We start from the raw sequence: 558,554 nt of genomic DNA on the forward strand, positions 1-558,554 counted from the left end.
GCTACGGATCTGTACGCATTATTGTTATATATTTGTCCTGTGTAACTGCTCCTTATGGGTCTAGTTTGCATTGATATGCTGTACTTGCTAAACTGTCTCTTTAAGTATATCATCATTAGAAACACTTGTGCCTTACTTGATATATCCTATGCAATTGAGTTGCAAGTATCAGCAGCTACACTACTAGTGAGCACTGATCTGTTATCATTTATTGGTTGTATGCTTTGTATTGTATTTTCAGCTGATGAAGACTATCACAAAACAGTAGTATCATTCCGGAAACACTGTCCTTGAGACTTTTGGGACGTCTTCTGTCGAGACTTTTGAAAAACTATTCAGAAAACTTTACATTTTTAGACTTTTGAGACGTCTTCTGTTAATAACCATTGTGAGGCTAACCCTTGAAGCCTATCTTGAACACATGACGACGTTCTGCACTACTAGTCTGTTACATTGTATATATGAACTCTAATAGATTTATTTCTACTTTTTGAATGATATCATTATTCTATCATATATGCTCCAACAGTTATTAGCCTACGTGTTGTGCCTATATTTCTGTGATTGGTTCTTATTGCAACACAGAGGTTTGTTTTTGGCGTATAAGTAAAATATACGCATGCATTCTTCATATTTGTCTGTAGCGTGTATTTCATCTCATGGGCTATTAAAATATTGTATTTACTATATTCCTTTGTGGGACATGGGTGGCGCTGTGGGTTAAACCACAGAGCCTAGGACTTGCCAATCAGAAGGTCGGCAGTTTGAATCCCTCTGACGGGGTTAGCTCCCGTCACTCAGTCCCTGCTCCTGCCAACCTAGCAGTACGAAAGCACATCAAAGTGCAAGTAGATAAATAGGTACCGCTCTGGCGGGAAGGTAAACGGCGTTTCCATGCGCTGCTCTGGTTTGCCAGAAGCGGCTTAGTCATGCTGGCCACTTGACCCAGAAGCTGTACACCGGCTCCCTTGGCCAATAAAGCGAGATGAGCGCCACAACCCCAGAGTCGGCCATGACTGGACCTAATGGTCAGGGGTCCCTTTACCTTTACGATGTTCCTTTAACTTGTAATTGAGTGTTTTGCCATAACTCTGCTTCTTTGAAGAAGAGCTTTGCTGAATCAGGCCAGTTGCCATCTAGTTCACTGTTCTCACAGTGGCCAACCAGAAACGTGTCGGAAACCCATAAGCAAGACTCAAGCACGAAAGCACTCTCCCCTCCAGCTATTTCCAGCAGCTGGAGCTGTTAGAAAGCAGTATTGATGCAATGTTCCTCAGGAATGCAGAAAAGCCACCCAGTTTGGACCCGGATTTTTCCATTCTCTCTGGCTTTTGCTAATCTTTATGGGGTTTACATTCCATCCATCATATTTATAACCAGGCATTGGGACAGGGGATTTAGAGCTGGGGTCCTGGACATCATTCATGCAAAGGCTCTGCTTATCTCAACTGATGGAACTGCTCATCTGCCGGATCCAAATAACTTTCTTATCTCTGCTCTTCCGCATGCATTCAAGGTGCAAATCCTGATTTTAGGCCTTTTGCGGTGGGGCAGGGAATCTGTGGAACAGCTGACTTGAAATTTTGCACATTGTCACGCTTGGTCACTCTATATACAAAATCTCCAAAACAGGAAGGATGGATCAAACATTTATGGCAGGACTAATCAGAGAAGGCTAAAAGATATGCTATATTCCTTTCAACCTGAACAGAAGGGTTTGCTTTGGGTTTTTTGTTAGTTATTCCCATTTCTCCAACTTTCAGAGTAACCTCCTTCACATCAGCATGATCGCAGCGCATTGCCCAACAATGCACAAAATACAATAGTACATAAAATGCAACATTTATTAAAAACAACCCAATTAATAAAAATAAGCAATAGCAGAGCAGCAGCTTGAGAATAATTTTTAAAAAGGTTGCTAATTTACTCCAAATATCTGGGAGAATGGGATTGTTTTTACTTGCTGGCAGAAACCCTACAGATCTATGACCTATTTGTCATGATTTCATCACACAAAGCAGATTCAGAGTTTAGACTATGTTCAACCTTAACTGAGCATTTGATTTGCATTTATCCTACAATCATCCTGGTGTGCTTGCAGGGTGTTTACATATCTTGCTATTAGTCATTTGTTCACCCACACTTTTCGATGCATTCCCCTGTCACTTTCCAAAAGGCAAAGTCTGTCCTTGTTGCTCTTGAAGACAGATTTGCACTAGGGCAGGGCGGAGGGTGGGGTGGGACTTTGGCCTGGCACACAGACGCCATTTTGGCCTGCCAGGCTGTATTTCCTAAACCACCCACACTTGGTGTCATATGTAGGAATTTGAGGGTCCCTGCAGAGATAGCACAGTTGATGGAGGATGAGTTGAAGTCTGCCTGGCTGACTGCATATCCGAGTCCCTCATGGGCAGATGAACTGCACAGTAGATCCCTGCTGAAAGCAGCCTGGCAAGAGTTAGCAAACCCCCTTGAACTGCAATTCCCAAGAGCCTGACAGCTGCCTGGCTCCAGGTACTAAACCATTTATGAGCAACCTTTTGTCCCTTATTCTTTCTTCTTACGGTTCTTGGTTCCATCTGCACAGTGCATTTAAAGCAGTATCATGCCACTTTATTTATTTATTTTTAATCATTTTTATTTGATTTTACAAATATAAATTTATAACAATCCAAATGCCAAATCCATATACTGTATAGAGATTTCTCTGAATCTCGCAACTTCTCCCCACCTCCTCTGTGGGTCCTATTGTCAACATTTACAACTACATATTATTCCATAATCTATATTTTGTATCCATCCATATTATCCATAGTATTTGTTACATTACAAGTGAGATTAAAATCCTGCTAATGTTTTCATCTGCTTGCCGTGGTCTTTTAAATAAATTATAAATTTCCCCCATTCTTTTTAAAAGTTTTTGTCCTCTTGGTTTCTGAGTTTCCAGTGAGCTTTGCCATTTCAGCATAGTCCATCAGCTTAGCTTGCCATTCCTCTCTGGTAGGGACTCTTTCTTCTTTCCATCTCTGGGCTAGTAACATCCAAGCAGCTGTAGTCACACACATAAAAAGTCTTTTCTGCTCCTTTAGAATATCAGTACCTATAATTCCTAATAGAAAAGCTTCTGTTGTTTTAACAAAAGTTATTTTAAACTTTTTTTTTATTTCATTATATATCATCTCCCAGAAAGCTTTCATTACCTTGCACGACCACCACATATGATAAGAGGTACCTTCTTTTTCTTTACATTTCCAACAGATGTTTGTACTTGTTCTATACATTTTTGCTAACTTAGTAAAGGTAAAGGGACCCCTGACCATTAGGTCCAGTCGTGGCCGACTCTGGGGTTGCAGCGCTCATCTCGCTTTATTGGCCGAGGGAGCCAGCGTACAGCTTCCGGGTCATGTGGCGAGCATGACTAAACCACTTCTGGCAAACCAGAGCAGTGCACAGAAACGCCGTTTACCTTCCCGCAGGAGCGGTACCTATTTATCTACTTGCACTTTGACATGCTTTCGAACTGCTAGGTTGGCAGGAGCAGGGACCGAGCAATGGGAGCTCACCCCGTTGCGGGGATTCATTTTTTTTTTTTTAATAAATTTTTATTAGGGGTTTTTACAAAATAAAGTACAAAAATAAACAACCTTTCTTTTATCTCAACAGAGTTTCATGACTTCTTTGGACTTCCTCGCATCTCCCGCTGCCATTTTCATCGTCATAAATTTTTCCCAGCAATTTATCATCTAATTTGCAAATTTTATAACCACTTATTTAAATATAATCCTCTGTAAATTAATTTCCCTTAATCTCACTTCACATCCCATTTCGATCCGATTTTGTGGTGGCCAATTATTTATGATCAAACATCCTACTTAACTTTCCACCAAATCACAATATTTTTGTAAATAAATCTTAAATTTCCTCCAATCTTCTTCAACCCTCTCTTCTCCCAGGTCTCGAATTCTGCCAGTCATCTCAGCCAGTTGCATATAGTCCATCAGCTGCATCTGCCATTCTTCCAGAGTGGGTAGATCTTGAGTTTTCCACTTCTTGGCGATAAGTATCCTTGCTGCTGCTGTTGCGTACAAAAAGAATGTTCGGTCCTTCTTTGGCACCATCTGGCCGACAATGCCCAGGAGGAAGGCCTCTGGTTTCTTAAGGAAGGTATACTTAAATACCTTTTTCAGCTCATTATATATCATTTCCCAGAAGACCTTCACCCTGGGACAAGTCCACCAGAGGTGAAAGAATGTTCCTTCATTTTCCTTACATTTCCAACATTTGTTGTCTGGCACATGGCATATTTTGGCTAGTTTAACTGGGGTCATGTACCACCTATATATCATTTTCATTACATTTTCCTTCAGAGCATTACATGCCGTGAAGTTCATCCCCGTGGTCCACAACCTTTCCCAATCCTCAAACATAATATTATGCCCAATATCCTGTGCCCACTTTATCATGGCCGACTTAACCATTTCATCTTGTGTATTCCATTTCAACAGCAAGTTATACATTCTTGAAAGTACTTTAGTCTTAGGTTCTAACAATTCTGTTTCCAACTTCGATTTCTCCACCTGGAATCCTAACTTTTTATCCTTTTTAAAAATTTCTTGAATCTGAGCGTAATGTAACCAGTCTCGCACTTTGTCTTTCATTTTTTCCAAACTCTGCAATTTCCAATTGTTACCCTCTTTCTCTATTATTTCCCAATATTTCGGCCATTTGGCCTCCATATTGGGTCTTTTTCGGGCCTTAGCCTCCAGAGGTGATAGCCATCTTGGAGTTTTATTTTCCAATAGGTCTTTGTATTTTGTCCAGACATTAAACACTGCTTTCCTGACAATATGGTTCTTAAAGGCCTTATTGATCTTAACTTTGTCATACCATAAGTATGCATGCCAGCCAAATGCGTTGTTAAAACCTTCTAAATCTAACACATCAGTGTCCTCTAGAAGTAGCCAGTCTTTTAGCCAGCAGAAAGCTGCGGCTTCGTAGTACAACCTTAAGTCTGGCAGGGCAAAGCCCCCTCTTTCTTTCGCATCCGTTAATATCTTAAACTTAATTCTGGGCTTTTTGCCCTGCCAGACAAATTTAGAAATATCTCTCTGCCACTTCCTGAAGCACTCCGTCTTATCCACAATTTGCAATGTTTGAAATAAAAACAACATCTTAGGCAATACATTCATCTTAATAGCAGCAATTCGGCCTAACAAAGAAAGCTTCAATTTTGACCAACTGTCCAAGTCTCTCTTAATTTCAGACCAACATTTTTCATAATTATCCTTAAATAGACTCAGATTTTTTGCTGTTATGTTTACCCCTAGGTACTTTACTTTTTTAACCACAGCTAGTTCTGTTTCTCTCTGAAACCGTTCTGACTCTGCATCTGTCAAGTTTTTTCCCAACACCTTAGTTTTCTGTTTGTTTAGTTTAAAGCCCGCTACCCGACCAAAGTCCTGAATCAATTGTAACACTCTTTTTGTACTAGATTCTGGCTCTTGCAATGTCAAAACAAGGTCATCTGCAAAAGCTTTAAGTTTATATTGTTTCACTCCGATCTGAATCCCTTGCACCAACCGGTCCCCTCTAATCAAGTTCAAGAGCACCTCCAGGACAGAAATAAACAGCAAGGGGGAAATCGGGCAGCCTTGTCGTGTCCCTTTTTCAATCTTAAACTCTTCTGTAACCACATTGTTAACTATCAGTTTTGCCTTTTGTTCTGAATAAATCGCGTCAATCCCATTTTCAAAACCCCGCCCCACTCCCATTTCTTTTAAATTCCCCTTCATAAATTTCCAAGAAATATTATCGAAGGCCTTCTCCGCGTCTATAAAAATTAGAACTGCTTTAGTGTTAATATTTGTTTGCAAAAGTTCCAAAATGTCAATAATGTTCCTTGTATTAGCAAATAAATGTCTTCCTGGGAGAAAGCCTGCCTGGTCTTTATGAATTATCTCATTTAAAACTCTTTTGAGTCTTCCTGCCAAAACGTCAGCAAATATTTTGTAATCCACATTTAAAAGGGAAATGGGGCGGTAGTTCTTAAGTTGTGTCTTTTCAGTTTCTGATTTTGGTATCAATGTGATGAAAGCTTCCTTCCACGATTCAGGCGCCTTCTTTCCCTCCATAATTTCATTGCTGACCTCCATCAATGGTTGAATCAAATAGTCACTTAATGTCTTATAGTACTTGGAGGTCAAGCCATCTGGCCCTGGAGACTTGCCCAACTTCATATTCTGAATGGCCTGTTCTATCTCTAATCGTGTTATTTTACTATTCAGGAGTGATCTATTTTCTTGTGATAGTTTTTTAGGTCCATTTTTCTCCAAAAATTTTGCAATCTCTTCCTCCTTTTGTGGCCCTTGAGTGTACAATTTCTTAAAATATTTCTGGAAACATTTTCTAATTTCCACCGGGTTCTGAATATTCCTTCCTTCTATTTCCAAATTTGTTACTATGTTCAACTTTTGTCTCTTCTTCAACTGCCATGCCAGCAGTTTCCCACATTTATTAGCCGATTCAAATGTTTTTTGTTTCATTGATTTAATCTTCCATTCTATTTCCTGATTTATCAGTTTGGAATATTGTGCCTGGTGAAGTTTAATTTCTCTCAAAATCGGCTGTGACTTCGGGTTTACTCTTAGTTTCTTCTCTAACTCTTTAATTTTCCCCAAAATCTTGTCCTTTTTCTCATTTTGTAGTCTTTTCTTTATAGCGTTCTGTTGTATCAAGAACCCTCTCATCACAGCTTTGCTTGCGTCCCAGATTGTTCTTTTTTCCACAGCAGTGTTCAAATTTATCTCAAAATAGTCCTTTATTGTTTTTTTGGCCTTCTTGATAATCTCCTGATCTCTAAACAAGTTGTCATTCATCTTCCATCTAAAGGAGCCGGTTGGTAATAATGTCATGTCCATTTTCAACGCGTTATGATCGGAGCAGGTCTTTGGGCAGATTTCCACTTTCTTCACCTTAGGAGCCAGACCTCTAGAAATCCATATTTGGTCAATTCTTGTCCAAGTCAGTTGGGCTTCAGAGAAAAATGTTCCTTCTTTCCCTAAGGGGTTCTTTGTCCTCCATATATCAATCCAGTCCATGTTGTCTGTCATTTCAAAAAAGGTCTTTGGTAGTCTGCCTTCTTTAGTAACCTTTTGGCTTTGTGACCTATCCATGTTTGTAGAAACGATCCCATTCATATCTCCCATCATAATGATGTTATCATAGTCCAGATAATCCAGCATAATCTCATGCAACTTCTTGTAGAATTCTGATTTCCCTTCATTTGGAGCGTAGATTCCTAATATCAAAATTTTCTCTCCTTGGTGCTGTATTTCAATTGCCAAAATTCTTCCATGTTCATCTTTAAATAGAAATTTTGGTGAGAGGCTCTCCTTTGCATATATCACCACTCCTCTCTTCTTAACTAAGTCCGAAGATATAAATTCTTGGCCTAACCTTTTATTTACCAATATTTTTCTGTGGAGCCTAGTCACATGTGTTTCTTGTAAACAAGTAATGTCTAGTTGCTCCTTTTTTAATATGTGAAAGATTTTCTTCCTTTTTTCCGGGCTGTTACAGCCATTTATATTCCAACTTAAAAGTTGCAGAGACATCCTGGATAGATCTGTTTAGTTTCCTTGGGATGGTATTTTGTTCTGTAAGTCTTCAGGGTTCTGAGGTACAGGCACCTGTGGTGGTTCAGGCCCTGAGGGTAGTTCAAGTCCTTTATGAAGGTCCTCTCCGTAGGCAGTCAAAAACTTATCCCTATCTTCCAAAGTTCTAATTTTAATCTTCTTCCCTCTAAAGGTAAAAGATAGTCCTTGGGGAAAGTCCCACCTAAAGATGATTGAGTTGCTTCTCAGCAGTTTTACTAAGTCCAAATATTCAGATCTAAGATCCAACAGCTGTTTAGGAATGTCCTTAAAAATCTCAATTCTTTTGTCCGAAATATTCAAAGAGCTTCCGTAGTGCAGGCCCAAAATCTTGTCCCTTTCCTCCTTTGATCTCAACGTAATCAAACAGTCTCTGGGCCTTTCTCTCTTTGTGAGTCTTCCAAGTCTGAAGGCTGACACAATTTTAAAATCTTCCTCCTCTAGACCCCAGAACTTGGAGAATTCTTTGGTCAGAAACTCAGCTAGATTACCTTCTTCCACTTCTGGTATCGATCTTATCCTTAAATTAATCTCCCTGTTCCGAAGTTCCAACATGGAGAGATAGGTCTGGTGTTCCCCAACCTGCTTACTGAGCGGCCTTACTTCTTTTTCCAACTCTCCCACTCTTTGGCTGGTCTCTTCGGCCAGTTTCTGATTTTCACCTGCAGCCTCCTTCAGTTGTCCGATTGCTTGTGCATTCTGTGCAACTTGCCCAGATAATTTGTTTAAAGTTTCTGTATTAAGGTCAATTTTCGCAGTTTGTTGGTCAACTTTCCTCTCCAAAGACTCCAATTTCTCAAGAATTCTCTCTAGTACAGAACCAGATCCTCCTGAGGCCATCTCTTCTAGTTGTAAATCCTCAGTTTCTTCCTCCCCTGCCTGTGACAGGGAGGTGACTTTTTCCTCCGAGGGCAAAGTGGGCACAGATGATCTGCGTGCTTGTGAGGCTGCAGTTACGGTTGTCAGAGTTGTTTGTCTGGTTCTTAATCCCTTTCTTTTTGCGCCACTCATTCCAAAGTTATCTAGCAGTCAAGGTCAAGCTGAGTTATTCCCATGGGAAAGCTACGGCCCAGATGGTAGCAGTCAAACAAAGGGCCGGGAAATAGAAAGTAAAACAATGTTTTTGTTGTAAATCCTCAATCCTCTAGGGGGAGCATAAAATGTCCTAGGAAGAAGAGTCCATTCCACATACGAAATCTGAACCAATACTTAGGGATCTTCACAAAAGTAGTTTTAGCAGAGTTGGTTTTAGGTTTGCCACAATATTTCAAGTTGTGCTTACTGGAGTTCCAAAATGCAAAAACGTAACCATTCTGAACTCCCTCAGACTGTCTCAAAGTTTAAATAGAATGTATCCAAATTTGCAGTCTGACAGTTCTACTGCTCAGGCAGTTCTGACACCTGGGCTTCTTAAACAGAGTTGTAATCCACAAAGAAAGGAGTATATAAGTCCTAATAAAAGTCCAAAAATCAATTGCTTACAGTCTTTAAAGGGAAAAGTAATTTCTGCGGGTGCTCAATCTGAGCTGTCAAAAGTTCTCTCTATGCCTCCACTCCTCCTGCTCTTTGCTTTAAAAATCAATGGCTGCGGAGGACGGACTTCCTTTTCCTCGTCTCTCCGCTTTCAGCTTATTTTCAATATTTTTAGTCCCGAAATTTAGTAAAGTCCTCAATTACTCACGGGTTGTTACGTTTTGGAATCTTGTGATGAAGGAAGAAAGGTCGGCGCTCACCGGCAACGGCAACGCGGCTTCGCTCCGCTGAATGCGCATAGACCCACAGCGCCGCTACCCCCTCTGCGATCCGGAGCCCCTTACGGGGTTCCCTCAACGTTTCGGGGGTAGCTCCTGGCGCCCGCCGGGTCCCGAGACCGCAGGCTTCCGCTGCCTGCGGTTTTCCAGAATGGGTCTCCGCTTCGCCGTAGCGGACGACCCTTTTCCAGCGTAGCTTCCCTCTCCCGGTTAGGAAAGGGCAGCCATTACCGTTCGCGCCGCCTCCGGAAACCCCGTTGCGGGGATTCAAACCACCAATCTTCTGTTCAGCAAATCCTAGGCTCTGTGGTTTAAGCCACAGCGCCAATTACCACCGGTACATCATTTTCGTATAATTCTCTTTCAGCGTAGAACATGCCGTGAATTTCAGACCTGTTTTCCATAACCTTTCCCCATCCTTCATCTGCATATTACGTCCCAGATCCTTTGCCCAGTGTACCAGATTTAACCTGTTCATCTTTTGTATGCCATTGCAAGAGCAAACTGTACAAGCATCACACCACTTTAAACAGTCATGGCTTTCCCCCAAAGGATCTTGGGAAAGGTCGTTTGTTAAGGGTGGTGAGAGTTTTTAGGAGACCCAGACAATATCCAGAGTGGTGTCACAGTCAGTCCCTCTTCCTAGGGAACTTTAGGGTGAATGTAGACGTGAGTCCATTCTGTGAGTCTAAGCCTTATCAAGGAAGAAATGTCACATTACTCAGGAAAGCAGTGTTGCAAGCACGTTTCGTTTCAGAAGGCAAAGGCTGTTTCCACTGAGGAGCAGAATTCATTGCTTCTTCCACATACCACCAATGCTGCACAAACCGTAATCTTGTTATCAGCAGACCACCCAAGACCCTTCTGTTCCCATTTGAGCATCCCCCAATAATGTAAACAGTACATCCTAAATCCTATTAAAGACATTGATTTAAAAGGCATAGGGAAATTTCAGAAATGTGTGTTAGGTCCTGTCCTATCTCCTCTTGCATGTTTTATTTATTGAGGGCTGGGAACAGTTTTAACAAATTCCTTAGCGTGGTGGAAAAACACAATAGGATTCTGTCGCCTTTAAGAACATCCCTGAAAAAGCATAAGCTAACTTCCGAGTACAGAATATATTTAGGGATGTCAGTACATTCCGTTAAGGAATACAGTCAGGCAAAATGGATGAGACAGTAAATGAAGATTGATATACACAAAGTTTCTAGAAAAAGTGAGCCCACGATGGCTTCTGTGAAAGCTGCTGTTGGGAGAGATCGCCCATCGGCTCTGTGGGTGGCTGCCCTCCACAGTGAGCCCCAAGGGCTGCAATTTCAAGAATTTCTCTGGATAGCAAAGGCTTTCCATATTCCAGCTCACATGTTCTAGACTGGCATTGTCCACCTAAGCTGGAAGCAAATGTCTGTTCTGAAATGTAGCTTAGAGAAAAAAAGATTGAGAACCACTGCACTAATGGGTCCTAACCGACTATTTGAAGACCAGTGTCTAGTCCAACCCCCTACTATGCAGGAATCAAAGCTTTAAAAATCCCAGACAGATGGACATCCAACCTCTGTTTAAAAACCTCAAATGAAGGAGAGTGGTCCTAGACATTGTCCATTCGGCTCTTGAATGGCTCTTACCATCAACAAATTCTTCCTGATGTTTAGTCACAATCTCCTTTCTTATAATTTGAATCCATTTGTTTGGGCCTTACCTTCTGGAGCAGCAGAAAACAAGCTCTCTCCATCTTCCATGCATCAGTCCTTCAGGTATCTGTCATTCCACCTCACAGTTTGCTGTTCTCGGTAGCTTTGAGAATACTGTCCAACCATCTCATCCTCTGTCATCCATTTCTCCTTGTGCCCTCAATCTGATGTTGGGAAAGATGGAGGGCATAAGGAGAAGGGGACGACAGAGGACGAGATGGTTGGATGATGTTCTTGAAGCTACCAGCATGACTTTGACCAAACTGCGGGAGGCAGTGGAAGACAGGAGTGCCTGGTGTGCTCTGGTCCATGGGGTCACGAAGAGTTGGACATGACTAAACAACTAAACAACAAGCTAAACAACAACAAGCTCCTAAACAACCTCCAAACATACCCAACTCCTTCAATGGTTCCAATTAAGGCTTGGTTTCCAGACCCTTGATCTTCTTGGTCACTCTCCTCTGCAAACGTTCCAGCTTGTCAATATCCTTCTTAAACTGTGGTGCCCTGAACTGGACACAGTATTCCAGGTGGGGTCGACCAAGGCACAATAGAACAGTACTACTATTACTTCCCTTGATCTGGATATTATACTTAGGTTGATGCAGCCTAGGATTGCATTAGCATTTTCTGCTGCTGCATCACACTACTGGCTCATGTGAAACTTGTGGTTTACTATGACCCTAAGATCCTTTCTACTGTCAAGCCAGGTGTGCCCCATCCTAAACCAGGTGCCTCCCATCCATTCTCATTTAATGTATGAGAATGGTGTACTGTAGAATACATGTGTTTACATAATAAGTAATTTATAGAACATGTTCAGATTTTCTTGTATGAATTGCAAGGGCAGACAGAGAGAATTAGGCTCTCTTGCCTTTATAGCAGACACTCAACCATTATACTGACGGCTACCAATGACTCTTGAAGCAAAGTATATTAATTAACAAATTTTCTCTCTTTTGTTTTAGTTAAACCCTTTAAGGTGGATCACTAACTAAAAGGTGGATGTTTGAAATGTACAATTATTTTTATTACTTCCATTAGCTTAATGATTTTTAAAATTGTTATTTCTATACAGGCATACATTACGTATCTATAACTTTTATTATATAATAAAAAATACCATATATTGTAGGTCCTGTAGTCCAGAGAAAATATTATTAAAACTACCCCCAAATTATCTTCACCCGAGAAGGGGGATGACAGTAAGATACTAAACTCTCGAAAGGCCATTCACTGTCTTTCAGCCTAAACTACCTCACAAGGTTGTTGTGAAAATAAAAGGGAGAGGCAGAGAATCATGTATCCTTTCAGGAAAGGTGGGATTTGATTGTAACAGTAAATAATATATTAGAGCTAGCAGTGATGTAGTAGTGGAAGCAACTGTAGCAGCAGTAGTAATAAGATTCTAAATTTGGTTTCTTAAATAAAATTTAAAAAATCAAAGCTACCTAACTTAAGCTTTCGTAAGAAATCCTTTATTATTATCCACTGTGTAAGCAGAAGGAAGACCTCTTCCAATTCCCTTCCCGTTGGGAGACATTTATAGATAGCCTTGCAAATGAAGCATCACATTCCTCTGCTGAAGGAATGAGAGGGAAATGAATGGTTGGAGGCGATGATTGCCCACATCTTGTCAGGAAGCTCATCAGGCATTCCTCAGATGGGAAGCGTAACTGGAGAGGGAGGAGAAGGATGTCTCCAAAATACCCTTCCCCTTAGATTGACTTTCGGATAAGGAGAGTGGGCCAACATGACAAGTCTCTTTGATTTAAGAGTCTGCCTCTCAGGCATCTCTGCTATGGGATAGCTGCACACTATTTTATTCCTGCCGGGGTCGTGTTGGGTAATGAGGGTAGACCCTCTGGCTGCAAGTACAGAACTGTAAAGCAGTGAAGTGGATGGGCAAGGCTTTTAATAGGATGTGGGGTCTGGATGTGGGTGGGGAGAAACGGCTGGATTTCATCATAGCAAGAAAAATATTTCTGTAGTATGCTGTGGGGGCAACCAGGATAGATGTGAAGGAATCCAAGAGGGGGGGGACACAACCAAAGACACACACCCCAGGGATGGTCTAGCTGGGCCTTCACCCACCCCTGAGAGATCTACCATCAACCCCTCTGTGGGAAGGATTCCAGGGGAGAGAGGTATAGGAGAAGACCAACTTGGTTTCTGCTCCATATGATTTCCACCCCCCACACTACATGCCCCAAAGGGGCAATCTTCTATTATTAGCTTATAGCTGGAATGAAGCTTGCTATACAAAGATAAGAGCTATATTGGTGGCTCTCCTCTGCCTTTAACCCTCACACACCACGGCAAGCAGCTCCTGGGGCAGAAGGGCAGGAACCCCAAAAGGGAATGCAACTGATGTGCTGGAAAAAGTCCCCTGCAAGAGTTTTATGGTGTGCCCCTCCCTGGTATCAGTGCAGATTATGGAGGCTGGTCCTTAAATATTTTTAATGATAAAACAAGCAGACAAATAAATCACTATGTTATAAACAAAAATCTGCCCTTTCCCCTTATGGGGTATCCAAGAGCCCATATAGAGTCCTTACATAGGTTCCCTATTGGTAGGAGAAAATAATAGAGGTCAACCAGAGAATATTGAGAAGCAAAGCAGCTCGTAAGCCTGATCTTTATTGAACTGTTGCAACAGGGTGCTCCCCTCACACTCAGGAGAAAGGAGGAGGACCCAGAACAAAGGTGTGCCCGCCCTTATATAGACATTTTAAATTCCCCATCTTGGAGCTCAAGACCACCTCTCCAAACATCATACATACCTCACAGGAGGGGTGTAACCCAAGACCACCCCCCAGATACATCATACCTATGTCACAGAAAAGGCGGTCTACAGCAGAAATCTGAGTGTGTTGTTTATCTCATCTGACAGGTTTACCTGTTAATGCTCACTTGATTGGATACCCTGGGGAGCCTGGCCAGTCTTTTGTAATGTTAAATACTTAGTTCCTAACCCAGGTCACAGGCTCACCCTATTCAAACACAGACAGACATACTCTTAAGACAGGATCTGTAAAGGAAAAGACAATGGGGAGGCTTTCCCATTTTCCTTTGACCTTGCAGAGATAACATTTGGTCTGTTGGGAATCAAAAATGGTTTCAGGTTGGTCTTCCTGTGCTGATCTATGTACGTTCTTGGTTGGTACATTTATGAACATTTAATATATATCTAAGACCTTAAAATTCTTATCACAACTGCTAAGATGCACCAACAATTGTGAGGCCTGGGGAGGCTATATTGATGCACCCCCCAGCAGTTGCCGGTGGCTACGGACTACTTATGACATCATAAAAGTACACGGCATCTGAGTGGATGAAAAGGTGGGCCTTTTCCTCTTCCCCAACAGAACACAGCAGGCAGCAGCTGAGACAGTCAGCATTGCTCAGTCTTCTTCCACCTGGAGAAGGTGAATTGGCGGATGGATGGAGGTGATCACCTGGCTGTGGGATGCTATGGAGTAATAACAAGGCAAGTTCACTTGCTGAGTGGGGGACCTTGGCTTGAAGGCAGCTGATATCCATGATAGATAGCAAGCCAGCTGATGTCTAGTGATGGACATAGTGGAAGCTGGTAGGTGCTGGTGGTCAGTGGTGGAGTTTGGAAGCCAGTAGATGTTGTAAGGCGGAAGCAGGCTGATGTTTGTGGATGCAAGCTGGTTGACATTCAGCTTCGGAAGCTGGCAGATATTTGTGGGTAGTAATAATGCATCACGACTGAGATGCCCCCAAAAATGTCATGACCTAGGGAGTGTTAGTTTTTGCATTTTGGTGAAAGGAAAACAATCGCAATTTCCTAGGGCTGCCAGACACTCAGCAGGGCCAACCTGAAGTCTCCAGGTTTGCCTGCTAGCTTCATTGTATATTAACCATTTTGGCTTGCCTGAAAATCTGGATTGCATTTTACACTTGAGAGGGCAAACGTGGAGCGCATAACGCTTTCACTGACATGCAGGCCCACAGCTCTCTCCACCTGTTGCTATAACTGGCGTGGTTAACAAAGCAAAGAAAATGCAGCCAGATGCATTTTTGCAGATGACTGTTATTTGCATTCATCTCCCTGGCTGGTGCGACGACAACCCACTCCTCCCACCCCCCACTGCCCAGCGCTCTACTAATGCGACTGGGAAATTCAGAACTGCCAACATTTGCCCGAATCGCTGGGAAACTCCAAGATAAAAGTGGCAGCAAATCTGCAAAGCCGGCAAGATTTGTCTTCATTTGGAAGTCCCAGCGATGGACATTTCTTGATCTACTTGGCTTACTGTACAGTTGGCTTCCCTGGTTTCTGCCTTGCTAGTCCTACAGAATACCAGCTTCCACCGCTAAGAATACATTCCAACCAGGCAAAAGCACTAGAGAAGGATGCACACCAAGCCCTATGAAAGGCGTGGAGTGATGTGGCCTGGAGACAGTGGCATGCTGCTGCTGTTGGGCATTCTTTATGCCCTTCCTCCCTGCAGACCTGAGGTTCCCCATTCCTGTACCCGCTGCAAATAACAGAAAAGTCATGGGAGCCTTGCTTCATCATCTCAAAACGGGCAGAAATTCCTTCCCCATCCACCAGCCCATTGTATTAAATTAAGTTACAGTGGTACCTCGGGTTACATATGCTTCAGGTTACATGCGCTTCCGGTTACAGATTCCGCTAACCCAGAAATAGTGCTTCAGGTTAAGAACTTTGCTTCAGGATGAGAACAGAAATCAAGCTCCGGCGGCGCAGCAGCAGCAGGAGGCCCCATTAGCTAAAGTGGTGCTTCAGGTTAAGAACAGTTTCAGATTAAGTATGGACCTCCGAAACGAATTAAGTACTTAACCTGAGGTACCACTGTACAATGATTTCAATGTGCTAAGCTCTTGCACCACCCATCTCCAAAAGTTCTAGGCAAGTTGCAACATTCTGGGATGGCAATGTGGGAAGGATGAACTGTCTCAGACTTAATGCTCTGCATTATCGTGTTGTTGATACTCACTTTGCATTCTGGCAAATTACCGTGGAATTTGTTTCCCTTCTCTCCCCCTTATTCAATGGTTACTAATTCCAGTTTACCAAAAACTCAGGGATCTGAAATTCTCCTGTGTGGTCTTTGTAAGCGCCAGTGTTGGTATCATCCTATCCCTCCCAGCACAATTAATTGATGTGGAATTATTATTCAAGCATTTACTATGCTGCTGAGCCTATCATGATAAATGAATTTGTGCAGTGTGACAGCAAGTCGTCATAATGAGTTAATGATGTATATTAATGTTGGGGGCATACATGCAAACCCTGCCTGACTCAGTCACATGAGAGAAACTTAAAGGTAAGGGTAGAGGGACCCCTGACCATTAAGTCCAGTTGCAGACTACTCTGGGGTTGTGGCGCTCATCTCGCTTTACTGTCCAAGGCAGCCAATGTTTGTCCGCAGACAGCTTCTGAGTCATGTGGCCAGCATGACTAAGCCACTTCTAGAGAACCAGAGCAGTGCACGGAAACACCGTTTAACTTCCCACCAGAGCAGTACCTATTTATCTACTTGCACTTTTATGTGCTTTTGAACTGCTAGGTTGGCAGGAGCAGGGACCGAGCAACGGGAGCTCACCCCGTTGCGGGGATTCGAACTGCCGACCTTCTGATTGGCAAAAATTGGCTCTGTGGTCTCAGGCTTATCAGCTTCTATTTAAGCAACAACAACAGCCACCCCAAAAAATGCAGTTCCAGCTGAGGTCAATGGACCAAGGTTTTTCTCTTAAGTAGGACTAACACTGGATATAGCCGAACATATATAGATGAACATTTATTGAGGTATGCAAATTCTTGGCTTGACGCATGTAGCTTTGTGCCACTTTATTGCTTTGTAAACAGCCCTCCCATTAATCTATAATTTGGTTTAGCCAAGCGTTGAGCAGGACTCCCCAGTCTGTTTCAGGAAAACCATAGCTGAAATGTAAATGGCCATGATGCATTGCAGTTAGCTGCGATGTCCTGTTGTTTGCTGCTCGTTTGATTTATAAAATACATACGCTACAAACTGAGTGGGAAAAGGTCTTCATTTCGAACATTTTTTTAAACATTCCATTGAGCTCCCCACACCCTTTCTTCAGAAACAGCTGGTGGGCTTCAGAAATTCAATTGTTCATATTTCATCTGGGAAAACACATGCAGGGGAAAGAGAGACACACAGGTGGAGAAGCAGCAGAGTGTAACCCAAAGCCTTTTCATTTACAAAACACCACTTTCTCTTCATTCATGGCCATGCTGGGTTTATAAAAGCAAACCATGCTCCGTGATTGTTAAAGGCGGCAGGGGAACAATTGCAACTGCTCAAAAAAACCCCAACAACAACCTTCATTTTTCAGTTTTGGGTTAGGGGAAAACTTACAACAAAAAATCCCTCTAAACCCCCAGCAACTGTGAGTCTTAATGGTAGTTTCCACGAAGCTGCCTATATATTTGCTTGTTAGTTTATTGGCATATTTATTGTACCCTACCTTTCTTCTTCCAACAAACAATAAGAGAAGTATTGGTGGCACTGTGGGTTAAACCACAGAGCCTAGGACTTGCCGATCAGAAGGTAGGCGGTTCGAATCCCCGTGACGGGGTGAGCTCCCGTTGCTCGGTCCCTGCTCCTGCCAACCTAGCAGTTCAAAAGCACATCAAAGTGCAAGTAGGTAAATAGGTACCGCTCCAGTGGGAAGGTAAACAGCATTTCTGTATGCTCTGGTTTCCGTCACGGTGTTCCATTGCGCCAGAAGTGGTTTAGTCCTGCTGGCCACATGACCCGTAAAAAAAAGGTAAACATTTGCCGTAAAAAAAAGGTAAAACGCTACGGACATATGAGCAGTGTTTCACTATTATAGCAGCATAAAACAATTAAAAATTAAGCGAGAAAAAAGACAAGGCAGTAATAATAATAATAATAATAATAATAATAATAATAATAATAATAATAATAATTTATTTATACCCCGCCCATCTGGCTGGGTTTCCCCAACCACTCTGGGCGGCTTCCAACAAAACACTAAAATACTATACCCTATAAAATACAATAACCTATAACATTATGAACGTAAAAAGTATGATGTCATGTGTCCATCTACATTATGAAAAACATTCCTTAAACTTTCCTTAACGTTAAAACCATGCGTGTAGATCTGCCCGTGTTTTGTTGCAGTTGGGGCAGATGAAGGCGCCTTGTTGTGATGCTGCAGATGTACCATGGTGTTTTTTCTTTCTGTGCTCCTCCTGGCGGTCATCCCTTCTCTGATCTCCGCTATGGTTGCCCGACCCGACTGATTGTCTCCATGTTTTCCTGGGATTCCTGCACAGTGCAGTTAATGCTGCCAGCCTCCGTGTCATGTTTGCAGACATCTTTTATCACCAGCATCAATCTCCTGGTTGGCAAGAGCTGTGTGGCGTAAATGGTGACAATTATTTAGTTAAGAATTAGAAAAACAGCTGTTTGCACTGGGTTCAAAGAAAACAAAGCAGAACGTGTTTGGCTCAGCAATGGAACCGGCTTTGAGGCTGCCTCGAGACAGGCATGTGCCCATGCTTAGAGTGCAGTGTAAACTTAAAAGGGAAAGAATATATATTTGGGCCCTCGCCAGGTAGACAGACAGCATGAATGAAAGAAACACCTGTTCTGGCTTTGTGCAGAGTTTGAAATCATTTGATTACAGGGAAAGGTACAGGCTGACCTTAAAGTTAATTGAATTTTCTGGTGAGGAGTTCTAGGGGGTTTCCTCCATTTGGACTGGGTTACGTACATGTATATTCTGGGCAAAACACTTATGGATGGAAGGGAGGTGATAACAATGAGACAGGCTTTCAGTCAAAGGGTTAAGGATTGTTGAATAATTCAAATACGAATAAGAGTTGGCTTCTTCTTATTTTCTTCTAATCTGTCTATGCAGCCAAGAGACTGACGGCTTCATAGCCACATTAAATTGAGATATCTTTCAAGGTTACCTTGTAAAAAATTACAAAAGCTTGCTTGATTATATTACAAAAAAGAAAAGAAGAAAAGATTGCATTTCAATCCACTAGGGGAAAGATTGGAGTTGTATCCAGTGTTAGTGCTACTCAGAAGACAGTCCATTGAAATTGATGTATGTAACTTGGGCACATTTGTTTCAATAGGTCTACTCTTAAGTACAATCCTTGGGTGCTAAGCGAGTCACTGCAGTTCCATAGAAATTGGAAAGCAAAGTAAAAACCTTACACCTTTGCTGGTGTTGGAGCACGGACACTTGAGTTCAAAATTCTTCCCAGCCATTAAACTCACTGGGTAACCGGGAGTCTCTATCTCTCAGCCTAACCTACCTCACAGGGTTGCTGTAAGAATAAAATAGCCTAACTCTAAGCAAACTTCTCTAAGCATATTCTGTCAGCCAAAGATTTGAGCTTTAATGTTCATCCCCCCCTCCTCGCCTGTGTGTGCCTGCGCCCACCCCAAATCTGCTCTGGAAGATTGGGGGGAACCCCCAGAATAGATTTAAGGGGTGCACAGGGAGAGAAGTGGGGAGTTCTGTTGTGCAAGCTTGTGCTGAATGAATGAGTTACTTTGTGCTACTTTGGATACAACCTGGGATACAGAGCTCTTGCAGCACCTTTCTGATAATTTTTAATGAAGCATACAATGGAGAGAATCTCCATGCTCGTGTGGATTTGTTAGATGTGCCTTGATGGTTCACACTCTTATCGTGTTCATGGTTTGCAATTAACATTTGGGGATTTATTTTTATTTTTGAAAATGCTAATATATCCTTTCATGACCCGTGATTGAGTGCACTGAAATAGCAAAACTGCACTACAGTGGTACTTTGGGTTACAGATGCTTCAGGTTACAGACACTTCAGGTTACAGACTCCGCTAACCTGGAAGTAGTACCTCGGGTTAAGATCTTTGCTTCAGGATGAGAACAGAAATCGTGCAGCAGCGGCGTGGTGGCAGCGGGAGGCCCCATTAGCTAAAGTAGTACCTCAGGTTAAGAACAGTTTCAGGTTAAGAACGGACCTCTGGAATGAATTAAGTTCTTAACCCGAAGTACCACTGTATTTGCAATAGACTTAGGCTGTTGTCAGGGGTTCAGAAGGAGAGACACAGGAGGGGGAGCAAATGGAGAGTGAGGAGGAGGAGTACGAGGGGGGCGCAGGCAGTGACAGTGGCCAGAGTTATTCCACAAGCCTCTCTAGCGAATCGGAGGACTCACAGAAGGGAGCGCCGGTGGCCAGAGCGAAGGGGGGTCCAGGGGGGAAGCCCCAGGAGGAAGGGGCCAGCGGGGAGTCCCTGAGCAGCAGCTGGAGATCAGGACCAGCGTCTCCACCAGAGCGCAGTGGGGAGGGGGACTCCCAGGAGTCGGGACCAGTGTCCTCACCACCAGAGGGAGGAGAGGAGTCAGGTTTGGCAACACCCACATCAGGAAGCGGGGAAACGGTCAGAAGGAAAGTCACCGGCTGGGCGCGCGCGCCAAGTTCAAATGTACAGGAGCGCGGCACAGCGGGGAGCCCGGGAAGGGAGCCAGGTCCTAAAGCCCGCCGGAGGGAGGGGCAAGACTCAGGAGGCTCAGCGTCAGAGGAGTCCAGGAAGGAGGGAACCCCAGAGGGCAGAAGGACCCAGCGCAGGAAAGAGCAGCGCAAGAGGTGGAGCCGGGCTAGAATCTTAAACTGGTGTGGGTGGAGCAGTGAGTCAGAGGGGACTTAGCCGGTCTAGCGTCAAGACGTGGGTCTGCGCGCCCAGAGCTTGGAAATGGAAACTAAACTTTAATAAAGACTTTTGTATATAACATCCACTGGGCGTTGGTCCTCTGTGAGCTGGGACCTAGCGGCTGTCCTGACAGTAAGTCCCCTCTCACTTGTCCACCAATTCTACAACCTCGTGGAGTGTGGGAAAGCAGCGAGGGGTGAAGATTGGTGCTTCGCGAGCTCACGAAAACCAGGGAAATGACTACCGAAGAGAAGATAGCGAGTCTGCAAAACGCAGTGACGCAGCTGACTGCAGAAATTGCGGCGTCCAGAAAAAAGGAGCAGGAAGCAGCTGTTACCTGCCAGGATCTGCGAACCAGGTTAGAAGTGCTAACTACACAGAGGCTACCGGCCGCCAGACCAGAAGGGATTGGGCTGGGGAACAGAGGAGGGAGCCTTGTGTCTCACTTCAATGGGGACCTGCAGGAGTATCCTAACTTCAGAGCAGATGTACTATATGCACTGCAGCTACTTGACAAGGACTTTAAAAATGAGGAAGAAAGAGTGGGATTTATTGTTTCGCATTTACGGGGAGAGGCGAAAACGTGGCTGCGCAATCTCTGGAGAGATAAGGATCCAGCCCTACAAGATGCGGGTGCCTTCCTTAAAGTGATGGATGCGTGTTTTTTGTCTGAGATTGATGTGGATATCGCTAGGAAACAGATTCACGGACTAAGACAAGGTAGAGCCACTGTAAGGCAATATCACTCCCGTTTTTTTGCATTGGTGAACGCACTGGGGTGGGAGAGAGATTCGCCTGCCGTCAGAGATCTGTTCTGGGAGGGGCTAAACGGAGCTGTGAAAGACGAAATTGCAAGGGGGGAGAGACCCCAAACCACCAAGGACATTGTGGAGAGGGCACTCACCATTGGGGTTAGGCTGGAAGGACGCTCTTGGGACAAAGAGGAGGGGCATTGGGGCCGCACGCCAACGAAAGCACCACCCCCCTTTCCCAAGGAAGCGGCGCGTGCTCGATCCATGCCTCCGCTGGGAGGAGGAGAGGAGCCGATGGAGATAGGTGGTGCTAAGGCTCAGTCCACAGCCGGAGCCCTAACGCCGGGAGCAGTCAAAATGAAGCCTCCTAGAGGGACCAGGAAGTGCTACATATGCGACAGTGCTCAGCACATGGCGAAAGAGTGTCCCCAGCGGTTTCACAAGCACACTGCAGCTGCAGCGACAGTAACAGAAGCAGTTCAGCAGAGTGAATCACAGCAGGAAAACTCCACTGTCTGGCTGGAAATGGAGTCACTGGGGGCCAGCCAGACAAGTCAGTGAAGCAATCCCCAGTAAGGTTACAGCCCACAGACCCCCTCCCACCCAAACCAGTAGTGCAGCTCACCGCATCCCTTCAACTTCCCAATGGGCTCACTGTAGAGATCCCCATTACGATTGACTCTGGGAGCAATGCAGATTTTATAGGCATGGACTTCATCCAGCAACATGGCATAGCCCTTCTGCCAGCGACGGTACCTCTGAACGTCATCACGGTGGACGGCAGGGAGCTACTGGGAGGGCAAGTGCTGCAGCAGACGCCGCCAATGGTGATGTGCATTGGTAATCACCGCGAAGTCATCAGCTTCAACGTCACCCGCCTGTCCGACACGCCCATTGTGTTGGGCATGAGTTGGCTGGACAGGCACAGCCCGGCATTGGCATGGTACCAGCGTCAACTGACCTTCTGCTCCTCCTACTGCGCAGAACACTGCATCCTCGTTAACCAAGAAGATGAGGGGCACGAAGACGGACCACAGCTGCACTTAGGCATGTTGCGAGCGGTACCCAACAAGTACAAAGAGTTTTTGGAGGTCTTCTGCGAGAAGGAAGCGGACAAGCTGCCTCCCCACAGACCCTACGACTGCAAGATTGACCTCCTGCCGGGGGCGACGCTCCCGACGGGGAAGCTGTATTCCATGTCTGAGGATGAATTGCAGGAGCTCAGGGAGTTCATAGATCACAACTTGAAGCGGGGATTCATCCGAGAGTCCAAGGCGGTGGGGGGCAGCCCTGTATTCTTTGTAAAGAAGCGGGACACGCCCCAAAAGAGGCTTGTAGTTGATTACCGCGTCTTAAATGCGAAAACTAAGCCCTCAGCCTTCCCTATGCCCAAGATCGATGACCTGCTGGCGACGGTGAGGAAGGGTCGCATCTTTACCAAGTTGGATCTGCGCGGAGCGTACAATCTCATTCGCGTGAGGGAAGGTGACGAGTGGGAAACGGCCATGTTTACGCCGTTGGGCACCTATGAATATAGAGTTATGCCTTTTGGATTACAAAATGGCTCCCACTGTTTTCAAGCATTCATGCATCATGTCTTGGCGGGTCTTCTCTACAAGAAGTGCGTCTGCTTCCTGGACGACATCCTCATCTTCTCGGAGTCGCCGGAGGCTCACGAGAGAGATGTCAGGGAAGTCCTGCAGCGGCTGCGGGAGCACCGGCTTTACGCCAAGCTGGAGAAGTGCCAGTTCGACAAGACGGAGGTGGACTTCCTGGGCTACAAACTGTCCGACAAGGGACTCGCCATGGACAGTACCAAGGTACGGGCAGTGCTGGACTGGAAGAGCCCACGCAATCGAAAGAAAGTCCAGAGGTTTGTCGGCTTTGCCAACTTTTATCGCAAGTTCATCAAGGGTTTCGCCATGCAGACAGCGGCCATCACTGACACCCTCAGTTCCAAGAAGAAGAAGTTCATCTGGATGGAGCAGGCAGAGCAGTCCTTTCAGAAGCTCAAGCACCTCTTCGCGTCCGAGGAACACCTGCTACACGTGAACCCCAGCAGGCCCATGAGAGTGGAGACGGACGCGTCAGACAGGGCCGTGGGGGCCGTCCTGTTGCAGCAAACCCACCAGGGGGACTGGAGGCCGTGCGCTTTCTACTCCAGGAAACTCAGCAAGTCGGAGCAGAACTACACCATCTGGGACAGGGAGTTACTGGCCATACATGCAGCCTTCAAGGCATGGCGGCATTTCCTCGTCGGGGCCAAACACACGGTGCAGGTCCGTACAGACCATAAGAACTTGGAGTACTGGCGCACGGCGAGGTTCCTGAACCAGAGACACATCCGCTGGGCGGAGTTCTTTGCAGATTTCGACTTCAGAATAGAATACATCCCTGGAAACAACAACATCATGGCGGACGCGCTGTCCAGGAAACCGCAGTATCTCGAAGAAGAGGCGGCGGCGGCGGCCAAGCATATTTTCGCACCCAAGGCGTGGGCATGCGCGTCAGCCACGGTGGACCTGGACGCGGTGCATCGCGCGCTGCAGACGGACTCCTTCGCGCGAGCCAAGATGGAGGAGCTGCGTAGCGGAATGGCGAGGGACGACGACTTCCAAATACGCGACGGCCTGCTCATCCGCAAAGGAGCCCTCTACGTGCCGGGAGACAACCTCCGCGCGAGGGTCCTGCAACAGCTGCACGACGCGCCCAGCGCGGGACACTTCGGCAAGGAGAAGACGGTGGACCTAGTGGCCAGAGACTTTTGGTGGCCCAAGATGAGGGGGGATGTCGCGGAATACGTCAGGAGGTGCGACACCTGCCAAAGGGCCAAACCAGTACACCAGCCGCCGGCGGGCCTCTTGGAACCGCTACAGACACCGTTCAAGCCGTGGGAGAGGGTGGCCCTGGACTTTGTCACGGATCTGCCCAGCTCGAGAGGCAAGACGGCAGTACTCGTGGTAGTAGACTTGTTCACCAAGATGGCCCACTTCATTCCTTGCGCGAAGGTGGCCACAGCCGAGCAGACCGCCAAGCTGTTTATAGACCACGTGTTCAAGGTGCACGGCCTACCACGGTCCATCCTGTCCGACAGGGGGCGCCAGTTCATATCCAACTTCTGGCAAAAGCTGATGGGTTTCCTGAACGTCAAGGTCAGCCTGGCGTCGGCACGACACCCGCAGACTAACGGACAGGCGGAGAGAGTCAACGCCATCATGCAGCAGTACCTGAGATGCTACGCGAACCAGCAGCCCTCGACCTGGGTGGACTACCTACCGCTAGCCGAGTTCGCCTACAACAACACGAAACACGTGTCCATGGGGGTGACACCGTTTTTCGCCAACAATGGGCGGCATCCCAGAACCTTCCCGGGTTTGGAGAAAGTGAGGGTGGGGGAGCCGTAGGGAGCAGAGGCAGTGGCAGCGGAGTTGCAGGAGATCCACGAGCAGCTCAGGAGGCAGTTAGAGATGGCGAAACAGGCTTACAAAGTGCAGGCAGACCGACACAGGAGGGTTGGGGAAGATATCCGGGTAGGAGACTGGGTCTGGTTAGCAGCCCAGGCAGTTCCGGCCAGATCGTTGGCCAAGAAGAAGCTCGGGCACAAGCAGTTAGGGCCTTACCAAGTAGAGGCGCAGATCAACCCAGTGGCCTTCCGTTTAACACTCCCGGAGGGGTCCAGAATGCACCCGGTCTTTCATAGATCAGTGCTCACACCCTACAAAGAGCCCCACAGGTTTCAGGCACCAGGGACAGCGCCAGACCCGCTCAGGGAAGCGCCCAAAAAGGGGGGGTCGCCGAGGAGGGGGCCACTCAACGAAGCCACTGAGATTTTAGACTCAAGGTGGGGGGAGGATGGGATTGAATATCTTCTCGCCACAGAGGACACCCCGGCCAGCGCCAACAGGTGGGTGCCGGATTACGCATTGGAGGAGCAGTTGCTCAAGGAAGAATTCCATACACTTTTCCCGCACAAGCCTATGCCGGCGGGCTTTTTCGATGATTGTCTGTTCACACCCACACTCTCGGCCAGCACTTTCCGGGGTTTCTCGTCAGCGGAGGACTCGGCTCCGGGAGGCAGCTCCCCAGAGGGATCGCTCTCAGGTTTTGGCACGGGGGGATCTTATTGGTGGGAGGACCACCCGAAGTGGGATGGCGCAGAGACGTGCCGGAGGGACCCTGCGAAGTGGCGGCACCTCAGGCGACAGAGGGAGAAGGGGTTGTGAGTGATTTGGGGGCGGCCTCAGATTTCGAACACACTGCCCAGGAGATGGAAGCGGAGGGAATCGCAGTCGACGAGCCCATGGAGGACTTTCCGGACTTCTCACGATGGCTGCACGCCTCGGGGACGAACTGTATCCTGAACTCACCCCGACAACTTTAGAGCACCCGGAACCCGCACCTGAAGAGGGGGAGGGGGGAAGGGAGGGCTTCGAGGGGGGGATGGATGTCAGGGGTTCAGAAGGAGAGACACAGGAGGGGGAGCAAATGGAGAGTGAGGAGGAGGAGTACGAGGGGGGCACAGGCAGTGACAGTGGCCAGAGTTATTCCACAAGCCTCTCTAGCGAATCGGAGGACTCACAGAAGGGAGCGCCGGTGGCCAGAGCGAAGGGGGGTCCAGGGGGGAAGCCCCAGGAGGAAGGGGCCAGCGGGGAGTCCCTGAGCAGCAGCTGGAGATCAGGACCAGCGTCTCCACCAGAGCGCAGTGGGGAGGGGGAGTCCCAGGAGTCGGGACCAGTGTCCTCACCACCAGAGGGAGGAGAGGAGTCAGGTTTGGCAACACCCACATCAGGAAGCGGGGAAACGGTCAGAAGGAAAGTCACCGGCTGGGCGCGCGCGCCAAGTTCAAATGTACAGGAGCGCGGCACAGCGGGGAGCCCGGGAAGGGAGCCAGGTCCTAAAGCCCGCCGGAGGGAGGGGCAAGACTCAGGAGGCTCAGCGTCAGAGGAGTCCAGGAAGGAGGGAACCCCAGAGGGCAGAAGGACCCAGCGCAGGAAAGAGCAGCGCAAGAGGTGGAGCCGGGCTAGAATCTTAAACTGGTGTGGGTGGAGCAGTGAGTCAGAGGGGACTTAGCCGGTCTAGCGTCAAGACGTGGGTCTGCGCGCCCAGAGCTTGGAAATGGAAACTAAACTTTAATAAAGACTTTTGTATATAACATCCACTGGGCGTTGGTCCTCTGTGAGCTGGGACCTAGCGGCAGTCCTGACAGCTGTGTACACTGGCAGGGGGCTGGACTGTGAACCTCAGGTTTCCTACCAACCCTACAATTCTATGAAACACATTTAAGGCACCTCCCCTCAAAGAATTCAGTCATAATCTGCATTTTAATAATTGCGTGTGCATCTGTCCATAGGGCAACAAGTGTGTAAAACCCAGAGATCTCCTATCAAAAAACAGAATAAAGCTCTTTTTGCCTTGGAATGGAGGCGATTGATTTCAGTCAGAAATCACAAGGTGGCAACTGGCAACAATTAGGCTTAATCCTGATACCATGTTGTAAGAGGATGGTGCCCTTTGTCTTCAGGGAGAAGAAGAATGCATTTTTAAAAGTAAATAAACAGGCTTGAATTAGTATGCAAACAAAATTAGCAACATCTCCCTTGAGCTCAGTGAAACTGACATATTTTTCTGCTACACAGGAAGCAAAAAGAAAGACAAAATTAGTCTACTTAATAAAAAACATCTTTCCCAATTAGTCAGTAAGTCCCTAGTTTCGGTATTTGAATAGTTATGATTGATGAAAGCCAGGCAAATTGCCTTTGCTATAATTTCACAGTTTCTTTGTCTGTTTATTGCATTTATACTTCTTCTTTCCTCCAAGGAGCTGAAGTGGCCGCCGGGACCACATAACACCAGTCCTGAGAGATCTGCATTAGCTCCCAGTACATTTCCGAGCACAATTCAAAGTGTTGGTGCTGACCTTTAAAGCCCTAAATGGCCTCGGTCCTGTATACCTGAAGGAGCATCTCCACCCCCATCGTTCAACCCAGACACTGAGATCCAGCACCAAGGGCCTTCTGGTGGTTCCCTCATGGTGAGAAGTGAGGTTACAGGGAACCAGGCATAGGGCCTTCTCAGTAGTGGCACCCACCCTGTGGAATGCCCTCCCACCAGATATCAAAGAAATAACAACTATCTTACTTTTAGAAGACATCTGAAGTCAGCCCTGTTTAGGGAAGCTTTTAATATTTGATGAACTATTGTATTTTAATATTTTGCTGGAAGCTGCAAAATAATATATTGCTATTAGTAGTAGTAGTAGTAGTAACTCATGACCCTACCTTTAATGTCTACAAGTATTTACAATTAAATGAACACCGTATTGGCATGACAGCAACCTGGTTATCTATTTCTATAGCCTATTTACTTGCGCAAGCCTTACAGAAAAAGGACTCTGTGATGTTTGATCTGCCTGTTAATAGCTGTTTTTGATATTTTAATAGCTCATTACAAAAACTGAATTTTGGAGAGAGATAATTAATGATGTGTCACTAGGCTACTACTAAAGGGAGGCTAGGATTAAAGCAATCAAAGTGGCTCTTTTTTCCTCCGGTCCTTTGGGAGTTATTAACTAATCCATTTCCTGCTTTTAATTTTATGTTTTGACTTAATTGTTTTTTCTTAAGTAACAAGCTATTTAATGAAATTTAAGGGTGTCTGGACTGATTTTTACATTGCAATCACTGCACACTGCTTCACATGCTACTGCAAGGTCTCAGCAAGTAGTGGGTGTTGATGCCTCTGGGATAGATTTAATTTCCCTTAGTTATACTTTACACTTCACCATTTGAAGAGGTGCTTTCGTTGGTCTGTGTTTTGTTTAAAAAAAAATGCCATGCATATCACTTAAAATGCTAATGCTCCCAAAATTCAGAATATGTTAGCCAAGTTGGCCTTCCCAAATGAAACTTGTAGCGAGAAATGTAAGCAGTGAAGTCAGAGAGAAATGAAATTTAATAAATACGAACTTTGATCATTAATGTGGATTCCCCCCCCCCTGATTAACCCACTTGTAAGTTTTTCTAAATAAAACAAAATAACTGCAGTGACCATTCACAAGCAGTATTGATGATAACACACTGATAGATTGATATATGCCAGTTTAGGATATCATTTCATGAATCTGGTGAAGTGGGCTTGGATGTTTATGCAATAATAAATGCTGATCTTGAAGATGTCACAAGATTCTGTTGTTTTTGCTCACACAGCTACTTCTCTGGGAATATGTCCACGGGAAGACTCAACATTTTGTCTCAGCTTTTGACGTATTTTAGAACTCTTGCCTTTTATCACATGGATTGGCTTTCGGCTGAACAGGCCACATTTTGTAAGTTCAAAAGGGGACTAGTTCAGAACGCAGCGATCGTGTTTTAAGATTCCCAAGGTCGGAAAGCCCTCCAAAGTGGAAGGAGTTAAAACGAGCTTTTGAAAGCGCTCTAGGAAGTCACTCCTAACTGAATGGGCTTGGCTGTTGTGCTCGAATGCTTCCTTGCCATGTGGAACTGGGGGCTGAGCTACCTTCAGCCACATTAGAAACTTCACATACAAGTCATGACGTCATGTCAATAGAATCTCAAGCGGCCTGGTGCCAACGGAGGAACAGCTGGCGGCTGCAACAGTTTCAGGGTAAGAGTTGGCGTCCCCATCAGGATGGCAGAGATATTTTTCAAGCTGCCAGCCAGCCATTCTAAGCAGCCTATCCGGATGAAATCGCCAGTGTTTCTTACGCTTTGCAGATGAAGAAACGTGCACTGGTTTCTTCTTGTTGCTGTTAGTTGTTGTTGTTATTAATAATTACCCAGCCTTCTTCCTGCAGGTCCAAATTCAAAATGCAACATTAGAAAGAATTCGAAGCAACTTACAATCTCAAAAGTAGGGTGGGTCGTAGAAATATACATCCCAAGCATCCACAGCCAGAGTAAAACTGTATAATGATGTTACCAGGTGCATCTCTGTGGGGAGGGAGTTTCACAAACAAGGGGCTGCCACACAGAAGGCCCTCTCCTGGGCTCCGACCCCTTCCCCCAGTTTCTGAGGGTGGTAGAACTATCAAGAGGGCCTCCTCTGCTGATTTTAATACCTGGGGCAAGGTCTGTAGGGAAGGAGGCTATCTTTCAGATATTTGGCACCCAAGTTATTTAGAGCTTTAAGTACAAATGTTAGCACCTTGAATTGGGCCTGGAAATTAACTTGCACCAGTGCAGATGTTTTAAAACAGAGGTTATGTGAGAGGAATCTGGGCACTGCTTTTCAGACTAATTGAACGTTCTGAGTCGTCTTCAAGGACAGACCCACATAGAGTGCATTGCAGTAATCCAATCTGGAAGTTGCCAGAGCCTGGAGTACAGTGGACAGGTCATTTCTGTCTGAAAGCAGCCATAGCTGGAAAACCAACAGTAGCTGCAAATAGGCACTCCTAGCTACAGAGGCCAACTGAGTCTCCAGTGACAGGGCTGAATCCAGGAGCATCCTCTGTCTGGAATAGATTGTCTGCCCACCTCCTGGCCATTCTTTGGAATGTGGCTGTTCAAGTGACTTACAATGAATTCACAGAAAGAAACAATCCAATACAACAGAAAAAGGGCAGCAGGCAGTTGAAAATTCAGCCTGAAAGCAGTGCTGGCTACTGCTGATTGGGAATGGTAGATCGGAAGACTGGAAGACCAACAGCAGGTGGCGCCAGAGCCTGTAAGAGGCCACCCACTGATTGGCTATAAGCAAGAAGACAGGCAAGTGGGGATTGGCTGAAGGCAGAATGAGGTTGGCGGGTCATTAATCCATTTGCCCTAATGGACCAGCTTCTACTACCTAAAACCTATATAGGTAAAGGTCCAGTCCATTAGGTCCAGTCATGGCCGACTCTGGGGTTGCGGCGCTCATCTCACTTTATTGGCCGAGGGAGCTGGCGTACAGCTTCCGGGTTATGTGGCCTGCATGACTAAGCTGCTTCTGGCGAACCAGAGCAGCGCACGGAAACACCGTTTACCTTCCCGCCAGAGCGGTACCTATTTATCTACTTGCACTTTGACGTGCTTTCGAGCTGCTAGGTTGGCAGGAGCTGGGACCAAGCAACGGGAGCTCACCCCGTCACAGGGATTCAAACCGCTGACCTTCTGATCGGCAAGTCCTAGGCTCTGTGGTTTAACCCACAGCACCACATGATGTTAAAACACTCTAATATTTTTGCTTGGTGAAAACCAGTACGTACAGTATTTGGTTGCTATACTCCAAGCATATTGAAGCTTCTTTGATTTTTAGGTTGCTTTGGGTCACCCTGGGCAGGATAAAGAGACTAGCAAATTTAATAATAATAATAATAATAATAATAGTAAAATAATATCAAAGAATTGGTTTTGAATCTATGAAAACCCTAAATGTTTTAGAACTAGAATGCAAGCAACCCTGCATTTTGTACGGGGGTTGCGTTCTGGGACATCATGTGCGTCAGCAGAGCATACATAAGCCTGTCCCTTTCTGCCCATGCCCCCCCCCAATTCTGGGTCCAAAAATGGCCCATGTGTGCATGGCTGCCAGTGCTTTGAATGAGTGGTAAATGGAGGTTGCTTGTACCTCCAATGACTACTTGTTCTCACATGAACCTGCTCACCAGTTAAGAGTGGCCTCATACCATCTGAAGTGAGGCAGGTGCTGATCAGAGACAGGACCTTCTCTGTTGTGGCACCCCTGCCTTTCATTTGCCCAGTTCTTTTGGTCTTGTTTTTGATATGATGTATATAGGTTTTGGGGGTGCTGGTGGCGCTGTGGGTTAAACCACGGAGCCTATGACTTGCCAACCAGAAGGTCGGCGGTTCGAATCCCCACAACGGGATGAGCTCCCATTGCTCGAAAGCAAGTCAAAGTGCAAGTAGATAAATAGGTACCGCTCCAGCGGGAAGGTAAACGGTGTTTCTGTACGCTGCTCTGGTTCGCCAGAAGCGTCTTAGTCATGCTGGCCACGTGACCCGGAAGCTGTACGCCGGCTCTCTCAGCCAATAATGCAAGATGAGTGCCGCAACCCCAGAGTCGGCCATGACTGGACCTAATGGTCAGGGGTCCCTTTACCTTTACCTTTAATTGCTCCCATGGGAAATCAGGGAGCTGCTTTATACTGAGCCAGACCATTGCTCCTTCTAGCTCAATACTGTTAACACTTAGTAGCAGCAGCCCTCCAGAATTTCAGACAGGGAACATTGCCAGCCCTACCTGTAGATGTCTGGGATTGAACCTGGTGCCTTCTGCAGGCAACGCAGATGTTCTGCCACTGACACACCATCAGTCCACTTGGATTTAAATTTAGTACCTTTACTTCAGATGGCAGATTGGGAAAGGTTATGGAAAACAGATTGGAAATTTACAGCATGTTGTACACTGAAAGAAACTTATATGAAAATGATACCAGTGGTATTTGACTCCTAGTAAGTTGGCAAAATTGTATAGGACAAGTACAAATATCTGCTGGAAATGTAAAGAAAAAGAAGGTACCCTTTATCATATGCGGTTGACTTGTAAGGTAATAAGAGCTTTCTGGGAGAGGATATATAATGAAATTGGGGAAATGTTTAAAATAACTTTTAAATTAGCAATTACAGGTACCAATATTCCAAAGGAGCAGAAAAGACTTTTTATTTATGGAAAAACAGCCACCCAGATGTTACCACCCCAGAAATGGAAAGAAGACAAGGTCCCTACCAGAGAGGAATGACCAACCAAGTTGATGGACTGTGCTGAAATGGCAAAACTGACTGGAAAACTCAGAAACCAAGAGGACAAGAACTTTATAAAAGAATGGGAAAAATGCATTAGTTATTTAGGAGACCACTGTAAGCAGATAGAAACACTGGCAGGATTTCAATGGTGTTTCTTTACTCATACAGTGGTCCGTTCTTAACCTGAAACTGTTCTTAACCTGAAGCACCACTTTAGCTAATGAGGCCTCCTGCTGCCGCTGCGCTGCCGGAGCACGATTTCTGTTCTCATCCTGAAGCAAAGTTCTTAACCCGAAGCACTATTTCTGGGTTAGCGGAGTCTGTAACCTGAAGCGTATGTAACCTGAAGCGTATGTAACCTGAGGTACCACTGTACATTGAATAAGTTATAGGGAGTAACTTTCTATTATGCAATGAGCCAGGCACAGGTCTGAAACATTGTCCCCAAGCCGTAACATTCTCCTTCCTCCCATAGGAGTAAGTAAAAGGTAAATTCAGGACACCGCTGGGAATGGGCAAAGAATGCTGTTGCAGGATCATCTGGGGGCAGGACCCCCCCCCCAAATAATATAGCCATGTATCATGGCTAAATAGAACCTCCATATTCAGGGATGGTATACTACTGAATTCCAGTTGTTTCCTACTACTTGGTCATCCTTCAGGGGCAGGCAACATGTGGCTCTCTAGTTCTTGTTGGGACTGCAATGGCCACCATCCCAGAATGTTGTTGTTGTTTAGTCATTTAGTCGTGTCCGACTCTTCGTGACCCCGTGGACCAGAGCATGCCAGGCCCTCCTGCCTTCCACTGCCTCTCGCAGTTTGGTCAAACTCATGCTGGTAGCTTCGAGAACACTGTCCAACCATCTTGTCCTCTGTCGTCCCCTTCTCCTTGTGCCCTCCATCTTTCCCAACATCAGGGTCTTTTCCAGGGAGTCTTCTCTTCTCATGAGGTGGCCTCAGTAGCATGTTGGAAGCCTTCTGACCTGAGGGGCTCATCTTCCAGCGTCATAACTTTTATATGCCTGTTGTCTTTGTCCATGGAGTTTTCTTGGCAGGGATACTGGAGTGGCTTGCCGGTTCCTCCTCCAGGTGGATCACGTTTGGTCAATACTCTCTACTATGACCTGTCCATCTTGGGTGCCCTACTCGGCATAGTTCATAGCTTCTCTGAGTTATTCAAGCCCCTTCGCCACGGCAAGGCAGTGATCCATGAAGGGGCCATCCCAGAATAGAATGGGATTATTGGCAACAGATACACAGGTGCAGTGTGAATTCCTTTGCACGGTTTACCCAAAGGTCTCACTGAACTCAAGGGGGCCTTACTCCCAAGCTCTAAGTAAGTGTGCATAAAGAGGACTGTGACCTTATTTGGAAGTAAATTCCTTGGAACAAAATGGGACTTGTTTCCAGCTAACCACAGATAGGGTCGAGTCCTAAGAGTATATATATGTTTTTTAAAATGGGCTTTTGCTTATTTTGGCCACAGAACTTTTGCTATTTTTTAATGCTCTCTTCTGCTCTCTTCTTTAGCAACAACACAATCGGACTTGCACAGTAGCATGCCAGGATACTTAGGCAGTGTTCAATCCCTTCGCGAGTTTACTCAGGAGTAAGCCCATCGAGTTCAGGAGGGCTCGCTCTCGTCGCTTTGTAAAGGGCAGTGGGATCCTACGCGCATCGTTTAAAAAAAGAAAAACTAAAGTTAAGATTTACTCCCAAGTAATCGCGCCTGCAGAGGATCGCACCCTCGCACCCGATCCTATGCGGGGGAGGGGGGCTCTACGCCCCGCTGACTTCAGTGCGGCTTTCTCCCGCGTAAATGCAGATATAGGATCTCAAGGGAACTTTGCGTATTTTCACAGCCGCTTGAGAAAGTGCCTTGGGGCGTGGGGGGAGCGCTTTTTAAAAAGAAATCATTCATCATCCTGCAGGCTTTTGCAGGATGCGGCCGCCCCCCCAAACCTCGGGGGCCTTTTATTGTTCGCTTCCCACGTTGCTCTGGGCCGGCGCGCGAACGGGTTAACCCCGGAGGGGGGCCGCGAGGGCGGCCACAACAATGGGCAGAATCAGAGCATGAATAATCCCCGCGCGGCGGCCACTCCTCCTCCTCCTCCTCCGCTCCCCCCGTCGATCCCACCCACCCCAACCCGCCTCGGATCCCGCTATATCCCCTCCTCCTGGGGCGAAACGGTGCGCCTCTCTCTCCAAGTCGCCAAGTTGGTGAGGCTCCAGCTGCAGGTTGATGCGTCGATTGCGCAGCCTCGTTGCTACTTGCTTGGAAACCGCCGCAGTCGGGAAACTTTCCCCTTTGCGTCCTGCCGCTGCAGCCGCCGCCGCTGTCTCTTTTTCTCCTCGGCTTTGGGGACCTTTAGCCCTTTGATTGATCCTCAGCCATGGCTCTCCGGGGGAGACACTAGTTGCGCCTTCCCATTCCCCCCCCCCGATCCCAATTCCCTCCGGGATTTCTCCTTTCTTTTTTTTTTTTTTTTTTTTGCTTTATTGCCAAACGCGAAAAAATGGCGAGGGCGCCAGGGAAGATCCGCTGCGCGCCGCCAGTGGTGCCGCCGCCGCTGGTGCTGCTGCTGCTGCTGGCCCCGACCGTGCCCTCTGGCTCGGAAGGGCAGCGGGTCTCCTTCCACGCGGACGTGAACGGCCACAGCCTGCACCCACCTTACTTCAACCTGGCCGAGGGGACCAAGATCTCGGCCACCGCGACCTGCGGCGAGGAAGACTCCGGCGCCAAGACCCCCAGAGCCGTGGAGGATTTGTATTGCAAACTCGTGGGCGGGCCGGTAGCGGGAGGGGACCCCAACCAGACCATCCAGGTACAGTATTTTCATCGGAGGCTGCCTGATTTCTAGTTTCCATACGGCCGCATCTTGCATTGTTATTACTGTGGCTGCAATTTGTTTTAAGTGTTTTGTAATGATGAGCTTTATTGTAACCCGCCCCGAGACCTGCTGGCGACCTGTTTATAACACGAAACACGCGCGAATCTTTGCGTCGTGGAGAGCGCGCAACTTGAGGATTCAATCCTGTGCCGTCTTTCCTGCGAGTAAGCCCCGTGGACCACGATGGGACTTTTCTCTCAGGTGGGCTGTTACAGGATGAAGGAAGAGGGTGGGGGAAAATATATATCCTGGCTTTGCAATTATTTATCAGAGCGCATAACTTTGGGCTGGCTCCTCCGCCAGTGTGGGCTCGAAATCTCCCCTCCTCCTTCCTCTTTTGTTATCTCCCAAGTTGACTTGAGGTTGGTGGATTGATTCTCAGTTAATGGGGCAGGCACACAAAAGGTCGGGGGAGGAAGTGTCTCTCGCAAGTGTGTGTTTGTGGCTGTTTGCACACTCACAGAGCACATGTTTGCTCTGCGCTTCATAATGTGGACTTCTGAAAGGAGCATTGAATTTAGCAGACCTTTTTAGTGACTCTGGACTGAATGGCTGTGCCACCTTCCAGTTTTAAGGAGGGATGCAATTACTCTTCTTTTCGCCCCCACCTCCATTGACTGTGTACAGACAAACCATCTGCCAAGAGGTAACTTCTCAGCTGCTTGTTAAGCTTGGTGTGTGAGCTCCTGTGCCAAGTGGAAGTCGTAAAGCACTTAAATAGCTGATCAGAATTCTAGTGTTGTGAGAGGGGCAGTAAGATTCTGTCCACGTTTGGCAGGACAAAACACACACACACACACACACACACACACACACACGGTTAACAAGTGGTTACTGCTGGATAAATTGTGGCCCATTCATTTTACAGTTAGATCCAACGTGCTCAAACTTACAACAAAACTCTGATTTATGTGCTTTATTTGTATGCTTGGACGCAATGGGTGCTCGCTGCTTCCCTTTCTATAAAAAAGCAACTTCTGTTTTCTCAAGTTGAGGGTGCCCATTTGCCAAAAAATAATAATATTGCGATCCGGTCAAAGTTAAACATTGGCTTAAAGTAAAAAAATAACAATAAAGACTTGTTGATTATAGTGGGGGAAAGTTTAAGCACTTTCTTTCAAAAATGTTGACTTTTAGACAATCCTGGCTTCAGGGTTGGGTGTTTTTTGGGGGAGCAGTTCTTGGTCAAGATGCCACCCCCAGACTCTTTGCTTTCCCTGCCCCTTTGGGCACAGTCCCTGCAACTTTCCAGGAGAGGGCAAAGTGAGAGGAAGCTGCTGGTCTTTCTTCTTGCTCACATGCTTAGAGGGGCCAGGTGATCAGGAAGCATCCAAGAGGAGGAGGGGCAGCAGGGCTGGGGGTCCCTCTTGGATTTGGCAGTGGGCCCCATTTTGGGGGCATGGGACTGAGCAGTTGCCCAGCAATGCCAACCTCTGACTGAGACTGTCCCGGAACACAAATGTGATTGGCCGCTGAAATGCATTTCTTTTTTGTCAGGCATACAAAAGAATTCCAGTGGGTTTTTTAGAACATAATAGCAGAAAACCTGTGTTGGATAAAACACATTGGCCTATTTCATGCTACTAGTTAATAGTTGTGTGTGTGTGTGTGTATTGCTCGGAGCACCTAATGTTCATTTCCTTACAACAACCCTGTAAGGTTGGCCCAGTGTTGTTATTATCTGTGGGGACTGAGGCATAGCAGCCTGCCTTAAGGTTACCGCCAGTTGAGCTCATGGCTAGAGACCCAGCTATGAATATTCCTCTTCATTTCATAACTATGGTGTTATGGGGCTTCCACATCTACAGCTCAATATCTGTGAAGCAAACCTGCTTTTCAGAGCGGTGCAGTTGGTCTGCCCTTTTCTAAGCACCTTTTCTTTTTCCTTCCTTGCTCAGAATTCGGAGTTCTGTGTTTTCACTGGATCACCTATAAAAAAAGATACATAGAGGAGAGAATTAAGGTAGCTCAGCTGGCAAGAGCGTGAGACTCTTAATCTGAGGGTTGTGGTGGGTTCAAGCTCCACTTTGGGCAAAAGATTTCTTCATTGCAGGGGGCTGAACTAGGTGATCCGAGCGGTCCCTTACAATTCTATGACTGGCTTTTTTTTGGAGTTGCTTCTTTGTGCTGAAAACGTTTGACTGTTAAGAGGAATCTTTGCATTTTCTCAAAACAGGAGCTTCTCCAGTAAGTATAAGCAAGTCCTCTAGAGTAGTGTTTCCCAACCTTGTGCCTCCAGCTGTTTTTGAACTACAACTCCCATCATCCCTGACTAGCAAGACCAGTGGCAAGGGATGATGGGAATTGTAGTCCAAAACAGCTGGAGGCACAAGGTTGGGAAACACTGCTCTAGAGTTTTACCTTGGCTTGCCTAGGTATCTCCACTCATAGTTTATTGACTTATAAAAGAACAGTACAGGCAGTTGGAAGGCACTGACATTTTTGCTAGTATAGCACAAATGCAGCATCTGAAAGATGGGGAACCTTTTTCTTCCCACTAGGGCAGCATTTCCTACATGCTAGTGTTGGGCGTAGAGGTGGATTTTGGTGTGAGCAGTTCCACCAAACTGGGCGCCAAGCCTTGAGGCTGTTGCAGGTCATCGCGCCTAGGAGGCAGTGAATTGAGCCAGTACGGAAGGTGAGAGGCAGGAGTGCTGAATTTTAGTCTTGCACAAGGTGCGACTGAGACTTGAGAAAGACCAGAGACTGCCCCGGAGGGTAGGTCAGAAAACAAAAAGTGTGCAGGGCAATGAATATGAGTCTTAGTATAGTAGGTTTTCTAGCCATGGGGAAAATAAAATCGAAGGTTTCTAAACACAACACCCACTCCCCCATTGAGCAAGCACGAGGAATCGCCACAAGTTCAAGGACACATTCTGGTCATACAAAAGCACTCGAAGAGGTGATAGTAGAGCTAGAGGGGAGTGTGGCTTGGGGAGGCCTGAGGCCTGGATGGCTGTGTTTGGTCCCTGGGATGGAGGTTCCCCAACCCTGCTGTAAACATTGAGCCCAAACGTAGGGAAAGTTAGGTAAAGGTAAAGGTACCCCTGACCAAAACAAAAAAAAATCCTTCCAGTAGCACCTTAAAGACCAACTAAGTCAGTTCTTGGTATGAGCTTTCGTGTGCATGCACACTTCTTCAGATACACATCTGAAGTATGAGCACATCTGTATCTGAAGAAGTGTGCATGCACACGAAAGCTCATACCAAGAACTGACTTAGTTGGTCTTTAAGGTGCTACTGGAAGGAATTTTTTTTGTTTTGACTATGGCAGACCAACACGGCTACCTATCTGTAACTGGTACCCCTGACCGTTAGGTCCAGTCACAGACGACTCTGGGGTTGCGGTGCTCATCTCACTTTACTGGCTGAGGGAGCAGACGTTTGTCTGCAGACAACTTCTGGGTCCTGTGGCCAGCATGACTAAGCCGCTTCTGGTGAACCAGAGCAGCGCACGGAAACGCTGTTTACTTTCCCGCCGGAGCGGTCCCTATTTATCTACTTTCACTTGTCGTGCTTTCGAAATGCTAGGTGGGCAGGAGCTGGGATCGAACAACGGAGCTCACCCCGTTGCGCAGATTTGAACCGCTGACCTTCTGATCAGCGACCCTAGGCTCTGTGGTTTAGACCACATCCCATTGGCAACGTTAGTTCTGCTTAAATCCCCTGGAAAGTAAGTTGCGGCTAATTTATTCCACGTTAATTTCATTCAGACTCTATGGTTTATTGTGAGAGGAATTTAGCTAGCCTTAGGAGATTGGAAGCTTTCCCCCAGTTTCAGTTAACAATAATTTAAACACGACATCTAAACTTTAAACTATGGTTAATTTTAATTTTGTTGCCAGCTTCATAAACCATAGCTTGAAGTTGGGTTGTTTTGGACAAACCATAGTTAAAATTAACCACAGTTTGTTGGACAACCCAGCAAGTTATGGCTAATCAAAAACAGAATCAAACCTTTTGAGCTTTGTGGATGCATTGAAAGAAGAGGGTGTGGGGGAGGCTGGGCTCATTGCTTTCACAATAACATGGTTTATTGTGACATCTGAACACACCCAGTCGTTAATTCTCTTTGCATTAGGGCCCATATAACATCCCATACATGTTTGCCCTAACAATGGACATTTAAGGGAAATCATAATCTTAGAAGTAGCTGTTAGTAACTTGGGACAAAAAAGTTATTCTGTATGACAGCTTCATAAACTCTTGAGACAGCATTAAATTCGAGTTGCCAAATCTGGATGTATGGCAACCCTAATTAAACAAAAAAAATGTAATGTTAACCCATAGTTTAGCTTTCCAAGAACAAGCCTAGAGTCTTGGACTGGTGCCTCTGGCATGGCCTGGCCACAATGAAAATCCAAAAACTTTTGTTTATGGTTTAACTTTCCTGGACAAACCAGGATAAATCTTAGTTCATGAAGTTGGCTTATTTTCATTAACCACAGTTTAGGTTTTCGATGTAATGGTAAACTGTGGTTAGTTTAAAAATAAGCTGAAGCTTCTGAACTCCTCAGTGGATGAGAAGAGGGGAATACACAATCCGGAGACTTGCTGTGGCTTATATTTACAATCCTAAACTTTGTTAAATGTGAACTGGGCTTTTAAATAAACCCTAAAATACAGAGGCACCACCTTTCGCTCTGCTTTGATAGCACAAACTTTGTAGGGTTGCTTCTCTTTGTTGGTGTGGACCGCCAGGAATATTCAGGGATCAGTCCGTTACAAATGTTTCTATGCATATTTACTTGAAGGTTTGGGTCTGGTATTCTTCTGAACCATTTCAAAACAGATGTGCAAGTGTACACTACTTTGGGGATAGACAGTAAATATTTTTTTTGGGAGCTGAAGGTGGTGTGATACAGGCATTGTGGTGTGTAGCAAATCAACAAGAGCTGAGAACAGAGAAAGGTTAAGTCTACACACCAGGCACAACAATGCTTCTGTTCTGTAATACCATGTGCAATACAGTATTTTGAAAAAAGTGCCTCTGTTACCCAACCCTAAATGGAGAGTGTTGAATGTTGAGAATATAGGTGTGAATAAGTCCGCAAATTGTTTGAAGGAATGTGGGTGGGAAAGAAGGGTGTGTTAAGGATAAACAATTATTACAGGCTTATGTCAAAGTAAATGTCTGCTTAAACTGGGACCTGACTGAGAGGCCACATGCACCCAAGGCCAAGAATTTCCTAGGAATGTGGATGGCAAAAGTGTACCGCTGTTCAAAGTGACTTGCGCTTTGCGAAGTGCTTAACAACTGTGGACATCTGGGATGGAGGGGAGACCAGTTGCAAGAGAGGATTTGCTAAAGGTTGGGGCGGGGCGGGGCGGGGGGAGCAAGTGAGCTTTTACTTCCCTGTGTCCCAGGCCTGTTGTAAATCCTGCAAGGGCAACCATAGGAGTTGGAAAGCAAGTGGAATTTGAAACCTTCCCTAGTGTGCAAAGAAAGTCTTAAGACAAACCTTAGCAGCAGGGACCATTGTGGCTCGTGCTGGGTCAGGAAGAAGTTGAGATCCCAGTTCACCTGGCGCCCTTCCTCTGTGTAAGATTAAGAAGGATTAAATTCATACATTCGCAGTTGAAGACACTTGACTCACATAAGTGAAAAATTAGCATGGCAGAAACCATTTTGGCTTATGTTTCTGTTTTATGGTTGAATTTGGATATAGGTTTATGTATTCTGAAAGGTCAAAGCTTTAGCTGCTTGCAATCTCCAGCTAACAATCAACCCACTCATGTTTTGGCTTGCAAGTTTGTGTAGAACAGCGGTGGCCAACTCCCAAGTGACTGCGATCTACTCACAGAGTGATCTGGGGGTTCAGGTCAAAGTCGTTGAGCTTTTTTTAGGAATGAAAGCCCTGTTTCTGTTGGGGGTGCAGGTGTTGAGCTTTTTTTTAGGCGAGCCAAAGCTGTTGAGCTTCTATGGGGGGAGCCAGTGATCTACCAGTGATCTACCGGTAGATCATCATCTACCTGTTGGATGTGCCTGGTGTAGAACATGTAAAGAACAGGGTAAACCCACGGTAAACAAGAAAATTTTTAATCAGAAAAGGAAGCAGGCAGTTACCATATTGGTGAGGAGGAGGGTATGCATGCATGAGGGGGTACCTGGATGCCAGGGTACCTGAAATGTTGATGCTAATGCCTTATTCAGTTGACCTTGTTTGTTGGTAACTGGCACAGTGCAGCCCAAATTGTGTGCCTGGGGAGGGCACCTGACCAAACACAGAATGGGTTGTTTGACGTGGCACATGCCCCAAGCGACATAAGTGCACCATTGTGGTTTCCAAAGTGACAATCCCCCTTTGAGTCTGGATTTTCAAAAGGGCTTCTCTCCTTGTTGTCTTGTTTTAGCTGAAATGAGAATCTGGGCTTAGGTGAAATGTAGGCACTGATAAAAGTTCAGCTTTATTGAAAATGTTCTATTTTGGGGTGAACCAGCCATCCTTGAAAATGGGGCTTTCTATTTGGTCACCGCAATTTATCCATTTGGTAACTTATTCATTCAATAAGCTGCTTGGGGGGGGGGGGCTTATTGCTTCCCAAGAACAAGGGCAGCCAATTTGATTCTTTGATTTCAGTCCATGCTGAAGATACCTAATAGTAACCACCACCCTTGAATGCTAAAAGAGCGATAGCTAAGAGAGACTTGTTACATGTTAAAGACTAGGTGTTTGACAGGCAATGCTTGTTTAACCGTGAGGCTATCATGCCAGATTCTCTATAACCAGCTATGTAATACCTGCACATAAGAGGCTTATGTCAAGCTCCGAAATTCTCATGACAACTCTTTATGCCTCTTTCACCAGGGCTGATTTGTGCCCTTCCAATTGCAGCCTTGCACCATTCATACGTCCTTTCTTGGATATACTACCAGCAACTTCCAATTAAACAAGCTTTGGCTATTCATAATGCTGAGTTGGATTGTAGTTGCTGCTCCCCTTCGTGTTCTTCTGTATGGCTTTGATACTGCTGCCCCTTTGATGTAAGCCGTACTTCCTAGACTGATTTTTCTCTGGCCAATCTGAGTGCTTTGGTAAAATCCTTTTGTGGCTGGTTCCTTCCCCTAACAGTGGGCAGCACTGAAGGGGGGAAAAGGGAAGGCATAGGAAAGGAGGTATTAAGTTGAAAGGTCACCGTTCTTAGTTCATTATCTTTAGGGACTAAATCAACGATGAATATGGAGAAAAAGAGGGGGATGTGTGTTCAATTTCCGTTGGCTGACGAAACCATAATGAACTCATGAGTTGGTTTGTAGAGTTCTCCAAGTTGCACCACTTAAACTTGCCCTCACCCTTTGACCTTCACTGCCTTGTATATTATTCCCCAGTGGGACACACCCACAGGCTGGAAAACTATGGAGAAAAACCATGGAAAAGCTAATCTTTATATAAGATGGGCCATTAGAATAGTTGCTTCCATGTTGTTGTTTAGTTATTTAGTCGTGTCCGACTCTTTGTGACCCCATGGACCAGAGCACGCCAGGCGCTCCTGTCTTCCACTGCCTCCTGCAGCTTGGTCAAACTCATGTTCATAGCTTCGAGAACACTGTCCAGCCATCTCGTCCTCTGTCGTCCCCTTCTCCTTGTGCCCTCCATCTTTCCCAACATCAGGGTCTTTTCCAGGGAGTCTTCTTTTCTCATGAGGTGGCCAAAGTATTGGAGCCTCAGCTTCACGATCTGTCCTAATGAGCACTCAGGGCTGATTTCCTTAAGAATGGATAGGTTTGATCTTCTTGCAGTCCATGGAGGAGACTCTCAAGAGTCTCCTCCAGCACCATAATTCAAAAGCATCAATACTTCGGTGATCAGCCTTCTTTATGGTCCAGCTCTCACTTCCATACATCACTACTGGGAAAACCATAGCTTTAACTATACGGACCTTTGTTGGCAAGGTGATGTCTCTGCTTTTTAAGATGCTGTCTAGGTTTGTCATTGCTTTTCTCCCAAGAAGCAGGCATATCTCCCAAGAAGTTGCTTCCATAGGTGTATCAAAATAGCCACATGAGGATAGAGTTTCACATCATAAGTGTTCTTTCTTTCTCACCTTCAGTTTGCCAGAGAATGGTTAAAGCACAAAGTTCTTACACAGATCATTTTAACTACAGTAGACAATGACACTTCAATTTATTTATTATTTTTACATCCCACATTTTCCTCCAAGAAGTAGTGTGCATGATTCTCTACAACCTCATTTTATTGTTGCATCATTAGCTTGAGAGAGAGAATGAATGGATGAAGATGTAAATCAGGGACTCCCAGGTCAACACACTTGACCATGATACCTCATGGGTTCTTTATAGCCATTTATCTTTTTTATAAAAGTATTTATATACCACCCGTTCACAAAACAGCAACATAAAAATGTTTAAAAGCAGTGCAGAGCAAGCATCAAAATGAATGGCTACCTCGCATAGGCCTGTCAACTTGTAGCATCCTTCTATTGTCCATGTCACATCATTGTTGTAAATAAATATATAAGGTCAGGGAAGGGGGAGCTATTTCAGTGGTCCCAGCAAGCTGAAGGCCCCAGCTCCAATCCCCAGCATGTCTACTATAGGGTGGGAAGATACAACTGTGTGAAATCATGCAGAGGCAATACTGAACGACGTAAATCAATGGGTTGACTCAGTAAAAGACAATGCCCTGTTTTTCCTAAGATTGAGGTAACCCCCCCCCCCAACAACAGCTTATTATTGGGTTGTTGTTTTTAACCGCTACGGTATTTAGTAACAAAACCCTAAACACTTCAATATTAGTAGTAGTAGTAACAACAACGGATCTTTTTATTCTTGTACTTCCAGTATAATTATTCATGTGTTAATCTCAATGTGGGCAATTCTTATGAATTCAGCGTAGCAGTAAGTGCAGAAATCCAAATTGAAAGCCATTTTTTTTAAAAATTGAGAGGTTGCATTGCATCATGCCCTCAGGGGTTTATCATATTTTCTGCTCTTCTCTTTACTACTACCTTTTTTCTCCATTTCCTATAGTAGTGGTTGGAATGTCAGTACAGTAACTGGGAGGTTTGTGTGTGCATGGGGTTGTTTCATTGGCTGTCTACTATGAGAGACCCATGAGAGACTAGTGTCTCTTACTGAAGAGAAAACTTAGGGCACATAGTGAGCGCTTTTAAGACCCGTTGATTTCAGTGGGAGGGTTAAACTGAGCAGGTTTTGGACAAAAACCAGAAGCAGTTTGCATGCATTCCCTTTGATTCCCCAAATTCCCTTTGAGCCATGTATGAGTCATGGTGCCATGAGTTCTGTGCCTCTAATGGAGGGACACTATGTAGCTGATAATGGAAGTTTTAATGGCAGAGAGAGCTTGATCTTTCTCTCTGTATGATATTATACCTTGGGCTGTACTTTTCCATCCTTAAACAGTTGGCCTTTGTATTTTTATTTTTTTATATACTGTTGGTGAGGCATTCTGCTCCCTTGTAGGCTAATCCTGCTATAATGGTTGAACCAGCAGCAATTGGCGCAGTTGGTACACAGCTTATGAGTATTTGAAATCCTGGTTTGCCATTGTGGCAGTAAGCTGATCACTCCTAAAAGCTCTGTGCGGACTGGAGAAAGCAGATATCTGAAAGGCCATTCTGATTCAAGCACATTGTGTTGAAAAAAAAATGCAGTAGTAGCAGCACTATGTGCAGTACAGTGTACAGTGGCCAACGTGGTTGCATGTTGTTTTAAATGGTTTTAATGTTCTATTTTGAACTGGGACTTCAGGGTGAAGGGCATTTTATAAATAAAAATAATAGATAATAATAGTGCAGCACATTACAGTTGCCAGAATAACCTTTAAGTGGTCCACTAAGGCCCTCAGCAATTTGCAAGTGGGCCTAATCCATCAACTGATATACATAATGGACCTGTGTGGACAGTAGCTTTTGGATTGACACAATGCAAGAATGCTAGAAATTTGTCCCATCAGTTTCCCGGTTCTAACGTACTTCCTCACAGGTTTCTATTACACCCTGCAAAGACATCAACAATCCCTTTGCTTTAAATGGGAAATTTAAAATGAGAGAAAAGATTAGATTTGAGAGGAAGCTCTTCCATTCAAACCCACTCCATTATCTCAGTTTGCTCTGATTGCCGAGGTATTAAATTCCACAACCCTTTTTGTAACTTCCTTGTCTGCTGCTGCAAAACCTTTCTAGGTCTCCCATCTCTTTTCCTGAGAAAAGCCTATTGTTGCAATTTAACCTATCGTTGCAATTTGCTTGGATCTACAAGGTTGATGGGATTTGTTTTCTCAGGACTTTCATAAACACGATGCGCAGCTTTATCTTGCTTGTGAGAAACCAAACACCACCTCACGCTCCCACCTACATTTTCCTTAATGGGAGAAATGATGTTGTTTATTTAATACGTTTGATCTTGGTGGACTAGAATGGCTACTGATCTTGGGACAAATCTCAACAACAACAGCAAAAGTTTTTGAGGTATTTTTTAATGAAAATTGCCAAAATCTACACTACCAACATGGGCTGTCATATGTCTGGATTTTCCCAAACATTTCAGTCATTTTCACCCGGACGTTGCTTAAGGAGGCTGAATACCGACTTGGTTTGGGAAAATTCCGGACGAATGGCAACCCTATTGCTGCAGCAAATCGATTGTCCCCTTTTCCCCATTAAGTGTAGGCTTCATTTCCTTCACAGAAGAGCCAAAGGCCTGAAAGAAGTTGACAGTTCGGCCTGGTGTCATGCTGCCGTTACCATAGCAACCAATGGCAGGCCTACGTGGGGGCACTGATCCAGTCTACTGCTAGAGCAGAAGGCCATTAATCCCGCTAGCAAATTACGCCCCTGCTGAGATCCTACTTTTGACCTAATGCTTCACTTTTCCGAAAACATTTAAAACAAATAAACAAAAGAACTCTCTAGGTTCGATACAAATGTCACGTTTATTTTTAGACCAAATGTGCTTGGCTTGGCATTACTAGCAACATATTTATTTCAGCCCATCCTAACTCTAAGGCTCAGGGCAGGTTGCTTCATTTAAAAAACTCTCTCCAACCACACAACATGTTTTCTTCCATTTTTCCCCCCACACGAGGAATACTGGGCTCCCAGGCGTGTTGCTCAGATTTACCCAGTCAGTCCATAGTTGTGCCGGACTGTTAACTTAGATATTCCATGTAACTCATGTTATTACTCTACTACAGTTCATCTCTTTTTATTTTATAGTAGCAGCAGCCTCATACCTGATGTTGCTCAGAATTTCTATTAAAAAACCCCACCAAAAAATCAGTGCAGTTTTGAAATCGGTGGATAAAATCTGCGCAACTTTGAAAGGTTCAGCCCACTATTTTGATTCAAAATGGCGTCCAACTATATCTAAACAGATGCTTCTTGATTTCAGGAAACATCATGCAGAATTGTGTTACTGTTATTTTAAGAGGTGTCCAAAGAGCAAGCAAACAACTTCCTAAAATGCATAGCAGATATGACTGGTTCGGTTTATCTTTCGTTTTTCTCCAGACAGCAGGGATATCGTCACAGAACATTGTTGGAATGTATGCATTCAGCATTTCTAGAGACAGACTATGGGGAGGGTGGAAAAAGCTGTTCCTGAAGCCAAAGAGAATCGTAGAAGCCTTGTGGCCTTTGTCTGGGTATAGGAGGAACTGTGAGAAGAGATATTGGAAAGAGTCCTGGTATCTTGTGACCAGAACTCAGAGTGGACCACAGTCATTCCTTAAGGAATAATCTACCTGGCTGTGCTGCTAGAGTAGGTTGCAAAGCGACACAACACTGGTGTGTGAAGTGGGATCAGAGCTTATGAGACAGTGTAAGAGAAGAGTTTTTACTTATCAATCGGTAATTGCCAGATACCAAGATGACACTTAAGATGGCTTAAGGTTAAGACCAGCATTTTGACTTTGGCCCTGTAGCAAACTGTTAACTAGCTAAGATAACTAACTGGACTGATGTACAACTGATGGATTTGTTTTCCCAGGACTTTCATAAATATGATGCACAGTTTTTATCTTGCTTGTGAGAACCAAACACCACTTCGGACAGAATAACCTCTCCATTCTCTCTCTTTTCACTGTGGCTTAGCACTACCTGAATGAGATGCATAAATGAGCTTGCACATTCTCTCCATACCAGGGAGGAGAACTTCAGCAGCTTTTACTTTCAGTTTTTGTCACATTTTTCACTTTCTCTACTGTGCGCATATATATAGTGTGTGTACTGCGATAAAGGCCAGGAGAAGAGTAAGATGTATTTGTTCCATTGAGGATAAGGTCTAGGGGGGAAGTGTGCAATCTCATGGCCTGCTTTCAATATACGGTAGTTATGGTTGAGAGCTTCCCTATTGCCCCTGGGCTGCTTGGAGCACTGAATATGGTCCATGTTTATGATCATGGGTGTGGAATGAGGGTGTGGATCCATAATCTTCCTGAATAAATATGGAAACCTTTTCTCTGTTTTGTTTTGTTTTTTAACCACAGGGTCAGTACTGTGACATCTGCTCATCGGCCAACAGCAACAAAGCCCATCCCATCACCAATGCTATCGATGGCACCGAGCGCTGGTGGCAAAGCCCTCCTCTTTCACGAAGGCTGGAATTCAACGAGGTCAACGTCACCTTGGATCTTGGACAGGTAACTGCAGGAAAAGGGCCTGAGGTTTATACGGCATCCTCCTTGATCAAGAGACCCTTTTTACTTTGCAGAGATATCGATAGACAAGAGAGTACTTATTTGTTCATTTTTTTGAGTTACACAACAGGACACATTGGAAATCCTGCAACTTTCCTTAGCTAACTACAGTCACTGTGTTGTTTGGTGGCCCCCAATGTCTTGTCCAGAAGACAACGGAATCATACAGAGCTGTAGCACTACATATAGTGTAGCCAGTGTGGTGCAGTGGTTAAGAGCGGTAGTCTTGTAATCTGGGGAACCAGGTTCGAGTCTCCGCTCCTCCACATGCAGCTGCTGGGTGACCTTGGGCTAGTCACACTTCTCTGACGTCTCTCAGCCCCACTCACCTCACAGAGTGTTTGTTGTGGGGGAGGAAGGGAAAGGAGAATGTTAGCCGCTTTGAGACTCCTGAAGGGGAGTGAAAGGCGGGATATCAAATCCAAACTCTTCTTCTTCTTCTATATATAAATAACAAGGTTACCTTGTTTGCAAAATACTTCAGATGTATGTGCAGTACATATATTGAACAGAATCTTACTACTTCAGGCTGCATGAGGGGCTGAGCTGCATATTTTACTGCTCTCCAATGTGAGGCATCTCTGCACCTAGACCAACAGCATTCCTGCGAGAAAGCTGTGCTTGAACCCTTCTCCTTGTAACAGGGAGTGACACAGAGCAGGCAAAGCTTTCATCTTGATTCTAGGGATAAGCCAGCCATAAGGGAAATTTCCATAATGGCCATCATACATATATTCCATATATTTAATTGGATGTATTTAATGGGTTTGAGACCTTGCGATTGAAGGGAAGCCACAAAGTCAATACTGGCCTGTTCTTTGTTAGTGAGATCGTGTGGACATTTGAGCTTTCGAGATCTTTTTCCGCAGGCGGGATGAAGCATCTGAAAGGTGACACGCCACTTAAATACAAAAGAAAGCAAATAACTGCACTTTGAGAAGTCACTTCAGGGATTTTAAAGCAAATTGCTGATATCCTGTTGTTGAATGTTAGCTCAAACCTTTGGGGATCAGAGTTCATACTGGCCTGTCAAGACCAAGTGTAATGATTTGAATGTGAAAAGTATCTGGTGTCCAATAACCTTTCCTTCCTTTTGATAACCTGGTTTCTGGGTCACTGTTCATATCTTAAGAAACAGTGGTTCTCTCGGCCCTTTTGTGTGATATAGGCTGCTGGAACATTGTTTTATATTTTGAAGAAAAGTTTGATTTATGTTTGAAGTATTATATATATTTAAATGGGGACCCCTCCCATATTATCAAGAGAATACCCTTAAGAATAATACAGTGGTACCTCGGGATACAAACACTTCAGGTTACAGACTCCGCTAACCGGGAAGTAGTACTTTACTGTTAAGAACAGTAAACGGGAAGTTAAGAACTTTACTGCAGGATGAGAACAGAAATTGGCAGAGGGAGGCCCCATTAGCTAAAGTCGTACCTCAGGTTAAGAACAGTTTCAGGTTAAGAACAGACCTCCGGAACGAATTAAGTTCTTAACCAGAGGTACCACTCTGTATCAGCATGTATCAACAAACTGAACTGGATTAATCAGAGAGTATACACCGTATAACGATGCTCCTGGTTCTTTGTTAAACTTTTCCCAGACAAGTGGAGCATTCCAAGAAGCACAGTGTTTGACACCAGCATGCAAGGGATAACACAAATTCTGCAAAATAACTCTGCGTGTGTACAACGATTGCCATATAATTTTTGTGCGTAGGAAACCCTGACTGGTTGTGAGCCTTTGGTTTTAATGGATCTGCCAATCTTATCTGCAGAAATCTCCACAAAGGAATAGTTAGACACTGTTTTCTCTTTGCAAGTGCAGGGACTCGGTAAGAAAGGTAATTTCCAGGTGCCTTTTGCAGTTCTATGACCTAGGGCCATGGGCTTTGCCTGTTTGTGGACTAGTTCTCGTTTCAAAGCAGGCAGCTTCAGTTTGAAACACTCTAGTTAAATATTTAAACAAAGCTCCAATACACGGAGGAAGGAGGGCAGCTGTCTAGAATGAATGCCTGGGGATGGAGGCAGTTGAATATCTCCTTGGAGAAAGCTTTTTCCATCGCTGAAAGCTCTGACAGTAACCTATATGCCAGCCTTTCATTTCAATTGCACACAAAATGTGACAGGCAAAGCGTCTGGGGGAGAACTGGCTTACCAGTTGCTTGCTGAATAGAATAGGCGGAGGAAGCAGTCTGTGTTGTAAACAATTCCCTCCTTGGAATTCAGTGAGTCAAGTATTCAGTTCTGGAGTGTGATTTTGATGATGTAGCATTTAAAGGACCATAGTGTCGCAGCAGGCAGACTGGAGGTTTACTGTTCCACCCTACTGGCTTCTGAAACATTTGAGTTCAGTTTTCTAGAAAACACTAAATTGCAAAGGCAGACACGACATTTGCTTTCTAACAGCCTGATCTGTTTACTTGTGGCTTCAGAAATTCCACCTGTGTGTTGTTTTTCTCATGCGAAGTTGATATATCAGAATTCTACTAATTTTTGTGGTGGTGTAATTCAAACTAGGTTTCAATGCCACTTTCCTGCCTGTAAGTTCTATGTACTGCGAGGAAAGTTTGCCCCTCTCCAAAGGTTGCAGGTGTATGGATCACTACGATCTTCAGGAACAATTCAGTTACTTGTTTTATTCCTATCTGCAAACTGTTAACTAGGATAACTGGACTGATAACCGAATCGTCTCACATCAGATGAAAATGCTGCTATTGCATCCTGCACCGCTAGAAATAGGAAAATCAAGACCTGGAGGATGCAATGCATTTCTAGTAACAGTAGTTGAGTAAATTATGGGAGACGGCTTCTTAGCTTGATTGGTGACATCAACAGCTGCAAAATACCGTATTTTTTGCTCTATAAGACACACCAGACCACAAGACGCACCTAGTTTTTGCAGGAAGAAAACAAGAAAAAAAATATTCTGAATCTCAGAAGCCAGAACAGCAAGAGGGATCGCTGCCCAGTGAAAGCAGCAATCCCTCTTGCTGTTCTGGCTTCTGGGATAGCTGTGCAGCCTGCATTCGCTCCATAAGACACACACACACATTTCCCCTTACTTTTTAGGAGGGAAAAAGTGAGTCTTAAAGAGCAAAAAATACGGTAGTTGCTGTTGGGATTTGCAGCTGTGCTATCACCACCTATACTTGTGGCAGTGGCTAAGATTTTCAAGGAAGGAGCCTGGCGTCCGCGTCCCAGAATGCCTTGAATGATGGGGATATAGCCAGGCAAAACAAAGTTGCGTATCCTTGCATTTTGCAGTTTCTTTTCTATTTTGCTGCAATTGATAAGGTTGTTACTGATGATGGCGATTCCTTTCTGTATCCGTTTTCAGTGTACAAAGTGCATGGCAACTCTTGCCTCGTTTACCCTCACGACAACCCTGTGAATGAGGCTGCTATTATTCCCCTTTAACAAGCTGTTCTTTTGTTTGTGCCCTTTCCTGTTGCCTGCCCATCTGTCCTGAGTAGCAGGGCCACAAATAAAGAAGCAAGGAGGAACACTGGAATCCCCAGCCAGTGAATGACAACCTGAAAAAGAGAAAAGGGAGGGGGGAAATAAAAATAAAAACTGAAGTGGCGGGCCACCCAGCCTGAGTAATTTATATAATAGACTCACATCATGTAGTGAATGGCCTGTGATGGCTTTAAGTTTACAGTTCTCTGGTAGGGGAGGTCAAGGAGGTTCTGCCAAATAATGGGAAGGGCTATTCATTTGATTATCTATTTGGAGGTATCTGTTTTTGGGTGGGGGTGGGACTGTAACTGTTTCAGCTCAGCTGCAGACATTTGTGTATCATCAGCAAGAATGGTTGATGCTAACCTGTGATCATCGGAGACAAGCTGTAGCCTGGCATATTGATGTCCCCTGACTACTGGTTATAAAGTGAGCCAATTGGTTAGGAAACTCTCAGCGGATTGTACAAAAAGAGAACAATATTTCGTCTTTGTAATCAGTAGTAAGCATTTAACTTTGGGTGTTGGTTGAATTGGTAGCTCTTAGAGCTTGTAAATGTTACAAATGTTTGGTTGGATTCCTGGTCAGTTGTTCTACAAATGCAGGATATTCTGGTGGTGGCTACAGAATTTGGACCCTTGAAAATCTTTCATTATTGATCATTACTAATCTTATGCTAAACAAGGTGATAGTTAGGCCTATAGTTCAGAATTTCCTCACCCTTTAGGGACATATCCCCAATATGATGGTGTGTAGGTACCTCTTAAATCATGGGTAGGCAAACTAAAGCCCGGGGGCCGGATCCAGCCCAATCACCTTCTAAATCCGGCCCACGGGCGGTCCGGGAATCAGTGTGTTTTTACATGTGTAGAATGTGTCCTTTAATTAAAATGCAACTCTGGGATATTTGTGGGGCCGGCCTGGTGTTTTTACATGAGTAGAATGTGTGCTTTTATTTAAAAAGCATCTCTGGGTTATTTGTGGGGCATAGGAATTTGTTCATTTTTTCCCCTTCAAAATATAGTCCGGCCCCCCACAGGTTCCGAGGGACAGTGGCCCCCTGCTGAAAAAGTTTGCTGACCCCTGCCTTAAATCAACATTAACTTAAGACTACTCTAGTGGTTATTCTCTCCCCCCCCCCCCCGGGTTTCTGTCAATGCTTGGTTATAGGTGAGGTGGGGATTCTTGCATACAATGGTTGTCCTGATTTCAAAACGAACAGATACAATAGGTATCAGGGAGTTGTGATGTAGCAGTTGTCTATATTAGCAAAGAGACTAAAGTGCTTTAAGGAATATTGAGGAGCTGGCTTCTTTCCAGATCCCTGACATCTGCTCCCATGAAGGTGATTTCAGGCCAGGACACCACAGGAAAGTGTATATGATGTTAGTATTTTGTGGATAGCTGCGTGAAGAGAAATGCTTAAGGGTCTTGGAAAGCAACAAAAAGAGAACATTCATGCCAGGACATGCTTGCAGCTAAGTGTTGTTGATTGTAGAGGCTGTTGCAATCCTCCTTAAAAGGAGGTATAGGTTGGGAGTTATACTGGCAGTGGCGTAGCATGGGTTGTCAGCACCTGGGGCAAGGCAAGTAATTTGCACCCCCTAACCCGTGGATTTTAGCACTCGAGTCTCTTCCACTAGATTAGCGCCCTCCCAGATGTTGCGCCCAGTGCGGCCGGCCCCCCCTGCACCCCCCACGCTACGCCACTGTATACTGGGGAGACATGTGACAGTCCTTGCATGTGAAGATTGGGAGCCTATTTGGGCCACAGACTACACCACTTGGTGTGTGTTCACAGCCAGAGGATGATAATGTTCTGAAGTACCAAATCCTCTTCTATTGTGACACACAAGGAAAAGTTTAGCCCAGAGCGATTTAGTGTTTTTCACATGCGCAAAGTGCGATTTAGTGTATCTATGCATGCACGAGCGCGAGCACCAAAACCCGGAAGTAACCCGTTCTGGTCCTTCCGGGTTCGGCACTGTGCACAACCTGAAATAGTGTCACCTGAAGCGTCTGTAACCCGAGGTACCACTATATATGTGTGCTACCATTCTGCAGGTAAATCTGCAGATTGTGGTATTGGGCGTACGACTTTGTAAGATCTCAGTTTGCAGTTTAAACACAAAGTAGGTTTCTAGCTCTTGTGGCTTTGAAGATATGCACAAAAGTGCATTGGACAATGCCTGCTAAAATGGCACAACTCGGAGGGGTGGCACTTTGTACCCTGCATAGATAGATTTTTTTTCCTCCCCACCCCCAAGCCGAAATAATTTGTGAAAAGCAGTAAAAAATGAAAGTCATGCAAAATAAGCAGAACTATGCAACATATGATTTTCATAATCATATGCAGAATTTAGCTTTTATTGGCAAGAATTTTTAATTTTTAAAGCATGGAGTTAACATAGTCCTGTATGCTGTCTGCTTGCACCTTCAAATCCTATATTTGTCTGAGAAGAGAAAGGTACGCAAAAGGGAGCTGCAGCAGTTACGCCTTCAGCACATGCAGCACTAGTTGTGTTTAGAGGAGATAAAAGTGGTGCTTGTTGGCAGCTTTCAGAAAAAGAAGAAAGAACTAGTTTTCTTCCTCCAGGGTCAGTTTAATGTCGTTTCCCTTAGTGATTGTAATAAAATGGTGTTCTCTATAGAAAAGAATCATTTGTCTTCTTCCCTATGAAGCGTCTTTGGTTTTCTGAAAGCCACCACAGTTGAAATCTTTCAGGAAAAGCTCATCCATGGAGGCCATTGTGGTCTAACCTGTTAACTTTCCCCCCTTGCTTTTAAGAACAATTGCCAGTCTGTACACTTTATGCTGCTTCCTTTCTGCCTTTCTATCCAAAGGAAAGTTTACTCGCAGGGTGAAAAAACAGTTTCTGGAAAGACGTGGCACTTGGGGTTCTTTTATATCAATATTGTCTTTCTTATTTATTCTTTTGGAATTAAAGAACAACCTATCCATTTAGTACTAAAATAATACCACCCCCAAAATTAATAAATCCAATGCAGGCCATTGGAGATCCAGGGCCGAGAGCCTTCTGGCAGTTCCCTCACTGTGAAAAGCAAAGCTACAGGGAACCAGGCAGAGGGCCTTCTCAGTGGTGGCCCCTGTGGTGGGACATCCCATCAGATGTCAAGGCAATAAGAAACTATCTTACTTATAAAAGACATCTGAAGGCAGCCCTGTTTAGGGAAGCTTTTAATGTTTAATGCTGCTTTCTAATATTCGGTTGGGAGCTGCCCAGAGTGGCTGGGGGAGCCAGCGTGGTGTAGTGGTTAAGAGTGGTGGACTCGTAATCTGGTGAACTGGGTTCGCTTCCCCGCTCCTCCACATGCAGCTGCTGGGTGACCCTGGGCCAGTCACACTTCTTTGAAGTCTTTCAGCCCCACTCACCTCACAGAGTGTTTGTTGTGGGGGAGGAAGGGAAAGGAGAATGTTAGCCGCTTTGAGACTCCTTCGGGTAGTGATAAAGCGGGATATCAAATCCAAACTCTTCTTCTTCTTCTTCTTCAGCTGATGGGCAGGATATAAATAATAAATTATTATTATTTCAGTCTTTTTTGATCAAGGTTTTTAAAAAATATAATATATTTTGCTTTGTTCAGTTATTGAAGGATGAATAGACTCCAGACTGCACCTGGGAGTTGCTAAGCATGGTTTTTCCCCCCTCACCCCACCCTCTCCCCCAGGCCAGCCACTTCTGTTACGCACACTTGGAATCTTCAAAGATTAGGGGCAAAGCACCCTGAGGTGAACTGTGGCCAGAGCAAGGTCAGACATGTCAGTGAAGCTGGGAATTTCAGGGGGCTAGGTCTGTAATTGTTAGGAAGATGTGAGCGATGTGCCGTTTTCTTGCGAGCTGTGTGATAACTGGCTGCTCTTGGCCTGTTTGAAAATGTCTGCAAGTGGAGGAATGACTACAGCTGAGCACGTCAAAGCAGACATTTCCTTTTTAAAAAAAATATTTAAGTTTTCAAGATTATACATAATAACAAAAAAGGGGGGAAAAGAACAATACAAAAATACAAAAAATTAAAAACAATTTAAAAAACAAAAACAGAAAGACAGAAAAAACGTGTATAACTTCCATTTGCATTTTTTCTTTTACCTTACTTTCTAGACCTCCTCATGCCACCCTTTCTTATATTCCATTTCAAAATTATTTATTCAGCAAGTCCTCACTGTTAGATCTTTTGCTTAATTCAAATCCTTATTTTCTATTTCTTAAGCATTACAGCTGAAAACCACTTAGCTACCATCCAGCATCCCTCTAACATTCCTTAATTTTGCAATGTTTCTGTAAATAGTCTTTAAACTTCCTCCAGTCTTCTTCCACCGACTCTTTTCCCTGGTCTCGGATTCTGCCAGTCATTTCTGCCAATCCCATGTAGTCGATCATCTTCATCTGCAGACATTTCCTCTGCTGGACATTGTTACTGCTGAATCAAGGATCTCTGGACTTTCAAAGTTGGAGGAAGAATTCTACAGTAGTTGGTAGGGTTGGGCCAACAACACATTTGGGCGCATTCTACCACTTGCCTTTGGTAATCAGAACCATGCTTCCCCATCTTAGAGAAAGGATGTGAAACAGTTTGTAAAAGAAGAGAAGGGGGAACATGTTCCTGTTGCCAAGGCGACCTCTGCTCCTTTGCAATGGGATGGACATCCCATTCCAAGTAATGCAATTCAGAGGAGTGACATCAGTTGTGCATCTGAATGCAGCTGATGTTCCTTTCACCCAGTGTTCCTTTCGGTGGAATTCCCATCTTGATGTGTATCAGGGCGAGAGGTTGAATTTACCACTCTGGGCAGCGACAGGCTGGGAAACATAGTTTGCAGACGAGAAGGAAAAAAAATGTGCTAGAGAGTGGAAGGTTGGGGGTCTTCCCCCCCAAGCATTTTCAGGTCTCCTGATTGGCAGCTTTCACAGAAAAAGTCGAGCCTCAGGAAAATTTGGGAGAGTACTACCAGAGATGGTGCATTTTATTGTATATACAGTATTGATGATGTTCTAGGAGAGATAAATTTTTAAAAGTGCATTCTTCCCTGTGATCTGGCTTTCTGCATTGCCTGCCTTTTGAAAAACCATGTGAAGGCAGATCCGTGCTGAGTGGCGAACCCAACAACCATCTTAGGTGAGAAGAATGTTTGAACTGCAGTCATCAGTATGTCTGGATTGTCTTGCCAAAATGGGACCATGTAGTCATCTATCACTGCTTCCAGCGTAAGCTGCAAAATCAAACTTGACAAAGAGTTTTGTCAAGCATGTGTCCCTCTGTTTCAGAAGCATGCCTCAGGTAGTAGGAAGTTATTCTATATGGTGAATTTTCATAGTAAATCTGAATGTTTGTTGGCATGATTCTGATTGTTTGAGCAGCCACCTGTACAACTTTAAAAGAAAAGGCTGGCTGATCTCAGATCCAAATGTCTGCCCTTTTCTGCAACATATATGCATATAGCAGCTTGTATGCCTGGTCAAGGCAAATGAAATCTCTGACTTTTTGCTTTAAGCGATATTCACCTCTGAGTCACAGTCTGGGAGTGTTGTAAGACATAGAAGTCAGCACAAGAACTGGCTGAATGCAGCTGAACAGTCCCATTTATGGTGACCCTATAGGTCAGTGGTTTTCTTGAATGATGGGGTTTCTGGAATGATGGTCAGGGGTGCCATGGGCAACACTGGCCTCTGTCCCTCTTTCCTTCCTTCCCTCCTCTGATTCCCTCTTGTGTCTGATTCACAAAGGCATGCACAGCTGTTTATTGAAGCAGCCCTGGCTATTAGCTCTGCAGGCGAATGGTGCCTCTGGGACTCACCTCTCTTTCTGGTGGGGTGGGCAGCTCAGAGACCAGGGAGGGCAGCTGTGGCTGCCTGGAGGGCTTCCAAGGAGAGGGGAGAGGAGGCTGAGGGAACACTCCACAAGGGTGGGTGTTTGAAAAAGGGTGAGAGGCTGCCAGCTTTGCAGGCAAGGGGTGACATAACTAGGCTCCTGAGCCCTACAAGGGTGCCACAGAAAGAATGTAGTTGGTGAAGGGAGCCATGGACTCAGAATTGTTGAAAACTTCTGCCCTAGGTGTTTGCTGTTTTCTGCCTTCTTGGGAATCCCGAAACCAGACTTCACAGGCCACAGCATATGGCTGTACCACTCAGGGCAAGGATGAAGACTCTGGCCCTCAATGTGTTTCTAGAGTTCAGTTCCCATCCTTACCCATTGGCCCTGCTGAGATTTGGAGCCCAGCCATATTGGGCAGGTTTGTTGGCTGAAGCAGAGGTTCCTCACCCTTGACTTTGGGCTTGTGCTTTGTCAGTCGCCGGACAAAACTGACAGTCCAGGGAGTATTCAGAATTCTGAATGTACAAATTGTGATGGTTATTGGGAAGGAGGCAGTCTCTTGTTCCAATGAATGAAGGGCCCAAGCTGATCATTTAAATACATTCAGAAACGTGCATGTTCTGTAATACATTGAACATACAGAACTGAGGATTCCTGGGCACATACTGTGGTTTGTTTTTGGCAGGGAGCTCACACAGAACTGCCAAAGCGGTCAGTCTGTGCCAGGTGATTCAGGTTCAGATAAATATGTAACAATATTGAGTTTTCCTAGAAAGGGGAAAGAGGCTTGCCCTTTCAAAGTCTTCACACATTGTCTCCAATTGCAAACACAGACTCAAGACTGCAAACATAGATCTGGTCTCCAGCTTCATCATTGCCTTGCTGTTATTGCTGCAAAACTGTTTGCTGCTTAATCTCCCTTCAGTCCCTCACAAAGGCTGCACCCACCCAGGCTCAGTGCGAACTCTGGTCCTGGCCTGAATCCAGCTTGCCTTTTCAGGCCTTTGTGTAACTGTATGTGCTGCCAGTGAACCTGGGTTTCAAATTCTTCCTGAAAACACACCACAAACCTTTGTTTGCCTCCGTCTCCAGCCCAATTTCTGTGTAGCAGTCAGAGGCAGCAGCAAAATGATGATTTGTAACTCATGTGCTTTTGATATCTTGGGGTGAATCTAGTTTTGAGCAAATCTGGTTGTTGCTTAAGTTTCATTATCATTTCACTGTTGCTAGATCAGGGAGAGGGCCTCTCCTGTGGTTATTCTGCAGCTAATTAAGTACCTTCAGGGTTTGTATTCTGCCTTTCCATTTTAGCAACTAAGTACCCCAGGTGTCGTAACATCAAGAGTGGAAAAACTAGCCATGGCAATATTTGTTGCTATTGCTTTGTCGTATAGTCGTGTCTGACTCTTCGTGACCCCATGGACCAGAGCACGCCAGGCACTCCTGTCTTCCACTGCCTCCCGCAGTTTGGTCAAACTCATGCTGGTAGCTTCGAGAACACTGTCCAACCATCTCGTCCTCTGTCATCCCCTTCTCCTTGTGCCCTCCATCTTTCCCAACATCAGGGTCTTTTCCAGGGAGTCTTCTCTTCTCATGAGGTGGCCAAAGTATTGGAACCTCAGCTTCAGGATCTGTCCTTCCAGTGAGGACTCAGGGCTGATTTCCTTAAGAATGGCTAGGTTTGATCTTCTTGCAGTCCATGGGACTCTCAAGAGTCTATCTTAGTGAGGGACTTCTTGCAGTCCATGGGACTCTCAAATATAGCCATCTTTAACCAGTGGTGGAAGGCATGATTTGGCTGCACTGATATCATTGCCTCTGGTGACCCTGATTCCTTGATGCCAGCAAACTTAATAGAAGCCACGGACAACGAGGCAACATCTGTGTATATAATTTTGCCCATTACTGTACTCCCCTTCTGATTATGACAAAAATGACTAAAAGTTGGGCGCTAGCAATGATGTGTATAGAAGGTAATGGTCCATTAGCAAGATTCTCTCAATTTGGAGGTCACTGAAAATAGTTTTACCAAAAGCGTTAATTCCCCCTCCGAATCACTTACGGACTCCCTGTTAAAGACCGTGTTCATGGAAGACAATCTTACTCGGCTATGAGTGATCACCAAAGAAATCATTTTAAACCTAGCTTGGTTGGATTTTTGATTCCTTTGCTGACAGTTTTTTAATTGCAAATTTGTGATGGGGTCATGTGTGTTGGCATGCCTGAACCAATGTTGGGTGTTTAACAGGAGGCCAGCTGTTTTATAGGGGTATCATGGGTAAGTTTGAGATTTGATAGTTACACACACACACACACACACACACACACGGGGTAGGGATGGAGAAAGACAGGATTGGTGCATGAAAACTGTTTTTGCCAGGGAATTGTACCAGCTGTGCCTTAAGCTGCTAGTCTAATTGAGAGGATGATACTTGCTGTGAGTGGACTCATATCACATTGCCTAGAAGGACAGTGAGGGTTGCAAGCAAGGCAGCCTGGGGACGGGGTGGGATTGATTTTATCTCACTTTCAATCTCCCATTCTTTCCTAGAGCCTCCTTTCTTCCAAGTTATTTCAGATGTTTGAAGTTCTTCACAAATACTTCCAGTGGCACATATGCACTGAGCAGCCTCTCCTGCTTTGCGCGCGTGTGTGTGTGCGCGCACACACACACAGAGAGAGAGAGAGAGAGAGAGAGAGAGAGTTCCTTGGAGCTAATTAGTTCACAAAGAGCCACTTCCATTATTTGTTCAGCAAGCAGCTTTTGAAATTCCAATCACCACCTAGTTTATCAGATCAGAGGCTGATAAGGAAATGCAGTCAGCCATTGCTTCCCCCCACCACATCCCCTCGCTATTAAATGACACATTTCCCTCCCAGCGCTTTTTCAGAAGCCGCACCTTTCCTTCAGGCCCTGCCTTTGTTCTTCCTGAAGGAATCTCCTTATCTGGGTTCAGGCCAAGGGTTGGGGATGACAAAAGCAGGAGCCCTTCTGCTAGATTTTGAGCTGGTGTTTGGTGTCTTGGAATGCTTTCCACAAGATGGGAGAAACCTGCACACGCAGAACGTCTCCGCGCGCTACATCACAGTTCTTCAACGTGGGGGGTCCCAAATGTTGTTGGACTACAACTCCCATCATCCGCAGCTGCTTCAGCCAGTGGTCAGGAATCCTGGGAGTTTTAGTCCCAACATAATCTTGGGACCCAAGGTTGAAGAAGGCTGTGCTTAGACGTATTGCATGGGATATGATGTGTTATGGCCACTAGGCAAGGGATTGTTTTTTGTTGCCCCCAAAAGCAGCATATAGCTGCATTAAACAAATACAATAACAATTATGCAGCAGCTGCAGCTTAGAATAAGATGGACAGGACTAAAATATATATTACAAGCATTCTCCTGAGAGAGATCTTCCAGTGCTCTCCATTCCCATTGTTGTCCCCTAATTTGAGGGTATTAAAAATAATTTTATTTTCTTACTTTTATATCCTGCCTTCTGCTATGGAATATATAGCAACATATAGGCAGTTGCTTATCCAGGCACTAGCTAAACTTAAACCTCCTTAGCTTAAGCATGGCGGTGACCTCACGTGCCTTCAGACTGTACTCTGGGTAGACAACCTATAACCTGTCTGCTAGTTGCAACCCGCCCAACCCAATTTGGTAGTCTGATAAAGAATTTGTGCTTCCAATTTGGGTAGCTGGGGGTCATGTCTTAGCCTGTGTGATGCTGAGCATTAGTCTGCTCATCATTGTCAAACCCCATAGGTTTATGTTGTGATAATCACATTTTGCCAAATTTTGCTGTTAAAAGTTGCAGTCTCTCCCTCTGCAGCTCTCTTAAGAAGAAAACGGAGTGATTGCACATCTGGACCCATATCCCATGCACACCAGCTGCTTGTGCATGAGGGTCAGGCAGCCAGTTTTTCATTTGATTTGAATTTATGAGCATACATGAGTGGTAATTTTGGTTGATGAAAGCCTGCCCCTTTATACCTCTCGGTAGGCAGTTGTCAGATGTAAATAACGTGAACTTACCATATTTTTTGCTTTATAAGACTCACTTTTTCCCTCCTAAAAAGTAAGGGGAAATGTGTGTGCTTCTTATGGAGCGAATTCAGGCTGCGCAGCTATCCCAGAAGCCAGAACAGCAAGAGGGATTGCTGCTTTCACTGCGCAGCAATCCTTCTTGCTGTTCTGGCTTCTGAGATTCACAATATTTTTTTTCTTGTTTTCCTCCTCCAAAAACTAGGTGCGTCTTGTGGTCTGGTGAGTCTTATAGAGTGAAAAATAAGGTAAATATATGCTTTGGCTGCAATCCTGCTCCCTCAGACTCTGTACATGCTCAGAGAGCAGCAGTTCCTAACAGGAGCCATGCACAGTCCACCCCTCTCTCCATGCACCACCATGCAAGGGAACACAACTTGCCATACCAGCTTGTTTCATTGCAACCAGACAATATATTTAAAGCCAAAGCATTTCTGTGTCTTCCATGCACGGGATCAACCAGTATCATGTCCACTACCAGACCCTACATCCCTGCACCTGTTTCTTGTTATAGAGTATCCTTGTTATAAGAATTTTAAGGTCTTAGATATATAATAAATGTTCATAAATGTACCAACCAAGCACAAACATAGATATATGGACCACATGTCTGGAGCAGCACAGGAAGACCATCCTGAAACCATTTTGACTCCCCAACTGACCAAATGTTTTCTCTGTAAGGAGGGAGGGCAGGAATTGAGTAATCACCATTTCAAAGGAATGGGCAGACTACCAAGAAAGGCAATCAGATAAAGCATTATCAGATAACCTGGCAGACAGGAAAAACCAACAACATTCAAATTTCTGTTGTAGACCACCTTTTCTGTGATGTAGGTATGATGTTTGTGGGGGGTGGTCTTGGGTTACACCCCTCCTGTGATGTATGCATGATGTATGGAGGGGTGGTCTTGAGCACCAGGGCAGGGAATTAAAAATGTCTATATAAGGACAGGTACACCTTTGTTCTGGGTCCTCCTCCTTTCCTGTGTGTGAGGGAAGCACCCTGTTGCAACTGATCAATAAAGATCAGGCTTACTAGCTGCTTTGCTTCTCAATATTCTCTGGTAGGCCTCTGTTATTTTCTCTGACAGATGGAGATCCTACAAAGGACTCTATAAGGGCTCTTGTGTTCCCAATAAGGGAATAAGGGCAGATTTTTGTTTATTCCATCCTGCCAGCCTGGAACTGGGGCAAGAGCGATTTACTGAACATCCTATGTAAATTGCATAAGGGTTTCTCGAAGCACACCCTCTAGTATACTCTTGAAGTACATTGCGAAGCCCCAGTGGAGTGCTCTGCTATGGTGCATGGTGGGACTGGTGGTGTTTGGTTTTGCTTGACTATCTGGAACCACTCCATACAGCCTGTTCTCTGTATGTGCACACAAGCACGATGAGAGCACGATTGTGCCCATAGAGTAGTTTCTCCTGCGTGGGCCTCCCTGAATGGGCAAGAGCCACTTGTATGTGTTCGTTTTGGAGATTGGAATGTGTTCTGTGCTCATGCAGTGCTATTTGTTTTAATGTAGGTGATGCAGGACAAGTTGGGCCACAGGCTTTGTGTCCTTGGAAACTCAAGAGGCTCTGCATGAAACTCCAGTTGTAAGAGAATAGTGCGTGGGGCTGGTTCACCTTATACAATCTGGCCAAAATTGCTGGAGCAAAGAATTTTGTAAGCGTTGCAAGTGAAGCATGTGAAGTAAACGTATGTTAACTTGTTTAAACATTCCAGGTGCGGGGTCTGATGTTTCTGGTAGTAGAATTTGGGATATTTTCAGTTCAGAAGCACAGGTGTTCTTTAAATTCCCCAGTCTGGGGGTGAAGCATAGATAGCTCATTTACTGTTTCGTTTGTTACTAGATTCGCCAGTTTGGAGCATAAAGCCTTTTGCATAGCGCAGTTGTACTCTGTGCCTTTGACTGATGGGTAAGTAGCCTTGGATGGTATTACGTTTACTCAGTTTCTGAAGGCATTTGATCTTTCTTTTGTCAAACCTTTCAACAAACCAATTAAAACCCAACTAGGGACCACCCAGTGCCTGAATTTAGAGCCATCACTTCAAAGAGGCGGGGGGGGGGCAGTGCTATAACCCTAGGTAACATATTGATTTCATGTGCTGTGACAGAAAGGTGGTTCTGAAGCTGATTTCTGCCTTGTTTAGCTCTCAGCTTAGCAGAATATGAGTATTTCCCTCTTGACAGCAGAGGCACCGTAACTTCTCTGAATAGATCTGTTTGCTCAAGGCTGTGAATGTGACATATGCCCCATGACAGTAAACTGAGTATTTGGGAGAGAAGGGCTAGGATTTGGATGTCATACGTAAGCAAAGCTGCTGTTGAAAAAGTCCAGGGAAAAATATTTCCCGCCCCCCCCCATTCTTCCTGCTCTGACAGGCGAGCTGGAAGGAGGGAGGGTTGCTGTTAGTTTCATATAATTTACCTGGTTACCAGGTGACTTCCCCACCCCCATTGTTGGAAAGGCGATCTACACAAGAATCCACACAAGAGTTGGAGAAATCGTTATTTAGAATGTGTTTTTTTCTTTTGCAAAGTGATCCAAAGCTGCAAAGAACATAAACAAAACCAGCCAATATCGCAGTGCCAAATAGCAATCCGATGGACAACAATATTGGTGCTAAAGAGAACAATGTATAAAAGCGGTACTGGCGATAATGGACCTGTTATTTCACTTGTATAGTACTTGAAGTGTTGCTTATGACAGAGAATGTGATCGATAAATTCTGAAGTGTGTCTATATATATTTAGTAGAGCGTTTCATTTGGATATGTATTCAGCTCCTTCCTGTTTAGCTTACTGGATAAATTTTAGCTTGCCTCTCAACTCTCCATGTGTAAAAATGAAATATCATCTACCTTGCAGGTTTGTGCCGGCTGATATATGGAGTGAGAAGCACTTGGGTGTGTGATGGAGGTGTTACCTTTTCTCAGTCATTCTGAGAAAAGGATGATAGAACTTCCTGTCTTGTGCAGTTCCACCTTTAATCTTGGAAAGAGTTGCATGTGTACAAGGGACGAGTGGGATGCTGGGTGATCCAAGGAGAGGCGCTGAAGGCAGGGCATGGTTATGGCAAGTGTGGTGCAAGGAGTTGGCAGGTCTTTGCTTTGAGAACTTTATTAGCAAAGGAGTTCGAAAGCATGTCAAAGTGCAAGTAGATAAATAGGTACCACTCTGGTGGGAAGGTAAACGGCGTTTTCGTGTGCTGCTTTGGTTCGCCAGAAGCGGCTTAGTCATGCAAGCCACATGACCCAGAAGCTCCCTCGGCCAATAAAGCGAGATGAGCGCCGCAACCCCAGAGTCGGTCATGACCGGACCTAATGGTCAAGGGTCCCTTTACCTTTAGAATAATGGCTAGTGATATTTATAAAGCCTGTTTTATAAATCAGCATGGTCCAACGCAATGTAATTTAAGTAATTTTAGTGATTTCACTGCAGCGGACAGCGAGATGAATACTGAAGTTTTAGGCACAATGTGAACTGTAGGGGAACCGTGCTACATGTGACTGATACAGGGTGGAATGGAAAAAGATGCTGTCTTGCATTCCTACCAAAGGGTAGTAGTATTCTAAGGACTGTACCAGGCTGTGCTTCTGATGCCAAGCGTATCCAGTGCAAATTCCTAGGCCAACTACTTAGATGTTATGAACCCCACCTTGCTGAGAACTTGTTCATAGTCCTTTAAGTGTGAAGTGGCCTCTGGCATGCTTTAATGATAGAGTTAAAACTCTGGAATGCCTGGCAGTTGGCTTCGCCAGGGTAGGTCAGGAGGTGAGCTTTGCTTTGCAGCGCTGGTGGTCGCAGGTTTCTCTGCTGTGGACCGAGGCCAGCTGCTCATGGCGTGCTGCGTGTTTTAATCCACAAAGCACACACTGTATATGCATAGCGTGGTTTTGAATGGCTGTCCATTTTTCTTGTCTAGAAAGGTAATAAATCCTTCTGGGGAGGAGACCGGGGCAGGATGTTGGGCATTTAGGATCAAACGGGCCCTTTTTGAACGTTGCTGTGGGACGCAGGTGGCGCTGTGGGTTAAAGCCTCAGCGCCTAGGACTTGCCGATCGAAAGGTCGGCGGTTCGAATCCCTGCGGCGGGGTGCGCTCCCGCTGCTCGGTCCCAGCGCCTGCCAACCTAGCAGTTCGAAAGCACCTCCGGGTGCAAGTAGATAAATAGGGACTGCTTACCAGCGGGAAGGTAAACGGCGTTTCCGTGTGCGGCTTTGGCTCGCCAGAGCAGCGATGTCACACTGGCCACGTGACCCGGAAGTGTCTCCGGACAGCGCTGGCCCCTGGCCTCTTAAGTGAGATGGGCGCACAACCCCAGAGTCTGTCAAGACTGGCCTGTATGGGCAGGGGTACCTTTACCTTACCTCTTACTTGGCTACAGTGAAGGGCAACCAAAGTTGAATTACAGTGGTACCTCGGGTTACATACACTTCAGGTTACACATTCCACTAAGCCAGAAATAGTGCTTCAGGTTAAGAACTTTGCTTCAGGATAAGAACAGAAATTGGGCTCCGGCGGCGCGGTGGCAGCAGGAGGCCCCATTAGCTAAAGTGGTGCTTCAGGTTAAGAACAGTTTCAGGTTAAGAACGGACCTCCGGACGGAATTAAGTACTTAACCCAAGGTACCACTGTATTGCTAGAAGTGATTGTTCTTTTTTAAAAAAAATACAAAAGCCCTGCCTACCTTTCCTCCTGCAATACATGTTAAAAGTTTGAGGTGACCTGTCCCCCCCATTTTCTGTCCTGGGTGATAGACGTTTTCCAGTGCACATGTTGCAATGCATCTGTGTGCTGCTCAGCACAGTCTGTGCCTGTGGGCAGGATGTGAGCGGAATAACTGTTCTATATAAGATTACTGAGCGGACAAGGGGAGACAGCTGCACTGAACGGCAGCCTCTGAGATTAGAGTGCCTCTGAATAGAAACTTCTTCCCTGGTTTAAAAAGCTCGACGGGACGTTTGACCTGAAAGTGTGCGCATTCTGCCTAAGCGTTTTGGGAGATTTGCTGGACAGAGCTGGAAGTATCCTTCCAGGGGGTTAATTACACTGAAATGTGAATTTCGATCCATCAGGCCTCCGCTCAGGCTGGGGGCAAACAGAGGGGAGGCGTCCCAAAGCTGTGGCTTCTACTGGAGCTCATTTAATGCTTCTGTTTCTAATGTCAGTGAGAAGAATTAAAATAGCAGGGCATGGAGCAAGAAGGGAAGAGGAGCACAAGAAGCTTCCTTATACTAGGTCTACCCATCTTTCTAGGCCAGCCTACTTTGACTGGCAGCAGCTCAACAGGGACTCAAGACAGAGGTCTTTCTTTTCACCTCCCACCTCTCAACCAGAGATGCCAGGGATTGAACATGGAACCTTCTGTTCGCAAAACATGTGCTCTGCTGCTTGAGTTATGGTCCTCCTTGTGTGTTCCTATTGGAAAAAGGTTGAGTGACTTTGACCTTCTGATTGTAGCAGATGCAGCACATCCTGGCCATGCGGTGGAGACACAGCAAGGAGATGTGTGGGGTTACGTTTAGGCTGTCAGGCTGGTAGTGGAGTGGGAGAGACCCTGTGTTCATAGCTCCACCTATCCCTGAAGCTCAGTGGGTGACTTTGGGCTAGTAAGAATCTGCCTTAGTCTAGGCCTACCTTTCCCGATTCAATCAAATCAATCATTCTCCTTACAGTGGTACCTCGGGTTACATACGCTTCAGGTTACAGACTCTGCTAACCCAGAAATAATACCTCGGGTTAAGAACTTTGCTTCAGGATGAGAACAGAAATCGTGCTCTGGCGGCGTGGCAGCAATAGGAGGCCCCATTAGCTAAAGTGGTGCTTCAGGTTAAGAACAGTTTCAGATTAAGAACGGACCTCCGGAACGAATTAAATACTTAACCCAAGGTACCACTGTATTGGCATGCAGAGGAAACAAAAGTCAAAGCATAATATGGGTGTCTGTTCATAAAAGGAGATACAGTGGTACCTCGGGTTAAGAACTTAATTCGTTCTGGAGGACCACTGTACTTTAGGATAAAACTAATACAGGAGGCCAGTGTGGTGTAGTGGTTAAGAGCGGTTGTCTTGTAATCTGGGGAACCGGGTTCGCGTCTCCACTCCTCCACTTGCAGCTGCTGGGTGACTTTGGCTAGTCACACTTCTCTGAAGTCTCTCAGCCTCACTCACCTCACAGAGTGTTTGTTGTGGGGAGGAAGGGAAAGGAGAATGTTAGCCACTTTGAGACTCCTTAGGGTAGTGATAAAGCGGGATATCAAATCCAAACTCCTCCTCCTCCTCCTCTTCTTCTACAGACATAGTAAGGTTAAAAAAGTGCCTTTCAAGTCTTATAGTGATGTAGTTTCATGACATCTCAGAAGTTTTGCTACTTTCTCCATAATTCCTAGGACTGTTCAGTACAAAGGAAACCCTGGAGAAGTCAGGACAATCGAACCTTTCTTTCATCATGGAGTTTAGATATTTATTGCAATTTTTTGCATAAAATGGGCAGTAAAATAAAACACATGCAATGGTTCCAACCTCTTTTATACCTTGCAAGGTTGTTGCAGGGATAAATGGGGAGACCATGTATCCTGCCCTGAACTCTTTGGAGCAAGAGTGGAATTTAATTGACGATAGATGAGGTTTTCACCAAGGTTTAGGGCTCCCGGTTAAATTCACATAACAACTGTCAGCCACCTCTCCTGCAGAGCCTGCTCTCCCAGGTCTCACGCTCAGACATTTCCTGTTGTTAGTTAAAACAACATAGGGCCTTTAAAAGCAAACTCTCACTAATTCTACCACTGACGAATACAAAGCTGTCACTGAATTTAAGAAGAGATTTTGTGTTTAAAGCGGAAATGTTCCTGGTACTTTAAGATGACGGGGATTTCTAGTGTTTATAAACTTTGTGAGATTCATTCTGAGCGCCCGCAAATGAGTTTTGGCTGTCCTGCACATCCCTTGATGAAATGAGAGCTGCAGGGTCTTCCTACAGGAAGGTTAAAAGCCGTCTTAAAATGTCAGACAGTAGGAAGTTTTGGGTTGACAAGCTTTCCATATTGGACCTGATATTCTAAAATGCAGGCACACCCATTCTCATGCTTGTATGGATGTAATAGTAACAGAACGTCTTAATTTAACAGAGCTGGGTGACACATATAGTGGTACCTTGGTTTTTGAACAGAATTCGTTCCAGGAGTTTGTTCGACTCCTGAAACCATTTGAAACCAAAGTGTGGCTTCTCATTGGCTGCAGGAGCATCCTGCGGCCAATCGGAAGCCGCGCTGGATGTTTGGCTTCCAAAAATCGTTTGAAAACCAGAACACTCACTTCCGGGGTTCGATCGTTCAGGAGCCGATTTGTTTAGGAGCCAAGGCATTCGGCTTCCAAGGTACGACTGTAGGCACTTTATACTTCTGGCAGGCAGAACATAGATTGGGATCTAGTAGCAGGAAATTACTGAGTGATTTGTAGTAGATTGATAAGGGTTCTTGTCTTCCGGTCATGTAGCAATAGCTGGACTTACGTTAATACTGCTTATCCCTTCTCGCCACCTGGAAAATATCAGCATTAATGGAGTACTTTGTCACCAAGCCTTTTTGCAGCTGTGCTGACCAGTTTTAGAGTTTTGTGTTGAAGTCTCTGGTCTGCAGGGACTCTGAGCAGTGGCGGAGGAAGGGGGCGGGGGGGCGGCCTCCCCGGGTGCCATCTCGGGGGGGGGGGGTTGACAAGGTGTCACCCCATGGGGGGCTCGCCCTGCCACCCCCGAGCTGCCACCATTGCACCACCACAGCCGCAAGGTGTTTCGCCATACATAGTGGTGCTGCGCATGCGCTGTACGTAGTGGCACTGCGCATGTGCCACTGGGCGGTTTGCCTTGCCCTGCTGCAGCCACGAGCGGAGGATCCCACTGCTGTCGGTCCAGTGCACAGTTTGCCCTGCCCCTCGACACTCCACACTAGGTGATGGAGAGCCTTCCTTTGCCCCTGACTCTTAGGTAGGTTCGTAGTTGTGCATGCAGATCACCCCTAGTGTGTGGCTCAATGGGTGCAGGAGGCAGCTGCCTTTACGCCCTGAGTCAGTATTTTGATCTGGGTCTCTTCCCAGCCACTGTTTTGCACTGGGTGGACAATCAAGGTCTTCTGTGAAAAACAAACACACACAAAAGTAGAGCCTGTGAAATCTTCCCACTTCAATGCTGCAGTGGCGAAGCGGTTCACATTTGCAACAACCCAGCAAGGCCCACCTAGTGAGTTCAACACTTGAGGCAAAATTTGAGCTAGGGACTTCTCAGCCTAAAACTCAAACAAAGTAATTAGAGAGACGTATTGCAATTTTCCAGAGCGTGTTTTTGCCAGGGAATTGTGTTTCGTGGGGCTGGGATAGGTGATTTTCATCCTGCAGGTGTAGGACTGGGGGCACCTGAAAGAATACGAATTCCTTATGAGACTTTTTATGATATGCAAGTGATAGTTGAAGGAGCTGTGCCTGGATGTGTATAACAAATGATTTTGGCTCGGTAGTAAATCCTTTAGCATCTTGGGGCCAGTTTACTTGCAAGATCACCTTGTGCTATATAGGTCCACTGGACTTCTTCAAACTGTGAAATTGGCATCGTTAGAGGTGCCACATAATAGTCATTCCTCATTTGGAAGAAAGCAATATTTTAGTGCGGAAGCACCCATTCTTTAGAACTCTCTGCCTATTGACACCAGGCAGGCGCCATCACTGGGCTCTTTTTAAAAAAAAAAAATAATAATTTTTATTCATTTTTTCAAACATTTTTGTACAATCTACTCATACTTTATCACACAGTCATCAATTTTTGACTTCCCTCAATTTCTCTGCCAATCTTTCATTAAAGTTTCTATTGTTAACGCATTTCTAAACTTACTATTGCCTTTAGCCATTCCTCTACCTTTCACTTACTTCTTTTTTACAATATTTATTAATTTTTCACAGAGACTCTTCAAAACCAACAAGCGTTGTCTGTATATCACATATGCCTTTCAGATACTCTGTAAATCTCCCCCAGTCCTCAATAAACTTTTGGTCTTTCTGATAACGAATCTTCCCAGTCAGTTTATCCAATTCTGCATATTCAGTCAGTTTCATTCTCCATTCTTCCACTGTTGGAATTTCTTCCTGCTTCCATCTTTGCGCCATCACTGGACTCTTTTCAGCATCAGCTTTAAAACATTTTTGTTGAGGCAAGAGTATCTAGACATGTGGAATGTTGACATATGTTTTAATCTGTTTTTGACTTTAATTTTCTTTTTTAATTTCATTGGGATTTTTTTTGGGGGGGGGTTAAAACCTCTTTGGGACACAGGTGGCGCTGTGGGTTAAACCACAGAGCCTAGGACTTGCCAATCAGAAGGTCGGTGGTTCGAATCCCCGCACCGAGGTGAGCTCCCATTGCTCAGTCCCAGCTCCTACCAACCTACGAGTTCGAAAGCACGTCAAAGTGCAAGTAGATCAATAGGTACCGCTCCAGCGGGAAGGTAAACGGCATTTCCATGTGCTGCTCTGGTTCGCCAGAAGTGGCTTAGTCATGCTGGCCACATGACCCGGAAGCTATACGCCGGCTCCCTCAGCCAATAATGTGAGATGAGCGCTGCAACCCCAGAGTCGGTCACGACTGGACCTAATGGTCAGGGGTCCCTTTACCTTTAAAACCTCTTTGAGGAGCAATTGTTTTACAATCAAGCAGTATACAAATCAACTAGATAAGCAAATTGACTGTGATTGGCTTTAGCTTTCCATAGAGTGGATTTGATTTAAATCAAATTGATTTAAATCAAAATTAAATCACTAGTCAGTAAGACTTGATTGAAACGTTTTTGTTTTTTTACAGGAAGACTCACTCTTGCGGGTATAATCTTAACGTTTACAACCAGATGAAGGTTTCATTTTTGGAATATTAAATTTTCAGAGTAGTTTTTACAGTTCTATCAAAAGATACTGATTTGGTTATACTATTAGAAATGCATAGACAGATAATTATGAAATTATTGTGAGGTTTAATAAGTTAACTGTTTATATTTGGAAAACCCTTCTGTACTTTATTGGAAGGAGGAAGATAATCATTTCCTTAATAACAATTTAAACAATTTATTTAACTAAAGCAATAGCATTCTAGCATATGTATCCATGTTTGTTATCTGATGTGGTTAAACATTATAGCATATCTGTGTATCTGAAAAAGTGTGCATGCACACGAAAGCTCATACCAAGAACTGACTTAGTTGGTCTTTAAGGTGCTACTGGAAGGAATTTTTTTTTGTTTTGATTATAGCATATGTGTAAGTTTTAGCACTGATGAAAAACTGAAAACAAATCCTTATTTCCTGACGAATAGCCTTTGGACTATAATGTAACTTAAATAGAAATCTATGTTTAGAAAGATTTTTCCTCCAAAAGCATTTTATTTTAAAAATTTGATGTAAATAAAAAAATCTGATTTTATTTTTATTTTTTAAAATCATTGACTTTTACCCACCCTGGCTTTTCTGGACTTTAGCTTTTCCCAGAGCAACCTATGAGCTGAGATGGTTTTAGGTAGGACACCTTCCTCCGATGGTCAGGAATGGGAAGGGTGTGCTCTGGCCTGGGAGCTCGCACTCCGTCGTCGGAAATTAAACTTCCTATTCCCTATTCAGTATGAAAGATGGGATGAGAGCCAAAGCTGCAAGTCTAAAGAACCTTTTGAACTCCGGGAGGGTTTCAGTCACAAAGCTCGGAGTGGCTTGGTGTGCCCAGTGCTCTGCAAGATCGAACAAATGAACAGTTAAAGAGCCTGTTGTTCACCTTTCCCCCACCCTTCCCAATTCACTCGCTCACCACTTTTAAAGAATGGCAAAAGTACTACTCGCTCTTGGAAGCAATTGGGACGGATTTGGGGCCTGGGTACAAAAGCTGCCATGAGAATCAAATTACAGGAATTGGTAGAGACGGCTCAGTTGACTAGCAAACTCAGAGGAATCTCAAAGCAAAAATCTGTGCAGAAAAATGGGATTATAGAAGCTATCTTCAAAAATACAATAATACTGTAGTTTTGACTCCGTGCTACCATTTGAGTGATAAAGGAACTAAAAGGAGGTGGACAACAATTAAGGACTTATTATGTTTTGAGAATGTATTGGGAAATTTATATAGAAAGGCTTATGGTTTTGTGTACATTTGACTGTAAGATAAAATATATGCAAAGGGACTTGACAGGAAGTCCAAGTTGAATAAAAGATTTTGTAAGATAAAAGGGGGAAAATATTTACTTTCATTATTATCATTTTGGGTGTGGGTGTGTGGGTGTCTGCACATATGTGTGTTTTTATTTTTTAATTATATTTAGTGGTAGTATGGTTGTATTGTTTTTTGTAACATAAAATCATTCAATGAAAATTATTTAAAAACAAAAACAAAAGCTGCCATGAGAATAAACGCAGAGTATGGTATGAAGGGTCTTGCCATAGTTCTCACAGAGGACACGTTCGCGGTGTGAAGAAACTGGAGTGAGAGAACTTTTTATGGAAAGTATAGTCATACCTCAGGACACGGGTGGCGCTGTGGGTTAAACCACAGAGCCTAGGACTTGCTGATCGAATCCCCGTTACGGGGCGAGCTCCCGTTGCTCGGTCCCTGCTCCTGCCAACCTAGCAATTTGAAAGCACGTCAAAGTGCAAGTAGATAAATAGGTACCGCTCCAGCGGAAAGGTAAACGGTGTCTCCGTGCGCTGCTCTGGTTTGCCAGAAGCGGCTTAGTCATGCTGGCCACATGACCCGGAAGCTGTACACTGGCTCCCAATAAAGCGAGATGAGCACTGCAACCCCAGAGTCGGCCACAACTGGACCTAATGGTCAGGGATCCCTTTACCTTACCTTTACAGTCATACCTCTTGTTACGTTTGCTTCATGATACATTTTTTCAGGTTACGTCCGGCAGTGGCCCGGAAGTACCGGAAAGGGTTACTTCTGGGTTTTGGCACTCTCTTGAGTCTTGGAGCAGGGCGGCAGCATTGGGTTGCTCTAATGCAGGGGTCAGCAAACTTTTTCAGTAGGGGGCTGGTCCATGCTTTTGAATTAAGGTGCTGGAGGAGACTCTTGAGAGTCCCATGGACCGCAAGAAGATCAAACCTATCCATTCTGAAGGAGGCAGTGGAAGACAGGAGTGCCTGGAGTGCTCTGGTCCATGACTAAATGACTAAACAACAACAATGCAGGGATCAACAAACTTTTTCAGCAGGGGGCTGGTCCACTGCCAGACTATATTTTGAAAAGAAAAAAAAAGAAATGAACGAATTCCTATGTCCCACAAATAACCCAGAGATGCATTTTAAATAAAAGGACACATTCTACTCATGTAACAACACACTGATTCCTGGACCACCTGCGGGCCAGATTTAGAAGGCGATTGGGCCGGATCTGACCCCCGGGCCTTAGGTTGCCTACCCATTCTCTAATGATTACTCTCTATCTTCCATGGCCTCCTCATGAGGAGCTATCTGCAGAATAACCTTCACGTAAGAGCTCCCAGCCCGTACCCGAACCTATGAGTCACAAAGAAGGTAGTTCAGCTGAACTAAGTGTCAATAACCCGTGTGCGAGAGGGAGGCTGTGTGCTTTTTACCATTTCTGTTGCTGGAGCTTGTGCAAGGACAGAGGGGAGAGGTCATTCACCATCCTACAAAGCCTGGAATGAACAGGGAAGATTCCTGGATGTCTCTGCTGAGGGAGAGGTAGGGCAGATATGAACAAAGGCCTTGCTGCTTAAGTCGTTGTCAGAGACCATAATAAAGTGTTCTGTCTGTGGGAGCTGTAGGTTTTATTAAATCAAAACAGCCTTTTCTTTTCCTCCTCAAACTGAGGGGCAGAACTAGACCGAGAAAATGCCGTTGAAGTGATCTTATTGGGTCTTGCTTGCTAACTTCAACAAAGCGTAATTGGAATTTTCTGCCTTATCTCCTTTCCCTGCCCCGAACGGACTTTCCCAGATGTTTGAACAATTTTACACTGCAGAGTTTTCTTTGACCAAGTTTTCAGCATCCAGCTGTTGATTATAAAAATACGGTTTTCATTACGCCCATGGGAGATGCATTTTGTCTTTCAGATCAGGTTTTCATAAATACCCCGAGTTCTTTTATTTCTTTTGCCTTGTAAATTAAATGTAGAGAAGTGTGTCTTTACCATTTTTTATCTCTGTGATGAGAGAAGGATGCTTTATGGGTTGGGGAGTCCCTAGCGGACAGAGCATTCCTGCCAAACATTTTGCAAGCCCTAACTAGAGCTGTGTATGTAGTACATGAGTTTGGGTCTTCTGCACCTGTGTGCAAGCGCAGAATCTGGTACTGGGTGCAGAATACAGCACCTGAAGCAGCTCTTCTTTCTTGTTTAAAAAGGCAGTGATTTAGAACTGGGAATACAGTGGTACCTCGGTTTACAAACTCAATTCATTCCGGAAGTACGTTCTTAAACCAAAGCTGTTCTTAAACCAAGGTGCACTTTCCGTAATGAGGCCTCCTGCCACCAGTGCCCTTCTACCTTTCGGCTTCCGTTGTTAGACCGAAATAAAGTTTGCAAACCAGGACCCTGCTTCCATTTTGCGGAGTTCATAAACTGAATCGTTCGGAAACAGGGCAGTTCTTAAACCGAGGTACCTCTGTATATTATGCAAAATGTGCATTTGAGAGCAGATCCTCAATGTTTCCAGTAAGAGTGGAGAGTTGGAGGAACAGAACCTGATGTGTGCATGTACGCACATGTGTGTTTGTATGTGTGTGAGAGAGGCATTATGCTTTGTATGCAGATAATATTTTCTGAAGACTTCCTTCTTCATGGCCTTTGTGTAATGGCCTCTGAGGCTTCTTTAGCAAAGGAAAAGGGGGCCGTTTCTACAGTTTCCAGACAGATAATCTAATCAGCCAGTCACATGTCGCTGGGGAAACAAACAGCTGCCATCTGCAGAACATTCAACAATGGAGGGCTGGGCAAGGGGGCGGGGCCAGAAAGGGAGCCAACAATCGACCACGCATTCACTCCATAAGATGCACAGACATTTCCCTTCTTTAGGAGGAAAAAAGTGCGTCTTAAGGAGCAAAAAATACGGTAGCCACCGTTGTTATTAGCAGTTGATAGTGTTTGTTTAAGTCTTCTTTGAAACTGCCCAAGTTGGTGGCCATCACTAGTGAATTCCGTAGTTTAACTATGGGCTGCATGAAGAAGTATACTTACTTTTGTTTATCCCGATTCTTTCACCATTTAGTGTTATTGGATAACCTGGGGGTTTTATATTATGAAGGATATAGTGAGTCAGTATTAACAGGAATAAATAGCATTGTTGGTCAAGACCTCCCCATGGAGCCTATTGTAACAATATCTGGATAACGCCAAAGCATCGTTCAATAGGAAAATCAAGAAATGGTATCCTGTTTATGAACAGCAACAAAACCAGAAAACTGGAAAAACCCTTTCCCACCATCAATAAATTCCTGGCTCTCTAGAGTTTGGGAAATAACCTTTACAGCTGCAAACCTAATACCAGTAAGTGTGAAAGAAGGTAGGCAAATAGAAGAGAACTTCATTGAAAAGTAGAGTTAGTTTATACTGTACTGGAGTACTACTGCGCTCGGACTCCATGCAAATGCAGTGTTGTGATGTGGCACTACATATCCTCCAATGGGGGCTGCGTGACGACAACCTTGCGTGGTTATGTATATAGGAGTATTTATTTAAGTCATTTATATACATGTTTTTAGGTAGATTTTACAGCGGTTTACACAAGATAACTACAACATTAAGCACTGACAAGATGGCTTTGCAAAAACAGTTACTGTTGTGGGGAGACAGTTGCATTTTCAGATTTCTGTTGCCTGTTTCATTTGCCAGATTTTTTTGTTTTAAAGGAAGCTCAGCTGAGAGTATGAGATCTTTATAGGCTGTAATAGGCTTACTATAATCTCTTGTTTTTGTGAATAATTTTATCCTGAGCAGTGTGGAAACGGGATTTGCCTTGCAAAGTCTCCCTAGATGATCTTTTCAGCAGTTGGAGTCCTGAAAAATTAAGCCCAGCAGCCGTGGAAGTTAGTTTGCATGTTACCGTAAAGGAGGCAAAGTGGATGTATAGCCCACAGTGCATTCTGATAATCCTAATCCTCAGATTGATTTTTTTTGGGATATGCCTAATTGGCTACTGATTTTCATTCACATTGAGGCTGGGCTAAAGCCCCATCCTCATCCTTTCTCTTTCTTGAGCATTTTTCTTCCTTTAATGCAGAAATAGATATAGAGGACAGTAGCCCTTTAAAGGAAATTTTAAAACTTCTAATGTGGCCTATTATTTTGGTCCCAGGGAAAATTTATATCCATAACAGACCTCAGAATTTTCTTTAGTGAGTTGTCTTTGGCTGGGTGCCATAAGAAATGATTTATTCTTGGTCTCTGCAAACAGGCTTTTTAAAACTGACATTAAGAATCTTCAGAGAAGCAGTCCAGGTCTACATAAGAATATCCTTACAGGAGAGACTTTGAAACCAAGTTGTTAATACTTCTTCTCCCCATTCTCCTGAGTTTCCTAAAAGTGTACACAATACGTTCTGCAGTGTAATCTGTGGTGTGTCGTTCTTGTGCTCCTGTCATAGTAGAGGTCTCTGGAGATGCACTCATAGCTTGGGACTGAATCACTGGCTGTAACTCATCATTTATGAATTCCGTACATCTGGTGGCTAAGCTCTAAAACAGGCATAGGCAAGCTCGGCCCTCCAGATGTTTTTGGCTTACAACTCCCATCACCCCTAGCTAACAGGACCAGTGGTCAGGGATGATGGGAGTTGTAGTCCCAAAACATCTGGAGGGCTGAGTTTGCCTATGCCTGCTTTAAAACCTCAGAAAAAGTGGGATTCATTAGTCTCTCCATAGTTTCTACCCAAATGCGATTTTGGTTTCAAACACAGTGTAAGGAGTCTCTATGGGAGTATATTGTATTTAAAAATGGGGTATCAGAGTTTTTAGGGGGCTAACCAGGTTGGGATAGCTGGGATAGCCGGCTTGTTGGGTTTTGAATGTTTTATGTAGATTTTTCAATTTCGTTGTTCTGTATGGGACAATGACAAAAAAGATTATCGTATCGTATCGTTTTGTTTCCATGGAATAGGATATTAATAAGGGGTGCATGAGGTGATGGAAATGTTGGGTTAGCTTTAGGATCTCAGTTCACACGTCTGGTGCTTGTCTTTCTGTGGCCCAGTTCAGAAATGTGAAAGTGGGCTCAATCCCCTCCATCCTCAATGTCAAAAATGTATTTGAACGTAAGAGCCTGCTGGATTAGGCCAGTGGCCCATCTGGTGGTCCAGCATCCTGTCCCAACAGGGGTGAAACAGATTCCTGTGGGACAACAGCAAGCAGGACCCAAGCACAATAGCACTCTCCCCTTTTGTGGTTTCCAGCAACTTGTATTCAGAAGCATTTTGCTGCTTCCATCCATGGAGGCAGTACATAGCCATCATGACTAGGAGCCATCCATAGCCCTCTCCTCCATGAATTTGTCTAATCTTCTATTAAAGGTAAAGGGACCCCTGACCATTAGGTCCAGTTGTGACCGACTCTGGGATTGTGGCGCTCATCTCGCTTTATTGGCCGAGGGAGCCAGCGTACAGCTTCTGGGTCACGTGGCCAGCATGACTAAGCTGCTTCTGGCAAACCAGAGCAGCACACAGAAACGCCGTTTACCTTCCCGCTGTACCTATTTATCTACTTGCACTTTGATGTGCTTTCGAACTGCTAGGTTGGCAGGAGCAGGGACCGAGCAACAGGAGATCACCCTGTCACGGGGATTTGAACCGCCGACCTTCTGATCGGCAAGTCCTAGGCTCTGTGGTTTAACCCACAGCACCACCCGTGTCCCGTAATCCTCTATTAGAGCCATCCAGTTGAAATTGAAATTGAACTGTGCTCTGAGAGAACTCATCTTTAAAGCTAGATTTTTCTCCCTCCTCGAGTTAAGAAGAGCTGAGCCCCACTTTTCTGCCATGGGTTCAATGGACCAGAGAGGATATGGGCCTTGAGCATTTGTGCCAGTGTGGTGTAGTGGTTAGAGCTTCAGACTAGGGAGACACGGAGTCAAATTCCTATTTGAACTTCGGCTAGTTATGATCTCTCATCCAAACCATGGTGGGGTCAACCAGGCAGTCAAACAAAGCACAGCTTGTTTCTCCAAAGTTTGTTTCGTGTTTCAAGCTGCTCTTGCCTTTGAAGTTTGGTGAGCAAATGGGTTGGGGTGGCGAAAGAAACCAGGGTTAAAGAAAGGTGCAGAGTTGACATGAAATATCAAGCTGTAGTTTAAACAAACCAAGGTTTGCAGGCCATCAGCAAACTATGGTTTCGGATTGTAATTTGTTGGCAGTAAGCAAACCATAGTTAAGCCACTGGGCAGGGTTCGAACATAACACTAAGCCATTGTTGAATAAATCTCAAGAAAGTAACATTTTCTTCTGGCTGCCTTGAACTACTTCTCTCTAAGGAATTGTCCCTTTGATGTTCTGGGTTGGGGAAGCTGCTATGATATTTCTTTCCAGCTGTTAAGGAGGAAGGGGCTTCAAATTGTTCTGAAGCATTTTCTTCCACTTTCCCCTTGCTTACCTGCCTTAACTTTTCCCATGAGCAACGAAGAGCAAGCTCAGTCTAAATCCTATTCCATCTCCGCCCAAGCAAATTTGGAAATGACTTCTGTAGTGATTGAGACAGGAAGGCTCTGGAGATAAGGGAATGTAACAGGAGTTATTGTCAAGTTGTGGGAGCAACACGGGTTGCGCTAGACCATGTTTTCTGAAGTGTACAAGCTGCCAGCTTTCAGAGTTCAAGGAGAGTCCAGCTGTTCCCTGATAACGCTGACTTCCTCTTTAAGTCTCTATTCTTGAGTTTCTTTTTACCGGCTGGACATGGTGCTTGTGCTGTACAACACTGGGGTTGCATTGCAAGCCAGCAGTGTGATGCTCTTATGCACAAAAAGGGCAACTGCTGTTTTGGAAGGCATTGTTTACAAAGCACAAGTTATACTGTATTCTGCTCTATCCAAAAGGGTGCCATTGAGAGGGAGAACATCAGTGAAAGAACACGGGGCATTGGACCTAAATCATTGGGCACTTTTCCTTTGGGGAAGGAGTGTGTTCTTGTTGTTGTTTAGTCGTTTAGTCATGTCCGACTCTTCGTGACCCCATGGACCAGAGCACACCAGGCACTCCTGTCTTCCACTGCCTCCCGCACTTTGGTCAAACTCATGTTTGTAGCTTCAAGAACACTGTGCAACCATCTCGTCCTCTGTCGTCCCCTTCTCCTTGTGCCCTCCATCTTTCCCAACATCAGGGTCTTTTCCAGGGAGTCTTCTCTTCTCGTGAGGTGGCCAAAGTATTGGAGCCTCAGCTTCACGATCTGTCCTTCCAGTGAGCACTCAGGGCTGATTTCCTTAAGAGTGGATACGTTTGATCTTCTTGCAGTCCATGGGACTCTCAAGAGTCTCCTCCAGCACCATAATTCAAAAGCATCAATTCTTCGGTGATCAGCCTTCTTTATGGTCCAGCTCTCGCTGAAGGAGTGTAGCTCAGTAGTAAAGTCATCTGCCTTGAATGCAGAAGTTCCCAGGTTTAATCCCCAGAAGCTCCAGGTGGGGATGGAGAGACTACCTGTCTGGAATCCTGGAAAACCTCTGCAAGTTAGTGTAGACATTTTTGAGCTAGGTTGGCCAGTGAGACTGACTCGGTAAAAGACAATTTCCTACGAATACAGGATAGAGCAAATACAAAATGTGGCTTAAAACAAAGGTAACCTGCTTGAACCATGAGAGTTCTTGTCTCTCCCCACCGCCCCGCAAAAATTGGTGCACTTAAGTGAATCTCTCTGCATCATTTAACCACTAAACCCTATCCGTTAGTCACAAGGTCTCTTTCTTAAGCCTCCTTTGCATCTGCATTCCCATTCTGCTAATCTGTCTTGTGATGTCTAACATTCAGTTCTTCAAAGGGGAAAGGAGCCATCCGTCTTCTGCTGTGCACTTCAGTTTAGCTTCACCTTAATTTGTTAGGACATGCTTCACATCCGGAAAGAGGAATCTTAACCTGGGGAATTTGTTTTTAGGTCCCCACTCTAGTGACCGCCTGCAACCCTTTGACTACGTAATATATATTGAGCAGCCTGAAATGGAGTTGATTCTGCCTAGTGCATATTTCAAAATAATATCTGGTTTAGCTAATATAGTGACAGTTCTTTTCGTCCACCTACTGCTTGCACTCTTCCCTGAACACTTCAGAACTCTATACAAATATTAAGCTGTTGTTATTAAAACCCGATGGAAACCAGAGGGCCAGATCTACTGCTCTGGCAACTCTTTCACCCTATTTTGATACCATGGCAGAATCAAAAGGCCTCTAGGATGCTGAATCATTATATGTCTCTAGAAAAAAAAATACAGCTTGCATTCTGCTCTGGTCAGACCTCACCTGGAGTACTGTGTCCAGTTCTGGGCACCACAGTTCAAGAAGGACACTGACAAACTGGAACGTGTCCAGAGGAGGGCAACCAAAATGGTCAAAGGCCTGGAAACGATGCCTTATGAGGAACGGCTAAGGGAGCTGGGCATGTTTAGCCTGGAGAAGAGGAGGTTAAGGGGTGATATGATAGCCATGTTCAAATATATAAAAGGATGTCACATAGAGGAGGGAGAAAGGTTGTTTTCCGCTGCTCCAGAGAAGCGGACACAGAGCAATGGATCCAAACTACAAGAAAGAAGATTCCACCTAAACATTAGGAAGAACTTCCTGACAGTAAGAGCTGTTCGACACTGGAATTTGCTGCCAAGGAGTGTGGTGGAGTCTCCTCCTTTGGAGGTCTTTAAGCAGAGGCTTGACAACCATATGTCAGGAGTGCTCTGATGGTGTTTCCTGCTTGGCAGGGGGTTGGACTCGATGGCCCTTGTGGTCTCTTCCAACTCTATGATTCTATGATTCTATCATAGACTGTGAAATGCAAAGGGAGCAAGAAGGGTCAGGTGAGGTCTTGAAAAGTTTCCTATCAACCTACACTAGGGCATAAGGTTGTAATTTGTGCAGGTTTCCTAGGCAAACACGGGTGTTTGATTTGGCGCTAACATGTTTATTGTGGTTTGATCTCAAAACCACAGGCTTTTTTGTCTCTAAGCAGAACCAGGCCAAGTGGTGGAAATGTAAGGTGTGCAACAAAATTCCAAGCCAAGAACATTTTTGGGGGGTGATTTTTAAAAATCCACGTGTTTCAGCTATAGACAACTGCCTACTTGGGGGCAAGGACTGAATTCCCTGTTTAGGGAAGTTTTTAATATTTAATGCTCTATTGTTTTTAACACTCGATTGGAAGCTGCCCAGAGTGGCTGGGGAAACTCAGCCAGATGGGCGGAGTATAAATAATAAATTATTATTAAATTATCATTATTTGCTAAATAGATGACCATTTCTGAAGCATTTGCTATCTAGGCCAGGAATCAAAGAGCTATTTTAGGTTTACCTACATGGTCCCTGTGGGATTTTTAAAATAGGTTTTTTTATACCAAAAAATTAGGTTTAAAATTGGGGCTTTTCTTATATATGGGTGGTGCTGAGGGGTGTTTTCTTAATTTGGAGTCCCCCAAAATAGGGGGCGTCTTATACATGGGGGCATCTTAAAGGTAAAGGTAAAGGTACCCCTGCCCGTACGGGCCAGTCTTGACAGACTCTGGGGTTGTGCGCCCATCTCACTCAAGAGGCCAGGGGCCAGCGCTGTCCGGAGACACTTCCGGGTCACGTGGCCAGCGTGACATCGCTGCTCTGGCGAGCCAGAGCCGCACACGGAAACGCCGTTTACCTTCCCGCTGGTAAGCGGTCCCTATTTATCTACTTGTACCCGGGGGTGCTTTCGAACTGCTAGGTTGGCAGGCGCTGGGACCGAGCAGCGGGAGCGCACCCCGCCGCAGGGATTCGAACCGCCGGCCTTTCGATCGGCAAGTCCTAGGCGCTGAGGCTTTAACCCACAGCGCCACCTGCGTCCCGGGGGGCATCTTACACATGGAAAAATACGGTACTGTTTCGTTGAACATCAGATTTCCATATATTTTCTTTTACTTTTTGTATATTTTTCTATTTATACCCTACCTTTTGTCCAAGGAGCTCAAAGTGATGTATGTGGTTTTCCCTGCCCTCATTTTATCCTCACAACCACTTTCTGTGGTAGTTTTACACTGAGAGATAGCGACTGGCTCATGGCCGCCCAGTAAGCTTCTTGATTGCATGAGGTTTTGCTCCCGGATCTTCCAGGCCCCAGTCCAACACAATGAATCATGGTATCACACTGGTGGTCAGCATTTTTCTTCTTCTTTTTAAAGATTGCATTGAAGGTAAGAAAAAGGGTAGAGCTTCATTCATTTGTTGCAAGCAGGAAGATAGGGTGGCTGCTGTTTGAGAAATTGTGATTCCAGCCTTCTAACTGGAACCAGCATGGAATAGTTTATTTATTTCAAACACTTATCTGCTGCTGTCTTCCGATATTTTCCAGCCTCGGAAAATATTTTCGAGGCAAGTTAAGGACAGGAAAATAAATACAAAAAACGATAAAAACAACCATTGAAGCAGCCTCCTCTACAGTATTAGTATTTTCTCTTCAACAGCAGTAAAATGATCTAAACATTTAAAGCCTTGGAGAACAATAAAGTCTTGACCTAACATATAAAAGATGCCAGAATTGGCACCTGTTGAATCGAAAAGGCAGGGGAGCCCCAGAGCCAAGGTGCAATCACTGTAAACATTCAATATTTGGTAGCTACCCATCTCACCTTCAAAGCCAGGGCACCCAGAATCAGTCCTTTTAGTAGCCAGGCAAGTTCATATGGGAATAGCTGACCTTTCAAATATCCAGTGGCTAGATTATTTAGGGCTTTAAAAAATCTACCACTTTGAATTCTGCCTCAAAACCAATCTGGCAGCCAACTCCTGACAAGATACGTTGAGTCTTGCAGCTGTATCCTGGAGCAGTTGACATTTACAGTTTTTATAGGCACTCCAAATACATCACGTTACTTGTTTGGTTCTTTGGATCTTGGCCAGAATTATTACTGCTACCAGTTCCTTTGGGAGTAGAAGGGCTGCCTCTTTGACTCATAGTTTTTGCAGGAATCGGGGGTTACCTGTGACACTTTCCAGAGAGTGTCTACCTTCTCAAATCCCCATATAAGCTCCACGACCTAGCTTCTCATTTTGACCATTTCTGAACAGGAACATGTTTAGGAGGCAAGTGATGATGATTATGTTATTTGTACTACACCCATCTGTCTGGGTTGCCCCAGCTGCTCTGGGGCACATGGGCCAAGACATCTCTTTGGGGAGGTTACTAGTCTAATAAATTAATGGCTTTAAATACTTCACCAACCTAATATCCTCCAGTGTTTTCAATTGCAGCTCCCCTTAGCTCCAGCCAGCCTGATCCTTTTGCTGTTGTGCAGGTGTGAGCTAAGCTGTGGTTTTGGCTTAGCGTGTCATGCAAACCCAACCTCGTAGTTTGTTCTTGGGTTTATGGTCCGTCTAGAGCAGGCATGGCCAAACTTGACCCTCTGGGTGTTTTTGGGACTACAACTCCCATCATCCCTAGCTAACAGGAACAGTGGTCAGGGGTGATGGGAAATGTAGTCCCAAAACATCTGGAGGGCTAAGTTTGGCCATGCCTGGTCTAGAGGAAGACAAAACAATGGTTTCAGCTTTTTTTTAAAAAAAAAAAAAAATCTGGAGCAGGATAAATCTTTATTTCATAAATTTATATACCCTCTTTCATCTGAAGATCACAGGGGGGGTTTACAACATAAAAAATGAAAAATAAAACATAAGATATATATTGCAATAGTAAAAACAACAACAACCCAATCAACCCATTAGGTTCAGGCGGCAAACTACGCCCAACCATGGTTTTAGCTTGCAATGACTGGACAATGAGAAAACGGGCCACTGTTTTCTCTCTGGGAGCCTGCAAGCAATGCCAATCTCCCACTACCCACATTTTCATTTCATTGTGAGGGTTCAGCATGTCTTACCTTGCTACCTGGTAAGGTAAGCTGAATTATGAGCTGACTCATAATTCTCTGTTTGGTGTCTGCAGCGCTGTGGTCAGTTATAAAAGTCCCCATTGTGATGTAAAGTGATGTAAAGTATTCTGAATCTATGTTGATCCTGACGACAGGCCTTTCCTTACTGAAGCCCAGAGCTTACTCAGTGTACAATCCAGCCCATTCCCTGCATGCAGCATTGCTACTTAGAGCACTGCCCATCTTTTCAGGTGGTTACGAATGAGTAGCTGCAGTGCATTGATAAGTTTATTTTGGTATCCTGCTTCCCTGCATCTCTCCCCCATCCCCTGACAGTGTTGGGTGCATGTGTCAAACCATGCTGGTGAATGGCATGCACAAGTTTGAAACCGCTGATGGGACATTTCCACTTGGATTTCTGTTGGGACTCTCCATCTCTCTGCTCCTTAGGGTACAAACTGTGGGTGTGAGGCACATATGGTTGCTAGCCTATGCCTTTTGGGCTGGTTCTGGAGTCAGGAATCAAGGCCACGGACTGCGCCTGCCAAAAGCATAGATATGGAATTGGACATGTCAAAATGTTAACTCTTTTTCTGACGAGTTTCATTCTTTCCCAAGCACATTCCAAAGATGACCAGAAATGATACTGCCAGTGACGGAATCCTCTGCTGGAAAGTATTCTGGGGTATGTTAACTGCAAACAGACCTTGATTCCTTGGAGAATTTTCTTTCTTCCTTTTTTTTTTAAAGGGGGTCAAAATAGCATGACATCTCTCATTTGAAAGGTCAGAGTTTGAAATTCCTCATGTAGTTGCAGCACGGTTATCACAGTGAGTCGTTATCTTTCGCATTTAAAAAAATGTTCCATGGAAGAAGGGTCAGTAGCAGCTGCCGTTCTAGACCTGGACCGATGTTTGTAACAGGCGCAAAATACTACTACTACTACTAATAATAATAATAATAATTAATTTATACCCCGCCCATCTGGCTGGGTTTCCCCAGCCACTCTGGGTGGTTTCCAACAGAACACTAAAATACAATAACCTATTAAACATTAGAAGACTAGGAAACATAGATAGGGGGACCTGACACAGAGAACCCATGACTGGTGGAAAATGCACAGGGATTCTTCTGACAGGGCTTGTTAGCTGAATCCTACACATTGTTTTTAAGACATCAAAAAAGAAGCGTCACATAACCAGATCAAACTAACAGCTGGGTTTCACACCTCTAAACCAAAGCGCAGGTGGATGGGAGCAAAAACTGTCTCAACCCTTGCTTTTCAAGTTGGCACCCTGCACCTGCCATCTGTTCTTGCAGGTGTCTATCCAGCCAGAAATGAGCTAATGATCTCTGCCAATATGCTGCAGCAAGTGGCCCATTAAGCATGCTTTATTGCTAAGAGAGTTCTCTGGACTGAGAAACAGGACTGCAGGCAGGGCTGGGTTATTCTGAAGAGAGATTTACATCATGAGTGAGTACAGGGTACTACAGATATTAAAAGCACAAGAGACAGTGGAGGAAAAAGCACTAACGCTCCTGTTTATGAAGTGCTGCCTATCCTGCCCAGGAGAGCAACTCTTCAAGTTACATGCTTGTGCCAACAAGTGCGATCCTGGCAACCATGAATGCAGTCAGTAACCATTTTTGTGTGTTTGTGGGAGTGGGGCAAAGGACTCTTAACTTGTCTACAGAAGTTGTTTCTGGCTCTATGAGATTCATGCACTGCACTTGGCCATAAAAGCACATTCCTGGAGAGGGCAGATCACACAAGGAGAAAATATATTATGCAAATTGGCTGTGTAAGTGTATGCATCTCTGAACAGAGAGATCGGGTTTGAGTTTCAAACCCAGAAAGGTTAGGCATGCCATTTCAAACTTATGGAAGGTAAGGCTTTCAATGGCTACTTTTCACAATGGCTCTGTTACCTCCAGTATGAAGAGGAGAGTGCCACTTCCCTCGCATTCTGCAGGTGGACTTGGTTGCCCACCTGTGAGAACAGGTAAAGGTAAAGGGATTCCTGACCATTAGGTCCAGTTGTGACCGACTCTGGGGTTGCGGCACTCATCTCGCTTTATTGGCCGAGGGAGCCGGCGTACAGCTTCCGGGTCATGTGGCCAGTATGACTAAGCCGCTTCTGGCGAACCAGAGCAGTGCACGGAAACGCCGTTTACCTTCCCGCCGGAGCGGTACCTATTTATCTACTTGCACTTTGACGTGCTTTCAAACTGCTAGGTTGGCAGGAGCCGGGACCGAGCAACGGGAGCTCACCCCATCGCGGGGATTCGAACCGCCGACCTTCTGATCGGCAAGTCCTAGGCTCTGTGGTTTAACCCACAGTGCCACCCGCATCCCTTGAAAGATTATAAAGCTCGATTAAAAGATTTAAAGATTATAAAGCATGATTAAATAGTTTCATTTGTTTATTGAACTAATAGTACCCTCCTCGCCCCCTTTAAAGAAAAAGCTTTAAAGAAAAAAGCTTAGATGGGGGCTTCCATCTAGGCTCAGATCGGGTTCATACTTCCTTAGCATCACCAGGTGCCCATCTCCAGGTGTTCTCTGGCTTGTAGTGAGGAGCCAGTTGGTACAGCATGAAACACTTAATCTCGGCATCGTGTATTCAAGCCCCACGTTGGGCGAAATATTTTCCTTTCGCTCCCAGCTCTACAGTCCTATGATTCTAGTTTAGAGAGTTGCAGTGGCGTAACTTCACTCATCAAATGTTTAGGTCCTCGGGGCATAATGAATATATGTAACAAAATAGTCACACGGTGGGTTTCATTGTCCTGTCACTGCACTGGCAAAGAACGGAAGGGTCTTTGACATTGCTTCAGGGCCCTTCATCTGAAAGTGGCAGTCTGAATGGACAACTGCAGAGGCTCCTTTATGTGCTACACTTCTCTCTGTCCGGTGGTCAGCTGATTGAATAACTTGAACGTCAAACACTTCGCTAAGTAACCTAGGAGACACGGCTTCCTAATTTCATGGAAAGACTTCATGCTGGTCCTGGCTCTACCAACTGAGAACTCATGGCACCAATCTGCCCCTGCTGAGCTGCATGCTTAAAAATCTAGTATTTTCTCCTGGTGGAATCAATTCTTCACCAAATGCCAGTAACTGATTTCACCCCCAGTAGAATCAGCAGTCCAAGCGGGTTCTGTCCAAGTGGGGGGTGATGTAGGCCAGCAACAACGTAATTCCCCACCCGCACCACCTGAAATTGCACTAGTGAAAAAGGCTTAGGGTAGCCAGAAGTATATTTTTGTGTGAGTGGACTATGACCTCCATTCTGTTCTGGTACTCAAAACAAAATCCTGGGCTCAGAATTCTCCTTTGCACCAGACTCTTTTTGATGGACCAGAGTTCTAATAAAAGAGGGAAGTGGATTCTCAAGCCTGAAACCTTTACGCTGGTGTAGTCTCCCCCCCCCCAAAAAAAGGACTGTTCAAAATTGAGACTTAAGTATATTGTTGTACTGATTACCAAATGCAAAATTCACCTGAATGACATATTTAAGGTCGTTCACACATTTAAGTAAGGACTTGCTTGCAAAGTGTTTTTGTTTGTTTGTTTGTCAAGATCATTAGCATTATTACTATTTGTTGCCTGAATCCTTTTACCTTCAGTTAGGCTTTAACATCATGTCTTGTTGCTGCAGCAGTAATACATAGTGCAGAGAGGATCCCTTGTGGAAGTAAAAAAGGGAGAGGCTTGATTTGTATTCCTTTCCAGCTGGATTCCTCCATAATTAACCTACTGTAGAAAGATAAGAGCAAGTTCACCTTCTCAGGAATGTAGGTCTGGAGATATATACATGTTGTGTGGGTGTGTGATGAGGCTGGTGGGAATGAGGCACCTAGGAGGGTATTGTGTGTGTGCTCTCACACACGAAGATGGCTTTTGCAACAAAACTTAGTATTCAAAATGGATCTTTATGTGCTTTTCAAAAGTTAAATTATGCAGGGACCATAAATCTTACTGAACAGGGAAGAAAGTTAAAATGTTTTAATTCTTATAAACTGGCCTTTGGTGAACTGCCTCACAGTCTGGGTTTTTTGGGGGGGAGGGGGTGTTATATATGTTTAAGGGAAACGTTGCGTTAGCCGTACCCATGCTGCATTCTCAAAATACAATGTTTACTGGGGAAACTGTTGGGGCTTATATTCTATCTGTTAACTGATGAACAAGTGAAGTAAAAGGAAAACTATCATAAGCGAGACAGAAGTGGAGAAATTTGGAGACTCGGAGATGAGCTACCACAACCTTCTCCAACCAGGTGCCCCCCAAAAGTTTTGGATTGCAACTCTCATCATCTCCAGACACCACACACCTGGAGGCCTGTGATCTCTCAGCACAGTCATGAAAAAGAAACAGGAACTCTTAAAATATGTGGATTAATAAGATTTCCACGTAAATATGTGCTCAAGGGTGTTTATATTTTTCTGGAAGAGCGCATAGTCAAGAAATGGATATAGGAGTAACAGTGCTACTGCCGAACAAAAGAAATGACAAAGTCCTTGATTGATGGACACCTGTGTAAGTGTTTTACTGTTTGAAAGGAAGTATAAATCACCAGTTTCAATATATATAAACAGATACAAATAGACTCCATCCTTCGTATAGAACTAAATAAGTGCATGGACTGGTCTTTTCCCAGGGAACTGTTATTATTATTATTTCATGTTGACGGGCAGGCTATAAATATTATAATATTAAAAATAAATAGAGTGAGCTATCGTTGTAATACATGCAAATACACAAGAACTTGCTGGATCAGGCCAATGGACCAACTGGTCCAGCATTCTGTTCTCACAGTGGCCAGTCAGATGCCCGTGGGAAACTCACAAGCAGGATTTGAGCACAAGAGCTCTCTCCCTGCCTGCAGTTTCCAGCAATGATACTCAGAAGCGTCCTGCCTGTGACTGTAAGTATATGAAGCCAAATAAATATTATAAAGGGATGCAGGTGGCGCTGTGGGTTACACCACAGAGCCTAGGGCTTGCCATCAAAAGGTCGGCAGTTTGAATCCCCGCAACGGGGTGAGCTCCCGTTGCTCAGTCCCTGCTCCTGCCAACCTAGCAGTTCGAAAGCACGTCAAAGTGCAAGTAGATAAATAGGTACCGCTCCAGCGGGAAGGTAAACGGCGTTTCTGTGCACTGCTCTGGTTCGCCAGAAGCGGCATAGTCATGCTGGCCACTTGACCCGGAAGCTGCACGCCGGCTCCCTCGGCCAGTAAAGCGAGATGAGCGCCACAACCCCAGATTCGTCCGTGACTGGACCTAATGGTCCTTTACCCTTTACTAAATATTATAAAGAGCCATTTCCATGAGTCAGCTCAAAGCCAAATGACTGTGGCGGTTTGGGACGGATCATTTTACCTGTGTTTTCATCCCACTGGACAATTCCCACCACTCTGCCGAACAAATATTTTCTCCTCCATTATGCTGTGGTTGGCACAGCCAGAAGCGCAGAATGCAGACTGTATGACGTAGCTTACCCCCTGCTGCCATATATATGCTTTCTTCTCTTTGCCATATATAGCAGTTTATAGCAGTTTATTCAAGTCTCCTCCTTAACTGGCTTTGACATTTTATAATAATAGCAGTAATAGTAAATATTGCAATTATTACTGTAAAAACAGCACCTATGAACTATGGTATGCCCAATAACAACTCTGTAATTAGGGTAACATTATTATCACCATGTTGCAGCCATGCCAATTAATTCTGCATGGGCAATCAGCTATCCTCCGTTTCTTTCCGTTGAGAAAATGTTTGCTTGAGTCTCCAGAGATATTGAGGAAAATATGAGCTAAATAAAGTTTCTATGTGTGTGTGTGTTTGGAGGGGGAGCAAAATGCAGGCGTACTTCTTGCTATATTAGAGGTTGGCCAGAAAAGCAGAAATAGGCTAAATTTGGCATGCAAGAGTCTGCATTTCTTGCCAGTTCCCTCTTATTTTTAGTCTTTGGAACCCTGTGAATTTTCTCAACATAAGCTCACTTGATAACAAGCATCCTGGCTTTATATCCCCATCCTCTGCCCTGTGAGTTCTGCAGGATGTGAAGGAAATAGAGATTTCATTCCATGTAAAAACAGTGCTCCGTCTCCATTCTTCACTTTATACCATGGGATACAGCCAAGTGCAGATAATAAAAGATTTGTATAATATCTACGAAAGCATATATATATATATATATATATATATATATCCATCTGTACAGTTGAGGACAGAGCAGGACAAGGAACGTGGGTGCGTGAGGGGCGGTAAGGAAGAGGAAACAGGTATGGTCCTTACCGAATTATAGCATTAGTTCATATAACCCAGTATTTTCTACCCTGATTGACAGCAAGTCTGAAACAGGGGTCTTTCCCATTACAGTGGTACCACGGGTTACATACGCTTCAGGTTACAAACTCCACTAACCCAGAAATAGTGCTTCAGGTTAAGAACTTTGCTTCAGGATGAGAACAGAAATCATGCTCCAGCGGCGCAGTGGCAGCAGGAGGCCCCATTAGCTAAAGTGGTGCTTCAGGTTAAGAACAGTTTCAGGTTAAGAACGGACCTCGGGAACGAATTAAGTACTTAACCTGAGGTACCACTGTACTAGCTTCCCAGTCCTTTTAGATGCCAGGGAGCAAACCTAGGAACTTCTCCATGCAAAACATGCACACCCCATGAAGTTGTGGTCCTTGACTGAACAGGGGGAAATGGCCACCAGCCAAAAAAATAACCCCACAGAAACATCAGTTTGGAAAGTGGTTTAGTTCCTCAGAATCTGCATAGGGAAGGCCCCATAGCTCAGTGGTAGAAGATCTGCTTTGCATGCAGAAGGTCTCAGGTTTTGATCCTCAACATCTCCAGCTGGGGCTTGGAGAGACTCCTTGTCTGAAATCTTGGTAGTGGATGGTACTGAGCTAGATGGTCTGGCTCAGTACGAATTGGAAGAATAAAGTATGAAATGACTACTTGATCCCGTTGTCATGTTGTACAGTCAGCCAGAAACAGGAATAATTAGTGCATCATGTGCTAAATCTTGACCAAGAAATAATTTCCACTGGGGAGTAGAAATGTGAAGGCAAGAAAAAGTTTTGGGAATCCTCTCCACCACCACCCTCCTCCCCAATTTAGCATCTTCTCCCATCGGAAAAATTGGAAATCTGGGGGGTGGGGAGAGAACCTTCATATGAGCTGTGTTCTTCTCTACTAGAAAAATAATTGCAATGCTTTTGAGTCAAGGTTTCAAAAACAATGTTTTACCTGCACTTTGCTATTTCAAATGGTTGTTGTTTTTTTAAAAAACTAACCCTGCAAAATTATGTACAGTATCGGGTGATTACAATTCCTGTACACTATAGGCATGTGTGTTCAGTCATTCAAAAATTTATTATAATATAAAGCACAGTGCAAAGTATACAAAATCACGGCCTCGGTGAAACTGATTGTTAAGTTGTTGATCATGGCAAGGAAGGCAACACTCAGATACATTGTTAGCTGCTTGATAATGCATGCATTGATCCCCTTGAGAAAAATACTCAGAAGGGTCTTTAAAGATTGACCAGGAAACCATCTGACAGGGGGATATATTATGTGTTCGCTTAACATATGTGCAAGTCAAATCCTACCTGCCTTTCCCAAGCTAGCGTCATCCCACCAGCCCCAGATAACATGGCCAATCTTCAGGGATTCTGGAAATTGTAGTCCAACAATATCTGGAGGGCACCAGGTTGGGGGAGGCAAGAGACAAACATTTTATACTTCTAAATTGAATAATGTCATTACCGAGGAGGCAGGTTTAGTCGTTGTTTGAGGACTATCCCTGCCTCCAGGTCTGGTCCTGACCGAAAGGATACAGTAATCAGCAAGGGAAACCCACATGACCTGAAAGTGTTGCTGTGCAATGCCAGGTCAATGATTAATAAAACCACTGCCATCCACGACCTGATTGTGGATGGAGGATTTGATCTGGCATGTGTGACAGAGACCTGGTTGGATGAAGCAGATGGGCCTGTCCTTGCCGCTGCTTGCCCACCAGGTTTCTCTTACGCACAGCAACCCAGGTCATGTGGGCGGGGAGGGGGGGTTGCAGTGATTTTTAGGAAGTCATTAGTCTGCACCAGGCGTCCTATTGGGAAGACCCAGTTTTCTGAGTGCATGTTCTGGAAGTTGGGCAATAGGGGCAGTACAGGATTCCTTTTGGTGTACCGACCTCCCCGCTGCACCAAGGATTCCCTGCCCGAGCTGCTTCAGGTCGTGGCGGATATGCTCCTGGAGACACCTAGCTTGGTTGTCCTGGGGGATTTTAACATCCATGCCGACACGACCTTACAAGGGGCCGCTCGGGACTTCGTGGAAAGCATGGCCTCCATGGGGCTGTCCCTGAATAAGACTGGCCCAACTCATAGCCACGGACATGCCTTAGACTTGGTGTTTACCTCTACGGATGTTGGTGATCTGACATTAACTAAAAGCGAAACAAAAGAAGTGCCATGGTCAGATCACTTCCTGGTGCAACTGGACTTCTCCGCAACCCTTCCCCTTCGCAGGGAGGTGGGACCGATTCGGATGGTCCGCCCCCGCCACTTAATGGATCCAATTGGCTTCCAGAGAGTGGTAGGGGATGCTTTATTCCAAGTTGATGGCCTTTCAGCTGATTCCCTGGTGGCCCGCTGGAATGCGGAGTTAACCAGGGCTATTGACTGTCTGGCTCCGAAGCGTCCTCTCCGATTGCATGGAGCCCGGACAGCCCCGTGGTTTTCCCCGGAGCTGAGGGTGATGAAACAATCGTTGAGACGGCTAGAGCGCCGGTGGCGGAAAACTCATTCTGAATCAGACCGGACACGGGTTAGAGCTCAACGTCGAGCCTACCAAGTGGCAATGGCGACGGCGAAGAGGGCCTTCTTCGCCGCCTCCATTGCATCTGCAGAAAACAGCAGCAGGAGACTTTTTCAGGTGGTTCGCAATCTATCAGAACCACCTGTACCACCGGGGCCTGGTAGGGACCCCAAGATCTCCTGCAATGCTTTTGCAAAGTTTTTTGCAGATAAAATCGCTCAGATTCAGAAGGAGGTAGACTCCACTGTGGGAGCAGGGCCAGGGCGGGAGAGTGCTAGAGTTCTGTCTGGTCCTGTTACATGGGATCAATTCCAATCTGTTACCTCCGAGGATGTGGACAGGCTGCTTGGACGAGTGAAACCTACCACCTGTCTCCTTGATCCTTGCCCATCCTGGCTGATAAAAGCGAGCCGGGAAGGGCTGGGCGATGGACTCTGCGGGGTGGTGAATGCTTCCCTCTGTGAGGGAGCCTTCCCAGACCCGCTGAAAGAGGCGGTCATTAAACCGCTTCTTAAAAAAACATCTTTAGACCCGGCCAATTTGGCCAACTATCGCCCAGTCTCAAATCTGCCATTCTTGGGCAAGGTGATTGAGCGGGTGGTTGCTGAACAACTCCAAGCACGCCTGGAGGAAACGGACCATTTGGATCCCTTCCAATCGGGATTCAGGCCTCACCATGGGACTGAAACTGCCTTGGTTGCGCTGGTTGATGATCTCCGGCGGGCTAGGGACAAAGGTGAGAGCTGTTTCCTAGTTCTGCTGGATCTCTCAGCGGCCTTTGACACCATCGACCATAACATCCTTCTGGACCGTCTAGAGGGGCTGGGAGCTGGGGGCACTGTCATGCAGTGGTTCCGCTCCTTCCTCCTGGGCCGTGTCCAGAAAGTGGTGGTGGGGGGTGAGTGTTCAGACCCCTGGGCTCTCACTTGTGGGGTGCCTCAGGGTTCTGTCCTCTCCCCCATGCTTTTTAATATCTATATGAAGCCGCTGGGAGAGATCATCAGGGGGTTTGGACTGGGTGTTCATCAGTATGCAGATGACACCCAGCTCTACCTCTCCTTTAAATCAGAACCAGTGAAGGCGGTGAAGGTCCTGTGTGAGTGCCTGGAGGCGGTTGGAGGTTGGATGGCGGCTAACAGATTGAGGTTGAATCCTGACAAGACAGAAGTACTGTTTTTGGGGGACAGGAGGCGGGCAGGTGTGGAGGATTCCCTGGTCCTGAATGGGGTAACTGTGCCCCTGAAGGACCAGGTGCGCAGCCTGGGAGTCATTTTGGACTCACAGCTGTCCATGGAGGCGCAGATTAACTCTGTGTCCAGGGCAGCTGTCTACCAGCTCCACCTGGTACGCAGGCTAAGACCCTACCTCCCCGCGGACTGTCTCGCCAGAGTGGTGCATGCTCTAGTTATCTCACGCTTGGACTACTGCAACGCGCTCTACGTGGGGCTACCTTTGAAGGTGACCCGGAAACTGCAATTAATCCAGAATGCGGCAGCGAGACTGGTGACTGGGAGTGGCCGCCGGGACCACATAACACCGGTTCTGAGAGATCTGCATTGGCTCCCAGTACGTTTCCGAGCACGATTCAAAGTGTTGGTGCTGACCTTTAAAGCCCTAAACGGCCTCGGTCCTGTATACCTGAAGGAGCGTCTCCACCCCATCGTTCAGCCCGGACTCTGAGATCCAGCGCCGAGGGCCTTCTGGCGGTTCCCTCATTGCGAGAAGTGAGGCTACAGGGAACCAGACAGAGGGCCTTCTCGGTAGCGGCGCCCGCCCTGTGGAACGCCCTCCCATCAGATGTCAAAGAGATAAAGAATTACCTGACGTTCAGAAGACATCTTAAGGCAGCCCTGTTCAGGGAAGTTTTTAATATGTAATGCTGTACGGTTTTTAACACTGATTGGGAGCCGCCCAGAGTGGCTGGGGAAAACTCAGCCAGATGGGCGGGGTATAAATAATAAATTATTATTATTATTATTATTATTATTATTATTATTATAAAATATTGGAAAATATAGTCCTTTCTTATGACACAAAAAGAATTGTGTATAAATTAGCTGCCACACAAATTTCTACTAGTTTGTGTGTCAGCTAATTCACACAAAATTCACTTTGTGTCCTAAGGGAACTAAATTAAATTTAGAACTGATAGAAGTATAGGTTTTGCATATATTTCTCCTGAAATTTCCACTGATTCCAATCAACACTGGCTATCTTCTGATGGTGACTGTTTGCTGATGGAAGGAATCTGTCAGCAGAATGGAGAAGGGGGGCACATTTTGCCAATTCCTCCCTTCCCCCGCGACTCTCCCAGATCTGCTCCAGTGGGTCTCCAGTTCAAACTATGGATTGCCAAAAATGACCTTTCTGATGATGATGACTCCCCACTCTTAGATACCATCCCATGTGTCCCACCGCATGGTGTCCAAATACAACCAGGGTGGATTATTTTATATTTCACTACATGTTTATGGAAGTATTATCACAACCCTGTATAACATTTGCCCACACTTAGTTGTTTTAATGGTTATGTTACCAGAAAATTGCAGCGAGCATTCTGCTTATGTTCTGGGCTGTTAATGCAGTGCTAATCAGAATTGCCAGGCAGAACTTTAATCTCTGCTTGGAAATCCATTTTATTACTCTTACTAATACTCTGATTCTTACGAACTAAAGCATAGTTGGTTGAAGCATGTTAAGGGGTGTCTAATCTGTATGAAAAGATCTTGAGAAAGTGCCTTTGTCATTGGACACAGACTTGCCATGTAATTGTCACCCGAAAGAGACCACCCTGTACAAAGTCTCAGATGTTAAGAGTGCCAAGTTGCGCGTCGTTTTCCTCTCGGCCAGTGGATTTTGTGGGAAACTGAAAAAGGAGTAGCGAATCCCATCATGCCAGAAGCCATACAAAGCTCTGGCAGGGATGTTAAGTTATTCCCCAAAGAGTGAAGCAATTCCAGGCAAGAATTTACAAAGCAAGAGAATGCATAACTTAGTGGGCTGGTATTTAGCCATGATTCCGTTGCCAAAAGAACAGTTGTAAACCAGTGAGAACTGAGTCCTCAAGGAAAGCAGCTGACTATAGAATCTGGCCTGGGCGGTTCAGCTTAATGAGTGGGTAGATGAGACTAATTAGGACTCTTGGCATCTGTTTGCATTCATGACATGATGGGCTTTGCAGTAGTCCTGTGGGTAAAAGCAAGGATGAAGTGTTGCTTCTGTGATGTTCTGAAAAAATCAAGCAGCGATTGGAAGCCTCAAATTTGCTTTTCCTCTTGGTGGTTGACCCATTGTAGGAATGTTAAAGCTTTGAAGGGGGGGCATGGGTTCCTCTCTCTCTCTATAGCAGGTGGTCCAACCTCTCAGACCAAGTGGGCTGTAAGCGTAGTTCGACAGGGAACCCACAGGCTGCCACGCTGCCTTGTTGCCTGTGCAAGCCCTAAATTTGATGCCCCCACCCAGCCCTTGCTCTGTCTTTCCAAAGCCAGGTAGGCAAGGCACACGACTCTAGGAAAGGAGGTGCAATACTCTGGCAGGGTCCTAGAGATGCCCTACTTCCAGGCCATCTTAAGCATATCCGACGCCGTGGTGCAAAGATCCCTCTGGCGGCTCCCCGGCAACTCCAAAACAAGGGAGGGGGCAGTGGAAAATGTCCTCTGCCTCCCCCACTGCCCTGATCCCTGGTGTGGTGATCAAGCAGGGAAACGTGCTGGCGGACATGCTGTCCGGTGTCAGGACGCCCAAGAAGGCAGCCTGGGAAGGCTATGCACCGCCTTTCACCAGGAAGCAGGAGGAGGACAACGACTGGGAGCAGGGCTGTCTTTAGCAGATGCAGAGGCTTGGGAAAGAAGCTGCACACCTGCCAGCCATATAGTTGGCGGGGCGCAGCTGGTGGGTGTACAGGGAAAGGGGAGGCTGCCGGCAAAGCCATGCAGCTCCCCCACTCACTAGGGCGCCCCTGAGAGGCCGGCGCCCTGGCGCAATGAACCACTAAGACCAATGGGAAAGACAGCTCTGCCTACTTCCCTTCCAAAGCTGGGGAAACACTAACTAATGCGCTCTTTGTGGGGCTACCTTTGAAGGTGACTCGGAAACTACAACTAATCCAGAATGCGGCAGCTAGACTGGTGACTGGGGGCGGCCGCCGAGACCACATAACACCAGTCTTGAAAGACCTACATTGGCTCCCAGTACGTTTCCGAGCACAATTCAAAGTGCTGGTGTTGACCTTAAAAGCCCTAAACGGCTTTGGCCCAGTATACCTGAAGGAGCAACTCCACCCCCATCATTCTGCCCGGACGCTGAGGTCCAGCGCCGAGGGCCTTCTGGCGGTTCCCTCATTGCGAGAATCAAAACTACAGGGAACCAGGCAGAGGGCCTTCTTGGTAGTGGCGCCCGCCCCGTGGAATGCCCTCCCATCAGATGTCAAAGCGATAAAAAACTACCTGACATTCAGAAGATATCTTAAGGCAGCCCTGTTCAGGGAAGTTTTTAATCTGTGATATTTTAGTGTATTTTTTGTTTCTATGGAAGCCGCCCAGAGTGGCTGGGGAAACCCAGCCAGAAGGGCGGGGTACAAATAATAAATTATTATTATTATTATTATAACTAGGCTTTGAGAAGGAGATGCGTGGACTCACGTGTCCTTCTCAAAACACAGCTCCTTGCTTATACGCAGGGTGGATTTGCTTTAAATCAAATTGATTTAAACCACGATTTAAATCACTAGTCAGTAAGACTTGATTTAAAAAACTAGTCAGTAAGACTAGATTTAAATCTTTTTCTTTTTTTTTTTACAGAAAAACTCATTCTTGCTGGTATAATCTTAATATTTACAACCAGATGAAGGTTTCATTTTTGGAATAACATAGAGTAGTTTTTACAGTTAGATCAAAAATTACTGATTTGGTTATTCTATTAGAAATACATAGATAATTATGAGATTATGGTGAGGTTTAATAAGTTAACTGTTTATATTTGGACAACTCTTCTGCTGTACTTTATCGGAAGGAGAAAAATAATCATTTCCTGAATAACAATTCAAACAATTTATTTAACTAAAAAAATAACATTATAGCATATGTTTGTTAACTGATGTGGTTAAATGGTTTGGGTTTTTTTAAAGAAAAACTTAGACTGAGTTTTAGCACACATGAAAAACTTAAAACAAATCTTATTTCCTGATGACTATCCTGTAACTTAAATAGAAAACTATATTCCTCCTTCAAAATCATTTTATTATAAAAATCCAATTTAAATAAAAAACTGATTTAAATAAAAAAATCCAATTTATATTTTAAAAACGATTTTTTTTTTTTTAAAAAAAATGTTTTTAATGATTTTTATCCACCCTGTTTACATGGCTTTTGGAAGGCAATTCAAGAGCTTGGGGGGGCATCAAATTTTGCCTTTGGGCAGTGTGTTGGACTACCCTGTTCTAGAGGATACCAGTTTTTGTATGGGTTACTCTGGGCTGGGGAATGACCATCAGAACTAGGATAATAGCTGTTGTATGAAATTCTGTGTACAGTTTCCTTTGGGAACAAATATCAAATTCGCAGCCAGCTAACATGTTCTGTCAATTCAATGAGTTTTACTTGAGCTCCCCAAATTGATTTTGGGTTTCTCCAACCCTCCAGAACTGATTTGGGGAGGCCTAGGGTCCATGCCGGGACTAGACCATTGTGCAAGCAGAAATCTTTGTGCTGGCTGAAAGACCTCAGTTGGATACTGTTCCACTCAGAGTAGACCGATTAGCTAAGTTAGTGAGGTGCATTAATTTTAAATGGTCTACTCTTAAGTAGGACTAGCATTAGCTACAACTCTATGAGGGCAGTTCTAACTATGGGAAGTCAGTGTAGTTTACGCCAGATCTCATTCAGGAATGAAGTTGAAAAACAAGCATTTAAAATACAGCTTGACACGCATCGCCCTTTTTGCTCGTGCAAATTCCACCAGGTGTCCATGTCATGGAGTTAGGATCCAGAATAAGTCCTCTTCTGCCCTGTCCAGCTCCTGCTCACATGGCCAGAAGCTCCTTTTTGGAGGCTTCCATTGGTGTTGGCTGCGGTTGAGCTGAGTTAGGATGGGGGTTATACCCCAACATATTATTTATTATTATTATTATTAAAGATTTTCTTGATTTACAAAAGTGTGTGCAATGTCTCTCTCTTGTATTCCCCCCCCCCCATGTAACATTTTTACAAATCAGTTTCATTTGTTGAGACATTAGGAAGAAAAGGGGGAAAGGGGGGGAGAGTTGGGGGTGAGGTCGGGTGGCAAAGTTTCTATTTTACTTACTATATGTAGGGTTTGGTGTCAGCGTTGCTTGTGCAGGTTCTTTGTTGTTCCTTGTGTTCCTTTGGTTGGGGTTGGGGTTGGCCTAGGGTGTGGTTATTCATTTGTAGTTGGCTGTGGTGGTCTTTGTTTTCATGTGTGAGTGGGGTGGGTGGGTGTTTTGGATCAGGGTAGCCATATTGATTTTTATGCTATTGGTGGAATTTTACCGTTGTCTTGCTGGGCTGTGTATGTGATAAAGGGGAGCCATACCGGGGCGAAGGCGTCTTCTTCTGTTTGTCCCCATGTCAGTTTCAGTTTATTGGTCAATATTTCTAGTAGGGCTGTTTCCCATACTATTTGGTACCATTGGTCCATGCTTACTCCTGACAGGTCTCTCCAGTGTCTGTCTGTGATGCTTCCAGCTGCTGAGAGTAGGTGGGTTATGAGTTCTTTGTGGTGTAAGTGGGCTTTATTGTCTTGGAAGATGTTTAGTAAGGCCAGTGCTGGGGTGATTTCTAATACTTGCTTGGTTATTTTACTTATTTCACGTATGGTTGTTGTCCAGAATAGTTGGGTTTTGGGGCACTCCCACCACATGTGGAGGTGCACCCTTTCCAGCATTTTGGTGAGGTTCCTGGGTGTATTAGAGCTAATTTTCTTGGTGTTAGGTACCACCTGTAGGTGAGTTTCAGAGTGAGTTCTTTTCATTGATATGGATTTAAAGGGGGGTTTATACCATTGAGACCCCAACGTATTTCTGACAGAGCCAGAGTGGGGATATCTGCCAGTTCCTAAGTTGCTCATCCTGTAAGATACTGGTCTTGATTGTCCTCTATAACTGGGACTTTCTTCTGTTTGGGGTTCAAGGTCCATAGGCTCGAATGACACTTCAAAGCATTTTCTTCCCACTGTGTGTGTCCTGCACAATTTAGTTAACTGTGTTGGATTTGAAAACGCACGCCGTTGTAAGCATTATATTTCCTCTGTGTGTTGATCTTGCAGCGTTCTCACCAGTAAAAGAAGCTTCCCTCCCAACCCGCCTTTTAAATATCAGTTTTTGACAGCATGATAAAGTGAAGATTTTTGGAGAGAGCCAGTGCCAGCTTGTGAAGGGAACTTCTGTTGCTGAGTTTGTTTTTTCCTAGTGCTGACATTTTAAAGCTGTACATTTATTTCAGTCTTGGCAAGGACGTGGTTGCATAAATCAGCATTCGAACTAATTGGGAGCAGCTCAAGCGGAATGCTAAGAAGGCCTTATCAGAAGCTACTTGTTGCCCTTGCCTATGGAACTGGCTGGGTGTTTTATAGAGTGCATTCTTTCCTCTCCATCTGTCTGGACTGGCAAATGCAAAATTAACTGCACCAGGGAGTAGCTTATTTCAAGAGCAGGAGGTAACCCTACTACAAATTGATAAGCTGATATACAAGTCTCCAGAAGCAGAGGAAGTGGTTTCTAGAATTCTTCAAGGTTCTAGATGAGATTACTGAAACTTTTTGATTATTTTATGCCTGGCTTGTTGTAGTTCATGATTAAGCCCTCTGCCTTTATCCCCTTAGCATGCAAATCTAGCTGTGTATGAAATTGCTCTCGCCTTTGTGGTCCACAGTGTTTTGAGTAACTCTGCTGTGTTTTTTCAGGTTTGATTTGTGACTTTTTTTTGCAGGCGGTACTGTTAAGACACTACCTTGTAAGCTTGTTAAACTTTTCAGGGCTCTTGAATAGAAACGCTCTATTTTTTCCTGTTGATTGCTGATTAATAGCTTTCCTAAATTGACCAAGCATCAGTTCCCTTGGGGGAGTGGGGCGGCATTAATTAATTATTTGTTCTTTGGTTGTTGTTCTTTTTGGAAAAATATAAGAGAAAAACAAGAGTTAATTAGCAATTAAGGGCTCGCTCTTTTTCCCTCTGCAGGAAGTGAAACTGGAACTAGGGCAGTCTTAGAATGAGCATTCAGGGGCAAATCAATCTATTACTAATTCACCAGCCCATATCTACAGGAAACAAACAGAGGTTGAACCTGCAACCAAAGGCTTTCAAGTAGCATTAAAGAGGAACTTTGCTGAATGGAAATTACTCATGAGTAGACATTATAGAAGGCTCTTTGCCATGAGTTCCAGCGTTTCTGGATAACACAGCAGTATATTAAGTACTTGTGGAATCTCTATTTCAATTCTTCCCCCCTGCAATTTTATGTAATGAAAATTGCAAATGAATCTTGCAAAATGTCTGAGAAAAACCACAAAGGAGGATAAGGCAGTGATACTCACAATCTGGTTTTGATTCATGATTAACATTGAAATAAAAGCTTGGCAAAAGTGTCTTCATCGTATATTCAAAGTGCTGCTCTGTGCATCTGTAACATAATGAAGATTTTGTGCACTGCTTTTTAACTCAGGCTGAAATTCACCTCTGTTTCTTCTTTCTCTCACAGCTCTTCCATGTGGCCTACGTCCTGATCAAGTTTGCAAATTCCCCTCGCCCAGACCTGTGGGTGCTTGAACGGTCAACGGATTTTGGACTTACGTATGAACCTTGGCAGTACTTTGCCTGTGAGTATGAGAGAAAAGTGGAAGGGATGTGGCAGTGGAGCCACGTTCACCAGGGGAGGAGAGCCTCCAGTCTTGGCCTGCCAGGGATACAGGTTGGCTTGCAAGGCCATTTCCCCCAACGGCACCCACCTTGCCTATCTGCTGATGTCTCTTATGATGTCATCTGATGGACAGCAGAGGGTGGGCTAAGTTCTATGTTGGCAGAGTGTGCCAGTTCCCAGGAGGGAACAAGGGTGTGCAGCCAAACTGAGCAGGATTTAACCCCTGCTCATGAGCTATTGAGGGACATGGGTGGCGCTGTGGGTTAAACCACTGAGCCTAGGGTTTGCCAATCAGAAGGTCCATGGTTCGAATCCCCGTGACAGGGTTGTTCAGTCCCTGCTCCTGCCAACCTAGCAGTTCGAAAGCACATCAAAGTGCAAGTAGATCAATAGGTACCGCTCCGGCAGGAAGGTAAACGGTGTTTCCGTGTGCTGCTCTGGTTTGCCAGAAGCGGCTTAGTCATGCTGGCCACATGACCCGGAAGCTGTACGCTGGCTCCCTCGGCCAATAAAGCGAGATGAGTGCCCAGAGTCGGCCACGACTGGACCTAATGGTCAGGGGTCCCTTTACCTTTTACATGAGCTATTGGGCTCAGTTTGACAAGATTCCACAAAACCTCTTCCTGATTCCCTTTGCATTGGAATCCCTTGCTATAACAAAGGCTTTCCCCCTATGTTTCAGTAGGGTTTTTGATGGAGTTTTCATTGAATGCCCTGTTTAAACGGAAGGGAAAACCTATGCTCCTGCCATCATTGTGACACCAGGTGATAGACGGGTGGGCATCCCCACCTACCTGTCACATTTGACTGACGAGGCTGATCCTAGTAAGGACCTGGCCTGTGGAGCAAAAAAAAGTTTCCCTCCTTTGACCTACTCCAGTGGCCCTGGAGCAAAAAACAGCCAGCATTTCAGGACTTAGGTAAAGCCCTGTATTATTTCTCCCCTTTGCTTACTTATTTGTCATAGTGGTATATAGAATCTGCAAGTTTAACTGAATACATACCAGTTGATGGAGAACTACAACAGAAGAAGCTAGTGCTTCTAGTCCTTTCTTGTAGACTTACCAGAGGCTTCTGGTTGGCTACTATAGGCAGGAGGTCTGGATGAACCTTTAGTCTGAGCAATCAGGGCTCTTCTTATGTCTATATCCCAACCAGAATGCCCTTGCATCATACAAAATACCTTACTGTACAGTCAGCCAGATTTTCCACATTAACGATCTAGCATCTTGAAAAGGTACATAGATGAAAGAATTTTGGCAGGTGTAATTTTCCAGATCAACACAGCAGAACTGTGACGTGACAAGTTGCTTTAAGTTCCTTCCTTAACTGTTGTGCAGTTAAGGTCCCTAAAATAGCTGCTTCTGACTTGGGGTACACAGGTTTCAGTGTGTGATAGGCTTTCCTGGAAGAGATTCCTCACCGACCCTCTCAAAGTAGATTTTGGTTGGGTCAGGAGGCATGGTTATCAACCCAAACTACCCTCTTGTACAGTGAACTGTTGGTTGTTTCATTTCCTTAAGATAATGTGAGTGGTAGTCAGTTGATGGAAGGGTGCAGGCTGGATCAGACCTGCAAAGCCTCTTTCTGAGCAGCCATAGGGCCAGGATTCACAAAGGCATTGGTCGGATTGCTGACATTTTTCTTGGATGACTCTTGTGTTTGTAACAACTGTATGACAAACAAAAATGCAGCAGATGGAGTATTTTGTGGCCTGCAGAAACAGGAACAGTGGAGGGAAAGTTACTTGTTGAATTTCTTGCATTATGCAGCTGTTAAAAGCAGAGGCAGCTAGCCAGAAAAAAAATAGAGGAAATATAAAGTCCTATAAGTACCATCTGGATCTGTTCTGGCAGTTCAAGAGGTAAGGAGGTCTTGCAGCAATTAGTAGGTGAACATGTTGATCAAACAGCTGTTAAATCCTCATCTACAGGGACCGGTTGAAAATATGGCAAGCATATTTGAAACTTGTTCTTGACTTGTGTTCTTCTGCTCCAGGACACACTCTACACTTAGCATGCCGTATGTTTTTGGAAATGTATTGTGATGGGATAGTTGGGTGCCTAGTGAAGAATGCGTTTTTCATCACTGCTGACTACTCAGAAAATGTGTAATGATTGAAAAGATGAATTATGTTTTGAGTCTCAAGTGTGTTTTTTTATTTTACTTTATTTTTAACGAGGAGACTTAGAATGACTGAGGTCGATAATATCTGCAATATTGCATCCTTTCTGGAATGAGGGAAAGGAATGTTCCCCTGGAGTTAACAACAAGGGGGTTTGTTTGTTTGTTTGTTTGTTTGTTTGTTTGTTTGTTTGTTTGAATATACTGCTTGATGGTTAAAAAGACCCTAAACCTCAAGAAGAATAAGTGAATAAATTTATTGCAGGTAAAACAGTTGAAAGCTGCAATATGAAATGTTCAAAAAATTAAAATGAGAAATAAACTAAAATAATATTAAAACACACATCAACGTTCTAGATATTGGGGAGGCTTGTCCAAATAACAGGTTTCTAAGCAGGTGCTGGAAAGAATACAGTGAAGGTATCTCTCTACCTGATGTCAACAGGCAGGGAATTCCAAAGTGTAGGTGTTGCCATACTAAAATAATGATTTATTATCAATGTGTTCTGGTTTGTGGAGTCGCCAGGAAAAGGGGCGGGCTAATGGTGCAAATGCAAGTGTAGAAATACAAGCCAAAATATTCCAGGTCCTGCACCTATACAGTGGTACCTCGGGTTACATACGCTTCAGGTTACATATGCTTCAGGTTACAGACTCCGCTAAGCAAGAAATAGTGCTTCAGGTTAAGAACTTTGCTTCAGGATGAGAACAGAAATCGTGCCCTGGCGGCGCGGGGGCAGCAGGAGGCCCCATTAACTAAAGTGGTGCTTCAGGTTAAGAACAGTTTCAGGTTAAGAACGGACCTCCAGAGTGAATTAAGTATTTAACCCGAAGTACCATTGTATTGTGTGGGGACGCAGGTGGCGCTGTGGGTTAAAGCCTCAGCGCCTAGGACTTGCCGATCGAAAGGTCGGCGGTTCGAATCCCTGCGGCGGGGTGCGCTCCCGCTGCTCGGTCCCAGCGCCTGCCAACCTAGCAGTTTGAAAGCACCTCCGGGTGCAAGTAGATAAATAGGGACCGCTTACCAGCGGGAAGGTAAACGGCGTTTCCATGTGCGGCTCTGGCTCGCCAGAGCAGCAATGTCACGCTGGCCAGGTGACCCGGAAGTGTCTCCGGACAGCGCTGGCCCCTGGCCTCTTAAGTGAGATGGGCGCACAACCCCAGAGTCTGGCAAGACTGGCCCGTACGGGCAGGGGTACCTTTACCTTTACCTTTACCATTGTATTGTATTCTAATAACAGAAAGAGGGGTCCCGATATGTATAGTGAAGAGCTCACGAGGAAATGGTTTTTCATTGCTCACTTGTTTTATCTGTGTTGTTATATCCTGGATGTAAAGAGTTTTATATATTTGCTTAAGGAAGTTACTTTATAGGTTTGGTCCTGACATGATAAGCACCCAGACATACGCCTTGTCTTTCCTAAATCTCTGCAGTTAAAGATTAGAGCAACTTGCAAGGAGGTTTCTGTGTATCTTTCTGTGGTCTCCCAATGTGATGTTGTCTTCTTCCTGCCTTTTACTTTCCTCATCCATCATTCCTAGCATTTATTGGAAAGCTAACATTTCAGCCAGAAACTCTGTGAAAGCTTGGGGGCATATCCTGACAGGAACAACCCACCAGTTTTTTTCTGAAAGCAGTCACAGTTAGGAAGTACCATTGTGCCATATACAGAAAGAGTCATCTTCAATCATTGATCATCTGGGGGAGTAAGCAGGATCCTCAGACTTCAGCTAGCCTCTTGGTCATGAGCCCAAATTTGTGGTTGCCACAACTCTGCCCTCCCACCAAATCAGGGGAGGGTCAAGAACTTCTCTCTGACCTTCAGAGGTGCGTGGAAAACCTCCAAAGAGCAGCACGAGGGGAGAGAAAATTCCCAGCTCCCGTTCTCAGGGCCAAGCTTGGGAAGATGGAGGGAATTCATATCTTTAGTTGCATATTGCTTTGGAGGTTCTCAAAAATGCAGTGTGAGATGCCTCCAAGCCTCTCATTCTTGTCCCAGAGGTAATTCTCAGCAAGGCAAGTGTTATGAAGAACTTTGCAGGTCCTTGTGGATTTGGTGGTCTCTGTGATTCTGTTAGTCTCTCTTTATCTCTACTGCCTTCTTACAAGTGATATGGATAAGCAGCAGCAGCAGCAGTAGTAGTACAGTGGTACCTCAGGTTAAGTACACTGTACACTGCCACGCCGCTAGAGCACGATTTCTGTTCTCATCCTGAAGCAAAGTTCTTAACCCGAGGTAATATTTCTGGGTTAGCGGAGTCTGTAACCTGAAGCGTATGTAACCTGAAGCGTATGTAACCTGAAGCATATGAAACCCAAGGTACCACTGTAATAGTAATACAGTCATACCTTGAGTTGAATGTGCTTTGGGTTGAGCACATTCGAGTTGTGCTCCGTGGCAACCCGGAAGTAACAGAGCACGTTACTTCCAGGTTTCGCTGCTCGCTCATGCGCAGATGCTCAAAATGACGTGACGCGCATGTGCGGAAGCGGCAAAATGTCACCTGCGCACATGCAGACGCGCCATCACATCTTGCCTTCCATTCGGGATGTGAATGGGGCTCCGGAACGGATCCCATTCTCATCCCAAGGTACCACTGTAATAGTGTAAGTTCTTAACATTCTTACATCTTGTCACAAGACTTCACGTCTGCTGCCTGCAGTTATGATTAATACTAATGTTCCCCCATCATTGTATCTGAATGTCACAAATATATTAAAGTTTGTAGTTCAGAATGTTTTTTTAAGTCTAATGTGCTACTGAATATCTCACACATTTTCAGAGTAAGCTGGAGTAGTTAGCTCCCTCCCTCTCTGAACCCATAAGTATCTTTCACAAACACCTTTTTGCTTTTGTCTTTTGGTCACAAGTTTTGCATGCTGCTTGGGTGTATGCTTTGAATGGCAAGATGGTTCAACGCCTTGTCTTTGTTTTCACTCAGAAGCAGATTTTTCACTTAGCACAGTATCTCTCTTATTTGCACAAAATGGCCCTGTGTGGAGACGCACCCATCTTTGACCTCTGTGGCGCTAAGCCCAGCTGTGTCACTTCTTGGCAGACATTTTTATCTAATTAGTTGGCAGTGCCAAGACCAATTTGGCAGGAGCATAGCTATATCAATTTATTATAGGACATGGGAAGAAGAGGTGAATGTTTTTCTGAAGTCTCGTTTCCTCATTGTTTGTGGTCCCAAGTTGGCTTTGGAAGAGGAGGCTGTTTCTGTTTCCTGCAGCCTAGACAATTGGTATTGCCGACCAGACATTTAGGGCTGTCTGTTGTTCCTCCGGTAGTTCCCTGGGAAAGGGAAATTAAGGAAATTGGACAAGAGAATTTATTTCTAAGTTTGATGTTGCCTGCTGGTTTCCAGAGCAGAATCTGAGACATGCTTTACCAAGGAGCGCCAGCTTGTTCTGCAAATATATCATTATGAAATTTGCAGAGAGCAGCCAAGCTACTCTGAGCCTGTCAGGCCCCAGGTCCTCCAGGGAGCCAAAACAGTAATTGGTAGAAGATGTGAGTTGATCTTTACTGTGATCTTTTAAACAGAAAAACCTGGTGAAGGAGTGCCTGGAAAGACTATACGGTGAATTATCCCCTTGGGTGTGATTCCATCCCTAATTTCTATGACAGTGTGTATCTGTGAGCTCATTAGGTTTCCTTTGTGGATAGGAGAACAAGAAGCATGTTTATCTTAAAATGAGTTTCCCTCTCCCAAATAGTAGTGGAATATTTTTATTTAATGACTCACATTTTATTCATTTATTCATTTTCTTCCTGTTTCAAAAAACCTTCTGCAGAAAGATGCCCAAGGGCTATCAGTGGTAGCTAAGGTGGTCCTTCCTCTTCTGTTCACTGTCTCTTAAATCTAGTTTCTTCTTTATGGTCTCTGTGTAGGTGCACTCATTGCATTCTGCACATGTGCAGAGTATAATTAGCCTTCTAGAGCTTAAGTCAGTGCATTTTTGGTAGGAGGTACACTCCCAATTGTCTAACACAGGCTTCCTCAACCTCGGCCCTCCAGATGTTTTGAGACTACAATTCCCATCATCCCTGACCACTGGTCCTGCTAGCTAGGGATCATGGGAGCTGTAGGCCAAAAAAATCTGGAGGGCCAAGTCTGAGGAAGCCTGGTCTAACATAATAGAGGTGCTTCTATACTTATGGAATATTTCCTGTAGCAAAGGGACAAACCCAAATCAAAGGTTACCAAAAGTTTTGGATTATGCTCCTAGGGTGTACAAAGTCTCCATTCAGTTGCAAACCAGTATTGGGTGTCATAGCCAGCAGTTAGCTTGCAAATGAATTTCACATGAGAAAGTCAATCATTTTAAATTGGCATTTTTTTGCTTAGCAATTTAAATCATGATGGTTCACATATTGTGGTGATCCAAAAGGTTTGTTGTGTGTTTGGAAAGAAGAGCCACCCGTCACAACAAAACTCCTCCTCCTCCTCCCTTCTTCTTCTTCTTCTTCTTCTTCTTCTTCTTCTTCTTCTTCGAATCATAGAGTTGGAAGAGACCACAAGGGCCATCGAGTCCAACCCCCTGCCAAGCAGGAAACACCATCAGAGCACTCCTGACATATGGTTGTCAAGCCTCTGCTTAAAGACCTCCAAAGAAGGAGACTCCACCACACTCCTTGGCAGCAAATTCCACTGTTGAACAGCTCTTACTGTCAGAGAGTTCTTCCTAATGTTTAGGTGGAATCTTCTTTCTTGTAGTTTGGATCCATTGCTCCATTTCCGCTTCTCTGGAGCAGCAGAAAACAACCTTTCTCCCTCCTCTATGTGACATCCCTTTATGTATTTGAACATGGTTATCATATCACTCCTTAACCTCCTCTTCTCCAGGCTAAACATGCCCAACTCCCTTAGCCGTTCCGCATCGTTTCCAGGCCTTTGACCATTTTGGTTGCCCTCCTCTGGACACGTTCCAGTTTGTCAGTGTCCTTCTTGAACTGTGGTGCCCAGAACTGGACACAGTACTCCAGGTGAGGTCTGACCAGAGCAGAATACAGTGGCACTATTACTTCCCTTGATCTATATGCTATACTCCTATTGATGCAGCCCAGAATTGCATTGGCTTTTTTAGCTGCCGCGTCACACTGTTGGCTCATGTCAAGTTTGTGGTCAACCAAGACTCCTAGATCCTTTTCACATGTACTGCTCTCAAGCCAGGTGTCACCCATCTTGTATTTGTGCCTCTTATTTTTTTTTTGCCCAAGTGCAATACTTTACATTTCTCCCTGTTAAAATTCATCTTGTTTGTTTTGGCCCAGTTCTCTAATCTTCTTCTTCTTCTTCTTCTTCTTCTTTTTCTTCTTCTTCTTCTTCTTCTTCTTCTTGGATATGGTTCTACAGACCCCATCAGCCCATGACTTTCCTTGCGCAATTGATAGGTGAACACACATTATTGCCCGAGTGCTCCCCAGTATCTTTCAGTCTCCAGAAACCAGAAGCTTATCTGCCCACCCACCACTCTCCCATTCCGTTTGCTAGCTGTTTCTGCCACAACAGAAGAGTCAAAGGCATTTGTCCTTCCTGCATCCCACCCTCTGCACATTTATTTTCCTCTGCTACCAATTCTTCCCAGGGTGGTCTCCTTTGAAACCGACCACCAAACCTCCCTCTTAGCATGATAGAAGTTTGTATTTCAAAGGGGAACCAGACTTTTATAGAAAGTAACAGAGCCTGACCTTGCATGCGGCAAGCCCCCATTCCACCTGTCGGTCATGGAACAGTGCCATGTGGCCTCTGGGTGCCAGGTGTATCTGGATACTTAACCAGCATGACTCGCAAGGAGGAGGAAAAAGAATTTGGCATGGTGGGGAGCCAGTGAGAGTTGGCAGCTGGTTCTCTTGTTGCCTCTTCGGCCGCTGCATTCTCCAGACATTAGTGCCTCTCAAATGCACAGCAACTGAAGTTTCAAAACACTGCTCCAGAAGCATGAGGTACACCTCCTGGGCTTTAGCAAAAGTTGTGGCGCTAACTAGATGTGATGTTAATTGTGTATAGTCAAATAATGTGCACTTAAATATATAAGGGTGATTTTCTTCAGGAATGTTTGTGTGTATGTAAGGGTGTATGTAAACCACCCACACCATGACCCTAATCCTTCTCCCTCTCATTTGCTATTTCAGTTTTTCATGTGCCCGCACACAATAACCCTCAGGCCTAGTTGGAACCTCAGTTGCGGGTTTTGAGGAAATGCCAGTGGTCACAACATCTCTCTTCAGCCAATTCAGGATATTTTGTTGTGTGAAGTTATGCCAGCTACTTACTGTATTTTTCGCTCCATAAGACACACTTTTTTCCTCCTAAAAAGTAAGAGGAAATGTCTGTGCGTCTTATGGAGTGAATGCCGGTCCCTGGAGCTGAATTGCCCAGGGGGCACAGAGCAGATTGTGCTTTTTTTTGTAGAAAGAGGGAAGGGGGTATTGAAACGAAGCCGCTGAGCAGCTGATCAGCAAGCAATCGGGAGGGAGATAAGGGACGCTAGCGATAAAGGAGGCTGCCTGGGAGGGGGTGGTAAAAGCACATGGATCCTCAGGATTTTTGCATTGGGTCACCCCAAATTCACCATCAGATCACATAGCATGTCTATGGCTATAGCCTGCACCAAAAAAAATCACACACCTCATTGTTTCGTGGGGCAGCAATGGCACAAAAAACGTGGTTACAAAGCACAGATCCACATGGATTCTCAGGATTTTTGCATTGGGCTACCCCAAACTCTCCGTCAAATCACATATCATGTCTGTGGCCGCAGCATGAACCACAAAAATCATACATCCACTGTTTTGTTCAGAATATTTTTTTTTCTTGTTTTCCTCCTCTAAAAACTAGGTGTGTCTTATGGAGCGAAAAATACGGTATATTAGGCCCTCTAAATCCATGTAGCCTACGCTGAAATGCCGTCTTTCATGGTGATCATTTTACTTATTTTTGGTTCTTACTTATTTGATACCTAGCTCTCTTACCAGTTCATGAACGCTCTGGAGCTGTTTGCCCAGCAATGCCTATTCATTCATTCATTCATTCATTCATTCATTCATTCATTCCCCACCCATCTGGCTGGACTTCCCCAGCCACTCTGAGCAGCTATCTTCCATTAGAGAAGCACTGTGCTGTCAGTTCCAAGATTTGGAAGTGGGTGGGGAGTTTGAGGGGCACTGTAGCATGTCTTCCTTAGCGTAGCCAGTTAGCTTAGCCATTCTTGGCATGAATCAAAAGCTCAGTTCCTTCTGCAGCTGTTTCTGGACGGGCCTTGAGGGAGTGGGTTGGGACCTGTGCCTGGGATAGTAAGATTTCCAGCTCCAAATCTGCATGGGACTTGCATTCTTGTAAAAGCTGCAGGGATAAGGGAGACAGGTCCATGTTCCTTTGCACCAGCATTGCAGGTTTTCAGACGCATTTCAGAGTGCCAACTAATGGTGCTCTCTCAGGTGGTCTCTCATTGCATCGCAACCCTTCCCCAAAGTAGCCACCGTTGCACTTTGTAGGATATTCCTTAAACAAAGCTCACTGTCTGAGCTTGATTGAGCTTGATTATGGAGGGGAAGTGCGTGGAACAGGTCTCGGTGTTTCAATTTCTGGGAATGGAGTTGAGAGACGACCTAACCTGGGGAGAAAACAGCAAAGACCTGGTGAAGAGAGCACAGGAGAGGTTATATTTTCTGAGAATCCTCCGGGAAAACAATCTCTCAAAGGACCTGTTGATGGCATTTTACCATTGCACTGTGGAGAGCGTATTCACTTATGGTCTGTGTGTGTGGTTTGGGAGCTGCACGGCCAGGGAAAAAACAATGCTGTCCAGGGTTGTAAAGACTGCAGAGAGAATAATTGGGTGCACTCTTCCCACCTTAGATCAAATCTATGCTGTCAGGTGCCATAAGAAAGCTGCAGAGATTGCGCAGGATAGTACTAACCCCAGAAATGATCTCTTTCAGCTTCTGCCTTCTGGAAGAAGGAAAAGGGTTATAAAGGCCAGGACTAGCCGCCTGAGAAACAGCCTCTACGCAAATGCAATTCTGGTTCTAAACGCAGCAAAAGGGGTCTCTATAGTATAGTGTATTTTAAAATGGGGTTTCAGAGTTTTTAGGGGTTTTTGAATGTTTTATGTAGTTTTTCAATTTCATTGTTCTGCATGGGACTATGACAATAAAGATATCATCTATTGTATATCACTGTGAATCCCTAGTGCTCCATGTCTGTTTTCTGCGTTTGTCCTATCTTATGCTGGAGAGCTGGTGTCGTTTCCTATCAAAGAAATCAGGGAGTTATTTTTTATACTTGCCTCTGCCACAAACTCACTAGGTAGCCTTAGGCAAGCCACTCTTCCTCAGCATCAGGAATTATAGAATCGTAGAATTGTAGAGTTGGAAGGGTCCCTGAGAGTCCTCTAGTCCAAACCCCTGCAATGCAGGAAACTCAGCTAAAGCATCCATGACAGATGGCCATCTAACCTCTGCTTTAAAAACCCCCAAGGAAGGTTTTCAAATATACTAATATTGGAAGATAATATTGATCTGCTTTACAGGGATGACATGAGGATTACACTCAAGTAGAGGAAGCGCTTTGAATATTTGGAAGTTCTAATACAATTGCAGAATATTATTAATATTTCATTTTACACAACTAAAATGTTCACCTCTTGACTTCTCTGCTCAATAGCTTCCAAGAGAGATTGTATAGAGAAATTTGGCCTGAGGACTCTGGAACGGATAACCAAAGACGATGACGCCATCTGCACCACTGAATACTCCCGAATTGTCCCTTTGGAGAACGGCGAGGTAAACTCTTTAATTTTTTGTCTGGCTGTGCATCAAAGCAGTGATGTGGGTTCTATTTTTCCCCTGTGCTTAATTTTTCTGCAAAAAAAAAAAAAACAACCTGCTTTGTAAGTTCAATAGTAACTATGAATGAATTTGACAAGCATAGCAGTTTGAAACTTTTTAGCATTCTATAATAAATACGAGTAAAATTAGCATGCTTAATTTGATCTATGGCACCAGAAACTATGCAAACTGACAATTTTCAGATGCAAATTAGCCTAATTTTTGTAGGATTTCTTCCCCCCCCCCAAAAAAAACCCCACATCACCCAGTTCAAGTCCTGCATTTAAAATGATCAGTGCTGAATTAACATAAGATATGAAGGATACCCCAGGTTTTCATATGTTGATGCTTCTGAGAGCATGAGCCTGAATATTATTACTGGGTAACCTCAGACAAACCTATCTATACTATTGGAATTATAGAGTGGGAATAAAATGACTTGCCTTACAGGGTTGTTGTGATATCAAAGAGATGTCAAAGAGAAAAACAACTACCAGACTTTTAGAAGACATCTGAAGGCAGCCCTGTTTAGGGAAGCTTTTAATGTTTGGCACACTATTGTATTTTAATATTTTGTTGGAAGCCACACAGAGTGGCTGGGGAAACCCAGCCAGATGGGCGGGGTATAAATAATAAATTTATTATTATTATTATTATTATTATTATTATTATTATTATTATTATTAATGGGCAGTGGGGAGGAAAGGCACTTCAAATGAAGAACTGTATAGAGCCTTACAAGCCACTGGAAGTTTTGTCCAGCCTTTGGTTTCTAAATCTCCTTCAAGCATTAGCTGTGCCTTTCCAACCCATATTCTGCGGCCATGAGACATAGAAATTATTTTAAGAAAAAAAATATTGGATTCTTGGGATCCCAAACTCTGTACCGTCTGCCCAATTCCATTCTTGCCCAGAAGAGTCATGGAAATGGAAGATAGGCTCTGCAGCGATATTCCTTTCTCTTGGGAGATAAGCAAGCTGTCGCCCTCTCCAGTGAACTTTACCTTTCTGAATGTTTCTTGAGTTATCCAAAGCTGATAATAGGCCATGGGATATTGCGCCTGGGAAACTCTGGCACATCCTGTTGCTAAATTCTGCTGTAATCTTGAGTCATGCTGGCGGAACTCCTCCAGCTGTGCTGATGCTGTGTTCCAGGACACAAACTTTGCTGCAATTGGTAAAGGGTTGCGGTGGGGTGTAAAGAGTTCATTCAACCACAGACATGCTTGTCCTCAAAGCATTCTGTTTAAGCAGGAGGAGGGGGCCGATTTATTGCGGGGGGGGGGGAGGGACACAAGGTCTGGGAACGCAAGGAAGTGCAGAATTACTTTGGTTAATTTTTACCAAAGGGATTAATTCCATTTTTTAAGGGCATGTTTGCATTTTTCAGCACTGGGTGAAATAATAAAGAGAGATTTGATTAGCAGCTGCTCAGATTGGAATGGAGTGCAGCTCAGTTGAAACAGATTCATCCATGTGTGGGATTTTGTTCGTTGCAGCTAAGGTCTCTGTTGCCTTGTGCCTAAAGACGCCTTATTCATTCCCCACATAACCTCTGAGATACCTTGCATTTGTGAAAATGGCAGAATGTTTAAATGAAGAAATCCAGAATTGTATGTGATATTGGCTTGACATGTTAAGTTTGCCATATCGAATGCTGAAGTGGATTACAGCTGAGATATTTTTTTCATCGCTTGGCAACATGGTGTATGTTGAATTGAATCCCTTTGGAATGAATTAGTGGGTCTTAAATCCTGACTAAGTTATCACACTGATCTCAATAAGAATGTAAGAACATAAGAACCCTGTGGCATCAGACCAAAAGTCCTATGGACAGCTCACAAGCAGGACCACAGTCCAACAGTGCTCTTACCACTTGTGATTCCCTCTAGCTGCTGTTCAGAGGCATACCACCTCCAACAATTGAGATAATCACATAGCCATCATGGTTAGTAGCCATTGACAGCGAATGTGAACCTTCAGCTAACTTAGCTTGGATCAACCTGGTTATACCAACCCCACTTACTTTTTAATGGCAAGCTATAACTGACTGGTCAGTTTACTCTTCTGTAGTTTGTATGTTCCTATTTTGTGTGCAGGAGTCAAGTTGATAATTGCTTACATTATTGAAAGACAATTTACAGAGAACCAGTGATATCTTTTGATACGAATGTTAGATCTAGACCTGGAAAGCTTTTGACATTTCAGTTGAGCCACGAGCATGGCTTTCCATGAGTCATAATCTTTTGTCCTCAATTCCTTATCTGTAAAATGGGAGCAGTTGTGACTTACCTCAGAGATTTGCTGCATGGAAGAATAAGATAAGAACTTATTGGGCTGGATTCAGTTAACAGGTCCCACTAGCAGAAACCCACTTACAGACTTCTGCTAGTGCAATGGGGCTTCCTCCCTCTTCCCCCACCCCCTAAATTAACTCGGGGAGGGATAGGGAGAATCCCTAGAACAGTGTGGTGTGGGAGGAGAGATTGTTCTGTTGTACAAGCAGAAATGCTTATACTGATACAGCATTTTTAACTGTGCGATGCTGAATTCCTCCCATTGTTACTTGCTCTGATCATAGTAGTATAGTGTACAGTGGTACCTTGGGTTACTGATGCTTCAGGTTACAGACTCCACTACAGACTCCAGAATAGTACCTTGGGTTAAGAACTTTGCTTCAGGATGAGAACAGAAATCATTCTCCGGTGGAGCGGCAGTAGCAGGAGGCCCCATTAGCTAAAGTGGTGCTTCAGGTTAAGAACAGTTTCAGGTTAAGAACGGACCTCCAGAACGAATTAAGTTCTTAACCCAAGGTACCACTGTAATTTAAATGAGTAGATGAGAATTGTATTGATCCACTGCTATGGTGAAGCATATTTCCGGACTGAGAAACACACACATTTTCTATCACCTAAAATATTCCTCTCTTTCTCACTCTGCTTCTACAGATTGTGGTCTCTTTGGTGAACGGGCGTCCGGGAGCCATGAACTTCTCTTATTCTCCTCTGCTAAGGAATTTCACCAAAGCCACCAACATTCGATTACGCTTCCTGCGGACTAACACCCTACTTGGGCATCTGATGGGAAAGGCCTTACGAGACCCAACCGTGACCAGGAGGGTAAGATGCTTCTAAGCTCCTCTTTGCTTATCAGTCAAATCTGCGTGGGAGCAGTAGCTTTTGGAAACATTAAAGAGATGAGTAAATGGTACAGAGTACTATGGTATCCTTTCAAGGGAAAAGGTTCTACACATTTATTCATCTTCCAAATGACTACTGTGAATAACAGGGTTGTATCCAACTAAGTTTTAGCCAGAGTAGACCTACTGAAATTAATGGACCTTCATTAGCCATATTCATTATTTTCAGTGGGTCTTCTCTGAGTAGTTCCTGTTCAGGACAAGCAGAAAACAGTTAATCAATGTTGTTACTAGATTAGATTCACTAATGTTTAATAGTGATGATGATGATGATGATGATGATGAAAAATATATCTCAAGATTAAAGGTAAAATTAGGGCATCAGTAGACTAAGTGGTCTACAGGACTTGTTCCTGTGTGACCTGGATTTAAATTGCACTTTGCATGTTACCAGTTTCCCAGACGGAAGTGAGGGCGTGTTGTAATAAATGGCAATACTATGTGCATGTAAATGGCTGCAGTATATACAACAGGATTTATATATTGCATTTGGGCTTGATTTTCTCTGCTTGCAATAAAGTGCACGTGGGGTAAGGAGATATCAACACAGGAAAAATTGTCAGGGTCGGCTGATTAAAAATAGCACGTAAAATTCATCAAAAAGATTTTAAAGTTCTGTCATGGACTGGATATCCCTTTGGAATATATGCTCAGTAGCACATTCATATATGAGTTTAAGCCTATCCTGAACCTATTAGGACCAAAATTATTTAATATATTATAAAAAGAAATTTAATAAAAAAATTAAACTAAAAAAAGTTCCTTGATCAATTAAAAAGTTCCTAACCCGTTATACATATGTGTGATACTTTGTTAGGTAACATTCCCACCCACAAACCCAATTATGCATGACCAACAACTCAACCCTTCCTATAGAGAGACATTTTGGACTTTGAGATCATTGTTGCAGTCTATCAAACAGCACAGTTGTGGAGAGAGTTATATGCAGATGTCTAGAGTAATAAATCTGCAATCTGCTTGGGGGTTGTGGGGAGAACGTTGGTTGCCAACAAACAAACAAAGCCACCCACCCGACAACACTCGAGGCACCAGCTGATTGCTACACACAACTTCCTTGGCAAAGTCCAGCATGGGGGATATCCCAGTCTGCTTGTTTGTTAGCTCTGCAATAACCAGCAGGTGTTACTTACTGTAGCCTGCACTGAAGAGGCTTTAAGTATGCAGTTGGTGCTTCCAGATGAAGGAAGAAATCCCCCAAAGTATTATTTAAAGAAATAAAACTTATTGGTTCACCTTGGTAGGGGTGGGTGTTGTCGTGCTTCTCCCACACAAAATGAGAGAAATTAACTAGGTCATTAAATATCTCCTCAGAGGCTCTGCAGATTTCAAAGCCCTGTATGCTTTTATGCAGGAATCCAGTATTTATTGATATTGTTCAGACTGATGGTGGTCTGCTCTTAGAACAGAGACAATAAAGAGCGAACTTTGCAAATTGTTTAGCCTTGCCTGGCGTAATGTCCTGGGCCATTAGTTTTACCAAGCCAGGGGGATGGAACTTCAGCCCTAGAGGCTGAATGCCCTGAATGCTTTCTGTCTGGCCCTTGGAGCCTTCATTAGGCCATATACCACATTGGACCTGCTAGTGCCTCTATCTTGTCTGTTGCTCAGTACACAGCCCATGACGTTTCTGTGATGTCACCCTAAAGCTGCATTGTGATAAGCAGAGTTATGAATACTGTTGCCATGACACTGTAAGCCTCTGATCCTCTCTCACACCCTGTATAATAGCCAGTGTGGGCAATTACCAGGCAGGGCAGATGTGCTAATATTACTCTGCTCTTCCTGTAAGGAATACTTTTTTGACTGATGGATCCATCATTCAATAATAATTTCGTAAAGGATGCGTCAGATGGAATCCTATCACTGACAAAGTTTGAGTTATTTATCTTGAAGTAGTTGGGTGTTTGTGTCATGAGGTTATTCCTTTGTATGGGAGAGAATATATGGCCGGTGTCTGCAAAGTGACAAGGACAAACCATTCTGCGATCTTTTAGTATTACTACAGCATCAAAGATATCAGCATTGGAGGACGGTGTGTATGCCATGGTCACGCTGACGTCTGTGATGCCAAAGACCCTACGGATCCTTATAGGTAAGACTTCTGTTGGAAAACACCATGCCTAGATAGACTGATATGTAAAGAATTGAACTAAGAAGGATAGTTGGTGAAAGGGAAACAAGGTTCATCATGCAATGGAGGGACTGAAAGATGAATTTTGCTGTAAGTCAGCACAGTCAGTTGTGCCGAAAGACAAGGTGTAATGTGATAGATAGATAGATAGATAGATAGATAGATAGATAGATAGATAGATTAGCTGCATTCTAAAGCAAGATTCTCCCCATGTTAATTTGCACTTTACTCCATCACCACAACTGCCTCCTATATTGCCAACTTCACCTAGATTATGTTGTCATACTGAGAGTTTAACCAAATACAGCGGCTCATGCAACATTCAAATATGAGTCAAACCAAATCACTTGAACCAGAGTCATGTGCTACCCAGAACGACGGTCAGTTAGCTTTTTGTTGCAAACCCAGAACTGTTTATTGAGCTGATATAAGAAAAAATGTTTTCTTAGTCCTTCAACAGAACTTAAAAGTCTCTGACAAGTAGAAGGAAAGAATACAGTAGTACCTTGGTTTAAAAACAGCCCTGTTTACAAGCGATTTGGTTTACGAACTCTTAAACTGTTCTTAAACTAAGGAGCGCTCTCCCTAATGAGGCCTTCCACCGCCGGTGCCCTTCCACCATTCAGATTCCGTTCTTAGACCGAGGTAAAGTTTGCAAACCAGGACACTACTTCTGGTTTTGCAGTGTCCTGGTTTGTGAACTTTACCTCGGTCTAAGAACGGAACCTGAACGGTGGAAGGGCACCGGCGGCGGGAGGCCTCATTAGGGAGAGCGCTCCTCAGTTTAAGAACGGTTTTGGTTTAAGAACGGACCTCCAGAACGGATTTAGTTCATAAACCGAGGTACCACTGTATAACATTCAGAACAGAATTTGCAGTGATTCAGTTCAGTATATAAACCAGCCTCAGATTGATCCAATTCTGAAGCATACAGGGTTGATTCTACAATGTGTAAAACAAGGATTTCATGAGAAGATGTGAGTTGGGCGATCACACTGGCTGTCCAGAGCAAATAGGAAAACATAATAGGAGCTTTTCTGGGTCAGTCCAAAGTCCCACCTAGTCCAGCATCCTTTTTCTCACAAACAGCAGCACTGTGCTCTCTTGCAGTTTCCAGCAACTGGTATTCAGAGGCATACTGCCCTCCAAATGCAGGAAGCACATAGCCATCAAAGCCAGTAGCCTTCAAATTTGTGACTGTTTACTATTAATGTAACAATTTGCCAGGATAGGCACCTTGAAGAACACTGCTAAATATGTTTACTTGCTGCAGACTGGCGCTATAAATTTCCTGTCTGCTTTATCTGTGGCTTATTTGGAAGTTCCACACCTCCACAACTTCCCATGTGATCACGAGCAATAAATATTTCTTTGTGAACATCTACTATTTCACAATTTGCATTGCACTTTGCATTATATATGTAGTGCAATATATACCAGTTACGCCTTTCTTCCTTTCTTCTCTTTGATTGATCTAGTTCTACCATCTGCATTAGATTTCTTCCTTAGTGATATAGATGATACACCATCAACCTGCTTTTATGTTTGGCTTTTAAGCATTTCATCTACCTTCTTCTTTGTTTGGTTTTCTAAGAAATTCAGCCTTAGGCTTCAATCCTAAATTGATTTACATCTGAGTAGATCTGCGTAGGATAGCATTGTTTATATCTAGAATTCAGTGTTGCAAAGGTGGCCTTGTTCTCTGCTGTATTGTTCCTTGGGCAGGGGGGAGTTTAAAATACGTTTCCCAAGAGCAATGGGGGGGGGGGGGAGTTTTCATTGGCCATTTTTAGCTCTCGTAATACCTACTCACAGAAAAGCTTCAAAGCACATGATTAGCGGGAATCAGAGCCAAAACTTTGTTCTTGAGGACACAGGAGCACAAACTTGGTTCCAGTCCCTGGCCCCCATCATGTCTGGATTTTTAGACACTCACATATGAATGATAAGAGACGGCTCATATCCCTATCACCTAAATTTGTCGGGAGATAATGAGAATGGAAAATGTTGCCTTATTCCTTGCATTTGGAAAACGAGTAGGGGCTGAAATGAGACTTTGCCTGTGTAGTTGCCTCCTTTTATGTTTTGCTCTTTCTCACTCTGCCTCCCTGTCCCACCCTACAAACAACAACAGATTTGCTCCCCTTTCTGCTTCCCATCAGCACAGTTGCCTGATGTCTCCTACCTTGTTTCTTTAACATCATGGTCCCAGATTGTGATCAAGAGCACGACTTAATTCTGGAGAGGAGAACAGTTGCCTTGAAAGCCTGAGAAGTTTAGTCATAGGTAGTGCAGACTCATTTATTTGGTTTATAGCAGACTAAACATAATTAAGAATAGGAGAGACTGAACTATCCGTTTGTTGGTAAAGAATTCTTTCTAGGTCAGAGTTTTCATAAATAACTGCCACCATACTTTATAGGGTCCAATATTTCCACCATGAGCCTGTCAAAATTAGGATAAGCGTTTGAGCCTCCAAGTACCGTAATATTGGGCACTGTGCCTGGCTATTCAGTCAAGTGGACTCTTTCTATTCATTAGGAATGACCGGGAAATGCATTGGTATTTTGTCAATCTGGCAGACTTAAGCTAAAACACTATGATGAAATATACAGACAAATATTAAGAATGCACTTCTGTATTCTACCTATAGGTCAGATGACATTTAGAAATAAGTGCTAGCTATTTAGATGAATCAGCCAGAAAGGTTTCGAAATAAAGTCCTCTTCAGGAGTCAAACCTTTGTCATCCATGGGCTTCAGTATTAAAAATTCATTAACTCGAGTAGATATAAAACTTGTACAAATGGAAGAGATTTAAACACCCTTTGGTTTCTAATTCCAGTGGAAACATCCAAATAAAGATGCTAATGCTTTTCAGACATTTTTAAAAATGTCTTGCAATGTGTATAGATCATGATTGTATAACTTAATTGGACGTTTTACCATAACTCTTTTTGAAAGCACGCTAAGGCAGGAATTCCTAGCCTCTCCAGAAGGTTTAGCCCAACGGCACAGAACCTCCACCCTCTGTCTTGTTGATATGACCATACAGGCAAAGTGTTGGGTCAGGTGACTGTTCCAAAAAGGAGCTGTTAACTATGAAGTTTTTGGTCAGCTGTTTTGCAGGGTGCATTTTGGCAAGCTGCCCCCCCCTACTCTCAGACTTTGCCATGTGCTCATGATAATGAAAGGAATTTCCTTTTATTGATAAGAAGTGTCTGGCTTTGTAAGTAAGGCCTATTGTCAGTAATAGCCCATAGTAGGAATCCATGTGTAGCATTCCAGGTCCGAAAACAGCCCGTGTGTGCATGGTTGCATGTTCTATGAATGCACACAAAATGGCTCAATTACTAGATTTTAGTACTTTTCTGGAGTTCAGTAGCACCCTGAATTCTGTCGCCTGAGGCACGCTCCCCCAGTCTGCCTAATGGTAGGGCCAGTCCTGACCAGAACTCAATTTCAGTCTAGAAACTCAAGAATTTTAGGACGTTTCTGCCTAACTATTGAGTCAATAAACTTCATTGTTTAAAGCCATAGGCCACCACAATACAAGCGCAGCAAACAAACGTTTTGACACATTCAGCAAATCTGTATATAAAAAAGAAACAGAACAATAATACTAACACTCCCCCAGTGTAAATCATGCATTGCCCTTCTACAGTAAGCTGTCTAGATATTCAAAATAACTATTGTCTAACTATTGTTTCGCAAAATTTCCATGGCCTTGTTATTTTAAGAGTTCAGGATAAGTTACCCAGTGATTTTTTTCAGGGTCTTCACGGTCTAGGCACTGAAAAGGCCCCCTCTATTGAGCAAGGCTCAAAGGATTGCATGTTCCTTCCCACAAACAGTGGCTTTATTTTTCTCCCAGCCATCTTCTAACATTACGACTCTAGTAGTCTCCAGCCAATATTGAATCAGTAAAAAAGAAAATAAAAAGAAAATAAAGAGAGTTCTTGTCTGAGTTTGGCACCTCTCCCTAAACTGAAAGAATAAATAAAAAAAAGTATTGATTTGATTCCCCCTTGTGCTCTAGCAATGCTTGGATGTGTCTCTTAGCAATATTGTATAACGAAGCAGCTGCACCACCCAAAAAGATTTCTTGACAGTGAGAGACCACACTTTACCTGCAGTCTGAAAGGCATTTTGGGGGGGAAACTCCAGGGATTCCCTGCTGAACTTGGCAGAGGTTCCACTAATGACTTCAGCGAAACTTGGATGCTACTGTCTATGCATTCCCTGCCCCCAATGGGTGTGTCTGATCGCAATGTGAAAATGGACATTCTTTTGTGCTGTATTCACGTAGATGCGGCAGGGGTAATAATCAGTGCTGTGGGTGGACAAATGAAGGCATGGAATTGGGACAGAGAGAAAGAGCGCCATCACCCAGCACGAAGATGGACTCAGCCAGTTTTGATTTCTCTGCATCCCAGTCCCCTTCCAACGCTGCCTACCTCATCTGACGATGGGGAGGCCACTGCTGACTCCAAGCAACCTTCCTGTAGGGCAGCATATCTCTTTTGGTGCCATTTCCTGCTTCTTATGGGTAGCCTTTCTGTTAGGGAAGTTAGAGAAATTTTGGTAGGGGCTGTGTGTTTACTTCTTGAAAGAGATGTGTGGCTTATGCATACAGCTGTACAGTGGTACCTCAGTTTAAGCCCTGTTTACGAACTATTCGGTATACAGTGGTACCTCGGGTTACATACGCTTCAGGTTACGTACGTTTCAGGTTATAGGCTCCGCTAACCCAGAAATAGTACCTCGGGTTAAGAACTTTGCTTCAGGATGAGAACAGAAATCGTGCGGCGGCAGTGGGAGGCCCCGCTAGCTAAAGTGGTGCTTCAGGTTAAGAACAGTTTCAGGTTAAGAACGGACCTCCGGAACAAATTGAGTACGTAACCAGAGGTACCACTATACTTTTGTGAATTGTTATTAAGGAAATGATTGCTTTTCTCCTTCCAATAAAGTACAGCAGAAAGGTTGTCCAAATATAAGCAATTTACTTATTAAACCTCACCATAATTTCATAAATATCTGTTTTTGTATTTATAATAGTATAACCAAATCAGTAATTCTTGATATAACTGTAAGAACTACTCTGAAAAAATTATTATTAAAAAAATGAAACCTTCATCTGGTTGTAAATATTAAGATTATACCAGCAAGAATGAGTCTTTCTATAAAAAATAATAATATTCAAATCAAGTCTTACTGACTAGTGATTTAAATCGTGATATAAATCGTGATTTACATCTATTTGATTTAAATCAAATCCACCCTGAGCCATAGGTAGCAAATACTGGTAGTTATATGGGCCCGTTTTAGTGATTACTTTGCCAGCAGATTTGTTTAGCTTATTTGCATGATTTCCTTTGGCAAAAAGTGCAGAGAAAATAAAACACAAAAATTTGCAGAATATATTCAAAATAAAAATGCGGATTCAAAATGACAGTAACATTATAAACTCATGGATACTGGAAACATTGGGGAAAAGAAAAAAATCATTTGTCAGAATTTGAGCAAGGATGATGTTTGCAGCACAAAAGCAAATTGCCTTTAAACTGGGTGTGTGTGCTGTGCTGGCCCTTCAGCCTTTTAAAGCATTTTCATTGCTTCACAGAATGTTCCTGAGTCACATTTCACGTCAATGAGAAGGGCAATGGTTACAGTAAAGAAGTGCATTCCTGGTTTAGCCCACCAAAGTGTATATATTCAATCAATGAAATATGTAAACTCTGAAGTAAGCACATTGATGTGTAATTCATTACACAGAGCACTTGACATATGAGGTGCTATGGAGTTTCAGTAACAGACAGGCATGCTGGACGTCTTTGCTTATCTCCACCAGCAATGTAAACTATTTCTGGGTTTCTAGACTTCTAGGCATGTTCTCTGTGCTAAAGACACCAGTCCTTGGATTGAAAGGTAGGAAAGGTATCAGGACTGGCTATAGGTACCTCAGTAAAAGTATTTGGACTGGTTTGCTGCTGTTGTTGTTTAGTCGTGTCCGACTCTTCGTGACCCCATGGACCAGAGGATTTCCTGGCTATTGCTTACAGGGTTGCAAACTATCTGATGTTGACTGCCCAAACAAGCTAATTTTCTTTGCACAAATGCTGTGAATTGTCAACATGGCAAGGTGGGATGGGGTTGCTCATGTTGCAGTAAGAGTGAGGTTTGTTATTAAAGGCATTCGTAGCTTTTTATCGGAGTGAATGTAGAGTTATAGCTTTGGTTCAGCAGCGAATGAATCTGCATCATGCAATGCAGTTCCCAAAGGCCCTTTCCAAATCTTCAGAGCAGAGTTTTGCAGAGTGCAATGCCCTCCATGCATCATTCTTTTCCTTCTTTCTGAATAGGGAACTTCCAGCTCTTCTTGTTCCATTGCTAATGATGTGAGGCTATTAGCATGACCTTTGCATCCTGCCTGGGAGATTTAGAAGCTTCTGGTTTGTTGCTGCTAGAAACAGAAAGTTATACCTTGGCCAGATTCATGTAATCTTAATTTCTCTCTCTCATGAAGCTCAAGAGTGTTTCTTTTGTCCCTCTTCTTTCCTCTTAAGGCTCACCATTCCCTTTCATAAACATTTATTTATGGGCCAGTTCATATTTATGGGAAATTTATAAATTGAGCTGGGCTCCTGTTTGAGGAGCCCGCTCACTCTGGCTATCTATTTTTCTCAATGAGCTCTCACACAGAACTTGACTCAGAGAATGTGCCGACTTCAGCTGTTCCTTTATTCTTCTTTATGTGGTTCCTGTTTGTAATAGGTAAGCACGTTTCTGCAGATCCTTATTAACGTGTATGAGTTTGCGAAAGTTCTGCAGGTTTTACCAGTACTGTTGTGTGCAGCTATTGTCTGAATTTTGGCCAGTGAAGAAGGTGCAAGGGATTCAGCTAATGCAACATGTCAATGGAAAACTGCTCATACAATAGGGCCTTTCAGAATTTGTGTTTCAGTCTCAGAAGTGATAATCCTTATCCCACTTTCCTCCCACCACCAAACTGCTGAATCGTAAAACACACACTCACCCACAATGGCTGCTTTTGGATATTATCCTAAACCCGGGATATTCATCATGGTGCCCTTCAGATGTTGTGAGCAATAACTCCCACCATCACCTACTACTGACCTTGCAGGTTTTAGCTGTATCCTCTGGTCTGCAGTGAGACAAGGCATGGTGCCAGGCAGTGCTCAGGCTGGATGCAAGGAGAGGTTGAGCAAAGCAAGGCAAGACGTGAGGCAAGGCTCATCCTGTCCTATATGACTGCAGGGCTCTCGTGTTGCTGCAGCAACAAACTTCAGCTCAGCTCAGCCCTCTACAGTGGCAGCATGCCAGAACCTTGCACTCCACAGTGCCATTTTACCCACCAAACAAAAATGCTGTCTGTTGTGTCAGACTGATGGGCAATACAGTTTTGTCCCGGCTTTTATCCATGCAATTACTCATTTCCCCCTCCAGGCTTGCCTCTCCCTTCTATGGCACACGCACGCACTGTTCTCTTGTTCAAAACAAACGGCTTAAAAATACATGCACTTTATTAAAACCATCACAAATAGACAGGGAGGTATACAGCCTGCTTTAGATGCACGCCCATGTCTTTCCATCGAAAGCACAAATCACAGTTGTTAGCGCACGTTGCACTGCAAGGGGCTTTTTCAGTTAAATAGGCCAACTTCAGTGGCCTTCCACTGTGATGGGAGCAGCAGGGGCCTCTGATCTTACTGGGCCATCTGCAATGGGTCACCAAGTCTGAGAATGGCAGTGCCATGTCCTTGGGGTGGAGGTGCACAGGCTCATCTGGTGGAAGTGCTTCTGTGGCTGGCCCTGTGTGCCCTTCTACTTGTTCGGAGCTCTCAACTTCATCCCATGAAGAAGGCAAAATGATTCTAGGGCTGTGACAGGTTGATTGGAATGGAGGGCACCATGTCTGCTATCCCTGTGCTAACCATAATTTGGCACAACTAGAATATGTCTAGGTGAGCCTTGGACTCACATCTACAAAGCTTGTGTTTCCAGTTTTCATCTGTTGTTGTTTAGTCATGTCCGACTCTTCCTGACCCCATGGACCAGAGCACGCCAGGCACTCCTGTCTTCCACTGCCTCCCGCAGTTTGGTCAAACTCATGCTAGTAGCTTCGAGAACACTGTCCAACCATCTCGTCCTCTGTCGTCCCCTTCTCCTTCTGCCCTCTATCTTTCCCAACATCAGGGTCTTTTCCAGGGAGTCTTCTCTTCTTATGAGGCCAAAGTATTGGAGCCTCAGCTTCACAATCTGTCCTTCCAGTGAGCACTCAGGGCTGATTTCCTTCAGAATGGATAGGTTTGATCTTCTTGCAGTCCATGGGACTCTCAAGAGTCTCATCCAGCACCAGAATTCAAAAGCATCAATTATTTGGCAATTAGCCTTCTTTATGGTCCAGCTCTCACTTCCATACATCACTACTGGGAAAACCATAGCTTTAACTATATGGACCTTTGTTGGCAAGGTGATGTCTCTGTTTTTTAAGATGCTGCCTAGGTTTGTCATCATTTTTCTCCCAAGAACCTGGCATCTGTCACCATCTGCAGTAATCACGGATCCCAGTTTTCATTAGCCACAGTTTATTGTGTCATCTGAACAAGAAACCCCTGTTATTGTTTAGTATGGTGTGCTTCAAAATGTCTTGTGAGTTTAGACAACACGACGAGACTTGATAAATCAGAAATCGGAAGCTAAAGTTTCTCCTCATAGTTGCACCAGAGGAGGAGGGTGTAGCATGAGAGTCTAACAATAACAACAGTTTTATTACTTGCACCCCACCCATCTGACTGGGTTGCCCCAGCCACTCCGAAGCTTAATTAGGCTTGTTCTTGTCACTGTAAACTGTGGTTTAGTGTGATGTCTGAGCATGGCCAATCAGAATACCAATGATTCAGTATTCTGATAACCAGAGAGAAATATACAGGATACAGAATCTTTACTAATTACTGTAGCATTTATTTAGTCATGGTGGAAACTTAAAAGCTGATGCAGATTACCTTCCTCCACGGTTGGTGCGAGTGCCACGAAGTTGATGTTGGATGGTTATCAATTTAATAGTCTCATTTGCACCAGGATTAGTTTCCTCTATCTACTTGTGTGCTATCACCAATTGTGCTTCAGGGGGGTGAGGGAACAGATTTAGGGGGCATGTGAAAGGAGGGGAGAGCATTCTGTTGTGAAATCCCTTGGGCTGATGGAACTGTAGCCTTGTTGAGGACAACCCATTGTCAGCTGCTACATATGGTGGTTGGAGGACCATCTTCTGCTCTTACCCCTACTGTCTGACTATCGGCTCTGCATGCAAACCCAGGGACTCAATGGAAATACATGGGTGTGTACCTGAAACAGGCTGTCTACCACAGCTCCCTGTCTATTTCTTACAGCTTTTATAAAATGCATCTATTTTTAATGAGTTTTGAATGAGCGAACTGTACGGGCGTGTGCCATAGGAGGGTGAGGCATGCCTGGAGGGGGAAATGAGTAATTGCACAGATAAAAGCTGGAGCAGAACTGTATTATCCATCAGCCTGACACAACAGAGCACATTTTTGTTGGGTGGGTATAATGGCACAGTGGAGTGCAAGTTTATGGCATGATGTCACCTTACCTAATAAATCGGCACCATAGCCCAGTCAGGACAAGATTCTAAGTCTTGCCTGGCGCCTCTAGAGCTGCCTGTTTAGTCAGAGCAAACCTCAGCTAACAAAATCACAGGGAAGGCGTAATCCGCCAGGAATTTCTCCTGCAGATTTCCCATTGAAATGAATTTGTGCAGCAGTGTACTGCTCCAACCACTGCTCCCACCCACCCTCTGGGCAGCTGCCACTCATTTGTCCTTGTCCAGAGGATATTCTTGGTATTAACGGTCAAACCCTGTTAAACTGAAGTGCAGTGATACAATAGGGCTGTTGTTGTTATTTTTTAAATAAGTGAAGTGGAAGTTTTTGAGAAGAGGCAGTAAGAGAGGAACAAAGTTTTCTAGAGATAGTCCCAATACCATTCATTAGTAGCACACAAATGACTGTATAAAAGTGCTCTTAAAAATTTTACTGGCGAAAAATGAATTACACAGAGATCCTAGTAATACTTGTATTTCATTTATGGCATGCCTCCTCATACTTGTCAGATAGGAGCTCAATGCATTTTGCTTTTTGTGGCAGAGTATTTGGATCCTGCCCCTTCCCACTCCTTGGCAGTGTGCACCACATCAGAACTTACTGGTGCATTGTGAGACGCATTAAATAAATAGCCTCACAACATCCACTGGGAGCTCTGTTCTGTAGTAATGCTTGTAGACATAGGATACAGCATTTTCTGACATGCAGTATTGTGTGGAGAAGCTGTGAACACTGTTCAAAATATTTAATTTCTGTGATGCCACTTGCGAAGTAAAGATGTAAGGCCAACGGTTCATTCTTATATTAAAAAATCGACATGTTCGGGGCCTTTCACTATCCTACTCCAAGAGTAATAAGCATGCTCTGTCTTCACTTGCCAGGCTACAGTGTGACTGTCAGCACAACACCTGTGGAGCGTCGTGTGATCGATGCTGCCCAGGCTTCAACCAGATGCCATGGAAACCAGCCACAACCGACAGCGCCAATGAATGTGAATGTAAGTTTTATCTTCCTATATACATAAAAATGTAAGACTGTCATCAGGCAGCCTCCATGGGAGGATTTGTATTTCCTCATCACAATGCTGGATTTGCATGAAGTCAGGGTGGCCTAGAGGAGCGGAAGAGAAGGCAGCTTGCACAACACCAGTGGGTGATTTAGAAGTTTTGAGTAAAGAAGGGATGGAGAGAGCTGAGAGGAAAATGGTGGTTTTAAACAGCAGAGATTGGAGTAAATAACCTTCATTCAGTGGAATATGTGAAGGGGAAAGGTTGAGTACAGCAAGAAGGAAGAGACACTAAAATGAAGAAGTTGCTTGTTTTAAACTTCCATTTTCCTCTCTCTCTCTGCCACTGCTTTACTCAAACTTCTGCTGTTGTTTAACTACAACAGGAAGGAAGGAATGCTGAAAGGAAAAAAAAGTCTGCTTTAAACTGTTCACTCATTTGAGAGCGATAAAGGATGTGGAGCCCTCAAATATTCCATAGTACTTTCCCACAATCATGTATTCCACTCCTAGTATCATGTGTTGTCTTCAACATGAAGCTCCAGATTCAATGTAGTATTTTGGATCAGATATGTATTAACAAGGAGACAGTTAATGCAGTATCCAACAACTGTACTTGACCTCTAACTGAACAAGCTAACTGGCAAGCTTGCACTTGAGATTCAGTTCATCTTCAAGATGCAGTAACAAATAACAGCATGGGATGTGCTGTCAAAGTGGGCTGCGGAATAGGAGAGAGGTGGCGGCGTGGAAATGGAAGGTTGGTCTGTGTGCAAGGGAGAGTTAAGAAGAGTGAGGAAGGGGGGGAAGGGGGGAGCAAAGGGTGTTGCAGAAAAGGAGGGAGTAGAAGGCATAGGAGGGGGGTTGAAGATGGAAGCAGGGCCATGAAAGGGTCTGAAGAACAGGATAGTGGCTTCATAGTTGGGTGGAAAGTGAAATAGGGGGCTCCGTAGCTGCTGTGTGCGGGAGAAAGACGATACAGGAGGTTACCACAGGGGTGGTTTGTGTGCAAGGTGGGGGATTGCACAAAAAGGGGGAGCAGCATGGAAATGGAGTGAAGGTGAAAACAGGTGCAAAGCAGGACTGAAGAACAGGAGAGTGGATTCAGAAATGGGTTTGGTCAGGTGCAAAACAAGCTCAGTAGTTGCATGGGGTAGGAAGGGGAAGCTCCAGTGTGTAGGAAGGGCGGTGTGGGTCGCCCCGGGTGTCATCACTGAGGGGGGTGACGAAATGGCAAAAATATGTGTTTTTGGAAAAATAACTCCTGCACGCCCTTTCCTACGCCGCTGCAGGAGCACTCTCCCCTCAAGTGATTTCCAGAAACCAGAAGCATTGTTACCTCCAACTAGCCTTTATGGCTAGTAGCCTTCGACATCCCTCTCCTCCATGAATCTGCCTAATCCAGAGGTGTAGCTAGGTGAAGCAGGGGGCACTGGGTGTCACACCGCGGGGCCTGCAGCGTGCCTGAGCCACGTGTCTCTCCTGAGGCGGGCGGACTGCCTGCAAGCTCCACGCTGCTGTTTCAAGCAGTGTGGGGCTTGCGTCTGCCCACCGTCTCAGCTACCCTACAGAAGAAAAGTTTGGATTTGATATCCCGCTTTATCACTACCCTAAGGAGTCTCAAAGTGGCTAACCATCTCCTTTCCCTTCCTCCCCCACACCAAACACTCTGTGAGGTGAGAGACTTCAGAGACACGAGACTAGCCCAAGGTCACCCAGCAGCTGCATGTGGAGGAGCGGGGAATCAAACCCGGTTCACCAGATTACAAGTCCACTGCTCTTAACCACTACACCACACTGGCTCTCAGCTGAGGGGGAGGCTGCAGAGAGACTCCACACAGATACACCTCTGGGAACCTCTAAGGGGAATGGAATGAGGGGATTTAGCAAGTGACGTAAGCACAGGACCAGCCCCTAGTAGAATTTTATATATATATATATAAACCTGAACTGGTTCATTCAGCTGCTTAATGTCACAGGCAGTTGCAGAACCAGAAATGAACGCACTTGATTTACCTGACGGTTGGTGTTGGCCTGCGTTTCACTTACATGCAGGGTTCAAAGAGAACAGAAATCTGACACTCTCATGCTTCGTTGGCTTTTGTTGGAGTGCAGTGGGGAGGATTTTGAAAACGAGTTTAAACTTAACCTCTTGTTCACTAGCCTAGCAGTGTGCGCGCTTCGCCCGGCAGATGCACCTGATTCATTCTGTAATGGAGTATTAAATTAAAACAGTCACAACGCAGAGTACTAACCACTATACGATCATGGCCAAAAGAAGAAGAAGCAGAGAGTGGGAAGAAGAAGAGGAAGTTTTCACAATGGAACAAAAGTAAACAATGGGGTCCCCAAAGCACCTGTATTGGACCCTGAGCTGCTATTAAAGTTATTCATTATACATTATCTGGATCTTGGGAAGCAGTGAGGTAGCTGGGTTGATACAAAACTGTTCCAATGCTAGGAACTTCTGCAATCTGGTTGAATGGGCAGAAAGCATCATTCAAAACCCAGCAGTTAATTCTGCTACTGCAAAAGGAAGAATATGTAAATCAGAGGCTGCGTCAGTTGTAACTCTCCTTTTCTTGTCATCGCAGCCTGCAATTGCAACGGCCATGCCTATGATTGCTATTATGACCCAGAGGTGGATCTTCACAAGGCCAGCACAAATCGTGATGGTCAGCTTTCAGGTGGAGGTGTATGCATTGACTGCCAGGTAAGTCTTGGCTGGAAGTGCTGCAGAACAAAGGGCGTTTGTGTCTCTTGGGTTGCTGTTGGAATTGCCAGTGGAACTACTGCACTGGCCGTGAGAAAGCTGAGACCTGTTAAGAGGAAATGTGAGCTCTTAACGTTATCAGATTATATCCTAGAGGAAAATAACTGGAAAGGATCTGAAAAGAATATAATACAGCTTCTTACGTAGGCAGGATCCTTTAGGGATGGCCCATTGATCCTGACATGCAATGCAGATTATAGCATATCTCAAGTATCAAGAGCTTCTTCACTCCTTATGTAATTAGTGAGTGAACTCTCGCCTCCCAAGGACCCTGTAATGTGCAAGGCCCATATTAACATTAACATATCGGGACGCGGGTGGCGCTGTGGGTAAAACCTCAGTGCCTAGGGCTTGCCGATCGCATGGTCGGCAGTTCGAATCCCCGCGGCGGGGTGAGCTCCCGTCTTTCGGTCCCAGCTCCTGCCCACCTAGCAGTTCGAAAGCATCCTTAAGTGCAAGTAGATAAATAGGTACCGCTTTATAGCGGGAAGGTAAACGGTGTTTCCGTGTGCTGCGCTGGTGCTGGCTCGCCAGAGCAGCTTTGTCACGCTGGCCATGTGACCTGGAAGTGTCTCTGGACAGTGCTGGCCCCCGGCCTCTTAAGTGAGATGGGCGCACAACCCTAGAGTCGGACACAACTGGCCCGTACGGGCAGGGGTACCTTTACCTTTACCTTTACCTTTGAATTGGGTGACTGTCCATATGAACTGCAATCACAACCTGAGGCCCATCTTCACCCACCTCTTCCATGAGAGATCTGGAGGGTGGCAACATGAGAATGGGCCTTTTCTGTGGTGGCCCCCCATTTGTGCAATGCTTTCCCTTGGGAGGCTCACTTGGCTCCTTCATTACATATCTTTAGGCGCTAATCTTCTCTGCATCATTCCAATTTTTAGTATATGTGTAAAGGTAAAGGTAAAGGTACCCCTGCCCGTACGGGCCAGTCTTGACAGACTCTGGGGTTGTGCGCCCATCTCACTTAAGAGGCCAGGGGCCAGCGCTGTCCGGAGACACTTCCGGGTCACGTGGCCAGCGTGACAAAGCTGCATCTGGCGAGCCAGAGCTGCACACGGAAACGCCGTTTACCTTCCCGCTGGTAAGCGGTCCCTATTTATCTACTTGCACCCGGAGGTGCTTTCGAACTGCTAGGTTGGCAGGCGCTGGGACCGAGCAGCGGGAGCGCACCCCGCCGCAGGGATTCGAACCGCCGACCTTTCAATCGGCAAGTCCTAGGCACTGAGGCTTTAACCCACAGCGCCACCTGCGTCCCATAGTATATGTGTAGCTGAAGGCAAAAACATTTGTCTTCAGTCAGGCCTTGGGCTGCTTAACGTTCTGTGATCTTTTAAATGTGTTTGTGGGAGAGGAGTTATTAGTTCATTTTTGCTTTATTATGTGTTTTTGTGTTCTCGTTTTGCGTTTTTATGTTGTGAACCACCCTGTGATCTTTGGACGAAGGGTGGCACACAAATTTAATTCATCATCATCACTGAAAATCCTGGTCTTAATGTTTTTCAGCATCACACAGCGGGGGTCAACTGTGAGAGGTGCAGCCCAGGATACTATAAATCCCCAGACCATCAAATAGATTCACCATACATTTGCTATCGTGAGTACGCTGTCTCATGTACATCATAGATACAGTCCAGTATCCAAAAGTGACATGTACAGTGTTGTGTGCATGAGTACCTTTGCCTATCCCCCCAAATGTTGGGGGCTCTGCAGAGCAGAACCCCATAAAGTGCTGTTGTGAGAGAAAAAATGCTGTTGAGGGAGGGAAAAACTGACTTTCTGCTATGTCTTATGTGCTCTGAAGCAGTTCTCTAAATCTCCATGTCTTAAGCTTCAATCACACAGTGCCAAGGTAACAAGCTCTTCTTATGTTCTTACCTTGCCCATAGTTTCTGGATTGTATTCTTAATTGCTGGGGTTGATTATTTCATGCCAAATAGTGGTGGTGATGGGATTAGGATTTTTCAGAAGCTGTATTGAGACACATCTGCTGATATTGTGGTGTGACCAGAGTATGTTTTAGGCAATGCAGGAGAACGGGCAAGAAATCTTTGTGCTTTAGGAAGAATCAGGATATCATACACCAGATGGGCGAGGTATAAATAATAAATTCTTCTTCCTCCTCTTCTTCTTCACCTTAGCCCATAGTAGATATGGGTCACCCTGTCAAAGAGCAGCCCCGTTGTGGCCTGCATGGACCAATGTGTACTCTCTGCCTCTGGTTTGAAGTGGCAGAGGGGGTTCATTGTAATTTCTTCCCTTCTAGGTTGCAATTGCGACTCAGACTTCACAGATGGCACCTGTGAGGACCTCACTGGCCGCTGTTACTGCAAGCCGAATTACACAGGGGAGCATTGCGACTCATGTGCAGATGGCTACGTGGAGTTCCCGCACTGTTATCGTACGTATTGCTCTCACAGCCCATGAGGCCTTTCAGAATAAGCTAAGCGCTGTGAGTTTCCAGATGCCAACATTCTGGTCATTGCCATGTTTGTGATGGAGCCTGTTTCAGGCTCTCTTTTTTGGATTACTACACAGCAGCCTTGGCCTCTGGCTTCCAAAAATCCACTTCTTACAGTGTCTTGCTAAACCTATTCATGGGATTGGTGGTGGTGTGTGTGACTTAGAGAGCTATAGAGCGCATAATTTAATATTTTGGAACCTAGAAGGGCTTATTTACAGAGGACTGGATTTATTTTAGACTAATGCATAGTGATGAATTTGTTACTTTTCTTGAGCATGGAACTAACATTTCCATTGTCTTTCCCTTCATTTAGCTGAACCAGTTTACTCATACAATGACACTGGAGAGCAGGTCCTCCCAGCTGGGCAGATAATAAGTAAGCTCGTCTTCTTGTCCCCCCATCCCTACTTTTAAGAAATTACTATGCCTCCTTTTACTATGGTTCGTCCCTTAAGATCATTGCAGCAGTAACTTGTTGGCAAATGGGAGTCCTGGTGTACCATGCACACATTTAACTTAATCCATTTTTCTTCCCTCTTGCCACTTTCCAGACTGTGACTGCAATGTTGCCGGGACAAGAGGAAATGCCTGCCGGAAAGATGCTCAAACGGGGTTGTGTTTGTGCAAACCCAACTTCCAAGGGACTCAGTGTGACCAGTGTGTGCCTGGGTACTATGGACCAGGTTGCCAACGTGAGTAAACGAAGCCAGTGGGTTCTGCTGAACTCATAGGCAGCCCTCCTGGTTTTGAGAGTTGAGAGAGTAGGCTTGCTTTTGTCGTTGTGGTGCTGTGGTTGCAACAGAGCTTTCAGTTTGCAGAGCTTTTCATAAGCCAGTGGTGGCCAAACTCCGCCCTCCAGCTGTTTTGAGACTACAACTCCCATCATCCTGAGCTAACAGGATCAGGGATGATGGGAATTGTAGTCCCCAAACTTCTGGAGGGCTGAGTTTGGCCACCACTTTCATAAGCCAAAGTTACAACCCTTTGTCTCCAAGGAATGTATAGTCTAAAGGAGGGTTGGGCAGGCTTCTGATATCATAGGAGCCAACTCTTGGGGGCTTCAGCCTCCACAATGTAATATTTGAGGGAGCGGGACGACCCTCCCCCCAGTTGATGGACATTCCTATGCAAATGGTGTGTGTGTGCCACATCATGTGATTGATTATGTGGGACGGGGCTTACTTGGGCCCTCGCAATATTTTATTCAGGTTGGCCCTCCTATCTGAGATCTACTTCGTTTTTCACCAGAACCACAGGGTCTACCGATCAGTAAAGGTAAAGGGACCCCTGACCATTTAAGTCCAGTCATGACCGACTGGGGTTGCGGTGCTCATCTTGCTTTATTGGCCGAGGGAGCCGGCGTACAGCTTCCGGGTCATGTGGCCAGCATGACTAAGCCACTTCTGGTGAACCAGAGCAGCGCACAGAAATGCCGTTTACCTTCCCGCCGGAGTGGTACCTATTTATCTACTTGCACTTTGATGTGCTTTCGAACTGCTAGCTTGGCAGGAGCAGGGACCGAGTAACGGGAGCTCACCCCATTGCGGGGATTCGAACCACCGACCTTCTGATCGGCAAGTCCTAGGCTCTGTGGCTTAACCCACAGCGCCACCCGTGTCTGAGATCTACTTTGTTTTTCACTAGAACCCCAGGGTCTACCGATCAGAGCCTTATGCAAAATACATTGTGGGCAATATCCAGCTAAGTCATACTCAGAGCAGGCCCTTTAAAATAAATGGACAAGATACTAAAGGCTTTTTATTTCAATTGGCAACTATAATCCACAATTTAGAATTCGCAGAGCAGGGTACCCCTTAGCCTAGGAATTCATTTTGAGTACCAGAAGTGAAATCTCAAGTTTTGTCCCTTAGAATGTGAAGAAAAACTTGGAATCAGATATGTCTACTAGTAGCTGTTTTATTTCGAAGTGCACCCAAATAACCGTTTGTTTGTGTTTTGCTCCCACAGCATGTCAGTGCTCTGGCCCTGGCTACTATGATGGCACATGTGACAGTGAGACTGGGCAGTGTCTTTGTCGAGCTGGATTTGAAGGCTACACGTGCGATCAGTGTGCCCCTGGCTACTTCAACTACCCACTGTGCCAGCGTGAGTTTTCAGACACATCACCACATTAATCACTGTGGGCTTTGGCAAGTGTATGTTCTGCAAACGCCTGCATCTTTCTCAGTTCTCACGAGTTCCTACTGGTTGCACAGGGGCATTTGAGTATGTGCAGGCAGTGTACAGTGAAGTCTCTCTCATGCTCAGTGGCTGTACTTGCGCCCTTCCTCATCCTTCCACTGGAATCCTGTTTGGGTTTGTTCCTTCCCCCTTCCTCTGCCACTATACCAGTATTAGTCAAAAAGCTGAACATTATTTGAAAAACACAAAACTGGAAGCAGAACAAATTCTGCTAAGCCAAGTAATTATATGAAAATATTTTTCATTGTCTAATGCCAATAGGACGACAAGATCTTCATTTCCTTAGTACAAAATTTGTCTTTATTTTTTAAATGCAATATAGATTCTTGAGTATGAGTTGGTGGATGCAGATCCCGATTTCATTAGACCTGGCATTGTTTTGTCCCTTGTGTGCTCCCAAACACCTATCCTGTTGGTCTGCTTGGCCCATACTTAACCTTTGCAGTGATGCTCAAGTTCTCTATTTGAGACCCCAAAGTTCTGAACCCTGGATATTATTTTCGTTGCAGTTTGTGGCTGCAGTGCTGTTGGGACATTGCCAGAAGGCTGTGATGCCTCTGGAAGGTGCTTCTGCAGGCCTGAATATGTTGGGCCTCACTGTGACCAGTGCAGCGTTGGATATCACTCATACCCTCACTGCCAAGGTATGAAAAGGCTAGCAGGGAAGAGGCAGATTCTGTAATTAATTGACACAAAAGAAAGAAGTCTCTCTTCTTTCAAATCGAGACCCAAGGCAAGGGTGTTATCTGCCGCTGTAGTTGTGAAGAAAATCTCAGAAATGGGTGCAATGCATCTGCTAAAACCCGGGGTATTCCCCCTCCCCCCCATGCGCATTAGATACCTCCAAGTGGAGCTAGTTTCCTCTATTGCTCAAAGGCAGAGAACTGTGACTTCAAAGGACACTTTAGGCTTTCCCTTCCTGTTGACGTCTGAGTTCACTTCCTGCCTTTGTTCGGAGCAGAACACAGCTCTCCCTTGTATTTTCCAACTTAAGATCTGCCCTCTTTTCCTTGTGATCCTTCCTTTTGTCTTTCTGACTCCTGTGCTTTTCAGATTATGTATACCTTGCCATCCTTTCTGATTCAGTAGTATCGGTGTTCTCTTCAGAAACAGGAATGTTACCAAGGAGTATTTGAGGAACTCGTACCTGCACATTGCCTGTAATTTAAAATGGGGGAGAAGGTATCCGGACACATTAAAGCCCCCTAAAAGTATTTATGTGACTTAATGCCAGCTATCACATGGCCCTGCCACCCAATAGGTACAAAGGCTCATAAATGCTAGTCAGCTGTGTGTATGGACATGGCTACTGGAACCTGCTTGCTCTTGAACAGTGTGAGGAACCTTCACCCCTCCAGGTCTTGTTGAATGACAGCTTACATCATCCCAGGTCCTTGATCCTGCTTGCTGGGTCTGCTGGGCATTAAGAGTATAGAATAGACTCATGGAAGGGACCATGAGGGTCATCTAGTCCAAACCCCAGCAAAGCAGGAATCTTTCCCTCAACGTGGAGCTTGAACTCACGACCGTGAGATTAAGAGTCTCATGCTCTTCCAACCAAGCTGTGGTTCAGCAACATCTGGAGGGCCAAGGGTTCCTTCTACAAGGAACGATAGCTTGTCTCGGGAGGGAAAGTTCAGCTGCCTGTTAAGAGACTGTGGCATTTGGTTTGGAATGAAATAATTTTACAAGCAGACAAAATAATCAATTTTTCCAAGCGTGTGAAAAGCATGTTGGTGCCCTCGCTTATTGACTTCTACAACCTCTTTGTGTGCTTTCCTCCCATCCCCCACAGCTTGTTCCTGTGACCCCCGGGGTGCTCTGGACAACGACTGCAGCCCTGTTGGTCAGTGCCATTGCCACTCAAATTATGTAGGCCATACATGCAACCAGTGTGCCCCAGGCTTTTTTGGGTACCCTACCTGTACAGGTGAGTCATGTTGCTATACCAACTCTGCAGTTCTTTGTGTTCACATGGGTCTTTGTGGTGTTCTTTGTGTTCACATGGGCCCGTGTGGTGTAGTGGTTAAGAGCAGTGGAATCGTAATCTGGTGAACTGGGTTCGCGTCCCTGCTCCTCCACATGCAGCTGCTGGGTGACCTTGGGCCAGTCACACGTCTCTGAAGTCTCTCAGCCCCACTCACCTCACAGAGTGTTTGTTGTGGGGGAGGAAGGGAAAGGAGAATGTTAGCCGCTTTGAGACTCCTTCGGGTAGTGATAAAGCGGGATATCAAATCCAAACTCTTCTTCAATCCCTTTTATGATTTGGTTCACGTTGCAGGAGTATGCATGCTTTATTACATGAATTTTTTGTGTTTGCTTCTTTGAAAATGATGTGAAAAAAGGAGTAGAGAGGTTACACAGGTAAACGGCTGGAAAGGTCATAGGATTAGGATGCTATTCTCCATGCATTATTAGCCATCCTCATTCCATTCAAGATGGCATACAATGCAAATATGCACATGTGGTTTCTGGTTAGATTTCATCGCTCGTTATCAAAGAATTGCTGTAGGATGCACTGTCCCTGAGTCACGCAGCTGATAGCTTCTAACACTTTTTATATTCTCTTCCTCTGCTAAATGTGGAAAATGTGATCTCTGGCCAACTGGCTTGGCATTAGCTTCCAGTGCTGATATTGGCAGTGTGTTTTTGAAGAAGCTGGAAGCTTAGATCTCGCTGACCTGGTGGAATAAGGTCATTCATTTATTTTGTTCCTCATTTATTAGCACCTAAAAATGCATGGTGCAATAGAAACAAGTATTGAGAGAGGAACATAGGCACGATGCAGTGCAAAGTCTTAAAGGCCATAAATTGCCTTCATATAATAAAAGAATCAAACAAGTTATTTAGGTGTTAAATGTAAAAAAAAATAAAAATTGCATGACCATTTTAGAGTTTCATTCACTCAAGGCAAGGGGGAGGGAACCTTTCTAATCCCAAGGGCCTCATTCCCTTTTATGCAACCTTCCAAGGGCCACATGCCAATGGTGTGCGAGGCTAGAGGCAAAAGTGAGCAGAATATTAGATGCGAGTTATACCTTTGTCCTACAGGATGTGGGTGGCACTGTGGGTTAAACCACAGAGCCTAGGACTTGCTGATCAGAAGGTCGGTGGTTCAAATTCCTGCGACGGGGTGAGCTCCCATTGCTCGGTCCCTGCTCCTGCCAACCTAGCAGTTTGAAAGCACATCAAAGTGCAAGTAGATAAATAGGTACCGCTCCGGCGGGAAGGTAAACGGCGTTTCCGTGCGCTGCTCTGGTTCGCCAGAAGTGGCTTAGTCATGCCGGCCACATGATCTGGACGCTGTACGCCGGCTCCCTCGGCCAATAAAGCGAGATGAGCGCCACAACCCCAGAGTCAGTTACAACTGGACCTGATGGTCAGGGGTCCCTTTACCTTTACCTTTATACCTTTGTGCGGCAGGATAGTTGCTTCACTTACACACATCCCTCTCTGTCTCTCATACAGGCAAATAAGAAGCATCATTAGAGTTCAAGGACACATTCCAGCCAGGCAGAAACACTCAAGGAGGGTACAAAGCAGGGTTGATGAGGAGTGTGATCTAGGGAGATTACTCAGGGCCAAACGGAGAAGCCTGGAGGGGGCTGCATTTGCCTCCTGGTCCTGAGTTTCCCGTATTTGACTAAGGGTTTGCTTAGAAAGGAGAAGAGTCCAGGCTGCTGTCTTTTGTTAAACAACAGCAACAACCCCAAAACATTTGGTCCAACCTAGAGGACATGAGCTGCTCTTGGGTTGCGTGGTGTATACAACTGGAGTTGCAAAAATGCATAAATGTTGAGTTCATTTATCTATACGCTTTTCCCAAGGGTGTAAAGCAATGCTTTGGAACGAAGAAAGTACTGTGCACAGCAGGTGCTGTTTTTAGATAATGTGCACATGAGTTACAGTACGCACCATGTTAGAATAGACTTTCCCTTGTGCATGATAAAACAGGAGAGTGCCTTTTTCATGATGGTGGAAACAAAGGGAAGAGGCACCTTGGATCGCCATAAAAAAGAGAGAAAATATCCACCAAGAAGGGGGTGGGAGACGTGCATTTAAGGTCTCCCCCCCCCCCCACTTAAGAGCTTCTTAAGCCAAACAGCCCCTGAGCAAAGAAGTCATTATTGACATCCATTTCTGAATTAGGAACTAATCCTTTCCAGAAATGTGTCGGCCACCCGGTGCTTTTTTTTCCTAGAAAAAGAGGTGCCAGTACTCACCATGAAGTTGTTATAGTAAGTGGCACACTTTTTAAGGTGCTGGTTTTGACCTTTAAAGCCCTCTGCGGCCTAGGACCCACGTACCTACGGGACCGTCTTTCTTGGTATGCCCCACGGAGGACCTTAAGGTCCGCAAATGACAACATTTTGGAGGTCCCAGGTGGCAAGCTGGTTAGATTGGTCTCAACTAGGGCCAGGGCCTTTTCAGTACTGGCCCCGACTTGGTGGAATGCTCTCTCACAAGAGACTAGGGCCCTGCGGGACTTGACATCTTTCCGCAGGGCCTGCAAGACAGAGCTGTCCCGCCTGGCCTTTGGTTTGGACTCAGTCTGACCCTTATGTTTCCCTCCCCTTATGGTCTTGATCTATGGGCTACTTTTAAAATGAGGCTGTATTTTAAATTGTATTTTAACCTGTATTTCAAATTGGTTCTCCCCCCCCACTTTCCTATTACATTTTTATTGTAATTTTACTGGTGTTAGCTGCCCTGAGACCAGGGAGGGTGGGGTATAAATAAAATTTATTATTATTAACATTAATATTAACGGCAACAACAAAAAGAGGTGCTGGTACTGCATTCCTTTGAGCACCTTCTGGGGGAGCACTGCAGGCACCTATATAAAAAATGGACAGTTCTTAAGAAAAAACAGTTGTTTTCTCTCCCGTTTTTGTGCCATTTTATGATGGTGCCGCCAACTATGGGTGACAGGGGTCCTTACTTTAAAAGTCTTACTGCGAGTCCTAACACTTTCTGGCCTGTCTTTTTTTGCATTCTCCTCAGCTTGCCACTGTTCCCCAGAAGGCTCTCTCTATGGCACCTGTGATCAGGAGACAGGACAGTGCAGTTGTCGGCAGAGAGTAATGGGGCTGCGCTGTGATACCTGCATTCCTGGGGCTTATGGTTTCCCGCAGTGTGAAGGTAGCTCCGCCTATTCCACTTGCCGTGCAGCTTTCTGTGTCACACAAGCATGAAATCTTGATGTGAATGTAGCTCATCCTCAGTACCCAAAGCTCCAGGCAACATCAGCACTGCTTGATTAAAAACAAAAAAGTAAATAGACGTGAGTAGTGTGGAAACCAAAAATTGCTAAAATTAACAGATTTTAATGCAGAGCTCATCTGCTAACCTCACTTGGCAGATCAATTTGCTTTTCACTTTTTTTGTAATAATTTTTCACTGGTTTCCATCAGTGTACAAACAAAACAGGAAGTTTCCCCCGTGCTTTTCACTTTGTTAAGTGCTGCTTTGGAGTAGTTTTTCCTGAGCTCTGATACTATTTTTTCTTTTGCTCAGTGCCAATCACAACCCAGTAACTGCCCCACCAGATCCACAATACAGTTAAAGTATCATCCAGGAAAACTCTGTTTTGCTTTATCCTATTTTATATTGAATTCATTTATATACTGCTTAACATTTCCAAAAAAAAACACCCCATTTCCTAGGTGGTTTAACACCCTGTTTTAAAAACATCAAACAGAACATTGGAAAATATTAGAATAAAACAAATGAAAATTGAATATAAAATTTAAAGAAAACCCAAATTTAAAGCAGTATAACTAACAGGAAAACAAAAAAATATTCTCTTAAACATAAGGAACACTCAATACAAGTAAACTCTAAAAACAAAAACATGATAGAAAATCCACGTATAAAGTATTAATAGTGACTAAACTGCATCTAATCTTTCCCCACTTAGCTGATTCCATTTGTTATATGAGTGCCGGCTCTTATCTGTGTGTGTGGTTGTTTTTCTCTCTCTGTTTCAGTGGGCTCTTGTAATCCTGCAGGGCTTGCAAATGCAGACCCTTCCCTGCCAGGGGTGAGTGCTTCCTGTTTCTGTTGGATCTTAGTTTTGATTATTATTATTTTTACGCATCATGTTGAATTTTTAAAATTTATTATACACCTCATTGAGCGTCATGAAAACTGGCATCTCTGTATCATCCAAAAGAGTAGATGCTTTGCATGCAGAAGGTTCGAGGTTCAATCTCTGGTGTCTCTGATTGAAAGACCAGGTAGCAGATGATGGTGAAGAAACTTTGGGCCAGATTCCTCTACCCGGTTCTGTAAGCAGAAACCAGTAAAAGGATTCCTTCTAGTGCATCAGGGCTTTGCTGTCACCAGAGCCAAGCACAAGGGGAAGAGATGTGAGCCAGTGTGGTGTAGTGGTTAAGAGCAGTGGACTCGTAATCTGGTGAACCGGGTTCGCTTCCCTGCTCCTCCACATGCAGCTGCTGGATGACCTTGGGCTAGTCACACTTCTCTGAAGTCTCTCAGCCCCACTCACCTCACAGTGTTTGTTGTGGGGGAGGATGGGAAAGGAGAATGTTAGCCACTTTGAAACTCCTTTGGGTAGTGATAAAGCGGGATATCAAATCCAAATTCTTCTTTGTCTTCCTTTGAGCAAGCAGGCAGATCAAGGAAATGATCTCCTTAGCACAATGTTGAATTCCACCCTCTGCCTGAGGCTCTGAATGGTGCCACTGCCAGAGAGTAAACAATACGGGTCTAGATGGACAGAAGGCAGCTTCCTGTTCCTAATCATCATCATGGGTAGGCAAGCTAAGGTCCGGGGGCCAGATCTGGCCCAATCGCCTTCTAAATCCGGCCCATGGACGGTCCGGGAATCAGCCTGTTTTTACATGAGTAGAATGTGTGCTTTTATTTAAAACGCGTCTCTGGGTTATTTGTGGGGCATAGGAATTTGTTCATCCTCCCTCCAAAATATAGTCCGCCCCTGCCCACCCCAGCTGAAAAAGTTTGCTGACCCCTGGTCTTGATTCTTAGTACGCAATTTCAGATTTCTCTCTCTCTCTGCTTCCCCCTTTCCCCTCCTCCTCAGGGGTCCTGCGAATGTCGAGCCTATGTGGAAGGTGAAGCTTGCGATAGGTGCAAACCGCTCTACTGGAACCTGACTCCAGATAACCCATTTGGATGCATGAGTAAGACCCTTCCCATGTCATTCTTCCAGGAGGCCTCTCATCTAAGCCGCTCTGGTGATTTAAGCAGAAGAGGGTTCCCATTTCTCCGTTTTCTGAACACATTGCGGAGGCAAAACTATGGGGGCAGGGGAAGCCTTTTGGCATGGGCCACAGCCAAACAGAATAGCTGAGGTGCTCTGGTATCCTTTACTGCTGAATGGAAACAAGGATCAGCAGAGCAAGTATAGGAAGCCAACAAAACTTTGCTATCTTAAATTAAGGTGGGATAAAAGGTAAAGGTAAAGGGACCCCTGACCATTAGGTCCAGTCGTGACTGACTCTGGGGTTGCGGCGCTCATCTCACTTTATTGGCTGAGGGAGCCGGCATACAGCTTCTGGGTCATGTGGCCAGCATGACTAAGCCACTTCTGGCGAACCAGAGCAGCACATGGAAATGCCGTTTACCTTCCCGCCAGAGAGGTACCTATTTATCTACTTGCACTTTGCCGTGCTTTCGAACTGCTAGGTGGGCAGGAGCAGGGACCGAGCAACGGGAGCTCACCCTGTCACGGGGATTCGAACTGCTGACCTTCTGATTGGCAAGTCCTAGGCTCTGTGATTTAACCCACAGCGCCACCCGCGTCCCTAAGGTGGGATAAGTTGCCCTTATTCGAAACTCTATTCAGGAGTGTGGTTGCTGCTGGCTGAGCTGGTCGGGGCCTGGCAGAGGTCAAACAAGATTCTGCAATCAAGTTTGATTTACTCCACTCTTTTTGCCAGTTTCTCTCTCACTGTTTATCTACCTATCTGTCTGTCTGTCTTTCTGTCTATATATCTTGGGGGAGCCACCAACTGTCCTGGGGTAGATTAGTACACAGCATTAGTTTAGACCATCTCATTCCAAGTTTTTGCTGAATGTCCTCTTTGCCCTTACATAGCAGATCAAGAGTTTACAACCACGACTGTGACTTCTGTTTGGGGCTTTTACTGTCTTACTGACTTCTGCCATTTCTGCCTGCCTGTCTGAGGATTAGCTGGCATCCAGCTATCTTCAAGTTAATTGCTGGATAGACTTGAGGAGTAATCTAACTACCCCTTTCTGTTTCCCCTAGGCTGCCAGTGCGACACCATGGGGACAGTTGCAGGTGTTGCTGAATGCCAGCAAGTAAGTTTCTCACCGTGTGATGAAATCCACTCTGAGGTCCCAGTTAGGACCCAGGTCCTGCCAGGAGAAACACTCACCTTGATGCCTTTTTTACCTTGAAACATATCATCCCAAGTGGAACAAGCCATTATAAATATCATCTTAACTCCTGCTCTACAGAGCAATCCTGCTGCTTCCTGACTCTTTACCAGTGCATTTTGGCAAATGCACACCAGATGACCAGAAGCATTCTGGAGATATTTTACTTTCCGTGCAACAGCATTATTACAACACTGATTTATTTAGAAATTTGTTGCCTGCTTTTCATTATCAAGTAATTCCCAAACAGGGCACAGTCCTAATAAAACACAATCTGATCGTACAACCAATCAGTGAACAATGAAGCCGTCAAAACAGGCAAGAGCACAAAGATATAAACAAAGTGCAGCGTCAGAGATTTAACTAACAGCCTGAGTGAATATGTTGATCCTCACCTCACTTGGCACAAAAAGCGTATAACTTTGTGTCAGCTGTCTCTAAGGTGGGAGTTCTGTGATTGAGGTGCCTCTTGAGTTATACTTGATTTATTCCAATGCAAGGCATGGGCAATAAAACAGGTATTGCTTTTATTTTCTATTGCTTTCATAAGGTTTCAGCAAATAACACAATGTTCTTCTAATATTTCTGTGAGCATTAGGGCTACAGCAGAGGTTTCTGGTTGTTGTTCTTAGGGCAAAACAGAGCAGCTGCTGTTGCAGTTCGCAGCCTTTGTCCCCTTTCTCATTCTTTCACTCCTCATCTTTCTTTGCCCGTACAAGAAAAGCCAGCTAAGGCCAGGGAGGTTAATTTTGGGGAGCTGCAGCAGGCTGGTTTTAACATGTGGCCTGTGTCTCCTAGGGCGACGGACACTGCTTCTGCAAGCCCAATACCTGTGGTCAGTTCTGTTCAACCTGTAAAGAAGGATACTACAACCTGGAGAGCGGAAATTACTTTGGCTGTCAAGGTGTGTTCTTTTTCCCCTGTATCTTTTTCCCCTGCTATCTGTTAGCTGTTGGGTGGGGACAAAAGTCACAGAGCCCATTAGCTGGAACAGTTGTCCTGTCAAGATGGGAAGCAGGGTTCCAATGCGGGGGGGGGGGGGCATATTAAGGGAAAGAACAAATTTACTCCAGACTTGGTCTATGTTAGATTAGGAATAATGACAGAGTGAATTTTTCTCTCTCCATCCTTTTGAAATTTGGACTGGCTATATGCTGCGTTGTCCTTTTTCCCAGGTATTGCTTTGCATTTTGTGGGTTGGCTTGGAAATCGCTTCCCCCTCCTTTCCAATTATTGCCAAATTTGTGCACAGTCAGTCATGCACTTATTTTATATACAGATACATATATACACCTCCAACCCTCATATACACCTTGCTCAGACCTCGTTAAGGTAGTTAAGTAAAGGCGTGGGGGAAGAAGATCTTGACAATTTTTAAGGGGGTTGATTAAACTGGCACCTATTTTATTATATACCGTATTTTTCCGTGTATAAGACTAGGTTTCCCCCCTAAAAAATAATGTCAAAAATTAGGGGGCATCTTATACACGGGGCCATCTCCTCCATTTTCTTAAATCTGAGTCCCCCCAAATAGGGGACGTCTTATACATGGGGGCATCTTATAGACGGAAAAATACGGTACTTTATATTTAGACCAAGAGAATGGAAGTTGAGCCTAGATCAAAGCCGGACACTGTATTGGGTACAGATTGCGCAGCTTCTTGATGTACAACAGAACAAAGCGTGCTAAAATTGGCTGGGTTGTTGTCCTTCATCAGTAATACAAACAGATACATCTATGGCACTGAAAGGACCGGGAGTATCCATTGCTGTCTATTTTTATTAACTATGCAAGGCTGTATCCTTGGATGAGTTAGGATTATGGGGAGTGGTCTGCAAACGGTGATGGGGAGACTGCCTGGTAGGGAAACAGCAGGCATAGCTTCTGAAATAGAACAGGGAGGCAGTGGAAACGGATCCAGGCAGGGCCAGAAGCCAACGCGAAAGCAGATACAATGGAATAAAAATAGTGTGCCATGCCACTGTCACTCCCTCTGGTGCCAGGCTATTTGGGGCCCATTAGCAACTGCAGAATGTAAAGACGTGTGCTTCCTATCTACAGGATGCCACTGTGACATCGGTGGGGCAGCCGGACCGGCGTGTGACGAGAAGACTGGATCCTGTCGCTGCAGACTGAATACGCAAGGCCCCACTTGCACTCAGTAAGAGGCTGGCTGCAGCTGCAATGCAGCAGGGCAAACCTATGGCGTTAGCCGCCTTGCCGTCTTGGATTTCAAACCCAACACTAGGGTTCTGTGTATTGAGTGGGTGGGGTGGAGAATGAGAATGGGTCATTTGGGGGCGCAGACTAAGTGAGATGTGCATAGATGCTGCAGAAAGGTTCCTCGCCTATGTGTGTGGTTCTGCATGTTTTTAAGTGGGGGCACGGGGGAAGCTGACTGAAGGGAAACATGATACAGTGGCACCTTGGGTTAAGAACTTAATTCGTTCTGGAGGTCCGTTCTTAACCTGAAACTGTTCTTAACCTGAAGCACCACTTTAGCTAATGGGGCCTCACCGCTGCTGCGCAATTTCTGTTCTCATCCTGAAGCAAAGTTCTTAACCCGAGGTACTATTTCTGGGTTAGTGGAGTCTGTAACCTGAAGCGTCTGTAACCCGAGGTACCACTGCACAGGTTTATAAAATTATGAAAATAATTCCTCTCCCCTCCTTCTGCCAGCAATCCTGTGAAGTTGATTGGTTGGAGAGGTAGGGAGGGAGAATATTCTGACGGCCATCTAGTCCAATCCTCTGCAATGCAGGAATGTGTCTGTGGCCTGTGTATAAAACATGAAAAGCTGCATGTCATTTATGTAATCATTCTGGGCAGATGATAGGTATTTTCTTGGGGTATGGATGCAAATGTCCTAAGCTAGAGTGACTGACTGCGTTGACTAAATACTAGTTCGAGTTTTTGCTTGCTTAGTTCATCCCAGACATGTTGAAGCTGAGTCTTTCCTACATTGTGGTGCAGATGGAAACCCAGGCTGTTAAGAGTGTGCCTCACTTTTTATCTGCAGACCAGCGATAGACCATTATATCCCTGACCTTCATCACCTGAAATATGAGCTGGAAGATGGGACTACACTGGATGGACGGCCTGTTCGATTTGGCTACAACCCCTCGGAATTTGAGAATTTTAGCTGGAGAGGATATGCACAAATGTCTTCCATCCAGGTAGGCCTTAACTCCCCACCTCTTTCCTTGGGCAGATAGCAAAGGCAGCTTCAAATGTTATGGATTTCATAAGAGCAAAGCACTTCCACATAGAGAAAAGGATAAAAATATATATGCATGCTGAGAAGCTGCAGTCAGCTGCATCTGCTCATCATCTGTACTTCGAACGTTCCTGCAATGAAATAATGCATGATCCATGCGTGAGTTTCAAGATTTTAATATGTGTAAGTGCTTGCACTATTGGAAATATATGGCGTTTCAAGACTAGAGATCTCCTACGCATTTTACCCAAAGGGACTCCTAAAAACAGACAGAGCCCAATGCAAGCGGTCGCTCCATATTTGTGTGCATATGCTTCTACATTGAAAGCCTGTTTGTGCTAATGTGCTCTTTAGGCTTAGGAAGAGAACAGCGGAATGATAGGAAAGGTCCCAAGTCCTGGAACCACTTCATTATGTCAGCCTTAGTTCATTTAGGGGAAGATGGCCAGGCAAGAACTATATAAGGGGACTGCCAGTTAGAAAGACAACACACAAACAGGTCTCCTAAGGGGCTGTTCTCCCTCTTCCTGTTGCAACTCTGCATAACATCTCCCTGCTCCTCAAAGGAAAGGAAAACCCTCTTTGCTTTTTCCTGTGCTGCATGTGGCTTTAGTTGCTCTTTCATCTGTTGAAGAGGGTGGCTTGTTTATTTCCAGGCTTTTGTATGCTTGAATGACAAGAGAATGAGACTGTAACATCTGCTGAGCTTGCTCCCACCTGAGATGTGGTTCCTCTCTGAAATCTGGAGACCTCACAGAGAGAGATTGTTTATGTGTGGTCTATGTGGTTCATTTGAAACTCTCTTATATGACTTTATTCTTTAGGAGAGGTTTCTTAGATTAAAGATTATTTTTGTTTTATTTCTGCCCCTTAGGAAAATGTGCCCAAGGACAGACTTTCATTGTTCTCTTTAGATTTTTGTGTGTGGTGCCTGCTCTCTCATTCCATGTGCCATTGTTACAGTTCCACTCTTAGCCTTTAATAGCCAGAGGCTCACAAAAGTGCTCATTCCACAATTTAGTTACTGTCTGAAAGGTGCAAACGATCCTTTGAAGGTAGTCTTTTGTCTTGCTATAGAAACCCCCAGCATTCTTGGATAGAGGTACATGCCTTGCTTAGCCTTCTTGGAAATGTCAGCTTGAGCTGGAGCACCACAGCTAATCTGCATATTCAGTTTGCACGTGGTTAATCTGATTTGCATGGATTCTTGATGCCAGCCCATTGGTGTGGACAACTCCCAGTCTTTCCACTTGCATTTTCCAATCAGTTAATGTCCCAAACATGGCAGTCTTTATAAATGCCAGGAGATATAAGAGCAAAATTAATTTTAGGCTCATAAGGCCCACACATGTTTGAATGATGCAGTGATGATTTTGAGATTTTTGAAAGTTTGCATGCAGTCTTAGCATCACAGAGAGCTGTGTGTATGTGCACATCTGCCTTCAAGAAAGATACAGGCAGTGCCCCCCCCCCCGAAAAATAGGTGCCGGAACTCACCATGAAGTTGTTACAGTAAGTGCCACACCTTTTAACAAAAAAAAAAAGAGAGGAGCGGGTACTGTGTATTTTTGAGTACCCCCTGAATAATAATAATAAAAAACCCACTGGATATAGGTGTCCTTAATCACCCATTGGCATTCCTATCCACCTCTTTCTCACAATCAGATTGATGTGTAAACTTTTCCCATGTTAGTGTTAGGAATTATTTGCAGGGCCACTTTTGTGATTTTTACTTGCAAAAGGGGAAGCAGCCTTTCTAAGGACATCAGAGCCCTGTTGAATCAGACCAAAGGTCTAGTTCAGCATCACAGACCCTGTGATTTTGCCTAAAGGTAAAGGGACCCCTGACCATTAGGTCCAGTCATGGCTGACTCTGGGGTTGTGGTGCTCATCTTGCTTTATTGGCCAAGGGAGCCAGCATACAGCTTCTGGGTCATGTGGCCAGCATGACTAAACCGCTTCTGGCAAACCAGAGCAGCGCACGGAAATGCCGTTTACCTTCCCGCCAGAGCAGTACCTATTTACTTGCACTTTGACATGCTTTGGAATTGCTAGGTTGGCAGAAGCAGGTACTGACTGAGCAACGGGAGCTCACCCCATTGCGGGGATTCGAACCGCCAACCTTCTGATCGGCAAGCCCTAGGCTCTGTGGTTTAACCCACAGCGCCACCCACTTCTACTCCCCCTTTAATGGCATCTAAGCAGCAGGCCATCACTGTACCTTGTGGCAATGGGTTATGGATTTTGTATGCACTCGGTGTGCTTCTCTTTAGAAGTCGTCATCTTCTCTCGTCTCTCCCTTTTCTCCCTTCGGCTCTTGACTATGGAATGTCTGTTTCTGGCTGGATAGATAGCCTTAGGTGGAATGTGCAGCGAGTGTTTCAGAGGCATCTTTCCAGGCCATCCCATTAAGAGCAGGATGGGGCTGGCATGATTTCCTCACCTGCTTTTGGCATGCTGCTTTAGGGAGCAGGAATACGGGAGTGCTGTGCTTGAGCTGGTGGCTGGTGGCAGGTGACGGTGGAGGTTTATTTAAGGTGTGCTCTGCTTCTCTCCCCTTTCTCTCCCACCAGCCCAAGGTAGTGGTGACCCTCAGTGTGACCTCCCCTGACCTGTTCCGCCTCGTCTTCCGCTACGTCAACCGGGGGCCTGCAAATGTGGAAGGGAGGGTCTCAGGCCTTGAGGAAGGAAAGTTTAATGTTTGTGGCAACTGTAAGTGCATTTTTCACTTCTAGACTAACCCCTTTCGAAAACCAGTTGATAAAGGAGCCGACCTTTGCTTTTTCTTGCAAAGCAGTGTTTTCTTCTCCCTCCCCAAAAGCCACCACCACCACCACCACTCATTTCTTAGATTTTGAATCTCCTCAAGCATTTTGATCTTAGAAACCACAAAGGGTGGGGAACCTAGAGAGGCAAAGAGAGAGAGACAGAGAGAGACAGGCAGGGCAGGGCAGGCAACAGACTTGCAGTCTGCCCTGCAACGATAATGTGCCCGATGTGCTTTTTCGCCTTTTGCAGAACAAAGTCAAATTCACAGTGCGGGTCAGAGAAGCGGAGATCTATCTCTTCCATGTCATCTTGAGATATATTAACTCAGGAAGTGCCACTGTGTACGGCAAAATTACAGCTTATCAGCCACGAAGGAGAGGTAAGACCCCAGATTTCTCTTGTCCCCCCAATTCCATAATTGATCTGTTGTCGCGGTTTCCATTCTTAAGCTGCTCTGTGTTGCCAATCAAACAAAGCATTTTTTGAAGCAACCTATTATATCATATACTGTTCTAGAATTGAGGGGAAAGGCCAATAATTGTTATGCTTTGTAACAATTCCTCACTCAGGTTTTTGCTTAAGTGTGCCTTCAAACCAGTGAACATCCACTTGTTTTGTGCAAATACTTATTGTATATAAAACTATGATAACTGATCATTGTGACCAGGAGAATATGATGGGGTAGGATTTTAGTGCTAAACTGTTAAGTTACAGCTTGAGTCCCATTTTTTGAGCCTGTTGACCAGAGGATGTTAAGAGGGGATTTGTTTCTCTTTGGTGTTAAACAAGGCTAAGTAGCATTTAGATGCCTTTGATCCAGCAGGCTATTATTATTATGTTCTTATTTTTCTTCCAAATCAATCGTCATTCACAGTGAATTGCATTCTGAAGAGGTGAAGTACAGTCATACCTCGGGTTAAAGACGCTTCAGGTTGTGTTTTGTTCGGGTTACGGACGCACCGAAACCTGGAAGTACTGGAAGGGGTTACTTGCAGGATTCGGGGGTCGCGCATGCGCAGAAGCACTAAACTGCACTTTGCGCATGTTCAGAAGTACTGAATCGCAACCTTCCGCGCGGATCACGTTCGGAACCCGAGCATCCACTGTTTAGAGAGAACACTTTAAAACAAATAAAATTGTCTATGGATTGTATTCAATGCTCACAGTAGACCCATCAGAATTAATAGGCATGGCTGACCTAGTTTTATTGATTTCAGTGGGTGTGGTCTGAGTAGTTGGCTGCAATCCTGATAAAACAAACAAACTTAACTAGATCATATCTAGTATGTCTGGAAGATAAGGAAAATATTGTTTGAATCCAGTGCTTTGATTGCAGTAGCAGTCAGGAAGGATTCCACTGGCAGCCTCACAGCTTGTACTGATGGGATGTAGTTTTAGTTCTTTGCTGCTTTAGCCACACTGTGGCATATATATGCAAATGTGGAATGCAAGAAAGCTGGTCAATTTTATGTCTAGCCTGGTGTATCGTACCTCTTCCAGTTCCTAAGCTCAATTTCAAATCCTCATTCATGCTGACAGCAGAATTAACTGCAATTGCTTCCATAGTGCTAGCCTTGAAATATTATGTTTAGGCAATGGAAGGCTTTTCTGAAAGGGGGGCGGGGAGGCAATTTTGTTAATGGAGTTCATTTTTAGCCATATAACTTCTACCTTCAGGGATGCCGATTTTCACTTTTACTGATTCAGAAAGGCAGCAACTCTTATCTCAGTAGGCAGCTGCAGTAGCTGATTTATTAAAAAGGACTTCACAATTGAGTCCGTGGAGCACTGCATTATAGCACTGTTGCTGGCAAAGTCTGCACAGAAGTGGCATTTCCAGGCACTGTTGAGAATGTTTTCACTGAACTTAAAAGGACATTTTTATGTCATTAAAGAGGCGCTTTTTACATGCATTTATAAAACACGTTTATTTCATTAAATAAATGCAGCTAACGTATTTCAATATGAAATTTATGATATTATTTCGGGAAACATGCAAAGTTAACAAATAAAATATACAAATAAGTTGAGGCCCCCCGTCCCCAGCGCTTCAAGAATTGAGTTTGGCCATTCTCTTGAGTGCTCAGGGACAGGATACACAAGTCACCAGTGCTTCCTTTTCCTTCTGCGACATCATCACATTGGAAATTGGAAATTGTGTTGGTTCCTGAAGTGCTGACAACTTGCTCATCTTCTGGACCTGGGTGGGGAAAATGCGAAGTTTACCTTTCGATATGACGCTATCAGAACAGGAAGCATGAGAAAGGTGTGTAACAGCAGTGATTTTGACCAGTAGTGGCTGGTCCAATTTCAGTTCATCTTCAGCCAGCCCACATAACACCTTCTTGCTTACAACCAGCAAAGAGTGATACTGCCTGTCAGCTTTCTATACCTTCGTCTCAGTGTGGCCCTTGCAGAACTCAGCAGGGGAGAAGATGGGATCTGCCTATCGATCGGCTGTAGCTCCAATTACTGTAGGGTCCCCCTGCCCTCTGCCCCAAAGGTACTAATTGCCACTGCTTTCTGATAGCACCCTCAGTCTGGGCTCCTTGCATGCGGTGGTCATTCTGACAAGGTATAAGAACTGGAATGTGAACACCTCTGAGGATCATGTGATACACGTCTGTCACAGATAGCTTCCGTGCCTTGAAATAGCAAAGCGGGAGTTAGCTTTTATGATGGAAAAGGAGAACATGTTATAAGATCTTCAGTGTTTTAGCTCTGCTGTGTTGACATGTTTTGCTGCTGGTTGTTTTATTTAGTGAGTTTTGCAGTTGGTTTCATTGCTTTTGATTTTTAGGGATTTTATTTTTTTTACCTTTTATTGTTATCTGCCCAGGGGAGAATGTTAATTGGGCCATATGCTAATGATTTAAATACAATTTATCCCCATGTTTGCTGGCTGATTTGCTTTCCTTGTGGCCAGGTTGGGCAGTGTGATGGGTGCGCGATACATTCAGATGATGTGGAGGATGAGTGCATGCCCCACCCCCACCCCAAAAAAGGATCCTAACTTGATTAAAAAAATTTTTGCTTCTTGGAAATAAATGGCTTTATTCTTAAGGCTATCTGATATGATAAGGATTGTTTGTGCAAGAGACTTCACCTAAATGCATTGACTTTGCTAACGGGGCCACTTATTTCTGCAAACTTGATCATCCCTTAAATTTCCTTGAATATGTTTTCGTTATTGACTGTTCTTTATTAATGATACTTTAAGGAACAGCGTACAGATTGGTCTCTGGCCTTTATTGTCTGTGCTTTTGCAGCAATCGCTTGTGCTAGTTTTTATTATAGGACTGCAATTATTGAGGAAAGTCAGTATCCCTTTACAGTCATACCTCAGGTTACAGCCGCTTCAGGTTGCGTTTTTTCGGGTTGTGGACTGCTGAAAGCTGGAAGTACTGCAACGGGTTACTCCCGGGTTTCGGCGGCCGGACATGCGCAGAAACGCTAAATCGCACTTTGTGCATGCGCAGAAGCGCCAAATTGCAACCCACGTGTGCGCAGACGCAGGTTGCGAATGCTGCGGGCTGCAAACGTGCATCCTGCATGGATCACGATCGCAACCCGAGCGTCCACTGTACTCTTTCCCTCTCATTTGCAAGATGAATATATACCACATCTCACTGACTGTTAAGGTTGCCCTACTTTGTGTGGGGGAAAGAGAGAGATGAGTGGAGACTGGAACTGGTTCTGAAGGGGTACTATCTCTTGTTCCTGTTGTATGTCTCTCTGCAAATGTTTTGTTTTTTTGTTAGATTTATACATCACAACATTCAATACAGCTGCTCTCAAGGCAGTTAGCAATAAGATGAAATAATACAATAAAAATTTACTTACTTTTGAAACTCCTCGGAACCACTCCAGAAATCTCGCACGGCTTTTAGATGGAAATGAAAGCTGATTTCTTTTTCCCTAATTGCAGATACAGAACAGACAAAGCAGATTGTATTTGTGCCCACAAAAGAGCCGGCTTTTGTCACCGTTCCTCAGAACAGCTTTGGGGAGCCGTTTGTGCTGAGCCCCAATGTGTGGTCTCTGGTCATTGAAGTCGAGGATGTACTACTGGTAAGGGTGACCGCCCTCCCCTCTTCTCCCCTTTTGGTCAGGACCGTGGCGAAAAGAACCAAGTCTTGTATTTCTACCCTTCATTCTAGGATTACATGGTCCTGTTGCCCAGTTCCTACTACGAGGCTCCTATATTGCAGCTCAGAGTCTCAGATCCTTGCACCTACAGCCCAGCTCCTGAACAAGTTGGTCAGAAGTAAGGCTTCCATTTTCATCTTTGCTATAGGATTAGATCGTACTGGAGCCGATATCCTTGGCTCAGATTTCCAGTACTTCATTCTACCAGACACCGTTATACTGAGAGAGAGAAAAAAGCTATTCCTCTTCCTTTCTAGCTGCCTCCTGCATAAGTACGTGCCTGTGGAGCAGTTCCCCTTTGGGTCAGGAGACGATGCTATATGTAAGGTGGACAACAGCTTGCCGAGACCCTGTCCGAAAGTGCGGGTTTTGCCTACGTACCCTGAGATGGTGGAATGCAATGGAAGAGATGTAAGTGGTCCTGCTCACATTGATGCTATTCTAAAGGCAGCCCTGTTTAGGGAAGCTTTTAATGTTTAATAGGTTATTGTATTTTAGTGTGTTGTTGGAAGCCACCCAGAGTGGCTGGGGAAACCCAGCCAGATGGGCGGGGTATAAAAAATAAATTATTATTATTATTATTATTATTATTATTATTATTATTATTATGCACCAGTGAAAGCTTGTAGTGCTGCTCTCTAGCTAATAATAATAATAATAATAATAATAATAATAATAATAATTTTGTTAAAAATAGCAGTGTCCCGTGCACAGCGGAATGATGAGGAGTACGTGCCACATACTCTATATTGCTTTATTTACACTTCAGAGCTGGTAAGTTACAGAAAAACATCTTGCCTCTGCCGGAGCAGAGAAAGCATCCTCTCTCCTCTAAAGCACGGAGAGAACACTGAACTGCAAAGAACAGTGAAAAACAGGAAACCAGTGTACGTCACATCCAGTCTCCTTTCCCGTGAGAAACTCCAACAGCAATTGACTATGGAATGTAAACACCTGTCTTGTGACAAGCACTTTCGCTGCACAGTGAAAGAGAGCAGAAACCAACATCCTCCCCCTTTCTGTGAACATCACTGGGCAGCGTGTTCGTACAATATCAGTACAAACCCAACTTCTGCACATAGGTACAGTGTTGATCCCTTGATACAATCTTGGACAATACATCAGCAGGAATTTCATTACCTGGCATATAGGACACCGTTACGAGTCCCTTCTGAATACGTTCCCTAGCATGTTGCAACTTCAATTGCAAGTGCTTCGTGCTTTGCTTACAACCTTCAGAATTCAGCAAAGCCAAACATGCTTTATTATTTGTACCTCACCCATCTAGCTGGGTTTCCCTAGCCACTCTGGGTGGCTTCCAACAAAGATTAAAAATACATTAATTGTATTAATTAAGAAGCATGGCACTCTTCTCCAGGTAGCATGAATTTCTTTCTCCCCATTGGTCACCTCGCGTTAATCTAAGCACTGTCCCTGATGCCTTTTGCGAAGTACTTTTAACTGGCCAGATCTGTTGATGATACATAATGGCCACATGAAATTTCCATGTTGAGAGGCAGAACGCCACTGAATTATGTGCAGTTGGGGAGCAACAGCAAGGGAGGGCTCTTGGTGTCATCTCCTACTCAGGGGCTTCCTGTTTGGGAATCTTTAGATGCTGGACTTAGATGGACCCAACTGGATGCAATCCAGCAGGACTCGTCTTAGGTTCTTGAGATGTGGGGAGTGTGCATCTGGGAGCCAGCGTGGTGCAGTGGTTAAGAGCGGTAGACTCGTAATCTGGTGAACCAGGATCGTGTCCCCGCTCCTCCACATGCAACTGCTGGGTGACCTGGGGCTAGTCACACTTCTCTGAAGTCTCTCAGCCCCACTCACCTCACAGAGTGTTTGTTGTGGGGGAGGAAGGGAAAGGAGATTGTTACCCGCTTTGAGACTCCTACTTAGGGTAGTGATAAAGCAGGATATCAAATCCAAACTCTTCTTCTTCTCCTCTTAAGTTCAGACTAATAGCCATAGTCCAGACACTCCAGAGGCAATTGTTAAACATCTATAGATGCTGAAGGAGCGTCTCCACCCCCATCGTTTTACCCGGACACTGAGGTCCAGCGCTGAGGACCTTCTGGCGGTTCCCTCACTGCGAGAAGCCAAGTTACAGGGAACCAGGCAGAGGGCCTTCTCGGTAGTGGCACCCACCCTGTGGAACGCCCTCCCATCAGATGTCAAAGAGAACAACAACTATCAGACTTTTAGACGACATCTTAAGGCAGCCCTGTTTAGGGAAGCTTTTAATGTTTGATGCATTACTGTATTTTAAAATTGTGTTGGAAGCTGCCCAGAGTGGCTGGGGAAACCCAACCAGCTGGGCAGGGTATAAATAAAAAATTATTATTATTATTATTATTATTATTATTATTATTATTATTATTATTATGCAGGAGTGCTTTCCCCCTGGCTTCTATCGTGTTCAAAATATTTCAGTTCTGGTTTAATTTCATATATGTGTCTTAATGCACCATAATTCCCCCCAAAACATTTCCTGGAACATGGAAGATGACATGCCAAAAGTTGACTTGTATGAGATTTCATAGTGTGCTTGTTTCGAAGCATAGATTTAGATTTATGTCAGGACCTCTTGAGCCCCAGCATAATGTGCTTTTCTCCTAATATCTGCTTATTCTCTTGTGCAGGTGGAAATACAGCTGTCAATTGCCATACCCCAGCCAGGGAAGTATGCACTCCTGGTTGAATATGCCACTGAGGATACTCCACAAACAATCAATGTCGCGGTCAGCTCACCGCAGCTTGCCGTTCAGCAGGGCACTCTCCTTATATACACCTGCAAGTACAGGTATGCCCTCAAGATGCAAGACAGAGTGCGGTCCTAATGGAGGAACAGACACTCCTCATTATGTTGCATAGTTTGTGACTAGAGCTTTCTTGCTATTTCATTCTACTGTTGTTATTGTGGGGGTTGTCTCAGAATTAGCAGTTAGTCTTCTTGAGCTGTAAGCATCTGTTAAATTTCCTTGGTTATAACTGGGCCAAAACAAAGATCCGTCCCATGCAATTAACTTGCATTATCTCTTTCAAAGCAGCTGATTGAAGGAAGACCAAGAGAGAGAGATCAAGGCTATGTGGATCTTCCGCACACTTCTAAAGTGTCCGCTGGAGAATTTGCAGGGAAATTAAAAGGGATTTAGTAAAGAAGCCACAATAATAGAGAGCAGGACAATGCAGCCTATGGTTATTGCTCAACTAGGGAGGGGAGGCAATGAGTTGATAGTCTGCCTTTCCTGTTACTCAATATAATAAGTACTTCCTGCTTTGCAGAGCCAATGTAGCATATAGTGGTTAGAGTACCAAACTTAAGACTGGAGAGATGAAGGTTCAGATCCCCCCTCTGGGTCAGTCACAGCTTTGGGTCAGTCACAGCCTCTCAGCCTGACCCACAGGGCTATTGTGAGAATAAAAGTGGAATGGGGGAGAGTAACTTATATGAAGCCTCTACCTCCTTCGAGGATATACAGCAGGGGTCAGCAAACATTTTCAGCTGGGGGCCGGTCCACTGTCCCTCAGACCTTGTGGGGGGCCGGACTATATTTTGGGGAAAAAATTAATGAACGAATTCCTATTCCCCACAAATAACCCAGAGATGCATTTTAAATAAAAGCATGTATTCTACTCATGTAAAAACACCAGGCAGGTCCCACAAATAACCCAGAGATCCATTTTAAATAAAAGGACACATTCTACTCATGTAAAACACACACTGATTCCCTGACTGTCCGTGGGCCGGATTTAGAAGGCGATTGGGCCAGATCTGGCCCCTGGACCTTAGGTTGCCTACCCATGATATTATACAGGATACAATAAGCAAGGACTGAATGGTCTGAAGTCAATTTGCGTTCCATGCAATTGTGTGAAAGGCACGGGCTCTTAGTATTGCATATACCAGTGCCAGAAACCTGGACCAAGAGTCCATGTTCTCAGAAGAAGGAGGGGTGAAATTGAAAATAGCATGAGCCTCCTAAGCCTTGGTGCTCTGTTTAAGCAACTAGACAGTATATTTATATAAATGACAGATTTATGGCATTGTCTGGGAACTCCTTCGACTTCAGCCCGTGACCTTAACGATAGGAAATGAAGACCTGGATATCCTTGGGAAACACCCCGATGCTATTACTCAAAGAAAGCAATTCAAAGAGTTACAAGGGAAACCACCAAGGGGGTGGGGAAGAGTACTTGGCAGGATAAGACTATCCTTGAGCTTGACCGCTGCTTTTGTCTTGCAGTTTCCTCTGCCGTGGGATAGTTTTAGATTCGCTAAATCGCTTGGCAGCTTTCGATCTGGCCACCAAAGCTACGATTCAGTTCTCTGCATATCAGGCCCACTTTTTCTTGGTAAGCCTTTGAAGCGAAGCATTGCCAGACTGTGGCAAAATGTCTGCAGCAAACCTGACAATTCGAAGGTGGGAGCAAGTGGAAGAGGAGGAATATTAGTGGCTGTGGGGTGGGGAAAGACTGGAGATGGGAAGCCGGCTTTGGACACTGAAATATACTCGGAGTCGAGTGTGGATTTCATGCTCTTTATTCAGCTCATAGTAGTGAGGATTGGAAGTTCCCCCGAAATGTCTGCTTTATATACATTATTTACACAATGGGCCCCATGTGATTGGCTAGTTCCAGGATTCTCCTGTAGGCCAATCAGGTTGCGGATTCACTTCCACCTGGAGTTGGATTGGGTGGCTCCTGCGGACCAATCAGATGCTGCATTCTGGATCCTGTTGTTCTAGGACCAATCAGATTGCTGCATTCTGGATCCTGTTGTTCTAGGACCAATCAGACTGCTGCATTCTGGATCCTATTCAACTCAGTACATAACAGACACAGTCTGAGCCAAGGAGTAAGAAGGCATGATGCAAGCTCTAAGATTTCTGCGTTTCTGTTCTCAGTTCAGTGACAGGAAAAGGTTTCATTTGCTCTTGAGAAGCAGTCAAGATGAATAATGCTTTTTGCTTTGGCAAACTTGGTGGGTCTATCCCACTCTTTGTCTATGGCCTTAGTCTTCCCATTTCTTCCTTACTAGGAAGGGAATCTATCCTGCCCTTTTATTTCCATATCATAGGTAGCACTAGAGTTATTTCAATTTATTTTCTGGGAAATAATTATGGAGTTTGCATCAGAATTATCTAGATCTAGTTTCTGGAGGAATATGGAAGTTCATCACAATAAAAAGTCACTTCCTTGCCAAAGAAGCTTTTACTAGGAAATGCTGACGCAAACATCACAACATCTGGATGATATGAGCCAGTAACCACTCTGGTAACATATCTTGTGAGGACACAGCGTAGACTGCAACTGTTAGTTCTGTGACTAGACAAAATGTGAAACAGATTTTGTCTCATCACACAGACACCTGCTGCATTCCTCCATAGGTCTCTGCTTTGGCTGTTTTGTTGTGTGAACAGCAAATGTGAGAGTTCTAAATTGTCCTACATAAAATGTTTCTAAAAGTAATATTTGCACTGACCTAGAAGCAAAAGCATGAGTGGTTCTCCTCTCCACCATGCCCAACCTTGTTTTTCCTTTTCTTCTGTCTTTAGCACAAAGTGTACCTCATCCCATACGAACAATTCACATTAGAGTTTGTGGAACCAAATGTTCACTGCATCAGTGTCCATGGAGCATTCTCACCAAACAGGTAAAGGTCTTTAAAAAATGTATAATGCTTAAAACCGAAGCTTCCACTGGTCTCTCACCCAGGCAGTTGACCAGGTCTAGTTTTGACCAGGTGCTACAGTGCACATCAAATGCTTCAAAAACCATTCACTAGATCCTGTTAATGGCTTAAAGAGTTCTCAAATGATTGAAGACAAACGTGCCCCAGAGTCACTGCCATGGCGCCTTGTGTTATGCCAGGTGTGGCAAACGTTTGGCCCTCCAGATGTTGCTGTGCTACAACTCCCATCATCATCCCTGTCCACTGGCCATGCTTGCTAGGGCTGATGGAAATTGTAGTTCAGAAACATCTGGAGGTCCAGAGGTCCCCACACTTGTATGCCATTGTCTTATTTTAATTGGTTATGGGTGGTATTGTATTTTAATTAGTTAATAAGGTCAGCATGTATGGTGCTTTACAAGAATTAACATAAACAAAAGACAAGTGTGAAGGACAGGAGAAGAAGCAAGGGTAACCTTGAATGATTGGACCAGAGCAAGTGCAGTCACATGCTTCATTTCACTTACAGGTAGTATCTTGCAAGACAGTGTAAAGAGTGCTTGAGCACCATTTAACTACTATTGGGGTCAGGTGTGGGTGTCCAGGATTCTCCACAGCTAATTCTCAAATTCCATTAGAGAGTCCACTTGGAAAGATCTGTGGAATTTTGTATGTGTGATATGTGTATGCTTTGGTCTGAACATTGTCATCAGTAGCCCTTGGTATTTGTTGAATCTAGGTATCTCAGTGGGCAGCTGCAGTAGCTAATTTTTGCCAGGGATTGGAGACTATATAATATTGGGAAGGTAGCTAGTACTTGGCACAGGAGAGTAGACACTTGAGGCTATGAAGTAGAAGAGGCACCATGTATTTTCCTAAGGAAGTATGGAGAAAGGTCCATCTAAGTGAGCGTCCTGTTCCCTGTGATAGCTAATCAAATGCCTCTGGGAAGCCTCTGAGCAGAACTTGAACCCAACAACTGATTCCTGGTGACCTACTTCTTCTGAACTTGAATGGTTAATAGTCATTGCTAGACCTACCCTCCATAAATATGCTTAGCCCCTTGTAAATGTATATTCCCACTCAGAACTAGGAGGACACCCTATGACGGGGGATTCCTATCATGTAGATTCTTAAACCTTAGTTCTCTTGTTGTTGCCTAGTGGATAAAAGGTAAAGGGACCCCTGACCATTAGGTCCAGTCGTGACTGACTCTGGGGTTGCGGCGTTCATCTCACTTTATTGGCCGGGGGGGCGGGGAGAGAATTGTCTAGTAGCACCTTATAGACCAGCTAAGTTTGTTCTGGTATAAGCTTTCATGTGCATGGTATCTGAAGAAGTGTGCATGCACACGGAAGCTTATACCAGAACAAACTTAGCTGGTCTATAAAGTGCTAATAGATAAGTTTTAGATTGTATATAGAAGCCAGGGGAAAGATGCTGTCCCCTCTCTAATGAAGTCTTCCTATAATTCTGTACAAGGCATGCTTTGCATTATGGGCATTTGAATTCCCTTCCTTGCTGTGTTCCCATGGGAATATTTGCCTCTTGTTTACTCCAGAGCCCATAAAATTCTTCTTCTTTTCTCCTCCAAAGTAGTTCCTGTGTCCCATCGAGGTATCAGAAGATTTCGCAGTCCATTGTCTTGGAGGAAGGGCAGTTACTACCAGTCGCTCCAGGCTTTCCCCTGATTCATGCCTTTAGTGTCCCCCCAGTGGCTATTCCACCTGCAGCTCCACTTCAGCCTCCTACCTTATTAGACTCCTCTGCAGAGCTCATCCTGCTAAAGGCTCCCCAGGTAAGTGCGATGAAGAGGAAATTAGAAACTAGCATTTGTTGAGATCAGGCCCAATTGCCTTCAGGATCTGGCCTGCGGACCATCCGTGGATCGGCGTGGGGATTCTGTTCGTTCGGGCTGCGCCATTCCCCCCGCCCCCGTGCCATTCCATTCCCACACACACACACCGCAGCGGCACTTCCTCCCTCCCTCCCTCCCTCCCTCCTGGCTTCTGCCTGCCCCGCCTAGAGGAGGAAGGGGGCTGGGCTGAGCTGGCTGAGCTCCATTTTAAGCAGCCCCTCTCTGGATCCAGCCCTTTCGCGCTGATCGTCTTCCCTCCGCTGCTGCCGCCGGCGCCCTGGTGCTCCTGTGGACCAGAGAGCGGAGCGGACAACCTCACTCTGCCTACCCACCAGAAGCAGCGGCGGCAGTGGTGGTGGTGGTGGTGGCGGCAGCCCCAGGGAAGACATTATGAGCTAGAAATTATGGGACGTATCCAGTGCTCCCGTTCCGGAGAATTATCTTCCCCTTCTCCCATGCATGCTGAGCATCCTCAGAATCAACTCTGGATGGTTCGGGGACCCTCCAGAGAATATTTTGGAGGCATGCAGGGAGAGGAGAGGGAATGAAAACGCCATTGCACCAGTGGACCGTGGCTGGTGCTGCTTTAGAGACAACACAAAATCCATAGTGTAAGTGTTGTTGTTTCTTTAATGTGAAAGGAAAGGCTGCCCTAGGACTCCTGTGCAGTGTGTCAGGAAGTCCATATGCGAAGGAGGTGCTGATGTTTGTGGGCATCACCCTCTTCCTCTAATTGAAGTGGGCCACAGCAGGTGGGCAGAGAAGCAGCAGCCAAAGAGAAGAGGGGAGTTTTCAAGCTGGCACTCCCAACTATCAAAGGTTTCCACTTCCAGGGTGTGGTGTGGCATCAAAACAGAGATTACGGTGGTGGGTACAGAAATGTTGGCAGTGCCTCAGATGTAACAGGAGAGTATTTTACAGCATGTGCCCCTGCTGACTTAGCAGTATTTTCTTGTGGAGGTACCTTTATAGGGAAAATAAATACTAGCAGAAATTCTTATATCCCAGTCTTTTCCCTTGGAGGGGCTGGTTCTGACATAAGCGGGGCCGAAGTCGCAGACGCATCCTGAAATTAAAAAATCAGTGCCACAAGGAAACAATAGTGTTTAGGATTCTGCCCCTGTGCTTTCTTGTAGACAACCATTGTGTTGAATGGTCACATCCAAAGTCTGGGGCGTTATGCCTTCATCCTGCACTGTTACCAGCCCAGTCACCCAACTTTTCCTGTGGAAGTGTTGATCAACGGTGGACGTATTTGGCAGGGTAAGTGATCCTCCGGTTTGTGTTGGGGCTTGTAGGGCTGGGGGCAAAACAGTATTAATAGTAAATTAAGGGTGGGGTTCAATCAACGAGTCCCATCAGCGGAAGTCTGTGCAATGGGGCTTTTATTTAGGGAAGTTTTTAATGTTTGATGGTTTATTGTGCTTCTAATTCTGTTGGGAGCCACCCAGAGTGGCTGGGAAGGCCCAGCTAGATGTGTGGGGCATAAATAAATAATAATAATAATTTATTATTCCATCCCCTGCATGCTCCCCCCACAAAAAAACTTGGGGGATGGTCTGGAGAATCCCTAGAACTGTATGTGGGGGGGGGAGTGGGGGTCATTCTGTCTGGCAAGCTGAAATTCTTGCCCTGCTGGGACAATGGGCATAACATAACGTTGACTTTTTCCCTAAGAGTGTTTTGTATATAAGCTAGCCAGTCTCTAGGAGAATGCTTCCTACAGTGTCAGCAGCAAAACCACGTCACCTTAAAAGACTGAACAGAGTTATTGTGGCAGAAGGTTTCATAGACTTAGAGCCAACAGCATAGGAGCTGCCCTTAAATAGATAATAATAATAGTCATTATAGCACCAGTCCTTCCATTTTCTGCTCAGGTTCTGCTAGGACTTCCTTCTGCAACCTCGTACCCTTCCAAGTAGTTTGGACTACAATATCAGCCCCAGCCAGCATAGCTCAGAGATAATAGGAGTTGCAGTCCAAAAGTTCTAGATGGTAATAAGTTGGGAGAGACTATTGTAGAACATTAAGCTTGTGTGAGATGACTGCTGTCGAAGGGGAATACTTCCAAGGTATGAAAGCAGAATCTGATGAACTTAAGGTGACGTGTACTCTCTGGCTTTTTCCAGGACAGGCTAATGCTACTTTCTGCCCACATGGATATGGTTGCCGGAATCTGGTAGTTTCAGAAAACCAAATTGTTTTGGATATTACGGATAATGACTTGAGTGTGGTCATTCGTGTGCCAGAGAATAGGTACCTTTGGCTGGTATGTTCCTATCTTAATTTTGTGTGTATGTATGTGAGTTCTGCAAGAATGACTGCAATAACTAAGGGGGAATTCTAAAATATGTTTTCTCCCACTAATAGAACAGCATTTCTCTGTATGAGGTGAAGGAGGCATCCATTCTGCTAGCCCCTCCACCTTGTAAAAGCAGGAAATATGTGATCTTCTTTTGTGGTTTAACAAGGGTCATCTGACTCATTAGCCTCCCCAGTTTGTTCCCAGTTTGTTTATTTGCTGTTTGATCTTTTAGGATTATATCCTCGTGGTTCCTGAAGACAGTTATGGTTCCAGCTACCTTTCAGAAGAACCACTAGACAAGTCCTATGATTTCATCAGCAACTGTGGAGTCAACAGCTTTTATATCAAGTGAGATACAAAAAATGGGTGCCACTTTGCAAAACCATAATAATAAAGTAATAATAACTTATTTTTACCCTGCCCATCTGGTTGGGTTTCCCCAGCCGCTCTAAAATCTAAACCTTCTACTGAGCTTTGGGTAACTTGACGAATACATCCAGGATTTCATCTTTAACATCAGTTCCCATTGTTGATGTGAAATTTATCACCACCACCACCACCACATCATTTTATTTGTATGTCGCCTTTCCACAGCCAAAACCACTGTCAAGGTGGTTTACAATATGAAAAGGTTCACACAATTACAAAAATAGCAAAGTAGTTGTAAACAATAAACAACACACATCACAAGTGCACAGCCGTAATTGAACAAATTCCACATTGATAATACAATCCGAAATAAAGATACAAAAAATTAACAGCAACAACCCCCCATAAATAATACCTCAGCCCAGTGGTTTTCAACCAGTGGGCCCTGCCACCCTGGGGTGCCTTGAATGATGGTCAGGGGTGCCACAGGCAACACTAGCCTCTGTCCCTCTTTCCTTACCTCCCTCCTCGGATGCCCTCTCGCGTTTCTGTCTCCCAAAGGCTTGCACAGCTGTTGTTGCAGCAGCCCTGGCTATAAGCTCCCCAGGCGAATAGTGCCTCTGGGGTTGGCCAGGGGGTGCTTTCCAGGCCCCTGTGGGGCAGTGTGAGGAAGCACCTCTCTTTGTGGCTGGTCAGGGGCAGCTCAGAAACCAGGGATGGTAACAGCAGCTGCCCAGAGAACTCCCAAGGAGAGAGCAGAGGAGAGGATATTCTTTTCAGCAGCCTCAACTTTTGTAGCTGGAGTCAGTCAGGAATCCATCCTCCTATGCCAGGTGGGAAAAGCCCTGCAAGGCAGCAAGCAGATCTTCCAGGTCTCACACCCAAGGTGGCTTCCCTTAATTTCCGGTTTCACCAGTCATCCTTGGAGTCAGTGCTTGTGTGCATTTTGCATGTATACAATATATCTGCACAGATGCAGAACCTGCTAATTGGTCCATAATCAGCAGCTCGGTGCCCCCAGGCTCAGAGTTCTCACCTTTCTGCTTCTAGCCCCCAGATTTGGAAAGAGAAGCTGCGGAATGGAGCAGGCTACAAATCATAATTCATGAATTAAATGTGTGGACTCTGTACTCCTGTGAGACTCAGCACAGCAACCTCTCCCTCTCTCTGCAGCCCTGCAACATCCTCCAAGTTCTGCCAGGACTCTGCCATATCTATCTCTCTTTTTTACAACAACGGGGCCCAGCCTTGCCGCTGCCACGAGGCAGGAGCCATCCGGAGCCAGTGTGAGCCGTTTGGTGGCCAGTGCGCTTGCAGGTCAAATGTCATCGGGCGAGAGTGTTCCCGCTGTGCTACAGGCTATTGGGGTTTCCCCAGCTGCAGACGTGAGTCTCTTGAGAGATGTTGTGCCATTCAGGGCTGATATGTACAGCATGCCAGGTCTGACTTGCATGTCGTTCAGTTTCGCTTTCCAGACTAACCTACCCAGAAGCTGCTGGGTACCTGTATCAATATTACGTGAATGGAATACTGGGTTATGGGTTTTCCTGCATCCTTATGTTTCAGTGGCAGCCTGGGAACCTGTTTTGAACGCAATGCTTTCCTTCCATAGAACTATTTTGGAGTTATATCCATGGACGACACTACGTCAGAATGAAAAAATGGATGCAAAATTTTCCAGAAGGAGGCATGAGTGGGGAATGGTCAAACTTAGTAACCAGCTCACAAATGCTTCAGGCAAAATACACATGGCTATAGAATTCCAGCAAAGCATATATGTATATTCAAGCATGGAGATTAATTGCAAGCCTATCCCCTGGCAGAGTAACTTTACAACAGAGCCTGCAAATATTCAATTGCCCATTTCATGCATAGTGCTTCTGAGCAGTTTGAGATTGTGGAAAAGGAACTTCGCTCATAATTCCCTGGCCATCCATGGTCAATCTTTGTACATAGAAATAGAAGTCTCTTCCAGATGCCTTCCCTTGTTCAGCAGTGTTCCAAGCTGTTGCTCTCTGGCTGCTACCAGAAGAGACATTTGGCCTCACTTGCCAGAGAGCAGGAGAAGCAAGATGCTTCTTACCATTCACAGCCCCAATGGATCCTGCTAGTCGGCCCTTGGCTGAGATGGTCTTTTATATACAGAATAAATTAGCACAGCAGCTGTTGTTTCCTCAGCTCTGTTTCTACTTTAGATTTAATGGCTGAAAAATACGCACACGTGCTTCTAATTTCCTACAGAGTGCCTGTCGAGAATTTATGAACAAGGCCTGTGTGGGCAAGTGGAATCTTGTGCTACTAAACTTATTTATTGGCATGTAATTGGAAGTGTCTTGCAGATTCAGATAAATTCCAGTATCCACTAGACAAATAGATATTCTGGGCTTAACATGTGGTGTGTGTGTGTGTGTGTGTGTGTGTGTGTTGCGATATGCACCTGCCTGCTTTCACTTGCAGCCTGCAACTGTGGAAGTCGCCTGTGTGACGAACTGACGGGGCAGTGCATCTGTCCACCACGCACCATCAAACCCGAGTGTATCGTCTGCGAGCCCCAGACCTTTGGCTGTCACCCACTGGTTGGCTGTGAGGACTGCAATTGTTCTAGTCCCGGGACCCAAGATCTGGCAGAGCCAGGATGTAACCTAGACAGTGGACAGTGCAGGTGGGTAATTATGGATGCTACTTCCATGCATAATTGGGCACCAGCTGCAGTGGCATCTGAATATCTTTCTGCGCTGCTTCACTTTATAAATAAAACTCGTCTGGACAGTTGATGCTTTTGGCCAACTCTGGTTTTGGCCAGTCCCCAAAGTTGAGCTGCATGAGAATGTGAACTCTGAGCAAGGCCACATTTTGGTGGCCTCTTTCTCCCCCGCAGGGGTTGTCCTGGTCTCTACAGGACTTGTGCTTGGTGGGTGGCTTTGGCTACACTACCTTTGTGGCTTTCTGCCTCCCCAACACAGTGGGGGACATTGCCTGTGGTCCTCTATCTTCCTTGAGTGCTTATGTTTTATGTTGTTTTATATTTTGCTGGAAGCTGCCGAGAGTGGCTCAGGCAACCCATTCAGATGGGCAGCGGATAAATAACAAAGTTGTGGTTGTTGTTGTTTTCTGATATCGCTGAGCCCCATACTAGTCAGACCTCTGAGTGTATTTCAAGCATTTCATTTTGGAAAGGTTGATTGATTTGTCTACTTGATTATCCCTTTGATCTGTCTAAAAAGCCCTGAGTCATCTCTGCATTCAGCACAGTCCTTTGTCTCCCAAAACAGCAGCCACTCGTTGTGTATTGGCTGCAGCATTTATTTCCTCTATTTTCTGAATTCAGGAACACTGTTGTCCTTTTGTGGGGGGGAGCAAAACAAGCCATTGCTTGCTGAAGATTCATTACATTAGCTCAGTTAGCAGAACTTTACTGCCTGGCTGTGCTGGAAGGGCAAATAAAAAGAAAATAAATATTTTAGGATCAAAAACAACAAAACTCATTCTGGATCTTTATGGAGTTTTGTAAATTTCATCTTAAATGTAGCACTAGTATGATGCACAGGGCAGGAGTCAAAGAGAAAAAGTTCCCCTTTCAAGTGTGAAGGCTTTGAATCCATCCTTGTTCTATTCTAGGGTGGGTACTTCTAGCCATCGTAGCTAAATAGAACTTACGCCTTCAGAGAGCGTGTACCAGATGCTGGGGACAAACAGTAAACAGCTTGCCTTCGTATCCTGCTTATGGGCTTCCCAGAAGCATTTGGTTGACCTTTATTCAAAACAAAATGCTGATTTAGACGGAGCCTCAATCTGATCCTGCAAAGCTGTTCTTGTGTTTTCCTGTGTACGCTGCTGTTCGTTTCAAAGTGCAGGAGTCAAGAGATAGGGCTCTTGAGCGCCAGAAGTCTCATTTGTCTTGTCTGTCCCTAGAAGTGTCACAGTCATTGCTATTGTCGCGGCTCTGTTTCTTTAATGAGAATACAGCTGGGTCAGCATGACTCAGCGGCCCGCAGCAGGTTGTATATATAAAGTGAGAAATGTTAGTTTGTGCTGAGGCTGGTGTTTGGGTTGGTTGGTTGGTTGGTTAGTGCTGGTGTGTATTCTTATTCAGTCATGTTTTGCACAAGGACTTTTAAGAATAAAACTCTGCAAGGATATTCTCATGGACTCTTTTTGTGCCGACAAGGGTCCGAGGACCAGGCTGAGGAGACAAAGGGTGGTCAGAACCCTTTCCTTCTTTTTTTTTGCTTTTTACAAACACTGACAGCTATGATATATAATTGAGAGATGCTGCACAGGAGATTTGTAAGCCTTGCAAACAACAGGGCTTCAAATCACTTGAGTCACTTGATCCTTCCCCAATCTCGTGCCCTCCAGATGTTGAGCTCAACCCCCATCATCCTGGCTCTTTTTTGGCCATCCTGGCTGGGGATGATGGGAGGTGGTCCCCCAAACCTTTAAAGGGGGCAGCGAGTTGGAGAAGGCTGAACTGACTCAACTGGTTCAAAGCCGCATATCCGCAGGGCTTATAAAGGCTCAGTTGGTTCATCCTGAGTTAGAAGCTGGAAGGAAAGCAAACGAATATGAAATTTGTCCCTTCCAGATGCAAACCCAACATAGTAGGACGTCAGTGTGATCTCTGCGCTCCAGGCTACTATGGCTACCCAAACTGCAGGAGCTGCAACTGCCACCAAGCAGGGACAAAAGCAAGTGTGTGTGATCCAGTCACTGGGCAGTGCCACTGCAAGGTAAGTCTGATACTCTGGTATTTGCATGCTTCTTGGAAGTGGGCTTTTGGGTAAAAAGCTGCTGAAGGGGCTGGCATCAAAATGCAAGAGGCAACCTATTGGTGCTTTCAGTTCCCAGAATGAGATTCTCAGCAAGGTTAATCATGCCTTGTCTGCCACCACTTAGCTGTTCCCTTACAAACGACGGGGCTTTGCATCAAGTGCAGGGATTGTATCTTACTGGCTTGTGTGAATGAATGGGTGCCAACCAGCGCACCTCCACTGGAACAAGCAGTGCTGGAAAGCAGTGAGTGGGAAGAACAATGCTATTGAGGCACCAAGCTCTGTCACGGAATGTGATTTCGCCTGGAGTCTCCCGGAGGTTTGATTTATATCACAGTGGGATGAAAATTGTATGCCTAAGGAACATCCTTTGTAGAACAAATCTGCAGGGCTACTTTGCAAACAGGCAAACTCACACCCACCTATGCTTGAGGGCGACAGCGGAAAAACACACCTCCGGTTCCCCCCACTCCCCAGCCCCACACACGCCATGGGGCAAACATTACTCACGTACAGTTTAGTTAGGAGTTGGTAGTCAGAAACAAAGTTTGTGGAAAGCCTTCCCAACCAGCCCCATGCAAGCTGGCTGTAGGGTAGGCAAGCCCTTAAAAAGCAAGCAAGAAGCATTACAGGGCTGTATAGAGTGATGGTGACTGATACACAAAACAACGTAGCCCCTCTTTTTGTCGCGGGCATGTCCTAATTCCATCCACATGTCATCGGAAAGTCCAGGATGGTGCTGCAGAGCTGCCCTCCTGGCAGTAGTGTCACTGGGAGGGTCTGGGGCAGCAGGCAAGGTTGGGGCAATGTGGTTGCACCAGCAAAGTCAATCCTGTGCTCCCACTGAGGAGCCTGTGCAGCCCTGACTTTGCCACCACTGCTGTGCTCCTGCACCATCTTGGTAAGCGGCGTTAACTCTCACTTGCAAGGGTGCCAGCGCAGCACTGGGCCAGCCGGTTTTGAAAAGGGTGGCATTTTCTTTTCTATATGGAGATTTTGCAGTCAGGTAAACGACGGCACTGCAGAAGACTGCCACTTTCTCCTGCATGCCTGTGGTGGTGTCTCATCATGAACAGTGATTTTGTGCTCCTCGGATAGAAGAACCCCGGGCTCTTCTTTTTCCTGTTTAACTACATCTTGGCCAGCAGGCCAGTGAACAAATGTGAACATGTCTTTTTTTCCCCCGAACCTTTACAGGAGAATGTGGAAGGTGCAAGGTGTGACCAGTGCCACCTGGGGACGTTCTCTCTGGATGCCAGCAACCCAAAAGGCTGCACCAGGTGCTTCTGTTTTGGGGCGACAGATCGCTGTCACAGCGCTGAGAAGTACCGTGTAGAGGTGAATATGTGGGCTGAGACTTTGGAGGGTGGCACCTGTAGCTGATGCTGAGGGAGGTAGTGGGATGGCACCTCAGCACCAGCAGTGACATGAATGGGCAGAGTTTGATACCAAGTTATAAGAACATATGAAGAACTCTGCTGGGTCAGGTCAAAGTTCTGCCTAGTCCAACATCCTGTTTCCAACAGTAGCCAGTCAAGCTACCTTTCGGAAGCCCAAAAGCAGGACATTAGGGTGACAGCTCTCTCTCTCCCTCTCTCTCTCATTTCCAATACAGTGGTACCTCAGGATGCGAACTAGATCCGTTCCAGAGCCCTGTTCGCATCCTGAACAGAATGTAAGACGTGACAGCACGTCTGCGTGTACGCAAGTCTTGTTTTGCCACTTCCGCGCATGCATGTGATGTCGTTTTGACCGTCTGTGCATGCTCGAGTGGCAAAACCCGGAAGTAATGCACTCCATTACTTCCGGGTCACTGCGGAGCGCAACCTGGAAGATGATAAAAGAATCCTCTTCTAGCTTTTCATTGCCAACCTGTTATGCATTCTGAGAAACATAATGCCATCCTGTTCCAGACAAATTGTTGGTCGCAGCAGTAACATTACTTGACAACATTGCAGAGACCAGCGGCAAGTGCACGATTTAGTCTGATTTTTGTTTAAGTGTTTAAAGTATATGGACAAGCTTGCAGGCCTGCATTTTCTGATGATGTTGTTTAGTCATTTAGTCATGACTGACTCTTCGTGACCCCATGGACCAGAGCACGCCAGGCACTCCTGTCTTCCACTGCCTTCTGCAGTTTCATCAAACTCATGCTGGTCGCTTCGAGAACACTGTCCAACCATCTCATCCTCTGTCGTCCCCTTCTCCTTGTGCCCTCAGTCTTTCCCAACATCAGGGTCTTTTCCAGGGAGTCTTCTCTTCTCATGAGGTGGCCAAAGTACTGGAGCCTCAGCTTCAGGATCTGTCCTTCCAGTGAGCAGTCAGGGCTGATTTCCTTTAGAATGGATCGGTTTGATCTTCTTGCAGTCCATGGGACTCTCAAGAGTCTCCTCCAGCACCATAATTCAAAAGCATCAATTCTTTGGCAATCAGTCTTCTTTATGGTCCAGCTCTCACTTTCATACATCATTACTGGGAAAAGCATTTCAGATACTTTTCTTTACCTTTAGTTTATGGACATGAGTGGGTGGAGTTTGCTCAGCGGAGACCGCCAGGAAGTCCCCACCTTGGTCAGCTTGGAAAATGAGATGGTTCGTGCTGATCTCCGGAATTTCCCAGAGGCCTTCCAGGAGCTTCACTGGCATGCTCCTAACTCCTACCTTGGAGACCAGGTGAGTGACACCAACGCTGGCTGGAGGCGGTCTCTTCTGGTCCTTTTTGAATGTGCTGGGTATTTATTTATTTTTTAATTACGCTAATGTCCAGAAGCCAAATTCTTTTTGTGTGTGTGTACCATATTCCTTACTTATTTATTAAGTTTTTACTTTTCAATTACACAGGTTTTTGTTTTTTTACATACATAAGAAACCACATAACTTCACAATAAAAAAATATGTATATTTTGACTTCTCCCCTTTTTGCAGTTTCTTTTGGTTTTTTTATACTGCATCTCCTAATTTATTCCATTTATTAGTCAGAGGCCAAATTCTGATGTCGAATGCAGATTTTGGGCTCTTGTGTACCATACATTTTAGCTGCTCATTTGTACCATATGTTGACAAATGTTGGGAAACTCCAGTCAAGTTCTAGACACCCCGGAGAGACTAGAAAATGTTAAATATTGAGGAACATAAGGATCCATATTTCAGAGCATTGTTGCATTTCTGTTGACTATCATGGAATTTTATATTTAGGAGTTTTCAACTTGAATGAATGTGAATCTGGAAGACTAATAATATTTTGAAAGGTTTCGTTTTTTAAAAAAAGCCCCCCCCCCCAACAGTTGCCACCCAGTTGTTCAGAACAATGGGTTGCTGTCCTCACTATCCACTAGGAGACAAGCTGTTTATTAGAAGAAAGACTTTAGGCAGTTACATTCAAAGTAAAAAAGAGCCAACACTAGAGCAAAAACAACAACAACAAAACCACCTGTTTTTGAAAGAGAGAAAGAAGGTCACTAGCATCATAACTTTTATATGCCTATTGTCTTTGTCCATGGAGTTTTCTTGGCAGGGATACTGGAGTGACTTGCCAGTTCCTGCTCCAGGTGGATACGTTTAGTCAAAATTCTCCACTATGACCTGTCCATCTTGGGTGGCCCTGCACGGCATAGCTCATAGCTTCTCTGAGTTATTCAAGCCTCTTCACCACAGCAAGGCAGTGTGATCCATGAAGGAGAATTTTGAATATAGCTAGTGAAAATCTACCCAGCTACCTGTCACTCTCTTATGGCACTGAGTTGTATTCCCTTCACCCTCTAATCATTTAACTATGCTTGTATTGCTGCCTTTAAAAAACACGGGGGGTGGGATCAAATGTCAAATTCAAACTAATACATTTTAAGTACTCCAAATAAGCAAATTTGCACAAAGATAATTTTAAGCTCAAATTAACTTTAGCTTGGAGTCTTGAATTTTGGAGTTGGAGGAGGGGTATTTTTTTTTAATCTAATTAATGTAGCACCATTTTGTGATCTGCCTCCAATTGCAGGTTTCCTCCTATGGTGGGTATTTACGCTATGAGCTGCACTCAGACACCCAAAGGGGTGACGTGTTCATACCGATCGAGTCCCGGCCTGATGTTATTCTCAAGGTATGTCTCAAGTTGTTCTTTCTCCTTGGACCAAACGACACTCCATCAGCAAATGCTTCTCTTTGATGATTTATGTCTCTTTGTTTCTTCCTTTCCTAGGGAAACCAAATGAGCATTATGTTTCTTGAGAGCAACTACCCTGTCCCTGGGGACGTCTATGAAGGGCAGCTCCAACTTTTGGAGGTCAGTTCAGATGCAGGAGTTTTGCAGCTGTTGGACTGAGAGGGAGAGTCTCTAATAATAATAATAATAATAATAATAATAATAATAATAATAATAATAATAGAGCTCTGGTAACTGCAGGGTGATGGTGACTCTGTCCAGTGTGTCTTTTGGGGATTCACTGTTGTGTCATTGGCCTTAGAATCTAGAAGTGTTTAAGTGTTTATAACTTGAATAAATTCCACAACTGCAGGAATGGGATGATTGTTTTGGTATGGGCTTGTAAAAAACTATTTTTCACATGCGGTATGTTGGTCTAATGAGAAAGGCGCTCTGTGAACTAATTGCCACGCAGTTACCCATTTCAATTTTGATTGCTCAGATGGATAATAAGCTTGTTGGCCTTCTCTAAGAAAAAAAGCAAAAGTGTTTGCAGATGGCAAAGCACTGCAAAATGTAACTATTCAGACAAAAGGTAATAATTTTTCTATTTTGGGTGTTCAGTTGCATTTTGTGGCTTGGCTGCCTGCTAAGAACATGCCTTGTAACTGATGTTTTTGGTGGGATTTTTTCCCTTCATTCAGTCAGTTAAGGGGGTCATGAGTCCTGCTGATGTTGCCCTGTGACTCTTTCCTCTCCCATAGGATAACTTCAGACACAGCGAGACTCACAATCCTGTCTCCAGGGAAGAGCTGATGATGGTGCTGGCGAAGCTGGAGCAGCTGCAGATTCGGGCTCTCTTCTCCCAGATCTCGTCGTCTGTATCCCTGCATCGGGTGACACTGGAGAGAGCAACAGAGACTGGCGGGGGCCTCCAAGCCAGCAATGTGGAGCTCTGCATGTGCCCAGCCAATTATAGAGGAGACTCTTGCCAGGTAGGCGGAAACGCTCACGCCACTTTTCACGCAGAGCACTCAGAACTCTTGCTCGTAGAGTTAGAGGTTGCCCCCTCCAAATGGCATTCCTTTAGCAGGTAAGCAGATCATGGGCACTTCATAATGCTTCCATTTACCGTATTTTTTGCTCTATAGGACATACTGGACCACAAGACGCACCTAGTTTTAGAGGGGGAGAACAAGAGGAAAAAATTCTCTCCCTCTCTGCACAGCACTCCTTCAGCGAAGCGGCAGGAGAAACGGAGCCCCTTCCATTTCTCCTCCCGCTTCGCTGAAGGGGCGCTGCGCAGAGAGGGAAAGCTGCGCAGTGCCTCTCCAGTGAAGCGAAGCCAGGAGAGCAAGAGGGATCGGTGTGCACTGACCCCTCTCGCTCTCCAGGCTTCAGCGAAAGCAACACGAAGCCTCCGGAGCACAGCGGGAGCTCCTGCTGTGCCCCAGAGGCTTTGTGTTGCTTTCACTGAAGCCATGGAGCCTGCATTCGCTCCATAAGATGCACACACATTTCCCCTTAGTTTTTGGAGGGGGGGAAGTGTGTCTTATAGAGCGAAAAATACAGTATATAGGACAGGGGCTTGCATATAAAAACCTCCAGATTCAGAAACGGTGTGCTACTTAACTTTAGCTTTCAGGCACAGATTGTCAGTTTCCCAGAGGCATCAGGCTGTAGGATGCTGGATGCTGCTCTAGGTGTGCCATTGGTTTGGTTAAGCATGGCCATCTGTCATGGATGTTTTTGTTGAGATTCCTGGATCTCAGGGGGTTGGACTAGATGGCCCTTGGTGTCCCTTCCAACTCTACGATTCTCTGATTCTGCTATGCTCTGCTCTGCTCTGCTATGCTCTGCTATGAATTGTGTGGGAAGAGCCTCCTTGCTCTTACACAGGGAGATCCCATGGGTGCAATTCAAATAAATGTAAAGGGGATGAAAAGGGTCTCCAGACCTATATGCCTGGGCACATGATCGATGTGCGTGGTTCTAGGGAAGTCAGATATAAGGACAGTAGTTGCGGACCCAGGTCCTGAAAGAAGGTGGTTGAAGTTCCGAGGTTGTGTTGGCTAGGCACATTCAGCCTAAGGGAAAACAATCTGTGTTGGATTCTAGGGCTCCCATTCCTGTTGTCTTGGCTTGACACCACATCTTAACACAAGCTCACGCTGCACTATTGCCAACCAACCTGTGCAAATAAGCTGGTTTCCTCCATATAGTATAAGAGCCTTTCCTCTGAATTTGCATCCTCTTGGTGCATTTCAAAATGGGGAACTTGCACAGCATCCATTGTACAATTGCATCCATGTTGGATATGCAGGCAATGAGAGTCCAATCCTCTGTATGTTTACCAGAAAGTAGCCCTTTCTTGCGCTCAAGTGTGCACAGGATTGCAGCCTCAATAGCACTGACAGCCGCTTTCTCTTGCACAGGTAGCAGCATATCGTGCATCTGAGCACATGCAGCGTAGTTTGCATTTCACAGAAAAAATAAATAATTAGCATTACTTATCCTAACAAAGCTTTCTAAAGCATGGGTAGGCAAACTAAGGCCCAGGGGCCGAATCCGGCCCAATCGCCTTCTAAATCTGGCCCATGGACAGTCCAGGAATCAGTGTGTCTTTACATGAGTAGAATGTGTCCTTTTATTTAAAATGCATCTCTGGGTTATTTGTGGGGCGTAGGAATTCATTCATTTCCTCCCCCCAAAAAAATATAGTCTGGCCCCCCACAAGGTCTGAGGGACAGTGAACCAGCCCCCTGCTGAAAAAGTTTGCTGACCCCTGTTCTAAAGCTTTTCAATGGCGCACTAAAGGAAGAGTGTCAAGCACAGTTTGTTAACATCCTGAGAAATACGATGCAACAAGCCAGACAGGGGAAAAAAACTGTTTTGAAAGATTTTAGATAGGCACTGAGCTAAGTAATTCAGAGGAGAATTCTAAGTGACCCTTCAGCATCCTTGATACAAATATTTGATGTATGTTTAACGCACATTATCTCTTTTGCAATTAGGAATGTGCTCCAGGCTATTACAGGGACACCAAAGGCCTCTTCCTGGGGAAATGTGTTCCATGTAATTGCAACGGTCATTCGGACCAGTGCCTTCCGGGATCTGGAATATGCATTGTAAGTGGGGGGGAAAAGAATGCTTGTCAATTTATCTAAAATATTTCTCTTTGGGTAATTTAATATATCTTGGATTTGCTTATGTCGGGGCGAGCATTGTCTCTACTTTTGACCATGCAGTGGTGCTCTTCCTCCACTAGAAAGTAGGCTATTTGAAGACAGGGGGCTGGGTTTTGCCAAAAGAGTTAGTAATATAGAGCGGTAAGAAGGAAAAGGGGATGCAGGTGGTGCTGTAGTTTAAACCACTGTGCCGCTTGGACTTGCCGATTGGTAGGTCGGCGGTTCGAGGCCCCAGGACAGGGTGAGCTCCCGTTGCTCGGTCCCAGCTCCTGCCAACCTATCAGTTTGAAAGCACACAGTGCTAGTAGATAAGTATGTACCGCTCCAGCGGGAAGGTAAACGGCATTTCCGTGCGCTGCTCCGGTTCGCCATAAGCAGGTTAGTCATGCTGGCCACATGACCCGGAAGCTGTACGCTGGCTCCCTCGGCCAATAAAGTGAGATGAGCGCCGCAACCCCAGAGTCGGCCACGACTGGACCTAATGGTCAGGGGTCCCTTTACCTTTAGCCCTCTGTGTTGCCATTCAGTTAACTTTGGTTATAAGTCGTCTCCCCCTGCTCTTCATCAGGGGTGGGGCGCCTTTTTGGCCCAGCAGGGAGAGATAATGGCCAAGCAGTGGGAGGCCTAATGTGCCAAATTTGGCCTGTGGTCCAGGGGCTCCTCACCCCTGCTCTAAATGGTTGACATCTGTCGGTCTGTCAGAAAAACAAGTCTGCCTGATGTGAGACATTCCGTCAGCAGACCATCTATGTAAATTGTAAAGGCACAGCCAGATTTGGTCAAGGAAGCCAGGAGGACAAAAGCTAACTGTGGAATATGTCATTCGAGTTTCATTTCTTCTCTGTGCAGAACTGCCAGCACAACACAGAGGGAGATCACTGCGAAAGCTGCAAAGATGGTTTTGTGGGGAACTCTTCACTTGATGGGCCTCTGCGGTGCATCGGGTGCCCCTGCCCCCTTTCGGTTGGGTCTAACAAGTGAGTCTCTCTTGCAAAACTTTCCACTCTTACATTTTCTGCCTCGTGTTGGCTGTGTTTGAATGCGCTGCTAAACACAGACAAGCCTCGGTTGAGGCCAAGCTAAGTAATGCTCCCCTATCTCTATGCCTCCTCCTGTACAGCTGGGAAGAGAACTGCCAAGATTAGGTTCAGTTGCGCTGGATCTTTGCCTCACATTACTTGGGAACTTGCTCTAAAACAAGCTCTGGTCCATTTCAAAAGAAGACACTATCAGACTTTGAGCTGGGCTTTTAAACTAACCAGAATTTGATTTGCAGCTGCATTCAGGCATGCCATTTCCCTGCCTACCCTCAGCATCTTGAACTGAGGAGTATTGTTTCCTGTGCCTTTTCTGAATCCGTTTTGAATGTGGCTTTATAAGGTTCCTTGTTTCTTGCAGACCCTTGGCCTCATGCGCCCTTTCAGATCTCATTTGTTTTTGTAAAAGCTTTTCGGTGACCAAGTTTTACTACGTCCTGGCTGCATCGCTCTTGGGGAATGTTGACAGCTTTTCTCTCCTTTTCCACCTCAGTTTCGCCATTGGATGTGTCCACAGAGGCTTGGCTACTCAGTGTCTGTGCAAGCCTGGCTATGCGGGAGTCTCATGTGAACGGTAAATAGCAACTTGGGGGTCATGGATCTCTTGGCTCGGGTTGCCTGGAACAATGTAATCCGGATCCTGAGGGTGTCATGGACTGGCTAGGTGCAAAGGAGTGGGGAACCCCCAGGAGAAGAAGGCTCAGAGCCAGGGGATTGGTGGTGGGACAATAACAATGAGTGGTCAGAGGGAGAAGAAGGAGCAGACTGGGAGGAGGAGTTGCATGTCAAGGACCCCCAAGACACCCCCGAATAAAAACACGGTTCACACATCATTTTTGTTTTGGTTTTTGGCATAATTTTGGCCACGACTTTATTGAATTACAGTATGTGAGTGGTTGCTTAGGCATTGGTTAGGCTACAACTTGGAAGTAGGAACAGAACTGACAACTGCACCCCTGCGGAAGTCAGTAAGGGTAAACAATTTTGGGGAGAGAATAAAGCTGGGTGCCAGGCTCTCACCTCTCCCCAAATGCTCCCAGGGCTCTTGCGTGGCCCTAGCCCTTTGCCAGGGATTCGGACAAAAGCATGGCGAGCCCCTGGATTCCTTTAATGGAATACCCTTGCAGCAGCAGCGTTGGAGGGGCAGGCACAGCCAACGACATCCCCTCCACCAACCAAAAATTAACCAGTGCCTAACTGCAACCTTACAAGTTGTGACGATTTGCTATGCAGTAGGCAAAACCCAAATGGCACCAGCCAATCAGCCAAATGGTAACATTCCTACCAAGCCCCTGCCCCAAAAGCAGACGACTCCATGACAGGCATAGGGAGGTCAGCTCGAACAAACCCTAAATAAAGGGAGGGTGGGTGGGTAATCCGATGTGCGCAGCGAAAAGAGGAAGCTCAACGCTGCGCAAAGGGACCTATATAGCACCCCCATCAATCAAATAAAATTGCAACAACCGATTTCCCCCAGCAACAATTGAAGGTGTCCAATCAAATTCGTGGCCATCCAAACTAACCCACCCAGAAACAGGGGATGTCATGGTTGCTCCCACCACAACATGTGCTCTCCAGTAAAGGAGAACCCATTGTGCCTGAATCGGAAAAGGTAACAGAGTTTGGTGAGCTGGAACAGGCTGTGACAGAGATCAATTCAGATTCTGAGGCTGAAGCTGGAGAGGAGATTGACCAAGAGGCAGAGTTGAGACAGGTCGTTGAAGAATCCAGAGAGTTTCCCCCTCCTGCTGCAACCAGCTCCCACCCCCCTCAGTCTCCTAGAACCCACAGAGAAATGAAAAGAGCAGCGATTGGTTGTGCACAGATGCAGTTTGCAACTGCTTGGGACAGACCTTGGAGAGGAGGAGCCTTAGAGCAGGCACCCCCAAACTTAACTCTCCAGCTGTCTTGGGACTACAACTCCCATCATCCCTAGCTAACAGGACCAGTGGTCAGGGATGATGGGAATTGTAGTCCCAAAACAGCTGGAGGGCCAAGTTTGGGGGTGCCTGCCTTAGAAAGTGTTGGGAAGGTGGGGACCTTCAGTCTTTGCAACGGCCTCAATGGAGCAAGACTTACTGGGAAGAGTTGGTAGGATCACTAGGCCTGCACTGTTTTGGCTTCTTGGAATAAAGAATTAACTTCACTGACACCTTGTTTTTTTATTGCTGACCTGCACTTGGCTCCGGCTCCTGACAGAGGGGCACGCAGAGACACAATAGGGATGGGAAGGGGCTACCACTTACCTACCGACCACCAGTTCAGTGCAGTGGCATAGCATGGGTTGTCAGCACCCGGGGCAAGGCAAGTAATTTGTGCCCCCTAACCTGTGGATTTGCGCCCCCTAACCCTAACCCCCAGATGTTGCGCCCGGTGCGGCCGGCCCCCCCTGCACCCCCCACGCTACGCCACTGGTTCAGTGTTTCACTGAGCAGAGGAGCAGCGACCTCAGGCAACCGCAGTGCGAATGCATGGATTGCAGCTCCCTGAGCCCTTCCTTTCTCCTTCCAAAGGTGTGCTCCGGGTTACTATGGAAACCCTCTAGTGATTGGCAGCTCCTGCCAGCCTTGTGACTGCAGTGGGAACGCCGACCCCAACATGCTGTTCAGCGACTGTGACCCGTTGACAGGATTCTGCACAGGGTGCATGTACAACACGGCAGGGCCCCGCTGCGAAGTGTGTGCCCCCGGTTTTTATGGAGATGCCGTGCTGGCAAAGAACTGCACTGGTAGGTGTGCCCCCAGAGCTGGTAACTAGCTGTACTCCTGGGTACCTGTGTGGGTTTCGGAAGCAAGCATTAGGCAGAAGTGCATTCTCACACACAGAACCGTAGAAAATTGGACTGATTTCTAATATCTCATTCCACAGCTGAATTACTTTGAAACAAAATATGCTCCCCCTTCAATTGTCTTTAGCAGATTGTCTTTAGCAGGCTTCCTCTCCAGATGTTTTTGTCCTACAGCTCCCATGATCCCTAGCCAGCAGGACCAGTGGTCAGGGATGATGGGAATTGTAGTCTCGAAACATCTGGAGGGCCGAGGTTGAGGAAGCCTGATCTTTAGCATGCAGTCTTTTTCTACTGTTATACTAGTATACAGTATTAGTACTGTTATACTAGTATACAGTATTAGTATACTGTTATACTAATCTGTTATACTAAGGGACGCGGGTGACGCTGTGGGTTAAACCACAGAGCCTAGGACTTGCCGATCAGAAGGTCGGCGGTTCGAATCCCCACAACGGGGTGAGCTCGGTCGCAGCTCCTGCCAACCTAGCAGTTCGAAAGCACATCAAAGTGCAAGTAGATAAATAGGTACCGCTCTGGCGGGAAGGTAAACGGCGTTTCCGTGTGCTGCTCTGGTTTGCCAGAAGCGGCTTAGTCATGCTGGCCACATGACCTAGAAGCTGCATGCCGGCTCCCTCGGTCAATAAAGCAAGATGAGCGCCTCAACCCCAGAGTCAGTCACGACTGGACCTAATGGTCAGGGGTCCCTTTACCTTTACCTTTTACTAATCTGCAACATAGAAATGCCCCCTAAATTATGTGACTGTCCTTTTTGAAATACATTTTTGCTTGCCTTGAATCTTTCAAGTAAAGGCAAACTATGAATGAAAATAAACGCTTAGTTCATAATTTTATTTCTAAATATTTCTACTGCTGTGTGTTGCCTGTTATAAAATTATTTGGGGTTGTATTTGTTTTTGTTTTTGTTGTTTTTTTTGTATTTTCAATACAAGTAGACTTTATTTTTTTAAAAAAAAAATCCTTTAAAAAATATTTTCTTCTTCTTCCCCTTGTAGAATGCAGCTGTATGCCCTGTGGGACGGAATCATGTGATTCAAGGACTGGCAAGTGTCACTGTAAACCTGGAGTGACCGGGCAGCACTGTGACCGCTGTCAGGTAAAATGAATTGAGTTTTCAGTCTAAGATCAGTTTCATGTCCTATTGGGCAGAAAGTGTCATATCAAAAGTGGAGCAAGCCCTGGCGAAGTGAGCAGGGTTTTGCCTGCCTCTTATGAGCTGGAATCTTAACTCTGCGTCTTTCCCCCCCTTTAGGAAGGGCACTATGGCTTCGAAACATGCTCAGGCTGCCAGAGCTGCAACTGTGATATTGGAGCCGTGAGCGCGGATTGCCATGCCCACAATGGCCAGTGTAATTGCAGTCCCGGTGTTAGTGGTTCCCGTTGTCAGCAGTGCTCTCCTGGCTACTGGGGGCTCAACACAAACGGCTGCTCAAGTGAGTCTGTTTCAGTCACTGTTAAGCATCCACTAATGTTATAAGAATTCCAAAGTCTCAAATATAAAATAAATGTCCATAAATGTACAAGGCAAACACATACATAACTATATAAACCGTCTGGTGAGCCGGGTTCGTTTCCTCACTCCTCCACATGCAGCTGCTGGGTGACCTTGGGCCAGTCACACTTCTCTGAAGTCTCTCAGCCTCACTCACCTCACAGAGTGTTTGTCGTGGGGGAGGAAGGGAAAGGAGATTGGAAGCCGCTTTGAGACTCCTTAAGAGAGTGAAAGGCGGGATATCAAGTCCAAACTCTTCTTCTTCTGTGCCTTTTCAATTCATGTTTATGTGAAGGGTTTGACCCTCATCCAATGGCGATGAGTGGATGTGGTCGTCACCCCACTCTGCATAATATGGGAGAGAAGGATGTGACTTCATGAGTGCATCTTGTTTAAGGTTGCCCTGGCTTCTCCTATTCTCTTTACAGAATGCCAGTGCAAAGGAGGCTCTTGTAACCCCCGGACTGGAGAATGCACCTGCTCCAACGGCCTGACGGGGAAGCAGTGCAGCACCTGTATTAAGAAGCACGAGATCCCTGTGGTGGATGGCCCAGACAGCATGAGATGCGAAGGCTAGTCTTGTTTGCTTTGCTCAGTTCCCTGTCCATGTTCTTTGGCGTTATCAGCTCAGCAAGCCTGCTTCTTTTTGCAAGTGTCTCTGTACTGGATGGCACTGATGCTACAAAATTTCAAAACTTTGCCTTGCAAGGAATTGGGAGGTTATTGGGGAATGCTACATGGATCTTTTGCTTGTGGTGGTGGTGGTTGTCTGGGGGGTTGGGGCTGGGGGGGGGGAGTGGGTGGAGGAAAAGCTGGCATAACTTGGGACCCCAAAAGGCATAGATTCCAACCTGCCTGTCTTAAAGCAAAGACACTCCATATGAGCTCATATGATTCAAACCAAAGCATACCACTACCAGACAACAAAAATGTCAAGATTCACAGTAGTTGGCTAAGTGCAAAGCTATAGGGCATTCGTGCAAGGCATATGACTTGTATGCAGCATGTGGCTGCTTTAGTTTTTCAAAATAGGCTGCCGGGGGCATTAGCCAAATCAAATTAGTTTGAACCCGGGTGTTTGTCAGTTTTCTCCACGTTATTCTAGTGATTCACGGTATTCACATTCTTCTAGCCTGCAGTCAACCCTCAATAGGTTTCTTTTTACTACTAATAAATCACCTAGCAGTAGCCTTACAGCTGTTTTAATTGTTCCTTCATAAATAAAGTGCACAGTCCCTTAGAGATTTAATCACTTGCTAGATTACATAAAAGCAAGTGGCAACTCACAAACGCCTGTAGATGTGCTTTTTGTTTTTATAATACCTTGTGTGTCCATTTCCCATTCATTCTCTCTCTCAAGCAGAGTCCCATTCACTCTCTTGCACTCTATTAATGTACCTCTCTCATATATAAACACACAATTATTGTGATAGTACTGCCGTTCCGTTTCCCACCGACAGCTTCACCTGGTCCCTAGACTGGTGTACTGACGGGATTGTGTTTTTATTGAATATTTGCAAAGTTTATGTAACAGCTCAGCTGCTAAGCCAATGGCTTTTTGCAGCCATCCATGACATCTCTCTTAGTCAAAAGGTGCTGAACCTGTATTTTTCAAAGTTTTCTTCTTTTTCTCCTGGGTTTCCTTAGTTTTCTTGTTTCATTCTGATGTTTAGGATAAGTTAGGGAGAACAGTTTTTGCAAATTTGTGTGTTTAGCATTCTAAGCAGAAAGATTCATTCATCTTTCTTTGGCCCATAGTAAAGGCCCTATCATATCATTCACATGTGGCTTTGATTTGGCAAGCAGATAAATTTATACAAATTTATTAACATCCGATACAGTGCAAACTTGGCACTGTGGTTATTGGCAGCTATATATCAGCTCAAAATCACATCATGATGTTGGGCCGTGTCTTGAACGAAAACCACATGCTGGGGGGGGGGGGCAGCCCACCACAATGTGTTGCTGGGAATTGCATCTTCTAACTATTTTATATCGGTTGACCAAAGTAGATACTTGTCTGACTTTTGGGACCAACTGCTTTATGAAAATCTAAAGTTTTACGAGTGGGTTGTAAAAATGATTGGGCAGATATATGTATGTAGGCTGTCAGTCTGGATGATCTAATAATATGGCCTTTTTTTCTTGGCTGCCCCCCTGTGGCACAGTGGGTCATTGTGTCTGACTGTTAATCAGAAGGTTGGTGGTTCAAGCCCACCCAAGGACAGCTGTGGGTAGGAATCCTGCATCTCAGGGCTAGATGGCTCTTGTGGTCCCTTCCAACTCTACAATTCCGTGATTCTGATTCTATCTGGGACTGCTGAAACATAGGTCTACCCTAGCTAGGCACTCACATCTAGACTAGTCTTACAGTTTCGTTACAGGCATTATCTGAGAGCTGTGCATTTAACTTCCCTCTCCCATCAACAGCTTGCGACAGCTGCGTGCTGCTTTTACTGGAAGACCTTGAGGAGATTGGAAATGCTTTTCCTGCGCTCAGGAATCAGCTGACGAGCCTCAACTCTACCTCCATCGCATGGGCCCGTCTGCATAGCATCAATGGTTCTATGCAAGCCATCACTGTATGTGGAGTGTTACACTACTTATTACTCTTACCTAGTTTTTCTGTAGGGTTTTTGGATTCCAGTTTCAGTCCTCTTTTTCTTTTCCTCCTTACAGAACCATCTCCGTGACTATCAGAGATCCCTAAACAGGGCTAAGCAGCAGACCGATGAGTTGGAAGAGGAGAACACAGACTTTGTTCAGGATCTGAATGCACTTCAACACAAGGTGTGACGTTTTTGTGTTTTTCCCCCCTTTATCTTCCCATGTCTAGTACTACAAAAGTTACATATTATACCAGAAGTCTGCCTGCTGTTCTGTGGAACGCAAGTGAAATGAAATGGTTCCTGTCCAGAGGACCTTGGCTGTGTCCTCACTAGAATTCCTCCTTTCTTTACGTGCCATCACCCTTTGTTGTCCCAGTAGGTCTCTGTCCTGCTTTTCTGCATGCCTTGTTCTTATTTTCTCATTTCACAGCACCAGAAGTGCAGCATTAGTTTAGTAATACTTCCAGGGATTTGAGGAGGACCGTGTCGCTTGCACTCAGAAAACACCACAGTTTGTACAGTTGGCGTGGGTGCCTCTTTTCACTTTGTATCAGATGGACAAGCCGCAGTAAGGGCGATGTTGACAGTGACTGGGCATTCCTTGACAGCTTTTTTTGCCCAGAGACCAATGCAGTTATTTGAAATTTTCTTGAGTAGCCAGTTGTTTTAATTATTTCTCTCTATTGCTTTTAATGGTTTCTATATAAAAGAAGAAGTTTTTATCTTGCTGAACACCAATTTGATGTTTTATGAGAAGGGCGGCCTGTAAATACTTTAAAAACAACAACAACAACAACAACAACAACAACAATAAATAATAATACAGCCTTTAGAAGAGGAGAAGCATATCAAGCAAATAAAGGCTGGTTGCTTTTTGGCCAAAGACCCCAAAAGCTGCAATCCTGCCCCCCACCCCGTGTTGTTGACATTGCCCACTTCCTTGAGTCTTTCTGGACCTCCTCTAAACCAGCCTTTTGTTTTTGTTTCTGCTTTTAGGCAACAATGACCCACAGAAAAGCAAACCTAGTCACAGATGGCACAGAAGAGAACTACCAGCATGCAGAGAACCTTGTTCTAGATATCACTAACATTCGGTACAAACTTGATGGTGAGGCACGGCTGTAGCTTTTAGCATTCCTGATTTGGAAAGACATCACTTGCATTGTGTGTGTGTGTGTGTGTGTGTCTGTCTGTCTGTCTGTCTGTCTGTCTGTCAATACCGTTTGAGATTTGAGTATCCTTTAAAAGGCGGGTTGGGAACTGGTGGCATTCTGCATTGCTGAACTGCAGCTCCCATCATCCACCGCCAACATAGCCAGTGGTCAGAGATGATGGGAAATGTCGATAAGCAACATCTGAAGGATTCCACCCAGAATGTGGTCTAAACCACCCTTTAAATTCATATCAACAAAAAGAAAAGAACTCACTCTGAAACTCACCTACAGGTGGTATCTAACACCAAGAAAACTAGCGCTAATATGCCCAGGAACCTCACCAAAATGCTGGAGAGGGTGCATCTCCATAGGCACATACCTCCACATGTGGTGGGAGTGTCCCAAAATCCAACTATTCTGGACAACAGCCATACGAGGAATATGTAAAATAACTAAGCAAGCATTAGAAATCACCCCAGAATTGGCCCTACTAAACATCTTCCAAGACAACAATACCCATCTACACCACAAAGAACTCATAACCCACCTACTTTCAGCAGCCAGAAACATCATAACCAGACACTGGAGAGACCTGTCAGGAGTAAGCATGGACCAATGGTACCAAATAGTATGGGAAACAGCCCTGCTAGAAAAATTAACCAATAAACTGAAACTGACACGGGGACAAATAGAGGAAGATGCCTTCACCCCCGTATGGCTCCCCTTTATCACATACACAGCACAACAAGATAATGACAAAAATCCACCAACAGCATGCAAATCAATATGGCTAATCTGAAGGATTCCAAGTTCCCCCTGCTTTAAATGGCACCTAGGCATGTCGGAGCCACTTTCCTTATTGCTAGAATTATATTTAAATTATTATTATTTAATCAGCAGGGGTAGCTCAAGTGGTAGAGCATGAGACTCTTAATCTCAAGGTAATGGGTTCAAGCTCCATGTTGGGGAAATGATTCCTGAATTGAGGGGGTTGGACTAGATGACCCTTGTGGTCTCTTCCAACTCTGCAGTTCCTTGATTCTATGATTACCCACCCTTAAACAGCAGGTCTCATGGCAGGTTGCAACAATTTAAAACATAACGTTATCAACAGTCGAAACAAATCTCAAGGAACAGGAATAGGGGAAGTGACCCAGAGGAAAGCGAGCCGATGGTAGGGAAGATAAACCCATATAAAGCATCCTGAAACAAATGGGTCAGAATAATATGAAAGTGCTTTTCATTGGTTGTGTATAAAAGGACCAGGTTTACTCATTGGCTTCATTAAAAATACGAAACGAAACTGTGTGGCTTTTTGTCTAGAAATTGTATGCCAGATGCAAATCTTTGCTGCCACAAATGCCACCACCACCACCACAGAGGAGTTCCGGCAGAAGTTGGCTGAGGTCGATGCAATGCTGAGGCACATGAAGGCCACGGATTTTAGTTTCCAAAGAGCAACGGCCAATGAGGAACACGATGAAGCCCGTAAATGTGAGTATAGTATTAATGGCAAACAAGGAGTGTGTCTGTATATGTGTTTGTGTGTGCTTTGGGAGTGCCAAGGTCTCTTGTGAATTCCTGGTTGTTACTATTATTATTGTTGTTGTTGTTGTTGTTAATAATAATAATAATATTGTTTCAGCATGAATCACTTCCCATGAGGCATCCCAGAGTGATTTGCATTGTAATAAGAGCATGTGTGAAAAAGCAACCTATGTTAAAAACAGTTAAAGTAACTGCATACATATAAGTTTTTATATATGCTGTTGCATATATAAGTTTTATATATGCTGTTGCTTTAACTTTTTAATATAGGTTGCTTTTTCACAGCACATACCTAAAATCAGCTTAAATCTACTACAGCAGGTTTCCTCAACCTCTGCCTTCCAAATGTTTTGAGACTACAATTCCCATCATCCCTGACCACTGGTCCTGCTAGCTAGGGATCATGGGAGTTGTAGGCCAAAAACATCTGGAGGGCCGAGGTTGAGGAAGCCTGTACTACAGGTCCCAGCTGGGATAAAGGTTTTCATTTAGAAGCCTTGTTGTCTTTAGCAGGTGCTGAAAAGACAGTAGAGAATTGATAGGCAATCTGACATTCAGTGGGAGTTCCAAAGAGCAGGTGCTGCCACACTAAAGACCCGATTCTGGCATTGCTTGGAACAGGCTGTTAGTTTCTGTTTGCCACTGTGCAGTGCATTGGAGTCACAAGACTCTGTTTTGCATTCCACACATTCCAGGCTGTTGGCAGTCTCGCGGAAGACAGGACGTTACTGGTTTCCTGTTCCTTTGTTTTCCAGTTGCTCTCTGCTCTCACAGAGAGAGGATGTATTTTTCTTTTCTGTCTGCGTAGCTAGAGAATAAAGCATAGCGATGTAGCCATAAATCTCATCACTTCCGTGTGCTGTTTTGATTCTCTGCTGAATGAGAATGTGCCTGCAGCCTCATCAAAGGCTCAGGTCATTAATCACATCGGAGGGCGATTCAGGAAGATGAGCTTTATCAGCTTGGCGTAGCGGAGATTCTCTCCGACAAGGCCTTCTAATAGGATGGCACCTGAAAGTGTATCTAATTTTAGGTGACGAGATGACCTGTTAAGGTTCATGGTCCCAAATTGTCTGTGGCTTTGCACGCCAATCCCTGCACCCACTCAATTTGGAGCTCTTCAAAATTTATTTTCGTACTTTAAACAGCACCTGCGGTGCCTTCCCTGTGGCCTGTGCAAGACTAGTAGACACTGAACAGTTTTAACTTTTTTGAGCTCTTGTTCTGCCAGTGCTGGACCGTGTGAAAACCGAGCTCTTCAACAAGTTGGAGTCCAACCAAGAACTGCTGAACCAAATCAACGGCCAGTTGGATCAGTACAGTTCAGAACTGATGGACCTGCGAGATGCTCTGAACGAAGCTGTGAATAAAACCCGTCAGACAGAGGACCTCAATAGCCTAAATCGTAATCACCTGGAGGAGACCCAGGTACAAGGAGGGAGCTGGAAGTGCTGAGGGAGCCGCTCTGCCAGAGGGAATTTCAGAGGGACTGCCACATACAAGGGGGTTCTGTATTCTAGCATTGGTGGCAGAAAGAGATGCATTGATAAGCCACTCAATGGGAAACCACTGCAGGGGATACCCTATCCTTTCCCCATACTCAGCCAGTGACAACCAAATGCACCTTTCAGTACTGGACTAAAAATGCTGTACTGCATCCACAGGTTCCATTTTCAGGCTGCAAAAGAGGGCTAGCAGATTTGGGAATTCTTTCAGCAAATGGGGAAAACACATAGTTTTCAAAGAGCAGAGGGCAAATGTTGGCAGTAGCTTTTTGTTTCCTCCCCTCTCAGTCGGTCATAATGCCTTTCTTTGAATCACACCATGACTTAGCAGCAGGGTGGATAAAAATCAATGATTTAAAATAAAATAAAATAAAATAAATCAGATTTTTAAAATTTAAATTGGATTTTTTAAAATTAAATCAGATTTTTAAAATAAAGTGCTTTTGGAGGAAAAATATTTCTAAATATAGTTTTCTGTTTAAGTTACATTATAGTCCAAAGGCTATTCATCAGGAAATGAGGATTTAAGTTTTTCATGTGTGCTAAAACTCAGTTTAAGTTTTTATTTAAAAAAAAAGTTTAACAACATCAGTTAACAAACATGGATACATTTGCTATAGGGTTATTGTTTTAGTTAAATAAATTGTTTAAATTGTTATTCAGGAAATTATTATTTTTTGCCTTCCAATAAAGTACAGCAGAAAAGTTGTCCAAATATAAACAGTTAACCTATTAAACCTCACAATAATCTCATAATTATCTGTCTATGTATTTCTAATAGTATAACCAAATCAGTAATTTTTTATATAACTGTAAAAGTGACTCTGAAAATTTATTAATCAAAAAAATGAAACCTTCATCTGGTTGTAAATATTAAGATTGAGCAAGAATGAGTCTTTCTGTAAAAAATAATAATGATTTAAATCAAGGCTTACTGACTAGTGATTTAAATCGTGATTTAAATTGATTTGATTTAAATCAAATCCACCCTGCTTAGCTGCTCAATGGAACTCTGTCTGCACCAGCAAAGTGTAACTTTGCTTCCTGAGGCCTCTCAGTTGGCTTTCCAAATGCAGGTTGGATTTCTGCCTGCCATGTCTTTTAAAAGTCATGACTCCATGGTGCTAGTTTTTAATGTTTTGAGGTTAGCACTCTGAGGCGACTTGGCCATCTCACAGGTAATTCAGCGAGTGAGAGGGAGACTTGTCAGGACGTGCAAATGCAATTTCCCCCCTCATAGGAGAGAAAAATCTGTTTTAAAAATGTGATTCGAGTGAAGAAATTGTAGGTCAGGTGCAAATTGAGATTCGAATTATCCGGCGTCGTTTTCTTACAACATTCTAAGGACTGTCACAGGCCTGAAATGGCACAGGTGGCACATTAGAGGAAATTAACTGTGTCTGTCGGTCACATGCTCATGGAAGTTTTATGTGACCTCTGTTAATTACGAACAAATAGATGTGCCAGTTTGGTGTGGAAACTCTTGGCTCATGACATTTCCAAGGAAGACTGCATTATGCATCAATTCAGTGTAGGGACTTGAGAGGAAAGGTGTTCTGGGGCTAGGCTGGTTCTGCATCCTGAAACAAGGGGGTGAGAATCATGGAATTGCAGAGCTGGAATTGTACCCCAAGGGCTATCCGGTCCAATACCCTGCAATGCAGGAATCTCAGCTAAAGCATCCATGATAATCTGGGAAGTGTGTGCCATTATAGAACCACTCTATGCCATGTGATGAGAACCTTAGGAAAAGTGTTAAAATGATTCTTGATTTTAAAGTTAAGCTGCAGCAGTCAATGTTATGGGGCTATCTTTATATTACAGCAAAAGAGCAAGGAACTGCAAGAACAGTTTGGCCTTGTCCGGGATACCTTGCGCATGGCTGAAGATTCCCTTGCCCAGGTCTCTGATTTCCTGCAGATAATAGAAAATGCCAAGGAGGTGAGTGGTGCAAAACTCAGGCTTCCCAGCAAGTCTGAAAGGTGTGGGGGGGCAGGAGATTCAAGATGCTGCTGCTTGCTAGGCTGAGAAGAGGATGCAAATATGACAGACAAGATGATTGTGTTGTAGCAGACAGAAGAATAAGAGCAGACATCCTCTAACTCCAATATGGTGTCTGCCCTCTTAAGAACTACAGGACAAACTTTGTTCCTAAAATGATGATTGCCTCTTGAGGCAATCCCAGCCAGCTCCCATTCCCTACTTTTCCCTTTGGGTTGTGACAAGCAGGTTACTCTTGCCTGCACAGTTCAGCAGTAAGTCAAATTTTTCATGTTTGGATATCTTTTATAGGAGTCCTTAAGTTTCCACATAGCTCCAGCAAGCTGGGGTTTTTTGCACCTTAGCCTCCAGCGAGGCATTCCAGTTTGTTTGCTTCCTGTGTATTGTTTTTGAACAGTTTCTAGATACCATTTGGGGAACACCTGGGAAGATAAAATAGTGGTATATCATCAATGCACCCTGTGAAACCCATTTGCACACAGTGGGTTGTTTTTTTTTACTGAAAACAAGCAGAGTGGAGGAGGGCATTCAGATGTTTGATAGTGGGGGGGGGGGAAGGGTCTCCAGTCCTACTGAAATCCATCTCCTGCCAGAGAAAGAAGGAATTGGAGAAGCAGGACTTGCAAGGTTAATGAATGCTGGCCAATGCCCCTTGTTATCCTGTAGGAATCTGAGAAGTTAGCAGCCCAACTGGATGGTGCCAGATACCCCTTGTCAGAGAAGGCAAAGGAGTACTCTCTCGCCAGCACCAAGATCCCAGTCGTTGAGGCAGCTGAAGAGCATGCAAAGCTTCTGGATGAGCTAGCAAGAAACTTGTCCAGGTAAGGGCTCCTCCTTTGTTGCTGGGCCTTGAGCTCTCATTTCCTAGCTCACGTGGACTTCTGTGCTGGGAGTCTCCTTCTAATAACGTTGATTAAGAGTACTTGCTTATACTGCATACCGTATTTTTCTGTGTTTAACAAGCCTCCGTGTATAAGATGACCCCTATTTTGGGGGGACTCCAAATTAAGGAAATGGGGGAGGGGGAGATTGCCCAGAGCTGTTAAGCTTTTTGGGGGGGGGATTGCCAAAAATCACTCACCTGCCTAATAAAAAAAAATTGTCTTATACACAGAAAAATACGGTATTACCTAGATCCGTTGCATAATATGAAAAAGTGGTACTATGCCTGATTACCCATGTGGCAACAGTTGAGCCTTATATGTGTTCATTTTTAAGGTGCTGGTTTTAACCTTCAAAGCCCTATACGGCCTAGGGCCCTCGCACCTACGGGACCGCCTCTCCTGGTATGCCCCACAGAGGAACCTACGGTCTTCAAATAAAAACACCTTGAAGGTCCCAAGCCACAGAGAGGTTAGGCTGGCCTCCACTAGAGCCAGGGCTTTTTCGGCTGCGGCTCCAACCTGGTGGAACGCTCTGTCACAAGAGACAAGGGCCCTGCAGGACTTGACATCTTTCCGCAGGGCCTGCAAGACAGAGCTGTTCCACCTGGCCTTTGGTCAGGGCACAGCCTGACTCCCTCCTTTGGCAATCTTTACAAGACTTTAGTTTATGGTTGCCATTAATTTTGATTTTAATTCATTTTTATAATGTTTCATAATGTTGTACTGTTTTAGTGTTGTTAGCCGCCCTGAGCCCGGCTTCGGCTGGGGAGGGCGGGATATAAATAAAATTTATTATTATTATTATTATTATTATTTTCAAAAGAAGAGGTGTTCTTTCTACCCTTACATCAGGAGTAGGGACAGGATCTGGCCAACGGGCTATTTTGACAGGGGCTGCCCACCTGTTAGTCACTTATTGATTTTCCTCCTCTGTGGGTGCCTGCAGAAGGAACGTTCTTGATTTGCATTAGCAGCAAGACCCAAGCCCAGCAGCGTTTGCTGTAAGTGCCGATTAGCTGATTGGTACATACAGCAAGCCTGCTCTGTGCAAGGATTGGCTGGACTACAAAGTCCCCAGCTGGGAGCTCCCCGTAGCATGGCCAATCCATCCAGGGCTTACTGCCAGTGCCAATCAGCTGATCAGCACTGACAGCAAGCCTTCCTTGCCCAAGGAACAAGCAGGAGCACAATTTAAGGTTGGTTCCATTGTGACCGCATCTCTACCTGCCCCACAACTTGGTAGTTTTTTTTTAATATATAATAATTTTTATTAAAGATTTTACATTACAAAAAATAAAAAAAACAGAAAAATCCAACAAAAATTGTTAAAAACAATCCTTCTTTCCGTCTTCTTAATTTTCATTTACTTGTTTCTCGGACCTCCTCATACCACCCTTTTTTGTATTCCAAATCAAATTATTAATTCAACAATTTCTTTCCCTCTTTTTGTTACCCAAATCTTATTCTTAAATTATTACAATCTTAGATTTTTACTTATATAAACCCATTTTTTCATATTCTTTTAACCCATCACAGCTAGAAACCACTTAGTTTCAATCCAACATTATTCTAAAATTCCTTAATCTTACAATATCTCTGTAAATAGTCTTTAAATTTCTTCCAATCTTCCTCCACTGACTCTTCTCCCTGGTCTCGAATCCTGCCGGTCATTTCCGCCAATTCCATATAGTCCATCACTTTCATCTGCAATTCTTCCAAAGTGGGTAGATCTTGTGTCTTCCAATATTTTGCGATAAGTATTCTTGCTGCTGTTGTGGCATACATAAAGAAAGTTCTATCCTTCTTTAACACCGATTGGTCAACTATGCCCAGGAGAAAGGCCTCTGGTTTCTCGTAACTTGGTAGTTTATATAGGAGGCCCTTAAATCTTTTCATTCTTCACCATGTAATGAGTTATTTTCTATCTGGGTATTTAAAGGAAAAAATCTCAGCAGTCGTAGGGTTCCTCAGCCCTGCTCTAAAGGCGCAGCAGCGCTAAGAGAATGGAAATGATGTTCAGGAAGTTCCATCCTGCCATGTTTGAAGATGCTAACCAGTTCTCTGGCCAGGGCTGTAGAAAGGACTCCAGGCCACAGTACCTTTGAACCGCTCAGCCTTGATGCAGCAGGTGGACTTCAGCTGCAGGGCTAATGGCAGACATCCTCCCATTTACATATTTGTCCTCCGAAAACAGCATCATCCATGGCACAAACCAGGATGGATTCATCCAGCGGGCAGTCAATGCCTCCAACGCCTACGCCAGCATCATTGAGGCAGTGGGGAATGCGGAGCGAGCAGCCAATGAAGCTTATAATGCTGCCGGCGAAGCTTTGATGGTATGAGTCTCTTATTCCCCACCCCCCAGCAGACATGAGAAATCTTGGCTGCAGCTTGCGCACCTGCAAGGACACTGGTGTCAGAGAACACAGGGCACCTTCACTCATCTGCTCTGTGCTTACCTGCTTAACCAAGATTGCGCCAGGCTCCCTCGTGCAGCAGCTGCGACTGGCAAGGAGGGCTGGCTCCTTTTCATGTGATTTGCTCCCTTTCCCCAGATGCCTTGCAGACAGACGGCTGTGTTTGCAGAGCTTGTTGGCAGGCGAAGGGAGAAAGAACCTGGCAACCTGACATCTCTTGCCTGGGGAGGGCTGTTGGCAGCCGGCATGCTCCTGCCTGTTTATGAACTCTTCTGAGCTTTGCGTATACACTTGGCCCTAGCCTGGAAAGCCAGATCATGCAAGGAAATCATGCAGTTGCATTAACCAATAAATACATTGAATTGGACTTGAAATGCTCCATTCAGTTTAGTTAGCAGAACTACCAGCCACTCAGTGACAGGGATTCTGTCCTATTTGCAAACATGTGTAGAGGTTAGAGACTTGTGTGGGATGTGGGTGGCGCTGTGGTCTAAACCACTGAGCCTCTTGCGCTTGCCAGTCAGAAGGTCGGCAGTTCGAATCCCCACGAGAGGGTGAGCTCCCATTGCTCTGCCCCAGCTCCTGCCAACCTAGCAGTTCGAAAGCATGCCAGTGCCAGTAGATAAATAAGTACCGCTGTGGCAGGATGGTGAACTGTTATGTACTGAAGTTCTCACCCTGGGCCAGCAGGGGGATACTGTAGATAGTTTTCACTCAGGTCCACATATGGAAATAAGGGATTGAAAGTGACGTTCAGTGATTGGATAGTTACAGAAAGTGTTAAAAGTTGTGTTGTAGTGGAGCTCTATATAAGCAGGCTGGCTGAACCCTTCAGTTCAGTTCTGTTCTGGCCTGTGAATAAACAAGAGCTGATTGAAGAATCGCTGTGTCGTCTGATATGTTCACCCACAACTTAACTTAAATGACCTTTCCATGTGCTCTGGTTTCCATCATGGTGTTCCGTTGTGCCAGAAGCGGCTTAGTCATGCTGGCCACATGACCTGGAAAGCTGTCTGTGGAAACACGCCATCTCCCTCGGCCTGAAAGTGAGATGAGCGCCTCAACCCCAGAGTTGCCTTTGACTGGGCTTAACCGTCCAGGGGTTCTTTACCTTTACCTCTTAGGGACTCATGGTATAGTGGGGACATAGACCAGGGAGGAAATGGACCAGGGTCCATGAGGGGAAGTCCAATGGAAGTTAGAGGTGAGCCAAGGGTTCCAGATGTTCTGTGGGTTACTTGGCAGGCAAGGTGTGAACAGTTGTCTTCTGTGCTTGCAGAGTGTCATCTTAGATGATCTTGGGGCCATGTCAAAAGAGATGAAGAAAAACAGTACTGCCTTGGGAGAAGCTGTGAAGAGGGAGCAGAGGAGGCTCAGTGGAGGTAAGAGAAAAATCAGCAGACCCTTTACTGACCAATAACAAATTGAAGTTATTGTCCTCTTGTCTGAAACCCTGGACTGCTGTTGCCAATCAGTGTTGCCAGTATTGAGCTAAATGGACTGATAGTCTGAATAGGGAAAAGGCAGCTTCCTATGTTCCTATACTTAAAAGTCCATGACCCAGAGATTCATTTATACCAGGCCTTTTCCGCAGCACAATTGAGTAGAGACGCCTCGTTTCAGCAACCCTGATTTGTAGATCTGTAACCCTGCAACTTTGTTTATTTTCATCCAAGACATCAAGGGAGCACTACAGGTGGCCAAGGACAGATTGGCTGGCATGCAAACAAAGAAGGAGCAACTTCTGAAACAGCTGCAGTTGGTGAAGAGCACTCTGGACACGGTCCAAGGTTTGTCCATGTTTCAGTCCCTTCATAAACGCCCCTGTGAAGTCTCCTCTTAACATTCTGGGCGCTCTAACCCACTGCGGCCTCTTCTGCTGTTAGCACTAATTGTTCTGCACATATTAGCAAATCCATGTCACTTTAGAGCATGCATGTTCCAGTTTCCACCACCCAAAGCCAAACAGTGCTTGATTCAAGGCCCTTTGCTTTATATCCTTACGATACAACACTGAAATTACAAAATTAACCAAATCCCGGCGTCTGTCTGATGATTCCCCACCCCAACCAAACAGTTTAAATGAAACAGAATTTATTATTATCATTAGTGTGGCACAGAAATAGTCTGTGGGCTTCTTCCACGTGACGCTTGCCCACTCATATATTTGCTTTTCTTAAGCTGAAATGAATCTGCACTGGTGCAGATGTTTGTGGCTTATCTTCTGTAATAATTAAGAATTTATTATTTCTACCCCACCCATCTGGCTGGGTTTCCCCAGCCACTCTGGGCGGCTTTCAACAGAACATTAAAAACAGAATAAATTAAAAACTTTCCCTAAATGTTAAAAACTTCATTTTTTTCCTTATTAAAATTGTTTATTGACATATAGAACACATACATTAAACATTAAGAACTTTAGCATTAAAAACTTCCTTTCTCTTGTCTTTGTTTACAACTTACCTTCCTTCCTTTGCAAGATGGCACCTCAGAGGCCATCCAGAGTGCGAAAGACGCTGCTGCGGAGGCCAGTGAAACAGTGGCTAGGATGGAAGGTAGACTGAGTGATATGAAGAAGAATCTTGATGAATGGAAGGAACAATATGGGGACCTTAAAAGCAACGATTTAAATCAAGCTGTTCGAGATGCCAGGAACACAGGTACAAAACAGTCACATTTAAATATATCTGTACTTTTTCGGGGGTGAAGTGGAGACTGGTTTGAAGACGATCAAAATGCTTTGGCTCCATTGAAAAGCAAACTGAACGAATTTCTAACTATTGTTATTTGCTTTTCTGTCCAATGTCCAATGTGACAGGCCAAATAGACTCCTTTCATTTCTTACCTCCTGTACACTTTTTCACATTGTCCGTTCCACTGTTTGTACTTGATTTGTAATTGTGTGTGTCTTGTGCCGTTAATTCTTTTTCTGACAGAGTGCAAAAGTGAAAAAAATATAATAAATTGTTCTCCTTTTTGCCTTCTGGCCTTTTGACACCGGCCATTTAGGTAATTAACCACCTGCTATATTCTTTCTCCCAGTCAGTAAATAATTTCAGCTTCTCTTATGCCCTGCTTTATTATATGTCGGTGACTATTGGGACAGGCAGTCAGATTGTCAGAACACATAATTAATATGAGTCTACAGCCAGGAATGAAATCAGTAATTTTTCTGCAGTTGCCTCTGTGGCAATGACTTGACAGTTCAATGGGGATCTTGTTTAAGAGAGGACCGGAATAAAAATGGCAGTAAGAGAGCTTGCAAAAGGGGTTGCAGTGTTGTACGAGGTTGTGTCCGCTTTTTACAGTCTGGCATGGTTGCTTTTAAGAGCATTGTTCCAGGAGAGCAGCTATCACTGAGCTTAAGACAATTTGGACAGTCAAAATTCCAAAGATATAACTTTCTACTTCAGCTCCTGAATTATAAACGTAAGACAAGCACGTGCAGGTCAGGTTCACAATTCAAATTTAATTCAATTCAAAGTGTTGGTGCTGACCTTTAAAGCCCTAAATGGCCTCGGCCCAGTATACCTGAAGGAGCGTCTCCACCCCCATTGTTCTGCCCGGACACTGAGGTCCAGCTCCGAGGGCCTTCTGGTGGTTCCCTTGTTGCGAGAAGCCAAGTTACAGGGAACCAGGCAGAGGGCCTTCTTGGTAGTGGCGCCCACCCTGTGGAACGCCCTCCCATCAGATGTCAAAGAGATAAACAACTACCTGACATTTAGAAGAAATCTGAAGGCAGCCCTGTTGAGGGAAATTTTTAATGTGTGACATTTTAATGTATTTTTAATCTTTGTTGGAAGCTGCCCAGAGTGGCTGGGGAAACCCAGCCAGATGGTTGGGGTACAAATAATAAATTACTATTACTATTACTATTAAGCTGAGAGCGGTAGCTCAGCAGGAGCTCAGCAAGATTGCAAGCTACAGTCCCTTTTTTGAGGTGAGGCAGCCGCCACTGTCCCAATCCAGCAGGCTGTTCTTATGTTGGTCCTACTTTTCAGGTGTCGATATCCTGCTTCCCAGAAATGTGTCTACTCCTTCTTTGAACTCCCTTTCTACTCTCAGCCGCCAGTCCTGTGCCTGTTCTCTAGCTCATGCTGTCCCATTGGGTTTGTTTTCTTTCCTGCCTTCCAGTCTCAAGCCTTGAGAGCACCCTCCCATTGCTCCTGGGAAAGCTGAGCAGTCTGGAGAACAGAAGGAGCCACAACGCAACTGTTTCAGACAATATCCTGCGGGTGCGCCAGCTGATCTCGCTGGCCCGGAATGCCGTCAGTAAGGTACAGACACAGAGACTCAGAGAGACAGCCGATAAGTCTCTTTGCTTCTACTCCAGGGCTCAAAAGCAGACCTCTACCTTGTAGAGGACGCGGGTGGCGCTGTGGGTTAAACCACAGAGCCTAGGACTTGCCGATCAGAAGGTCGGCGGTTCAAATCCCTGCGACAGGTTGAGCTCCCATTGCTCGGTCCCTGCTCCTGCCAACCTAGCAGTTCGAAAGCATGTCAATGTGCAAGTAGATAAATAGGTACTGCTCCAGCGGGAAGGTAAACAGTGTTTCCATGCACTGCTCTGGTTCGCCAGAAGCAGCTTAGTCATGCTGGCCACATGATCCGGAAGCTGTATGCCGGCTCCCTCGGCCAGTAAAGTGAGATGAGCGCCGCAACCCCAGAGTCGGCCATGACTGGACCTAATGGTCAGGGGTCCCTTTACCTTTGCCTACCTTGTTCCAGAAACCCACAAGAGAAGGTTCCAGCTTGGCTTAGATGTTGCCTTGCGCCCAAGTAGGTTCACTGGCCAGGAATAGGAAGCTTGTGGCTCTCTGGGTTTGGCGGTCTGTGGCTGCCATCAGCCATGTTTTTGGTGGTGTCTGATGGGAGAGTTGGAGCCCAATGTCATCTGGAGGGCCATGGGTTCCCCCATTTGTGTCTTGCATCAGTCCTTGGATATTTTAAAACATTCAACCAGAACAGCTCTTTGCAGGGCCAGTGAAGGATTTGACTTAAAGAATTGGAAGGGACCACGAGGCTCATTTGGTGAATCTCCTTAAGTGCAGGAATCTTTCACCCAATGTGGAACTTGAACCTCAGCTTAAGTGTCTCATGCTCTGCCAACTGATGCTCATGCTCTCCCTTCCCCAAACAGTTTTTATTCCAACCACCAGGAGAAGCTTTGACCCTATCAGGATGGCCAGGCATTCAGTGCAAGAAGTTTATGCAGTGAAGTTTTATAGGATGGAGATAGGGGTTGTAATCAATGAAAATTTTCCTCAATGGTAGACCTTACTTTTGGGCCTGAATGGGCCTTATTGAGTGGTCATGTTCATTAATTTCAATGGGTCTCCTCCGAGTGAAACATAGCTGAATATTTCAAGTGCAACAGATTCTATCTTTCGGATCCCTTCTTCGGAGACAATGTCAGCCTCTGTTGGTTTGATTTCTTGGCTTCTAGATCAAAGTCCCAGTGAAGTTCAATGGAACTTCAGGTGTGCAGATCCGGACTCCCAGCAACCTTCAGGATTTGGCTGCCTACACCTCCCTCAAATTCTACATCCAGAATCCAGAGCCCAAACCGAGGCAGAGGCGTCAAAATGGAGATGACCCGGGGCGCTTTGTGTTGTACCTGGGGCACAGGAATGTAAGTACATTTGCTTCTGTGAGAGAGAATATGAGAAGCATGGCATTGGGGGTGGGGAGAGCAATTGCACAACATCTTTGCATGCTGATGTCACTGCTTGATAGCGGTGTGTCTATGCTGCATGCAGATAAAAAGCCATTTTTTTGGCACAGAGTCACATCGGGTATACGATAACAAGTATGTTGAAATGATTAAGGTGAGCAGCAAGCTGTGCAAACTCTTGAGTTTGTACATCCAAAGCTGGCTTCGCAGTCCGTAACCAGCACCAAGAGAGTTGCCCAAGGGATGGCCTTGGCAAGGAGATGTCAAGCATTCCTGGTGACTTGTGCTTGTATTGTGCATATCTAGGGCACTGGTGACTACATGGGCGTCATCCTGAAAGACCGCAAGGTTCAATGGGTCTACAGACTGGGGGATGAGGAACCAACACATTTATCTGTTGATGAAGAAATTGGAGAGCAATTTGCAGCAGTCAGCATCAACAGGTATGGAAGGGAGAAGGTGGGAGAAATGAATGTGTGTGAGAGAGAAAGAGAGAGCATTCTAATGCAGTCTTTCTTTGTTTAGAATGTGGGACATTGCTTGTTGGGTAAGAAGACTTGGGCCAAACATTTCTGTTTGGGAAATAAAAGAAATTTGCTCTGGCATTTAGGATTCAGAGCTGTTCCACTGGGAGGCCTGGCAAGTGTCCTTTGCGCCTGTTATATTTAGCCTCTGCTCTTTGCATTGTTCATCCTATCTCCTTGCATCCTTCCTTGCAGGATTTTGCAGTATGGGCACATGTCTGTGACGGTGGAGAAGCAAACGTTGCACGAGACAAAAGGTGACAGCGTTGCCAAAGGAGAGCAGGGACTGTTCAACTTCAAGCCCCAGAACGTGGTCTTGTACGTGGGCGGCTACCCCTCCAGCTTCACGGTGAGAGGGGATGGCCAGACTAGTAGTGGAGGGGGACATGGAGTGGGGATGCTCTTTCTGCTGTTATTGTAACACCAGATCACCAACACCAGTAGCAGCCATTTGTGGTTTGGGTCAGGCAAGCCTTTACTGTTGCACATGACGTTTTCAGCAGGGACCGTCATTGAGCAATACTAAGCACATAGCCAGGTGTATATCAAAACATCTGTTTTAAATGTGTGCAACACTCCACAGGGAACACACTGTTGCCGTTTACTCAAATGGGAAAGTTCATGTTTTCCTGATAGAAAGCATGAAATGCCCCTAATTTCCAGCACAAAATGATTAAATGATGCAAAGACTCCCCCCTACAATGTATGGCTCGCTTCCCAGATAAATTCATATTTCAGCTAAAATGGCACGCTAGGCCTTATAAAGACTTTTGAAATTGCCACCCTGTAGATCAAGACCACCCACAGAAACATCATACATACATCACAGAAGGGGTGTAACCTAAGTCCACCCCTCAGGTACATCATACCTACATCACAAAAAAGGCGATCTAAAACAGAAATTTTGAATGTTGTTTATCTCCTGTCTGGCAGGTTACTTGATTGTACCGTATTTTTCGCCCTACAGGACGCACTTTTTCCCCTCCAAAAATGAAGGGGAAATGTGTGTGCGTCCTATGGGGCGAATGCAGGCTTTCGCTGAAGCCTGGAGAGCAAGGGGGGTCGGTGCGCACCGACCCCTCTCACTCTCCAGGCTTCAGGAAGCTATCCGCAAGCCTCGCGTGCCCGGCAAGGCTTGGGGCAGCAGCCTGCAGGAAGAGGAGGCTGGGAGTGCAGAATCGCAAAGGGTTTAGGCATCTTAAATGGGAAGTGAGTCCATGTAGAGATGGAGGCAACCAAGGAGCAACTGGAATACCCAGGATACTGGAGGGGGTTGGTGGGGCTGCTGGTCTAGCCCACCAAATTGAAACAGAAGAGTCCTGGCCATGAACCTAGACGCTTCCTCTCTTACCTACAGCCTCCGGCACCCCTGCGCTACCCTAACTACAAAGGCTGCATAGAGATGGATTCTCTCAATGAAGAAGTCGTCAGCCTGTACAACTTCCAGCGCACCTTCCACTTGGACACTGCCGCCCAGAGGCCATGCACAAGGTGAGCTGAGCCCACAGCAAGCCCACGCTCCTCTTTGCTTTGACAGTGGCTTGCTGGGGCAGTGCGAGGGGAGGAATGAGGTGGGGTTTGCAGAAGACGTTTCAGAGGCCTTAAGCACAGAGAGAGCAGAGGCGGGGATGCTCCGCTCAGACCTCCTGCGCTTTCCACAAAGCCTAAAGATATGTGGCTTCATTTGCTTGAGAGATGCTGGCAGTTTGCTGAACTCAGGCACAAGCTTTGGCTGCACCTTTCAAGTAAACAAGCAAGCTAGTAAAAAGCCTGTAGCAGAATGTATCTACACACCCTCAGCTCCTACGGCCAGAAAACTTACTTTTAAAAATAGGTTTCTGAGATTTTCATGATCCCGCAGAGATCTTAAATTATTTGATTGTTTCATACGGAACCTGTACTTTCTTGAACTGTGCTGCTTACATCATGTCGTGCCCTGGCGTTTTATTTATTCTTACTCAGAGGGGTATTCTGCCTAATCGCAGCTTGCAAGCTCTTGCAAAGAGCTGCCAAGCTCTAGCAATATGCAACTTTTAGCTGATTTCCCTGTCTTTACCTGTCCACAGTATGAGACACCCCTGAAAGCAAAAACTAGTCTTTCCTTTCAAAAACTTGTTTCCCCATTTTTGAGGCTTAGAATTTCTTTTTTTAAAAAAAGAATAAAAGTAGCAGCGTGACTTCTGTGTTTCTAGAGCCCACTTGCATAGATTTGCCATGGACTTGGGGACTTTTTATGTGAAAGAGAAAATAACTTGCAATATCAGGATTTGAAGATTGAAAACAATACAGATTTATGGAAGACAGAATGGTTGGGTTTTAAGGAATGAATATTATATGTAGCTGCAGGAGAGAAAGCTGGAAGTCCTTTTATTTTTATTTCTTTCTGTAGTTTCCCTCTCTTTCCTCTTTTCTCTCCCTTTCTCCATTTCTTGTCTTCTTTCTTTGTTCTTCTTTAGACTAAGTAGCTGTCTTACCTTAAGGTAAAGGGATCCCTGACCATTAGGTCCAGTCGTGACCGACTCTGGGGTTGCGGCGCTCATCTCACTTTATTGGCTGAGGGAGCTGGCGTACAGCTTCCAGGTCATGTGGCCAGCATGACTAAGCCTTTTTAGGCGAACCAGAGCAGCGCACGGAAACACTGTTTACCTTCCCGCCGGACTTGCACTTTGACATGCTTTCGAACTGCGCAGTTGGCGGAGCAGGGACCGAGCAACGAGAGCTCACCCCGTCATGGGGTTTCAAACCTTCTGATCGGCAAGTCCTAGGCTCTGTGGTTTAACCCACAGCGCCACCTGCGTCCCTATTATCTTAGTATATGATAAAAAGGATGTGCATTCTTGTAGATCTATGAATAAGTATAAATAAATATGTTAATTAAAAGAAAAGACTGGGCATTCTTCTTGTCAGCTTTTTTACTTCTCCATTCTTTTAGGTCTAAATCAACAGGGGACCCCTGGCTGACCGACGGCTCCTATTTTGATGGCACCGGTTATGCAGAGATCACATTTGAGGGCCAGAGTGGCTCCTTCAAGCGCTTTGAACAAGAAATGCGGCTGGTGTCACACAATGGGATCCTTTTCTTCCTGAAATTTCAGGCAAGCGTTGCTTTGAATTGTCGACCATACTGTGAGGGTGGGGCTTCCCAGCTGAAAGTCCTGTTTGGGTTGTGAGTGGTGTTAGATGTAAGGGGAGGGGGAAGTGAATATTGGGGGGGGGGGGAATTAATTGCACATGACCTGGCTCAGAGGAAGCATCAGGGAGCAAAATGGGCAACCTCTCTGCACTGGTCACCTCTTGATATCATTGCGCCATAGCCGAGTCCCCAGTTTAGATGGGGGTTTTGTTCTATAGCTTACTTAGTTAATTTACTTGGACCTTCCTGAGGGTGAAACTGCAGCTGAAACCTTAGGACAGAGTTTCCCGCACTTGGTCACCAGTTGTGTTTTTGGACTACAATTCCCACCATCCTTAACCTAGCTAAGGATGATGGGAGTTGTAGTCCAAAAACAGCTGGAGACCCAAGTTTGGGAAACCTTGCCCCAGGGGTACACTGTTCTTGGATCTTGTTCTTCTTTCCTTGCTTTAAAAAATTTTTATTTCCCTCTTCCAACAACTGGAGACCACCTCCTCTTTCCAGGGCAAGAACACTGACCATGTGCCAAGGTGAAGGCAACATTCAGGATCGATAGACTGAAAGGTTCTTCTCGCTTTTCCTCCACAGAGACAGCTGATCTGCTTGGCTGTTCAAGAAGGGAAGCTGGTGCTCTACTATGACTTTGACGGAGGCCTTAAGGTGGCCCAGGCCTCCAAGGAACCTGCTGCACTGGTAGCCAGCAGCAATACAGATAAAGTGGTAAGGTGGAAAGAGACCTCCGTACTTGGATTAGGCATGGGGAGGGTCTCACACGCCCTTTCCCAGAGGGTCCCAGGGCAGGGGGCAGAAAGCCACACCATAAAGCTCCAGCTCCCTCACTGCCTTTGTGGTTTAGGAACTGGGCTTTTTGCATTTTCCATGCAGTCACCTATTTGCGTCATCGTAGAATGATTGTGGGCTATTCCCACCAGCCACCAAGAGCCTGGTCTTCAAAACTATTCTGATTCTTGACCGGGCACTTTGTTGGCTAGAGTTCACTGGAAGACGCCTTTGGGAATATAATGGAGAGGAATGTTCAGTGCTGGCTCATCCTCTTGGCTCAGGAAACTTACTTGAGGACAATGTTTCAACTTCTGTATTGCTTATTAGAACAAAAAAAGGTACCTGAGCAGTTTACTGAAAAAATCTAGAAATGAACGACGTGAAAATTTAAAATATAATTTAATCAGGTCTTTTATATAAAAAAAGAACCACCTGCATCCCATACTTTTAGTTAAAATGCTAAAATAACATGGCTTGGTAGGCTAGATGAAACAAAAGGCTTTTAGCTGGTGACGAAAACAGTAGAGTAAAGGCACCTGCCTGAAATAAACAGGGCAGTGAGTTCCAAAGATGGGTTTAGCCACACCAAAGGATCCACTTCATACAAAAGCAGAAGGAGCTTTGTGTGTCACTTGCAGCAGCCAGTCCTACAGATCTAAGCAGCCAAGTGGGTGCTTAGGGAAGCTTTTAATGTTTGATGCATTACTGTATTTTAATATTTTGTTGGAAGCCGCCCAGAGTGGCTGGGGAAGCCTAGCCAGATGGACGGGGTTTAAATATTATATTATTATTATTATTATTATTATTATTATTATTATTATTATTACCACAGAGGGGAGGCATTCCTTTTGGAAAACTGGCCACAAGCTCTTAAGGGCTTTGTTTACTATCATGTTGAACCTGTCCTGGTCACAAATCGATGGCCAGTGCAGATCTCTGAGTAGGGATGTTACCTGCTTGACATGGGGGTCAGGCTCCCATCAGCCATTGTGCCACAAAAGTCTTGCCTTAGGTAGCCGTGACGCTTGCCTTCCGACTTCTTTGGGGACAAGTGGCCCCTAGTTCCAGCGGACATTATCCATCTTGTTTGGTTTGGTTTTTTTGCCCGATTCCAGATCCAAATATTCCTCCACAAAATGGGTTCCAAGGATCGCGTTTTGGTGCGCCTGGAGCAGTCTACCGTCTTCAATGTGGAGCAGGAGAACAAGTTGCAGAGTGCCACTTCCTACTTCCTGGGTGGTGCGCCCACCTCCATTCTGCCCGAAAGGTAAGGCTTTTGTGTCATTCAGTATATCTGAAGGAGCGTCTCCACCCCCATCGTTCTGCCCGGACACTAAGGTCCAGCTCTGAGGGCCTTCTGGCGGCTCCCTCACTGAGAGAAGCCAAGTTACAGGGAACCAGGCAGAGGGCTTTCTCGGTAGTGGCACCCACCCTGCGGAACGCCCTCCCACCAGATGTCAAAGAAAACAACAACTACCAGACTTTTAGAAGACATCTGAAGGCAGCCCTGTTTAGGGAAGCTTTTAATGTTTAATAGACTATCGTATTTTAATATTCTGTTGGAAGCCACCCAGAGTGGCTGGGGAGGCCCGGCCAGATGGGCAGGGTATACTTAACAAATTATTATTATTATTATTATTATTATTATTATTATTATTATTAAGCACCCGGGGTAGGCTTATGTTTCCTCTCTTCTGTATTTGTCATCGTGTTTCCTTATGAGGACCACACTTTCATGCTCAGCACAAATGTACTGATGCTGAATTGTGGGTGTTTCTTCCCCCGCCCCCCAAAAAAACAACCTGATAGCCCTGATCAGAAATGATGTTTTCGTGTACAGCATTGCAGAGGCCTCTGGGTCAGACCACATTTTACAATCCCTCATAATAATAATAATAATAATAATAATTTTTATTTATACCCCGCCCTCCCCAGCCAAGGCCAGGCTCAGGGCGGCTAACAAGCAATAATAAAAACAAGTTGAATGAATACAACTTAAAAACAAAATTAAAATAGGCTGTTTGGTTTTGCAAAGTGCTTATGGGAGGCAGGGATACGGTTTTACATCAGCTTACAAAAACCCAAAAACCACCTGTTTTGGGGTTCAGCATCATTTTGCAGTTTCTCCAGGTCCGTTATTGCAGCTGTGAGATTTGGGTAAAGAGGAGCTTGGGTTGTGCTTGCCATGTTCACAGTAGACACATTGAAACTGAGGGACAGAACTAAATTGGGTCCATCGATTTCAGTGGGTCTGTTCTAAGTCAGACTTGGTTGCTTGCAATTCTCGGGTTCAGCAGCTTTCTTTATGCATCCTCCGCCTCCTTTAACTCTCTCTGCCATCAGACATTTTGTATGGAATCCCATACAAGCTCGTAGAGAGCCAAAACCGCTTCCCTCCCCACCCCACTTTTTCAGTATGATGTGTTTTTTTCAGCCTGAAGAAAATATTCCCCAAAGGTGGATCCATCCGTGGCTGCATGAAAGGATTGAAGGCTCTTGGAAAATACGTTGACTTAAAACGTATGAACACCACGGGAGTGAGTTACGGCTGTACCTCAGACCTCCTGGTGAGTAGGACGTGTTCGGCCTGTTTGCTGTGCTAGACCAAAAGAATCGCACCATTACTGGCAGAATCTGAGACCAGGGAGAAGAGTCGGTGGAAGAAGATTGGAAGAAATTTAAAGTTTATTTACAGAAACATTGTAAAATTAAGGAATGTTAGAAGGAGGCTGGAATGAAGTTATGTGGCTTTAGCGGAAATATTATAAAGGATTAAGTAAAAATAGATTGTTAATGGATGAAAGGAGGAAAGGTAAAGTTACATTATATTAAGATAAATTATAGGATAAAAATTGGGAAAGTTGGAAAGGATTTGCTGAAATAGCTAACCGAACTAGAATACAAAAAAGGGAGGTGCGAGGAGGTCAAGGAAACAAGTAAATGAAAGATAAGTTATGGGAAGGTTCGTTGTGTTTTTTAATTGTTTCTATTTCTCTGTTTTTCTGGTTTTTATAATTTTTTTCCCTATTCTCTTTTTTTATTGTGATGTGTTGTTAAGCTTTTGTTTAACTTGGAATTATCTCTTTTTCCTTTTGTAACATTTAAAACTTTAATAAATATTATTTTAAAAAAAAAGAATCGCACCATTTTAAGTGGAGGTTCACACCTGCCTGAGATTCAATATTGTTTTTACATATGTGGTTGTTTTTATTGCTTATCATTTTGGGGTGGGAAGCAATTCAGACATGAAAATAAATCAGACATTCAGCCGTGCTCAGCCCTATGTCCCTGGGAAGCTCAAAAGCAGGGCTGAGAATGGAAGAATGCTTCTGTCAGGTACATTGGAAGGGACTTCCCCATATATGTGTCTACTCAGGGGCAAGTCTCATTGCTGCATGGGTTCTATCGGTATTGCAATCACTCTGTCCCCCTTGCAGGTGGCTCGCTCGGTTAAACTTCACGGCCACGGCTTCTTGACGATGTCGCTGCAGGATGTGCCCTCTTTGCAAGATTTCTACACTGGTTTCAGCTTCCGCACCACCCAAAGCCGTGGCTTGATGTTCCACCATGCGACAGAGGTACGCCCTTCCTCTAGGCTGATGTCCCACTATAGCACCCATCAACTCTCCTAAGTGGCTGATGGGCACAAATCGTTCCTAGCACTTCCTCCCTCCCACTGAGAACCAGTGTTAAGAGAACATTTAAGTGTCGTGGAAGATACACGCCCTATTCTTTCCCTTTGTTAGATGCTCCACGATTTGTGTCTTCTTGGCACAACGGGTGACCTCTGAAAGCTTGACTGCCACCTGCATTCCCAAGGGAGGAATGTTTTCTGTTTCCTACTCAGTTGCTCAAAGCTCTGGCTGGATCTTCTTCTGTTGTGAGCAAAGTGTTAATTTGTGTGCCTTTGTGTTCTGTATGCTCTGGAACAGAAAGACACATTGCTGCACCTGGAGACTCATTTCACCCTTGATATGGTGAAATTGCTCTGAGCTTGCTGAAGGTCTGTGACACACGCACAAGTTATTCTCCTCTTTGTCTTTCTAGGAGGGTACCTGCCAAGTTTCCTTGCAGAATGGCAGAGTGTCCGTAAGCGTCCTCTCTACAGAGCTCACCACCAAGAACGCATATGCAGATGACACAAGCCACTATGTCGCTATCTACAGTGACTCCGCAGGGTATACCTTTCAGAGCCACCCTTTTCTTCTGCATGTTGGTTCACTGCACCCCCCCCTTCCCCAGCACAGGGGAGGAGGGACTGGCACAAACGAATCATGTCTCCTTGAAAGAAAATGTGTTTCCATTCCAGAGTCCGGCTTTATGTTGACGATCAGCTTCAGGGAACCCAACCAGGGTCTGATCGCCACAGGAGGCAGAAGCGGCAAGATGAGTTGGCTGTCTTTCAGCTAGGAGGCATGCCGAAAGCCGGCGAAATCAGCAACCTCACAGGGTGCATTGGGAATGTTTTTGTCAGGAGGTGAGTCTTGTGTTCCTCTCATACCCAGGAAGAGTGGTTCCCCAGGAGGAGTGATTAGCAGTCATGGTGTGGGAAGTGGGGCTCCACCGGCTGCACTGACATCTTGCAGTAAAGGGTTGGGCAGGAAGCACGGTGGCAAGGATGGGGACGCATCTGCACCCACGGCCATCAAGGGAGAAAATGTGGGTTTGCATTCTTTCGAGGCTTCTGGATAACCTGAAGGAAACAGCAAACGTGGGAAAGAGGCTAGGGAACAAGGTGAGAGAGGCATGGCCAGGAACTAATTAATCTACCTTCATTAAAGCCCTGTGAAGATTGAAAAGAGCAGTCTGAGTGAAGAAACTGCCTGCGAATGAATAATGTGGTCTCTTGGAAACAATTAAAATTCTCTGATACCTAAGTGGGCTGGGGAGGGTTACGTTGGGCAGAAGCAACAGATTGAGACTGAGGCTACGTAAAGGCAAAAGATTAAGCAACCAGAAGATATGACAATGCAAGTTCCCCACCACAGTTTGACTGGGTAATCATAGGGAGCAAAGGTGACAGCCATGACGGGACAGGGTAGCCAAAGTCCACATCATATTTGGGCTCAAGTGCCAATGAGGTTCTGTTCAAAACCGAGGTGCAGGAAGCTGTTCTTAGAAGAGCAAACAGCTGTTTATTAGGTTACCAGTGGGACAGTGCCAGTTGGAAAGGGGGCTTTTGCCTCCCCAGGGCTACTGAATGACCAAATGCATGTTCTTGTTGGCAGCTGGCAAATAGATGAGGTGCCTAGCTGTGCATCAGCACACCTCTAGAACTCTTTCCCCTCTCAGATCCAGGTAGGTAGCCGTGTTGGTCTGATACAGTCAAAATAAAATAAAAAATTAAAAATGTCCAGTAGCACCTTAGAGATCAACTTAGTTGGTCTCTAAGGTGCTACTGGACAATTAAAAAAATATATTATTTATTCTGCCTCAGACCCTGAGGGATAAGTGTGTCTGCTGTTAATGAGCACAGCAAGTTTATATCAAGCATAAGCCAAGGTTTGCTTCCTCTGTGCACTTATCTAAGATTTCCCTGTTGCGCACCAACCTGTGGAAGAACGCCAAAGGACTCAGGGAGTTCAGCCGCATTGCAGAATTTAATTAACTTCATTAATGGCAAATGCCTGCCCTCTTGTTCACTTTGCAGTGCCACCAGTATCATCCAACCATAGCTGGCTAGTCCAAGGATTTGCCCAGTGTTGCTATCCAGGCATCCTAAAGTGCACCTCTGTGTTACACGACTGACTCTATAATCAATTTTCACTGCAATCATTCCATTTTGAATTCACACATCTTGATGGCTTTGAATTTCAGCTGAAATAAAGCATCACCTTCTTTGAAAGCAGCAATATTGATAGCTGTTTGGACTAAATAGCCATGGCAAGTTGGGTTTCTTGTTGGTTACAATTCTTCAGATCAGGACTGATGCCACGGCTGTACTTGGGTGTTGCCTGCTGATTTCACCATTCATCTGCATTGAAGGTTCCATACTTTAGCTTGCGCCTGCTTAGGAATTGCTGCACTTCATCATGTGGGAATTGGCAGCAGTGCAACACACACACTCAACTCTGATGGGGTAAAACTCCTTACTCCAAGACATGAGCCTTGTTCTCCCTCATGTGGCCTAACTGTGCAAATACACAGATCCTGGATCCTCCACACAGGTTGTGTTGCTGTTGTCAAAAGTAAAATTAAATATAACATTTGGGGTTCAGGAAGAGTCTGGAATTAGAACGAAGATGCAGACTTAAGATGATGCCAGGCAGGAACAGAGCAGGCGCAGTCTACAGTGTCCTTCTTGAAGATCAGCTGCAGGCAGATACAATCTTGCAGGTTAATGAAATAAGTGGGATTTGGTTGTTGTCCATACATGACAAGGACAATTAATCAACGAGGATCTGAGAGTTGCTTTGCTTCCAGGATGGGCTAATATAGTCAGAAAGGCCTCTCTGCCAGCTTCGTGCCATCTGGCTGTGGTCCTGGCTGAACAGCTGCTGAGCTCCTTTCCTTTTCTGCAATAGGAAATCAGACCCACAGATGGTCGTGGACCTGCAGCAGAGCACCAAGAACGTCAACGTGACCATGAACTGCCCCAGGGATCGGCAGCCCCAGCAGATGAGGGCATCGGAGAAGAAGGGCAAGTGGAAACCGAAGGTGATGGAAATAGTTGCAGCTGCCCTTTCCGTTCCCTAAAAGTTGGCTTTATCTACAGATGCAGTAGCCGTTAACTATAGGGACAGGGACAAGAGGTCCAGCCTTCAGCCTGTGCTTCATTTTGTTCTGAAATAGTCAGAAGCACCCAGGGAAATGTTCAGAGCAGCTCTTCCCCACTGCCTGTTAGGCCCATTGCCCAAGCAATGACTCCTGTGTATGGATTTCCCTTATTTTGGTTTCACAAAAGCGCATCCGTTCCACCCACAGAAGAAGTCAATACGAGAATGTGTTGCTTGGGAAGATGGCTTCTTTTCAGCTGCCCTCCCCTCTCTGGCAAGCATGCACTGCATTCACACATGAGAGCCCCTGGACAACCCTCAATCAAGGTTTGGCTCAGGGTGAGGGATTCAAGAGAGCAGCACCAAACTTAGGGAAACACCTACAAACTTAATAGGTTTGTACCTACAAGAATTTCAGAAACAGCTTACAGTACAAGCAGCCCCCAATGCATTAAAAAGTTCATGTGTGGGCATTATTGCACGTGCTAACTCTATCACTGGCATGCGGGTGGCGCTGTGGGTTAAACCACAGAGCCTAGGACTTGCCGATCAGAAGGTCGGCGGTTTGAATCCCCGTGACGGGGTGAGCTCCCGTTGCTTGGTCCCTGCTCCTGCCAACCTAGCAGTTCGAAAGCACATCAAAGTGCAAGTAGATAAATAGGTACCGCTCCAGTGGGGAGGTAAACAGCATTTCGGTGCACTGTTCTGGTTCGCCAGAAGCAGCTTAGTCATGCTGGCCACATGACCAGGAAGCTGTACACCGGCTCCCTCGGCCAATAAAGCGAGATGAGCGCCGCAACCCCAGAGTCGGTCACAACTGAACCTCAGGGGTACCTTTAGCTTTACCTCTACCGCTGCTTGCCTCAAACACCTTATGCCTGTATGCATCCTTTTGAATGCACTAAGTGAGCTATTTTTCTAGAAAAAGAGGTGCCAGAATTCACCTCCCTTCTTCCTTCTTCTCTTATAATGGCAATGGTGCTCACCTGAGAGGTGCCGAAACTGAGTTCCGGCAAGTTCCAGCTGAAAAAAAGCCCTGCATGTAACTTTGTCTCCTCTGCAGTGCCACCCATTTGGGGGCAGGGGCAGTATTGTGAATCGCAGCCATTCATGTCACCTGCTACTTGTAAGATTAGGATTCATTTTCTCCTTGAGTTTTGAAGCCAGGTGAGAGTTTTAAGGAGCAAGCCACATGCCGCATGTTTTCTTTATGGAGAATGATTTCTGAATCATTTCCCCGCAGGTACCAAGCAAGACAATGCTGAGAGATATGAGCTGCCGGTTACCCAAACACCCCCAAGCCTTTAAGAATGCTTTCCAGTTTGGTGCGTCCCCAGGGAGCCGCATGGAATTTGACGATATTCCAGCAACATTCCACCAAAAGTAAGGGGGGGAGCAAGTAGTTTTTCTGTTCCCTTCTTATTTAAGAAGTGCTATCCTACTTTCCAACATAAAAATAGAAAACTGAAAAACCTGAGAAATGTGTCTGGCTTTACGGATCCTGTCATCACAGGGACTCTGGATTAGGGTCCCCTGACTCAAAACCACTTTTGTGTTGGGCTGCAGTGGGTTCTGTGAGGTACTAAAACATGAGAAAACTCCTCTGTGTGGGTGTGGGGATGTGGGTGTGGGTGCATTTCTGGTCATAAGTGATCTTACAACCTGAAAAGCTATTAACACTTTGCAAAGACTGCAGCCAAGATGGTAACAAATCCCCTTTTCTTGTTAAGAAATCATTGGAATGATCTGGAGCTTTTGAAGGCAGGTGTTCTTAACAGTTGCCTCCTTCTCCAGAGTGTCATAAAGAAACTGTATGGATCCCCAGAGGACACTTCCTGAAATGGGAGTTGAGAAGGCGAGGCAGCAGCTGCGCGCAGAATGTGCTCATTAATGGCATCCAACCCTTCTCTTTCTGCAGGTTTCACTTCTCCATGGAGGTCAGACTGAACTCATCCAACGGCCTCCTCTTTTACATGGCCAATGAATCTCTGGGCTCCTTCTTCTCCCTCTTTGTCTCCAGCGGCCGCTTTGTGCTCTTGGCTGATATCAGCGGAAGGAAACTGAGAGTCAGGAGCAAAGAAAAGTACCATGATGGAAGGTGGCACACAGTAAGGAGGGGAGACTGGGATGGGGACACTGCCTTGCCTGGGCCAGGGGCTGCCATTTTGAATGTGTTTCCACATGTATGAAAGTACACCAGATTATCCTTGCTATCCTATCCCACAGTTGCCTATTTTTTCATTGGACTAAGCATCAGTCAAATAATTTGGTAGGGATCATTTCACCATAAAGAGCGTAAAACAAGGAGGCATTATGTATTGCATGAGGGATGCGGGTGGTGCTGTGGTTTAAACCACTGTGCCGATTGGACTTGCTGATCGGAAGGTTGGCGGTTCGAGGCCCCATGACGGGGTGAGCTCCCATTGTTCGGTCCCAGCTCCTGCCAACCTAGCAGTTTGAAAGCATGCAGTGCAAGTAGATAACTATGTGCCGCTCCGGTGGGAAGGTAAATGGTGTTTCCATGCGCAGCTCTAGCATCGCCGGAAGTGGCTTCGTCATGCTGGCCACATGACCCGGAAAAACTGTCTGCGGAAGTGGACAAAAGCCAGCTCCCTCGGCCTGTAAAGCAAGATGAGCACCGCAACCCCATAGTCATTCGCAACTGGACTTAACTGAAGGGGTTCCTTTACCTTTACGTTTATGTATTGTATGCATGCATTGGGTAGACAGTCTGATGGATTCAGCACACCCCTCGGAGTGCATTTACTCCCTTCACGAACATTTGAATAAGGCTTTTAGAAACATGAAATGTAAAAGTTAGTGACTTAAGGGTGGCATTTGATGCCAGTCCTACTCAGAGTAGACCCATTGAAATTAAAGAACACAGCCAATGGATTTCAATAGGGAAACTCTGAGTAAAACAAGACCCTTACTTGTTTAGATTGGTTTCATTCCTAATATACTCGTTCCAGAAAAACCATCCCAATAGAACTTTGTGAATTTCCACAAATTGACATTTCCACAAATATAATGAGTCAAAAATGCACAGTCCTTTGTCTGAGGAAACAATGGTTGCCAATCTCCTGGTGAGAGCCACATCCTCTAATCCTGGCGGACTTGGCTGGGGGCTATGCTGTTAGTTTGAGAATGATGTTGTGCAATTGGGATTGCTGAGGAGTTTAGGGCCACTTGGCAAATGAGATTCTTTCCCTGGTGGAAATCTAAAAATACATGAATGGTGGGGGAAGGGGAGAAACCCACATACTTAGGCTACAACTATGCCAACAGCTGCATTCATAAGAGTGTCAGAACTGGCTGCAGCTGAGTGAAGAGTGCCAACTGCCTGTGGAATGAGCCTTATCTGACTGTAGAATAGAAATCTCAGGAAGCCTTATTTGAGCCAGGTGAAAGAGTAGATGTAAAGCTGGAAGAGGAAATACAGCCAAAGGCCACCTCTGAAAAACTATAGCAATAAAAGCTTAATTACAGGTAGGTAGCCATGTTGGTCTGCCGTAGTTGAAACAAAATAAAAAAAAAATCCTTCCAGTAGCACCTTAGAGACCAACTAAGTTTGTTCTTGGTATGAGCTTTTGTGGTATCTGAAGAAGTGTGCATGCACACGAAAGCTCATACCAATAACAAACTTAGTTGGTCTCTAAGGTGCTACTGGAAGGATTTTTTTTTTATTTTGTTTCAATAAAAGCTTGCTAGTAAATATAAATCAGTGTAGCCCCAGTTGAATGAAGTGCTGAATGGACTCAGACCTTAGACAATCCATATTTATTTTTCCCTGTGCTTGGGCCTTGCAGATGAACCTGGGGGAAACTCGTTGTTTCTTGGCCTCCATTTCCCCTGCGTAAAAAGGGGGATTACAGTAAAAGGTTTATTGTAGGACTGCACATGCTTAGTGCAGATACCCAAGGTGACCTTGCCAAGATTGTATCACGTTAAATCAAAGATGGCCTTTCAGATTTTGTCCCGATTCCAACTCACATCAGCCCCAAACAGCATGGCGAATGGCCAGAGATGAAGGTTGGTTGCAGTCCATCTGCACTTGAGGGGCCACAGGTTTAACCCCCCACCCCAGCATTAAAGTAAACAAGCTCTTGAGTGTCATAGACTGGTAAAAGTGCCAAGAACCAAGCAGCTCTGATGTGCGCCTCTTGCAATTGTCAGGTCTTCTACAGCAGAGACAGAAGCAGAGTCCAGCTCATCATCAATGGATTGAGAGCCCAGGAGAAGTCCCTGCCTGTTGCTGGAGATTTCTGGATCCCTGGTCCTTTCTATGTTGGAGGGGCCCCTGTGGAGAAAGCCAAAGCACATATACCAGTAAGGATCCCAGGAAGCAACCTCATAAAACGCCCAACTGTTTGCCCATTTATTGTCTATCCTGGAAGCAGCTCTCCAGCATCTTGGGGACAGATTGTCTACATGCAAAGCACATACTGTGCCTGTGACCTTGATCCTTTCCCCATTCAACACCTGGAGGATTTGGAGAAAGTACAGTGGTATCTTGAGTTACAAACACTTCAGGTTACATAACACATAACACCGGTCTTGAAAGACCTACATTGGCTCCCAGTACGTTTCTGAGCACAATTCAAAGTGTTGGTGTTGACCTTTAAAGCCCTAAACGGCCTCGGCCCAGTATACCTGAAGGAGCATCTCCACCCCCATCGTTCTGCCCAGACGCTGAGGTCCAGCACCAAGGGCCTTCTGGTGGTTCCCTCATTGTGAGAAGCAAAGCTACAGGGAACCAGGCAGAGGGCCTTCTCAGCAGTGGCGCCCGCCCTGTGGAAAGCCCTCCCATCAGATGTCAAAGAGATAAACAACTACCTGACATTCAGAAGACATCTGAAGGCAGCCCTGCTGAGGGAAAATTTTAATGTGTGACATTTTAATGTATTTTTAATCTTTGTTGGAAACCTCCCAAAGCAGGGAGGTTTTTAATGTGTGACATCTTAGTGTATTTTTTGTCTTTGCGGAAGCTGCCCAGAGTGGCTGGGGAAACCCAGCCAAATGGGCGGGGTACAAATAATAAATTATTATTATTATTATTATTACAAACTCCACTAACCTAGAAGAGTTACCTCGAGTTGAGAACTTTGCCCCAGGATGAGAAGGGAAATCGTGTGCCGGCAGCCCAGCAGCAGCAAGAGGCCCCATTAGCAAAAGCATGCCTCTAGTTAAGAACAGTTTCAGGTTAAGAATGGACCTCCGGAACGAATTAAGTTCATAACTAGAGGTACCACTGTATTTGTAGATAGTATTATGCGTGGTACATACCACTGAGGATGGGTCTGGAGGATATATTCTGAAAACACACCCTCCAAGGACACATTTTACAAAACAAATTCCCTGGGATGTTAGGAGAGAGAGGCATCACGTACACTGGTCCCCTCTGAAAGTGTTGCATGGCAGCCTTGGTGCCGTTGGTCAGGAGGGGCACCTCTGTCTCTGCCACCACTCTATAGATCAGCATCTTTCAGAAAACGAGGGCTGCGTGTCTGGGGGCCCTTGTGAGGACCCAGGGAGCAGTTCGTGCCCTGCCCACACGCTGCCTAAGAGCCAGCTGACACTAGGCAAACTGAAAAATCCCATACAGGTGATGGGGCAGTGGGCCAAGGCATGTACCACCCATAATACAGGTCATAAGGTGTTATGCTCAGTCCTCACTAAAGCAGGAGGGTAGCAAGATTGTGAGAATTCAGACTATTCCCTGAATCACAAAGATGGGTGTAAGTGTAAGTGGGAGGACACATGCCCACTGTCCCTCCCCTCCCCTCCCCTCTTCCAGTTTGTTGTGTCTGCAAACTGGTCCTTTGGTGCCACCGGTAACAGTTATGTAAACATGCAGAGGAGTTCCAGGGTTACATCTTGCACCAGTGACTAAAAGCCGTCAGCATCTACAAGAGGGGCCTTTTTCTGCCCAAGGGCTGAATCTCCTGGTAGCAAACCTTCTAGGGGCTGCATGCCCTTTAAAGGCAAAGCCAGAAGCAAAAGTGGGCAAAGAAGTGGATGTGGCTCTGTATTTTTGTACTGGTGGCATCCTTCCACCCACAAAAGGCAGAACTTCCATCCTCTGTCCAGTAAACCAAGAAGCAATATCACAATTCTGAGACACAATCCAGGCAGGAGAAAACACCCAAGGATGGCCTAGGACGGGGCCAATGAGGAGGTGTAGCCTAGGAAGAGTCCCAAGGGCCAGATATAACAGTCTGGAGGGCCACATTCAGCCCCCAGGTCTGAGGCTCCCCATCTTCTCCAAAACTAAAATATATACAGTGGTACCTCAGGTTACATATGCTTCAGGTTACAGACTCCGCTAACCCAGAAATAGTGCTTCAGTTTAAGAACTTTGCTTCAGGATGAGAACAGAAATTGTGCTCCGGCGACGCAGCGGGAGGCCCCATTAAAGTGGTGCTTCAGGTTAAGAACAGTTTCAGGTTAAGTACGGACCTCCAGAACGAATTAAGTACTTAACCTGAGGTACCACTGTATATACAGTCGTGTTGGGAATACAAAGTCGCTGAGCACTAAGAATGAAAGCCTGCCTTTTGGGCGGCCATTGCCCGGTATGCTGAGTATTCATGTGTTTGGATGCTCTCATTTTCTTCAAAAGATCTTTTTCCTTCTTCAGGATGCTTCCGCTACCAGCTTTAAGGGGTGCATCCGGCACTTGAAACTAGACAGGAAGCCTCTGGTCTCACCGTCCCGCCTCTTTGGTGTGACCCCTTGTTACGAGGGTCCTTTGGAAAGTGGCACCTTTTTCTCTGCTGATGGAGGATACGTGGCTCTAGGTACTGTATGCATCATCTTTCCTGAGCTTTATGGACCCTGCTGGACTCCCCCACATGTTCCTCCTAGTTTTGCCAGTACACCCTCTTCTTTCCTAAGGCATAAAGACCCATGCGGTCTCTGTTGCTCTGACAGCTCTTTCTTTTCATCCCCCAGACAGGTCCGTAGCTATTGGGCTGGACTTTGAGTTGATGCTGGAAATACGCCCCCGGAGTGTGTCTGGCTTGGTATTTCACATTGGCACAAGACAAACGAACTACCTCAGGCTGTATACAGACAAGGAAAAGGTAACGTGATCAGACAGCAAAACAAGCATGTCGTATACACTGGAAGTAATAACTTGTATGGTCTCTAAAGGGAGCCAGAAGAGATTTTAAAAATCACACCTGCTTGGCTGATCCTTTTATACACACAAAGTACAAAAATGTACCGTTAGCCAGAAAACAAAAAGTAAATGTCTTATTGGCCTGGAGTTGGGGTTAGGGCAGACAGACATTGGAGATTTGGTAAAGATAAAGCAACAGGAATTATAAACCTTGAGGAGAAATTGAGACTGCTGGATCAGCCATAGCCTTTTGCAAACAAACATCAGGCTTTCCTATGTCTCACAGCTAGGAACCTTGAAAAGCAGAAGTTGAAATTCTCAGGAAGCTGAAGACCTGCTTCATGAAATCAGAAAGGCAGGGGTCCATATTCTTAATATGCACCTGTTGTTCCATGTGCAGAACTGGAAAATAACGCAGCTGCAACAGCCCGTGATCCTGGTTGTATAGGAACCCAACTTGTTTGTTTCACAGGCTATTTTGCATCTCTCAGTTTTGCATGGGAAAAGCTCTTGCTTATCAAGAACATGTGTATGGCTACAAATGTTATCAAGAGGGAAGCTGGCTGTACATGCAGAATTCCATGAGTTAAATTTGGGGCTGTTGTTTTGCAAACTCATGAATTTGCTTCAGTTCCGTCCCACTAAATGCATTTGCCACCTATAAGGACATGACAACGTCTCGAGTGGAACTGTGCAGTTCATTGATCTGATCCAGTAGATTTCAAGGAACCAGCAGCTCATACATCCCTATGTTCTGGGCTGCACACTTGGGCATGCATTCAGGGCACCTATACAGCCTTGTACTTGCCTCCAGCTGTGCTTCCAGGAGCAGATCAGCAATGACAAAAAACCGCCCTGCTTTTCAAGATTATCACTTGCCAGTCTTCTCACTGGGGAATCTGTGTTCCCAGAGAGAAAGTCACCACTTCAGCTGAACCACGTTTGAAGTATGTTCAGGACTGTCTCCCCCTTCCCATCCTGATGGAAATTCTCTTAATCTTCTCTTTCTGGATTAGGTCACTGTGATTGCAAACACTGGTGCTGGGGAATTTGCCACCTCGGTGACCCAGCCTTCACTCTGCGATGGGCAGTGGCATACGCTAGCAGGTGTGTGATCTTTTCCTGCTGTGCTCTTTTTTGGTGGTGGCGGGGGGGGGGGAGGATTAATTGCTTTGAGAACATCACATCCCAAGCAGCATTCTTCAAAATCCAAGCCGTTCTCTCTCTGTTGTTCTGCTCAAACCAAAGTCAGTACAGTGGTACCTCGCAAGACGAATGCCTCGCAAGACGAAAAACGCGCAAGACGAAAGAGTTTTCCGTTTTTTGAGTCGTTCCGCAAGACGAATTTCCCTATGGGCTTGCTTCGCAAAACGAAATGTCTTGCGAGTTCTTGCGAGTTCGTTTCCTTTTTCTTTAAGCCACTAAGCCGTTAATAGTCGCTAAGCCGCTAAGCCGTTAATAGCTGCTAAGCCGCTAATAGCCGCTAAGCTGCTAATAGCCGTGCTTCGCAAGATGAAAAAACCACAAGACGAAGTGACTCGTGGAACGGATTAATTTCGTCTTGCAAGGCACCACTGTATTCTACAGCTGAGAAGCTGCATCTCACCAAACATGTCCTAGGAATTTGCCTTAACAAGCAACCAGATTATTGGTCCAGCAAACTCAGTATTGTCTGCACTGACTGACAGTGCTCTGCAGGGTTTCAGGCAGGAATATTTCCCGGTTCTGCCTGGAGACATGAGAGATTAAAAGTGGTCTCATCTGCATGCAAAGGATGTGCTTTATCCCGGAGTCAAATCCCTTCATAAAATAGGTGTGGATGTTGACTGGTCGAAGTGTATGAAAGAGAGCTAGAGAGAAGGATGGAAATATCCATGCATGTGCCTCCAACACAACCCATTTCCTTCTTTGATGCTGATTAGACTTCATGTGGATCATTAGCACCAGCTACATCTAGGCAGAATGCAAAGTACAGTGGTACCTCGGCTTACGAACTCAATCCGTTCCGGAAGTCCGTTCTTAAACCGAAACCGTTCTTAAACCAAGATGCGTTTCCCCTAATGAGGTCTCCCGCCGCCAGTGCCCTTCCACCGTTTGGATTCCTTTCTTAGACCGAGGTAAAGTTTGCAAACCGGGACACTACTTCCGGTTTTGCGGAGTTTGTAAACCGAATCGTTCGTAAACAGGGCTGTTCTTAAACCCAGGTACCACTGTACACTTCTGGAACAATCCTTCTGGCTGCTTGCGCAATTGTTACATGCCCATATGCTAGTCCAAATTGACATGCCTCATTCATTTTAAGTTGTGCTAGACACTGAACCAACCCACCATTGTGTGGGAGCAAGGGCTGCTGCATGCATTGTGAGGGAGGTGAGGTTTCTCAGCATGTCTAGCTCTGACTTAGTCCCACCCCTCTCTTTGCAAGTAATCAAAAGCAGCAACGTGATTCAGTTAGATGTGGACACAGAGGGAAATTACACCGTGGGACCCAACCAAGCCCATGCTGCTGCCATCAAAGAGAACTTCTACCTCGGTGGAATGCCAGGTGAGCTCAAGCATGGATATTTGGGCGGATCCTGCTTACAAACTATTGCAGTTAATTTGTTTAATACCCCCATAGCTCGGCTGGTTCTTCTTGCATTTATGCCCCAGGCTTGAGATTGTCCATCTCTGGCCTCGCACAATGGATTTCAAACTCTTCCCAGGGAATCACCACATTTGTTTGCCTGCTGAAGAACATTATGCACCTGTCACAGAATCACTTTGCATTTTGGAGTGTTCCAATGTTCAGCAGCCATGCTTGCATTCCAAAAGATGCTCAGTTTATGCAGTACAAAATTTAAACAAGCTCTTTCTGTGTCATAGGGAAAATCTGTGTCACAAATTCTTCTTATATGTGGCACTAGCAAAACCTTCCGTTCTGCTGTGCTGTGTATGTGCTTCCTCTATTTTATTATTTTGTACTTAGTGGAGTGCACGTCCCTGCTGATTAGACAAGTTAACCAATGGTCCTTAGTCACAATTAGCTTAAAGTGAAACTGAAGCCTAACTGACCTCTGGACTGCCTAGAATTGTGGTAAAAAAAATATATTTTGCTCTTCCTTCTACAGAACTTGGAGACACTGCTCCCCCTTTGGCACCTGTGGCTCATCTCCCCTCCTACATTGGCTGCATGAAGAACTTGGTGATCAACCAGAACCAAATTAACCTAAGAGAAGCTGGGACTGTACAGGGAGCGGTAGGGCTCACAGAGTGCCCACTTATGTAAAAACTATTTGTACGTGTTAAGTCAGTACTGCAGAAAGCCACACGACCCTTCAAGAAGCCAGCAGAGTCCCGCAAGCTTGAGCACACACAGCATTCCTTGCCGCCTGGGGACACAGTCCATGCTCAGCATCAACAGCAGGTGTGTTGAGAGGGCAAGGAGGGCTCATCCGTTTTTATTTGTAATTGATGCTTTCTTGCCTTTACACGTTGTCCACACTAATGTTTTTGAAGAGGGCAAGGGCATATGGTATATTTATAATAGTACTGTTGAAGCATAAGGTTTTCCCTCTCTCCCCCACACCTGGTAAGATTCTAATCAGGATGAATCTGTCAATGTAGTTTGTGAACAACTGCTTCAGCCAGCTGAAAGGCTCAAGGGACAGGATCAAAATTATTTAAGCACATCTAAATATGAAAACTTTATTGCTGCCATCATCCAAATTGTATTTCATCATTTCCAAGCAGCTGGCAGCATGAGAACCATTTGGTCGGGGGCCAGTATTTATTTACTGAAATAATGAAAAACTGTGCAAGATGCAGGTGTTCAAAGCCATTTTGCATTGTGCTTGTCTAGTCTCTACCAACCAGGCACTCGTTGTTTCAGAGAAACAGTATTTCATGTTTTTGGTGCTAAGCTAATGAGTAGAATTAAATCCATTGATTGTGACTTGGGCAGATAACCTTTAATGTACAGTGGTGCCTTGCAAGATGAAATTAATTTGTTCCGCGAGTCTTTTTGTCTTGCAATGTTTTTCATCTTGCGAAGCACGGTCCGTCGCAACTGTGCCTCTTCAAGTGGCTTTAGGAAAAAAGCGAACAAACTCGCAAGACATTTTCATCTTGCGAAGCAAGCCCATAGGGAAATTCATCTTGCGAAGCGACGCAAAAACCGAAAAACCCTTTCGCCTTGCGCGTTTTTCGTTTTGCGAGGCACCACTGTATAAGGAAAGGATGACTCAACTACCGTATTTTTCGCTCCCTAAGACGCACCTCGTTTTTAGAGAAGGAAAACAGGGGGGGGGAGGGAATATTCTGAACGAAACAGCGGATGTATGATTTTTGTGGTTCATGCTGTGGCCACAGACATGCTATGTGATCTGATGGTGAATTTGGGGTGACCCAATGCAAAAATCCTGAGGATCCATGTGCTTTTACCTCCCCCATCCCAGGTAGCCTCCTTTATCGCTAGCCTCCCTTATCTCCCTCCTGATCGCTTGCTGATCAGCTGCTCAGCGGCTTCATTTCAACACCCCCTTCCGTCTTTCTGGGGGGGGGGGAGCACGATCTGCTTTTTGCCCCTGGGCAATTCGGCTCCAGGGACCACGCATTCGCTCCATAAGACGCACAGACATTTCCCCTTACTTTTTAGGAGGAAAAAAGTGTATCTTATGGAGCGAAAAATACGGTAAATGTGCCCATGTTGCTTCTCCAACCATGTGTTGATTGTGCAAGCAATACAGCCCTATTTCCACATGAGGTAGGAAGTTTAATATGCCCCTAGTAAACTGTCTGCTTATTAATTGCCCCGGGGGCAAGAAGGCAGCAGAGGACTAAGCTGCCAGCTGACTCTTGTACCACTGTGCTCAAAATTCAGTTCTTGCATGGGTTTGTCAGTTATTATTTACTCAAGAGTAGACCCATTGAAGTTAAGCCCATGTCCATTAACATCAACAGGTTTACTCTTGAATAGGACTGGTATTGAATACCACCCAGTGTTTCCCAACTCCCCGGCGCATTAACTTCACAATAACACCCTCCCCCTGCCCCCCAAAAAGTATATGGTGCACTTAGAGATTGCCTTATATATATTTGTGTGTATATATATTGTTCATCACATGGGTCAAGATACTGCTTTGAAAAGGACTTTATAACTTATCAGTATATTGGCTGCTTTAATGCTGGGGTACATATTGTAAAATGGGTTTTAACAATTATTGGTTTCACTTTCAACCACTGTAAGTATCTGTTTTTAAGCTGTACTTTTAAGGGATAATCTCTGTAAATCACTGGTACATACTTTTAATTCAAATAAAATTTTATGATCTATAATTCATACAAACAATATGGAGTAGTGCTGAATTTGTTAAGATACTCTGCCTGGGCCTCGAAAGCTGCCAATAAACCCACAATCACTTTATATTAAACTCGTCTTTGCAACTGTTTCAAGCGCTATAGGGGCCTCAGACATTCCTGCAGGTTTTTGTTTTGTAAAGTGAAGTTTAGAGGTCTAAATGCCTACCAAATGCAGAGTTCTCTTTATAGTTCAGGTATGGCACTTCCGAAAAGCTCTCCACCACCAAAATTCCTGTCACTGTATTTTTATGTATCTCACAAAAACAGGCATAGCTGTCAAAATGCAGTGACACTTGGGTAAGTCAGGATGTTAGGCAAAGGGAGGTTTTCCCAGCTTCCTGCCAAGAGTGGCTGAGGCAACGCAGTCAGATGGGCAAGGGAACAAATAGTAAAAGTATTATTATTATTACATCAACATGCAAGGCTATGACAGACAAGCCAGTTAAGAACAGGGAAAGGGGACCCTTGTTCCTATTGAGCTCAAGTCCCTAGAAGAGAGCTTTCCAAACTTTTCATGCTGGTGACATACTTTTTAGACACGCGTCATTTCGTGACACAATTTTACTAGCAAACTGGAGGTTAAACTAACCTCTTTCCAGTCCCAGGGGGAGTGTCACAACAGAGTTTGGAAATCTCTGTCCTAGAAGATAGTTGAAGGCTACACACCATCTAAAAGTGGACTGGGCTCAGACTGCCCCTGCATAAAATTAGGCTGAAGCCCAGAGGATGCAACACTCCTGAGAAATTTGGGGACAGATTGCCTTGGAACTTTCAGAATCGCACATTCTTCTCATGAGAGGTCTTTTTTCGTTCCTACTGCACCATGTCCTTCATAAAAACATGACTTGAGGGTCAGGATTACCTCACACAATGTAGGAGATGGAGAGGAGAATAAGTAGAAACAGGAGACAGCCTTCTAGGAACAAAGGGGACTTCTTACAAAAGAACTGTTAGAACCAAACAATTCCTTAAATAGGTAGGGTTTAAAAGCTCAAAATATTCTGCTGGACACAGATAGGCCCTTGGATGGCTTTACAGCAACTCTTGGATATGGGTTGTAACAACAAACTAAATACAAAAATTACAACTGTTTCTGCCAAGGTGATGCATTTACCTTACAAGAAACCCCAAGCATAGACCTGCAACTGGATTTGATGCAAGACTATAAATTTAATCAGGTGAACCAAACTTGTTTCCAAGGACAACAATAAGAAGCTGCCAAAGTGTACTTTAAGGCCACAAAGACAAACATCTGTTTGAAACTGCAGCAAGTGGGGGAAAAACCCAGTATACCCAGAATGAATTTGGCAGAGAGGTCCTTTACTTGCAGATTCAATACATGAAGTATGCTAGTTATCCTACTTATCTTAAGGTAAATATCTAGGAGTACCCGTAAGACATAGTTAAGAAACCTAATCTAAACTCATGTCTTCTTCCTCATCCTTCTTGTCTTTTGAGTCTCCTTCCTTTTGATCGGATTTGACGTTGTTTTGCATTGCTTTTGCAAACGCCTCGACATCTGAAAACAAGACACATCAAATTAACAACATGGTAGCATGCAATAGGAAAGCAGGCTACTTAATGCATGGCTCCAAGTGAACAGCATATGGCAAAAGGAATACAACTACCCAGGATGAAAAGCCTGGAGTAGGTGGACAAAGAAAACATCTGAACATCTGTGCTGGTCTGTAATGGTCTAACCACTGGAAGGCCTGGAAACGATGCCTTATGAGGAACGGCTAAGGGAGCTGGGCATGTTTAGCCTGGAGAAGAGGAGGTTAAGGGGTGATATGATAGCCATGTTCAAATATATAAAAGGATGTCACATAGAGGAGGGAGAAAGGTTGTTTTCTGCTGCTCCAGAGAAGCGGACACGGAGCAATGGATCCAAACTACAAGAAAGAAGATTCCACCTAAACATTAGGAAGAACTTCCTGACAGTAAGAGCTGTTCGACAGTGGAATTTGCTGCCAAGGAGTGTGGTGGAGTCTCCTTCTTTGGAGGTCTTTAAGCAGAGGCTTGACAACCATATGTCAGGAGTGCTCTGATGGGGTTTCCTGCTTGGCAGGGGGTTGGACTCGATGGCCCTTGTGGTCTCTTCCAACTCTATGATTCTATGACCCCCCGTCCCCATGTTCATTGCAGCTCAGACCTGTCATGTACTCAGCCTGCAAAATGACATTCCAGTCCATATTCATAATTGGACAAAAAGCACTGCATTAGAAGCAGTGTGTCACCATTCCACAGCAATCTTTATACTTTGCTGGCTTACTGAGAGCTGAGCCAGAGCTGTCACCTTTTACCCTGATTCTCTGCCTTCAAGAGGGCTTCAAAATCAAGAAGGGATATGGACTCTGGTAAAACTGCAACACAAAGGACCTCTGACCCAGCAGGAGTTTCAGTGCCTACTGCACAGCCACTGAGCAACACTGGGTTTATTGACAGAAAAGAACTCACCTCCTTTGTTTGCTGCATCTACTGCCTCAGCTGGTAGGCCAAATTGGCTCATTAGAGGTCCCAGCTGCCCAGAAGCCAAGGCAGCGCTGAACATGCTGAGTGCCTGCAAAGAAAAAAAGCTATGTCAAATTCCAAAAAGATTCTATACAGTACAGCAAAGGCTGAGCAGCCTTTTTGTTTCCTGCGGAGGGCAGCATTCCTTCAGGTGCTGCACTCTGGTGGCAGGTACAGCCAAAGATGATAGTATTTTGGATTAACTATTCCAGAATAAAGTATGCTGCTTCAGTTTTCAACATAGCTACTTGGAAGATTAGAATACCCACTCCTCCTATGCAGGTGCACTCAGAAGTAGGCTGCACTGGGCTTGACAAGATTAATTTCAATTATAGTTTTGTGGGGGTTTTTTAAAGCACAAAAAAGTAATAAAGCTACTGTTCTGAAAAGTGGAATTTACTTCCAAATTTAGTATGTCGCCAACCCATACACAGAGTGGCAGCATAACAAATTGTTCTCAGACAGCTAAGGACCATACCACCAAGGGGGAAAAACAAAATACCATCCCTGCCTATTGTTTAGAAGCAGCATAGAATGAGGGAGCAAGCACTCGAAAGCAGGCATCCCCAAACTCGGCCCTCCAGATGTTTTGGGACTACAACTCCCATCATCCCTAGCTAACAGGACCAGTGGTCAGGGATGATGGGAATTGTAGTCCCAAAACATCTGGAGGGCCGAGTTTGGGGGTGCCTGCTCTAAAGCCAGGGATGATGAGGCAAGAATTCTGGCAGCATGAAAGCTCGAAGAGGCATCAAAGGCAGCAATAAAATGACATCCAAGGTACATACAACGCCCAGCTCAGTGATGGCCTTTCTGAGATTTATCACAACAGGCAAACTGAAAAGGATTCAAACAAGAGCTTCCTCCATTCTTGCCTAGCTGGGTTGTCTTTTTTTTGGGGGGGGGGGGACGATTTCTAGCCAACTTCTTCAATCTTCTAATTAAAAGACAGCTTTTCCCACTAAGATTACTGCTATCAGCATTGAATTAATTCAGCAAGTAATTCGAGATAAACATGTGGGGTTACACCAGAGCAGTGCCATTTCAGCCACTCTAAAGGCAGGTTTATAAATAACAAATCACAAGACTGCATTTAGCAGACACAAACTTTATTTTATTGGTTAGAGGGAAATGTGGCACAGTATCCTGAAACAGGAGAAAAGACAACCCAAATGGCTGACAGACACCGTTGGAAAGGCCCGCCAGCAAATTTGACAGGGTACATGAAGTGCAGTGTCTTGGTGTGCGAGAGAAATGCCAACACTTTTGCCCCTATATTGTAAATCCACACACAGGTTGCCTGGGGCACCACTTCCACCTCTGTGGTTTTCCCATCATTCATCCATTTTTAAACTTGTAAAGATCTTAAAAGAGAAGTCAACTGCCTCATAACTAGACCTTCCTCATCACATAGCTCTCCAGATGATGCAGGGATTTGTCTTAAGATTCCTCCTGGTGTGCTTCAACCAATTCCACCCAGTATAAGTCAGTCCTCCTACTTAAACCAAGTAGCTGCCTCCAAGCGTATTTTCCAAGCATACCAAAACTTTTACCTGCTGGAACTGTGGAGAGGTCAGTGTGTTCTGGATCTCCTCTGCTGTCTGCGGCAGAGATTCCCCGGAAGGAAGGTAAGGCAGCAAGCGCTCTTGAACTTCTGTATTTGCCAGAATGGGTGCCATTATTTCCGGGGTCAGGACACTGGACAGGTCAACTGTAAAGAAACAGAGCCAGAATGTCTGTGGCAGAAGTACCAAGAATTAGCAAAGCTGCTGCAGGACAACTCTGCGAGACACAGCACAGGTGTATCACAGGCACCACAAAAGTTAAAGTACAACTGCAAACGGGAACAAGTAAAGGTTTATATGATAAGGTGCAGTCAAGGACACAGGAAACAGTAAAAGCATGGAGATGTGGAAGAAATTATGGAGAAAATATGAAAAAAAAATTAAGAGGAAAATTGTTTTTAAAAGTTATGGTATAATGGCATCTGACTTCTGCAATTATTGCAGCAATAAATAAATCATATTTGAAAATAGGGTGGAGGTGCAAATGGGAGAATGGAACTTTTTATCATTATCTGGTAGGCATGCAGTTACACGCAAAAATACTGGAAGATTATTATTAGAATAACAAAAAAGTTTGGAAGATGAAGTTCCTTTAGATCCAGTACTGATATTGCTCAACTGTAAGTCCCCTATCCTAAAGAAAGACCATAAATAACTTACATCCTATTTGATTACAGCTGCTAATTGACTAAAAACTAGTTACATTACTTACTTCCTGGAAAGAATGCCCTGGTAAAGTTGGGGATTTGGCTATACTGTAATGGCAAAAATAACATCTCATCTAAGAGCAAGAATCACAAGTGAATATGGAAAGTTGTTTTGGGAGGACTAGTTGTCCTGTATACACTATCGTCAACAAAATAATGACCTCCTGTGAAAGCAAATTGAAGGTGGTTTTGGATTTCTGTTTAGAAGAAATACATCAAGTCATATTTTTCTGCAGAAATATGTCAAGTCATATTTTTCTGCAGAATATTATGATATAAATTATTCCCCCTGTAACAGTGTTCTGTTGATTATTGTCAACCAAATGAATAACTAATTTTTTTTGAAAACCTCAACTGATCAAAATTCTGGGACTATTTACAATTAAATCTTAAGTACACATATATAGCATGGTAAACAGATTTTATTTGGGAGCCAGACTGTTTCAAAAACTAAGCATTTCATATTTTGACCCAGACATAGTGTCACACCATTTGCCTATCTTCTTTCTCACACACACAAATTGTAAAGGTAAAAGGGGTAAAGGACCCCTGGACGGTTAAGTCCAGTCAAAGGCGACTCTGGGGTTGTGGCGCTCATCTCGCTTTCAGGCCGAGGGAGCCGACATTTGTCCACAGACAGCTTTCCGGGTCATATGGCCAGCATGACAAAACCACTTCTGGCGCAATGAGACACCGTGACACACGGAAACGCTGTTTATCTTCCTGCCATAGCAGTACCTATTTATCTACTTGCACTGGCCTGCTTTTGAACTGCTAGGTTGGCAGGAGCAGGGACAGAGCAACAGGAGCTCACCCCGCCATGGGGATTCAAACCACCCACCTTCCGATCAGCAAGCCCAAGAGGCTCAATGGTTTAGACTACAGTGCCATCCGTGTCCCTTACACACACTGTAATGCAGGGTTGGGGAAACTCTGGCCCTCCAGCCACTATTGGATTACAACTCCAAACATCTCTGACCACTGGGCCATGCTGCCTGGGGTGATGGGAGTTGGAGTCCAATGACAGCCAGAGGGCCACAGGATGTCCATCCCTGAAGTAAACACAGAGCCAAAACCACTTTATTACATGCCCCTGTACAAAGACAAACAATATGATAAACAGCATGCTGCTAATACTGTTTCAGTAGGGAAAGCAGCTAGGAAGGAACATGGAAGCACAAGGCAGGATACATCTTTGGTGAGACCTCATTTTTTGTCAGGCTACAGAGACTCCCACACCCCCTTTTTACCTTGCTGGCCTCCTGCTCCAGCCGGCACATTCATCGTTGCCAAGATAGTCTGGAGGTCACTCAACTGGATGGGCTGAGTGGGGCTTGTTGCTGTACTGGTCCCATTTCCAGAACTCGGAGCAGGACTGGGACTGGTGGCAGTGGCAGTGGCAGAGGCTGCTGCGGGAGCTGTAGGAGCTGGCGTTACCCGTGTGGAAGAAGTACTGGAAGATGGCGTCACAGCTGCCGACTGGCTGCGAGAGCTAAAAGGCAATTCGTATAGTTAGCCTCTGCAAGTACAGTTTCAAGTCGGGGATGTTTCCCACAGCTAAAGAGCAAGTGAGAGAATTGCCATTCCAGAGTACCAACAGGTCTTCTCCTCCCACAAAAAAGAAGCTCTGAGCTCATTCAACACAACTTAAGCAAGGAGGAGATGGGATGCCTCCTTCCTCAGTTTGAAATCCCAAACTTGTAAAATTGCAGTTTAAAAATGAGCCCTAGAATTACAGTGGTATCTTGGTTCTCGAACAGCTTAGTTGACAAACAAATCAGCTCCTGAATGCCGCAAACCCAGAAGTAAGTGTTCCGGTTTGTGAACATTTTTCGGAAGCCGAACATCCAATGCGGCTTATGCTTGAGTGCAGGAAGCCCCTGTAGCCAACTGGAAGCCATGCCTTGGTTTTCGAACGGTTTAGGGAGTCAAATGGATTCCCAGAATGAATTAGGTTCAAGAACCAAGGTACCACTGTACTACAAAAGCCAAAGACTTATTGTTTATAACCCTACTGACCCTTTCTGATCTCCCATCTTATCCCATTTCCCTTCTCTAGCCAAACCCCAAAATGAGGTTCCACCTTTCCCACACCTAAGAGAGATTTAAATGTTTAAACCTCTTTAAATGTTGGACAGATACCACAGGAGCTGCTTCCCCACAAGTTCGCCACACAGCACTGGCTGTTGGATCTGAAACACTGCAGCGATATGTAATAAAAACAGAAACCTATGAGAGAAATGTCCTCACTAAAATATTGTACAATTTAAACAGAGCCTCAGGCAATCTGTTTCTTTGAAAAGGACAGTTATAAGCCAAGGTCCTCTTACCTGGAAGAAGAGCTGCTAGTTGGGGGGCCCCCACTTCCCAACAGACTAGCCAGACCAGGACCTGTCAGAGCACCGAGCCCACCTTCCATAAAGGAAAAAGACAGCATGTGTGTTAGAGACTTCTTTTAATAAACAGAAAGTTTAAAAATGTTGTACTGCGTAGACTTCTTGTTCCAAATAACCAAAATAACTTTACAGTTTTCCCCATCCAAAAACACAGATGAACAAGCTCATATTGCAAGACCAGATGCTTTTTTACACAAATTCAGCAAGGAGCTGGAGGACTTCTTTGGTCCATTTGAAGGCTCTCACTAATTAATGGTCCACCCAGACTGAAAACATGCCTAATCCTGGGAAGGAATAGGAGACTCCTTTTTGCCATCATGCCAGCCTTTTCTTCACCTTACGTGGTTTTTGTCCACTTTAGAGTATACAAACTTAAGCAAAAGCACACACACAAAGGATTTATCTGTCTAGTTCTATGCCAAGTTTTGTTTGATAGTCCACTTTGATACTTGAAGCATTAATTCTAAGTCTCAATTTGTCATTTCTAAGCCAAACATCCTCAAGAGTATAAACAGTTGCCACAAACCCAGTTTTGTGCTTCTGACATGCTTTGTGTTAATAGCACAAGATGCTGGGAAACCTGTTTTTCTACATTCTCTGAAAATTGCCTCCTGGTGGAATCATTCTATTCTGGACCACTGGATGGCAACAAGCAGTGAGGATGCAAAGTGGCTGCATGACCAGTCGCTGAAGGATTCGTGTATGCCATTAAGCAGCGGGTTTACCATCACACACACAGGGAAATCTTACAAAGCGTGCACTTTTAATGTCCTGACAACACTGTATCCATGTTGCAGGCATTTAATGAAAGAATAGAGGAAAGAATGGATCACCTCATGTTACTTGGTACAACTTTCTGTCCGGTGATTTATTATGAACACTGCAGGGAGCGTTAGTAAGAGATTAACCCAGACAAACACAATTTAAGCATGAATGCACAAAAGAAGCTTACCAAGTCCTCCTAAGCCTGTTGGTCCAATCAGCTGCATGAGCTGGTTATGGCTCATGTTTCCCAGAAGACTTTGCAAGCCACCTTCACCTAAACAGATGAGAGCGTATTATATTCACACATTTTTACAGCTCTCCATCTAAATGACAGGCAATTTAAAATGACAAAAGAGAACCACAGGTAAACCCTGGAGAATATCAAGAATATATCCACATGTCTCATGTTTCCTAAACATCTGTGTTTCCTAAACTTTTCCAAGTTAATATTTGAAATTGTTATGTTTGCCTTATAGTTTTATTTTTAATACTATTTTATTGTTGTACATTAATTAAACATCCAATTAAATCTGGTTTTGCAATTAAAGAATCAAACAAACAAACAAACAAACAAACAAACAAACCCCCTAAAGTATCAGAACTGGTTCTTAATACTAAAGAACACACAGAAAAGGACTCATGGAAAAGGTCTATACCTCCAAGGGCAGATAACTCATGGCCTCCACTTCCACTACCACCCAGAGCTCCAGGCATTGGTGGGTTGTTGAGATACTCATTCACCTTACGGCAGTGCTCCTCATCTTTCTCAGTCTTGGGCTCCTGCCGGGAGAAGAAGAAAAATGCATTTTTGCACTCCATGACAGATGCCTAATCCACAGCTTCAATGTTACACAGCAACAACTAGTATCACTTATGCCTCGTTTCCCCTTCATCTGCTAACAGCCACAAACCTGCATCCAGAAGAAGAGCCGCTTGGATCCAGCTTTGAATTTCAACACATAAACGCGGCCTGTAGTGCACTGAGGCACCCTCTTAAATTCACAGTCATCAGGGAAAATAATCAAGTCCTGGAGTGGAAGAAGATGACAACAAATTATTCTTTATTTTCCACACAAAACTATCCAAGTGCGTTACAATAAGAAAGAGATCACTAACCACTTTCTCAGTCAGGCTGCAGTTGAATGTCTCTCCCATGACAAGCTTACAGGGGTGGCTTTGCAAGCTATGGGGAGTTACATAGATGCACATGTTATGCCTGCCTCTAGGGAACATGCTTATCTTTTTCTTACAAGATGCACAAATTCCAAACTTGAGATACATGTCAGGTGGCCAGGGAAGAAAGAAACCCATTTATTCAAACCAGAGACCTCAATCTAGTACATAAATGTCTTTTAACACTCTCTTACGTACATTGATTTTAAACATGAAGCAGCATTAAATCAATGCATACACCTTTAGGCTGCAGCATTCTACTTACATCCTCCACGTTCCCTGAAGTCCTGTCTTTCCAACAGAAGTGAATGAGGGAATCATCCGTTTGCTGGATATATACAAGACCTTTCCTCTTGTCTGGTGTAACAGTGCTGCCTTTCAAAGACATCTTTCCCGCACGGAACTCTACCAAGTATTTGCTAGATGAGCCCCGGGAGCCTGGCACCAGACTTGGAAATAAAGCACCAGAAGACATCCTGGAAAGAGATAATATTTCATAATAAGCACGTTTTCTCTTTCAAATATACAAGTGTTCTACCAGTGCCCATATCCAGAGTTATGGCCCAGAAGAGCAATGGGTTTCGAGAATTCAGTCTTTTAAAGGTAAATTAAAGAGCACCAATCTGACAGCCTAAATGGGCAGGGCTAAACCAGAACTCCTGTACACCCTGAACAAGCAGGCTCCCTGGGTGTGTTGAATCAATCACAGTATCCTTTCCATTTACAGGCAGGGGTGGACAATGTTTGTATAGGAGCAACAGTTCAAGCATCTCAGCAGTAATGATCATCTTCATTCAAGTCCTGCAGATAATTCTTCCTCTCTCTGTGCTTTGCAAACTGAAAAACAACCTCTTCACACAGATCTCTAGTACCAACCCTCCAACCTTCCTCTGATCTTTGGTAAGCACTTGATAGGGCTTGGGTCAGAATAGCATCAAGGATCAAAAGCCGTCTGGTTACGGGAACAAGCAATGATTGAAGGGAGCTTCCAGAGTCAGAATCTGAAAACAGAAGAGTTAGAAAACCATTACTATAGTGCACCAAATGAAAAAGTACCACCAACTTAAAGAATAGATACACAGAACTAACAGCTAACTATCACTAGATCCCTGAAAATACTAGCAACTTGGAGAGTAAAAGCAAAGCTGAGGACTTGGACCACCTTCAGAACAGCTTAGAGGCTCATTTACATCAGACCTGATGGAAAAACAGGGGCCTATTTTGAGGATGGATCAGCAAACTTCTGCTTGTACTTTTTTAAAGAGTGTAAACTACTTTTGCAAAGCAGAAAGTATAAAAAGCATTTTAAAAAACAACAACTAGAATGCACTTCAGTGAATAGCACTAGCAGTTTAATAGTTAAATCAAAATATATGTGACCTAGGGTCAGTCACTGCCTGTCAGCCTAACCAACTTCACAGGGCTGTTCTGAGGATAAAATGAGGAGGAAGAAAACCTTGCGCTCCTTGGAGGAAAGGTGGGATATAAAATGTAACAATACAGATAAATCAAAAGGCCCACAAACTAAGGAGTACTATTGAAAGTGGATTCTTTAGGGAATTAGCCATCAGCTAGAATTAGCCTGTTGTGCACACATATACCGTATTTTTTGCACCATAACACTCACTTTTTTCCTTCTAGAAAGTAAGGGGAAATGTCTGTGCGTGTTATGGAGCAAATGCCTGCGGGTGGCGGGGGGGATCTGCTGCAGTTGTGAGCAGAGGATCCATGGTTCCCCTTCCTTCCCTCCTCTGTGGTTACAAAGCATGGATCCACATGGATCCTCAGGATTTTTGCATTGGGCTACTCCAAACTCACTGTCAGATCACATGTCTGTGGCCACAGCATGAACCACAAAAATAATATATCCACTATTTCGTTTAGAATATTTTTTTCTTGTTTTCCTCCTCTAAAAACTATGTGCGTGTTATGGTCTGGTGCGTGTTATAGAGCGAAAAATACGGTATGTCATGCCAGGAGATGCCACAGATGTGCAACAGTTACTGAAGCAATACTCACCAATGATAACAGTACTCCTGTGCTCAGAGCGCCAAGAAGTCCTGTAGTCCTCTAGCACCATTCTCCTCTCCAAACCAGGAAAAGCATCGTTGCCTGGCTGTGGCTTTTCTTCAAGTCAGACTTCTGATCATTCTTATAAAGAGCTACTGAGAACTTGAGTCTCTAGGGAGTGAACAGCCGCTAAAGAATTCTGGTGAAATGAATCAGATTGTACCCAAGAGGCAAACCCCTCTTGCATTCAGGTGTTTGCTTCCTGACAAAGCTTCTTCAGCTCTTAACTTACTGCTACGGGATCTCTCAAGTGAAATTGATTTTTTGCTGGCTATTGCTAACTTTTCAAATCCATTCTTGATCAAAAAAGCCAAGAACTCCCAGGTCAGCTTGTGGCCCCAGGCCATACCACAAGGCATTTATGACAGCAGCACTTTGGAGTGTATCAGGTGACCCATGAGCAACAACAAGTGATGCAAGAGAACACAAGCATCATGAAAGAAATTTGAACAGAGTTATAAAGACTCTGTCATCAACATAGCTGGAGAAAAGAGGTAAAACACAATCCTGGACAAAGAAATATAGTCTTCTGGTGCAGGGTGTTACAGTCCATAGCATCTCAAAACCATGAATTGTTTAGCCACTCCATATCCGACACTCACGAAACGAGAGACACAAGGCAACAGCTGCTGGAAAACAAATCAAGCCTGAGAGAAACAAAACTGTGGCTTGATTGCTTGGCAATGAGCCATCTCATGATTTGGTAACCAGTGACCATGGTTACAAACACAGTCACTGTAGGTACCTCTGCTTCCTCAGTGAGGGGAAATAAGTTGCCAACCGCGTCTTGGAGTAGGAAGACCATTTTATTAATTCTACTGACACAAAGCAGACTGAATGCTAGTGCTCTTTAGAGCATTAAGGCACCATGCATTCTGAAATAAACACTATACCAGTAGTTCTCGAACTTTTTTCTCTGGACCATACTTTCAGAATAAAAATTTGCTTGTGCCACACTGATTTTTTAATTGATAAGAAATAATACATTGGAAAACACAACTTGGTGCTCTTGTTCTCATTTTGAAAATATATCTATCCATATTCTGCAAAAAAATTGTTTTGATATTATACTACACTGAAATGTTCAAATGTTTATTAGAGTGTCCTTGATTCTTCCTGCCACACTTGCCATCCTTTCCTGCCACACCCTTTGAGAATTACTGCTCTACCCAAGAACCATAATATTTGTCACAGTGACTAAAGGCACCTGTTATCACTCTAATTTCCTTGCATCACGGCAAATATGTTCACGTTAAAATGATTAGCATAAGAACAATGTAATATTTTCACCAGAGTCATATTTTTGAAGCTCACATGGCTGATTCCTAGCTAAACAGCATGAATAAACTACCAGATTTTGGAATTACCATGTCACCTGTTGGGAAGCTGCCGGGACTATAATCCCTAACATCTCTAACCAAGGGCCAAGGCTGATGAGCGTTCAAGTCTAATAACTAGAGGACAACAGTTTCCCACCACTGAACAAACAATACACCAAATATTTGGAACAAGTCCAAATATTTGTGAATGGCTAAGGAAAAGAACTATTATAGGTCTATCAGTTCATAATACACAGCCTTGCAAACTTCCAAGTTTGGGAAATAGACACAGTGAGAAGCAATTGTTAAATATAAAGAAGTGCATCTGTAAAGTTTGAGAACAGGACCATATTAAAGGATATCAATTGTGGAGCTGTACTGTTTTGAGGATTAGGGTCACAAGGCAAATTTAAGGGATGGCAACCCTTGAATCCTATCATTACTACTAGTTTTCATATTTATATATCTTAAGTTCAAACCCCAGTTTAGCCATTGACGTTGTTCAGCCTGCGTAGGTAGTTATGCTGAAGTTTATCACACCATGGAATGTAAACACTCCATGTAAACAACACAAGTCACTCCCCCCCAACTTTCTAAAAATGGTACACGGGAGAACAAACAGCAAGCAAAGTAATAATAGGTTCCAATTTGCAAAATGAAGTGCTTTGCCAATTAAACACACAACAATGGGGTAGGCAAGTAGTATTACGTACTGTGCATTTTCCTTTGCTGTAAGTTGCTTGCTTGGCAAGCAAGTAAAAAGGTTGACTAATAGTAATACTAATAACAACACCAGAAACCAGTGTCCTTTTCTTCTTGGGAAATGCGTGGGACGGACGACCAAGAAAAAACGGGAGGAAAGCAGGGACAGAGGAGTGACATACCCCAGAAACGGGCAGTGCAAGAATTGCAGAGTGGAAAGGGGCACCCGCACACGGCGAGGGTCATCTAGCCCAACCCCCTGCAATGCGGGAACATCCTGGCACTCTTCTAAGCTGCGGCGTTTGGCTGCTGTTCCCTAATGAACTTAGTAAAATTTATAAACGGTACGCCTTGGAAGCTAGGCCGCGGGGGGGGGGTGTTACGTTAAGCCCCCCTCCTCCTCCTCCCCACGTGCGAATGGGGTCCCTCGTCTGCTCCACCCCTCCCCCTCCCCCCTCCATTTTCCTCAGGGACTTTTTGAAGTTGGGTCAAGAATGAACATTCAGCGACGGGGTGAGTCTCCCCCTACAGCCGCCGCCTCCCCCACCTCCGTCAATTCAAGGGCGCCTCTCTCTCGGCCTCACACGCGAGGACCCCGCTCGCCCCTCCCCCACCCTTGCCTAGTTAGCAACCCCCCCACTCCCTCCCCCCGGTGGTTGCGACCTCCAGGCCTCCTCACACACACCCCCGAAAATTACCTGCCGCCTCAGTTCGCCCCACTGTCACCCGCCCCGTGTTCGCTCTCCCCCTCAGACGCTACCGCACTTCCGGCCGGCTGAGGGAAGCGGGGGGGGAGGGGTAGTCTTTTGCTCGTCATGCCGGAAGCCCGCCCTCTTCCCTTCGCTCCCCCACCCTCCACCGCCATCTCCCATTGGCTGGGAGGCTGGCTCCTCCCCCCGCAGCGTCCGCGCTAGCCGGATGGGACTGCCACTCGGAAGGAACGCCGCTCGCCCACAAGCGCCCCCGCCCACCGCGGCCTCCGCCCCGCCTCCCGGCTATTGTGCTGTGTCATGTCGGCCGGGTGGGGAGAGAGGTTGCGGCCTCTAGCGGCGCGCGGTGGAACTGCATGGGGATTGCGCCGTTTTGCGGGAGCTGAGGAGGAAGAGCTCTGTGGAGCCCGCAAGCTTGCGCAGTGCTGGGTTGGGTTGGGTGCGATAAAGGGGGCGAAAGGCAGCCAGCTGCCTCCACAGCCTCCTCAGGCTATACAAGAGAGGGCAAAATTATAATTATTTTTAAAATTGGCTTTCTCTAGGGTTCGCTTTGGGGCTTTTTATATATGGGCCACTGGTCCCATCACCTCCTGGCAAATAGAAGGGGAAGAAATGGAGGCAGTGAGAGATTTTACTTTCTTGGGCTCCATGATCACTGCAGATGGTGACAGCAGCCACGAAATTTAAAGATGCCTGCTTCTTGGGAGAAAAGCAATGACAAACCTAGACAGCATCTTAAAAAGCAGAGACATCGCCTTGCCAACAAAGGTCCATATAGTAAAAGCTATGGTTTTCCCAGTAGTGATGTATGGACCATAAAGAAGGCTGATCACCGAAGAATTGATGCTTTTGAATTATGGTGCTGGAGGAGACTCGTGAGAGTCCCATAAACTGCAAGAAGATCAAACCTATCCATTCTTAAGGAAATCAGCCCTGAGTGCTCACTGGAAGGACAGATCCTGAAGCTGAGGCTCCAGTACTTTGGCCACCTCATGAGAAGAGAAGACTCCCTGGAAAAGACCCTGATGCTGGGAAAGGTGGAGGGCACAAGGAGAAGGGGACGACAGAGGACGAGATGGTTGGACAGTGTTCTCGAAGCTGCCAGCATGAGTTTCACCAAACTACGGGAGGCAGTGGAAGACAGGAGTGCCTGGTGTGCTCTGGTCCATGGGGTCACGAAGAGTCGGACATGACTAAACAACAACAACAATATATGGGGAGTGATTCGTAAATCGAATATTCATCACTTAAGGGTATAAAATTATGTGTGGCATGCAGAAAGCGGGTAAAGGTTTTCTTCTCACATAACGCTAGAACTCGTGAGCATCCAATGAAGCTGAATACTGGAAGGTTTAGCACAGATGAAAGAAAGTGCTTTGCGGCAGGAGGCAGTGGTGGCCACTGACTTGGGTGGTTTTAAAAGAGGGTTTGATAAATCCATGGAGGATAGGTCTATCAGTGGCTATTAACCATGAAGGCTATTGCTCACACTGAATACCAGTTGATGAAAACCAGAGGAGGCAAAAGAGCTGTTGTGCTCAGGTTCTGCTCTCTGGTTTCCCACAGGGATCTGGCAGGCCACTGTGAGAACGAGATGCTGAAATAGATGGGCCATTGCCCTAGGAACGTCAGAGTAATTTATTTTCCCTCCCTTTTTTGTGCACAAAGTGTGGCATAGGACTGGGCAGTATCTGGTTCTCAACTGCTAAACATTGCAATATACTGATATATCACAATGTCTGAAATAAGGATGGAGCTATGCAGAGGCATTGCCTGGCTTCATGGGTTTTCCCACATTGTGATTTTTGCATCACACACACACACGATTCACAATATACTGCCGGTTCAAAAATTATGAAACCAATATCACGAGATGGATTTGAAACTGGTTTTGGTCAATATATCAATATATAATCCAGCCTGGCTGTAAACCTCTCTGAAAACAAGGTCAGAGGTGTGAGGGCCGGTTGCTGGATAAGGGAGGAGAGTTCAATCTGCAACAAGCTGAGAGATACTCCCTTCAGTTGGCATGTAGGTTGAGAGAAGATATATGTTAATATATTACAGTGGTACCTTGGTTCCCAAACGACTTAGTTGTTGAACAAATCGGCTCTTGGACGCCGCAAACCTGGAAGTAAGTGTTCCGGTTTGCAAATGTTTGCTGAACGTCCGACGCGGGTTCTGCTTGAGTCCAGTAAGCACCTGCAGCCAATTGGAAGCCGCACCTTGGTTTTCGAATGGTTTCGGGAGTCAAACGGATTAAGTTTGAGAACCAAGGTACCACTGTACCTGGAAGCTTCATAGCTCAAGTTTCAACTGCCTCTAACATTATTCTGTGATCCATCCTACAAGCAATTGATCATATAAACTTCAGTGGACAATGCATTCCTCAAGTCAGGAAAATTTATATTCATCCCACTATGGATGTTCTTGAATTGAATTATCGGGGCATTTAGCAAACCCTTTTCTCTTTAGTGGAGGCAGTGTCTTGGTATTGAAATTACAGTCCTTACTAATTTAAACCTGAATACCCTTTTCAGTATCACAGGTGCTCTCACAGTGGCTCAGAAAAGATGATAAGCAACCAAAACATAGTTGAAACCCCATCACTTTAATAATAAGAAAATATATTTTAAAATTCTAAAACAGAGCAGTATTAAAAAAATAAAAATCATAATAACAACCTAACACTTTCAAGTTCATGACGGTGTGCCCTTTGTTGTTTCCTCCACTGCATCACCCTTGTATCCAATGTGTGTACCAACCTTCAAGCCTCCTACCCATGTAGAGGCAATGGGGATGCGATATTTCTTTATCCCTCCTTCAATATGCTTGTGCAGGAGTTGGGCCTCACAAATAAAGGATGCTCCACCATACCAGCTCCAGGAGAGAACTTGACGATTTCTCTCCTCCTCTCATGAAGCTGCAGAATGGGAAGAAGATGCATATGAACCGCTTCTCCCACTGCCACTCAGATGGCAAAAGCACAAGAAGGTCCAGGGAATCTAAAGTTCGCAACTTCATTACAGCAGCAGTTTGTGCAGTGGGAGGTACATGCAGGGATGGCATATATGATTCCAAGTTTTTGTGTTTTTTTAGGTCCTTGGGTCCACCATTGCAAGAGCATTGTAACTACATTTCTCTACAAATGATAAACAATGTAAAGGTATGTGTGAGGGCACAACCCTAGGATCAGTTTAACTGGGTCATGTTGTTTTCATTGAAAGCAGGATCAGGGCCAGCCCTGCCACGCCACAGGATCAAGCAATATGCTTCAGGTGGTACCAGGTGAGGATGCGCATGAAAGACAGGCAGGGATTAAGTGCAGCAACAAAAGTTTTTTTTAAAAAAAATTGGCAATAGTGGGGAGGGGGTGCCATTGGGGGTCTAATTCAAGAAGGAAAGGGTTACTGGGCTGGCATTGAGCAGAGCTTCATCCACTCCAGCTGGGTCAATGCGGCAAAGGTGTTATCAGCTCTTATTTTGAAATAATTATCTGGGAATATTTGTCAAATGAGTCAGAGTCGGGGGAGGAGATGAACCCTGCTAAGAATCAATGACAAAACAAGAGTTGGAAGTAACTTGTCTTCTCCAAAACAACCTTTATTCAGATTTACAGTTTTAACATTTATGTCCACAAACCTGTACAGACTTCTCTAAAAAGGTAAATATGATTTTTTTATATAGTTAATATAGATGGGTATTGACAATTATTAAATATTATAAAAATAAATCCATTTCACTAAAGCCTCTTATTTATTATTATTATTATTATTATTATCCTCTGATGTTTTCATGCAACGTGGATAAGGCAAAAAAATACAGTGGGCACAATCTGCCAGGAGCTGCTCACCAGTACAAACCCCATTGAAGTGACTTGGAGTTGCATTTGCACACACCATGCACAACTGGAGCTGCGAAATGCTCTCTTGCAAGCCCGTTTTGTTTCAAATGAGGTTTGGACGACAGAAATTCCAAGTAGACTGTGCCAGGTATGTAAATAATCCTTAAGAGGGATACAGCAAAATAAGTAAGGCAAAATAGAACAGCAATAGCAGCAGCAGCAGAAAGTGGACTGGGAAACGGGAAATATATATATATATATATAGTTTAATTTTTCCATGCTATAAAAATCATACTAAAAAATCAATTTTTCTGTGTTAGAACCGTTAGCTTTACATAAATTTAAATATTGCTTTATTTTACAATTAACCCGAAAGCACATGTGTATTTTGAGAGGCAACATTACAGTACATTATCAAATTAATTTAAGAATTAAAACACTACATAAACAGGAACAGCTACATTTTATCTGCAACATTAAAATACAGAATACAGTAAACAGGAGAAAGATTAAAGACCACACTAGGCACCTGACTGTTTGCATGATTACATCACAAAGTTTTTATTAAGTTTTTTAGAATCACAAGCTACCTGAATATTACAGTTTGTGATCTGAAGCCTCTTGCAACCTTTGTAGATTTGGGATGGAACCCTTGGAAGCAAAAATTGTATCAAAATTCTGATGAAACATGTTTGTGGCTCACATGTACGTGCTCATTAATTTATGATTACTCACTTCAAAAGAAAATAGATGTGACTGCAAATGCAATTGTGTGGAGATTTTAATCTAATCATGGTTTGTCTCTTAATCTGCGCCATGGATTAGTAAATGTACCATAAGGCAAAATAAATGGTTGCAGCTGTACGTTGTTATGATCCATCCCAAATTGTAAGCAAGGTGCAACAGCTACAAACCCAATTATACTTATATCTCTTGGTGAAAATAAAGTTTTACCAAGCTCAATCTATCAGGAAGGTGCACTTTCCAGAGTTAGTTTCATTTTCAGAGTCAGAAGGTAAAACAAATACTTTCTTAGCAGGATCTCAAATATTTTGTTCCTTTAAAATAAAAAAGTATCTATACCTTTCAGTCAATGTCATCCTGCCAGAGGACTCAAGTTATTCATAGTGTCATGCAAGTCTGGCATCCAGCCAAATCAGTTAAAATAATAATGTAGCCAATTCTACTGTGTGTGGAAATGGATGTGGGAGCGGGTGAAGACTATCAGAGGTTTGTGGACACATTATATTTCTGCAGAATTTATCCCTTGGCAATTGGCTTTATCCAAGATTAATGCTCTACTGCCATCGTGCTATGCCAAAGGTAGTCTAGTGTTACCATTCTTGCTTCTAATTGCATCTAACACAAAGTAAACACAGCTACCTTCGGGCACAGCAAGAGGAAAAGCAACGACCCCAACCGAAGGCCCACAGAGCTATTATGTGCACAGGCAGCCTTGCGCCAGCAGAGCATCCCTGTTTACTTCAGTGTTAACTAACTGACAGGCTTCATACAAGCGTTGGGGATGTGCATGTGGCATTCTCGCCAACACTGAAGCAGCAGCAGCAGCAGCAGCAGCAGCAGCAAGGAAGCCCTTTAGAAAGGCAACCATCTGCACATCGAAGCCTGGGGATACCGACCAGCAGGGCTAATGTGTGCACAAGCCACAATTCAAACCAATACGACGGAAAGTGAGCAGCCAGGAAAATAAGTAACTCCACAAAAAGTATTTGCTTTAAGTTAAAATCTACCTTAACATTTAACATAATTAATTTCAAAAGTGCTTTTTCGCATGGAGGTGTCAAATGGTGAACTTTGTAAGGCAGTGCTTAAGTTATGGAGGTGGTACCAATAACAAGTGCAGGTTAAATGTAAACAAGCTAGGTGACTATCTTTTTTTTCTTTAAAAGACAATTTAATATTACAGTTAAAGCTTTTAAGGGCCTCAAACTTTAGTGTGTATTTTAATCGGAATCTATTCTCGTGCATTATATTTATATAAATTCCTGACCTAGCAATAGGCAGGTTAGAAATTAAAGACAAAAGCGGGAAAATGTGTTTGCAGTTTTATAAACAAACATTTTCAGTGCAATTCATCATTTACAGAGTAGCAATTGCTAAACTAAACCTCCCACTATTTTCTCCAGGATAGGTGGCAGCTCAGACTTCCTCTGATTGCAACCTACCAACTTTTCTTCCCACTATGTGTTAAATGGATCTGTGCAGGAACCACCATTGTGGTCAGGAGTGTACCTGGGAAAGATGGGCAGGAGGTCTAACCTGTGGGCATGACTTACATGTACGTATACCAAATGCAGAATGAAAGTAATGGAAATTATTCCCTTAAAAATCAAAAATCAAATTGAGCATACGAATGGAAATAAAGCATGGATTTTAAACAGTTACATATTTAAAAACTGGAGAACGGCTTTCATCTTGAGATGCAAAAAAATATCCCTTGCCAACTTATTATTAAGCTGGGGCAACTGCATTTCTTCTGCAATTCAAAATTAAAAGTAATCCTTGCAAGCATTAGTGTAGCATGCCACAACTTGTCTATATGCACAAGGTGGGAGTAGCTGTAACTTTTTAAAAATAAAGATATTGGCTTAAAATTCATTTTCCTCTACCATTGGCCAGAAGAGAGGAGAGAGAAATTGAATGTGGGCATCTTCCCTCCCTCCTTCCTGCCAGCTATCTGTTGGGAAAAGGGAGACAAAACAAAAAACTCAATGCTGTCAAGACTGGGACAAATGCGGGGCACAATATGAGCAACGCATTAATTGTTCATGAACAATTAACATAGCATTAGGAAGCAGGTGGTATTCATTCATTGCTAGGGGAAATGGGAAATATACAAACTACAGTGGCACGAGCTGGGTGGTCCAGATGACCTGAGGGAAGGGCTTTCTCCATACGTTTTAAGCCCTGCTGAAATAAAGAACATGAAGCTGCAATACTTGGCAGATTAATGCCCAAGGACAACATCAAGTTTAGTGCTAAAAACAAGGCACACTAGTCAAAGACAGTTCTCTCAGTAGTGTCTTTTATTGCCTTGAATGTTTTCATGGGAACTTCTTTGCTGGAAATATTAATGTAATGTGACTAAAATAATGCTGCAGTCAAATTTTCCTGCTCCATGGGCACTGCAACAAAATAGCTATGCAACCCCAACAGCTGTTTTTTAAATAACCGTCTCTAAAGCTTTACTTCTTTAGATGCACTTCAAATTTCAGGTCTTGGGTTGACATCTGCAAGTATGATGCTTCAAAATATATGTGAAAAGCAGATTGGACACCTTAAATATATAAAGTGGTAAATCTAGAATAGCCAAAATGCTATAGCCCCTCATATTATATCCACATAATTGATCACTAAATTGTCCTTGCAACCCCTCCTGATGTCAGTAATTACAGTGAATTTCACAAGGAACTTCTCTCTAATTTCATAGATTTCACAAATTTAACCATTTGTTTTTGAAAATGTTTTAAAATGGGTGAATTGCCCACCTGATTTTTCTTCAAGCCCACAACTAGTCAGTAATGTTTACCTGACTTCTAGAAATGTATAAATAACCAGAAAAACACTCCCCTGTCCATGACTCAAATAGCTCAGGGATTATATGGCTTTCCCAAAGTTTAAATCTGCAAAAATAAATCCACTCTCAAGAAAGTTCAATGAAAGCTTCCGTTAAAATCATCCAGCTTTAGCCAAAAGGTAGCAAGAAGGAATTGCTTTTCAAGAATCAGTCCTGACACAGTCAGTGCTTCAGAAGAAGCATTAAAAAAAACCACACCAAATCATGACCTTTTTGCAGATGCATTCCAAGTAAATCCAAAGAGAAAGGAGTGTGTGTTTGTAAATATGCCTAAAAATCCTGAATAATGTCAGCCTGCCAAAGCAGGTATGTCTGAACAGAAGCAAAAATGTTGTTTCTTACATGTTACACACAAAGCACCCTGGTCCTATAAATTTTTCCAAAGTGTCATGTGTTTTAAAAGCAAAACATTCTGAAACTTCAAACAAGGAAGTGCCTGCTATGAACACCTACAAACCATGCTCAACATTCAATGCAGAAGTTTGTTTGGGGGGCGGGGAAATCACAGGTACTTCATTTCATTGATAATCACAGTGCCCTAAAATTGAGGCAGAACAGAGTAACAGCTTCCGAAACTGCAAGTTACGCCTAATGCTATATTTGTCAAACTTTTAAAAGTACAGGCGATTCAGAAGACTCCCAATAATTCCAGTTGCTCCGATTCTCATTAGATACCTTTCCAATGGCCACAAGCATATTTCTATCGTACCGATTCACCATTGTTGCTCCAAGTTCAGAATACTTAAAAGGCATCTCTTACTGCTGACACTTAAGAAATTCCTTGGCTATCATCTTTATTTAAGAAGTTACACATTGGAGTCAGTACTGCCTCCCCTCTGGCTACACTGCGTTAGTTCTGGCCAAAAATAAAATGACAAATAAGGGGGAATCAAACAAAAACGTGCAAACCACTTTCCTCTGAAACATGTTAATTTCAGGTTGCAGCTTTAGGGAGACATTTTGGCAATCAAAATTGTGACAATTCCTTCATTGATGACTGATAATTTTCATTAAAATTTAGCTTTAGAAAAAGGATGGTTTCTGGTCATGGCGGTGCCAGAGTCACTGGAGTAAAGTCTGCCGAACCTGGGCAAAGGAGCAACTGCATTCAAGATTTCAGTATATATCTGGACAGTCAAAGAAGTTTCTATCAAAGTACCCTCCTGAGTATAACCAGTCAGGAGTCCCAAGGTATGGATTGGTGCCCTGATAAAACCATCTGTGGAAAAAAGGAGACAGTGGGTTGGGGAAATGTTAGGTGCATCCGTAAAATACATTAATAAAGCCTAACCTCTGTTGCCTAAGCTCTGGTAACCTCCAGGCTAAATGACTGTAATGCATTATACATAAAGCTGCCTTTGAAGATGGTTTAGAAACTGCAACTGTTGCAGAATTCAGCATCCAGATTGCCGACTGGAGCAAGACAGTCCAAGCATATAAAACCAATTCTAGCACGACTACACTCTTAGTCTCCAGGCTCAATTCAAAGTGCTACTTTTGACCTTTAAATGCCTCAAGGGAATTCTGTAACTTTTATGGTTCCGCCTTACTTCATTTTGCCCGCTTTTGTTGCACTATAATGCAGGAGTGCAGATGGTCCAGCATAAATCTGCAGCTAATGCACCATTACTGTGTGAATGATGTGACACAGAACACACCCACACAAATGCTCCAGTCTGGAGGGTCCCACAGCCATACGTTAACCTGTCAGAGAAGCATGGCCTCTGTCACTGGAGTATGATTAGAGTTATTACTTGCCCTTCACAAAAAGGTCCCCGTGTGGGTTACAGCAATATAAAACACAGCATTGAAACAAATCACAACTAGAGTAGGTCCTATCTATCTAGTGTAAAATGCCAGGGTAAAGAGTTATGACCCTTCACTGGCTTTAAGGAGAACTAGCAGGTTCCCATCCAGTTCCCCCTTCAGCAACCCATCTGAGCATTAGGTCAGTTGCCAGCACTATTAACATTAGTATTAATAACACTTATTGAGCACACTGCTGTAGTAGTACCAGAAAAGGCTGCACTGCTTCTCTCTGCTGCTAATTAAGAAGGCACGGGGATTTCTGAGGAGGAAAAAGACTGCACAAACCGATTCTACACTACTTTGATCCTTATACCAACCTCATCTAGTTTCTCTGTTCACACAAACAGCCTCCCTCCTCAGAGTAAGCATGTTACCAACAAACATGCACTTGTGGTAATCTTCATGTGGCCATAACTGCAAACAGCCTAACTGCACAGCCAGTTTCCGTTTCCACCATTCGTTACCTTGTTCTCCATTCGGCTTCATCTTTTGCACGTTCCTTACGAGCAGCTCTCTGCTTCTCTTCTAGTCTCTCTTTCTCTTTGCTAGCCAGATCTAACAGACATTTTAATAGGGACTGATTACTTTATAAAATAAGGAGAAAAAGTACAAAGGAATGGAAGGTAGAGAAACAAAATCCAGATAGTTTTAAGAAAGCTCACAACACAAAGCAATTTTTTCTCATTCTACTCAGACCACCACCTTAAACTTGGTCGCTGAAAGATGCCCAGACTTTTGATTTTAGCAAGTTGCCCAGAAAGGCAAATCCCATAACTGAGGGGTCTGCCAGCAGGAAGCAAAGCACCGCAATCTATTAACAGCTGCACCCTCCCATTCACCAAAGCAGCTCTACTAAAAAGTAACACAGCAGCATGACTGCAAGATTACAAAGGCACAACTGTCAGGTCTGAATCAAAGAGAAAGCACTGCAGCCTGATCACTAGACGAAGCTGGGTGAAAGGTGGCTGGAATTAAGCCAACAGGGAGCTGTTCCGGAGTATCATTTTATAATTTGCAGTTTTATTATAATATGTGATACCTGAAGCTTTAAGTAGTCCATAGGTAGTTACGTGGGTGACTACTTCCCCGCCCCCCAGAGGCCCATTCTGCCATCCACCTGCCTTGGGAACTTACTGAAGGGCAGGCTATAAATTTCTGCATTAACATAAATGAGAGGAAAGAGGCATGCAAAATGGCAGAATATAATGCTTGGAATTTCTAATCTGCATGGGCAGGCCGGCCGGCAGGCCCACTCCTAAAACCTACCCACTCACACATACCAATTTCTCCATTCTCCATGTATCTGATGTCTGGCCTCAATCGACAGTCAGTGGGAGCCAACACTTCTTCCATGCCTTTTTCTAGTTCGTTGAGACTGACGGCAAAATTGGTGAAATTGTACATCTTGAACGAAAACAAAAATGTGTTTATATTGTCAGGGTGCATTGACATTTGCATCCTATAAAGATGTGCTACGGCATTACCCACCAGTGCTATGCAGAGATAAGCAAGCAAGCAAGCCTTCCTCCTAAACAAAGTAACAGTGAGTGCTTGGGTGGAGATCCCCTCAGGGGAAGCACTGAAGGAAGAAGTGCTTTAGCCTTTCATGCAAAGTGATTCTCTCCCCCTCCCCTCATTGGAAACTGCTATTAGCTGCTATGGGGCAAAGAAGACAGCATTGCTTTTAAATTCCATATATACCGTATTTTTTGCTCTATAAGACTCACTTTTTCCCTTCTAAAAAGTAAGGGGAAATGTGTGTGCGTCTTATGGAGCGAGTGCAGGCTGCACAGCTATCCCAGAAACCAGAACAGCAAGAGGGATTGCTGCTTTCGCTGCGCAGCAATCCCTCTTGCTGTTCTGGCTTCTGAGATTCAGAATATTTTTTTCTTGTTTTCCTCCTTCAAAAACTAGGTGCGCCTTGTGGTCTGGTACGTCTTTTAGAGTGAAAAATACGGTACTTCATTCCAAAATGTGCTGTGCTTCCTCAAAGGGCCTACTTTTATCAGAGAGCTAACAGCACAATCCTAACCTAACTCAGAGGTAAGTCTTGTTTCATAAAATGGGGCTTATACTCAGGTAAGTGGAGTTAGGACTGCAGCCTACTATGCTAGGAGAAACTGCTGAGTCATTTGTCCGAGTCCTGTATGAACTGGTTGAACACTGAATTTGCCAAAAAAAGGAACCCGAAAATCAAAAACACCTCCGATAGAATCATAAGCAACGTCTGCCGAAGAACACAGAGATGGCAAGACAATCAGAGATGATGAAACACAGAACAGAAGCAATGTGAGAATGACCTGGAAGAGGTCATCTCTATTTTAAAGGGGGGAGGCAAACTCACATCTCTCATAACAGCAAAAGCAGCACAAAAGGAAGCCCATTAACAACAGTCCTGCCATTGAAAAACACGCAGCAGCCAAATGGAATCCTTTCAGTCCACAAGGACAAAATGTGGATTGATCATCAATATTAGAGATGTCTGCCCTGCTACAGGGAACGAGCACGGGAAACAGTCCCAAAAATGGAGTTTTCTATTGTGTCTTGTACAGAGATGATGCAAGAAGTGACCATCAAAGTGAAATATTAGTTTTGGAGATCAATACTGTTTGGTTGCTGTGGAATACTTTTTGAGCTCGGAAATATTGTCTTTGGAAACCTGCCACAGCATTTTTGCACAACTGAAGAATATGCTTGTGCATTAAGGCATTTTGGAAAAGCTTGTGTCTAATATCCAAATTTAAATCAGCAGAATTTCAGTTATCTATCTCATTCTGCCATAGTACTACCAATCCTCATTATGGCCAAACAGGAAAAAAGTACAGATAGTGAAAAAATAATCTTGAGGCAGGTTGAGCCACATATATTATGTGGGTACATCAATAGGCAGCATGGCAAACTACTTAGCTTGGAATGACCTCAGAGTTTCCTTTCCCCCTATAATTCCCACACTTTTAATGTAATATAAAAGAGTACTGGTAACCATCTCTACCTGGTGTTCCTTAAACCTTCCATGATAGGCAAAATAAAACATCTAACAACAGCACTATTAATAGTAAGAATACAGAGTCCAAAGGTCAAGATAGATTCTCTCTCATTTCGTTGTAGCAAGAGCTCAAGAGTAACAAAAGGTTTGTTTTCTCTCTCTCTCTCTCTCTCTCTCTCTCTCTCTCACACACACACACACACACACACACACACACACACACAAATTCTTACAAGTAGGCATGTGGCTGATTGCTGTGAGAGCTGAATGCTAGACTAGATAGGCCTTTGGTCTGATTGTTGTAGTGTGATTAGTCTACCTTACTTGAACTAGGTCTTTTGAATTATGTCCCTTCTCCCAATATACCAATTAATAAGCAACTTACCTGGGATGAATTTGGTGGTCTAGTGCTTATCCTCCAAAGTAGCTTACTGCCAGGTACAACTTGCACAGTCTCTTGGATCTCTGGCATATCATCTGCTTCATCATTATCAGGATCATCACTCTTGAAACAAAGACATAGTTCAGGGAAAGTAAGAAGTATGTCAAGTTCAAAATGACACAGCATCTCTTCTCCTGCCCCCTTCTTCTTTAAATCCTGATTAAATGTGATATAGAGCAAGGCCAGGGAAGGACAAGACACAGCCTCTCCTTCCCCTACCTGCAGCATATGGTTAATTAGGTTTTGGGTTTTTTGTGTTTTTTTAAGGAAAGATGTAAAATAATCCTAACTGAACATATGCCCTGCCTCTGAATTGATTTGGGGCCAGATTCCCAGGTGTTCCCCAGGTAGGTGGTGATCTGGCGCCCCAAATCAGGACTCCAGGACAAGTTCGGATGGGGGCTGTGAACAACCCTATTCATTGCTCCTTTTATATTCTATTCCAGCCTCTATTCTCTTTTCTTCTGTTTGTGTTCATACAAACAAGCAAATAGTCATTTCCCTCCAAGAACTGTATGTAAGCTGAGGTTGGGCCCCTCTCAAAATAACAGGTAGTAACTCCCAAAACACAAATACATCAAGAAAGGAGATTGGATATTGGTACATTAAAATCTAGCTCTTGATCCCAGGAGATTTACAATCCACAGAGTACAGAAGAAGCGGGAGACAAAATGAAAACCTGAGATTGTTCACAGAGGGGCTCTATTAAAGGGTTTATTATATGCCCAAACAGAAAAAGTCGCAGAACAGCATAGCCTCAATTTACAGCTTTACAGCTAAAAAACCCCAACGCATCAGTAGCATTCTCATTTTTAACAATCTAATGTGAAGACAATAAGATGTGATTAAACTTGGACAGCAGCTTCTCCTAATGCTCATTCCAGGCAGATACTGAAGTCTGTGGGAGTTCACAAAACACTTTAATTTGGAAGATCTGGACCCTTGTCACAAAGATAATCAAGTATAAACTTTACTCAGTCCACCTAATACTGCATCAGTTTGGTTCCTTCCAATGTTTCCTTTTTGAGGAACACCTCATTTAAGTAGAAGAGTTTAAGTTAAGAGTTTAAGTCCTCCTCCTGCCATCACAACATCAACAAACATTACCAGCTTTGGTTTCCTCTGGTCACCACCTCTCCTCTCGTTCTTCTTGTAGTTTTCGTAAGTGGAAGGATCGACACACCACAAACATTCTGTCCATTTGCCATAGATCACTGCAAGTTTCTTCTTACTGTTTATTTTGAAAAATAATAACACTGAACATAACTAAAGCCCAGACTGTATTTAGTTCAGACCAAACTATGAGCAGAACTGCATGTTACTATCAGCAAGGAGCTGCTGCTAAAAATGACACCCTATTGAACTCACTGTTGCTCCTCTCTAACATGGAAGAGGAGTCACTTGCATCTCAATATCATCAAAAAGTGTATTTATCCTTCCCACCATCAGAAGGCAACAAATGGGGGTTGGGGGTTGGAAATGAACAATATGACACCACCAGGACACAGGAAGTGATCAAAACAATTGCAGGGGAAAGAGAGCAATACGAGGGTGTTTTTTTTGTAGAGTTCAACTTGAACTTCCACTCTAAGATTATATCTTCTGGTAAAATAAAATAAGGGAAGGGAATATTGCAGGTTTACTAAGCAACCTTATATTTACATTTTCCACCCAGGATGTCAGTAACATATTCTTCAAACAAATGTTTATTACAGAAGCTTGATTTACATCAGCTTCTGTGGCCAGGTATGTCTGCATACTCCCTCTCAAATTTTCCTCTAGCCGAGCTCAAACTAGAGTAGGGCAACTGAGCTCAATCCCTGAACACGTAAACAAGCACATAGACTTACTTTTTGTCCTGAATGTAGCCCTCTATTCTGTGAAGCTCTTTCCCAAAGAGACCGCATGGTTTAAAGTTAAGGATACATTTATCTCCAGTACTGCAAAAGGAAAACAAAGTGTAGTTAACAGATTAATTCCTTGGTGTTGAATCCTCACAAAGTTCTTGTAAAAGCCTTCTGCCTGACACCAGCACGATTTCGGTAGTCACTGTGTTGGGATCACTACAACCATACATGCAGAGTTTCAACAACAGGTTTAAGATACAATGTGATGCCGTACAAGTAAAAAGGAAAGGGGAAGGATGGAAAGGTATGCATGTACAAGAGGGATTGTGGCTGCTGTCTTATGAAAAATGGCAACAGATCTCCATTGCTCCCCCTGGGCATGAATTTCAACTCCATGACATTTAAGTCATTGTCTGAAGGTTTGGTACAAGAGCTATTAAAAGGGAAATATAAGCAAAGAAGAGTGCACCAAACTTTCAGGCTTCTTTATGAAAGGCAGGAAGCTTATAACTTGGTCTGGGAGCCACATTCTCCTTTGGCCAACTCTCTGGGGGCTGCATCCCAGTGGTGGGTGTGGTCACCCCACTCTCTCTCACACACCTACATACTGGACACACCAACACCACAAACTGCTCCTCGGAAGATCCATGCACATTAGCCAAGGAATGCAAGGTCCTTTCGGCTCATCAAATGGTCCATCTGACAATGGTATAGGGGATGGATCTGCTACCTCATTAGGGCACTGGGCTCCACCCTTCCCAGTGCTAGGTTAATTTTAATTTTTTTACCCACTGCTGCAAAAGTCAGTGGCATCGTGGGGGCCAAAAAATATTTGCTTGAGATGTTGGACCCCACATAAAAATCCATACAGGTGAAATTGTCAAGGAGGTAATGCTCAGAAAAAAAATTCCAGCAGAAGCAGATCACATACACGGACCTCCAAATTAGCAACAAATCTTTCAAACACAGGAACATCTCTACCAAACACATAGGAGATAATAGTGCACACCCATTCAAATCATTATCACTTAACTGCTCCCCAAGTAACCAGAAGAAAACTGGACTTCATTACAATTGTGCCACTTAATGGAGCTTGAAGTATTTTATTTTAATTCATTAATCTATACATACTGTAAGATAGGAGTACAGTGGTACCTCAGGTTAAGAACTTAATTCGTTCTGGAGGTCCGTTCTTAACCTGAAACTGTTCTTAACCTGAAGCACCACTTTAGCTAATGGGGCCTCCTGCTGCTGCTGCGCCGCTGCAGCACGATTTCTGTTCTCACCCTGAAGCAAAGTTCTTAACCTGAAGCACTATTTCTGGGTTAGCGGAGTTTGTAACCTGAAGCGTATGTAACCCGAGGTACCACTGTACTCTGTTCCACTTTCCAGTATTTAAATGACACATAGTGGCAAAAATTGAGTTCCGTGAAGGTAAAGAGATGGGAATACAAATGAAATGAAATAAATAAAGGATACCTGTGATTTATAATTTCTACTGTTCCATACTGTTCTATCCAGAGATGGCCAATAATTACATTATGTACACAGCAAGTAGGATTAGTCCATGTGTAAGCTTCATTATGTCTGTAGGGGAGAGAAGAAAGGCCAATCAGATACCAGGGACGCTAAAAGCAGAGAATCTGAAAAGAGAATCCAAGCGCTCCAGATCATTTTCCAATGAACAGCTCCTGTTTTTGTAGCGGTCTCTGCAATGTTCACCCTCAGTCATTGTAATTGTGCAATGTTCTGAACAGATGGAAGGCGAATAAGCAATTGAATGAAAGAAAAGAGGCTTGTTTGAAGTTCCTTAATAATCTGAATATGTGGGTAGTATCTGCTGAGAGCCCTTGCTAAAAGAAGCTTGAGTTAAATCAGCAGACAGAAATGATTATTTCTGCTAAGGTGTTTATCGCCGGTGTCTTGCACTTCTGCCAAATCTCTCTCTTTTCTAGTACTAAAAGCTCTTGAAGCATGTTAAATGTAATCAACATGCAATTTCACCTCTAAACATGCAGTAATTCAAGATCTCATAATTTTACACCAAGTTACATATTATACACATAACAGCAGTTTAGATACCCATTTAGATGACAGACATCACTACTTGTGAGGACAATCAAGAGCAGGTAGGTGGCAAGGAGAAAGAATTCTTAATTCTTTCCTCCCATACCTTTCCCATTTTGAATATCTCCACCTGCAAGATTTACCCTCCTGGGTTCCGAAATGCACGTTAATTTAAAACTGCGTGATGCATTGAGGGGACAGTATGGAATGAGGAAAGAGTTAACCACCCCCTCATCACTTCCTAGTCCCTTCACTGGAAGCACCTTTTCGTAATCTAAAATGGACTCATGGGCTACTGTTACATGCATTTGATTGTATGTGCAGTGTGGACCTTTGATACTGAGGAATATGCCTCCAAAATGGTGCAACAACTTCATTCTGAGAAACTGGCAAATTGCCTGCCCTGGGCAGGGGTGCTTTTGGTTGCAGCTTTGTCACTGGAGGCCCAGGTAGCCTCCGTGACTAGAAGCAACTTTTATTAGCTATGCCTGGTGCAATAGCTTCAGTAATTCCTGGACTAGGAGAGCCTGAACACACACACACACACAATGTGTGTGTGAAAGATCAATAAATATGGCTGGAATATTGATTTCAGCAACAACATACAGGTAGCATGTGAGGGTTTAAACCTGAGTATTGAATGCTTAAACTGTTAAACGTGCTCTGTATAGAAATACTTGCTGTTTGGCTCTTAAGCTCGTCTATATTTTCTATTTTGACTTTAGCTATTACATAAAGTATCATTTCTAAATTCTGTTTTCCATGTATGTCAAGCATCTCAGTAGTTTATTATCTTTTGTATCCCAGCAGTGCTCAGACTTATCTGTTTGTCCTTTGTATTTTCTTATTGATATTCAACAAAGCAAACCACCAAACTGTTAAATCAATTGATGCCTATTTTGAACCAGTTGTTATCCAAGTCCAGGACAGCGATAACTTTGTGTCATCCATAATACAGCAGAGCTCTTGATCACATATCTCATAACAGTTTAAGAAGCAGAAGAATTCACTTTTTTTGTTTCAGTAAATGCCAACTGCCTAAGGGTTGAGGGGTAGGGAATGAGGCCCAAATGTTGAAGTCATGTGATTGTGTCATCATCTGCAGAAGTCTCAACCAATTCACACACTGCAATTTATGTATATGTGTTTCATCTCCTAGTACACTGCAAAAAACCCCTCAAATTACCTAAGCTCAACTACTCACAGGCCTATGCAAACCAGAGAAAGATCACAATACACTATGCATTTACATGAGACAGTTTGGAGGTCATACATAGGTAACAAGAGAAAATATATATATATATACATACTTTAGGAGTTCCAATGTTATTGTTCCCCGTGGCTCTGCTTCTACACTCTTCCCCCAGAACTTCAGTTTAGGGTAAATTGATCCGTGAAAAATGAAGTCTTGGTTTAAGCCTTCTGAATAAAAAGCACTGACAGGTGGGTGATGACTGACTTGTTCAGAAATAAACCTAAATCCTAAATCCTCCCTACAAAGAAGAAAAGGCAATGATCAGTATAAATGAGACAGAATACCAGTTCTGAATTACTGCTGTACAATCCAACTGCTCTCCCCTACAACAGCTGGAAATAACTCTGCCCCACTACCCATGTTACTTATTAGTAGATAAACCTATTTAAGCACGGTGATGAGGTAGATTTGTTGTTGTTGTTTAGTCGTTTAGTCGTCTCCGACTCTTCATGACCCCATGGACCAGAGAACGCCAGGCACCTCTGTCCTCCACTGCCTCCCGCAGTTTGGTCAAACTCATGCTGGTAACCTCAAAAACACTATCCAACCATCTCGTCCTCTGCCAAGGTAGATACTTGAGTATTAAGTACCAATATCATCACCAGCAAACTATATAATACCATTAATACAACAAAAACATGTCTACATGGGAATTTATGGCATTCTTGGCTTGGCACTTGAATATAAAACAACACAACGTACTATCACATACACACGCAAATATTTTGGGCGGTATTGCACCCTGCCAACCAGAGTTCACTGAGTGGGCCCGGTGTAACATCCTGAAGAGCCAAATGCCCTCTGAACATTGAGGGGGCCAGCCTCCCTCTAAAAAAACATAGGGGGCTCCGAAACTGCCCTTGCCCCTAGGAGCTGGGACATGCAAGGATTTTTGCTTGAGCAATGGGACTTTCTCCCTTATCTCTTACCCCCACCACCAAGGTGTGGAGCACAACAATGGATACAACCCCTTTCATTTGGTTTTCCACACCCTTCATCCATGTTTATCCACACCATCAGCTAAACAATGTAGTGCTAGAGAAGCCTGCGTGTAGTCAACATGGGGAGTGGGATTTCAAAAATCCCCCACTCCAGAGCCCATACAGAAATGCCATAAAAGGACAGTAAAGATTCCAGTAGGAGATTATGGTGTAGTTCATAAACAGCCCCAATAGTCTGGGGCCCTCCTGAGCACCCTCTTTATACCTCAAGAAAATCTTCTTAACATTCATATTTTGCACAATTTCTAAACAATTAGACGGCTGGTCAAACAGCATATCTGATACAGATCAGAGAGTTTTGGCTAACATTTGAAATAGTTTACATTAACAAAGACCAAGCAGACTTTAAGGTAAAGGTAAAGGTACCCCTGCCCGTACGGGCCAGTTGTGTCCGACTCTAGGGTTGTGCGCCCATCTCACTTATGAGGCCGGGGGCCAGCGCTGTCCAGAGACACTTCCGGGTCACATGGCCAGCGTGACGAAGCTGCTCTGGCGAGCCAGCAGCAGCGCAGCACACGGAAACGCCGTTTACCTTCCCGCTATAACGCGGTACCCATTTATCTACTTGCACTTAAAGGTGCTTTCAAACTGCTAGGTGGGCAGGAGCTGGGACCGAAAGACGGGAGCTCACCCCGCCGCGGGGCCGATCATGCGATCGGCAAGCCCTAGGCACTGAGGTTTTACCCACAGCGCCACCTGCGTCCCATAAGCAGACTTTACACTCCAAGAAAAACCCATTTTGTTCAAGCCAGTTGGAATGTGTATATCTCAAAGGAAAAACAAGACTCTGACAAAGTTGGTATTCTCACCTGATTAATTCGTATGTTTCTCCAAGAAGAGGGTTAAAGGGTTTGCCAGTTCTCTCCCACTGAGAGGCTACAGCAGAAACTGCAAAAGCAGCAACAGCCTGCAAAAAGCATAGTGGTAAGGAATCTTAATGTAAAACAAAAAACAATCCCAAATGGGCAATTATGATTTTTATATGCTGTAATAACTTTTCCTTTACTATTCTCAAATGGTGTTTAAATGTTCCCTAAACAAAAAAGACCAATTGCTTCTGGAGATGCAATCTTCTCTCTAAGCCACAGGTGAGGAACCTCTTCCAGCTGGACCTTTTGCTTCCCCAAGTGTCAAGAGTTTGATCCAATTTGACAAGTGGATGGGGCCACCAACTGGTTCATCACCTGGTGTCACCATGAATTAGGTGCATTTAACATCTATATTTGTAAGAGTTTTTAGTGCTGTGAGGATAGTGATGTCTAAATTATGAGTGCTAAAATTGTTGGGGTTTAATAAAACAACAAGATCCTTTACTGGATTTTAATTTCTATACTGTTACCTCTGGGATCTGGTATTCTGCCATTTAGCTCAGTTTGTGACAGATTTACAATAATTTTGAAAAGGTGCTGCTTCTGCAATGGTTGAGTGACCTGAAGATTTTATCATGATACTTACTGCAAATTGCTAAACACTCAAATAAGCAACTTATTGGGACATTCATATAAGCTTGCTTCCTATAAGCCCCCACAACTCTCTACGTAGGCAGGCAGCCAGCCATCTTAAATGCACGATGGAAAAAATTTGAAGGACAAAGCTGCATGATAGCTAACATTACCTGCATTCTTTCTACCGAGTTTGAATGACTGCATGCTTTATTAATGAGGTATGTGTGTTCCATATATTCCGTTATCCGCTGGAGGAAGCTCAAGGGTTCGTTGAAGGCAATGGGCATGGTTATCTTAGACAGCTCCTAAACAGTACAAGAGAAAATGCATACAATATGAATAAGAAACAAGGGCTTGAGCAACAATGATAAAATGCAGAGGCATGGTGTATAATGGAGCATGAGACATCAGCTAAAAATCACTGTCAGCCTCCTACTAAAGCAGCAGATATACAGAGAATGTGGTTAAAACAAAATTTAGAAAGCTTGCACTATCACAATAAGCATTCACGCCCCAGATGTCTTGTCATGTGTGCTAATGGCAAGAAAACACAAAAAGGTAAAAGAAATATTATTGTTAAATATCACCTGCTAGCTAGCCTCTCAATGCTGGGTAACTGTCTACATCAGGCAATTCATGGGACTGATCCACAGTAACAGACCAGTATCTTCAAAATATGGAATTATAATCACAGATACATAAATAATGTAATGTGAAAGCATAGTCTGAGGAAATATTTCAAATGTGTGCTCAACACGGAGCAATACATTAAGGATTTAATTTGTATCAGGACTACCTACCAAATCGTCACAAAAATCATTTAAAGAAAAAGATTGAAACTTAAAAAAAAACACTTTAAAAGGTGGGGAATAAGAGAGAAAAGAGGAAAAATTAGCAATTAGGACCAGAAGAGTCAAAGTGCTGCTATTTCATTTACAAAGCTATCACTGCCTTCATTACCAGAACAAAGAGCAGTAATAATATTATGTATTTTTTGTACTTCAGTATGGATAACAGAACAAGCCAATTTCACTCTTTGCTTTCTGCATTGTACCACAACAGTTCTGGTACTTCTATTTTGCATCTGCAAACTTGACCTTTGCCCTCACTAAGCAATGCAAATTTTATCAAAAGCACCACGTAAACTACATCAGTATGTGACAGTAACTCACCAGTCCAATGCATTTTTTTAAGATACTCCAGATACTGAAATCACTCCTAGTGAACATTGGTGCAGGTAATGATGTTCTGTAGAGGGGTGGTGGGGAGAGAGAATAGCAGGTTAAGACCACTACTGAACTCTTTTTGGTAAAAGCATCCATCTGCAACTGTCACTTCTAAGTCCCAACAATGTAGTCCTTACTCATGCAGAACTCCAATGAATTATCCAGGATTCCAGCACTTTGTCAAAACCACACAACTTTATGATGTTGCAAGAACAATCTTCTCACTGCTTACATGCATTTTTAAATACACTCAGAGGAAAAGACAAAGAAACTGATTCTAAGATTGTGATCTTAGGTATATCTACTTGAAATGAAAGATCCATTCAAAAGAATGAGACTGACGTACAAGTAAAATAAATGCAGGTTCTAGAACTAGTATTAACCATGCAGAAGAAAGCAAGACAAAGTCTTGACAGTGAAATTAGGCTGACAAGGTCACCTGACTGCATTAGACTAGAATATGAGCACTCTATTTGAACTAAAGCTAACAGGCAGCAATCTAACCAAGGCCACTCCAGGCCAGTTCACATGACGTGGCAGCCTTGAGTTCTCACTTGCTTACATATGGCAAGTAACAAGTGCCTGTACACAACCAAGTGAGTCATCCCCATTTTATTTAGTCAAGGAGATTAAGCAAACATACAAAACTTCATTTTGCTGCTTTCCAAAAGATGTGACTCCCCCATCTTCAATTTATCCATAGTGTTCTCAAGTGATGATGTGGGAGACAGCCTTTAAAACCAACAGTTGCTGCTAATTTTGTTATTCCTGCTGTTGTTATAAGCTGCTTTGTTTTCCTCTTTTCAAAAATAATTAGGTCAAAGTTTTAGAGAGAATTATTTTTGTTAAAAACAACCAAACAGAAATGTTTCAGGCTGCAGTACCACCCACAAGTAAGCTAGCTTCTGCTTCCCTTCCCTATCATAATTCTTAGAAGCGTTTCCTTAAGTTGTGTATATACAGTGGTACCTCCGGTTGCACACAGGATGCGTTCTGGAGCTCCGGTCAGATCCTGAGGAATTCACAACTGGAGATGCCTGTTCTGCGCATGCGTGCGGTACAGCAATTTTGCGTGTGACGAAACCCAGAAAAATACTTCCGGGTTTGCCACATTCGCGTCCTGAAGGATACGCAACCAGAGGTGTGCGTATCCAGAGGTACCACTGTAGATGTATTTAAGCCTCTCTTCCCAGGAAGTGGCAAGGTTGCTAAATGGATGTCCAAACAAAATAACCTGCTATGATTTGCATGAACCAGATAGTAATTGCTGTTAGGCCGGCTTTGGAGAATACCTGTGTTTCTTGATTCCATTCTCTTGCACTGGTCCATCGCCATTGTGTCTTCCAGTTCTATTACTTTGGTGGGCATCCACATCGACTTTATGAATTGCTTCTGAAAACTCACCTGAAGAATTATCAGAATCAAAGCCTGTGTAAATAAAGTGCAAAAATTTGTCTTTAACTAGGAACTAGTAAAGGCAAGGATGCTAAAGGCACGATCAATTTGAATAATACAAAGCACATGTATTTCTTCTTCAAAATGCTGGCACCTTATTTTACTAAGCTAGTACCCAACTGATTTGTGTTATAGTCACTAATGCAATTAACCCAAGTGTGGAGTATGTGTGTACATGCATGGCTGGAATAACTAAATTTTATTTTACTCCAATATGAAAGAATGTGCATTTGAAACATTCCAAACTACCTCTTGTGCTTGATTAATCCCCCTCCCTCGTAACTACCTGTACTTCTGCCAATCAGCTACAATGGCCAGCTGGCTTACACACACAAAATATATTTTATTGGGAGGATAGTCATTCTGAGCAGAGAGCAAGCTTGGTATTCTAGAACACAGATGGGCAGTCGTTGGCACAGAGGCTGTATGCAACCCTGCCCTTATTTGATGCAGAACCCAACATCTCCTGAAGCTGTTTCATTCTTCCTCTGTATTCCTCCCTCCATCCTTGTTTGGCCTGGCTTTTTAAAGAACCACTTCCCCCTTTCAATGTAGTTTCAGAAAAAGTTGAAGGGGCAGACTTAGGGAAAAGATGTCCCCTCCGAACATGAGCTGTCTGAGAACAAACTGGTAAACTATATGTATTATACATAACGACTTGCTTTACTAAGAAATAAATAAATCCTCAGTATACACATTTAAGAGTAATCCCATCAACCCAATAGGGCTTAATTATGAGTAGACTTGCACACATGTAAGCAAGGAGAGAAATGTCAAATAGTGCCCCAAGATAACAACATCATCCCTGATGTGGCAGCACTTCATGTCTGCTCCACCACATCACTGTTAAAAGGAAATTCTGGAGTTTGTAGCAATACTGTGGCTGAGATGGACATGCAACTTTCCTGATTTTGCACTGATCATATCAATATGGACTTCCTGGGGAGCCAATGTTCCTTAGAATTAATTCTGGCTCCTAAAAGTTGATATATTTTCCCCAACACTGTCCATGAGTGACTAAAAGTAAAGTAGCCCAAACTAATCCTAATTCCACATATATGCTGATGGGTGCTGAAATGACAGTGATTGCCCAGGAACAAGACCTTCAGTGCATAGGAGACAGCTCAATGAAGATGTTGACCCAGTGCATGGCAGCTGTGAAAACGACAAATGTCACGCTAGGGATCATTGGGTGTGGGGATAAAATAAAGCTGCAAGTACATAATGTCATTATGCAAAGCTATGCTGCAACCACGTTTGAAATATTGTGTACAATCCTGGTCATCTGCCTCAAAAAGGATTTTATAGAAATGGAAAAGGTTCATAAAAAAGGAACCAAAATGATCAAGGAGATGGAGAATTCTCAATGAGGAACAGTTACAACATTTGGGGCATAATTTCAATGAACTGTTCCACAGGGTGGGTGCCACTACCGAGAAGGCCCTCTTCCTGGTTTTCTGCAACTTCACTTCCCTCACTGAGAGAAGTGAAGCTGCAGGGAACCAGGAAAAGGGCATTCCTAGTAGTGGAACCCGCCCTGTGGAACACCCTGCCATCAGATATCAATGAGATAAAGAACTACACAACATTTAGAAGACATCTGAAGGCAGCCCTCTATGGAGAAGTTTTTGAATGTTTGATGTTTTATTATATTTTTATATTTTGCTGGAAGCCACAGAGAGTGGCTGGGGAAACCCAGCAAGATAGGCGGGGTATTATTATTATTATTAACTCTAAAGTGTTTAGGAAAAAGTCAAAAAGGATATTATAAAGGTGTGCAATGTATGTACACAATGTGTACACAATGTATGCACAATGTGAACAAATTAGACAGCAAAAAAACACCATGTCTCTTAAAATACTAGAACTTGGGTAAATCCAAAGAGGCTGAATGTTGAAAGATTTGAAACAGACAAAAAGAGCTAATTCTGCACACAGTATATAGTTAAACTCTAGAATATGCTAGCACAAGAGGTAGTGATGGTCTCCAACCTGGATGGCTTTAATAGAGGATTAGACAAATTCAGGTATGAGAAGGCTACTAATGGCTGCTAGCCACAATGGCTTAGTTCTACTTACACAGTTGGAGACAGAATGCGTCTGAATACCAGTTTCTGAAAAGGCAAGTGGGGAAAGTGCTCTTGCACTCAAATCCTTCTTGCAGGCTTCCCATGGGCATTTGGCTGGGCACTGTGAGAATAGGATGCTGAACTAGACAGGTGTTTGGCTCAATAAAGTAGGGCTTTTATTATGATCTTATGATAAGACAGACTGGATCACATGTTTAAAGGTTAGTATAATCCTCCTTAGCTATCCTTTGAGCCAGGGGTCAGCAAACTTTTTCAGCAGGGGACCGGTCCACTGTCCCTCAGACCTTGTGGGGGGCTGGACTATATGGGGGGGTAAACAAATTCCTATGCCCCACAAATAACCCAGAGGTGCTTTAAAAATAAAAGCACACATTCTAGTCATGTAAAAACACCAAACAGGCCCCACAAATAATCCAGAAATGCATTTTAAATAAAAGGACACATTCTACACATGTAAAAACACACTGATACCCGGAATGTCTGTGGGCCGGATTTAGAAGGCGATTGGGCCAGATCTGGCCCCCAGGCCTTAGTTTGCCTACCCATGAGCTATACATTAGCACTGGGTGTGGAAATAACCAAGGGTGGCATTAAAAGCCAACAATCAAAGTTTAATGCAGTATACTTCCAAGAATATTCCCCAAGCTATTGCCAAAAACAGCACAATTGAATCAAATCAAAAACTCAGAAATGCATTTTCCTTTTCAAATGTCTTTCTTGGCATAGAACATGTAAACAAAACTGAATTGCTTTGAATTTGTTCTTTTCTTAACAAAAATATTCTCCCTACCCAAGAATATTCTGTAAACTGCATAAGGGACAGCATTCTGAAATGAAGTTTCCTATTAATATATTCTACCAATTAACCCTATTCTCTCCCCTTCCCCACTTTGCACTCCCTTCCAAGTTTAGAGAAGACTGAGATACAGGATCTCATCCTTTGTCGACAATGGACATTTGACCCTTCTAGCATTTTACCTGGAGAGAATCTGGCAACAGATATAGGCATTCACTCCTAAACAGACAAATAAGCAGACTCATGTACTCGTGTAATTCTTTCATTCACTCATCTGGCAGAGAAGCATATGTCAAAGTTGTCACTGCAGTGATAGTCAACATAGGCAGTGATCTATTAAGAAGCCAGTCTAGGCTGACTGATATATCTGCAAGCACAGTGGAAGCCTGGAATCCAGGCAGCACAAATGCAGTGTGCACTGCTAAAGTTCCAGTATGACTAGTGTCCTGTGTGCTACCAAAAAGTGAGAAGACATGCATGTGCTTTCCATTAGTATAGAACTAAGGAATGACTTTCCTCACTAGTAGATGTCAGGAAAACATGTTTCAGGATGCAGCTTCTGGGCCAATCTACCACCCCCCTATGATCCACACAAGAAATCCACAAGTGAGCAACCTATACAAGCTTTCAATGATGAATTTGGAAAACTGAACTATAGATATGTGCTAATACAGTTTAATAGGCAAGAAGAGCAGCCACTGGAAAAGTGTGATAGAAGTGTATTATGTAGCACTCTTAAGTGACCAGAAGATACTTTGGTCATACCTTTACCTTGCTAGAATAAAAATGTCATGGCCCTTTACAGCACACTAGTTGAGCATAAAATGATTTGAAGGTTTGATATGCAGGGCATAGTAGATGCTGCAAGTTCCATAGTTAAGAACCACAAGAATAGGAAATATACCTCCCCACTGACTTTATACATCAACTCATAATGTAAGGTGGGTTTGAAACAAAGCCTATAGAGGTTCTAAACACTACCCATGTCAACAGAATTACAAACCTATTCAGCATTGGTAGAGAGATCCAACCACAGAAACCAACACAAAAATTCAGCAGAACACTTCTTGTGAAATCTAGACAATAATAAAGATTAAAATATACCCCGTAATCAACTTTTTCTAAAATGTCCTTTTCAATTTCTTCCATCGTTTTGATTAATGTACTGATCTCTCTATCAAATCCAGGCAAGTAGTAATTCAACTGAACATTAGCTGGTCACGCAGAAAGTATCACACACTCACTGTGTGCTCCTTTCTTCTTGTTGTGTGGGATTGCTGCAGCTTCTAAGGGCCATTCCCTTCCATGATAGAAAAATGAAGTTCACTCTTTAAAGGTGTACAGTCAACTAAAAAAACCACAGCCAACTGTAGATTCTTGATGTGTATGCCTATACAACGTACACATCACAGAACACACAGAGCACATTCATGTCTTGCATTTTTAGGTGTACATTTTAAATGTAAGGTGTAAAGCTCCCTAATGACTTTATTTTAAAAACAACAACCTTGTATTGGTTTGAATAAATGCCACCACCACCCCCCAATAAAAATCTGGCTTCTAAAAACCTTAGTGCAGCCTCTAACTGTGTAGAGAAGCTTTCATTTAAGATATCTCATTTTACAGTTGCGGCCTACGTTCAAGGGTGGCTTATATTCGGCCCAATATGTACTGTATTTATTTGTTACAAAAAACGAGCAGCTGCATCTCAAGGGACAGCAGCTAAAAGCTTGGTAAAGCATGTGTTAACTGTTTCATCAATGCAGCATCACAGTCTTACATAAATATTATGACACTGAAGGTTAACCCATGAGTAAGAATGTTGAGATTTGCTATGTGCACTATCATTTAGGCATTGGAAAAGGTAGCATTAGTCTTCAATAATGAACTCCTATAGCAACTGATGATTTGGGTTAGAAATCTACAGCCACGTATTGTGGGAAAGAGAGAAAACATACTGTAAAAGTTGCCACAAAAATCACATATTGATTTGCCCTCATTTCCCTGTTCTTGTTGTTGTTTTAAAAAGACCACAAACAACCTTACCAGCCTTTGCAAAAAACAGATTTGGGATTCAGATCATACACAGTAATTTGCTCTAAATTATAGGCCAACTCCTATAAAAGCCAGTGGTGATTGGTATCCTGCTGAAAGTCAACAGGAACTCCATTTACTCTGCAATGATTTGATAGGCCCAGGATTTGCTCTTTCAACATCCTACTTTTTTCCTGCTTACTAAGACAATGAGCACAGTAAGTGGAAGCTATGATACTTCAATGAAGAAATGATCCATGCCATTATGTTTGGTGCCAATACAACTACATCACTACCCAAGATTAAAGGTAAAGGTACCCCTGACCATTAGGTCCAGTCATGAACGACTCTGGGGTTGCACGTTCATCTCACTCTATAGGCCGAGGGAACCGGTGTTTGTCCGCAGACAGCTTCCGGGTCATGTGGCCAGCATGACTAAGCCGCTTCTGGTGAACCAGAGCAGCGCACAGAAATGCTGTTTACCTTCCCGCCAGAGCAGTACCTATTTATCTACTTGCACTTGACATGCTTTTGAACTGCTAGGTGGGAAGCTGGGACCGAACAAAGGGAGCTCACCCCGTCGCGGGGATTCGAACTGCCAACCTTCCGATCGGCAAGCCCCAGTCTCTGTGAAATAGACCACAGCGCCACCCGCACCCAAGATTAGGAGCAACCTAATAAAAAAACACATTCAATATCTTCTACTGACCACAGGGCAGAATAATCTGTTAATGAAATCGTAAGGAGCCAAATTTTCCATGTTGCTTAAGTAGGATCAGGTTGGAAGTAAGGACGTAACCTAATGGTAGTTAACACAGTAATTGGGTTGTTTGCCCAGGGTCAATAAATAATATATTGTGTGATGTGCCATGTGTTTTAAAGAAATGGGGCAGGTGGTTGATATTACTAACCTATCCATGTAGTTTGCATTAGCTAGAGCCACAAGGAAAACCAATACAATCAAATGTAGTATCTGACTAGGCTTGGACTGGTTTTCACTTTGTGTGTTGTTACTTGGGTCTAGCCACCTAAAAGGGGCTCCATTTAGAAAAAGAGAGATAACATGTTTCAGACCCCATCAGAAGCACAACCCACTGATTCTACACAATGAATTACTAAGATTATAAAAGAGGTTTTCAAACTGTCCTCTTTCAAGGAATCATTTCACACAGAGTTGATTGGCAAAAACTCCTTGCATTACAATGGATTCTGGGCAGGGTGGCCAGATGAAAAAGAAGACAGGCTGCACCTGCTGAAATTATACCTTCTCAATATCTATTGTCTCCCCACACCCCCAGTCTGGCCACCTAAGTTCTGAGGCATGTTTAAGCATGCAGAATCAGTTCACACTGAATGATGATCAGAGGCCTATTCAACCTCATCACTCTGTGTGTGTAAACTCAAAGTGTATCACAGGCTGTATAGCACTTTGCTGTGATTGGCCATTGTAGGGGAAGATTGTGAGAAATGGGAAAGCTGTCTTTCAGGGATGATTGTCCACTGTTTCTGATGTTCTGTGAGGAACTTGAGTAAGCTTCTGAGAAATCTAGAGTTCCCTAGAATGCAGTTCAAAAAACAAAGATAAAGCATAAAGCAACACGTACTACATGGGTAAAATAAAATTTAAAGGCCTATCTTCCTTTTTTAGTGTGTGTCATATATGCTGGTGGTAGATAATGGAACCAGGGCCCTACGCTTGACAATATCAATATTAAAGTTGGGTCTAACCAACAAAATAATATTGTCTGAATACTGATTTTTTTAAAAAAAATGTTGTTGTTTTTTAAATTTTTCTTGTTACTTCAGAATCTAACTCTGACTGAATATGTGGATCTTAAAAACCTATTTTAGAAAAAGCAAGTTTATGCTATCATAAGCATATACAAACACGGTACAATCACATCATTGTACACCTGGAAATCTATAATCTCTGCACAGGACTAACTGCTCCCATGGCTGCTAAATAGAGAATTTGGGTAATGTGGAGAAAAACACTAACCCAAACAATATCTGGATTTAGCAAGAATGTGACCAGCTCAAAAGATCATATTGACAGAATTTCTGCACACAAACAGTTTAGCTACTGCTTCACATGTTTTAAAGCATCTGTAACATGCATAAGCAATGTGAGGAGGGATCTGCTTTTTCTGCTTCAGTATACTTAAATAGATGCAAAATTAAAAGCAAAGTACAGCACCAGCACACAATACATCTGGAACAAAACACTGCTGGAAAAGCATTGACATATCGGCTTTACTTTTCTTTTTAATGTCTAGTATTGCCCTGAGCCCTCTTAATACAGCAGGATACAAAAGCAGAAAGCCAACATAAGCTAGAGGATGGACTGTTGGACTGAGGATGTGCAGACCTCAGTTCAAATCCTGACTAAAAGCCGTGAACCTCACTTTGCATCAGTCACATACAGTCAACTAAATTACCTCAAACAACTGTTGTGAAGACAGATAGTGTAACTGTTGTGCTCAGTGTTACTGAGACGTCTGGTTTAGTTGGGATTCTGTACATGCCCTGTAGACCCTCCAAGTAATTAAGCGCACGTTAGCCTAGTGCAGGGATGTCCAACACATCAATCGCGATCTACTGGTCGATTCCTGCAAGGTTTTGGTCGATCGCTGGCCCCACCCCCTCTCCCTGTTCTGTAACATTATTGTTACAGAAGGGAAGCTGGAGTTTAGAAACGGAGTGATCGTAAGGTTAGTGGCTGCTGCTGTTCCTCCCTCAGAAGAGCTGCAAAAAAGTCCCTAACCCCCCCCACACACACACACAGTTTGACCTGAACCCCTAAAAAACGGGGGTAGATTTTAATTTTGAAAGTAGATGGCCACCCCTGGCCTAGTGCAAAGTCCTCAGTGGTGTACAATGATCTCCAGATTAAGGCACCCAAATTTAGCCTCTGTGAATACACATCATTTGTGTGCAGAGTGCCCATTCAGTACACCAGTGGAGTGTGTCAGTGGAACGGAAAAACACCAGACAGTTCTTTATGCTGGTCAGTGACCAAAATAAAGTTTGATACAGACAGTTCTAGGTAGGGTCAGTGCCTTTACTGACAGTGTAATGCAAAGGTACAACCTACAAAGGTTATTTATTTTCCTACATTTTTAGTCCGTTCTTTCTGCAAGAAACTCAAGAGAGCATGTCTTGTTACATTCCCTGCTCCCCTTTATTCTCACAGCAATCCTGGGAAATAGTGCAAACTGCACACAGTGACTTTTGTAACTAAACCAAGCAGAATTTGAACCTCAATTTCCCTGGTCCAAGTCCAACACTTTGTCCACCCACCATGTTTTCCCCACCACAACTTCACCAATGCAACATTTTAGATTTTTGTGACCACGCAAAGCTTACTTTTTCCTTTTCTTTCCCCTCTATTTAACTTACAAGGGGAAAAATAACCACATACTGAAACAGAGGTAACAGGTGGTGTGATCCTGTTCTATTATTTCTTGGTGCAACTGCTAAAGGTGATGTCACTCATTAATCCACAGTGCTGAATCAGAGCATTCCCATAAGTGTAATTACCTAATGATAATCAGATCCCAAGGTGTCATAACACCTAATTTGGGAACAATAATAGTAGTGTTCATGGGGAGCTTGGGTGATTAATCTGAAGAGCTACTTTTAGCACATGTGTCAAACACATGAGAGGCACTCTCAAATGTGCTGTACAAAACAATAGCAAGTCTTTAACTGCCGATTCAAACAAGATACAAAGTTAAGAAGAAATGTTAAAAGCTGTGCATGCTTGTGAAGATAGGATCAGACAACCAAGAAAGAGCTGTAAGAATGATCTGTAAGGTTTTACTAGGACTTTAGATCCTGGGCATCATAAAAAAAATTGGTACAATGTTTTCAAATATCCTTTTAATAAAACTTGCAGAAGGGTAGGTGTGTTATTCTGTTGCAACAAACAGAGAGTCTTGTGGCACCTAAAAATCTAACAAATTTAATATGGCAAGGGTCACCAACATGGCATCCACAGCCACCAGTTTGCCCACCAGTACCTCCTATTGTGCTTGAGAAAGGAGTTTAAAAATATTCCCACAAAAATCCACATTGTCCCACCTACACTGAACATGCCTTCTTAAACCATGCTGACATTTAACTTGACCTGAGCATTATATGCCCACCCTTCCACCTATTATTTCATTTTTATTTTACAAAATTTGTACACCACTTGATTACAGTAAAACTTCTAAGTGGTCTACAAAAAATATAAAAATTATAAAAAACCCAATTTAAAACATTTGAAAATAACTAAAATTTAGAGTAAAAAATATTCAAAAATGACTGTATATGTTTCTGGATAGGTTTCCCTAAACAAAAAAGTTTGCCTAACGAAAAACCAGGCACTGAAAAGAGTACAGCAAAGGCACCTGCATGATGACAGGATATTTTATTTTTTTAAAAAAATGATATTTATTAAAGTTTCAAGAATTACAAAAAGAAAAAATGAACATACCACGTTAAACAAAAACCAAGCAACACACCACAATATATAAAAAAGGAAAAAAAGAAAAAGAAAACCCATTAAACAAAATCAAAGTTAGAAAAAAGAAAAAGCATCAAATCTCCTTTCTATTCTTTCATTAGCTTGTTTCCTTGACCTCCTCACACCTCCCTTTTTTGTATTCTAGGTTGATTGTCTATTTCAGCAAATCCTTTCCCTCTTTTAAAATTTTTGTCCTGTAAATTGTCTTAATATAATGTAATTTTACTTTTTCTCCTTTCACCAATTAACAGTCAGTTATTCCCAAATCCTTTATATCATTCCTGCTAAAATCATATAATATTATTCCAACATCCTTCTAACAAATATTAATTTTACAGTGTCTCTGTAAATAGTCTTTAACTTTCTTCCAGTCTTCTTCCACTGACTCTTCTCCCTGATCTCGGATCCTGCCAGTCATTTCCGCCAATTCCATGTAGTCCATCACCTTCATCTGCCATTCTTCCCGGGTGGGTAGATCTTGTGTCTCCCAATACTTTGCAATAAGTATTCTTGCTGCTGTTGTAGCATACATAAAGAAAGTTCTGTCCTTCTTTGACACCAATTGGCCGACCATGCCCAGGAGAAAGGCCTCTGGTTTCTTCAGAAAGGTATATTTAAATACCTTTTTCATTTCATTATAGATCATCTCCCAGAAGGTCTTAATCCTTGGGCACGTCCACCAAAGGTGAAAGAATGTACCTTCAGTCTCTTTACATTTCCAACATTTATTATCGGGCAAATGATAGATTTTTGCAAGCTTGACTGGTGTCATGTACCACCTGTATATCATTTTCATTATATTCTCTCTTAAGGCATTACATGCCGTGAGTTTCATACCTGTGGTCCATAACTGTTCCCAGTCAGCAAACATAATATTATGTCCAACGTCTTGTGCCCATTTAATCATAACAGATTTCACCGTTTCATCCTGAGTATTCCATTTCAACAGCAGGTTATACATTCTTGACAAGTTCTTAATTTTAGGATCTAGCAGTTCTGTTTCCAATTTTGATTTTTCCACCTGGAAGCCAATTTTTTTGTCCAAATTATATGACTCCATTATCTGGTAATAATGAACCCAATCTCGCACTCTATTTTTTAGTTTTTCAAAACTCTGCAATTTTAGTCTGTCTCCCTCTTGTTCCAAAAGATGGCAGGAAATTTCAAAGTGTAGGTGCTACCACACTTTCTTAGAATTGTGGAATGAGTATTATGTGGCAGCTGTAACAGCACCAGCTCTGCAGATGAAAGCAGTCAACTGGGCACATATTAGGTAAGGTGAACCCACAAGTAAACGATTCCTAAGACATTAGGGACTCTACATATCAACAGTTACCACTCTGAACTTGATCTGGTAACAAATCAGCAAGTGATGCAGATCTCAGGAGCAGAGGGGATATATGCTGATAGGGTCTCACTCTTGTCAGTAATTGCACTGCACCATCCTGTATTAATTGTAGTTTCCAGGTCTAGCATAAGGGGAGCTCCACAGAAAGTGCACTGCAGTAATTCAATCTTGAAGTCACCAGGTTCCTGAACTACTGTGGCCATGCCCTCCGGGTCCTGGAAAGGCTGAAGTTGTTGTACTAAGCACAGCTGGTAAAAAGCACTTCTAGCCACTGGTTACTTGGGTCTCCAGTGACATAGCTAGATTTTGAAGCATGCCTGCTCCTTCAGGGATAATGCAAGCCCACCCAAAACAACAAATTGACCAGTTTTTCAGACATAGGAACTACTTGTCCACAGTGCCTCCAGGATTCAAGCCAGGCTTATTTTCCCCTCACCCATCACACCACTGCATCTCAGGTACAGTGGTACCTCGGGTTACAGATGCTTCAGGGTACAGACTCAACTAACCCAGAAATAGTACCTTGGGTTAAGAACTTTGCTTCAGGATAAGAACAGAAATCATGTGGCGGCAGCGCGGCGGCAGCAGGAGGCCCCTTAGCTAAAGTGGTACCTCAGGTTAAGAACAGTTTCAGGTTAAGAATGGACCTCCGAACGAATTAAGTTCTTAACCCAAGGCACAACTGTACTGGTCAAGCGGCCTATCCTGATTCAAATGTTATAGTGAAACAAATCAAGAGTGTCACCAGCATACTGATAGCATCTTGCCCTAAAACACCTAATGACTGCTCTATATAGATATTAATTAACACTGGAGATAAAGTAGTGCTTTGCAGGACCCCATGACATAATTACGGGGGGGGGGGGGTCGTCGTCAGCAAAAAGCACTCTCTTAATGTTACTCTCTGGACCTGGACCAGATTCACTACAGCACAGTGCCCCCAATTCCTATTCTATGGAGCTGGTCCAGGAAGATGTATGGTCATAAAATTTTGTAAACTAGAGTATTATTATTATTATTATTATTATTATTATTATTATACATAACTAAATAAATATACAGCCATTTAATACACTGCCGTCAAAGCCTGGCAACCACCATTGACAGTGCCACCATAATAAACTTTTGTAAACTAGAGTCCACATTATCAGATACAGTGGTGCCTCGCAAGACGGAATTAATTCGTTCCGCGAGTCTCTTCGTCTTGCGGTTTTTTCGTCTTGTGAAGCACCCCTATTAGCGGCTTAGTGGATTAGCGCTATTAGCGGCTTAGCGGCTATTAGCGGCTTAGAAAAAGGGGGGGGGCGGAAAAAACTCGCAAGACTTGTAAGACTCGCAAGCCCATAGGGAAATTCGTCTTGCAAAGCACTTCAAAAGACGGAAAACTCTTTCGTCTAGCGAGTTTTTCGTCTTGCGAGGCATTCGTCTTGCGGGGCACCACTGTATTTATTTAGTTATTGTTATGTATAATGCATACGCATTCCGATTTAAAAGTTGGTAAACATTTCATACCAAAACTCTAGTCCATGGGCATAGCCAAGGGAGGCAGGGGGAAAAACTGCCCCCCAATCAAATAAATAAAAATACTTGACCAATTGTATCACAGGTAACTCAGTTCTGCCCCACCCCCCAAATAAATCCTGGCTACACCCATGCTCTAGTCAGGTGAGCTCAAGATGAATGAGTAAATTGGCAGCAGCTACATAAACTTAGCTAACTGAAAATAATCAGACAAAATGCCAGTTACCAATAACTACCGACTTAGCCAAGATGCAGGATATTGCCCAAATTTCAAAAACAAACTTTGGATATTACAGTTTGTTTTTCATTTTGTTGAAGGATTTAATTCCAAAGCTGACTTATACTGAACTGTAAAAAAGAAAGCTATGTACAACACCATATACTTAAGCACATTTTACCCCTGAATAATTTTTGGCACTATGGCTTACCTTTCACAAATATAAAATCCTCAGCACCCTCAACAAATTACAGGTCCCAGGATTTGAATAGTGTGTGTTTTAAATGTATGGCATGTACACAGAACAGTGAGGAAAGACTGTGAGCATGATGAAAAAGTCAGGCTATTTCATAGCTAGAAACCTTATAGTAGATTTTTAAAAAAAAAGAAACACATACAGACATCACATTAAATAAAAAATCTGAATCCATGGAATATGCAAACTGGAAAATGCTGGTCACTTGCAATTCTCAAAGCACCAGCTGGGCCAACTTAGGAAAGAGCATTGCTACTTATCTTAAGTTGACACTATTGTTACACCTCTTCAGGAATATTTTGGGAGACTAGAGAGAAAAAACAGAGCAGAAACAGTTTTGTTTCTTGAGAGGCTTATCAACCATGACTAAGAGGACATTATTTAACTCCTTAACTTCATAATAATGAACTTGTATTAACTTCATAATACAAAGATACAAGAAAAGTTTAATAGCTTTTAAGAATGGATGAACTTCACCATAAGAAAAAGAGAGAAAAGGTGACTTACTAGCAAATTTGTTTTTAGATGTCTTCTTCCTCTTCCACATCCTGTAAAGTAAACCTAGCTGCTCCTGACTAATCTCCACCTCCGTGAAATCCCAGAGGCAAACTACAGCCTGCGTCAGAATACAAAAGGAATAAGGCCGCCCTTTTTACATGTAACCATTTACATAAGTGTCAGGTCAGTAAGATGGAGGCTGAATCATAGAAAATCAAACCAGGAATCTTTAGAACAGGGCAACTAAGAAGGAAACCATATAGAAGAATCACCACAGTGAAAGGTGAATCCTTCATAGGCTGTTTGTCTCAAGTCACAACACAATGAAGACAAATATTTTTCAACAGATAAAATGTTAAAATCTTCCACACAAGATATGCCTTCTACTAATTATAATGCAATACATTTGGAATGCAAAATATGTAGAAGCCTACAAGTCATCAACAGAAGGCTCTATCCTTGAAAAATGTGGCATAACAGGAAACAAAAAAAAGGTATGGTGCCATTTGGCTATATAGGTTATATACCTGAGTTTCTAACACTGGCTACAGCTATCCCTCACAATAACCAATACCAAAGTTCTATTGATTTTTTTTAATGCTTTATTGAAATTAAAAGGAAACAACAAACAAAAGATTTTTCCAGAAAAAAGAAAAGAAAACGGTAATATTTGTTACATCGTATCACAATAAGTTCTTCCTGCATTTCTAACGACTTTCCATCACCCCATCTTGCATTTACCACTTAATCTATCTAGGGCATTGTTTGTTTTCATTTTCTTTTGTTAATTTTCATCAGTAATATATTCTCTTATAATTATCCATCATACCACAGAAGTCATATTATTACAATAGTCCTTAAGATATTTTTGTACATGTCCCATTTTCTAATAAATGTTTGATCGGTGACCTCTCAGTTTCTCTGTCATTTTTGCCAACTTGGCATATTCTAGCAGTTTACTTTGCCACTTCAGTTTAGTCGGAATTTTCTCTCCTTTCCAATTCATAGCAATTAGATTCATATTGATAGGACCCCTAAGGCTTTCCAGTTCTGCAGGCCAAACACACTCAGTTTAATCAGCTTTTTCATGTTACACAGCTTTTTAGACATAGGACACTGCCTTATACCAAGTCAGAACCTTTGCAAACTACTTCAGTCTTGTCAGTCTGCCTATGCAGCACACTCTCCGGGCTTTCAAATGGAAGTCATTTCCCAGCCCTACCTGGAAATGTCAAGGACTGAACCTAGGACCTTCAGCATTCAAAGCCGATGCTCCACCACTGAGACAAATTATGACCCCAACCCTTAAGTAGTATTGTAACTCTGAAGTCTTTTCCAATTTGAAAGGTCCTTCTTGAAACATGGCACTCAAAAGCTAACTCAAGCATTGTACAGAATTGTATCAACCTGTAATACCACATGCCAACTCATGTGGGGTTGTTATTAACTACAACCCCACAAACATCTGGTCAATTACTAGCTATTTAATCATCGTCTTCCATCTTATATACATGGTTCCTCTACATCCCCGTTCAATGCCATTTTATGGCACTTGGGGAACAATGCCCTATAAAAAAAGTCAGAGTGGCATTTCACTTGAGTTAATAGATCTTAGTCTCATGGACCATCTCATTCATTTTCTCATTCCTATATATATATATATATATATATATATATATATATATATATATGCTTTCGTAGATTTTCACGGGTACAGGAATGCAGGTTTTGGTGTCCTCGGGTGTCTTCCCGTGTAAAAGTTGGGGTGTCTAGGCGACGTTTCGACGAGGTCTCACTCGTCATCTTCAGGCTGGTGCTTTCGGCTTCTTGTTACTGGAACAGAGCGGGATCTCAATGTTTGAGTTCCTATAAATACTGTAAATAAATAGGAACTCAAACATTGAGATCCCGCTCTGTTCCAGTAACAAGAAGCCGAAAGCACCAGCCTGAAGATGACGAGTGAGACCTCGTCGAAACGTCGCCTAGACACCCCAACTTTTACACGGGAAGACACCCGAGGACACCAAAACCTGCATATATATATATATATATATATTGTTGTTGTTGTTGTTGTTTAGTCCTTTAGGACTCTTTGTGACCCCATGGACCAGAGCACGCCAGGCACTCTTGTCTTCCACTGCCTCTCGCAGTTTGGTCAATATATATATAGTAACTGATCAGTTTATATCAGAGTTCTCAAAGCACAGCTAGGGCTTAGCTAAGATTGTGCAGTTGGTACACAGAAAGACATGAACAGAATTGTGTATAAAAGCAAAGGAGAGGTGTCAAATAAATGAATTCAACGTAACAAAATAAATAAATAGAAGCTTACATATCTCTCATGGTTGCCTCATACAACAAACAAACCAGGATCTATAGACACTTGACCTGAAATGTTTAGTGAGTCAACCATCAAAGATTAACTCATCTCCTTAGTAATAGCTCCAACCAGTTAGAAACCAGGTAGAAACTAATCTCCACCTAGAAACTCAAGCACAAAATGTGTTCCATAAGCAACTGGGTGCCTCCCTGCTTGCTTTTATATACAATGCCATTCCCTTATAGGCAATATTAGGAAGAGCTGCCACAACATAAAACTGAGCCTCATGAAAATCAAAATCGCGTATATTTGAAACACAATTGGAAAAGCCTGCAAACACCCTGTTCTGCCCCCTTTTGAGACATTTTTGGGTCACTTCCGAGTTTGGCGCAATGTGTGTTTGTGCAGTTGAGCACATATCAGGCACACCTAAAAGTGTGGAAAGGTTGTATGAAGTGCTGTTTTCAGAGTCAAGGAGAAGGTCTGTTAGGGGAGAATGCAAAAAGTACAGAACCGTGAGAACTGTAAGGTAAAGGTAAAGGGACCCCTGACCATTAGGGTCCAGTCGTGATCGACTCTGGGGTTGCGGCACTCATCTCGCTTTATTGGCTGAGGGAGCCGACGTACCACTTCCAGATCATGTGGCCAGCATGACTAAGCAGCTTCTGGTGAACCAGAGCAGTGCACAGAAACACCGTTTACCTTCCCACCGGAGCGGTACCTATTTATCTACTTGCACTTTGATGTGCTTTCGAACTGCTAAGTTGGCAGGAGCAGGGACCAAGCAACGGCAGCTCACGCCGTCATGGGGATTTGAACTGCCGACCTTCTGATTGGCAAGTCCTAGGCTCTGTGGTTTAACCCACAGCGCCACCCGCGTCCCTGTGAGAACTGTAGTGTTCTCCTAAAAAGCATTATCATGGGAGTCTTTTAGGTTGTGACAGAGACAGTATCAGAAAAAGGTAGCCCACTCTTTAGCCAAAGAGACTTCCAGAACTGTATTTTTTAAAAAAGACATGAAAAGTCCTTGCCAGCAATTAAAAAAACCATGATAAAGAAAGGAAATGGACTGATAAGTAAAGAAAGAAATTAGGTACACAGGTATAAATTCTTAGTTACAAGTTCTGTCAATGACCAGATGAGGTGGAAAGATTCATGGATAATATGCGACAAAAGCTGCTGGTCTCTTAGCCCCACCTATGGAGTAGCCCTGCAGTCCCTCCTCTATGGCTTCTGAGCAGAGCTGGTGATGACCCTGCTGCATGCCTTCTGTTCCTTTGTGGTGGCTTTGTGCAGAAATGATCCTCCGAATTATTTGATTTGTGCAACCTGGCCCTACAGAATTTGACCTACCTCTCATATATACCCACATCTGTTTCTGTTAATCAAAATCAACCAAGGAGACTGTTTATTATCTAATCTATAAATTACGGTAGATTTGATGTCTGTTATTATTTCATGTATTGCAAACTGCTCAGAATGCTCCATTCTGGAGAACTATACAAGTTTAGAATTAATTACACCTTTCCCTCCAAATCTCATAACTGGTTTTAACTTCTCATGGTGGGACAAGGATTTATTTATTTAACTTTCAAGGAGATGAACTAATGCAGCTGGTGGCTAAATGCTGAGGCTACCAATCAATCTCAACTTTACCAGAAACTTACTAGATGACATTAGGTAAACTGGTCCCTCAGATCCCCACTTCCAATCTGTAATTTGATTTTTTAATCATTTTTATTAAAGATTTTCTTGGTCTACAAAAATACGTGCTGTCAGGACTGGTCGTTGTCCTCTTCAGATCACCACACAAACGCTTCTTGTTCTTTTATAAAACTTTTTATTGCGTATTAACAAAACAATCTTATAAACGGTTCTTAAATATTATTCCTCAGAGTCACTTATTTCAGATACCTTCTGAGCTCTGCTTCTCCGTGACCAGCCACTCTCAAAATGTCCAACGGGCCTTCCCTTTGTTTTCCCACTCTTTTTTCTAACCTCCTGGCTAGAGCTGGCCTGTATCTCCCCTCCTCCCATTCTGAGCTAGAACTTAACCCTTGCCTTTCCTGGGAACAGCCGGTCCCTCCCTGTTGTTCCTCCTGTTCTCTTCTATTAGATTCACTGCGCCCTTCCCCCCTTGGGGAATGCTTTCACCCTCTGGGAAACTGGAAACTTCTAACTCTTCCCTGACACGTGCACTGTCTCTTTTAACATAATACTGACCTACCTTGTAACAGTTAAAACAAAGCAAGACACTATATAACATTTTATGGAACTACAACCTATCCTTAAAACTTGAACTTTATTCTAGTGCTCTGTGAAAAGAATTATTGTTAGTGTTGATAGCAATTAAAATTCCACTGGCTCTAGGAATCTAACACCTAATGCAACCTACAATGCTGCCAAGAGTGTAAAATAAGGTTACATGTCATTCGTAGGTTCTTGAAGCAGAGCAAGGTCAGTGGCTCACTTATTTTAGGAGATGAATACAATTAACAGAGCCACCTGCTGGCAATAAGTGCGGTGGAATTTGTTGAAGACTGCCACAATTACGTAAGTTGAAATGGAAGCAAATTTACTGAAAGTCAGAGACAATTCCTTGAAGCTGCTTCTATGGCTGCAATCTACACTCTTTACTGGAGTAAGATTCATTAAGCTCAACAGTACCTACTTCTGAGTAGACATGCCTAGGACTCTGGTGTAACAAACATGCCCAAAAGCAGTTTATTAGCAATCCTTTGGCTTGTAGTAAGTTGACTTTGTATTCATCCAAAATAACCAAACATTTGACATAAAATGGAGTGTAACCACATCAAGAGCAGGCAATCTCCCATCCACCAAAGTGGATCTTTACAAACAATATGTGGACTGGTATGGTTATGTCCCCCTCTGAATTCCCTGAAGCATAATTACTTATATAGACAAGTACAGTAAGAGTTGCTTTTTTACATATATACTTTTATTTACAGAAACAGTCTCACAAAGAAATAGTCAATGAAATATTGGGGGGGGGGGGAGAGAGAGAGAGAGAGAGAGAGAGAGAGAGAGAGAGAGAGAGAAGAGGGAAGAACAAGACAGACCCTGACAGTCATTATGTTTGGCAGGTGACAACAACCACTGCTTCATGGTTTAAAGTCTGTATTCTATAGAGGACAAAAGTATCTGCAACTAGGAGTTTCCCCCAAAACACAAGCAATGTATTTCCAATAATAAAAAAATCTATTTGCCTTTTTTCCAGTAGTAAACATGTATATAATGCAGGTTTGCTCCTAGGTGTAGCCAGGATTCGGGGGGGGGGGGTAGGCTTTATGTTGGGGGGGCAGAACTGAGATATATGTGATGCAAATGGTCAGTTAGTTAAGTATTTCTAGTTATTGCTTGATGGGGGGGCTGACCTCCCTGCCCATGCCCATAAGTTTGCGCTAGTTCTTAGACAGTAAGTTTCTAGTAAATTGCTCAAGTCCATGCCTTTCCCTCCGTTTCCAAACAGTTTTGGAAACCCCAGCTCCCTGTTTTTCCAGTTGTGTCTTCTCCTTCTAAAGCAATACTCTTATCTAAACTTTCTTATCTTCCTTTTATGAGTCACCACCCTCATCAGCTATGAGATGGCCATTATAACTCAGTTTTCCATTTTGGTAGAAAAGAAATGTCAGGAAAATAGCCAAATTGAAAATATTTTATTAGAATGGTTGAATACATTTCTGTTTCTTTCTGTAAATGATAAATGGGGCCTGCAGCACCATCTCCCATCAGCCCTGACTACTGGAAATGCTGGATGAGGCTGATGAAGTCCAATAACAGCTTGAGAGACACAGTTTCCCAACCCTGTGGGAATGTCTACCCTCACCAGAATTCACATTTCAAGGTTCCAACCTACAATGTTCTTCCTCATGAACTGTAAGCTGTAAGAATCTCAACCAATACAATTCACTCTTATGCCTTCATTTTTAGCGTTTCCTCTCCGACTGACTATTGATTCCACTGTGGAAACAACTTGGTTTTTTTCCTGGGAAGAATTGATTTTTGGAGTGAGGGTGGGAGAGGGGATTGAAATACTGTACGTATAAGCAACACTTACTTTGGAAAACCTAAACTTATTTTACTGCCTTAACCATCAAAAGATGCATTTTAACTTACAATAACCTAAGACACAGTATTAGGCTATGTAGCATATTCATGAAATGCACAGAGCAATCCTATGCACATTTACTATTAAGCAAGCTTGGGTATTTAAGATAAAGTCACAAAAGTATAGAGATCTATTATTCAAAACAGACAGGATTCCTTCTCAATCTTTCCTCAAATGTTTAATATATTAAAGTATAATTTCCTTTAAAAAGACTGAAATGCACCAATCTCTACTCACCTGTGACGGCATCATAGAATTCTTCTTCACTATTCATTGTAATGTTTCTTCTGCACCAGCAGGTTACTTTCCTCTAATGCATGTTGCTCTTGGTGAGAGATAACTTTTATATGAAAAATAAAATCCGTCCAGATAATCTGTTTGGAAAGGGGAGAAATATAGTGTTTCAACTTCTATTTACATAGGATAATTCAATGGACCAAGCCCACCAAGTGACTATTAAGCACCCAAAGGCCTATGTTTGGATGCAACAGCATACAACAAAAAGGGAAATATATATATAAAAATAAATAATTGTCCAGTAGCACCTTAGAGACCAACTAAGTTTGTAAGTTTGTTCTTGGTATAAACTTTCATGTGCATGCACACTTCTTTCGTATCTGAATGTGTGCATGCACATGAAAGTTTATACCAAGAACAAACTTAGTTGGTCTCTAAGGTGCTACTGGACAATATATATATATATATATATATATATGCTTTCGTAGATTTTCACGGGTACAGGAATGCAGGTTTTGGTGTCCTCGGGTGTCTTCCCGTGTAAAAGTTGGGGTGTCTAGGCGACGTTTCGACGAGGTCTCACTCGTCATCTTCAGGCTGGTGCTTTCGGCTTCTTGTTACTGGAACAGAGCGGGATCTCAATGTTTGAGTTCCTATAAATACTGTAGACGAAGCCAAGCCAAAGCACAACTAAGTGCAATACAGCCATCTTCTCAGGAAAACTCTTCACAAAGTTCAAGAGGTCAAGACACAAAGACTTTAGCAACTAATCCACACCTAATGACCCACCTAAGTGGTACTCAGGATATCACTCAAGAAATCACTCAAGGTATCTCTCAAGTAATTAAGGAACAAAAGAAGAAAAGGCACACTAGCCTGGGAACTTCCTCTCTGCCCAGAACATTGGAGGCTAGACACCACACCCCCTCTACAGTATTTATAGGAACTCAAACATTGAGATCCCGCTCTGTTCCAGTAACAAGAAGCCGAAAGCACCAGCCTGAAGATGACGAGTGAGACCTCGTCGAAACGTCGCCTAGACACCCCAACTTTTACACGGGAAGACACCCGAGGACACCAAAACCTGCATATATATATATATATATATATATGCTTTCGTAGATTTTCACGGGTACAGGAATGCAGGTTTTGGTGTCCTCGGGTGTCTTCCCGTGTAAAAGTTGGGGTGTCTAGGCGACGTTTCGACGAGGTCTCACTCGTCATCTTCAGGCTGGTGCTTTCGGCTTCTTGTTACTGGAACAGAGCGGGATCTCAATGTTTGAGTTCCTATAAATACTGTAGAGGGGGTGTGGTGTCTAGCCTCCAATGTTCTGGGCAGAGAGGAAGTTCCCAGGCTAGTGTGCCTTTTCTTCTTTTGTTCCTTAATTACTTGAGAGATACCTTGAGTGATTTCTTGAGTGATATCCTGAGTACCACAGCTCGCCCCTATACACGAAGCCAAGCCAAAGCACAACTAAGTGCAATACAGCCATCTTCTCAGGAAAACTCTTCACAAAGTTCAAGAGGTCAAGACACAAAGACTTTAGCAACTAATCCACACCTAATGACCCACCTAAGTGGTACTCAGGATATCACTCAAGAAATCACTCAAGGTATCTCTCAAGTAATTAAGGAACAAAAGAAGAAAAGGCACACTAGCCTGGGAACTTCCTCTCTGCCCAGAACATTGGAGGCTAGACACCACACCCCCTCTACAGTATTTATAGGAACTCAAACATTGAGATCCCGCTCTGTTCCAGTAACAAGAAGCCGAAAGCACCAGCCTGAAGATGACGAGTGAGACCTCGTCGAAACGTCGCCTAGACACCCCAACTTTTACACGGGAAGACACCCGAGGACACCAAAACCTGCATATATATATATATATATATATATATATATATATATATATAACAGAGCGCTCTGTTCCAGTAACAAGAAGCCGAAAGCACCAGCCTGAAGATGACGAGTGAGACCTCGTCAAAACGTCGCCTAGACACCCCAACTTTTACACGGGAAGACACCCGAGGACACCAAAACCTGCATTCCTGTACCCGTGAAAATCTACGAAAGCAAATATATATATATATATATATATATAAACTGCGTCAGACCAACACGACTATCTACCTGAAGCAAAAGGGGAAGGGGAGAAAAACATGTTTCCCTTTTTAAAAAACATGTGGCACACTGTAATGATTCTTTTCATGTACAATGCCATTGAGATATTATTTAAAATATGCATAATCCTCATTCCATATTTAAAGCAGCTTACAATAAAATAATCATAACATTCCCTCAAGACAATTATTTCTATCTAGCATGAATGCTGAGGCTCTTTACACCAATATACCCACATAGATTGGCTATTATAACCCATCAGGTAGTGATCCCTGAAGGTGAAAGGTATCACAGAATCATGGAATCGTAGCATTAGAAGAGACCCTGAGGATCATCTAGTCCAACCCCTGCAGTGCAGGAATCTCAACTAAAGTATCCATGAAAGTCATCCATTGTTTTCTAAATAAGTCAACAACTCTCCAGGCAAACTGGAGTCCCCCTTGTGTTCTCTCCCTTAGGGTTGATTCTGGAATCCCTTCCCCATTCCATAGGCTCCAGTGTCCTGCTGAGCTCCACACCCGTAAATTTCCTGTTCACTAATACAGCCAATGGAGGAGACTCTTGAAAGCCCCATGGACTGCAAGAATATCAAACCTATCCATTCTGAAGGAAATCAGCCCTGAGTGCTCACTGGAAGGACAGATCCTGAAGCTGAGGCCCCAATATTTTGGCCACCCCATGACAAGAGAAGACTCCCTGGAAAAGACCCTGATGTTGGGAAAGATGGAGGGCACAAGGAGAAGAGGACGACAGAGGACGAGATGGTTGGACAGTGTTCTTGAAGCTACAAACATGAGTCTGACCAAACTGTGGGAGGCAGTGGAAGACAGGAGTGCCTGGCGTGCTCTGGTTCATGGGGTCACAAAGAGTTGGACACAACTAAACAACTAAACAACAAGGGACGCAGGTGGCGCTGTGGGTTAAAGCCTCAGCGCCTAGGACTTGCCGATCGAAAGGTCGGCGGTTCGAATCCCTGCGGCGGGGTGCGCTCCCGCTGCTCGGTCCCAGCGCCTGCCAACCTAGCAGTTCGAAAGCACCTCCGGGTGCAAGTAGATAAATAGGGACCGCTTACCAGCGGGAAGGTAAACGGCGTTTCCGTGTGCGGCTCTGGCTTGCCAGAGCAGCGATGTCACGCTGGCCACGTGACCCGGAAGTGTCTCCGGACAGCGCTGGCCCCTGGCCTCTTGAGTGAGATGGGCGCACAACCCCAGAGTCTGTCAAGACTGGCCCGTACGGGCAGGGGTACCTTTACCTTTACCTTTAAACAACTAAACAACAACAACAACAAAAAGACAACCAAAATGAACAAAAAGGTAGATTTCTTCCTCCTCTGATTTTTTACACACACATACGCAACTGAAATTCCCCTACTTCCCTTGAAGCCAAAGGTCACATGGCACAGCAGCAGCATTTATCTCACAACCTCTCAGAAGCCTCATAATTAAACCATTTCATTGTTTGTTCCTTGTGTTATATATTCTTTTGGTAACATTCATTTTCTCAAAAAGTTCCAATTTGTCTCTGCCACCCTCCGAATGACAGCACTCTGGTAACCAGGCTAGACAAAATGTTACACAACCTTGACTCCAATACATTTTGATTAGTGTGCTGGTTTGGACCAGCTCTTCTGAAGCAAGAACATCCTGTGTCACACTAGGAAATGCTTTCCCAGCACAACATTTGAGCCAACTTCTCCCAATGTTAAGAAGGGCTTATTGACCAAACACAGAAAAGTAGCCAGAAGACTTGTTCAGAGATACACGTATCAAGCAAGCATGGTAACAAGCATCTTGAAAATAGTCAGCCACCTGCAGCAGATTTTGCTGTGTTTATTTTTCCATAGAAGATAGCCCCATTCCATGGTGATGACAGATTGTGCTAATTTATTCAGGCTTCGCTGACTTACAAGATCATTCTTACAAGATCATTATATGCCTTTCACAAGGCGAAACTGCTTAATTTTTGGCAGCAAACTGGATGGCTCAGGACATTTTACTATAAAAAGGTTCAATATCTGGAAAAATAAACAGTATACCGTAATTACTACTGCTTTAAGAGAAGTCAATCTGCTGTTTTTCATACTTGCAGGCTAATGTTTTCTTTTCAAAATCAGAGGGGAAAGCCCAAAAATAATGAAAGGCAGCAAACTGACCACTAAAAGCAGCAGGAATAATACTGCTTACTTTTTCATAGATTCCTTTCTCATTGCAGCTACCGCACCTCTAATAATTTGTTAAGCGACACTTACAAGTATTTCTCTTACGACAGCAGCAGATCTTGTAAAGGCTTCAGTGCAAATGATTCTACTGCCTTGAAATCAAGCTATTTATAATATACCTTACACAGTATATCCCCTGTCTTTCTAGAAAGCTTAAAAAGCTGCAAATATTATCTTTAACATGTAAGAAAGAAACAAATTGAATTACAAAGGTACAAAACATAAAAGTCTCGGTTCAGATAACTGTATGCTTCTGTAGCATTTCAATTTTTGTCTGGGAGAGTATAAAATAAAATAAAAAATATAAAAAAGAAAACAAAAGTTCCATAACACTATAATTTTATACTGTACATGCTTGTCTAATAGAAAGGTATATAAATGAATACATATGCATTTCTTTAAAACCTATTATAATATTATTTAAAAACCTACTATATTTTTTATCAATGCCTTCCAAATGTCTTAATATTTATCTATTCACAGTCAACATCTATATGCTATCTGTTCTTATGTTGTAAGAATTATCATATCTTCTATCCATTGATTAAAGGGGGCCATGGATTTATCTTCCCAGTGGATTAATATTAGTCTTTTTAGCTGTAGGGAGGGCATGGAGAATCCATTTACACTACCAGCTGTCAAGTTCCATATCCTAGGTAGATAATTTAAAATAGTATTATCTTCTGACAATATTAGCTTTTTCCTCAAAGTAATATTTATACAATTTACACCAGCAAGAGGTGCACAGCTTACCGAGATGTACTAGCTTACTGATCAAATATTTTATACAGTATTTTATTCCAGTGAACCAAAGGTAGTCTAGAAGTTGTGAGCATGCTTCACAAGTGACATCCACAATTGAATGTGGTGGCGATAAGGAAGAGAGAAAGGGATTAGATCGCTCAAATTCTTGAGATAGCACTGAAGAGGGTGGCCTGAATATTTATGAAATAGTTCACTTTTTCTTGGCAAAATGCACTGTAAATTGCATACAGCGGTGCCCCGCAAGACGAACGCCACGTAAGACAGAAAACCTGCTAGGCGAAAGGGTTTTCCGTTTCGGAGGCGCTTCGCAAAACGAATTTCCCTATGGGCTTGCTTCACAAGACGAAAATGTCTTGCGAGTTCCTGTGGGTTTTTTCCCCTTTCCCCCCCTTTTCCTAAGCCGCTAAGCCGCTTATCAGCTGATCCGCTGATAAGCCGCTTAATAGCTGATTGCTAAAAGCCGCTAAACCGCTAACAGCGCTAATCCGCTAAGCTGTCAATGGGCTTGCTTCGCAAGACGAAAAAAACGCTATACGAAGAGCCTCACGGAACGGATTAATTTCGTCTTGCGAGGCACCACTGTACATCCCAAATAACGATACACACACACACACACACTCACACACACACCACACACACCCCAAATACAGGTAATGGATCAGATCTCTCACAGCAGCACTGAATTAATTCTCATGGAATCTGAAAACCAGTTTCTCTTTCAGTAATAGTTCTGAATGCATGAACAAACAAGATAACAAATCTTCGAGACTTTCAGAGGTGCTCTACTGGTGCTACGCTTCCAGCTTGAGCTCTGAAGGCCATACCTCCTAAGCAAACATGAGAGCAGAAATTTATCAGAAGAGCATTTGAGATCCTCCCCCAAATAGCATACCTGATGATAATTTGCTTATTTCAGTTCCCTAGAAAAGCTACAGAAACAATTTGCAAATTAAGCTGAACATGTAGCTGCTAATTCAGGTCACAATGGGGTAGGTCACCTATACCTTTGGTCTGATATGCTCATTTTCAGGGTGGTATGTCCCACTACAATAGATGCCTGTTTAGGACTGACAGTAGCACCATCTTGCATGTTTACTCTCTAAGTTAGGATTTATATGGCCATGTCACCTCCACACATATTGCCAACTCTTGCATTCATATAGACTGCATAGTCTATATGAAACACGTGAAAGGATCCAACATAAATTCATGACTCGGTCTACCAGGAAAGCACTCCTGATTGATCTATTTTTGAAGGAAACAACGGCTCAATAAACTTGATAGCAAGCATTAATATCTGCAATTGCCTTTCAGAGTTACTGTTGAGATTAAATTTCTTTTCTGAACAAAACAAATGAAAAATGGGAAGAGATACATCAAAAAAACACATTTAACCACCTGAAAGACATCCTGGTGAAAGACAGAAAGGGGGAGGGGGCAGAAAAAGAATCAGCCACCTGCAGACATGAAGACATGATCAGTTTTCTTGTTTATAAACTGTTTTAGCAAAACTAATAGAGCTTATGTAGTAGCCTTTTCTGTCCCACTTGACTAATCCCTGAAGTTTCATAAGTGTAATGAAACAGGTTGTCCAAGATGTTATAAATACCAAGATGCCCTAGAACACTGAGCAATGCCATTTGAAAATAAGATTTCTCAACCTGGCTTCTACAAGTCCATGAAATATTCAAATATAAACTTGCTGAGAGCTTGTGGATTAGAGACCTTACTTAAATAATAGTACTTCACCAAATACTACCTGATAAGACATCTTAGGGAATACACATTATGAGATATATCCAATGTTAGTCCTACACAGAGTAGACTCACTGAAATTAATCAACAGGACAAATTTAGGTCAATTTCAATGGGTTTACTTGGAATTGGACTTAGGAAACAACTTGATGCTCCATGTGGGAATAAGATGAAAAGGTCTGTGCAAAAAATGCCAAAGACAGTCCAAAGGGGTGTAAGACTATCCTGAAAGTTAGTACATAGAAACAAAAAAGATGGGCCTTAAAGTGACAAGCCAAACACTAGCCACCTGAACACCAAACACAGAGTAAAGACAATCCAAATTTCTCTTCTGTGGGTTAAATATCATTAGTAAGTGATGTCACAATGATTTCAGTGGGTCTACTTTAAACATAACCAAGTCTGGATCCTACCCGTATCCTTTACCTAATGTCTCAGAGTGAAGTAAAAATCACTTCAGGGTAGCTAGTTCAACCTTGACATTCTAGCAGATCTGAGTGACTGTGTGGGCTAGTTGACTATCTGTACTTTGTGCCATGCTTTACATTTGTTCTTATGTGAAGATATGTAAAGACCTAGTAATTGAGTTAAGGGTTCATTCCCCAGTGTTCTGTATAAAATAATACTCTGTCATGAGTCTATGGAGGTATCATGGAGGGGGTGGTCAGAACCTGAGGAAGAATGTTAAGGGCTCATGGAATTGGAACTGGATGACCCCAGGAGCAGTTTGGGATAGGGGAGTTGAGATCAGGATCTCTTTTTTAAAAAAATATTTTTTATTAACCGGCCAATCAAATCAAATCAAATCAAATCACATAAATTCTGAATTACAAAGCCGAATTTTAAATTTTGTTGAGGGGACCCATATTTCAAGATCCGAAGGGGGATGAGGATCTCAAGAAGCATCAGAGTCCAAGGTAGGGATCAGCAGTTTAGGGAAAGGAGAACTGGATTCTGGGGAGGACCAATTGGGTTGGCAGTGAAAGTTTCCACCCTTACAATGTCAAACTCTCCTAGTGAGAATGTTGAGGAGCCACCTCCAGTGTTTCCTCCTGCCTATATGGGGCCTTTCTGTACTGAAGAGACAAATGAGAGTAAGTCAGATTACTGACTGGACAAGAAAATGACAGCTCCAGCACTTGCAGGTTCAACTCACTTGAAGAAGTACCTGCTTGCTTGCCCAATCTAGAGATCCTGGCTGCTTGCTACACAAACAGCATGTGCCAAAAGCTGTGCCTGCCCCATCTTTCAAAAAGACGAGACAGTTGGCTTGTCATTTGTTAGATATATGTCTTAACTTGTGCACAGCCATTTATCTATATCTCTTGCGTACCTGCTGTACCTTGTAGCCTATGCCTTGCCAATGAACTGATCTGATCTGGACATTAAAGACTTTCGCAGAAACCGAACTGGGAGAGTTACCGTAATTGTCCAGCAGTGAAAGTCAAGGCGTACCTTATGATTTCTATCTTCCAAATTCTTGCTCTATAAGCTTACACATAAGCCTTGTAGTTATAACTTCTCTCCACACCTTTAAAGTAAACACCAGCCACATATTTATCCTTGCACTACCCAAAGAGTGGCATTTATGTTAGTGTGAAAAATGCATTACTGCCACACCATTCTTCTGCTGAACACTGAGCATGAAAACATGGCCGCAATGAGACAAAACATATTATCTAGCAGTCCACTAATTTTGGCTTAGAACCCAGCCAACATTTTTGTTCATCAGTGACCCTGCCGCTCCTCCATGTTATCCAGCACACAGAAAATACACAAAAATGAAGCAGCAAACTTTTCAGTTCATCCCCACCAAAACCCTCAAAATCAGAAGCAGTAGATGCCTCTTCCACTGTTTCTGATCTTCCTAACTATCTAGTATGAACTAACTGTCTCATCTCACACTCAACATTAGAAGGTAAAACAGTAGAAAAGACTCACATGGCTTCTAATTTTCTCCAAAGCACAGCAGAAAACAAGAGATGAAACCCTGCCCTTTCACAGTTTTAGTTTTTTTAAAAAAAGGTATCCCACCGAACAGCCTATACAGGCTCTTATGCACATTCCTGAGAAACTTGGGAAAGGGAGGGCTAGTTCCTCCCACCTCACTCAAAGTGAAACCAACACCTCCCCTTTTCAGAGTCCTCTTCACACGCACACAATTACCTAAATTGTCTGGTTTACTACAGTTTGTTTTAATAGCATCTCTCGCTTTAGTCTTTAAGGCACCAAATTTATGGCTGGTATTGACAACCATCTTTATGGGCCTCTGATTTTATGTATTAAACATATACAGCTATTAAGGAATAAACTTTTTTTGGGGGGGGGGGTAATAGAAATTGGACCTGTAACAAATGTGGCAGTGTACCCTCACCACCTAGCAGAAGTGCTGTTCAAAGTTCTAGCCTGTCAGCCATGCACTCATCCAGGATACCATATTACTATTATACTATACAGTGGTACCTCGGGTTAAGAACTTAATTTGTTCTGGTGGTCCATTCTTAACCTGAAACTGTTCTTAACCTGAGGTACCACTTTAGCTAATGGGGCGTCCCGCTGCTGCCGCGCCGCCGGAGCAAGATTTCTGTTCTCATCCTGAAGCAAAGTTCTTAACCCGAGGTACTATTTCTGGGTTAGCAGAGTCTGCAACCTGAAGCGTCTGTAACCCAAGGTACCACTGTATTATTAGAGACTCAAGCAGGGCATTCCACTCCCTCAACCCCAGCTTTGTTTTCTTTTCCAACTGACAGTCAACATTCCATTGTTACAGAACTCAATCCTTACTGGGCTGTTTTGGGGAAAGGGATCAACTGTCCCCTTATGTCTCTCCAGAAAACATTTTTGTACTTCTGCATGTCCTGAAGTTCCCCTGAGCATGCCAGTAACTCCCCATTTGTTTCTTAATGATCCCACTGGCATTCACTACTTGGGTTCCCTAGTAGGAATAATCTCTCTCACTATTGCATAATGTCTGCTTGCTCTCATCAGCACACTATATTCTGTTCAAATGGTAAAATTTGAAACTTGTATAAAGATATTGGAACAGAGATAACACAACTAGTGCAGCACCTCAAGAAGCAAACATTTATTGGCCCTAGTGAACACTTTCCAAGACAATAATGCTCACCCACATTCAGTGTTCGAAACTCCCATTGTTCTAGGTGCATTTTGCGACAGGGAATTACATTAGGGAGAGCAGTTCTTGAGCTCTGGGCATAGTTCCGCGCCTAAGATTTCAGATTATAACTGCAGAGTGGAAGGAAAGGAGGACCTTTTTCTGCCTCCCCACTTCCAGCTACTCTCTGAAGACTGGAGAAGAGACCCTCTTAAGAATATTAGGGGAGTGGGCAGGGGAAGGACTAGGCCATGTGAAAAATGAACATAATATTTTAGCTGCAACTAAATTACAGTGGTACCTCTGGTTAAGAACTTAATTTGTTCTGGAGGTCCATTCTTAACCTGAAACTGTTCTTAACCTGAGACACCACTTTAGCTAATGGGGTCTCCCACTGTCGCTGCGCCGCCGGAGCACGATATCTGTTCTCATCCTGAAGCAAAGTTCTTAACCCGAGGTACTATTTCTGGGTCACTGGAGTCCGTAACCTGAAGTATCTGTAACCCAAGGTACCACTGTATATGGCTGCAACAACTGAACATCTAGGCATGCTTTTTTATAACAAAAATACAAAGCTGAAAATGAATGTTTTCTGCTTTATATTATTGTTATAAAAAAAAGGATGCCTAGACGTTCAGTTGTTGTAGCCATAGCCTAGTTTTAAGGTGCCATTTAGCTCCTAGCTTTCATTTCTCAGTTTCTAACACTGCTCACATTATAAAGGGCTTATAACGAACCTACTCTCAGCAGTCAGAAGCATCATAGCCAGACACCAGAGAGAAGTGTCATGAGTGAACATGGACCAGTGGTACCAAATTGTATGGGAAACAGCCTTACTAGAAAAGCTAACCAACAGACTGAAACTAGCACAGAGACAAACAGAAGAGGTATGGCTCCCCTTTATTACATACACAGTCCAACAAGACAACAAGAACCCACTAACAGCATATGAATCAATCTTTCTTTGGCGATCACTCATAGCCAAGTAAGATTGTCGGCCATGAACACTGTCTTAACAGTGAGTCTGTGGGGGAGGGAGATTGTTGGGTTAAGTCAGCCATACTGTTTCATATTTCCAAATAAATCAATATGGCTAACTTGACCCAACAATCTCCTCCCCTTCCCCATGCAAACAAATCTCACTGCAGTCAACTAAAAACAACTAAATGATGCCCTGGGCCCCATCCAATCTCTTACTACTGAGGAAATATAATAAATGAATAGACAGAGAACCTATCAAAGTGAAGCTGACATAAAACCCCCACATATGAACCAAGTATTATCACCCCTCCTTCTGGCCCAACTTTATGCTGTATACAACATTAGCATCTCACTTTAAATGTAAAAAAAGATTCTACAACCCAAAAAAAGAGATGAGGCATATACTATTAAAGAATATCTTTAACAAAATATATATTTTTTTTTTAAAAAAAGGAAAGAAACAAGCATTTCTCTAGTACACTTACTTAGAGGTAAGCCTCAGTAAACTCAAAGGACACATACTTCCAAGAAAAAAGTATTTAAGAACTGAGTGAAAATGATCAATCCCTACATTTGGCCAAAGACTTTCCTCGGTGTTAAGGTGGCATAAAACTGGTCAATGTGAAGTTTCTCTCTTGCATAGGAACCGTTCAGGATCTCTTTACAATACACTTATGTCATTCTTGCTATATCATACAGCATTCTACAAAACTTGGGCAAACTACAGACTGGTACATCCTGATAAATATATCTATATTGCATTCAAGCATTATTACTTCTTCCAAGTACTCATCCCTCTTTCCTATTACACCATATACAAGCATGGTTTATGCCTTCATTTTTATAGGAGGAAAGCACTGTAACTTAATTAACAAGTCAATACTATGAGCCTATCTGCATCTACCAGCTTTGCATTTCTATCTCTTTCACCACACTCCATTGCTAAACTCCTGGAAGAAGACTAACACTGGAATCCTATACATATCTAGTCAGAAGCAAGTCCTACTGAGTTCAGTGGGATTTTCTCCCAGGTAAGCAAATACAGGATTGCAGCCTCACTGAAAGCCCCATAAAGATAAAGGTAAAGGTACCCCTGACCATTAGGTCCAGTCACGGACAACTCTGGAGTTGCGTGCTCATCTCACTCTATAGGCCGAGGGAGCCGAATTTTGTCTGCAGAGTCATGTGACCAGAATGACTAAGCCGCTTCTGGCAAACCAGAGCAGCACACAGAAATGCCATTTACCTTCCCACTGGAGCGGTACCTATTTATCTCCTTGCACTTTGGCGTGCTTTCAAACTGCTAGGAGGGCAGGAGCTGGGACCAAACAACAGGAGCTCACCCCGTCATGGGGAATCAAACTGTCGACCTTCTGATCAGCAAGCCCTAGGCTCTGTGGTTTAGACCACAGCGCCACCCGCACCCCACTGAAAGCCCCCATAGCCCCTCCCATTTTGGGAGCCATATGTGCTTTCCAATTCCTGAAATGGCAGAACTTGCTCTGGAGAACTTTGTGTACTCACTGTAGAGCAGTTTGTGTCACTTCAGGAACTAGAAAATTATTCCACGCTCAAGAAGTTACCGTGACAACATCCACTAAGTTCCTGCTCCCATGTTATGGCTGCTTTTAAGAACTCGGTGCATCTAGCAACACACTAATAAAAAATTAATTATTGTGACAAATGACCGCAACAACTCTTAGTGAAACACACAAAACAAAGCAGATAAAAGTTACTCTCTGGGGAAGCATTTTTCTGTCAGTGGAAACATAAGATGACACCAATAGTTGCAGCTAATTAGAAGAGAATGCAGCATGTCAAGAAGAGTCTCTTTTCAAGACAAAGAGACTGAGTAAATTTGTACTGCACATTGTCCCAGAAAACCTGAAGTTAAAGCTACTTCTTAGCAAAGTTAAGCAATTCTCCCCTTTCACTTCAATGGAACAGAGTTAAGCACATGCTTGACTCTCCTATGAAAATTAATAAAATGTAAGCATTTTAGCTCTGGCTATCTTGTGCTCAAAATGTATAACTTATTTTTATATAAAACATAAAGTCTTGACACCTTAAGTCTTAACCTTCAGATTCCTCAACTATTAAATAAATACATATATTCAAGGATGGCTAGTACCCCAGTTTTAAACATTTATGCAAACTTTTTTTTAAAAGAAATTTCATCAATACACATGAAGCTTTGAGCGCCATCATTAAACAAAAACCTAGTTTCCCTACTCAAAGCAGGTTCAATCTAAATATTGATAAAGTTAAGACTTGTGAACTGATTCAGGCTACAATCCTATGCACCCTTAACTAGAGGTGAACCTCAATAAACTAATGGCCTTTATTTCTCAGGAAATATGTTTAGAGTTTCCCTGCACATAAGTCTCTTTCCTTATGGTTCTACAAAGTCTAAAGTAGTTTCTGTAGCAGTCAGTAATGTCAAAGTAGAGTAGCAAAAGTTGAAGGTCAACAAATAAACCAGAACAAGAAAAATATATTGAAAAGTAGATATGAGTGTTTGGGCCAGGAAGGCAGATTTAATTCCTTTAATGCTATCACCTAAATTGCAGAAAGAAATTAAACAGATTTACAAATGAATGGGCCCAACATGTTAAAATGCTCTGTTAAGTTAGTACTATAATCAAATTCAGACACATTTATTCAGGATTAAAACCTTTTCCTATTTTTTTCTTTACATGCTAATGTAACAAAGATCCACCAGAATGACAGTGCAGCCCAGGGCAGAGTTTGATCAGCCTTTAATAATTACAGGTGAACTTGCATAAAGATAAAAATGTCAACGGACTTACATGCTCACTCTCTCTGCTGCTGCTCCCAGTTGAAATTGAAAGAATAGTCAAATGTCACTGGCACATCCTTAAAGACATTCCTGGGTGTGTTGTGATTCCCTGTTTTGCCAAACGACGCACTAGGTCACTGAAGGACATGTTGGCACACACAGATTTAAAACCTACACTTACACAACGGACCTTAACCAACTCTCCACGATGTTTTTTTAGATGTGGTCACTGCACCTCATGTAAATATGCATTGCAGGTGAAAGAGTTTTCTAATAAAGAAGGCTTTAAGTTTGTTTTGCAATCATTTGCCACATGCGCCACTTCACGCGTAATTTATGTGATTATGTGCAGTTGTGGGTTATCGTATGTAGGACCCGCCATTAGACCCATTAGGATCAGGATATCTGAGCATCGTTCCAGAATCAGAAATGGTGTTGTTGACGTGCCTTTGGCACAACACTTTACTCAAGCGTCCCATTATGATGAGGATCTAACATTTTTTGTCATCTTGGCACATCAGGGACCTATTGATTAGAACAAGCTAAAAAGATTCTTTTGCAGAAAGAAACCAGATTTATTTTTCTACTCAACACTTTAAATCCTTCAGGCTTGAATACACAATTAGATTACAGCTGTTTTTTATGAGTTATTACATGGTTAACATCTTAAAGGAATATTATCAATTTCTTTAAAAAAAATATTTATGGTTTTTAGTTAAAATATGGTCTCTTTAAGAAGCATTTACAGAAATTATAGCCACCTGTGGTTGTAGCCAATATTGCCTCTCTCTATATAAAGAGGCATTAGGTTAATGGTCATGATGACTGAATCCATTATTTTCCATGTCTCTGATATACAAGAATACGGTATGTAAATTTATTGTTTAGTATGCGTGTTATGTTACTTGGTTTTGTGTAAAATTGCATCACATTATGTTCATTTATATAATCCAGAGTATGCACGGCTGACGAAGCCCAGTTGGGTGAAACAAGGAATTATCATGGAATCCTTGTCTTATTTTCTGCATGTGCCATTCTTCCAAGTTTTTCTTCTGATACCTACATACAAATAACGCTAGAATTCTTAAGCATCTTCACATGGAACACTACAAGATTGAAATAAGAATTCCACACCGTGGATATTGCCAATATATAAACTGAATAGATTATATTTCCTGATCTATCTGCTGGACTTCAGTGAGTTATGGACTTCCCCTGCATGTGTAGACAGGCTCAAGTGGATTGAGCAGATGAGACAAACAGTGGGTCCAACAGTCAAGATGGTCGTTTCTGCACATGCTGCAGAGGGAAGTGAGGGGCAGATGGGGCTCAACAACATAGGAAGGTAGCTCTGATCCTAAGTCTCCTCTGCCTTGCGGGATATCTTCAGGAGAAGAAAAGGCTAAGGAATACACCCAACACAAATCTGGAGTGGAGTCCCTAAAACAGTTGGATGGTGCCTTGCATGCCTCTTTCCAGCATCTCCTGCAGCAAAGTTGGTGCCATACATATGGCTCTGCTTTTATCTGAACTACAATCAGCAAGGCTGAGAGGAGTCTTGTCATCTGGGCAGCCCAGAACCTCCATACACACAGCCCAGGCATGTGCTCTGGGGAGGTCACTTTAGTGCAGCTAAAATAGCAGTTCAACTTCACCCAAAAATGTACATTCTACTGCCTTTTCAGACAAATGGATGCCAACAACAACAACCTACACTTACTCCGCCTGTAGCAAGAAGGAAGTGTTGAGCCTCAAGCCCATTCCCAAATTTTCCTCAGGGCAAACCTCCTGAACAAGCAAAGTTCCACATCAATATTTTTGGAAAGCTTGTTTCCTAGGATACTTAAAGAACACTAACAGTTTGAGCAGATCAATACATATATTCATAAGTTTTCTCCTTACAGTTCTGATAAAAAAATATATCAAAATGTAGCTTTTCAACTCCAAATGACAGCTTCTCTTCCTATAAAAATTGATTTATGGAATTAGGTTACCAACTGCATTTATCTAACGCAGCCTTCCCCAACTCTGGCCAGCACAGCCATACAATAACATGGAATATGCACAAGGTACAATTGTAAATCAAATGTTCAATTCTTTCAATTCAGTATATAGGCTATGACAATACCAAAAGCAGCATGGTTAAAGCAAAAGATACAGTTCTAGTTGATAAGTAAACCTTTTTCCTTCTCTGAACTGTTGCCCGTATAACAATAATGTATTCTGCATCCAAAAAGTGCCTTGAGAAACTACACTAAATGAGCAAAAGCCTGTAAACAAGCAAAATGCCTTGTTGTCTATATAAGCAACAGAAAAAAGGATTAAAATCTAAGATGCCAGTTGGAAACAGAGACAAAGGATACAGCTAAATTTCTTGTGAAACATTCTATCATTAATATTTGAAAACATTCTCAACCTTTCATCAAGTACAGTGGTGCCTCGCAAGACGAAATTAATCCGTTCCGTGAGTCTCTTTGTCTTGCGGTTTTTTCGTCTTGCGAAGCACGGCTATTAGCGGCTTAGCGGCTATTAACGGCTTAGTGGCTTTAAGAAAAAGGAAACAAACTCGCAAGAACTCGCAAGGCGTTTCGTCTTGCGAAGCAAGCCCATAGGGAAATTCGTCTTGCGGAACGACTCAAAAAATGGAAAACTCTTTCGTCTTGCGCGTTTTTTGTCTTGCGAGGCATTCGTCTTACGAGGTACCACTGTATAGTTCTGTGATTTCCAGTTTCATGTTTTAAAAAACCAACAACAACAAAAAACCTGAAAGATTATGTTCTGGACTACTGATGCAGACTATTCTGTTTCATCACCACTGCTGTACATACAACTACCTGATATGAAGCAGCAAACAGGAATAACGCAATCCATAAAATTAATCATTCCTCCAGGTTTCAAGCACTGGGAGACACTGTAATGCTTTGTGTAAATTTGTGGGGGCTGGGGAAAGCACCCATTCTCCAAATATGTAATAAGATTTGAATACAGAACTAGTATTAAAATCAATTTCAAATACAAAACAGACCCAGACTGGAATAAAAATATCCACTTAAAAGGCTTATTGAAAAAGGAAAGTTTTCAATAGGCACCAAGACAACAGCTGTCTGATGTGCAGTGGGAGGAAGCTCTAAAAGGCCACCTGCTGTCACAGTAAACAAGATTCCTACTTCATACAGAATGGACCTCTTGATGAGATGGTATCTACAGGGTGCCCTCTCCTGCAGAGGACAATGATCAGCTGGGTATATAAGGGGTGAGACAATCTTTTAGCTATTCTGGTCCCAAGCTACAAAGGACTTTGTACACCAATACCAGAACCTTAAACTTAGCCTACTAGCTAACTGGCAGCAAGTGCAGCATTTTCAGCAGTAGAATAACATTATGGCAGTGACTGATCATTGGGCAGCCTACGTTGATGCATTCTACACGACCTGTAGCATCTGAGCTCACATAGAGTGCATTGTAGTAATCCAACATGAAGCTTACCACAGACTATCAAGCTATCCTGGTCCAGAAACAGTTGCAGCTATCTTTCCTGCCAAAGCTGGAAAAAGGCACTCCTAGCTACTGAAGTCACCTGAACTTCTAGTCAGAGAGATGGATCCAGGAGCAACCCAACTATGAGCACGCTCCTTCAGGGGGAGTACAACCCCATACAAAACAGGAAATTTCTCATTCGCCCTGTAGTCCCCTGAAAAGCTTCTCTACAATTATGGGGTCCTCCAGAATAACATGTGAAGTGGTGCTTGGGTATGCAGGAGTGAGAAGGGGAAATTGGCAAAAAATCATTTCCACTTCCTCTGGTAGGAGGCACCAATTGATCAACTTGCAGTTAACCACTGTACTCAAAATTCAAAACAACTGCCCTGAGACGTTTTATACTCATTTGCCTTTGAACATTTCTAGTAAAAACAGAGGGGGGGAGTGAAGGGAGAATCACACCCTTTTAAAAAGCCACTTCTTCATACCTTTCACTATGCAAACACAACTAAATTATCTACTACTTCATTTAAAGCAGCCTGGACAGGCTAATTGACTTAACAGTATGTTATTTACAAAAAGGAAGAGGAAAGATTTCAGAAGTTTTGCCAAAATTTCTAGCTCTGGAAAACAGATATGTTACCCAGAAAGATTACACTAGTTGGATACAATACTGGATACAACACTTGCCCACAAATTACAACCTGGGCAATCCAACATGACCACCAATCTTTCTTTATGCATTTTTCTACTTTGGGGAAACTTGCTATGAACTCATACCTTTGTAATGCTTTGGTTAGGTTTATTTCACTGTACCTATATAAGGGATTTGCTTTGTTTTAGTTACAGTGCAATAAATTTCCCAAGAGATATATAGGTCAAAGTTTCAGAAGTCTAATGTTTGACATTCTCACATTATGATCAATTTAAGCTATGATTAATTCACAATTAACTCTTAATCATTATAGTTCAGATACCGTATTTTTCGCCCTAGAGGACACACTTTTTCCCCTCCAAAAATGAAGGGGAAATGTGTGTGCGTCCTATGGGGTGAATGCAGGCTTTTGCTGAAGCCTGGAGAGCGAGAGTGGTCGGTGCGCACCGACCCCTCTCGCTCTCCAGGCTTCAGGAAGCTATCCGCAAGCCTTGGGAGCCCGGCGGAAGTTCCCGCTGGGCTCGCAAGGCTTGCGGGTGGCAGCCTGCAGCCCGAAGCACAGGGCGTGCTCCGGAGCGCACCCCGGGCTTCGGGCAGATGTCCGCAAGCCTTGGGAGCCCGGCGGGACTTCCCACTGGGCTCGCAAGGCTTGCGGGCGGTAGCCTGCAGCCCGAAGCACGGGGCACGCTCCGGAGTGCACCCTGGGCTTCGGGCAGATGTCTGCAAGCCTTGGGAGCCCGGCGGGACTGTCGCGAATTCCTCGCGGCGCTTTTAGCAGAAACGCTCAGAGTCCCAGGTTTTTCCCAGTGCAGTCTTTTTGAATGTGAGCTATATACAGGTATTTACAAAAACAGCCCATACAGAGTACCTGCTCCTTAAGGCAAACAAATACTCTCCACCACACCACAGCACAACCACCACACAACCACAGCAACTGTTGAACAGGCTTTCCTTTTAAAACAGGTGATAGCCAATCACATTCCTGCTGAGTCACTCTGACCCAGCACTTCACAGAGTATTGCATCAGCCTGTTGAAGCCTGCAGACTTACTCAGTATCCTGTGAATCCCAACAAGGACTACCCGCCGGGCTCCAAAGGCTTGCTGATAGCAGCCTGTTCTGGGGGCTGGGGTTGGGGGAAGCTCGGGCTTCCCCCGCCCCAGCCCCGTGCCTGGGGGGAAATAATTTTTTTTTCCTTTATTTCCCCTAGGTGCGCCCTATGGGGCGAAAAATATGGTACTTGTCAAGCACTGATATTTAAAAAGAATATTTTCAACAAAAGCACCAAAACATTACCTAATTCATTTGTCAGGTCAATTCAAGCTTGGGTCAGTAGTCTTATCAACTACCTTAAAATGATAAAGACACTAATAATCGTGTAATGCTCTTCTACCAAGTAGGGAATCACCTACGTACATCAGTTGCTGAAATAATAAATTCAACAGATGGTAATTCAAATATATTAAAAGTTTTTTCCTCATCTCACCACGATCCCCAATCAATAATCAAATTCCCTTGGTTTCCCAATTCTGTGAACACTAGTAGTTACTTCCACCTATTTGCAATAATATAAAGTTGATGGGGTAAAATGGCCTCTTGGGTCCCAAAACAGAAGCACATTGGTCAAGTTTACATCATCATTCCAGACTACATAAGTGTCTCTCTCCTTACTCCTGCTGTCTTCCCTTCCCTCCAGGCCTTTGTTCTGGCTTATTTTCCTGCTTTGGTAACTTGACGTTAAGCCAGAATTCCCTGTTTTAAACATATGGAAGGCTCTGGATTGATACAAGCCAGAATCTTCTCACCAAAGCTAGAGAACAACGGAAGGAGGCAAAGGCAGAGAGGCCTAATTCTCATTCTCAACTTTATAAACTAGTAACAGCTGGGTAAGAATACAAGTTCTTGGTTAAATCTGCTATGATAAAATGGGCACAAGATGTTGGACATAATATTATGTTTGCTGACTGGGAACAGTTGTGGAACACCGGTATGAAATTTACGGCATGTAATGCCTTAAGAGAGAATATTATGAAAATGATTTACAGGTGGTACATGACCCCAGTCAAGCTTGCAAAAATTTATCATTTGCCCGATAATAAATGTTGGAAATGTAAAGAAAATGAAGGCACATTCTTTCACCTTTGGTGGACGTGCCTAATGATTAAGGCTTTCTGGGAGACGATATATAATAAATTGAAAAAGGTATTTAAATATACCTTCTTGAAGAAACCAGAGGCCTTTCTTCTGGGCATAGTTGACCAATCGGTGTTAAAGAAGGATAGAACTTTCTTTATGTATGCCACAACAGCAGCAAGAATACTTATCGCAAAATATTGGAAGACACAAGATCTACCCACTCTGGAAGAATGGCAGATGAAGGTGATGGATTACATGGAATTGGCGGAAATGACTGGCAGGATCCGAGATCAGGGAGAAGAGTCAGTGGAAGAAGACTGGAAGAAAGTTAAAGACTATTTACAGAGACACTGTAAAATTAATGAATCTTAGAATAATGTTGGATTGAAATTAAGTGGTTTCTAGCTGTAATGGGTTAAAGAATATGAAAAAAATGGGTTTATATAAGTAAAAATTTAAGATTGTAATAATTTAAGAATAAAGATTTGGGTAGAATGAAGAGGGAAAGAAACTGCTGAGCTAATAAATTGAATTGGAATACAAGAAAGGGAGGTATGAGGAGGTCCGAGAAACAAGTAAATGAAAAATAATGTGATGGAAAGACTGATTGTTTTTAACAATTTTTATTTTGCATTTTTTTTTGTAATGCAAAAATCTTAATAAAAATTTTATATAAAAAAAAAGAATACAAGTTCTTGCCCACTAGATAATACTGCTCAAAAATTAAACAGCCTAGTTAATACAAAGGACATGTGTAATAGGAATCTTACCTGTCAAATTAAATTTCACTGTAACATTGATTATATGATGGACTTGTAGACAGTCATTTGTACTGAAATACTTCACACCTTTGCTCAAGCTGTGAGTACCTAAAAATAAAAAATATTAGTATAATTTTAAAATGGTATTAGAGATGGCATTTCCCCCCACTACAAAGCCAAAGTTATTTGAGGCTGTTTACCTGCTCTTAAGGTGGTAATGGCAATTTCCTAGCCACAGAAGTGGGCCAGGAGACAGTTTCAGTATTTGCCCCTTCCAATGAGCTCTTATTTACAAATAATGTATGTTGCATAGATGAACTGACTGACAGTGCTGAAGGGCAATCAAGAATTACCACTTCCTCATTAGAACTTTGCCTAACTGTAAGCCCACTGGGTACCTGCATGCCCAAATTCTTCCATCCTAATTTCATCTTCCAAGTTTTGGAATTACTACAACATAATAATACCTATGGAAACTTCCTCACTGTGGTTTCTTGACACAGGAAGGCTTAACAGTGCAAGCTTTTAGAATCTGTGTTTCACTCTGCCCAGTGCTTTACACAACAAAGAAAAGCTAAAAATTAAGGAAGTGATTGCATGCAACTATGTCAACCAATATTTTTAACCATATCCATAAGCCCAATGTGCTATATTTAGTGTCTTAATATGATTAATTATTATTTGTCTTTAAAAATGGAGCCAGAGAATAAAGCCAACCCTCTTGTGACATCTCTTCTGCTTCTAAATGAAACCAGGCTATTGTCCTGATATAGTTAGACTAAAGTGATAATGTGAGAGAAGCAGAGTCAATTGAATGGCTATTAAGGATTAGAAATTAAAATTTATGCTGAATGCAGTATTTATATTCTGGTTGCTTACAAAACAGACACAATTGGGCTAACCCCAAATATTTCACTAAACTATCAGCAAGCATATATGCATTAACTTTTCTGCCATTGCTTCAATTCACGTAAGATGTTTTTAAAATAAACGTTATTAAAAAAATTTAAGTAAAGACATAATGCAAACAACATCAAACATACTGAGAGAAAAGGAAAACTATAATGTGGTAATCCAGACATCCAATATAGGAAAGTCAATTTGTTTACCTTTTTTACATAATTTAAGATTCAAATTATGAATGAAAAGGGAAGTCCCCAATATGTTTGTTTGTTGTAAAAAAAAAGAGAGATACACATATATTTAAAACTTACTTTGCAGACAGTGCTAAAGACTCTTCCTAACTTCAATTTTAGAATACCTGGATATCCACCATATCAAATTTATTTCCAGGGTTGGGGTGCTCTCTGATGGCCCTGACTGCTGATGTGGAAAAGGTTCCAGCAACAAGAGGCTTTTTTAATGTAAGTGGAATGGCTCAAGGGCAGAGCGCCATAAATTACAGCCTGATTTGCCAACAACAGGAGGCCCTGAAAAGATGCTAATCTGCCTACACCAAGCAAAGCTTGAGCCTAATTGGCTGCCTTCTAGAGTTGACCCCCAATCATATAACCACCAAGGAAGTACTAGAGAGGGAAACATTCTAGGTCAGAGATGGAGTAACTCTGCACTGAGTGTTTTGCACACAGTGGAAAAGGCAAATGCTATATCAGACAACAACACTAGCTTACATATCTGGCTGATTTTATATCAATTATGAAAGAGCCAGGTTTATTAAACTGTATAATGATAGAAACACCACTACAAATAAGTATTTGTGTCAAAGTCTTTCCTTCAAACAAAGTGTAGGTTCAGTATGTTGGGTTATATTTAACTAAGTTCTACACAGAGTAGACCAGGTAAAATTAAAGAACCTAAGTTAGACATGTTCATTAACTTCCATGGGTCTAACACTTGAGCAGGACTAGCACAGAATACAACCCAATATCTGTTATTTATCATATCAGTACCGTGCCCTTTCCCAAAGGAACTCAGGGCAGTGTTGTCAGGGAACCATGTTTCTCTTTCATTTTAAACATGTCTCTAGCAGCTCGATGCAAAAAGAACTCAATTTTGTCTATGAATGTATGATAGGCTGACTTTTAGATACCCAGGGTAAGAAATCCCTCCAGTAATATAGATTATGAAGGCATAAGACGTAAGAGCCCTGGAATATGCAGGTGCCTTCCTCTCTGCCTAGGTCTTAATGGAATCAAATCATACAGGCACATCCATTTATCAACAATCGATCTAGAGTTCAGACTTAGGAAAATCTCCAGGGCATTTCCAGGGAACTGGAAAACCTACTAGGAAACAGATTAACACCCATTAAACTTAGGAACAATCACTGTTAGAAACTCAGATAGGCTAGGGTGACTGTGGCTGATTATCAGTTAAACACCTGGTTAGTTCAGATTACAACCTTGAGCTACTCCATGTGCCCCAGGAACAACACATCAGGTATTTTTCTAAGTCTAGTATTTGGTCAGGGCTACTTCCCATTCCAGGGACGTGGGTGGTGCTGTTGTTTAAACCACAGAGCCTAGGACTTGCTTATCAGAAGGTCAGCGGTTCAAATCCCCGTGACGGGGTGAGCTCCCATTGTTCGGTCCCAGCTCCTGCCAACCTAGCAGTTTGAAAGCATATCAAAGTGCAAATAGATAAATAAGTACCGCTCCAGCAGGAAGGTAAACGGTGTTTCCGTGCGCTGCTCTGGTTCGCCAGAAGCAGCTTAGTCATGCTGGCCACATGACCCAGAAGCTGTACACCAGCTCCCTCTGCCAATAAAGCGAGATGAGCGCCGCAACCCCAGAGTCGTTTGCGACTGGACCTAACAGTCAGGGGTCCCTTTACCTTTACTTCCCATTCCAAAATGAAACAAGGATTGCATTCAACTTTTATTCAGAGTAGACCCATTAAAATTAGCAGCCATGGCTAACTTAGGTCAACTAACTTCAGTGTGCCTACTCTGAGTAAAAGTTAGTTGGATATGATTGCATACCCCAACCTAACATTAATCCTAACTAACTGGCATCAGCATGAAACGTCACAAAACAAGCCCTTGAAAACAACCTTACAGCGCAGATGTGCTGATGCCCTTGCAAAGATAAGAAAGATAAATTACAGTTGCATACAAGCAGCAACCCTGAAACAAATATCAGGAGGTTTTAGTGTAAGCAGGACCAATGAAAAAAGTGCAAATGAGCCAATGCATGACAATATCAGTAGAAGACACTGAACAGCAATATTAAGGTATATTCACTACTACATTTGGTGGCAAATTACAAGCATGTGGCACATACCAAAAGACACACACCCCACTCCTTTTATACTTTTCATAATCTTGCCTCTCTGCATTATAGGAAGCGCTAAGAGTATAAAACATATATAGGGGTTCAAGATACACACCAGTTCCATCACTGTGATCAACTAACCTTCTGTTGCATTGAAATAACCCTTTTTTCCTAACCTACCGTACTTGAGACAATCTCAAGTAGGTTAGGATTGTGGGTGAAAGGAAAGAAAGAGAATTTTTTAGAAGGCATGTAATCCAGAGAAGTCAGAGAGGCACTTGTAGTAGCATAAATATGTGCACTCCTAAGGACCCAGTACTATAGTTCTAAGGCTTGTAATCTAAGCCATGCTATGATGTGGGGTGGAAAAATAGGCATTTTATAAGTTCATTAGGAAGAATGAATGGATACCAATTATAAATACAATATTAGGTTAGGTTGGCAGTAAGTTGTATTAAATGATTTTCATCTGATTATCCCTACTAAGTATGTGAGAGAATAAATGTATAGCACTGTTTTGTAAATTGGAATGAGAAAAATAAAAATGGGAGGTCAATAGCAATCACTAATCCTCCCCCCCCCCATTTAAATTTAAACAACACAAGGTAAATACATGCTATTGTCTTTTACTTTTTTTAAGTATTTGAATAAGAATGTCTACACAATATAACATTTAACCACATTAAGTATGTTTTAATTTCCCCTTCAAATACTGTATTTTAAGTCAAACACTTGTGTTGTATTGGGACCAAAATAAAAACAGGGAATACTTTCAATGTTGTTTTCTAAATACAAATAAAACAAACATGTTAACATGGGAAAGCAGGTAGTTTTCCAATGTAAACTGGAACTTTCTGATGACAAGAGCTGTTTGACAGAGGAACAGACTACCTTAGAACATGGTGGACTCTCTGTTATTGGTGTTTTTTAAATAGACATTGGATGGCCAGCTATGAGAGATTTTCAGTTACGGTTCCTGCATTTCAAGGGGTTGGAAGAGACTCTACAATTCTATGAATCTATTATTTCCCTAAGAAATTAGTCTAGTTTTCATTTTTCAATTCAAAATTTTCAAGAAAAGACCACTAAAGCCATCTTCTTGAAAAAATGAATACAACCCACCTCTGCCCAAATATGCAGTTCAGTGCTGGAAAAATCATACATATGAATGAAACATGGTGAGTACACTTCCACAGTAGCTCTTCTGCTTAATATATATATGGTTGCACATCCTTAAACTCAGGCTCGGCTAAGTATACAGATCGCCCAAGAGAAGCAGGCAAGTAAAACTAGCCCCATCAATAAGAAATAGGCAGAATGATGGAGATACCAGAAAAAGCCTCTCTGAAGTGAGGTTTATACAGATATAAAACTTGATGAGCTTTTCAAGCAATTTGCCCGCCCGCCCCCAGCACAGATTATGCAGAAATCCTTCCATAAGGATTTAACTGCTCAAGTGTCCTTACTTTTCATTCCTCCTGATTTTAGTTATGCATACCAATTACCTTCTATTCTTTGCATATATGGTCCTTGATGTAATATTTTACTGATTTATTAATTTGGGGTTGAGGAGGAAGAGTACAGAAATTTACAAATAAATAATATTGCATAGATCTGTTATATTACACAGTGACCTTCCCAAAAGATATACCAGGTTCTTCAGTTTCGCCCCTACGCCTCTGAGGCGGGAAGGGTTCACACTGCAGAAGATAAGACGTTCTCAGTTGCAACAATATCCATACATCAGGGGTCAGCAAAGTTTTTGTGACTTGGGCCGGTGCACGGTCCCGCAGACGCCATGGTGGGCCAGAGTGTGTGTGCGCGTGTGTGTGTGCGCAAACACTATTTCCGATGCTCCTTCTGGTGTGGAGGAGGCACACAGTTTCCCATTGGCTGCAGGAGCTTGCTGCAGCCAATGGGAAGCCAGCCAGCATTGCAGAAAGCAGTCCCCGCTCTGCTCCGTGCTGGTTTAGCACAGCGCACGGGAGCCAACTGAGCGGGCGGCAGGTGTCCCCAAGCAGGTGGCGGGGGTTCGTGGGCTGGTTAAACAACCCCCATGGGCCGCTTGTGGCCCATGGGCCTTAGGTTGCCGACCCCCGCCATACATCAGTATCAAGCACTTTGGGAAGTCTGGGATTTGGCAGCAATAACTAAATCTAACACATTATTTGCACAATTGCTGCTTCTCAGCATATGCCAAGCTTCAGATAATACATCAAAGCAAGCTACAGTATACATACATTCTGCATTGCCCAGGAAGCCCATCATAAGAGTATTCATATTGGCTCCACAGACATCCTATATACTTTGGACATATTAACTTTCAACAGAATTCAGAATGCCTAACTGCTGTCTAAAACAACAGAGTTTTGCAATTGAGACTGCACTGCAAAATCCAAGGTGTTGCTTGTCAACATAAAATATCTCACGTCATCTCCGTATCTAACCCTTTCAACTGTACAGAATAGTTTTAACTGTAAACCTCATTCATAGTCACAAACACACTGACTGCATTATTCTTGAAATGAAAGGAATAATAATAATAATAATAATAATAATAATAATAATAATAATGGTTTAAATTTTATGTGGGCTATGGTTTAAATTTTAGTGTTATGCAAATGAGTCTTGGGGTCGCTTGTTCTCCACTTCCCACTTCTCCTGCAGCATAACCAGTGTCAGAAATTCAGATATGTAAGCTAGGTGCCAAATCTCTCCTTAAACAATGGTTATAGTCACCAAAATGGAATGTCCAGTTCCCATTTTGGGGCAAGCCAGCTCTAAACTCTTCTTTTTCAAATGATGGACTGACTGTGATTGATTATCAGTTAAGCATCTGGATACTTCAGATGACAACCTTGAGCTAGTTAAGAACTTTGAGAACTTAAAAAAGAAAAGTCACTTTATCCAGGGACCATCCACGTATACATTGGCCTATTCCTACTTCTTTTTCTTAATGGTGACATGGACCATTCATAGCATAGGAATATTCTTCCACAACTGAAACCAGGGTTTATGTGGTTTATGAAGCTAGCTTGTTTCAATAAATCAAAGTTAGGATTAAGCACATTTAAGTTTGGATGTTATACTACACTGTGGTTAACTGAAAACAGAACCACAAGTTTCCAGCCTCATCCTCATAGCTGCACTAGAGGAGACCAGAACAAGGAGCTGATGAGCCCATGGCTCATTCAGCAGGCCACTGTAAATTAAATGTTATTATGTTCATGACATTGATGTGGCTAGGAGGGCAACTTGCATAGAACCACTCATGTGAAACAACAGCTAATCTAGGATTTGAACCCAGGCTCTAATTCAACACTGTCCAGGGATACCTTATCTTTCACATGGTCATGCAATACACAATAATGGAAGTCTTGCATCTGTTATACAAACACCTGTTGTCCCACAGATGCAATTTTGATGGCTTCTATATGGCTAAGGGAGCAATTCTAATTATGGGAAGCCAACGTAATTCACACAGCCTTAAATTAAGCCAGTGTAAAGTACACCAGATCCATACGTTGTTCAGGAGCAGGGCTACTGCCGGCAGAGCCAATCTAGTCCTGACAGAGGAAAAACAAGCCTTTAAAATACAGTTTTACCTATGCCACACTTTTTGCCAGTTCAAGTTCCATGGGCTGGTAGGTCACATGACTGAGATGAGCCAAGTCAGGAACCAGCACAAGTTCCCTCAGCCCAGTCTCCCACACAACACCCATTTTGCAAAGTTTACGCCAGTGTAAATTATGCCAGTCTCAGCTCAGCCAACTTAGCCAGGGTTGGGGACTTATACCAGCTGAACTAGGTATCTGCTGGCTAAACTAGAGATTCGACACATCCTAACTCACTCAACCCAGCGGATCTAGGGTGGCACCCTAAAGCAGTAGAAATAGGGGTGCATAATAGCCATTAACACAATCTATGGAGTCTATTCACACTTCCCTTTACTGCATAACTACAAAGATTATCATTGCTTGTGTTCATACTTTGCAACAGAGGTGGTCCATATAGTTCCAGTAAAGGTAAAGGACCCCTGACAGTTAAGTCCAGTCGCGAACGACTCTGGGGTTGTGGCACTCATCTCGCTTTACTGGCTGAGGGAGCTGACGTTTGTCCACAGACAGTTTTTCTGGGTCATGTGGCCAGCATGACTAAGCCACTTCTGGCAGAACCAGAGCAGCGCACGGAAACGCTGTTTACCTTCCCGCCAGAGCGGTACCTATTTATCTACTTGCACTTTGACGTGCTTTCGAACTGCTAAGTTGACAGGAGCTGGGACTGAGCAGCAGGAGCTCACCCGTCGCAGGGATTCGTTCCAGTAAGAGGTGTTAAACATTCACCCGACTGGATTTTAGTAGGGTCAACAAATCACAGCAGTTGGTTTTTCTCCCACTTCTAAATTCCAGGGTAAATTATCCCATTTGTAGGATCCACCATAAAAACCCTTCCTTTACATACTCTTTTCTCCATTTAGGAAGATGAGCATCTATTTAGGAAGATGAGTATCTTCCAAGACAAGGAGCATGTGAGATATTAGGGTTTCTACTTTCATACCACATGAAAGCAGCCTGCTGTCTTATCTAAAATGCGGGTCTCTCCTTCATATCTTCAGGGAACAGAAGATCCAGATAATAAAGTTAAAGTCTAATCTCTAAACTAGGGACGAAGCAATTGTTCTATACTTTAAGATGGAACAAAACCAATCTGAAATATCAAGTGCATTTAGGATAATAGCCCTCTCTTTGATTTTCACCACCTTACCTATCCCTAAACGGGTGACTCAAAACCAAGTCTCACCATTTGATATTTTCAAATCTTCACATTTTCAAATATTTAGTTACAAATCACATTGGAGGTGAAGCAGGAGGCATAATTTTCCTATTTCACCATCTCTACAAGAAGTAAACATATCCGTTGCTGCCAATGGGTGTATACTGGTTTAAAATCCTCAATTATGCCAGAGATATAGATGGCAACTACATTGACATGTTCCAAATAGTCTCACAAACTGCAGGAAGAATGGTCAGCTATGCAATAAAGAACAAGATACAGTATCCAAATAGGAGGTCATTTCTGCTCCTATGCAAGATAGTCTCACTAGAGCCAGAGGCAGTCTCCAAGTTAGAAGGGACAAGGGACTTGCCACACCCCAAGGTACAAGGAAGTTAATTATCTTAGTGTATCTCCAGTCTAAAGTGAATTAGTCGAAGGGACAGGGCAGCAGATGTTATAAACAAATCTAGAGGTCTATTATCCCCTACAGTGCTATAGGCTATTCCCCAGGCAAAAGTCTCTCCACCCAGTTCTCTTCAGAGGAAGGAAATGGTTTCTGTTGTCACTGATACATCAAGTTACACCCTGGAGTAGGCCAAGGCAAGTTGTCAGCAACAAACAGAAGGGCAACAAACCTAACCCCAGGAATGACTCCTACCTCCAGGCAAGACTGTCTGACAATTAAACCCTTAATGATTTGGGCTGTTTTTTTAAAGTAGTCTTCACTCATTCAAACCTACTCACCAATAAAATCAGTTTGGTTGATGGGTGCAAAAGATAGGGCTTTCTTGGTGGTGGCCAGGCAATTGTGAAACTCACTTCCTATTGCACTACTACACATTTAGTGCAAACCTTAACACATGCCCAGAAAATTCGTATTCCAGACTGCCTTTAACAGTGTTTATGCTATTGATTCTTGATGCTCCATGCTTCTTCACAATTTTGCCTTCTTATGCTTTTTATACGTTAAATGTATCCTAATACAGTGGTACCTCAGGTTAAGTACTTACCGTATTTTTCGCTCTATAACACGCACCCGACCATAACATGCACGTAGTTTTTAGAGGAGGAAAATCCGTAGGCATGCCACCCGTAGGCATTCCCTCCTTAACACGCACAGACATTTCCCCTTACTTTGTAGGAGGAAAAAAGTGAGTGTTATGGTGCAAAAAATACGGTAATTCATTCCGGAGGTCTGTTCTTAACCTGAAACTGTTCTTAGCGAATGGGGCCTCCTGCTGCTGCCGTGCCGCTGGAGCATGATTTCTGTTCTCATCCTGAAGCAAAGTTCTTAACCTGAGGTACTATTTCTGGGTTAGTGGAGTCTGTAACCTGAAGCATATGTAACCTGAAGCATATGTAACCCGAGGTACCACTGTATATCTCATTATCATTGTTGTACGCCACATTGTGAGGGTTATACACTAAAAGGCAGCCTACATATACTTCCAATAAATGAATGTTGAGGTCTATCCCCACAGCACTGGTAGCAAATTAGGTCCCACAATTACAGACAGGGATGTTCCCTTCCTTGACCTGTAATGAACTACACACTTTTGGCTTTAGTGCCAAAATGATGTGAAATATTTGCTATTCTCCTTTCTCTGCTTTCTTCCTTGCATTGGGAAAGGTGCAATTCTTCCTCTAAGAAAAAATGTCACATCTTAAATGTCCAAATTCAAGAGGTGAAATTTCAGTTTTGATGACAATTAGAATCTGTTCATCACCTCAATCTAGTGAGTATAAACCCATCAAAGAAATATAGCCACATGTTCATTAAGGGGTTCCTCTATCCCCAAAAGGAGGGATGAATAGCAGGGTGCATTCAGGCTTATGATGAGATACCACATCTACAAACTTAAAAGATCCTTTGGGTTCCCTTTGCCTAAGGCAGTGTTCTCAAACCTGAAACCCCAGCAGTTGTTGGACTACAATTCCCATTATCCCTAGCAGCACCAATGGTCAGGGATGATGGGAGTTGTAGTCCAACAACAGCTGAAGATCCAAATCTGAGAAACATTGTCCTAACGTAAATGGAGCAATGCAAACCAAGAACATTGAGGAGGTTTTAAGTCACAGTTGGGGAACATGAGGCCCAGAGGCTGATTGTTATCATGCAGGCCTCTCTATCCAGTTGTCAAAACTCTAACAGGCCACACCACTCCACCAGTCCTACTTCATAACTGCTTCATTGTTTTTGTGTGGTTGGAATCTGTCCTAGAACTCTTTATCATGTTTCTTGATTGCCTGGATAGTGGACAGAGGAGCATGTGTGCATGTGTAGAAACTGACTGTAGAAAGGTAAAATGTAAAATCATCGCTTCACCAACTTTTCCCTCTGGCACTGACAGAGCATATGTGCACCCCCCACCCCAGACTGCCCAGATGAGAATGCAGCCCTCCATCTAAAAAAGATTCCTTATCACTGCCACAAGGCCAAATCATGCACTCAGCACCAGGATTATCAGCTGAGCTGAAAAAATAATTCAAAAACACAACCAGCCTCTCATGATGGCCCCAGGGAGTTGGCACCTATGGCCCATAGCAGTCTTGCGACCAGAACTACTTTATCTGCAGAAATCAGCAGGTGAAATTTTTCAATATGCAGTGATCAGCATCTATGGAGGTACTAATAAACGTCTGCAGATCAAGGTGCTGTTCCGAGCACAGGAGCAGGAACCCCAGCAACGCACACACAAATAAGGAAGTTGGCAACCCAACTCAAAAGCAGAGAAGTGGAAATCTGATGTAGAAATCTTGCTTGGACTTGCGGGAATGCGGGGGGGGGGGTGAAATGTCAATGGATATGTGTCTGTAAAGGGCGAGTTTGAACCCTTCAGCAACACAGGGGTCTTATGAGGGGGCAAAAAAACCCCTCCTCCCTCCAAATAACATCTCAACCTAGGAGTGGCATACAGGAGCATAAGAGACTGCTTTACAGACCACTGGCCCATCTTAGCCCAGCCCAGGAATGCCAGCTAGGCCCCACGACCATGGGTGCCCAGGGCTGTGGGTGCCATGCCAGGATTTTTGTTAGGGTGGGCAGGCAGGCTTTTACCGGGGGTGGGTGGGCATAACCTCAGTTTTTAAAGCATTTTTATTGATTCTTGCTGACATTTGGGGCGGCTGGCCCCTACATGGGGAATTTTGCGTGTGCTCAGGCACCCAGGAAACTAGCACCTATATCCCTGCTCACACGGACTGGCAGCAGCAGCAGCAGCCACCTTACCTGCAGGCGCTGGGCCCCGAACCTGGGTCCTCCTGCATGCAAAGCAGATGCTCTGCCGCTGAGCTGCAGCCCGACAGGGAAGCTGCCTTGCAGCAAGTCAGGCAAGCGCTGGCCCTCGGTAGAGTCCACGAAGAGGCCGGATCTCGTCGTCCCCCACCCCACCCCGAGCCCTACCGGGGACTGAGGCGCTAGGGACCGAGCCCGGGGCACCCCACTGGGTGCGAGGCACCTGCCCGGCCACGGAGCCACGGCCCTCCCTGGAGGAGGGAAGGCGCGGGTCTGGCCCCTCACCGCCCCTCCCTCCCTCTCCGAAACGAGCCTGACGGGTCCGAAAAGGAAAGGGCCTCTTCTTCCCTCAGAGTGGCCCTGTAAGGGGAAAGCCTCGACGCTCTCCTCACAAGTAGCTCTTCTGGCTCCCTCTCCTCAGGCGGGCCGGGAGAAGGTTGTTTTTTGGGGCCCACCCGCCCCGCTGTGGGGCTCCAGCTGTTTCCCTCAGTGCCAGGCGCCCAACCGGGTCGGGAGGTGAGGGACCAGATGGACGGCGGCAGCGGCGGCGACGGTTAAGCGCCCTCGGCGGTTGGTTACCTGGCACCGGCCTCTCGCGGCGCGCGCGCTCGCTCGCTTCCTCACGAGACCCGGTTGACACCAAGGCGGAAGTGGGACCCTCTTTTTCTTCGTCGTCGTCGTCGTCGTCGTTTTCACCCCCTTCTCCCTCGCTATCTCCCTCGCCCTCAACCCCGCCCTCAACCCTCTTTGACAGGCAACCGGGGAGCTTCCAATCGAGCCCCGCCAAAGGGCCGTGACGACGTTAAGCCCGCCCCGCCTCCCTCTCCTCCCGAAAGCCCACCAATAGGCCGCGGTCTATGCTAATGAGAGAGGGAGAGAGCGGCGCTGCAGACACACAGGCATCGTCTCTCCCACGCGCGCGCGCGCGCGCACACACACACACACACACACACACGCCCGCCTCAAGGGCGCGCGCGCATGCAGCACGCTCGCTTGCTGGGGCGAAGGGGGCTTCGGCCAATGGCGTGCTCAGTACGGGGCGTGGCCATGCAAATAAGGGAGGGGGGAAAGGCGAGAGAGGGATGCTTTGCGAAGCATCCTGAGCGCTGCGGAGGGGCTGGTCAGCCTGCGGCGTTGCACATCCCTAATGTGTTGCACAGGGGTCTTTGCACGGCGTGGGGTGGGGTGCTTGGCTTGCATAGCCAGGAAAGGTTCAGAGAAGTCCGTCGAAAGGGTCAAGGGGATGGAGCGACTCGCCTACGAAGGAAATCGGCGTGATGCAACGTTGGCGGGGCGGGGGGGGGGGGGAGGCGGCGCAGCATGGTAGAAGTTTTCGAAATCATGCATAGAGAAAGTGGACTGGGGAAAGTTACTCTCCACCCTCCTCTCTCTCATTTTGTTATTTATTATTTATTTCGACCACTTATATACCGCTCGTAGTTAAGCAAAACTCTTAAGCGGTTTACAACACATCTTAAATAAACAGTAAATACCAAAACAAAAAGGAGATAATTTCTACGTTCTGTAAAGCTTAGCTAAGCAGAACACCCTCGTCAGTATCAAAATAAACATTGCCACATAAAAATCAGCTGCAAAAAAAATAAAAATGCAAGAGCTCATATAACCAAAAGGTGAGGGGTCTTGCCCTCATGTTCTGCTCACTGGTTTCCCACAGGCCCCTGTGAGAACAGGATGCTGGACTAGATCAGCCACTGGCCTGATCCAGCAACCTATTCTTACGTTCTTAGGTTATGTTCACTCCTTTTCCTCCTTCTTTTGCATTGCATTAAAGCCTATTCATCTCTTCCGTTTTAAGGTGGTGCAGCAGCTGTGCATGTGTGTTTGGAAGCAAAGCCCTCTCTTGTTTTATTCTGATTAACTCCCCCAAGTTTGCAAAGGGTTGCAGCCTTAACAGTGCATGGCTGTAATCCTAACTCTGGCTACTCAGTAGTAAGCCCTGTTGATTTCAATGGAACTTACACCCAGGTAAGTTAACCTAGGAAACTAAAAATGAGCTGGACCATTGGTCCATCTAGCCCAGTATTGTCTACACTGACTGGCAGAGTCCCAGCCTTACCTGGAGATGCCAGGGATGGGACCTTTTCCTTGGGCGTGCAAATCAGATTCTATTACCCTTCCCCAAGCAGAGTTAGGGTCACAATCTAAGCCTGTGTATGGATGTTCAAAAGTAAACACCGTTGAGGAGGGCTCACTCCCAGACAAGATTCTAGTGCTAACCCTACTTCCTTGGGAGTATGCTCCGAATTCAATAGGCTTACTTTTGAGGAGACACAATTTGGAATTGCACTGTGCATGCATGCAATTGCAGTCTTAACAGCACAATTGTGTGCATGTCTACTCAGAAGTAGTTCCTTACTCTCAGGTTAAGTGTGCATAGGATTGCAGCCAAACCTTTATCGTATCTTAGAAGTCTAATATTGCAACCCTGAAAACAAAACCAGCAGCAGTAGGGCTTATTTCTGAGTACACATAATCAGGAGGGTGGGTCTCTCTGTAAATGCAGAAAGTACCTCTTCATACAACAGGTAGACTTGCATTGTTTGTTTTCATTACTTACAGAGCTCACAATACGAGTTTGGCCTAGTTGGATGAACAGATATACCTAATCATAGCCTAGCCTTATGCATGTATGCTCAGAGGTGAGCCATACCATTTTCAAAGGCTCTTCCTTGCTATTACTTGATGGTAGGTAGGTATGCCTAGGTTAGCAGTCCCAGGCAACAAGTAACCCCACCCCCACCCCATTGAACACTGTAGAACTTCCTTCTGAGTAAATATTTATAGTGTTGGGTTGCAAACTGTTCTAGATATACGCAGATGTCTAATCTATTACCATATATTTAAGTTTCATATTCTACCACAGTTCTTGATGATACTTATCAAAGCAGATACTAAACAATTCACTCTTTTTAAAAAATTAAATTAAATAAATCTAAAACTATACAGATCCTGCGTACAGTCAAGGCATGCTGACTCACAGCCTGTAGCTGTCATGTGATTATTATTATTATTATTTATTGAATTTACCATATATACTGCCCTATACCCAGAGGTCTCAGGGCGATTCGCAGAACAAAATCAAAATATAAAACCACAAAATATACAATCAAAATAAAAACAACAACCTTATAACCCCCCCAAAAACCCCACATTTTAAAAGGCTGATTAACTTATGAAGAGGTGTTTGTATATATATATAAAACACAACAGCACTTTGCCATAGTCATTGTATGACTCACACTCTCTGCTGGCATAGCTCTTTACATCTCGAGGATTTTGTTGATTCATTACAAGACACCTCACGCCTTCATTATTCAATGTTAAATCCACAAGCATGTGCTGACAGTGCTTGGCTGTCCATTCTATGCCAGGCAATTAACTGTAACGAGATGCACGAGCTTTTGCAACTTAAGAGGAAGATGCATTGACACAAATTTTTAAATCAGAGGTGGGGGACCTTTGTTATCCTGAGGGTCGTGTTCCTTTCCAGGGAAGCTTCCGAGAGCCACATGCCAGTGGTGGGAGGGGCCAGAGGAAAAGTGGGTGGAGCCAGTGCCTGTGTGGTGTAGTGGTTAAGAGCAGTAGACTCGTAATCTGGTGAACCGGGTTCGCTTCCCCACTCCTCCACGTGCAGCTGCTGGGTGACCTTGGGCTAGTCACACTTCTCTGAAGTCTCTCAGCCCCACTCACCTCACAGAGTGACAGAGTGTTTGTTGTGGGGGAGGAAGGGAAAGGAGAATGTTAGCCGCTTTTAGACTCCTTCGGGTAGTAATAAAGCAGGATATCAAATCCAAACTACTACTACTACTACTATTCTTCTTCTTCTTCTTCTTCTTCTTCTTCTTCTTCTTCTTCTTCTTCTTCTTTGTTCAGTAGGCAAATTTCTGCATGCACCCTTCTCTAATCTGCATCCAGGCAACTGAGAGTCATCATCACAATTTTAGGGTGCATTCCAGCCAGGCAAAAACATTCAGGGTGCAAAGCAAACCGAATGAGGGGTGCAACTTGGGAAGAGTTTCGAGGGCAATAATATGAGGGCTGCATTTGGCCCACCCAAATGCTCTAAATTGAAAAATAAATAGTCTAGAACAGCCATTTGGATTCCTAGATGTTGGTCTACAACCCCCAGTGGCCAGGGATGATGGGAGTTGTAGTCCAACAACATATGGAGACCCAAGGTTGAGAGAAGCTGCTCTAGAATAAGTAGTGGGGGGTTGAGACTGAAAGGATGACTGCACAGACGTGGTGGTTCCCTCCTTTCTGCAGCAAATGTGATCAAACATATATGTAAAAGCCTCCCTTCTCCATAGAGCCTAGGTTCAAAGGTAGCAAGTAAGTTGCATTGCAGGCTGAAACTATTACAGCTATCCATTCTAGCAATGGAAGCTGAAATCCACTGAAAGCATGCTCAGGACAGGCATGCCAATGCATATTTTTAAAAGGTGGGGGGAAATGGAAGTTCCAGATTTCTGATGAGGTTTCAACTTAATTCAGTTTTGAAGCCATTTTGTGCCTTTGGTATTTCTAAAGTAGAGAATATCCTATATTCCATGTGCTCAAATCAATTAAAAAAGAAAATAGTTAATTGTCAGGAGGAAAGGCTGCCTTAAGTGGTTGCTTTTCCATACTGTTTCACACAGGTTCTTATATCCTAAATGCAATAGTTTTGCCTTGTTTCTCACAAGACAGGTGATACTGTAGATAGTTTTCACTCAGGTCCACATATGCAAATAAGGGATTGAAAGTGACGTTCAGTGATTGGATAGTTACAGAAAGTTGTTACAGTTGCGTTGTACTGGAGCTCTATATAAGCATGCTGGCTGAATCCTTCAGTTCAGTTCTGTTCTGGCTTGTAAATAAACAAGAGCTGTTTGAAGAATCACTGTGTCCTCTGATATGTTTACCCACAACTTAACAACAGGAGTGTGCATTTTCCTCTATGGTGTTAATTTGCATGGCCTTTGCCATTTGTAATCTCTTCCACTACATGCACGCATAGTTTTTGTGTGCATAAAAACATAAGAAGAGCCTTCTGGATCAGGCCAATGTCCCATCGAGCCCATCATCCCATTCTAACTGTGGCCAGCCAGTTGTCTGAGGCAAGCCTGCAAGTAGGACCCAAACAGAAGAGCCCTCTCTCCACCTGCAGTTTCAACTGCAACCAGTATTCAGAAACTCTGAACCTTGTGGCCCCTACTGAAATCAATGGCTTACTTTCAGGGAATCTTATAAACCGGGTTACTCTTTCCTTGTTGTTTGTTGTTTAGTCGTTTAGTCGTGTCTGACTCTTCGTGACCCCGTGGACCAGAGCACGCCAGGCACTCCTGTCTTCCACTGCCTCCCACAGTTGGGTCAAACTCATGTTCATAGCTTCAAGAACGCTGTCCAACCATCTCGTCCTCTGTTGTCCCCTTCTCCTTGTGCCCCCAATCTTTCCCAACATCAGGGTCTTTTCCAGGGAGTCTTCTCTTCTCATGAGGTGGCCACAGTATTGGAGCCTCAGCTTCAGGATCTGTCCTTCCAGTGAGCACTCAGGGCTGATTTCCTTCAGAATGGAGAGGTTTGATCTTCTTGCAGTCCATGGGATTCTCAAGAGTCTCCTCCAGCACCATAATTCAAAAGCATCAATTCTTCAGCAATCAGCCTTATTTATGGTCCAGCTCTCACTTCCATACATCTACTCTTTCCTAGATTCCCCTTGTTTTTCACAAGAAATATTTCTCAATGATAGGGCTGCATCTAGACACATCAAAGAAGCATTTCAGTTTAAAGCGCTGTCAATTTAAACAGGGGAAACAGGTAGAGAAAAACAGGACCCCACGTCACCATCTCTTAGTGCAATGTTATATCACGCACATAAATCACTTTTTCTTTATCAGGGTAGCTGAGTTCATGGTGTAATACACTTGCAAAATGACTGAATAGTGTGACATTTCCCTTTTTCTAGCTTTTCTTCTGATTCTACACTGCTCTGGCAAGAAGCAGAAGAGCGGGGGGAGGGGACACCATTTTTAATTCATTCACTGTACACACAATAATGCATGTCCCTGCCCAGATGAACTTACAATCTAATCTTAGGGAAGGGAAAAACAGCAGAGGAATAAAAGGGATAGAGAGACAAAGGCCACAAAATACGATTGTAAATTCATTTATACTTACTTTAGCATCATTATCAGTTGGGAAGAGGGAAATCGTCTCTCTCAGCCTCCTCATAAGATCTGCTTCCTTTCATCCAGCTTTAACATTAACATTCAGGATCCGACCTGATCCGTAACTGAACCAGAGTATGCATAATTTAAGCTGCTGCTCATCTGCAAGCCCACATGGTGTAAAGTTGGGTGGATGTGTCAAATTCAGTTCCTCTCTTGTTAAATACCCTAAGTAAAGTTTGTAGAAGAAAACAGCGATTCGTTTGCTTTAGCAATTAATAAAAACTTTTGCCAAAGTCAAATATAAATACACAATTTGCTTCTAAATTCAGAAAATAAGCTAAGGGAATTCAGTTACAGGGCTCTGGTATACTGTTTCAAATAATGCAAGGTTCAGTGAACTTCACTGAAACCCTAAGAGAGTTTAATCTAGTTACTAAATCCAATCTGGATTCAATGCAGATCAAATTTCCTCACTCGTAAACAAATTGGGAAGTTGTTGTGAGCAAGAAAACCACAACTTAATCCATTATCTCAGTCTGAATCCTGAAAGAATAAATTAGCATGTCCCAAGCCAATAGTGTGGGACACGGGTGGCGCTGTGGGTTAAACCACAGAGCCTAGGACTTGCTGATCAGAAGGTCAGCGGTTCGAATCCCCGCGACAGGGTGAGCTCCTGTTGCTCGGTCTCTGCTCCTGCCAACCTAGCAGTTCGAAAGTACATCAAAGTGCAAGTAGATAAATAGGTACCGCTCCGGTGGGAAGGTAAACGGCATTTCCATGCGCTGCTCTGGTTTGCCAGAAGCGGCTTAGTCATGCTGGCCACATGACCCGGAAGCTCCCTCGGCCAATAAAGCGAGATGAGCGCCACAACCCCAGAGTCGGCCACGACTGGACCTAATGGTCAGGGGCCCCTTTACCTTTTTACCCTTAAGCCAATAGTATCATTCCATATTTGGTTGCTATCTCCTAGATTTGGTTTTTAAAACTTGGCCTTAAGCCCCCCCCCCCCAATAGTGGAATTCATCTGCAAAAGTTCTGCAAAATGCAGCAGTATCAAGTCTTTCTTCCTGAATGAACCTACAGAGCAGGATCTGTCAGTTAAGTTAAATGTTCGCCTGAAGGGATAACCAACCGTCATGCCAAAGACATACAGTATTCTGGAAAGGATCTCTACCTATCTGCAGGCGAGCAATTACACCAGGAGATGGTACGCCTGTGGTACTTAATCTTTCTGGGTATAATTGCAACTTTCACACGCACACTGTGCCTTTTAAGACCTGGGGCAAGAGGCGAAGAGCTCCATGTGCCTGTGATCTCATAAAAAAGCGAAGACCAGCTTCCTTGTCTTTAATAGCTGCTTAGTGGGGAGAGACTTGGGAGATGTCTCAAATGTTGCAGATGTGAGAAAAGCAGTTAGCTGGCTAAATTCTTTCCTTTACCCAACAAATGTTAAATGTTCAGGAGCTGCGGCCTGCTTTGCGTCTGGTTATCACCCAAAGAGTGACCCAGTTAGAGCTGCCAACTTTTGGGCTAGACCTTTCTCCTGTGCATTTGAGAGCAGCTCAGTCTGCAGGCGCAAGGTGCTTTCCTCCCAGCTTTCAAAACCTGTTCCACAGATCAAACTGCTCTTAAAGACAAAGGAGCAGACAGACCGGACCAGGGTTTTTTCTTTTCTGTTTATCTGGCAACCCTGGGGCCTGCAAACTTCTTCAAGCAAACGTCAAATCATTTCTCAAAACTCCTAGAATGGAGATCCATGGTCAATTTGCCCTTGTGTGTTGTCAGCAAATAGTTCTCTCGGTTCATACACAGACTTTTTGTTTAAAAGATGCTCTGTCCCACTTTTCTTCTGCTGCGGTAAAAACGAAAAAGGATTGCACAGGGATCTTTCTGAAGTGGGTCGATGCGCATTAAAATGACAAACGTGGTTCGATGTCAAGGTCTGTCAAGTGATGCACATGCGTGGCGGGGCGGGATAATACCAATTTCACAAACATGCTAATGGGATTTGAAAGCTGGTGGTGACTGCCAAAGATCTTGGGGTCATGGTAGATAGTTTGATGAAGATGTCAATCCAGGGTACAGCAGGGACCCCTGACCATTAGGTCCAGTCATGACCTAATGAGGATGAGAGTGAGGCTGAGAGACTTCAAAGAAGTGTGACTAGCCCAAGGTCACCCAGCAGCTGCATGTGGAGGAGTGGGGAAGCGAACCTGGTTCACCAGATTAAGAGTCCACTGCTCTTAACCACTACACCACGCTGGCTCTCGCTGCCTAGGTTGGGCAAAAGATTCCTGCATTGCAGAGGGTCGGACTGCATGACCCTTGTGGTCCCTTCCAATTCTACACTTCTACAAGTCTATGATAAATAATCAAGACAATATCAAAACCAACATCGTGATGAAAAGCAATTGACTTACATTAGACATGAAGGAAACATGATACTGCAATAATTGAAATAACAATTAAAACAGATTGTTGGTTCAACTTCTCCCAAAAGCATCCTTCACCATCCTTCACCATGCACTGAGTGACAGGATCAGGAAGGTGCCTTACACCAACTACAACCATTGGTCCATCTACATTAATATTGCCTGCACTGACTGGCAGCAGCACTTCAAAGTTTCAGGCAGGATACATTCCCCAAACCTAGCTAGAGATACCAGGGATTGAATTTGGGACCTTCTGCATGCCTAGCTCTGACACTAAGCACTACTGTATTTTTCGCTCCATAGGGCACACCGGACCATAGGGCGCACCTAGTTTTTAGGGGGGGGAATAAAGAAAAAAAATTATCCCTCCCCCGGACCAGGAGCGGCGGCAAGATTGCATGCAACCTCGCCGCCACACCCGGAGCTTGCGGGACTGGGGGCTGGGGGCGGGGAAGCCCAAGCTTCTCCCGACCCCAGCCCCCAGAACAGGCAGCTATCCACAAGCCTTCCGAGCGCAGTGGGAACTCCCGCCACGCTCAGAAGGTTTGCGGATGGCTGCCTGAAGCCCGGCGAGTGCAGCGAGAGTTGGCGCAGCGCTCGCCGGGCTGCAGGCTGCTGTCCACAAGCCTTCGGAGCACTCCGAAGGCTTGCGGATAGCTGCCTGAAGCCTGGAGAGGGAGAGGGGTCGGTGCGCACCGACTCCTCTCACTCTCCAGGCTTCAGTGAATGCCTGCATTCGCTCCATAGGACGCACACACATTTCCCCTTCATTTTTGGAGGGGGAAAAGGGTGTCATATAGAGCAAAAAATACGGTATATAAGAGGGCATTCCAGAGCTTGTGGTCAAAGTTTGTGCTTCCCCAGCAGAAATCAGTTTTTGGAGGCACTCACAAGAGCTCAGATGCTGGATGTTGTGTATGGGGGAAAGGCAGTCCTTAAACTATCCAGTAATTTCAGTTTTAAAGGGGAAGAAGAAGCACCTTGAACTGAGCCAAGGTATGAACTGGTCATCGATGCAGATGAAACAGGACTGCAGTTATGTGTTTTGCTCATTTCAGTTAATAGTCTAGAAGCAGCATCCTGAAAGACTTATTGGAGAGTAAGACTCCGAGGTGGCTCTCACCGGTGGAGGCCAAGGCACGTAAGAGACTTAACATGGAGGCCCATTGGCCTAAATATTGGGAAATAATTGAAAAAATTGGAGACAATTGGAGGTTGCTAAGCTTGGAGAAATTGAAAACTAAGGTACGAGACTGGCTGCACTATGCGCAAATTCAAGAGGTATTTAAAATAGATAAAAAGGTTGGATTCCAGGTGGAAAAATCAAAACTAGAGACTGAATTGTTAGAGCCAAAAAGTAAACTACTTTCGAGAATGTATAACTTGCTGCTTAAGTGGAATACACAGGACGAGACAGTCAAATCCGCTATGATAAAATGGGCTCAGGATGTGGGGCATAACATTATGTTTGTAGACTGGGAAAGGTTATGGAACACCGGTTTGAAATTTACGGCATGCACTGCCTTGAAGGAAAATATTATGAAAATGGTATACCGGTGGTACATGACCCCAGTCAAGCTAGCTAAGATATACCATCTGTCTGACAATAAATGTTGGAAATGTGGAGAGGCGGAAGGGACATTCTTTCATCTCTGGTGGACCTGCCCGAAAGTGAAGGCCTTCTGGGAAATGATCCATAATGAACTAAAAAAGGTACTGAGATTTACCTTACCTAAGAAACCAGAGGCCTTCCTCCTGGGTATGGTAGACCAGAGAGTGTTTAAGAAGGACAGAACCTTTTTCATGTATGCTACCACAGCAGCAAGGATCCTGATTGCAAAACACTGGAAGACACAAGATTTACCCACGCTGGAGGAATGGCAATCACAGTTGATGGACTACATGGAATTGGCTGAAATGACTGGCAGAATCCGAGACGTGGGAGAAGAAACAATTGAGGAGGACTGGGAAAAGTTTAAGGACTATTTGAAAAAACACTATAAGCTGTATGAATGTAAAAAAAAAATGCACCTTTCAGGAAACTCTAGCTTCAGCAAATGTAAGTTAATGAAATGAAAATTAAGATACAAGAATTTAGAGGTAAAATAATGAAACAACTTTATTGTGTTTAATACAAAGCATATAAGAATTGGGTTACAGTAAAATTGAAATTAGGGAACATGATAAAATGGAAGATACAATAAGTTTTGAAATAAGTTAACAAATTGCTGATGCTTTATAAGACAGGGAACGTAGGGTTTGGAGGATGTGGGGAAGTCCTTTAGATTGGATGGAAAAAGAACATGGAAATTTGTTATTCTTCTATTCTATTTTCTTATAACTATTCTTTATTCTTTTTTCTGTATTTCTCAAAAGTAATAAAAATATTTTAAAAAAAAAAATAGAAGCAGCATCCTGGCCCAACTGAAGTTTCTGGAAACTTTTCAAGGGCTTTTTGCCCAGGCATCATGTTCTATGCTTAAAATAGGCATCGTCCTCTCCATGCTGAGAGAAATAATTATCAGGCTTCCCCATGGAGCACCGAGGAATTATCAGCATTCACAGAACAGATTGATGATGTGCATTTAAGATATTTTGAACATTATTTTCATTTGTGTCTGAAGTGGAACTCTTAGGCAAAGCCCAGGTATTGTTCTCCCTTCAAGCCATTGTGTATTTATTGAATTCCTGAGACAAGCATATTCTTATCTATTATAGTGATAGAAATTCTTGAACCATCTATATGAATGCTAATGATACAGAAGTTTGAATTAAAGGGTTCCGGTGTTCGTGGGATAGCTTCTCCCTAGGCTGTGAAGTTCAAATTGTGTCTGAAAAGTGAAGAACTGATTTTCCCCGTCACGGAGAAGCAAGCCAGAAAGTTGCTTTCTGGTTTCCCAAGTTACTAACATGGGGCACTATTCAGTGACCATATCCCATCACTGCATGGATTCCTCTTTGCTTCCCCACATCTCCTCCCCATGTGCATGCCCTGTGCCCTCCCCAAATCTGCTCCAGAGGGTTCGGGGAACCCCTAGGAAAAAAATGGGAGTCCATAGGGGGAGAGAAGAGGGGAGAATGTCCTGATGCTCAATGAGAAATCCTTGCAAGAGGCCTAGTAGTTCATTGGATTCCATCCACACAGAGTCTCTTCAGTTTTCAAAATGCTAGCGAGCACTGAGTGCAACACTATAGTAATAGTAATAATAATAATAATAATTGTGGTTGTTTAGTCGTGTCCGACTCTTCGTGACCCCATGGACCAGAGCACACCAGGCACTCCTGTCTTCCACTGCCTCCCACAGTTTGGTCAAACTCATGTTTGTAGCTTCGAGAACACTGTCCAACCATCGCGTCCTCTGTCGTCCCCTTCTTCTTGTGCCCTCCATCTTTCCCAACATCAGGGAAATAATAATAATAATAATAATAATAATAATAATAATAATAATAATTTATTTGTACCCCGCTCAGCCGCTCTAGACTGCTTTCTTATCACAGCACTCCACAAGTTATCTGCTCAGGACCAGACACGAAAATGGGTAAAAGGTAAAGGTAAAGGTACCCCTGACCGTTAGGTCCAGTCGCGGACGACTCTGGGGTTGCGTGCTCATCTTGTTCTATAGGCTGAGGGAGCCGACATTTGTCCACAGTTTTTCTGGGTCGCTTCTGACGAACTAGAGCAGCAGACAGAAACGCCGTTTACCTTCCTGCTGGAGCGGTACCTATTTATCTACTTGCACTTTGGCGTGCTTTCGAACTGCTAGGTGGGCAGGAGCTGGGACTGAACAACGGGAGCTCACCCTGTTGCGGGGATTCGAACCGCCGACCTTCCGATCAGCAAGCCCTAGGCTTATCCTGTGTAACTTTTCACTTGTAACACTAGCTATAAAGAAGGGCTGAGCTCTTGTGCCATTCCCACTTCTGCAGGGCCACCATCCTTCCTTGCCCTGGCTCAGCCAGGGATAGCTGCCACAACTCCCACAACTCTGCTGAGGTCTGTAAAATCTGCCCCTTTACATATCTCCATTGAGCATAGAGGAGCAAACAGAGCCCCCCCCCCCCCAATGGACGGTGCTAGTTAAATCTGCAAAGCAACATCTGTTGCAACATCTGTTTCCCCAATAGCAAGCAGCACCCCCAGCCAAATGCAGACTCCTGTTTCTGAGTCCTTTGCTGGGTACATTCTGTTGCATTCCCATTTAAAAAACCAAAAACAAATTACCTCGCTGAAATTAAAAGTCCGACAACCAACATCACCCCATGAATATAATCCTAAAATTAATTTGTGAGGTAGGGGAGGAAGACACACCATAAGTAGAATCTGAACTCAGGACATCTCTTCTTCCATTAGCTTTATGACAGGGAAGGTAGCCGGTGGGGCTTTAATCCTAGGCGAGTTAAAGACTTCCCCTGCATGCAAAGACAGGCCCTGGCAGATTGAGCAGACAAGACCAATAGTGAGTCCAATGCTTAAGAAGGCAGTTTCTGTGGGATGTGACACATAGATAGCAGTCAACTACAACATTCCTAGAGTGGACATGAAAGGGGATGTTTGCTCCAGTCAGTAGAAAACTTCCTGTTTCCTCCTGAGCTGGGACAAACTTCCTCTGCATGTGAGTAGAGCTGTGTGTGACCTTACCTGCCCAGGTATCAAAAGAGGCAAGGCAAGCACCACTCTCTCTCTCCTCCATCTTGCTTTCGACGAGTGAGCAGCAGTCATTGCCTATCTGCAGTCACTGGGACAAACTCCCATATGGGGTAGTTCCATGCGTATATACTTTGTAACATAAGTCTGCCTTCAGGAATCCATCTGTGAACTGAATGTGTGAGTACACTTCTTTTATAATACTTCTCACAAGACTGTGTCATGTCTATTCTTTTCAAGGGGGAGAAAAGGGGATTACCAGGAATCCTATATTGAGAAGCTTAAACAAGCTTGCAACAAGTTAACCACTGTGTGTTTAAAAGGGGAATGCGAGTAAAGGGACTTGCTAACTCAAGTTAGGAAGGATATTATTAAACAATATATCCTCTCCTGTCTCCCTGAACATTCCCACACTTTCTGCACATCCTGTCGAGGGAAGTGGGGGGCAGATGGGACACATCAACTTGGGAAGGTAGCCCTCTTGGAGAAGGAAAACTCTGATACAGAAGAAGAAGAAGAAGAAGAAGAAGAAGAAGAAGAAGAAGAAGAAGAAGAGTAGTTTGGATTTGATATCCTGCTTTATTACTACCCGAAGGAGTCTCAAAGCGGCTAACATTCTCCTTTCCCTTCCTCCCCCACAACAAACACTCTGTGAGGTGAGTGAGGCTGAGAGACTTCAAAGAAGTATGACCAGCCCAAGGTCACCCAGCAGCTGCATGTGGAGGAGTGGGGAAGCGAATCCGGTTCACCAGATTATGATTCTATCGCTCTTAACCACTACACCATACTGGCTCTCACCTCTGCTGCTTTGCAGGATATCTTCAATAGAAGAAAAGGCTAAGGAGGAAGCCCTACACCAATCCAGAGCAGAGTCCCTAAAGCAATTGGATGACATCTTGCATGCCAGCAACTCCTGCAGCCAAGATGGCAAATGTATTGCTCTGCTTTCCTTTGGACCACACCAGCAATGCCATGAAGGGGGTCTTGTCATCTTGGCAACCCAGGACCTCCCTACACACTGCCCAGGCTTGCACCCCAGGGATGTTGCTTCAGTGCTGCTAATGCAGCAGGTTGACTTCCCCTCCAGAGGTGCAGTCCATTGTCTCTCAAGGCAGAGACCGACAACAATGGCAGGGAAGTTTCTGACACTGACTGACAGAGCTGGTGCAAACAGTCCTGCTTACAAAGTCCAGAAAACAAGGCTGACCCAAGGGGAGACAGGGAAAGGAGACATGAATGACCTGAATAAACCACACAGCACTTAGGTTCTAGATGGGCTGTTTGCTGTGGTGGGCAGGCACACAGTGTATGGCAGAGGTTAGGAACCTGTGGTCCTGCCTTCAGAAGCTGTTTGGTGGGAGCAGGACAAAGCTTAGCGGTGCATGTAGAAGATCTCAGGTTCAATTCTCAGCATCTCCCCTAGAGGACTGCTGCAGGCAGTAGATACAGTACTGAGCTAGGTAGATCAATGGTCTGGCTCGCTATAAGGCAGTTTTATGTATCCCTAACTCCAATCTTCTGATGGGAGCTGGAGTCCAGCAACCATGGGAAGACCACTGGTTCCCCAATCCTGTTGTAGGTAGTCTGAATGAACAGAAATCCTCTAGTGAGCCTGCAGTGATGTCCCTGGGCTTGTCTAGCTAGCAGGTGGGCACATGAGGGAGAGACTCCATCAGGCAAGGCCTCCTTCCACCTGCCTTGCCCCACCCTCTGGCCCTGGGTCTCCTCATAAGGGAGCTGTTCCTGGAGGAAGAACTGTGAGGGGAGAGACTCCATCAGGCAAGGCCTCCTTCCACCTGCCTTGCTCCACTCTCTGCTTCTCAATGTGTACTGTATTGTTTTATGTACTGTGGCTTGCCATTGTTTTATTGATTATAGTTTAGATATTATTGTAACTGTGGAGTGGATTTCTGTTTAACTTTTATATGTTGATATTATTATTTTATACTATTCTAATGATTGTTGAATGTTACTTTTTAATGGAGGTTGCCTATTTTAAAGTTATGCTTTATTATCACATTTTTGTATTGCATTAGATTGTTATAAAATGTACATTTTTTGTTTCTTCAGCTTGTAAACCGCCTTGAGTATTGTAAGATAGAAAGGCGGTATACAAATTAAAAATGATAATGATAATGTTGATGTGTAGAGATGACACTGTTCTGATGAAAACAGAGCAGTCCCCCCCCCCCCCCAATCCAGACTGTAACTGGGCTACAGCTCCTTCAAGAAATGCATAGAAGGGTGATTTTCTGAGTTGCGGCTTCTGGCATCACAGCCTGTGACTTCCAACCCCAAGGGATCAAAACAGGACAGGGATGTCAGATCCTGACCCAGCTCAGACAGGCACTGTGCTGCAGGATTCTAGAAGGTCTGATTGTTTACCCAGTGAGCTACCATAGGGGCTTTGCATCATGCTTGTCGTAAAGATCTGGAGAGAGTTTACCTAAAGCCTACGTGAGAAGCCTGTAAGTGTCCAACACTCCCAAGTCCTTCACAATCTTGTAAAATGCTTTGTATTTGACCTGAGTATTAAGCAACCCAGTTTAATCCTAGCTCCTAACTGCCACCACCCCGCCCCCCGCAATATCCTTCACTGCTTGTGAGGAGCTGCTGTCAAGCATCCAGGAATCCCAGGAGAACACACCACACAAGAGAAATATTGGCCTGTCATCCATGGATTTAGCACTTATGCAACACCCCAGTGAAATAAAAAGATAGTTGTTACTTTTCTGCTCTTCGCTGGAATGTAAAAAGCTGCTTTTTGGAAAATCAAAGCACTGATACACTGAATTCACGGCAAACAAGCACAAGTTTGTAATTAACCTATTTGGACCATAGAAGCAAAGGATTGTGGAAGGGGTTCCCGAGGGTCGTCTAGTCCAACCCCTGCCATTAGGCTTTGCTCTTTGTGTATTTGCCCCTCCCAGAGTCGGCAGAATGTGATGAGTGCCTCTGGCAGCAAACGCTGGGGGGCAGTGTAGCAGGAATAGCCACACGCTTCTGTTGGAGATCAGCGTTCTGTGTGCCCTGTCCAGCACTGCTACCAATGGAGAGCTACCTCACACACCTGTTCCCTGCTGAAGCTTCGGGCGTTTCAAAACACCGTGCAGGGCTCTGTGCAAGCCCTGCATGGTGCTTTGAAGTCCCAGCTTCATGACTTCAAAGCACACTGTCGCATGACGTCACTGTGATCTCAGGTGATTGACAAGTGGGCAGCCCCACCCTCCCTTCAGATTTGGCTAGATGCGATAAGGATTATGACTCGCAGCCCAAAGGTTCCCCCTACCCCTGCTATGTGGGTAACAAAGCCCCATTTCCCCTACCCCTTTCTCCTGCGGTGTGTTCACAATCGCACATGCATTTTACCAGACTGTCACCAGGGAGACCTGTGTCCATTCCCCATATCCAGCTCATGTGCAATGACTGCTCCAGGAATGCAAGTTCTTGTTCCTTGACCAAGGAATGAGAGCTAAAATTTGTTGACCCAAGTGGAGAGGGGAGACAGTTGGATGAGGAGGCACACAGAGGACTCCTATTCCTTGCAATAGCCTGGAGGATGCTGGGAGTCTTCTTCTTTGGCGATCAGTCATAGCCGAGTAAGATTGTCTTCCATAAACACGGTTTTAACAATGAGTCCGTAAGTGACTGTAGAGGCCAATTCTGAATACACACGTCCTTCCACAGTGGGGACATTGGTTTCCAGGTGCAAGTTGATCACGGTGTGGATTTGCCAAGTGTGCCTTCCTCTTAGTACATTTCTCCCTTGTGTCCTGAGTTCGAGTGTCTTCAAAGCCCATGACGCCTTTGGTAAAGGCTGTTCTCCAATTGGAGCGCTCGCAGGCCAGTGTTTCCCAATTGTTGGTGTTTATACTACATTTTTAAAAATTTGCCTTCAGACAGTCTTTAAACCTCTTTTATTGACCACCAGCATTACGCTTTCCATTTTTAAGTTCAGAATAGAGTAGTTGCTTTGGAAGATGATAATCAGGCATCCGCACAACATGACCAGTCCAATGAAGTTGATGTTGAAGAATCATTGCTTTGATACTGGTGATCTTTGCTTCTTCCAGTACACTGCCATTAGTTTGCCTGTCTTTCTAAGTGATGTATAATTTTTTTCGGAGATACCATTGATGGAATCTTTTGTGGAACTGGAGATGGCGTTTATAAGTGGTCCACGTTTCACAAGCATACAGTAAGGTTGGTAGTTCAGTAGCTTTGTAAACAAGCATTTTGGTTTCCCTGCGAATGTCCCAGTCCTCAAACACTCTGCACTTCAATCGGGAGAAAGCCTCACTCACAGAGCTCAGGTGATGCTGGATTTCAGCATCAATGTTGGCGCTTGTGGAAAGATAACTGCCCAGGTAACATTACACCATTGAGTTGGATTTTTGGCGCTGCAGAGGGGTTGTTTTGTGCTTGTTAGTGCAGCACTTTGGTTTTTTGGATGTTGAGCAATAGGCCAAGCTGTTTGTAAGCTTCTGAGAAGATATTTAGGATGGTTTGGAGGTCATCCTGTGAGCGTGCACACACTATGTTGTCATCAGCATACTGAAGCTCTATGACAGACATTATGGTAACTTTACTCTAGGGAGTAGGGAGTTGAAGACAAACCTGTTATGCAGCATGGGATTTCTTTCTGCTTACAGAGGCTGTATCCATGGTGCACGGAATCAAGCACATTAAATAAGCATACTCTTCTTTGGATTTTTAAAATTTTAATATATCTTCATTGATTTGTTTTCTCATAAACTTGCTTACCTAAAAACATCGTCAACTTATTATCATTATTAGCAATAATCCTTGTGCTTTTCTTCCTCCTCCAACTCCTTTAAAGGCCCCTGTCTTATTTTGCAAGTTCTTGTTGACTTTGCCTAGCTCCTCAGCTTGCCTTTTTAATATTTCAAGCTGAGTGCTTTCAGCCCCAAGATGATGGATCATCGTGACTTTCCTACAGCATCCATCCTCGATTCTGTGTCTCCTGTGAAAGCTTTCCTAAAAGATAACATAATACTACCCCCCCCCCACTGCCTTTGGCTTTACTTCACAATTGTATTTTTGCGCGCTCCTCCCAAGGTGTGACTTTTTCTGTTGCTCAGTGGTAGAAAGCAGGTACTTTGCATGCAGAAGGAGCCATTGCTCAGCTGAAAGAAGCTCTGGTTGCAGCTGTGGGGAGGGAAAATTTTGCTGCTTGAGAGGGATGAATCTATCGCTTTTAGTTTCCTTCCATTTCTCCATTTTGCAGGCTTAAGTTCTGTTCTCCATATTTGCACATCAGTCTGTGATTTTCTTTTTCCAAGTGCTCATGAAAATTGATCAGCATTTTGGTGCAAATTTCCCCTAATGTATACAGTTTAATATGCTATTTTGCACAATATACACATGACTGAAAGCGTTTCCCCTCCAGTACAATTAATTTTCCTATGTTATTTTAGCACACACACATATATTTGTGTGTGTGTGTGTGTGTGTGTGTGTGTGTATTTATATGTATACATGCATTTTAATGCACATTTTACCCCAGTAAATGCAATTTTGTGGACGTTACTGGACTGGAGAACCACCTTGCAAAATTCAGAGAAAGGCGAATTTTGAAGGGAAGCTGCAGTTCGGTTTAGGAAGTACAAATGGTGTAAGATTGCCTTGAAATGCAAACTGATGTGATCTGTATCCCCCATCCCTATCTGAGTTGCTATCACTCAGAGCAAATCAACCTCCCCCAACCTGGCAACCTCCAGATGCATTGGACTACAACTCCCATCAGCCACAGCCAGCATGCTGATGAGAATCGTAGTTCCAAAAAGCAAACGGCACCAGGTTGGGGAAGGCTGGAGCAAACAAGGCCGGACTAAATGGACAAATATTTTAACCAGGCTTTTCTTGCTTTCACTCTTGCACAGCACAGCTTCTGGATCCATCAGTGCCCTCGCCACTTCCAGCACCATCAGACATGCTGTCCATCTTGTTTGTTTTCTTTTCAAGTGCCTTGCATGCTTTCCTGCTGAAACATTTGCTCAGTGCTCTTCCTTCCTGCCTGGTTTGCCGATGCTCCAGGGACAGGGAGAGGCTACTCGCTTAACAACCAACGCTCTGCACAGACCAGTTCTGGGGACAGAGGAGTGCGTGGCTTCACGAGTGACACAAGAGGCAGCCAATCGGTGCTGCTCGAGCACAGCTTCTGCTGGGAATCAAAAGAGCAGGATCCTGCCTAGCACAGTCTGTGGGGGAGAAGAAGATGGTTCAGGAAGATAGTGCCCGTAAGTTGCAAGGACCCTTCCAGACTTGAATCACCACTCAGTTGATGCATGTTTCTCACAGCTCACATCAAGCATGTTTTGGCAGCTTCTGTGTGAGAGCTGGACCATAAAGAAGGCTGATCACCGAAGAACTGATGCTTTTGAATTATGGTGCTGGAGGAGACTCTTGAGAGTCCCAGGGACTGCAAGAAGATCAAACCTCGCCATTCTGAAGGAAATCAGCCCTGAGTGCTCACTGGAAAGACAGATCCTGAAGCTGAGGCTCCAGTACTTTGGCCACCTCATGAGAAGAGAAGACTCCCTGGAAAAGGCCCTGATGATGGGAAAGATGGAGGGCACAAGGAGAAGGGGATGACAGAGGACGAGATGGTGGAACAGTGTTCTCGAAGCTACCAGCATGAGTTGGACCAAACTGCGGGAGGCAGTGGAAGACAGGAGTGCCTGGCGTGCTCTGGTCCATGGGGTCACGAAGAGTCGGACACGACTAAACGACTAAACAACAACAAGTGGACCACACCCCACTACCAAGAGCTCCTCCTCTTTACTCTTGCAACCTGCCTGCTGACCCAAATCTCACTCTGGCCCAGGCCATGGTAGTGGGAGAAGGTGGTCCAGTCGGTACGACTGCCTGCTTGCTGATTGGCTCTCTGCCTGGCAAGCAAATGGGTAGCAGCTGCCGGTGACAACTGCAGTAAGGAGGTAAATCTCCAAGAGAGAGGGTGCCATGGAGGGTGTTTTGCCCCACAGCCTGCAGAACTTGGAACCAGCACCACCTAGTCTGATACTCTAACCACTGCCCCACACTGCTTCTTACACGCTGCGCGTGGCCAATATTGTCAAAAGAACTCCATTATGCTAGTCGCTGCCACCACCAATTTTATAAGTCAGCAATTTGCCATTTTCAATAAGCTGTCAAGAGAGTTTCATTGGCAAGGAAAACAGAACAGACACCTTAGAAACAAATAATAGAAAACAACTAGCAGGCAGTCTTTTATCTGTAATCATCCTGAAATACATAGGTGGAAATGAAAGATGAGAGTGAATAAAGCCCATCCTGTGGTGTTCTGGGGGAATATTGATAAAAATAAGATAAGTGGAGAGAACAAATGAAAAATATGCTGTGGGAATGACAGCTTACTTTTCTTTTCAACGAAGGTATAGAAATACCCATATTTAAGGAGGGGAGCCTAGATGTCATTTTTATTGCGCGCTTGTGATGGTTTGCTGTTATGATGCTACTGGAGCAGCTATTCTTGTATTGCAGGAGGGGGTTAAATTAGATCACCCTTGGGGTCCCTTTCAGCGCTACAATTCTATGATCCAGGATCCCACTTTCAATAGGTTTCAGGGCAGACATCCAGCTTTGTTGCTTTGTTCATCGCTTCCTGTTGAAATCCTGCAACTTCTCGCGCCATAAATGCCCTGGGGTGTGTTTGTTGCCTTGCTTCTATTGTGCTATAGTGCAAGAGTGCCCCTCCAGGTGGCAATAATGTGGCAATGCTGGGGAAGCTGTGCAGAACTGCTAATAATGTGGAATGATGTGTGTAGACAGTCCATTATAGATTCACGACTCATGCACTATTAGTGCATCAATGACATGTTGCAGGATGCACCTGCAAAAGGACAACACCAGTCAGGAGACCCTCCCAAAAAACCCACAATACACGAACAATGCTCCAAATGGGGAGGGCTGCCTATGCATTTTTAGAAATGAATGGGGTTTTTTCCTTGCAAAAAATAAGGAAGTGGTTAGAAGGAGATTCCTACCCCCCCACCCAATAGTAAAGTTTCTGCTGATCATAGAAAAACTCTAGGTTATAAACTAGCCACCCTGACCACAAATCATATAGAAGGACTTCATAAAAAATAGAGGTTGATCTGAGGCAACAGAGATATAGAGAAATAACACACCACTTGGGTTTTCTTCACTGCTCCAAGCCATTCAGTTGTACAACTGTACAGCTAAATAAATGTCCACCCACATTAGTGCAATCCTATTGTTATGTACTGAGCTGAATCATAGAACAATAGGATCCAGAATGCAGCAGTCTGATTGGTCCGCAGGAGCCACCCAATCCAGCTCCATGTGGAAGTGAATCAGTGACCTGATTGGCCTGCAGGAGCAGCCAATCAGTCTTCTGAAGGAGGTGAATCCGCAACCTGATTGGCCTACAGGAGCAGCCTGGAATTAGCTAGATGTTTTGGGGAAAGTTTCGTTCACTGCTACAACGAACTGAATAAAGAGCATGAAATTCACACTCACAAGTACTGTGTTCAATATGGCATACTCCTATTTTTTAATAATAATATTTTATTCTTTTTCCCCATATAGAAAGTTACATTTGTTACTCAACCATTATATTCCAATTCAGCAAAACTAGTGACTTCTCGCTCACCCGACATCGATGTTTATAACAGTCAATGCCTCCCAAGTCTCAGCAGTAGACATTGCCATGCAGATAACATCTCGTTTTCCTATGTTGTTGCCACATGACATTCTGCAGATCATAATGTCATCAGCAAGGCCACTTCTGGGGAGTTCAGGGAACTACTAGGTTCTTTATATGGCGAGGCAACCCTTTAGGCAACCTGTGTGGCTCAGGGCTTTATATATTAACAACAACTTGAAGATGGCTCAGCAGCTAACGGGCCACAAGCGCCAGGAAGTCCATTTAGTGTCTAGGCCAGCAAATTATGCACTTCCTACATCTTCCAAATCAACCTCAAGGGCAGCCTCAACAGAGCACATTATGGTAATCCAGTTGCGCAGCTACCAATGCATGAAATGACAGTGGCTAAGCTAGCACTATCCAGAAACATGGATGCACCATGTAGTTAGGAAGAGCTCCCTTCTCCTTGTTGCTTGTTGGCATATGAGCACTGAAGGGGAAGCTTCCACACAGCATCTTATGGAAGATCAAACCTATCCATTCTGAAGGAAATCAGCCCTGAGTGCTCACTGGAAGGACAGATCCTGAAGCTGAGGCTTTGGCCACCTCATGAGAAGAGAAGACTCCCTGGAAAAGACCCTGATGTTGGGAAAGATTGAGGGCACAAGGAGAAGGGGATGACAGAGGACGAGATGGTTGGACAGTGTTCATCTATGGACTACTATTAAAATGGGGCTGCATTTTAAATTATATGTTAACCTGTTTTTTAAATTGTTTTTTTTATTGTAATTTTAATGGTGTTAGCCACCCTGAGCCTGGCTCTGGCCGGGGAGGGCGGGGTATAAATAAATTATTATTATTATTATTATTAAAGCTACTAACATGAGTTTGACCAAACTGCGGGAGGCAGTGGAAGACAAGAGTGCCTGGCGTGCTCTGGTCCATGGGGTCACAAACACTCAGACATGACTAAACGACTAAACAAAAGCAACAACAATAGTCATCGTAGCTGTTGCTAATTTGATTCAGTGCAGCATTCCCTGTTCCCCAAATTGTTGGTCTCTAGGAACCCAAGACTCCAGCTCCTGCCAACCTAGCAGTTCAAAAGCACAAAGTGCAAGTAGATAAATAGGTACCACTCCAGCGGGAAGGTAAACAGCATTTCCGTGTGCTGCTCTGGTTCACCAGAAGTGGCTTAGTCATGCTGGCCACATGACCCGGAAGCTGTCTGCGGACAAACGCCGGCTCCCTTGGCCAATAAAGCGAGATGAGCGCCGCAACCCCAGAGTCGGTCACGACTGGACCTAACGGTCAGGGCTCCCTTTACCTTTAGGAACCCAAGACAGTGCTTTGTGCTTTCGTTCTAACTTTATTATGACAATGCAACATTACTGCCTTTCTCAGTACAATAATTCATTCCCTCAGCACGTTTGGGGTTTGATCATGGATTGATTGGTCTTCCAGTTGTGTTCCTGTTGGTTTGCCTCTGTCCCTCTTTCAGTTGTTATCCCTTGCAGTCTTGCAAAGATGCAAAATATCTCCTAACTTGCTCGAATCTCTGTGATGTTCCTGTATTGAGCTTCCTCTTGTTTTTGCGGGGGGCGGAGGAAGAGAACTGGGAGAAAGAAGAAGCTTGTGTGACGCCCGTGTGTGTGCTCTCATTACTATTCACAGCCCTGTCTCTCAAGTTCAGCCTTATTTTTGTCTGTGCGGCTTACTTTTAGAAATGTGAGGGGAAGCAAGTTATTAGACAGCAGAATGGTTGTCAGGAGGAAAGAAAGGAGTCTAGGAAAGAGCAGGACATCAGAGGCATTAATTAAGCTGTTAGGAGCCAGCCAGGTTAGCTGTCATGAGTGCATCCGGGAAAACGACAGAGGCAGCTCGTTAAGAAAAAAGGGAAAGTTGATGGCTTAGCTCAATAAATGTACAGGACTAGGAGATTCTGGATTTCCTTTAGCAAGGTCTCCACTGGAACGACACAAACTGCTGCAACCACAGCTAGGAGTGCGATTGTGTGCAATTGCAACCTCTACAACACACACAATTACCTTTGCTCACAGTCAAGGGCTGTCTGTTTCTGGTCTGACATTCATTAAACCACAGCACACTTTTCTCCAGAATGTGATAACACATTTGCAAACAGCTATTTGCCTTGTCACCTGTGCTGAGTCATAATTGCCTCCAGGTTGAAGCAAAGGACAACTGATGACCTTCCAGATGTTGACGGAGCCCAGCTCCCAGCAGCACCAGCCAGTACTGCCAGAGGCCAGGGATGGTGGAAATTGTAATCCAACAACATCAGAAAGGCAGCAGATTGCTCATCGCTGTTCCAAATCCACAGAAAGGAGAATAAGGTATGGGTGAACAGTCTGGTGTCAGGTTCAGCCCATGACTGGACCAGAAAATTTTAAAAATAAAAATTGGTTGGCTTATAGTTTATATATACAGAGTTTAAAGGATTGGAAGCAGGAGTTCCTTGGAGCTGTCTCATTCACACACCACTACTGTTGCTTAAAAGGAAAAATAAAACACAGATTTAGAAGTGGGGGAAAGGTTCTAACGGTTACTTAATATTCACAAGGATGGCTTTGGATTCTAAGCTAAATGACTAGAGCTGGTTTCATGGCATCCCTGTGCAAGAGAGAGGGAATTGAGAGAAAGCAAGGAAGGGATGCGGGTGGTACTGTGGGTTAAACCACAGAGCCTAGGACTTGCTGATCAAAAGGTTGGCGGTTCTAAACCATGATGAAAAGGAACATTCATTAAAAAACAACTTGAAAGGAACTGAAGAACACGGGGGTACAGATGCTAAATAATTCAAAATTGATAGTTTCACAGAGAGAGTAGAAATATTATTAGTTATTAGTTTCTAATTAATCCACAAAGTTATTAATCTCAAGAAGAGTTGGACACAACTAAACGACTAAACAACTAAACAACAACAACAACATTAATTTATATACCGCTTAATTCCAAAATAGGCTTCAGGTAAGTGGTCTACGAGGGACACGGGTGGTGCTGTGGGTTAAACCACAGAGCCTAGGACTTGCTGATCAGAAGGTCGTCGGTTCGAATCCCCACAACGGGGTGAGCTCCCGTTTCTCGGTCCTTGCTCCTGCCAACCTAGCAGTTCGAAAGCACGTCAAAGTGCTAGTAGATAAATAGGTACCGCTCTGGCGGGAAGGTAAACGGTGTTTCCGTGCACTGCTCTGGTTCGCCAGAAGCGGCTTAGTCATGCAGGCCACATGACCCGGAAGCTGTACACTGGCTCCCTCGGCCAATAAAGCGAGATGAGCACCGCAACCCCAGAGTCGGCCACAACTGCACCTAATAGTCAGGAGTCCCTTTACCCTTTACCTTTAAGGAAGAAGAAGGGTGGAGCTTGGGAATTCAGAAAGGAAAAACCACGGAGTGTACTTTCCTTTGACTGTCTTTTAGTTTCTACTCTGCTCTCTACTGACTGGAAACATGCAAGGTTGCTTATACCCAACAGAAATCAGAGAAGGTAGGTTCCACCAGACTGTTTGAGGACCAAAACAGTGGAACCAAAAAAGTTTGCATATCCTGAAGGACACAACGAGGCTGCCACCTTGAGATGCTCACATGACCCTGTCATGTGTTCAAAGAATGGGGGAGCAGGGTCCCACACACTGACCATGCCACCTAAAACCGATGGGAATAGAAAATCCTCCCTTCTAAGGTAGCTGATTTTCCTTCTTAATAGTGATCTCAGTAAAGAAATTAGAGCTACCTGCCAATCATAATTTTAGTTGGTGAAAATTCCAGAAAAGGATCCTGATGCAATGTTTAGCAATCCTGTTCCATCCACTAAATTTAGCACTTGTAGACCTTGTAATACAAAATCTTAAACAACCAGCCAATTTTTCATTTGTCAACTTCATAAATTAAAATAAAAAAAAAACAATGTATGGCTTTTGCTCCTTTTTTCTGCTGATGCTCACATCCCTGTGATCCCAAAACCACAATATTCACAGTGATGACACAACACCCTGTGTTTTCTTCATTTGTCCCGATTGACAGCAGGAAACCTGACTGACATTTGTTCTGATTCTGCAATTTATCGGCGGGTTTTCCCAAGGAATCAGCAGGACAAAAGAAAACCTCTAGGAACCTGTGCTTGGAAATCACAAACCAAACTGAAAGGTGAACAAGGCCTTTCTCAGACAGTCGGAAGGAAGAGCGATAAGTAACCCCAGGCAAGGGCGGAGGAAGGGGGGTACGGTGGGGGCAGGCCCCCCTGGGTGTCACCACTGAGGGGCCTGCAGCGCGCCTGAGCCATGCATCTCTCCTGGGGGTGACGTGGTGGCTTGGGCGCCTGCAGGCTCTGCGCTGCCCGAAGCGGTCTGCCCGCCTCCTCCCCCTCAGCTGTCAGGCAGCTGGGTGAGACGAGGCAGGCGGACTCCTTGGACACCACGTGGAGCATCCTGCCCTAGCTTACCCCACCCCCTGCTCCGCCACTGACCCTGGGACTAATTTGTCTCTTAACATTTTATATATATGTGCACAGTTACAGGCAGGTAGCCGTGTTGGTCTGCCATTGTCGAAACAAAATTTGAAAATTCCTTCCAGTAGCACCTTAGAGACCAACTAAGTTTGTTCTTGGTATGAGCTTTCGTGGTATCTGAAGAAGTGTGCATGCACACGAAAGCTCATACCAAGAACAAACTTAGTTGGTCTCTAAGGTGCTACTGGAAGGATTTTTGTTTGTTTGTTTCGAATATGTGCACGGTTAAAGAAACAAAAAATTCCATCCAACATACAAATAAGACGCTTCTTGAGCTTTTAAACAATGGAATGCTTGTCTCCCCTGTTAGACAACTGCAGGTTACATTTTTTAAAAGTTCTACACACACACACAGTTGTGCATTCTGCATTAGCAAAGAACAAGTTTAATGTACATCACAAGCAGGAACTCTGATCTGCCCAGGTCTTCTGATTACAAGGAAGAACCCAATGCCCTTACAACTGTACTCACACGTTAAGGCCTTATCTCACAAATGCGGAACAGTTTTAAAATACAGCAGAGCTGCTGAGAAGTGGTTTGAACACCTCTGGAGACAAACGGATCCTTGGAAATGCCCATCTGGATTCCGTATCTAGAATTCTTAAGATTCCTATGGGGAAAAGTGCCAAACTGATGGAAAATCTACATCTCTGGACAAGACTGGGTTTAGAAGGCTGGAAAGAATAGAATACACGCATCAAATATGTAAATAAGTGTGGGGACACAGTATGCAAAACAACCTGGCAGTGTGGAAATACATCTTTTGTTTTACTCTTATTTGCATAAAAACAAAACTGCAATTTAGTGTAAAGTTGTGGTTTCAGTTACTTTTCAAGCTTCTGTTTTAAGGGGAAAACAATTTAAATATATTTCCATTTACTGCTCCAGCCTCTTTTCTTTTGGAAGCTCTCCTAATTATATTCTTGACAGCAGCCAACTCCAAAAAGGAGAAAAGAAAGCTGGATTTCATTTCCTTGAAAACAAAAACTTAAACCATATTAATTTGAGCCTCTTTCAACCCTCTTTCGTGTAAATTAAACTTAGCTTATGCCACCCATTTGCATTTAGTGCCTCTGAAGTAAATCTTCTGAAAGCAATAAAAAAGATTTCGTATTATTTTAGTGTGGTGGGGCTGATTTGGAAGCCCACATTCAGCAACGCACCTTTCCTCCTTTAGAAATGCTCTGGAAAAACTGGTTTTGCAAGCTAACAGTACAAACTGCATATGGAATGCACTAATAATAAGCTACGATCTGCGATATCACCAATATGCTCCCGGCCCCACTACCCAGAGCAGTTTTTGCACTATTTTTTTTAAAAAGTTTGTAATAAAAATGAAAAAAATTAGATGAAGGCTAAAAATGGAAATAATCTCACCTATGCTACTTCAGAAAGAATGGGTGTCCATTGTGAAGCCTGGACAGGCTAACAACTGATTTAGCAACTGATTTCCTGGTATGTATGTGTGCATAGCAAGTTGCAGGATCCCACAGCAGGTGAAGAACCTGCTGTGACAACTGTATAAATATTACATCTGTCTTTGCCCTCAATATTCCTAGGCATGCTACACTGGAAATGGACATCTAAAGAATTCTGAAGCCTCCGGGTTCGCAGCAGTTGGTGGTTTTAATGTAGTCAGTGGAGGAAGAAGGACAGATTCTGGTTCCTAAAATTCCACAACAACTACAGACAAGCAACGATTAAAAGTATCGATCAGTTATAAAACCATCACGAATAGCAGCAGTGGTTCAACACCTTCTGAAACCTAGAAATTCAATCACCAGATGTCCAAGAGAACAGATGTATTTCTACCTGGTACTGGAATACCACCATTCCATGTGTTCAGGACAAGGGTGACTGTGAGCATTTAATTTCCCAAAGGAAAAGACAAGATGACACCCTACAGTTGACTTACAGGAGCCGACTAGACAGGTGGTTCAATCCTACTTTCAATGGTATAGTGTCCTTTGTGGCCCCTAAAGGTCTTCTGTTTGAAGGGTTGCCTTGTCCAAACCCATTTTAAAGATAGGTAAAGGTAAAGGTACCCCTGCCCGTACGGGCCAGTCGTATCAGACTCTAGGGTTGCGTGCTCATCTTGCTTAAGAGGCTGGGAGCCAGCGCTGTCCGAAGACACTTCCGGGTCACGTGGCCAGCGTGACGTAGCTGCTCCGGCGAGCCAGCACCAGTGCAGCACACGGAAACGCCGTTTACCTTCCCGCTATAAAGCGGTACCTATTTATCTACTTGTACTTGGGGGTGCTTTCGAACTGCTAGGTGGGCAGGAGCTGGGACCGAACGACGGGAGCTCACCCCGCCGCGGGGATTCGAACCGTCAACCATGTGATCGGCAAGTCCTAGGCACTGGGACAGCACCACCCGCGTCCCTATTTTAAAGATAAGCATCAGGCAAAAGACCAGGTGCCTTGAACTGGCTGAGAATCTCAGGTGAGATACCCATGCAGTGGAAGTTGATCCCAGTACCATTCATCACACAGAAGCAGAAAAAGGTTCAGATATTTTACTATTGCAGAAGATAAGGCTCAGTAAAACAGTTCTGGACATAGATATGTACAACTTGTAGGCTTTTGCGGATACAGATATATACAAATACATACAAATATCTCCATTGCTCTAAATAAGTTCAGCAATTCAAGATGTAATACTGGACAAGTAACACCAACTAACAGACAGGCTAACTGCAGACTAACAAACTGACACACTGAACTGACATGCATTAATCACAGATATAGTCGCGGCACTGGGCCATTACCATCGCAACTGACTTGGCTGACCTTGTGCCTGTGATTAGTTCATCCATGGGGTGATTTATGCTCATGAAGGAAATTGACCCCTTCTCATGTCCAAATACTTCAACGGAAGTTGCTCACATGTTGTTAGCTCCTGGACAGCAGATGAGCAGGCCTGTAGATTACCTGGTCACACTCTTGTCTATGGCATTTTTTTTTTTTTGAATTGCAGTACTCTAGTTGGCTGGTATTCAATACTAGGCATACTCAAAGTAGACCCACTGAAGCTGTAGACATGACCAACTTAGGTTAATTAATGTCAATTGGTCTAGACTTAATAAGATTTAGTTGAAGACAGTGCAAAATTCCTGAAGCTAGAGCATGTCCTGCATGTTTGCGTGTCCCAGAGTATAATCTTTTAAGGCAGTTGCTTTAAACATAAACAATATGGAGAAACTCAGAAATGTTGATTATCCAAAAAGGAAGAAAGGAACTAAAGGGAATATACATCTGTTGCATTCAGGATGTTGTTTTTTTATACCTCCTCAAGTAAAACCTCTCTGAACATCTTCTAAGCCTGAATAAAAGAGCTTTGGGAACATGTTCAGAAAAGTTCATTCACGAGAATGCACAATGCATATCCTACTACTCAACTTATTGCTGGGAGGTCTGCTTTAAGGTACAAAGCAGAGGTACACACTTTTTTTCTTTTTGCAGGGAGATGAGAGAGCCACCAAAAGGGCACAATGTGTGAGAGAGAAGGAAAAAGACCAAACTAGCAATAACAACAACTGATGGAGAAATGCCGAAAGGAAGAAAGAAACAGATCACAGAAACGTTTTTATAATTCTAGAAGGAGCAGAATCACTCCAGCCCATTCCAACACAGAACTCTTCCTCAAGAGTCACACAGGAGTTCTTTGAAAATATTCAATTCAGTCTCATTAGTTATTTGGGGAACTTTTTAACTGGGAAAGAAGTGAATCTTAAAATGCACCAGGCATATGCCTTTTTGGATAATATAGGTTTGAGTTGATGTTGTTTCAAAATTCTGTTTCATATTACCTACCTAAGATGAGCCCTGCTGGATCAGACCAAAGGCTTACTGTGCTCCACATCCTGCTTTCCACAATGCCCAACTAGATGCCTACAGAAGCCCAAACAGGGCCTGAGGGCAGTTTTCTCTGCTACCACTTCTGTTCCTCAGCAACTGGGAGGGGCCAGAAGCAGATGTATAGCTTGTTGACCAAGGATTCATAGCCAGAAGGGAAAGGGAGCATGTGCTTAAGCTATGTGCTAACGCAAGAGACCAGTTGTGTAGACTGAGGAACAAGTTCCATGGGCAAGGCTTGATAGGCAGGGATTGGCGCTTTTTGGAGTGTTAGTTGACAGAGTATTCAAAGCATAAACTTCAGCCTGCTAAATCTGCCTTGGAAAAAGAGCTGTGGTGATGCAGAATGTAACTTGACACACGTAAAAGTGCTTTGAGAGTCAGAAGAAGGTCAGGGAATGGAGTGTTTGTGGGATAAATAAGCCTCATATAACCAACATTGTTAACCCTAATGCATGAAGGGGTTAAGACCATAGAGTAAGCAGTCCTGCCAGGCTTAGCTAGGTCCCACGCCCTCATCTTGGGAGGAAGGGCTACCAAACTCTGTTCTCCCACTTTCCACATCTTTCCACCATGTGAACTCTTCCAGTAAGGATGTCTGAGCTAGATTCTCCAAGCCCAGACCGTGTGGCTTAAGCAAGCCATCTTTGTGTTTCTATACAAATAATTTAGAAACTCTTACCATTTTTGAAGGTGAGGTGCACTGCCTGTGTTTTCTTGCTGCTGTGTATGTAAGCACACATGAACCTGACCTTTGAAGAGTTTGTAAGTAAACCATTTTTAACTTTCCAAACATATGGTCTCTTTCTATGCTAAAGGGAAAGTGGACAATTTTGGAAGAGACTTGGAAGGGGGTATTTTAAAGGTCTAACAGTTTATATTTCCATGTTTTGTTGAAGGACATGCTTTATGACCTCCTTATCTGATGAGATCATTGGAGCAATAGAAACGCTTGAAAGAGTCAAAATGTCAGCAGTAACAGAATCGCTTATTTTGTCATGACAAAAATGGTACAGACACGCTAATGCTCATTGTCTGCCCAGCCATAAAAAAGACACACACCCCTTCTGGGCTTGCCAGCCTTTTTACACCCCCAGGCCTATCATCTGATTTCCCAGAAAACATGTGATTTACGGGAAATGGTATAGAATTTAGCTTTCGTTTCTCCATATTTGGACTTCCTTGTTTCACGTATGTCCAGTCCCTCCTTTCCTCCTTTTTGAGCCCCCCTCCCATCTGGGGTTACAATAACCTCCATTCAACCTTGCTCTTTACCTCTACCCACCCAAGCCAGACATTCCTGAGAATGGCCTATTTTCACTGTCACATCTTGCTTAGAAGAAAAAAGCCTTGTTCTTCTGGCTGGTGAAAAACCTCCCCCCTTTGGGATAACACATGAGAGAGAAGAAGAAAATGCCTTAAATTGTTTTTGGGACAATATATATAGAACAATATTTTAATGGCCCTTCATTGTGATTTTAAATCTCTGCTGGGGTGCTCTCATGAAAGAATACTTGCCCAGGGAATTCTTCTTTTATTTTCCCATATTCTTTAACCAAAAAAAATCCAACAAAGTCATCATACCCTGGCTTGAGGAAATACCTTCAGAGGAGGGTCTGGCATGCATACCCATTCTGAGGAGCACAGCATGGAGAAACAGGTGGAGTCAGTGAAGCACAACCCAGACCATTTGGCATTACAGTCCCACAGCTATAGAAGGTCTGGACTTAGAAACTGAGGACTCAGTCACAGTTCCACTTGCACTGTGCTTCCAAACGATTTCCCCTAAGCAACCTCCCAGCTTCATGATTTAAACACCACACAGTTCTTCTTACTACTGTAAAGGCATGCCCTCCAACATGTTGGTTCCCCAAACCAGGGAACTTCCTGCGTGAGTCATGTGACTCGCACCAGAACACAGAGCCCCAAAGATGCATTTTTTCTGTGGCCGTGCTTCTACGGAGCACAACAACGTGTCTTTTGGGGTGCTTCATGAGATTGCTGCCCCGAAATACAGTGGTACCTCTCGATACGAATGGAATCCATTCCAGAACCCTGTTCACATCCTGAGCAGAATGCAACCCGCGTCTGCACGTCTGCGCGGGTCATGATTCACTGCTTCTGCGCATGCACATGATGTCATTTTGAGCATCTGAGCATGTGCGAGCGGTGAAACCTGGAAGTAATCCATTCCGTTACTTCTGGGTTGCTGTGGAACGCAACCTGGAAACGCTCAACCTGAAGCGTATTTAACCCGAGGTATGACTGTAAGTTCTTCTTCAGGGCAAGATCTCAGTACGAAATCATGAGATCACAGCAACCCAAATGGGCACTGTGCCTTCATGGGAAAACACGGCATGTCCAGGTTTCCCCCGGACACTTGTGGGGTATGTAAGGGCAGCCAAGAGTGAGTTTTGACTCCCTCATTTACAAGCACAGCCATTATTTCATGTGCTCACCACAAAAACTGGCCAACTCCCACCAGGGTAATTATATACCAATTCAGTGCTGGGTAAATTATTAAAAGTGATACTCAGCACGACTGTTACTGCAAATGCTGGACTAGTTTATTCCCATTAAGAACGGTGTAATTTTAGGTCTCTAAATTACAGCCTTTGAATGCTGAAAGCTCTTCACTTTCTGCTCCAGCACTTTGACTTTAAAGAGTCAGTAAGTAACCTGCACTCAGGGTGCAAATCAGTGGAGAGGGGGCTCCACACTCCATCTTTTCGGGAAGGGCCTCTTGCATATATCTCAGGCAACAGCATATTTATTTTGTAAGCTGGAGTTTAATTTCACATGGAGACTGGTGAGAGAGGCACTATCTCTACAAGCTAAGACTTAATGTTCCCTCTCCTGAATTGAATGGTGTGGGAGAGGGGAAAAACTCCCATACAACCTCATCATCCTGAATGTTCGGGGATCTCCGTTTTGGGACTCTCTTCCCCCTAGCAGTAAGTCCCAAGACATGGGCTCAAAATATCAAATCACCCTTCAGGTATGAAGTCTATGATGGGAAGGAGAGCTGTGGCTGCCAAAAATTGTTGGACTCTCATAAGTTCCAGCCAGCATGGCCAATGGTCAGGGATGATGGGAGTTTAAGACCATATATTTTAATCACTGTCATACCACAAGCCGGAATTAAAATTGCCAGAAGAAATATCAACAACCTCAGATATGCAGATATGCAGAGGTGGTTTGTACATGTATCGCATCCAGGATATGTCTTTATATCTATTAGTCTGCACTTTTACAAGTTTTCCACATTCACCAAAACACAAACAATACATTTAACATTGACTTCCCTTTCCCCACTTCCGTGTTTCATTCTAGTTATCCTTTGCTGCTGCATATTCTAATTATTCCATATTCTTTATTTTTCAGTATTTTTAAAAAACTGCCCTACCCCCGTTCCTTTTAACAACAGCATGAGATCCAGAAATTAAGGAAAATACAGAAATTATTGGACAGTGTGACAAGGAGAGACTCCAAAAAGAGCCTCTCATCCTCGCTCAACTGCAACACAACAGTCTTGCAGTATTGCCAGTGGGGTCTTACTTTCCAGTAGTTGCTGCCAACACCTTCACACTTCCTCTTGCAGCCCAGATGGGGGGGAGACCTGGGTTACACCAAAGCATTTATTTTTTAAAAGGTTCTGAGTCGGTGCACCCAGCACTCTGCGGTCCAGCCTACACACAGATTGCTTGGGAAGCTTCCAGTTGTTTTATCCTAGTCCAAGATCAAAGCAGCCTGCTCATTGCCCTGGCAACCCTCCCTAAACTTTCAGTAGCGTGAATGCCAAGTGTCAAGGCATATGGGGATTCTAAAACCCTGATGTTGGCAATCACTCACACCTCAGCGGTCAAGTTATGAAACTTTGTACAAAACAAGTAGTAGAGGAAAAGGAGGCAGACGGTCAAAACGGGACACAAAATAAACCAGAGCAATGTGGCTCTAAAACTGGACCAATCCTAGCTTAGGCTTATTCATTTCTGGTTTATGAAGGAGGAGGAGGAGGAGGAGGAGGTTTGGATTTGATATCCTGCTTTATCACTACCCGAAGGAGTCTCAAAGCGGCTAACATTCTCCTTTCTCTTCCTCCCCCACAACAAACACTTTGTGAGGTGAGTGAGGCTGAGAGACTTCAGAGAAGTGTGACTAGCCCAAGGTCACCCAGCAGCTGCATGCGGAGGAGCGGGGACGTGAACCTGGTTCACCAGATTACGAGTCTACCGCTCTTAACCACACTTACATAAGTAAGCAGCAAAGATAACTTCATGGGAAGACTGGTCTGGATTCTTAGAGTAAAAGAATTCCAGAGTTGGAAAGTACCCCGCGGGTCATCTAGCCAGACCATGACAAGTACTTAGTGAAAAAACTTGAAGAAGGGACCAAAAGTTTGCACAGGTGTACAAAGTCACTCTTAATATTTTTGGGCTATATACGGTCCAAACATTAACTAGCGTAAAAGTAAGTGTCTCCTGATTATTGATATGTACAGACTGATTTCACAAAGTTAAATTAAGCTAAGCAGATATATAAGATTGATTGTTTAATTATTAAGATACAAATCTCAATAATAAAGTTACAAAATAGTAACAAGGAAGTCACGCACGGGTGGAGGGAAGACAGAGGGCAAGAAATAAGAAACGGATAAATGTTGGTACATAATGAAATGTGAAAATATGAATTTACCAATATAATGAATATGTATCATTATGTAAAGATTTTATATATGTATTGCAACATTAATGATAAATAAATGGGGGGGGAGAATAAGTATCCCCTTTGCTTTCTGAATTAACAGCTTTTCTGTGCTTTACGTTCAAGTGAATTATTTGATCAACGCATCCTCACCTGCTGTTTGGGCCAAGGCTGAGACTTCTTCCATTGACATCACATGTAGCTAGGGATTTATTTCTGCAGGGATGCCCTCTGCTCCTCTAAGGCTGGTGCCAGATTTGTCTGAGACATGTGGGCATTGCTTCCCTGCTACACATACGCAATGGGTATCCAAGGAAAGAGCTACTACCTCAGGTGTTGCATGGGAAGGAACCTACCGTATTTTTCGCACCATAGGGCACACCGGACCATAGGGCGCACCTAGTTTTGGGAGGCGGAAAACTAGAAAAAATTATTCTGAACCCCAGAAGCCAGAACAGCAAGAGGGATCTGGCTTCTGGGATACTGTGTGGCTGTTCTGGCTTCTGGGATAACTGCGCCAAGTGTGATGGCCTGGGATTCCGATTCAGAGGACGAACCAGAGGAATCCCAGCCTGCACAGGAGTCCCCGCCTCCAGGGCCGGCTGAACTGGGGCAAGGCCTAGATGCTGAGGAGCCTGCACCTGTGGCAGAGCACCAGGAGCTGGCCCCAGGTGAAACCCTTCTGGCCCCAGAGGTGCTTGAGGACTCAGTGGCGTCAGGTGAGCCTCCTCCAGGGCCCAGTAACCCTTCGGCCTCTCCTGATCTGCAGAGGCTTAGGGCAGAGAGGCGAAGGGAACTGGTTGCTCCCAGGAGGAGTGCTCGCCTTAAGGTCAGAGGAGGCGGGGCTCCTGGGGGCTGGGACCGCCCCTGGCCTTAGAAGAGGATAAAAGCCCAGTCAGCCCGGCCCCAGGTTGCGGGAGCAACGTCGTTGTTGGCTTCGGACCTTCCTGTGTTCCTGATCCCTGCTCGGCCTCCTGTTCCTGACCATCCGGTACTCCTGTTCCCTGCCCGGCCTCCTGTTCCTGACCATCCGGTGCTCCTGTTCCCTGCTCGGCCTCCTGTTCCTGATCATCCGGTGTTCCTGTTCCCTGCTCGGCCTCCTGTTCCAGCGTTCCTGTTCCCCACCCGGCTCTCCGCCTCGGACCTCGCCCCTCTTCGTGTGGAATCTGCTTACGCCCACGGTACCTACCCCCGGGTCCAGCACACCAAGCCTCTTCAGGGCAGCAGGATGAAGGCTCCCCCTGCCCAAAGAGGCTGCGCACAGCTAAGGCAGAAGCCAGGGCAGGCACGTCGCCGCGAAGCCAAGGAGCCTACATTCGCTCCATAGGATGCACACACATTTCCCCTTCATTTTGGGAGGGGAAAAAGTGCGTCCTATGGAGTGAAAAATACAGTATCTTCTCTTGTTGCTGTTGGTAACTGCACTTCTCCTTCATTGCCACCAGGTGCTACTTAGCTATGGCTCTTTCCTCCAGTGAGGACTCCCTCTCCCATGTGGCTCAGTACCTGGTGCGGCTTAGTTGCTTCAGTTCCTTCAACTTTCTCTCTGTGTGTTCTGTGTCTCTCCGTCAATAATAATAATTATATATAGGTGGAGGGAGAGTATCAATGCAGGAAAAAACGGAGGAAGAAGTGATTTATTAGGCCCAATGCGTTTCATCAAAGGTCTTCTCTAGGGGCACTGCCAAAGAAAATTGTAGACACAGCAACAGCAACACCACAATGCTTTCTGCAATCACTTATTTTCAAGCAGGAGCCGTAGTTGGAAATAGAGTTGTCATTGTGCCCCTGAAGACCTTTATCAAAATTTGTTGGGCGTAATAAATGACATCTTTGTGCATCTGAGAATTCATTTCTTCTCCCGTTTCCTCCCTTTCATACAGCAAATGTTGCTTCTTGCTACCTCTAAGTCAAGGTTGTGAAGCCTCTGCATTCTGGGCCAGAAATAGTCTGTGGGGCCTAGGCACCTGCCCCATGGCCTTGCCTCCTTGCCTGCCCTCAACCCTATGCGCCCCTACCCCGTGTATCAATTAGGCTTGAAAACAGCCTCCTATTGCACTGCAACTACAAAAAAAACACCTCTCTTCTGATCCTGGGGTTGGGCTCGCCTTCTTCAAGGGGTGAAGCCAGGGTTTCCAAGTTGGAGAGGCCATCTGTCATGGATGCTTTAGTTGATATTCCTGCATTGCAGAGGATTGGACTAGATGTCCCTTGAGGTCCCTTCCAGCTCTGCAATTCTATGATTCTATGAGAAGTCCATTGTGCCAGCGCCTCTCTAGCCTGAACATTTTGTTTTCCCCTCGGAGTACTCTGGTTCAGAAGTCTTGGAGGGACCACAGTCTCCTCTGCTCCAATGGAATCCATGACTGCTAAAGTAGACCAGGCCCCTTTAAATGAAGACTCTCCTCTCACCGAAGGCAGATCCAGCAAATGAGATAGAATCATAGAATTGTAGAGTTGGAAGCTACAGGCCATCTCCTCCAACCCCCTGCAATGCAAAAATCTCAGCAGCAGCAGCAGCTCCCATTTAAAGGCTCAGTCTGGGGATGGCTGCTGCTGAGACAACATCTGAGCTCTGCTTCTGTGGTGTGACAAGCCTGGGTCCTGTATGGAGCTGCCCAGGGAAGCTACATAAGCCAAGTCAAACTTCTGTACTGCTGAGGTCATTGCTCAAAACAGAACAAAGCTGCAAGCTACAAATATTGTGCAAATTCCCCGCCCCCATCATTCAGAAACCAGTTACAGTGGTACCTCAGGTTACATACGCTTCAGGTTACAGACTCCGCTAACCCAGAAATAGTGCTTCAGGTTAAGAACTTTGCTTCAGGATGAGAACAGAAATCGTGTTCTGGCGGCGTGGCAGCAGCGGGAGGCCCCATTAGCTAAAGTGGTGCTTCAGGTTAAGAATGGTTTTAGGTTAAGAACAGACCTCCGGAACGAATTAAGTAGTTAACCCGAGGTACCACTGTATCAGATTACACCCACTAGCCTTTTCTATAACTACTGCTTCAGATGGTGTCAGAAAGCATGCCATGGCCGCACTATCTCCATTCAAACCTTGCACAGCAGCCTGTCCGTTTCTGCCCACCATGCCTCCCAAGGGGCAGTTCTACTATGAAACTCATGAAGCTTCAGCTTCAGGGATCCTAATCCTGGAGTTGGCCCCAGAAGCAACTTTAGTCCACACTTCTTTTTTAAAAAAATGGGTCTAGTAGACCCAATTTGAGTTTGCATGACTCAAAATGATCAAATTTTATTATTATTATTATTTTGGCTGTATATATTTCAACAACTCCAACAGTCTGAGAGTCAGTAGCACAGATGTTGTAAAGGTTGTTGTAGATTACCCCATTGAAGAAGATAACAGACCTTGTTGCAAAGGGGCCCCCATGACAGTTCAAGCCTCAGGGCCCCCAAAATGTAGGTCCCCCCACAGCAGAGGACAGTCGGACTTCCCGCTCTGTATTTCAGTGTTACTCAGGCTTTCGGACCAGATCCACCCATATTCAGTGCTTGAATTAAAGGTGAGCAGGGCAGAGGGAGCCTCCAGCAGTTTTTGTGATGGCCTTCTTAGGTACAGTTTTTAGAAGGATCAGAGGGTGGTTTGGGTAAAACTGGGAGGAGTCCGTGGTGGTACTTGTGTATTTCACTGGTGAACCCTCTATCTTTCCTCTCATGATTCAAGCAGCGTACTGGATTGAATTTCCCAGCAATTCCAGTGGCAACTTCTGCGTATCTCGATGTCGCCAGGCTACAACTGTACAAAGGGCATATTGGAGGGAGAAAGATGAATGAGAACATAAATGCAATTAAATCCAAGGTCCTAATTTCCACCCAGCAGCAAAATCAAACGTAGCTTGAAGAAGATGAAAGGCAAGGCAACGGAAGGTTGACTTATGAGAGCTATGCAAAAAACAACAACCCAAAAAAGCACCAGAACAGAAAAGGCCCAAATGAGAATGGCTGAGTAATTCCACAATGAATAAAATTGCCTTTGTTTCAATATAACTGTCTCCCATAATAGCCCAACTGAAACTAATGATGCAATGTTAGCCCAGCTTACTATCTAGCTAGAGGTAGTTCTAGGGTCTTTGCAAAGAGCCTTTCATGGCCAACAATTGATCTCGCATCTAAAGCCCTTGTTGGAGGGTGGGGGAACCCAGCAGAATATGTTATTAAAGCTTAATCTCCTGTTTAGGAACCTGGTCTTTTCCCATTGTGTGGTCCAGCTTCAAGTTCAAAGGCTGGACAAGTGTACAGAAAGTTCTGCCGTCCTAGCTTGCTTCATAATAATTCTGGACACATTTTTTTGTATAGTCTGATTTGCAAAGCCCATACAATGGTAAGGCTTGTCCTAATCATCAGTGCCATTGTCTGTTATCTGATCAGGGCTGCCTAGACACATGAGCCATCAAGATCTGTCCGCATGTGCATAGGCACCAAAGGAGTTCCATCTTCATTCTCTTTTTGTTGGTTTCTTTCACCGTCTCGCTTTCATCCAGATGTCACAGTTGCAAATTGCACATGCAAAAGGAGGGAAATGCTTTGTCTGTTCCGTAGGAGTGGAGGATATACAATCCATGGGGATTTTCTGGTATCAAGATTTCTCTGGTTTCAGAATGATTGCAACTGCTTGCGTATCGTCCTGGGAATTCAAGGTCAGTTTGTGCCCATGAATAACTTGGTCTTAGGACAATCCGTTTCCCTCAAGGGAATCAATCAGGTCTGTTGACAATCTTTTACATCTTTTGTGGTTGCTGGAGATGAGGTCTTCTGTATCAACACATCTTGGGGGAGTGCAGGGAAACAGAAGAACATGCTGTGCATTATTTTCCACACAATGCAGTGTAATAAAAGGTGAATTCACATAGTCAATATGATCAATATGGAACTGATCCATGCTTATCTTTGTTCGCCATTCATTCCCCCCAAAACAGTGATCTTGTCAGATGGCGAACCAATTTATTTGGGTATTTTAAACCTACCTTTTAGTCCATGAATACAGATACAGCATAGTTAGGTGGATCAAGAAAATCCAATTGCAAAGCAGAAATAATAGCACAACCAGCCACAACAGAAATACATTACTTAAAAAGGTAACGCAGCCATGGGAAAATATAATAGAAAGAAGAATTGTTAACCAGTGGGACCTAATGGGAAAAGTTAGTCCTAAGTTGATTTCAATGGTTCAGCAAATGGGACTCGGGTGGCGCTGGCCGGCTTGCCAGAGCAGCTTCGTCACGCTGGCCACGTGACCTGGAAGTGTCTGCGGACAGCGCTGGCCCCCGGCCTCTTAAGTGAGATGGGCGCACAACCCTAGAGTCGGACACGACTGGCCCGTACGGGCAGGGGTACCTTTACCTTTAAGTTCAGCAAATTTAGTCTATCAGCAGAATTTAGTGCCATAGGCTGCTTCTAGACAACCTGTTTATTGAGAAGTCATGATGATTTGTTTGCACACAGTTTCTGGGGAGGTTAGACGATGCCAGCTATTTGTTCAGGATTCATTTTGATACATTTGCAGGGAGGTTAGATGACGTTGCACCAAGCAGGGCATTTCCCCCCACCTTATCACAAGTCTGATTTTTTTCTGGAAAAGCAGGTTTGTTGTGCAAGAGTTCCAAATCTACTTTAACTGAGCAACCTGACTTTGCTGAATTCCATATGAAAATAGCAGTTATTTGGAAGAGCCCACTGGTAACCCTAATTCTGCACTCAGGGAAGCCTGACTCGGCTGCTTGCATAAACTATGCATATTAAACAAGATTCACATGTTGTTTGCATATCTTTTCATAGTTTATTCTATCTCATTTTTAAAAATGGAATTACAGTGGTACATTGGGTTACATACACTTCAGGTTACAGACTCTGCTAACTCAAGGGTTAGAACTTTGTTAAGGGTTAAGAACTTTGTTTCAGGATGAGAACAGAAATCGTGCGGCAGTGGCGCAGCGGCAGCAGGAGGCCCCATTAGCTAAAGAGGTGCTTCAGGTTAAGAACAGTTTCAGGTTAAGAACAGACCTCCAGAACGAATTACCGTATTTTTCACTCTATAAGACGCACCAGACCACAAGACGCACCTAGTTTTTGGAGGAGGAAAACAAGAAAAAATATAATCTGAATCTCAGAAGCCAGAACAGCAAGAGGGATCGCTGTGCAGTGAAAGCAGCAATCCCTCTTGCTGTTCTGGCTTCTGGGATAGCTGCACAGACTTCATTCGCTCCATAAGACGCACACACATTTCCCCTTAGTTTTTAGGAGGGAAAAAGTGAGTCTTATAGAGCAAAAAATATGGTAAGTTCTTAGCCCGAGGTACCACTGTATGTCAAGCACTGGTATCCTAACATGACTGTGTTCTCCCTCCACTATCAGAGGCAATATGCCAGTTCTTGGGAATCACAGGTGGGCAAAGTGCTATTGCTCTCATATTCAGTTTGGGGGCTTCCCACAAGCCTCTGAGAAAAGGATGCTCGACTAGATGGGTCATTGATCTGATCCAACAGGCTTGTCTGATGTCCATAAATATTCTTGATGCAATCATGTAGGTGTCATGATCATGCATGCGCCATCTGAGATTCCTGCATTGCAGGGGGTTGGACTAGATCACAGAATCATAGAACTGCAGCAGCTAGACTGGTAACTGGGAGTGGCCACCGAAACCATATAACACCAGTCCCAAAAGACCTACATTGGCACCCAGTACATTTCCGAGCACAATTAAAAGTGTTGGTGCTGACCTTTAATGCCCTAAATGGCCTCAGCCCAGTATACCTGAAGGAGCGTCTCCAACCCCATCGTTCAGCCCTGACACTGAGGTCCAGCTTCGAAGGCCTTCTGGCAATACCCTCCCTGTAAGAAGTGAAGCTACAGGGAACCAGGCAGAGGGCCTTCTTGGTAGTGGCGCCCACCCTGTGGAATGCCCTCCCATCAGATGTCAAGGAAATAAACAACTATCTGACTTTTAGAAGACATCTGAAGGCAGCCCTGTTTAGGGAAGTTTTTAATGTTTGGTGTTTTGTTGCTTTTCTGTTGGGAGCTGCTCAGAGTGGCTGGGGAAACCCAGACAGATGGGCGGGGTATAATAAATAAATGATGATGATGATGATGATGATGATGATGGAAGGGACCTAAGGGTGATCCAGCAATGCAGGATGATCCCTGGGGTCCCTTCCAACTCTACAATTCTGTGATTCTGCGTCTACTCAGAAGTCCTAATGCGTTCAGTGAATAAGTATTGTTGTGTGCCACCCCAATCTCCAAGTGGTGCAAGACTCCAGAGGTTCCAGGCACTTACCCAGGGTTTGGTTTCCTTGGAATGGGGGACAGTGGAGACTGTGGTGTCTTTAGGATATATGCAATGTGCTCTACGTGGGGCTACATTTGAAGGTGACCCGGAAACTACAACTAATCCAGAATGCGGCAGCTAGACTGGTAACTGGGAGCAGCCGCCAAGACCACATAACACCGGGCTTGAAAGATCTACATTGGCTCCCAGTACATTTCTGAGCACAATTCAAAGTGTTGGTGCTGACCTTTAATACCCTAAACTGCCTCAGCCCAGTATACCTGAAGGAGGGTCTCCAACCCCATCGTTCAGCCCTGACACTGAGGTCCAGCTTTGAAGGCCTTCTGGCAATACCCTCCCTGTAAGAAGTGAAGCTACAGGGAACCAGGCAGAGGGCCTTCTTGGTAGTGGTGCCCGCCCTGTGGAATGCCCTCCCATCAGATGTCAAGGAAATAAACAACTACTAGACTTTTAGAAGACATCTGAAGGCAGCCCTGTTTAGGGAAGCTATTAATGTTTAACAGACCACTGTATTTTAATATTTTGTTGGAAGCCGCCCAGAGTGGCTGGGGAAACCCAGCCAGATGGGCAGGGTATAAATAATAAATTATTATTATTATTATTATTATTATTATTATTATTATTATTTACACACATATACAATCTGAGCCTACATTGGAGGGGTTCCCCAGAAGGTCTTGTTTCTCCCACAGCCAGAATTCACGTGGCTGTGGGATTCATGCGGAAATCAAGCGTGTCTCTCACTCCCAGGCTTCTTGCCTGCTTCTGGCCCAATTCTTTTCCACACACAACTTTGGTCTTTGTCTTTCCTCACGACCAGCTAGGTGAGGGAGGGGACCTTCCTTGCTTATACTTCCTTTCTTATACTAATGACCCAGACTTAGGAACGTTATGGCCCTTGTCTGGCTAATTCAACAATGGGATCCTCCATTAGATTTTAAACCTTGCTGAGTCCAGGAATTAGATGGGACTCAGGAATCATACAGTCATACCTTCATAGCCGAATGCCTTAGTTGTTGAACAAATCAGCTCCCGAACGTTGCAAACCCAGAAGTGAGTGTTCTGGTTTGCAAACATTTTTTGGAAGCCGAACGTCTAACATGGCTTCCGATTGGCTGCAGGAACCTCCTGCAGCCAATCGGAAGCTGTGCCTTGGTTTTTGAACCATTTTGGGAGTCGAACAGACTACCAGAACAGATTAAATGTGAGAACCAAGGTATGACTGTACATTTATTGTGTTTCTGCTCCCCGCAGAAACACAATAAATCCATTTTAGCTCTCAAGTGAAACGATTGTAGAGCTGTATAATGCCCATGGCCCTATTGTTCTAGCAGCCCTAATGGTAAGAGACAGCCCATTTCCCCCCTTTTAAGCACCAATCAGATACAGCACCTTCATTCAGCTAAAAGTTCAATAAGAAGCTAGACCATTTTCGTTAACCCGGCAGCTGTGCATTCAGCAGCGACAAATCTCGCCTACCTAGAACAGTTACACAATTAGACCTTAGCAGCGCAGATATCTGGTTTAGCCTGGCACATTTCTCCTGTGAGAACGGCTGTGATCTTTGCCATCCATTTCAAAAGCTGGTCCCCAGGAAAGTGGCACGGCCACCTCTGGTTCAAGGACTCTGGCACATTGCCAGCCTTTAATTATCTCTGCTGATCTTTCAGTTGCAGGCAGCAGGCTTCCAGAAATGCTGTCAGGGAACACAAATATGTTCAGTATGACAGCGAGGAAGCAGGTGACATCACAGGCCAGCGAGAAGTTTGATGTTTGGAGATAACATGCCAAGTCCAGAAAGTTAATATTGCTTTTTCCTGCTGATCTGGATTGTGGAATGTTAACTGGAGCAGCGGTGATGAACAGGCACCCAGTAAAGATCCTTGCTAAGGTCCGTATAGTAAAAGCTACGGTTTTCCCAGTAGTGATGTATGGAAGTGAAAGCTGGACTATAAAGAAGGCTGATCGCTGAAGAATTGGTGCTTTTGAATTCTGGTGCTGGAGGAGACTCTTGAGAGTCCCATGGACTGCAAGAAGATCAAACCTCTCCATTCTGAAGCAAATCAGCCGTGAGTGCTCACTGGAAGGACAGATCCTGAAGCTGAGGCTCCAATACTTTGGCCACCCCATGAGAAGAGAAGACTCCCTGGAAAAGACCCTGATGTTGGGAAAGATTGGGGGCACAAGGAGAAGGGGATGACAGAGGACAAGATGGTTGGATAGTGTTCGCAAAGCTACCAGCATGAGTTTGACCAAACAGCAAGAGGCAGTGGAAGACAGAAGTGCCTGGCGTGCTCTGGTCCATAGGGTCATGAAGAGTCGGACACGACTAAACGACTAAACAACAACAAAGATCCTTGCTGGGACATTTAAGATGTAATGCTTGGAGGACCTGGAGTTTAAGTCTTCTTTTCACACACATCATTACAGGCGGGTATCCAAAGCACTTGGTTTGCTAGTGGAAGGATTTACACTTGTGCAATGAAACTTCCTCCCCTCCACTCTGTGGCCTCCCCAAATCTGCTCTGGAAGGTTGGGGGAACCCCTCAAACAGATTCAGGGGGTAATGGGGGTGGGTTCTATTGTGCAAACATGAATCCTTGCATTCACAGAATGCAGTCCTTAGTGTGACATTGGATACAGCACAGAGAGGCCAACTGAGTTAAACTAGACAAGAGGCCAGGCCATCTATTTGATGGGCTGCCAAATCTAAGACCATTTTCAAGATAATGAACCCTAAGTATGGAAAGCAACAGGGCTTAACTCTGCTCCAATTGATGTACATCCTCCCGTTGTCTCAGGAATGAGTTCAGAGAGATTCTCCCCCTTACACTTTCCCATTTTGCTTCCTAACCTGAAAGCCATTGTAGACTCCAAAGAAGGTGAATTTTGAGAGATTCAAGATTCAGGTAGGTAGCCGTGTTGGTCTGACGCAGTCGAAATAAATAAATAAATAAATAAATAAATAAATAAATAAATAAATGTCCAGTAGCGCCTTAGAGACCAACTAAAGTATCTGAAGAAGTGTGCATGCACACAAAAGCTTATACCCAGAACAAACTTAGTTGGTCTCTAAGGTGCTACTGGACAATTTTTTATTTATTTTGAGAGATTCAGTACAGGCAAAAGGAAGAACTTCTTTTTCGTGGAGGACATAGTTAATCAATCGAAATTGCTCCCGCGAGGTATTGGCCACCAACGTGAATGGCTTTAAAATGGGATTAGGAAAATTCATGGAGGAGACAAACCTACCAATGGCTACCAGTCATAATAGCTTCATTGCTTCCAATAGCAGAGGCACTATGCCTTTCAATGTCAATTGCTAGCATGTCCAACCCCAACTAAAGAATCACGGCAAGAAAAATTGATGGACTATGCAGAACTGGCAAGACTGACATACAAGCTACGGGACAAGGATAACTGTGACTTTAAAGATGAATGGGAACCCTTTACAAAGTATTTGAAGACACAACAAAGCGAACTGGACTCCTTGGCTGGTTTTGAATAAACATTCACAAACTTTTTATTGATATTAATCAGCTAAATAGTTTGAGGATCTATACAACTGTGTAACATGCAGAAAACAGCATTTTTAGAGAAATCAAAGACTGGAACTGAGGGAAGCTGGGGAGTGGGGGCGGGTGGGTTTTGTGTGGGAGGGTGCGGGGAGGGAGGGAGGAAAAATGGGTGCGGGGGGAATAAGGATATGTTTCTGGATAATATGTTTTGTTTTAAGTTTGAATAATTTTTTTTTATTTTAAAAAATTGCTAGCACGTCACAAACAGGAGAGTGCTATTGCCCTCAAATCTGCTTCTGGGCTTCCCATGAACAGCCATGCAGGAAAAGAATACTGAACAAGATGATCCTTAGGTCTACAGGGCTCTTATGTTCTTAAATTGCCAGATTATTACACCACAACAGTGCTTCTGCTGCCCTTTCCATTGATGTCCTATTATACAAAATGCTTAACACAATGATTCAGGCCTGGCTATCAAAATCCTGTTTGTGATTGCAGGTTTTTCAACTTATAATGTTAAGTGCCGTTAAGGTTCAATGTTCACTGGATATCCTAAACTACATGTAAGATACAGTGATTAATTCCAGTTGGCTGTGTTCCCTTTTTTCTTTGCCTGCCTGCCTGCGATGACCGACGTCCCCAGTTTCAGACATTGTTATTCTGGAAGCCTCCTTGCATAATTCATTATCAGCAGATGGCATTATAGGTCAAAGGATGAAACAAACACAGTATAGTAGATGGCAGTATGGTTCAAAGAGTGACAGCTTCACAATTTCAATTTGGCAAGACAGCTTCCACTGGAACAAAACAGTAATGTGTTGGATTTGATGCTACAAATCTTCTCTTCTTTGCCTCTGTGCTCTACAATGGTGTAATACACAGTGGAAACTGTTATCTGGCGCAGTTATGCTTGGGCAATGGGAGGAGAATAGAGAAGGCTTATCGTTATATTCACCCACAAGATCTGAAAAGTTTGCCGCTATCCTAGGTGTTCGGAATAATATTATGAGAGCCTTCTGCCGGAGATAAGCAAGCCTAAGAAAAAGCTGCTATGAATGGGAGACAGGAGCTTATGAGATGAAGAGACAGGAAGGAGAGCAATGGCCTGCTCATTCTCTGAAGGTGACAGAATGCCCAGCTCTGCAGGGAAAGGGCGGCAGCTCTGTAGAACATCTGCTTTGCATGCAGAAGGCGCAAGGCTCAATCTTTCGCAGACCCAGGTAGGGCTGGGAACAACCTCTGTCTGAAGTACTGGAGAAATACTCTGAAATACTCTGTCTGAAATACTGGCTGCTGCCAGTCAGTGTGTAGACAATAGAAGAAGAAGAAGAAGAAGAAGAGTTTGGATTTGATATCCCGCCTTTCACTCCCTTTAAGGAGTCTCAAAGCGGCTAACATTCTCCTTTCCCTTCCTCCCCCACAACAAACACTCTGTGAGGTGAGTGGGGCTGAGAGACTTCAGAGAAGTGTGACTGGCCCAAGGTCACCCAGCAGCTGCATGTGGAGGAGCGGAGACGCAAACCTGGTTCCCCAGGTTACGAGACTACCACTCTTAACCACTACACCACACTGGCTCTATACAGAGGGAAGCTTGAGAGGGTGCATAGAAATGAGCCTGGAAAACTTGCATCCATTGCTCTGCCTACTTTTGCCTCTGACCGCACCCATCCCTGGCCTGCGGCCCCTGGGACGTTGCCCAGAAAGGAATGTGGCCCTTGGGCAGAGAGATGTTGCTTACTCCTGAAAATCAATGGCAACAGAAAATCTGTCACACAGACACATGCAGAAAATGAATATTCTGCTCCAAACTCAGGGGAGTTTAAGGGTGCAGCTATACCATGGCTAGGCAAACTAAGGCCCGGGGGCTGGATCCGGCCCAATCGCCTTCTAAATCCGGCCCACGGATGGTCTGGGAATCAGTGTGTTTTTACATGAGTAGAATGTGCCTTTTTATTTAAAATGCATCTCTGCGTTATTTGTGGGGCCTGCCTGGTGTTTTTACAGGACTAGAGTGTGTGCTTTTATTTGAAATGCATCTCTGGGTTATTTGTGGGGCATAGTAATTCATTCAGTATTTTTTCTCAAACTATAGTCTGGCCCCCCCACAAGGTCTGAGGGACAGTGGACCGGCCCCCTGCTGAAAAAGTTTGCTGACCCCTGAGCTAGACAGTCCCTATTCCATAGGCAGCATGGAGTAGTGGTTAGAATGGTGAGCAGTATCCCATAGCTGTGTGAAGCACTGGTTGTAGCCATTTCATTATAATTCCATACCCTCCAACATTTCTCTGATGAAAAAGGAACATCCTATTCCATAATAATAACAACAATAATTTTACTATTTATACCCCGTTCATTTGACTGGGTTGCCCTGCCATGCTGGGCGGCTTCCGACACATATAAAAACACAACAAAACATTAAACATTATAAAATTTCTGTATGCAGGGCTGTCTTCAGATGGCTCAGGGGTCAGATAACTCCATACCCTCCAACATTTCTATCCAATATTTAGTTTTGTCCAAGGTTGCTGAGTTGTTGTTTTTTTTTGCAAAATCTCAAAAAGAAGAGATTTTTGACCTTAATACCCTCAATCATACTAAGGGAAAGTGAGACATTCCAGGAGCAAATCAGAAACAGGACAGCTTCTGTAAATTTGGTGCTGTTCCTGGAAAATAGGGACACTTGGAGGGTCTGTAATTCTTTGGAGCAGCATCTCATTTTGGGTAAAAGGGTTAGTGCAGGAAGGAAAAATCAACACACACGCCAGTCCTCAATGTCAACAGAAGCTTCTCTAGATCCCGGCTATAAAGTTTTATTATCAGATCACCCTACCTTGAGATAAAGGTTGAAGTGCAGGATAAAGGAGAGAAGCAATTTAATGGCAGGTGAAGAAGCACCTGCAGACACAAAGGCTGTTGTAAACTTCCACCCTTTGGCAAAAGAAATAATAATAGCAGCCTAGCAAGTGAATCTGCCATGCAAGTTGCTAAAACATTAACCAGCTGTCCTGCCCATGCATGTTGCTGTTACTCAATTGCAGCACATTAGCAAAAGTGTGTACAGTGGTACCTCGGGTTACGTACGCTTCAGGTTACAGATGCTTCAGGTTACAGACTCCGCTAACCCAGAAATAGTACCTCGGGTTAAGAACTTTGCTTCATTGTGAGAACAGAAATCGTGCTCTTGCGGCGCGGCGGCAGTGGGAGGCCCCATTAGCTAAAGTGGTGCCTCAGGTTAAGAACAGTTTCAGGTTAAGAACGGACCTCTAGAACGAATTAAGTTCTTAACCCGAGGTACCACTGTAAAGCAGACGTTTTCAACCTTTTCAGGTCCACTGCTCCCTTGACCAACTTCATTCCTTCTGCAGCACCTCTGTGGGGCTCAAGAGCCCAGTTGTGTCAACCTTTGTCTGCCTGAGTGTTCCCTCAGCCTCCTCTGTTCTCCCCTCTCCTTGGGAGTCCTCTGGGCAGCTGCAGCTGCCGCCCCTGGACTCTCGGCTGCCCACCCTACCCCAAAGAGAGGTGCCTCGTCCCACGGTCCCACAGGGGCCTGGGAAAAAACCCCTGGCCAGCCCCAGAGGTAACATTCGTCTGCAGAGCTTGTAGCCAGGGCTGTTACAACAAACAGCTGTGCAAGCCTTTGGGAGGCAGAGACGCGAGAGGAGGAAGGGAAGGGAAAAGGGACATAGGCCAGAGCTGCCTGCGGCACCCCAACCATCATTCAAGGCCTCCCAGGGGGCCATGGCACACTGGTTGAAAACCACTGGTGCAAAGAATAAAACACTCTGAGCAGTGCAGAAAGAAATGGAAAACAGCCCCAGACACAACCTTCACGACCCGTAGAGTTGGAAGTACAAAAGCAGGGATCATTCGCCTAGGAACCCCAGGGTTAATTCTGTTTGTAACTAGCCATCCAAGGGGTGGTTTCGGAGGTGTTGCCTAGCAACCAGGCAGCATGGCATGATCCTTGCTGAGATAACTCGAGCTCTGAGTGGCTACATCAGGAGTTATGAAGAAGCCAAGAACAAAGCCTGTAAATGAGACAAAACCCTTCTGTATTATTTTTCCCCATATGGTGTGCTGTTTTTATTCAGTGTCCCGCAGTAAAGTATTATTGGTTTATTTTCTCTCTGGACTCTGTGTTATTTCAGTGACTCTTCTGACAAGTAGCAGAGGCTTTGGGGCAGAAACAACAAAGGAAAGCTCTTTGCCATTCCCTCCTCATGAACTTGCTGGGGGATTTATAATAATAATAATAATTTATTATTTATACCCCGCCCATCTGGCTGAGTTTCCCCAGCCACTCTGGGCGGCTCCCAATCAAGTGTTAAAAACAGTACAGCATTAAATATTAAGAACTTCCCTGAACAGGGCTGCCTTCAGATGTCTTCTAAAGATAGGATAGCTGCTTATTTCCTTCACATCTGAAGGGAGGGTGTTCCACAGGGTGGGCGCCACTACCGAGAAGGTCCTCTGCCTGGTTCCCTGTAACCTCTTCTCGCATTGAGGGAACTGCCAGAAGGCCCTCGGCGCTGGATCTCGGTGTCCGGGCTGAACAATGGGGGTGGAGACGCTCCTTCAGGTATACAGGACCGAGGCCGTTTAGGGCTTTAAAGGTCAGCAACAACACTTTGAATTGTGCTCGGAAACGTACTGGTTTGCCGTTTTCGGTCAAGTGTTTGTATTACTGGGAATTGTGGGGACCAAAGGGGACTCAGCCTCCATACTTTTTGCTACAACCTCTTTAGCTACTATTTTCTTAAAAGTATGGTGGCATAATTTGGTTAAAACTAGGAGCTTGTGGATTTCATGAAGGACTCCCATCCCCACTTCAAGCTCTGCTTTAGTCTGAGCCATAAAATGAAGCTCCTTTATTGCTCTTTAATAACCAGTACTTTTCCACCTTGTTCCGCCACAGGTAGCATAAGGAAAACTCAGGGGTGGGAGAAGATAAATCCTTCCGTCACCCAAGATTCCACAGTAACAACAACAGAAACTTCATTGCCCAAGCTGATGTTCAATGTTTCCCATGGGAATATGCCACACCCATTTAAAATGGCAAAGAAATGAAAATGGAGTCAAGAAGCTTGCTTTCCAATCCTAGTCCCAGGTAGGGATGGTCGAATTGGTCGATTTCAGCTTCTTTCAATTTCTCATTTTTCCCATCTTAAGGCCAGTTCTTCACATTTCAACATCAGTTTGCACATTTATTCATTCTTAAAGTCCTCATGAAAATCCATCAGCATTTAATGCAAATTTCTGCGAATATATACATTTTTGTATGCAGTTTCGCCAAACTAATACATATATGTTGGTGTTGTTGTTGCTGCTGCTGCTGCTGTTGTTGATTAAACTTGCTAGCTGATAGTAATCCCAAGGTCTCCAAGTGTTTTACAATGCAACATCATTACATGCTATTTTCTCTGCTGTATTCACTGAAGGATTCTGAGAACTGTGAATTTCGAAGGACGGCTGTGATTCAGTTCCCTGATTGTTTCAGTAGCTATGAATCATTTTGCTCCATTTCTTCCAACAGCCTATCAAACCGAGGAACTTTCCCTTTTCACTTGCCTAGCGCTGTCCTTGCGCCGCATTGTACACTTGAGCTGACGTTGTCCTTCGGATATTAATTCCAAGCATGCCCCGTCTCATGTGTCCTGTGCGAGAGAGGAAAGGAGAACGAAAGAGACAAGGAGGGTTGAAATTATATCCGCCAGCGCTACTCCCGCCTAATAGGCAATGTTCTGCAGCACTGATTGAAGTGAGACATAAAGGAAATGACAAAATAAGTGTGGCTTGTTTTTGGAGGTCCTGGTCGGAGGTTATTGTTGGTTGTGTCTGTAGCTAAGTGGTTGCACTTCCCCGTTGCTGGGGACTGGAACAGGTAATAATCACAAACGTATTCTTTTCATGTAGACTAATTCAAAGAAATTTGTGATTGTGCTGTGCTGCTGGTGGAGGCACACACCATTGCATGTTCATGCAGGAAGGAGCCTGAAGGAACGTCTCCACCCCCATCGTTCAACCTGGACACTGAGGTCCAGCGCCAAGGGCTTTCTGGCAGTTCCCTCACTGTGGGAAGCCAAGTTACAGGGAACCAGGCGGAGGGACTTCTCGGTAGTGGCACCTGCCCTGTGGAACGCCCTCCCACCAGATGTCAATGAGAAAAACAGCTACCAGACTTTAGAAGACATCTGAAGGCAGCCCTGTTAGGGAAGCTTTTAATGTTTAATAGACTATTGCATTTTAATATTCTGTTGGAAGCCGCCCAGAGTGGCTGGGGAAACCTAGCCAGATGGGCAGGGTATAAATAAATTATTTATTATTATTATTATTATTATTATTATTATTAATCCATGGCACCAGCAGTGGAGCACCCACTTTTCACACAAAAAGTCCCAGGGTCAATCCCAAACATCCCCAGCTGTAAGATCCTCAGGCAGCTGGTGATAGGAAATACATCTGCCTGAGGTCTAAAGAGCCCCGTACCATCTGACTAGTAGAGAATACTGCATTAGATCAGGTGTGGGAAACAGCTGCACAACACCACATCACATGCAAACCCCTAAGTGTCACAGGAAGGGGGGGAAGGGGCTTGTCGCAGCAGGAGGGGGAGACACCCGCGACTCTTCGCCAACTGGACTCATCTCTGCCTCTTGGCCTCTCTCCTCCCACCCTCCTGCTTCAGTTCCTGCCTCTGATTCTGGACTGCTCTCTGTCACAGACTCTTCCAGCTCACTAAACCCTGAGATCATATAACACCAGTCCCGAAAGATCTACATTGGCTCCCAGTACATTTCCGAGCACAATTCAAAGTGTTGGTGCTGACCTTTAATACCCTAAACTGCCTCAGCCCAGTATACCTGAAGGAGCGTCTCCAACCCCATCGTTCAGCCCTGACACTGAGGTCTAGCTTCGAAGGCCTTCTGGCAATACCCTCCCTGTAAGAAGTGAAGCTACAGGGAACCAGGCAGACGGCCTTCTTGGTAGTGGCGCCCACCCTGTGGAATGCCCTCCCATCAGATGTCAAGGAAATAAACAACTATCTGACTTTTAGAAGACATCTGAAGGCAGCCCTGTTTAGGGAAGCTTTTAATGTTTAACAGACCACTGTATTTTAATATTTTGTTGGAAGCAACAAAATATTAAATTCAAAGTGTTGGTGCAGACCTTTAAAGCCCTAAACGGTCTCAGTCCTGTATACCTGAAGGAGCGTCTCCATCCCCATGGTTCCACCCGGACACTGAGGTCCAGCACTGAGGGCCTTCTGGCGGTTCCCTCGCTGCGAGAAGTGAGATTACAGGGAACCACACAGAGGGCCTTCTCGGTAGTGGCGCCTGCCCTGTGGAACGCTCTCCCAGCAGATGTTTGTCCACCGTGGGTCCCTGCCCTGCACTCAGCTCTCACCTGTGGCTCCTAGAAGTTGTCAGCATGCGACAGTGGTCACATGCCAGGATTAGCTTCAACTGGCCGCATAAACCAAGTGAGGGTAGCCAATGGGTCTCAAACCCTCGGTGAGTTTGGGACTTCCCCTGTGTGCAAAGACGGGCTCTGGCAGATGGAGCGAATGAGAACAGTGGTTGGTCCAATGGTCAAGAAGGCGGTTTCTGCCCATGCTACAGAGGAAAGTGAGGGGCTGATAGGGCTCAACAACATGGAAAGTAGCCGACTTGGAGAAGGAAAACTCTTGATCCTAAACTCTTAATCCTAAACCTCTGCTGCCTTGTGGGACATCTTTGGGAGAAGAAAAGGCTATGGAGTAAACCCTGAGTACTGTCCCTAAGACGCTCCGATGGTGTCTTGGATGCCTCCTTCCAGCAACTCCTGCAGCCAAGCTGGTGCCAGACATATTGCTCTGCTTTCCTTTGGATCACATCAGTGAGGCTGAGAGGGGGGGTCTTGTCATCTGGGCATCCCAGCACCTCCGCACACACTGCTAATGTAGTGGTTTGATTTCATCCCTGGAGACGCACTCCATTCAGTGGTGTAGCAAGCCGCTGGGGCACCCGGGACAAGTTGCCCATGTTGGAAATGTGCTGCTGGAACTGTGCCCTTCTTAACGCCCCCCACCTGGAGGGCGGCTGACAGGGAGACAACGGGCAGATGCCAGCCCAGCGCTGCTTTTGCAGGCAGTGCAGGGTAGGTGCCATGGCTCAGGTGCACTGCAGGCCCTCTGAGGCTCGCGGGGCCAACGTGTGCCAGTTGCGACCTTCTCTGATGCCCTCTGGTGGGTGGGAGAGACGCACCACCTCAGTGCGCTGCAAGCCCAGCCCCGGGCTGTGCTGCTTTGGGGAGTGGTGTGCTGGGCTGTGGGGTGCCTAGAGGTGTGTATCTCTTGGACTGCGGCGTGTCATCCCCAAGGTAAGTGCCACCCAGAGCGCCCTGCCCCCCTAGCTATGCTACTGACTCCACTGTCTCTCGAAACAAATGGATGCCAACAGCAAAGATTGCTCGCTGCAAGAGCACCCCCTACTGACAGGCAGAGAAATAAAAGCTTTGATTTGGTTTGTCAAAAAAGAAAAGGGGAATTGAGTTGGGGAAGGGCTGAGAACCATTACATTGATGTTTGTTTGTTTGCTTGCTTGCTTGTTTGCTTGTTTGCTTGCTTGTTTGTTTGTTTGCTTGCTTGCTTGCTTGCTTGCTTGCTTGCTTGCTTGCTTGCTTGCTTGTAGGCATTTGTCAAAATGGGAAAGAATGGTAAGCTCACTTCTGAATAAATCTGCTCTGACTTCTGCTTGAAGTCCTCTTCGCATTGCAAAGTGCCCGCTTATGCCCTGTCGTCTGCGTCCCTTTCATTCCCCTCAATTCTTTCCTTTCTGCTTCCAGGATGTGCATTGTTCTCCTTTGCTCTCAGTCTCGGCCCAGCAGGCCCCAGCAAAACATCAAAGGGGAAATCTAAATGGATGAGGAATCAAAGATCGCAACCCAAAGCAATAGGTAATAGGGGAAACAAAAACAAAAACTTGCATTAGCAAAGGGAAAAAAACCCATAGAGGCTCGATGCAATATAATTATCCATTCCACACACACACACCCTCAATTTGTTAGATAGATGGATCTAAAGCTGAGCTCCATGCTGCCATTAGCCGGGAGTGAAGTGGATTTGAAAGAGACTTCATTAAAGCAGCTGATGAACAAGAAAATCTCCCGAGGTAAAGAGATACAGATGCACAAACAGCATGGCTGACTGCAATGACAGAGCACCATCTCACATGCACACGCATCGGAATAAGACCGGGCTTTCTGAGATGCATTTTTCCTCTTATCCAACCTCTGTTGCAGCACAGACTGGGACCTGAAGGCACAGAACGAGACTCTTTACAAACAGATGTCATATTAAAGGTAAAGGTACTCCTAACCATTAGGTCCAGTCGCGGACAACTCTGGGGTTGCGGCGCTCATCTCACTTTACTGGCCGAGGGAGCCAGCGTACAGCTTCCGGGTCATGTGACCAGCATGACTAAGCCGCTTCTGGTGAACCAGAGTAGCGCATGGAAACACCGTTTACCTTCCCACTTTCGAACTGCTAGGTTAGCAGGAGCAGGGACAGAGCAACGGGAGCTCACCCCGTCGCAGGGATGATGTCATATTAGTCTGTTGCAAATTTATTGTAAGCTGAATAAGCCTTCACAATATAGTACAAACCATATAAACAGTGGTCAGCAAACCTTTTCAGCAGGGGGCCAGTCCACTGTCCCTCAGACCTTGTGGGGGGGCCAGACTATATTTTTTGGGGGGAGGAGAACAAATTCCTATGCCCCACAAATAACCCAGAGATGCATTTTAAATAAAAAGGCACATTCTACATATGTAAAAGCACACTGATACCCAGAACATTTAGAAGGCGATTGGGTTGGATCCGGCCCCTGGGCCCAAGTTTGCCTACCCATACGTATAAAGATGTACATTATGTTAAAGAAAGGCAGATTAGGCCTAAAAACAAAAGAGACGAGGGGAAAGGAGGGGAAAGAAAAAATGTAAGCCTCTTTGGGAAGGGACCTGTTCCCTTGTACTTTGCATTGTGTAAACTGATAGTACTAAGCATGGATGAGTTAATGATGCTTATATTTATTAATTTAAGATTCTTATATCTCACCTTTCCTCCGATTTGGAGCTCAGGTCAATATTCAAAAGAAAGCATCATCTAAAGCACAAAGTAGTAACAGCAACAATTCAGCCACAAATAATGCCAAGAAAAGCGCACCACAAAATAGTTTATCGCTTTATGACAAACACCTGGTCAGCATAAAGATGCCTGCAGCCTTCCTGTAAAAACAGCCTCCTTGGCCTCCTTCACTCCATCTCCCACAGCCTTGATACATTTATAATTATAATTATTATTATTCTGCAGGTTGGATAACCTGGTCACCAACCCAACCTCTGCTGTGTCTCTGTACACAATGTCCTTTCTAAATTTAGCCAGCAAACTAAGTTTAGCCACTAACCCCGGGAGTGGTGACCCTTCGTGAGATCTTCTCTAATGACATATCAAAGGTCTGCAGTCCCAGAGAGTTGAAAGGAGAAGATGGATTCTAAACCAGACTCTCGAGTGATTTAACACTAACAGCTTGTATTTCACCCTTCTGCAGCTCTCAAGTTTCCTGTAAGGACAGAGTTTGCATCTGAGTCAAAATGATAACAATGCCTCAGCATTGCAACACACAGCCCTGGGTGCAGCCTGGCGGGCTGGGTTTGCAAACTGAGCATCAACCGTCATGCAATATATTGAGAGACGTAAAAATAATAGTGGAGAGAGTTGGAGAAAGCCCTGGAGCAGATTTCAAGGGTGTGCAGAGAGAGGAGGGGAGAGGGACGTTACATTCTGCAGCTCAAGATAAATCTCCTTCAATTTTAATTTTATTGATAATTTTATCTTCCTTTTTCTTCTTTAATTGCCAGGCCAGAAGTTTGCCAGGTTTATTTGCAAACTCAAAATTTCTATGTCTCAACCATTTTATCTTCCATTCTATCTCTTCATTTATTATCATGGAGAATTGCGTCTGTAAAATTTTTATACTTTGCTTAATTAGTTCATCATCTGGTTTTTGGAAAAGGATCCTTTCCTTTTTTCTAATTTCCTCCCGGATCTCCATTTTCTTCTTCTCCTTTATTTTCCTTTGGAATGTGTTTTGTTGTATAAAGAAGCCTTTTATGACGGCTTTACCCGCGTCCCAAACCGTCTCTAGATCTACTCCTTGATTTAAATTAAACTTATGTGATGTGATTTAATTTGATGTGATTGGCCAGTTAATAAAAAATTATTTTAAAAAAAGATTTAAATTAAACTTAAAATATTCTTCTAAGATTTGCTTGGCCTTCTGTACAATTTTTTCATCGTTTAGCATATTCTCATTAAGTTGCCACCTTTTAACCTTTTCTTCTTTTCCTTTAAAGTTAACCCAGACTGTGATCTGAAATTGTCCTTGGATGGATAAAGGGTAAAGGTAAAGGACCCATGGATAGTTAAGTCCAGTCGAAGGCGACTATGGGGTGCGGCGCTCATCTCGCTTCAGGCCGAGGGAGCTGGTGTTTGTTTGAAGACAGCCTTCTGGGTCGTGTGGCCAGCATGACTAAATCGCTTCTAGTACAATGGGACACCATGACGAATACCGGAGCACATGGAAATGCCGTTTACATGATGATGATGTATTGAATTTATATACCGCCCTATATCTGGAGGTCTCAGGGCAGTTTACCTTCCCGCAGCAGTGGTACCTATTTATCTACTTGTTCTGTAATGTTTTTGAACTGCTAGGTTGGCAAGAGCTGGGACAGAGCAATGGAAGCTCACCCCATCGCAAGGACTCGATCGGCAAGTCCAAGAGGAGCTGCAAGCCCTTGCTCCTGAGTCTTGCAAGGCAATAATCTTAAATTCTGTGATGGTATTTATTTCCCTTCCCCAGCCTGAGTTTGCCCTGGCCTCATCTCTGTACAGCATCACCTCTGTACAGCATGTCTGCAGTGCGCAGATTGGTGGTTAATCTTCAAGACTGATGACCAGCACGATCCCTAATTTAGTCTTTCTTCCACAGTCGAGGGAAAGGGTTTAGAAAGACATCGATTGTCCTTCTTTTCATTTGTGTAGGTTATGAAGTCAGGCCATACAGCACAGACATCTATATTAACTAATGCTACTACTCCCTTCACTGAGTAGATCTTGTCAATTTTTCATCAATTGCTACTTGCCATAATTCCAGATGATATCAGTGAGCCAGGGTTAACCTGCCAATTTTTCATTGTTTTCTAAAAATATTTTTTAAAAACCAAACACACAAAATATATTTATAGATCTACAGCAGCAGCTTCCTCCTCTTTCTGTAGCAGTGGTTTCATATTAAGGCTTCTATCACATAATGGTTGGCTGTCCAGTCTTAAATCTGAGATAGCAGTCACTGCAGAAGAGCTCATTGTTTCGGATCCGGACTTCAGTTCCGGCCTGAGAGCCCCCAAGATTGCACTCACAAGCATTGCACTTAAAACAACGTAAATGATAGCAAAGACCAAGAGATTCGATGATCATGGCTGCTCCTTTGCCCAGAACATTTCTACAGAATGAGCACGCTCACTTTCCACTGACCAACCTGCTGCGTTGCTGAGTTCCAGACTGGGAAGCAGAAGTTGGTGACTGAAGTCTGGATCTATAAATATATTTTGTGTGTGTGGTTTTAAAAAAAATATTTTTGCCTATCTAGCTCATGTAGAAAATTCATGGTAATCTTTCATTATGAGCTGTCAAGCAGCCAGTATCACAAACCTCTGCCATACCACCCACCCACATCCTGCCCATGACCTTTTAACATAGAATCATAGTTGGAAGGGACCTAAGCACCATCTCATAGTACAATCACTGCAATCCAGGAAAAAGCAGTTGTCCCATATGGGGATCAAACCTGTGACCTTGGCATTATCAGCAACACACTCTAACCAACTGAGCTATCCAGGCTGGCCTGTCCTGGGGCCTCTTTTCCAGCTGAGCAGCTCTCTTGTCAGTGTATCCCACTCGGGCATCAGAGTGTTCTCCTGGAGTATCTTTCACACCAGTGGCACATCTCAGGGTTTGCTGGCATCGTGGGGTTTCCACCTTAAATCCCCTCAGCCAGCAAGTCTCAAGTATAGCATTAGATCCTTAATTATATTCACTCTGATTTACACGAGGGCAAAGTGTTAATCCTCAAATTAGGTTATTTTCTCATTTACTCTGGCAAAAATAAATCCCTCCGCCGATACACATCAAATTAAATTTCTTCAGGGCTGTATGGCAAGAGTAACAGCTCTGAGGATTTGGCCCACAGTTTTGAGTGGCGGCAGGAAATTACTCACAATTAAATTTTGATACGCGGAAGGGAGAGATGAGATACTATAGAAAATCATTTGCTTAATTGGTTCAGGAAGTCTCTTAAATATTTTATAAAGACAGTGATTAGGTTCAAGTTGCCAGGGATTCCTAGGGTAATGGATCTCAGGAGAAGGCAACTGACCTTTACATTATGTTTCCTATATGTTCTTTCCTCTCATTATCAGCTACCGAGTAGATAAAATGGGTGAAGTTTCAACTCTCAGAGTTCTAGTTTTACAAGTTGCTCCAAGTTTTGGATTAACTGTGAAGACATAAGTGCCATTCTTGCTAAGGAAGACTTACCATGTTCTAAAAGGGCCCGTTCAGATGTGTGTTTTTCCTCCTTGCAGTAATGTGAGACTCAAACATACCTATCATCGTTTGGGGGAAAGTACTAGGTAAAAAGCAGAGACATCACCTAGCCAACAAAGGTCCGTATAGTTCAAGCTATGGTTTTCCCAGTAGTGATGTATGGAAGTGAAAGCTGGACCATAAAGAAGGCTGATCACCAAAGAATTGATGCTTTTGAATTATGGTGCTGGAGGAGATTCTTGAGAGTCCCATGGACTGCAAGAAGATCAAACCTCTCCATTCTGAAGGAAATCAGCCCTGAGTGCTCACTGGAAGGACAGATCGTGAAGCTGAGGCTCCAATACTTTGGCCACCTCACGAGAAGAGAAGACTCCCTGGAAAAGACCCTGATGTTGGGAAAGATGGAGGGCACAAGGAGAAGGGGACGACAGAGGACGAGATGGTTGGACAGTGTTCTCGAAGCTACTAACATGAGTTTGACCAAACTGCGGGAGACAGTGGAAGACAGGAGTGCCTGGCGTGCTCTGGTCCATGGGGTCACAAAGAGTCGGACATGACTAAACAACAACTAGGTAAACTTGGAATTTCCACAAGCTCTTCCAGGTGACCTGTTTATTGAGCATTCATCTGGATTTGCTTACACAAAGTTGGGAGGTAATAGGATGGTTTTTGTGCACTGAGCATTCAGGGTGATTTGGCTTCACAGAAGTAATACAACATAGCATCAAGCTGTTGCAATTTCACCCATTCTGTGCATTTCCCCATCACACTCCTTGCCACAAAATATCCTCTCTCTTTGTGGAAGTAGTCTTGTTGAGCAAGAAGACAAGAGGCTGTATTCAATGTAGTGCTAAGTTAAAGTCACTTCGCCATATACTTATGCTGGTGAAATCTGTGCACAAGCAGAATGCTATTGCACAAGAGAGTGCATTAACAGTTTGTGGGCAACATTGTTGCACAATAGATTGTGAACTCAGTTGCATAATAAGTTTCTGCTAATGCAATCGTTGCATTGGATTTCTCTGTTGTACAACATTAAAACTCTTCCATCCACTAGTGTCCTTGCACTAGCAACAGAAAATGTTGGATATAGCCCAAGAGGACCACTTCCACTTTAATTGTGCCACTTCAATTTGCCAGTATGTTATTGAATTCCCACATACAAAATAGCAACAATCTGCAAGTGGGCCAAGTTCACTGTTGCATATGACTGCAACAATTCCATGACTGCGGAATAATTGTTTGGAGTTACCATAATTGTGGGTGGTTGTTGCAATCCTATGTTCTAGTCTATGGAAGTACTTCTTCCCCTTTCATACCATATTTCATCCATATGAATATGGATGTGCCTCAGGCCTGTACCCTCCCATGCACATCTGGAATGACACCAATATATTGTGTGTTCTTGCCAGTCAAACCCATGTTTGAATATAGATGGATCTGTGATGTGGAAGCAATATTGCCTGTCCTATGTCCTCGGTGGATGCAGAACCAGGCTCCTAGGATAATTTCATCCACTCTCGAGCCTGACAAATTACAAGCCACTTGAGTCCTTTTTACTGGAACACTGGAGTTTGAATTTCAAATCAAAAGGGTTTAAAATAATGCCACTAAGATTTGTTTTATGTTATTGCCATATGTGTTTTTTTTAAGAGCAGGTGCACAGTTCAGTAAATCATAGGGACAAATTAGAGCTGGCTTCCCACCCCAGTGATCCCAGTCAAACCAGTTCATGGCAACTTTACAAGTAGCACGCTGTTCCAGAAGATAAGAACTGTTTGGCTGGGTCAGATTGAGGAGGATCCATTGAGTCTAATACTCCCATTTCCAATCACTCCCAGCCAGCTGCCCCTAGCAAGCTTACAAGCTGTCCTTTACAGCCTTGGAGACAGTTCTGCAGGGCTTGAAGGGGGCTCAGCTGGAGCTATTCAGTGCCACTCGGCAATGGATATCAGACCCCCCCCTAAAAAAAACCCATAATGTCAGGGACTTAGTAGGACCTGTGTGTGGCTGCCCCATGTGTTGAACTGCAGGTAGCAGACTTCTCAGTGAAGAACCCTCTTGATCGACTCCACTCCAGGATTTTTCTGGCAGAAAGGTGTATAAAGGACTTTCTGTTTCAGCTAAACCTTAGTGTTCCTGCATTCTTGGTCCTGTTTCATCCTTCTGACCTGCTTATTGGTGCTGATCACTGACTTGTCTCATGGCTCATCTCAGACTGATGTCAAGGTTCTGCCCTGCCATATAGAAGCTCCCCAGGACACAGGAAAGCCAATACAGGCATTGATCAGACAGGTCAGTATAGCTTAGTTGGTTAAAGTGTGGTGCTGATAACACCAAGGTTGCTGGTTTGATCCCTGTGTGGACAGCTGCATAGTCCTGCATTGCAGAGAGTTGGACTAGATGGTATTCAGGGTGCCTTCCAATTCTACAATTCTATGATCCTTATGTAGGTTGCAGCATTCAACAAAGTCCCCTCAAACCTAGGCTCACTCTACCCACTCAGATTGGCAATTGAACTTTCTTGGGGAGGGCAGGAAGGAGTATAAAGAAAGCTTCCTGTTCCAGTTGAGCAACAATGTTGTCCTGGGTTCTAGCACACCGCTGTGTCCTTGCCTTGCCTTTGGGTTGTGCTGTGACTTCTGGCTCTGATTTCCTAGTGTGCAATTCCTGGCTCTTGGTTCCTTGCTCATCTCAAGCATGTGCTTCAGTCCTTTCTGTAGGAATTCAAAGACACAGATACTTGGACCAAAGCCTAGCGTTCCAGCAAGGCTGTGTGTCGTGTCCTGTTTTTATGCCAGGTCCCACGGGGCAAGGTAGGTCAGGAGTTTCAGGACCACAGATAGCTCCAAGCGAGCAACTTGCTCCAAACAAAATCTGAAAGCAAACTGAGCCTTTTGAAGCCTCTGCCCCCAGACCACCTCTCCCAGGCTCTGCCCCCACATGGAGAACTTTGATCCTTAAAGAGCAAACCTTCTGACCTGGAGATGGGTACTTCTCTGACATCCCATGGCCTCGTGTCTGGTTTTCTCCCTGTGCTGCTGGATCAGTAAGGTGTTGCAGGAGGTCCTGGCTTCCTCCAGCTCAGAGGAAGTCACCCATCAGGCTCCTGGCTCTGGCTTCACAGGCTATGGTTCTGTGGGAGAATGTTCTCATAGAATCATAGAATCGGAAGAGACCACAAGGGTCATCGAGTCCAACCCCCTGCCAAGCAGGAAACACCATCAGAGCACTCCTGACATATGGTTGTCAAGCCTCTGCTTAAAGACCTCCAAAGAAGGAGACTCCACCACACTCCTTGGCAGCATATTCCACTGTCGAACAGCTCTTACTGTCAGGAAGTTCTTCCTAATGTTTAGGTGGAATCTTCTTTCTTGTAGTTTGGATCCATTGTTCTGTGAGTTCTTGCCTGTCAGTGTCGAGTTCAATGGTCTTCTGATCTCTAGCTGTAGCCTGAAAGCCCTGCAGCTGCTCCAGCTGCTTAGTTGGTATCCATGCAGCTTCAGGTTCTGACTTGGACTGCTTTCTGGGGAGGACTCTCCCTCCCTCCCTCCCCCTTCCTTCCTTTCTCCAATTCCCCTAGCAGTACTTGCCGTTATGCCCAGTGTAAGTCACAGCACAATCTAAGTCAACATTTCCTTTTTCTTTCACCATGTCTCTCTTCAAAAATGAATGACACTATTCATCTCCTCAGGCCAATCTGGTGCAGAGCTCCCATACTAAAATCCTCCACGTTCCCTCACCAGTGCTTAAGAGCCATCCACACCACTTTCATAGAAAGCTGACAGCCTGCCAGCGCTTCAGAATCTCTTTGTATGAATGAAGAGTGACTCAGTCAAAATGCACTTTCACTGCCTTGTTTGTGTGCTCTTCCCTTTGGGCAATTCTTCTGGGGTCCCTGTGGACCAAAGCCCAAATGTGCTTGTCCAGTGTACCAGCAGTGATGACTGCACTGCCTACTCCTTCTTGGCACCATTCCCACCCACTTCCACCAAAGCCAGGATGGGTTAGAAGCGTTGCCTTCACTCTGACGGCTTCACAGTGATTTCATCAAGCCAGTGCAAAGTGAGGGCTTGGAGTATTACTTATTTATTTATTAAATTTGTATACCTCCCTTCAGGGAAGCTCACAGCATGAATATACAAGATGAAAACACAAAATACATAAGAAAAACAAAACAAAACCCTCGCTCCTTGCAACTTCCCTTCCCACAAACACATTTAAAAGGATATAGGGTGTTAGGGGGTATTGCCCCAACTCGGGTTTAGCTTCATGATGACGCCACATAGTCAAGTCAGAGTGAAGTGAATGCTTGAATGTCATGCTGTGTAGAAGTCCGAAATTAGTTCCAAGAAAGAAATAATGGAATCGAGCAATGGATCATTGCGGTTGTCATCACTGTACTAGGATCACAAATGGGTGTTTTTATAGGGAGTGATGGAATATAAGCAGAGTCTGTGAAACCTATGCATACACACACACCAAAGAGCACCTCCAAACTGTATAATATTTTATTACTGAATATTTGGCTCAGCTCTGCTGTTCCATTTGTTGGGTATCTCCCTAGTTATTCCTCGAAGCACAAGCCCACTTTTCCCAAAGCAGTAATAACCACAAGAGTCAAGAACTGGCATTAACCTTCCTTTGAGGTTTCGTGTGTGTTGTGTGTTTGAAAAGTGGCAGAACAAATTCTGCTCACGCTTTTCATTTTCCCCACTCATCCGCTTTCCCTGAGCAGATTTCTTCAAGGCTGCCTCCAAAATGATGAGCCAAACATCCACAGGCATGCTACACGGCCTGGAAAAGACTTTGCTCCAAACAAGTTCCATCTAAGCCAGGTCAAATTATTGGTCAGGAAGGAATCGTGGGGAGAAGCACTTGGGGGTGGAGTGGCAAGAGGATAACAGCAAGCAGGGATATTGAAATACACAGGGGAGGCATATTTCTCTCATCCCTTTCTGACTTGAGATGTCATAAGAAGAAAAAGCTGTCTTTCTGTCCATCAGTTTATATGTTTCTAGAGGACAATGGAATCATAGAATCATAGAATCATAGAGTTGGAAGAAACCACAAGGGCCATCGAGTCATGTTGATACCTTGAAGAAAAGGAGGTAAGCCATACTGGAGGTACCTGTATCAGAAGAGGGGTTGCAGTCAGTTGGAGGACCCTCCTGAGATCTACTCCAGGTGTGAGGAAGATTTTTTAGCCTGAGGGACACATTCCTTTGTTTGTTATTTATATCCCTCCGAGCTCAAGGTGGGATATATGGTTCTCTTCCTTCCCATTTGTGTGGGATGTGAAACACAAGAGCAGTCAAGTACAACATTCCTAGAGTGAGCATGTTTACACATGGGGAGGAATGTTTGTCCAGCCAGCAGATAAACTTCCTGTTTACTTCTGGGCTGGGACAGACTTTCTCTGCATGTGAGTAGTGGTGGGTGTGGCCTCACCTGTGCAGGTAATGACAAAAGCACAGGGCAGGGCAGCCATCTCTCTCTTTGACTACATTTATCGAAGAAGCAACATCTGCTTAGCAAAGATGTTTCTAGCCAAGAGAGGACAAAGGGACTGTCTCCTTATGAGATAGTTTCCAGGTTTCTAAGCTAAGTCTGCCTTCTGGGATCCGATTGTGAACAGAATGTGAGTAAACTCTTTTTATACTTTTATAGAAGACTGTGTCGTGTCTTATCTTTTATGAGGGAATAAGGGGGAAATACCAGAACAGCTATTATAGAGGCTTTAGCGAACCTGAGCAAATGCATCCGCTGTGAGTTTAAAAGGGGAATGTTACTCTGCTAAATTGTGAACTTGTTTACACAACTTGGAAAGGCTATAATCAAACAATATATCCTCTCCTGCATCCCTGAACATTCCCACAATTTTATCATCACAACAACCCTGCGAAGTAGGTTAGGCTAAGGTACTGAGACTGGCTTAAGGTCACCCAGTGAGTTGCATAGCTGAGCAGGGATATGAACCCTGGCATCCCAGGTCCTAGCCCAACACTCATGTTTATACCAGCCTGGTATAAATACGTTCCGATCAGATAAGTGGGAGAGAGACTGCTAAAGGGCAGCTTTCCTTACCCCTGTGCGACATCAAATTTTAAAAGATGATGCTGTTAAGGTGCTACACTCAGTATGCCAGCAAGTTTGGAAAACTCAGCAGTGGCCAGAAGATTGGAGAAGATCAGTCTACATCCCAATCCCAAAGAAGGGCAGTGCCAAAGAATGCTCCAACTACCGCACAATTGCACTCATTTCACACGCTAGCAAGGTTATGCTTAAAATTCTACAAGGAAGGCTCAAGCAGTATGTGGACCGAGAACTCCCAGAAGTGCAAGCTGGATTTAGAAGAGGCAGAGGAACCAGAGACCAAATTGCAAACATGCGCTGGATTATGGAGAAAGCTAGAGAGTTCCAGAAAGACATCTACTTCTGCTTCATTGACTATGCAAAAGCCTTTGACTGTGTCGACCACGGCAAACTATGGCAAGTTCTTAAAGAAATGGGAGTGCCAGATCACCTCATCTGTCTCCTGAGAAATCTCTATGTGGGACAAGAAGCTACAGTTAGAACTGGATATGGAACAACTGGTTGGTTCAAAATTGGGAAAGCAGTACGACAAGGCTGTATTTTGTCTCCCTGCTTATTTAACTTATATGCAGAATTCATCATGCGAAAGGCTGGGCTGGATGAATCCCTAGCCGGAATTAAGATTGCCGGAAGAAATATCAACAACCTCAGATATGCAGATGACACAACCTTGATGGCAGAAAGTGAGGAGGAATTAAAGAACCTTTTAATGAGGGTGAAAGAGGAGAGCGCAAAATATGGTCTGAAGCTCAACATCAAAAAAACGAAGATCATGGCCACTGGTCCCATCACCTCCTGGCAAATAGAAGGGGAAGAAATGGAGGTAGTGAGAGATTTTACTTTCTTGGGCTCAATGATCACTGCAGATGGTGACAGCAGCCGCGAAATTAAAAGACGCCTGCTTCTTGGGAGAAGGGCAATGACAGGCCTAGACAGCATCTTGAGAAGTAGAGACATCACCTTGCCAACAAAGGTTCGTATAGTTAAAGCTATGGTTTTCCCAGTAGTGATGTATGGAAGTGAGAGCTGGACCATAAAGAAGGCTGATCGCCGAAGAATTGATGCTTTTGAATTATGGTGCTGGAGGAGACTCTTGAGAGTCCCATGGACTGCAAGAAGATCAAACCTCTCCATACTGAAGGAAATCAACCCTGAGTGCTCACTGGAAGGACAGATTGTGAAGCTGAGGCTCCAGTACTTTGGCCACCTCATGAGAAGAGAAGACTCCCTGGAGAAGACCCTGATGTTGGGAAAGATGGAGGGCACAAGGAGAAGGGGACGGCAGAGGACGAGATGGTTGGATAGTGTTTTCGAGGTTACCAGCATGAGTTTGACCAAACTGCGGGAGGCAGTGGAGGACAGAGGTGCCTGGCGTACTCTGGTCCATGGGGTCACGAAGATGTGCGACATCACATTTACCTAGTAAAATTCCTTTTCTGCACAACTCTCTGAGCTAAAAGAGATCCCCCCCCCTTTGCATTTCAGTTCTTCTAAACCAGAAAAAGAGAGGATATTTTATTCTAGAAGAGGAAGGGCATGTGGAAGGAATGATGAGCTACACCCATCTGGCCCTGGGGTTAGCCTGAGGGGGGGAAATATAAGCCTTCAGCCAAACTTTGTTCAGCGAGCAGAAATCATATTAAGCTGTAAGACTCATCTCTAAGCTTGCAGGAAGGAACAAATAAATCTGTGTGTGAGTCACAGGAGTGACCACTAAATCAAGTCATGCTTAGGAGGGGATTATCCGTACAAATGAAACCCCTGTGGGAAAGAGGAACTGGAAGGACAGCAGAGGGAACTCAGTACCTGATCAAGTGAAAAAAATAGTCCCCCCCGAACCTAGTGCCCTCCAGCCATTTTAGACTGCAATTTCTATCAGCCCCAGCCAGCATGGCTGATGGGAATTGTAGTCTAAAATCTTTGGAGTGCTCAAGGATGGAGAAGGCTCACTAACATAGGGTCCGTCCACACTTCAGATTCTCCTGTGCCTTGAAAGCACAGATCCAAGAGACTTTCCACTTGGGTGGGGTATAAATATTATTTATTTATTTATTTATTTATTTATTTATTTATTTATTTATTTATTTATTTCCCTGCTTTCCCCAGGAAAAACTGCAGTCTTTCCCCTGAATCAGAACAAACATCAGTCCACAGAAAAACTGGCTGATGTTTGTTCCAATTAGGCAATAAACAAGTAGGTTTCCCCAGAGGAATGTGATGGGACAAGCCAAAGTGTGGGTGAATGCTTGGTGTGGGCTTGAAGGCTTTCCATTGCATATGCAGAACTGCATGGTTTCTTGCACCAAATATGGGAGGAAAGGAGAAATAGATGAGTGGGGGGAAACGAAACTGAAGACAGTGTGATACCAATGAATTTTTTTTTAAGCAAGTCAGGCTCTCTAGAATCTGAGACAGAGATCTGTTCCAGGTTATTAGCGTCTTTTAACAGGAAACTTGGAGGATTGAAGCAGCAGCACAAAGTTATTCCCCAAGCCTTTCTCAGCTCTGGCCAGGGATGTTAGCTTCTGACTTCGCTCAGGTCTCAAGCCTAACAAAGCCACTTTTTAAATCCTGCAGTGTCCACTGCCTGATTCCAGCTCTTCCAGGTTCCTCGGCTGCCCAACAGGCTCTCCTAGTAGTTATCTAGTCGTGAGTCCTTGTCTTCAAGCTTTAGGGGTGTAGCAAAGCCAAGCATGTAGGGCACTTTTTAGGAAATAGGCTTTTAGGAAATAGACCCACACTTCCTTTCAATGCATGAGCCTTTTCTCCTTTAAGAGATGGAAATTTCTTGTAAATTTATTTGCATTCAACATCAAAATGACACAGGGTGGTAGTATCAGGTGCACCATCTCAGTAGAAAGAAATGTGGCTTTTAAGGTGGTAAATACATCACCTGTAATTCAGCCATTGTTCATGTGAAATTTAATGCTATATGGTAAAATATTAACGCTTTGGTTACCAAAACCAAAGCGTTCCAAAACCAAGGCGTGATTTCCCATACAAAGTAATGCAAAACGAATTAATCTGTTCCAGACTTTTAAAAACAACCCCTAAAACAGCAATTCAACATGAATGTTACTGTCTAACGAGACCATTGATCCATAAAATGAAAGCTATAATCAATGTACTGTACTATAAAATAAATGAGGCAGTATTGTAGAGGATTAAAATTAATAAAAAAAAATTCTTACCTGCACTGATGATAGTCATTGTTTGGATGAGGGTTTTTTTTCCATTTCTGTAGTCACACAATCAATCAATCAATCAATCAGTAGCTGAACTGGGTTCCACACAGTCACAAAAACAAATTAACCAAAAAAGCCTCAAAAACAAAAATGCAAAATAAATAGCAAACACAAAAGCGCCAAATTTAATCCATACCGGAAGTCCGTTTCACTGTCAAAATGTTCAAAAACCAAGGTGCAGCTTCTGATTGGTGCAGGTGCCCTGGAAACAATAGCCGACAACCACATTGGGCGTTTGGCTTCCAAAAAATGTTTGAAAACTGGAACACTTCCAGGTTTTTGGTGTTTGGGAACTGAGGCATTTGAGAACCAAGGTACCACTGTATTGATTTTTATGGGGGAAAGTGGACAAGTTTAAGAGTGGGCAGCACCTACTGGACTCACATCGCTGCCCGTTTAAGTGTGTTCACTTGCCAGCTGCTCAACCTGCAAAACTTCTGAATTATAAATAAAATGTGCATTATGAAAGGCCCTTGAAGACAGCACTCCGAGTGATGGGAAACTGACCCTGAAAAGCTGATTTCCCATTACTTGGAGAAGCAGAGAGGGGGAAACAGCACATTTCCTCAGTTTGCTGAACCCAGTGTTTTCTGTTGCTGAAGAATTGACAGGGAGTGATATAGTGGCACTAAGAACTGCACAAGTAAGGGAAAGCTAGTACTTTTCCCACAGCAGGGAGGCAGAAGAGGGTGGGCGATTATGAGCAGAGAGCTTGTGTGGAGGAAGAGGTAGCCATGTCATGCCAATAACTTCTCCCTAGGAATACAAGAAACTGTTTGCATGTTTAAATACATCTCTGCAATCTAGAAATCTGCTGTGTTTACTTTTGTTTCATGTCCTCCCTCCAGGAAGGCCAGTTGTTGTTGTTGTTGTTTAGTCGTTTAGTCGTGTCCGACTCTTTGTGACCCCATGGACCAGAGCATGCCAGGCACTCCTGTCTTCCACTGCCTCCCGCAGTTTGGTCAAACTCATGCTGGTTGCTTTGAGAACACTGTCCAACCATCTCGTCCTCTGTGCCCTCCATCTTTCCCAACATCAGAGTCTTTTTCCAGGGAGTCTTCTCTTCTCAGGAGGTGGCCAACGTATTGGAGCCGCAGCTTCAGGATCTGTCCTTCCAGTGAGCACTCAGGGCTGATTTCCTTCAGAATGGAGAGGTTTGATCTTATTGCAGCCCATGGGACTCTCAAGAGTCTCCTCCAGCACCATAATTCAAAAGTATCAATTCTTCGGCGATCAGCCTTCTTTATGGTCCAGCTCTCACTTCCATACATCACCACTGGGAAAACCATAACTTCAACTATACGGACCTTTGTTGGCAAGGTGATGCATTCAATTCAACAAATGTATCCTTAAGCCATGGTTAGGCAAACTAAGCCCCAGGGGCTGGATCCGGCCCAATCGCCTTCTAAAAACGGCCTGTGGACGGTCTGCGAACCAGCATGTTTTTACATGAGTAGAATGTGTGCTTTTATTTAAAATGCATCTTTGGGGGTTATTTGTGGGGCATAGGAATTGGTTCTATTTTTCTCTCCAAAATATAGTCCAGCCTCTCACAAGGTCTGAGGGACAGTGGTCCAGCCCCCTGCTGAAAAAGTTTGCTGACCCCTGCCTTAAACCAATACATGCCTAATTCTACACCCATGCAACACCGCACTTGACCAGTGGCACACAGATTTTAGAACTGGAAATGCAGCTACTAAACAGATTCCTAGCTGTTTTATGGGGGGGGGGAGAGATCCTTAAATCCAAAGCATAATTTAAATAAAATTCCTTTCCTAGTTTATCAGCACATGGAAACCTTTGACTTATAAACATGCACATTTATTCACCGGCAGCAATGGACTTCTTACAAGGTTTGTTGTCTCCTGCACATTTACATAAATCTACTCTCCCCCAGGCATTTTAAATGCCTTATCTCCCTGAACTGCCATAGTGGAAAGTAGACAGTGACACCCACCGTCCAAACAGTAACATGACTGCAGATGTTTTGAGCTTTCCCACTGCTAGTGCAGACTTGAGTTACTGCTTCTTCAGATATTTATTTGGGCTGATGCTACGGGCTCAGAGCAGGTTTCAGAGCTTTATTTACCTTTTTCCAATATCACAGTTTCCTGTCCCTGAAGGATTCCCACACTATTCAAGAAATGCAAAAGAACATTCATTTAAAAAAGCAACTTGAAAGGAACTGAAGAACACAGGGGTACAGAAGCTAAATAATTCAAAATTGATAGTTTTACAGAGAGAGTAGAATTATTATTAGTTATTAATCTCACGAAGTTATTAATCTCAAGAAGAGTTGGAAACGATTAAATGACAACAACAACATTAATTTATATACCGCTTCATACCAAAATAGGCTTCAAGTAAGTGGTCCACAAGTATAAGAACCAATTACACAAGCATTTAAAAAAAGAAACATAATTAAAATACATAATTAAACTACGCAACAAAACAATCCAATTAAAATGATAAAATAAGAATATTCATAATTAAAATATTAAGTAAAACTACACAGTAATTAGAATGTGGCTGCTACAACTTGCAGACTTAACATATAGAATAAGAGAACAAGAAGAACATACGTTTAAAGAAGATTGGAAAATGTTTATTGAATATATAGAAAATAATTGTGTGCAGCTGAAAATGCTGGCAGCATAAAGATAAATTCAACAGTGTGAATAAGTTTTGATGGGCGTAATAATGGAAAACCCATTGGTATAGTTTTTGTAAAATATGCAGGGATATAAGCTAAGTAAAATAAACCATGGAAAGAGAAGAATGGAAGCCATTGCTATCTTAAGTATGTAAAATGTTTATCTGAAATGGTAAAACAGAAAATGTAATAAAAATGTTATTAAAGAATAGCCCCAATGATTATGTTCTGTTTCCACTGTCTGAGCTGATGTGCCTCTGAATTCATTTCCCCCAATGCAAGTGCAGGTGTTCGTGCAGTCCTTAAGGTATCCTGGACCGAAATTTCTGTATTAATACAAGAACTTTTAAGCTGGCCTCTAAGCATATGGGCAACAGAGTCTTTGTTTTAGCAGAGCTGTCAGTCATCTGCCCCCATCAGCAGTGTAGCTACTGAATTATGCGCTAGCTAGAGCTTCCAGATCAAGGGGGAAAGGCAGCCCCACATAGAGCATATTATAGTCTGCATGCAATATGCGAAGTTGCCTTATAGTGAATCAAGCCATTGTGTCAACTAACCCAGTGCTGGCGTCAGCAGTCCAAGGTCTTAGGCAGGGGTCTTAGCCATCACCTGCTCCCTGAGATTCTCTTCAAAGGTGATGCCAGGGAGTTAACCTTTTGTATGTACAGCATGCCCTCAGCTGCTGAGCGGCAACTGCTCTCGTGAACTCGTGCTGGGAATAACTCTGTCTGAAACCCCACAGAGCCACAGACAGTCTGTGTAGACAACAGTGAGCTAGATGGATCGGTGGCCTGATCCATTGCTATAGCTCAGGTGGAGTCAACACACATATAAAAAAAACCCCTCTGAAAATGCTTTCTTTTTAAAAAAAATGTTTTGAAAAATATATTGAATTTCCCATAGCTTACCATCGCCATCTAGTGTCAGATTTGTGTATTGCACTTTGCAACACACTTATTTTATTTGCAGCTACATAGCTGAGTCCTCAGTCTGTAGAGCAGGAGACTCTAAATCTCAGAGTCATGTGTTCGAGCCCCACACTGGGCAAAAGTTTCCTGCATTGCAGGGGGTTGGACTAGATGACCCTCATGGTCCCTTCCAGCTATCTACAGTTCTATGAATGTTAATCTACAACCCAGTAGCATACAGCTTTCCGTGTTCCTATGTGTGCCCAGACTTTCCCTGTTGAGAAAAAGAATGTTCAGTTTTTGAAGTGGGGGCCGGGGTGGGGTAGAGAAACAAGGAATCCATCTCTGTCACTTCAAGTAATTTTTTTTTGGGGGGTGAGAAATTCCACAAAGCTGAACAATCCATCACTGTCACCACTATTAACTTTGGGGGGGGGAGGAAACCAAACTGAAAACCCATGATTGTCGCTCCTAACTATAGTTGGATCTGAAACTTTTGAACAGCGAATTCTCTTAAATTCTATGTACCATTTATATGTACCTGAGGTTGGGGGGGGGCGGGACACAAGTCATGTGCCTAGCATCACTGATGTATGCCTTTCAAGTGCCCTGAGCAAAGTAGATGAAGGTTTTCCTCCAAATGATGGAGGAAAAGCTCAAGCTAAAAATTATTGTTGTGGAGGGAATTATAGCATTGTAGATTTGGAATGCACCGCCAGGGTAATCTAGTCATCATCATCATCAACAACCTTTTATTCGACCGTCAGTCAGAAAAAAAATACATTTGTCAATACACAGTTAAAACATCCAGGAAGATTTTAGAACTTAGCCAACACTAAAATGGGCTAAACAGATAGCCCCATATTAGTACAGTTAATTATAGTCTTGCGACGCTTAAAAGCTAAAAAAAGAAATTTGGCCACCAAGGAAGGTATAGCTCTAGTGACATTATTCAGCAAGTGTAAAACCTGGTTTTCTTTGGGTAGGAAGCTAAATTGACATAGGAATGGGTCTATAAAATGTTGTCTAAGCTCTGCATAAGAAGGGCAAGTCAAGAGAATGTGTTCGGTGGACTCAGCCACACCCATGGCACAATGACAGGTTCTCTGGGCATATGGTACTCCCCTGTACCTTCCCCACAATATCGCAGAGTCCAACCCCTTGCAATGTAGGAATCTTTTGCCCAATGTGGGGCTGGAACCCTGAGATTAAGAGTCTCATGCTCTACCCACTGAGCTATGGAGTCTCCGAGTCTAAGATGGGGTGATAGGATCCAGAAGCAGGATCTTAGGTACACAAAGCAAGGCAAGCCATGCCCGTCAGTCACTTAGCACAAAAGAGCCCCGATTGAATCCCAAAGGGGCTGGGCTTGGGCTTCATTCCTTAAAGGGCCACTGGAGCTCACGAGATTGCATCAGTTGGTATCAGGTATTGTTGGTTCGATCATTCTGTTGCTGTGTCTCTTGGTATCTGACCTGGGCTAATGACTCACTGTGGTTTATTGCCTTGGCTCTCAGCTATTGCAAAAGCGAGAGGAAATCATCTAAGCTGCCCTTTCGTGTGAACACCTTTTGTTGCTTTAGTTACCTCTGTGATGATTCTCATCTGGTGCTCTGAAATCAGTGCCAGCCTGTCTTGGTTTTATCTCTTGCCTGTTGTTGGGAACCTGTACTTGCGTGTCAAACATAGTTAACACCATGAACAAACGGAACCCTACTTCCCTTGCTGCACCAGAGACCTGAGTAGCTCAGAAGTGTGCTCTCTGATCCACACACAGTTTCACCAATAAAACGTCACTTGAGATACCATTTCTTTGGATACCATTTCTCTGAAGTAGGAATCTCCATGTATCTTGATGGCAAGTGTGCTCCGGTGAATCAGACCTAAGTCTGAAAGACAGCGGTTCAGATCCCAGATCTGTTTTCGGATTAGAGACAAGGCATTTGTTCTCATTCTCAGTCCTCCACCTGTAAAATGGGAACAAACCAACAAACACCTGACAAAGATGCTGTAAAGTCGCATGCAATGACGTTTGTAATGAATTTGGCAGATTGCATGCCATATAAATAAATAAAAAACTAGCTGGCGATCGTAACGCATACCTGTAGCACTCGTTATTTTACTTTCCTTCGACAGAAATCTCTCTCTCTCTACCACACACACAGTGTGTGTGTGAGAGAGAGATTTGCCTAGGAAATCTTGCAAACGTAGACATATTGATTATTCATGCAGTCTTCGCTAATTGTCCCAAAGTCAACAGTGCTGCCTCGTTGGCTGGGCTAATTGTATTTCGACCCGTGTGTGGATTTTACAAAGCGGCTTCTTAAAGGCAGAAACAAGAAAGCAAGCGGCAAGTGAGACGAGCGGCTTGCAGGTTTTTTGAGGCTGCTAGCCAATGGCTGTCCAGCATGGAACTGTCCACAGAGGAGCTGGTCGGACTCGCATCCAGCTCCAGGGTTAGATGCTTGGCTCCACCTTTCGGAGGCAAAGCTCCGCTTTCGCCCAGAGGCTAGCCAGACCCTTCGCACGCTGCGCGAGAACCTGCAGCCCCAAATCCAGCAGAGTTCTTCTCACTTACTCTCCCTTCGTGGTTCTGCCTCTCAGGGAAATAAAAACGCAGCAAGAAGAAAGCAGAGGCAGAGAGGAAAAGGACCCGCCTCCCCACCGGGGGAAAGAACTGGAGACCACAAGAACGAAGGAACAGAATCTCTGTGTTTTATCATCTCCACGAGAGCTATTTAGGAAACGAACCGCTGGTGGGATGGGGTCGCGTCATCTTTCGGGGTGCTGCTGAGACTTGTGGGGTGCTGGGTGTGGGGTCTACAATGCAGGGGCAGTTGTCGTTGAGTCTGCCCGGCAGGAGCCAAGCCCCGGCAGCAGGTGTGTCGTCCCGCTCCCGGCTGGAGGTGGCTCGGACAGTTCCCACCCGCAGCCTGAGCCGCTGAGCCGCGTGGTGCTGAAATGGACAGCTCCTCGGTGGCTTTGCCCCTGAATGGCTCCGGGAGCCAGGAGAAGGCCGCTGGGGACCAGCTCTCCGGGCGCTTCTCCACCATGTGGACCATCGTCCTGGCCGTCCTCATGGCTTTGTTGATCGTGGCTACGGTCGTTGGCAATGCCTTGGTGATGCTGGCTTTTGTGGTGGACTCTAGTCTGCGGACGCAAAACAATTACTTCCTTCTGAACCTGGCCATCTCCGATTTCCTAGTAGGTAAAGTACCACACCTCGGCTTCACCTCTCTTTCTCCGTGGCTCATACTTTCTTACGCTCGTCTAACCCCGTTAGGAAAAGGGATGGCGCGGTGAAGGTTTTGGCAGGATGCCGTGGAGAAGACGTTTAGTTTATTCTGCAGGTCGTCAGGAGGAATTAGAGGGGAAAGGGGGTCTAAGGGAGACTTTCACCTGCCCCCCTCCCATTGGGGCACAATTTCAAGTTGTTAAAGATTGCTCTTAGAAAGATTAACTCGTCTGCTTATGCCTTTTAGAGCCAGGAAGTAATTTTCCCAGGCTAAAGCAGCTCAAACAGCAGAGAGTCAAATGCAACTATATGTAACAACAAAAGGTGGGCAGGGTTAAGAACTACTCTGGTTATCAAGCCAGTTTTATATAACTAATGTTTTCTTTCCACTGTGGAATCACTGCTTAGAAAAATGACACTTTTTCTCCCTTTCGTAACTGATGTCTGCCCTGTTGCTTGAAACTAAGACAATTGCAGCATTGTTTTTGGTACAAAATCCCATGAAATGACATAAAGTTAGCCTTATCTGAGATCAAGGGGACTCATTTCCAAGTAAGAGGGATCTGCATAGGTTCAAAAACTTTGGATTCACTGTGTTGCAGATGGCACTTCCAAGAATATCAAATGTACCTGTATGTATGCCCGAGAATGTATTAAATTTCCATTGAAAATTAATCACGCATGAATACATTGGGAGGGGTCAACCACTGCCATAGAAGGGGTCCTAAGGTGTGGATTGGATTCATAGAGGCCATGGTGGGGAACCAGGGCTCAGAGGACATGCACCACAGATCATGTAACTTCCCAATTCCCTCCCCCCTTATGCTCCAGGAAGGGTGTTGCAGAAGGTCCCGGGTTCAGGCCCCAGAGTCTCCAGGTGCTGCTGCAAAAGACTAGCCTTGCCTGAAACCCTGGAGAGCCACTGCCGGCCAGTGTAGACAATACTAAGCTAGATGGACCATTGGTCTGACCCAGTCTAAGCCGCCTTCTTATGTCCCTCTGTGCTGTAGAGAAGCATGGCATAAACTACTTGCTTTCATTCAGCACATCAGACTTCCAGCCATGAATGACTGGAGGCTTGTACCTGTTTTCTGTGCGCACACAGCTCCTGGGCCCTGCCAGGTTTTGTGAGGATAAAGCACAAATCACTCTGGGCTACTCCTATTTTTCTCTAAGTGCAAAGCTTTCCCCTTTCTCTACCCTTAAAATGTAGGTTCCCAAGGCCACATGGACAGCATCCAGCTTTAGAGAGATAGCTGCTTGAATAATGGTTTACTTGGTGGGTGCTGTTGACTACCTGTTACCATGGCTTCTCTTACTCAGACCTCTATCTATGTATCTATCAATACTGCTCAGAACAAAATCTCAGTGGGGACTACTGTTTCCAGAGGAGCAGGGATGTTAACTTTTGTGGGCTCATTTTTCAGGGAATGGGGGCAGGCATGGTCATCTTACAGAAAATGAAGATACTGGTAGACTGGATATATAATTCTACAAATGGCTGATGAAATTATGCAGATATCCCTGACAATCAACCCAATATTGTGACTCATTCCTGGGGTGACTTCCAGTATTTCCAGATGTTGGTTGACCATGTATCACCCCCTTTTGCCAACAAAGAGTAATATCTGTCCTCCAACAGCTCTCATCTCCCCAGTTTTTTTGGGGGTCAAATCCTGGATTTCACCTTACAGTGGCTAAGAGCAAAGGGGGATCTTTCTGGGCGTTGAGGCACAGTTCCATATGGCTGTGATCGTTCTCTAGATGCAAAACCTCTGAAATGCAAATTGATGGATATGCCAGGCAGCCTGAGGGCAAGGAGGATTAAGCAAAGTGGATGTCAGTGTAGATTTCTTACTGATGCCAGACTAGGTAGATGATGTGCCAAAAGGGATTATATGCTTTCCAAAAGGGTACAAGGTGGACTAGTCCCTTGCCAAATGATTTGCAAGCAGAAATAAACTCTGAGATTATCCCTCCAGAACAATAAACCTAACCTTTTTTTTTTTTTTTTTGCATTGTGGAGTATGATGTTAACATAGGGCAGATACGAAAACAGGATTATGTTTCTACATAGCAGGAACCTTATTTTTACTTCATGAAATGTCAGGACTGCTTCAAGAATTTGTCAGAATTTTCCATCCACACACGTCTATTCCTAAATCACATAAAACGTTTTCCTGTGTGACTGCTGTGCACATGCAAGTATATAATGTGTGAAAACAGCTGTTGGAGTTAGACGGCAAAGTAAATAATTGGTTTTGGCCACAACCCTGTGCAAACTCGGCTTCACAAATCCCCTTGAGGGAAAATAGGAATCAAGGTGCCATTTCAAAGTTCAGTTGCATGCTGCAGAGTGGACAGAGAGAGTCAGCAAGATTCAAACACACACACACACACACACGCACACATACACACACACACACACACACACACAGCTTATTTTAAGAATGTGTGTGTTAAAACCACAACCAAAATAACTATCTTTACTTTCATATTTTTATCCCCTTTTTCAGGAAAACCTTTCAGGCAACTAACAGCAAAGAATAGCATATAACAACAGTATCTTTAAAAATGCAGGAATACAACATTAAGACAGAAATTAAAGCCACCATCTACTAAAAGCTAGGGAAAAGAAAGCCAACATTGTAGCTGCCAAGCGCCTGTCCTTGAGAGATTATTCTACAACTTTGGGTGACACTACTGAAATGGCCCTACCACGGGCCAAAACTCAGCTTTCTTTCAAAGGCAGGGGTAAAGTAAGAGTCTCTGATGTAGGTCCAAATTAATGGGCAGGTTCACATCAGAGTGGGTGACCCTTTAGATATATTAATCCCAAGAGAAATGTGCCTTAGGTTATATTTGATGCTACAGAATAGAAGTGAATGAAGGGTGTTTTTTCCCCTTATATACTAGAGAGAAATGTTTTGAGCAGCCTTCCATCTAACTCCCATGTTATAAACCATGGGTAGGCAAACTAAGGTCCGGGGGCCGGATCCAGCCCAATCGTCTTCTAAATCCGGCCCGCAGACGGTCCGGGAATCAGCATGTTTTTACATGAGTAGAATGTGTGCTTTTATTTAAAATGCATCTCTGGGTTATTTGTGGGGCATAGGAATTTCCCCCACAAAAATATAGTCCAGCCCCCCACAAGGTCTGAGGGACAGTGGACCAGCCTCCTGCTGAAAAAGTTTGCTGACCCCTGTTATAAACCAAGTGAAGCTTTGGGCTGGTCTCCAAGAGCAGCTCAATGAACAATGCACTGCAGTAGTCAAATGAGGGCATTTCTGGAGCATGGATTTCACCTGTTATCTCTATAGAGGTGTTATCAACATGCATTCCCCTTTTTTTAAGCAAAAGTGTCCTCCGCCTGCTACCATTGGCATGTCTACCTAATACAAAGACAGTCCCATTTAACTGCATAAAGAAAAAGTCACTGGATGTGTAGTGAGCAGACTAGAAATACAATAGTTTGAAACATCATAGCAATGCATCTCACCAGAGACAAGCTCCTGGTTTTACCTGTTTTGTTTGTTTTTTAAAAAATCAATTTATGTGTACACTTTCCTTTAAAAATATCAGGCCAGCTCTGTGTTTACTGACCTGATTGTAGCAGAACTTCATCCAATACAACATCTTTCACAGGGCACTAATTTTTTCTCCTCTTGGTTTTAGATAAGAAAAGCTTGTGTCTGATAGCACTGCTCTTTCTCTCCAAATCTGGTGCTAACTGAGCATTTGTTGCTCCTGAGATTGCCCAGAAGTGCCTTACTGGCAAAATGTCCTGACATACTCGGGTGATTTAGGAGCACAGGGGATTATTAATAAAAAAGATTGTTATCATTTATCCTTGAAAGTAGGACTCTAATCCTTAAATCCTTAAATATCCATAGCCTTTTGCAAACGCAGGTCTCAAGTCTGCCAACTTTCCACTGTTCCTTTTTGCAAATGGCTTTGCAAACATGGGCAAATGAAGTAAGACTTGATCCAAACAAAACAAAGCAGCTGTCAGTTTGTCAGGAAGGGTTGGTTTATTTATTTATAGATCTAAATGTTGATAGACACCCCACCCCCCAATCACATAAAATACTAGGGTGGTGCACAACAAAAGTTAATGTACAAAAAGCAATAAATAAGTAAATACAATAGGATCAGAAACATGGCTGGCTCGTCTTTTAAAAGCTTAAACAACTGAATAAGCCTGCCAACACACACAAAAAGTTCTCAAGGAAATAACAAGACTAGCCATGAGGGGGCCAGCCAAATCTCTGCTGGAAGACTATTCCATAGGGAGGAATTCAACATCATGCTGTTATGATCATTTCATCAACAGGAGTGCCAACTTGGCACCACAATTGTGGTTGCCCAGGACCATGGGTGCCATGCAGCATGCATGGCCCCAGCAATGAAATTTGTTGCTGCCCAGCCCCTTCATGGAGAATTTTGTGGGTGCTTGGGCACCCAGGGAGTTGGCACCTATGAACTCTAATATTTCAGCTTGCCAGATGGAACTACTTTCCCTCTCCTCTTCCTGCGTGCTGTTCTGGGGGTTCTCCTGACCCTCCTGAGTTGAGATGAGTTGTTGAGTTGAGTTGAGTTGAGTTGAGTTGAGTTGAGTTGAGGGGTGCACAGGACACACAGGATGAAGAGAGGGAAGCCCCATTGCACTAGCAGGACTTGTTACGCTGGTTCCTGCCTGAGCAACTGTTTTGTTCAATCCGAGCCTGTGAGTTGTATCCATTGCTAGCTGTGATCAGTGTACACCCATTAGAATAGAATCATGAAATCATAGTGTTGGAAGGGACACTGAGGATCGTTCTAGTCCAACTCCCTGCAATGCAGAAATATGCAGCTGTCCCTTACGGGAATCGAACCTGCAACCTTGGCGTTATCAGCACCACGCTCCAACCAACTGAGCAAGCCACCTGATGCATTAAAAATGACTGAACCTAAGGTAATCGTGTTCATTAGCATTAGGGGGTCTAATGCTGGGTAGGCCTAGCACTGAATAGAATTCAGTAGCATGGGGACTGGCGACACAAAAAGTCCAGCTTCTATCGGAGGCTAGTCAGGCTTTGGAGACATGAGGCACAACTAGCCATGATAGCTGGACTCCGTTTGCACTGCCAGAGGCAGTATGTCCCTGAACACCATTTTATTGGACTCACAAATGGGTAGAATGCTATTGCACTTAGGAACTGCTTACAGCCTTCATATAGCACGGCTGGCCACTGTGGGAACAGGATATTGGGTTCAGGGTTGATGGGTCATCAGTCTGATCCAGCAGAACTTTCCTCCTGTTCTTACAGGTGGTATCCAACGAAGTTTTACTCAGAGTAGATCCACTGAAATCAATGGACCTAACTTAGTCACGTTCATTCATTTCAATGGGTCTACTCTCAATCAAAATTACTTGAATGTCAACCTATGTTTTTAATAGTGTTTCTCCAGGTTCCTTGGTGATTGAACTGAGATAATAGGTTTTAGGCAGTCCTTAAGGCACAGCTTTCCAAATTGGGTGTCATGGCATATTAGTGTGTCGGCTGCAGTGTGTAGGAGTGTCACGCAAATGCTCCCTGCGCTCCTCCTGGGGTTGGAATGGGGTTAGTTTAACCTCTGGTTTGCTAGTAAAACTGAAATACTGTGTCATGAAATGATGCATGTCTAAAAAGGGTGTCACCAACATGAAAAGTTTGGAAAGCTCTGCCTTAAGCTATCTGGAACCCAGGCTGTACAGGTTTAGGTTTGTAGCCTGTTCTAGATGGTGCTTCACTTCTCTTAAAGGAACAGGTTCATAGCTTGAAAGTGCTCACTTATCTGGTATATTTCCAGGATATTCAGGTAACCGCTGTGGCAAGCAGTAGTGTCTTTGCACAGTTTCACCAGCTGTGCTCTTTCCTGAAAAAGGCAGACCTGGCCACAGTGACACAGGCCTGCTTGGACATGTCCAGATTAAATGAATGTAATACATTCTATATGGGGCTGCCCGTGAGAGTGTAGACAAATTTCAGCAGAGTGTTACTTGGGTTAGCCTTTGCAGAACACACTGCTTTGATTTAATGTGACTTGTATTGACTTCCAGTTCTTTTCCAAGCACAATAAAATATGCAATTGTACCTTGGAAGCTGAACGGAATCTGTTCTGGAAGTCCGTTCGACTTCCAAAATGTTCGGAAACCAAGGCGCAGCTTCTGATTGGCTGCAGGAAGCTCCTGCAGCCAATTGGAAGCCATGCTGGACGTTCAGGTTCTAAAAGAACGTTTGCAAACAGGAACACTCACTTCCGGGTTTGCTGTGTTCGGGAGCCAAAACGTTCAAGTGTCAAGGCATTTGGCTTCCAAGGTATGACTGCACCAGTTGGGGCCAGGCTCTGAAGTACTGTGTATGTCCTTATCAGCCTGTCCACCCACTACTTCTATCATGAGGCCTTGCTTTGTGTCCCTCTTCCTTCAGAGGCTTGTTCGGCTGGAATGACAAGGGCCAGGCAGAGGGCCACATTTGGTCTCCTGGCCTGATGATCTCCACTCCTGTAAAACAGTGGAAGGGATAAGAGGCAAGATCAGCAGCAACGAGAATTAATTTATGATGATGGAAGGGGATTTAGCAGGAGTTGTCTATGTAACTTCAAGGTATAATCTGGGCATACTTCAAGACAGTATACTCTGTGTGGGGCTCTCTTTGAAGATGGATAAGAAAATGAAGTTGGCAGTAGCTCATCTTTCACCAGGGTATAAAAACACAGGCAGATTCAGTCAGCTCTTTGATGACTGCACAGGCTGTGAACTAGGCTTCAGCCTCAATCCGAAGTATTGGTTGTTAATTAAAATAATTGCTAAATAGCTTGGTCCCAGCTAATTACTAAGGGATACTTTCTAGTCATGCTGGCCACATGACCCGGAAGCTGTACGCTGGCTCCTTTGGCCAATAAAGTGAGATGAGCGCTGCAACCCCAGAGTCGGCCATGACTGGACCTAATGGTCAGGGGTCCCTTTACCTTTTTACTTTCACTCATATCAGTGGCTGTTTTGGAATACAACTTCTATCAGGCCTAGGCCAACATGGCTGATGGTCAAGGATGATAGGAGTTGTAGTCCAAAGCGTTTGGAGGGTGCAACATTGTGTGTGTGTGTGTGTGTGTGTGTGTGTGTGTGAGAGAGAGAGAGAGAGAGAGAGAGAGAGAGAGAGAGAGAGAGAAACCGCTATATCCTTTGCAGTCCAGTACAGTATACACAAGAAGCCCTTTAAAGGTAATATCAAGGCAATATATTTCTGAGAACTCTATCTCAAATGCATTGCTGAATCAAATGATTAGATATGTTTTTCATCCCTGCTAGTGGGGCTTTGTAGAAGCATCTGGCTGGCTATGGAAACAGAATGCTGTTTTAGATGGGCTCTGGGTCCCAGGCAGGAGGGCTCTCCAAAGAGAGAGAGAGGGAGAGATTCGCTTTAACAATGAGCTAAAACCTTTCATACTACAAATCTTTAATAAAGCAATGTTTCTTGCATAAAACCAAGATTGTCAAGCATTTGCATATATGCTCCATTTCCCCACCCCCCATTGTACTTCTTAGGAAGAAAGCACAGCTTCTGTTCTCACTAGATCTCCAAAGGTAACATTTGGAAGATCTGCAGCTTTTTAAAAAATCATTTTTTTTGTCAGCCTCAACCATAAGTTCCTTTTGTCACAGCTCCACGCCTGTGCCTCTGTAATGGTTGGAGACACTAATTTGACCCCCTATTGATTGGTGAATGCACTAATTATTATTGCTGCTGCTGCTTCTTATCAGCAATGTGAATGATCTGCACAGACACCATTTATAATGGTAGCTCCTAAGAAAAGCTGAAAACTTGTCTTATTCTTGCTGCGGCTGCGGCTGCTTTGTCAGCAAGATGAATGATCTGCACACACTATTTACTTATCTTAAAACGGTGGCTCCCAAGAAAAGCTAGGAACTCGTCTTATCAGTTTTCCTTCTGGCTTCCGTTCATATGTACTATTGGCATGACTCAAATCCAACCAAAGTTAGGCATAACTGACAGTGCCATCCTAGCCATGTCTACTCAAAAGTACATGCCACTGAATTTGTACACTTGAGGGTATGCTCTCAATATGTACACTCACTGGGAAGAAGCCCCTCTGAACAATGTAAGTTCCTGTGAAAACAACGGGACCTCACCCAGTTATGGTTAATAGTAATAATAATAAATTATTTATAACCTGCCTATCTGGCTGGTTTTCCCCAGCCACTTTGGGTGACTCCCATCAGAATTAAAAGCACAATAAAACATCAAACATTAAAAACTTCCCTAAATTAATGGGCTGCATTCAGATGTCTTCTAAAAGTCAGATAGTTGTTTATTTCTTTGACCTCTGATGGAAGGGCGTTCCACAGGGCAGGTGCCACTACCCAGAAGGCCCTCTACCTGGTTCCCTGTAACCTTACTTCTCGCAGGGAGGGAACCACCAGAAGGCCCTCAGAAATGGACCTCAGTGTCCGGGCTGAACAAAGGGGGTGGAGACTTTCCTTCAGGTATATCTGGACTGCAGCCTATAATCTGAAGTATTCTTTACTGCAGTATTTGCCCGTGTTGGACAATAATACCGTAACGCCTTTTGGACTCCACAGGATACATAGAATCTTATCAGCATGTAGCAAGAGTGCAATAATTTCTCTTGGAGAGATGAAATTAATAACATTCCAAAATATCAGTTACATAATTAACATTAAAAATTGGAACAAACATGGCGAATTGATACAATTTTCCTGGCAAAGCGGTTTGGCTTTTGCTTTGTTGTTAGGATCACAACATGATTGACTTAGTAATTGATTCAGTTATAATTAGGCTTATGACCGTACATAAATACCCATTAATTGCTCTTGTTATTTATGTATTGGCTTATAAACATTGCATTGGAATGAGTGTGTCTTGTGACTTTTCAAATTATTTATACTATAAACTGTGAGATTGGCACAGTACATATTGTTTGTCTTGCTGACCCTTTTTAAAAGTCTATATGGGCTTTTTGAGATGAGGCCTATTCCCCAAACCAGTTTGTACCAAGGTTGGGAAAGTAATGGCGCCTCGAGACATGTCATGAAATAACGCAATGATGCTATCACCTGCAAAAGTTTTAGAGTGGTCATGTTGCTTCATTTCCAATCAGTGCCTATCCTGTAACTTCCTGCTGAATTCCTGCAACGTTTTATAACACAAATGTTCTGGTTTGTTTTTGTTCCACCTTCATTCCTCTATTGTTTTTGTTGTCATTTAGTCGTTTAGTCGTGTCCGACTCTTTGTGACCCCATGGACCAGAGCACACCAGGCACTCCTGTCTTCCACTACCTCCCGCAGTTTAGTCAAACTCATGCTGGTAGCTTCAAGAACACTGTCCAACCATCTCATCCTCTGTCGTCCCCTTCTCCTTGTGCCCTCCATCTTTCCCAACATCAGGGTCTTTTCCAGGGAGTCTTCTCTTCTCATGAGGTGGCCAAAGTATTGGAGCCACAGCTTCAGGATCTGTCCTTCCAGTGAGCACTCAGGGCTGATTTCCTTCAGAATGGATCGGTTTGATCTTCTTGCAGTCCATGGGATTCTCAAGAGTCTCCTCCAGCACCATAATTCAAAAATATCAATTCTTGGGTGATCAGCCTTCTTTACGGTCCAGCTCTCACTTCCATACATCACTACTGGGAAAACCATAGTCATTGCTCTATAGCCCATCCAAAAAGCAATAATGTGGAAGTATTGGGTAAGCATCGCAGAACAAACTGAAGCAGAATAAACCCACTAGTAATGCGCTGTTATTGTGTCAAGAACATGTTGCAGAATACAGCAGCAATCTGGAGGTGCCTTTAACAAAAGTGATGAACAGTAGGAAATCACTGTCCTCCCATTGCAGAATGGCTATGTTCGCCATGCTGTGAAGAAAAGCAGTCAGCCTGATCAGGCCAGAACAGGGGTGGGGTCAGGGGTGCCAATTTGACTAAAATACTGTGGGGGGCAGGTAAGCCCAGCCCATCATCAATCACATGACACGGCACATGCACACAATTTGAATGACAATGTGCACCCACTTTGGGGGAGCCAAGCCCTCTCAAATATTTTATTGGGGGGGGTGACCAAAGGGACCTTGGCCCCTGGGAGTTGACTCCTGTGAGTGGAAGGTAGGTGGGCCAATTGGCGTGGGTTTATGATTTTAGGGGTGCTGGCGCTGTGGTCTAAACCACAAATCCTAGGGCTTGCCGATCAGAAGGTTGGCAGTTCGAATCCCCGCCACAGGGTGAGCTCCCGTTGCTCAGTCCCAGCTCCTGCCCACCTTTACTTTTACTTTTACTCTGAAGTCTCCCTGGTAGAGGCAAAGAGGGACCCTTTAGCCAAGATTGACTCTACATTTCCCACCCAGCCTGGGTCTATAACCAGCTTTGCACAGCCTGAGTCTGTTCTAATCCCATCCCTGTCCCATAGGTCCGGTTGTGGCCGACTCTGGGGTTGTGGCGCTCATCTCGCTTTATTGGCTGAGGGAGCTGGCGTACAGCTGCCGGGTCATGTGGCCAGCATGACTAAGCCACTTCTGGCGAACCAGAGCAGTGCACGGAAACGCTGTTTACCTTCCCACCTTGTTGTTGTTGTTGTTTAGTCGTTTAGTTGTGTTCAACTCTTCGTGACCCCATGTACCAGAGCATGCCAGGCACTTCTGTCTTCATATGCCTGTTGTCTTTGTCTATGGAGTTTTCTTGGCAGGGATACTGGAGTGGCTTGCCGGTTCCTCCTCCAGGTGGATCACGTTTGGTCAAAACTCTCCACTATGACCTGTTCATCCTGGGTGCCCTGCTTGACATAGTTCATAGCTTCTCTGAGTTATTCAAGCCCCTTCGCCACGGCAAGGCAGTGATCCATGAAGGGGTACCTTAGCGGTACCTATTTATCTACTTACACTTTGACGTGCTTTCGAACTGCTAGATTGGCAGGAGCAGGGACCGAGCAACGAGAGCTCACCCCGTTGCAGAGATTCGAACTGCCAACCTTCTGATCGGTAAGTCCTAGGCTCTGTGGTTTAACCCACAGCACCACCCGTATCCCTCTGTCCCATAGCACAGGGCTATTAATGGACAGAAAGGCAGTGGGGGAAAACCTTGTGTGGCAGGGGGCGGGGGGGCGGAATGCAAAGAATAGTGCAGCAAATGCTATACACAGTTTTTCTTGCCAGTCCGTTACAAAATCCTGGGCTTATTCCCCAAAGCGACGACTCCATATGTATTTTTAGCTGTGCCCCACTCACCTTCGTTTCTCGTTCTCGCTGCACCGGCACATTTCAGCAGAGATTATCGCACAGTAGTGTAGCACATGCTTTGCATTCAGATAGTCAGATTCAATCCGCAGCATCTGGTGAAGACCGCTGCCTGAAACCCTGGAAAGTGGCTGCCTGTTCAGAGTAGGCATTAGTGAGCTAGATGAACCAACGGTCTGGTTTGGTAAAAGGTAGTTTCCTCCTGTGTTCAGTTTGCTAATTGTTCATTAGCTCTGCCCACAAGTGAGCCAGGCAAAATAATGGGTGCCTGCATGCTGCTGTTTGCTTTCTGTGGTTCAGTCTGTATGGAAATGATTAGAATGAGATTTAGCAAGACGTTCGCCTTTCACCCCTTCCAGCTCAATGGTTTTATGTATCGGTATTCTGTGAAACGGGAAATTTGTAATCAGTAGTTGTTGTTGTTGCTGCTGCTGCTATTTTTAATGCTGCCACAAACACACAGACTCTCTGGTCCCCAGTCCCTGGATGATGATTTTCTGTAACCTCCTAATTCTTGAGACAGTCTTATCTTTCAACTCCTGCCCCCAAATAGTACGACTGCACATCGTTCTCTAAACTCTCTATGCATTTCCCCCTCTGCTGCAAATGAGCATCCACTTTCCTAACAGCAGTTTTGGAGTCGGTCAACATTTTGGGACTGATCCATCCCAATCAACATTTGTAATATCGCAGCAACTCATGGAATGGTTAAGAATCCTATTGGTGAGACAGGCAGCAGGCAGTGGAAGTTCGTGCTGTACAATACATATGCTTTGAGCTGTACACAGTCAGCGCCCTGTTTGTGAGGCCGGAATGCAGCAGGGGAAGCATAAAGTTGTTGGCGTCCGTCTGTCTCAAGAGACAATGGAGTGCACCTCTGGGGGTGAAGCAAAACTGGTACAATAGCACAAGCCCGGGCAGTGTGTATGGAGGTCCTGAGCTGCCCAGATGACACAACTCCCTTCTTGGCCTTGTTGATGTGATCCAAAGGAAACATAAAATGAACTCTTTCATTTCAGGTGCCTTTTGCATTCCACTTTATGTGCCCTACGTGCTAACTGGCAGGTGGACATTCGGAAGAAGCTTTTGCAAGCTCTGGCTGGTGGTTGATTATCTGCTGTGCACCACGTCGGTCTTCAACATTGTGCTGATTAGCTATGACAGATTCCTTTCGGTAACAAGAGCGGTGAGTAGTGACTGTGCAAAAGAGTTGATTGTCTCTGATGGATTGCTGCTGTTTGTTTGCCTATTCCCCTCTTAAATTTTGCCCCTGATCCTCTAGCCTTATCACCTGCTTCTCTGAAATCCTGTGTAAAAGAAAAGAAAATGCAAGACTAGGAAGATTTAGGTTTCACAGCATAGGAAGCTGACTTATACTGAATCATAGAATTGTAGTGTTGGAAGGGGCTTTGCGGATCATCTAGCCCTCCAGATGTTTTGGGACTACAACTCCCATCATCCCTAGCTAACAGGACCAATGGTCAGGGATGATGGAAGTTGTAGTCGAGGGCCGAGTTTGCCTATGCTTGATCTAGTCCGACCCTCTGCAATGCAAGAATATGCAGCATTGAACTTGCAATCCAGGCTTTATCAGCACCATACTCTAACCAACTGAGCTATCAGGCCAATGGTCCGTCTACTTTATTACTGTCTACACTGACAGTCAGTGGCTCTCCAGAGTTTTAGGCAGAGTTACCTGGCGTCTCCCAGAGTTACCTGGAGACACCAGGGATTGAACCTGGGACCTCCGGAGAGCAAAGCAGATGTTCTGCTGAGCTGTGGCCCTTCCCAATGCTGTATCATGCTAGAACCAAACTCACAGGTGCGGCTGGCCACTGACCAGAGGCAGCTCAGCACAAAGGATGTTGAGGCCCGAGCCCCAGCAGGGTGGAGCACAGGGACAGATATTCAGGAAGGCAGAAGCCATTCCAAGCCAGTTTCTGAAACTGGCACAGCTAAAGAAGGTGGCAACTGCTAGGGAATGTAGGGGCCAATATCAGGAGCAGCTGGTGCCTTTTGGAGGCATCTACAATTCCTTTAAAAGGACCTTGTGATTCTAGCCCCTTCTGACTGTAGGATAACCAACATGCTTAAGCTTAATTAATGCACAAATGGGTTAAAACTATAGAATAAGCTGTCATGCCAGGCTTAGTTCATCTTAAGATGAACTCATCTTCATTCCCGTCAGACTACCAGAGAAGCTCAATGTGTGAGGACGTCTGAACTGGTTGCTCCAAGCTCAGACCACATGGCTCTCACAAGCCACTCTTGAGCTCCTATAGCAATAATTAGGGATTTCCACCACTTTGTAATAAAGTCAAGTTTTACTACTTATGCAGCTTTTCTGACTGGTGTGTGGAAAAGCACATGAAACTGACCTTTGAAGCATTTGTAAGGAAACTATTTTTATCTCACCAAAAGTGTGGTCTTTTCCCTATTCTGGGAGACGAGGAAAGTTTTGGAACTGACAAGGGCATATTTGAAGGTTCTAACAGCCTATATTTCCATGCCTTGCTTTGCTGTATATTTTGTGGTTTTAAATCCCTGCTGGAGTTCTCTCACCAAAAAGAATGTGGCCCAGGCTTGGATCTTGGCATCCAGAAATTCTCCTTTGTATTTATACCTATTTCCCCCCCTTGCAGTCAGAGGACATCTGTTTGAAGGACAATTGTTGGAACAGAGCAGAGTGTCCTGCACATCAATACTGTAACTTTCTTTCCAGTTCCAAATAGAATACCCACACCATACATTTAAAGCAAACTGGGAATTTTAGTCTGTTAAGTGCTCTGGGAATTGTAGCTCTGTGAAGAGTAAATTACAGTCACCAAGATTCTTTGAGGGAGGCTATAGCTATTCAGATACTCTAAATGCACTTTAAATATGTGGTGTGGGTGAGACTGTAGGATAATAATAATAATAATAATAATAATAATAATAATAATAATAATTTATTTGTACCCCGCCCATCTGGCTGGGTTTCCCCAGATCACTTTCAGAAATATTTGCTTGATAAAGTCTGCCCATTTGTGTGCACAGAATTCTGAATTCTTGCTACCCGACACTTGATTAAAGCTAGCAGCAGCAAAACAAGCGACTGGTCAATGGTGATGATGCATAATTATCACTGTCTATACTTTTCTGCATCTCATTTCCTCCTGACCTCACTGCTTACCATTCCTGCTCCCCAACCCCATGTTTAAATATACCTTCAACTCAGGACAATACATCATGGATATGATGAAATGGACTGTAGTCCATGGAAACATAAAGCCATAAACTGTGTTCATCTTTAAGGTGCTGCAAGACGTTCTGCTATCTTCTTACAACAGACTAGCATAGCTACCCTTCTGGAAATGCAAGCAAGAAATAAATAAATAAATAAATAAATAAATAAATAAATAAGCAGCTCTGTACTTAAAGTGCAGGGTTTTGTGCCCGATTGTAAATGTTCGTATCCCCCCCTCCTTTTTGGTATATGTATTTACACACACAAAAATGCAGATAGCTGGGTGGTAGGGGAGGGAAGGAGAAATAATGAAATTGGACTTTGTATGAGTAGAACCATAGAGCAGTGTTTCCCAACCTTGGGCCTCCAGCTGTTTTTGGACTACAACTCCCATCATCCCTAGCTAGCAAGACCAGTGGTCAGGGATGATGGGAATTGTAGTTCAAAAACAGCTGGAGGCCCAAGGCTGGGAAACACTGCCATAGAGAAAGTCCTACCCTCTGATCATAAACCCTCCATCATGGCTGCCTTTCGTTTGATAGCCATTGTTGCACTCTCTACATGCTATCTTCCAGTTTTCAAAATTTTCAACACAGTCATGAGGACTAGAAAGTTACTCTTAAAACTTCCAAAAGCTAGCAATAGCAGTATTACCAGAGGGAGAGAACCAGATTTTGTGCAAGAACCCAGATTTCATCCTTTTGCTGCAGAAAAATCTTTCAGTGGCAATGATAGCTAAGTGGGTAGGTAGCATGTCAAACTAAAACTAAAAAGAAGGAGGAGGAAAATAGGAGAGTGGTGTAGCTGAAACATTTCTTTGTAATAGGTTATCAGAGCTATGATGGAGCGAAAGACGATGGAAGATTTAAAATACTAAAAATGGCATTTACGAAGGATTGCTGTGTACATGTTGCCAACTCCATTTTCCCACCAGGTGACAAACAGAGATAAACCACATATAAAACTATGCACACTATGCGCACAGCGGCAGAGCAAGCCGGTCAGGCGCCTGCCAGTTGGGGCAGGACCATAGCTGTCAACTTTTCCCTTTTCTTGCAAGGAATCCTATTCAGAATAAGGGAATTTCCCTTTAAAAAAGGGAAACGTTGACAGTTATTGGCAGGATGCTCTATGGGGCCTCTGAGGAGTCTGCCTGCCTCCTCCCTACAGCTGAGGGTGGACCCTTTGAGACAGAAGAGATGTGTGGCTCAGGCATGCTGCAGGCCCTGCGGTAAGTGCCACCCAGCATTTTGTCACCCTCCTCAGTGGTGACACCCGGGGCGGCCCACCCCTACCGCACCCCCCCTTCCTCCAACCATGGCTCCTCCCTCCATATTGAGAGCTAGTGTGGTGTAGTGGTTAAGAGTGGTAGACTCATAATCTGGTGAACCGGGTTCGATTCCCTGCTCCTCCACATGCAGCTGCTGGGTGACCTTGGGCAAGTCACACTTCTTTGAAGTCTCTCAGCCTCACTTACCTCACAGAGTGTTTGTTGTGGGGGAGGAAGGGAAAGGAGATTGTTAGCCGCTTTGAGACTGCTTATGGTAGTGATAAAGCGGGATATCAAATCCAAATTCTTCTTCTTCTTCTTCTTCTTCTTCTTCTTCTTCTTCTTCTTCTATGCAGCAGTGAAATATGTGATCAACTGCCTGCCTTTCACTAGTTGTTATTGTTATGGTTGCATGCCATCCCAACCTGAAGGAGGGTCTCCACCATCATAGTTCTGCCTGGACACTGAGGTCCAGCGCCAAGGGCCTTCTGGCGGTTCCCTCGCTGCGAGAAGCCAAGTTACAGGGAACCAGGCAGAGGGCCTTCTCGGTAGTGGCACCCGCCCTGTGGAACGCCCTCTCACCAGATGTCAAAGAGAAAAACAACTACCAGACTTTTAGAAGACATCTGAAGGCAGCCCTGTTTAGAGAAGCTTTTAATGTTTAACAGACTACTGTATTTTAATACTTTGTTGGAAGCCGCCCAGAGTGGCTAGGGAAACCCAGCCAGATGGGCGGGGTATAAATAATAAATTATTATATATATTATTATTAACCTCTGAGCTGCATGAGATCCCGGGGGTTTCCAGGCACTTCTACAGGTTTTGGTTTCCTTGGAACAAGGGACAACAGAGACTATGGTCTTTTTAAGATATGTGGTTTATTTTCACATATATACAACCTGAGCCTACAACAGAGGGGTTCACAGCATCAACACCCCCGGAGCACTTTGTTTCTCCCATAGCTGCAGCCTTGGATTCAAACAGAAATCAGACATTGCTCCATCTCTCTCTAGTTTGCTGCTTTGCCTCTGCGTAGCTCACACCACTGCAATTCTCTGCCCTGTCTGTAGAGGGAGAGGAGTCCCCATCCATTTGCCGTCTAGCGCCGAACCCTTTAATCCCCCATCACCTCACCAGGAAGCTGTCTTGGCTAATCTGGGAATTAGGAGTCTTGCTGGATCCAGGGATTAGAGGGGTCTGGCATAGAGTTTAACATAGGGTTACCAGAGGTCCCTAGTTCCCAGGGACAGTCCCCAGATTTGCAAATCTGTCCCCAGACAAATTGTGTTCCCAGAATGCCCCCAGATTTGCAAATCTGTCCCTGGGAAACATGGCAGTGGCAGCCTCAGCAGCCCAGAGCCAGCATGGTAGCGCAGTTGGCTCTGGCTGGCTTCAGGAGCTACTCGCTGCCGCTGCCACTGCTGAAGGGGAACCGGGGATGTCCAGCGGTACAGATCTCCTGCCCCCTTCCCCCTTTGTTTTAACAGTTGGGGCGAGGCTTGGGAGTCGCGGGCGGACAGCTGTTGCCTAGGAGGGATGCAAGGCACACGGTTTCTCTGCCAGGCAAGGTGCAAAGCCCTTCTTTCGCACCCTGTGAAACATAAATGCACAGGGTTTTTTTTAAAAAAAAACTGAGCAACAGCAGCCTGTCCGCAACCCCCAAGCCTCCCCGGATCAGTTGCCTATAGTAACCATAGTTTAACACACCAAACTCATATCATCATTCCATGTTTTTCATTTATGATATGCTTCTCTGGGCTAATTAGAAATTTTAGGCAGCTGGTTAGGCTGAGAAAGTGTGTTTTAGCCCATGAACGAAAATGTGTGCGGTTCAGATTTGGGTTTCCTCCATCCAAAGCTGGCATTTCAATCACTGCACCCCATTGGCAAACCAGACCATTGGTCTATCTAGGTCACTATTGTCCCTACACTGACCCTCAGCAGCTCTCAAGCAGGGAATCTTTCCCAGTCGTACCTGGAGACGTCGGGGATTGAACCTGGAACCTTCTGCTTGCGAAGCAATTGCTCTTCCACAGGGCTATCACCCTTCTTCCCCTAAATGCCAGTTCAGGTATTATGTTGAGGCAAACCTCCAAGTGTTCGCCTAACAGGACCAGTCAATCAGGGCATACTTATATATGACATGTTTACAGACATGTATTTATATTAGGGAAAACTACTCCTGGCTTTAATTAGCTTTGCATCTAGAATGCAGGCTTATTAAACATGCAAATTGCTTTATCCAGGGATTGGGAAGCTGAGCAGCATCAGGATTGCAGCGAGCACAGATGGGAAATTGAACCATCTTATGGTTCTAGGCAAAAACATTCATGCCACGCTAGCATTTGCAGTGAGATGAAATCCCTGCCAAGTCAGGGCAGAGCCTGCCATCATTTTCCTGCACACTCAGGAGCTTGGGGAGTTGCCTTGCCTTGAGTTAAACCATTGGCCCATCCAGTTCAATATTGTTGGCAGTAACTGGGAGAAACTCTCTCTCCAGGGTTTCTGGCAAGGGACATTCCCCTAGAGAGCTCAGTCGGTAGAACACGAAGCTCTTAATCCCAGGGCCGCAGGTTCAAATGCCACACTGGGTGAAAGATTCTTGCAGTGCCGGGAATTGGACTAGATGATCCTCGTGGCCCCTTGGAACTCTAAAATTCATTGATTCTATCTGGAGATGTGGAGGATAGAATCTGGGACCCTCTGCATGCAAGATAGGTGCTCTATCACATACCCCACAAGTGTCCCGTTTTAAGCGAGACATGCTGAATCACAGAAGACTCTTTGGATCCTAGAATGTCCCATTTTTGGGGTCTGGTGAAACAGAAGATGCTCACTCATCAGGGTCAGGTCAGAGTGCTGAGACAGAAGGGGTTCTGGTGTGATCCTGCTGCCCACAGATGGAGCACTAGACTGGAAGCCGTGTCCCTCCTGGCACCCCAATTTTGGGAATGAAAACGAGGCTACAGCACCTCCCTGCACACAAAAATCCACTCTATTTTTCTCCTGCCCAGGTTCTATCAGCCAAAAAATATGCCATTTTTAAGTTGCTAGCCTAGTGGAAGGAAGCATTCACTTTTAAAATGTCCATCTTAATCCATTAGCGTGTGGTTGTCTAAGGCCAAAGAAATCACTTCCATTAGCCCAAGTCTCTCCTACCTTTCTCTCATCCCCTTTCATTGCTGCTCACAGCGTTAAGTCTGGGAAAAGCAGATAGATAAAGCTGGCCATTAACATAAGTAGCTAATCTGCACGTAACAACAAGGCTTTTAATAGGAAAGTTCAGTGGGGAAACATCAGCAGATGCACTTAAAAGAATGTGTCCTCGCCTGTTTCTTTCGTTTGCCTTAGATCACATAACACAAGCGAAAATTGTGTGTTAGTCTTATGCAGCAAAAAGAATGATGGTGGGTGGAATTCATCATGGTGCCAGGTGGAAGGATCCGTCCTCACCTCCCGTCCCTTGTCCCACCTGGTGTTCTGGGGGTTCTCCCAACACACACCGGGAGCCAATTTCAGGGGGCATGGGGAGGAAATGAGAGAGGGAAAGTCCCATTGTGTAAGTGGAAGTTGCCACTCAGGGCTTTTGCTGATGGGGCTCACTAGGTTAATACCACCCAGAGAGTCCTACAGAACCTTAAAAACCAACATTATGTATTATGGTGAAAGCTTTTGTAGATTACAGTTCTCTTCATCAGATGCACAATGTGTTTTCCTGAGCTGCAGATATACTGGTATATGTGGAACGCACTCCCTGCTGAAATGCAAGAGACCGCCATCTGTATGGGCATTCTGTGGGCTTTTGAAAACACACCTGTTTACACAGGCGTTCCCTTGATCTAGCCACTCCCCTGTTTTACTTGCTGTTCTGTTTTATTGTACGTTTTTAATTATGGATGTTTATGCCAACGTAACTCCCTCATCCTGGCTCAACCTGGGCTATGCTGCTAGAATTTAAGCCAATGGAATTTACACCCACATAAGTCCCCCAAAGGGGTGCATTCTGGAGGCAAGACAGGGCCAAGCATTTCCTTATTTTTAACTGCAAAATCTCTTTGAGGACCTGTGATGGTAAGGATCATCATGGCCCGAGATAGATTCAAATGCACTAATATTCATTTCATTTAGCACGATGCATTTCAGCACATGAGATAATGAACGAATTGATGGAGCGTCAAAAAAAAAAAACCCACCTTCAAATATTAACACGTGATATGTAGCAGGTTGAGAGACTAAAAGCCTTTTTATGCTTTCCACACTAATGATATAACTAGCATTGCTTTTATGCAAATGCATTGAACATTTCTTTATTTAAGTACAGAACATGTTCCAGAAATTCTGAGATTACTGCATAGCAGACTAAAAAAACTCTTTTTTAAAGCCATTTGTTCTGTCCAGATGATCGTGCAAACCTCCAGTGCTAATATGCCCGAGATGCTCTTGATGGGTGTACATTCCCTCTGAAGGAGTGGGTATGTAGCTTGGAGGGAACTTCTGGGTCCTTTGCTGTTGGTTGAGATTCAGGTGGCCTCAGTAGTGCAGAGTGCCTTTAATCACCTAAAGCTGCTAGCCCAGCTGCACTCCCATCTGGGCAGGGATAGCCTAACTTCTGTCATCTATGCTCTGGTAACCTCTAGCTTAGATTACTGCACCACAATAAATGCGGGGCTGCCTCTGAGTGCAGCATAGCTGTCAACCTTCCCTTTTTTTGTGGGAAATTCCCTTATTCCAGTGCTGCTTCCCGCTGCTTCCCGCCACTATCCCGGATTGTTAGATATCCTGTAGACTGTCCCCGGGACAGGTGAGGCTGCTGATCCCTTATTTTCAAATCTGAAAGTTGACAGCTATGGAGTACAGTTCAGAAACTTCATCTGGTGCAGAATTCAGCAGCCAGCTTGCTCACCAGGGCAAGATGATTTGAGCAGATTAAGCTGATCCTGGCCCAATTGCACTGGCTGCCAATTAGTTTCCGGGCCCAATTCAAAGTGCTGGTTTTGAACTATAAAGCCTTAAACAGCACAGGACTGCAATAATTCAAGGACCATATGAACCAACCCAGACCCTGCAATCATCATCTGAGGCCCTTCTTCATGTCCTTCATGAACTTCTCCTCCTTTCAGAATTTTGAACGGCTGACCTGAAATTTCTCACAAAAGTTTCCTGATAATGTTGAAGCCCCTCCCAATACAATGCCTGTAGGTGCAATGATACCCTTCAGCTCTTCTGTTGTTGCCCCCAAAGCCTCTCATCCACCCCACTCACTATCCCTTTAACCATGAGATGAAGAAGTTACCCTTTTCTCCCTTGAGAAGTACATATTGCTGAAGGAGGAAGTTGGGAGAGAGACACTCTGTCCCACTTCCTCTTTAGGCTCTATGTGCTTTTCAAGGTTCGGGCTCCTTCTACTGGTTCTGACTTTTGTACAGTTCACTTGGGAAAGTGAAGTGTGTGCCTGCTTGCTTCCTCTTGCTGTGCCTTGGGTGGGGCTGGTCCAGGAGAGACGGACGAGGAGTGGTACCCACAGCACTTGGTCCAAAATCCAAGTGCGCCCATGTGCCTAAAAAGGTTGGTGATCTAAAGAAAACAACTGCATGTTCTCCCTTTACAGGTGTCCTACAGAGCTCAGCAAGGAGACACCAAGCAAGCCGTGTTCAAGATGGCAATGGTGTGGGTATTAGCCTTCCTGCTCTATGGACCTGCGATTATCAGCTGGGAGTACATATCCGGCCGAAGCATCATACCCGACGGGGAATGCTACGCTGAGTTTTTCTACAACTGGTATTTCCTCATCACAGCCTCCACCATCGAGTTTTTCACCCCATTCATCAGTGTGGCCTTTTTCAACTTGAGCATTTACCTGAACATCCAGAGGCGCACCAAAGCCCGCTTGGATGTGGTGCATGAGGCTCAGAACCAGAACTTTGTGGAGGAGATCGAAATGAGCCCTGAAGCCCAGCTCTCCATGAAATGCTGCAAGTGGGAGCAGAGAGATCTGGCAGAAACTCTGGGTGTCCCAAAATGGGACGCCCAAGAAGAAAGCAGCAAAGAGAGTACGAATGTCAAGTATTCGAGCACAGAGAGCTCTGGGTTTACTGGCAGCAAAGCAAAGCTTTTCATCAAAAAGAACTACAAACACTCAACATCTACTCTTTCTCTAGAGAAACGGATGAAGGTGGCTTCCCAGAACATGAGCCAACGTTTTAGGCTCACCAGAGACAAGAAAGTAGCCAAATCTCTGGCCGTTATAGTGGGGATTTTTGGCCTCTGCTGGGCACCGTACACACTTCTCATGATTATCCGAGCTGCATGTCATGGTCACTGTGTCCCCGAGTACTGGTATGAGACCTCCTTCTGGCTGCTGTGGGTCAATTCTGCCATCAACCCTGTCCTTTACCCCCTCTGCCACCACAGCTTCCGGAGAGCTTTTGTTAAACTCTTGTGCCCCAAGAAACTCAAGATCCAGCCTCACAGTTCCCTCCAGAAATGCTGGAAGTAACCAGTTTCAATCTATTGTAGGCTAGAAAGGATACTTTCTGCCATATTGCTCTGCAGGAGTTTGCTTCTTTTGAGAGGTGTTGCTTTGAGAGGTGTTGAGCTGCTGTCCAGGGCCAGGAACCTACCAGGGTTATATAGCCTGTAGGACAGGGATTGGTAACCTGGGGCACCTAAGCATGGGGAGGAAATTTGATTCCGGTTACATTTAAAGGCAAACCTAGTTCACACTTTCCAAAGCAATAGGAGAACTGAAACACAGCCACCATTTGAAATTCACTTCTGCAAATGACAGTCTCTGGCCATGTTACATATGGGGGGGGGGGGGAACACCCTGAATATACAAGGGGAAAGTGTGGTGAAATATCCACGCACGAGTGAAAATAGCATAGAAACATGCCTTATATTAGGGGGAACTGATTTGCAAAAAATATGTCTATTGGGCAAAAATTCATACAAAGATACATTGAGTAGGAGAAATTCATGCTAAAGTGCGGATAACTTTTCATTAAGATTTTTTTTAAAAAAAACGAAACAATTCACACGTTGCTGCAAAATTGTGGAAAACTGAATTTAAGATTGGGGGAAATGAGAAATTGAGGGAACTGAAATGGACAGGTCCATTCATCCTAGTGGCACTCCAGATGTTGTTGGATTATAGCGCATAGGAACATAGTAAGTTGCCTTACATAAAGTCAAAATATTGGTGCAAATAACTCCGTATGTATTGCACTGACCAGGTAGCACTGTCTCCCTGCTATACCTGGGATTTGAACTTCAGATCCTGTGCCTGTAAAGCATGGATGATGCCACTGAGCTGTTCTCCTCCCCTTCATGGCCAATCAAGTATTTGAATCTTAGCTTTGCCCAACCTGACTGGCACTAGCCTTGTCTTTTGTTTGTGCCCAGGAAGTTGAGTCTAACTCCAGCACAGATGAGGGGCAGTCTCATCCACTAAACCATATATATATATATATCCAGCGGCGTAGCGTGGGGGGTACAGGGGGGCCGGCCGCACCGGGCGCAACATCTGGGGGGCGCGCTCGCCGCCTCCAGAGTCGCCGAAGAGCCTCGGGTGCAGGCTGTAGCAGAGCCCCATGTCTTGCGGAACCGAGACAGCCGTGGCTACCTTACCGTAAATACCCCAGCCCAGGCAGCAGCAAGAAGAAGCTGGCAGCGGCGGCAGGTTAGGGGTTAGGGGCGCAAATTACTTGCCTTGCCCCGGGTGCTGACAACCCACGCTACGCCGCTGTATATATCCAACTTTTAAGAAAGATTCTCCATGCAGAGGCTTCATTGCAAAAAGGCTTATGAAGGGCGACAAGCGAAACATGATTTAAAACCATCTAAATCATACTCCTACTACAGAGACATCACGCAAACAGCAAACAACCCAAGATAAACTAAACATACAGTAGCCGGACCATGGGCAGATTTCTGCAGCCCTAGGAGCCAACGCCTAGGGGCCAAGCTGAATATCTTAGGCTGGCCCTCCCTTCAGGAGCATTTTGCCACTGCAGAATGAACCAAACAAGAAGCAGACCCATCATGTGCAGTGCACTACTTGCTGGACAGCACATGGGAAAATCACGTTAGAAAGCTTCTCCACCCCCATACACAAAACTCCCAGGCAGTGATGGTTTAGCCCTCTTGCTGCTGACTACTTTCTCCCAATTGCTTCTACATCCGCCCCCTCTAGGGTGCCAGACCCATGTTTGAAAAAGGAGCCACGGGAAATAAGGGGCTTGCGTGCCTTATTTTTGATTGTTTTGCATTGCCAAAAAAGGGGGTGATTTGCACATACATAAAATCTAAAGAAAAAGTATGGGCCACATTTTCATACACACACACACACACACACACAGAGAGAGAGAGAGAGAGAGAGAGAGAGTATATACACCACAGCAGCATGCAGCATACAGCATACAAGATCACAATAACGTCAATTAAAATATCAATGAAAATTGGTTGGGAAAAGGAAATTCAAAGGCCTTTCTGAATAAACCAGGGGAGATATCCACAGGGAGTTCACCAAACTAAAGGTTCACTCAGAAGACTCACTGAATCTTTTGAAAAGCCTTTTTAAAAAACAACAACCACTACCAAATGGTTATTTAAAATGTGAAATATTGCATAACCACCATATTAAAGATTTCCCAAAAAAAAAGCACCCACATTTGGGCCTTCTAAACTGTCCTGAAAGTTCAAGACACATAAGAAAAAAAGAAAATCTGTATGATTTTTTTAAAAATAGGGGCTAATGAGTCTTCAATAAAGTTAATAACACTTAGCATGTGTTTTCATATTAATGTTAAAAGCATTCCACAGACATTAGTTCAGGCATCATTAAAATAACCCTGGAAGATAGGCAAGTTTTACTATCCCCCCATTTTGCACATGGGATGATATGGACTGAAGTTGAAAATTGACAACTCCAGCCCTTAGTCATCCTGTTAACAATGTGTGCAAGTTTTCAAACTGGGCCGGTTCTGAAAGCAACATTCTTTGCTAAGCACATCAATACTGAAGGATAAAAGAGAGATGTTATTCCTTCTGGATGAGAGCCTAAGTATTTTGTTGCATGGCCTGCTTCTTATACATGAATGGGAAAGGAGCACGGACGAAAAAGCACCAATTACAGATTCATGATACTTACCATCTGGGGTGGGGGAAATGACAGTTCTCATTCGTCAACGTTAATAAGCGTTTTCCCAATCTCAGGGTGCATTTTCACTCTGACAAGTCTGCTTTGATCAGCGGCAACTGTGAGCTTGTTTCCGTAATGGTTACATTTCAAAGCAGACGTTTTTCACAAAGGAGAAGTAGGGACAGAGAAAGGAGGATAGGAAGCTGCTTGATTTCAGGTCGGACCACTGGCCCATCTAGTGACTCCGCAGGGTTTCAGGCAGGGGAGATTTCCAGACCTACATGGAAACATCAGAGAGTGGATTTGGTGGATTTGGTTCCTGCTGATGCTCTACCACAGGCATAGGCAAACTCCGGCCCTCCAGATGTTTGGGACTACAATTCCCATCATCCCTAGCTAACAGGACCAGTGGTCAGGGGTGATGGGAACTGTAGTCCCAAACATCTGGAGGGCCGGAGTTTGCCTATGCCTGCTCCACCACTTAGCTATGGCCTTGCACAACAGCATTGTCCAGAGGCCCTTGCAGAATATTGTGACAAAGAAGTGATGGAAGAGGAGGAAGTAAGAGTCCCTGTCCTCCTTCGACACCCTATGTGCCTTTCTCACTCATCAGAGCAATGGAAACTGGCATAACCCAGGCCCAATCTGTGCTGTACATTTAACACTGTATCATGCCACTTTTAAAGTCTGTGGTTCCCCCCCAAAGAATCCTGGGAAATGTTGTTTGTCAAGGGTGCTGAGAGTATTTGTTGTTGTTGTTTAGTCGTTTAGTCGTGTCCGACTCTTCATGACCCCATGGACCAGAGCACGCCAGGCACTCCTGTCTTCCACTGCCTCCCGCAGTTTGGTCAGACTCATGTTTGTAGCTTCGAGAACACTGTCCAACCATCTTGTCCTCTGTCGTCCCCTTCTCCTTGTGCCCTCCATCTTTCCCAACATCAGGGTCTTTTCCAGGGAGTCTTCTCTTCTCATGAGGTGGCCAAAGTCTTGGAGCCTCAGTTTCAGGATCTGTCCTTCCAGTGAGCACTCAGGGCTAATTTCCTTAAGAATGGATACGTTTGATCTTCTTGCAGTCCATGGAACTCTCAAGAGTCTCCTCCAGCACCATAATTCAAAAGCATCAATACTTTGGCGATCAGCCTTCTTGATGGTCCAGCTCTCACTTCCATACATCACTACTGGGAAAACCATGGCTTTAACTATACGGAGCTTTGTTGGCAAGGTGATGTCTCTGCTTTTTAAGACGCTGTCTAGGTTTGCCATCACCTTTCTCCCAAGGAGCAGGCGTCTTTTAATTTCGTGACTGCTGTCACCATCTGCAGTATTTAGGAGGTCCCTATTCCCCTCACAGTGGCAGAGCTACCATTCCCAGGCTGGTTTAACAAGCAGGAAACTCTGGGAATGATAGCTCTGTGAGGAGGTTAGATGGGGTCTCCTAACAACTCAGCACCCTTTGCAAGAGACAGTCCCTGGGAATCTTTGGAAGAAGCCATGGCTGTTTGGAATGGCACGGCACTGCTTTAAATGTATAGTCCAGATGGGGACCCAGACTCATCCGATAGCAAAGACTAGGAGGGGGTGGTTGTAGTTGAATGAGGGTTGCCTGGAAAATAGGATCTCAGCTCTGCTTCCTGGGATTGAATTGATCAAGTGTGAGCTTATCTATGGGGCTGAGCTAAAGCAAAAACATCACTAACAATGCAAGATACTGAGTCACTTCTCCCACCATCCCACCAGTCAAGGCCTGTTGCTCAGACCAGGTCAGCTGATACTATGAGGAAATGATCTAATACTCTTTGCATCAATTCAGAATGTGGGCATTTGCAGTCACCCGACTGGCGCCCATCTGTCTTCGGGGTGAGGTCAAGCTGTTGGGTGGTTGCAGCGCCTGCTGTGGCGGCAGAGACCGATGCAGGAGAGACATGTTTTGTTGCAGCTGGGGCAGAGGAAGGCATCCGGTTGTGCTGCTGCAGATGCACCGTGACGTTTCTTCCCTCAGCAATCACCAAGTGACGGGAATTAAGCAGAACGCTTTTATCCGAGGGGGTTGCAGTAAGGGATGAACCGGCACGCCTTGACAAGTTACAAAAATCGACCTTGCCTAACAAGTGGTGGAACATAGGAGCCTAGTAAGAAGCTGTCTTATAGACAATAAGACCATTGGTGCATCCAGCTCAGTGTCATATACACAGAATGGCAGAAGATAGTGGGGGTTTAAGGCAGAAGTTTCATTCAGTCCTACCTGGAGATAGCAAAGATTGAACCTGGAATCTCCTACATGCAGAACAGACTCTTTACCACTGAGCCAAGGCCCTCCTCCTGGAGGCTGCAGAGTCTAAGGCTGTTTACACACTCCTGTTTACTCTTTATCCAGGGTACCCCCACTGCTGGTTTAAGTAAGCGGTGTACACATGGCATTAGACACAACCTAAACATCTCCTGTGGTTTCTTCAGTATTTTGATGTGTCTCTCTCCAAAGCAACTTCTGTCCGGTTTGAAAACATAAGGCATACAAAGACACCTGCACATTGCTATGCTCACCCAGGGGGCTGATGCGCACAACCGCACGCAAATGCGATTTTCCATGCAGCACAGGGGCGAGGGGAGGAACAACCTTGCTGCGTTGTGAGCCAGCAATGTGTACACAGTCTAACGCTCACTGGATCGCTTGAGGCAACAGAATTCCACTTGATTCCCCAACCAGTCGGTGATGGAAAGTCAATGTTTGTTGAAGCAAAATAAATTAGTTATCTGACTCCCCTCTCTGTACATTGAGCTGTCTGCAAGGTGTTCAGACGGAACGCAGGCAGCTGCTGTTTATCGAGTCAGGCCGTTTGCCATCAAGCTGTGCAAAGTCTGCTGCACATGGGCAGGCAGCAGCTCGCCAGGGTTTCAGGCAGGGTCTCCGTCCGACCTGGGGACAGCACGAATTGAACCTGCAACATTTGCATGCTTTGCATAGGCTCTACCACTGAGCTACGCAGCCCTTTCCCTGACCCTGCTTCCAGGCATGCTTTAACACACAATGTGAAGGATCATGAGAAGCATTGCCACCAGAAGGAAGGTGCCGTTTGGCTCTGCTGAGCAGAGTCACTGGGTAAGTGCCAGGTGGAATAGTGACCGGTGCCCATTGGGGCTGGCAGGGCAAAAGGTGGGACAGGGGGCAATGGAGGGCAGAGCCAGAAGAAGCAATGGGTGGAGTCTAATTTTATCTCTGGTTTCCTCGACACCAAGTCCTACAGAGGCAACACTGAGCCTAAAGAGGAGGAAACAGGCGGAGGCAGGATGTCAGGGACTGACTAGACAGGGAGGAATTGGGGGGGGGGGCTACAGCCAGGGAATGCTGCCCAGGAAGCATCCAAATGGGAAGGCTCCAAGCCAGGAGAATGGTGGTGGGCTTCAGGAGACAGGTCAGAGGAGGAAGAGGGTGCAGATGGGTTGGAGGCTGAGCAAGCAACAGGTTTAAGTGAGGAGGAAGAGGAGCCACTTGCCAGTTCCACTGCTTCCTTCTCCCATCCTCCTCTGTACAATCATAGAACTGTAGAGTTGGATGCGACCCTGAGGATCATCTAGTTACAACTCCTTCAATTAGCAGGAATATGCAGCTGTCCCATGCAAGGATCGAACCTGCAACCTTGGTGTTATCAGCACTGCGCTCTAACTAACTGAGCTATCCATGCACTTTGGCAAAACAAAAGGCACTGAGAGCCCCCTCCTTGAAGGAGTTCACAACTGTTGGGGAGGCAGCAGGCTTAGGAGGAAGTGGAAGGCTCAGATCCTCAGTTCTGACAACTGCTTCATGGGGCCAGTCTTGCCCCTGGAGTTTTCTGTGGGTTTCGTCTCTCTGGATAAAGAACCAACCTTACTGCTCATCTCTGAGTTTCTGTGCTGAACCAGCCCTGACACAGGACCCCCCTCCTGGACTGGCTGTATGTAAGAAGACAGGCAGGTGCAGTTGGCTGAGGCTGTTGGATCAGGCCTCTGTTTGCCCTGATGCTCTCGTCTCCCTGATGACATTATTCCCCGCAATTGTCAGGAAGATGGAATAAGTTTACCTGGGTTACAAAAATAAACTCCATGTTGTTTATGCTAGTACTGTGAACTTCAAGAAACATCTGAGAAGCTACTCCTGAATAAGTGAACAATGCTTTTTGGGAGAACATAAAGTTCTCTCCTTAACGTGCTGTAAATGAAGCTACATGCTCCCTCAATGCCATTCCATCACAAACTGATAATACTAAGTACAGTTTGTACTCAGATCTAAAGAGCACTGAATTAGCAGCTGGTGGAAATAAAGAATTCCTTCATCTGATCATTGTAAGTACGTGCGATGAGGAGTGTCCTTGCTACAAAACTCTTCCTTTAAGTATAAATAAATCCAAAACTGCTTTGTTTGGTGGCCGTTACCATCACTGTGTTTCTTGATCTCTGCTAGAAATTAAGGCACTATTATAATAATCCAGTTTTCCCTGCGGCGTTTGTTGGTTAGATAAATATGCCTTTGGCCCTGCAGTGTCTTTGATGTCCTGTCTATTATGTACGGTACTTTGCAGTATGGGCTCAGTCCAGTGAAGAATTGCATATTGATTAACAATGATACTTTTTTAAACAACAACAACAAACCAATTGTAATATGTAGAAAGAAACAAACACTGTGAGCTTGCAAGTTTGGCCCGTCTTGGTTGTAAGCTTTTCTTGTTACATCGCCAATCTGTAAGAAACATAATAAAAAGTATTTTCTTAGTTCGATGTTTCTTGCATGCTTTGTAGAAAGACAAAGGTGCAATTTCCTTTAAAGAAATGTACAGGTCAGCTTTCGGCCCTGTCTGTGTCTGAATGCTCCTGTTTAGCATAATTTTAAAACAGTTTCCAAACAAGCCCTTCTTTCCTTTGCAATAGTTAGAAAATTCAAACTTACAATGGGCTTGGCCCTGTCAAACTTAAAGACTTTTGCCTCATTTTGCCCCTTTGAACATGCAAAACTCTATGGCTAGCAGTAACTCTGGAATGAAAGGTATATGTGTGTGCATTCAAGCTGCTTTCGAACTGCCTTACAAGGATGCAGGGAGAGTCTTGCTAGACCATTCCAAAAAGCTCAGCATCCTGTTTCTGACAAGACTGTCTCCTGTTCTTACTGCCACAGACTAATGCAGCTACACCTCTGGAAGCTGATCATTTTGGACTGCAATCCTATACCCACTTGGCCCTGTTGAATTTATTGGGACCTGTAGTGAAATCCTGTACATGTCTCTTCAGAAGTAAGCCCCATTGAGTTGAACCGAGTTTCCTTCCAGATAAGTGAGTATCGGATTGAAGACACTGGGTGCTTCCAAACTGTTGCTATTTTCAGGTGTGATTCAATCACATGCTGGCAAATTCAGGTTGCTCGAGTAAAGTTAATTTGACACTCTTGTGCTAGAAACTGATTTCCCCATAGCCAGAGAGAGAGAGAGATGGGAAAATGCAATGAAAGGTGTGGAATAATGCTTACCTGCTTCCATGTTGCATAAGCTCCTGGCAAGCAAATTCTCAATACACCACCAATGTCAGCTAACCTTCCTGTAAATTAAAGTTAATTTGCATGGTTAACCCACTTCCCCCCAAAGTTTGGGCTTTTAGTGATAGGGAAAGTGATTGGGTAGGCACAGGGAAAGTATAGGGGTGTTGTTGTTTTTAAAGTGGATTTGCTCCAGTAGGGCAACAGAACATTTTTATCCATGTTCAATGTGCAAACCTAAAGTTAAATGCCAGCAGTCTGGCAGCACCCCTGTCTTTTTGCCCCTTCCCACCCTCTTTCATCTTTATAATGAAACCATTAATCTTTAATTAATGGTTTAATTAAAACTGGGTGCTTGAAGGTGGGGGATGGTTTCAGAAGCATTATCCTATATTCTTTTGGTTGTCTCAAACATAATGCTTCTGTAATATTAAGATTAGCATGTTTTGGTTTCTGTTGTTTTTTCCTGGAAGAAAAACCCCACAAACGAGGGACCTCAGGTGTGGGTTGTTAGCTTTCTCATCACTATAGCAAGAAAAAAACAACAAGCCAGATGTTTTCTCCTGCTGTCTCCCTTCTCCAGTGATATAATATACTTAACATTTTTCGTATTGGCTGTGTCTGTGAAACAGCAGCGTGAAAACCACCATATTTTTTCTCCTTTGAAGGTCATTTCAAAAGAATGAATGACTGATCTAGCAGCAGCATAATGTCCTATGAGTCTTCTTGCCTTAGGCAAATGGAGAAAGCCCACCAGGAAGGCAGCAGAGAAGTCTCTGAAAGGGAATCAAGATCGGATTAATCACCATGTTGGCTAAACTACAGTCTGCAGAGGATGGTTTCAGACAAGCAGCAATGCCTTTATTTCTAAATGGATAGGAACTGGAGGACAAGTCCACTGGAATGAATCACCCCCTGACCTGAAAAACCCTTCTGTCAATCCCAGATACAGTGGTACCTTGGAAGTCAAACAGAATCTGTTTCAAAAGCCCATTTGACTTCCAAAAGGCACGGCTTCTGATTGGCTGCAGGAGTTTCCTGCATTCTTGTCAGAAGCCATGGAAACCATGCTGGACGTTCAGGTTCCAAAGAACGTTCGCAAACTGGAACACTCACTTCCAGGTTTGCAGCATTCGGGAGCCAAAACGTTTAACTCGCGATACATTTGGGGTCCAAGGTACGACTGTACAGTGGTACCTCAGGTTACATACGCTTCAGGTTACATACGCTTCAGGTTACAGACTCCACTAACCCAGAAATAGTGCTTCAAGGTTAAGAACTTTGCTTCAGGGTAAGAACAGAAATTGTGCTCCAGTGGCGCAGCAGCAGGAGGCCCCATTAGCTAAAGTGGTGTCTCAGGTTAAGAACAGTTTCAGGTTAAGTACGGACCTCCGGAACGAATTAAGTACTTAACCCAAGGTACCACTGTATATGGAAACAGGCAAACATGAGAAAGAGTGGAGGAATCTATACATGGAAATCAGTTTGCCACTGAATGCAGAAGGTAACTTGTTGCCTGTGGCATGAGACTGGTGTGCAAAATGGGCTGGATCCAGACCTAGTCGTTCTCAGAGTTCCATTGATTTCAATGGAGCTACTCTAACTAAGTCTGGTTCCAGCCTTCTTTTTTAGATTCTCTGAACCAAATCTGACTGAAGCGTTGTGAAGAATTGCAGGAGGGATACGGATGCCCCTTTTTATGGAGCTGCTCAGGTACAATGAAAGCAGAAAAAAGTGTTCTGCACTTGAAAGCCTAATGGCATAAGCCTCCATGGACCAGAGATGCATGGAGAGAATTGCACAGAGATTTTTAGTTGGCAGGTACAGGTTTAGCGGATGGAGGTGGAACTGTGAACAGTGGAGTTAAGTATCAACAAAATGCAAAATGTGCCATCTGTTACAAGTACAATGTAACTAACATTGTACTTACTAACATTGTACTCTTACTAACATGCAGGAAGCATTGCACTTATTGACATTGTAAGATCAGTTCTTGAACTTTGACAGGACAGCTACGGAGGGTTCCACAGAGGGGGCACCACCCAAAAGCCCATTCCCTGTTTTCCCTCAACCTCACATGAGAAGGTGAAGGCACACAGGAAAGGGTCTCTGAAGATGATCTGAGTACAGAGGCAGATTCACATGAGAGCAAGCAGTGCTTTCCATCAATCTGGAAAGAAAGAAAGTCCTCAATTGCTGAGAATCCTCTTAACTGTGCCACCTTCCTGAAGCAGAGGACAGGCCAGCCACTCACACCTCTTGCAAGCTGCAACAGTGGTGGAATGAAGAATGTGCTTAGGCTATGCTTGCTAAAGTCTCAAGGATGGGGAACCAGTGACCTCTTTTGACATTGCTGAACTACAACTCCCATCATCCCTTGGTTATCTGGCCATGGCTAATGGGAGTTAGAGCCCAGGAATTTCCAGAACGTCACAGGTTTCCCACCTCTTCTCTGGTTTGCAACTGATGTTATATATCACCTACCTACTGACATCAGTGGATCAGAGCAGCGCATGGAAACACCGTTTACCTTCCTGCTGGAGTGGTACCTATTTATCTACTCGCACTGGCATGCTTTCGAACTGCTAGGCTGGCAGGAGCTGGGACCGAGCAATGGGGATTCGAACCACCGACCTTCTGAGCGGCAATCCCTAGGCTCTGTGGTTTAGCAATTTCAGCAATGCAATGCATTTCCCATCATCCTGCTATCAGCATTGGCTCACTGAACTGCCATGTCTTTCTTGGACTGCCTGAAAAAAGTATGGGCAAGTGAAAGTCAGTAATTGGAGAGAGAGTGGAGGCTTGTCTTGAAGGTTTACTGGTGGCATTTCCCAATGACAGCTAAATAGAAGCAGACATGGTCAATATAATTTAATAAACCCTAATGCAATTGCAGTGCTGGGCCTTTGTGGCAGCTCTCCTGACAGATGTAACATTCAGCCAGACTCTGCAAATAGTTCCTAAAACCAGAGGGCAGGTTAGCAAAGAAAGCCCATGAAGAAATGGGGTTGGCATTGCTTTTCACATGAAATGTCATCCTCTTTTCCGTTTCATCCTTCAACACAGAAAGAAATTTCCACTCTGTAAACGCTACCTTTAAGGAAATCACACTGCACTGCCAGTTTGTGTCACAGTCTGGTTTACAGGCGGTCGAAGTCCTGGCTGAGGACGTTGGGACCGGGGGCAAGATGGCAGGGTGGGAGCAGGAACGGGAGTCCAGAAGCCAGGAGTCCAGAAGCCGAGGGTCCGAGAGCCAGGAGTCAAGAAGCCAAACACAGCAAGGCAGGAAGCATGTTGCTGTGGCAAAGACCCAAAGGGAAACTGCTGACCTTATATCCCTTCCTGGCTCTTGCCACCAGGTGCTGTGAGTTACCAATCGGCCTCACCTGTGTGACTGAGCCTTGCCTCTTCAGAACAAACTTGGGAAAGCCCCAGTCCTGCGAAGCCCTACCGGTCACAGGGCCTGGCTCCTACACGCACTCCTGACAGTTTGGGATTAATAGGTGATATTCTTGAAAACTCATTCCACGTATGAGGCAGTTCCTAGCCCCAACTACATCCCTCAGTTCCAAAGGGGTTGCATTCATAGGGACCAAGGCAAACCCAAGATCCATCGGGATGAGTGAATTAGGAGCCGGTAAACTGGAGGCTCAGCTGGCTGATTCCCAGCACAGCTGCACTATCTCAGCATAATCTTCACATCCCGGTTTAGCCAGAGGTACACTGGCACAACTCCATCATTCTGGCTCATCTGGGACTCCGCCAGCTGAGCCAAGACTGATGGATCTTACACCAGTGTAAGAAAAAAATAATGGTAGGCATGTGATTGGGCAGGGGTCTTTATGCTGGATCCTAACTTGGTTTAGCTCGGTCATGGGACCTAGCAACCCAGCAGAACCCAGGCAGGCACAAAGGGTAAGTCAAACCTTTTTTTGCAGAGGCCTGTTTTCCCTCTGCAAGTAGCCCTGCTGCTGAATGAAGTGTGGCCATCTTAATTTAAGACAGCAAAAAGGCAGCAACACAAGAAAAAAGTATTTCTGTGCAAGGAAGGAGAGTCTACCAAGTCCTGAGGGAGCCCATTCCACTGTCAAACAGCAATCTTCCTTTGATTTGGGACCTACCCTCTGGAGCAGGAGAAAACAAGCTTGCTCCAGCTCCCATGTGACAGCCCTTTAGATATGTTATCGTTATATTTAATGAAATTATAATTACTTATATCATTTTACAGCTTTTTTCTTGTAAGCCGCTTTGAGGTTTTTTATTACAACCAATCGGTATGTAAATTTTGTTCAGTAAGTTAAATTTAAAAATAAGTAATATATGCATTTATATATCCCACCCTGCCTACCCTACAGCCTAGAAAAACTGGAAGAAGGGCATAGGAGTCTTCACAGACCTTATCAAACTTGGGAACATGTTATTTGCTCAAGATTAGGCTCCTGCTATTCCTAGCAGCTGTGTTTGTACATGAGAAGTTGTGGATCAGCAATCCCTCCCTCCCCCTCCATTTTTGGCTTTGCCTTAAGGAAAATGAAAGGCAAATATTTAGATGCCAGGTATCATTTGCCTATGGCCAGACAAATTCACATTTGGAATTGGATTGCAGTCATCTTCTTCTTCGGTGATCACTTGTAGCCGAGTAAAATTGTCTTCCATAAACACTGTTTTAACAATGAGTCCATAAGTGACTGCAGAGGCCAATTCTGGATCCACACGTCCTTCCACAGTGGGGACGTTGGTTTCTGGGCAGGAGTTGATCATGGTGTGGATTTGCCAAGCATGCCTTCCTCTTAGCCCGTTTCTCCCTTGCGTCCTGAGTTTGAGTGTCTTCAAAACCCATGACACTTTTGGTAAAGGCTGTTCTCCAATTGGAGCGCTTGCAGGCCAGTGTTTCCCAGTTGTTGGTGTTTATACTACATTTTTAAAAAAAATTGCCTTGAGACAGTCCTTAAACCTCTTTTGTTGACCACCAGCATTACGCTTTCCATTTTTAAGTTTGGAATAGAGTAGTTGCTTTGGAAGACGATAATCAGGCATCCAAACAACATGACCAGTCCAACAAAGTTGATGTTGAAGAATCATTGCTTCAACACTGGTGATCTTTGCTTCTTCCAGTACACTGGTATTAGCTCACCTGTCTTCCCATGTGATGTGTAGAATAACAGTCGACTCATGGCTAAAGCATATGTATGGTCAAATTCTTAATCTAAAGTCAGTATTACAGACAAAGGTGAAATCCAACCCATACATTTTGAGTGCTCTGACGCCAGTTTAACATGCCCATTTGACTGCTTCAGTCTGTGGAACTGGCACTGTTACAGATACAACATAATATTCATTCTGCACTCGTAAGAAATCAATCATTTATTGCTGCATCTCTTGCTGTATTCTTTTTGGCACATTGCTCAAAACATTTATGTTTAGGCAAGCTTATCCAGACAGGTGTGTTTTATCACTTTTTCATCATCTTTTCGATGCTTCTTGGATAACTTTTCCAACTGTTTTATAATCAAGAATTTTAATGTTTTGTTTTATATTCTTGTAAACTGCTTAGGTTTTCTTACAGTCAAGCGGTCTGCCCACGGGCCCGGTGCCAGCTCCCCGTAGAGTCCTCCTGGAGAGGAAAAGGTGTTGTGGTAGGGGGCTTGTGGAAAGACCACACAACAAACAACATGCGTTTGGGGTGTGCTTTGCAGAATTACCTTAAGTTTTCATGCTAATTAAAACTCTAGAAGAACAGACGGATTTAAAAATATATACATATATTAGGAAGTTCCATGTAGAGCAAGCAAATAACTTAACGCACCCACCCACAGAGCAGAGAGAAATTTGAACAATGCACAATTATTCATTGCTTTAATATGTGATACAGCTACTTTTTAAGTTCTCAGATTCGGCTGCCTTAGTACAGTGAGATTAGAACAGATTTTCTCAGCAGCCAGCCTCCGCAGTCAAGTTATCCCCCCCACCCACCCCTTTCCAGCTTAAAAACAGTTTTTACTTCAGGATAGAATTCACAATATTCTTCTGGCAGGCAAGAATAATATGAACACCTTTTACCTTGGGTAAGATGTGATTTCTAATTGAATTGCAGCAGATGATGACACTGACACCAATTTTTTGCCACTAAAAGGCCACTTTGATGCAAAGCTTAGAGGACCCATCCCTTTATGGGAGTGCTTGAGATCTGATGCTGATTAACTATTTTTATACAAAAATCCCCACTCTCCCCCAAATGGGAGGGAAGAGTTAAAAAAAAATGGCACAGCTGAGTTTTGAAGTTCCTTCCAAAGAGGCTGGTAACTGACACACAAATACCCTAACAGTTCCTGCAGATGGTCTCAGTTTAAATTATGTGCATGTTTGAGTTAGTGGCTGGTAGAAGGAAACTCGTGAGGGAAAAGAATCACAACATCTTCTCAAGGTACCAAACTAAAAGTTGTCAAAGAAAAGAGTTCCTTCCAAGTTACCCAGGCTGACATGCTTCACCAATGTAAAAAGCTCACTGCATGTATAAAAGCAGCATACAGTGGTACCTCGGTTTACGAACTTAATCCGTTCCGGAAGTCTGTTCTTAAAGCAAAGCCATTCTTAAACCAAGGTGTGCTTTCTCTAATGAGGCCTCCTGCCACCAGTGCCCTTCCACCGCTTGGCTTCTGTTCGTACACCGAAGTAAAGGTCAACAACCGGAACACTCCTTCCGGTTTTGCAGAGTTTGTTTACTGAATAGTTCATAAACAGGGCTGTTCTTAAACCGAGATACCACTGTATTAGGAAAAGGTATAGGTGGGGCTTGTCCACCTGGGAAGGTACCCCATCTAGGAGAAGGAAAACTCTGCCCCGAAACATGGGCGGGGGCGGGCTTTATGTTAGGGGGGCAGAACCGAGCTGTTAGTTAAGCATTTCTATTTATTTACTTGATTGGGGGGCAGCTGCCCCTCTGCCCCCACTTGGCTACTCCCATACACAAAACCTCTTTTGCCTTGTGGGACATCTCCGAGAGAAGAAAAGGCTACAGAGTAAGCCCTACACCAGGGGTTGGCAACCTACAGCCCATGGGCCGGATGTGGCCCAATCGCCTTCTCAATTGTGTCTTCTTTCTATGCTATGCTAAGCACCACTTGACTGGCTGGCTCCAACAACGGACGGTCCGAGAATCAGCATGTTTTAGTTGTTATTGTTTAGTCGTTTAGTCGTTTAGTTCAAGACTCCATGGACCAGAGCACGCCAGGCACTCCTGTCTTCCACTGCCTCCCGCAGTTTGGTCAAACTCATGCTGGTAGCTTCGAGAACACTGTCTAACCATCTCGTCCTCTGTAGTCCCCTTCTCCTTGTGCCCTCCATCTTTCCCAACATCAGGGTCTTTTCCAGGGAGTCTTCTCTTCTCATGAGGTGGCCAAAGTCTTGGAGCCTCAGCTTCAGGATCTGTCCTTCCAGTGAGCACTCAGGGTTGATTTCCTTCAGAATGGATAGGTTTGATCTTCTTGCAGTCCATGGGACTCTCAAGAGTCTGCTCCAGCACCATAATTCAAAAGCATCAATTCTTCGGCGATCAGCCTTCTTTATGGTCCAGCTCTCACTTCCATACATCACTACTGGGAAAACCATAGCTTTGACTATACGGGCCTTTGTTGGCAAGGGGATATTTCTGCTTTTTAAGATGCTGTCTAGGTTTGTCATTGAGTAGAATGTGTCCTTTTATTTAAAATGCATCTCTGGGTTATTTGTGGGGCATAGGAATTCGTTCATTTCCCCCCTCCAAAATATAGTCTGGCCCCCCCACAAGGTCTGAGGGACGGTGGACCGGCCCACAGCTGAAAAAGGTTGCTGACCCCTGCCCAACACAAATCCAGAGTGGAGTCCCTAAGGCAGTTGGATGGTGCTCTATAATCCTCCTTCCAGCAACTCCTGCAGCCAAGCTGGTGCCAAATGTCTTGCTCTGCTTCCGTTTGAACCACATCAGTGAGGCCGAGGGAGGGGGGTCTTGTCATCTCTTGCATACACACTGCCCAGGTTTGCATCCTGGGGGAGTTCACTTTATTGTTGCTAATGCAGCAGTTTGACTTCACCCCCAGAGGTGCACTCCATTGTCTCTCGAGGCAAATAGATGCCAATGGCAGCAACTGGAAAAAGACTACACTAAACCTCCTTCTCTGATATACTTCTTTGCCAGATGCAGGGAGTTTGGTTCTTTCTTCTTTTTATACCTGGACGTACATGCAAATCTCCAACCTGCAGTGAGAACAGGCATGGATCAGTGCTGTTGAGATGTTCTGCATGCAGAAGATCCCAGATTCAGCTTCCATCGTCTTCAGTTCAAAGGATCTCAGAGAGCAGGCTGAGCCCATTTGAAGCTTCTTCTGCCCTGTCATCCTTCAGTGGTAAATGCCGAGACACTTTTGTTTTCCAATTACCAGGGACCTCATATACTTGATGTTATTTTAATAGGAATGTGAAGCTGCCATTGGGCCTGTTCGAGATGCTTTTGCTGGTACAAAATGCTGATGGGGCATCACCTTGTCAACCTCTGTCTGCCCAGGCCCAAGGACTCCTAGAATCATAGAATCATAGAGTTGGAAGAGACCACAAGGGCCATCGAGTCCAACCCCCTGCCAAGCAGGAAACACCATCAGAGCACTCCTGACATATGGTTGTCAAGCCTCTGCTTAAAGACCTCCAAGACCTCCAAAGAAGGAGACTCCACCACACTCCTTGGCAGCAAATTCCACTGTCGAACAGCTCTTACTGTCAGGAAGTTCTTCCTAATGTTTAGGTGGAATCTTCTTTCTTGTAGTTTGGATCCATTGCTCCGTGTCCGCTTCTCTGGAGCAGCAGAAAACAACCTTTCTCCCTCCTCTATGTGACATCCTTTTATATATTTGAACATGGCTATCATATCACCCCTTAACCTCCTCTTCTCCTCTTTGATGGGCCATCAAGACCCTTTGTCATGTTTACTAGATTGGCTTATACCACAGCCCACTGTGTGAAGCCGCCTAGGCTTGCGATTACTGGTGTCCAAACTTTTTTCAAAGTGGGCCAGATTTGATGAAGTGAAGGGCCATGAGTTGACCTTTTTTTAGGGTTGAAGTTGTTGAGGTTTTTTTAGGATTTTACCCCAGGATTTTACCCCAGGAAATAAACTGCCACCAACTTAGGCCCCTGAAACAGACTTTGGACATGCCCGTCCTACACTGAATGCAACAGCATTTGGCTTGGTTTGAATTTACCAAACTTTGCTCACTTTGTGAATTTATGAGTTTGCTCATATTTCAGCTTTTTACTGACTAGAGATGATGGCAAGTCTGCCTCTCCCCCAAACTCATGGCAAGATGCACACACAAGCAAGCTGAACTCTTGTCTACCAGTTGAGCAGAACAAGAACATAGGGTGCTGCCTAATATCAGCATGTAACCATCTAGTGCAGCATTTTCTGCTCTGATTGACAGCCGCTCTCTGAGATCCCAGGCCTTTCCAACCTCCTGCTGACTGATCCTTTTAATGCTGCCAAGGGATTGGACATGTAGACTTTCTGCATGCAAGGTGTGTGCTGTACCACTGCATCATTGATCACTCCTCTGCCCAAAAGGCACCCAAAGAAATGCACCACTGATAGCACTCTGGTCATGGAATTCTTTTGGACACTTGCCAACTTTGATTAATTCTGTTGCAAGGGCTTGCCATTACCAGTTCCTGCCAAGAATGGTCCAGTGGCCAGTTGCTAAGACACAAGTTAAAAGCGCTTTTCTTCATTTGCATGTCTCCTGGTATTCTTCTCTCCTCACTCACCCCCTGTGCCCAGCCACATTGAATTTCTTTGTGAACTGGCTCCCTGTTTAGCTTTGTCATTCCTGTAAGCTCTTCTTCCTCCTTTATTAAAGTTTCTATTTCCTCTGGGAGCCAGTGTGGTGTAGTGGTTAAGAGCGGTAGTCTTGTAATCTGGTGAACCGGGTTCATGTTTCCGTTCCTCCACATGCAGCTGCTGGGTGACCTTGGGCCAGTCACACTTCTTTGAAGTCTCTCAGCCCCACTCACCTCACAGAGTGTTTGTTGTGGGGGAGGAAGGGAAAGGAGAATGTTAGCCGCTTTGAGACTCCTTAAAGGGAGTGAAAGGCAGGATATCAAATCCAAACTCTTCTTCTTCTTCTTCTAGAGGGAGACTGCGTTAAGGGGGTGAGCTTCTCCTCTGGGCCTGTCTGGCCCATTGCTCAGCAAAGCGCAGGATTCTCCTCCAGTTGGGTGTCAGAGGGGAAGGAGAACCAGCAGGACTGGGAGTGTCCTGCTGCTGTGTAGCAGGGTCAACCTCTGACTCCTCTCTGTCTGAGTCTGCACTCACATTGTGCCTCTCAGCTGTGGGGTGTGAAACACAAAGCAGTCAAATGCAACATTCTTAGAGTGGACATAAAAAGGAGATGTCTGGATCAGCCAGTCGGAACTTCCTGTTTCCTCCTGGGCTGGGACAAATTTCCTCTACATGTGACCAGAGATGGGCGTGACCTCACCTGGGCAGGTAACAAAATAGCACAGGGGAGGCAGCCATCTCTCTCTCTCTGACTCCATTACTCAAAGAAGCAACATCTCCTTAGTCTGAGATGCTCTCTTGGCTTCCAACCAAGAGAGGACAAAGGAACTATCTCCTTATGGGATAGATTCCAGGTGTATATATTTTGTAACTTAAGTCTACCTTCTGGGATCTTTCTGTGAACAGAATGTGAGTAAACTATTTTATATACAGTGGTACCTCCGGTTAAGAACTTAATTCATTCTGGATGTCCGTTCTTAACCTGAAACTGTTCTTACCCTGAGGTACAACTTTAGCTAATGGGGCCTCCCGCTGCTGCCGTGCCACCACCACACAATTTCTGTTCTCATCCTGAAGAAAAGTTCTTAACCCGAGGTACTATTTCTGGGTCAGTAGAGTCTGTAACCTGAACGTCTGTAACCCAAGGTACCACTGTACTTTTATACAAGACTATGTCGTCTCTATTCTTTTTAGGAGGGAATAAAGGAGAATTACCACGAAACTTATTTTAGAGGCTTATACAAGCCTGGCAAACCTATCCACTGTGAAAGTTTAAAAGGGGAATATTACTCTGCTAAAATGTAGAACTTGTTAACACAAGTTGGGAAGGATATAATTAAACAATATATCCTCTCCTGCCTCCCTGAACATTCCCACATCAGCCTCTAACCCCGTCCTGGAAGACCCTCCTTAGAATCATAGAATCATAGAATCATAGAGTTGGAAGAGACCACAAGGGCCATCGAGTCCAACCCCCTGCCAAGCAGGAAACACCATCAGAGCACTCCTGACATATGGCTGTCAAGCCTCTGCTTAAAGACCTCCAAAGAAGGAGACTCCACCACACTCCTTGGCAGCAAATTCCACTGTCGAACAGCTCTTACTGTCAGGAAGCTCTTCCTAATGATTAGGTGGAATCTTCTTTCTTGTAGTTTGGAACCATTGCTCCGTGTCCGCTTCTCTGGAGCAGCAGAAAACAACCTTTCTCCCTCCTCTAACCCCCTCCTTCTTCTGACCCCCCCTTGATCACTTAGCCCCCCCTGCTTCTAGCACCTCCCAGGTCACCCCATCTGCAGACTGCTCCTCATTGTCCCACCACCAGGACCCAGGATCTATGTTGTCATCTTCTGTGCCCTCCTTGGTATCCAGACACAAAATCCACATTTTGAAAAATTATGTCCAGGTGCCATTTTTGACAGACAAATTCCAGCTATGCCAGGAAATTCTGGATGTATGGCAGCTGTATCAATGGAGGGCTCTTGAGCAGATGGCTCCCACCATGCTTCCTCTGCCATCCAGTCCCTGACACCCAGTCTCCCTCAGCCTAACTTATTCCTACTTGCTAAGCACCCTCCCGGTCTTCTAGCTTCATGCCCTAATTCACTGTTCCAACCTGACTCAGCACCTGGCTTTGGACTGACTCTGCCTTTAGATTCGCTTTCTAGTGCAATGTTTGCATGGTTCCGCTTCCTGCTTAGATCCTCCTGTTGCCTTTATCATGGCGCTCCATTCCCGCTCTGACCCTAATTCTACCAAGACGAATATTTTCAGCTTTCCAGGGGCCGGGCTGCTAATGATCCAGCCTTGATTTGACTCACTTTCATCTTACCCTTTTCCTCCATTAATGAAAAAGCAAATAAAGCAGGGAGTGCTATACTTCGCCACCAGTTTGAAGCACCAGAAATTCTTTGTTCCACGTGGCCACATTGCAGACTTTCAATGAAATGTTAAGGGATGAAAAAGCCAGAACAGGGAGGTCTTTGGTCCCTCTGCACTGCTGCAGCATCATATTCAAAAGCTATCAAAATACCCTTTGTTCTCAAAGCACTGGGATACTTCCTTCCTAATCACTGATAATGAGGCATACTTCTTTTTTTTCCCTTCCCCCTTGGAAAGCGAGAGATGGATTTGCCCCCATGCTCTTCCCTTCGGCGCCCTTCTCTCCTCTTGATTCTTAGTTTGTTCTTTCTCCTAACCCATCATTACTTAAATTGTACCATTGTTCTTAACACATGGTGGGGACTTTATGACTAGCTCCGAGCAGGAGGCAAAGGGAGAGGGAGCCGTGACAGGGTTTGCTTTTGTTGTAACACACCTGCTTGGGCTAATTAATGAGAGTTTACAGCGCAGGATGGTCTCCAAAATCAGGAAGATGTGATTATCTTTTGAATTGCCAAGATGCAACAGAGCCCTTGCTTATAAATGAGATTTCTCCTTGGAAGCCAAACCTGCAACAGAAGTGTCATTTCAATTTTTAAAAAAAAATGGCTTCTAATAATATAAGTGGCATAAACCCAAAGAGCTCACCACACCGATCTGTCTGGCCCTCCAAACTCTTCCCAGCTCCCACACCTCATCAGCCTCCTTGAGTGTTTTTGCCTGCCTGGAATGCATCCTTGAATGGTGATAATCCCTCTTCTTTGCATGGAGAATGGAGAGTTATGTGTTTAGAAAGTCATAATCAGCAGGGCTAGAATTTAGCCCTCTACACAAGGGCAAAAGAAACAGCCATTGCTCCACTCACTTGTGCCTTTGGCTATGCCTGGGGGCCACTAGCATGCTGACCCCCAGATGGCTTTCCATGAGGGAGTGTGGCCCTCCATCTGAAGAAGGCCCCCCACCCTTCAGGCCTTGTGTGTTTGCAATCAGAGACAGATGGTGGAACGGCCCTTTGGACATGCCAACTATTCCACAAGCCTTACACATACCGTATTTTTTGCTCTATAAGACGCACCTTTTCCCTCCTAAAAAGTAAGGGGAAATGTGTGTGCGTCTCATGGAGAGAATGCAGGCTGCGCAGCTATTGCTGAAGCCAGAACAGCAAGAGGGGGAGCTGCGCAGCAATCCCTCTTGCTGTTCTGGCTTAAAGGATAGCCGCACAAAACCTCTTCAACAACATTTGATTCAGAATATTTTTCTTCTTGTTTTCCTCCTCTAAAAACTAGGTGTGTCTTATGGTCAGGTGCAGCTTATAGAGCGAAAAATACAGTACTTTTGTTGGAGGGGGTGAAGTCATAGAATCATAGAATCATAGAGTTGGAAGAGACCACAAGGGCCATCGAGTCCAACCCCCTGCCAAGCAGGAAACACCATCAGAGCACTCCTGACATATGGTTGTCAAGCCTCTGCTTAAAGACCTCCAAAGAAGGAGACTCCACCACACTCCTTGGCAGCAAATTCCACTGTCGAACAGCTCTTACTGTCAGGAAGCTCTTCCTAATGTGTAGGTGGAATCTTCTTTCTTCCTCATAAGGCATCGTTTCCAGGCCTTTGACCATTTTGGTTGCCCTCCTCTGGACCCGTTCCAGTTTGTCCGTGTCCTTCTTGAACTGTGGTGCCCAGAACTGGACACAGTACTCCAGGTGAGGTCTGGCCAGAGCAGAATACAGTGGCACTATTACTTCCCTTGATCTAGATGCAATACTCCTATTGATGCAGCCCAGAATTGCATTGGCTTTTTTAGCTGCCGCGTCACACTGTTGGCTCATGTCAAGTTTGTGGTCAACTTAACAAGTCAAACTACTGCATTTGCAGCACCAAAATGACCTCCCCGGGTCGCAAGCCAGGGCTATGTATATGGACACCTTGGGCTGCCCAGACAACAAGACCCCCCCTCTCAGCCTCACTGATGTGGTCCAAAGGAAAACAGAGCAATATGTTTGGCACCAGCTTGGCTGCAGGAGTTGCTGGAAGGAGGTCTGCAAAGTGCCTTCCAGCCATCTTAGGGACTCCACTGCAGATTTGTGTAGGGTTTACTCCATAGCCTTCTTCTTCCGAAGATATCTCACAAAGTAGCAGAAGTTTAAGATCAGCGTTTTCCTTCTCCTAGATGGGCTACCTTCCCAGGTGGACGGGCCTGACACAAATGGCTACAGATGTCATGGGCTGAGGATGGTGGAGTGAACAGGAAGCTCATGGCTCCATGAGGGTTGCAAAATCTGCCCTGCTCTTGTGGCTTTAATTATGGCTTGAGGCACACACAAAAAGCAGCAGGTGGAGCTTTTGATGGCATGGAGATGCTCTCCTCATGCTCTCCCCAGCCACACCCTCTTTCCCCAGGCCCCGCCCCTCACCTGCCTTGCTGCTCATGCTCTTGAGTGTTTCTGCCTGGCTGGAATGTGTCCTTGAACTCAGATAATGCTTCTTGCTTGCCTGAATGGAGAACAGAGGGGTAAAATAACCAGCTGCTCCCATAGATTAAACATCAGCCAGTGTGGTGTAGTGGTTAAGGGTTTCTTACTAGGACCTGGGAGTAAAAAGGTAAAGGTAAAGGTGCCCGACCATTAGGTCCAGTTGTGGCCGACTCTGGGGTTACGGCGCTCATCTCGCTTTATCGGCCGAGGGAGCCGGCATATAGCTTCCGGGTCATGTTGCCAGCATGACTAAGCCGCTTCTGGTGAACCAGAAAAGCACATGGAAACACCATTTACCTTCCCGCCGGAGCGCTACCTATTTATCTACTTGCACTTTGACGTGCTTTCAAACTGCTAGATTGGCAGGAGCAGGGACCGAGCAACGGGAGCTCACTCCATTGCAGGGATTCAAACTGCTGACCTTCTGATCGGCAAGTCCTAGGCTCTGTGGTTTAACCCACAGCACCACCCGCATCCCATTAGGACCTGGGAGACAAGGGTTCAAATCCTTACTTGGCCATGAAGCTCACTGAGTGTCTTTGGGTCAGTCATTGCCCCTAGGCGTAACCTTCCTCACAGAGGTTGTTGTGGGAGTTAAATGTGGATGGAGAGAACCTAGAGCTCCTTGAAGAAAAAAGTGGGATATGAATGAAATAGACAAATGAGATCAGCCCTGGGATAGGAGACATCATATGGGAACAATCTTCCCCTGTGCTGCTTAAGTCCTTGTGTACTCCCAACATCTACCACTGTGCAGCAAAACTGTATGTTATAATTAAATATATTGTCTTTCTGTCTGAAGACACACAAATTTGATTAATTTTTATTTCAAGAAATGTATGCTAATGATAAAATGGTAAGGACAATGGTAAAAAGTAATTTGCATTTGAAAGGTGCCTGGACAATGTCCATTATGTCCAATACAATGTCCAATAGATGACATTTTCAGTGGTTCTGTCCACTACTGAACTGTTGGCTTTATTTCAACCCAAATTGCATTTGGCTTTGGGTTTTTGGAGGAGGTATTGTTGTGCCTCAATAAAACACACAACATGAAATGGGTTTTTAATGCCGTAATAGCCACAACTGAAGGACCCCGCAGACTTTTACACAGAGCGCCATTAAGAGTTAAGCAGTCATTTACATTCAGGCTGTGATATTAATGGCCATTTACTGAAATGTAAACAATAGCTAGAGTTGCATGCTGAATTTTTCAGGCTGTAAGTTGAATATGAACCCCAGAGTACTTGAGAATTAATGGCAGCTTAACAAAGCGTACTCATCACTGTCTATGGACACATAATTTAGAGACTAATAAGTATGAACTGAACTGAATGTTAAAAGTGCATTTTTAAAAAATAGATCCGGGTGTTGCACCACAGATTAAAACACACCAAAGAAAAGCAGCACGCATAAGATTGTGCCATGAAATTTAAATCAACATCCCTTCCAGAAACTTTTATCTTATTCAAACCTTTTAGTGCTAAGTTTCTGTGCGGGGCTCATGTTAAACAGCTCCATGTTTTGCACCTCAGCATCTTGTATCCATGCAACAGGTTATATTTAAGGAGATCCCAAAGAGCTTAATAATGTTTTGCAGAGCTAATGCACCCAGCAACTGCAAGAGAGTGAAGGAAAACCAGGGAGAAAACAACGACTACTGTGGCAATCACTCCAGACCAGGCAGTGGGAAACAGGTTGTGGGAAGATCAACGCTGCTAAAAAGCACACAACTTTGCAAATTATCCTAATACTCTGTTCACAATTTACTGGTTACACAAGTTCACGGCCAGCCCTACCAGTGGCAGAAGCCAGTTTTACAGAGCTCTGCATTTCAGTGTTGTAAACAAAAATTGCCCTTTTCCCTTATGGGGTATCCAAGAGCCCATATAGAGTCCTTACATAGGTTCCCTATTGGTAGGAGAAAATAACAGAGGCTAACCAGAGAATATTGAGAAGCAAAGCAGTTAGTAAGCCTGATCTTTATTGATCTGTTTCAACAAGGTCCTCACTCACCACACGAAGGAGGGAGGAGGAACCCAGAACAATGGCGCACAAGGGCTTATAAAGGTTTTTTGAAATTTCCACCCTGTAGATCAAGACCACCCCCAGAAACATCATACATACATCACAGAAGGGGTGCAAGCTAAGACCACCCCTCAGATACATCATACCTACATCACAGAAAAGGCAGTCTAAAACAGAAATGTAAATGTTGTTTTTCTCCTGTCCTTGTTTATCTCCTGTCTGGCAGGTTACTTGATTGGATTTCCTGGGGAGCTTGGCTAGTCTTTTGTAATGATAAATACTTAGTTCCTGGGCCAGGTCACAGGCTCACACCCTATTCATATCTTAAATGTGCCCTTAAGACAGGATTTGTGAGGGAAAAGACAATGGGGAGTCTTTTCCATTTTCCTTTGACCTTGCAGAGAAAACATTTGGTCAGTTTGGGACAGTTTGGGAATCAAAAATGGTTCCAGGTCGGTCTTCTTGTGCTGATCTATGTACGTGCTTGATTGGTACACTTATGAACATTTAACATATAACTAAGACCTCAAAATTCCTATCACATCAGCAAACGGCGTACATATGGAACCAGCTAAACCTTTGAGCATGTTTTGCCTGCAGTGCAGAAGGTCTCGGGTCCAATCCTTAGCATCTCCACTTGTCAGGATCAGTTGGCAGGTGATGTGAAGGACTCCTGCCTGAGAACATAGATAGGCTCTGTCTGGTAGAGAAGGCGATGCTAAGCTAGATAGGTATATCGGCTGGCGTGCTCTGAAGCAGCTTCTTCTGCCCCATTTGGAAGAAACCATTTCCACCATTGCCCCCCATGTTCTTGCTGTTAAGCATAATTTTTTAATTCACACTGAAATGGAGAATGCTTGTGTGTGTTACCAGAAGGGATTGGCTGGAAGGCTCCACCGAGGTTAGTGAAGAGCAAGAAGAGTTCACTGAGCAACTAGATTGGTTGATAATGAACTGTTGTCCTTCCCATGGCTATTTAATGTGGACTGGTTATTGTGAATGAACACAAGGTGGCATTCAACTAAGTTTTACTCAGAACACAGCCATTGAAATTAATGGGCATGGCTGAGTTAGGCAGGCCCATTCATTTCAATGGTGGGATTCACCTAAAAAGCCTTGTCAATGAAAAATCTCCTCCCAATGACTTCTGGGAGAAATCCCAGTGGCGCAGTGGAGGGATCGTTCCATATGGCAAGCTGAAAAGGTTGTGCAGATGGAATGTTATAGTGCAATGGGTGTACACTGAATTGCATACTACCTATGGTCTTAATGTGCTGTAACAACAACAACAACAATTTGATTTACATACTGCCCTTTATCAAAAGATTCCTAGGTGGTGAAAAAACAGTAAGAACATAATTTATGGAGCATAACAATAACAATACAGAGAATAATAGACAGCATAATAATAAAATAATCATAATAACAGCCTCCCACCAACAACACATTTAACAGGCCGTATATTATTTAATGGCCGAAGAGGAATGTTTTTGCCTGGTGCCAGCCAGGAGAGAGCATTCCACAGATGGGGGCCACCACAGAAAAGGCCTGTTCTCGTGTCGTCACCCTCCAAAATTCTTGGGGCAGAGGGACATAGGGAAGGGCCTCAGATGACACGTGCAGGGGCTGGGTCGGTTTGTATGGGGAGGGGCGCTCCTTAAGGTATTGAGCAAATACAGCAAAATGTTAACATTTTAACATGTGTTATATTATAAAGGAAAATACCTTTGATGAAACCTGGTCTCCCTTTTTTCATACATAAGGGGAAAAGAAACTAAAGCTCTTCCCGCTGCCTCACAAACCTGTGCGCGGAGAACCTTTACAGACTGCAATGTTTTGTTGTTGTTGTTGTTGTTGTTTAGTCGTGTCCGACTCTTCGTGACCCCATGGACCAGAGAACGCCAGGCACCTCTGTCCTCCACTGCCTCCCGCAGTTTGGTCAAACGCATGCTGGTAACCTCGAAAACACTATCCAACCATCTCGTCCTCTGTCATCCCCTTCTCCTTGTGCCCTCCATCTTTCCCAACATCAGGGTCTTCTCCAGGGAGTCTTCTCTTCTCATGAGGTGGCCAAAGTACTGGAGCCTCAGCTTCACAATCTGTCCTTCCAGTGAGTACTCAGGGTTGATTTCCTTCAGTATGGAGAGGTTTGATCTTCTTGCAGTCCATGGGACTGTTAGTTAAGCATTTCTATTTATTTACTTGATTGGGGGGCAGCTGCCCCTATGCCCCCACTTGGCTACTCCCATACACAAAACCTCTTTTGCCTTGTGGGACATCTCCGAGAGAAGAAAAGGCTACAGAGTAAGCCCTACACCAGGGGTTGGCAACCTACAGCCCATGGGCTGGATGTGGCCCAATCGCCTTCTCAATTGTGTCTTCTTTCTATGCTATGCTAAGCACCACTTGACTGGCTGGCTCCAACAACGGACGGTCCGAGAATCAGCATGTTTTAGTTGTTATTGTTTAGTCGTTTAGTCGTTTAGTTCAAGACTCCATGGACCAGAGCACGCCAGGCACTCCTGTCTTCCACTGCCTCCCGCAGTTTGGTCAAACTCATGCTGGTAGCTTCGAGAACACTGTCTAACCATCTCGTCCTCTGTAGTCCCCTTCTCCTTGTGCCCTCCATCTTTCCCAACATCAGGGTCTTCTCCAGGGAGTCTTCTCTTCTCATGAGGTGGCCAAAGTACTGGAGCCTCAGCTTCACAATCTGTCCTTCCAGTGAGTACTCAGGGTTGATTTCCTTCAGTATGGAGAGGTTTGATCTTCTTGCAGTCCATGGGACTCTCAAGAGTCTCCTCCAGCACCATAATTCAAAAGCAATGTTTTAAGACCATGTAAAATGATGCCATGGGCTTGGTGCCATGTTCTTTTCTTTGTTGTGACTGCCCTGTATAATAAATATTTTAATTTAAAAACCGAAACAAAACAAAAAACATATGTTATGCGGCTGATATGATGTTAAAAACTAGCAAATTCTAACAAATCCGATTCTAAGCAGAATCCAGTAAAAATTAGTCATGATTCAAGTCCCATTGGTTCCAGTTACAGTTGTGGCCAAATCCCATTGCATTACTCTCAAGGAGAGCAACATATTCACATGCCTGGAGATCCTTCCTTCAGTATGTATTACAACATTTGCAGTTTAATCAGCCGCAGACAAAAATCATTAGCTGTTTAAGGGAGAGAAAGCAAGAGCATAATAAATTCAAGAGGTTGAGGCTTTTTCTCCCCACATACAAACTCACAAATACCTTCCAAGCATTTCAAAAGTTAAAATGGAGTGGATAATTTAAGCCCTGTGAATCATCTGCTGTTATACCAAAGTACTTCATCAGAGTGTTTTAAGCTTCAGTTAGCGGAGAGACATCTGGCATGCTTGAGGTTAAAGAACATCGTCTGAGGGCAATTTGTTTAGAACAGCATCAATCTCATTGCCCCAGAGCCTCTGCAAAGTGCTGTGGGATCTAAAGGTGAAAACATGGGGCAGGAATTGCCGCTATTACTTATGGTAACGATTCTTCCATTTGGCAAAGTCATCCATATGTGCAGGAGTGAGATCCCACCCAACCCCCCACATCCACCTCTCCAGTTAAACCACAGAAAAAAAATTAATGAGCTGAGAAGGACAGACTACTAGTCTGTGAAGATGCACATTGTTAAGTTGTGGGTGAACATATCAGACGACACAGCGAATCTTCAAAGAGCTCTTGTTTATTCACAGAACAGAACTGAACTGAAGGGTTCAGCCAGCCTGCTTATATAGAGCTCCACTACAACGCAACTGTAACCACTTGCTGTAACTATCCAATCACTGAACGTCACTTTCAATCCCTTATTTGCATATGTGGACCTGAGTGAAAACTATCTACAGTATCCCCCTGCTGGCCCAGGGTGAGAACTTCAGTACATAACACACATCAAGCAGCAGAAAAGACTGTGGGTTTTCCACACCTCTCCAGCCCCTCACAGGGTGTTATGTACTGACCTAAAACAACAGATAGGCAGGATCCTAGAATACAACAACCTGATTGGCCTGCAAGAGTGGGCCAATCAGGCCCCAGGAGAAAGTTCATCAGCCTATTAGGTCAGTAGGATCCTAGAATGCAACAACCAATTGGCCTGCAGGAGCAGCCCAACCAGGCTCCAGGTGGGAAGCAGTCAGCCAATCACGTGGGACCCATTGTATAAAAAATGTTTATAAAGCCTGAGGTTTTTGGGGGAAATTCAATCACTGTTCCTATGAGCTGAAATAAAGAGCATGAAATTACTACGCAACTCCAAGTATACCTTACAGGGGAAAATGACACCCACATCAATATGACACCCACATCACACTTTAAAGCACATGGCTTCCACCAAAAGAAGAATCCTGGGAATTGCAATTTACCCCTTGTACAGCTACAATTCCCACACCCTTAGCAAACTACAGTTCCCAAAATTCTTTGGGGAAAGCCATGCGCTTTAAATGTATTAGCGGCTATTAGTTGTGTGAACCTGCAGCAAAAACGTTCTCCCTTATCCTCCTCTCCATGACTTTGTCTAGCCGCCTAAATCTTGATGCAATACATTGGAACAAATGAACGTCAGAAACTGCCTTGCACAGAGCCAAACAAATGGTCCATCTCAGGGGTGCCAACCTGAATAAAATATCTGGGGGAGAGGGGCCCTGGTAAACCCTGCCCAGCACAATTGATCGCATGATGCTGTGCGAGCACAGCATTTGAAGGGCAATGCCAATCGACTTTGTGAGGGGCCGAAGCCCCCTCGGCCTCTAGAAGCTGGCTTCTGTGGTTCATCTAACTCAGTTTTGTCTATACAGTGGTACCTCGGGTTAAGTACTTAATTCGTTCCAGAAGTCCGTTCTTAACCAGAAACTGTTCTTAACCTGAAGCACCACTTTAGCTAATGGAGCCTCCCGCTGCCGCCGCGCCACCGGAGCACAATTTTTGTTCTCTTCCTTAAGCAAAGTTCTTAACCTGAGGTACTATTTCTGGGTTAGCGGAGTCTGTAACCTGAAATGTACTGTATGTAACCTTAAGCATATGTAATCTGAGGTACCACTGTACTAACCAGCTATCCCAGAGCGTAAGACAGGGGGTAAGCCCAGCGGCGGAGGAAGCTGCTCAGGTGCCTGGGATGGGGCTAGCTGCCCATAGGGGCAGGGCGCAATGCAGGGCCTCCAGAGTCTGCCTGCCTCCTCCCACTCAGCCGCCCTACAGCTGGGGGGGGGAGGCAGCGGGCAGACCGTTTGGGCAGCGCTGAGCCTGTGGGCACCCAAGCCACCTCCTCTCTCTCAGGAAAGATGCATGGCTCAGGCGCACTGCAGGCCCTGCAGTGAGTGCCGCTCGGCATTTTGTCACCCCACTCAGTGGTGACACCCGGGGCAAACCGCACCCCCCGAACCCCTTCCTCCGCCCCTGGGTAAGCCCAGCCTCGCCTGGAGACATCAGGGATTGAACCAGATGCTTCACCCCCGAACTATGGTCCTTCCCCAATTCCATAGATGTATAGTGTGAAGGAAGTCTTTCATTTTGCCTGTTCTGAATCTACAGCCTGTCAAAAGCATGGAAGTTCCCCATCCCATGCACAAATCGCAATAAAACACGGAATCCACAGGATTACAGGAGCTAAATTGTGACTGTCTTATGTTATCCACCCTCCAGTTAGCTTAAACAAGAAAACTTGTTCAGCAGCAAGAATATTACTGGCCCAAAAATGGAAGCAAGAAAAATGACCAACGAAAGAAGAATGGAGGACGAAATTAATGGACTATGCAGAACTGGATAAACTAACAGGAAGGATTCGAAATCGGCGGGACCAGAGATTCACAGAAGACTGGAGTAAATTTACGGATTATTTGAAAAGTATTTGTGAAGATCAGACGACGTTTTGAGGCATCTAATCATAAGCCTGCATTTTTATCAAAGCTTATATTTCGATCAGGGCCTGTATCTTAAAAAGCTTAAAGATTTTCAAATGTTTCATGCCAGGCAGAAGACCAACTGCCTAAAGAACCTTGGCAAGATGTTTTTCCTCCTAGACAAGGCGGCCCCCTGATTTATAGCAGAAAACAATTCTCAAAGTCGTAAAAAAAGGAATTACAGGCTGAGAGCAGGACACTGACCTTGCATGTTACAGAATATAAAAAAGGCTGAGAAAAGATAAATTAAGAGTGGGTAAATAGTGTGCCTCCCATTAAACTTGAGCCATATTTTCCTAAGGTTAAAAGGTCAAGAGCAGTGAAAAAGGCAACTGGCTTGGCTGGAGAAGATAGGTTTCTTCCTATCTTATTTTGAGGTTGGAAACTGTTCCTTCCTTTTTTACTTTGAGAAGATTTCTTTTCCTTTTAAAAGGTTATTTATGTATTAAATATATTGGCTTAAATGTAATTATGCAAAGGATTTAAGAAATGATGGATTCTTATTTCATATAGTTGTAAGAGTTGTAACTATCCTGAAATTAAGTCAACCACCAGCCCAGCCCCCCCGCCATCATTAGAGCACACATATGGTTATCAGGCCTTTGTTTAAAGACCTCCAAATGAAAGAGATCTTTCAATGTTGATGTGAACTCAAGATCCTTGACATCTGTTTAAGATAAAAGTTTAAGATAAAAATTTAAGATTAACCATCTGTTTTGGAAGGCAATAGGGCAAGGAGGGCAAGAGGTGAGCTGGTAATTAGGATTCCTTGTTGAGACACATGTAAGATATATTACTACTTATTTGTCATTTATAGATAGAAGAATATATAGTTTTTTGTTTCCCATAAAAGGGCATAAGGAAATGGGTGTATCTTTTGTGATTGGTTCTAGCAAACAGCCAATAGGAATTTCAACCAGGCTGATTGGACAGAGGCAGCCACAGGAGGAGCAAGGGGGCTGAATTAAGGAAATATAAGTGCTGGCCAGAATGGCAGGAGGCCAGGCCAGAGCTTGGTAACCATATACCACTGTGCCTCTCATTTATTTGTCTGACAAATAAATTACTATTTTAATTTCTCTATTGCTGCGTTGAATATTTCATTCCAGCTAAGCGTTAACCACAAGCAGGGTGCTACAGTTTGTAAGTTTACAAGAAGTTTTGTGAGGAGTATTATTGGAATTATTGCAAAAATGGATAAGGGGGAGGATGATTAGTTAAGAAATTTAAAGGTAATATAAAGTTAAGAAATGCATAAGAATTGATTAAAACGGTGGATCATCAGAGGTGCTGATGGAAGTCCAAGAAGATTGTATAAGTGATAAAATTTTGTGGTACATATTATAATTTATATATTAAAATCAATAAAAAGCATTATATATAAAAAAATAAACAAGAAAACTTGTTGTGCCATCAAGAACTGCAGGCTAAAGCAGGCTTAGCGTTAGTGCTTGCAAATGTAAACTGCAGTTCCAATCTCCATATGAGAAAGAATTTTCTTGATTATTAAGAACAAAGGGGCATTTTTTTCTTTCTGAACAAAGCCACTATGCAGCCCTACTTTTTAAAATCTGAAATTAATTTTTTGCATAGTACTCATGGCATATTATGCTAGAAAGCCTGTAGGGTGCTGGGATGATAAAACACACACACACACACACACACACACACACACACACACACACACACAGCATAGTATTAATTTTTAAATAAAAAAAATAAGCCAACAAAAGGTCATTTTACTTAATAAAATGACATTTTACTTGCTTATTTTTTAAATGTGATAAATGATCAGCAGCCTTGGTTGGACAAAGGAGCTCTAGAGCCTGGCTGAACTTTCTGATTTATATTATACAGGAAACAAGAGGAAATGAATGGTAGCAAAACAGTATGATTTTTTTGAATAAGATAATCAAAACATGGTTATTTCATCTGTAATGTTGCAGATGTCTCCTCCACAACCATTGCTTTAGCAATTATATTATCTCATGCAAATAACACTTCTTCTTACTTGCACAAGATTAATCCACATTTAGGGAAAAGATTGACTCATCTGGATTTAAACAGTAAATGGCTACACTTCCGTCAATGGCTGATTAACATGCATGCAAGAGATGGAGGGTATGGCTATGCCCTTGGAAAGAAAGGCTGATTTCTTCCTTTCTTTTGCTTTAAAATTATTTCGTTCTTTGCTGGATAAGTCATACCAGCTACGGTCATTCATGCAAGTTCTCAGGTTCAGTTTACAAGTTTCTCAAAGGAATTTGGCTGGTCACTGTAAGAAAAACAAAAACATGTATAAACATTTATATTTATTGAATATAAATTGAATTTATTGAATATAAATTCAATCAACAACAACAACAGAGTGCTAGACTAGATGGGTCATTGGCTTGATCCAACAAAGAACTTCATAGGTTCTTATACCTTCTTAGGATGTGTACATAGCATGTGTTTAAAGCACATGACTTCACCCAAACAATCCTAGGAACTAAAGTTTTTAAGGAGGCTGGGGAATTATAGATATTCAAGGGGCTAACTACAGTTCCCAGGCTTCTGTAGGAGAAGCCATGTGCTTTAAATTTATGGTGTGTGCACAGTCACATCCAGAATAACAGTACAATCCTGATGAATGTTTACCTGTAAACTCTACGGTGCTCAACAGGGCTTTATCCACAACAAACATACATTGGATCATAGCCTAAGTGACTGCAATTCACACTGTGTGGGGTCCTCCCTATATCGTAATAGCACCTCCTTCTGGCATACCTCAGAGAACAATGGCCACCCATGCATTAAAGGTAAAGATAAAGGGATCCCTGATCATTAGGTCCAGTCGTGACCGACTCTGGGGTTGCGGCGCTCATCTCGCTTTATTGGCCAAGGGAGCCAGCGTACAGCTTCCAGATCATGTGGCCAGCATGACTAAGCCGCTTCTGGCAAACCAGAGCAGCGCACAGAAATGCTGTTTACCTTCCCACCGGAGCAGTACCTATTTATCTACTTGCACATTGACATGCTTTCAAACTGCTACATGGGCAGGAGCTGGGACCAAGCAACGGGAGCTCACCCTGTCGCGGGGATTTGAACCGCCAACCTTCTGATCGGCAAGTCCTAGGCTCTGTGGTTTAACCCACAGCGCCACCCACATCCCACCCATGCATTACGTTAGCTAAATACATCAAGATTGTGGCAATATATTTTCATGCTACAAGGTGCCTACAGTGGATCAGTTGATTTTTGAAATAGCAATTCCAAAGCAGACAACACTTTCCTGATGCTCGAAAACACACTTCACATTGAATATCACAAAGGCAGGTGTTCAAGCTGCCATACAAGATTGAAGTTCCAACATACTTTTAAAAAAATATGTTCCAATGTATTTTTTGAAAGTGACTGGTCATTACAGGAACTCTGCAACCAAGAAACAGTGACTAAGTTGGCTTTCCCTCTCCTCCTTCCTAGTACCTTGACTTTTTGATGATAAGCCTGCAAGGACAGTCTCATCATCACTGACATTTGGGAGTCCTATGGAGGCTAAAAAGCAGGATAAAAATGCTTTAAACAAATAATAAATTAATTTTAAAACCTTTTTAATAGGGTTATATATCTAGTGTGTGTGTGTGTGTGTGTTTAGTTGTATCCAATTTATGCTGTGAGGCATGTTGGGTCCTGCACTAGGAGAACGGTGGATGAAGAAGAAGAAGAAGAAGAAGAAGAAGAAGAAGAAGAAGAAGAAGAAGAAGAAGAAGAAGTTGTTGAAGCCTTATTCCATGCCCTTGCCCTTCTTGGGTACAAGGTGGAAATCCCACATATGATGAGCCTAAGATGTAGTGTTGGAAAAATCCGACAGACTTAGCTTCCTTTTCAGGAGGGAGAATTGGAATCTTTCAGTGCCTGGGCGAAAATAAATGTATTCACACCTCTATATGTTGAAAAGGAATAGATCCTGGAGTAGATATAAGCAAAAGCAGAATTAGCACAAGTGATTTTGGAGCCAAGGTTGATAAGGTCACCGGAAGGCAAGGAGAAAGTTGGCTGCATGCTGAGCAGCTGTACATATAGCGCCATCACCCATTCCCCAACCCCAGTGGCGTAACGTGGGGGGTGCAGGGAGGGCCGGCTGCACCGGGCACAACATCTGGGGGGGCACGCTCACACTCACAGCTCTCTGCCCCTACCTGGCTCACTCAGAGTTAGGGGGCGCAAATTACTTGCCTTGCCCAACGCTACACCACTGCCCAACCCTGAAGGCTCAGCCTCCCTACACTTCTCCCCATGGCTGTGGTCACTTGGCTAGCCATGCGAAAGTTAGGGGGTTTCATTGAACTGGAAGTGGAAGGGTGAATTCAAGTTCAGACATCTCTATGAACAGATTTGGAGCACATGGGTGGGGAAACCCAGGCACAGGGCCATATGCGGCCCTCCAGACTTCTCTGTCTGGCCCTTGGAACTCTCTCCAGGCCACACCCATCTCCCAGGCCACACCCCTCACTGGTCCTCCTTGATAAGCAGAATGTTTTTGCCAGGCTGGACTGAGTCACTGAACTCTGATAATGCCATCCAGTAATGGCTGGATGGAGGACAGAGATGGTGTGTGTAGCTTACTGTACAAAATTTACATTCACTGCTCCGCCCACTTTCCCCCCCCCCATGATCCCCACGTACCACTGGCATGTGGCCCCCAGACATTTGCCCCTGAGGGAATCCAATCCCCGGTTACCCACCATGACTTATGCAATGCACGAGAGGGCGCCTTGGTAGGAATGCGTGCAATTCAAATGGTCAAGAGCAAGAAATATAACTAAATGGTAAGAACTGTTCTTAAAGAACTTGTGCTTGAGCTGGATGCCACTATTGAGGAAGGATGTTGACAAGTTGGAAGATTTGCTGAGAAGGGCAACCAAAATGGGTCAGGACACCAAGCCTTATGAGGAATGGTTTAAGGAACTGGATATGTTTAGCCTGGAAAAGAGGAGACTGAGAGGAGATATGATTGTTGTTGTTGTTTAGTTGTTTAGTCATGTCCGACTCTTCGTGACCCCATGGACCAGAGCACGCCAGGCACTCCTGTCTTCCACTGCCTCGCGCAGTTTGGTCAAATTCATGCTGGTAGCTTCGAGAACACTGTCCAATCATCTCGTCCTCTGTCGTCCCCTTCTTCTTGTGCCCTCCATCTTTCCCAGCATCAGGGTCTTTTCCAGGTAGTCTTCTCTTCTCATGAGGTGGCCAAAGCATTGAAGCCTCAGCTTCACGATCTGTCCTTCCAGTGAGCACTCAGGGATTATTTCCTTCAGAATGGATAGGGTTGATCTTCTTGCAGTCCATGGGACTCTCAAGAGTCTCCTCCAGCACCATAATTCAAAAGCATCAATTCTTTGGCGATCAGCCTTCTTTATGGTCCAGCTCTCACTTCCATACATCACTACTGGGAAAACCATAGCTCTAAGTATACGGACCTTTGTTGGCAAGGTGATGTCTCTGCTTTTTAAGATGCTGTCTAGGTTTGTCATTGCTTATCTCCCAAGAGGCAGGTGTCTTTTAATTTCGCGGCTGCTGTCACCTTCTGCAGTGATCATGGAGCCCAAGAAAGTAAAATCTCTCACTGCCTCCATTTCTTCCCCTTCTATTTGCCAGGAGGTGATGGGCCCAGTGGCCATGATCTTCGTTTTTTTGATGTTGAGCTTCAGACCATATTTTGCGCTCTCCTCTTTCACCCTCATTAAAAGGTTCTTTAATTCCTCCTCACTTTCTGCCATCAAGGCCCAGTGGCCATGAGCCATTTTCAAATATCTCAAGGGCTGTCACATGGAAGATGGAGAAAGCTTCTCTTGCTCTGGAGGGCAGGAATCAAACCAACGGATTCCAGTTACAAGAAGGGATATTCCAACTGAACGTCAGGAAAAACTTTCTGACAGTAAACGCTGATCAACAGTGAAACATACTCCCTTGGGAGGTTATGGACTCTCCTTCACTAGAGATTTTAAAGCAGAGGCTGGATGGCCATCTGTCATGGATGCTTTAGTGGAGATTCCTGCATTGTAGGGGGTTGGACAAGATGACCCTTGGGATCCCTTCCAACTCTACAATTCTATCTACACCCTGACCTCGCTCTCTCCATCCAGGCGGGTGAGAGGCACTGACACTGTTCAAGGACACATGCCAGCCAGGCAAAATCACTCGAGGTCACAGGGCAGAGCGATTGAGGGCTGTGGCGAGTGGGTGTGGCCTGGGAATGTCCTGAAAATCTAATAAGGTTCCTTAGCCCTCTCGTGATATTATACCTACTTAATTCATCAACATCGCCTTTTCCTTCAAATGCTGCCATTCCTCTGCACATCAAACCTTTCCAATTTTATGCATTAGAGCAGTGATCTGAAAATTTAATCTGACCAGAAAAAAAGCAAGCATACCTAGCATATGGAAGAGCTTAAAAAAAGCCAGTGAGTGAATGAGAGAATATTGGCTGCTAATAGGATTCACTTGGACAGTTTCGTTTCACACCTGAGATCTGAATTTCCTATGTGGCAAGGGAAAAAGAGGTAGGGACAAGTTTGGGCTCAACTGCGCAGGAAAGGTGATGGAGTACCTGTGAAGATTCTGTAATGCCACTGGGTACCGCGAGAACACCGACACAAAGATGTTACTCTTCTAACTCAAGAGGGATGAGTTGCAATGAGAACTAAGTGTGCTCAGTGTCTCCAAAATGCTGACTATTGGAAGTGGAGTGGAAAACCCAGAGAAGGGGAATTAAATGGCTGGATTCCTGAACTACAGAACTCCATACTGCAACATATTATTGCTAGTTTCCCCCAACTTGTATTTACTTAAACTTTTCATGTACAGTGGTACCTCGGGTTACATACGCTTCAGGTTACAGACTCCGCTAACCCAGAAATAGTGCTTCAGGTTAAGAACTTTGTTTCAGGATGAGAACAGAAATCGTGTTCTGGCGGCGCAGCAGTAGCAGCAGGAGGCCCCATTAGCTAAAGTGGTGCTTCAGGTTAAGAACAGTTTCAGGTTAAGAACAGACCTCCGGAACAAATTAAGTACTTAACCCGAGGTAGCACTGTACCGCTTTTTCCTTTTGGAAAGAGCAAAGCTGTTACCTTGATTCACTGGATATACTTTATCGCTTAATGAAAGCCCCGGTGCTTCTTTTAATTCCATATTTCAAGTTGTGTTTTAATTAACGGTACCTAACAAGGCTGCAAAGCTTCTCTGCTTGGAAGGCCAGCGTTCCTTTAAACCGAAAGCAGAAAGGATTCTGAGAACAGCTAATAGCATCCGATACCGGACTGGAACAGTGACATTTATCGTTGGGAGAAAGCAACCATTTTGCTGTAGCGGGACCATGGTAATAAATACTTTCAAATGTCATTCCCCCTCCCCTATTTTCAGGACTCTGCAGATATTTCAAATAGCTATACCCTTTGCCTTCGGTTTTTTCGTTGTCTTGCTTGCTTGCTGCTGAATGAATGGGAATGTGTATTTCTTTCCACCAGATGTTTCAATAAGAATCAGTGGTCAACTTTGGATCTCCGTCACCGAGAACAGAAAACGTGGTTTCTGCACAATCACCTTTGTGTATTTCTTTATTGTCTAATGCTCCAGCACCAAAAAGACAGGGGGCCAAAAGGACAGAACTATTTCCCACTCTGGCAGAAGCACGTTGCATGTTACAGAGGTTGATAATACATGGACTGAGATATGAAAAGGCCCTGATTGGTGAATATGCCCAAAACACAGGAGGCTGTTATTATCTCTGTGCAGCCGGTGTTGACTCACAAGTGGCCAAGCGTCAAGAGGAATGATTTTGTCTAATGCCTGCCATTTGCTTCCCTCCCTATCATTCATTCTAGCAGTTCACAGGGTGCATGCAAAGGTGAGAGAGGGCAGCTATGACGTTGCAGCAGTCGCCCCATGAGATATGTATGCTTGACCAATCTATTTGGAAGCTGAACGGTGATTACAGAAGTTAGCGCACCTATTGTGAAGTGTATCCAGTGAGTTCTGCACTCAGCCCTTGCTATGGTGACTACTGAGAAGGTCTAAGTGACCCTTCTGAACTCTCCCTGTTTGTAAGACTGTTGTTTGCAATATAATCAGCACAGGAGGACCTGTTTTGAAAAGCAGCAGTTGCTTCCTCCTCAAGCTTTTGTGGAGCAGTTTGCCTGTTGCTCCAAGCATTGAGATGACAAATTGAAACGACCTTTAATTTGAAATCCCCACGGGATGTTTGCTTTTAACAGGCAACTCTGCCAAAATAATCATAACAATATTTTAAGAATCAATAAGATTGATTTTGCCGCTATGCTGTGTTGTAAATGAAGTAAAAAAAATAAAACCACACACGCCACAGAACAGTCAGATCTTATTCTGTTCAACCTGCACATCTTCATGGCAAGGCAAAAGTTGCATGGGTTCTTACCTGAGAAATGTTGTCTGTAGATGACACAGCCTTGACAGCACACTTCAGGGAAGCTTGACAGAGACCCATTTTGCTGGGCCCAGGGGTAACCCAAGTAACGCGGTCCAGGTCCGGTCCCGAATCCAAGGGTTCCATGAGGAGTCAGTCTGACAGGGGCAAGGCATGACACGAGGCAAGGTCAGGCACAGGATCACAGGCAGGTTCTGGCAAACAGCAACATTGCTCCTACAACCTGGGGCGGGGTCCAGCAGCCTTTTATCTCTGTCGGGGTAACAGCCGGTCCTGATCCCCCGGTGACTCATCTCCCTGTCTCACCCGAAGGCGAGCACTCCTCCTGCGAGTACTCAGGTCTCTCCTTCTCTCAGACCTTAGGCTCTGCAGCTTGGGAGACCTTGGTGGGTTATTAGACCCAGGGGCCGCCTCAGCCTCTCCTGACCCAACTGGTAGTGGAGCAGCTGTAAGTGATTGCCCAGCTGGAGGCAACAAGGTAAGCCCCACATCTGGAGCCAGGGCAGGCTCAGGCCCTGACTCGGCTCAGCTGGTGCTTGTTGCAGGGGAACCTGTGCAGACTGGGGCTCCTCAAAATCAGGCCCCAGACTAGGTTCAGCTGCCGCCTGAGGCAAAAGATCCAGTGCAGACTGAGACTCCTCTGGTTCCGAGTCCGAGCCCAAGTCCCAGGCCATCACACCCATCAACCGTTTTGCCCAAGCGTGCAGGGAGTTCAGCCTTATCACCAGCCTGACAAAGACCAACATCCTGGGTCAGGATGTCACCAGCACAGCACTCAGACATCAGCAGTTGTGGATTCACTTCCATCTGGAGCCGGATTGGGTGGCTCCTGCAGACCAATCATACTGCTGCATTGTTCTAGGACCAATCAGACTGCTGCATTTTGGATCCTATTGTTCTAGGACCAATCAGACTGCTGCATTTTGAATCCTATTGTTCTAGGACCAATCAGACTGCTGCATTTTGGATCCTATTGTTCTAGGACCAATCAGACTGCTGCATTTTGGATCCTATTGTTCTAGGACCAATCAGACTGCTGCATTTTGGATCCTATTCAACTCAGCACATAACAAAATCTAATAAATAAAAATAAAAGAAATAAAAGGCATCTAGTGTCTTCAAGTGTGGATAGGCTTGCCTAAACAAAAATGTTTTAAGTGGGCACCAAAAGAATACAGCAAAGGCACCAGCCTGGTGTCAATGGGCAGGGAGTTACAAAGATTTTGACGCTGCCACACTAGAAAATAGATTTCTTACAAGTTGACCACCCTTTCTTACATCGGCTGCCTTTTTAAAAGAAGCAGTTGTGGATGCTTTGCTGAGGACACACTGCTGGATCCTAGAGAGTTTGCTCACAAACCAACCAAAAAAAAAAGCACATCAAATCAATATTTACATGACTCTCAATTTCCTGTCTACCTCGCACAGTATCTTTCTGGAAAGTCTGAAAACCATGGAAATTGGAAAGCGTCCAGGACTGAGCAAAGGCTGGGGACTCTTGATAGCACAGAGCTGCCCCAAGTTGTCCAATTTGTGGGGTATCAGTGAGCAAAAATTAGCATTTCCATGGTTGGGTTGTTCACGGAAAACTGCTACGATTCTGTGTTCAGGGAGGCTTCCTTTCTTCCTTAGCAGCCTCCCAATTGGCTTACATATGGCAGAAAAAAACCTTTGTAAAGAATAAATTTAAATAAATTGAATTGTTTCTTTCCTTTTGCTGTGGTCTTTTCTCTCCCAGCCCTCCCCCCTTCTCCTTAAAAGTACTGTTACCGGAAAAATCCGAGGGGTCCCTTGGACAAAAGGTAAAGACACGAACCAGGGTAAATTGAAGCAAATCAGCAGCCTGTAGGCTTGGTCTTTATTGAAGAAAGACTGTCGCGACAGGGTGCTCCCCTCACTTGCAGGTGAGAGGAAAGACACAGAAAAATGGTGTGCAAGACCTTATAAAAACTTTTGAAATTCCCATCCTGTAGGTCAAGCCCACCCCCAGAAACATCATGCATACATTACAGAAAGGAGGGGTTGAGGGAGGAGTTGTGGTGGTAACCTGAGTGTCCTGTCACCTGGCTGATTCCCTTCTCCCCCCTCCTCATGAGTCATTTTCAGAAGACAAAAGGTAGTCGCAGTTTCCTGCCCCCTGAGGGAAGATCTGATCATTGTCCTTTGTTCCAGTCCATGCTGAATCCACTCCCATATGGAAGTTCTTTGTGATCTTGATTGTCTTCTGTCTAGGACCATCAGGGTTGGCATAGCAACTGGGCAGGGCTCCTGTGGATGTGCTGGGATGGTGAAGGGATTATGGCTGGCCTGTATCAAACCTTCCCCATTTTGTAGTCCTTCCTTCATGGAGTAAAATAAAAGTGGAACAGTGCAAATCCGATGTATGGTTGATTTTCTATGAATTTATAACAGAAGCGTAGCATATGTAGTGTGTGAGTGTGAGTGTGTGTGAAGTTTGTACAAACTGAATTAGGGGGGGGGGTCCTGCTACAGTACAGTGGTACCTCTGGTTACGTACTTAATTTGTTCCGGAGGTTCGTTCTTAAACTGTTCTTAACCTGAAGCACCACTTTAGCTAATGGGGCCTCCTGCTGCCGCTGCGCTGCCGGAGAACGATTTCTGTTCTCATCCTGAAGCACTATTTCTGGGTTAGCGGAGTCTGTAACCTGAGGCATCTGTAACCTGAAGCGTATGTAACCTGAAGCGTATGTAACCCGAGGTATCACTGTATATAATTTCCAGCAATTTTTAAGAAGCTTTGTTGTTATTGGCTTGCTTTTTGCTGTAACACCCTTTTCAGAACCAAGCAGCAGTCCTTTGGTGGATTCAGGTATGGGTGGTAAATCCCAGGGTCTTTTGGTTCTGTGCCTGCAGAGCACCTTAAAGCAATTCCTGATTGTGCTGCCCTCCCTAGGAATGGATTTCCCGTGCCCTAATGGGGACCAAGAGATTGATATTGAGGAACTGAAAAAATAAAGATGTGATACACATCAGAAAATAAAGATGTGATACACATCAGTCAAGGGACTGATGACATGACGTCACTGGCAATTTATGAACGGACTGCTTACAGGCGCAGACTCTGTATGGATAAAAAAATATGATAACATTTGGAATGAGCTTATACAAAATGTAGTAGCCTATTATCATTTACAGAAGCACTAGGACAATAATGCTATACCAATTGATAGAAGAATGTATGGGAATAACGTACAGTGGTACCTCAGGTTACGTACTTAATTCGTTCCGGAGGTCTGTTCTTAACTTGAAACTGTTCTTAACCTGAAGCACCACTTTAGCTAATGGGGCCTTCTGCTGCTGCCACGCCTCAGGAGCCCGATTTCTGTTCTCATCCTGAAGCAAAGTTCTTAACTTGAGGTACTATTTCTGGGTTAGTGGAGTCTGTAACCTGAAGCGTATGTAACCTGAAGCGTATGTAACCCGAGGTACCACTGTATATACATCATTAAGAAAAATCAACAGATATATTTCATGGTATCTGCTATATTCATGGTATTAGGGGACAGGTCATAGCTCAGGGGTAGTGCATCTGCCTTGCATGCCCAAGGTCCCAGGTTCAATCCCCAGTATCTCCAGATGTTTCGGGACTACAATTCCCATCATCCCTGACCACTGGTCCTGTTAGCTAGGGATCATGGGAGTTGTAGTCCCAAAAACATCTGGAGGGCTGAGTTTGCTTATGCTTGGTATATCCATTTAATGCACACACAAAAAGTCATGGGATGAAGTGAGAAGCCATGCCACTTAGGTATCTTGCAATCTTTTCCCTGGAATAAATGGGGTGCTCTCATATTTAAACCAGGTCAAACTTTGCATAGCTTGCCTAACAGCTAGCCTTCAACTTTTGTTGTTGTTTAGTCGTTTAGTCGTGTCCGACTCTTCGTGACCCCATGGACCAGAGAATGCCAGGCACTCCTGTCTTCCTCTGCCTCCCACAGTTTGGTCAAACTCATGCTAGTAGCTTCAAGAACACTATCCAACCATCTCGTCCTCTGTGTTCCCCTTCTCCTTGTGCCCTCCATCTTTCCCAACATCAGGGTCTTTTCCAGGGAGTCTTCTCTTCTCATGAGATGGCCAAAGTATTGGAGCCTCAGCTTCCCGATCTGTCCTTCCAGTGAGCACTCAGGGCTGATTTCCTTAAGAATGGATACGTTTGATCTTCTTGCTGTCCATGGGACTCTCAAGAGTCTCCTCCAGCACCATAATTCAAAAGCATCAATTCTTCGGCGATCAGCCTTCTTTATGGTCCAGCTCTCACTTCCATACATCACTACTGGGAAAACCATAGCTTTAACTATACGGACCTTTGTTGGCAAGGTGATGTCTCTGCTTTTTAAGATGCTGTCTAGGTTTGTCATTGCTTTTCTCTCAAGAAGCAGGCGTCTTTTAATTTCGTTGCTGCTGTCACCATCTGCAGTGATCATGGAGCCCAAGAAAGTAAAATCTCTCACTGCCTCCATTTCTTCCGCTTCTATTTGCCAGGAGGGACCAGTAGCCACGATTTTCGTTTTTTTTATGTTGAGCTGCAGACCATATTTTGCGCTCTCCTCTTTCACCCTCAATAAAAGGTTCTTTAATTCCTCCTCACTTTCTGCCATCAAGGTTGTGTCATCTGCATATCTGAGGTTGTTGATATTTCTTCCGGCAATCTTAATTCCGGCTGGGGATTCATCCAGCCCAGCCTTTCGCATGATGAATTCTGCATATAAGTTCAATAAGCAGGGAGACAATATACAGCCTTGTTGTACTCCATTCCCAATTTTGAACCAATCAGTTGTTCCATATCCAGTTCTAACTAACTAATTTTCAACTAGGGGTGTAAAAAAGCGTCAATTTCCCTTCCACTCTGAATTCAAGTGCACACAGCACTGTTTCCTTTCTGCTTCAGTTCATCTTCTGCCCAAAACAATGCTGTCCACTCTGGTGAAATCACATAAGCTACGTAATTACCGTATTTTTTGCTCTATAAGACTCACTTTTTCCCTCCTAAAAAGTAAGGGGAAATGTGTGTGCATCTTATGGGGCGAATGCAGGCTGCACAGCTATCACAGAAGCCAGAACAGCAAGAGGAATCCTGCTTTCACTGCGCAGCGATCCCTCTTGTTGTTCTGGCTTCTGAGATTCAGAATATTTTTTTTCTTGTTTTCCTCCTCCAAAAATTAGGTGCGTCTTGTGGTCTGGTGTATCTTATAGAGCGAAAAATACGGTAATTGCATAATTTACATTTACAGATAGGTAGCCATGTTGGTCTGCCATAGTCAAAACAAAAAAATTCCTTCCAGTAGCACCTTAAAGACCAACTAAGTTAGTTCTTGGTATGAGCTTTCGTGTGCATGCACACTTCTTCAGATACTTCTGTGTATCTGAAGAAGTGTGCATGCACACGAAAGCTCATACAAAGAACTAACAAAGTTGGTCTTTAAGGTGCTACTGGAAGGAATTTTTATAATTTACATTGTCATTGTGTTATTCCACTCCATTCTTTTCGGTGCAAAGGAAACATAATACAAATAACCAATGACAAACTGATGGCAGATGGGAAGCTACAGCAACAGTGAATCCCAATCCTATTCGCTGGATTGAATTTCAACTCCCATTTCTGTTGAGCATTGAGAGCAAAAAGGCCTTGCTAATAACTTGAAGCATCTATGCATCAGTACAGGGCATCCTGCTGATGAGGGCAGGTAAGTTATTGCTGCAGAGATGGCTGAGAACAGTATGTCTCACTCATTGCTTCAGGGAGAGACAACTGCATACCCTCCAACATTTCTCCAATGAAAATAGGGACATCCTATTCCATAATAACAATTTTATTATTTATGCACTGCCCATCTGACTGGGTTGCCCCAGCCACTGGTCGGCTTCCAACAGATATAAAAACATAATGTAACATTAAACATTTTTAAAATAAAAATTTCCCTATGGAGGGCTGCCTTCAGATGTCTTCTAAAGGTTGTACAATCATACCTCGGGTTACAGCCACTTCAGGTTGCATTTTTTCAGGTTGCAGAAACCCGGAAGTACCGGAACGGGTTAAGGGTTTCGGCAGTCGCACATGCGCAGAAGGGCTAAATCACACTTTGTGCATGCGCAGAAGGGCCGAATCGCAACCCGCGGATGCGCAGACGTGGGTTACGAACACTGTGCGTTGTGAACGTGCATCCCGTACGGATCACATTCACGACCCAATCGTCCACTGTATAGTTATTTATCTCCTTGGCTCAGGGTCGCAAAACTCCATTTCCTACAATATTTCTCCATGAAAATAGGACACGGGTAGCGCTGCGGGTTAAACCACAGAGCCTAGGACTTGCCAATCAGAAGGTCGGTGGTTCGAATCCCCGCAATGGGGTGAGCTCCCGTTGCTCGGTCCCTGCTCCTGCCAACTTAGCAGTTCGAAAGCACGTCAAAGTGCAAGTAGATAAATAGGTACCGCTCCGGCGGGAAGGTAAACAGCGTTTCTGTGCGCTGCTCTGGTTCGCCAGAAGCGGCTTAGTCATGCTGGCCACATGACCTGGAAGCTGTACGCTGGCTCCCTCAGCCAATAAAGCGAGATGAGTGCCGCAACCCCAAAGTCGGTCACGACTGGACCTAATGGTCAGGGGTCCTTTTACCTTTACCTAAGGGAAAGCAGGACATTCTGGAATCAAATCAGAAACCAGGACAGCTTCTGTAAATCCAGGAGTGTCCCTGGAAAATAGGGACATGGAGGGCCTGCAACTGTGGATTTTGGCCATCTCATGGATGCATTAGTTGAGATTCTGGGATTGCAGGGGGTTGGACTTGGTGACCCTCTGTGTCCCTTTTGAGTCTACAATTCCGCCATTCTACTTTCAACACAGCTTAAAATCAGAAATCGGCTGACAATGAGCCCCTGGCAGTGGTCTAAGGCTCATGTAAACAGGCCCTGAGACAAAAGACGTGTGACACTGGGGCACAGGAGGAAGTTTTACTTTTCCCCCATTATGCAAAGTGCCGGACTCCTTTGCAGCTGCACTGACCAATACTAATTAAAAACATTAATCAGTCCTCCCATTCTGTCGTTTCCCCCCTTTAAGAAATGGAAGCAATGAGTAAACAAAACCAGACTTTTCTTGCAAAAGAGCAGTTGCTTAAAAGGGCAATCCAGTGAATAGCAAAGTGCACATTCTTGTTCCTTCCTAGCTGCACAGCATTTTGTATTCTTATAATGGGTAACTAAGGACTGCATTCAAAGCCTTGCAGCCGAAAGGATTAAGGCTTTAAAAAAATTTTTTTTAAAGATATGCAGAAACAAAGTCAAGACATTGCCTGTCCGTGATTTTTTCAAATAACAACAAAAAACAGCTGCTTCTTGCTATTTGTTGCTTTAGATTGGATTGTGCTCACAATCTGTAGCTATGTGTGCTGAAGCACACTGAAAACAAGGGGCTTAAGCACACTTAATTCTGTACCTTCTCGTGGTTTGCTTAATGAATTACATTTGTTATATCAAGGAAGGGGGACCTGTGCTCCCCCCAGCTGTCACTGGACTCCCAACTCCCATCATCCCCAGCCAACGTGGCCAATTGTCAGGGCTGATGGGAGTTGTAGTTTAACAGCATCTGGAGGTTCTGGGACCCTGCTTGCAATGTCCATTGGGTATTTCCATAAGTGTCTAGGCTGGCTGTCATGGGATAATTTTGGATGCCATGAAACCACATTCCTGTTAGTATAGAGTATTTCAATCACTCTACATGGAGAAGGCGGGGTCAGCATCCCTCCTGTTTTTTTGGCATGCCTCCCCTCCCTGATCCTGCCCAATCCTTGCTACATGCAGGAGAATACTGACACAGGTAATGGGCAGATGGGGGATCTTGAACTCCATTGAAGCAGACTCCATAGTATAGACTTCTGCTTTGTTCTTCAGCAGGATTCGGCTATTCTACCCAAGTCAGCAAAAACATTTCTATTTATTTGCAAAGGGCAGAGGCTGCAGGTGTAACATGACCTTGCATCTTGGAAAAATGTGATCAAGAGAATAATTTGCAAGTACAGTGGTACCTCGGGTTAAGTACTTAATTCGTTCCAGAGGTCCGTTCTTAACCTGAAACTGTACTTAACCTGAAGCACCACTTTAGCTAATGGGGCCTCCTGCTGCTGCCACGCCGCCGGAGCACGATTTCTGTTCTCATCCTGAAGCAAAGTTCTTAACCCGAGGTAATATTTCTGGGTTAGCGGAGTCTGTAACCTGAAGCGTTTGTAACCCGAGGTACCACTGTATCTTGCAAAAGCAAGATGCACAGATAGTCACTCGCGTGGATAACTTAAACAGATCTAAACAAATTTAGAACGAAACCTGAGCTAAAAGTTGCAGCGACGTGAACTGTTCAAACACGTCCAGGCAAATCTTGCAAGCATAAATTGTACTGGGGTAGCAACTAACCCCAATCATTAACATCAGCTTTGGGCAAGCCAATATTCCATGTAGAAAGACCCATTTGCTCCAGGGTTAAAACGTTACCCTTGGCCATTTTTCATCCGACAATTGTGGGAACATACTGTTCTTTGAGGTGACAATGCCCTTATAGGACAAAGAGGAACACTATCCTCCTCTTTAGTGCAGAAAATGTGCACCTGGGACTGAAAATTACCCTTGATCTGAGCTTGAAGTTATTAAAAAATAATAAGCAAGGTTCTAGCACAAAGGATATATTCACTGGCATTGCACTGGCTGTCCCCACTCTCTATCTTTTGTGTCTTGTTGGGCTTATCCAATCCACAATTACCTTTCCTCTGCTCGTTTCCCCTGTGTCTGAGCATCCTTTATTTTTTTTGCTCCTGAGTTTTTGCTCTGAGCGCTAAAGAGTCGGATTTTGTGGGGAAAGCTCAGGGCAACCACACCCCCCCAAAAAACCCCACCCACTCAGACACAGAGCATTGAAGTGCAGGGCAAAACGTAAGTGTGAATAAGCCTTTAGTAAGAATAGTGTTTACATAGGTAAAACTGCACATATAGGATCCTTCCCACAGGACTGTAAGTGTTTCCTAATCCACTTTGTAAGAATAGGCTTTGCTCACGATCTCCACTGTAGATTGGGGGTAGAGGGTTGTACCCAACAACTCACAAGGACTTAACATTTTCCTCTCCAAATCTGCTCTGGAGCTTGAGGGAAACCCCGGAACTTATTTGGGTGGTGGCTGGGCAGGGAGAGAGGACATCCTATTGAACTAAGGAGACAACTTCATTGGATACAAACTTTAGATTGGCACCATGATGCTGCTGCTTCCATAAAACGTATTTCAGTGAATGTGTTGTTTCTGTTGTAGACAGGGCTAGTATATACCAAACATTAATCAAAAGTAGCATAAAGATTAACAGTCCATGTGGCTTGCTGAAAAAGTTCACCATCATCACTGTCAATAAACCAGTTTTATAAACAAAAAATGGTTAGCATTAATTGCTGTGACAAGGAAGAGCTGTTGGTGTGCATTTAAGGACATAATCAAAATACAGAGGCAACTGTTGGGAGTCATTCTGCAAAGAAACAGTAAAGATGTTTGTAACTTTAAGAACTGTTTCTGTGAGTTCTGGGTGTGAGTCTGGGCAGATTAGGTACAGCTGGCCATGACTACAAAAGGAGGAAAAGTTACAGTTTGAACATTGCCTGCAGGGAAAAACACCCACGAGCTTTGTTGTTTGTTGTTTTGTAATAAAACCTTTATCTGATTTGGTTTTACACCGGTCTCCTGGTGTCGTAGTTTCTGTCACCTGCTACCAGAGGAAAAAACTCCTCTAACAGCAACATCCCTAGCTCAAGAAAGATCCAAGCATTAATGCACTCTAGAAACAAGCACGAGTAAATCAAGATTGCAGCTTCCTAGTGTACCTTACTTAAAGTACACTGGAAGCATGTAATCCCTCTGAAAAAGATGGAGAAATTTCTGGCTTGCGTATGATATGTGCACATTCTGTTTTGTTTAAGGTAACATTTTAAGTGGTTGGTTGGGAAGGGATGCCTCTATTCGTGGAATATGGATGATGGAATCACAAAAGCAGTCACATCACTAAAGAACAAGGTAACTTCAGAGGATACAGGAAGCTACCAAGCTTCATTAGAACAGTGTTTCCCAACCTTGTGCCTCCAGATGTTTTTGGCCTACAACTCCCATCATCCCTGACCACTGGTCTTGCTAGCTAGGGATGATGGGAGTTGTAGGCCAAAAACATCTGGAGGCACAAGGTTGGGAAACACTGCATTAGAACATGGGGGCTAAATTAGATATGGCATTTGTCACATAATTCACTCTTGCATAGTTGGGAATGCCCAAGGTGGATGCAGATTATGGCATCAGGAGAAGAGATCTTTAAATTTTTGCCCTGCTGGAGTCCTGACTGGAATCTAATTCTTCCCCAGACTATTTGCAATGGGCAGCAAACTCCCGCTACTGCCATCAGGTTTACAAGGTGTTTCTCCCTGAACAACACTGTCCCAATATGGTTCAAGCACCTTCATTCCTGTGCCATTTTCAGCTTTTAAGTTAACTTTGCAAGCACGAACCATGCGACAAAGACCACACTAATTTCTCTCTCCTCTGATGCAAATTAGACACTGATTCCAGTGTCTAGCATCGATACCAAAATGAACACCACCACGATAAGTTTTAATTAAGTCCAGGACACAAATTGGAATTTCAAGCTATTAAAAACAGGGACATCAGCAGCTGTTGAAGGCACACATGAAGTAAACAAAACATGTTTTAAAATTACTTTTACACAAGAGACATTTATTCATGCAAATTTATTTCACACAGGCTCATGGAACTAATTTTTACATTTTTATGTAGAATTTCCCGGAAGCTAGACGGTTATTTCCCTGTACATTTCTAATTGAAGGCAGTAGGAAAATACTCATCTTGCTTGGCAATATTTATCTTTTTAGAAGCAGAGTTATCCACTGACTCTGCAAGCTTGGATCATTCCTCTAGAGAAGGTGGGGAGAAACCTCTATGCTTAACTGCTCCAGAGAGACAGAGATTATTCTGAAAGCAAAGTATTTTGCACCCACTCCACCCACTTTCCACCTAAATATGGCCAGATGGTCTCTGTGGCCAGCTACCACTTGACGGGTGCATGGTTCTGTGCTTCTTCTGTTTTGACATACTCATCGTACAGTTCTTTCAGGTGCAAAAACAACTCCTCCAGGTTTTCACCTGTCAAAGCAGACAGTGGGATGACTTTCTGTTCTACTCGTTCCTTGAGGAGAGACAAATTGCTCTTTGATTGTGGAAGATCAAACTTATTTCCAATGATGGCATGAGGTCTCTTTGACAAGCCTTCTTCATACTGCTCTAGCTCATATTTTAAGTCTTGCAGCTGAGTCCAGGGCTCAGATACCGAGAGATCTAACACAAACAGAAGAAAGCGGCAACGTTCTATGTGCCTCAGGAAGGCTAAGCCCAGCCCCCTGTTTCGATGGGCCCCTTTTATTATCCCAGGGACATCGGCAACTACGGAAACAAAGCAGAACCCAGCAAAAACAGTCATTAGCATTCTGGTCATTTGAGCATGGTCACACAAACGTCAGATTTTGCCTGCAAAACTAGAACCAGAAAGCAGCATCATTCAAGCACGCAAAAAACTCCATCTGAAAATTCAGCATGGCTACAAGCAGCCAGCAGGCATGAGTAGAAACAGCTGTTATACATTTCCTCCTGAGCATCATACTACAGGGGTCCACAAATATCAGTGTGGCTTGTTGCTGTTTAGTCATCTAGTCGTGTCTGACTCTTCGTGACTCCATGGACCAGAGCACGGCAGGCACTCCTGTCTTCCACTGCCTCCCGCAGTTTGCTCAAACTCATGTTGGTAGCTTCGAGAACACTGCCAGCATTTATGTGTGCTTCCTATTCACTCTTACCCCTTTTCAGATCCTCTAGCATTTGCAGTGGGCTTTGGAGAGACATGGGGATTTCATTAGTTTGTGCTACAGTATGAAGGAGGTAAGAAATAGCAATATATAACCAAGCCATGCCATTAGTGCAAGGACATCTGCCTGTGCAGCAGGAGTTCCTCTCCTCTCCCCATGCATGTCCCCCAAATGTTCTGGGGGTACTGCAACCCTCCACAGCAGGTTGGGTGACTGTGTGCTTGGAGAGGAATGGGAGAGGTAGTTCCATTGAGCAGGAGGGCGTCCTTGAACTAACAAGACACCTTTGATGGATACAGCCCCAAGAGTCTCCCCTACTGTTTCTTACTTTTCCAAACTGCTTTGCAAGCCTAGAGGGCTTTGCCAGGGAAGCATCGCTTTGCTTTATTCATGCTGGGGTTTGGATAAGATCAGAGACCAGCAGAGAAACTGCAGCATTTGTGAGAGCTTGTTGGAAGCGGCTGACAAGCCGTTGCCCCTAACTGCCCAAGGCACATCCTAGGAGAATGGATTAGTGGATGCTTGCTCAAAGCAGATACTCATTCAGTGCTTGGGGATTTGAAAGAAAATGTTCTCGGCAACACCATTCAGTAGTTTCTATGTGAATAAAGCAGACCAATTAGAGATGACACAAGGCACTGCCTCTTCCAAAATGGTTAGCTTTAATACCACCCCATAGGAATCCACAGATACTGGGGTTAGCTTGGTAGACAGCATCTATTTATCCTTGCTACCAACTCCCCCTTCCCTGCTCTTTTTCAAATCTTCAGGCATATGCAGAGGGAAAGAGGTAGTGGAGCAATGTGACTACTCGACCTTTGCTTATTTTGGCTTGTGAGATCCAGCTGGGGAAGAACTGACAAGGAGGGTCCAAGGTTGATTTTCCATGGGTAATTCCCTTGCACACCCAATTCATCAGGCTGATGGGCTGTAAAGCCTAAGCCTGTTTTCCAATTGGGAAAGTACTTCAAGGTTCCTGACTCCAATGGCATGATTTGGGCAAAACAGCCTCATGAGCCAAATAAATAATAATAATTTGAACCCCTGTTGTTTAGCCTGTAGACTAGAGTCACCCCACAAATACTGCGGGATTAATGTATTTATTACCAAACAGGAGACAAGTATCTTAATGTTGTCAAGTCTCTTAGCTGTGCTATGATTTGTTGTTGTTTAGTCGTTTAGTCGTGTCCGACTCTTCGTGACCCCATGGACCAGAGCACGCCAGGCACCCCTATCTTCCACTGCTTCCCGCAGTTTGGTCAGACTCATGTTTGTGGCTTCGAGAACATGATTAGCTCTGATTAGCTCTGTTTTAAGTGAGGTTGTGATTTTGTATTTAGGCCAGCTAATCACAGTAAGCACATGACTGCCAAAAGGGGGGGGGGGCGGTATTTGTTCTACCGCCCTACATCCGAAGATCGCAAGCCAGTTGACAATAGAAATACACAAAAATATACACCATGTGACTATGATACACAATTTTCTTTTTGCTCTTTCAAGAGGAAATGCGATGGAGGCTCAGTAAAAATATTAAGCACTTGAAATGAAGTCTTATAAAAACATACCTGCAACTTGCTCATAGTTTTCATAGTGAACAATGCCTACATGTGGATTTAAGGTTGTGAATGGGTAAGAAGCCACTGCTGGTTTTGCATTGGAGATGGCTCGCAACAGCGAAGACTTCCCAGCGTTAGGGAATCCTACCTGGAATAAAGAGCCCAATTTGGATTATTTAGAAGGCAGGTCTCTAGCCACACTGTTCAGACACGTCACTGTTTGGCTGAAGCTAGAACATTGCATTTTAATACATAGGTGCGCATAGACGGGGTTTGTGAAAATGCTGCACCCACATGCTTCCCCATGATACGTGTTGTTCATAACGGCTAGACAAGGTGAGCCCAAGTTTTCCAGTTGTTGCTACCATGAACATCATCAGCCTCCAAGTCAAGAGATCCAATCAGGAAAGCACATGCACACACACCAGTACAAATCAAAGAACTACATTTTTAAAGTCATATCTCCCTCACTCCACATTATGGGTAAAGGTATTTAAAAAAAAGGTAAAGGACCCCTGGACAGTTAAGTCCAGTCAAAGGTGACTATGGGGTTGTGGCACTCATCTCGCTTTCAGGCTGAGGGAGCAGGCATTTGTCCACAGACAGCTTTCCAGGTCATGTGGCCAGCATGACTAAACCGCTTCTGGCACAACAGAACATTGAGACGGAAACCAGAGCACATTGAAACACTGTTTACCATCACGCCGCAGCGGTATAATAATAATAATAATAATAATAATAATTTATTATTTATACCCCGCCCATCTGGCTGGGTTTCCCCAGCCACTCTGGGCGGCTTCCAAAAGAATATTAAAATACTGTGATACATCAAACATTCAAAGCTTCCCTAAATGGGGCTGCCTTCAGATGTCTTCTAAAAGTCTGGTAGTTGTTGTTTTCTTTGACATCTGGTGGGAGGGCGTTCCACAGGGAGGGCGCCACTACCGAGAAGGCCCTTTGCCTGGTTCCCTGTAACCTGGCTTCTCACAGTGAGGGAACTGCCAGAAAGCCCTCGGCGCTGGACCTCAGTGTCCGGGTAGAACGATGGGGGTGGAGACGCTCCTTCAGGTATACTGGACCGAGGCCGTTTAGGGCTTTAAAGGTCATCACCAACACTTTGAATTGTGCTCGGAAACGTATCTATTTATCTACTTGCACTGGTGTGCTTTCGAACTGCTAGGAGCTGGAACAGAACAATGGGAGCTCACCCCGTCGTGGGGATTTGAGCCACCAGCCTTCAGATTTGCAAACCCAAGAGGCTCAGTGGTTTAGACAACAGCACCACCCGCATCCCTCCACATTATGGAGCTGTTCCTAACTAAACAATGAAGGTTTGTTCCTCCAGAGTCAAATGTTCTACCGAAAAAAGGCAGACTCACCATCCCTGCATGGGCCATGGTTTTAAGCTCCAAATGGAGAATTTTTTCTTGACCTGGTTCACCCTTAGTAGCAGTTGTTGGCGCTCGATTGTCATTGGCCAGAAAGAAACGGTTGCCTTTCCCTCCAGCTCCACCATAGGCTGCAACGTACTCCTCACCATGATGGTTGAGATCAGCCACAATTGTACAGTCCTCTTTAACCACCGTACCAATGGGAACCTTGAAAGTAAAAAGAAAGTTAAGCAAAGCAAAGAGGACCGTTTGCAATGCGTTGCAATTTGCTTATGCCTGAGTGCAAGCAGAGATCCAAACAGTCCCAGGAAACTCTCCGAACTCTCTCACATGGATGAAGTATGCCTGTAAGCATTTAAAAGGCTGAAAATTAGAGAAGTAAGTTGTGTTATGGGGCAGCAAACAAAGACAATTACTTTTAAAAAACAATTAAATGTATAAAACTTAAAATTAAAACATTAGCTGCTTACCTTAACATAGATAGTTTTACCAGCAGCTCCATAACAGTTTTTGCTCCCTCCATTTACTCCACTGAAACCTCGATAGAGTGAGAGAAGAGAAGCCAAGGATCTGACTTGCTTATCCACTGTAAAGCAAGATTCAAAATGTTTGAAGCGTACAGTACTCCTATTAGATAAATTTTCTTGTCTGCATATGCAAATCAAGTGATTCCAAGATGAGGACACATCATTAATGTCAGAGAATGTTGTCTCTGCACTACCCAGCAGAGGACACTGGGACAAAGCAATACTAGGAGTGATCAGGTGTTCTTACTGCTCACCTGCCTAAACCATATTAGAATGCTAACAGCGTATTAATGTACATTAAAATATTTTTGAAAGCAATGTCTTTCAGAAGGTAACTTCGCTTGTGATCACCAAACCAAAATATTTCAATGATCTTAGGAAGACAACATGGAAAATGCCAAAAAATATAAATTGTTTCACACCTTGTTCTATACACTTTGTTTTCAGTAGTTAAAAGCTGCCAAAATTCATTAATCCGTTCTGTCAATGATAAACACACTTTGGTGCATTATCTTATTTTGGCTAGCTTAGATTATTGTAATTCTCTATTCCCATTTTAAGCATCCTATTCTATCTCGAATTCTGCCACCCAACTTGGGCTTTTTTTCTTGTATCCCCCCACCCCCCGCTTAAAAATATATTATTATTTATTATACTTACATACCACCCTTCATCCAAAGCTCACAGGGTGGTTTACAGTATAAAAACACAAGCATCATGTTCCTTTTCTTTGGATTACTTTATGGTGGTAATGTTACCATATTATGCTAAATTTCAGGTAGCATCTCGGATCAAATGATCCCACCATTCAAGTAGAAGGCACTTCTAAGTGTAGTGCATCTCTGTGAGCTGCCTTGATCCTGGCTCTAGAGGAGGCATAAAGAACCTCTGGTCCTCCAAAATGTTGCTGGAGTCCGCTTCCCATCAATCCCAGCCAGCACGGCCAGTGGTGTGATGATGGGAGTTGTAGCTGTAGTACAGAAACATTTAGAGGACAGCAAGTTTCCCAACCCTGCTCTTGAGGGTCAGCAGAATGAGTGAAATGAACAAACCCTCGTGAGCAGAAGTAAATTCTGCTTGTCTTATAGGATCTTTGGATCAAAATTTGTGTTCTTTGTTCTACCACCACCATCACCCCGCCTTTTGCTCCAGTTCATCTTCTTGATTATTTGTGTCCTCTTGATCATTTGTGTTTTCTTCTTTGATAAGTCTCATACATTTCCTTCTGCTTTGCACCTTTCTGCTCTTTCCTTTTTTTGCTTCTTTTAATGAAATTCATTGCCAGCCTATAGTTGGTTAATTCATTCTTCTTTCCTTATTTAAATATGTCTCACAGATTAAAGCTATAACAGAGTTATTATGGTTTACATTTTTACATTCTCCTTCTCTTCCTCTAGTTTCAATTATGTGTCTTCTTTGTCTATACTGTATGAGAAGACAAGCACAGACCAGTTTCTGTTTGTACTCAATACAACACCTGGTTTTTTTAGGTGCTCAGATAATAATAATTATTATTACTGCAGCTAAGCTGCTTAAGACAGTACTTTGCAAAAGATGGAACTGTGATTACCATGCACTTTGTATATAAGGAGCTTAAGAAAGTTTCTAGAATGCAAGTTAAGACACAAAAAACCCCAGTGCCACAAAATAACCACCAAACATTTTACAGCTACTGATGCATTCGGTAAAGAGGTTCAAGCTATGTGTTTTTGAAGAATGGTTCTTCACGTGGAAGAGAGCATGTTCAATCTAAAATAGTTTACTTTTCATTGTATTGGAATTGCCTTTTCAAAGCTGCAATTTCAGCACAATTACTGAGCATAAAATATACAGGAATTGTGCTACGACCTAATGTAGAGCTTGTCAAATGAGCAAAAGCATTATGTACACAACCGGCACTGTGCCCATGCAGCCACTGACAGCTTAGTCTAGGCATGCTGTGGGTATAGGAGTTTGAAAATTCAGCAGCAAGCTTGGAAAAGAATACAGTCATATGCACACTTAGATGGGTGCAAGCCCCAGTGAACACAGTGAAGCCTACTCAAGTGTAGAAATGCAGAGAACTGAGCTGCATTAGGGCAGAACTCCCAGGATGACTTCGGTGTGCAATACTTGAGCAATCCAATCAAAGTTTGATCTGTTTAAGCACCATTCCGATCAATGGAGCATAAGCACACACACTTAGATTCTAGTGGAGGCTGGACTGATTTATACATTATGAATGCCATAGATGGAATTTACTTTTACGGAGCAAGTCTGTGTGTCTGTAAATTTCTATGCAACTTATATATAGCATGGAAGTGCCCCCTTTAGACAATTCAAGTTACAAGAAAGGAGATTCCAGCTAAACATTAGGAAGAACTTTCTGACAGCAAGAGCTGTTTGACAGTGGAACAGACTCCCTTGGAAGGTGGTGAGCTCTCCTTCACTGGAGGTTTTTAAAGCAGAGGTTGGATAGCCATCTGTCAGGGATGCTTAAGTTATGATGCCTGCACTGCAGCGGGTTGGACTGGATGATCCTTGGGAACCCTTCCCAGTCTACAATTTAATGGAACACCACTGGGCGCAAGCAATTAATCTGCCCATGTTTATTCTGGGCATCCACCAGTATAGGAGCTGCCTCTTCTTTCAGAGAATTTCTGCCTTGTGGAACACAGGTGCTAATATGCAGTTTCAAGGCTGTTTCTAAGCACCTTTGGTAAGCACTCTCAATAATGTTTTTCTATTCCACTTAGGTCATTATGCCACTCTCATCACAATGCTGAAGCACAATCCATAAGTATATTATAAGTGTGTTATATAAGTGTATTATTATGGTAGCTTTTGGCTTCAAGAGGGAAAATGGTATCGACTTTCATGCATAAAAACAAGGTCAGAGAGATGTGCTTTCTATTATTTCCACAGAGTGACCCTTCTAGTATCTCTACAGCATATGCACATAATTCATGTCAAGTTGTCAACTAGCTGGATCCTCTCTTTACAGTGATTCATTCCAAATAAACTGAGCTATGCATAAAATGCTTTCTTGTTTTTGGAAAACTATTTTTAGATTAATTTCAGGCTGGTCCAGTTATATACTGCTTTTTGTTAAATGTAAAACATTATGTTGGATTTTGAGTTTTACATTACTTGCATTGAAATTATTTTATGTATTGCATTATATTTTAATCATTTTATTGATTTTTGTAAACTGCCCAAAGAACTTTGGTTGAAGCGAAGTCTAGAAACAAAATAAACCAATGTATCAAGATGTGTGCAAGAGATATTATCTCTTACCTTTCAGTATAATGTCTCCCCCATCTCCTCCATCTCCACCATCAGGACCTCCATATATTTTTCTAGGTTCACTGTGGAAACAGCTGATACCATCACCTCCTTTGCCTCCTACCACATATACCCTTCGATGATCTACAAAGTATCGGGTCTGAAATAGGGAGAAACACTATTCAGAAAAGCAAATCAGGACATTTAAGAAATTTTCAATTCTAAGCCTCCTAGGAATTAAATTTCCATTTGATAAGGGAGAGGCATTTAAAGTCTACTAGGAATTAAATTTCCATTTGATAAGAGAGAGAGACATGCATATTGCATTTAAGGAACTGGCCAGATAAATTTATCTGGCATTTATTACCTAGCAAAAATTCTTATACTCAAGGCCACAGACTGGGATAGGTATATTCTGGAGGACTGATCCATCCCTTGGATGTTTTCGACATTTCTCAGAATTCTATCAGTTCTTCAGAAAAAAGGAAACTTGATTCCACATTCCAGTGTTCTGGGCAATTATTGCAAAGGCACTAGTATGGCCAACAAGCAATTATGCATCTATTTCGTATAGTGACCAAAGAAGGAAAAGGGGGCAGATTTTCCGTACTGGTATATTATGTTTTCCATGAAGTAGCTCTTGAAAAGCACTGATTCAATTGGTTCAAAATGCCATTGCCAAAATGTTTGGCACTGTCCAGCCACAGCAGGTTCCGCTGTTGTTATTACTGGTCATACATTTCTTTTCATTCAAATTGCTCATTTTCACCTTTAAAGTCCTAAATAGCTAGGACTTTCCCTCCTATAGCTCTCCTTATGCACTCTAACAAGCCCTGTTGGTACTGCCCTGGTTTCTCCTGCTGAATGAGAAGCCGTATGAAGGATTGGGTATTTTATTATGCAAGACACTTTGCAGGGAAATACACCTGCCCCTTCTTCATTTTCATTCCAAGTAAAGTGGGAAGGTCTATAAGCTCAGGGCTTTGCAAGCAAAAGGCTCCAGGTCTGAGTTCCTGGCATCTCTAAGTTGGGCCAGTCATTGAAGAAAGAATACCAAAAGAGATGAACAAATGCTCTGACTTGATAGAAGGCAGCTTCCTATTTTCCTAGTTGCACTCAGTCCCCATTTCTCAAGGGTATTCTTTTTCAGCTTATGATCAGAAGCGAGGAGCAAATACAGCAGGCAGTCCTCCTTCTCATACAGTGCCTCTTATCGGGATACAAAGTGCTTAACTGTTATCTAATTTATTCCAAGGCAGCGGCATTCAGTTTGTTCAGGGACCCTTGGAGACTTATCAGGGGCTCCTCTGTGAAAGGACAGACAACGACAGGTAAGTTTGCCTTAAAGAGAACTTGCTCACTGTTAGTGGACCTTGCTCTCCAATACAGTGCTGCAAGGAAGAGGTGGGTATGTTCAAAAGGGCACTCTTGTGCTGCCAACAAGACCCAACAAGTTTGGACCAATGGCCTGCCTGAACCGCGCAGGCATCCAGAACATGTCCCCAAATGCTCTATGGTAGGTTGGAGATCCACGGCAGACATGAAAAGCTTCCTCAGCAGAGGTTGATGTGGAAAGTGCTCCCTGAGGTTACAGAGCTCAAAATACAGTAATGTATCTGAACCAAGAAAGGGCAGAGGGAGGAAACAGTTAATTTATTCTAGTGCTCTCTAACACAACCCAGTATGCTGTAAAAACAGCATTCAGCATTTAAAGGACATATTTATCTAGCATTTCCCCCTTCTTGGAGGAGAAAAGCTGTAGCTATCCCAGCAGCAATCTCACTGGCCCAGCAGTTACAATTCGTTTTTTATTTCACTTTTTAACTCTTCTTGCTGTAATATAGCCAAGTAATCACTATGTTCCCTGTGAGTTTTTTAATAGTATACTCTATAAATCAGTACAGAATTACTGGTGATATCTTAAGTCTTGTGATAACACCAAAGAATTATAGTTTGTTTTTTAAAGCACAAGCAGCTGGAAGGGAACTGATTGCCACAAACATGGCCAGTTAGGCAAATGCTGCAGAGAAAGGTTCAGGACATTGAAAATAACGCAGGGTGAGTGCCTGGGCAAAATGCAGGTGGCCAGCTGTGTGCTTAAGTTGTGACAATATTTGAGGAAAAGAACATTTTCTGAATTTACATAGCATCACCAAGTGGTTAAAACAGCAAACTGCTGCCTTAAATTACTCAAAAGCAGCACAATAGTTGTCCTTTATCTGTGGTTTGTTGCTAACAGGATTTATAAGCTTGCAATCTCAAACACATTGCAAATTAAGTTGAACAAAAGAGCCCTTTCATCAACAGAGAGGATTATGCAGCCATATTTTTCACAAGATGAGTTTGTGATCTCACGATAAATAGCCACAATATGTACTCTAGTAACCTTAGTTATCAAACGTATCTTCAGCTTGTGAGCTGATCAGTACTTGACAGATGCAGTTCTGAGCACAGACTATCTCGTGATTTGGCCAGGGGCTCATGCACAAAAAGCAGGATGCGCAGGGCAGGGCTATCCACCATTATCCACCAGGGCTATCCAACTGAAAAATCTACTTGAAGAGGAAAAATGACTGGCACATCTGCATTTTTAACACAAACTTGCCATGTAAATCTGAAGTTCCTATTGTTGTTGTTGTTGATATTATTAAATTTGTATATGAAATTAAGTCCAAATACAATCTAAATCTTACATAAGTACTTAATGCACAACCTCGCAGTACAGAAACAAACAGAATTAGCAAGATATGAACACACAACTTAGCTTATTATTAGTCATTTGATAAAAGAACCACTTTTGTTAAGGTCAGTGAACTATGGCCCCAACTACCTACAATTGTCAGAATTCTTGCAGCTGAATTCTAACTACCAAGAGGCTTCGAAGCCATTTTGCAGCCCCACTAAAAGCCAAATAATGAAGTGACATTGAGACCCCTTATTCTTACATGTATACACAAGAGCAAGTATGATACAGTAAACAGAGCACTGAACTTGGAATGGAGAGAGATTGGTTCATCAAATCCTGCTCAGCCTTGTAACCAGCTGGCTGTCTACCACCTCCCATCCTAAACTCTCTATAAGATGGCCGTCAGGATAAGAAGGAAGTGGTAGCAGGGAGAAACTACGTATGGTGTCTGGTACTCCTGGGAGAATGGGAGTGGGGAAATGGAAATTTAGTAAATAAACAAAGATAACATACCGTTCATTCCTACATATCTTTTCTTAGAGAAGTAAAGATTGCAGCCTTTTTCAACCTGTTTATAGGATTACAGTGGTACCTCAGGTTACATACGCTTCAGGTTACAGATTCCACTAACCCAGAAATAGTGCTTCAGGTTAAGAACTTTGCTTCAGGATGAGAACAGAAATCATGCTCCAGCGGCGCAGTGGCAGCAGGAGGCCCCATTAGCTAAAGTGGTGCTTCAGGTTAAGAACAGTTTCAGGTTAAGTACGGACCTCCAGAACGAATTAAGTACTTAACTTGAGGTACCACTGTACTTCTATGATCATGTAAGTCAGGGTGTCTGCATCCTAAAAACACTTGCATGCAAAATTTCTGTTGTAACACAATTTAAAGAAACAAAGTAGACATTGCTAAGGGTTTTCAAACAGTATTTCTGCCTTATCATCCTGTAATCTTCACATGAAAAGGATGTAAGAAATAAAAATGCCAGAGTTCTTACCAAATGCTTACTAATAAATGTTTAGCTTAATGTTTTCTGGTTTTGTATTATGTCTTAAATTTACAAAGGCTTTTAAATCAATGTGTTATAGGAAAGTGGAAGTCAGGGAACTCCAAAAGCAAGTAAGAGAAGACAAGAAATATATTGCAGTACCACTAAATTTAATTTGCAGCTAAACTGAATATTTTTCAAGACTTTACCAGCTTCTTTTCTGACAGGTCTCTTTTATGTCCCCGTCGCCGAGACTTGGAACACCTTGTGCAGGTTGTGCTAAAATTCCTGTGCCAGGTCTTCTGAAGTAAGTAACTCTGTATGAGTGAATGTGTCACTCTCCATTGGCTTTCCAACCAAGCTCTGATGGGTATTTGTTGCATATTTGCCTATCAAGGGAGAAAAACAGTGCTGCCGAGATCAAGACATACTAAAGAGCAAACATTGAGAAAACAAGAAGTGCCAATGTATCAAAACTGAACACAAATTCCTTCTTGAAAAGACCAATTATGCACAGCTGCTTCCACTTCTGAGTTGCAATGGTTGTGAAAGGGCTGGAAAATCAAGTACACTTAACTGATGAATTGCTGCCCTCACAAGAGCATTCTCACAAACACTTTTGTTATTGCACAACTCCCCCAGATCAGTCCTGCTATTCTCTGTAATAAAGGTACCTCAGTCATCAAAACACTTATCCTTGCACATCCCACTTGCACATTTGCAGAATCAAACTGGCATGTTGAGAATATGGAACAAATGCAGTCAAACTTTGTTAAATGATAGCACAACTGTGTGGTTATTTTAACTTTTATAATATAAAATCAAGTCTCCAACATTCTGTTAGATGTAAGCACAATTAAGAATCAGAACCCAGAATGCAACAATTCAGATGAAGGGGTAGGCTTGATTCAGTCGGCAGGCTCACCAGTGATAGGAAGCAGGTTAATCCCTCTCTTTCCTTGGAGGTTTTTAAGATGAGGTTGGTTGGACATCTGTCATAAATGCTTTCCTTGAGATTCCTGCATAGCAGGTGGTTGGACTAAATGATCCTTGCGGTCCCTTCCAATTCTACAGTTCAGTAGTACAGTCTAACTGTATTCATTTACCTTCTCTGATATAAGAAAATAACTATCACTCAATCCCGTGGGCATGTGTAAGAGATCTGCACTTAGGGACACTTTTGAAGCAAGGGCAAAACAAGCACTCCAACAGAGTGGCATGACAGTGATACTTGGAGGGTGCAATGGACTGCAGTGTGCACCGACACAATGCACCAGCTTCCTGGTATGTGAACTGTTGGTGCTTATAGGCAGAAGACAGTTTACCACAGTGCAAGTACACTAGCAAGAGCACCATATTGCTTCTTCACCAGATTGTTTGGTGTTTTACTATGTTTTCATATATGCTGTAAGCCGCCTAGAGTGGCTGGGAAAACCCAGCCAGATGGGCGAGGTATAAATAAAATTATTATTACTGTATTACTATTATTATTGTTGTTGCTGTTGTTGTTGTTATTCTAGTTAGTGTATTTAGCACATTTATATCTTCCTTTTTCTTCCATCACAAAACCCAAGACATGGAGTTCTCAGACGGTCACCTTTCGCAAGTGCTGATCATACCCAGGCTTGATTGGCTTCAGCACAGTTACCGCACGTTTTGTGTTGTGAAGAGCCACATAACGTGGCAAGGACCAGTAGAATGAAAAAACAAGTTAGGCTGCCAACCTATAGTGACTTAGCCAATAGCAAGTCCAACTGAAGACAGTGGGAGATTATTTCTGAGTAAACACATGCAGGACTGCACTGTTAGCCATCCTGGTGGGATAGGAATGTCTGAGACTACTAACCAGAATGATAAACACAGCACACGCCTATTTTATTTTTATTGTGTGTTTTAATTATGGATTTAATTCACACTTGTAAACCGCCTATTATGGCATTAAACTGATTAAACAGCAACAAGTCTTGGGACTAAAGCCTAGCCACAGTAGTTAATGCGCTGGCTGCTTCAAAACTGGATTACTGCAATGTGCTCTGTGTGGAGCTTCCCTTGTGCATGATCTGGAAGCTGCAATTAGTGCAGAAGTCAGTGGCACAATTGCTGGCGGAAGTGAGGCCTTGTCACCTGTGCTCAGAGATCTGCACTGGTTGCCGATTTCCTACTGGGCCAGGTCCAAGGGGCTGCTATTAGCATACCAAGCCCGTAACAACTTGGGACCAGAGTAGCTACGATATCGCCTTACCCTACATGCACCCACTTAGCCCACTTCAATCGGATCGGAATTGGCACTTACAGCAGGCGCCACACAACATCCGCAGCACATCTGCATGAAAAGCTCAGGATCGTTCTGTGTGGGAGCACCTGCACTTTGGGACACCCTGCACAAATGGAATCAAATCAACAACTGCACTCTTTTTCGGTGCACTCTTCTGTTTAGACAAGCCTACCTGGATGCTTACAGAGAGCTGAGGTCATTATCACCTGATTTGGCATTTTTAACTTCTGCGTGTTTTTAAAGCAGCATTGTGAATCTTTCTCGGTCTTATGTTTGTTTGTTTGTTTGTTTAATCTTTTTGTAACCCACTCTGGGGTGCTGGTTTCTTTTCTTTTCTTAACATTAAAGAAATAATTTAATTTAATTTAAAATAAATACATACTGCAGCAGCAGCTCTCCCAGCCTGTCCAGCACATTTTCTGAGGCAAATATCTAGCTGCCCATGGACTTTTTCTTGTTTTCCACAGGAGGCCGGCCCCCCTCTGCTCAACCGCCTTTCTCACTCACACACACGCAGCGCATCTCGCTCCCCACTTCTCCGCCCTCCATATATATTCTCTCATATATATATATATATATATATACACACACACACACATATATATGAGAATGATATATATGAATGAGATATATATATATCCCTCTCACACACAATGATTTTATCGTGGTTTCTTCTCGTTTTTAGGCACCTAGGTGTTTTTTTTGTAAGGTTTGTTTGTAAAAGAAGAAGAAACGGCATACGCGTAAATTAAAAAAAAGTCTCACCCACCCCAAGCTTTTATCCTAGCTCCGCCATTTTCTGACAGGCTTTGCCCATCCGCGGGTTCAGCATCACACGCCTGACGTCACAGCCGCGCGCCGCGGGCGCGGAAAGAGAAAGCAGTGGCGAAGGCGGGTCGGGGCAGCAAAGACGTCAGCCACCCCTTTCGCTGCCTCGCGCCAAGCAGCTGCCGCGCAGACGCAGTTCTAGTGCCTGCTAGGCGCTGGAAGCGGCGGCCGCAGGGCTGCATGTGCGCCTGCGCACCTGCCGGGGCTGGCGGTTCAAACGTTGCGTAGCGCCGCTTCACTCCCCCTCCCCCTCCTTTTACTCACCGCGGACGTTATCGAACGGGATTGGTGGGAAGGGTCCGCGGGAGGCTTGTGATTGGCTGATGTGGCGATAGAGGCGGGAGAAGCCGGAGTTGAATTGGCCGTTGGGCGGCGAGGGACAGGAGCAGCAGCTGAGGTAGTTCCACGTTTGGGCCTGTCAGTATTTTCTCCTGAAAAGGCTCCTCCGTCGCTTCGACGACCTACAGTTATGCAGGCGGAACTTTATAGGGCCATTAAACATAACTGAGCATGTAATTGATAACTATTTCTTTTTAATTTTTTTTTTTACACATTGACACATTATATATTTATTTATATCCTGCCTTTTTCCCTCATGAAACTCAGGGTGACTTACAACGTGAACTCCATGGTTCTATGAAATACAACCAAAACGTCACAGCCCCAGCCCTTTCCATTTCAAAGTAGCCATAGTTCCCAAGGACCTTTTATTAAAAGCAGCAGCAGCAGCCAGTTCACGTGCCAACGGCAGAAGGACCCAAGGAGGGAGCCAGTCTGGCTTCTCCGGGGAGAGAATTCCAGAGTGAGGGAACAGCCACTGAGAAGGCCCCTTTGGCAGACGCACTTTGACTTGTTACCGTAAGCATCGTATAAATATACCAGCAATGAACTTAGGTGAGTTATGTGACATAATGTAACTAAAATAGCACCATATGACATACATGGCTAAAATGGCACCATTCACACAATCAGCAGGTATATGCTCAACCAGGGGAACCCTTGATATTCTGTTAATACAGGCATCCGCTCACTCACACAAGGGCCTGCATGTGCATAAGTGAAATCACATAAAGTGGGGAGTACCCACTAAAAGGGACATGGGTGGCGCTGTGGGTTAAACCACAGAGCCTAGGACTTACTGATCAGAAGGTCAGCGGTTCAAATCCCCTTGACGGGGTGAGCTCCCGTTGCTCGGTCCCTGCTCCTGCCAACCTAGCAGTTTGAAAGCATGTCAAAGTGCAAGTAGATAAATAGGTACCGCACCGGCGGGAAGGTAAACGGTGTTTCCATGCACTGCTCTGGTTCACCAGAAGAGGCTTAATCATGCTGGCCACATGACCTGGAAGCTGTACGCTGAGCACCGCAACCCCAGAGTCGGCCACGACTGAACCTAACGGTCAGGGGTCCCTTTACCTTTTACCCAGGTAGGATGAGCAGCCTAAACAAAGTCCCGCTGTGCCTCTAGTCTCTTTGGGGCTTCGTCTGTCCTTCACAATGTCCTCTTCAGCTTCTGGGGAGGGTCTCCTCGAGCCATGAGGACTCTTCAGCTGGTTTTTATTTATTTCCTGGTTTCTATTTATTTCTCAGCGCCATGTATATATACATGGTCATGTGTGAATAGATCACGCATAAGATTCCTGCATTGCAGGGGGTTGGACTAGATGACCTTGGGATCCCTTCCAGCTCTACAGTTCTATGATTCTATAAATATGGGGGTACCTGCACTTGGCTCTACTAATTTCCAGTGTCTAATCTGAGAGAAGATATGGACACTGAATTCTGAACATGGCAAAGGTGCTGTTGGTTTGCATTTTTCCCAGTTTGAATGTATTCAACCTGCACATGTGTCAGTGATCAAAACTGCTTTTCATCAGTTTTGAGTCCAACTGTTTTGCCAATTACAGCCCAGTCTGGAAGAGGTATATCTAGCCTCAGTCACTCACACACTGGTTCAGATACAATAAACTACAGTGGTACCTCGGGTTAAGAACTTAATTTGTTTTGGAGGTCCGTTCTTAACCTGAAACTGTTCTTAACCTGAGGTTCCACTTTAGCTAATGGGGCCTTCCATTGCCACTGTGCCACCGCTGTGCGATTTCTGTTCTCATCTTGAAGCAAAGTTCTTAACCCAAGGTACTATTTCTGGGTTAGCGGAGTCTGTAACCTGAAGCGTCTGTAACCCCAGGTTCCACTGTACATTCAGCCCATGCAAAGGTAAAAAGATTTCTGACTTTTGTCAGGCTTCTGACAGCCACCTACATTTCTGCCTTATGGAATGCAAAAGACATTGTCACAATTCAATGACACATTCTTGCCATGCAAAGGCTTTGTGGAGGGCTTGAGAAAGGGCTTGTGAGAGAATGGCCTGGAAAGAGTCTCAAGGGCAACAGTCAACTCCCAGGCCTGAAGTTCTCTAACATGGATTACACCATTATGAAGGCATTGCTCTCCAGCTCATCATTAGTTAAGGTCAGAATGGTGGTACCAGTGACAGGGCTTTTTCATTGGCTCCATAGTTGTGGAACACTCCCTAGAGAAATCCAACAAATTCTCTCTTACTGTTTTTAGACACTGCTGTGGATACCTTTTCGTTCCATCAGGCTTTCTATGAGGGGTAAGTATTCCTCTTTCCACGCTCACTGCTATATACTGTTTTAAAAACATTTTTTTGCTGGTGTATTTTCTGCCCTGCCTGTTCTTTACTACTGTTTTTATTGCTACTAGAAATTATTTGGAAAGATTTTATTCTGAAAGGCAGGGTATAAACAAATTTATCTTAAATTCAAATTTATTAAATTGGATTCCAATGGCTTATTGGTAAATTACCCCCATGGGAGTGGATTGCTAATGAACTATTGGAATTCATGCAGCATTCTTTTAATTCTATGAATATATCAGTTCTATGTTACTGTGTCAATGCCTTCTAGTGAGATCATTGGCTAAATAGGAAACTAGAAAACCTGATCTTGAAATTCAAATGAGATTTGACATTTTGAAAACTGACATTAACACTTTTTCTCATGCAATGATCTTTACTTGAAATATTTCAGAATATAAATGAAGTGTGATTAATGTATTGTTTTCATTAAACCTGCAATTAAAAAAAGAACAGACTTCAAACATGATTACAGCAGTCCTTTTAAAAGTCTTTTCATCATACGAAAAAGTACCATTACTTGGCTTCACAATCAATTCATTTTAACCTAAAACATGTCCAAACATTCTGTATTACAAAACAGAAAATATGATACAATTAATGAAAAAAGTCAAAATGCTGGCATCACCGTTTTGTTTCCACATCAATACATAAAAATGGACAACACATTAAATATTTTGTTATTAACAGTTAGAAATATTAACACTAAAAATCATGTATAAATTAGGAAATAATGTACAAACTATTTCCAAAGCGCTCTTTCAAATACAGTATATACACAACATTCAAGAAATTCTTAATGTAAGACATTTCCAACTGATGCGATGTTGCTGTTTTACTTGTTAAAATGCTTGTGGTCTTTAAAAAATGATTTTCAGCAATGCTAAAAACCATACGAGAAGCAGATGTCAAAGCTGGTAAGGAGCAATGCATTCTTTTCTGGCTATCAGTAAACTCTAATGTGAAGGTGACCATTGTTTATTCTAACACCTCGATGTTCTAGGCAGGCAATCCATTAGTGTTTCCCACTGTACCGGTGTGAGCTTCTCCTGCATCAGCACAAACAGTCAAGTCATTACAAATGCCAGGAACATAGGAGACCCTACAGTGTAGTTGCCATGCAACAACTGCTGGAAATTTTGCAGTGGCTGTTGGCCAGGGTACTCTGCACGAGGGGCTCATGGCTTCTTGCAAAGGCCTCTTTTGATTGCTCCCTGTGAACATAACCACCCATTGTTGTGCAGTTACATGGGTTGTGAGGGTTCCTCCTGCAGGCATGACCAAGCAGGCTAGGCAGAGAGTTATTGGCCATCACCCAAAAGTGCTACATGGCACTGGCAGAGTTGTAAATAGAGCCATCGCTGTGCGTAGTGCTATGAAGGGTTCAGAAAAAGGAAGACAGAAATGACAATAGAGAGAAAAATTCTTCTTGATGAACAACTATACAAATGTTGATTTGTTTGCTTTGGGCCTGTGTGGCTTTGTATTTTCACTGACTGCTTGTTAGCAATGCTAGGTATATTGGAGTCCCATCCCCCCTATTGCTGCCTTTAAAATTATTAAATAGTTTTCATTTATACCTTTATATGCTCTTAATATATTTTAAGTGGAATAAAAATTCCTAAATACATTTTGCAGAAGGGTAGATCTTGAGCAGCACTTTCCCTGACCCTCATACATATTCAGGTGAACAACAAACTGAACATCTTGCCAATCTTTTACAGTTTAAATGTTTTAGAAGCTTTAAGTTTGGTTTATTTATGTTTAAACTGTATGTTGGGCAGCACTTGCATTCAGAGCTGAGTGGCATCTGACCCAAGGTATCATAGGGAAAGGGCTGTGTGGCTCCCTTTTCTGTATGCAGAAGGGAAAGGCTGTGCCAGAAAGTAGGAAGCATGGGTGCCCCTCAGATACGCACCCCTGCAGAAATCATGGGGATGAGCAGTACTAGCTGAGGCAACTGAAGGAGAGGTGTGGAACTTGTAGCCCTCTAAATGCTACAAGGCCGCTGTCCCTGGGTTATAAGGATTTTACAGAGCAGTGGCCCATCCTGGAGTGATGATCTCCCTTAACCTACTACCCTGTATTGTCTTAGACACTGTCAGGCTGTACAGGAGCTTCGAGGGCTGAGCTTTATAACTGATAAAAAGGGCAGGCAAGAATTGTGAAGGAGCCCTGCAAAGATGAGGGGACCAAAGACCTACTGACTTCCTTTCCCTCTCTTTTCTGCCCTCCCCGAGTAGGGATCCATGTGATACTGAATGCCTGGTGTGTACCTGCTCTCTCATTCCCAGCAGGTGATCAGCATAAGAAACCCAGTGTGACCAAAAGACACACCGTGAGCAATAATTTTTATAGCAACAGTGCCTTTTAAATGCTACAATGTTTTCTGTAGTTCCTAACAATGCAGGATCCAGTCAGTTAAATATAATAAACAGTCCGTGAATATATCTGATTACTGGAAACAGCGTTTCCAAACTGCTACTGAAGCCAAAATACCAAGGAAGAGCTATCATACTTAGAGTAGACCCACTGAAATAAATAGACTTAAGTTAGGCATGACTATCTTTTTGATTGATTGATGTCCAGGCAGATCATAAGGTTAAAAATACAAAAATCAAAACATTAAATTGCAATATATTAATTAGTCTAAATATGCTCATAAAAATATTGCCATTGTAATATATAGGTCAACAATCTTATTACAGAAGAAAGTCTTCAGTTAACTTGTCCGTTGATTTCTATCGGTCTACTCAGAGTATGACTTAGTTGAATGCAGCCCTTAAGTCTGTAACCTGATTTTGTTTATGGCTATATTTTTTGGTGGAAGGCTGAGTAAGTGGAAGGATCAGAAAATGAATTGGCAGCTAATCAGCTGCATGGGAAACATGCACTATCTCTAATGTGCATGATACAGTTACTTTGTAGTAAAGTCTGGATGGTCATTTATGCTTCTCAACAACTTGTGTGGATATGAAGCTATATTGACTTTTGACAGACTGAATCTTGGAGTTTGTTTTACCTACAGCTTGGATAACAAGATTAAAATGGTACTAGTGAATTTTTGCTTTGGCAGATAGACGATCCAGATCCAATTAGAGTTAAGCTGAGTTTGGTCCCACTGATTTCAAGCACACACTCACTGCTCTCCCAGTGAAATCAATGGAATTTTAAAGTGCTTCGCTTTGGCTGCATTTCATCATCCTACTGGCTAAATTTGTTCCGCAGTACATTTTATTGTAAATGGTCATACTGCAGATATTTAAATCAGGTGTAAGTCTTTATGGTAGCCGTCCTAAGCACACTCAATTGGAAATAAAACCCCACTGAATTGTTACTGAATGAATCATAGAACTTTGTTTTTACAAGAATCCCAGTTTATGCCAAAGGCAACTATACTGGGTCTTCCCCACAGTGGTAACTATTTTGGCACTGAGTTCACACTATATCCTGCAGTAAATTAGTTATGTGAAGGAAATTCATTTTCTTTACATACTTGCCGCCTGAAGAAGGAAGGTTCCTTGTGGGGACACTCAGTAGAGAGAGGCAAATCTCTTCCCAGAATCAGGCAGCCCCATAGCAATGGAAGCACAGCTCTTCTGTTGCCCTTCATTATTAGTCCGGGAGCCTGTAATGGCTTTGCCTTCTTGATAAGGCACCTATTTTCCAAGCAATGCAACAGATAGACGTATACAAGAGATGCAAGTCTCATGAAGCAACTTGCAGACTTATTTTTGCTACAGGACACCACAAATGTCCCTTATGTTGATGTCATCACCTGGGCCAGGATGCATAAAAATGTGTCCTAGTACATGAATTATCCAAGAACATTATACAATAGGTACAGAAGGAATCAATCTTTTCCTTTACCAGATTCCAGATTCCTCGGCCACACACTAACTGAACCCATGGTCATATATCCAGGATAGCTGAAATAGAGTAGTCTTCTCTGGTGGTTTAGTATAAATTCAGTAGAACTACTGCCCACATTTCAGCAGTTTAATGCTTCTTTGGTACTGACCTGCTATGGGATATAAGGGCATCATCCCAAGTCAGCAGTAAACCCCAATCATAAATAGTTGGTGGAAAGGTGACTTAAATAGGCCCTACTTACTGCTGTACTAATTTGTTGTTTCACTTTGAAAGTATCTAGCAAATCAAACTCATGCCCATACATTTCCGTATTTGCAGTTCAGAATAAAAACCAAGAAAATGCAATAAAATGAGCCTATCCCAATACCATCAAATTAGGATCTATTGATTTCAGAGGATAGTAGATACAAAATAATCTGCAGCACATCCAGGCTGTTTCACCTTGAAAACAATGCTAAGAGCAGTTACATGAGCAGAGCACGAAAAACTTAATTGTATGTGTTTGATGTATTACAGAATATTGTAGCCTTGTAGATGACGAAGAAGAAAAATAGCTCAGTGTGATGTGGATACTGATGTTCAAGTAACCTCTAAAGCTAGACATCAAGTGAGGGTGGGGGCAGGAGAAGGAAGAACCTTTGCATTGAATCAACATACAGTATTATACACAGCACCAAAACATACCAAACCGTTAAAGCATTGCCTTGTTACCAGTAGTGCACTGCTTCATATCCAGCATGAAATGAATACTATTTCACAGACAAATGCTCCTTTGTGCTAAGGGGGTTAACCAACATATTACGATTAATCAAAAACTGCCCGTACATCCAAGTTCAAAAGACGGACATAAATATTGAAACAAATCTGACACAGGTGCTTGTCCTTTTATTGCTGATAGTTTCCATACTGGCTCTGTTAAAAATAAGAGAGAAAGAGAGAAATTAACACAGTCATTTCTACAGACACATAGGCCTGGTTCACATGCAACGCTAAACCAAACTATGGCTCACCATGAGTGAGTGCAAATACTCAGGAAAAATTGGGCACTATCTGGAGCTAAGCTTAAAGTTATGTCTACACCAGGCCACATGGTCTGTCCTCCAAACAAACTACATTTTTTTTCTTGGCTTATGGCTCATGATTTGTTTAGGGGAGACAAACCTTGAGCACAGGGTCAGACACACTCAGTTGTGTGGCAGCAGCAGGAGCTAGGGAGGAGCAAAGCAGTCACAATTTTCTCCTTGTGTACTAGCATGCTTACTTATTTATGCTAAGCTCATTGGAACAGCATCTGCTTTGTAAGGTCCAGGTTCAATCTCCAGCATCTCCAGATAGAGCTGGGAGAAGCTCCTGTCTGAAACCCTGGAGAGCCGCAGGCATTCAGTGCCGGCAGTGCTGACCAGCATGGGCCAATGGTCTTACTACATAAGGCACCTTCCTGTGTTACTATGTAACAATAGCACCTTGAATTGGGACCAGTAGCATGTTGGAAGGCAGCGCAAGTCGTGTGTGATCAAAGTAATGTGATTCTAGCAGGATGACCCGTTTAACAACCTGACCCACCACCACATTTTGACTAGCTGCAGCTTCCAGCCTGCTTTCAAGGGTAGCCATATATAGAGTGCATTACAGTAATCTAAATGGGAAGATTTACCTGCTCATAGCCGTAAGGCCTCTGTTGCTGTGCAGATGGTCCTGTCTGTGAAGCTCTGTAGCTTCCATACTGTTGCCCCTGACCCTGTTGGTAACTGGAGTACTGTGATGAGGCTCCTTGGGCTGGACCTGGGAATATAACAGCAAACGTCTTGTCAAGAGTTCAAGAGTAGGTTGCATCATGTCATTAAAAGCCTGACAGCAGAAAAATATAAACATAATTTTGATACATGCATAGTAGACTACATACTTAAATTTCTCCTTCTGAGTTTGTTTGCATATTTGTTTACATATTTGTTTATATCCCACTTTTTAAATTGACAGAGAAGCTACAATAATTTAACCAATAATTTCATAAAGGTAATCTAACTATAATTTCAGAAACAAGGCAGCAACAATTAAAAATAAAAACAAGCACAACATATAACAACAACCAGCACGGCTCTTTAACTGAAAGTTGACACATAGGAAAGTTTTCACTGGCCATTTAAAAGTTAACAAAGCTGAGGCCATAATAGTAGTAGTAGTAGTAGTAGTAGTAGTAGTAGTAATAGCAACTCTGTCTCTACGACCAAGCAATCTTATTTATCCAGACGGCAGGCCTTCAAGGAGGGCTTGTGAAGCTGATTTTCACCCCCAGGCTGATTCTTTTATGTATGAAACCTGCTTTTATAGTGATAATAGACTGACAGGAGGAGAACTGTATATATATATTGTTGGATTTCAAAGGTTCCAAGGCAGTACTTACTTTTGCATTTAGTTTTGGTGCTTTTCTTATGGTAATGACTAATAAAAACTTGACAGCAAGGATGATATCCCTGAACTTACAATTAGGCTCAGAAGACAGTTGCAGACACAGGTCTTATTTGCATTACTGTCCACTCCTTTGCATGTTGACTCAGAAGTATGTCCCACTATATCAACAAATCTTACCCTTAGGTAAGTGAGCATGGGACACGTCTGTGGTTCTTTTTGAATCAACAGGCTACTATAAAGAAAACCTGTGTGGTATGATGGTTAGAGAATTGGATTTATACTGGAGAGACAAGTGTTCAAATCCCATTCAGCTACAAAGCCAGACTCTCCCCACAACCTCTCTCTCTCTCAGCCCAACCTGCCTTGCAGGATTGTTGTGAGGATGGAAGGGGTTGGGACTACAAATGCTGCCCTGAACTCTTGGAATAAGGGAGGACTATTGTATTTCAATATTTTGTTGGAAGCCGCCCAAAGTGGCTGGGAAAACCCAGCCAGATGGGTGGGGTATAAATAATAAATGATGATGATGATGATGATGAATAAGAAACCAGGAAGAAAGAACTTTTAATAAAGACTGGGGAAAGTTTGTTGAATATTTGAAAAATAATTGTAAACAAATTAAAACGCCAGCAGAGTTGACATAAAATGAACAGTAAAGCTAAATAAAGGAAATTCTTAGAGAAAAATTAATAATTAAGGAATTATTTTGGATATGCAGCAGTAAAGACAAAATGAAAGGATCCACAGATAGAGGGGGAGGGGAGGTTGATTTGATATGAATTATTGGTTTTGTTAAAGAATTTGCATGTTTTGTTGTAAAATTCAAAAAGGATAAATTTTAAAAAGAGAGAGAGGGAGAAAGAAAGAAAGAAAGAAAGAAAGAAAGAAAGAAAGAAAGAAAGAAAGGGAGAATGGGTACACAGTTGTGCAGAATCAAGCTACAAAGTAGAGCAAAGCAAGGCAATACACATTTTCTCACCATATCCTTGCTGCTGTCCTGGATAGCTCTGTTGATTTGGGTATTGCTGCTGTGAATACGTTTGCTGTTGTACAGTTCCCTGTTGGTATCCCGCCTGCTGCTGGCTATACTGGGAATTCCCTAAAGACAGAATATCAATAGGGTTGATTTGCAAGCTAACCAGCACCCTACATCCACATAGGGTTCAATGGCATACTCTAAATCTTCCACGGATGCAGCCAGTTTGAGAGAAGCTTATCCATAAAAGAAAGGCATCACTTCCAAGCACTAATCTGTGTGAAAGGGTGAGTAATGTGCCACTGTATTCACACCAGTTCTCAATAAGAAATGGTGCCTGCCAATGCAATTACTCCAGCTCATGTGTCAGTTCCTTCCTATGGCTACACTCACAGGGTTGCATATGGCACAGAGAAGTGCCTGTTTTTGCAGGGCTCACACAATACAGATTTCTAGGATCAGAGGGAACTTTTCAGTCACCTGCATCACTGAGCATGCATATACGTAGCCTGTGTGGAAACTTTAAAAAACAGAAATTCAGATATTTCAAGACTTGTACTTAAAAAAAGTTCTAGTTTGCCATGAAAGAAGGGGTTGTAGTCAACACTGTGCAAGGTTTCCTTTCCTCCAGAAGCAGACGAGTATACATAGGTGTAGTTTTGGCACTTAATGCTTAAAGACTGGAGGTATGTGGCTGGACTCAACAGCTGATTGTTCAGTCCCATCCATCTAATCTTAAGGCTGCTTCAGAGCATGCAAATAGACACGACATGTTTTGCATGCTAAAGTTCCCAGGTTCAATGACTGGTATCTCCAGGAAGGACTGAGAAAGACCTCTGTCTGAAACACAGCTAGTCAGTATGGTTACTAATAAGCTAGATGAAGCAATGGTATAATGGAGGTTCCTTTATTCAGAGCAAGCTGGGGGTAGTGGGCATTTGTTGCTTACACTAACATAAGCACTGCAACACTCTCCCCCGCTTAAGTCTGAAGCCCCTCTCTGGGACATGGGGTATACTATAAGAGAAGAGGGCCAAATCATTGCCCTGCTTAATGGACCAAAGAACCTTGCAGCTGGGCCTTTGTTGTCCTCAACATTAGAAGTCAGTTGCAGCTGGCAGTTTCCTGGGAGGCACTTACCTTCAGCCCAGGGATTGGGAACCTATAGCACACCAAATGTTATTTGACTACAACTCCCATCAGCCCTGGCCAGTGATCAGGAAGAACGGGAGATGTAGTTCAGGAATGTGGAGGGCCACAGGTTCCCTATCCCTACTATACCTATTACCTAGATGGCGGCTGGCATCTTCTTAGAGGAAGACAGAACAGCTATATCTTTGTATTGCTAGCAGCAGTAAAACACTTTGTGTGTGTGTACACACATACACCCAACATCTGATGCGTTCTACAAGAACTGCTTCCATAACGTCTTCTTACCTCCTTCATAGTAGTGCTGTGTAGAATCTTCAAATGATCTGTCATAGCTTTGTTCAGAATAAGATGACTGCTGGTACGCATAATCACCGTGACCTATGACAAAAAGAAAGGTACATAAGAAATTGATATTTTTAAAATTGATTGTGCATTTTTCAGATGCATGACAATTTCAAACTTGTATTACTATCAACTGAGTTATGGCTCCTGCCAAATGTGTGATGTAGTGCACAGAATTCTGTTGACAGAACTACTCCCTTTGCAGAACTACAAGTCCCATTAGGAGGATGGGTAGTTAACACCTGCAGTGTAAATATGACTGAAGTGTAGCTCACACCTGGATTAAACAAAAAACATGGGGAGAAATATAGCAGCACTTAAATCTCTAAAAAGAGACGTGCAAAGGTTCAAACTCTGTTTTTATTTTTCTAAATTTTGGAGCTGTAAGGTTTATATCCCATGAGAAAGTTTCCCTTGAAACGCTTCAAAGACAAATGACATAGGGTTTTCTCTCCAACTGCCTTCCTAGGTTTTTCTTTGGATACATTTTGCAGCTGTTTGACCCCTCTTGCTGCCTAGTTCCATTCAGAGAGCCCACTGCCAAGAAGAAGAGTTTGGATTTGATATCCCGCTTTATCACTACCTGAAGGAGTCTCAAAGCGGCTAACATTCTCCTTTCCCTTCCTCCCCCACAACAAACACTCTGTGAGGTGAGTGGGGCTGAGAGACTTCAAAGAAGTGTGACTAGCCCAAGGTCACCCAGCAGCTGCATGTGGAGGAGTGGGGAAGTGAACCCGGTTCACCAGATTACGAGTCTACAGCTCTTAACCACTACAACATGCTGGCAATCCTGGTGCGCCTTAACCCTCCTACTTGCTGACACTGCTGGTTCACCTGGCCCATCTGGTTCAGCATCCTGTTTTTACAGTGGTCCACCAAATGCACATCAGAAGCCTGCAAGCGGGACCAGAGTGCAACAGCCACTGGTATTCAAAAACATTACTGTTTCTGACAATAGAGGTAGAGCTAGTAGCCATTTATAGCCTTATCCTTCTTGAATTCGTCTAATCCTTTTTTTAAAGCCATCCAAGTTGGTGGCTATTACTGCCTCTTATGGAAGCAAATTTCACAGTTTAACTATGTGCTGTGGGAATACGTATTTGTTTTTGCCTCCTGAATCCTCCCAACATTCAGCTTCACTGGATGTCCACAAGTTCTAGTGTTAAGGGGGTGGGGGGACAATTTGCTCTAGTCACTTTCTCCATGCAATGCATAATTTTATACAGTTCTATCATGTTGCCTCGTTTCTCTAAATTAAAAAGTCCCAAGTGTTGTTATTTGCCTCATAGGTGAGTTTCTCCATCCCCTTGATCATTTTAGTTGCCATTTCACTATGTGAATGGTGGTCCTTATTAGCACTGAATCCTGATCCATCCTGCATATTTTCTTTCTGCCTTTTGTGGTCTGGGTTCTTTGCTGATATAACCCTGTCCAAACTTACCTCTTTTCCCTTGGTTCAACTATGCCACCTACAAACTAGTTTTCCTACCACCACCCACCCATCCAACCCACCCCTGGCACAGTGATCTCAGGCCTACTTGCTTGAAAATAAAGCTCCAATAAATATCGTAAGGTCTTATTTTCAGGTAAAGGCTTGGGAGCATTTGTGTGGATTGGCCTCCGTCTTTCAATTCCATTCCTGGGTGCCAGAAGCCTTCTGCAGGTCAACGGCATTATGGAACCATGTTCCCCAATACTCAGCAAAATTACCATCGGGATAATATTGCTGGTTCATGGGCTCTGATGAACCTTGTCCATGACTGTATTGTTCACTGTAGTATTCCTCCTGGCCCATGTACTGCTGAGAGGAACCTACAAAGCAGAGTGAGAGTACCGTTGTCAGTCTACAGTGAGATCAAAGGTGGATAACTGAAACAACCTCTTTAAAGGGAGTGATACCCTATCTGCCTGACTTGTAAGTCTGTTCTATACAGAGGAGGTTCTGGCCTAGCACTGTGGGCTTCAAGTCTTGCCTCTGCTGTGAACTTCAGTGTGAGAAACTGAGTTCTATTAGGACCATAGCACTGGAAGTTTGTTTTGGTTCATTCATCCTGTGGCATTTTTGGGATCACACCCTCCCCAACTGCTCTTTGCCCTGCAACTACAAAACTGCAGTGATGAGGGAAGAAGTGTTAACCCTGATTCCCCAGTGATACTTTCCACACCTGAGGTAGGCCTCTCAGCAGTTGAATTTGCTGTTTAAAAAGACCCAGCTCACATCCAACCATGGATCTTCCATCTCATAAGGTCATGCCCTTGGAACACACGCAACACTGCGGAGCTATACAGTTCTGAGTCCCTGGTTCTTATTTACCTTGCTGTGAAGGTCGGTAAGGGCCCATTGGCCGTTGGCCCATCATGCTGTTGCCTTGGTTACTCTGACTCATCATGGCAATGGAAGACTGCCCTTGGTAGTGTTGGCTCCCTGCTTGTGCAGAGTTGTAATGTGACGTTGCCGCTTGCTGGTGCATCATGGACACTGCAACACACACACACACACATTTTACATTCTCAAATTCTCTACACAGTGCTCCACTACTACCACTGTAGCCCTGAGTAGAATAAACTTCAGTTTAAGAAATATATATTGCAATTGTACTTAAGTATATGTGAAATAACAGCATATGTTTACCTCCATCTCAATTTCCCACCCCTTCATCTATTTTTAGAATATAAACCACCTGGGGCAGGGACCTATACTCTCTCTTTTTAAAGTACATCATTGATGCTAAAATGTAAGGAATCATAGGGTTGGCTGGGAGATCCCAAGGGTCATCTAGTCCAACCCCCTGCAATGCAGGAATCTCAACTGAAGCATCTATGGCAGATGGCAATTCAACCTCTGCTTAAAAACCTTCAATGAAGGAGAGCCCACAACCTCCCAAGGGAGTCCGTTCCACTCCCTTCTCTGAAGGAAGCTTCAGACATATTTGGAGCTCTTCAGTAGCCCTGCTCTGAACCTGATTCCTGCCACTGCCCACCTCCCCAGGTCTGACCCTGTTATAAGTGGTCACAGAAGCCAAGAGCCCCGTGACACTTTAAAATGGCATATCTATCCAACAACAAAAAAGGCCAGGCCAAACCAAGCCAACCATACCAGGATTGGACTGCATGTTGATATTTGTTCGCGAGACGTAGTTGCCTATTGATCCCTGGCCTTGCATTGGTACATTCTGAGACGCAGGCACTGTATGGCTATAGCCGGTTCCGGTTCCGTGGCTACTGACAGTCATGCTCAGGGAAGTCGTGGGCATGGTATTCTGGCCTGACTGTTGCATAGACACGTGATTGGGACCTAGCAGAAAGCAAAGAAGGAAACAAGGGGTGGCAATGAATATTGATTTTGAATCCTGTTCAGATTTTGCCTTCCTTCACTCTCGAGTTGCCAGTATCTAAGCTTTCCACATCTCTGCTACAGAAACTGTGCAGCCAGGAAGCTCAAAAACTATGCTCATGTTATGCTACTTTCTATCTTACCTCTCCCAGTTCTTTTTAGATTCAAAATATGGACTTTGAAGGATTGGAATTCCCCCCCCCCCGCCCCACGTCAGATTTGCGAATGGTTTGGAGTTTGGGAATGACATCCAGTGAGGAACCTACGGTAATTTGCCACAAATATATAGGACAGAAGGAATAAATACTTGGGTGGGGTTGGGAGGGAAGAGGAGGTGAGCAGGGAACCACGTGGGCTGTATAAAGTCAGGGGTAGCCAACACTGAGTCTTAACAATACCTAGAGGATCCCCAAGTTCTCAATCTCTGGACAGGGGGCCTACAATTCTAGGTATGCTTACTTTGGGGAAAGGATACATCAGTACAGTGGGACTTACTTCTAAGTAAATTGCACAGGAACAGGCTGCATGAGACCTTAAAACAATTTGGCCATTTGAGTGAAGAAAAGTGAAAGACCTTTTTTTCTGTGCCACATTTAAATGCTCCCTCTTGGGCTCCCTTCACCCTTCAAAATGCTTGAAATTAGATCACTGGTGACAGAGCGAGAATTTGATGCTGGCAACCAGTGCTTTTTATGCTACCCACAAAAGCCGCTGAAGCCAACATACGCTAAAGAACTTGAACAGCACCCACCTCAGTGTTCATGGATCAATTCCTCCTATAGGAAATCCATTGTTGCAGAATGCAAGTGGCAACTGTATGAAGAATTGTAACTGATTTGTGTGCATATTTAAGCCCGTGCTGAGGTTTTCCACATGCCCGAGAGGCTAGTTAAACAGCCATAAAAGGCTCCTTTAGAAGCACGTTCGGCATTTGCGATGCAGTTGCCAGGCAACCATGGAAAGCTCACCATTGCTGATCTGACTCTGCATGAGGGAGGGAGGCGGAAGGCCTGTCCCGATTGCATCACTGAGGTTGCTCTGTGCATGAAGAGACTGGTTGGATGCGCTCTGATTCATTCCTCCTGGACCGAGGTTCATGTTTTGCGTCGGTGGCTGCAGATGGCAAGAAGGAGAAGGGGGAAAAAAGATTCAGCAAGAGGGATTTATTGTAGGAATAAGCTATGAGGAGTGGGGATCTGACAGAATTCCTGCCATTATTTATTATTATTAGACATTATTAATAATGAATCAACGCAGGAATAAGACTTTTCAGTAATGAAAAAATCAACAGCAATGATAATGACATATACGATCACCTTCATCTAAGCAGACCGTGATGAAACAGTTTTTTGTTTTGTGTAGGAAATTATATAACTTTTGGATAAAAAGCACTGATATTTACAAAAGATTAACATCAGGTTTGGAGGTTCACATTGGAGTATGGAGATACATGAAAATATGTTAGATAATGGCAGCTCTGCTATTTTGTAATCCATTTTAATTACCAGACAGTTAATTAGAAAACAGCGAACACACAAAGCCCGAGCCTGTCACATTTAACTCCTAGATGAGCACTTCCAAAACAACATAAAATGTAGCTTAGCATTTTGAACATTTTGAAATATTCCAATTTTAACTTCACAAATGCAAACGATATATATTAGCTAAATAAATTCTGTGTCTGGTTTTCCTGTGCAGGTAAAACTTCCTTTGAAGTCAATAGAGAATTTGTGTTGGGTCATTGAAGGGACATAGTCAACATTTTTATATCTCTAAACCCAACCTTGACCTGGCCCAGTTTCATAACATGCATGTACATATCCAATGTTATTCAGTGTCAGTTAAAGACACCTCTTTTCCTTTGGTCTTTTAGGACATAAGGAGACCCACAAACTACAGTTGTACACCATTGTGCTGTATCTAGACTTTTGGAATTCTTTGTTCAAAAAAATTCATTATTTCAAAATAGCTGTATTATATAGGCTTTTGTACATGCTGCTATGGGATCTTTTGGGATAAATGGCAGTCTAAATATAAAATAAAAATATTAAGGGGAAGGAGCAGCAGCAGAGGCCAAGAACTTTACTAGATAGCAAAATAAGGGAGCAATCTCCCAATTGCATGTCTGCATCCTGAAATGAAACATGTACATATCAGCACATACACCCCACCCAACTAGGAATGAAGTCTTATCACCCATTCATCATCTAGCTCAGTATTGCCAACTTCCACCTGGGAGATGGTATCCCCTTTTTAAGAGCCTTCTCCAGGGCAAGGAGGTATTTTGCTGGAGGAGTTTTCCTACTCTGTTGCCACAGGGGTCAAGCTTCTTACCCACCCTTCTCTCCCAACCAGTACTGTGGTACCTCGGGTTAAGAACTTAATTTGTTTCGGAGGTCCGTTCTTAACCTGAAACTGTTCTTAACCTGAAGCACCACTTTAGCTAATGGGGCCTCCTGCTGCCGCTGCGCTGCCGGAGCACAATTTCTATTCTCATCCTGAAGCAAAGTTTTTAACCTAAGGTACTATTTCTGGGTTAGTGGAGTCTGTAACCTGAAGCATCTGTAACCTGAAGCATATGTAACCCGAGGTACCCCTGTATAAAGCAGGCAAGAAAGAAGAAGAAATAACTAGGGATGGGGAATTTTTTCATCCTGAGGTCTGCATTTTCTTCTGAGCAGCCTTCTAGGGGCCACATGCTAGTGATGGTCAGGACTGGAGGCAAAAGTGGGTGGAGAAACAAATGTAAATTTGACCTTTCTACAGTAGGCTCATTTCAACATACATTCAGCCCCCCCCCCCATCTGTCAGCTGGAGGGCCTGAGGTTCCCTACCTCTGTAGTATACAGTTGCAATATCAGAATAAGGCTTGCTGCATCTCTGCAACATCACTTCCCCACAACTCCTTGAAAAGATGAAAAGCCACCCTTTCCAGGTAAGGCAGTGTCCAATTTTGTAACAAGGTACTGGAGTTCAGGCCTGTTTAGAAGTCACATACTGGAAGCCCTTCTCTACAGCAGACTGGGCTAGGTGAATTCTGGAAAATACCGCTTCAGACTGCCTTGGAGGGGTGGTAGCATTTGTATCATTTCTACATGCAAAAAACAACAACCCTTTGCTAATTAAATACCATATTTTTTGCACCATAACACTCACTTTTTTCCTCCTAGAAATTAAGGGGAAATGTCTGTGCGTGTTATGGAGAAAATGCCTACGGGTGGCATGCCTACGGATTTTCCTCCTCTAAAAACTATGTGCGTGTTATGGTCGGGTGCGTGCTGTAGAGCGAAAAATACGGTAACCTATATTACTTAGCTTTTCAGGGATAAAGGTTTTTTTCAGCCCCCTTCCTTGCAAGGAGTACCTTTTGTTCTTATTTTAACAATTCAGAGGAAATTCTTAAATGCAGTTACCCACCTATAGTCCAGCATGGCACAGTCCGCTCCAGCTCTTCCACCCCAAAACTCTACCACTTCATGTGCAGACCAGTTCCCAGATATGTGCAGGCTAACAATAAGGAAATGCACTTTCTATAACCATGGTATTGACCCTAAAATATGTGCAGTGGAAAATCAGCTCCAGGCATGTCCACATTGGGTTTGTGCTCATGTTGGCAGCATTGTTTATTTCCCCACAAAAAGCATATCTTTAGCTGCAAGTACTGGATTTCATTCAATCTCATCAGTCAGTACTTACAGCAGGAAGCAAGGACTGCATATTCTGGTTCGAGTCTGCTATTGTTGCCAAGTAGACCAAGTTTCTGTGCAAAATTTGTTGATATCTGTAAGCAAAGGAACATGACATCTTAAGGAAGTAAAGCTGGTTAGAAAAACACCTTTTCTTCTCTGGAGTGGCTATGTGCATCTGATCTAACTCACCTTTGCAAGCTCAGCAAAACACAGATTTTGTGTAGCAACAGGAGTCAAGAGTTAACATTCACCCGTTTAAGCATGCAATGTAATCCTGCCCCAGGCCATGTTCAAGATCTTCTTATTAGCATAAATTTTTGAACTTCTTGAGACCTGGTTACCTGAAATACCACCTGGCCCCTGCTCAAACCTGCAACGTTACTTAGATCATCTGGGGAAATCCTGTCGGTGACATTGCACCCTACAGAATATCACAGGTCAAACCCAAAACCAGACATTTTCCACTACTGCCCTTGCACTATGGGATGCCCTTCCCTGTGCTATGCATGAAGCACAATCCATCAGTTCCTTCATACATGTTTTAAAGATATATCTTTTTGCCCAGGCTTTCCTTGGCCCATAAGTTTAGATCCTATTACAACTAGATTCCTGTTTTTGTGTTGCTTTTCTGTTTTTATGACACTGGTCTATTTTTATGTGATGTTTCTTTATACTGCTTAGATGTTTTTAAACATAAATCAGTTTAGAAAGGCTTTTAAATGAATAAAACAATAAACACATATATTTCAACACAACAACAAAAAATCATACTCACTGAGTACATTCTGCTGTTTTGCCCTTGCTTTGATAGTCCATAATACACTGTATTAGATGATGGTTTTCATCCAACATCTGGATTAAAAAACAGAATATAAAAGATCAAGATATGACTGACTGAAACATAGTCAGGGACCTTGTACATTCCTTCCTTTGTTTAGCTAAAACTTTCTGTAGTCTTCCTTTTCCTTGCACGCTCTTTATGCATGTGCATTAATCATCATTAAAAGTAGATAAAGCAAGGTGAAAGAAGCAGGGAGATAGTTATTTATGATTAAAATGAATGCAGCACACCATTATGGAAATTACCGTAATATCTGAAGTTGTCTTATACAGAATTAGACCACCGGCTGGTACTGCCTACTCGAGGGCTCATAACCCTTTTTAGGTCTGTGAACAGATTTGGATTTTTTAGCTAGAGTGGGGCGCACCACTCCTCGATCAGCCTCTCCATCCCCTTGCAGGTAAAACACTCTGTGCACACTTTGGTTTTCCATGGGGTCTGGGTAAAAGCTGAATCCAGGAGAATTAGTCTGAGCCTTGAAAAACGCATAGATCAGTGAAGAGGCTCTGCTGCATGATCAACCCTTTTATTCTGGAGAGGAACCCTTTTGGTTTACTAAGACTATTTCTTTTGTTGCATCTATTTTCTTTATTTCAACAATTTATATACTGCTTAGCAGCATGGTTTCTAAACTGTGTACAATGAGCTTACAAAAGATAAACACTTATTAAAATTAACCAAACCAAATTTTGACCAAACTGCGGGAGGCAGTGGAAGATAGGAGTGCCTGGCGTGCTCTGGTCCATGGGGTCACGAAGAGTCGGACACGACTAAACAACAACAACAACAAAATTAACCATGGAATCAGAAACTCAAAACACTTGCTAAAATAATAATTGAGAAGTCTGAAGTTCAGTGGGGGCCGGGGTCTGATTTCTGCTAGAAGGACGTTCCACAGAATTGGGCCCACAATACCAAACACACAGTTCCTGGTGGATGGAAGCCATGCATTAAATCCTATTCAACGGTAGAAGCATCCAAGCTGGTGATGGTGGTCTAAGAAGCAGGGATGCAGAACTCGGCCTGAAATCTGCATCAGTGACTAGATTGAAGCAGCAGACGAAAGGAGAGCAGGAAGATCCTCAATCCATTCTCCCTCCTTAGAGACGTTTCCATTCAGAAGGGGAATTTTGTGCAGCCACGCACCAGTGAAATGGCATTTAGGAGAAAATCAAAAGCAATGATTGACTGAACTATGCCTTTGGCTAAATTCTAGAAGAAGCCTTTCTGTTTCTAGGGAACACGACTGGGGAAAAGCATAAAGGAATGGAGCAAAGGATCCTGCCCACCCCCCACTCATGTCGAAGAAGGTTGAAGTCCTGAAATAATTTCATTGCTGCTTTTTGTTGTTTTTTGTTGTTAAAAAATGTCACAGCCACAGACTGCATCCCTTTGCCTAGGTTTTCGTAGCATTTCACATTTGTATATTAATCAGTGCAAAGGAACTGGAGGAAGCACAAACATTTCTTTGGTGTATTTATTTCCAGTTTGTTCCTGTTTCTACCCCAAAAGCTACAGAAAAATATTTATAAATGCCCTATATAGCATTTCAAAATGTCCAGTCTAAGAAATGGAATATAAAATTGGGGGTAGACATAGGCTCAGTGACAGAGCATTTGCTTTGCATTGTTGTTTATTTGTTTCCCGCACATCAGACTGGGTTGCCCCAGCCACTCTGGACAGCTTCCAAAAACTTCCCTATACAGGGCTGCCTTCAGATGTCTTTTAAAAGTCATATGCAGAAGGTTGCTGGCTCAATCCCTAGCATCTCCTGGTAGGGCTGCAAGTGAGCCTTGCCTGAAACCCTGGAGAGTCAGTGTGGGCAATGCTGAGCTGGGTGGACCAATGGTCTGACTCAGTGTAAGGCAGTTGCCTGTGTCTGGTGGTTCCCCAAAAGTTCTCTGGGGCAATTTAAACCATCTGCAAACTGGGATACAAGAAAGACAAAACACTGCCTTGCTCAGCCATGGAACACCAGGGCAGGCAACTTGTTCATTCCTACCACAATGGCTCCTCTGGAAAATGCATCCGTTTGAATTTATCTCCTGCAAATGCACAGCTGTCGTGCACTTCCAAAGGAAACAGTAAAGTGCTGTACTTGGAAATGTGGTTGTGTGTTGTGGTCAAATCCTGCTCTCCATTCCTGGTATTTAGGGGCTTAGCCCTTGCACACAAATTCTCTGGGGCTGGGGAGGACAGTGTGTCTCTGCAATGCTAGCTGCAGGTTTTATGGGTGGGGCTTGGTCAAGATACCCTGAGTAGTGCCACCCCATCCTCACAGGTGCTTTTTCCCCATTTGCTTGATCTGTCCCATTGGGCACAATCTGCAACTTCCCAAGAGAGGGCAAAGTGAGATGAAGTAAGATAAATAAAACATAATGGCTGTCGGGGGCTTTGGGAAGTTGTTCAGATTTTTCCATATATAACACAGGCCCAACTGCGGCTCCCAGAAGAGACTGCAGGTATCCACTCTTTGAGGCTCTTTCCCATGGCTCTATGGCAGATGTGAGGAACCTTTGAGCTGACCTGAGCTTAGCTTCCTCAATAGCTCAGGCAGGACATCTGATTTGCATGCAGAAGGTTACCAGGTTCAACCACTGGCATCTCCCAGCAGGGCCTGGAATGTCAGCCGTCTGAAACCCTGGTAGGCCACTGCTAGTCAATATAGGCAATAATGAAAAAGATGGATCAACTATCTGACAGTGGAAGGGAGCTTCCTATGTCCCTGGGGATGTGGCATACAGATATTTGATCAAATCAAAAAGCAAATTATGCCAGGGGTGGAGGAACAGGAAGCAAATGAGAGATTGGGCAGGGGGTTACAGAGACCTGTGGGCAACATTAATGGGATCATGCCATTCAAACATTTTGGTCAGCCTACCTCTAGCCTTCCATACACTTTGCCACTCCCAACTTCCCTTGGCCTCAGCCAGCATGACCAATGGTCAGGAATGATGGGCATTGGAGCATAACAGCATCTGGTCGGTCACATATCCCCCATTCCTGCTTTTTAAGGGGTAACTAATAATGTATGCCAGGGATGGGGAGCCTGATGTATTCCAGATGTTGTTGGACACTTCCCATTCATCTCAACCAGCATAGCCCCTGGCCAGGAATGATGGGAGCTGTAGTCCAACAGGAGATGGATGGAAATGGGTCTCTACCAGCACCATAAACTAGGTTGTTTTAAAAGGTATTGGATGTGTTTGGGGGGCAGGGTGTTCCATGATAACTAGCTCTCTCTTTCAACTCACTTCTGCCTTTTTTTCACCCCTGAAATTATGCCTGGGCACCTGAGGGGCTTATAATAGCACAACATCTGTAACAGCAGAGTATTCAAGATGCACCTCATACACACGTCAGAAGTGGAGAACCTGTAGCTCTTCCAAATGTTCCCGGCACCTTCATTATACACCTTTAGGCACCAGGTCAAAACGTTCATCTTCAACCAGGCCTTTGGCTGACTAACATCCTATACCCTTTTAAATGTGTTTGTTCCTATTGTCTGTTTTGAGTTTTTATCTTGTGGACCACCCTGAGATCTCCACACAAGATCTACCCACTCTGGAAGAATGGCAGATGAAGGTGATGGACTATATGGGATTGGCAGAAATGACTGGCAGAATCCGAGACCAGGGAGAAGAGTCGGCGGAAGAAGATTGGAAGAAATTTAAAGACTATTTACAGAAATATTGCAAAATTAATGAATGTTAGAATGATGTTGGATAGAAACTAAGTCGTTTCCAGCTGTAATGCTTTAAGAGAATATGGGAAAAAAAGGTTTAGAAATAGGTAAAAATTTATTGATAAGGATTTGCTGAACTAACAATCTGAATTGGAATACAAAAAAGGGAGGTATGAGGAGGTCCGGGAAATAAGTTAATGGAAAATAAGTAATGGAAACTTTGTGTGTTTTTAATTATTTTTATTTTTGTATTTTTGTTATTTTTTTCTTTTTTCTTTTTATTGTATTACTATTGAAAATTTTAATAAATATTCTTTAAAAAAAGAGAGAGAGATCTCCAGAGGAAGGGTGATACACAAGTTTAATAAATTAAAAATAAATTTTAAAAGGGGAAACTAGATGGTTATCATTATCTGATCTGTTCCTGAATTAGGTCTTGGGGGAGGAAAGCAGGTGCTTCCAGAGAGGGGCTTCTCTCCAAGAAAGACGGAATTTGCGTAGAAAGAAATAAGATGGGAGAGAGAGTCCATTTCTTTGTGCAAAGAAGGCCTACGTGTGAAAGACTACCCCAAAGCAATATGTTTGTAAGCCACCCTTCACCATGCAAACAACTTTGAGAACTTTTTGTTGGACAGTCGTTCACCAATAAGGTGGCTATAGATATGATCCAGACACAGCTAGACTGAAATCTGGACTAAACCTTATGCAACCTCTGGGTATAGGGCAGTATATAAATTCAGTAAATAATAATAATGCAAATAATTGTCACCTTGCTTATATTTATTACATATAATGCTAGAGTATTATTTTTGTTTGTTATTATGATATGTATTTTTGTGTTTTTATATTGTAAACCACCCTGCAATCATCAGATGAAGGGCAGCATAGAAATTTAATAAATATAAATATATTATGAATAATAATAGAATTAAATTTCTATGCAGCCCTTCATCTAAGTATCACAAGGTTGTTGTTATTACTTTCAATTACTACAGTGGCATTAAGAATCAGAATAGCATGGAGATGATTTATGATAAGGGGGTGTGGCCGAAACTCTGGAAGGGCTTTAGCTTAGTGTTGTAGCATCTGCCTTGCATGAAGGAAATCTCTGGTTCAATCCTCAGCGTTTCCAAGTAGCACTGGGAATGTCCCTGAATGCCTGAAACCTTGGAGAGCTGCTGCCAATCAGTGTAGAAAATGCTTAGATAGAGGGACCAGTGGTCTGACTAAGGCAGCTCCCTATGTAGACAGGGGCCTAGGGATAACACAGGAACTGAAACACCTGCCTTATCTCAAGTCAGACAATTTGCCCTTTAGCCCAATATCGTCTGCTTTCACTTTCTGTGGTTCTCCAGGGTCTCAGACAGGGGTCTTTTGAATCACCTAGAATCACAGAGTTGGAAGGGACCCTGAGGGCCTACCACTTTCTTGTTCTTCCTCTTGCTTCAAACATAGCTGAAGAAACATTATTATTATTATTATTATTATTATTATTATTATTATTATTATCAACCTCTCTTGCAAGCCTGAGCTCATTCTGAGCTTTGGCCAACCTGACATTCACCCTGCGACTGTTGGCTACTCATGTATACTCCTCCTTTGTGATTTCCCCTTTCTTCCATTTCTTATATGTGCCCTTCTTAAATCCCAGCTCATCTGTAAGCTCCTTATGCAGTCACACTGTTTCTTTAGAATTGCCTGCACCTGTGCCTTCAATATTTCACCTTTAAGAAACTCCCATCCATCTAGGACTCTCTTCTCTTTGAGTATTACTGGCCATGGGATCTCACTCAGTAGCTCCTTGAGCTTTCTGCAACCGGCCTTCCTAAAGTCCAGAGTACATGTCCTGATTCTTTTAAACTTAGAGATTCAATGCATGTTTACTACTACCACTGAGCTATGGTCTCTCCCCGACAAGCTGTGATTTTTTGCTTTATTATTACTACTAGTACTACTACTAATAATAATAATAAACAGGCTGAAAAGCTGCACTGTAACACAGGGAAGATTATATAGATTCCTATGGGATCACCTCAAAACCAGTATCAAATCATAGGTCACCTATGCATACACAGATGTTCTGGTGGTTTCATTGTCATGCTGTGTAACGATCACAAAGATATGCTTTGGATCAATGTTTTTGTAGTGCTGACAAGCATCGGATCTGTGATTTTAAAAAAAATATTACTGAGTAGTCTACCGCTGAAAGATTTAATTTGAAAGTTCTTGGGGATCCCTGTGGCAAAAGCATGCAAATTCAGGAAGATTTGTTTTAGTTCTGCTGGATCCATTTTTTTTACCCAGTCCCCACAGAAAAGCAGCAGTTCTTGCATTCACTGAGCCTCCGGTTTTCTGTCTGACTCAGAAATGGGTGTGGGAGAGAAGCAATCTGAGGGGGACGTGCCTATCACACTTTGAGAGAAAGTTCCCACTCTGCCCACAGTGTCCCAAAAGGTTGGCAACATCTGATGGCAGTCAATAAACCTATCAGTAGAACCTTCAAACACAGTGATAATGTATGTATCCCTGAATACAAGATGCTAATAGCAACCACCTTCATGCTCTGCTTGGCCTTAAACTAGTGATAATCCCGTGAATGCCAAATTAAGCATAAATAACGCCAACCAGGATTAATTAACTCTCAGTCTTGGATTTAAATGTACAGTAGCAAGGAATCCAAATAAGGAAACACTTTCCACGAAATGCTTTTGACAAAATGATTGCAAAAGAGTTGCAGTGCAAACGATAAGGGCTCACTTTTATATGAAGCACGCATCACAAAATGCCTACACCTTTTCCCACACATCGTGTTAAAAACCCAAATTAAAAACATTTTCAGAACTGTAATATTCAGAATATTTTATTTGAGTTGTTTGAGATCTATTTCACAGTATCACACCAGCCAACTAAACAGCTTTGTCAACTAAGCTCTGGTATAATCCAGTACCAACAAGCAACCTGTAAGAAAAGCCAACACAGGGCATGTTTTAATATTTTTTTAGAAGCTACCGAGAATAGCTGAGGAAACCAGCCAGATGGGCGGGGTATTATTATTATTATTAATCTGAGAGTGAAGGATATGAAAGACCCATTTATTTCATTAAGATAGTGACACGTATATTGAGATCTGTTTGCTGACTGTAAGCTCCTTGGGGCAGGGATTGATATGGGGAAGGGCCATAACTCAGTGGAAGAACATCTGCTTTGCATGCAGAAGGTCCCAGCTTCAGTCCTCAGCATCCCCAAGCAGAACTGGGAAGGACCCCAGTTTAAAATCCTGGAGAGCAGCTGCCAGTCAGTGTAGACAATACTGGACTAGATGGATCAATGATCTGACTCAGTATAAGGCAGCTTCCTATCTTCCTATATAAAACACTATAGCACTATATAAACAATCATCTCTCCTATGGAAGTCAATGTGACTTGCAGCCAAATGTTTACTCAGAAGTCAAATCACTTGCTTTGCTTCCTAGACTTGGAACTGTAGCCTTAAGCGTTTAACTTTGGCTATTTTTGTCCTACCCAGATTGAGAGGGCAGGAGGTTCCTAACCTGCCTAATGTACACTTCCAGATCTACACCTGCTAGGATGAGTTTTTAAACAAGCTATCTTGCATTTTTGCAAGACAGCGTTGTCTATGTGCTGCAGATTTGTGCTCCAACACCTCCTTCTTGCATTTTCCATCATCACTGACAAACAGATCTGTCATCAGATCTTTAATCCTCCTTGGCTTCTTCCAAGACCCTGGGCTAAGACTCCTGAACAATTGTTACTGTAAAGCTAGGAGCATGCCCGCTTCCAAGGATAGAGGGAGGCTGACGGGCAGGCACTGGAAATAGCGTATTGTTTAAGCGTTAACAGATCTATTACTCATTATTGACATCTCCACACCTCTCCTATTATTTACAGCCCGTTCCCTGGGAAAGGGAGGCAGGGGGAGAACTTGGATGGTACATTCCCCTGCCCCTCTCCCTCTCAGGGCTTTCTCCTCTTCAGAAAGCGGCATTGCAAACTTGTACACAGGGGAACACCTGCCTTGTTTTCCTTACAAAGGTTACAATTCTGCTCCCATTTAGAAATGAATTAATGAAAATGCCCGAACCTCCCTCCATCAAGCATTTAAGATTTTGCCTTTGAATCTGCAACGTTGTTGCTTTTCAGAGGATCTTACAGAATCGTTCCATGCCAAACACTTGACATCAATACACATTTTCTTTTAAAATAATAATAGTAATAAAAAAAGAGAAAGCCTTAAGACGAAAAATAGCGATAATCCAGTGTCACACTTCCTTAAGGTCCCCTTTAAAACCATGACGAGCCTTCCAAAACGAAGAGGAAAATACAAAGATAAAGACGTACGGCCACAAATAGGCAGATTTCTCTTTCTGTGCTAAAAACGCTGCTATGCTGTCGTATATAACACACAACAGTCTGTTTTCACTTTGGGCTATTTTCTGCAACGTACGCAGCAATGGAAGTATTTCCAAGCACGAAGATCCTGCAAGGAAAATATATCCGTCTCATTTTGCAACATTCTCCCTCGGCTCCTTTGATCCTTTCCATCTTTCTCCCTCTCCCTTTGCCATCATCTGAACACCTTTGCTTTGTTCCGCCTCCTCCTCTTCTACAGCGGTCCATCTTTCCAAGCCCTTGCAAATTCACTACTTAGCGGGAGCATCTTATAAAATTACCCTTCCCCCTCCCCACTCCCTACGATGGAGACTTGCACACACATTGACACACACACACACGCTTGTCTATATTAAAGCATGCTCTTAATTCCACCCCCCTCCCCCGGTTCTTTTTCTGTTACCTTCTGGATAGTTTGCTGGGTGACCTCTCCTTTGCCTCTTGGGCGAGCAGAAGCAAAGGCAACCGACATGGTGGGATGGTCTTTTTTAAAAAGATGTGTCAAATAATATAGTGGTTCCCAGGATGTAATAATATTGTTATTATCTAGCAGCTATTGCCGTGCACGGGCACAGCATTCGCCGCAGTGCATGAGGAGGGGAGCCAGAGCAGATGGTACAATCTGCGCCTTGCAATGAGCCAGGGGCATTGCACCAAGAACCTTCGTGCACCCCCTTTACCTGGACGCTCCTACTCCCAATGCAAGGCGGAGAGCCAGCTGCCGAGGCTTGGTGGTGGAGGAGGCAGCAAAGCCACCTGAGCTGCTCCGCTCACCCACCCCCCTTCCTCCAAATCCAGCTCCTTCCCCTCCTCCCCCTTTGCAATGCACATGGTGCATCCCTGCTGCTGGGTTTCCTGTCGCAAGCGAATAGCATCTCTTCCCTGTCTTGGCCAACAGGAGCATCTCGGTGCGCCAAGTGCGTAGGGAAAGGAGGCCGCGGTACGCCAAGTGCGTGAAGGCGGCAGGTGGAGAGGCGGAGAGAGGAGCAGTCGTCGAGCTCGCGCGTACGTCGTGTGCGCAGCGCCGCGCGGCTCGCCGGCCGCCCGCGCGCTTACCTCACCTCCGCTGTTTGCGTACCAAAGCGCTCGGCTTAAGCTGGGGGGCGGGGCGGGGGCTTACTCGACCAATCGCGTCGCCGCTCTGCGTCGGCCAAGCCGATAGAGCCGAGTGGCTTGAGTGCGGCGGCGGCGGGTACGCACTCCACGTACGCTCCCTCCTCTTCCCTCGCGCGCTTCCCCTCCTGACTCTATGGTTGGGGCGCCGGAGTGTGCGCAGGGTCGTTGCGTGAATACCGTCTCGCGCGTGCGCGGCGAGGAAAGTGACGGTGCTCTTTTGAGGAGGAAGAGCGCCGGGAGGAGAGTTTCGGCGGCCGTTTCTGTTTCTCTCAGGCAGCGGCGGCCATGAGCTACGACCGAGCTATCACCGTCTTCTCCCCTGACGGGCACCTCTTCCAAGTCGAGTACGCCCAGGAGGCCGTGAAAAAGGGCTCCACGGCGGTAAGGCGGAGGAGGCAGGGCCGAAAGAGAGGGGCCGGAAGGCCGCGAGGGGGAGAGGGAGTCTTGGGCGGAGGAGCCGGGCTCGCGTCCTTGTAAAACCCTGTGGTGGTTTCTGTTTTTTTTTTTTTGTTTTTTTTTAATGATGCAGCTGTATATCTTTCTTAAAATAATTATAATTATTATTATTATTTATTGGGGGTACAGGTCTCTTCCCCCCTTCTCCTCAGGCTCTTTCCACCATCAAAGGGAGCCGCGCCTCAGCTCGCTTATTTAATTCATTTATAAGTTCGTCTATTTATAAAACATTTTTCATAAACATAAATAAGCCCGGTGTTTATTGTGTGAGAGGGTGAACACGCGGGACAGAGGTGCCAGCTCCCTTTGCCTCCCCACCCCCAACTTGATGATGGGGAGGTTATTGGGTTGTTGTTTTTATTTTGATTACCGTATCTACTTTTTGGTTTTATATTTTGATTTTGTTCTGTGAGCCGCCATGAAATCTCCCGGTATAGGGCAATATATAAATTCAATTATTAATAATGATAATAATAACCATTCAAATGTTGTGTGTGCACACCACATCATGACAATATTTTATTCCAAGTTGGCACCCCTGACAAAGAGATGCTGGAGTCCAGATCTTTCGGAGCGCAGCCCTCGAAAACATTAATGGCACGTTTAAACCTCCTTCACTGAAGCTTGTGGTGGGGCTGAGGCTGTTCAGGTGTGAAGGGGATTTGGGATTTCTATCGTGTTTCTTTAAATTTATCAGATATTCCAAGGAAGCAGCAAATTCAGATTAAGTAGGCAAATGATGTGGGGCAGCGTGTGATTGTAACAAAAAACAATAGCCTTCAGAATGTGGCTACAAGCTTTTACAATATACAAAATAAAAATAAATTTAAATCACAGGCAATCAATTCTGATTTTGACTCCCCTTCTCCTCTTCTGCAGTTCCTTGTTTATATTTTAATTTACTGCATATCCAAATTATACTAATTTGTTATTCACAATGTGGCACACATAGGAACTGTAAGGGAAGTGCCAATTCTAATCAGTGCCTTTGTTGAACAAAGACAATCAGAATTTTATGCTTCAATGCCTCCCCCACTAAACAAATAATCCCACCACTCTGCAGGCAGAGAGCTAGCAGGAATATTTGCCAATTCTTTTACCCCATCACACTTGTTGTCTAACTAGTACATGCCAGGAAGTTTGTGTGCAAATACAGACATGTGCAAATGCATATGGCTACACACATGCATAATGGTGAAGATTAGGGAAGCAGTAAAGTAGTGTATTAGTTAAAACAACCTTCCCTAATATGGTGTCGTTCAGATGTTCAGGCATAGAACTCCAAAGGGTCTGGAGAGATAGCATGGTCAGAGTTGACTGAAAGGGCTGTGTAAACCATGGGGAAGAAATCTAGTAGCAACCATGCAGTTAGAACACAGGAACAAGTTGTCAGACTATATCTGAGAGGTGGAGGTTTTATGACTGAATTCTGAAGGGTTAGGTTCCTATATAATGAATCGGGGGAGTGGGCTGGCATGTGAAGAATGAAAGTGCAACCATGTCAAAGTCTACCAAGGGAAATTAGATCATTGCAGAGTGTGGCTGAGGCCTCATCACTACCTAAATTGTGTGTATGATATTTGAAAGAGGAGCTGCATGGAAAGTAAGGTGAAAGGCTGATAAGTGAGGTGGAAGGAAAGGAACCGTAGATGACGCTTTGGGTTACTTCCAATTCTACGATTCTATGATGAGGTCATTAAAGCATTCAGAGGTTGCTCAGTTTTCAGAGAGATGTGAGCATGAAAGGCAGAGGTTGGATACTGCTGAGAGAAATGGAATAGGTATGACTATGGCAGAAATTGAACATAAGAAAATTATAGATTATTTGGAACTTTGCTTAAAGTTTCTTCATCTATCTTAAAATTATTTAAAGCTGTAAAATATTTTCAGTTTAATGGGTGATATCCAGTGTTAGCAAGTTCATTGTTTTCAGTGGGTCTGCACTGGGTATAAATGATGTAATTGGATATCACCCAATGAAATGTGATATGCCAACTCATTATCACAAAAATACTGTTTATAGAGTCACATGTAAACAATTTCATGCTTCGTATGCAAGTCAGTGTTAAAGCACTGTTGTCTAGTCAATGTGGGTTGCCTTCACCTGTTGTTTTTTGCTCCTGTCACACTTTATTATAGTTAATATTTGAGGGAGCTGTTTGAAAATGTCCTCTCTAATGCACTGTGTGATATTTAAGGTTGGAGTACGAGGAAAAGATATTGTTGTTCTTGGCGTGGAGAAGAAATCTGTGGCAAAACTTCAGGATGAAAGAACTGTCCGAAAGATCTGTGCCCTTGATGACAATGTCTGCATGGCTTTTGCAGGTACTGTTATGATGAAGTCCCCTAAATACCAGGAATGGGGCTTTGGAGTAAAATTGAGTTGTTTAGTAGAACATTCTTCAGCACAGCAAAAATAAGCGGTGTCATTTTTTCTTTTCAGCTTCCAGGTAGCTCTTCTAAATACCTTAATTGCAAAGAAAAGCAAAAAATTAAATTCAGGTTATGTTATAGGTGAGGGAGAAGATTTTAAGTGAACCACCTTGAGACCCCTGGGTATAGGGCAGTACAGTCATACCTCGGGTTGAATGTACTTCGGGATGAGCGCGTTTGAGTTGCGCTCCGTGGCAACCCGGAAGTAATGGAGTGCGTTACTTCCGGGTTTCGCTGCATGCACAGACGCTCAAAATGATGTCACACGGATGTGTCGAAACGTGACCCGTGCAGACGTGCGGACGCGGGTTACATTTGCTTCTAGATGCGAACGGGGCTCCGGAACGGATCCCGTTCGCATCTAGAGGTACCACTATATATAAAGTCAATAAATAATAATAATTAAGTGACTCCTCTGCTTTTTGGATTCAGAGTGTTGTCTTGGACAGCTCTGTTAGCAACTGCTCTGCTTCATTTTCTTGCACACTTGTGTTATAAACTTTGCTTAAAACAAATGTGAAGTATTTGCATATGCTTAAAAGTACCCCATCCAATTATTAGTTTCTAAAATTTGAATGCAGATAGTGAAAGTATCAACAATTGCGAAAAATGTAAATGGTAAAATAAAGGCCTGTTAAAACTTTCTTTAGCGGTTAATCTAATTATTCTAGGTATAAAATTAATAGCTTTCCTGATTTGTAGCCCAGTACTTAAAACTCTAGGTTGTCAAACCTTGCCAATTTGTGTTTCATAGCTCTAAAAAGAATACAGTGGTGCCTCGCTAGATGAAAAGAATTCGTTCCACGATTTTCTTCGTCTAGCGGTTTTTTCGTCTTGCGAAGCAAGCCCATTGACAGCTTAGCGGATTAGCGCTACAGCTGTCAAGTGGCTTCCAGCGATCAGCTGTTAAGCGGCTTATCAGCGGAACAGCTGATAAGCGGCTTAGCGGCTTAAGAAAAGGGCAAAAAAGCGGAAAAAACCCGCGGGGGATGCAATATTTTTTTCGTCTTGCGAAGCGACCCCATAGGGGAATTCGTTTTGCGAAGCGCCTCCAAAACGGAAAACCCTTTCGTCTAGCGGGTTTTTCGTCTTGCGAGGCGTTCGTCTTGCGGGGCACCACTGTATTTGGCAGCTGCCATGTAAGATATTAACAAAATAGGTTAACAGAGAGTTTTCAATCTGTTCAAAACTAAGGACTAAATTTGATGCAGAATTCCTTCTCTTTTCTTTCCTCCTTAGCCAAAAGCAGCCCGAGTGGAAGAAGGCCAGTCAGGAAGAGTCTGCTTAAATCTTTTCAGCTCCAAAACCTTTTGAGCTTGATAACCAGTATGACTCTTAATACATTGCAGGACATACATTGAATGTTTCCTCTACTTTTCTACCAACTTCTAACGTACAGAGTTAGATTTAGCCTTGCCCCTCTGAATAGAAGGGTTCTTTCCATTTGCAAATGAAATTAACATCTATTGGAGACTCCTTGCTGAAGGGGAGTGACTAATATTTTTTTGCCAGTTCCCCTTGTAAGTCCTCAGCATCACCTCCAATGCTGTTCTGCAGAGTCCCTGAGCCCTCTGAAATAGCATTTCAGCAGGTTGCAGGGGAAAGGAAGAATCTGCCACCTACCTCCAACACAAGTAGAACTCTTAGAGTAATGATGGATGCAGCCCCTCCAAAAAATTACAAAGTTTTGAACATAAATGTTTTATTAACCACGATAAGTGTGGCCTGTCATTAACCCTCTTTTCTCACCCATTTCTTTTGATTAATGTTTTCTAAAGCAGAAATGTTTCTGTATGTGTTCTATGCTAAATGGCACATTTTGCCCATTTATATTATTTGTAGGGCTCACAGCAGATGCCAGGATAGTTATAAATAGAGCTCGAGTGGAATGCCAAAGTCATAGACTTACAGTGGAGGACCCTGTCACTGTGGAGTACATTACACGGTATATTGCTAGCCTGAAGCAGGTATGTACAAAGAAAAAGCAATATAGTGCTTGTTAAAAGGTGGTTAATACCAGAGAATTCCAGAGAAACATAATGTAATGCAGCTGCTATAGTTTATTGAACTTGAGTAACAACGTATAGATGCCTCCCTAGTTTCTTCCACAGACAGTGAAAAGTAATATGAATTAGTATTTACCTGGTGTCAGTATTTGAAATTATCTTTGTGGTTGTGGTTTCTACCACTTTTTGCCTTTCATTTCCCAATTTTAGTAATTTTGTCTTAACTAACTCGGACAATAATGTAGGTCCACCAGACGTATGTCTGTTCAAAATTTACAAACAATGCATCAACAATGCATTTCAAAAATAACTAAAATATGAAGTCCTCTCGGATCTCTTATTCTCTGCTACTGCAACACCTGATAGCTATTAAGAATCAGTGGACTGATCATTAACACATTAATTACTGAATGTATATTTTGACCATAAGTGAGTCTGGTATTCCTAGTAAAATTGGAAAAGAACTCTGGTTTACTACCGAAGAAGAATCTCTCTGTGCAATCCATAGTAAGAATTCCTAATTTTGTCGGGAATGGGGTGGAAAAACCAAAACCAGTTAAATTGGCCTTTTCTGATTCCAGCTTGTTCTTTTTTTTTCATACGGTTTAATAATAAAGTAACTCCTCAGAACACTTGCAATGGTTATGTTTTCCTCAGTCAATAAGTTAAGAAAAATATCCAGTGCTATACATGTATTTCATGAGAAATCTGTACTTCTGTAGGCTTACATTTATGCTAATCAACCTTTTTCTCTTCCTCCTCAGCGGTACACCCAGAGCAATGGCCGCAGGCCTTTTGGTATTTCTGCCCTGATTGTAGGATTTGACTTCGATGGAACTCCAAGGCTTTATCAGACTGATCCTTCTGGCACATACCATGCTTGGAAAGTGAGTTGGGTTTGTCTTGCTAAGATGGAATGAACAGAAGCACTTTATTCACATAAGTAAATATATCTACAGTTTAAGTTTCTGGCTCATAGCAAGGGGGCAGGGGACACAGTAAAGTATGGTCAACCTTCTCTCTCCTTGCCAAAGGGGATGTGTGGATCTGTCTTTGGTGGGCTGGAGTACAAAATTTTGGCTTTTGAGGGAATCTGACGATTAAAGGACTGAAGTAAAAGTCATTTTTGTTTCTCTTAGTTTTAGATGCATCCAGAAATTTGCAAGCTAGTTCCCATTGTCCTTTTTGTTGTTGCTACTCTGAGTTTTATCCAACACTGCATGAGGAGAGTTCTGTTTGTTTCTGGAGCAGATTTTGAGGGGGCACAGGGGGCTGTAGGGGAAAGGAAAATGAAGCCTTATTGTTTAAATGGAAGTTCTGTTCTGCTCATGCAACAACTGCATTGGATACAACCCACAGATTTTAAGTGTTATCAAGGCAATATAGATAGAAAATTTAAGCAAGAGAGTACATTTTTCAGTTATGCATCTAGATTTTCTGTTGGCTTGCAAACTCATTTCTAATAAACTTTTAAAATTCCAGGCTAATGCAATTGGCAGAGGAGCGAAGTCAGTGCGTGAATTTTTGGAAAAAAACTATACTGATGAAGCCATTGAAACAGATGATCTGACCATTAAGCTTGTGATTAAAGCACTTCTTGAAGTGAGTTGGAACAACCAAGTCTTAAATTTGAGTCTTCTTTAGTTAACAAGGCGGGTGGCTATTGACAAGTTTACATACAGTTTCCATTTATTTTAAAGTTAAAATGCTGGTTATTGAACAGGTTTAAGAAGCCAGATCTAATGCCCTAATAGTTGTAATATATTTTAATTTTCATTTAGCAAAAACAAGAATTAAAATGCCATTGGTTCTAATATTTCTGCAAAAATGCAATACTTTTGTGTTGCAGGAAAGTCTTTTCCTAACACTTTTGCTTAACTTCTTGAATTTAAGGTTGTACAGTCTGGTGGGAAAAATATTGAGCTGGCTGTTATGAGGAGAAACCAGCCGCTTAAGGTAAGTTTCCAGTGGCTTCTGAATTTCAAAAGCAGTGTCGATTTCTGCTTAGTAGCAACAGTGCAGTTTTAAACACACCTCCAGTTAAGACTGACTTGCCCCCTTCAGTTTCAGCATTCAATAGGACCTTCTTGTGCCTGTTTGTATCCAAGCAATGCTTCACACTCAACTTTAGGGTCTGTTGTTTTTCATTACTTGGTCCTGAAAAGTTGGACCTCAGTTGTTCATTTGGGGATTCCATTGTGATCGTGTTCCATACTTAGGAGAACTTTGAGCCTTAATTGTTCATAGCTGTTGTTCCTCATCTCGTGCTGCCTCTCATTTGAGAGGTTGTCCAAAACCAAATTGGCTTGATAATTCCTAAATTAGCCTAAATTCCCTATGTGGGGGACAGCATCCTAACAGTCCCATGAATGAGTGGAAAGCACGCCTGTGCATACCATTGGGAGGGGGTGACACATTGATTTCTTCATGCTGCTCTGGATGACCACACGATCCTTAGCAGTAGAGGAGGCATACAAAAGCCCTTGCATGCACATGGTACTCAGACCCACTACAATCTTGTCACTGCTGTTACAGATCTTGAGCCCTGATGAAATTGAAAAGTATGTTGCAGAAATTGAAAAGGAGAAGGAAGAAAACGAGAAGAAGAAACAGAAGAAAACAACAACATGATGTGTGAACCTCAACTGCCTAGCCGTTTTTGATTTTTAAATCAATCATGAGTTTCTGTATAGACATGTAGGCATTCCATTTTCCTATTCACTGTCAAGTGGCCTATAATAAACCACCTGTGTTTTTTTAAACATCTGTTAATGCCATGTACCTGATTTTTCAGTGTATACTTTAACTTGGTCATGGTACTACAACTTCTCTCATCAGTGAAAACCTTTTTCGTAAGTTGTGTATAAACCCAAAGTTTGAGGGCAAACTTGATTTTTAGTCACCCTTATTTGCTGTCTCTTTATTGTCCATGACTACTGCTGCCTTCTCTTTCCTCCTGTTGCAAATGATGTTTTTGTTGCCGTTATTATCAAAACCCCTAATTTGCCCACATCTTTTGCAGTATAAACAAGTTGGTTCAAAACTTGAGTGCTGCGTTTGGGTGTAAAAGTCAGAAGTAAAACTTAAAAGACATCTTGCAGTACTTGGGACAGCAGATAAAGGAAGGTAATGGTTCTGAAGGCATTCTTGTGGAATACAAGGGGTTTTCCGTTGACTTCAGTGGGATACTTCCAGAGTTCTTGCAATTTCAAGTATTCAATTAAGTGTTAAAGCTGCTAGTAAAATCTGGCACTTGAAAGCTCACAGCCCCTCCAGGTGCTTTAAGGCATGCTTCATTTCTGAGGATAGGAGTCTGCATCTCCTGAATGCATGATTGAGAACCTGAACTGTTCTAGGCAGAAGGCATTTCTCTTCATCACAGCCTTATCCTTTCACTTATATACAGGTGGGTTTGGTATGTATGTCATTAATGGGCAACATGTTTCTCCTGATATCAAAACAGTTCTATGGTATAGATGCATACCTCGAGTTCCACAAATACCTTTCTTTTCCTTGCAAAAGCAACTTCTAGCCTTAAAGGTATAGGGACCCCTGACCATTAGGTCCAGTCGTGACCGACTCTGGGGTTGCGGTGCTCATCTCGCTTTATTGGCTTCCAGGTCATGTGGCCAGCATGACTAAGCCGCTTCTGGCGAACCAGAGCAGCGCACGGAAACGCTGTTTACCTTCCTGCCGGAGCGGTACCTATTTATCTACTTGCACTTTGACGTGCTTTCAAACTGCTAGGTTGGCAGGAGCAGGGACCGAGCAATGGGAGCTCACCCCATTGCGGGGATTCGAACCACTGACCTTCTGATTGGCAAGCCCTAGGCTCTGTTGTTTAACCCACAGCGCCACCCGTGTCCCAGCCTTAGGTGTCACATATTTGGCTGTCCTCTAATTCTGCCATTTATCGCAATCAAGCAAATAGGGGTTAAACCATAGTACAAGTAAAGGTCAGTGGTGGTTTGTTAATAAAGGCAGGTTGAAAGAATAGCCTATTTTAGGGTTCATACAAACTAGATTACATATCATGGACTTCCTCTGCAATGTAGGATAGTCTTGCTTCACATAATTATTAGACTGATGAAATATAAAGCACAATCTCCCCTCCATAGTTGGATTTGTGCTTCAGTGTCACCAGCAGGTAAATGACACATCTACCTCTCTTCTGTGCAAGAATTCCAGTGCTTTCCTGTCCAGTAGCTTCCTTGACTCTGCTTGTGGCATTCTCTTAATATGTACACCACTTGAAATGGGAAAAACAAGAAAAACTTCACAACCCTCCTTTAAAGCATGCAAAAGTTTAAAATTGCCTCAACTTTCTAAGCATCTGGGTAGGCTTGACTAAGCAAGAAAGTTACTGGCAGGTGCCAAATAGTGACTGTGCCTGCCTGATCTCAATAGGTAGAGCGAAATGTAGGTGCTGCCACACTGATCAAATGACACTTGGCGCTCATGGTACCTTACCTGATCAGTGGTATACAGTCCAGCTGAACTTCTTGTTTTAAAAACTCTTGGTTCGTTCAATGCCACTTGCATGCTACTTAATTTTAAGTCCAGGGTCAGTGTCCCTCTGATTGGTTCCATGGCAAACTGTTCTAGGACACAGTAATGTATCTAGAAATTTTACTCCTGTCAGAACACTTATGTAGTCTGTGTAAGGGCTGCTGCATTTCCTCATTTGGATGCTTGCTTGATTTCATTCTTCATTTCAAGATCTCTCAGAATATATTGCTCAGGGGAAACACTAGCAAACCTCCGGAACTCAATTACACTTGGGACCCAGTACCACCACCCACAATGGTTCTGTGTAGTAGTCTTCCCTTATTTACTTTGCTTCACTCAATGCCCTCTTATGTACTGAGCACTCCTTCCCATAGTTTGTATCCGGAGAAAACTGTGTCCCACTGGCTTTTTCCATTCTACAAAGTTTCCATTATGACCACAGAATCAAGCACTCCAGTTTGCCCATCTTGGCTTGGAGGCTTATAGCATTAGTGGCTTTTTTTATACAGTGTTTCTCTTCAGGTTCTCTTGGCAGTTGTGTTTTGGCCTGCGGTGCTTTGGCCTCTGAATTGCCATTTGGCACTTTCGATACCTAGGTTTATACCTTTTACCCAGTTAAATTACCATTTTTTTCATCAACCCAGGCAGACAATTTGTTCCAAACGAGACCCTCCTGGGCTCCTGTTGGCTTTCCTCTCCTCCCACCAGCAATCAGTTCAAAAGCTGTTCTGCCACCATTACTTCAAGCACCAACAGCTGGCTTCCATCCAGGTTTAAGTGGAACCCACTCCTTTTGTACAGGCCCAGTTTGTCCCAAAATGCTCTTCCAGTGCCTAAGTCCAAACCCCTCCTCCCAAAATCAGTCCCATTCACACTTTTGAGACTATAAAGCTCTGCCTGTGTTATCTGGTGCTGCATTGGGGGGGGGGGGGGAGAGAAGCAACATTTCAAAGAAGAGCTACCTTGGATGTCCTGGTTTCAACATCCTACCTAGCAACCTAACTTGCTTCCATGATCTCATGCATGCCAATGTGCACCAAGACTATTGGCTCCTTCCTAGCACTAAGGCAGTGTGACAACCATCATGACAGGAAGGTAATTCACCCTCCAGTCTATACATTTCTCACACCCAACTTTCTACGTTCCCAGTGGCTGAATCACACTACCAAGATCTCTACTCCCTGAAGAAGAATCATTGGCACGGGAAGATCCCCTCCTAAGGCATCATTTCCCTCTTTCTCAGGGACATTCTCCTTCCCCCATGTCCCACATTCTCTCACCAGGAGGGGAGCTATCTTCCTAGAAATGGGGCATGCTGCAACGTCCCCACCCAATGGCCCACTCTGCCAACTTCTCTATTCCTCTCAGCTTCTCAAAGTCAACAGCTGCTTAAACCTGAACATTACTTTTGGTTGGTATGAAGCCAGCTCTCATCCATGGTTAGCAAGCTTTGCTAGTACTGTCAAGACACGCTGATGATGTTTCCATTGGAAGCAACAACCTTGCAGAAAACTGTTAGCCAACAAAACGAGGATTAAACATTTACATGTTTATTTGTAATTACAATTTACATGACTCCATAAAGCAGCCCATGATAAAGGCCTACAAAATAAACCCAAGCTTTTATAACAACGTAAGTGAATGCATGACCTAGGGAGGAACTGAAAGCTAGCCATGAAACAGGGTGGGAGAGAATAAATGGCACCCAAAAGAGGCCTTTTAACAAAACATTCCTATACCTAACAAAAAGGGACACATGCCTATTACTACAGGCTTAACCCACTTTCATGCAAGAGTTTATAATCCCTCCTTACCCACCTTTCAACCCCCCAAAAAAATTCTTTTTAAAAACAAAAAAAAAGACCTGAACTATTTACAGAGTTTGGGAAAGAGGGAATCAGTTGACGGACTTGGAACATGCTGGTTTCCTAAGTTCCATTTAGGTTCCCCTTCCCCATTTTGAGGATTCGAAGTCCTACTCATGTTCCAAGAATACAAAGCATGTATTGCTCTTTCTCCAAGAAAAGGACTATTGACCAAAAGCTTAAACTTATTTTTTCCCCTTTAAGTAAGGGTGGGGTAAAATCTCAAATCTCCTTTAAGAGTTGCTGCATGGGTATCCCATAATGTGTAGCCTTCCTCACATGGAGAAAGCTTCACTGCAGCATGAAGGAGGAGGCTAATATTGGGAGGGGGCTGGAGAACAGCACTTGCCATTGGCCAGCTTAGTTGCTTAGCATTCCTACAGGAGGGGTGACCAGCACCTCAAGAAAATTTGTTGTACAGTTCCCCATAGAAACTATACATTTACGTGGTGAACCCAGAATTACAGATACATGATCAGCGACAATTCCCATCACCGCATTACATACAACTTGTTGCACTACAACTCGTTTCTAGACATCAAAATGATTTGTTTCAACCTGGAGGGTGAATGGTGAAAAGACAAAAAAATAAGAAATAAGGAAGGAGACCAGCAGAATCTTTGTTCCACAGATTAAGAGGTTTGCTGGTTTCAAACAAGCTTTGGTTCGCTTTTTGAAGAATTTAGAATTGTCTCATCTCCTTCAGGGAACAGATTAGGTGTTCTGTGTTCAGCTATTGCAGCCTTTGGAACCTAGAAGCAGCACAAGTTCCTTGTGCTACCTTAAAGAAAAAAAAGAAAAGACTCCTGGTAAAGGTGGTTAGTGAGCACGCATCTTTGTCCAAGTTGCTCCAGTGCGCCAATCCTGCTTTGACACAGAAGCAGCAGTGCCGTCAGGAGTACAAGCTTGTGGACATATCACTCCATTCACCCATGTTTTAAGTGCAGCAGGTCTGCTTGTTACCTCCTTCCTATGTACACATCGTAACAGAACACGCTTGAGAACCTAGACAACAGAAAGAAAAACATAAGCATTTTACATTTGCCTGAGAACATTTTCCCTATTGCCTCCCAACCTGGTTCTCAAGATACTGGGGAAAATGAATTGAAATATTAAGATTCTGGTGGACTTGATATTTAACTAACAAACACACACACACACACACACACACACACACACACACTCACTCACTCACACACACACACACACACTCTCTCTCTCTCTATATATATATATATATGCCACCCTGAGCTCATTGGAAATAGGAGGTTAGAAGCATAGATAGCAGAGAGCTGCTTCTATGTCACGCTTTCCTTAACGCCAAGAGCTGAGCTAGAACCTGCATTTTATTATCCTTTCTCCAAAGAAATCACAGGACAAATAACGGCTATACAGAAACAGTTTCGTGAGTTTCATTGCCATGAAGATCCTGAACTGGCTGGTTCCGATGGACAAACTAATTTTACCAGGTAGACAATTTGATTTACTTGATGCAGAGAATGCCCCAAAGCACTCCAGACCCAGAACCAAAGATAATTGAATTTTACAGCTTGCCTGCAAGGTTCACACTCTTCCAGTGCCCACTCTGGGAGGTGCCTGACTTCGCCGCACAGCTCCAGACCCCCTTCCGCCACGAAATCCCCCACGAAAGCTGCGGCCACGGAGAAACCGCCCAGACACACCAAACGTCTCTGTGTTGAGCTTCCGTTCCTCGGCCCACGTTGTACGCCTTGAACTAAGGAACAAAGGACCAGCTTTCCCAATCAGAATACAGTGGTACATCGGGTTCAGGTTACAGACGCTTGGGTTAAGAACTTCGCTTCAGGATGAGAACAGAAATCATGCTCTGGCGGTGCGGCGGCCCCATTAGCTAAAGTGGTGCTTCAGGTTAAGAACAGTTTCAGATTAAGAACGGACCTCCAGAACGAATTAAGTACTTAACCTGAAGTACCACTGTACACGCACCCCCCCCCCCCAAAGATGGTGTTGCAAACCGTTCCCTTGAATGATGTGCACGGTTAAGGACAGAGCACCAATTTACTCTTCAATATGCTAACGATGATGATTTTGAACATTCAGCCTCAGATCAACTTCACAAGCTCCCTGACCAGGGAGGGTGGGGAAAGCGATGCCCAAATGAATAGAACCGTGGACTTCTGATGACTATGATTAGAAAGCCAATGAAGCTATAAAGTGGAGGTTCTAAGATCCATGAGTAACCAACCTTTGTTTCAGTTCTGATGAGATGTTGTCAAAGAAAGACTTGGATTTGTCATAATAGCAGTTGGGCCCTAGGAGTTCTTCATCTGCATTGCCATCGCAATTCTCAGCAGCCACAGCAGGCTCCCCCTTTTCTTCTCCTGCCTCAACTTTCTCATCTGGAAAAACACATTCATGCGCAATGAACAAGCCACGTTGCTGTCTGTCCTCAGCCAGATGCTTCCCTTCACCCACTGCTGGAGGAACTGGCATCCAGATCACAACAAGAACACACATTAGTGAATTTTCAAACCTTTAAAATTGAGCTTCTTCTTGAATTCTTTGTCCAGCTCTTCTCGGTTGAATTGCGCATTTGCAGTTTCGAAGTCAAAGTCGCCCTCAAACTTTATTGTATTCTCTTTCACGGTAGTGGGTCGATTCTGCCCTCGGGAGCGATTCCTGGTTCTCCTGTTTCCTGAAAAGTAGTAGAAGAATACTTCCTAACTTGAGTTTCCCTGGCTCTAGACAGGCCAGGTTCCTTGCATGTGACCATGGAGTGATGCTACACCTGTCATTATAATTCTGTTGTGGAGATAAATATAGCAGCCCAGCTGCTCTGGCTATTTGCTACTTGAATGCCTATGAGTGTAATACTGGTGTAGAGCACCAGAACACCCAGTATTTGAATTTACCCATTCATGAACTTCCAGGATTCAACAATTCAGGTCCCTTCCCAATTAAAGCTGTAACACAGTGAGACCTTTTGCTACTGAACTGCTAACTGTGAAGTTTTCAAGTAACTGGAAGTTAGAGTAGCCATTCAAGGCATACTAACTGGCTCATAACACAAGAAATTTCAACTTGGATTTTGACATTTTCAAATGGACTGACGGTGATCTGTGCTTTGGATTGCTTAAGTCTTGTGGGTCAGAGATGTGTTTGCCAGTTATCCACATGCTTTCCTTTCTAGACAGGACATTATCAAATGTCATTTTGTTCTAGTCCTCTAGAATCAGTGGTGCATTAATCCATGTTCTTCTGCCCAATCTTACACATACAGAAGTAACACACAGGAAGGCAATTCAGTGTGGAAAAATCTACAGTCAGGTAACATACCTGATCTCCTCCTCTGAGGCCTTCTATTCTCATCATTCACTTGCCCTTGCATTTGAACAGGCGCTGGCTCAACTGTATCTAAGGCAAAATAGGAAAGTCTATTCAACTCAACAATATAAACCAACAAGCTGAACAGTATCAGCAGATGTTAGCTGAAGCAGACTTCAGACCTGGTTTTAACAGTGCTGACATATTTCTGAAAGAAAGCATTTCTGTACCACTTGTCTTGTTACTCTGCGGGATCTGGCGCATGTTCCGCTGGACCGCCGGAATGACTTTGATTGGAGGAGCTTTTTTGGGATTCAAGTTTTCAATGGGGCCCGTCTGAACAGCCTGCTCCACCATGGGACTTTTGCGCACTGAATGAACTGATGGAAAAGCAGCTCCTGTGGGGAAACCAAGGAATTGTCAGGATTCACGGTGGTGGTTCTGAACTGGAACTAGTCTCCCACATCCTGCCAAAAGAGTTTGGAACAGAAAGTTCTGCTGAAAAGGGGCTTCACCTAGAATACATTTCCTGCATTTGAGACTATGTTCAGGAGAGATGGCGGCTTGATTTTAATCCGGTCCAGGAAATGAGAGTAATAGCATAGAAATAAAATACATATAGAATCTAAATTTTCTTTTAACTGATGTTGGGAAGTCAGATTAACCACTGAGAAGCATTCAAACTGACAGCTATCAGGTTGAACAAGATGGCCCCAGACGGAAATCTAGGCAAATGTTTAGCGAGAGTACTCACAGGCTGAAGTGAAAAATGTAACTTTTACCTTGTACCGTAAGCTAGTTTCTACACAAACAAACCTCTCCATTGAGACAAGCAAGCTACATAAATTATCCAAGTTCAAGGGCCCATTCCAGCCAAGCAAGAACACTCAAGGAGGGTGTGGAACAGGGCCAATGAGGGATAAGGCCTGGGTAAGAGCCCCAAGGCCTGGAAGGTAGCGATTGGCCACAGGTCCAAAATTCCCCACCCTCGGTGTCAACCAGGAGTGTTCAACTAGTTTAAATTGCATGCAGTATCACAGATGTTAGCCTTCTACATAGCCACATGGTTTACACATGTTCTGATCCTCATGCATAAGCACACATTTCAAAGAGGTACTCTGTAGCCAATAATCCACAGCAGACTAGCACACCTGCATAGTTTCTGCGGCCTATTAGCCCTTCACTTCCCCATATGCCTTGGACCTCACATTGCTCTGAAAAAGTACTAACTTAAACAGGCTTTTCCCCTCGCAGAGGCACACTGCTACCCAGCAGTAGCAAATCCACAAGAACTATTATTTGGTTAAGGTGCAGAATACGGCTTTTCATGGTACAGAAGAGAGACGAACAGTGAGTGGAGTTTTTTCTTATTTACTTATCTAGCAAAATTTATGTACCACTTGATTGTAAGAAAATGTTTAGGCAGTCTGTATATTTCCAATAAAGTATTTGGGTCTCCACTGAATCCCTGTTTGTGAAAACGGCTCCCAATGTCTCACCCATGTTAACATAGCTTGAAACCAAGTTGACAGACACAGTGAAGTCTAGAATCTTTGCAGGGCAGGGAAAGAAATTCAGCAGGAGTTTCATTAGCTAGCAGACATGTGGCACAACTCTGCCACTCAACAGGTACTAAACTCGTTACTCCATCTCACCACTTAAACCTCTTAACAGTGAGGAAATCTCGTAAAACGATAGTGGAAACCAAAGTTTGTCTCAAAAATGTGAAAATCTTTTGAAAGCCTTCATTCTTGAACTAAAAAGCACACATAGTAGTTTGGGTGCAGAATTTTCTTTTTTGTTTGATTGTATAGTCCTGTTCCAACGTACAAAGCTCACCCTCTTGCCTCCCAGAATTGAGATTAAATGTTCCAGCACTGTCCCTTGTGCATATTTAGCTTTGCACTACAATGGCATTTAGGGGCTAGATCATGCTGTAACTAAAAGCAACTATGCAGGGTAAATTGCCACCAAAACGCAACCCAAACACTTCAGTGTAAAGTTTAGTCTCAGCGCAGTTTGACCAAATTGTTTTTATTAAGAATGCAGATTTGAACCTCTTGCTAAAGCAGCCAAGGGACAATGCGTACCATTAATTGAAGAGCCCTTAAAAAGCAAACTCAAGCATCACCAGAGGAAAATCTGATGGAGCCAACTACAACTTACCTCCTTCATGTGGAAACATTGCAACAAACCTGTCACAACTCACTATCCCCCTGAATGTATGATGCACGATATTCAGACAGCTTCTACTGTCAAGTCTCAAGCCACCTATAAGCTTCCCCAGAATCCTTGATTCAGAAAAGCAGTTTTGATTAGATTTGCAGCCAAGAGAGACATTTGCAGAGCCTTACAGCTCTGTTCTAAAAAAAACCCAAGTTAATTCATGCCAAGGTAATGCAACCTGCCTAGCAAGCGTCAATTATGTTCTCAAGCTGGACAGACAATGCACAGCCACAGTCAAGACACATGCAAGAGAACAGAAAAGTAGCCACACAAAGCATAACATGCAATGCAGCCCTCACAGGCAAATTTTACTGTAGAAATTTTGAGTAGAAATTCCTCCATGCAGTTTTGAACATTGTCCCATTCCCAGCAGGCACCTTCTCCCCGCCCCCCAAGCAGCTACTTGTCCTCTCCTCTTGCGAAACCTTGGCATCCGATATTTGTAGCACAATCTCAAACCAGAATCTCAAATCCAACACATTTTAAAAGGCCATAAGAGTAGCCCAAATCTTATCGAAGGTCAGCCACTCATCCAGACAAGACATTCCGCTATACAACAAGCTTGGTGTCGTGCATGTCCTATAAGCCGCCAGTATTCTAGGCTTACAGGTTCAATTCCTTGAACTTCAATTTGCATTGTGGTTTCTGATCATCATAGTTTCGCAGGCCCTCTTCTGGAAGCTCCATGGTGTAGCCTTCAAGGAAGGGTTTCTGAACTTAACTAGTGATCAGCCTCCTTGCTTCCTGGTCCCCACTTTCAATGGATTTCTCTTACGCCACTAGCTGCCTTCCCTCTAGCTAGTTCTGCCTCAATATTTAAAACACTACCCGGAACTCTAGCTCCTTCTCGTCCACCAATCAAATACCTGGAGCAGAAGCAAATGCACAAAGGTTTTCAGAAAGACTACTGCTGTAATCCTTGCTGAGGTTAACTCTGTTCAGGAGCAAGAAGGGGGGTTAAAAGACAAAATGGTTTTGAAAACACCATGCAGTTCTTCCAAATACTTGGAATCCTCAAGCTGCTGTTACCCTTAGAAGACAGCAGGTGTGGCTCTGATGACAAGTCAGGCTCTGAAACTGGCTGAGGAGACGAAGAAGAGCTAGGACTGGAAGCAGCTGCTGATGCTGGAGGGCTTACCAGTTTCTCTAAAAGAAAGACAGGAGGGGAAAAGACAAAGCAAAGAGGGAGAGACCAATAAGACACAAGGCACTAGAGTTATCCAGGTGAGTTGGGAAAGAAAGATGGCTCAAGATCTGTGTGTGTTCTTACAGTTTTGAGACTGGGGAGAATTTAACCAGGAACAAAACAGATATTGGTACCAGAAGAACATTCTGCATCACACAATTTAAGCATCAGCCTATCAATGCCTTTAAATAACTTACATTGCTAATAAGCACCTAAAATGGAAGCAACTGTTCAAACATACTGCCTTGGATTCCTCCTCTCCAATTTTCAGCTGATAAATAGAAAGCAGTTAAGCTGGAAACTTAACTGCTGAAAAAAATATATATAGTAAAGAGTTCTTAAAACCCGGTACAGTTTCTTCTCACTCGCTGTGATCAGATGACACCCTTACTCTCATTTTACAGCTGAGGAATCACAAGGAGTTTATGAATGAGCTGGGATTAGTCCAAAGGTAGCAGCTCTGACCCAGGTTTGGTCTGTTGCACCACAGCATGAATGGCCTTTCCCAAGGTGGAGGACTCCTACAAGATTCAATTCATAAAGCTAGTTTGTTTCTAGTCAGCAGCTAAAGCAAAGAAATCAAGCTTAATTCCAGTAAGACATGGGCTGCTGAAAATATACGTCTTCAGTTTAGTCCTCACTGCAGGTGGTAAACAAATGTCTGGGCTGTCCACTTTAGACAGCAGGAGGAGGCTCACATGATGGAATTCTTCCCAACAGGAAGAAAAACAAAACAAAAACATTCGAAGCCTCTCTCCAATCAATACAGAAGTCTCCTCCATGCTGGAAACTGAACCGCATTCCCTGCGAGTCTCCAGCTGCAATCTGGAGTGGTACAGCCCAGGCAAACATATCAGTTTATTATTACAGTACTCACCTAAACCAAGGGAAGCTGCATACTGCTGGCTAATTAAAGAGCTGGCAGCAAGTTGGCTGTAGGGCGGCATACCTCGGAAGGGACTGTAAGGCACGTGTGGCTGAAAGGAGGGTGCTGAGGCAGAGCTCAGAGAAGACTACAAAATGAGAGAACACCATATTATATTATATTATTAAATTTGTACACCACCCTATACCCACAAGTCACAGGCTGACAGGATAAAAACACAATATGAAAAAACAAAACAAAATACATAAATGCAAACAAAAACAACTCAATAACCCCCCTACCCCACACCCACAAACAAAAAAAAATATTAAAAGGGCATTGAGTGTCAATCAACCAAAGGACTGGTTAAAGAGGAATGTTTTTTGCCTGGTGCCTAAAAGTGTATAATGAAGGCACCAGGCGAACCTCCCTGGGGAGTGCATAAAGCTATGCTTCTAAAGTTAAAGGCTGCAAAATGAAGATGGACAGGAGGTAGAAAAATATTCAATGCTAGCACAGTTGTTTTTTAACTTTCAGAATGTTTAGCATCACTACTACAAAATAGCACAGGTCCTTGTAGGTTAACAGCTACAATGCACAGGTTGTCAGCAAACAAAGCCAGACAAAGGCGGGGATGGGACAGAATTGACTGCTACACTATCATACCTTTTGGGTGGGGGGGGGGGGAGAGCTAGCATGTGCGAAGGAATGAACACTCTTAATATAGGGGGAACAGCCTAACTCGAATCTAAGAAATGGCAGAAGGGCTGTCATGCTTGTCTGCTGTACCAAACAAACAGAACAATCTTGTGACATCTTACAAGACTAAAAAATCCAATAGTGATAATTCAATTAAGAGGGGTGTCAAGCTCAACTGCTGGATGAAGCCACCACTGGTGTTTCAGATGAAATAACTTACCTGGACAATAGCAGGATCCTGGGGGAGATTATGCTGCGCTTTTGGAGGCTCACATACAGTGATATCTTTAATATCACTACCTCGAAAGATGATATATTCATAAACTTCTTCCCTTGGAGGGGCAGGACGGTCTGTGGGACGATCTTCAGTTCCAAAGGAGCGCACTTTGAACATTAAAGAAAAAGTACTAATGTTAATACTTGGAAGACAACAGGCCATTTTATATTGCCTTTATGAAACGCATTTGATAGCAGGGTCTCCCCTGATCTGCTTGAACTACAATTCTGAGGACTGGAGCTGGGACGTCTGTTCTGACCTTGCCTGCTACATCCTAATTTGTCCAAGGGGCAAGCTCTCTTCCCTCCAACAATTACAGTGCAAGCAGCTCTTGGTACTTGTGGTGGCTGATGCTGAAAACCACCTCCTGACTCCCCCTTGTTTGCACTGCATTATAGAGCAGGACCACAAACTGGCTGTTGCAAAACTATTACAGAGGAATAGATGGAAGTCCTCTGAATATGCAACTACTATTCCTCCAATACCCACTCTTTATCAGTATCTTTTTCACTCCAGGCAAAGACATTTCTCCCCCCCCCCCTCCAGGCCTTTTAATCCTGATGAGGCATTTTATTACTTTGAATTCTGATCTATTGAGTGTTAATTCATTGTGTATTTGTTAGCTTTCCAAAATATGAATCACTCAGAAATACTGGAAAGGAGATCGGTCTTTAGTATCAAGGACAACAACATTTGTCAAGGTTCTAGAACACAAATGGGGAACCTTCAGATGTTTGCAGGCTCCCAACAGCTCCAAGCAGACTGGTCAATGGCCAGGACAGCAGCCCACAAATTTCTGAAAGGCCACAGGTTCCCCAACCCTGTATACCTGAAGGAGCATCTCCACCCCCATTGTTCAGTGCCTGAGATCCAGCACTGAGGGCGTTCTGGTGGTTACCTCATTGCAAGAAGGTTACAGGGAACCAGACAGAGGGCCTTCTCAGTAGTGGTGCCCACCCTGTGGAATGCCCTCCCATCAGATGTCAAGGAAATAAGCAGTTAGCCTATTTTTAAAAGACACCTGAAAGCAGCCCTGTTTTGGGAAGTTTTTAATATTTAATGCTGTATTGTTTTTAACACTCGATTGGGAGCAGCCCAGAGTGGCTGGAAAACTCTACCAGATGGGCAGGTATAAATAATAAATTATATTATTATATAACCCCATTGTGTTTGCTTTGTATAAGCAAGTTTGGCTCAGCAATTTAGTCAAATTGAGTCCACATTTCAATGCACAGGATTTGTGTTCCCCAGTAATTTGTAGAGCAGTAATGAGACCATACCACAGGGTTAAAAGGAAGTTCAGTTAAGAGGCAGGAAAGGGGGGACGGACAGAAAGCATTAACAGAGTCGTACAAGACATCTATCACTTCATTCTCCCTTAAATTCAAGCTTCTCCCATCTCAGCAGAAAGGGCACAGGAATATAAAAGTTGTGTTGGTAAGTCCATGAGGTCACAATGATTTAAAGGAAGCAAAGGGTAATTTTTTTAAAAAAGTCTCTCAAGCAGCCAAGAGAAAGAACAGTTACTCTAGAACAGTTGTCCTCAAACCAGACCTTCAAAAATGCCAGAGGGTTGTTGCATGAACACATTTGTGAACCCAACCAATAATGTTTTACACATGTTTTAATAGTACCAAGTTTCCCTTTTACAGATCAGTTACATTTATGTTGGAGTGAGCTGAATAAAATCAGCATTTTCCAGATAGTTGTGTTAAGCTTCCGATGCAGCTATTGGCAGGCTTCCCATTTACATAAATATGATGCTGCGAACAGGATTAAGGCTGTCAGAGCTCTATTTACATGTTCATGATACTCCTCACTATACCACCCAGAACTATGCACGAGTCTTCTAACTAAGCCAATACTGGGCAGTCTTCTTCCCACTTCAACTTACTGAGAAAGAATCCCTTTTTTGGGAGACAGTGAGAACTTGGTTTCTATATCCTTAGCTGCAAAGCTGAGAACTGAGACTGGAGCCTCAGAGATAGAAGAGGTGTGTTTTTGCTTGGCTACTGGTGATCAGAGAACAAGGCAGCACAGTAGCAACTGCAGCAAGGACTAAATGATTCAATCGGAGAAAACAAGAAAGTAAAGGTAGCTGTGTTGCCAACAATAAAATCTCCAAACTATTAAGGGGAAACCTTTGTATTTAGCAGCTTCTGGGAGCTCCTGACAAGGACTTATAAACAGGGTCGTTTGTGAGGATGACCCAGATTGCAGTATTGCGCTGTCTGTAGGACCAAGAGACATGGATGGTGGAGAAGCTGCTGCAGCGACCTGCCATGTTTGTCTTCCTGCCCAAGAATGTGCAAAATAATTACACCTGCAGCAAGTGCAAGCTTAGAGCAGAGTAGACAGTCATGGAACAGTGACACAGATGGGGTGCCCCCAGAGAGGAGGAAGATTGTGCACTGCAGGAGACAAACCCCTGGAGGAACATGACACACAGAAGCAGGACTTGTCAGGAGCCATGCTGTGCCACTGGAGCTGCAAAATTGATTCCATGCCCTCACCTCGGACAGATTCTGGGCCAGAGGAGCAAGGATAGCAGTTGCAGAACTCAGAATACACCGAAGGTGGCTGTGGAAGATACAGCATACAGAACCATTCCTGCCTCTCCTCAGAGTAGGTAGAGACCTGTGGTAGTAAGTGACTCCATACTGCGGAGGACAGAGGCAGCAGTGTGTGGAGGAAACAGGACGTCACAGGAGGTGTCCTGTCTTCCGGGGGCAAAGATTCATGTGACTGAAGTTGCCAAGTGTTATAAAGCCCACTGACCATAACTTCTTCCTTCCGATTCTTGTGGATACAAACGATATTGCCGGACACAGCCTTTGACGTAAACCAAGGAACTATGAGACTGAACAGGAAGCTGAAATGCCTTAAGAGTACAGTGTGATATGGGGGGGGGGGTCTAATGTTATTTTAGGCAGCTTCAGATCAAGGGAAGTACCAGTACTTAGTCCTGCTCTCTTCTTTCTTGGTCGGACCACACTGTGTCCAGTTCTGGGCTCCACAATTTAAGGATATTGACAAGCTAGAACTTGTGCAGAGGAGAGAACTACCAAGATGATGAAGGGTCTTGAAACCAAGCCTTATGAGGAATGGGTATGTTTAGCTTGAACAGGAAACAGGATATAACCATCTTCAAATATCTAAAGGGCTGTCACATGGAGCATGCTTGTTTTCTCCTGTTCCAGAACCCAAACCAATGTCTTCCAAGATACCAGGCTATTTCAACCAAACATCAGGAAGAACTTTCTGATGGTATGAGCTGCTTGACAGTGGAACGGACTCCCTTGGAAGATGGAAGACTTTCCTTCAATGGAGGTTTTTAAGCAGAAATTGGATGGCCATTTGTCATGGATGCTATGGTCGAGATTCCTGCATGAAGTTCACTGGGTGACCTAGGGCTGGTCACACACAGCCTAGTGGATGTCACAGAGTTTCTTGTTTGTCTTTTTGAAGATAAGAAATAAAAGTCAGCACCATTCCGAGCTTCTTAAAAAACAACAAGATGAAAATGTTGGTGCATAATTCTCTGCCGGCTGCCAATGGTATTATTGATATAGGAATTAAAAATATGAGCAGGGGCATATGTGAAGTATAAAATTTCTTTACTACCGTAAGTATAGATCAAGAAATGCTATATTTGTGTAGGCCCAAAATAAAGTCTGCTCAAGAGATTATGTTGGTATCAAGGATCCATTTATTTACACCAACTTATATTGGTAAGTATGTTTTGTTCTGTCAAGTGTTGTGTTTCTCTGTTTCTCAATGCTAGAAACTCAGATATACAATCTAATCACCAAATGGCACCTTTAACCTAGATTACAGCTGCCACAATGGAATGTCAATGCGCCATTTCCCCCCTGCCACATGGAGTAATAATTATTTGTATTATTTTCATTTCTACTTTGAAGAGAAAAAAATCTCAAAGCTGTTTACAACACATTAAAACATCAAATAAAACAATCCAGAATGAAGCAAATTCAAGCTTCAAGGAAAATATTTCAGATCCATATCTGACATTTTGCTTTCCCCGTATTTATTGACCTACTTGATTGATATAGCTGTCCCATAGCAGACATACTCTAGGAAGCTAATGTAGTTGTAGTGGTTAGTGTGTCAGAGTAGGACCTGTGAGATCAGAGTTCAAATCTCCACCGTCATGAAGCTCACTGGGTGACCTTGAGCCAGTCGCAGCCTCCTAACCTACCTCAGAGGGTCGTTATGGAATTAACGGGGGGGGGGGTGAACCATGTACTCCTTGGAGAAAAGCCCGGGATATAACTGCAGTAAATAAGCTCTTCTGCTTACCTGCTTTAGAAAGCTGAAGGGACCAGCCAAATGGAGATGTCATTTGCCAACCTGGTGTACAGAGATCTCCACATGGGCTTAAATTGGACCCACAACAGTCACAAAACATGTCTGGGGGGTTTCTGAACTGCCCCTTCTGTGTGTGAATCAGCATGTGGACACCCTCTTCCAGGTTTTCTTCAAAGGAATAGGGAAATGAAATGTGCTCTTACTGATGCTACACTGATTCTCAAAAGATACTTGCAACACTTCTTGCTGTTTGAGTCTTAGCGCGATAGGGATATAAGCTCCAACATCTCTCTTCTAAGCTGTGGAGAAAGGCACAGGCTCAGCTGTTGCATTTTAGCTCAACATTTATGCCAGAAGACACAGTTCTCCCCTCTTGGGCAGTGGGCAGTCATTCAAATTAACATTTTAGTAGACTAACAAAGCCAGCCAAGATTTCCTGACCATAGGTAGGCAATATTGAGGACTTTTTGAAGCAGGAGGTGGTGGCCAGCAACACTGCTGTGGATTATCTGCAGTAGACACGTCTTGGTGCTGCAGAAGCGGTGCATTTTCGCAATGGAAAGTTGTGAGCGTGGTATGTCCAAAATACAATGCAAAGGTTACCCAGGATAAGCCTCCCAAGGGACATAGGAAGCTGCATTATGCCAGATCAGACTATTTGTCCATCTAGCTCAGTGTTGTCCACTCTGCCAGATCTTCAGAGCCTCAGACAGATTTTCCCTATCATCCGTTGCCTGATCCTTTTAACTGGAGATACTAAGGATTGAACGGGGTGTCCTACACATAAAAAAAGTGAGTGCTCTACTATTACTACTAAGCTGTGGTCCTGCTACGTAAAGATTAAGAACAGACAATTGATGGCGCAGGAAGTGGGGAGCTAAATCCAGCCTGCCCCTCCCTCTGTTAAGCACATGAGGTTCTTTTTCCAGACTAGCAAGCAGAGAAAGGAGTATAGATCTTCTTTTAACGTAGTCCAGTGTTAACTGCAAGACACTTTTGACACAGGTTCTCTCCTTAAGCACCTTACTTATTCGTTTCCATTTGCCTAGATTTGTGGTGGTGTATGGAAATCCACTGCCTCAAGTCAAAGAATCTATTGCTGGTCAAACAGCAGAGGAAAATATTACAAGAGCCCTTTGCTGATCTCTGCAAAAGAATATTCAGGTGAATCCAAATTGCTTGCCCTTCATTCCATGCAATATTCAAAATATGTTCTTGCAAAAAAATGAGTTGCTGACCTAAACTAGACACTACCTAGGATGTATGGTTTCTTAATCACCATGAGGACTAGTAACTGGCTTAAATTAAAACCAAGAAGGAATTCAGAAAATCTAGCCTAAGTTCAGGTTCAAAACACAACTGCTTGTTCTTGTGTGTCATCTACAAAGACAAGAATACTGTCAATCGAAGTGTTATTAATTCAGAAACACATTGCTTTTGATAAACAGATCTGAGGGACTAGGACTCTGCTTCAGCCAGCTACTGTTTCAACAAGATGCACATAAGAGTATTAATCCTATACTAGGGAATTGGAGAGGAGACAGAGCCTGATATTTAGCTAAACGCAGAAGACAGCAGTTCACAATTGAGTGCATATCAAATCTATAAAGAATGCAGAATCAGTCCTCTATCACATTTTATGTGGGCTGATGCAAGAGGCAGGAACAGTGCAAGGCAGCAGGATGGAGGACCTTTAAAGGAGACAGACATACAAGCTGAAGGAGGTGGGGCTACATTCCAACTGCCTGCAAGGTAAGGGAAGCCAGACAGCATACAAAGCTACACAAGAGAACAATGGCTGGCTGCTGCAGACAGCCATCTCCCTCCTGAATCAAGCACAGCAAGATCAGGTATCAGATAAGCTGCACTAAAAAAGTTTATTTCCCCCTCCCCCAAATACTCCTGTTGCTTGGCTGCTGGGCTTTAGTATTAAGACACACAAGGGATTTCTTAGCCTTGGACAAGAAAACATAAGGCTAACATCTGGTTGACCATATTTCTTTAATTAAGAGAATACAGGAAGCTGGAGGGGAATTGAACTAGAATCAAGTATACATGCAGCTCACTGCCCCCCCCCCCCAGTGCAGCCAGGTAGCCAGCTATTAAACCCTGCACATCCCAGCCAGGTTTGTCAAGCTCTCCTTCGGCTTTAGCAGCAGAGAAGCATTGGGAGCCGACTATGAAGGGGCACAGAACACATGCAATTCTGCCCATCTACAAGGCCTACCTTCTTGTTTCCTCAACCTAGAGACTTGGGCAGTTTGTAGTCAGGTCACAACTAACCATCTCAGCTGAATCAGGGTAGAATCAGCCCCCCCCACCAAACACTTGTCAGTTGCACACAATCTTAGCGCTAACTTCTACATCATGTTCCAGAGAATACCATGCCTTATGAAAGATGTGGACAGCCCAGCACTGGCCTCCAAGGTGTTCTAAGCCCAAACAAATGCAAGGAACGAACAAACCCGTTTTCTTTACAGGTGTTGGGAAAAGAAAAGAAAAAATCAAGGGGTGAAGCCTCCAAACAAAATGGAATAAGCAGGGAGGAAGGGAATTCCCTTTGTGAGAAGAAAGGCTTTCAGAGGCCTTACTATGAGAAAAGCTGTCTTCAATGTGATATAACTCTTGCCAAGAAAGAAAAGGGATGAAGCTGGGGCCACCCCAAGCTAAATGCCTGTGTCACCTGGTGTGCCAATCACCTGCAACAACCTACAACTGATCTTTTCCATTTACAGATTCCAAAAGCTGGAGAAATTGAAAATAACACAACAGAATGCTTTAGGGAATAGGAGGAGGCAAGGCAGCCCCTCAGACATCTGCTGCAGGAACCTAGGTCACTTTCATCATTATCAAGGCAAAGGCCCCAGAAAAGCTTTCCAGGCCCATGCTGTTAAAGCTTAGAATACAGGGGCACCCCAACCCATTAAGTGAAGGGGAAACATGGAGACATTTCCCTGGCTCTCAAAAGTAGTGAGAAAGAAAATATGAACCACACATCTTCCCCAAGTCAAAGACATGAGGGCCTCCAGGTGAATAAAGTAGTGCCCTTACATACTTGGCATTTTACAGAAGACTAGACATTCTCTTTTCTACTCTCAGCTATTCATGCAAAGTTTTGAAAAATGACAAGATATGACAGGAAGAGAAAATGACAATCCAGAGACCAAAGTGGATGAAATGAAGCTGCAAAGACCATCTTTTCCCAAGCATACCCTCAGAGACCTGGATTTTGAGGCACACTTTCCCAGAATAAGTCCAAGTTGACCAAACTGCAGGAGGCAGCGGAAGACAGGAGTGCCTGGCGTGCTCTGGTCCATGGGGTCACGAAGAGTCAGATATGACTAAACAACAACAAAACCTACATATAGAAGCTACAAAGGCTGCAGAACACATTCTCCTCCTGGTAATGTGGGTATTCCATAAAATGTTCACTCCTGATTTACCTATGCCCTAAACCAATCTGAATCAGATTAAACATGTTTAGATGATGTGTACTTTCCTTCCAGCAATTTACAGATAACCAGAACATGAGAATGGGTATTGCACATGGATTTTTTCCCCAAACCGGCCCTGCTTCCTGATGAAGTTTCACAACACTGAAACTGTGCAATGTAGCTGGCATCAAATTTCTACTATCTATTCGCACAAAAAACATGGGAAAATTTTCCACAGAAAAATATAGGAACAGAAAATTTTCCACACCACAGCTGCTTCCCATAAAGTGAGCTTGGAAGACTGGAAAAAGGCAGCAGCCAAAGTTCTTCAGAGAGTATGCAACTTAAGGCCTCCAGCTTGTTCATCTTTCTCTTCAAAGTCAGCAGGACGCCTATGCAAGTAGAATTAAGAAGCTCGCCTACTCTTCTGTGAGAAACAGCAAGAGGTAGGAAGTGTGTCGTAAGGAGTTGCAGCATCTACAAAGGCTGTTTTCATAGAACACACTTTCTCAACCTTCAGTCTCCAGATATTGTTGGACTACAAACCCCATCATCCCTGACCCTGGTCCCTTCTAGCTGGGGGTGATGGGAGATGTAGTCCCAAGGTTGAGAAAGGCTGTCCTATAGAGGTAGAAGATGCAGGTAGCCCAAGATTATATTCCTTACTTGTATTAAAGAACAAAGCATGCAGCATGCAAGGGGACCCTTTTGCTACCTAGGCACAAGTCTAGCCAAGAGCCTGGGAAACATGCACACACACACAAACTGTTTAAAAAGAAAGGAAAAAACCCCAAGGCCCTCATGATTAAGGCACCCTCTCCCCTTGTCCAGACATCCACCCCCCTGCACTGTCTGGCTTGCAATTTGCAATCTTCCCCACTAATGGCAAAGTGTATAAATATCAACTCTGCATTCTTTTCTCTTTTAGCACCACGGGGTTTGCAAGAAAAGAAAAGGCAGTACTGCAAGCAAGCCATTTACAGCCTCTCCGTGGGGAGACGGGGGGGGGCGCGAATGGGGAGGAAAAGAAGCAAAGACTGTTTGCAAAGGAGGCTGAAGCGTTGCTCTCCACCCCAATGCCAACCTCTCCTTCCAGCTTCCCACCAGGCCCTTCAACCTCAATTTCAAGAGCAACAGCAGCAGCTCCTCCATCTATGAGTAGCCATGTTTTTCTGGGTTGCTGTTTTTCTTTCCCCTCTCCCTTTTTTAAAAAAAAAAAACCCCACCGCCGAGCAAATAAATTAGGACTATTTGGGAAGCACACGCCCCCTTTAAAGCTCAGCTGCCTCCCTCCTTCCCCCCGCCGAAGGCAGACATCAAACCGCACCCCCTGCAAATGAAAGAAAGGAAAACGCTGGAGGAGGGAGGAGGAAGGGAGGGGGGAAAGGGAAAAGAAAGGAATTCGAGGTAACGCGACTTTTCCGACGTCGGACCCGCTTCTTTCCTTGGGGGGGGGGGAGAAGAGCAAGAGGATGGGGGCCCCACCCACCGCCTCTCCTGGCGCCCCCCAAGCCCCCTTTTATTCCTTCTCTCCCTCACGCCCACCCGCGCACACGCGCTCGCCCCCCCCCCCGCGGCTTGTGAGGAGGGGGGGTCTTCGGCGACCCCCTACCCACCCTTGGCCAAGGCGACGGTGGAGTTGTCGGTGTCGATGGTGTAGAGGATGCCCTCGTAGCGGATCTGCGCCTTGGAGATGAGGCTGATTTTGCTCCCGATGTACGGCGTCCCCGAGCTCATGGCGTCGCCGGGCTGGGCGGCCGCGGGCCTCGGTGGGGGGAGCGCCGCAGGGGAGGCGCGGGAGAAGTCTGGGCTTGAGGGCGGCCGGGCCGACACCCCGCCAGGGACCAGCACTCTCGCTCGCAGGACCGGCTGGCTCAGCCAAGGCCCAGCAGCCAGGCTCGAGTTAGCACGGCGTCGTCGTCGTCGTCTTTATTGTTTACCGCAGCTCGACCTCTTTTTTTTCCTCTCTCTCTCTCTCTCTCTTTTCTCAATTCCTCTCCTCAACTACGCCCAAGCCACTCGCCGCTGCGGCGGACTGAGGAAGGAAACCCCGGCCGGCCGCTCCTTTTATAGCCCCGGAGGCAAGGCGGCGATTGGGGGAGAGGGGCGCGCGCGCGAGGCAGGCGGGCGGCGTGAAGGGAGGGGAGAGAGAGGGGGGGGGAGAGAGCGTGCGGAGGAGGTGGGGAGGGGGGTGAGTGAAGGGCGGAGCCGCGCAAGCGCACTTGGCAATGCGCGCGCCGGACGGCTCGCGAGGGAAGCGGCGCGGGGAGGAGGCGGTGAGGGCGGAGAAGGTCAGAGGGAGGGAAATGGGAGGGGAACGCGCAGGGTGGGTGGGGCGCGCGGCTCGGGCGTCACGTGACGGGCGGCCTGTTCCTCCCTCACGCGCACGTTATAAAACGAGCGCCCGTCAGTTATTGGACGGAGGAGTAAAACTTCGACGCTGCTGTTGTTGTTCCTTCTCCTCCTGTTTTTGAATAAAGGGCTTTACAGTATAGCCGACCCCAAAATATTTGTGCTGTCTTGGCTGAAGAGCAGCAGTTTTTGCAAATGGTGCACTCAGTGACCGAGGCCAAAAAAGCTCCAGGAGCGCTAGGTTAACCCGCCCCCCCCCCGCGTCCCTGACACTAAAAAGATATAATAAATAAGTAAACGATGAATGTATCGCCTTTCTCAGGAATGTTAAGAGCTCTGCAGGATGAGGCCAGCATCTGCCGGCTGTTTGGTCATGTGATGGGTTGTTTACATAACCTGTTTTGATCCAAAGGCTCTCAAAGAGGTGAATAGCACAGTAATACAAATATATATATATGCAATCAATCAGCATGAAATAGCAAAATGACAATATGTCCAGCAGTCAAACAGGACATGTGTTCTCAAGCTGCATTTGTGCTCTTGCTCAAAAGCGAGATTCCTCCCAGCTGCAAGCACATCTGGAACCGATTTACCCACATTCTTGCAGCGGGCAGCCTGATGCCAATGCAAGGCCTGCAAGCACGAGGGCACTCTCCACACCTGCAATTCCCAGCAAACTGGCATTCAGAGGGGCATGCAGTTTGCAGTATAATAGCCATCACGGCTGGTAGCCATCGATGGTCTCACTCTCACCCACTACAGATTTGTGTATTCAAAGCCATCCCAATTGTGGCAATTGCTACATCTTGTGCTAGCAAGTTCCATAGCTTGAACCATGAGCTCTGTGAAGACCTTGAATGACATCCCCAAACGGCTGCCTCACTCTGCCAAGTGGTAGGGCCAACCCTGAAATGCTTGTAGAGGCATAGTCAATGTCCGTTTCTGTGGTTGGTCAGATGGTTATGCACTGCTTAAGAATTATCCACAGGTTCTCTCCCTCTACGATTGCTCTTTCTTGAATTGTTACTGAAACATGAATATTCTGCTCGCTGACATTTTTCCTTCCCCCCACAAGATATTTTGGTTTATGGTAAGAGATAGAAGTCACATCCACATTGCACATTTAAAGCATTCAAAAGATGCTGGGAATTGTAGTTCTGTGAGGGGACCTACCAAACAACTCTCAACACCCTGGCAAATTATTTGCACTAAAGATAGCATACTGTGGCATAGCTCACTATAAAGTTAATATTTAAAGGAGGGATGGGGAACTTGTGGTTATGCAGATGTTGCTAGATGGTAATTCAAAACATCCTCAAACAATTGGTCATGCTGACTGACGTTGATCAGAGTTCGAATCTTACCACGGACTGGAGGGCCACAGGTTCCTAACCCCTGATTTACTGCTAGCAATGGCAGCACATAAAACTTTCTCTTCCATCACCCTAGATGTTAAGTGACAGAGGGCAAAAGGTCTTGTTCAGAGTATTGTCTCTCCCTGATAAATTCCGTAGACCGTGCTGCGGGCAACTAACATCTCATGTTAAGCATGACTTGCTGGTCTTCTTTTGGCTAAAAACTCAGGGTAAGGAAAACTCTCTTGTGTCCAGTTTATATCAATAGTTGCCTACTGATCCATATATTTACTGATTTGGAAAAATTGGGGCAGCTTAGAGTTGGATCGGTGCTTAAAATAGCTGGTAAAAACCAGTAAGGGTAGGTTAATATAGCACTACTTTTGGATCCTGAGGATTTTGATATGTATTGTCTGGTCCTGGGTCCTGTTGACACTAGCAAATACATAAGAAGATTCTGCAGGATCAGGCCAAAGGTCAGTCAAGTCTAGCAATCTGTTCTCACAGTGGCTGACCAAATTCCAAGCAGTACTTGAGCATCACAGCACTATTCCCACCTGCCATTCTCAGTAATGGGTATTCGCTTCTGACCGTGGAGACGGATTCGAGCATAGTCATTGCGCTACGAGCAAGCAACTGATAACTTTATCCTCCGTTAATGGGTCTGATGCACTTTTAAAGTTGGAGGCCATCACTCCCGTTTGTGGGAGAGAATTCCATAGTTTAACTAAGTGTGTGTGTGTGGAAAAGGTATTTTCTTTTGGCTGTCCTGAATCTTATTTTTTTTAAACATTTTTTTATTGCTTTTTTAAAAGTACAGAAATACAGAAAAAAGAATAAAGAGTGGTTATAAGAAAGAGAGATATAAATAACAAATTTCCATATTCTTTTTCCATCTAACCTATAGGACTTCCCCACATCCTCCGAACCCTGCGTTCTCTGTCTTATAAAGCATCAGCAATTTGTTAACTTATTTCAAAACTTATTGTAACTTCCATTTTATCATGTTCCCTATTTTCAATTTTACTGTCGCTCAATTCTTATATGTTTTATATTAAACACAATAAAGTTATTTCATTATTTTACCTCTGAATTCTTGTGTCTTAATTTTCATTCCAATAACTTACATTTGCTGAAGCTAGAATTTCCTGAAAGGTGCATTTTTTTTAACATTCATACAACTTATAGTGTTTTTTCAAATAGTCCTTAAACTTTTCCCAATCCTCCTCAGTTGTTTCTTCTCCCGCGTCTCGGATTCTGCCAGTCATTTCAGCCAGTTCCATATAGTCCATCAACTGCGATTGCCATTCCTCCAGCGTGGGTAAATCTTGTGTCTTCCAGTATTTTGCAATCAGGATCCTTGCTGCTGTGGTAGCATACATAAAAAAGGTTCTGTCCTTCTTAAGCACTCTCTGGTCCACCATGCCCAGAAGGAAGGCCTCTGGTTTGGCTGTTCTGAATCTTAACTACCAATCATCCATTTGGGGAGAGGGGTAGTAGAACATGTTGTTCATTTCACAGCTCACTTAGACCACAACGGTTTCCATGCTGAAAGAGATGGTCTGGTATACTTTGGTGCCTGAGAACATCCCAGTGGCATCTCTGTGGTTAAAAAATAATATGGTAAGTGAAACAAATGATTTAATTTTTTTGGTCCTTTAAGGATGCCTCAAATATGCTACCTGAAGCGGGCTACCTCTCTCAACCTAATGGTAGGGCTAGGCTAGCCCAGTTTGCCAGAATTGCATTAGCTCTGGCATGGTGCAGATATTGCCTGTGACTGTGTTGATTAACTACATCTGGAAACGAATGATGGAATTCTACAATCATGCTAAGCAGGGATCTTTGATACCAATGATTATGAGGTGTTAGTGATGCACCAGGAAAGCATAATCAGAAACTACCCCCCTCCCCTCCCCTGCACCAGGGTATCTAGAGAAAAGAGGCCTGAACGAGGTTCCTGCCCTCCTGCCCACAATTGCCATAATAATTGAGAATATGCATGCATGTTTATATAAGATCCCATTTTCTTTTGTGTGGCGTCTTCTGCGTAAAGTATGCATGCAATTTTTCTTCATGCGGCATCCTGGGTTGCCCCAGGTGATGCAGGTGGTGTATGCGTTGCCATGGGGACCAAAGCCTGTATCACTAGGTGTCATCATCGTTGTGGGTATTTTCCATCCACGTCCCAGTGGATGCTCTTGTGTATGTGCTGCATTCGCATGGCTTTGTTGTGGGTGCTTTTAGTGGTGTCGCGGGTGAGGCCTAATCTAATTCAATCTGAGGATTTTGCAACTCCCCTACAAATTATGTAAAACAGAAAATGAAGGGGAAATATTGCTGTAGTGGCCTCTGATATGCAGGGTATTTCTCTATCTCACATTAAGAAGCATGTCAGTGGTTTGAATTTCACTACAAGTAAGATAATTAGTTATTATTTATACCCCCCCCCATAATAAGATTTTTAAAACTAGATTTGGCTTGATATTATTAAAAATAATCTGTATTGTGTTTTTTAAAAGCATTCTTAATTATATTTCCAATCTTACTACTTTCATAAACGTCATTTCCTGTATTGACAGCTGAAATTCCTACAGATTTGACTTCTAAGCTATTTTTATTATAAAAACTATTCCTAATATTTATTGCAGTAAACAGACCAAGGTTTTTCATGCTAGATATTGTACACAGCAAAGCACACCAACAGGGAACAATGGTTCACTTTTATTCTTTATGAAAAAAAAATGTACAAAAAAACAATGCTTTTTTTACATATCACCCAGCCATGTAATGCTCTGCAGCTGGAAGCAGTTATGGCAAATCAGAGACCTGTATCCAAAAAATAAATAAGGAGGTTCTGCATAACGATGCATAAGCAGTTTGTTGGGAGACCAGGAATGGAGGTAAGTTCTAACTGTTCAAGCAAGTACAGTAAGATAATATTATATAAAATTATACTTCTGCAGCAATTTAATTTTGTAAGTTTAATTATATAATTTTGTCAGCTTAGTATGTCTAGTACTTCAGCCTTGATTAGTGAAGACAATAGGAAAATATCATTTGTGATCGTTCTTAGACTCAGCTTTCTGAGCGAAAGGCTTTAGATCAGGGTGATATTTTTCAGGATCCTCAGATCAACTTTGGTTTTTTTACTGCAACCTCAAGATCTAGCAACCAGAGCCAGGTGCAAAAAGCTACATAATTAGAATTAAAAGGCAATGCTCCACTGAGGACATTCTGAGGCTGTGTGCACACTTACCCATTTGTAGCGCAAAGAATAGCTTTCCTCAATACGGAATAATACTTGTTTGTCCTCAGTATTCCACTTTCAGTCCAGATTGATTCTGGATCCTGTTATTTGGTTAATTGATATGCATTTGAAACCCCTCCACTTGATTAGGTTATCTATGCCTCTCTCCACACTCCACATGCCCACAGCTAATTAAGAAGGAGGTGGTGATTGTGATCCTGGGAGCCACCGCTGAGACCATATAACACTGGTCTTGAAAGACCTACATTGGCTCCCAGTACGTTTCCGAACACAATTCAAATTGTTGGTGCTGACCTTTAAAGCCCTAAACGGCCTCGACCCAGTATACCTGAAGGAGAGTCTCAACCCCAATCGTTCTGCCCAGACACTGAGGTCCAGTGCCGAGGGCCTTCTGGCGGTTCCCTCATTGCGAGAAGCCAAGTTACAGGGAACCAGGCAGAGGGCCTCCTCGATAGTGGCACCCGCCCTGTGGAACGCCCTCCCACCTGATGTCAAAGAGAAAAACAGCTACCAGGCTTTTAGAAGACAGCCCTGTTTAGGGAAGCTTTGAATGTTTAACAGACTATTGTATTTTAATATTCTGTTGGAAGCCGCCCAGAATGGCTGGGGAAACCCAGCCAGATGGGCAGGGTATAAATAATAAATTCTTATTATTTGTAGACTTCCCATAGGCATCTGGTTGGCCAATGTGAGAACAGGGTGTTAGACTAGATGTGCCATTAGCCTGATCTAGCAGACTTTTCTATGTTCCAGGTACAATGGATAATAAAACAACTGGGTGAGGATCACAATTCTGATCACCTGGTTGATGGCCAGCCATCATGTCCTAGCTGCACTTGTAGCATCTGAATGAATGAATAGACTTTATTTGCATAGCCGACAGGCCATAGCATCAAAGAACAAACACCGACAAAAATACATCTTGATTGCGGAGATTGGTCCATGAGGGTGAACCGCCCCCCAGCCAGCCTTCCTACTTGCAACCAGCCCAGTAAATGGAACCTTCCTCCTCTGTAATGGTTGTCCATGCAGAACTCAGCTGGGAGGAGGATGGAGATGATACACACCCAGAAGTTTCCATGGCATATAGTCTAAAATACGCTACTCGCAAAGTCTGAAATATTGGACAGTTTTAGGTCTAATAGTTGAAGTACACACTTCATAATAGGAAGCCAGTATTCTGGCACACAGCCAATCAAAACACACCTACTTATGAACAACAGTTTACAGTACTGTATTAGGTTAGTGCCGGGGTCTGCAACCCGTGGCTCCGGAGCCGCATGTGGCTCTTTTACACCTTTGCTGCGGCTCCGGGGCGGATACTAGCAAGGGGAGGAGGCGCATTGTGCGCCCCGACACTCCCCACTGTGGCGGGCGCTGTACTGGCTGTGACGTCGCATGGGGGCGGTGCATGCGTTAGTCACGCACCGTCCCGACGTCACCTTCCCGCCCGCCCGCTACATTGTAAGGGACATGTACGCTGGTCACTGTTTTGAAGGGGAGTGAAGAACACACGCACAAAAAAAGGTAACTTGTTAATTTAACGTTTATTTCTATGAGGAGGAGTAATTCTGAGGGGTCAAACAAAGAAATAATAAAAAAGTGACAAAAAAGTTATTTTTATAATGACGAGTTTTGCAGCTCCCAGTTTTTTTCCCTTCGGAAACGGGTCCAAGTGGCTCTTTTTGTCTTAAAGGTTGCAGACCCCTGGGTTAGTGCATTAAGATTGTGGGTTGAACCCCTGGCCGGGGGTGATGTAAGCGAGGAGTCTTTGTATGAAAGGTCAGCTAGAAAGGAAGGCTACTAAGAGTCAGAGAGCTGAGTTTTAGAACTCGGGAAAAGACTAACATCTTGAGATGTTGGCTGTAACCCTGAAGATATGATGGGGGCACAGCAGATTTTTGGGTGCTTGTTGGAGTGCTATACTGTGAGTTTCCACCAGTGCTTAATCTGTATATGTTGTGTAAAAACACTATCCTCAAATGTGATTCCAGCAACAAATAATCAGAAGTATACTGTCTCTGACAGCACAGGTGTAACATAGCCTTATCCCCCATTAATATGTCTAATTAATTGGAAAGCCATCTAAGTTAGCGGCAACCACTATGTCTTGTGCAACTGAATTCCATAGTTTAATTATGCACTGCTTTTACCCTGCAGATTTCTCTGTAGTTTTATGTTGGGTTTATTCCTTGCACTTTTATTACTTTATGTTTTTACTGTGAACTAGCCTGGGTAATCTTTGTTTGAAGGGGCTCTGTGGAAATCAATGAAGCAAACATACAAACAAAACGGAAGGTTCCTAAGAGGTCCCTGAAACAATTGAATTCTAAGGACAAAACTAGATATTGCATCTTTATAGTTAAGAGTCCAGGCACTGGAAAAATGCAAATAGCATGGGTGAGGGGGGTGGGGCAAGATAACAATCAGGATCATAGCAGTTGTGGAGGGGGGAATTAACCCTTTCCTTCCACGCTGGGGTCCTGAGAAAAATCCCTCTTCCAAAGCTTGCATTTGCCTGTGGAGTGGGGAATCCCCAATTTGGTGCCAATGGGGGATTTCCTCTCCTTGTAAATTGCAACCAGCATTAGATTTCCCATTTTGCTGCAGTCCTGAGGGAAAATAATGAAATTGCTCTTCTACGCCTGCTGTGAATCTGATAATTACCATCCACTCCCCAGCTGATGCTATTTGCTTGTTAAAACTCCTGCATGTTAAATGCAAAGATACATTAATGTCAAGTAGAGATACAGTGGTGCCCCGCAAGACGAACGCCTCGCAAGACGAAAAACCCGCAAGACGAAAGGGTTTTCCGTTTTTTGAGGCACTTCGCAAGACGAATTTCCCTATGGGCTTGCTTCGCAAGAAGAAAGCCCATAGGGAAATCTCCGGGGACCTCTTTTAAATGCTGGCGGTGGGGAGCAAAGCCTTTTTTCCCCCCCTCCGGCCTTCAGAAGAGGTCCAGGAAGGCCGACGGGGGCCGAAAGGCTTTGCTCCCCACCGCCAGCATTTTAAAAGCAGTCCGGGATAGCAGGGAAGCGCTTCCCGCTATCCTGGACGGCTTTTGAAGGCAGGCGGGGGGAGCAAAGACTTTTGCTCCCCCGCCGGCCTTCAGAAGAGGTCCAGGACCTCTTCTGAAGGCGGGCGGGGGGTGAAAGTCTTTGCTTCCCCCTGCCTGCCTTCCCGGGAGAGCGGAGAAACGCAGCGTGTTTCTCCGCTGTCCCAGACAGCTTTTGAAGGCAGGCAGAGGGGAGCAAAGACTTTCGCCCCCCGCCCGCATTCAGAAGAGGTCCAGGACCTCTTCTGAAGGCTGGCGGGGGGCAAAAGTCTTTGCTCCCCCCTGCCTGCCTTCCCGGGAGAGCGGAGAAAAGCAGCGTGTTTCTCCGCTGTCCTGGACGGCTTTTGAAGGCAGGCGGGGGGGAGCAAAGACTTTCGCCCCCCCGCCCGCCTTCAGAAGAGGTCCAGGACCTCTTCTGAAGGCTGGCGGGGGGCGAAAGTCTTTGTACCCCCTGCCTGCCTTCCCGGGGGCTTTTAAATCGCCCCGGGACAGCGGAGAAGTCCTCCGCTGTCCCGGGGCGATTTTTAAATGCTGGCGGGCGGCAGCGAAGCCTTCACTGCCGCCCGCCAGCATTTTAAAATGCTGTCCCGGGGTTTTTTAAAATGCTGGGAGTGGGGAAAAAAGCCCTTGTCCCCCCCCAGCCTTCAGAAGAGGTCGGGGGACAGACTGTCCCGGACCTGGTCTGAAGGCGGTTTTCATAGGAACGCATTCATGGATTTTTAATGCATTCCTATGGGATACCGTGCTTCGCAAGACGAAAAACTCGCAAGACGAAAAAACTTGCGGAACGAATTAATTTCGTCTTGCGAGGCACCACTGTACACTCTCACCTCATCAGAGCTGGGCTCAGGCAGTCCTGCTTAGGTGAAGTATTGCTGTGAGTTTGGGGAGTGGGGAGGACATAGGTTGTACGTGAGATCCTTCTAACCTCTGGATCCAGCAAGCCTTAAAATATAAGCCAGACTAGCTTCCTGTGTTGAGGTGATAGCTTGGGTGATGGGCCTTTAAGGGACACAAAGAAAAGGGTCTTTGTGTGAAATGGCAAATGGGTGCCCCCACCCCTGGCAAGCTCATGGCTAGTTAGAAGGAGGAAGCCAAAGTCTGGAGTTGAAAATGCAGTGATGTGACCTGGAAGTGTGTTTGCTGTGGTTATGGGAGAAACAAGACCAAGCCAGGGAGCCCCTGGAATCTCTCACCGCTCAGAGACTGGGGTGGCAGGTAACATTATTCAAAAAAAAAAAAAAAAGGCTCTGTGATTGAACTGGACAGAAGTGAGAGGCTGTCTCTTTTATTGGCTATACCCTGTGCTCCTCCTCGTGATGATCTCCCTTCCGGACTTCCGGAACGGATTCCATTTGACTTCCAAGGTACAACTGTACTTCATTGGATACCACCCCATAGGGTTTTTTTTGGGGGGGGACAGAATGTGTGCGCTAAATACCCAAGGCTTAAATTGTGAGGAGGAAGTATGTGGATCGCTGTCCCCCGGGATTGCTCTTGTCTGGCACATTCATTACATATCTTTAGGCCCCTGGTAAAAATGATGGCTTTTAAAATGTGGAGGGGGGGTTACTTTTTTGCTGTCGTGTTATATATTTTGTGTGTTGGTTTTGGCTTTTGAAGGTTGTAAACTGCCCTGTGATCTTTGGGCGAGGGGCGGAATATAAATTTAATAAATAATAATAGTGTGAGAATGGGAACGGCATAGGGATTTGTACTGTAAAAGTGACACTGTTGCAGACAAAAGAGAAAGAAATTTAATACAATAGGAGGGCTGTTTTTACAGTGTCACAAATTTCTCTTTCTGCTGCTACAGAAAGCTCCCCTCTAGAATCTGGATACTGTGCGTTGCATTTTTTTTAAAGGGATAAACTTGGCAGGTGAGAGTAAAAACAAAGGAATGAGTTGGAGTGCATGCGTACACGTGGTACGTTAACCATTTTCTTTTCAAAAGAGGATCCTGAATGGCAGTGGTGTGTAATTATAATTACAGTTTTAAAGGGGCAGTGGATAATGACAGGCATTTTAAGGACGGTAATTATTGTGTTAGGCTTCCTAGTGAGAGAGTGTGTTTCGAGAGCAGCTTCTCAGTGCCAAGGCAAACCTGAATTACAGTTTGACCCCCAATCAGACATTGCACAGATGCACCATGCGTTAGTATTCTGGTGGTGAGTGTTTCCGTATAGCAATTGCCAGGGCTTTTTTTCAGCTGGAATTCGGGTCCGGCACCTCTCAGGTGGGCGCCATTGCCATTGTAAGAGAACAAGGGAGGTGTTCATGGTGAGTTCTGGCACCTCTTTTATAGAAAAATAGCACTGGTGATTGCAACCACTTTCTCACTGGTTTAAGGTTGCGCATCACCATGCTGGCACATAAGAGCAGACATCTCAAAGTAATAATCAGAAGTTGCATGTCGTATTATGATTTCAGGCCATGAGGATAATAACCTCTCACTCAGCCAATGCTGACATTGCAGGTCCAGAATCACCACACAGGAATGATTGGTATACCATTACCAAGTGTCTTTGATTAGGAAGTCTTTACTTTCTGGGGAAGGGGACACATTTATCGGCCATGAAACTGTAGCAGCTGTTCCATCCTCTTAATTTCGAATAAGCTGATGCTACGGAGTCAAAAACCCATATTCCAAACCAGCCTAGTAATCCATAGAAGTATGCAGCATAAAATTGTTTTTGTTTTTATTATGCATTTGCTGTTTTTTTAATACAGTGGTACCTCGGTTTAAGAACAGCCCTGTTTACGAATTATTCGGTATATGAAATCCGCAAAACCAGAAGTAGCAGTGGCGTAGCGTGGGGGGTGCAGGGGGGCCGGCCGCAACATCTGGGGGTTAGGGTTAGGGGGTGCAAATCCACGGGTTAGGGGGCGCAAATTACTTGTCTTGCCCTGGGTGCTGACAACCCACGCTACGCCACTGAGAAGTAGTGTCCCGGTTTGAAAACTTTACCTTAGTCTAAGAACAGAATCCGAATGGTGGAAGGGCACCGGCGATGGGAGGCCTCATTAGGGAAGGCACCTTGGTTTAAGAATGGTTTCGGTTTAATAACAGACTTGCGGAACAGATTAAGTCTGTAAACCAAGGTACCACTGTATTGTGATTTTATGTTGTGAACCACCCTGAGATTTATGGGTTTAGGGCAGTACAGCAGCAGCAACCTATAGCTGGATTATATAGCTTTCAGGCTTGGCGGGGTCTAAAGGTAAAGGTAAAGGGACCCCTGACTATTAGGTCCAATTGTGACCAACTCTGGGGTTGCGGCGCTCATCTTGCTTTACTGGCCGAGGGAGCCGGCGTACAGCTTCTGGGTCAAGTGGCCAGCATGACTAAGCCACTTCTGGCGAACCAGAGCAGTGCACGGAAACACCGTTTACCTTCCTGCCAGAGCGGTACCTATTTATCTACTTGCACTTTGATGTGCTTTCAAACTGCTAGGTTGGCAGGAGCAGGGACCGAGCAACGGGAGCTCACCCCGTCGCGGGGATTCAAGCCGCCGACCTTCTGATCGGCAAGTCCTAGGCTCTATGGTTTAACCCACAGCGCCACCAGCGTCCCTTGGCAGGGTCTACATTTTGTTAAAGTGCGGTGAAAATGTGCTTTAGGATTAACTGAGCTCACAACTCTTTCTGGCCCAAATCCCCTCTTGGTTGCCCCCCTGGACCTTTCTTTATTTCAGTTGCCTGATTCAGAAGAGGGAGGGAAGCTTTTTTGTTATTGTTAAATAATTGGGTGCCAGAAACCCTTTGCTGATTTGCTGCAAATTGGAAATAAAAACAAGTAATGGATATGAATCTATCTTCTGCCTACCTGCTCCGCTTGAAGTATGGTATGGCAAAATTTCCCAGTTTACAAGAGGTTATTTTTCCATTGCTAGCAGTGGCTTCTTTTCATCTCATTCTCTCTCATTAGCTATTGACTTATGGCACTGTGTAGTTGTCAGTCAACCATTAGTGCAGGCCCAGTTCAATAATGTGAGATTTAATCACAACATATACAGACTGATCCTAAACATATTTACTTAGAAGCAAGCCGCACTCAGTTCAAAAGGACATAATGGGCAATCCTAGGCAAGTTTACTTAGAAGTAAGGCTCACTGGGCTCATAGAGCTTGCTCCCAAGTAAGTGTTTATATAGAATTGCAGCAGAGATTCCTTGTAAGTATACTTAGGACTGCTGCTAGCATCAGTTAAAAAACCAAGCCAAAGATACCTGGGGTGAGCTTTACTTCCACGAGACCACTGAAATTAATGAGGATACCTAAAGTAATATATTGCAGCCTGTGGACTGTCTTGCCAGAGTGGTGCATGCTCTAGTTGCCTCCCGCTTGGACTACTGCAATGCGCTCTACATGGGGCTACCTTTGAAGGTGACCCGGAAACTGCAATTAATCCAGAATGCGGCAGCTAGACTGGTGACTGGGAGTGGCCGCCGGGACCACATAACACCGGTCTTGAGATCTGCATTGGCTCCCAGTACGTTTCCGAGCACAATTCAAAGTGTTGGTGCTGACCTTTAAAGTCCTAAATGGCCTCGGTCCTGTATACCTGAAGGAGCGTCTCCACCCCCATCGTTCAGCCCGGACACTGAGATTCAGCACCGAGGGCCTTCTGGCGGTTCCCTCATTGTGAGGTTACAGGGAACCAGACGCTCGGTAGTGGCGCCCTGTGGAATGCCCTCCCTTCAGATGTGAAGGAAATAAAAAGCTATCTTTTTAAAAGACATCTAAAGGCAGCCCTGTTTAGGGAAGTTTTTATATTTAATGCTGCATTGTCTTTAACACTTGATTGGAAGCCGCCCAGAGTGGCTGGGGAAACTCAGCCAGATGGGTGGGGTATAAATAATAAATTATTATTATTATTAACCATCGGTGTTGAAGGATCATGAATTTAGCTCTCCAGCGAACCCCCGCCATGCATTCTTAAGACTCTACAAGAAATTTAGCAAAATGCTACTTTCTTTCATTCAGGCCTTGCCTTTGCTTATTGGCAGTCCATCCATGCTAGTTAAAAGTCACCACTAAACAAAGATTCTCAAACAAAGACTGACCCCTAGATAGGGATGCTGTAAAAATGGGAGTGTAAATTGCCACAAACTGCATGTTCATAGGAAGTCTGGAATGGAAATCATGCAAGCAAATAGCAGTGGTATTGGCTATGGTGTTTTTCCTTTAAATCTGCAACATTATGTAGTTATTGTCATGTTCTGATGTTTTCTTTCCATTCATACTTGATGAATTACATCAGTTCTGGCATTGACATAGGTTTTAGAAGAAGCAAAACTGTAGCAGAATGGCCACAGTGCTGACTGCGATGAACGCAGGGCAGTATTCACTGCCTCCTTAAGTCCCAACCCTTAGAACACATTTGCATACCAACTCTGCCTCCATACCTGTGCAGGGCAAAATGTAGGAGTGAATAGTATCAGTAAGTAGTATTAAGGACTTGTTATTGTGAATATTCAGTTGGGGCTGGTTTACACTTTGTGTGTTGTACTTCGGCTCTGTATACCTGAAGGAGTGTCTCCACCCCCATCGTTCAGCCCGGACACTGAAATCCAGCTCTGAGGGCCTTCTGGCGGTTCCCTCACTGTGGGAAGTAAAGCTACAGGGAACCAGGCAGAGGGCCTTCTCCATAGTCACACCCACCCTGTGGAATGCCCTTCCATCATATGTCTAGGAAACAAATTGACTTTTAGGAGACATCTGAAGGCAGTCCTGTATAGGGAAGTTTTTAATGTTTGATGTTCTACTCCTACCATGGAGGTAAAATATACCTGTATGGTTAGTATCTGTTGACAGCGTTATCCAAGCTTCTGAGGGTGCTGGAACAACCAAGAGGGCACCCTCCACCCATCTTAGCACCAGAGAGGGTCTGTAGAGAAGGAGGCGGTCATTTGGCCAGACACTGCCAGTACAGACCTCATGAGTGTATATGCAAAATTAAGATTTTTTTTTTTTGTCCCAATGTGCCTCACTTTACACTTGCTTGCATTAATGTGCTGTTGCAATTTTACATTCATTCACTCAGTTTGGAGAAGTCCTTTTGGAGTTCTTTACAATCCCTTGTATCATTAGCAAACCTGGCTACTTCCCTGCTGACCCCTTAATCTAAATCAGCTTGCCGAACTTTTCATGTTGGTGACACACTTTTTAGACATGCATCATTTCGCGGCACAGTAATTCAGTTTTACTAGCAAACCGGACGTTAAATTAACCCCTTTCCAGCCATTGGAGGAGCACGAGGAGCGTTCACGTGACACACCTACACACTGTAGCCGACACACTAATGTGTTGCAATACACACAGTTTGAAAAGCTCTGGTCTAGATCATTTATAAACAAGCTGAAAAAGGACTCCACTTTCTACATCCCTCTGGTTGGAGAAATATCCATTTATTCCTACTCTCTTCCTGTTTCTGCAACAGTTACTGATCCATAAGAGGAGAGTTCATTTTCTCCCATGACTGCTAAGCTTACTCAAGCATCTTTGGTACGGAGTTGATTACAGGACATCAACTTTTTAAAGCTTGAATCGGATCCCTTTCAAAACAAGAGACAATAATTGGGACCTGTTTATATTGGCAAACATGAAGCCATTATATCCACAAGAATTTTTAAGGACACAAGAATCAGGAAAACCACTTAAGAGGATGAAACCAATATTCTTAAATGGCTGAAGATGAAGTTGAAAATTTCTTTTTTAATTTATATTTAGTTTGTTTTTTTATTGGACAGTATGCTGAAAAGTTTCAATAATTGGACAGTATGCTGAAAAGTTTCAATAAAACGTTTTTTAAAGAAGAAAATACCCAGCAGTAAGGGATAGGTTCTTGGCTATTAAATGAGCTGCGGTTTTGGGGCAGGAAGTAATGCAAAATCAGCAAGCACATTTGAAGAATAAAAATTGGAATAGTGTAAATGCAGCAAACATGTTTGCAAACACTTTAAGTACCAGAAACTTCTCCCAAAGTTAATCACTTCTGTATCCTGGAATGGCACAAGAGGGGAGGAAAATGGGTATAAATTTCACACACCCAACATGGTTGGCTGTTAGTAACACAAGGCCCTCAAAAAGGTGAGATTTAATATGGAATTGGGAGCCAAGGTGGATAAGCTTTGTAGACTACCCCATTCCATTTTTGATTGTTTAAATGACTTTAAGAGTAAAAAGCTGAACTGTTTATCTGAGGCCCTTCTTTGTGTGCCTTCATGAGAGGGCGGAAGGTGGCAACACAAGAATGGACCTTTTCTGCAATGGCTCCCCGTTTGTGAGATACTCTCCCAAGGGAGGTTCACCTGGTGCATTCATTACATATATTTAGGCAGTATTCTCTTCAACCAGGTGTTGATTGAACACCCCATGGCTTTTTAAAAAATGTGTTGGGTGCTATTGGTTTTTATTATGTATATTGTATTCTCATTTTGTATTTTTCTGTTGTGAACTGCCCTGGGATGTTCAATGAAGGGTGGTATACAAATTTTAAAAAGTAAATAAATATTAAAAGTAAATAAATATTAACATGTTGAGGGCAATAAGAGTCAAAATATGAGAAATATTTTTTAGGTGTGTGTATTTGGTGCAAGAACCAAATTTGGCATTGGATAGTGACAGCTGGTAGTATCGGCAGCAATCTAGGCTATGGGCTGGATTCAGCTACTTGGTCTTGTTAGTGGAAGCTAGCACGATGACTCCAGTAGGGCTTTCCCCACCCTTTCCTCCCATGTACCCCACAAATCTGCTCGGGGGGGGGGGAAGAAACCCCATAATAGTTTGTGGGGAGAGGAGAGGAGATGGTTTTATCATGCAATCAAAAATGCTTATGCTGACTGAACAACCTCCTTAGTGCCATGCTGATTTCTACCCAAAGTGTTTATCTATAGATCAAGTACAAGTTTGATTCATTGTAATTGTGGTCACAAAGTGTTTGCAGTGACTTAAAGAACTGTGTAACCTGGCAATGTATCTTCAAGACAGTTGGAAGCAGCAGCAACCAAAACCATACATAAACTGTTAAAACCATACATAAACTGGCTGCTGTAGAAAAGTAGCAGCTGTGTTGAGAAGTCCACTAGGTTCAATGGCTTGAGACTTACGATGTAATGCTTTCTCCTAGACCAGGCATGGCCAAACTTGGCCCTCCAGATGTTTTGGGACTACAATTCCCACCATCCCTGACCACTGGTCCTGTTAGCTAGGGATGATGGGAGTTGTAGTCCCAAAACATCTGGAGGGCCAAGTTTGGCCATGCCTGTCATAAAGTCTTTCAAACAGACTAAATGGCACAGTTGTAATAGTTACATGGAAGCAAGATGGGGACAATACAGTTTTAATTGATTTGTAGCTCTTTTCTCCAAAATGTTGCATGACAAGTGGAATGTGAAGTCTATGAAACCCACAAAATTCAGTATGCAGTGTCTACATTGCAATTCAATTCACATTTTTCCCATGCTGCAACTCAAACTTGTCACCAACATTCATGTGAACCTACAGAAAAATCTGAACATTTCCACTCCAATGGAAATAGAGAATTCAGCCATACATAGAACTTGAAAGCTGGAGTCAAATTTCAAATCTGGATTTGGAATTTCAGAATTAGAATTTTGCATTTTAAATGATCATGTGCATATTTGAGCAAACAGTTTGAAATTCATTTCAGCGCTACTACTGCTTTAAAAATCCTTCATTCATCCCTACCTTTGCCCAAGTTCTGTTCCTTGAAACAATAAAACTACTTTTTTAAAAAAGGAAATGTATTAATTGAACTCAGGAAACACTTCTTACGAATCAAAGGACTTGAGCAGTCCCATTTCCCCCTAAGGAATATTCCTTATCCAAACGTACAAGCTTTGAATATGAACGTAAAGTCTTCATTTATTTATTGCTTATACCATGTGCTTCCTCTAAAGACCTCGAAGCAACTTACAGATGGTTCCCAGGTGGTCTCCCATCCAACACAGCTTTCAGAGCCAGATTATAGCGTTTATTCTATCCAATGTTAGGGAAGGATAGCAGCTTTACTTAATAAAAAATTAAAAATCAACAGCCTACTCGAGGTTTTCAGAGAATGTAGTGAGAACTTGTGATGACACAATCTCTCCTCCCCCTTATTAATTGCAGAATTGTAATTCAGGAGGTACGTTCTGCATTGCCTGCTCCAAGGTCTTCTTTAAAGGGCTTTTCTGGATAATACACCGTCAGGCAAATGTACTGGAAGTTATTGGGCTTATGCTGAAAAATAGGCAAGGCAAAGTTGAATGCACTTTTGAGACAACTTTAAAAGAACTAGGCAACAAGGCCTGAGGTTGTAGAATGCATAAACTGGTCTTTGGAACATTTTTTTTTCAGAACCAGCTCAACCACATGAACAAACAGGCTTTTTGTGCCTCCATTGCTCTTGGAATGATTGGAGATGATTCAGGCAAAGATGTCTGCAGTGAAGCATCTTGTGACTCCTTAAAAAACTAACACACCAATATTGTGCATAAGGTATTCTAGCCTAGAGTTCTCTTCCACAGACGCGTGAAGTGTTGTTCTCAGATGGCTGATAACTGCCAACTGAGGATAACATTTCATGCATCTAATGAAGTGGGATCTAAAAGCTTATGTCAAAACACCCAATTTGCACATAAGGAAATTTAGCACCAAGGCTGAATCTATGTTATTATGATTAGCCACCCTTCAGCCTAAGGTCCCAGGGCGCGTCACAGCATAAAAACTATTTAAAACAACTATAGTTTTGGGTGCCATTAGATCTGTGATGGCTGTATTATGCATACAAACCACCCATTTTATTATGGTCATCAGGTGATGAAAATGTATGCTGAAACGCCCCTTTGGACAACAGGCAGACAAAGCGTGTTGAAAGCCAACATTTTATTTTGCTGTAAAGATACAGTTGGTACCTCGGGTTACATACGCTTCAGGTTACATACACTTCAGGTTACAGACTCCGCTAACCCAGAAATAGTGCTTCAAGTTAAGAACTTTGCTTCAGGATGAGAACAGAAATCGTGCTCCGGTGGCGCAGCAACAGGAGGCCGCATTAGTTAAAGTGGTGCTTCAGGTTAAGAACAGTTTCAGGTTAAGAACGGACCTCTGGAACGAATTAAGTACTTAACTCGAGGTACCACTGTACAGTATCTGCATTGCAAGTATAAAGGTTAGAAATTATGGTGAACATATTTTAAACTACCATCTCCCCCAGTACTGTCTACTGTTAAACAGCTGTGGTTTTGCTGTGTTTCATCTCCTACTCTTGATGCCGAAGATCTATTTAGGCGGTGGCATGGGTTCATTGTGGGACCCTGTGCATGCATGTGCTCTACATCTCAGAACTCAATTCCTCCTCTAAATGGCTGGCAGATCATCAGCTATTTTCCCGAAAATGTATTGGTGTGGTTAACTATTAAAATAAAAAACCACAGGCTAAAGCAAAAAAAAAACCCCAACCAAACCCCACAAATACAAAACATCTAGCTTGAAAATACATTTCATCACAATAAGAACCAATTAAAGACCAACCCGCAGGTTAAAGGGCAATATTGAGTTCACCTCAGACCAAAGGTTTGCCCCCAAAAGAAAACTGTTATAGAACTGAAAATTCTTGTATGTGACGCGATTCATGTGTTATTTTCACCGCCTTCATGCTTGGATGCGGAAATTTCTGGAGCAAGAAGATATACCTGTCAGTAAAGCCGTACACACTTTAACTGCTTGTAGCACAAAAATGTAGTGTTTCTCAATCCAGAAGCATTCATGCTTGTATTCAACATGCTGCTTTCCATTTAGATTGATTCTAGATCTTGCTATACCTAAGGGTGGATGTAGCTACTGTATTTTTCACCCCATAGGACGCACTTTTTCCCCTCCAAAAATGAAGGGGAAATGTGTGTGCGTCCTATGGGGCGAATGCAGGCTTTCGCTGAAGCCTGGAGAACGAGAGGCATCGGTGCGCACTGACCACTCTCGCTCTCCAGGCTTCAGGAAGCTATCCGCAAGCCTTGCAAGCCTGGCAGGAGTTCCCACGGGCTCACAAGGCTTGCGGGTAGCGGCCTGCAGCCCTGGCGAGTGTCCTCAAGCCTTGTGCGCCTGGCGGGAGGTCCCGCCGAGCGTGCAAGGCTTGGGGCAGCAGCCTGCCGCCGGAAGCATGCGGAGCCCTCCGGAGGGCTCCTTGTGCTTCAGGCGAGTGTCCGCAAGCCTTGCGAGTGTCCGCAAGCCTTCGCGCCCGGCGGGAGGTCCTGCCGGGCGCGCAAGGCTTGGGGCGGCAGCCTGCAGCCCGAAGCACACGGAGCCCTCTGGAGGGTCCCCCGTGCTTAGGGCAGGTGTGCGCAAGGCTTGGGGCAGCAGCCGCGGCTGGGGGGGGAAAATAATTTTTTTTATTCATTTCCCCCCCAAAAAACGTGGTGCGTCCTATGGGCCGGTGCGCCCTATAGGACAAAAAATATGGTACTTGCAACATGTTCTAAAGCCCCACCCTTTCATTAGGTTTTCCATGCCTTTTGCTCTTTCACATGACTCAGGCAAATGAAGTGGTGATTGTGGCTTTTGTACTGTATATGCCCACCTACAGTGTAACTGGGGCAGGTGTGGCTATGACCCCCACTAACAGGGCCCTCGACATCTGCTTTCAAATGGATACATTTGGGGGTAGGGCAGACTCAATCTGCAATGAGCTTTCATTTTTAGAATGAATCCGGTTTCTCTAAAAGTGCTTTTGGGTGGGTGGGTGTGGGGGAATAGGGAGAAGATCTGGATTTTGTGTGTATACTACACAGGGAAAAATGTACTCAAGTCTCTATTATTCTATAATAAAATGTGTGCATGCAGCTGGAAAATGTTGTGTGTACGCAGCCTAGAAAGTTGCCTAGGCTTCCAAGGTTATAACAGACACAAAACACTAGCACAAAATGCCTCTATGTAAGAAAGCCACAAAAACAGCCCACAATTCAATTCAGCATGGAATAAGTTTAACTCTGCTCAGTCTGATAAGGTTAAGCAAACGTTAATGTTGAGATTATGGCTAGTGTGTAAATTGGCAGTTTGATGTTCTCACACTTTGCAAAAAACTTCTTAGAGATAAAGATCCCCCCCCCCCATTATGGTTCAATGAAGATGCCGCCTTGGATTTGAAAATAAGTTGTGGAAAAGCCAACTCCTTGAAAAATCGTGATGTAAGGGAATCCATAGGGAAGTCAAAAAATCAAAACTGAAAAGAACTAAATTATGGCCTCTTATTTTCAGCTTTTTGTCAGCTTAAAATTAAATGAGGTTCTAAAGCGTTGGACTGTATCACTTCTGGCTTCATGTTGGGGGTTGCATATTTTAAAATAATTATTTCCCCGTATATAACTTTCCTTGCATATACCATTGTATCAGAGATATCCTTTGATGTGCTACATACAGGAGTCTTGTGTGAAAAAGCATTTAACAACTATGACTCTCCCCATACCTACACTCTGAAATGCAACATTCCAAAATTTTACCCTTTATTTTGCATGAGGATATAAACTTTCCCCACTTATACTGAGAGCACGGGACCAAATACAGCAGGCTCCACAAACCGGATGCCTGCCAAATGTCTAAAGACAATTCCCAAGAGTCTCAGCCAGCAAAGCGGGCAGCAGGTAGGTGAAGGCTGCACTACAGCATGGCTCCTTTGTGTGAAGCTGGTATAGTGCAGCATGTCCTGATCTATATAGGAGAAGCTCAGGGTGTAAAGTGCAGCAGCTGGATTTCTTCCATATATCTCAGGGTGTTTGTATGGGAGCAAGCTATGTGGCAGCAACGCACTACCAACATTAACAGAGGGCCTCAGAAGCCACGTTGCCCACCACTCTTTAAAATATTGCAAATTAAATCTTTATCTTACTGGATTATCCTCAATTTGCAAAAAAAAGTTTAAAGTAATTTTATGATGCAGCAAGATTATTTCAACTCAGCATATTATTCTTTGCAAATACACAGGAAACCAGATTTGTTAACACATTTACTATATTTACATTTTTAGGTAAAACATCTTATGTGAACATCTGCACATATGAAGTAGCCCGTAAACCTTGAATTGAGCATTATTTAGAACAGCTTACTTTACTTGTACTTTTAGGGACATGGGTGGCACTGTGGTATAAACCACAGAGCTTTGGGCTTGCCGATCAGCAGGTTGGCGGTTTGAATCCCCGCAACAGGGTGAGCTCCCGTTGTTCGCTCCCAGCTCTTGCCAACCTAGCGGTTCGAAAGCACGTCAGAGTGCAAGTAGATAAATAGGTACTGCTCTGGCAGGAAGGTAAACAGTGTTTCCGTGCGCTGCTCTGGTTCGCCAGAAGCGGCTTAGTCATGCTAGCCACATGACCTGGAAGCTGTCTGCAGACAAACGCTGGCTCCCTCAGCCAATAAAACGAGATGAGCGCTGCAACCCCAGAGTCGTCCGCAACTGGACTTATTGGTCAGGGGTCCCTTTAACTTACTTGTACTTTTAGGAAACTGCCTCAGACTAAGCCAGGGATAGGCTGACTGTGGTTATATATGGTCTACCGGTGTGTGTGTGTGAAGAATACATTTATTACGGGAGCAAACAAAACAATTAATTAAAAAACCCCTCTGAAAACAATCATATATACTCATAACAAAAAAATTCCTTCCAGTAGCACCTTAAAGACCAACTAAGTTAGTTCTTGGTATGAGCTTTCGTGTGCATGCACACTTCTTCAGATACACACTTCTTCAGATACTTCTGTGTATCTGAAGAAGTGTGCATGCACACGAAAGCTCATACCAAGAACTAACTTAGTTGGTCTTTAAGGTGCTACTGGAAGGAATTTTTTTGTTTTGAGTATGGCAGACCAACACGGCTACCTATCTGTAACTGATATATACTCATAGTTAATATTTGTAAGGTTGCTGGGATCAACATATTTCAGCCTGGGTGAAGAATCTTGTTTTTAATTTCCTCCCAAATGTTAGATAAAGGGGGACAGATATATCTCACCAATGTGGGCATTCAGTAAATATGGAATTGCAACCAAGGCGGCCCTTTCACGTGTGCACACCTACAGTATTTCACAGCCCCCGGGAGGAGTACCACCAACAGGGCCTCGCCTGCAGATTCTAGGGCCCAAAATGGTTGATGATGAGGGAGATGTTGATTTAGGAACTTGGGCCCTAAGCTGTTTAGGGCATTGTACACAAATGCTAACATTGAATTGGGCCTCGTAGCTCACTGGCAGCTAGTGCAGTGCTTTCAGGACCAAGTTACACATAGTTCCACCGGGCTGTAAATGTAGCAGCAATATATTTTGCTAGCAGCAGCTTCTGGACTGTTTTCAAGCGCAGTTCCCACGTAGAGTAAATTGGAGTAGTCCAGATGGGTGGTCAACAGAGCATGGACAAGTGAGTCCAAGCCATCCGAGTCCAGGAATGGCAGTGGCGTAGCGTGGGGGGTGCAGGGGGGCCGGCCGCACCGGGCGCAACATCTGGGGGTTAGGGGGCACAAATCCACGGGTTAGGGGGCGCAAATTACTTGCCTTGCCCCGGGTGCTGACAACCCATGCTACGCCACTGAGGAATGGCCATAACTAGCAAACCAACCCAAGCTGTGTCAGGTTGGCCTGGGCAGTTTTGGTGCTAAATGCATACCTGAAACCAGCTTGAGTCTAGATAATCTGCTTCTTCCAGGCACGCCTGATGCCAGATGGCCACCTTGCCCCGGAAGGGAATATTAGAAACTGATAGTTTCCTCAAAAAACTGTATCTCAGGAAGATCTTTTCAGGAGGGGAAGGGGGATTCTTCCCATGCTAGTCAAATGAGTTGGGATCAAGAGGATTATAGTCAGCCTCACTGCTGCAAGTGTTCCCTACACTTCTTCAGGCTATACAACAATGGAAATAGACCCCACAGGCTGTAACAAGATGATGGTCTAGAACCTCCAATGGAACTGCACAAATTGTGGCATCAAGTTCGGCACAGATCCGAGCAATTTTGATCTCAAAGTGCTTCACATACCTCTCACAGCTGGCTGAGTGGTTGGTTGTTAATTATGAGATACTGATCTGAGCCAGCCAACTTATTGTTTTACAAAGCAAGAGCACACTTAAGAAGTGCCTTGCAGCATGTTATTAAGGTCCACCTAGTCCAGGCCCTCCAGATGTTTTGAGACTACAATTCTCATCATCCCTGACCACTGGTCTTGCTAGCTAGGGATCATGGGAGTTGTAGGCCAAAAACACCTGGAGCGCCAAGTTTGAGGAAGCCTGACCTACTCCATCAAGAATCCCAGGAACGAGCAGGCACTAAGCAGTGTTATATTGGCTAGCGGTCCACTGACAAGACCATATTCTACCTTGTTCCCATCTCTGGACTAAGCCATACTGGAAGTGACTTGCACTCCTGGACAGCAGTTCTAAGCATACACACTGGCAAGTACAGTAAAAGCCACTTAAATCAATGGTACTGCTTTGTAAACATGGCTATGATTGGTCTGTTTGTAAAGTAGTTTGCGTCACATAAACAGTGCATTTTTCCTCCTTGAGGAACTGTTTAAGATTTTAGTGCAAACTATTCTACTTGCTGCACAGATCACAGAAGTGGCAAGATTTTTTCCCCTCCCTCAGAGGTGATTAGCCTCACTAGTAATTTTGCTGCAAGAGATAGACAGGGCAAAGGTAAAAGGAAGCAGAAGCACAACATAATAGGCAAGAATGACTAGCAACTTGTAACTATTGCTTCCTGACAACCTGGACTTTGGTAAGTAGCATGCCACCCCTTATTGCCATTGCTGTCTTAGAGGCATTGGGTGTTATGATTTAAAATATTAAGTCTTTTCTGTTTTGTAAGCTGCTTTAAGTTAATTTTTTTTTTTAAAAAGGCAAGGTATGTTGTACATTTCTGCCCTGGCCATTTATTTTACTAAACAAAAAACGTCTGCTACCTGTTGCGAAGGCAGTGATTACCAAGCAGTATGTGTTGCTATCCAAAAGACAGGCAGGATTTAGGGTTGGGTAGGGTCCGGTAAAATGGCCAGATTAAAAGGGCAAAGGGACAATAATATGACGGACATGAAGTTAATTCATATTAACGAGTCTTATGTCCAAACTTGGGAAAACTGGGTGTCTGAAATGTGTAAGGGAAGCTGGTATGTCTCAGACACCATCTCTTGCAGTGGTGATCAGAATCAAGGGCATGGCAAGAGAAAGCAAAGCATGAAGCAGATTTATTCAGGTTCTTTTTTTTTCTAGCCTACGTAAAGGTTTACAGCTTTTCCTGAGACGTGAGGGGTTAATGACTTAGTTATGATGCTCTCAAGCCATCCTTTCCCCCTGCCTTTTGCTGCTGAACTTTAAAGGGCAGTCTGAACAGCTACTGATCATCCCCCCCCCTTTCTTTTTCTCCCAAGGCTTTAATATAAAAAACCCTTTCTCTGTGTATTTACGTAGCTTGCATAAAGAATGGGGCTATCAGTTTGCAAAGTTTTCTAAATTTAAAATCAAGAATTTCATTGTCTTTTTTGTAGAAATTATTGACATAGGTTAGCAGCTTCCATGTATGCTACCCATTTTCAGTACTTCCTCAGCTAATCCTTAATTGGGAACAAAACCAGTTACTTGCTGCAAGGAGTGCAGTCCCCTCCAGTTGCCCAGAGAGGCACCTGAAATACCTGCAGTGCACTGACACTGACTGATAACAGGAAAGCTTAGCCTTCTTAACTCCTTAAAACCGAGATGAAATATGCTGTAAAGCAGAACATAACCCCTTTGTCCTAAAACTGGGAGTTGCTCAAGAGCTTGACGCCTGGTATTAAAAGCCTTGGTAATGGTGGATTCTTTTAATTGTCAGTTTTAAGTAGATGTTTCCATCCCCTCTAATTTTCACCATTCTAAAAGTCTCATTAGAAGTATAAATTATAGAATAAAGTACTGCCACCCATCCTGAACCCTCAGGATGGGGTGGGCTAAGCACAGAAATAATTAATAAAGGGCAACAGCAACATAAGGTATCTCGGCAAGGGAGACTGTGACTAGCACAGCCTGATAGTACATGCTTTCCAGATTAAATTGGTTAAAGAAGGCAGGGAGAGGAACACAAAGAGAATTCTGAATGATTCCATTTACAACTGACTGGCGATAAATTGTGATATGTGGCGGCACACATAG

At 44.2% G+C, this 558,554-nt stretch overlaps 8 protein-coding genes and 3 long non-coding RNA genes across 27 annotated transcripts; 4 read left to right on the forward strand and 7 right to left on the reverse strand.

Annotated features, from left to right (window-relative positions):
* The first annotated feature begins 34,435 nt into the window (after window positions 1-34,435).
* On the forward strand, window positions 34,436-223,912 carry LAMA5 (laminin subunit alpha 5). The gene is made up of 81 exons (XM_083744077.1): window positions 34,436-35,080; window positions 47,618-47,770; window positions 101,774-101,891; window positions 112,730-112,848; window positions 115,842-116,012; window positions 118,108-118,205; window positions 128,772-128,887; window positions 131,491-131,609; window positions 133,188-133,278; window positions 133,948-134,082; window positions 134,459-134,521; window positions 134,697-134,837; window positions 136,114-136,251; window positions 136,857-136,991; window positions 138,143-138,277; window positions 141,352-141,489; window positions 142,338-142,390; window positions 143,414-143,513; window positions 144,605-144,657; window positions 145,534-145,639; window positions 146,798-146,897; window positions 147,756-147,912; window positions 150,972-151,101; window positions 154,651-154,793; window positions 154,883-154,989; window positions 155,129-155,282; window positions 157,520-157,680; window positions 159,125-159,233; window positions 160,436-160,533; window positions 162,148-162,349; window positions 163,546-163,672; window positions 164,539-164,678; window positions 164,947-165,062; window positions 166,257-166,468; window positions 167,541-167,745; window positions 169,669-169,813; window positions 171,053-171,193; window positions 172,366-172,527; window positions 173,846-173,947; window positions 174,047-174,130; window positions 174,754-174,984; window positions 177,004-177,117; window positions 178,027-178,154; window positions 178,708-178,788; window positions 180,728-180,942; window positions 182,016-182,116; window positions 182,273-182,453; window positions 182,941-183,084; window positions 184,943-185,094; window positions 185,192-185,302; window positions 186,118-186,229; window positions 187,599-187,769; window positions 189,055-189,251; window positions 191,153-191,269; window positions 191,996-192,150; window positions 194,408-194,549; window positions 195,910-196,012; window positions 196,307-196,420; window positions 197,111-197,290; window positions 198,765-198,907; window positions 200,077-200,262; window positions 200,611-200,747; window positions 201,024-201,177; window positions 202,186-202,319; window positions 203,761-203,923; window positions 204,550-204,681; window positions 205,860-206,011; window positions 207,179-207,311; window positions 208,182-208,322; window positions 208,792-208,922; window positions 209,054-209,221; window positions 211,269-211,401; window positions 212,704-212,843; window positions 213,379-213,568; window positions 215,637-215,789; window positions 218,101-218,260; window positions 218,415-218,545; window positions 219,600-219,690; window positions 221,009-221,128; window positions 221,694-222,546; window positions 222,796-223,912. Exons 1-80 carry the CDS (start codon window positions 34,772-34,774, stop codon window positions 221,849-221,851), a joined length of 11,085 nt encoding a protein of 3,694 aa, XP_083600203.1. The 5' UTR covers window positions 34,436-34,771; the 3' UTR covers window positions 221,852-222,546; window positions 222,796-223,912.
* Window positions 111,546-114,076, reverse strand: LOC310847271. Its single transcript, XR_014565748.1, has 3 exons — window positions 113,898-114,076; window positions 112,707-112,926; window positions 111,546-111,677 (listed from the first exon to the last, which is right to left on the reverse strand). It is a non-coding gene; the product is annotated as an uncharacterized lncRNA (long non-coding RNA).
* On the reverse strand, window positions 219,737-286,461 carry LOC310847283. The gene is made up of 2 exons (XR_014565760.1): window positions 286,429-286,461; window positions 219,737-220,120 (listed from the first exon to the last, which is right to left on the reverse strand). It is a non-coding gene; the product is annotated as an uncharacterized lncRNA (long non-coding RNA).
* Window positions 225,074-238,078, reverse strand: ADRM1 (ADRM1 26S proteasome ubiquitin receptor). Of its 3 annotated transcripts, XM_083744563.1 has the most exons (12): window positions 237,830-237,981; window positions 235,028-235,221; window positions 233,917-234,041; window positions 233,306-233,516; window positions 232,779-232,895; window positions 232,524-232,647; window positions 232,055-232,141; window positions 231,037-231,118; window positions 229,957-230,198; window positions 227,988-228,145; window positions 226,381-226,483; window positions 225,074-225,442 (listed from the first exon to the last, which is right to left on the reverse strand). In XM_083744563.1, exons 4-12 carry the CDS (start codon window positions 233,513-233,515, stop codon window positions 225,336-225,338), a joined length of 1,230 nt encoding a protein of 409 aa, XP_083600689.1. In that variant the 5' UTR covers window position 233,516; window positions 233,917-234,041; window positions 235,028-235,221; window positions 237,830-237,981; the 3' UTR covers window positions 225,074-225,335. The 3 variants fall into 3 exon arrangements, 2 of the variants coding, with proteins under 2 accessions (XP_083600689.1, XP_083600688.1); XR_014565660.1 differs by lacking the exons at window positions 233,917-234,041; window positions 235,028-235,221 and having other exon boundaries at window positions 225,074-225,626; window positions 226,045-226,483; window positions 237,830-237,974; XM_083744562.1 differs by lacking the exons at window positions 233,917-234,041; window positions 235,028-235,221 and having other exon boundaries at window positions 237,830-238,078.
* On the reverse strand, window positions 241,413-313,743 carry OSBPL2 (oxysterol binding protein like 2). 3 transcript variants are annotated; one of them, XM_083744485.1, is made up of 15 exons: window positions 313,382-313,743; window positions 301,568-301,666; window positions 280,773-280,909; window positions 260,654-260,789; window positions 259,308-259,383; window positions 258,306-258,440; window positions 257,500-257,597; window positions 255,745-255,927; window positions 253,847-253,954; window positions 252,371-252,460; window positions 251,628-251,751; window positions 250,464-250,583; window positions 248,373-248,496; window positions 247,557-247,647; window positions 241,413-246,502 (listed from the first exon to the last, which is right to left on the reverse strand). In XM_083744485.1, exons 3-15 carry the CDS (start codon window positions 280,807-280,809, stop codon window positions 246,400-246,402), a joined length of 1,425 nt encoding a protein of 474 aa, XP_083600611.1. In that variant the 5' UTR covers window positions 280,810-280,909; window positions 301,568-301,666; window positions 313,382-313,743; the 3' UTR covers window positions 241,413-246,399. The 3 variants fall into 3 exon arrangements, with proteins under 3 accessions (XP_083600611.1, XP_083600612.1, XP_083600610.1); XM_083744486.1 differs by lacking the exon at window positions 301,568-301,666 and having other exon boundaries at window positions 313,382-313,741; XM_083744484.1 differs by lacking the exons at window positions 280,773-280,909; window positions 301,568-301,666; window positions 313,382-313,743 and adding an exon at window positions 274,096-274,220.
* Window positions 313,744-387,451: 73,708 nt separating this feature from the next.
* Window positions 387,452-410,959, forward strand: HRH3 (histamine receptor H3). Its single transcript, XM_083744530.1, has 3 exons — window positions 387,452-388,367; window positions 400,703-400,869; window positions 409,788-410,959. Exons 1-3 carry the CDS (start codon window positions 388,121-388,123, stop codon window positions 410,673-410,675), a joined length of 1,302 nt encoding a protein of 433 aa, XP_083600656.1. The 5' UTR covers window positions 387,452-388,120; the 3' UTR covers window positions 410,676-410,959.
* A 49,648-nt stretch (window positions 410,960-460,607) lies between these two features.
* On the reverse strand, window positions 460,608-475,466 carry MTG2 (mitochondrial ribosome associated GTPase 2). Of its 3 annotated transcripts, none has more exons than XM_083744583.1 (7): window positions 475,227-475,466; window positions 472,392-472,571; window positions 468,521-468,668; window positions 465,188-465,303; window positions 464,706-464,924; window positions 463,336-463,474; window positions 460,608-461,351 (listed from the first exon to the last, which is right to left on the reverse strand). In XM_083744583.1, exons 2-7 carry the CDS (start codon window positions 472,563-472,565, stop codon window positions 460,957-460,959), a joined length of 1,191 nt encoding a protein of 396 aa, XP_083600709.1. In that variant the 5' UTR covers window positions 472,566-472,571; window positions 475,227-475,466; the 3' UTR covers window positions 460,608-460,956. The 3 variants fall into 3 exon arrangements, with proteins under 3 accessions (XP_083600709.1, XP_083600710.1, XP_083600711.1); XM_083744584.1 differs by having other exon boundaries at window positions 475,223-475,399; XM_083744585.1 differs by lacking the exon at window positions 475,227-475,466 and adding an exon at window positions 473,108-473,257.
* Window positions 475,467-476,048: 582 nt separating this feature from the next.
* LOC310847224 lies at window positions 476,049-482,439 on the forward strand. Of its 3 annotated transcripts, XR_014565680.1 has the most exons (4): window positions 476,049-476,179; window positions 477,854-477,899; window positions 480,185-480,279; window positions 482,331-482,433. It is a non-coding gene; the product is annotated as an uncharacterized lncRNA (long non-coding RNA). The 3 variants fall into 3 exon arrangements; XR_014565679.1 differs by lacking the exon at window positions 480,185-480,279 and having other exon boundaries at window positions 482,331-482,439; XR_014565681.1 differs by lacking the exon at window positions 482,331-482,433 and having other exon boundaries at window positions 480,182-480,279.
* On the reverse strand, window positions 478,298-503,762 carry SS18L1 (SS18L1 subunit of BAF chromatin remodeling complex). 6 transcript variants are annotated; one of them, XM_083744574.1, is made up of 11 exons: window positions 503,709-503,762; window positions 494,492-494,568; window positions 493,724-493,808; window positions 490,996-491,140; window positions 489,791-489,988; window positions 489,008-489,172; window positions 488,404-488,505; window positions 486,637-486,729; window positions 485,203-485,322; window positions 483,469-483,596; window positions 478,298-482,726 (listed from the first exon to the last, which is right to left on the reverse strand). In XM_083744574.1, the coding sequence occupies exons 2-11, from the start codon at window positions 494,566-494,568 to the stop codon at window positions 482,700-482,702; spliced, it is 1,140 nt and encodes a 379-aa protein (XP_083600700.1). In that variant the 5' UTR covers window positions 503,709-503,762; the 3' UTR covers window positions 478,298-482,699. The 6 variants fall into 6 exon arrangements, with proteins under 6 accessions (XP_083600700.1, XP_083600695.1, XP_083600696.1 ...); XM_083744569.1 differs by lacking the exon at window positions 503,709-503,762 and adding an exon at window positions 503,056-503,666; XM_083744570.1 differs by lacking the exon at window positions 503,709-503,762 and adding an exon at window positions 503,333-503,663.
* Window positions 503,763-503,928: 166 nt separating this feature from the next.
* Window positions 503,929-511,425, forward strand: PSMA7 (proteasome 20S subunit alpha 7). Its single transcript, XM_083744726.1, has 7 exons — window positions 503,929-504,149; window positions 506,423-506,549; window positions 508,500-508,624; window positions 509,428-509,550; window positions 510,146-510,265; window positions 510,557-510,619; window positions 511,199-511,425. Exons 1-7 carry the CDS (start codon window positions 504,054-504,056, stop codon window positions 511,292-511,294), a joined length of 750 nt encoding a protein of 249 aa, XP_083600852.1. The 5' UTR covers window positions 503,929-504,053; the 3' UTR covers window positions 511,295-511,425.
* A 3,281-nt stretch (window positions 511,426-514,706) lies between these two features.
* LSM14B (LSM family member 14B) lies at window positions 514,707-533,604 on the reverse strand. Of its 4 annotated transcripts, XM_083744533.1 has the most exons (10): window positions 532,973-533,604; window positions 523,537-523,700; window positions 522,630-522,765; window positions 521,596-521,712; window positions 518,571-518,738; window positions 518,353-518,430; window positions 517,550-517,711; window positions 517,262-517,415; window positions 516,592-516,772; window positions 514,707-516,042 (listed from the first exon to the last, which is right to left on the reverse strand). In XM_083744533.1, exons 1-9 carry the CDS (start codon window positions 533,091-533,093, stop codon window positions 516,601-516,603), a joined length of 1,272 nt encoding a protein of 423 aa, XP_083600659.1. In that variant the 5' UTR covers window positions 533,094-533,604; the 3' UTR covers window positions 514,707-516,042; window positions 516,592-516,600. The 4 variants fall into 4 exon arrangements, with proteins under 4 accessions (XP_083600659.1, XP_083600661.1, XP_083600660.1 ...); XM_083744535.1 differs by lacking the exon at window positions 521,596-521,712 and having other exon boundaries at window positions 532,973-533,576; XM_083744534.1 differs by lacking the exon at window positions 518,353-518,430 and having other exon boundaries at window positions 532,973-533,576.
* Window positions 533,605-558,554: the final 24,950 nt, after the last annotated feature.

The sequence above is a fragment of the Podarcis gaigeae genome (genome assembly GCF_964106915.1).
Source record: "Podarcis gaigeae genome assembly, chromosome: 6".
Taxonomy (NCBI): domain Eukaryota; kingdom Metazoa; phylum Chordata; class Lepidosauria; order Squamata; family Lacertidae; genus Podarcis; species Podarcis gaigeae.

What these genes read in the sequence shown, in the direction of transcription:
- LAMA5 (XM_083744077.1), top strand. Translation starts at nt 34,772, where the DNA reads ATGGCGAGGGCGCCAGGGAAGATCCGCTGCGCGCCGCCAGTGGTGCCG. An exon ending in TGGTTTCCCGCAGTGTGAAG is followed by an intron (nt 141,490 to 142,337) that starts GTAGCTCCGCCT and finishes TCTCTGTTTCAG; the next exon opens with TGGGCTCTTGTAATCCTGCA. An exon ending in CTACCTCGGTGGAATGCCAG is followed by an intron (nt 221,129 to 221,693) that starts GTGAGCTCAAGC and finishes TTCCTTCTACAG; the next exon opens with AACTTGGAGACACTGCTCCC.
- ADRM1 (XM_083744562.1), bottom strand. Translation starts at nt 233,515, where the DNA reads ATGTCTTCTGGTGCTTTATTTCCAAGTCTGGTGCCAGGCTCCCGGGGC. An exon ending in GGCTCTTCTTCTGGATGCAG is followed by an intron (nt 232,648 to 232,778) that starts GTTTGTGGCTGT and finishes TTCTCCCGGCAG; the next exon opens with GAGCCCAAGACTGAGAAAGA. An exon ending in AGATGCAGCAAACAAAGGAG is followed by an intron (nt 225,443 to 226,380) that starts GTGAGTTCTTTT and finishes TCTTGTTTTCAG; the next exon opens with ATGTCGAGGCGTTTGCAAAA.
- OSBPL2 (XM_083744484.1), bottom strand. Translation starts at nt 274,135, where the DNA reads ATGTGGAAGAGGAAGAAGACATCTAAAAACAAATTTGCTA. An exon ending in ACTCGGTAGAAAGAATGCAG is followed by an intron (nt 257,598 to 258,305) that starts GTAATGTTAGCT and finishes TGCTTTTTGCAG; the next exon opens with GCTGTTGCTGCTTTTGCAGT. An exon ending in GTAGAAATTATAAATCACAG is followed by an intron (nt 252,461 to 253,846) that starts GTATCCTTTATT and finishes TTCCTTTTGCAG; the next exon opens with TACTGGAGATAAATGTATCC.
- HRH3 (XM_083744530.1), top strand. Translation starts at nt 388,121, where the DNA reads ATGGACAGCTCCTCGGTGGCTTTGCCCCTGAATGGCTCCGGGAGCCAG. An exon ending in CATCTCCGATTTCCTAGTAG is followed by an intron (nt 388,368 to 400,702) that starts GTAAAGTACCAC and finishes CTTTCATTTCAG; the next exon opens with GTGCCTTTTGCATTCCACTT. An exon ending in TCCTTTCGGTAACAAGAGCG is followed by an intron (nt 400,870 to 409,787) that starts GTGAGTAGTGAC and finishes CTCCCTTTACAG; the next exon opens with GTGTCCTACAGAGCTCAGCA.
- MTG2 (XM_083744583.1), bottom strand. Translation starts at nt 472,565, where the DNA reads ATGCAACAAATACCCATCAGAGCTTGGTTGGAAAGCCAATGGAGAGTG. An exon ending in GTAAAACTATCTATGTTAAG is followed by an intron (nt 464,925 to 465,187) that starts GTAAGCAGCTAA and finishes TTTACTTTCAAG; the next exon opens with GTTCCCATTGGTACGGTGGT. An exon ending in AAACTATGAGCAAGTTGCAG is followed by an intron (nt 461,352 to 463,335) that starts GTATGTTTTTAT and finishes TTGTTTCCGTAG; the next exon opens with TTGCCGATGTCCCTGGGATA.
- SS18L1 (XM_083744569.1), bottom strand. Translation starts at nt 503,124, where the DNA reads ATGTCGGTTGCCTTTGCTTCTGCTCGCCCAAGAGGCAAAGGAGAGGTC. An exon ending in CAACATGCAGTCCAATCCTG is followed by an intron (nt 489,173 to 489,790) that starts GTATGGTTGGCT and finishes TGTGTGTTGCAG; the next exon opens with TGTCCATGATGCACCAGCAA. An exon ending in CCAGCAATATTATCCCGATG is followed by an intron (nt 486,730 to 488,403) that starts GTAATTTTGCTG and finishes TTTTTGTCATAG; the next exon opens with GTCACGGTGATTATGCGTAC.
- PSMA7 (XM_083744726.1), top strand. Translation starts at nt 504,054, where the DNA reads ATGAGCTACGACCGAGCTATCACCGTCTTCTCCCCTGACGGGCACCTC. An exon ending in ATATTGCTAGCCTGAAGCAG is followed by an intron (nt 508,625 to 509,427) that starts GTATGTACAAAG and finishes CTTCCTCCTCAG; the next exon opens with CGGTACACCCAGAGCAATGG. An exon ending in TGATTAAAGCACTTCTTGAA is followed by an intron (nt 510,266 to 510,556) that starts GTGAGTTGGAAC and finishes CTTGAATTTAAG; the next exon opens with GTTGTACAGTCTGGTGGGAA.
- LSM14B (XM_083744533.1), bottom strand. Translation starts at nt 533,093, where the DNA reads ATGAGCTCGGGGACGCCGTACATCGGGAGCAAAATCAGCCTCATCTCC. An exon ending in ACACCTGCTGTCTTCTAAGG is followed by an intron (nt 518,739 to 521,595) that starts GTAACAGCAGCT and finishes GTTTCCCCACAG; the next exon opens with GAGCTGCTTTTCCATCAGTT. An exon ending in TCATCAGAACTGAAACAAAG is followed by an intron (nt 516,773 to 517,261) that starts GTTGGTTACTCA and finishes TTTGTTCCTTAG; the next exon opens with TTCAAGGCGTACAACGTGGG.